At 42.7% G+C, this 576,716-nt stretch overlaps 2 protein-coding genes and 5 long non-coding RNA genes across 26 annotated transcripts; 6 read left to right on the forward strand and 1 right to left on the reverse strand.

The window, feature by feature from the left end:
• The first annotated feature begins 10,256 nt into the window (after window positions 1-10,256).
• On the forward strand, window positions 10,257-36,527 carry LOC128322558 (uncharacterized). Its single transcript, XR_008305777.1, has 3 exons — window positions 10,257-10,323; window positions 12,646-12,747; window positions 36,389-36,527. It is a non-coding gene; the product is annotated as an uncharacterized LOC128322558 (long non-coding RNA).
• Window positions 36,528-83,439: 46,912 nt separating this feature from the next.
• Window positions 83,440-313,164, reverse strand: CCDC102B (coiled-coil domain containing 102B). Of its 15 annotated transcripts, none has more exons than XR_008306122.1 (11): window positions 285,357-286,198; window positions 281,253-281,512; window positions 222,690-223,300; window positions 222,174-222,406; window positions 220,690-220,798; window positions 193,672-193,785; window positions 168,850-169,056; window positions 103,809-103,979; window positions 99,330-99,392; window positions 86,339-86,428; window positions 83,441-86,027 (listed from the first exon to the last, which is right to left on the reverse strand). XR_008306122.1 is itself a non-coding variant. In XM_053245394.1 (11 exons), exons 4-11 carry the CDS (start codon window positions 223,269-223,271, stop codon window positions 86,022-86,024), a joined length of 1,512 nt encoding a protein of 503 aa, XP_053101369.1. In that variant the 5' UTR covers window positions 223,272-223,300; window positions 224,172-224,317; window positions 281,253-281,512; window positions 285,357-286,200; the 3' UTR covers window positions 83,441-86,021. The 15 variants fall into 15 exon arrangements, 13 of the variants coding, with proteins under 13 accessions (XP_053101381.1, XP_053101369.1, XP_053101371.1 ...); XM_053245394.1 differs by lacking the exon at window positions 99,330-99,392 and adding an exon at window positions 224,172-224,317 and having other exon boundaries at window positions 285,357-286,200; XR_008306121.1 differs by lacking the exon at window positions 86,339-86,428.
• Window positions 116,646-118,772, forward strand: LOC128322988 (uncharacterized). Its single transcript, XR_008306129.1, has 3 exons — window positions 116,646-117,645; window positions 118,497-118,593; window positions 118,677-118,772. It is a non-coding gene; the product is annotated as an uncharacterized LOC128322988 (long non-coding RNA).
• Window positions 189,494-191,921, forward strand: LOC128322989 (uncharacterized). Its single transcript, XR_008306130.1, has 3 exons — window positions 189,494-189,818; window positions 190,586-190,695; window positions 191,617-191,921. It is a non-coding gene; the product is annotated as an uncharacterized LOC128322989 (long non-coding RNA).
• On the forward strand, window positions 289,210-340,259 carry LOC128322987 (uncharacterized). Of its 6 annotated transcripts, none has more exons than XR_008306127.1 (10): window positions 289,210-289,424; window positions 296,427-296,582; window positions 297,358-297,649; window positions 301,202-301,282; window positions 317,050-317,115; window positions 322,402-322,452; window positions 324,721-324,821; window positions 328,469-328,521; window positions 328,829-328,946; window positions 339,485-340,259. It is a non-coding gene; the product is annotated as an uncharacterized LOC128322987 (long non-coding RNA). The 6 variants fall into 6 exon arrangements; XR_008306124.1 differs by lacking the exon at window positions 289,210-289,424 and adding an exon at window positions 292,244-292,433; XR_008306125.1 differs by lacking the exon at window positions 289,210-289,424 and adding an exon at window positions 294,001-295,354.
• Window positions 340,260-384,667: 44,408 nt separating this feature from the next.
• On the forward strand, window positions 384,668-434,788 carry LOC128323213 (protein-glutamine gamma-glutamyltransferase 5-like). The gene is made up of 10 exons (XM_053245942.1): window positions 384,668-385,780; window positions 423,367-423,495; window positions 424,874-425,051; window positions 428,066-428,198; window positions 429,058-429,161; window positions 430,619-430,861; window positions 431,718-432,044; window positions 433,224-433,384; window positions 434,061-434,194; window positions 434,473-434,788. The coding sequence occupies exons 1-10, from the start codon at window positions 384,668-384,670 to the stop codon at window positions 434,648-434,650; spliced, it is 2,700 nt and encodes an 899-aa protein (XP_053101917.1). The 3' UTR covers window positions 434,651-434,788.
• Window positions 434,789-569,919: 135,131 nt separating this feature from the next.
• On the forward strand, window positions 569,920-575,591 carry LOC128324772 (uncharacterized). Its single transcript, XR_008307089.1, has 3 exons — window positions 569,920-570,265; window positions 572,414-572,645; window positions 575,427-575,591. It is a non-coding gene; the product is annotated as an uncharacterized LOC128324772 (long non-coding RNA).
• The last annotated feature ends 1,125 nt before the right edge of the window (window positions 575,592-576,716 follow it).

Here is a 576,716-nt window from a genome sequence, read left to right on the forward strand (position 1 = left end):
GTAAAGTCACAGGGGCTGTTCACATGAATGTGTGATGTGTGAGCTCTGTAAGATATTCTCTTTAGGGGATGGAGTTGCTCTGGGAAGAGCAGAAGGTTCCAAGTTCCCTCCCTGGCAGCATCTCCAAGACAGGGCTGAGAGAGATTCCTGCCTACAATCTTGGAGAAGCCGCTGCCAGTCTCTGTAGACAATACTGAGCTAGATGGAGCTATGGTCTGACTCAGTATATGACAGCTTCCTATGTTCCTATGTTCTTATTTTGATTGGGGGGGGGAAGCAATGTTCAACCTACCTTCACCCAGATGACCATTTGCAACCCGTGTGGCACACAGGCTGTGTACCCATATGACCAATGCAGCCAGGAGCAGTGCTGATGACTCTCTGTACTGCTTCCAGCTGCGCTGATAAACAGAGGCCAGAGCTCATTGTCCTGGCCTCCATGAATCCCACAGTGCACTGTTCTCTGAGCACAATGCACTGGGGGATTTCTCCAGGGGACAGGCGCTCTAGGTGCCCATCTCTGTGTCAGCGTGAGCTGCAAGCAGCTTGCGCTGATACACAATCCCGGAACTGGGGTTCACTTTGTGTTGTACAGGTCATTGCCTTATCTAAATTTTATGTTTGAAATGTATGCCAGTGCCAGGAGGATCAACAAAAACATCCAAGAAATCAGCAATCATATCAGCATATGGATGCTCCATCATCTGTAACACGGGTTCCATCTTATTTGGGTCCAACAATTTCCATAGATTTTTCTGTTGTTTCTATCCCAATATTGAGATCTTTTTTGTGATATATACACTTTCCCTTCTGCAGTACATCCATTGTATTCCAGGACGGAAATGAAGTATTTATTTATGGCAACAGGGGAACCCCCATATCCTCATGGGTAAATATCTGCAAGTGCAGATCTGATGTAGTGAGGAATTTATTGTAAAGCAAATGGGAAATGATAGTGTAGAACCATCCACACTTTATGGCCATTAAGTTTAACTTGACAATGTGGAGAAGGAGGCTCTGATTCTGTCACACTTAAAACCTTGTCAGGAAGCAGTTCATTGGCCTCATCATATGGTGACTCAGTAAATTGAGTGGACAGCAGACTTGTTTTAGCAATGTGCCCCCTTTTTTGCACCTGTTGCAAGTGATCTTCCATGCAGGACAGTGAGCAAAATCAGCTTTGTGGGCAGAGACTCCACATAGGTAGCAGCAGTAGCTCCTCCTTTCCTGTGCAGCCACTTTCTGGGGCAGTGCCATATAAGAAGGGCATATGTGTAGATTGGGACTGGAAGGATTTAGTCTGAAAAGCCTGGATTTCTGGAATCTGATTTTGGGGCACCAAAGAAAGTGATTTGGCAGAGTGAAAAGCATTTTCCACCCTCCTAGCCATCTCTATGACTTTATCCAAGTTAGGTTTGCACTCCAATAGCAGTTTTTCACGCAGTTTGGAGCAATTTGTTTTCATAATATTCTGATCCCTGATAATTTTGTCATTAAGTTGGCAAACTCACAGGTTACACTTTAAGGCACACAGTGCTGTGACATACTGATTGATAGATTCACTAGGTTGTTGGGATCTAGAATAGAACTTGTAATGTTTAGCAATCACATTCAAAGTAGGGTTGAAATGATCATCTATGACTTGAAGAGCAGCTTCATAAGAATTGGCATCCCCTTCCAAGTTGGCAGGAAAGGGCAAATGATTATATAATCTCTGGCCTTCAGGGCCCAGGCGGTTAAACAATATAGCCTTCTGCTTTGCTGGAATAAAATCAGGGCTCTGTTTGGTGAGGAGGTAATTGTTTCCCGGGCAGAATTGTTTCCAGGGAAGAACCGGTTCTCCTGGGGTGGATAAGAAAAAGGGTGGTGGTGGGATTTGAGCCATGCTGCAGTGGACATCCAGTGAACAACAGAGTTTAGGACTGATATGGAAAAAAGTACCTTCAGGGCTTGTGCATGTCAGGAAATTGAAGAAACTATCAGCAGCAGCGATAGTAGAAAGCAGCAAGGGAACATTCTCAAGCTTTGCAGGCTCACACACAGCTGGTTCAAAATCTCAGTGCCAAATGTTTTATAGCTGCTTCCTTCATACACACAGGGAAAACTTATGTAGATTTAACTAAAGGTTTATTCAGCAACAACTCCATTTTCTCCTTCTCCTTTCCCTTTCCCTTTCTGACTCCTCCCCCACATTTTCTACAGGATCCAACCTTGGGACAAATGTCTAAACAAACAAACTGCAAATAGAATAAAACAAACAAACAAACAAACAAACAAACAAACAAACAAACATATGGCAAAAGATTACTGGATAGAATACAACACACAGGAGAGGGAGATGAAGAAGGTGGAGGCGGGAGTGAGGCCAGGAGCCTGTACTCACTTTCCCCCCAATGCTCACGCAAATCTTGCTACACCTTTGAGCAAACTGTAGAAGAGTAAACGATGAGGAGATTTTGCCCCTCGTTAATCGGAGCACTAGTGATTAGGCTTGTGCATTTCGATTTGGCAACAAAACATTTTGTGAACAAAAATGGCATTTTCAGACGTTTTGTATACAAATCAAAATGAATTTTTTTTAAAAAAAGGTTTTTTTGTATACAAATTGAAATGACCCTATTTCGGAGCCCAAGTTTTGTTCTTCGGAAAAACATTTAGGACCTTTGGACTCCTGACTGCAGCAACTAGCAAGGCAGTGAGTGTTTGTCAAGAAGGTTAGCAGAAGATAAGAAGATAAGATATGCAAAAAGCAGGCACAACATCCCTGAGGAAGCTCATTTCCTTGGAATGTGTTGTATTGTAATGTAATTGTGTGCTAAGAAATTCTGATTAACCATTGCCAACTCTAACAAACAATGTCCTGTTTCCACTCTGTCTGGGCTGATTGCTTTGAGGGTTGTGGGGAATTTGGTTCAATTTATTCAACAAGTTAGTTACTCAGTCACTTCTGCCTTTCTGGCTGCCTCATTCAAGAGAGAGAGAAAGAACTAGTTTTTTGCATTGCATGTCTAAACTCAAGTTTTCATGATGCCATGCTTGCCTTGCTTCCAGCCTGAGCACAGAATGCAAGCCTGCTATGGCTACTGCATGCTACTACATGACAGCCTGGGAACTGATTAATCTGCTGCTGCATTGCTTGCTTTCTTGTTGCAGAAGATTTCTTTCCACCCCCTTGAGAGAATCACTGCCTGACTGTGCCCTGTGCCAGCAGCCACCAGTGTCCTGAGTGAGAAGGGAGGCAAGTTGGAGGGAGCTTTGGGGTTGCAATTGAATTTAAAAAGTTCTGTGTTGTAGAGGCAGTTTAAATAGGGGTTCTGTGTGGGAGAACCTAACTATTGTGTAGCTATAGTTATATTGTGTATCTGTGTTCCCTTACTGCACCCTATTTAGTTACTCTGTGTGTGTGTGTGTGTGTGTGTGTGTGTGTGTGTGTGTGTGTGTGTATTTCAGATGATTGCCTGCCTGCCTAGGATGGATTGTTGTTCTGCTCTGCTGTTGTTGATGTGTTGGAAAAAATGTCTATGGATGAGAACTGCTTGCTGGGTGGAGGAGGGAGGGCAGGGCACACTTGATACTGCTGTTGGCCGTAGTTTGCTGCATCTGATGCTTGATTTGGAAACCTGGTTCTTTAAGAAGATCTGCTAGTCTGATGTTCTCTGTTGTGTGTGCTGCCTGGCAATGATTTTCTATGAATTGTTAAAGTTTGCGTGTCTTTGTGGCAGATTTGGGGCAGAGCAGTGGATTGGGCATTAGCACCCCAAGGGGTCCTGCCCACCACCCAGATTGCAAAGGAATTAGCCAAAGACCTGATTTTAAATTGATTTCTGAAGTTTACACATCTGTAAAGTTTTATCCCATAGGGAACAATGGAGGTTTTAGCAGCCCCATAACTGCACTGAGGGGGTGCTGAGGTGGCCCAGAGTGAGTGGTAGTGTATTTCACAGAGAGTGCCAACCACCCCCATGGGTTTCTAATTCATGTGGTACTGGGTTTTGTTGTTTCTGAGGTGTTCTGAGTGTAGATTCTCTGGTAGCATATGAGATTTTCAATGACAAACCATGAATACTTTCTCATATGCTACCAGCGAATCTACATTCAGAAGACCTCAGAAACAACCAAACCCTGTACCCCATGGGCTTGTGGGTATGTGGGTGGTTGACACTCAATGTGCACTACACCACCACTCACTCTGGGCCACCGCAGTGCCCCCCAGCTGGAGTTTTGGGGCTACTGAAACCTCCATTATTCCCTATGGGGAAAAACTTTAAAGACACAGGAACTTCAAAAAATCACCAAAAATCAGCCCTTTGCCCAATTCCTCTGAAATTTGGGTGGTAGCTTCCACCTATTGGGCACTACCACTCGCACCCACTAGTTTTTCCCTGGGTCATTTTTTAAAGTATAAAAGGTTTCGGATTCGGATTTTGCAATTTTGAACAAAGAACAAAATTGAGGTGTTTTGGATTAGTTGATTTCGAACAAAGAACAAAATGGGGGTGTTTCAGATTTGGGCCAAATCAAAACAGGAAAAAAAGCAAAACACACAACCCTACTATTGATACAATAAACACTTGTACCACACTTCATAAGTGATTTGAGAATGTTTTCTCATGGAGCTCTTGATACATTCCTATTGTGCAGTGAGAGCTGCATGGTTACTTTCAACATAGACATGCTAATATTCAGAAGTCCAGAAACAGATGGTAAGGCCAAGTGTGAGGACCCATTTCACCCTTCCAACTTCATGAGAACCAGAAGCGAAAGGACTAACCCATCATTACCACAATGGCAGCAGAAGAAGGCTCTAGACTGGTACCACCAAGGACATTCTCAGGATTCTAGGTAAGCGAATAGTGATGAGAAGACTTGAAGAATCATTAACTCAATGATGCTTATCATGACAATAACACCGGAAATCCTTGAATCTATTCCTGAGAATTTGTTGAGTGCATTACACAGCTGCAAAATGGCTTTGGCACAAGGTTCTCTTCAATATGCACTGTATATACAGTGAAATAACTCTGTGCCTTTTATGGCTTCTGTGCGGCATTATATATTATCACTGTAATGCCCTACTTAAGTGAGAGCTTTAATGGAATCTTAGTGTGTCTGCCCTGAAAATAGTCTAAAGGCTAATAGAGAAATGCTGTGTTCAAGCCAAGACAGTTATTTTGGAGGTGATGGCTCAATAACAGTACACAGAGGCAGGTTCCTATTCTGATTAGTGTGCTGATACTTAATTTAAAATGTTAAAAGAATAGGAAGCACAGATATACCTTGAAATTGTTGATACCAGCTTTTACACCACTAGATAAAAGAGAGAGAAACAACAGCTAGTGGAAAAATAGCCTCTAAACCTTAGCAGTTCAGCATTAAAAAGCAATAAACCTGTAAGGAATAGGTCAGAGAAAAGCTGGGCCAAACTTGGCAGAGCTGAGAAATGTTCACAAATCAAGAAAAAGCAGTTTCTGAATAGATTAGGAACAGTATATTTGGGAAGACATTGTTGCTATCTCTACAGGAAAAAATGTGGAAAGGGACCAGATCAATGTAGTATTACTTAGGCAGCTGCCCATTGGTCCATCTAGCTTAGTATTGTCTATGCCAGGGCTGCACAGCAACAGCTGGAGGGCCAAAGTTAGCAGCCATGGTCTAAGCCAATTGGCAATGATTCTCCAGGATTTCAGACAGGGATCTTTCTCAGCTGAACTTAGAAATGCTGAGGTTGAAACTGGGACTTTTTGTATGCAAAGCATATACTGTATTACAGAGCCAGTTATGCAGCACCCGCACTGCCTGAGGTGTGCACCTGTGCTGATTGGGGCATCCCATGGGCATCCATGACCTCAATGACCCCATGGGGTCATTGCCGTTCCTTGCTGTTGCCTGTTGCCTTTTTCTAGCTGTCTAGCAGAGCAATAGGAGGCTGGACGGGCTATTTTCTCTCTTGTTCATTTCAATCAAGCAAGAGAGAAGAGAACTCAGCTAGCTGCTGCACTAGGTGGCTGGGAAATGATGATGGGTGGCAAGGCAGAGAGCAGTGAGCAGCAAGGCAGGTGAAGTGATGACTCCAAGAAAGGGGGGTTCAGGATACCTGCAAATCACCACTACAGGCACAGGTGCCACCTGACACCATCCTCTCACCTTGCCTCAAAGGTGAGCCACCCTTGCTCCACCATTGACTTATGTATCCACCCCCTGAAGTAGTTTTGTATAATCTTTTCCACAAATGTTTTTGAAGATGGTACATTCTACCCCCACTGTTGGTATCTCTACTTAAATGACATGGTTCATCCGCACTAACTTTCAAGTTGTAGAGGTCCAGGTTCTGTAATATCTCTATTGCAGAAGTCCTCTCAGTTGTTACTGTCCACTTGTTGCTTCTCAGTCATCCCCAGGATGTAGGATCAGATACATTGCTACTGGAAATCTTTCATGTGATGCATGACAAATGTACATGTAGCAGGTAATTGTATGCATACAGCATTTTCTGTACAATATAGGTAACATAGATCATCATAGGAACTCATTTACAGCATCAAATTCATTGCTGGCAAATTCATGTAAAGATAATAGATAATAGAACAAAATATCATATTTTGCCTATACAAGGATACCACATATTTTACAATCAATGTCTATCAATTACTTCAAACTGACATTTTCTAGTGATCCAAACAAAGATGCATAACGTTGTTTCAAATTTTTTCCTTCACTTAATTTTTATTTTTTTCTTATTACCCTACCCAGTGGCATCTTTTTACCAGGGGGCACTACCAGGGGGCAGTCTGTTTCTAAAGTAAACAGAGCATTTCTCTCAGATCAAGTGTCTGTCAGTCTTCCTTTAACTGTGCACAGGAGATACCCCCTAAATCCCAAACATAAACAAGATGGCTAGTAAACTATATTATTCGACTGAAATATTCCACCCAAATGCCTTTCTTAAGCAATATAAACTACATTTAGTACATTAGGTGCCTGAAGAAAATATCATAAAAAATGGAAAGGCAAAAAGAATGCTTGTCTGCCAAGCGCTGAGTCTGGACCAAAAAGCAAAACATTCTGAAAGGCATCTTTAAGCAAATGCTATCAATGCCAGTCAATAGAATTATGAAAATGTACACTTAAATGGGCAATATACCATATGTCTTCAGTATCTAGGCATAATGAGCACATTAAAAAGCCATTTGGGTGGTGTCCCATGGGTCCAGGTATACAATAACATTTTCTACATTTGCTGCTCAAAGATATCTCACTGTCTGTGGCAGAGAATACAAATGGTGCCCTAGTAACAAAAATAAATTTAAAACATCACATTATGCTGGTCTTTCATGGTATCCAAAATTTATCATGAGAGAGTCAGTCAGTCAATCAATCTTTATTATGGTCAGAAACCAGCAAAACAAAACAATGAGAGAAAAGAAAAATACATTTGTACAAAATGCTCATACAACTCTGACCCTAATAACCTAAACAGAAACTTACACTGGATGGATCCTAGAAGCTAAAAAACAAAATGTGGCTACTTAATAAGTCACAGAAAAATCCTTATTGTTTAAAATAAAATTAACATAAAAACCATCTGAATGTCCTGGAAATTGAAATTTCATTAATATAGGTAAAATCAGATCGAATATCCAGTCATGATAAAAACAACTTTGAAGAAGGACATGAGGTATTCTCAATCTTGCTAGAACCACATGGACATTGGTGTTGCAAAATAGGTTTATGATTGAATCTACTTTTCAGTAATGCTGAGGGAAAGGCATTAAAATGGGCCCTGGAAAAACCCCAACGATATTTTGAATAAGTAAGAGTTGTAAGAGGTAGTGCTGGTGTGGTCTAAAAGATTTCCTCAGTGCCCTAAAGGGACTAGATATCAAATCTAAATCATTCTGCAGTTCGATATCAATTATACACTGCTAGGATAATGCTCTTAGATTTTGCATAACCTAAATGAAGAAAAAAATCAGGCAAGAGGCCACAATAAGACAGTTTACAAATTGTACTCTTCCACGAGGGAGAATGAAAATTGTCCTGCAAAATTATTGGTGTCAACCCTGTCAGGATAAGATTAAATCTAAGCCAGAAAATAATGGTAGCCATCCAAACTCTGGCTTCAACTCTAATCATACCTGCATCCGTTCACAATGCAGCATTTGCGACGAAAACCTGATCGAACTCTTTCAAGTGGGTCAAAATTATAATATGGGCCCAATTGAGCTCCATATAAAAGTTGAGCAAGTGACTTGGCAGTAAACAGTTTAATGGCTGTGGGAAGGAATCTTCCTCCCTGAGTATGATAAAATCTTAAAATAGCCAGGGCACTTCTCTGAGCCTACAAAGAAGCATATTTAATTTGTGCAGTTTACTTCCCATTGGCCTGAAAAACCACCCCTAATTATTTTAAACAGCCTACTTGCTGAATAAGTTGTCTATATGCCATTTATAAATTTTTGAATTGGTGGGAAAATCCATCCTTTTCCTTTTGGGATAGTTAATAACTAAATGGTCTTTCTTACAATGTTGTACAAGGGCTTTAAGGGCTCTCTTTGGACCAGTTTGGGATTGCGACAAAATTACTGCATTATCTGCATACAATAAATAGACAAACATCTATTTGCCAGCTTAGAGGTCCAAACCCTGTAGCTGCTTGATCAAAAAACTAATATAAATGTTAAAGAAAAAGGTGCTAAAATACAGCCTTGCCTAACACCATTGTGTGTGGAAATGGAGTTAGACAGATGACCTGCCAAATTGCACCTCACTTTAAGATTGGCTTTATGATAGAATTTATGTATCAGTCGTAGCAGATGACTATCAATTGAAGAATTTTCTAATTTGGCTCAATGGGAGATTCTTGAAATTGAGCCAAAAGATACCCTAAGGTAGACAAATGCTGCAAAAAGATCTTTTAGAACTACCAGTGTATTTTTCAGTTAAATGCTGCAGAACTAGACAGTGATCCATGGTTGATCTGCCAGTTCTAAATCTAGCTTCCTCCTCCTCTAAGATGTTCTCATTATCAATCCAATCACATAACTTCCAACAAATATGTTCAGTGTATAATTTGCTAACTATATTTAAAAGACTGATGGTTCTTTAATTGGTGGGATCCCCTCTGCTACTTTTTTTAAAAATATAGGAATTATAATAGCCACACCCCAATCACATGGGATGTGAGCCGATTGGTCTACATATGTAAACAGAAAGGAGCCCACCATTCCATATTATATATATATAAAGCCATCTTATATATTTATTATTTCTCTGTGTAAACCGTCCTGAGCCATTTTTGGAAGGGCGGTATAGAAATCGAATAAATAAATAAAATAAATAAATATTAGACTTAATTAATTCTACAGGAATAAAATAGTTTCCAGGAGCCTTAGTGGATTTCAAATGAGCAATTAATTGTTCAACCTCCGAGGCCATTGCTGGATATTATCAGCTTATTGGTCCTTTGAGGGATTGGGAGCATCCTGCTCTCCGTATAAAGAATGGAAATAAGCCTCCAAATGCTCAAGTGGGATGGAACAAGTTATATGGGTCAAACCAGAATTTTTAAAAAGGTGGCAATCCTCCAGAATCTGGAAGAATGTTTATTCCTGACAGCCAAAATCAAATGCTGCCAGGTTTCCAGAGAATACAAATTGTAATAACCAACCACTGAAAATATGAGAAATGTGAGTAGGCTTTTTGTATATTGTTCATTTATACTTATGTTATGGATTATTAATTATTGATTATATACTCATTCATTATTTTTGAATATACACATTTCTCATATTTTCAGTGGTTGGTTATTACAATTTGTATTTTTTGTTTTGTAGTCACGGAGGGATTCTCCCTTTCCCTTCCTCATTATCTGTTTCATTCTGTGACTGCCCCTTTTCATTGCTTAGGTTTCCAGAGAGGCACCTCTTTCCCGCCTCTTCAATTAAAATTTTATAGTTTCTTTTCTTTCAAGTATTACTAAGTTAGAATTGACAGAAGGAATTGTTTTATGAAAATTAAAAGAAGAAATAAGAGGTTTCTTACACATTCACGATCATATCATATCTTAGATGGATAAAAACTGGATCATGAGAAAATTAGTTACTCCCATTTTTGTTTGTTGCATCACCACATGCAAATCAGAATAATGGCTTTGTGACCTAGCACAAAGCAGAACTTTAAATTGGCTTGTGATTGGAGGTCTAGTGAGGCAGCACCTTGTTCAGGTAGTCAAGACTTCCTTTGAGCTTTCAGACCAGCTTTCAGTTACTGCAGTCTAGTGTTTTTGCCCCTTTTTGGCCAGCTGCTAGAGAACCTCCTTAGAAGGTGAGTCTCTGGTGTCTCTGTAAGAGGTTAGACCCCGGTACATCCCCACAGGGCTGGAGTAGTTTAGCTGGGAAATGCTTGGACATGAATAGTCTTGGATATATGGAATACAAGGGCATTGAGAATGCATCCTCAGAATATCTTTATTAGGCTTGGCTCTGAGGACCAAGGTTAGGAGCCACAACTTCTTACCTGAGAAAGGGGGTGGGGCTAGCAAGAAGGCTGGGAATAGCAGGTTTGGCACAAAATACTGGCAAACTCACTGCTGTTCATGAGTAGAATTAGGTACCCTTCCTTAAAAAATAAATAAAAATTGCCTAGTTAACTTCCCTTGATACTGTGTCTTCTAATTGAGCTTAAGGGAAAATAAGATTTTAAAAACTGGTTGTAAAGCTGTTAGAATTACTTTAATAGTTTTTCTCGCATTCTGTGAATGCTTAAACTACTGTTCTCATTCACTTTCCGAGCCTAAGGAGGTGTAAGACCTGTAAAGGTCTTTCACCTTTACAGAAATTATTTAACATCCGTGATAATTAATACAGTTCCCTATTCCCCTCACCCATTTTGTACATTTACATGAGGTTATTATGAACAGCACCTGGCACTGACAATTCAGTGAAAGTGCACTTACTATTACCCTTAAGTATCTCTAGTTCACAAATACAACTTCTTTGTAAAAAGACATATCAAGTTACTAACTGTTGTTGAGACTCAGCAGGACACTTCTCCGATTTGGGATTTTGCTACTGCATAGGGTGTCGGTTTATATGGCAGTCAGTCAGAAAGGCGGTGTTCAGTCATTATTGCACCAGGTGCAAGGGAAATGGCACCTCCTTCATACTTCCTTCCATTACTGTACCATAGATTCCTGCCCCACAACCTGAAAATACAATGTTTGCCCAGGAGCACAGTGTTTGATTGCAGAGGCAAATGTACCTGAGAGCATTCCTGACCATGGGGAGGATTTCTGTCCAGGTGCAGTATTTGTCTCTTCAGACAAATGTTGTCCTTCGTCATGAACAGGGGACTGCTTACCAGCTCATTCCTGTCAGCACTGCAGTTGTGTACAGTGTACATGGTTACATAACACCTAAAGAGAGCTCTAATGAGAAATTAGTTCTGTGTCGATAAATATATATGGAAAGGGTATATTAGGGTGCAGATACAATTCCTCTAGAAAGATTACTGGAAAATTGTACAAGTTTCCTAGGGACAGGCAGGCAACTTAGATTAGATATACAGTAAGACTCTCTCTTTGAAGCAGGAGTTAGGTTAGGCAATGAGTTTCTTCCAGTATCATGCTTGTAATATAGGGAGTTGGCTAAAAATATGAAGCCAACAAATCTTCATCAACTCATGTGCTTTTACCAAGAATGAAAGAGAACCAGATGCTACCTTGTGAAAAGATGCACTCCCAGAAATAGCATCTGTCCCTTTGGCAAAAAATTTAAGCAATTATGAAGCCACCTTTGGAATTGCCTCCGGGTTTGTATCTGGCACTCTGGCTGGTAAAACACTTGGCTGAGCAGCCATTTATTCTTAGATCATTTTCAAAATATTCAACTGACTTTCATGTACTATTCCTATGTGTTTAAGCTTCTGTCTGAAATCCTAGTTATAGCCATACTTTTTGCCCTGCACTTTAAATAAACGAAAAAGAGAAAGTGTGTGAGGCTGTTCTCACATGCAGCTTAACCCAGGCTAGGGACACTCAGCCCGAGTTGGGCTGCGTGTGAGCACTGAATGCCAAAAAACACCAGCGAAAAAACCTTTTACAGTAGTAGGCTGCTAAAAATTCCTATTCAATAGGTCAGACGTGTTTTAACATATGAGTCTTTTTCAATGACCCTGTCAGGCACTGTCACAAAGGTATCACTTCTACAGACTTCAACTTCTTTTACTCTTACTGTAGCACATTATAACTCCTATATAGCATAAACTTAAACTGCATAAACTTAAAATATAGTTATCTCTTACAAAGTTGCCGGGGCAACTTTTATTATAATGTGCTACTATAAGAGTCAAAGAAGTTGAAGTCTGTAGAAGTGATACCTTCATGACAGTGCCTGACAGGGTCACTTAAGAAGACTCATACGTCAAAATGCATCTAATCCATTGAATAGGACTTTTATACTTTGGGAAGACTTCCCATTATTTGTTGGTACAACATTCAGTTTTCAAGATGACTCTGGCTCATCTGTGAGCATATATAATTATATATAACTAATTTGGGATATTTTAATATGTTCTATATTACTATATTATTATTGTATCAGAATGTTTTATATTTTATTTTTATGGAATAATTTTAACTGTGTTTAGTTGTTCTATGAGGACTTACACAATCAAGTAATCTTTGCCTATAATGGCTACCTTCCTCTGAGCTCTCATGAGACAATCTTAGTCATGTCTGAAACTTTTCACGTGAGTACTTGAATGCTATACCAATGATCTATCTGAAGTACAGTGAAATAGTCTTATTTTCTAATTACAGTTTGGACCAATTCAAATTATTCCCTTCATTTTTACTGCTTTGTTCACAAGTGGAAATGTGGAGGAGCATTTGATGATTTTGGGAAGTGGAACAAAGATTTTGAGGCGAGTCAGGTGTGGCAGGCAGTATTGAAAAATTTCAGAATTGGGGGCTTACCACAATTTAGTGGTGGTAGTAGAGGTGGTAGTACAGGAGAACATCAGGAACCGCTTTGAAGTTCTGAACCTCATTGATAGGAAACAAGAGGAACTGTGGAATGAAATCAAAAAAGCTGTTAGGGATGAATGTGAAAAGAGACTGCCAAAGACCAAGAAACAGAAGAAAGCAAAATGGATTTCAGAACAGATGGTGGAAATTGCCAAGAAGAGGATTGAAGCCAAAGTCAAGAAAGATAAAGACCTCACAAAGTAACTTAATATGGAATGTCAGGAAGCTGTTAGAAAAGACAAGGAGCAACACTACAATGACATCTGTAAAGACACTGAGGATGGAAATAGACACAGAAAAATAAGACAAGTTTTCCAAAAGATCTCTGAATTCAGAGGGAGGTTCTAACCTTTAATGGTATGTTAAGGAATGCCAAAGGACAGATAGTAACTGATTCAGAGAAGATCAAACAGAGATGGAAGGAGTATACTGAAAATCTGTACAGCAGGGACATCAACATCCAATATACTCTAGTAGATATTCCCTACTTGCAAGTACCTCTAGTATGGGGAGATGAAGTTAGATCAGCACTCCGCTCATTAAAAGTTGGAAGGCTATAGGAATTGATGGAATAGCTACAGAAATCTGGCAGGCAACAGAAGAAGAATCAGTCAAGGCTCTAACCAAACAATGCCAACAAATCTGGAGAATGACACAGTGGCCAACAGATTGGAAGAGGTCAGTTTACATACCCACACCAAAGAAAGGAGACTTAACAGATTGTGCACACCATTGCACAATATCCTTAATTCCACATGCTAGCAAAATAATGCTCAGGATCATCCAACACAGATTTGAGCCCTGGTTCTAGATAGGCAAAAGAGTAAGACAAGGCTGTATACTTTCTCCTTCTTTATTCAGTTTATATGCTGAACATATGCTGAGAGAAGCTGGATTGGAAGAAGACGAGTGTGGTTTTAAATTTGGAAGAAAAAAATTAATAACTTACACTACACTGATGACACCACTCTGATAGCTGAGGATGTGGATGATCTGCAAGATCCAGTAATGAAAGTCAAGGAGCACAGTGAAAAAATGGAACTAAATTCATTAATGAAAGTCAAGGAGCACAGTGAAAAAATGGAACTTAAATGAAACGTAAAGAAGATTAAACTAATGACAATGGGTACAGCAACCAGCCTCAGAATTGACAATGAAGACATTGAAGTGGTGGATAGCTTCTGCCTCTTAGGATCGACCGTCAACTGTAAAGGATCCAGCAGTCAAGAAATACGCTGCAGACTAGCACTTGGTTGGTAGAGTTGCAAAGAAGGCCTTGGAAAGGATATTTAGATGCTGTGATGTGTCTACACCTACAAAGATTAGAATCATTTGGACAATGGCTTTCCCTGTGACACTCTATGAGTGCGAAAGCTGGACTTTGATGAAGCAACATAGAAAAAGCATTGATGCTTTTGAACTTTGGTGCTGGAGAAGACTTCTGAGGATACCATGGACAGCCAGGAAAACAAACGAATGCATCATAGAACAAATCAATCCAGAATTTTGACTTGAGGCACAAATGACCAGGCTCAAACTATCACACTTCGGACACATTATGTGAAGACCCAGCTCCCTTGAGAAGTCTACAATGCTTGGGAAAGTTGAAGGAAAGAGAAGACGAGGATGACTAGCAGCAAGGTGGATGGACTCAATTACGACAGCAATGAATGCACCACTGAGAGACCTTAAAGACCAAGTGGAAGACAGATCATCCTGGAGAGAATCTATCTATGTGGTCACTAAGAGTCAACACTGACTTGACAGCACTCAATCAATCAATCAATCAATCAATCAGTAGAGGTGCTACTCCTTTGTTTTTAAAAGCAATTTACTCTTTGGTGATTGTAACAGAACATGAGAACACTTGGATAATGGGGCCTCCATGCCGTCAGTACACCAAGAGCAACCCTCCATCACATTTTAACACAATTCCCTGGTGCATCCCAGAGGTGCAGGGTGGGGATCAGTGTTCTTTCAAATATTTTTTTTCCATCTGTGTGTGGAATGAGTTTTGTTCAAAATGATGTGTGCGTGCATGCATTCAGAGTAGTGCCTTCCTGATTCTACCTGAGTGGAATCTAAAATTAACTGACTGGACATCAAAAACTGTGTGAGCATGCGCACATGCACATGCCTTAGAGGGAACATTGTTGGGGATGGTAATCAGCCAGAGGAAGATTACTGTTTCAAACACTGTTGCATCTGCCACCGCTGCAGTGTAAAATGTTAAAGAAGAAAGGAGTCCTATCACCAACACCAAAGCTAAATTATGATGAGGTTCTCCATCCCTAAAACTTTTTTCATCATCATCTATCACATTTCCCTTGTTCATCACTCCCCTTGTGAATTTATCCTTACATTGAATAGGCAAGAGTCCCTTCAACCAAAGTAAAATATGGCAAAACAATAAATTTATTTTGGTTTGGATAGCCATTAGTTTCAATGGGCATTTCACTGTTTTAGGTAATCATAATTTTTAATATTAACACAATATGAGCATTATTACCAATCTGGGCTGAGGTGTGAGGAATTGATATCAAGATGAATAACCTTCCAGGTCTGAAACTGTCTACTGAAACCAGTGCAGATTATTTGTGGACTACAGCTGAATGCATTGCAAATGCAAATCTAGTGTAAGTTAGGAACATAGGAACATAGGAAGTTGCCATATACTGAGTCAGACCATTGGTCTATCTAGCTCAGTATTGTCTTCACAGACTGGCAGTGGCTTCTCCAAGGTTGCAGGCAGGAATCTCTCTCAGCCAGAGATGCCAGGGAGGGAACTTGGAACCTTCTGCTCTTCCCAGAGCAGCTCCATCCCCAGAGGGGAATATCTTACAGTGCTCACACATCAAGTCTCCCATTCATATGCAACCAGGGTGGACCCTGCTTAGCTAAGGGGACATGACATGCTTGCTACCACCAGACTAGCTCTCCTCTCTTGTGGACATATTTACGACATAAATATGACATATTTACATATTTTGATGACAAGTTATTGATGACTTATTTATTTAACAGCCCATTTGTGGGATGCTGTGTATACATCAGCAATTGGATGCATCACAGTACATCAAGAATTGTGAATTTGACTGGAGATTTACTATAGGTGACATTCTGGGGAAGCATTGTACCTTGTAGAGTTGAATCAGAAAGAAATTCATCAGAGACATCTCTACCAAGTGAATGGGGAAAGCTACATCTGTTAGAGTTCTGCTTGGATGCATCTCTCCCCAGCCCCAATGTCCAGCTGAAATACCAAGGTAAAGTGTGGCTACATGGAGCCTCATTTCGAAAGCCACCACAATATACAAGACTATGCAAAGGCCTTGCAGCTTATGGAAGTTAAGATGGGCAACTTAACATGCATTTTCTATGCTTTTGAGAGCAGATCTGCTCAACATTTGAAGAGGTGGTGTCACTTGTCACTTAAGTGATGGCTGATGAGAGGCGGTTTTGTTTCTATGACCAATAGAAAATTCAGGGATTTTAATAGAACATTAAAACCACTTTCAATCTTAAATATTCTGGCACTACCATGCCAGTCTAATACAGTATGCATAATAATATTTGTATATATATTTTGCAAAGGTTGCTGTATTATTTGGGGATGACAGAAACTTCAACAGAAGTTTCTTAGCATGCTCTTTTAAAAGACAGAAAGGCTATGCACATGATTGTGCGGGGGTGGGGGGGGAAGGCTGAGTGGGACCCACCTTCCCCTGAGATGATCCTCCTTGGGTGATGGGAGCACACATTGCATTCCCAAATGATAAGAACATAGGAAGCTGCCATATACCAAGTCAGATCATTGGTCCATCTAGCTCAGTATTGTCTACACAGACTGGCAGCGGCTTCTCCAAGGTTGCAGGCAGGAATCTCTCTCAGCCCTATCTTGTCCTATTAAAAAAATAATAATAATTGTCCTATCTTGGAGAAGCCAGGGAGGAGATTTAAAAGCTTCTTCATGCAAGCATGCAGATGCTCTTCCCAGAGCGGCTCCATCCACTAAGGGGAATATCTTACAGTGCTCAAATGTCATCTCCCATTCATATGCAACCAGGGTGGACCCTGCTTATTAAAGGGGACAAGTCATGCTTGCTACCCTGAGACCAGCTCTCCTCCCAGTTGATCCATGCTGGTTGGAGCAGTGTGGATTTCCAGAAGTCAGGACAATGTGTCCCAGCCTCCCCTTATCCCACAATGCACTGCACAATGAGCACAGTGCATTGGGTAAATCCCCCGGAAGTCAGGCGCTCTAGGCACGAGACTCTGTGCATGCTCAGGCTGCATGCAACCCCAGCACTAACTCAACCCCAGCGCCGGGCTTAAGCACGTGCCTGCACCCTTAGTCCTAGGTAAGGAAAAGGAAAGATTGTGCCGTCAAGTCAGTGTAGACTCCTGGCGACCACAGAGCCATGTGGTTTTCTTGGTAGAATACAGGAGTAGTTAACCATTGCCTTCTCCCAAGACTGGGTTAAAAGCAAGGTTAGGTGGGTGGGCAGCGCTGGGATCAGCCCAGATCCCAGCTCTGCACATGAGCAACCTCTCAATTGAAGAGCTTTATAGAATGTCAAAATGATTGAATTGTGCATTACATTGGAAACTGAACTGAATAGGACAGGGTGCAGCGGGCAGTGGGGAAAACATGACAGATAAAAATAGGATAGCACACTGGCTTGGATATAAAGTTGTGTGAGCAGAAATCACTTGCACTATGTGATTTTCACTTTCCCTCCCCATAGGAACTTCTTGCACCTCTCAAGAATGGGGAAGGCTCTGGAAGAGGGTGGGATGAGGCACAGCGGGACTATAGTAGTAGGGCAGAATTTCCAATAAATGGCTAGAAGCACGTTCCATGAGTGGAGCTCTGCTCACAAAAAGTGTAGCCTGGGATGCATGTTCTGCATGTTTGAATTAGCCCTTATGGTTGTGTTCCTAAAGGAAGATCTATTGTCTGACCATGTTCTGAACAACAATAGAAAAAGCTATGGTTCTTTGTACCCTATGGACATGCAGTAATAAAAAAACAAAGGAATATGACAGGCAAAATGGTTGCATTTCCCAGTCCAAAAAGCTAATAAAAATTCACTTTTCAAATGTTAACTTTCAAACTGATCTGCCAGCTACAACACCTTCTATGTCTGCTGTGCCTGCATTGAATCAAACTATAAGATGGGTTGTATATCTCCTGTGTATTTGCCTCCTGAAGCTTTTCAAACATAATTTGTCTTTCTGTGTGTTTGGTACAGGTCTGTTTGTTCTTTATAGAACTTAATAAATAGAAAACCTGTGTGCATTTCACTGATTAAACTCTAATGAACATTTATATGCAAATTATGTGTGGGCTTTGGGCATTTGGTAGGTTGCCAAAGAAGCACTCAGTACTGCAAAATATTGTTTATTATTGACCTGTAAGAATAAAACAGAGAGGATTTTTCAAACATTCAAAATGAAGAAGGAAAAGGAGAGAAAGTTGATTGTAAAACCAACATTTTAAAAACTTGTTTTCCTCCCTCAGTGAGTTTTTACTAGGCAATAAAATACAAACTGGGCTCAAATCAAATTGGTAATTGTGTCCTAACACAACCTCTGCATTATATCTTGGACCTTCACAAAGTTGATAAAATTAGCACTTGGCATAGTGACACTTTACCCTTTGGTATGTGATCAGTGTCAAATTATCAAATGGCTGGAAACTAATTAAATAATTGGTTGATATACAGTATGCAAAGATGTGCTGGTGCAGCACGAGAGCAGCCTAACAGATTTTCCCAACTAATTACACCAGTATAGGGAAGAAGGGGCAATTTTTGATGACTACTATGAATATTATGAATTATCACTACACCGTAGCATCCTTGTTCGGTATGTCAGCCACTATTTTAATCTGCATGATCAAGATTTTAGAAAGGTAAAGGGAGATTCCTGCAGCACTGTGCTTGAGTAATTTCTTCCTGCATAACTCCCAAGTCACCTGCAAATCTGTAAATTCTTTCTTTATGCTTCATAGTACTTTTCCTTTCCCCAGTGATTATGTATGTTTTAAGCAGGACAGGAAGGAGAAAGTAGATCAATTTTCAAACAGAAAAGGTGGAAAGGTGTCACAAAGGGAATCTTGTCAGTTCTTAGAACTCTGTTTTTCAGTACTCTGTTTTTCTTTGACAAGTGCCTTTATTTATGGATAACAGCAAGTTCCATTTGAAAGAAAATCAACAAAATATATCAAGTTCTGACAGTACAGAGAAAGGTTAGCAGCTGGTTCAATTTATTAAAAGCAGTTCTGTACATTAGATCTTAAGTTCCTCTTCCTTATTAAGAGTTTTGTTTGTACTAAGTCATGTACTAACACAAGTATTATTACTGAATGACATAAGTCTAAGTGTAATCTTCTAGAGCAGGGGTGTAACTATAATAGGGCAAGGGGAGACAGTTGTCTGGGGGCCCACTGCCTTGGGGGGGCCCCCAGAGGCAAGTCACATGACTGACTCCCCCAGTCGCACACCCGCCTGGGCTTCCTTCAGTTGTATTCATCCTCTGAAATTGATGTGAGTGTTAAGACCTGGAGCTACCAGAACAGCATGTCTTTCTCTAGTACCATTAAATGACTTGCATCGTCCACAATTTACAAAACCTTTAAAAAAATCATTTAGGATGATGTTCTATTGTGGCACATCGTCTATCTATCTATCTATCTATCTATCTATCTATCTATCTATCTATCTATCTATCTAAATTTTACTATGCATTTTGTTACCACTATTCAGCCTCATTTAAGATTTCTTTACTTCATGAGCTGAGCTACAGTGCGGGGGGCCCATTTTAAAATCTTGTCGCTGGGCCCACTCCAACCTTGCTATGCCCCTGTGCTAGAGCAGGGGTTTCCAACCTGTGATACTCCAGGCATTGTTGCTGCGGTTGATGGAATGGAATAAATTGTAGCTGGGGATGATGGGAGTTGTAGTTTAGCAACATCTGGAGTGCCACAGGTTGGGAACCCAATGGGCTAGAGAATGATGGGGCCTTGGGAACTGGTTTTTACAAGTACACACAAACACACACACACAAGCCCTGAATGTCATAGATCTGTGTTATTTAAGAGAGCACCTTTCTCCACAAGATCCCCTCCACTCATTAAGATCATCAGGAGGAGTTTGTCTTTGGGTGTCACCAGTTCATCTCATGGAAAATTGGGACCAGCCTTCTTAATTGTTACCTCTAGGTTGTGGAACATGCTCCCCATGGATATAAGAGGATTATGTTCCTTGGAGTCTTCTGGAGAGCCTTAAAGACCCATCTTTTAAGCCTGGCTTTTAATGATATCTAGTTTTAATATTAATTTTATTCTGGTTTAAATGTTTTTCTTTTTAAATTTTAATTGTTTTATTATGTGTTTTTGATTTTAATGTAAACCACTCTGAGCCACTTTAGGAAGAGAGTTTAATAAACGGAACATTAACAAAAATATCAGCAGCAGCAACAACAACAAATATAGCACCTATTCTAAAAGAACTGCACTGGCTGCCATTATGCTTCTGAGTGAAATACAAAGCGCTGGTTATTACCTATAAAGCCCTTTAATGGCTTGGTTCCAGGGTACTTAAGGGAGTGCCTTCTCTGTCATGAGCCCTGCCGCCTATTAAGATCATCTGGAGCCATCCAGTTACAGTTGCCTCTGACTTATTTGGCGGCAACTTGGGGCCAGGCCTTCTCTGTGGCTGCCCTGGGGCTTTGGAATATGCTCCCTGTCAAAATAAGCATCTCCATCTTTGATTGCTTTTAGAAAGATCCTCAAGACACACCTGTTTTCTCAGGCTTCTAATTGAAATTAATTTTAAACTCTTTTTACACTATGAAATTGTTTTAACATTTTATTCTGTGAAATTGTTTAATTGTTTTTACTCAGTTTTATATTTGTAGTTTTGAATTGTGTACACCTCCTAGAGACACACATATCAGGTGGTATATGAATATGATACATACATACATACATACACTGCTTTATATTAGATACTCACCTACTATTTTCAAATACTTGAATTATCATATGTAGAAAATATCAAAGCCGTCATCTTCTTGGAAAGGCTATAAGAGGATAATGGGCGATGGGGGAGGAAGATATTAGCATTTTGCTGATCCCGAACAGAAGTGCAATGATTCATATTGCTTTGTAATCACTTGAAGAAGAAAATCTGGGAAAGGGGTGAAATACGAATTCAGTCTCTGCTAAGACTTGGTAAGCACTTTTAATAAATTTAAGTAAACATTAAAGAACAAAGAAAAGAGCTATTGACACAGAAAAATAAATGATAAGTTGTCAGCCCCCAAACCTGTTATATTGCAGTTATTTGCTAACATGTAAGATATTAGTAATAACAACTTACTAGTTCTGAAGTGTCCTTTGGCTGCCAGGGTGAGGGAGCAATCTGAAGGGCAGGTTCAAGGCAGGAAAGCCTGAATCAGTGGTGTACACTCCAGCAGAACCAAAGTAAGTAAGAATAGGAGAGTAAGGAGCCCTGGATCATCAGAAGTGCTGTCCAGGAGTATCTGAGCTTGCAGAGCTATCTTTAGAGAGCTGTTGCACCAGCAACTGTCAGGCAGTTATTGAGAAGTTTCAGAGTTGGGTTGGTAGCCTACCCTTCGAGGAGCTTTAGAAGGAACCAAGCCCAGAACAGGTGTCATTGCTAGCTTCTCATCTGAAGTATATAGCTGACAGAAGGGAGCCCACAGGATACCAAACACAAGCTGTCTCATTGACTCTGGACTTCATTGTGGGCCTGTTGTATCCTCTACTCATGATGAGAAGAGGTTTGTGGTAGAGGGTCCACAACTTAGATGGGGTCAATTTGATATCCCCTGAGTATGGAGTGTTGGAGGTAGGACCATGGCAGCATCAGCTGCAATGTCTCATAGTGACCACTGGGGGGTTTTAGGGTCATGGATAAAAGTGTGGGACTCCTCCCCTCTTTGTTCTTCTAGTGTAAGTCTCCATTTTGTTTCCCCAGAGAAGGCTGTTTGTTTTGGTCTCTCTCTCCTTTCAGCCTTAAGCTCACCTTTCCTATCCTTTCGTAACTTCTAAATAAATCCTTGTTGTTCTTCAAACTTAAAAAACTGTCTCCAGATCTCTCACGTGGCAGAATTCTTGCCAAACTGGCTTTGCTCTGCTATTTGGGGAATGAACTGCCATTCTTCCCCTACATGGAGTCTCTCAGTAATGCATCCTTCCAAACTATGGAAGCTTGGATGAGTTACTTCAGCCTGTTCCTTCAGGGCAGGGGTATAGTTAGGGTATAGGGGGCCCGTGTTCACCTCTCTCACCAGTAGCCCCTCTGAGTAAGGGAGATAATGAAGAAAATAGGGAGGGGTGGAGTTGGGGGGCTTCCCAGGAGCTGCCCCCCCCCCCGCGCTCTTTGAACCCATCTACTCAATTACAGCTACAATCCTGCTCCAGGGCCTCTGCCTCCTTTGACCGTGTTTGTGCTGGGGCCTGAAGTGGTGTCCTATTTCTCTTCTAAAAGATCTCCTCTCTTTCAGAGCTTGGGCACAGCTGAGTCCTGACATGGTGCTGGAAAACTGACAGTGTACCACAAGAGGCCCATCTATTTATCTCACATGTATAGAAACATTGGTATTTCCCTGCTAAAAGTCTTTAATAGATACGTCTTCTCTTCTGACGCCTGTTGGAATTCTTGTAAAACCTTAAAAACACTCCAAGGAATAGAATTTCTCTTTATGATTTCACTATTTATTAGCAATGGCAAAAAGCTGCCTGTTTAATTACCAACACTAACAAGTAGGGATGTGCACGAATATCTTCGGTGGAGGTAGTACTTTAACTACGGCGGATGGCAGACGCGTAAACTTTAGAGGTGCAAGTGGGAGAACTTGTGAACCGCTTAAACTATTTGAATCAAATTCGCTACACCTGTTGGGTAGCAGGGGTGTACTCACCCCTCCCTCCGCATTTCCCCTGCCGGCGTTCTGTCATCTTTAAGCCCCTTGGGGGGGCAGCGTTCTTCCCTGCCGCCCTGTTTCCCCCGTTGGCCGGAAGTGGTTGGAAGTAGCGAGCGTGCATGCACCCGTCTGCCATGCACGCGCACGATAGGTGCACTTGCTACTTTCAGCCACTTCTGGCTGATGGGGGAAATGGGGCGGTAGGGAGGAATGCTGCCGCCCCAGGGGGCTTAAAGATAACAGAGCGCCGGTGGGGAAAATGCGGCTTGAGGGGTGAGTACACTCTCCCCCACCCTTAAAGTACTACCCCCACTGGTGCTTAAACGCCGAACACCCCCCCCCCAGTGCCGAAACGTTTCAGAGGCCTTTATAATGGCCTCCAAAACATTTTGGGCACATGCCTACTAACAAGTTGTTCTAGTAAGAACTAATCTGCCTTCTTTCCTTTCACTGTTTCCACAACTGGACTAAATTTGGTTCAAATCGAGGTTCACAAGTTAGATCTCTTGCACCTCAAATGTTCATGTATCCACCATCTTGGATCAGGGTGGATGACATTATTACAAACGATACCATTGAGGTGTCCCTGTGTGTGACTCACTACAACTGTATTAAATGTGGTTCAAATGGGTTAGACAGTCCTCAAATTAGTGCACTTGTGCATCAAAAGTTCACACGTCCACCATCTTGGATCAAGGTGGATGACATCATCACAAACAACACCATTGGGACATCTCTATGTGTCCATACAGCTATAGCAAATTTGGTTCAAATCAGTTAGACTGTCCACAAGTTAGTGTACTTGAGCCTCAAAAGCTTACGTGTCTGTCATCTTGAATTGGGTTGGATGACATTGTCACAATCTGTGCTGCTGAGGTGTCTTTATGTGTCCCAACAGCTGTAGCAAATTTGGTTCAAATAATTTAAGTGGTTCACAAGTTCTCCCACTTGCACCTCTAAAGTTTATGCATCTGCCATCTAGGATTGGGGTGGATGACATCATCACCAAACTATGTCGTTGAGGTGTTGCTGTGTGTCACTCACTGCAACTGTAAGAATTTTTAAAGAATTAATTTTGGTCTCCATAGGAAAGTATTGATAGACCTTTTACCTACTGACTTTAATTAAGGTAATAGGGAAGTGTGTTCTTCTGAATGAAAGGCTCAGTCACCAATGCTTTCCTATGGAGCCCAAAATCAATTCTTTAAAAATTCATAAATAAATAACAATAAGTCTTATCAACTTGGGGGTGCCTGGGGGGAGTTGGGGCCAGCCCTGCCATACCCCCAGGCCCACTTTGGGGTGCCCTGGCACACCCAACAAGGGGGATGGAGATGCCTCAAATCCCCATTATTCCCTATTGGAAATTGGAAAATACTTCAAAAATTCACTAAAAATCGTAGGAGTATCTGATTGCCTTGGGGTTTGGTGCGTAGTAGGCAACTCTGATTGCCTACTACCAACTCCACTTTTGTGCCCCTAGGTGCTCTACATATGATATAATGGGCCAGTTGAAATCCCCATTATACCTATGTAGTACCTTTTAGAACCGGTTTGAGTTTGGTTTGAATATGAACTGAATCAAAGTGGGGTTCAAGCAAAACCAAAACTGAATCTACCCCCTCAGTTCAAACCCAGTTCAAATTCGCACCGAACCGGGCAAACCAGTTTTGTACACATCCCTACTCTGCAGCACTCATACTCACCTGACTCACGTGACAGCATAGGATGGTTATTAATTCAGAACAGAACTGTAAACACGGTTCTGTATGCAATTGTAACAAACTGTATCAAGAGCCCTTTGCACAAAACTGTACTCAAACTGTGCTCAAACTCCTGGAGATTTTTCAGCTTTTTCTGCCGACAATGCCCTTCTACTAGTACCCAAAGAGGTCATCCGGGGACTTGGACTGAGTTGTCAGCAATATGTAGATGACACTCAGCTCTATCTCTCCTTGTCACCTGATCCTAGGGAGGCGGTGGATGTCCTGAATCGGGGACTGGAGGCCGTGATGGGCTGGATGTGGGCTAATAAACTGAGACTGAATCCAGACAAGACAGAGTAATGTTGGTCAGTAGGAGAACCAATCGAGATGAGGAGATTTTACCAGTTCTGGATGGGGTTGCACTCCCTTTGAAGGAGCAAGTACGCAGCTTGGGGGTGCTACTGGACATGGCTCTGCTTTTGGAAGCTCAGGTGGAGACGGTGGCCAGGGGTGCCTTTGCACGGCTTCGGCTAGTGTGCCAGCTGCGTCCCATTCTCAAGAAGGCAGATCTGGCCACAGTTACTCATGCCTTAGTCACGTCACGGCTGGATTACTGCAATGTGCTCTACGTGGGGCTGCCTTTGAAGAATATCCGGAAACTGCAGCTTGTACAAAATGCGGCATTTAGGGTTCTATCTGGAGCTGCCCGGTGTGATCACATCACACCTATTTTGAAAGAGCTGCACTGGTTACTAGTGTGTTTCCGGGTCCAATTCAAGGTGCTGGTTTTGACCTTTAAAGCCCTTAACTGTTTGGGCCTAGGATACCTGAGAGACCGCATGCTCCCAAAGGTTTCTGCCCACTTGGCGAGATCATCTGAGGGTGCTCTGCTCCAGGTGCCGACAATGAGGGAGGCTAGGTTGTCATGCACTCAGGACAGGGCCTTCTCTGTTGCTGCTCCCAGGTTTTGGAATGCTCTCCCAGTGGCCATTCGCTCCTCAGACTCTGTCACAGTTTTTAGAAAGCTGGTTAAATCTTGGCTTTTTATCCAGGCCTTTACATGATTGTTTTATTGCTGCTTCTGTGTGTATTTATCCATGTATAGTTTGTATAGTATATTTTTAAATATCAGATTTGTTTTTATATTTTTAGCTAAATACTTTTAACTCATTTTTATTATATATGTTTTAACTTTTGTAAACCGCCTTGGGATTGTTTTTAGTGAAAGGCGGTATATAAATCTAACAATAAATAAATAGATAGATAGATAAATAAATAAATAAATACTTGTCCATTTGAAAAGGCAGAATTAGGGAACAGAAGCCACTGAAAGACACTTGCTGCCACTTTCTTCACTCCCTCATCTTTTCTAAAGGCAGGGTAGAATGAGTGAATAAGAGGGAGGTGAGCAGGGTGAGGTGAAGATGGTGGCGGCAGATGGGTATGTTTATGGCACCAGGTAAACTGTGGGGGAGCATCAGACTCAATGAGGCAGCTGCTGCTGGTGTGCTGGTGGAGGTAGCTGGTGTGCTCTCTGCCTATCCACAGCCTCAGCTTGCAAGCTGGCCATATTAGGACAGCAATCTTGTTCAGAGTACAGCTAATAAGCTGATTCTTAATTAAAACCACTGTGAGGCTCCTTGATTCATCTATGTGGGATCCTAATTCTCAGTTAACTCTTTGCTTTTTCTTTTGGTGTATTTCCTGACACCAAGCATACAGTGGTTTGGTCTCTGTCACACCATCTGCTGTCTTATCTCCATCCTTCCGTTACCTTTATGACAAGTGTTCATGGTTTCTTCCATTCTTGGCTCAGAAAGTTGACTTATCAGTTCCTACAGTTCCTATATCTATATAGGATCATGGTCAATATTCTTGTGTCTCCCCTTATGACAATGACAATGTAACTTTGTCTTTTTCCATGTTCAGTATTCTATGATTTATTTTTGTAAAAAAACATCATTTTGTTTCCTAATTTTTAATGCTATCAGAGAGAAATATCTTGCATTATAATTTTATTTTGACCTTTATTTCTTAGTGATTTAGGTGATAAGATGTGAAAATAAAGGTTCTTTGTCTTTTGAAAAGTTTATTGTGGCCTTTTCCTGAAAAAAAGAAGGAATCGTTTTTCCAGAAATGTAACTGTCTTTCTGAGTGTCCTCATTTATTTTTATGTTGTCTGGTTTTACGAGATATATTTAATCATTCTTTTTGCAGTTACTGACAGCATACAAGAAGATGTGGGAAGCTGTATATATAAATCATGCAATAATCTAAATACCAATGTACAAATATATCTGTTCTTCCTGAATTGGTCTCTACCTAGTACCTAGCATGTTAGTTGAAATCTTTCTTTATTTCTATACATGTTATCTTTTTAAATGATAAAATAGAGAATGTGATAAAAGTTATAAATGATTGGATCCTGAGAGCAGCTGTTATCTGTTTCACTCAACTGATTTCTAGCAGTAAAAATGACAGGATCCCAGTCCACGTTAATTATAATAATCGGGTGGTACTAGAAACAGTTCCAAAACAGGTATTGTTTTGCAGGTAGAAATGATATCTCTCTGATTTAGATTTAGAGCTAGGTAGATTTCACTGGGTCACGGGGATCTCTTAACATTTTAAAGAATAAACCTGTTTAGCAGGAATACTTTGCTGTATTTACTTTTCAAAAGTCTTTTTTCTCGATAGCTTACAGCCTGATGAACTAAGAACTTTTCAAGAAGATGTATGTGCATGTGCTCATTTTTCTATAGAATTATGGCTATGTGTTCTAGGGATGTGCAGAACCAGTTTGATTGCAAACTGGCCTGCTGTGAACCGAGCTAATTCAAGCAGTGCAAGTGGTGGGTTTGACCGAACCAGTTTGCAGACCGGCAGTTCAGTCCGAATTTGGTTCAAATTCGGAATGAACCATGACAACTGGTCTGTGCACACCCCTAATGTGCTCTAGGGGAAAAATATTATTTAGGATTTCAGTTTCTTAGGAAATAACCTTGTCTGGAAGGAGAAGATCCTATTCACAGTTACTGTACCTCTGCATGGTTCTTTCTGGTTTCTCTCTGAGTTTAGATATGAAGCAAAGTAACTGCAATAAGACAATATTGCACAATCATTGGACATCATCATGTAATAATTTTTGGATGTAGAAACCTAATGAAAAAAAGGCAATATGAAATGGACCTTATTATTTACACACACACACACACACACACACACACACACACACACACACACAGTTTTCACATGATCACACAATCACAATGATCCTGGTTATCCATCCTGGTTAAACATGTGGGTTAACCACAGCAGTTTGACCAGGATTGCCAAGGAAATTCTAGGCTCTCACAATCAGCTTTGAATGGCTCAACAATCCTATTTAACTCTTCAACCAGGATTGCTATGATTGTGAGAATGCAGCCACAGATGGATTGCCTTCAAAGAACCTGGGACTCAATGAGATTCAAACAATGTGTGCAAGATTTCAACGAATGTGATGCAGTTTATGCAATTTTGCAGCATTTATTTTGTTATTGACTATTGCTGTTCTTACATCTGGAATCTCATGCATGCAAAACAGGCTGCTACTTACATATTTCTAGCTGGATAAGAAACAGGGTTCACGAACATCACTGAATGAAAAATACAACATCGCCTTGATCCACCAAGGAGCCATGTGTTTCCCCAGGATGAAAAGTCCTTCCAAGGAACAGGGACTGCATGCCAAATCATCAGCAATAGAAGCTGCATTACATATAATCTGAACATATTCTTATATGGACCACAGTAATAGGGGGATAAAGGGGAAAATCAGTTTATGGAAGTGAGAATTGGGATACCCTAATCCTTTGGAAAGGCTTTATACTTGTACAGTTATTAAAATAAATCATAGTGAACTGTGTATTTCTAATGAAGTGGAACCTTATTAACATTTCTCATAGGCTCATTATTTTTAGAAAGGTTATCTAAACATTAAAGCATCATCTTGTTCAAACATCCTCTATTAAATTATACTTTTAGAACCAGGTGAATCTGAACTGGACTATTAAATGGGAAATCTTGGAGACTGTTTGTCTCACAATTCATGACAAACAGAAAAATGCACCACTGATTTGGAGAGAAATATTATTGGAAAATTACTGACAGCAAAAGGGCCAAGAATCATTAACAATCTGGTGCTTATTTTTGAACAGGTGTACAATTTCATGATCAAAGCCAATGGGCAACATTAATGCCAATTTTAGAGAAGCGAAATTTTGCTTGAGATGTTGAGCCGATGAATAAATTTGTGCTATTTATGCCAAACAATTTTGCCTAATCAAGGGAAGTCTACAGTTCTAGGAAAATATTGCCAACAAGACATGTTACTGATGCTTTCTTTTATGAGGAAGGGCTTGGGGTTTTTTTTGTCATCAATAAGAGGTGAATGGAAGAGATATTTTATTGGATTATCTTCTTCTTCAAAATGATTTCTGTGTATTCACACAGCAAAAGCCAAAGACCCCAATCCAGAGATTCACTCATACAGCAGCAAGCAGTAGATATTCTACTGCATACACAGACTTCCAGTGTTGTGTAATGGCAGCTCTGATGGGTCAATCCAGGCAGGGTGACCTGGTTGCACCCTGTTGCTTGGATGTATCCTGACCCTTAAGCGAGTATGTCCTTAAAATCATTCTTATGACAAAAAATACCACTGTAAGCACTTACCCCTGCATTATCCTATGGTGAAAATTTCACATATCTGGATTATGTATTTAAATATGAAGGTGTAGCTATAATTGAGTGGATGGGTTCAAATTGAGCGGATGAGGGCCCCAAGCTCCTGAGGGCCCCCCAGCTCCAACCCTCCCTATTTTATTATCTCCCTCACTCTAAGGGGCCGATGGGGAGAGGGGCAAACATGGGACCCCTTTCCCCTAGCTATGCCCCTGAGTCTATCATATTGCACTTAATAGATTTAATAGTTAATAGATTTCTTTTTTGTTTTAGCTATATTCCTCCTCCTCCTCCACCTCCATCATCATATCCCATCACATTTTTATTTTTTATTATTTGAGAGCATGGTTAAGTATTAAGGTGGGGATACATTTACAATAAAGTTTCATTATTTGAGACTGATGATGTTGCAGTGTGTTTGCAGTGTGTTTGATGATGTTGCAGTGTGTTTGATGATGTTGCAGTGTGTTTATTTATGATTAAAAGCAACATGACAACAAAAGTCATGTTGCTTTTAATCATAAATAAACACACTTCTTTTTAGCTGAGATGATTTCAAATTGCGGAAATAGGTAATTAAAGCAGTAGCCTTATGGTCTGATCTTGTATGTTACTGCACTTTAGAATACAGTACCTGTGTTTTACAAGGCTTGTATTGGAGAAGCATCTGTTGGTAAATTAGACAATTAACTAATTCTGTGATGCCACAAGGGAGATCCATTCTCATGAATATTTCAGGATTGGAATCCATGTATAAACATAAGACCAAACCTATATATTAAGCAACTGGAACTTCATGTCTTGTGTTGATTGAACACCATGAACTGCAGCCAACACAATGGTGGTGCAGATCAGATCAGATCAGGTTGGTGGTGCAAATCAGATGCATTTCAGTCACATATAGCCACCATCAGTGCTGCATGCTGTGGATGGTAATTTTTATCATTCATTCATTCATTTAACATATTTGTATATTGCCCAAAATGCAAGTCTCTGGGCAGTTTACAACAAAACAATAAAAACAAGTAAAATGAAGCATTACAACAATTTAAAATTTAAAATGTTAAAACTATTAAAAACCATCAAACTATTAAAACAGTATCTAATTAAAAGCCTGCGTGAACAAATATGTCTTGACCCGGGATGTGCACAAAACTGGTTCACCCAGTTCGGTTTGAATTTGAACCAGGTTTGAACTGGGGGGAGGAGGTTCAGTTCTGGTTTTGCTCGACCCCCCCTGGTTTGGTTCAAATTTTAACTGTTTTGAACCACTTCAAACCTCCAAAAGTGGATGGGGTGGTAGTTTGCACCCATGGGTACCTACCACCCAACCCCCAAAGCAATTTGACACTGGTATGATTTTTTAAATGAATTTTTGAAATGTATTTTTATTTTTTTCTCATAGGTTATAATGGGACTCGAACCAGCCCATTATTCCTTATTCCCATGAGTGCCAACTACCACCCAGACCCCGAAGCAATCGGTCACTTCTACGATACTTTATGAATATTTGAAATATTTTAAGTATTTTTCTCATAGGGTATAATGGGACACAAACCAGCCCATTATCCCCTATTGTGGAGCACCTAGGGGCACAAAAATGGGGTGGGTGGTAGGCACCCTGGGGTGCCTATCACCCACCAAACCCCAAGGAAATCGGACACTCCTCCAATGATTGGTGAATTTTAAAAGTATTTTAAAATTCCTCATAGAGAATAATGAGGATTCCAGCAAATGTTTCACATTGGTGGGGGGCGGGAGGGGTGGCCTAGAGCAGAATGTGCTGGATGGTAGTTCCCAAGGGGAGCAAGGAAGCTACCAGAATTATTTGAATGGAATTGAGCAAAGGGCTGATTTTCAAGTGATTTTTGAAGTTTACGAGTCTTTAAGGTTTTTTTTCCATAAGGAAGAATGGAGGTTTCAGCAGCCCCATAACTGCACTTGGGCGGGGGGGGGGTTTGCTGGGGAGGCCCAGAGCGAGTGGTGGTGTAGTGCACAGAGGGTGCCAACCACCCCTATGGGTTTCTGACCCATGGGGTACAAGGTTTTGTTGTTTCTGAGGTGTTCTGAGTGTAGATTCTCTGGTAGCAAATGAGATTTTCAATGACAAACCATGAATCCACACTCTGGCAGCCACATTCTGGATCAACTGCAGTTTCTGGACCAGAGGCGTAACTATAGGGGGGGCAGGGGGGGCACATGCCCCGGGCGCCATCCTTTCTGGTCACGTGGGGGGCGCTGCCATGACAAAATTTTTTTTAATTTTTTTTTAATTTTTTGTTAATACAAATGTTTCCTGCTCAGTGCAGCAGCGCTGCAGCAGTCAAGGGAGCACGTCGGCGCCCCCTCCCCCATGAGCGGTCTCTTCCGTGCCGCCCGCGCCCCCCCATTTCTTTGCTGGCGCCTGGCGGCCAGTCAGTGGCCTGGCTTGGCGGCGGCAGGCGCTTGTGATGGAAAACCTAAGTATAATGTAGTATGTTGGGGGGGGCGGGGGGCACGGGGGGCGCCATTTCAGTGTTTGCCCCAGATGCTGTTTTCCCTAGTTACGCCTCTGTTCTGGACTACATACAAAGGCAGACCCACATAGAGTACATTGCAGTAATCAACTTTGGAGGTGACCAGCAGATGTATTACTGTTCTGAGGTCATTTATCTCAAGAAATGGATGGGAAACCAGGGAGAGGATTGTATCCAGATTCACCTCCAGACTGCATACATTTGTATCTTTTCCATTTTGCAGATGGCAACATATATCCCCACTGGCTTCCAGGTGTCCCTCTTCAAGGTTATTTCCTGTCTTGGGGACTCTGCCACTGCCAGCTCTCCTGCAGCTTCACAGTTTGTCCATCCACCGAATAATTAGTAGGAGAGGGGACAGGCTCTATGCTGCTCGTATAGTCAAGTCTTGATTTCTTCCCCAAGCCATTTGAGCCGTAAGGACTCCAGAACTGCAGTTAGGGTTTATCTTTCCATGAACATTGCTCTTAAAATAACAATGCTCAAGAAAACAATATTTCTATTGCTAGGATAAGGGAGGATGTCCTGATGCATTACATGGTAGGGGCTATCATTCCATCAGCTAAATTGTGTATCTTGAAACTTCATCAGAGAATGTCTTACCTAATGGAAGACTTCATACCAAGACCTTGCCTGAAGCAGAATCCATATACTCTGTGAATTCTGATTGGAGGGAGGAGTTTTAAATTGATCATAACATATACAGAAATGACTAAACCTAGGGTTATTTACTGCTTATTTCAACAGTAATGCATTTCCCTTTTTCTCCTTAATAATTCATAATCACAGTGCAAGGAAATGGCTCAGGCTGCTGCTTTACAAGATATCTTTTTTTATTTTATGCAGTTGGGGGTGACTGAAGCCATTGTGATATGTTTATATATAATCTTGTTATTTTTAGTCAGAACTAAAGGAGTAGGAGAGGAGAGCTGGTCTTGTGGTAGCAAGCATGACTTGTCCCCATAGCTAAGCAGGGTCTGCCCTGGTTGCATATGAAAGGGAGACTTGATGTGTGATCACTGCAAGATATTCCCCTCAGGAGATGAAGCTGCTCTGGGAAGAGCAGAAGGTTTCAAGTTCCCTCCCTGGCTTCTCCAAGATAGGGCTGAGAGAGAGTCCTGCCTGCAACCCTGGAGAAGCCTCTGCCAGTCTGTGATGACAATACTGAGCTAGATAGACCAGTGGTATATGATAGACCAACTCAGTATATGGCAGTTTCCTATGTTCCTATGTTCCAATGTTCCTAGAAAATTAGTGATCTTTTCTTAGCAGACCACAATGTAATGAACATAGAAACAACTGAGATAGGGGGTGCAAGCCAGTTCGAGGTCAAACTGGCTCAACCTCGCACCGGCTTGGCTCGAAGGCTCAAGGCCATATAGTGACCTGGAGCTGAACTCGCTGGGCCAGTTCAGGCCCGGCTCGAGAGGGGCCAGGGAGGGGGAGTAAATTCAATTACAAATATGAGAGACCTACAGCCACCAAGAGTTTGGCGGCCTCAGGGGGTGCTGCAGTGGCCCCCCTCCTTCTGCTGGCCTCTTCCCAAGTCCCCCTGGGAAGGTTTGGCCCATTTCAGCCCTCTGTGCATGTATTATGTGCACGTATTATATACACATAGTTGAACAGGCTTTTAGATCAAGTTTTTAATTGTTTTAATTGCTATTAATTGATTTTAACTGTAAATCACCCTGATATTTAGCTGTGCTGTGTCAATCAGTGTCTTAAGCCCTCTGGAGCCAATTCACAGATTGTTGTATGTTTCAATGGTTTTGAATTAAGTACTACATTGTTGGTTAAAAACCCATATCCAGTGCTCCAGACTCTACACATGATGATATTCAACTCAACTAAGGAGCCAGTTCCTAGGTTGTGGAACATGCTCCCCATGAGTCTACAAGGATTGCCTTCCTTGGAGGCCTTCAGGACCCTTAAAGACTCATATTTTTAGCCTGGCTTTTAATGATACTTAGTTTTAATTGTAATTTTAATCTGTTCTTAATTGATTTTAATTGTTATGTATTTTTTATTTTAGTGTAAACCCCCCCTGAGCCACTTTAGGAAGGGCAGTATATAAATCAAATAAATAAATCTCTCTCCTTTCCACCTCACCTTATGGCTTACATAACATGCAGAGAACCAGACAGATGTACGCACTATTTTATAGCCACTGTAAAGCTATGCAGCATGCAAAGGTGGCACTGCTCCATACCTACGAAGTGGTGCATATTTGCTGTTGCCAGGAATGGCTCATCCTAACAAGCCAGGGAGGTGCCAGCTCCTTCCCAGCAATTCAGTTTGCTCTTCTCTCTTCCATCACACCCCCAATGTTAACAAGATTCATGTGGCCTGTAGGCTGGCCATTCTTCAGGTAGAACTGTGCAGGCTGGTCAATGATTAGTCAGCCTGCACAGCTCTACCTGATGAATGGTTAGCCTTCAGGAAGCACGGCTCTTGTTAATGCACATTAATGGAGAAGAGAGCTGGTCTTGTGGTAGCTAGCATGAAGTGTCCCTTTGCTAAGCAGGGTCCACACTGGTTTTCATTTGAATGGGAGACTACAGCCAAATTCAGATGTAAGATGAAACTGGAGTTAAACAGAGCAGAGGTTGGAACACCATTACCTCCAAATTCATGAAACTGCAGTTTTGAGCTAAAAGTGACCTGCAGTTTGGCTCACCAAGCTCCAATCTGAAACATCAGTTTGCACAAAGGTTCACCGCCATGACCTCTGGTTTGCCACTGAAGAGTGATGTCCGATCCTGGACAGTGGACACCACCACAACTGTGGTTTTGTGCCAAGTTTCAAACCGCCATCAGACCCGCCCAGGAATGCGACTACTCCATGGCTGCAGCACTTCTTGCTGGCCACCTCTCCAAGCAGCAGCCCTGGATATCAAGCTATGGAGTTGCCCAGCAACAGGGATGCTGCCATGTCCCATTCCAAGCCTGTCGAGTGGCACAGTCGCACATGGGCATTCCCTCTTCCCACTCTGCCCCTGGCCCCCCTCCCCCTGGCAAGCAGGAGGGAAAGGGGACAGGATGACAAGATGGGCACGAAGTGCTTTGCTCCCTGAGAACGAAGTGACAATGATGTATGTTCACAAACACTGCAGGTGACAACATTAGCAGGGAACCCCATCACAGTGCCAGGAGGGGAACAAATGGAGGGGGGGCACCTGGAGTCTCATTTAAAAGGCAGCCCGAAGCAGTGATTCTCAAGCAGAAAAGTTCTATTTCCCCCCCTACTTCCCATTGGCGAACTGTGGTCCCTAGGCTTACTCGTGAGTAGGGCTGGTAACCAGGGTCAGCAGTGTTCCAGTCAAAGGAATGATTTGACATATGTGATGATGATGATGATGACGACTCAGGGTGGATCATGCTCGCTCAAGAGAGTGCCAGGCCATGGAGACACCTCCTCATAACACGAGAAGAACCTCCAGAGGGGAATTGCTGAGCAAGATCTCTAATAATTTGTGATGACAAAACAACCCCTTCTCTCACTGACCATTCTCTCATGTGAGTGCCAGGCCACTGGGGCTCCATATCATGCCAGGTTGCTGTATGGAGGAAAGTCATGGGGATGGGTACCTCGGTGACTGCTCTCCCTGTCTTTGCTGCCAAGAACCTGTCAAAGCTTGACTCGTGCCAGACCATCCACCCATGTGGGCGTGCATATCCTTGCCTGTGCAGACAGCGACTCCATTCTCCCGGGATCCCTGGGGAAGAGGGCTCCCCTCTCCCACAATTCTGCACACCAGCAGATCTGCATATCAACTCTGGACTGAATCCAGAAATTTTGAATGGGTTTTAAGGTCTGTCCAGGCACCTGGTGTTTGTTGCGGTGCTTCCGTTCTATCTTTTACCATGGGGAGTTGGGGGGGCCCACACAAGCGGGGCCTCCATTGTTGGCTTAGCTCAACTTGTGAACTTGCAGTCTGATGGGAGACCTAGGAGTTACAACTGCCTGATCCTCCCCAGTAGACTGGCCCTCTCATGAGAGGGCTATCCCACAGGCAGCAAACTGCTAGTGGAGCAGGAGTGCAGTTTGGTCTCCATGGATTGCTTTGATGGGGTGATCCCTCGCAACAGCATCCTAAGTCAAGGTGGGACAGACCCCCCCCCAGGATTCTTGGCCGTCCCTCATATACATACCCCTTCTAGGAAGTCTTTATGTTCCCTTTCCTTTCCTGAGTAACAGGGAAATAGTGCCCCTCAATATCACACCACCCACCCTGAAATCATACTTGTGCAGGACTATCTAGGTGCAGGACTGTTTGGAGGGTGGTAGTGCTATTGCTGCCTGAAGAAATGCTGGCATGGCATAGCACTGAAAAGGATTTAAATGCCCTTTCCGTGCCTCGGGCAGGCGGATAGCTCCAAAAATGCACAATTGTGCTTGACATGCCCCCTTCAAGATTGTGGCTACTCCGCTGACATGCTGATGCTCTGCCTGCCCACAGTTTGGCCATGGAGTTTGCTGGGATTGGCCTCGTCAGCCATGAAGCAGGGAGGAGCTCCCCTTTCCTGGAACCAGAGGTTGGTGGACTGCATTTGGAAGAATGTCTGTGGTGTGATTCAAATTGAAATCCAGTTTTGTGTTGCATCTGAATTCAGCCTGTGTGTGAGCACTGTAGATATTCTCCTTAAGGGATGCGGCCTCTCTGGGAAGAGCATGTGTATGCCTGCATGCAGAAAGTTCCAAGTTCCCTCTCTGCCATCTCCAAGATAGGGCTGAGAGAGAGATTCCTGCCTGGGAGAAGGCACTGCTAGTCTGTGTAGACAATACTGAGCTAGATGAACCAGGACTGACTCAGTATAAGGCAGCTTCCTATGTTCCTCTGTAATACTGGGGCAAGGTGGGATGGGAGAGAGAGAAACAAACATAGCTGCCAGGAAGGAGAGGCAGTTGTGCCTCATTTGGTGTCCCCTGCTCTTTAGGATGAGCTGCTCCTCACAGTTGCAATGGTATTCCCATCTCCCAATGGGACTATCATTGCAACTGTGATTAATTGTGAGTACACTTTATGGCACAGCGGGAGATGACTTGATTAGCAAGCTAGAGGTTGGCAGTTCAAATCCCTGCTGGTGTGTTTTCCAGACTATGGAAAACACCTATATCGGGCAGCAGTGATACAGGAGATGCTGGAAGGCATCATCTCATACTGTGTGGGAGGAGGCAATGGTAAACTCCTCCTGTATTCTATCAAAGACAAACACAGGGCTCCATGGTTGCCAGGAGTCAACATCGACTTGACAGCACACTTTACCTTTACACTTTACAATGGCTTACAAGCAGCTATCTTAGATGTACAGTTCTCTATGTGGTATGTAAGCCAGTTTATTTGAGGCGGGGTTGCATTTCCCTTGAAAAAAATCAGATTTAAAGTTTAGGGCTGTTCAACCTGAACCCTTTTTCCTGGATTCTCAGGTGGCAGTTGTGGCTAGGAGTGCTTTCATTCTCTGTAGGCTGCTGCACCAAACACATGTATTTCTGGAGAAGAAAGATAATTACAGATTCCCTAGTTACATTAATATTTCATTTATGCAGAGTTCTCGATATGGGTTGTCATTGAAGAGTGTCTCTTCAGAATGCAGCTGTAAGATGGAGAAGGGAAGAAAGCCCTCTCGCATACCCTGCTGCCATTTAAATTTAGTCTGGTGAGAATGCTTATCCTTCTGCGTCTCCGTCTCCTCCTTTATTTGTTAGCTGCCCCATAACAAATTGTTCTGTACAGGATGATAAGATCTTCTCTGTTGCCATACCTAGACTTTGGAACTCCCTTTCTGGCTGTCTGGCTGGATTCTGTTTGACACTCTGTCATTTGCTGTTATCTGTTGGTTTTTGTTTGTTCTCTTCTGTTTCCTTTTGCTTTTAAATGTTTTTTTAAAAGACATTTTTGTAGTAAGCCAGCCTACACTAAGATGAAGTAGAAAAGTGGGGAATATATGCTTTTAATAAATACATAAAATGCATAGTACCTCTTGTTACATTAGAACTGTGATTATAGTATAATATTATTAGCCAGCTTGGGACTGGGGAGGAGACCTGGTCTTGTGGTACCATGCATGAATTGTCCCCTTTGCTAAGCACTCTACCTTTGGAAGGGTTACTACTACATATGATCTCTTCCTTTCAGCAGAACATTGTCTGCTGAAAGATATTACCCTGAGGGGATGAGGCCATTGCTCAGTAGAGCAGCATCTGCATCCTTACATGCAGGCAGTCCTGGCTTCAGTCCTTGGCATCTCCAGAGAGGGCTGAGAAAGACTCCTGTCTGAAACCTTGGAGAGCCTCTTCCAGTCAGTATGGACAATACTAAGCTAGATGGACCAATGATCCAACTTGGTTTGAGGCAGCTTCCTATGTCTGGGAAAAAAATTACAACAGCATTAATGATCCCTTTGGTAGGTGCATGTGCATTCTTATCTAAAAAGAACTGCACATGCAGGCCTTAGTGTATACCCTCCAGCACTTCACCAGTGAAAGGAGCAACATGCATGTGAATTTGTCAGGGAGCTAACCAAGCAACCTGGGATACATGATATATGGTTCTGACTATAAGCATACCACAGATGAAAAGCAGACGAGAATGTACATGCAGAGAATATTACTGCAGACCACAAAACTGCCCTGAGCCATTTTTGGAAGGGCGGTATATAAATCAAGAAAATGAATGAATGAATGAATGAATAAAAGCAGATGAGCCAAGCTCATAGCCTCCAATATTTCACAGATGAAAAGAGGAATATCCTTGTATCAACCAATGCTCATATGGATTATTGTCTCCTCCCCACACTCTGTTACACATTGCTGAAAATTAGATCCCTCTAACTATATGCTGTGCAATGTGCACTGTCCTAGTGTTGTGCACCCATTTACATGCAGGTGTACTAGGGAGATGAAGATCAAGGAGATTTAATTCCTAGAGAGCCTGGGGCAGAGACCTGGATCCCAAAGAATGCCAACTCAGATGAGAGATATTGAACAAGGCATCCCCAAGCAACAAAAACAGGGACAAAATAGGGACAGTGATTTACAGGGATAGAATCCAGAAAATAGGGACTGTCCCTGAAGCCTGTGCTCAGTGCTAGAGAAGCATCATTATTACATTTTTGCACAGCTTGTAAAAAGGTCTGTGCAGATGTTTTTTTTCTTTTGCTGGAGAGGTGTTTTAGAACTCAAACATGGCTCTTTGGTTAGGTAGGAATGAAAATATAAGCAAGAACACCTGGATATTATGGAGCACAACAAAACCGTACTGTGTGTTCTGTGTAGAATGAGTAACAGAGAAATAATGATGTTGATAGTGAACAAAACAGACAGTGAAGGACAAAACTATCCAGCATATCTGCAACCCTCAATTAACAAGGTGTAAAGTGCTGAGCTTTGTCTGTATCATTCCCAGTGAAATTAAGTAATGATGATCTCTAAGCCAATGCAAAATGATTATGTACACATACTTGGGTGATTTTGCCGAGAGTGCAAGCTTAAGTGGTTACAAATAATATACAAAATGGAAAAACATTCATTTAGAGGAAAGACAATTAAAGTAAAATATTGAGGTCATTCACACAATCAAGAACTGTGTTTTATCCTGGTTGGGGAGCTGTATATGCTCCCAATTTTTGGTTGTGTGGAAGCAAGGTAGGAAGAAAACCTGTGTAGAAGTGATTGTGTGGAAGCAAGGAACCTGGGTAGTGTTTCCTCCTCTCTTGCTTCCACACAATCACTTCTACCCAGATTTTCCTCTTACCTTGCTTCCATACAACCAAAAATTGGGAGCACACACAGCTGCCAAACCCAGGTAGAACACAGTTTTTGATTGTGTGAATGACCTCATTACAAGCCCCTTCCATGAGAAAGGGCTTGAAGGGTCATGGGAGGAAGCCTCAAAAAGTTTACCTCCCCCATAGACGATCCTCTCTGTTGGTCTAGGCGCACCCAGACATGCAGTTGCCTTCTCTGCAGTGCAGAGGGTCAGGGTGTTGGGAGGCATCGCCCCACCCCTGGAACTCCCATCATGTGGTGCATTATGGGGATTCCTCCAATGCCAGTTGGAAACCCCTCAGTATCCCAATCTGACAATCAGAAGAGTAGGTTAAAGAGAGTGCTTGCTCTCTTAACCCCATTTAAGAGGGTGACTAGCTTGGTGGGTTTGCTGCTGAGGTACTGCTGGGATCGGGTGTGATCCTGCCAATTCTCACGCACAGGCAAGACTGGGCCTGGCTTCACTAGCCTGGTTTTGCCTGCGTGTGAACAGCCTCACTGTATGTTAATTATGGAACAAACAAAAATAAAGCTTAAGATCTACATATAGATTTTAAAAAATCCAAAAGGAAATCCCAGAGGAGAGAAATATTACATTGGATGCCATAACACTTCCCCAGAGCCAAATCTCTTCTAGCTCCCTGATTTTTTAATAAATCTTGTATATTCTGATTTCTGTAATTATTTACATTTTCAATATTTATCTCTCCCCTTCTCTGCCTTGTTGTTGTTGTTATTATTGCATCAGAATACAATTTCCTCCTTTACCATCTGTTTCAAAATACAATCAAACATGCAGGAATCAATCTAAACTAAATCCTTCTTCCTTGTGGAAATGTATGGCAACATAGCAGATGACCCTGTTATTTGAGGTTTTTCATTTCTAAGAGCAAAAATAAACAATTTAAGAACCATCCAGAGGAACCACTCTGCTTCTATCACAGATTTGTATAGTATATACTACATGAAGACATATTTAGTAATTTAGTAGGAACAAGCCAGCTAAAGTCAATGCATGGCTACTGTTCAGCAGGCCAAACCTTCTATGTTATTTTAAATATCAACATTAATAGAAAGCCTGCTACTGACTCAGTACTGCTAGGTATGTATATATATTAATTAAACATGCAATGGAAAGGGTTCTTGTACAATGGCAATGTGATCCTGCCATGATTTTTTTTTGTATTTTCTACAATTTCTCCATGAATAGAATAACAATCAATGGATATGCACTTAATAATTAGTTTTTGAATACAACCAAACAACAGAATTCTAGGGATGTGCATAAATCAATTTTTTTAATTCAATTTGTGCCTGAACCAAATCACCCCTGATTTGTTTTGGGTCCAAATCTGCCCCCCAATCACCCCAGATTCAAATTCTACCCAAAATTTCTGAATCCAAATCTGAATTGATTTGGGGCAAAAAAGAGGTTCCTGGGGCAAAAGAGTGGGGTGGGTGGTAGTGCCCAATAGGTGGAACCTGCCACCCAGATTTCAAAGAAATTGGGCAAAGGGGTGATTTAAATATTTTTTTTTAAACTTGGTGCATCTTTAAGCTTTTTTAAAATAGGGAATAATGGGGATTTCATCAACCTCATAACTCCACGTGGAGGGCAACAGGGCGGCCCAGAGTGGGTAGTGGTGGGTGCAAGTGCCCAATTGGTGCAAGGAAGCTACCACCCAGATTTCAAAGGAATTGAACAAAGGGGTGATTTTTTAACAATTTTTTGAAGTTGGCATGTCTTTGTGGCAGATTTGGGGCAGAAAAGGGGTCTGGGGGGCAGAGGAGTGGGTAAGGTGGTAGTGCCCCAATGGGTGCCTGCTACAACCCATAGTTCAAATAAATTGGTGAACGGGGAGACTTTTAAAATTTTGTTGAAGTTGGCTTGTTGTTGTTGAAGTTTAAGCTTTCCCCCCATAGGGAATAATGGGGAATTCAGCAGCCCCAAAACTCCACTTGGGGGGCACCAGGGTGGCCTAGAGCAGGTTGTGTGGCACATAGGGTGCCAACCATCCCCCAAACCACAAGCCCATAGGGCATTGGTTTTTGCTGATTTATTTATTTATTTATTGTTGCATTTATATACCGCCTTTCGTTAAAAGACAACCCCAAGGCGGTTTACAAAAGTTAAAACATACAATAAAAAGGCAATAAAACATCAAACTATCTATCTATCTATCTATCTATCTATACACACACACACACACACACACACACACACACATTTAAAATACAGGCATAAAAACAATACAACAGATAAAAACACACAGAAGCAGCAGTAAAAACGATTATGTAAAAGCCTGGGTAAAAAGCCAAGTTTTAACAAGTTTTCAGTGTCTGAGGTGTTCTGAGAGTAGGAAATTATTATTATTGTTAAATTTATACTCCGCCTTTCATTAAGAAAATCCCAAGGGGGCTGAGAGTGGATTCTCTCATTTCCTACCAGAGAATCTACTTTCAGCATAACATCTCATTCAAAATGATGCAAAAGCTGGACTTCGAAGAAGCAAGATAGAAAAAGTATTGATGCTTTGAACTTTGGTGTTGGAGAAGACTTTTGAGGATACCATGAACAGCCAGAAAACAAACAATAGGGGTGTGCTCAAATTGATTTTTTCCATTTCAATTTGTATCCGAATCAAAACACCCCCCAATTTGTTTTGGGTCCGAATCTGACCCCCCTCTGAATCAGTTAGGATTAAAAAAGGGTCCTGGGGCCAAAAGTAGTGCTCAATAGGTGGAAGCTACCACCCAAATTTCAAAGAATTTGGGCAAAGGGGTGATATTTAAAGAATTTTTTAAATTGGTGCCTTTTAAAGCTTTTTCCCATAGGAAATAATAGGGATTTCAGCAGCCTTATAACTCAATGTAGGGGGCACCAGGGTGGCCCAGAGCAGGTTGTGATGGATGGTAGTGCCCAATGGGTGCAAGGGATCTACCACCCAGTTTTCAAAGGAATTGGGCAAAGAGGTGATTTTTAAAGAATTTTTGAAGTTGGCATGTCTTTGGGGCAGATGGGGCAGAAAGGGGGTTCAGGGGCAGAATAGTGGGTCAGGTGGTAGTGCCCAAATGGGTGCCTGCTACCATCCAGATTTCAAATAAATTGGTGAAAGGGGTGATATTTAAAGAATTTCTGAAGTTTGCGCATCTAAGTTTCCCCCCATTGGGAATAATGGGGATTTCAACAGCCCCGTAACTGCACTTGGGGGGCACCAGAGTGTCCCAGAAAGAGTGGTGGAGTAGTGCACCTAGGGTGCCAACCATCCCCAAACCCACAAGACCATAGGGCACTGGGTTTTGTTGTTTCTGAGGTGTTCTGAGAGTAGATTCTCTGGTAGCAAATCCACTCTCCTTGGACACCCCTTTGTCCACTTTCTTTGAAATTTGGGTGGTAGCTTCCACCCATTGGGCACTACTACCTAACCCACGTTGGCCACAAAATGGAGGTCTGAATGTCTGATTTTTTTTAAAATCTGAATTGGGGGTGATTTGTTTTGTACGTGGATCTGGGCAATTGAGAACAGGGGTGATTTGTTTTGTCTACAAATCCCCCAAATCGGCCAGATTAGGGAACAAATCATTTCGTCCCCGAATCGTTTCACACATCCCTAACAAACAAATTGATCATAGAACAAATCAATCCAGAATTTCACTCAAGGCACAAATGACCAGGCTCAAACTATCATACTTTGGACACATTATGCGAAAACCCAACTCCCTTGAGAAGTCCATAATGCTGGGGAAAGTTGAAGGAAAGAGAAGATTACAACGACCAGTAGCAAGGTGGATGGACTTGATTATGACAGCAATGAATGCACCACTGAGAGACCTTAAAGGCCAAGTTGAAGACAGATCATCCTGGAGAGAATCTATCAATGTGGTCACTAAGAGTCGACACCAACTTGACGGCACTTAATCAATCAATCAAAAGATATGAGATCTTTTGTCAATCAAAATTCCAATTTTCTTTGTGTTACTTGTCTCCTTCCCAACTTTCTCAGTCATGGGTATTGTGTGGACTGCTTTCCAGTCTCTGGATGGTCTGTCTGGTGTTCTCATTGAAAATGAATTAGATAGGAATTATGGCTCTCTAAGTCATTGTCCTCTTGCACTTGTCACTAATGGTTTTTGACAGGAGGCATTCAAGCATTTATCGATGGAATTTAATGCATTGCTTTCTCTTCTCTCCATATCTCCTCTGCTTTGTGCAGACATGTGATACATTCAGTCAAGTAACAACAGGTGCGCACATGTACACACACATCACAATGGACCTCAGCTCGATATTATGTGGCATCATAGGCCTCATCCGTTAATTGGAAGGCTATAAGGTTGTTCACATGAACGCTTACCATTGCACTGGGGAGGGCTGCAGGGGAGTCAGGCTCCTACCTGACTTACTGCAGATGATGAAGACTTTCCACAAACCTCTGCCACTCGCGTACCCAAACAAACTCTGGGGTGGCGAACAGCAGAGTACCTGCGGGAGGGGAAAAGCTTGTGCTGGGCCCTCCATGGACCCAGAATGCAGTGCATGAGCAGTATTGCTCTCAGCATTGTAGCTACTCTGCTCCCCCCCCCCCGTTTTCTGCCTAAAATGGTGGTGAGCCAGTCAGGAGCCCAGCTACCTGGGGCAATTGTGCAAACCATCTAGCCTAAAGACCTGGGTAGAGAAGCTGGTGTACCCAGGTCTGGAGCAGCTGGACCTGGTGGTCTCCAGGTGCTCCAGATGACACAAGCTTCCGAGTTTACCCCAGGCAGCTCAGGTTGTGTGAATGGGATCAATATCCTGTCACTCAATCTCCCCCATGCTCTTGTTGGAGTAGCTGTGGAGTGGTTGTAGAGGGCAGAGCAACTGATGACACAGTTCATCATGCTGGCCACAAATATAACCTGTAATAATCACCACTCTTACTTCCCAGGCCTCTTTCTGCAATTGTGTTGAGAAGCATAGTCTACTTCAGTGGCAAGCACAGTCAAGTAGAGCTGCAAACATGCATGTTTCCTTGGTATGTGTCCGGCTGCTTGCATCTATTTTCTGTGCTTCTGCCAGGGCAAAGGTAGAAATGCCCCTTCCCAAGCCTCGTGCTGCCGGGAGGGTATTTTGTCCCATCCCATCACGGGCAGCCCCAGGAGAGCTGGCATTGGTCGCTCTGTTTGGGGGCGGGGTTTTAACGAGCTGTTTGCCGATCCCCGCCCCAAACGCTCAGTCCGGTGTTAGTTCTCTTTCCCTCCCTCCCACCCTAAGTGCAGAATGGGTTTTAGCTGGTCATCCTTTTGAGGGCCAAGTAGGGATTTTTGGCTCTTCACGCATTGGCTTATTGGGGAGTCTTTTTGCTTACTCCATTCTGCTTTTCCTAGTTTAGTTATGTCACAGCTTGGCAGGAACAGAATGGGCTGGGTGGTAGGTATGGGGGATTTAACATCGGTGAGCACCCTTGGGCAGTTAAAAGGGTAGGTTGGTCAATTTACCTTGTGGTTTTGGCGGCCCAGGGATATTGATTCACCGTGATACCTGCTTTAGTGCTTCACAAACCTCAGGGCTGCACGGCTCAAGCGGGCGGGGGTGGGTGGGTGGGGAGGTTGAAGCCCCAGCAGTTTTCCAGACCCCCTTGGGGTTGACTGTGATGGGACAGAAGTGGCTTTTCCCCCTGCATCCTTTCTGAGTCAGGGTGTGTCGCCCATACTAGGCAAGGGGGAAGACAGTGATATCTGAATCTGGCTTTTGTTAGTCCCCCTCTGTTGGGGGATTGGAGTCTCAACCAATCCAGTTCACTGACCTAATTTGATTTAATTGGTTCAATAAAGTTGTGGCCCTTATACCCATAATTATGTGTCCTGTGTTTCTTGGGGCTGTGGTGTGGGGACAATGGCTGTAGTCAAGTGGAAACAGACACATTAAAAACAGACACTGTTCCTGTCAGGAACTTCCTGAGTCAATGAATGTTTGAAGCTGAGAAGGTGACACAAGCAGGCACAGTCAAACTCAAGTGAACATGTATACATTTGTCCCTATTGAACATTTTCCCGTTTGAATCCTGACTCATGTCTTACCCACATGGTCACTGTGGCATTAAAGCCACAGAAGAGGTGGCCATGATCAAATGCATTGAAAACAGAAAGGGGCTATTCTTACGATCACAAAAATCGGGCTAGGAAAAGCCCGATTTTTGTGATCGTAAGAACCACCAGGCTCGCAGCCAAGCCCGTTGGTTCTGGAGCAGCTAACCTGCTCCTGTAGCCCACCCCTTAGCCCGGGTTGGCGGAGCGAGTGCTTCGCCAACCCTGGCTATCTGCTCGTGAGTAGCCATGGCACGGCTCCACGGCATGGCTACTCATGAGTAGACCCCTGGCCAGGAGGCTTAAAAGCAGCCTCCCGGCTTGGGGGTCTCCCCAGTATGCCCTGTGCGCTCGTGCAGGGCATACTGGGGCTTCCAAGGGCCGCGCGGCCCCCGAGCTCCCCAGCCCCCGCTGGCTCTGTCTCTGAGCCAGCCATCGTGTGGATGGCCAATCTGGCCGCCCAGGGCTCCTTTCCCGCTCACTTCCCCAAACCAGGTCTCACGGATCATGAGACCCGGTCCATACTCTTCCTTGGTAAATGGGTAGCCTGAGGCACTGCCTGCCATTTGTGTGTGTGTTGAGAGAGAGAGAGTTGTGGTAGTGAGCATGACTTGTCCCCTTAGCTAAGCAGGGTCCACTCTAGTTGCATGGGAAAGGGAGACTAGAAGTGTGAGCACTGTAAGGTATTCCCTTAGGGGATGGAGCTGCTCTAGGAAGAGCAGAAGGTTTCAAGTTCCCTTCCTGGCATCTCCAAGATACGGCTGAGAGAGATTCCTGCCTGCAACCTTGGAGAAGCCACTGCCAATCTGTGAAGACAATACTGAGCTAGATAGACCAATGGTCTGACTCAGTATGTGGCAGCTTCCTCTGTTGAGAGAGAGAGAGTCCTTCAGCATAATCATACACATATGTAGCAGGTGATTGGGGAAAAGGGACAGAAGGAAAGTTTGGGGAGCAAATCCTCACTTAATTTTTTTGGGAGGGAGGTGCTGCATAGGACACAATATGCACAACTGTGTGTTTCTGGCAGAGCAAAAGCACAGCACATGTCACACTGCAGACATGTTAAGAGAAACACAGAAACAAGCAGAATACACATCCAAATACAGAGCCAGAAAGAAATGTGCATTATCATATTCACACAATTATTACACCTGCATTTGGACACCCATAACAGATCATGTCATTTACATCACATCTAATTTGGCCCTAAGGCAGGTCCTCTAAGAACAGTTATGGTGAAGATATTTTAAGGTTGCACTCCTAAGCAAACGTTCCAGCAGATAAGTCCCACTGAATTCAGAAGGCTTGACTAAGTAAGCATGTTTAGGTTTGGGCTGCAGATGCCAACAAATTCAGGAAATGCAAAATGAAGCAATTAATGCCTTTAACGGCCAGCACAATAGCTTCTACTCTGAGCTAAAACATACATCAGCAACAACTGAAAGGCTCAATACAGCCTACACAAGCAGCAGTAAAGTAAATCAGGAGCAGTATTTGCTGAATTGCTCCTATCATCAACAACTCCTTTGAAATATGTTATTTCTACCAACAATTACTGAACTTTTTGCCAAGAAGTTTCAGCAATAGCTGCATTGTTAACTGATGATTAACAGCTTGTGATGACTACTTCACCAAGGACAGCATTTTTAAATCATCTTCTGTTTAGATATGCAAGTCTATTACTGGTATGATGAAAGTGTCAAAGCAGGAGACGCCGTAATAATATATAATTTTAGAGATATTGCCAGTACACAAAATAGGATCAAATGACCTGCATTACAAAACTGAATGAAATTGAAAATAAACCTGAAAAAGCTACATATTGATTTGATCCAAATTCTTCTTGCTCAATAAGCGTCTGACAAGGCATCACATATTTATTTAGTCCTGCCGCATTGAATATATGCCTTTTGACCCATTCCTAGATGGGTAAAAATCATTTGCAGCTCCATGTCATAAATAAAAGCAGAGGTCAGTGGAACAATCCCCTCACCTCTGTTCAGAGCTAGTTGCATAACTAGAAACCTTAAGGGATAGATATAGCTGAGTCAAGGCCAAAGTAGATATAGTAGGGTAGCCATCAACATGTCATTTAAATATCAAACAATGGTGTGTGTTGGGGTCTACCCTTAACATTTTAAAAAGTGTATGCTAGAGGCAAGTGAAAAACAGCTTCCTCCTCCCTTGCATTCCGTGGCAGCATCAGACAAAAAGGGTGGGGGGGGGGGTGGTACAGAAAGGGCAAATGTGGAATTATGTGTGGATGAGCTGCATCCCACACATTAGATTTCTGAAACAGAAATGGGGGCAGGTGTGTGTGTGTGTGTGGGGGGAAACTACTTATCTGATGGGGCACTTACTCTCCTGCCCCCCCTCCCCAGAGTTACCTACTTCATTATGCCATCACTTCAAACAGTTTTCTTCTTGCCCAGCTCAGAGCCAGGCAGGGTGAAATTACTTCTTGCAAAGTGCAAGATGATAAAATAGAGGAGGGTGGCTTTCACTTCTCTCCACCAGATGCTCCTTTTTGTGTGATGTGTAGACTGCAAATTTATCTGTTTTTACCTGGTACAGACTGTTGCATAAAAATGTATGGTTATCCCATTTCTAGTTGGCCCCAAGACTTACAGGAAGAAGGAAAGAAACCAGGTCCCCGAGTGCAAGAAAAATGGAGTCACTGAGAATCGGACAGCAAAGTCTCCTTCTCAGGCAGAGAATGGACAGTGATAAGAAGTACAAGAGAGGAGGGATTGCAACACAGGTTGCCTTAGAAAGGCGAGTGAGGAGTAGCATGAGGTTGAAAAAAGTGTGGATGAAGTAGGGCACTGAACAAAGTCACAGAAGTTCAACTCTCTCTCAGTATTGCAAACTGAAATAGAGTCAAGTCTGCTTGGAAGCTGTACTGTCTGGCCTGGTAGCCTATCCCCTTATCCTTCCCTACAGTGAGGGTTGGCTCTATTTATCTGGGGGCATTACTTCCCACTTCTCAGCCCTTGAACCAAGATGCTGCCATTGCAAGAGGGAACCAAGTCAATTTGCCTCCTTGCCATTGCTTAAGCATGCCACCACTTGCCAAACTAGTCAGGAAAATTACACATATAATCAATGCATAACTCCAGAACAAACACAAAAATAATCCCACCAATTTAAGAGACAAGCAAATGTGAACTCAGGGATGTCAGAACAGAGCAATTTTCAGAAATCCGATCATGCACTTGGATGCTTGCATTAAAGCATCACTATGAAGAACTTTTTCTCCCCTTCTTGAAAAATAGCAATCCTGTCATAAAACCTCAAACCAATAACCCCCTGACTTAACTAATAATGGTATTATATGGTAAAGGCAACATCAGTGTTGAAAACCTCATCAGTCAAGTTGGCAACACAATACAGAAACAGAAAACCTATTAACAGCACAAGAAAGGCATCCTCTTCAAAGCTGCAACCTTTTACCCAGGAGATACTCTCCGCAATGCCCTTTCCCCCAGGAACTGCCAGACTGGAAATTCCTAGTGATGGATACATCTGGGTAAGATGCTTTGGAAGACAGAAAGGTAAAGATATAAAGAAATTGAGAAGGTAACAGACAAATGGCCAAACTGGATGTGTTTGGTTAAGAATGGCATTTGTGTCTGTTGCTGGATAACACGGAGGGCCTGTGATCCAGACTGGCAGGGACAAACGTTTAAATTTGCCTCAGACTGTGGTCCTGATTTGACTCAAGACCCCTCACAACCACTAAAAAACCCAAAAAGGGCCAAACAATGGCTGACATTGTGACTAATGAAGCACTGATGCTATGGAAGAAACATCTGTGCTTCTGAAGAATATCAGAGTAACACCGTACTGGTGCTAGAGTGAGTGTGGGGAATATCAGTGACCTCCCCTTCCCTTGGAGCTTTCTGTGTCAGCCCAAAAATATATATATCTGAGGGCTGTATGACCCTCAGGGAGATATTTTCAGGAGGCATAGTGTGCTCGCTGGAAAAAGGGAGGTCATCAAAATTTGCCCTCACCTTTGACCCAGCAGTAGAGATGAGTTAGTTTAACCATTCAGCAGCACCAGTGTTTCATTAGTCAGGATGCCAGCTAATGTGTTTAAAAACATGTCTAGTTTTGACCAGAGGTGACCAGAGGCAAGAAAACAATAAATGGAAAACATGGGGTACTTGGAGCAGGAGAGAGGAAAGTTGGAAGCAGCCTAGGAAAGGAGGGCTATAGGAAGCAGGGCCCAGTGAGTGGCAGCGAGGAATGAGGAATAGTGTGTCTGGGAAATACAAAGGAAGAGAAGAGAAGAGAAGAGAAAGATGTCAAGGTAGCTTGGAGCCAAGAGAAGGGCTCAGGTGAAAGGAGTCAGACAAAAGAGAGGTGAGCAAGGGATTGGATAGTTAGTTATCCCCATGTCTGCAAAGCTGATGCAAGCAGAGATCAGTCTTTGAACACCATTTGCAACTGAGTTTCTTCAGTTTATATCTCCTTAGCATTGTTTTTATGAATAATATATACAATAGTTATGGTTCATATACTGCTTCTTAATAATGTACATCATAAATGCAGTAAGCCCCTAAATTTCCCCTTAAACCAACACTGCAGAATGAATATTCAAATGTCTTTCAGCAAAGGGGGTATGGACATTTAAACAATCAACCTACATCACTTCTTAAAGAAAAAAGCCATCTAAGGAGCTCCCAGAGGATCAGTTTTTAGTACAATGAATATACAGTTGTTGTGGATTTGTTCTCAGATATCAATTTTTCATCATTGAAGCAACAATATTATTGTGAGGAGTAACACTTTTTTTCTGCAACTCAAATAAAAATTGTTTGGCTGCCTACAAATGATTTCCCCCCATCAAGTGTATGCATTGTAATTGTATTCTATTTCAAACATTGCTACATAAGTTCTTTTTTAAAAATCCACATATAGCTTCACAAAAATTAAAAATTAAAAACAACAAATCCATATATATTATTGTGAGTACTTTGTGGAATGTGGATGAATAAGTATTATGACTATCGTGCTAAATGTGTTAATCTGGTTAATTCTTTGGTTGAAGGTTATCTTCTTGTTAGTTATATTTCTGGTCAAAGACAATAATAAAGTTATTCATTCATAAGTATAATGAGTGTCTATCATAGAACTCGTATGGTATCACTAATGCTAAAATAGATTAGTCCCACCCTACACTTACTTACTTAATTTATTTATTACATTTATAAACCGCCCAGTCCAGAGGCTCTGGGCAGTGCACAACTAGTTTAAAAAACATAAAAACAAACATAATTTAAAACACACTACTTAAAACAATATAAAAACAATTTTAACACAATTTAATAACAATTAGAAATTCTTTAAAAACAATTTTAAAACCTTGGAAGGCCTTGCCAAACAAGTAAGTCTTTAGGGCTCTCTTAAAGGCTAACAGTGAGCCTAAACTGCAGATATCTGACGGGAGTACATTCTATAGGCCAGGAACAGAGAAGGCTTGGTTCCGAGTCACCACCAGACATACTAGTGGTAGCTGGAGACGGACCTCTCCAGATGACCTTAACGTGTGATGGGGATCATACAGAAGAAGGCAATCTCTGAGGTAACCAGGACCCAAGCCATTCAGGGCTTTAAAGGAAATAACTAGCACTTCGTATTTTGCCTGGCAACATATCGGCAGCCAGTGCAAATGTTTTTGGCATGAAGCAGCATTTCTATTTGGCTAGAGTGTTTGGAAGATAGAGTTTGTATGAACTGCATACAGCAATCAGTTTTTTCTTGTAAGTAATTTTTCCTGTGAGTAATTTTTCTTGTGAGTAAATTAATACCCATCTGGTATGCATTATAGCCAGGATGACTATGCATAATTAAATCTCCATCTGGCAACACATTAGAGTCAGCATGACTATGCATTATCAAGCCTTATGGGTAATTGAATAAGGTATATATATGGAGCATATTCAGTAGGAAATACAACAGAGATTAAATTCATGACTTTTAAGGAAGTCCCATATTTACTTATAGGTAAGATATATTTTCATGATGCCTTAGAATGGAGTTCTTGCTCGCAACATTGTTAAATAGATATTACGGTGTTATTTATATGTGTTTTATCTTTATAGTCCTTCATGATGAAGCAGCACGCTAAAACAGCTAATATCTAGACAGCTTTTCAAGGACTATTTGATTACATCCAAAAATATCTTAATGTGCTTACCCAAGTTTATTTGTTTGAACCTTGGAATACGGAGTTAAACCTACTTATTTCTATATATGGGAGTACCATGAAGATTTTCACAAGACCATACTCTGGTTGGAGTGAATTTTTGAAGAAATTTAACCCATTGGGTCCATGCAGAAGTTCAGCTTCTCCTTTTCAGCATTGTATTTCCAAGAGTTTATTTCTGTTTTTGGCATTCTTGTGATGGGCTTCACTGTTTCAACTCTTCTCCAGCAGTGGATGGATTTTTCTACCTTATAATGGACTTTCACTCTGTGGACACTGGAATATTTATTAGTATTTATGTACAGCATTATTAGTATTTATGTACAGCTTTAGTATAGTTTTTGTATTATACCTGCTTATATTTCCATATATTTTGGTTTATGGTTAATCATGGTTCTTACATTTATATTGATTACATTTGGTTTTCTAAATTGTATATATGAATTGTGATTTAGTATCTATAAAAATTTGAGTATGGTTAATATGTTTTATATGGTTCATTAGTTTTCCACTGCATATTTCTTCATTTCACACAGGTGTTTTCCTCATTTGTGGATGTTTTGTGTTACCCTTTTGATTTGTGATCACAAATATTTTAAAACAGGCATAATATGGTCTGTCCGGGTTGCCCTGGAGACCAATGTAGCTGCTGCATTTTTAACTAACTGAATTTTACGAACTATGTACAGAAGCAGCCCCACGTAGAGTGCATTGCAATAGTCAAGCCTGGAGGTTACCAGTTGATGCACCACTGTTTTGAGGTCGTCCTCTTCAAGGAATGGATGCAGCTGTTGAAGCAGCCGAAGTTGATGGAAAGCGCTCCTGGCCATAACCTCCACCTGAGATACCAGGATGAGGCCTGGATCCAAGAGAACTCTCAAGCTGCGTACCTGTTCCTTCTGGGGGGTGTAACCCCATCCAGCACAGGAAGATTTAACTCATCCCTCAGATTCCGATTCCCCACATGAGCACTTCTGACCTGCTTAGATTCAGCTTCAATTTGTTATCCCTCATCCAGCCCATTACTGCCCTAGATAGGCATTTAGGGAGTGAATGCCATTTCCTGATGATGATGACGACTATAAGGAGAAATAGATTTGGGTGTCATCAGCATATTGATAACACCTTGCACCAAATCTCCTGATAACCTCACCCAGTGGTTTCATGTAGATGTTAAAAAGCATTGGTGACAGAATGAGGCCCTGAGGGACTCCATATAGCTCCCATTTCGTAGAGCAGCCATCACTCAGTTCCACCATCTTGAATCTGCCTGAGAGATAGGAGCGGAACCATGGCAAAGCAGTGCCTCCTATCCCCAACTCCCACAGGCTATCTAGAAGGATACCATGGCTGATGGTATCGAACACTGCCAAGACATTACCATTACCATTTTGTCAATGTGTGCAAGTAATTTGGACTTTTTTTGCATGTAATAAATATAATATTTTGCATTGGTACAGAACTTTATAATGAACAAAGCACCCACCTTCATCTTGTCACAGAATCAATCCTTGTTCATCACACCAGTTTGGGCCATCATGTTGTGTGTTTCCATGCTCTTGTTCCATCTCTCAGGCAGATTCAAGATGGTGGAACTGAGTGATGGTTGCTCTTCGAAATGGGAGCTATATGGAGTCCCTCAGGGCCTCATTCTGTCACCAATGCTTTTTAACATCCCGGTGGATGCTGATTAGGTCAGGGAAACTTACAATGTGAAGGCCCTAATCCATAGAATGAATACTTACACATTGCTGGAGTTTAGATGATTTGCGAAGGGGAGACTATTTTTGGCAACAGCATCTCCATAGCAACCACTATGTGTTCTCTAGTCTCAGATCATGTGTGGGTGGCATAACATTTCTGGTATCGAAAAAGGCCAAGAGACCAACATTTTCTCCAACGGATGCTGCAGTGTTCTTGCTTTAAAAATGGCCCATTGGTGCTTTGCTCCTTAAACTCCTCCTTCACTTCTCAAGTTAAATCTATCTCAGGTTAATTCCATCACATTTCCCCCCCTCCCATTACATTACATGTGCTTTGCTTGAGTGAACACATTCCATGACTCCTTAGATAGAAAGTGGTCTTTTTCATTTTACATTTGCATTTAAATTACTATTTTAAAATATGAGGAACTTATCCTTATTTAACTTTTCTCCTTTCATGAAAAAACTATTGCTATCAGTATTCAATTACTGTGCTTCTTTGGTATTAACACAACTGTACAGTGAGTTGATTAGCCATATTAATAAAATATGAATGTTTCTTAAAAGATAATTGTTAAATGGATGTGTGCGACCTAACAGGAAAAAAATATTAGCTTTCCCCTCTTGAAATTAATTTTAAAGTTGATTTGTCTCTATAAAAGACTATTAGATGCCTTCGGTTTTCTCATAGCTTATTGAAATTTTAATACCAGTCTTGAAATGCAGTAATCCTCCTTTTAAATTATGTAAAAAGTGGTTTCAAATACCACTGAAAAGGTATTTGGGCTGTAATGTTCACTCAGGTTAGAAATATACATGTGATTTGACATGTGTACTTTACTATTCTCATTAGGGCTGGAAATGAGAAAAATAGAATGCTGGTTTGATTTGAAAACAGAGGCTGAAGTTTCAAGTAAAATAAATAAATAAATGGGTTCCTTCCAAAATGAAATCATAACTTCTTATTGAATGAAAGAACTGGGAAATAACTGGGTAAACCCAGGGAAAGATATATCATTATTCCCTTGAGAATTAAAACATTTCTAAAAGCAGAGAAAACCAGAACTTCTTCTGAAAAATACTCAAACTATTTTCATGGGCTTGAATCCAAAGAGCTATGAGGGGAAAGATAACATGCATTACTGTACTGCCTTTTTGTGAACTCTTGTGCAAACATTAGGAGAAAGCTTGTTGTGGTGCAGCAGCACAAATACAGTATGTGTTGGGAGTGCATTGCAGTATGAGAAGCAGGGCCTGGAATCTGGACTCACTGTAAAGTTGTGCTAGAGCAAGAAGATTGCATAGCTGTGCAGAATCATGGGAATGCTTGAAACTGAGCTGTGGTGCAAAGATTCCCTGCAAAAGATGAGGGCTGCCAGGGGTTGTGAACCTTGTTGCACAAGCAGAAACAAGGTTGGGCTAATGCAGCATTAGTCTGGGACACAAGCTACAGACATAACCCAACTAGCTAGCACAAGCCTTGCTCTAGTCATATGTTCTCACACAAGTACACAGTTAGTGAGGATGCCAGTCAGGGTAAATAAGATACAGGCTGGAGCTTGCAAACTACAGTACTGAGACATAAAAAGGTCTTGAAACAAGCTTATGCACAGCAGCTTGCATAGTTGTTTGCAAAAACAGAAGCCTTTTCTGGATTTCAGGTCACCCATTTAATACTCTTCTGCAAGGCTGGAAACCATCCCTTCACAGAATGAAATACACTTTCCACCAGAGAAAGGGCACACCTTTGTACCCAAGCTATTATATCTCAGACTAAGGTCTCTTAGGAACATAAACAGCTGCTATATGCCGAGTCAGACCATTGGCCCATCTAGCTCAGTATTGTCTGCACAGACTGGCAGCAGCTTCTCCAAGGTTGAAGGCAGGAGCCTCTCTCAGCCCTAGCTGGAGATGCCAGGGAGGGAACTTGGAACGTTCTGCAATCATACAGATGCTATTCCCAGGGAGGCCGCATCCCTAAGGGGAATATCTTACTATGCTCACATGTAGTCTACCATTCAAATGCAAACCAGGGCAGATCCTGCCTAGCAAAGGGAACAATTCATGCTTTATTTTGCATATAAATCAATTTATTTGGGTTTGTAAACAAATTTGAAAGTCTTACCCATTGACTTCAGTTGATGGAAGGCTCTGTGGACACAAAGAGACTAAAGTGATGTAATGCTCAGCTTCAAACATTCCAGATGTTCACATGTGCCTCAGCGCATACTCTGAACTGAAGTCATGAACTGGAATAAATGATTAATGTATTTTTAGAGATTTCTGCATAAACAATAAAGTTCCTGGAGTGCTGCACTTCAGGGAAGAGGGAAAGGTGGATCTCGTGTTTGAATGCGGTCCTGTGTGTGTGGAATGAGAGCGGGCAAGGGAGGGCTGCATATGGAAAATCATGTCAGGGAGGAGGCTAAGCTAGAAAGCTGCTAATTTGCATAGCCTAAAGTGCTATGTTTAAAAATATCTACAAACTCAGTGACCAACAAGGTTGCGAGCAAAGACAATGTGGTTCATATGAAAAATAAACACAATGGAAAAACAATGCCTCTTAAAGTAAGCATCTTGGAGTCTGAACAATGTGCACTCAAAAGAAAGATAAGGGAAGCATTGTATTTAGACAAGTTACAGCTGGGGGTCAATGGTAAGGAAGAATGGAAAGAAACTTTAAACTATTAAAGGGTAAGCAGTAATTCAGTTTACATCATCCTCTCCCCCGCCACCGCCCCATTTCCTGTCAGAGTTAGTGTGAAGCAGGCAAAGCTGTGAGTCATCACTTTCCACCTTCCCTTCCTTCCTTCCTTCCTTCCTCCCCCGCTCCTTTTATTTTCACGTGATAATCAGATGCCTGATTAGATTTAGGGAGAATATCTGGGTTATAAGAATGTGGATTTTAAACAATGAGATATGGAACATTGAAGTTGATGTCTGTACATCAAAACATTGTAGTTTCTTTATTCATTGTTTTTAATTTTCTTTTAATCTACGCAAATAAAAAAGGTTTGGAGAGAAGGATGTGGCACATTTCAAATTCTCAATTTTGCCTCAGATTGCTCTCTCTCGTTAGATTGAATAATTCCATAAATTGGTAAGAGATGTATAGGAACACCTTGCCCTTTGGTATCAAGTTGCAACATGCAGCAATCAGCATGTTGTTACCCAATAGCAAAAGTGGATGGATCTGGTGGCTTTGGTGACAATATAAGTCACAACTGATAGCTTAAAATGTATTCTGTCCCAAGTAAAATAAGATCCATCTTATCAATAAATCAATTCTCTATGTAAACCACTTCGGAAACTTTTTGTTGTTGAAAAGCGGTATATAAATATTTGTTGTTGTTAAAATAAAAAGTGTATCTTAAGTTTTATTTAAGGAGATGCTTGCTACTACTACTAAGCCATTATAAAAAGTTCTTATTACACTGACAGCAGATTAATCATAAAAAATGATTAATGTATAAAGCCATAAGCAACACAACCCTTTTCTATGCATTTGAGAATGGAAAAGATGTGCACTTTGGTTCTTATAAAACAGAAGGCTCTCTTGGCAAGTGCTCTTAGGAGTCATTCTTTCAAAGGTCATAAAGCAGAGGAAATTTCACAAATGATCTTTTATGACCACATGAAAAGAACAGATGGCAGAAATGAGATTTGCCTGCACAGTTGAAGGTAGATGACAATCACTCAGATTCAGGTCTGAAGTAAACAATAATCTAATTATGGGCAATAGCTTGTCATTAGAAAATGAGCATTAAAAGTAAAATAAAACTGAAGCACCTTCATTTCCTGCAGCAGCTGCACAGTCTAATCAAACAATTCAACAATACTAATTATTATATGTAAATTGGTACTGCAGCAAAATACCAAAGAATTGCTAGCTTAATCCCAGTGGCAACAATAAATGGTTGTTGCTCTTCTATGGAAAAAATGAGGTTGGAGGTTATGTATTAGAAGCCTTGACTATCAAGACAGTTCACACACAAATAGCCTGATGACTGTAGCATCAGGTGGAGATTTGCACAAGTGTGTGAGGTATCATCAGTTACCTGAGGCATATTTTTAATGGTCACATACTGACTTCAATAATCAAACATCTGGGTAATCAAGTGATAAAATCAAATTTTATAAAATCATATGTAAAAATCATATTTTCACATATGAATCTGAAATTGCATCATGGATTTCCATTCCCTTTCCATTCTCATTTCCCTTTCCACTCATTGCCATTGCCTTACACAGTGGCAGTATGGAGGTGGTGGCTTTTCATGCAGCCACATGAGGGGGAATCTGGGTTGACAATGCACAACTTTGCATCATGATCAACAAGAGCCAGACTGGGAGACAGTGATTTAAGCTGCTCTGGAACTATTACTTCTCACACACATTAGCATCCCCGAGGCATGATAATGGCCTTTTGGGGCCAAGTAGAATGTTTTCCCTCATGACTCATTTTGTTTTGTAATGTGATTTCCCCCCCCACACACACACACCTACTCTGCCTTGCAAAGCTGTAAGGCAATCCATTCCAAATGAGTTTATAGCCTTTGCAGATTCACCAAACTAGGTCATAACCAGAGGTGGACCTAGGTAATTTTGGAGCCTGGACCTAAAGGCCTTTGGAGGCCCCCCTCCCCAGCAAATTAAGCATCATCATACTCAGCTGGGTGACCACACAACCCAGGACAGACTAAAGAGGATTTGGGGGCCCTCGGGGACTGTGGAGGCCCTGTACTTCAGCCCAGAAGTCCAGGGGTAAGAGCGCCTCTGGTCATAACACTCAGGGTCAGTGTAGATTAAAGTTAGAATATTGAACATTAGTGAGCACCCTATTCCTTTGTAAGGTGAAGGAGGGCCATTTAAGAGTAGCTTCTCAGGATAATTTAGGTAAAGGTAAAGTATGCCGTCGAGTCGGGGTTGACTCCTGGTTACCACAGAGCCCTGTGGTTGGTTTTGGTCGATTATAGGAGGGGTTTACCATTGCCATCTCTCACGGTTTGAGATGATGCCTTTCAGCATCTCCTATATCACTGCTGCCCGATATAGGTGTTTCCCATAGTCTGGGAAATATACCAGTGGGGATTTGAACCAGCAACCTCTGGCTTGCTAATCAAGTCATTTCCCCACTGTGCCATTAAGTGGCTCAAGATAATTGAACTCAGAGTGATCTACAGCAGCCAAAATCTACAACTTTGGATTTATGAATTATAGATCTATGACATTGTAAGGGGAGAGCTGAAGGGAATCCATCTTGGCACCTCTGCTCCCCCTGAGAACCATTTCTTGTAAATACTAGCAGGACTGGGGGCTTGAGGCCATTGCTCTGAAGATGTTGCAAACCACAGGCATTCGGGATTAAAATAAGAGCCAGACAGATTGATCGCATGGAATCCACCAAAGAGTTCAGCCACAAATGTATCCATGGTCTGAGCAAACATCCTAGCCCAGATAAAGGAAGAAGTCATTCCCTTTTCCATTGTCCAAGGGAATTAGAGTCAAGCACCAGGGGAAATGTCACAGGAAGACAGGCAGCTGAAACAATGGAGATGCTTGACTGGATTATGGGGAGGGGAGGATGATGGAGGAGTATAGTGAAACCTGTAACCCTATAAATGTTTGTACTCTACACATGCTCAGGGTCTCTGGTCTTTACAGTGTGAGCTGTCCAGAGCCCTGCTTGTACTGCAGCAAGCAATAAAGCCTCATAAAACTTTCTTGCTGGTCTCGTTTCTTTGGCTATTGTGGACCCAGAAAAGAACCAAATTTCAGGTTCATATCAAGAGGAAATGAGCCAGGAACACTCTTTAGGTGTGGCCACTTGGGAGATGTTGACTCAGCTTGGCTTTCATCATGGTATGGGTAGAGAGGAGCCTACAACAGTATGAGACACGGCCTAGTAACATAGTCAGTAGAGTTGTCAATATATATTCCAGAGGTGGAGAAAAGGAGAAAAGCTGTTTACCTCTGACTTCTCTAACAGAGAAGCCAGAGTGGTATAATGGTTAGAGTGTTGGATTGGGACCAGGGAGACTTGAGTTCAAATCCCCATTAAGCCATGAAAATAAGTGGGTGACTGACCCTGGGTCAGTCAGTTATCTCTCAGCCTAACCTAGCTCACAGTTTTGTTGTGAGGACAAAAATAACCTTGTGTATTGCTCTGGGCTCCTTGAAGACAGAGTGGCATGTTTGTTTGTTTGTTTGTTTGTTTGTTTATTTAACAGTTTTATACCGCCCCAAACTCATGTCTCTGAGTTTTGTTTACATATAAATGTAAACAAACAAACAAACAAACAAACAAACTGCAAGCTAAGCACATAATATGGTCAATTGGGAGTTCACATAATTCTAGTTTATCCCATTTCATAGGATATTACAGTGAGATATTATAGGGAGAATTATAAATGTTATTGACCAACTGTTATTAAGAAGATTCCTGGTTAATACTCCAGAAGGCCAGAGGATATTTCTAGTTCAGGGCATTAAGGTCCTGAAGTACTTGAACAGGAGAAGTCATCAAGAAACTTGTAAGATGAAAAGTTTTGTTCACCTGATGGAAGATTCATGTGATGGATGTGAAAGTGTAATGTAACTTATTTATGCCCTTTCCCCAGCCAGAAGTCTTGGTATGCTCAGTGGAAAGAAACAGCAGTTTCCAACTTGGTATGAGACAGCATTTTGTAAAAGCTAGAATGGAGATGCTGGCAGAAAACTGAAGCACCCTAAGATGCGTGGATGCTCTTTAAGAATGTGATATAAACTGTGGCCTACTTGTAGGAATACTCTGATACTTCAACTACATTAGATGGTCAACAAATAAACCAAATAAACCCATTAGCTTCTATTAATATCTCTTCTACAGGAAGGAAGAATCTGAGTAGTGCTGTACCCTGGAACATTTTTAAGCTATTCACACATGCGTGCAAAACTGGGATAAGGAAGAAAAAAGAACATAAAAACAGCCCTGCTGGATCAGGCACAATGCCCATCTAGTCCAGCATCCTTTTTTACACAGTGGCCCATTAGGTGCCTCTGGGGAGCCCACAGGCAAGGTATGCACATCACCTATCTCCTGCTGTTGCTCCTCTGCAACTGGTATTGAGAGGCATTGTGCCTCTGAGACTGGAAATGGCCCACAGCCATCAGACTAGTAGCCATTGATAGACCTGTCCTCCATGAATCTGTCTAAGCCCCTTTTAAAGCCATTGAAGCTGGTGGCCATCACCGCATCCCATGGCAAGGAATTCCATAGATTAATTATGCGCTGTGTGAAAAAGTACTTCCGCTTGTCGGTCCTAAATGTCCCATCCTTCAGTTTCATGGGGTGACCCCTGGTTCTAGTGTTGTGAGAGAGGGAGAAAAATTTCTTTCTGTCTACCCTCTCCTCTCTATGCATAATTTTATACACTTCGATCATGTCTCCCCTTAGTCACCTCTTTCCCAAGGTAAGGAGCCCTAGATACTGTAGCCTAGCCTCATAAGAAAGGTGCTCTAGGCCCCTGATCATTTTGGTTGCCCTCTTCTGCACCTTTTCCAGTTCTACAATATCGCACCAGGCACTTCCACTCTGAGGAGGCACCGGGGCGGCAAGGAGGTACGCTTCCACTACACTGGACGATTTTAGAAGGCAGCGCTGGTGGGGGAAATGCGGCAGGAGGGGTAAGAGCACCCTCCCCCATCCTTAAAGATATCCCCTTTACCTTTAAACTGGCAGACGCTGGTTCCATGCACACCACAACCTACAATATTGTCCTTTTGGCAACAGGTCAATTCTTTTTTATTCTCTTAGTTTTTAAAGCCGTTTTGTTGCTGTTTTATAATTCATTTAAATCTTGATTTGGATTTTATTTGCTTTTATTGTCCATTATGCTTCTAAACCAACCTGGAAACACTGGAAGCTGAAAGGTGGTATTAAAATATATAGTAAATAGAATTTTAAAATGTAATTGATTAATAAATATATGGCCTTCGTCTTTTTTCCCTATCTATGTGGAAAGGTCCTCAGTGTATCTGCTGAATGGAACTGGAACCATGAATGTTCTTTTGATCACTACACTCTAGGATGAAATGCAGAACCACATTGCAATAGTTTTGGGATAGTGGGAGACTATGTGATAGTGGGAGACTATCCCATAGGTATTGTCTTGTCACCTGCAGGGGGAACAAAATTCCAGGGAGAGATAGGATCTGGAGGCAAATAAAGCTTTAGTCACAGAGTCAGACACAGATGGATTGACTGCCCTCCAGAAGAGAATTCCCATTGCTCCTTACAATATTTTTTAGATGAGACTCTAAAAAATCCCTTCATTCCAACCTGATTTGGGCAGAGTTACTGCTTTGTTTTAACATTTCTCTTTGTGTCATTTTTAAAAGATTGGAGATAATCTGTTCTATTATGGAGATTTAGGCACCCTCACCACATTCCAGGTCCAAGCTGCCTGGGACATGCAGATTTGAGGGAGCTTGAGTTCTTAGTTTTAATCAAACACTGTGAAGCTACATTTTGCAGGCTCTTTGGCAGCTGCAGTCATGGCATTGCAGCATTCCTAACACCAGGAAGGGACAGAAGCAGAGAGGCCTCCAGTGAGACCTGCCACTGCTGCCATAATCAGATGGCGCAAAGGCAGTAGGGGAAGGTTTTGAGGCTCATGAGACGCAAGTTGGCTTTCAGACTGTGTCGTGTTCCATGTTCCACTGGGAATATGACAGAGTCCAGAACTGAGACTGGTCTGAAAAACAGTCTTTGGACTACGTCCTAATATTTTTTTGGAGAAGGAAAATAAGGTACTGCTGCAGCTTCCAAACCAAACCTAAAGCAGTTTACCCATTGTTATCAAATATGTGATTCTTCCCTTGGGATCTTTTCAGTTCTGGGGATTATGCCACTTGGAAGCAAATGCTGCAAACCACTTTCAGCACAGGTTACTAAATGATATTTGCAGAAGTATTCCAAAGATGTTCACTTGCAATAAAAACACATACACAATTAACATTGTGTAACAAAATGTAAAATAAACAGAAGAAGCTCATAATATAGTAACTTGGAGTTATTACTTCTAGCAATTACATGGCAAAAGAAGTATGGTTTTCTTCATCTGTGACTGGAGGGCAAGATTGTGCCAGCTTCCATGCTACTCCAAGTTCCCCTGCTAGTCTAATTTTATAATTTTCTTGGTATAATGCATTTTAAGTGACAGCAACTGCAAATGCATCAAGGTAACTAGGCAACACGTCAGTCTTCTGTCATCTTACATTCCGCCACTTTGAAGGCTGTCAAAGACATCCCTGATTCATACACTATGGCAGTCTTCCATTATCCTTCCCTTTTAGGCTTCTCATTGATATCTTGTTATTTCATAGGTATTCTCTACCTGCATTAATGGTAAGGCTTCTAAAGCCATTTAGGCTCTGTATAGCCAATTTTGTTTTTCTTGAGAAACATAAAGTGAATCTGTAATCCTTTGGGATACATAAATTTCTTCTCTAGATCATACCTCTCATGCTATTTTTCCAGCACCCTTACGGCAATTGGGAAGTTGCTGGTTTATTTATTTCAAATTTCTTTCAATCCAGATTAGGTACTCAAGGTGTCTTAAAACAGAATAATAAAACATTATTCAAACCACATAAAATCTGATCATAAAAATTCTGATCAAGCATATAATTAGTTTTAAGTTATACCCTGAAGCTAAAACAGAAAGCTTTTCTTATCTAATCGAGCAACCATGTGTAAAAAAAAATTTACTCCAATTTGTTATTATGCAAATCCCCATCCACTAGCCACTAGAAAGTTGTAAAGTCATTGTACCTGGCTGCCGCAGAACCTAGCCTAGTTTTCTCTCTGGGCATACCTCCCCCCACTCACCCTGCTTTAACATAATTTTATAACACTGAACCATTCTTATGGAGGCAAAGCCAAGTTATGATCTCTATAGAACCTATATTTTCCCATTATTGCAGTCTTTACCTTAACACATTCTTGGTCAAACCAAGCCTTTGATTCGAAAGAAGAGGTTTGCTGTCTTACCAGTTTACACTTTAAGGAGGTTTTTAGGGACTGGATCAGTTCCTGGAACAAATATAAAACTACTTCGGGGGAGTCCACAGTTATCACACTGATTTGTAAATACTAAGATTGAGTTTGCCCATCAGGCTTCCTTGCGGAGAATGTTCTATAGAAAAATTCCCACTTTGGGGAAAACCCTGATGGCAACAGGTTTTCCTATTATAACTGCATGTTGGTCAATATCATAACCTTAAATTATGCCCAGAAATTAACTGTAACCAATTAGTGACTCTGTGATTCTTCATAAGGTTGGATTGCTGGGTATAAGATAGTTCTTTCTTTGTGATATGATTTCTTCACTAGGCTTGTGCATTTTGATTCGGGTACAAAATGTTTTGTGCCTGAAAATGGCAATTTCGGAGGTTTTGTAACCAAAACAAAATCAAGAATTAAAAAACAGAAATTTTTGTTTCCAAATAGAAATGACTGTGTTTCGGACAGAATGCTTTGTTCTTCGGAAAAGCATTGCAATTGAAATTGACTTCTCTGACTCTCTCCACTCCAGCTGAGGCACTGAGTGATTAGCAGAAGATAAGATATGCAAAAAGCTGAATGGTTTAGTTAAGTAGGTGTTGTATTCAGTGTGATTGAAATGCAAACTGACCTTGCAAAGGGATTTGGAAGACAACATTTTGAGACAGAAATACCCAAATATCTTTGGGAACTCAATGAAATTCCAAAGCTCTTGCTAAAAGCCATGGTATAAAAAGAGCCAGCGTGGTATAGTGGTTAGAATGTTGGACTAGGATGGGGAGACCCAAGTTCAAATCCCCATTCAGCCATGAGACTAGCTGAACACTAGCTGAACACTTCTCTCTCATCCTAACCTACATCACAGGGTTGTTGTGAAAGAGAAATATGTAGTACACTGCTCTGGGCTCCTTGGAGGAAGAGCGGGATATAAATGTAATAATAATAATAATAATTAATGATGATGATGATGATGATGATAATCAAAAATACAAGCTACCTGTAGCCAAAATTGGTGGGACCATAAAATTGAAAAAGTTGAAGAAAATGAAGATGTAAATATATTATGGGACTTCTGACTACAAACAGACAAACATCTGCCACACAATACACCAGATATAACTATAGCCGAGAAGAAAGAAAAACAAGTTAAAATAATTGACATAGCAATACAGGTGATAGCAGAATAGAAAATAGAATAGAAAAAATCACAAAATACAAAGATCTACAAATTGAAATTGAAAGGCTGTGGCAGAAAAAGACCAAAATAACCCCAGTGGTAATTGCTGCCCTGGGTGCAGTTCCAAAAGACCTTGAAGAGCACCTCAACACCATAGGGACCACAGAAATCACCATCGGCCAATTACAAAAAGCAGCTTTACTGGGAACAGCCTATATTCTGCGACGATATCTATAACAGCAACAACACTGACAATAAAATTCAGCCATCCCAGGTCCTTGGGAAGGACTCGATGTCTGGATAAAACAAACCAGTCAATAACACCTGTCTGACTGTGTAAACAAGAAATAATAAATAATATTACTAATAATAAATGTGTGGAGAAGCTTTTTGAGAAGCTGGTTAGGAAAGTTCTGAAATTACACAGGTTTTTCTTTCCAAAGGTTTAGAAAGAATCTCTTGACTTGTTCAGGGGTCTTTTGAAGAGATATTTTGTTATTCTTCTGATTTTTATGAGTTACAGTGGTGTCTAAGTATTGTTGCCCAAGTTGAGCAGTCTAATATAATTTAGGCCACAATGTAATTTGGTGGGACATGATGTCTAAGCCAGAGGTTCACAACTTTTGCCATTGCAGAGACAGGTCATCCACATGGGACTACAGGAGACAAAAGGAGGGGGGTGGGGAATACCCCTGTCAATCTATTGACATCCCCAGGAATTTTAGTTGCTTCTCTCTTTCTTGTAAGCATGATCCATGGTTTTGCACTTTCTTAAATGCAGTGATGATAAATCTCAACAATTCTGAACAGTAGGCTGATTTTTTGGGGCTACGGCTCACTCCACTTCAGTTAAATGAACATTTGAAGCTGTTCCATAGTATCAAGGCAGTTTTATTTTATTTTTATTTATTTATTTACATTTTATAGCCCGCTCTTCCTCCAAGGAGCCCAAAGCAGTGTACTACATACTTAGGTTTCTCCTCACAACAACCCTGTGAAGTAGGTTAGGCCGAGAGAGAAGTGACTGGCCCAGAGTCACCCAGCTAGTATCATGGCTGAATGGGGATTTGAACTCGGGTCTCCACGGTCCTAGTCCAGCACTCTAACCATACACCACGCTGGCTCATTGGTCTATCTTGCTATCTCAAATGATCTGTGGTCACTGTTCCATGGGGAGGGAGTGTTTTTATTGAAAGATTGCTTGAATCCACAAATGGGTTGTGCTGCTGTGCTAGTGCCACGGGGACAAGCTCACACCCCCTGCAAAATTCTCAAATAACTGTGCCAAAAAATTAAGTGTCATTGTTGTTCATCATTCTCCTCACTCTTTCAACTTGTTTATGTGGGGCTTCCGGGGCAAAACAGTGGGTTGGGTGGCAGTGCCCCAAGGATGGGGCACCCAGATTCCAAATAGGGCAAAGGGTTGATTTCTTAGGAATTTTTGAGGTTTACACGTCTTTAAGATTTTTCCCTTAGGGAATAATGGAGGTTTCAGCAGCCCCATAACTCCACCTGGGGGGCACTGGTATGGCCCGAAGCGAGTGGTGGTGTAGTGCACAAAGGGTGCCAACCACCCTCTTAGATTGCTAACCCATTGGGGTATTGGGCTTTGCTGTTTCTGAAGTGTTGAGTTTAGATTCTCTGGTAGCAAATGAGATTTTTAACGAAAAACCATGAATCCACTCTCATATGCTACTAGAGAATCTACTCTCAGAACACCTCTAGAACAACAAAACCCTGTACTTCATGGGTTGGCAACCCATGTGGGTGTTTGGCACCCTATGTGCACTACACTGCTACTTGCTCTGGGCCACCCCAGTGCCCCTCAAGTGGAGCTATGGGACTGCAGAAACCTCTATCATACCCTACGAGGAAAATCTGAAAGACGCGTAACTTCATTAATTCTTTAAAAATCAGCCCTTTTCCAAATTCCTCTTAAAAAATTGTGGTAACTTCCTTGTACCAACTGGGCACTACCACCAACCATACTCCACTCTGGGCCACCTCTCCCCCCCCCCACCCCCCGCGTGAAGCTATACTTTTCCTGAAACCTCCATCATACCCTATGGGGAAAATCTGAAAGATGTGTAAACTTCAAAAATTCACCAAAAATCAGCAATTTGCCCAATTCCTTTGAAATTTTTGTGGTAGCTTCCACTCATTGGGCACTATAACCCCATCCACTCTTTTGACCATGTGACCCATTTTTAAATCTGAATATATTTGGATTCAGATTTGGATTAATTCGGATACAAAACAAAACTGGGGTGATTCGGAAGGCTTAATTTCAGACAAAATACAAAATGGGGTTGATTCGGATTTGGTACAAATTGAAACAAAAAATATAAAATGTGCAACCCTATTCTTCACCATATTGTTGCTTTGAAAAACACTAATGGTCATTATACAGATTGCTGTAAAAAACACTAATCGTCATCATACTTAACATTTCGCATGACAAATAGAATTCCACATGTACATGGGGAAGGAAAGGGGGGATGTTTTCTGCTTCTTGCTTCCATTGCAGACCTCTGCCTATGGAAAAACATCCTTTGCCTATGGAAAAGGGATCTTCTGGAGAGCAACAAATGCTCTGGACTCAAAGGGTCTTCCACAACAGTGTATATGCAGGGGACTGGGGGAGCTGCACAAGGACTCCTGATGTGCCCCACATTCCCTTGAAGTGTGCACAGTCCCTTAGCATATACGTTTCCTTGGTCATTATGTCAGCCACTACATTTAGCAAACATTACTTCAGGATGATTACACTTTTAGATTTTCTTTCGTAGAACTCCAGAACTCACTTTCTTTCTTTCTTTCTTTCTTTCTTTCTTTCTTTCTTTCTTTCTTTCTTTCTTTCTTTCTTTCTTTCTTTCTTTCTTTCTTAAATATCACATGATAGTCATGTCACAGAATCAAGCTATCAGTGAATAGTTATCATGAACAGAGGAAGCATATAAAAAGAATCAGTGGTCTTCAGCAGAAGCAAGGTTTGACCCTGTCTACTGTAACTAATAATGCAAATGTGACCATATAAATAACAATAATAACCTGAACCCACTAATCCATAAAAAAATCCTTTGGAAATCCAAGCATGTATTTAATTTAGTAAATTTATGTGAACACGGTTGTTTGAACTACTAAAGTAGTAACAATATTATTATTTATAAATAAAATATAAAGAGACATTTCATCTGAATAACTGATTATCATGATCATTAAAACAACCCACCAATGTGCCCCTCAAATAGTTTTATTTACAAACATTTCAAAAAGCACAAAGGGGAACATTTTGAATATATTTGTGTATTTCTACTTGCCAGGAAAAATTAATGTTCGTTTGACCAACATCAATATTGGAATGTCAGGTATGTGTCTTATCTACTCCTAAATAGGGCAAGACTGATCTATGGCCAATGAATTCTATTCTAAAAAATCACCTATAAAAATGGAAAGAATATCTATATATAAAAGTACAAAAGAGATAAAAGGTGTATGTTAACCATGTTAGTAACATTCCATAAGTATTCTGACTACCTTCCCGAGTCATGCTAATGTGAGTGCTACCTCACTGCAACACTAATTCTGAATTATTTGGTTATATTTCAGAAAAAGTAATTAAGATTTAATGTACAATCTCATTGTTCAAGCATGAGGCCTGATTAAATCTAATTTTAATTTTAATTCTTTTGTGACATAAAGGACTTGGGTAGCAGACCATGAAGTTTTAGTCTACATTTCAGTATCAAATAGCTCAAGCAATAAAAATTGGGGGCATTTGTCATTAAATGTGTCAATTATTTAGCAGTGAGCTGGAATTATGACATTGCAATTATGTCGTTTTTAGGCGGTAAAAAAATTGTACCCAAAATTTGCCATTGAATAGGACATTTTGTCTTTAAAAATGGACCAGATGTTTGTACTTTTGTAGCTTTTGTTGTAGACTTTGAGCAATGATGATTCAGAAGCAGAGATGTGAGAAAGGAGAGTCCTGGAATCTGGTTAGGCCCTTCGTAAGGAGCAATGCACAGGCAGGTGGTCTCACACATGAAGGTGGCCCCATCAACATTGACAGAGTACATTAAACTAAGCAGGGGCAGCTCTTCCATGAGGCATGGTGAGGTGATGGTCTCAGGCAACAACTGTGCCACAGAGTAGCAACTACAGGCACCCCTGCCTGAAGTCACCCTATCTGCCTGCTGCCTCCACCTCCTTGCTGTTCCTGCTGTTCTCTCTGTGTGTTTTCTCCCATTGCTTGTAGGCCTCAGCCCTGACACTGATGCTGGCCCTGTGTCCACTGCCAATGATGCTCTCTTCACTGGTATTAGAGTTAAATAATGAAAGAGTTTGGATTAAATGTGATTCAATGGTTCAAGTGAGCTTGGCCAGGCTCAGGTGAAGCATCAGAAGATTAAGTTCTATTCAGATAATGCTAGTATTGCTCCCAGGCAGTGATGAAGTCTTGGCAAGCTGTTCGCAGAATGCCCCAAGTGAAGAAAAGAACTTGGTTTATTCTGCTAAGGCTTTATTTGATCTTACCACCATCCAAGTGTGAGGCAACAAGCTAAGTGGTCGGGACTGTGAAATCCTATGTTGGAGTTCCATTCAGACCAGGAACAATGTAATACAATACATTCCATACCTTCAGCACAAACAGCTTGATGACAACAACTGCTTATCATATTCTAATTGGCAGTGCTTCTGATCACACATTATAAACACACACACCACCATGATCACGTATGCCCTATGAGTTATTCAGTATTCCTGGAGCCATGCCCAGTTTCACACACATGGCGTTTTTGTGCAGCAAAGATCAGGCTAGGCTGCCTTAACCCAATCTTTGCTGCGTATCTGAACTGTCAGGAGCAGTGCAGCTCCCAGGAGTGGCATGGCAGCAAACCCCCCTTTGGAGCCTGCCTTCAAAGTGAGGTTAAGAGAGTGTGTTCTCTCTTAGCCCCATTTTGTTGATTGTCTGCCAGCCCTGGCTGCTTGCAGCCAGGGCTGGGAGACTGTGGGGTTCCCTGTCGGCATCAGGGGTATTCCCATAATGCACCACACACCTGTGTGGTGCCATATGAGATTTCCAGGGCAGTGGGGTGAGCCTCTGCCTCTGCCAGGGAGAGCTGGATTCCATGTGAGTGTGTGACATGTGGAGTTAAGGTGGGGGAGTTAAGGTTTAACATATCAGAATATGTTAATGTCCCCACTTAAACAGCTTCTGACTCACAAACATCTGTAAGGTCACTCTTGAGGACAAGAGGCCTGCTATCATATGTACTGCTAATGAGGTCTGTGCTGAGCTTTGGTTAAGTTTGGCCAAGTATAAGCTTATTTATGTTGATAACTATTGCTATTATGGATTAATGTAGAAATTGCACAACAGAAAATCTAGCACTGGGCTGCCTCCCCTTTCAGGTGTGCTTGAACTTGCAAGTCAGTGACCATGAAGATGGAGCCCTTCACATGCAGTGGCAGCTTCTCCTCATCACCCTGCTGGACTAGGTCCAACAGCTGGATCACTTTCTCTCTTGCTCTATCCCCTCACCCTTCCAACAAACTTGTCCACTTTGTTCCCAAAATGGAGTTGTTAGACTTAGCTGCTGGAGCTAGCACAGCAGGGCTACAAGGAGAGGCTGCCACTGTATGTAAGTAGTTCCATCCTTGCCTCTAGTGCCACCACAGACCTACAACTTCAAGCAGTGCTGAGCCATTAACGTGAAGCAGCCTGATGAGGGGGAAGAGGGCATCCACATAAAGAGATTGGGGTTGGCGTTAAGGGGTGAGGCAGGTGGGGAAAGGCCATCAACCATCACTGCAATTAAGAAGAGACTGAAGGGAGGCATCAAATGATGAACATTTAGGCTCCGGAGCTTTGAAGTGTCTTAAAAATGTCAAGCAGTAACCAGAAACCAGACTCTAACACTAATCTGTGTCTGAGTTAGTCAGAGACCACAAGCTAGAATCCCTCAAGAAATCATAATTTTGCCCCCTGTACCTTCTGATCTTTATATTTCACTTGGCAAAGATAACCCCACAACTGATATAACCCAGTTGCGATGGAGTGCAAGGTTGCAGGTATAACAACCTTTCATACATGTCTATTTATCCCAGAAAAGATGCAGCCTGGAATTGATAGCCAGATCAGGGCACTTTCCAGGCTAGCTGCTCAACAGCAGCAAAATGCCTCCATTCAGGCAAGTCACATTCAAAACATAAACAGCAGGGAGAGCAGTTTTGCGGAAACTAACAACCTGAAAAAATAGCAACTTCTTTAAGCCAGATTTTCAATGTCCTAGCTCTATATTGCAGCGATTAAATTCAAAACAAGGCATTGGAAATGTGAAAGGCACCCTGCTGTCCACATAGGGACTGTGGTGTCACAATGCAGGAAGTGTAGAAGCACACTTCCGAGATCTGCCATGATGCCGTTGCAGGGTCTAATCTAGAAAACACCCAGGGGAGGCTATAAGGGCTCAGCTAGGCTTCAGAGCTTTAGGCTGCCTGAGATCCTACTCTTCCTGTCTAACCTACCTGCAATTCTGACTGGCTGGTTTTCTGTGATGCATCTGTCTTCCAGTCTCCTCTTGCCCCTTGGTATCCCACTCATGGTCCGAACAGTACAACTATTATTAAATAATAAACCCCTTTCCATTACAGTAGTGAACACATTCTTGAACCCAAATCTAGCATTCTTTCTTTTTTGACTGAATCGAAATACTACAAAATATAACTGGTTGAGCAACCTATTAATCTATTATGGGAGAGGGGAGTTGTTACACTTGACTCACTTGAGGAATATCATTGACTTTCAGCTCTTTACATGAAGTAGTCTCTCAGTTTGAAGCACACACACCCCACCCCGGGCTTTGCTTTTAAATGACTGTTCATTCTGCCTTTAGGTTATTTAGATAACTACATTTAGAGTTATGAAAATATATTCTGTAAGATTAACAGCCAGATCCACAATCATGCTAAGCTAAAGTACTTGGTGTGTTAAGCCAATTCACCTCCTATTGACCTCATTGTTACTTGGTAGAATATTTATGTCTTCAGCACAAATACTTGTTTGCTTCTGAACCACATAGGCATAAGCAAAAACCCAAAACAAATACATCAAAACAGTATCATTTTTTGTGTGCTATGACCGTGAGTTGACAGAAGAAGACTAATACTCAAGGGACTATTTCCAAAAACTAAATAAATGCTTAGTTATTATACAAATGTCAGACCAGTTGGCAGAACACCACCCTAAAGGGACTATGAGAAGGCAAGGGTTTCATGATGATTTATGATCCCTGTCCTTTCAGAAGTGAGATAAAATGCCAAGGGAGATATGCAGCCCACTTGCTGACCTTGTTGAGAGATATCAGAAGAGCAACAGGTTCATGAAGCAAACTCACAAATGGCAAAGGGTAACTTATTTATGATTGTTTGTCAAACTTCATGAACAGTAAAAAAAATGATTAACCAATAATACTGTCCTTGCTTATTAACAACAAAGGCTGGGGAGATAGCCTTATAGCAAAGGCTTTAAATATTCAAAGTAGTCGATATAAACACAGTTTACACACACAGTGTTTCTAAATCATCAGAAAGCGAATTCTTCATCATAAGATTTTATATAGCATAGCAAAGCATATTGAAGACCCATGTCCTGATTAGACAATATACATTCAATCTGATTTATGTATGTGTTATCAGGAGTATTTGAAGCATAAGAAAAAAGCTCCTAAATAATCACTGTTGATTATAATGGAACAGTAGATGTTACTGAAGGATTGCACCTGATTCGCGTAACTACCCCCACCATTTGCATAGAAGACCATTATATGTAGATTAAGACTCGTGGGATACATATTTTTTCAGTTTCTGAGGCATGACAGTCTTGCTGGGACCCATCTTATAATGTATTAACTAGCTTTGATAAATCCACCTCCACAAATATGGCTACTGAGAATTATGGCCCGAATTTTGTTTGTTCATACTTTGCATATGATTATTTCAAAACTTTCAAAATGAAATTGGCTGCCCGCAGTAGCAGCACTTAAAATTGCTGCATTTCCATGCCTGCTCTCACCTTAACATGCACCAGAAAAGGAAGCCATGTCATGACATGGCATTCTTTTCCCAGTGCTTTACTGGGAAATAAATGGCTGCGCACTATCATTACAGGGAGTAGTAATTCCTCCCTAGTAATGCATCAGGAAAAGGATGCAAATCCATGATGTTGCTTCCTTTTCTGGTGCATTATAGGGCCAGACAAGGAAAGAAAAGGCAGCGATTTAAACACTGCCGCTGGAGGCCTCCAATTTCATCACAGAAGCCAGAACTTTGTTAAGGTAAGCTGCCCCACCTCATCCCAATATTATTTGATACAATACCAATATGATGCAGTATTGTATCAAATAGTTTTCCAGTACTGGAGGAATAATTTTTGTTGAAAAATCCTCTGACAGGGCTTGTATCGCCTTAGACCTCATTATCAAGTCAGTACAATGCCCAGCCCCAGTAGAGATGATATAAGGAGAATGTCACATGGTCAGAATGATGAGAAAGACTAAACTAAATGTTTTTGTTATCAATAACATGCAAAATACTATTAAATAATATTTTGATTTTCATGTGAATTAATGAGACTCTCAAATCTAATGGATTCAGCAACTTTGATCAATTCACATATCTCCAGTTTGAAAACTAGCCTTTCCTCATACCTTCTGGTTGTCTCACCTTTAATCAATTTCTTCATCATCTTTTCCCTGTTAAAGCAACAATGGGAGACATGATGGGCAGTCCCCCGATCAACAGTAGCAACTCTCCAGGGCTGTTGTACGATGTCAAACGCACAATGGTATAGTAATGGGGCTGCTGGGCAATTTGTTTGAAACACTTCCAGGCAGCAGCACAGAGCTCTTTACCATTGGAAACAATAATAAGGAGCACTGCACTCCTGCCCAGAAGTGCTTTAAATGCATTGTACAGTAGCCTGTCATTGAGTAGCCTGTCATTCACACAACCACTGCATGTGAGGCTAGGGAGGGTGGAAAGGCAGGATTGCACCTACTTCCCCCACATCACCTCATTTCTCTCCTCGATGCTTCTTGCCTGTCCATACAATCTCCACTGTCGTGAGTGGTGCAATGATCTGAAGGCTGGGGGAGTAAAGCCCAGGCCCCAGGAATCCCACAAGTGAGCAGCATGGTGCATTATGGGAACTCTAGAGGCCAAGTCTCTCTTTCTCCCAGCCTCTAGGGTCAAAATGGCTGCTGGCAGTCTGGTCGTCCACATGATCGAGGAGTGGGGTAGGAGGGCTCGCATGCACCATCCTACCTCACCAGGTTGAGGAGCACTGGGATACAGAGGAATCCCAGTGCTTCTCATGATCAGCTCTACCCAGGCTAGTGCAGTCATATCTGGGTATAGCTGGCTGTGAGAATGACCTCACTAATGCACACCAGCCCAGGACGTCCTTGGCATCAATGGGGTATTGTGCATCATGCTGTCCAATGTTGTATCTTGTAGATCCAAATAGATTAGAGCAATAAGCCCTTATAAGTGCAATAAGCACTTATCTGGAAGTAAATTGCAGTGAAGTTAACCAGACTTTCACATAAATATTCTAAAAGGTTGTTCTCACTACCATAATAGGAGCAAGGAGGGTGGGCAGAGGGGAAGGCAGGGATGGACCTACCTCCCCCCTAGATGATCGGTGATGTCTTCTTTGGTGTGCCATTGTGCATCTACACAATCTGTGCTTCTCCGTGCAGTGTGGATCTCTGGAGTCCAGGGCTTGTTTTCCAGGGCTTGTTTTCCTCCAGGAATCCCACAATGCACTGTGTGATGAGTGTGGAGAATTGGGGGATTCCCCCCGAGTGCCTGACTCTCTGTATGCTTGGACTGTGTGCAGCCCAAGCATATTCACAACCCTGAACCTGGGGCAGGGGCGTAGCAAGGTTCAAGTGGGCCCAGAGACAAGATTTTAAAATGAGCCCCTCACTGATATACACGTACAAACACACTTCACAATATATAGTGCACTCACACTCACATCCCCATTATGAATACGGTGAATATCTAGTTCACATTGAATCTAGTTCACAGGGGAAGATCCAGCAGGAAATTACAGGGGGTGCAACAAGAATTCCCCTCCCCCACTAAACTCCCCCACTATAAATATTGGGGCTTGGATTTTCTCTCTCTTGCAAATGCATTATGCCAGGGGGTGTCAAACTAAAATTTGGTGGTGTTCCAGATTAGATTCTGATGCACCTCTGGTGAGCCACACATAGCCTTGTGCCCACCTCACACCACCTTTCTTCCTCCTCCTCTCTGCTCTTTCTCTCATTCCTTTTCTCCCCCACCCCCTTAAATTAGCTGAATTCACTACTCTGTACACTAAAACACACTCAGGGAAAGATTGATTTTTTATTTTTAGAAGAAATTCGGAATATACCTGCTAATATCAGCTATTGCATGGAAAATCCTATCACTTTCCTATCTCCCTTACAAAGGTGTTGCTAGGTACTTAAAAGATCCAGGGCCAGGGCCCACAGCCTCCCTACATTTTGATAATGAAAGCTTTTCATGCTTTTCCCTCCCCACTAGCTTGCATCACAGCTAAAAAATAATCTCCTTTTTCTCCTGCATCAGATTTTTCCTGTATCCTACGCACACAGCTGAGAACCAGTGTGGTGTAGTGATTAGAGTGTCAAGACTAGAATTGGGGGACTTGTGTTGCCGTTCAGTCATGAAACTCACTGTGGGACTTTAGCTGAGACACATTCTCTCTCCCCTCCAAACCTGCCTCACAGGGTTGTTGTGAGGATAAAAGTGAGGAAGAAGAACATGTACACTACCCTGACCTCTTTGGAGGAAGAACAGGATGTGTGCCATTGTACTCAGAGCACATTCAAATAGCATTATTTATACCAATCACAGCAACATGCAATTCAGTTTGATCTTGTATTTAGTACATTTCATTTAAGCAAGAAAATCATATGAAAAAAATCATATGCAACTATAGTGTATGTCTATTTACTACAGTATATATATAAAATGTATAATGTGTCTATACACTACAGAAAGAAAAGCCATCATTTTGATTTCAAATAGGACAGCAGAATGTCATATATGGAGTTACCCCAATTTTGCAGAATTTAAAGACAACCAATCATTTCATGTGCAATTTAAAAATGAGTTTCTTGTGAACTGATTTGCAAAGCCTTATTTTGAAGCAGGTGTACACAGTACAAAAATAGACTTTTGGTGGGGGAGCATGCTATAAGCACAAAGCAAAATAAAATAAAATAGTAATATTTAAAAGGGGAAACATGTTAAGAGGACAATTTTCTCACATTTTGCTATGTAAGCCATTATGAGAATTTTGTTGCCAAAAAAAGCAGCATATAAATATTTTTAATAAGGGCGGGGATGGGGGAGAGAAAGCAAAACACACAGAGACCAGTTTAGAACTATAAGCAGTGTAACTTCAGGAATAAAAAGAAACAAAAATGAAACAGATCCATTTTGTCAGAGCATCCCCTCCCCATTCTTTTCAAAGCTTTTAATACTTTTGCACTAACTAATTTCCTCACAACAAGGTATACTGTTGGGATGGGGAGGGTTTTTCTTACAAGTTTGCACTAGAATAGTTTGGGCATACTTTGAATTTTTTTTTAAGCTTAAGAATTCTTTCTCTCACTCACACACACACAAGATGGGACTTCTCTCACATGTACAACACACTCACGGTTCATTGGGGGGTGGGGGGAGAACGAGCAACATGTTAGCTTGACCAAGGGGAACAAATCACACACAAACCAAACAAACAGCAAAGGGTTGATTTTTACAAAATGTCTTCTTACTTTCATTCTTGGAGGGGGACCACCAGCCCAACAGCCAGCTTCCTTGGCTCTGCAGTTCCATACAAACTCCAAGCAGGGGAGGAGCACAAGACACCAGGAGAACCAATAGGGCTGGGAGAAAAGTTAACCCTTTTTAACTCTCTGCTACTGCTGATCTCCAAGAGACTCAATATTAATTCATCGGGGGTGCAACACAGGCAGGCGGGTAGTCATGTGACGTGCCTCTGGGGGACCCCTTGAGGCAGTGGGGACCCGAGACAACTGTCTCCCCTTATCTAATGGTAGTTACGCCTCTGACCTGGGGCACACTCCCAGGTTTTAACCCAGGTTAAAGCCTGGAGTAAATTTCTGGGCTTGCGAAGGAGGCAGCACCAGGATCAGTCACAATCACCCTCAATCTCAGCTGCCCAAGCATGGGTTTATCAGCTCATGTGCACAGCCTCTAGGTGTTTTAATAGGAGTTCAAGGCTAATGATCAAACATATTTCCTTGACTAGAAAATCTACTCAGAAAAGATATGATACATCAAACATAATTTAATTATAACTTTTATGAAATCATATTGCATTAGGTTTCTTTTGACTCCCCCTGCCAAGCTTCTTCATATTTGTTGAGCTGTATTTATTCCTGTTCATAAAGAGGAAAGCTGTCCATGCACTTTTAATGAATCTTACAAGCTTTGGATCTTAAATGCAGTAAATCATATGTCTATGCACTCTTTCCATCAAATTTCAGCTTCATTCTGTTCAGTATCAGCAGCTCCTGCTGAGACTGAGGGAAGACACTTTAAAAATTGATTTCTATTAGTATCAAATTTTGATTTTCTTAGGCAAGTCAAAGGGAAGAAGGTTTATAAACAAGCCATTATTCTTGCAGCAGAAGATGGCCCAATGGAGTCATAAACCTCAACCACACCTTATCAGTAACTCTCCAAGCACTATTCCTTCAGAGAGTCATAAATAACTTTTGTATTCTATGTATTCTATGGCCTAATATACCATAAAATCAAGGATTTCTCACATGCATATTCTATAATACAGTCATAATCACCTGCCAATAATGCTATTCAGAAGTTCATAGGCTATACAGGAAATCTCTGTATGAATGAATGGACACTAATCAGTCATGAGAGAAATAGAACTTTAGAAAAACCAGAGAGAGTTTCCCAATCTCCCCAGACATTGTTTCTATGACCTTAGGGTAGTAATGGTTTTTGAGGGCTTGAATAGGAAAATTATAAGTGGCTTCTCTCGTTAGCCAAAATAATTATGTCCTATTTGGTGCCCCAGAAAGTATTTATGCTTTGATTGATTGATTAAGTGCTGTCAAGTTGCTGTCGACTCTTAGCGACCACATAGATAGATTCTCTCCAGGATGATCTGTCTTCAACTTGGCCTTTAATGTCTCTCAGTGGTACATTCACTGTTGTCATAATCAAGTCCATCCTTACTGCTGGTCATCCTCTTCTTCTCTTTCCTTCAACTTTCCCCAGTGTTATGGATTACTCAAGGGATCTGGGTCTTCGCATAATGTGTCCAAAGTATGATAGTCTGAGCCTGGTCATTTGTGCCTCAAGTGAAAATTCTGGGTTGATCTGTTCTATGATCCATTTGTTTGTTTTCCTGGCTGTCCATGGTATCCTCAGAAGTCTTCTCCAGCACCAGAGTTCAAAAGTGTCAATGCTTTTTCTATCTTGCTTCTTCAAAGTCCAACTTTTGCATCCATAGAGTGTCACAGGAAAACTATTATCCATGCGATTCTAATCTTTGTAGGTATAGACATGTCACTGCATCTAAATATCCTTTAGAAGACCTTCATTGTAACTCTACCAAGTGCTAGTCTGCGGTCTATTTCTTGACTGCTGGATCCTTGACTGTTGATGGTCAATCCTAAAAGGCAGAAGCTATCCACCACTTCAATGTCTTCATTTTCAGTTCTGAGGCTGGTTGCTGTACCTGTTGTCATTAATTTAGTCTTCTTTACATTTAGTCCTAAATCTTTATGCTTAGGTGCTTTTTATCCAGTATTGAGTTAAAAAAAAAAAAGATACTTCTGGTTATTTTACTCCAGAATCAAAATTCTGTTTAGACCTTTTGCAACCTAGCTATTGCTGTGACCATCAGTTCTACCTTGTTAGCATCATTCACTTCCTGAACCTTAAAATTTGTCTATGTTCCTACCACCTTATTTATTTTTATTTATTTATTTTTGCATTTATATACCGCCTTTCGTTAAAAAGATAACCCCAAGGCGGTTTACAAAAGTTAAAAACATACAATAAAAAGACAATAAAAACATGTTAAAAGTATAAAAACATATAAAAACAGGCATAAAAACAATACAACAAATACAACAAATAAAAACACAGAGAAGCCGCAGTAGAAAATGATCATGTAAAAGCCTGGGTAAAAAGCCAAGTCTTTAAAAGCTTTCTAAAAGCCGTGATGGAGTCCAAGGAACTAATGGCCACTGGGAGAGCATTCCAGAGTCTGGGGGCAGCAACAGAGAAGGCCCTGTCCCGAGTGCACGACAGCCGGGCCTCCCTCATTGTCGGCACCCGGAGCAGGGCCCCCTCAGATGTCCTCGTCAAGCGGGCAGCAACCCTTGGGAGCAGGCGGTCCCTCAAATACCCCGGGCCCAAACCGTTTAGGGCTTTAAAGGTCAAAACCAGCACCTTGAATTGGACCCGGAAACAAACCGGCAGCCAGTGCAGCTCTTTCAAAATGGGGGTGATATGTTCCCAACGGGCAGCTCCAGATAAAACCCTCGCTGCCGCGTTTTGCACTAGCTGCAGTTTCCGGATATTCTTCAAGGGCAGCCCCACGTAGAGCACGTTACAGTAATCCAGCCGCGACGTGACTAAGGCGTGGGTAACTGTGGCCAGATCTGCCTTCTCGAGAAAGGGACGCAGCTGGCGCACCAGCCGAAGCCATGCAAAGGCACCCCTGGCCACCGCCTCCACCTGAGCTTCCAAAAGCAGAGCCGGGTCCAGTAGCACCCCCAAGCTGCGTACTTGCTCCTTCAAGGGGAGTGCAACCCCATCCCGAACCGGTAAAATCTCCTTATCCCGATTGGCTCTCCTACTGACCAACAGTACCTCCATCTTATCCGGATTCAATTTCAGTTTGTTAGCCCACATCCAACCCATCACGGCCTCCAGCCCCCGATTAAGGACATCCACCGCCTCATTAGGATCAGATGACAAGGAGAGATAGAGCTGAGTGTCATCCGCATATTGCTGACAACTCAGTCCAACTCTCCGGATGACCTGGCTTCATGTAGATGTTAAACAGCGTAGGGGACAAGACCGATCCCTGCGGGACCCCACAGGCCAACGGCCACGGGGCCGAGCAGTAGCCCCCCAGCACCACCTTCTGAACCCTCCCCTCAAGAAAGGACCGAAACCACTGCAACGCAGTGCCTCCAATTCCCATACTTGAGAGGCGGCCCAGAAGGATACCATGGTCGATGGTATCGAACGCTGCCGAGAGGTCCAGCAGAACCAACAGGGATGCACTCCCCCTGTCTAGTTCCCGGCGTAGGTCATCCACTAGAGCGACCAAGGCAGTCTCAGTCCCATACCTGGGGCGGAAGCCAGATTGAAAAGGGGTCCAGATAATCCGTATCATCCAAGATCCTCTGCAGCTGGGACGCCACCACACGCTCTATCACCTTGCCCAAAAAGGGGAGGTTAGACACAGGTCTATAGTTGTCCAGGTTGGAGGGATCAAGGGAGGGCTTTTTTAATTGAGGTCTTACCACCTCCTCCTTAAGGCACGATGGCATCCTGCCCTCCCTTAATGAAGCATTAACGATCCCCTCCAGCCATCTACCTGTCCCCTCCCTGGCAGCTTTTATTAGCCATGAAGGGCAAGAGTCAAGAGTGCACAAAGTCGCCCGCACACTGCCCAGGATCTTGTCCACATCCTCAGGCCACACCAACTGAAAAGAATCCAACACAACGGGACCAGATGGTACCAAAGGCACGTCTGCCGGAACTGCCAAAACTCTGGAGTCCAGGTCAGCATGGATGCAAGCGACTTTATCTGCAAAGCGACAGGCAAACCGATCACAAAGAGCTGTAGATGGCTCCTCCCCCATTGTCTGGGGGGATGTGTGGAGCAAGGTTTTCACCACACGAAACAGCTCTGTTTGCCTGCACTGAGCAGATGCAATGGAGGCAGAGAAAAAGCATTTCTTCGCCGCCCCCACCGCCACGGAGTAGTCCCTAAAATGGGCTCTAGCCCGTGTTCGGTCGGATTTGTGACGACTCTTCCTCCAGTGTCGCTCCAGCCGTCATCCGAGTTGCTTCATCGCCCTAAGCTCCAAGGAAAACCAAGGAGCAGAACGGGCTCCACCAAGCCGGAGAGGGCGCTTGGGGGCAACCGTGTCAACAGCCCGGGCCATCTCTCCATTCCAGAGATCAACCAAGGCCTTGACAGGGTCACCAGCTCTGGACACTGGAAACTCCCCGAGGGCCATCTGAAATCCAAGCGGATCCATAAGCCTCCGGGGGCGGACCATCTTAATCGGCCCACCACCCCTGCAGAGGGTAGACGGAGCAGTCAAACTAAACCCCACCAGGTGATGATCTGTCCATGACAAGGGAGTGGTCTCAAATTCCCCCACCTCCAGATCATTTATTTCCCGGTCGGCAAAAACCAGATCCAGAGTGTGTCCCGCCACGTGGGTAGGGCCCGATACCAATTGAGACAGGCCCATGGTTGCCATGGAGACCATGAAATCCTGAGCCGTACCCACTAGGGGGGCCTTGGCGTGGACATTGAAATCCCCCAAGACAATAAGCCTGGGGGAACCCAAGGCCACCTCCGAGACCACCCCCGCCAGCTCAGGTAGGGAGACTGAAGTGCAGCAGGGTGGTTGGTACACCAGCAGAATCCCCAGCCTATCTCGGAGGCCCACCCTCAAGGACAAACACTCGAAATTCTGAGATTGCCTGACCGGGCACCTGGAAATGGGGAGGGTCTCTTGAAAGATGACCGCAACGCCTCCTCCCTGACCCTCAAGGCGGGGCTGCTGCACGATCTGGAAACCTGGAGGACAAAGCTGAGAGAGACCAACCCCGCCCAGCGCATCCAACCAGGTCTCTGTCACGCATACCAGGTCAGCACGCTCATCCACAATCAAATCGTGGATGAGAGATGCTTTTGCGTTAACTGACCTGGCATTCAGCAGCAACACCCTAATCCTCGAAGGAGTGTTCACAGAGCTCCCTAGGGTCAGAGGGTTGGGAGAAGGGCCGGAAAAAGGAACAGGCCTCAATTGCCTGGACTGTTTTCCCCTGTAACGGCCTGCCCAACTCCCACCACCATATCTCCCTCTGCCCGCTACCCGTGATATTGCTGCCCCCACTCCAGACCCACTTTTTCGCTCTCCCAGACACATCCCCCCAGACTAACCCACCATAGCTTCTTGGCTTAATTTAAAACCAAGACCAGACTTATACAGTCTCTGCTGACTTCTTGCTTGGAGGAAGACGGATCTTCAAGGCAGGAGGAAAAGGTCTTCGGGGCCCCAGGCAGCTCGCCCCACGGCTGAGAGCCACAAGGACGAGAGCCCTTGTGCCCTCGCCCTTCGGCTCACACCAAGAGGCTCACGCCCCTGGCCCAGCCCCAGCTGTAAGGTAGCAGAGGCTGAGGGTAGATGGCACACATCTGGAGAAAAGGTGGGGCAGAAGCCCAAACACAGTCACTGCCTTGCCCAAGATGTTCCCTCTCCCCTTCGTTGGTCCACATATGCATATGAATTAATGAAGTTATTATTCTAGTTGGATTCCTGTTACTATTGAACTATAGGTTGGGGATAAACTGCAAGGTTGGTTTTTGGTTGTTTTTGTTAGGCCCTGGCCAAGTTCTAAAATAGCCAGCAGCTGAGGGTCCAGTTCTGAGAAGCAAAAAGTTAGAGGCAGAAGGTGTAGTCAAGAAGGGCTGACTACATCATTCAGGCTTATACTAGATGAGGCAGGGTGAGGCGAGGCAAGGCGATGCAGCCCACATGGCTACTTGATGTAATGAGTTGTTCAAACATAGCAGCCCACCTGGGAGAGTTTTTATGGAGGGACAGCATGGCTCCTTAGGCCACCTGCTTCATTTTAGACAGGCAGCTGCAGTTTCCTTCCCCCTGCTATTGTCAGAGGAGCACTGTAGAGCAGCATGTTCACAGGCCAGCTAGTCCCTTCCCATATTCAGTTTCCCCACATGAAGCCAGCTGGCTACTGTATCTTAAATTTGGACCTCATACTACTAGTTAATTTCATGTAAGCTCTTCTCTGTACAAAAGGGAGATCAAAGATTCACAGCTGGGGGGGAAATCTGGCTGAGCTGATAACTGGAGCTCCATTTCTCTGGCAGCTCAATACCTCTGTCTCCTGCATCAGAGGAGGCATAACCAAGGTGAAAGCCCTTGGCAGTTACTCTGTTTCAGCAATATGGAGCTTAGTAACACAGAAATGCTCTTTGCAGATGGCACAGAACAGAGGAAAGGCTACAAAGCAATATACATTCAATTTACCGATATTAACCACGATAAATTATGATTGCTATGAGATTTTTTCACATTGCAGTTATCAATGTGAAAAAATAACACCATATCAGCATTGTGTTATCCAGACAATGAGACTACATACAGGGAGCTTTTTGTCCAGGATCTCTAGAATTCTAAAAGTCTGCTTTTATTGAAATAACGTATGCAAAGTGAGCCAGTTTGAATCCATGTGTTAAATATGCAAATTTCACAGTGTCTGCGGTTGCATCTCCATATAGTTGCATTGTGCATTCATACAGTAAGAACTCTTTTGCGCATTTGTTATTTAGTATTCCATTGTTTTGATTTATATTTTATTAAACTATAGAAAATAACATGCAAAATGCCCAATACAGAACAGAAAAGAAGCAACTAATATATCCAACAATACTCCAGTCTATTACTCTTTCCATAAGTCTCTCTTAAGTCAAAGCAAAAACTTCTTGTTGAACATTTCATATGGCATAGTCAGATTCCTATATCTGATAAATTATCTGTGTACAGTGTCATTGAACTTATTTTTCTTTTCCAAAGATGTGTTACATATGTTTTAAAGAGATTATGAAAGGTGACTGCAACTGGTGGGGGAGCATGAGAGAAAAGATATATTTACATATATAGTTGCCTTATAATGAATCAGATCAATGACCTATCTAGTCCATTACCAGTTTCTATCCATGGCAGTGACTCTCTAAGATCCAGGCTGTGGAGAAATGGCCTCAGAAAGTTTCTTTTTGGGACGAATCCTGAAACAGTATCTTCCGTGAGAAAATGTGAAATTGTATTTTGAATTTCCCTTTGAAGAAACATCTTTTAACTGGAGAGGCCAGAGATTGAAGCCAGGATTTTAAATTGTATGTACCACTATATTGTAGCGTATTGTAGATGCTGGAAAAGGTACAGGAACATAGGAATCTGCTTTATATAGAATCAAACCATTGGTCCATTAGCTCAATATTGTCTATACTGTTTGGCAGTGGTTCTCCAAAGTTTCAGGCAGTCTCTCCCAGCCCTACCTGGAGATGCCAGTGAATGAACCTGAGATCTCAAGCATGCAGATGCTCTTCCACTGAGCCCCCCATCCCCTAAAGGAAATATCTTATAGCAAACAGTGCTCACACATAGTTACCCGTTAGGGGTGTGCACGTAAGCAATGGTTCAGGTTGAATTTGAACCAAATTCGAATCGAAATGCCCAGTCTGTGAACCAGTTCATTAGAACCGCTGGTGTTTTGGTTTGTGTTGTCAAACTGGTTGAACTGGGTTGACCTGGTTTGTGTGCTTTGCTTGTAAAGGGGAATCAGGTAAGGATTCCCTTTTACAAGCCAAGAGGGGTTCCCTACCTAAAAAGGGGTTTGAAGGTGGGCAAGAGGGTATCTTACCAGGTTTCCCTTTACAAGCAAAGCACTTGAACCAGTCGAACCAGGCTGAACCAGTTCAATCCAAACTTGGCCCAGTTCAGTTAGAACTCAAACCAGCCCCCCTTTTGCGGGTCTGGTCCAGTCTGAGCTTGACCCAGTTGAACCGGTTTTGCACACTCCTATTACCCATCTAAATGCAGATCAGGGCAGACCCTGATTAGCAAAGGGGACAATTCATGCTTGCTACCACAAGAGCAGCTCTCCTCCTGTACATACAAGAAGAATAGAAAAACAGCTATGAGAAGAGGCTAAAATTTGTGCTAAATAAAAATCCAGTCCCACAGTATGACCATCCAAGCCATAACCTTTTAGTCTCCTTCCAAAAGGTTTTCAATGTTTGTTTTCTACCAGTAAATGTTCATGCTGTGCATACTGAATACTGCATGTTCTGTTACAATTTTATACATTTGCAAAGCTCCTTTTTCAGATTGGTGTTAACTTTTCATGGAGCTGTACTGCAACTTACATTGTAAAACAGCTTAATACAGTTACATATACAAGATTAGGTAATTTTGACAAGTTTTCCCTAGACTGTTTGGTTTCATAATGTATTCTTATGCTTCTAATCATTTGCTGCAATGTACAGATGGTGAAAGTAGAAGTATTTCCAACAAACAAATCACAAGTGAATACCCATTGCTTAGCAAAGGTAGGCAATTAAAATTGTCCAAAAACGTTGCAGCCCAAAATAACTTCAGAATAATTTTCCCCTGGTAACAAGCATATGGAATAGAATGTTATTAAAATATGAATAGCTAAAGTCAGTTTGATGAAAGAGAAATAAAGCACACAGCTCCATTTAAGGCATTTGCTAATCTACAGCAATGACAATGCAGGAATAATGATTTTGATGCTTTGAAGAATAACAAGAATTGTTCCATATATGCTGTCATCTTTAAAAATCTCACAGAGCTTATAAATATCACCTGCATTATTTATTAGTATAATACTAGCATGTTATTTATTATTAAATCAGCAACAGCTGCAACAACATGATGACAGACTGAAAAGGGTGTTAATAAGATCTTTTCATTTCAAAAGGATAATTTACATTGGGTCAGAGTATAGTTAATCAAACTAGTTTGTACATGAGCACAAAATACATTTATGATATCAACTGCAACACACAGTAAGTGCTAATTATAATATTTAAAAAGAAAAGATAATGCACAGGAGCAAAACCATGTTTCTGGAGACCACCAAACACTGTGGCAATCAACAATACAAAGTCAGTGCTGTTGTTGCCCATGTACTCTTGAGTAGAATGATGCTATCAAAGTTGATGTCCAATGTTTAGACCTGTGAAGAAATTGATATATGATTAGTTGAATGGTTTATTCAACCTCAAAGATAATATAAGGGAAGTTAAACTACAAAAAAAACCCCACAGGTATATAAGTAAGAAGAGAAGATGGAACAAAATCTACAGAACACCTGAAAATAAAGGAGGTAAGGATTGAGGAGCATGTGTACTACTACATACATCATTAATGATATTTACAATATTATATAAATTTAGATTTATGCTGATCTCATAACTTTCATTTTCTGTCACTATTAATAGCAATTGCTATTTGTTAGTACACAAAGGAGCTATTCACGTGACCTACCGGCTGGCTGAGTACGGTGCACTGGGGGATTCTCTCAGGAGACAGGTGCTCTAGGTGCCCATCTCTGTGTCTCCTTGGGTTGCGTGCAGCCTGAGGAGACACACAATCCCAGAACTCAGATTAAGGGGGCATTCACTCCCTTAAACCCAACTAAGACCTGGATTTAAAAGATGGGCTAGGCAATGCTGCTGCACCAGAACTGAGCCAGGTCCCACTCATTCTAACCCAGGCTAGGCTTCCCTAGCCTAGGTTAGGGTGTGCCAGAGAACAGCCTCAAAATGTTTTACAATTCTTATCTAAGCATTCCACACAATCCAATTCTTATTCAAGCCTTCCTCACGATTCCTATAGATTGGTACCTAGACGATTAGTTTTAAGATCGTTCATTAGATTCATGGCTGGTCAGTCTCCCTGAATCTACTCCTATGCTCTGTCAAATAAAATCACACATGGTGGTATGTTAAACACACTGCTTAAAGGCATTGTGAATCCATCTCTTTGTTAGCAAAACCAGAAGTATTCTTTGCATATTTCTGTAAATTCTGAACATGGATAGGCATCATCAAGTGGGGAAGGGTGCTAGTCAGGGGCATAGTGACAATTGAAAAAGGGTAGACAAACGTCCCTGGGCCTCTAAGGGAGGGGACCAATTTAGTTGGGTGACAGCTTGTTCTTTGCTCTCATATTTGCCCTCATATTTTTTCAAAGAAGTCAGTGGGGGGAGTGGCCCATCTCACTTCTTGTCCCAGGGCCCACTCCAACCTTGCTATGCCCTTGATGCTAGTGTTATACACACATACTAGTTTCAGAACACATCTGATACTACCAGGAGCTTCCATATCTATGGTAAACTTACTGGCACTACAAAATGAACAGCTATAGTTATAATCAATTAAAAAATTAAGCATGCATATAAAACACACCGATCCCCTTGGTTCAGAAGAAAATGCCCTCTTACCTTAATCATGGGGTTTATAAAAAAAGGTAACCATAACAAATCTTCTTCACACACTTCCTCATTTTATCCTTATTCAATTTAACCTTGAATATCCAAAAAATTGCCTTTTTATTTTGCCCTCCCTCCACTGCTAAAACCTCTTGCACATGTCTACTAGAAAAGTTTCTTTTGGAATGGAAGCTCCTAGGGATAGAATGCATCTGCCCACTACAATGGGCCTTTGTGAATGAAATCTGATAATGATATTACTACCTCCAATAATGTGATCATTGACACTGCTATACACTTCAGCTCAAATCAGAAAGTCCTGGCAAAGGCAGGTGGTAAGATAATGCAGCATCTACTGTACTGTCACAAAATTATTACACAGTGATGACAATGTAGGCATTTTGAATGCAGGGGTTTTATAGGTATTTAATGACCAGCTGTGTAACAGGACTTTTTAAGCATCAAGGCATTCTTTTCTTGAGCACCTGTTTTCTCTTTAACCAAAAAGGACATTTATGACACTTAAGTCCTTGAAAAGCTATTTTTTGAAGAGTTGACTCTATCTAGCTCAGAGACCCTGTGTTTAGAAAGGGAAGAACAGCTGTTGGTTTTTACTATATAATGAAAATGTTTATATTGCCATGATTCAATGAGATTTTTCTGGCCTTTCACAGTCTAGTGTACTAAACATCCATCACTGCCAAGAATATGCCATTAGGTTTATAAGAATAAATTTTGCATTTAAAGGCAAACACTTGGGTTTTATGGAGATAATCCACCAAAATTTCATCAAAATGTGCCACTGGAGACAAAGCAGTCAAATATTACATTGTGTCTCAAAGGGCATGGTTAATTACAAGACCAGATCGTGCAAAGGGAAAGTAAATCTTGAAGGAGGTTGGATGTATTTCATAATGGTTTCCTTGTCCAAATAATTTTGAATTATATATGAATGGGAGGGTAAATAGCTTAATGGTGATGCTCATACTTTGCATGCAGATGGTCCCAAGTTCAATGTCTGGCATTTCCAATTTAAGGGATCTCAACAGGGGCAGATGAAGCCTTTTGCCACTTGTAGGTGGACAATGATTTACCACCCCCACTGCTGCAGTGAGGGTAGGGGTGGAGAGGGGAAAGCCCCCCCTTTTTATTCTAAAAACTGCCATTGTGCACGGCGGGATGACATCAGCGAAGGCCACATAGTGGCAACTGCAGGGAGGGGGGGTGAGGGGAAAGTTCCCCCATTTACCTTTAACATGCCACTCAGGTGGTGGGATAGGGCAGCAGCAGTTGGATCAGGGAGGGTGTTGGTGGGCTGTGGGGAAAGTTCCCCTCCTGGGACAAAAGGGGCAGCAACATTTGAAGAATGGCAAAATTTGCCACTCCTCAAATTTTGCCTCCGTAGACAGGTGCCTACTCTGCCTCTCCTTAAATCCGCCACTGGATCTCAATTAGAAGGGCTGGAAAAGACTTCTCCACTCCTGCTAGATATTGGAAAGCAGCCAGCCAGAACAAATAGTGCTGGGCTATGTGGAAGATGAACGAAGGACGTACTCATGTTTGTGTTAATGCATTTACTCATCTAATCTTTTTGATCTTGGAAGAACTGTTAGCTAGACCTTTTCTTAGAGAGGCTGTTCTCACACACAGCCTAACCCAGGCTATCAACATATAATATATACTGCTCATACCAGATGAAAATTATATCAAGATTGCAGTATATAACAAGCTGACTATTAATCAGTACTAAAAAGGCGAATGAGATTGTAGACCAGAGATACACCTAGGTAATTTTGGAGCCTGGACCAAAAGGCCTTTGGAGGCTTCCCCTCCCCTGAAAATTAGGCATCATCATGCTTCACCTGGCAACCACACCACTTGGGACAGACTAACGAGGATTTGGGGGCCCCCAGGGTCTGTAGAGGGTGGGGCCCCCAGGGGCTGTAGAGGGCAGGCCCTGGACTTCGTCCCTGAAGTCCAGGGGTAAAAGCACCTCTGTAGTAGACAGAATGAACCGAACCATAGTTTCCAAGACACAAGAAGTCATAGTTCCACATGTTTCCATCACACTATTCAATCTGTAGTCTTCTATATAGTTCTTAGTACTTTAAGAAAGATGTAGACAAATTGTAATGGGTTCAGCAAAAGGCAACAAAGATGGTCAAGGGTGAGAAAACCAATCCTTGGAAAACAAGGAAAGGCTGACAGAAATAGGTATGTTTAGCCTGAAAAAGAGAAGACTGAGAGGGGACATCTTCAAAGAGCTGAAGGACTGTCACACAGAAGAGGACAAAGACTTGTTCTCTGCTGTCCCTAAAAACAGGACTAGGTCTACTGGGCTTAACAGGAGAGTGGATTTCAGCTGAGCATTATATTAGGAGAAATGTCTTCATAGTAAAAGTAGCAGAGGGTTGGATTACATGGCCCCATCAACTTATTGTTTTAACTGTTGTAGATTAAAACAAATGCTCTTTGGTATTAAAGTAAAACTACTAAGCAATTTAAATAAATGACCATTGCCACAAACCATTCAGATTAAAACAATCTTCTGCTGACTTTCAAAAAACAGCAATACTTATTTGAAAAACTCTTTCCTCAGTACTTCTATTTATTATGGGCACCAAATTTCTGATGTGCACACTGTGTGCTGTGTTTGAAAGACCTGGCCAAATAATTTTAGTGGGAGCACCAGATCAACATGCATATTTCTTTAAACAAAGAGGGCAGCTGAATACAGACGTCCATATGCACACCAAAGCACCCACTGTGATGAGGGAATGGTTGGAATGCAGAACTTCATGGAATGCAGCAAGTGGGGGGAAATAGCAGAACCACTGCTAGCACAACTGCTTGTTCTAAGCAGCTTTGACAGTGCCTTAGGACTTTTTGCAGCCCCAGTGTGGAGTGTTAAGGCGACAGAAGGCTGTGCATCATGTCAGCCACTATAGTTGGGCAAAGAGGCACCTTTTAATGTGGTAGCTCTCTTATATTTAGCAGGAGGAGAGCAGCACTGCCTCTGTTCAGCATAGCAAACTGTCTTCCTTGGTCCCTCTTTCTGGTATTTTCCTTGTGTTGCATTTTAGACTGTGATCCTTTTGGGAAAAGTTGCCATCTCTTTTGCTATGTAAACTGCTTTGATAGCTTTTTGTGGGGTTGAAAACCAGTATATAATCACTCTTGCTAACAGAGCAAAGAGGCACTTTAAATTGATGGCTCTCATATTTAGCAAAGGAAAAGCAATTGCTCCATCCATCCCAAACACAGGGTCTTCTTTATGTTTCTTTTTAGATTGTGAGCCCTTTTGGGACATGGAAGTATACTTTTCCTTGTAAACCACTCTGAGGACTTTGTTATTGTTATTGAAAGGCAGTATATAAATGTTATTAAAATTACTACAAAAATATGTTAATAATAATAACTCCTGTGAAAAATGAGAAGCATTCTGTTTCCTCAATTGCTTAGCTGTTTTTATTACTATTGTAGTTAAAATACGTGAGCACCAAGAAACAAGGAAATTGCATCACCTGGGGTCAGGAGAAATAGTCTAGATTACTTTAAGGTATTTGCATACTGCTACCAATAAAGTACAAGGCAAAGTATTGGAAAAGCAATAACATTCCACCATGATTTAAAAGTCCCATTATAAACTGACAACTGTGGGAACCTCGAATGAAATCTAATAATGGTAGATAATTTATAACACACACAGTTATTATACCATGTAAGTTCAATCACGAACAGCCTGCCCCAGCAGGTTTTCCCATAGGGTTCTTTGTTCTAATAAGGATGAGGGACTCAGTTCAAACTGGGTGTGAAACTGTGGGACTCCCATAGCATTTTAGGTTAGCCTTCTCAGTAACAGCAGATATAGGTCTGATTCTTTCATCTTTTTAAGTGAGTCATTTGTTCTTTGTATTTGTCTGCTATCATCATGCGTAATCTTCACATCTGAAGAAATTACTAAGGAATAGTTTGATTTCACAATACAGTTGGCCCTCATTATTCACAAGGGTCCAATTTTATTTATTTATTACATTTCCATACCACTCTATATGAAGGCTCTGGGTGTGTACAAACAAACACAAACAAACACACAACCATTTAAAACAACTGAATATATATAACAAATTTAAAAACAGTTTAAAACCATTAAGATGAGTTAAAAACATGTAAGAACAATTTTAAAACCTTGGAAAGCCAGATCAAACAAATAAGAATTTAGGGCTCTCTTGAAGTCCAGCAATAAGACCAAACTATGAATTTCTGCCTGAAGTGCATTCCATAGCCCAGGAACAGCTACAGAGAAGGCCCGGTTTCAAGTCACCACCAGAAGTACTGATGGTAACCGGAGATGGACCTCGCCAGATGACTTCATTGTATGGTGGGAATCATACAGAAGAAAGTACCCACAAATACCGACCAATTTCCATAGATAATGAAACCACGAATAAAGATACCTTAATGCCATGAAGATGGGGTGGGGTGATAGGTTCCTTGAGCTTAAAAAATGCTAAAATATCAGGGAGGGGGTAGAAATAAGAATAGGAAAGCCTAGTACCTTGTTCTCCAGGTCTCCAGGAATGTCCTCAAATTCTCTCTCTCTTTTTGTTAAATTCTTAAAACAAAAACAAAAAGAGCCACAAAATGGCTCTGTGCTTCAAAATAGTGTCTGGAAATTACATCGGAAGTAATTTCTGGCCACTTAGGAGCTGCAGATAGGTGAAAATTGCCTATATAAAGAAACTGGGTCTCTAAGACCCATCCATGGATACAGGAAACCTTGATCCATGAAATGGTGGATAATGCAGGTCTCCTGTAGATGTGAAGACTGTGAGACAGCTGCTAGTGAATGGGAAGGAAAATGAGGCTCAAAGTTGGTAACATGTCTATCCATAATGTTGGTCTGTATCACTTAAGACTTGAACTCAGTCCACCAGGCATGTGGTCTGACAGGTTCTTAACCACTCAGGCAGGTAGCAAAACCAAGAGAATTATGAAGCAATGTTAGTGAACATGCAAAGCTTTATTTGGCTTGGTCTTTATTGTAATTGTAAGCCCTGTCTTATTGTAATGTAAAACACTGGAAAGAGAGCTCATATAAAATACAGCCTTCTATAAATCAGAATATCCTTTTCTGTCACTTTTGAAAGCCAGTGCTACTTATAATTGATATAATTATTTCCTATGAAAAATTAGAAACCAATTCCACAAATCAAAGTATCCTGTCTTTTGGACATTTTGAAGAATTAGAGTTAACTTTCTATCTGTATAACGAAGTTGAGGACTGGGTTGTTAAGCATTTTAGATACTTAGGAACATAAGAAGCTGCCATATAGGAAGCTGCCATAGGAAGCTGCTCACACATGTAGAGACAGACCATTGGTCCATCTAGCTCAGTACAGGTTGAGTATCCCTTATCTAAACTGCTTGGGACCAGAAGTGTTATGGATTTCGGACTTTCCCAGATTTTGGAATATTTGCATACTGTAATGAGATAACTTGGGCATGGGATCCAAGACTAAACACGAAAGGTTACTGTACACTGTATTATTATTTTTTTAAAGGTTTTATTTAAAGTATCTAGCACCAAAGCAAGCAAGTGAGCTGAGGTGTTTTGTTATGAGGTGCTCAGCCATGAGTTGGTGCATCGGACGCACGCTGTGGTGGTTTCTGGATTTTGGAGCAGTCCGGATTTTGGATGTCCGGATTCTCAATCTGTATTGTCCACACAGGCTGCCAGCGGCTTTCTCCAAGATTGCAGGCAGGAGTCGCTCTCAGCCCTATCTTGGAGATGCCAGGGAGGGAATTTGTAACCTAGATGATCTTCCCAGATTGGCTCCATCCCCTGAGGGGAATATCTTAGAGTGCTCACACATGTAGTCTCCCATTCATATGCAACCAGGGCAGACCCTGCTTAGCTAAGGGGACAAATCATGCTTGCTGCCACAAGACCAGCTCTCCTCTTATCTCCTCCATCTACAGTTAACTAGCCTATTAAGATCTTGAGATAGGAACACAGGAGCTGCCTTATACTGAGTAGGAACATTGGTTTACACCAACTGACAGTGATTCCCCATGGCAGGCGTCTTTCTTCAGACATCTCAGTTTATATCAATTATAAGTGGCCCTACCTGGGGACACCAGGGATTGAACCTGGGATCTTCTGCATGCATAGCAGATGCTCTGCCACTGAGTGATGGCCCCATCCCATTTTTATTATTTATTATTTATTTAAAACATTTATACCTCACCCCTACAGTTCATTACTGCTCAGGGCAGCTCACAACACATTTATAAAATAGTTACAATGCACAATCAGACTAATAAAATTAACCATATTAAGCTAAACAAGTTAAAAAGCCAAGCTAAAACTACAATCAGAATGACAGATTTTAAAATTTTCAAATTAAGTTATTAAAAAAACCCTAAAAACTAAGAATTGTAAGAATTGGCATCCCATCTCCTTGCTGGCCCCACCCTTCCTGCTGAGACAAATTCCATCACCCAGGCCACACCCTAAGTGTGAATACTGCCGTGGGTGGGGTTGATTGCTAGGCAAAGGTTACAGTTTATTGTTTGGGGGGTGTATTTATGTTCTCATCTACCTAGTAAGGGGCACTGGAGTAGGAGGAAGGTGTGCCCTGACTAGAATCTGTATTATGCAGGCAACACACCCCTACTGGGCTTTTTGTTTTTAAACCTTAGAACTTTGTCTAAGGGACAAAATCTTTTGACTGGGAGGCATGTAAAGAATTATGATTCCTAGAAGTCAATTGCCCGAATCTCAGTATTTGCCCAGAAGATGTCTATGTAGCCAGCACTTTCTTCTAGAGAACTACTTCAGTTATGGCTTATCTACCCATATGACATGCTTAATAATCTTTTGAAGAGAGTTATATATGCTTCTACATTAGAATCTTTAACCTAAACAGGGTAGGCAGAGGCAGTATGTAGACTGGGAACCTTGTGTCCACACTTTTTAAAGAAGTCTAGCTGTGTCTTAAAATTTACAGGAAGGCCCAAGGGTCACCCCAATGGGACCAAAGAAGAGTTGACGATAGATTTGTGAGGAGAACAAACAGGGGCTGACGTTCTGACTCATGAAGCATTGATGCAACCAGAGAAGCATCAGTGCTTCTGAAAAGTTAAACTTACTCAGATCTGTTGCTGGCTCAATTGTGGGTGGTGATGCAATTTTTAACAACCTCCCATTCCCAAGGAAGTGCTCTTTGGCACCCAAAAATGCCCTCAGGCACATATCTCCTGGTGACACAGAGGGCTTTCAGGGGATGTGGATGGCCCCCCAATACACACTAGCATTGGTGCAGTGTTAGACTGTAACTCTTCAGAAGCATGGGTGCTATATGTTGTATTTGTGCTTCATTAGTCAGAATGTTAGCCTCTAACAACCAGCTCAAAACAACTCTTGATCCACATTGGCAAAAATGTGAGTTATTGACACCAACAGATACTATACAAAGAGAAGGAAGCTGCATTTCATGCTCACAAAGCCCCATATATTCCTGTGAACTGAGCTGTGAATGCAAAGATCCTCATTTGCGGGTCCTCGGAAGCCATAATGGAGAACAAACCTGTTAAAGGAGCAGCCTGATTAAAAATTTAGCCTGTGAAAAGCAAAACAATACTGACAGTATTAAAGTGGTAGGGGAAATTAAGTTAGGCAGAATTGAATTATTGTATTTGAAATTAAGCCAGATTCTATCCTCAATTAAAATAGCATGACCCCAGTAAAACCAATAGATGGAATTTGGCCAGAGGTTGGTTGAACCCTATGCCATGGGACTTAATAACTAAGAGTGGTCAGGACATCAACTTTGTGCATCATCCAAAGATTTGTTAATGTACTTTCCACTATAAAAACAATCAATACATTATCTTTAAAAAGCTGACTGCTGCAGAATTGCTTCCAGTTTTATAAATTCCAAGAAAACAGAGGCTGACTTCCCTATAAGTTAAAAAAAAAAGTGTTATTGCTTTATTGGCCATTCATGAGCTCCTGTATAAACAGCAACAACTTTATTTGTTCACTTTATGACCAATCATGCGATATATACTTATCTTACCTAGTCTAAGTGTAACTGTACAGTGATCAAACTCAGTGGCATAGCCACCATTGATCAAGGGGGGATGTTCCTGGACCATGGAGAGTGGTTAGGAGGGCAGAGGCACTCTTAGCCATGGACTTCAGGGCCAAAGTCCAGGGTCTCCACAGCCCCCGGGGCCCCCCAAATCCTCTTTAGTCTGTCCTGGGTGGTGTGGGTGCCCAGCTGAGCATGATGATGCTTAATTTGCAGGGGAGGGGGGGTCCTCCAAAAGCCTTTAGGTCCAGGATCCAAAAATTAACTAGGTGCGCCTCTGTAGGGGAGTTGCCAGGACATCCCTTGGCCTTAGTACCCCAGGCACACCCCCTGTGCTGCTGAAGCATCTGCCACAGCTTCTAACATCATGCTTGCTTCCCCACTGCTGCCAGGTGCTGTGCTCATCTCTCCCCATGCTGCTGCCATCATTTGCCTCTCTGTGGGTGGGGACCATCCAACTGGCCAGGACTTTCTTCACCAGCCTGGCTAGGTGCTTCCTTCCTTGTGCGCAAAAGGGAGGAAAGGAACACCCATCCAGGCAAGCTGGATAGGCCCTGTGTAGGTACCCAGAGCTGGCAACATGCCCTGTGTCAGCATGTTGGCACAGCTGGAAGGGCGTGACCAGCATGGGTAGCATGTCTGGCTGGGGGTGGTGGTGCAAATGCAGTGCTGTTGGGGACAGGGGGCATGGCCCATCCGGTCCTGGGGTCATCATCAGCCTTCCTATATGCTGGATCAAATTCTTAGAATTGGCCTACAATTGAAACGTTTAGGGGATATTCTAGACTCTGGGGTGGTGAAGTTCTCTTTTTTCAGCCTTGAGCATATAAAGCAGAGATCAATAGGAAACATGACACCTTTTTCTCTTAAGAAAAACGAGAGGAAAAACGTCTTTATTACAAGGAAATTGCTTACTGCAGATACTGAACCTACTGTATACCCCACTGTTCCGCAACTAAATATGGGGGGAGGGTGTAATTATATACTGTTGACATTTTCAAGGAAGTAACTTGTCAGTAGGTATTTTATTTCATAGCAATATGTTACTAAATGTCACTCAAGCAATTACTCAAACATATACATTTTTAATGTATCCAGATAGAAATTTGTAGTGATAATTTATGACCATATCTAACTGGAACATTAACAACAATTTCAAGTACCTTCTTATTATCTTCTGTATTGGTCTTGCTATTAGTTTGATAGTTATTTTTATTTTTATTTTTTTAAGGCTTTGTGGACCATAAGGGCTTGACCATAAACCATCAGCTGATCTTTTTTTTCTTTGAAAAGCAATTTAAGTGAAGATGTGTACCATGCCCACAGGCCAGCTGAGCTGGATTAATGAACCCTAAATGAGTTGTTAAATTTTTTTACAAGCAAGTTCTGAAGCATGCCAAGTTTTGAACTATGGAAATGCCCTGAAGCAATTTTACTCAAGGCTTGCAAGTGCATGAATTATAGAAGGTTCTGGTCATTCCAGCCATCCCTCTCCAAGGACACAGCAACAAATCTAACAGAAAATTTAACAGTGCTGCTAAGGGTAGATACTGAGACAACCAATTTATCCCCTGTTTCAAAGCTATTTTTTGCTATGGCCTTTCAACGTGCTCCATGTATATCTCATGCTTTGGATTCTTCAGCTTAAGGATATGGGCATGTGGCTTTGCAAGGGAGATCCAGTTAGGATTGCCACTTTTTCCTTGCAAGGCTCTGTGTTTGTAAATCTGCAAGACAGGCAGAGGCTCAACAGGTAAGTCCTTGTTCTGGCATTGAAATGCAGCTATGGGCAAGCTTCCCTTATCAAATCCCTGTCTGTCACACTGCTGTTAAAGGCACAGGAGCCATGCCAGAAAAGACATTAGAACAAAAGTGTGGGGGATTTATTCAAAATGCCAGCCTTCATATTGACTGGATGACAATGTGATTCTTATTTAGTGACAACAGCATTGCACAAAACTGAACATGTCCAGGAGATTAGGGTGATCACCTGGACTTCTGACAAGTGATAGATTATAAGATTTATTAATTAAAAGTAACTTTCACATTGAAAAATCTGATTTACAGGCAAGGGCAGAACTGCAGCTCAGTTACAAAACATGCAGAAGGTCCCAGCCTGAATTCCTGGCATCTCCAAGTAGACCCTCTCTGAAACCTTGGAGTGCTGCTGCTATCAGTCTAGGCAGTATTGATCTGCATGCAGGGGTGTAGCTATAATTGAGCGGATGGGTTCAAAGAACCCGGGGCCCCCAGCTCCTGAGGGCCCCCATCTCCACCTCTCCCTATTTTCTTCGTTATCTCCATCACTCCGAGGGGCCACTGGGGGAAGGGTGAACACAGGCCCCCTCTCCTCTAGGTGTGCCCCTGCATGCATGGACTAATGGTCTGATTCAGGATAAACCAACTCTATCTACCATGTTTCCACGAAAATAAGACAGTGTCTTATATTAATTTTGGGACCAAAAAATGCACTAGGGCTTATTTCCGGGTAGGTCTTATTTTTATTGAAGTTCAAAAAAGTAAAGTACGTTTATTCCTGTTCAACAATTATACGGTACAAACTACTGGTACATTAACGCCTGTTCAACAATCAAATCAACATGTACGGTATTCATGTTCTACAAACTGCTGTACAAGGGGGTACCCAAAAGAATCCGCAATAGCGCCGTGCTGGACGGAGCCCCCGGAGCACAAACCTCCCCCGCCATGGCTGGTAAGCACAGAACAACTTACTCCGAGGTAGTGCCCCAAGTTTCAACCCCGTCTCCTGCTGTTCTCGATCCCTGCGGCCAGCGCGCGACCGCGAACCCCCGCCTCCCGCCGGGGAAAAACACCGCACCTCACCCCTTCCCAAACGAGAAAAGATTACCTTGTAACCAGGGCAGCTTCTAGGCTAAATACGGCAGCTCTCAGGACAGATGCAAAAACGGTGGATTAGCGGTAGGTCTTATTTTGGGGGGAGGGCTCATATTAGCGGTACAGTGGTACTTACTGCTAGGTCTTACTTTCGGGGTAGGCCTTACTTTCGGGGAAACACCGTATCTATCTATCTATCTATCTATCTATCTATCTATCTATCTACACACACATACATACATAGGTCAGGAGATCTACAATTGAACGTTTGCAAGTTACCTGAACATAAGGGAAGAGGAAGCCATTTTGAATAGCTGGTGTGGTGGTGGTGCGTAAAAAGGAACTTGCATGAGAGAGATACACACACATTGTGCAGCTTTATGAGGGTATAAGAAAGGCTCTGCCCTCACGGGCAGGCTGGGCAGTAGCTGTGCCAAAGCCCTGTTCTGCAGCCCAGCATGCATGGAGGGGAATGTGTGGAAGTGACTTTTGCTTTCTCTCTGTCTTGCAAAAGCCTTTTTCACTTCTGCAAATGTGCCTGATGGCTGCATATATCTGTGGAAGTGAAAAGGACTTTTAAGCTAGGAAATTGCTTCCTCTTCCATGCACACTGGGTTGCAGAACAAGCCTTCACTGCAACTACTCTCTACCCTCTCTGCAAGGCCAGAGCTCTTTGTCTGCTCTTGAATCTCTGTGCAACATGTGAGCCTCTCTTTCTTGTGCATCTCCACATGCATACTGCCTTGCATTGTTATGTCTCCTGCATAAAAACAGTAAGTTCACTCTCTAGTAATTGCTCATTTCCCTCCCCACGAGGTAATGTGCAAGACGTTCTACAACTGATTGCATGGTTTGCCAATGAAAGTGTGCCATTTAATGCCACATATCAAGGGAGTCAATACTGGGAACTCAAAATGGATACTAACTTTCTGGAGAAATGAATATTGGAAAATACGTTTTATAAAGCTCTGGGTGATTCAAGTTTTTCTTCATTCTTATACATGTGCTTCTGACTTTGTGTATGGTGCTTTATGTTTTTTATACTGATGATCTCCTAGTTAAGTTATGGGGGAAAGGCCAAGGAACTTACTCTGACAACGTATCCTGCATCATCCCTTCTCATATGATCTGTCCACATAATCTGTATTCAGCCCTAATATAGAACAGAGGAAAAACTGGTGCTCCAAATCAAGGTACTTGAAAACATGGAAAGAATAGTTACCAATGACCACCCATCCCTCTCCCCATAACAAGTGTGTGGATCAAGGTGATCCAGTTGACATAGTATACCTGGACTTCCAAAAAGCTTTTGACAAAGTTCCTCATCAAAGACTCCTGAGGAAACTTAGAGGTCATGGGATAAGGGGACATGTATATGTGTGGATTGCTAACTGGTTGAAAGACAGGAAACAGAGGGTAGGTATAAATGGAGAGTTTTCACAATGGAGGGAAGTAAGAAGTGGGGTCCCCCAGGGATCTGTACTGGGACCGGTGCTTTTTAATTGATTCATAAATGATCTAGAAGCAGGGGTAAGCAGCGAGGTGGCCAAATTTGAAGATGATACCAAACTCTTTTGGGTAGTGAAATCCAAAACAGATTGTGTGGAGCTCCAAAAGGATATCTCCAAACTGGGTAAGTGGGCGACAAAGTGGCAAATGCGGTTCAATGTTGGCAAGTGTAAAGTGATGCACATTGGGATGAAAAACCCCAACTTCAAGTATACGCTGATGGGATCTGAGCTGTCGGTGACTGACCAGCAGAGGGATCTTGGGGTCATAGTGGACAGCTCGTTGAAAGTGTTGACTCAATGTGCGGCAGCTGTGAAAAAGGCCAATTCCATGGTATGGATCATTAGGAAGGGGATTGAAAATAAAATGGCTAACATTATAATGCCCTTATACAAAACTATGGGGTGGCCACACTTGGAGTACTGCATAAAGTTCTGGTCACCACATCTAAAGAAGGACATTGTAGAACTGGAAAAGGTGCACAAGAGGGCAACCAAGATGATCAGGGGCCTAGAGCACCTTTCTTATGAGGCATGACTACAACACCTGGGGCTTTTTAGTTTAGAAAAAAGACGACTGCAGGGAGAACATGATAGAGGAGAAAGTGGAAAGAGAGAAATTCTTCTTCCTTTCCCATAACACTAGAACCAGGGGTCATCCCATGAAATTGTTTGCCGGGAAATCTAGGACCAACAAACGGAAGTACTTTTTCACACAACGCATAATCAACTTGTGGAATTCTCTGCCACAAGATGTGGTGACAGCCAACAACCTGGATGGCTTTGAGAAGGGTTTGGATAACTTCATGGAGGAGAGGTCTATCAACGGCTACTAGTTGGTGGGCTGTGGGCCACCTCCAGCCTCAAAGGCAGGAAGCCTCTGAGTACCAGTTGCAGGGGAGTAACAGCAGGAGAGAGGACATGCCCTCAACTTATGCCTGTGGCTTCCAGCGGCATCTGGTGGGCCACTGTGTGAAACAGGATGCTGGACTAGATGGGCCTTGGGCCTGATCCAGCAGGGCTGTTCTTATGTTCCCCACCAAGAACAGTAGGACTTCCTGCTCCAAAATGGAAACATTAAATTGGCAAATCTGACCAGGCAAGCATTGACCAAAGTTAAATGTCGCCAAGATATTCTCTTAATGAAGACATTCTCAACTGTAGACCCCAGATGTTGTGGGGTCTTCAGCTCCCATCCTTCCTGGTCACAACAGTCTTCACTCATTGATGGGAATTGTAGTCAAACAACACCCAGGGTTTCAACACTGGGAACTCCTGCCTTAGTACAAATTAGAAAATTTTTCCCAAAGAGAAAATTATGGATGCATATATAGTTCACTGACTATTCTACCTGTGGTTATCTTGATGACCCAGAAGAAGGGGAATCAAAACAATAATTTCATTTTAGAGCTTAATTACAGAAGATGGGAAGAGTCTGGTTATCAGAATTGTAATTTTATATTTTATCCTAAACAAGACCATTCAATTTTTCTCCTGTTCAAAAGGCAGCATTTAGAAACCATGACAAAAATCTGATTTTAAATTCCAACTTCTGAAACAAATTCAAAATTTCTGAAATGAACAATTGAACAGCATGGCTTTGAACACATAATATAAATTGTGCTTCTTTGCTTCCCAGATTCTGTATTTTTTGCATTAGTAATTTGTAGGATTCATTCATTTCAAGTGAAAAGTATAAAAGAATTTCTTTTAACTGCTTCATTTCTGTTAGACAATATTTTACCTGAATTGTTATTTTATCTACACTACATATATCTTGTTTACTAAAAGTCTTATTTTCTCCCTATCAGACTAATATATTGAGGCTATTCACACATGCAGCAGTTACCGCTGCTAACTGAGCAAAGATACATCTTTTAAAAGTGGTGACTAGCTTACATTTAGCAGGGGGAAAGCAACTGGCCCTATCCAACACCAGCACAGCATCCCTCCAGTGGCTGTTGCTGGTGTCTACCTTATGTTTCTTTGGAGACAGGGGACCACCTTTTTATGTATTATTTATTTTTCTATGTAAACTGCTTTGAAAATTTTGTTGAAGAGCAGTGAAGAAGGAGGAGGAGGAGGAGGGTGCATTACTGGGGCTCCGGTACATTACTTGCACGGTGCATTACTGGGGCTCTGGAGGTGGGGTGCTGCGTGGTGGTGCTTCCCTGGGCCTGACTTCCTGAGCTGCCGGATGAGCCATGGCGGGGTGTGGGCGGTCAACAGGAGAGCCACCGCTCTTCTAGGCAAGCGATCTGTCCACCCAGGGAACGGTAAGGGATCATCGCCAGGGAGGGTGGGGAAAACCCATTCTCTCAGCAGACCTCGAGGAAGCTTTTCTCACTGATTGTGAGAAGAGCTTCATTGTATTAAAATGCACATGATGACTTTTGACCAAGCCCTATGTTTAATGCAGCTAGCAAAGAGGATTCCAGCAGTATTCCCCCCCCTCGAGATTATTAAAATTAGCTTTAACAGGATTTAATCCTGGATAACATCCAGGATTTTATATTAGTATAAATTTATAAATTATACTGATATATAATTTATATCTGATATATCTGTATACATTTATATCAATAAATTCTCATATTGGCAGTGGCCACATCTGTTCACTATCTCTAGAAGGTGTCCCCCATCATGGAGCAAATGAACTCCAGGGAAGCCACATTCTCTAGGCAGGAAAAGTGGAGAAAAACCTAGGTAAACAAACATCTATATTTCCTCCACATATTTATGTACATAGCTCTGTGTGAACCACTATAAGCAATAAATACTATCCTTGCAAATGAGAACCATCCCCCAAAGTGTTAGCTTTTTTAACATTAAGTGTTTAACTTATGTAACTTTCTTGGACTGGTTCCCATTAAGTTGCAGTAGATAGCTTGATTATGTATCCATGTTTGCTCTAGGAAACAAAATCAAACTCTAAATATGTTGATATACACGAGTGGCATTCAGGACTTTGATCAGCTGTCCTGCTATTCTAGGAGCTCATCCACTGAGTTAATTCACACAATCAAAAACTACCCAGGTTTGGGAGCTGTGTGTTTTCCCAATTTTTGGTTGTGTGAAAGCAAACTAAGAGGAAAACCTGGGGAGATGTGATTGTGTGGAAGCAAGGTAGGAGGGAAAGCTACCCAGGTTTTCCTCTTACCTTGCTTCTACACAACCAAAAATTGGGAGAACAAACAGCTTCTAAACCTGGGTAGAACACAGTTTTTGGTTGTGTGAATAGCCTCATTATCTCCTTCAGTATGGCGAATGTCCCAGAATTGAAACTGGCAGAAGGATTCCTGGTAAAACTACAGCAGGGATGGAGTTTTAAATGCCCTGGTGTGGGGAGGTAATATTATTGCTGCATGCAAAGTCTTGGAGATTCAATCCATTCTGGACTACATTTGGAGCTTGGACTTATCTTTGAACAAAGAGTGTATATCCATCAAATGTATCTGATTATCAGGGGCGTAACTATAATAGGACAAGGGGAGACAGTTGTCTGGGGGCCCACTGCCTTGGGGGGCCCCCAGAGACAAGTCACATGACTGACTCCCCCAGCCACGCCCCCGCCCGGGCTTCCTTCAGTTGTATTCATCCTCCAAAATTGATGTGCGTGTTAAGACCTGGAGCTACCAGAACAGCATGTCTTTCTCTAGTATCATTAAATAACTTGCCACTATTCAGCCTCATTTAAGATTTCTTAACTTCATGAGCTGAGCTTTAGTGAGGGGGGCATTTTAAAATCTTGTCTCTGGGCCCACTCCAACCTTGCTACGCCCCTGCTGATTATTCCATATAATTTGTGGAGATTGTTTGGGCAGGTCTCATTAGAAGTGGGGAAAGTATTTCAGCTGCATTCAGAGGGAAGGAAGAGATACGGTAACCAGAGATTATCAGTAGTGGCAGGATTAGAAGGGAGACATAAACTGCATCAAAGGATGAAGTGCCTAATTCATTTAATAACACTGATAATGTGTACAGTATTTGAAGTGTGCCATCAATATCCTAATTTCTTTGCATTCTTAAGATCATTTGACAATCTGTTACAGTCCAAGTACCTTGCTTTCTTCCTGTTTTAATTTCCTTCTTAGATCTTCAACTCGAATGCTCAGTTCCTTTGCCTCTGCCTTATGCTGCTCCACCTTCTTTCTTGTGCGCATCAGCTCCGCCAGTATATCTTGCTCCTGCTTGTTTTGCTCATTGTCACTCTGCTGCAGATCCATAAATTCCTTTTTAATAAATCAACAAATATACTGTTTAGACCAACAATAATTTTAAATCAGCCAAAAATTAGAACTAATTATAGGCCTGATTTTAATGATCAAAAATCGGGAAGGAGAAGCGTCCAACCAAGCTTCAAGTCCTGTGTATGCTCCCGAGAAATGCTCATGTGTCAACAAACATCAAGGGAGGAGGAGGGGGATGTGATCATGTGCTAGCCACAATCTGTGTAGGATGGCAGCAGTCAACCCACTTAGTGCACTCAGCACTGTAGCTGTAGGAAAATTATGTCCTGCAGCATCCTACCACAAGAAGGCTGCTTTAAGGCATTTAATATTGTTACCATATGGCAGGGGTGGCACTCCAGCTGTTGCTGTTCTACAACTCTCATAATTCCGAACTGCAGATCACAGCCAGAGGTTTGAAACAGTGACTTGCACGTTTTATGCATCTAGAGCTCCATAAGTAGGATATATGTTACTGATCAGTTTGGCCTTGGTTATATTATTCCCTGCCAGGGCTTAAACCTCCTATTTCAGGTTTCTTTGTAGGAGCACCTTCTCCTGCCTAAGTGCAGTTGGGACCTTTTGTTGCAATTCCTTTCCTGACTCTCCTCCAAATGGGTATTTCTGCCCCAGAAGAACTTTAGCTCATGCCCTGGGTGGAGTGGGATTTAGTTTAAGGAAAGGAGAGCTGGTATTATCATAGCAAGCATAACATGTTAGCTAAGCATGGTCCTTCCTGGTTGCATATGAATGGGAGACTTGATGTGTAAACACTGTAAAATATTCCTGTTAGGGATGGAGCCGCTCTGGGAAGAGCAGAAGGTTCCAAGTTCCCTCCCTGGAATCTCCAAGATAGAGCTGATTGAGATTCCTCCCTGCAACCTTGAAGAAGCTGCTGCCAGTCTAGATAGAGCAATGGTCTGACTCAGTATATGGCAGCTTCCTATGTTCCTAGTTTGCTCTATATGAGTCTTTCTGAAGTCAGCTGTGTTCATTCTCTTTGTCTGATGCAGTCAAAAAGATAATTATTAGCAGATTGTGTCTGTGTGATGGCACAAAGGAATTCATGCTCTTCTGTGTGGTGGTTCTGACAGCACTCTGTTTCTGCTCCCTTTCTGCCGGTACCCCAGTAGCTCATGTAGCAGAAGCCCTATGCATCCTTGTGTCAGGGGCGCTGTGTGCAGTATGAGGTGCTGACACCATAGTGGTGTGTTTCCATTGTGTGGATTTGTTCCTTCCATGCCTGGTTCACAAGGTGGAACCTGTTAGCATGCAACCCCTATGACTGGTGAAAGCTGATGATGTTGTCATGGATACTGGACAAAGAGTTCGAGATTTTGTGCCACTCTGGGTCCCCCACCCCAACTCTTCTTTTCTGGTCTTGTGCAAGACTCACTTAAGATCACAACTATGTTAGGCTGATTTTAGGCCCGCTTACTAAGATGCAGGCCTAACTAAAATATAACCCAAGTCCTGTTTTTACATAGATCTCCATTAATTATGCAATTGGCGATCAAACTGGCATTCCTCCTCAGATGTTTCATTTGAGAAGTTTTGAAGGAAATTAAGAGAATTTAAATAAGATTAGGGGTGGGGGTGTGCACAAAACCACCTGGCCGAGTTCAGTTCGAGTTTGAACTGCACCAGGCCAGTTTGGTTTTGGCCCCCTTCAAAAATCCCCATTTGACTAGGCCACACAGTGTCTCACTGTGCTGGTGTGGCGGCCTCCAAAATGGACGCCATGCTGGGGAATAGGCCTGGAAAGGGCTGAAGATGCCCGAACTGGGCAATTTTTAGAAAAAAGAAGGCTGGTAGGGGGAGGGGGAACCTCTGTGAATCATCCCCCGTCACCTTGGAGAAGCCCCCTGGACGGGGTAAGTTAAAAAAGAAAGAAAACAATTTCAAAAGATGTGCGATGAACCCCAGAACCAGTCCAGGGTTGAGACAAAACGGGGTGGTTCGGCTCCGGGATCAAGATGAACCGAAGATGGTTCGGCTCGATCCCAAACCTTCAAACCAAACTGGTTCGATATTGAACTGGTTCAGATTCGAACCTGTTTGCACAGTCCTAATTAAGGGAGATTTACAAATCCCTACTTGATGATGAAATGAATTCAGACTGTGGGCTGGATTCAGACTTACTGCTGCACTTGCAGAAGCATTTCGTGTGAATGGAATGAGAGCTATACTCACATAAGGAGCCTTCTACTTAAGGAAGTATGCCTTCTGTAAGCAAACTTTCCTTCTCATTGTGAAAGTAATTTATATCCAGCACTGAGTTCTCAAGTAAAATGACCAAAGAGCACCAATATGAAAGAAAATATTGGAATAGTTTATCAAGGTATTGTGATGGTTCTGATGCAATGAAAATTATTCTGTCAGAGTAGTCTGTTGTCCTGCTATAGCTTTGGGGAAATGTCAGGGAAATGTCTATGATAATGTCAGGGGTATAGCGGTGGAACATTAAATGATATTTTAAACAAGAGACCCTAGAGCTGTTACAGTTAGCCTGAGGAAACTTTCAATCCGTGCATTACAGCCTGTGCAGTTCTCATTTCAACCTATATTAAAATAAAGTTCCTTTGCTTCTGGAATACTGCAGTAAATGAAAATCTATGCCCACCTGCCTTCTGTAGCCAACTTCTCATTTAAGACAAGTATGTACTTTCATGACTCATTGAACTCTCTCTTATGTATTAAAACGATAATAATTTCATCATAAATTGCAAAGGTTCACAAACCAAACCAATGGAACAGATAGTTCAAAGATAACCAAGCAAAAACCTTTTATTTTTGATGGTATATGCATTAACATAATCTTTGATATTGAACAAAAGATAGTGCTTTCCTATTGTTTTTGAATTGAAATGTCCTAGTATGGCTACTTTGGAAAAGATCAACAAGTACAAGAAAGGCAGTGCTGGTCAGGAACAGGACCACGGCTTGTTATTACAGGACCAGTTCACAGTTCAGCTTGAACCAAATTGGGTACAGTTGTAGGGACACCTCTAAGGCATAGTTTGTGATGACGTCATACACCTTTATTCAAGTTGGTGGACACATAAGCTTTTGAGGCACAAGTGGGCTAACCTGTGAACTGCCTAAATAATTTGAACCAAATTTGCTACAGCTGTAGGGACACATAGGGATGCCCTATTGGCATGGTGTGTGATGATGCCATCCACTCCAATTCAAGATGGTGGTCGTGTTAACATCTGAGGCGCAAGCGGGCTAATTTGTGGACTGTCTAACCAATTTGAACCAAATTAGGTACAGTTGTAGTGAGTGACACACAGGGACACCTCAATGGCATAGCCTGTGATTATGTTATCCACCCTAATTCAAGATGGCGGACGTGCAAGTGGGCTAACTTGTGAACTGCCTAACCATTTTGAACCAAATTTGATACAGCTGTAGGGGCACATGGGGAAAACTCAAAGGCATAGTTTGTGATGATGTCAACCACCCCAAGATGGCGGACATGTGAATTCTTGAGGTGCAAATGCACTAACTTGAGGACTGTCTAACTGATTTGGCCAAATTTGGTACAGTTGTAGTGAGTGACACACTGGGACACCTCAATGGTGTCGTTTGTAATAATGTGACCAATCCAAGATGGTGGGCATGTGAACATTTGAGGTGCAAGAGATCTATCCCTGTGGACCTCAATTTGAACCAAATTTAGTCCATTTGTAGAGACAGAGAAAGGAAAGTAGGCTGATTAGTTCTTATTAGAACAACCTGTTTGTGTTTCTTTTTACAGTGTTTACAGTTACAGGGTTCCTCCCCCACTCCAATAACTTTTGTTATGTTGTAAAGACTGACTGCCACATCAATAATGTTTTTGAATTTGGTATCAAGTCAGCTAAAAGCCAAAGAAACACAACTAAAAGCCAAAGAAACTACCAGGAGAAAGCATCACTTATGGTGAAGTTTCTAGAAAATGGAAAACAGATTCTTATCATAAATAGATGGGCTTGAAGCTTGGAGTGCAAGTAGAATAATTCAAAACTGGCTGTTAGAGAGCGGGAGAAAGGGCAGGAAAGTTACATATTAATGGTGGAGCAAAGCTGAACATTTTTGTCATTGTTGCTTAGTTGTAGACACAGGCTTAGTCACAGCTGATCCCTAAGGACAATGAGTGCAGATTCACATAATTGTTTATGAGGCAGCTGCATGATAAAAAGAGTGAAAGTAGCTGCATTCACATGTAATGGGAAACCATGATTTGCTGTTAATGAGGATGAGCAGGTATGAGCCGTAGTCTTGACACTCCCTTTCCCTGATGAATCAGCAAGAAGATTCTGCTATTGGTTTGCTGCAAACTGGAAGTTGCTCATGCATCCAAATGCAGGAAGCTATGTTTTGAGCAAACCAGAATCCCAAACCACAGTTTTATTTTGGTTTGGGATCCAAGTTTGCAGACAAGTTATGTTTTGCTTAACCCAAACAGCCCTATTTGGATGCAACTGTGATTTGCCACAAACCAGAACTCCCTGTCCCCTCATGTGGATGAAGGAGCACAAAAGCCCAAGGCTCACATCTGCTCATTCTCAGAATGGCAAATTATGGTTTTTCATTATATACCAGTATTTATAGATTCTTGCATGATGTACCAATCATGAAACCTCAATACCAGATTATGTGTCTTTCTGTACAGCAATAAAGTTTGGGATGGTCAAAGCTTCCATGCAAGTTCGTTCTCTCTCTCTCTCTCTCTCTCTCTCTCTCTCTCTCTCTCTCTCTCTCTCTCTCTCTCTCACACACACACACACACACACACACACACACACACACACACACCCTCTGTAAACACACCAACAGGGACCTTGTGCAGTTTTCTCAGCACCACCTGCTGGCCAGTTCCTGCATTCCAGGAAGAACCCATTTCTTCCCTCAATCAACACAAAAGTGGTAACACCTAGGTGTGGGCTCTTAGAATGCTAAAACTGGGCAGTAGGTTGCACAGTGAAAATCACATGAGGTCCCTGTTCAGTATGTGTACAGAGGGTAAGATTGCACCAGGAGGTACCACATAAGCCCAGAACACCATGGGTATGGGGAGTAAGATCCCACTTGGAACTTGCATGAAAGCTTCAAATATCCTGCACTTTATTGCTGTATGGAAATACCCTGTCACACATGGAGGTAATTGTGAAGCGCACATGGAGGTCATTCACAAAATCAAAAACTGTGTTCTACATGGGTGTGGGAACTGTGTGCTCTCAATTTTTGCTTGTGTGGAAGCAAGGTAGGAGGAAAACCCGGGCAGCATTCCCTCCTACCTTCCTTCCACAAAATCACTTCTACTCAGGTTTTCCAGAAATCACCAGCCTGATTACTGGCTGGAAGTTTCTAGTACTTCCTCCATTTAACTATAGCCACATATCTTTTTGCATGGATGATTACATGTGTGAATACTTAAATGAGGTGCTTCACACGAGCAGTGTGAAGCGCTAGGAGGAGGTTTGTGGGGAGAGCAGCTTTGACCCGCTCTCCCCACAGACAATCATGTCTCCATCACTGGGAGGGCAGATCACCCGCCCAGATGAGCATTGGCTGGACTCCAGCGCTCCCCTGCCTTGCTGCATCTCACCCGGCAGCTCCGGGGGTTGTGTGAAGGAAAGTGCTGCCATGCAGTGCCTACCCCCGGAGCCCCAGTAATGCACTGCATGAGTGCATGGTGCATTCCTGGGATCCCCCTCCCTCCCCTTGAGTGTGTTTGCTGCAGCTACTTGCAGTTGTGGCAGACACGCAACCAAAAAAAGTGCTTGCTCTATTAACTTTGTTTAAGAGGGTGGCTACAGAAGCAGGCTTGCTGCCATGGAGCCACCAGGCTCGCCCTCGAGCCTGTTGGATCTCACGGGCTGCAGAAATTGGGCTGGGCTCCCTTAGCCCAGTTCCTGCTGGTTGTGAGAATAGCTTCAATGTGTTTTTCATGGTATAGAAAATTCTCAGGAACATAGTGTTTGAGGATGTGTGTGGAGGCTGAAACGGAGCAATTAAAAAAGTTCATAGCAAAGTTGCAATCAAACATAACAGCTATCTGGGAGGAAATTAAACAAATTCATGGGGAATGTCTGCATTTGTATGAAAACTCGCTTTTAAAATATGCTTTAATTTTTGCTCCAGAAAAGAATTCGGTCTTGAGTAGAATTCACTGTGCTACAATTGCTGCAGCTCCCTCTGCAGTTACAATCAGAGTTAATTGTGCTGTTTTTACAAAGGCAACACACAGTCGGAAGACAAATAATGCTCTGTGGTTCAACAAAAGCGATGGAAGGACTCTGCTTCTATAACTGGAAACCGGTTGATTGCCTCATGCTGCTAAGTCTTGTTACACTCCAGCTGCGTTTAATAGGGGGCACTCACAAGAACAGTTATTCTTGCATGGAAACAAGTTGACTTGAGTACAGTATGTATTGACACTATAATCCAATCTACTTCTTTGGAAAAGAAAATGAGCTCAAGTCATCAACTTCTGCCCCCACCCTGCTTCTCTTCACATTAAAACATGTAAACAGGAAGGCGCATTGGAAGTAATGCTGCTTATGAGAAGATATTGGAGTTTTGTGTGGGCCCATCCTAACTGATTGAATATAATGCTGCAGCCAGGAATACTGGAAGATACATAGAAAGGCGCTCAGAAACAGATATACTAAGCAAAACAGCAAAGAGTGTGTGCTTGTCATTTGTAGGTACAAATAGAAAATAAGAAGATATTCTACAAGAAACAAAAAGCACTTTGCCAAATGCTCTCTCCCTCTGTCACATACTTCAAATGTCTATTTTTCCAGTAGGGGACATTTTATAATTGTTTATGTACTGTTCTTCTCACAAATTAAAATGGGGTCATTGCCTTTTCTCAGTCAATAGTGTCAGTACTCACTCTGTGCAAACACATTTCCTTTTGTTTCCTACTCTAGGGTTGCTGTTTTTCACTGGTAGCAACAGGTCACCAATACACGGCTGCTGGGTCAGTTGCTCAGTACAAAACTTATGGTGAATGTCTTATGATTAGTGGGAAAGTAATGATCAGACTGTATCTTCAATGGTTTCTCCCAAATGTGTTTTCTCTTTGTTTTGCTGTGTAGCTTTGTTTTGCTCTGTTTTGGTCACAGAGTGCAGAATATATTTCATTTTAACAAACATCTTGGCACCTTGAAGACTTCTGCCGGATCCTGGCTGCTCATTATATCGTGATGTTTTGAAACAAACTAATATTCACCACAATGTTACTCAAATTTGCATGGCATTTTGAATAGTCAACACAGTTCTCTAGCTTATCAGTGTCATTTATTTTAACATTTGTACCCCACCCTTCAACTAAGGAGGCTTACACAAAAACAAAAACAGTAAAAAGACCCAATAATTCTATGCCATGCTGTGAAAGTTTTCACTAGATCTATTGCAAGGATGTACAAAAACACCTTGAGAAATTTCAAGTGTAATAGGAAATTGATTGGCTTGGGAACCCTCAGTGATATACTTTAGGGGCAGAAAGGGGAAATGGACAGAAATCATTATATGCCTGAAAGATCCTAATGCAAAAGCAACTTTAGTCTGGATTCTGCCCTATGTTCTTGGGTTTCTGCTGTTATTTACTTCAGTACTTAGGAGCAATTAATTACACTAACCAGACTAAAAACAAATTTACATCTGACCTGAAACATTAGTGATGGAGGGGTGGACCAAATGCAAAGGTAGTAAGGCCTCTTGTACCTTTAACAGGTGTGCAGAAGGGTAAATTTTGGAGGGTTCAGCTTAGAAAAGGCTGCACTTGTCAAAATTTCATTTTCAGTATTAATTCATGCAGGAGGCCTGCCTTCCTTTCTGTTGTCACCCTAATTGGTGATCATATGTTGTGACATCCATGTCAGTACACATAGCACTTAACTTTAATGGAACAGCTAGCCTTAGAATTAGACCACAAATAATATAGATACATGCATAAGTGAAATGTCATGTGACTTTATTCATCCTCTAATAAATCTACTAAAACATTCTGAAAGATATTAAAATTACTATTCCAGAGACAAATGCAAAGGAGCTGTTAAGCTTTCAACATGCTTCTTCTTAATGGCTTCCTTTTAAACTACCCTGTGACACTTAAAAATCATTTACCATGTTTAGTATGAGAGTTGAGTATAAACTTGAATTTTGCTTCAAATAGTATTTGTTAATGTTACAAGTACACACTGTTTGTTGAAGAGGGACATTTGAACTGATACAAATTCTGATCAAATTTAGGATATTTGGCAAATAAAATGAAATGTACAATTAGGCTAAAAATAACCCAGAGAATGAGCTTAACACATTTCCAAACAATATTTTTTGTCATCATCATGAAGCCAAAATATCCACTAGAAATCATGGCAAAGTTACAAGCATTCTTTAATATAAACGAGTGTGTCCAATATTATGATCCTGTACTGTATCGTAAATCACTTCTGCAAATCTCCTTTATTTAATTCATATCAAAATTGCTATTCAATTAAGTGCCCTCTACACAGTCTTCCAGCAGAGAAATAAGCATTTATATAGAAGAAGCACCTGTGGGGCTGGGAAAATCACTGGATGGCAACCACTGGGTGGCAGCTGATTGAGTGGCTCTTTCCCACAGAATAGCCCTATTCTATACTAGAACATCTTCCTCAGCTTTTTAACAGCTCTACAATTTAGAGTGGCCAAGCAGCAAAGAAGGATCTATTCATTAAAACAGGTTCAAATGTAAAAGGTAATCATGGTCCCTGACCCAGGAATGACCTTAGAAAGCCAAAGGCTTTTGTTAAGTTTGAACTTAAACACAGTTCAGCATTACAAATGAACTCAGGAAGCTGTAGTTTAGTTTAAAGCAAAGTTAGGTAACAAACCAGAGTCTGACTGAAACCGTGATTTGATCATGGTTTCTTTAACTGATTGTGATTTGAACTATATTTTGAACTATATTTCAAATTCATGATTTGAATTTTGTTTTAGAACATGTGGTACAAATTATTATTATTATTTTATAAAATTAACCTTCTTACCGTATTTACCAAACTCCAAGACTAGTCCCCCACCCACCCCAAGTTCTTTGATATTAGAGACTAGGGGTCAGCTTAAATTCAGATTACTCTTCCTTTTGGATAAATACAGATGTAATCAGGATGTAATCAGGATGTAATCTAAATTTTTTTAAAGGGGCATCTTAAATTCAGAATTGTCTACTATATGGGTAAATATGGTGCATGTTTGTAATTTGGATATGACATCATTGGATTATCAATTTTAATATTCTTGAACGCAGTTCTGCTAAACTTTTCAGTGTCAAGGAAGCTAAATAACAGCTATGTATGTGAAAACACATATCCTGCTTTAAAAACACATTAACAGAAGAGACAGCTTGCTGTAGAGTCATGTGTTGGACTTCAGAGCTTCAGTGGTGCTGCTCACCTCCAAGCTCGCCTCCCCGCCCCTAGTGTAATAGAGCAGGGTTTCTCAACGTGTGGGTCCCCAGATGTTATTGGACTTCAACTCCCATAATTCCCAACCCACAGCCACTGGGGCTGGGGATTATGGGAGTTGAAGTCCAATAACATCTGGGGACCCACACGTTGAGAAACCCTGTAATAGAGAACAAGGGTCTAGGCTGTTTACCTCCTTAAGATGGGGATCCAAACACCTGACAGCTAATCAACCTGTGTTATCCTGATATTGCAGGCTACAACTAAGCATATCCATGAGCGTGGGATCACAAAGCTTCCAGCCTGCTTGAAGTGACAGCCAAAAATAAAGAATGGGAAAGGTGTGTTAGAAAAAGACTCATGAGTGATAGTTGAGCACAGTGGGGAAAGAGACAGCCAAGCACAAGCCATGGTCCATAAGTACTTCCCTTCAACTTAGGGCAGGGGATGCAAAGGACTGCTGATGTCCTTCAAGACAAACAGAGTTTTCATGTCAGACTTAAATAATTTCTTTTGTACATCAATTTTTGCAATACAGTATAAAGCTTCTCTTTGTCAGATTGCTCATTCACATTAAAAATGACTTTCTTGTGCATTCATAATAAAATATTCACATAAAGACTGAGAGGTGCTTAAAGGCAAATAAAGCCACACAATCACTTCTCCCTTCTCAATCTAGTTGTTTGCACCCACCCAACCAAAAATTGGGAGCACACACAGCCCCCAAACCTGGGTAGAATACAGTTTTGGCTTGTGTGAATGCCCTCATTGTGTGCCAACGTGCAATTCCCCACCTCTAACATGAGACTTTAGCAGGAGAGATTGGTCTCTAATTTTGCCTCAAGGATTCTGTGGTATGATCTTCCTCCTATGAACTGAACAGGTGGGAAACTATCATAATGGAGTGGTAGCTAAATTAAGCTGAAATAAAATTGTATATCCATGTAAAGAGGATATGCCTTCCAGCTTCCCAATATCAAAATTAAGAGATATCCTACCTGATTCACACGAGAATACTTCATGAGAGCAGTTCCCTTGAAACAGTTTATTTCTGTAGAATTATAGCCAGTAATTCTTTTTATGAGGATCTCTAGGGTTCTTGTCATTTTTGCTATAAAAGCCATGCAATTTGTCACACAATCTCTCTAAATTTATGATGTCTGGCAAAATACACTGCTTTGGAAAGTTTACCTAAATGTAACTCATAGTCAGTCTTATGCTGTAAACTCAGGGATTCCAACATTAGCAGGAGAGACTCTTTTCCCACTTCTGGTGTTGGAAGCCAAAACAAAAGCCCCATGTCAAAATAGCAACAGCATTCTTGCACGGGACAGACACTATATGAGGTAGGATCACAATGAAATGAGCTTCATGGGAGCTGAACGGGTGAAGCCACAATAATCTCCTTACACACTGAACCCAGTGGTTCTGAGATCTATACCAGCTAAGAGCTGTCCCCAGTACATTCCCTCTTACAAATGTAACTATTATCTCAGTAATCCTTACATTGTCTCAGGAATCAATTAAAATAATAAAATAAAATAATAATAATTAAAATTAAAATTATTAAAATTAAAAATTATTATTATTATTTTAATGTATTAAAAATTATTAAAAATAAAAAATAAGGCACTGCATGGTCAATATTTGCACAATATAAGTGGAAAATCAGAAATTACCAAGACCTGGCAATGGCTTAAGTGTGGCAACTTGAAGAAAGAAACGGAGGGTTTAATACTGGCTGCACAAGAACAGGCACTAAGAACAAATGCAATAAGAGCAAAAGTCAAAAAATCAACAACAAACAGCAAGTGCCGCCTTTGTAAAGAAGCAGATGAAACCATGGACTACCTAATCAGCTGTTGTAAAAAGATCACACAGACTGACTACAAACAAAGGCATGACAAGGTAGCAGGGATGATACACTGGAAGATCTGCAAAAAAGGAGAGGAGAGCTGGTCTTGTGGTAGCAAGCATGACTTGTCCCCATAGCTAAGCAGGGTCTGGCCTGGTTGCATATGAATGGGAGACTTGATGTGTGAGCACTGCAAGATATTCCCCTCAGGGGATGAAGCCGCTCTGGGAAGAGCAGAAGGTTTCAAGTTCCCTCCTTGGCTTCTCCAAGATAGGGCTGAGAGAGATTCCTGCCTGCAACCTTGGAGAAGCTGCTGCCAGTCTGTGAAGACAATACTGAGCAAGATAGACCAATGGTCTGACTCAGTATATGACAGTTTCCTATATTCTTATGTTCCTTGCTACCTGTAGCCAAAATTGGTGTGACCATAAAATTGAAAAAGTGGTAGAAAATGAAGATGCAAAAATATTATGGGACTTCCGACTACAAACAGACTAACATCTGCTTCACAATACACCAGATATCACTGTAGTCGAGAAGAAAGAAAAACAAGTTAAAATAATTGACATAGCAATACCAGGGGATAGCAGAATAGAAGAAAAAGAAATAGAAAAAAAACCCACAAAATACAAAGATCTACAAATTGAGATTGAAAGGCCGTGGCAGAAGAAGACCAAAATAATCTCAGTAGCAACTGGCATCCTAGGTGCAATTCCAAAACAACTTGAAGGGCACCTCAACACCATAGGGGCCACAGAAATCACCATCAGCCAATGACAAAAAGCAACTTTACTGGGAACAGCCTATATTCTGCGACGATCTCTATAACAGCAACAACATTGATAATGAAATTCAGCCATCCCAGGTCCTTGAGAAGGCCTCAATAACACCTGTCTGACTGTGTAAACATAATAGTAATACTAATACAATTACAAAAAGCAGCTTTACTGGGAACAGCCTATATCCTGCAATGATATCTATAATAACAGCAACAACATTGATAATAAAATTCAGCCATCCTAGGTCCTTGGGACGGACTTGATATCTGGATAAAACAAACCAGTCAATAACACCTGTCTGACTGTGTAAATAAATAATAATAATACCATTCTAAATGAAGTGTACTATTTTAACACACTTGTTTGTAAACATATATCTTCAGCTTGGATTAATACTAATGAGTATTTCTACCTTTGGGGATGGCTAGAGGAGAAAAAAACACCAAAATCAGGGGTGCAGACAGAGGAAAAGCCTGAGGAGGAATTCCTAACTTACAGTGTTTGTGAGGGATAGAAGTAGTTTAGAGACACACTAGCTGTCGGATATCATGTGATTTTGTGTAAATATAAAGCCATGTGCTTCCATTGAGGCCACCAGAAGCCACTTACTTTCTGACATCACTGGAAGTTGTCAGAAGCCGGCCTACATCACCAGAATCAATCAGAGGTGGGCCTACATCACCAGAAATGGTCAGAATCAGGCATACCTCCTCAGCCTGGAAGTTCTGTTCCACACCACACCCCCAAATATGCCCAGGCATGCCCTGAAGATGGACATGTGATCCCCCTCTACAAACACGCACCACTACTCTGGACCAATAGGAACAGGTTTTAAAACCTAGAAAGGCTTGATGGTGCGGGCATGATGACAGAGCAGTGACTATTTTGTGTAATGTTATTGGCTGAAACAGGTTCAAGTGACCCCTCTAAGTACAGGCCCTGTGGCAGAGTGCTTAGAGGAGGCCATTTTACAGTTCTGCAGAGACTGCAGCCTGTGAGCCTATCTTTGCCACTGGAACCCTTGAACATTAAGACTGGGAAGACCAGAGCTGTGTATATGACACTGAAGAGCCTGTACCACCCTCCAGCAGGCCTGAAAACTCACCAGATTCCTATTTTTACCAAAGGCCAGGTTCCAGATCCAGAAATAACCTTCCCAGCGAACCAGTATTCTGAACGAAAATGCAACTGTAGGTGCTGTAAAACCATCCCTGTTCCTGCTATGGAAACTGAAGCTGGAGATCCTCCAGCTACTGCCCCCCCAAAAACAGAAGCATGAGTTCATCAGGTTCTGAAACAAGCTCCTGCGAAATGAAAGCTGCATGAGTGAAGAAGAGGCCTCATCATTATTGCTGTGAGGGTTACTGTTGCTGCAACTCAGACAGGGACTTTTCTGATGTTGAGTGTGACTGGCATTCTTTTTTGACAAGAAGGCCCCGGGATTCTCAGTGTGACAATAAGAGCTGCAGGTCTAGTGAAGACTGGCCATTGTGGGATGGCCTGAAACCAACTTCAGGCAGCCCGAAATCCTCTTACTGCAAGGCTATATGTTTTACTTCATCATCTGACTGCATTATCAAGCCTTATAGGTAATTGAATAAGGTATATATGGAGCATATTCAGTAGGAAATGCAACAGAGATTAAATTCATGACTTTTAAGAAAGTCCCATATTTACTTATAGGTAAGATATATTTTCATGATGCCTTAGCATGGAGTTCTTCTTGCTTGCCAACACTGTTAAATAGATATTACGGTGTTATTTATATGTGTTTTATCTTTATAGACCTTCATGATGAAGCAGCATGCAAAAACAGCTGATATCTAGACAGCTTTTCAAGGACTATTTGATTACACCCAGAAATATCTTAATGTGCTCACAAAAGTTTATTTGCTTAAACCTTGGAATACGGAGTTAAACTTACTAATTTCTATATATGGGAGACCCATGAAGATTTTCACCAGACCATACCTTGGTGAATTTTTGAAGAAATTTAAACCATTGGGTCCATGCAGAAGTTCAGCTTCTCCTTTTATAGCATTGTATTTCCAAGAGTTTATCTCTATCTATTTTTGGCATTCTTATGATGGGCTTTACTGTTTCAACTCTTTTACAGTAGTGGACGGATTTTTCCACCTAATTATGGACTTTCACTCTTTGGACACTGGAATATTTATTAGTACTTATGTACAGCTTTAGTATAGTTTTTGTATTATTTGAATTTTGTATTATAACTGCTTATATTCCCATATATTTTGGTTTATAGTTATCTATTTTGTAAATTGTAAATTCTTACATTTATATTGATTGCATTTGATTTTCTAAATTGTATATACTGTATGAATTGTGATTTAGAAGCTATACATTTTTTTTTTAGTATGGTTTATATGTTTAATATGATTCATTAGTTTTCCACTGCATTTTTCTTCATTTTATACAGGGTTTTTTCTCATTTGCGGATATTGTACGTGTTACCTTTTTGATTTGTGATTACAAAAACTGAACAGGAAGCTCCAATTGAGGAGCAGGACAAACAGGTTAGCCTGATGTGTTTTAATTTGTTTGCTTTGTTTGTTTATCTTAGCCCTGCAGTATTAAAACATTGCCCTCTTTTGTGCAGGTCCATGCCTTTGAGAACATGTACCTTGGGGATGTCAGTGTATCCTGCAACTCACGTGGTTGCACTGATGGTGACCAATAAAAAAATTATTTTAAATATATGTGATCATTCTTGTGTTAAAAAGCACCATGGCAAAACATGAGATAATCCTAAAGAAAGTATATTAGGCCCCCGGGAGAGTGGGGAGCTTCAGGGGTGTACATCCATTATTTAAAAGAGGCCAGGCAGCACAGTAAAGCACTGAGTAAAAGGCAAGTTGAGGCCTGGCTTTCAGAGCAGTACACATTGCACAAGAGCCTGTGAAGATTCATTTTAACAGAAACAAGACTGTTGTTTCAGGGTTGGATGCACAATGGCAGGCCGATTTTGTGGACATGCATGAATTTTCTAAATACAACAAAGTCTACAAGTGCATGTTGTGGATATTCCATCTAAGTACGCTTGGGGTGTGCCTCTAAAAGACAAAACAGGTAGGGGAGTGGCTATGGCTTTTACAGCTATTTTCAATGAAGTCTGAAAGCCTGGCAAGCTCCAGACCAATAGAGGAAGTGAGCAGTTAAATAAGCTAAATAAGTTAAATAGGTGGCCTGATAAAGGAGCATGGGATTCACCACTTCGTCACGAACAATGATGTCAAAGCAGGAGTAGTGAAATGGTTTAATAGAGGTTTAAAAACAAGAATATGGAGGTATTTTACCACTCATAACACCTTCACATTTATTGATGTCTTGCCTGAACTCCAAAAGAGATATAACCACAGCTTTCATTCAAACCATTCAAACCAGGGCTCTGGAAGTTAACCCCACCAATGATCTGGCTGTTTGGAAAACAGCTTAGTAGTAGCACTATCCACAAAAAAGCCAAGCCTCGTGTGCTAAGAACAGGAGATCATGTCAGGATTTCTAAAAATTTTGAGAAGGGTTTTGAATAGAACTACTCCACAGAGCCGTTTATAGTGGATAAACACCACCGTGCTGCTTTGCACCATGTGGCTAGCAAGCAGGCAAGCATGAGTGGAAACGGAAGTGACTCTTAACCATAGAGGTTTTTTCATGCCAGAGGTTAGCTCAGATTGCACCCTTAAGCTAGAGTAGCTCTCAAACCCTCCCCCATGGCTTTTTCCTGTGTGTGCCATGTCTACCTGTTAAAAGATTACATGGGTGAAGCAGTTCTTGGAAGCTTCTATCCTGAAGAATTACAGAAAGTTAGTGCAGAGGACAAGGTATATAGGGTTGAAAAAATTCTAGCTACAAAAGGCTATGGCAAAGTAAAACATTTAGTGTAGTGGCTAGGCTGGCCTGACAAGTTCAACAGCTGGGTAACTGCTTCAGACCTTTGCGAACTGGTATAGAATGGATGACAGAGGATTTTATGTTACTCTCCCCAGTAATGCTAGTAAGAAGGCTTTCCCACAGAACACTAGTTCAGCCTTCACTATCCAAATAGCAAGGCTCCAGGATCTTCCTAAGGAGTGGGGAGTGGGGCTGGTTGAGATGCAGCACCCACACATTTGGGACACCATTACAGAGGATACCCCCTTTAAGTATGTCAAGAAGTGGTCCTTCAGCTTATGAAAGGGGTTAGGGGTGTGCATGGACTGGTTCACGATCGAATTGGTCTGCCATGAACTCGTCCGGTTTGAGCAGTTCGATCGTGAGCCAGGTTGTTGGTTCAACTGGCCCTGCTGTTTGGTTTGACTGAACCAGTTTGGGGAGTGGTCGTTCGGTCCGAAATTGGAGCAAACCACTATTGACGGTCTGTGCACACCCCTAAAAGGGATATTACTAGGGGAGTGCATGAATCAAAATCTGATATTTGATTCAAGGTTGAATCAGATTGCACCCCCCCCCCCAAACTGATTCGTCAAAAGCAGGCAGCTTGGCCAGCTGCCTCAACAAATCAGCCCCGAATCCTCCAAATCAATTTGGGTGGTCCATACACCATTTTGCAGCCTGGTTTTCTGGGGAAATGGGCCTCAAAATTGCATTTTTTTTTCTGAGGAGAGCTGATCTAGCAATTGGGATCTGAAGGTAGACCAGCCCTCCACTCCAGACTTAGCATGTCAGTCTACCTTAGAGGACAAGTCTACATGGATCTCCTCCGAGGCAGGCTGATGTGCTGTTAAAAAATCCCTTAGCACTCAAAGCATTTCTGTGGCTTCTGATAGTATGCAGAGGGTTAGATATACCAACCACGGCAATCTGAGCTCACCATAGTCATCAGACCCTATTCTATCATTCACAGTGTCCAACAATTCTTGAATGGCAGAATACAACTCAGCTATCACTTCAGGATTGGAGAGTGCTCCATCTAGATTCACAAAATGAAATTCCTGATAAATCTCTAGACCTCTTTGCTGCAGAATGACCCTCTCCCAACTCTGGATAAGTTCTAGGTATTCATGTACATCTCATTAGTATGAGATTCTGCAGCAATGTCTGGCTGGGACTCTACAGCAGGATCAACATCGGGTGTTGCCGTGTTTTGCAGCTCCAACTGTTCAAGAGCAACCCAAGGATCAGCAGTTGTTAGTGCTTCTGCAGATGGATTTGGTTGAGACACCTTTGTATGATCAGCAGCAGATGCTATGGGATGGTTTTCCAAAGAATTAGCAGCAGATTTGTGCACCAGAGGGTGGCTTTTTGCCTCTACATGTGTTCATGCCCCTTTCCCACAGAGTGGTAGTACATGAATAAGCAAACCCATTTTTAATTTCACTCACAAAATCTAACCTAACACTGCAGTATTTTTAAGGACATCAAGACACCACCCTTAGCCATTCACCATGGTCTCTTGTCACTGACTCCATCAGATTGGGTGGTGCACCAGCATTGCCCGGTTTTTCAACAGTGAGTTCTAAAAACAATAACATGGAGTTAGAAAACTATAGATCAGTCCACCTCACAAGGCAGTTGTTGTAGTAAGTCTGAATACTCTAAAAGTTGTGGAACCAACACTAGTGCTCCAGGTGAGACTTGAACTCACAACCATGACATTGCTTTGTGTTAAGTGCTTTTGTATAAGTACCCTGTGGTACATATTGCACTTCTGGAGCTGCTGTCTAAGTAAGCACAGAGTTTAATTAATTATCAGATTCCTCACAGACTGCTTTGGTCTTCCCAGATGATGGGAAAAATAGTTTTACCCCTTGATAACGAAAAAGTAGTTGCCGGAGCTTTAGTCATCTGCAGGAACACAAAATACACCCTTAGTGGTACACAGGACCATCAAAATTTAAGAGTGGGATTGAGAGAGAATGACCCTCACCTAAATCACTGCTCTGGCTTTTCTCCATCTCAGGGTGGCATGGCCTTATCATTTCATGCAGATGAACAGAGAAAACACATTTTAATTAGGGCAGCTCAGATATGCCCCCCCCCCCCGAATCACAGAGCCATTTTTAGCAAGGGGCTTGGCCATGAAGTGGTGACACATTTATATAAATGCTCTGGACTGCATAGAATACACCATGAGACAGCACGAGCCAGCTCGAGCCATACACCACGAGCCAGCGTGGTGTAGTGGTTAGAGTACTGGACTAGGACTGGTGAGACCCGAGTTCAAATCCCCATTCAGCCATGAAACTAGCTGGGTGACTCGGCCAGTCACTTCTCTCTCAGCCTAACCTACTTCACAGGGTTGTTGTGAAAGAGAAACTCAAGTATGTAGTACACCGCTCTGGGCTCCTTGGAGGAAGAGTGGGATATAAATGTTTTTTAAAAAATGCTCGTGGAAAACCAAAATAACTGTGGCAAACTACATGACTATTACAGAAAATGGAACATAATCTCAGTCTCTAGAACTGGGTAGCATAGATGATGCTGAAAACTTTTTCAGAGCCATGATGGAGGCTGAATTTATGGATGGAAAAATCAACAGAGTCTGGATTTTAACCACATTTCTATTTGAGACCTGCTTACAAAGAGTTATAGCCACCTGTGACCAAATAAAACAGGTCACAGATGGCATTTTATTACAGATTACATTGTGAGAACTAAATCTGCCTGGGTCCTTGAGCATGGAGGCTGGGTAAGTTTGTTTATTTACACAAACTTAGTTAAGACCCATGCATAAAAGTACCCTATTTTATATTTATTTATTCTAGGAAAAATGCTTTGCTGGGAGCTGGTTTCAGGGCATGACAATCAGAATGCTGAAAAACTTCAACCAACGATTGAAAATGTGTTACCTTACTTCAAGGTGTGTGTGTGTTTAATATAATTTAATATTTTTTTAAAAAAAGAAATAAAATGCCTATTACTCAATTTTTAAAAGGATGACAAGGATGGGATTCAAACCCATGTGTGCATAGTACAAAGGAATAGCACTCCTTCGCCTTCCCACTTGGCAACCTTGCCATGTTTCTCCAAGCTAGGAAAATGAATTGTGAATTAGTACAAGCTCTGATTATGGAAAGAACAGCAAAACTTCAGTTTAAGAAAACTTTTAAAAACCACATCAAAATTTAAACTTGCAAAAATAAATACAGGGCCTCGCCTCTTTGGGAAAAGCTTAAAAAGTTTTAAAACCACATGACTTTGGTTGGGGAAAGCCATCGTCAAAATTCACACACACACCCCATTTAAATTATAAAAGGGGGCAATCTCTCTATATAATCCTCTAAAATGTACCTGTCACTAATCCCATGTGTGGCAGCTCTCGTGAGACTTCATGAGTGAGGGGAGGAGGAGAGGAATGCTGGAAAGTGGCAGCTGGCTGGCCAAGAGAAGGCAGCAGTAAAACTGGCAATGGGGATGGGTGAGGAGAGAAAGAACACACGAATTGGCTGAAGGGATGGGGGGAGAACAGCTGAAGGGATGGAGACGAAATGCAGACAAGGCAGGGAGCCGGATCACTTGGGTGGCGGGGGGACTAGGGGCACAGATGCTCTGTGCCAGGTCTGCTAGTTTAAATTAATACAGGTAGTAGAAAAGTAAAATAGTATTTATTTATTTTGTTAAATTTTTATGCCTCATTTCATTAAAATAATCTCAAGGTGGTTTACAAGACATTTAAAACAATATAAAACTATAAAAACTGCACAGTAAAAATTAAATTGGAACATAAAAATACAAATCTAATTAAAAAGTTAAAAAAGAAACATGTACAATATAACCATAAGATACAAAGCAGCAGCAACAAAACACTCATATAAAGCCCGGGTAAAAAGCCAAGATTTTACTTGCTTTCTGAAAACTGTGATGGAGACTGGGGAGTGGATGTCCACCAGGAGAGCATTCCAAAGTCTAGGGGCAATAACTGAGAAGGCCCTGTCCCACTTGCATGAAAGGCAAGCCTCCCTCATTGTCGGCACACAGAAATATTTCTCTAACATAACCAGTTAGAACAGTAGAAAATACTGTGGGTTAGATCAGAGGAATTTGCTAGGAAAGGTACTTACAGAATCTGGAGGTCTGCTTACTTCTGGAGGTCCAGGGAGAGAAAGAGCAAGACTTCCTGTCCCACTGTATATTTTAAAGTACATTTAGCCTAGACTACACATGACCAGGATTGGGCTTTTTGAGAGGCTGTTCACCAACACGCACCCCTTCATGCTACCTTTAGAGTCTCTCCTAAGGTCTTTTGTAGGAAAGCATGATGAGCTCATGTCCTGATCTCATCAGCTTCCTAGACCAGTCTCCTCTAGGACCCCACCTTCTATAATTAAAATAGAGCATTTTTTCCTTCCAAAAATAAAACCATTTTATTTATAATGTTGGCATGTTTTTGAGGAATGTTTTATATCCCCTCTTCTGAAGGATGACATTAACGAGGAGAGTCTCACAATAGGTGAGACTTGCTGGAGGGGGTTAGTGAGGAGAGCACAACTTAGCCCGCTCTCCTCGCAGACAATCCCCAGGTAACCCTGGGCAGCCGGATCGGCCGCCCACACAACTGCTGGCTCCATCACGGAGCCAGCGGGGGCTGCAGGGGTTGGGGGCTGCGTGGCCCCCAGAAGTTCCAGGATGCCCTGTGCAAGTGCACGGGTCATCCTGGAGATACCCCCGAGCCTGGGGTCTGCTTGCAGCCTCCTGGCAGGGGTCTACTCATGTGTTGCCGCAGTGCGGATCCACGCCACAGCAACGCATGACAAAAAAAAACCTGGGTTAGCGGAGCACATGCTCTGCTAACCTGGGCTAAGGGGAGGGCTTCTGAAGCAGGTGACCCGCTTTGAGGCAACCGGGCTCGCCTGTGAGCCCGGTGGTTCTCACGGTCTGCTAAAATCGGGCTAGCCCAATTTCAGCTGATTGTGAGAATAGCCTCAACATGTTCTAACATTCTTATATCTAAGGAATGTAATATTTGTTCCAGAGCTTCTTGTGGCTTGGATGCATCCTTAATATTTGCCATCAGATTTAAAACCTGGTCAACTGTTTCCTGGGTTAACAATAGCATTTATGGAGCATAAGCAATGATTGTGACAATATAAATCACTGGTGACATAGGCCTGCTTCTGACAGCTTCCGGTGACATCAACAAGCATGGAGGTTCTGGCATTGTCCCGGAAGGTACATGGCTTTATTGGTATACAAAAGCACATGGTTTTTGACAGCTAGTATTTATTTATTTTACTACACTTATTTCCTGCTCTTTCTCCAAGGAGGCCAGAGAGGTATACATGGTTTTTATCCTCACAACAATTATGTAGGTTAAGCTGAGAGATAAATGACTGGCCAAAAGACACTCAATGAGTTTCATGGTTGAATGGGGACTAGAACCTAAACCTGCATAGTCCTATTCCAACACTGTAACCACTACAGCACATTGGCTCTTATATAGGTTTTTAGAATTGGTAGATTCAATAAAATGAGGGGGGAGCTCCTCAGATGCTAAGGGGAGATCAGCACCAAGTGCTTGACAATGCAAGCCTAAACCCTAACTGACTATATTACTTAAGATAAAATTTATTGAAATTAAGTAGTCCTGTAGAATAACTTCTGAGTAGTACTATTGAGCAACTTAGTCTGGATATCAGCCCTATCTTTAAAGGCCAAACATTTCATATTAAAGAAGCATTTGTTTATGCTTTCAGTCTACCATTGGACTGAAGTATTTTTAAAAATCCTATTATACTGACAGCAACCATCTTTTGTGTGCTAAACTAGAGGTGGAGGTGTTACATGCAATTTACATTTCCTGTTAGGATCTGCAAGATACTAGGAGATGCAAAACTTCTTCAGGCAAATTGATTCACTGAGAAATGCATAAGGCATTCCTCATATCCTGTCAGTCTTTTAATCATTTTCCATGCTTCTGTAACAGATGGATAATTTTTTAAAACACAGAAAGAGTTAAAAAGAATCATAGCTTTTTTTTCAGAGATCTGTTGAGATATTTTCTCCACACCAGGAAATATGATCCTGGAAAATAATGTTATGATGGCTGAAAAGTCAATTCCCTTTAAAAATCACTATAACACTAGAAAATGCTGATGCTGACTACATGAAAGCCAATACTGGTTTATAAATTTGCCAGTGTTTAAACAAGCTAATGGTTTGCTGGTATATGCATTTTTGTTTCAATCTCATTTACAAGACTTTATGGAGACAGGTAGATCAATATCTTCACCTCAATCCACGAACATGTTCAGCAGTATAACTTGGATTAGGACATATTTATCTGAAAACAGCTAAGCAGAGTATTTTGAGCAAATGGGTAAAGGCTATCCAAAGTGAAAAGGTTGTCAGCTTAAAATGAAATGTTCTAGTTAACTGAGTTGTGGGTCACAGCCAGAGTTCCCTAAGGCATGTGCATGTGCATGCGTTTTTGGCTGTCTGCTCAGTTAATTTTAGATCCCACTCAGGTTGAATCAGGAAGGCCCCACCCTGAATGTATGTGCACACACACTGCCTTGATATTCCTGCACAGAACAAAACTCATTGCATGCACAGGTAAGAAAAAATGGGAGAGAACACTGATCACAACATACAGGGCTGCATCTCAAAGCCTATAGAATGCTTTGAGTTTTCAATAACTAGATACATTCTGATACATAAAACACTGTTAATAAATGAACCCCTGACAATATCCCTTAAAGGCCAATAATGTGGCACAACAGGTAGAATGATATGTTTTCAGTCTCCCATTGGTCTGCAGTATCAAAATAGTTCAATATATGGTGGCAGCAACCTAACCAAAAGTGAGGAAATAAGAACTGACATTATTTAATTGAAGTCCAAGAAGAATCCAAATGTGAAAAAATAAAAATCAGATCTGACGCTAGGGGTGTACACAAAACCTGCTGGCCCAGTTCAGTTTGAGGCCAAACCAGCCTAGAACTGGACAGGGCCAGTTGGGTATTGCCCCCTTCAAAGCCCCCCAGTTCAGTTCGACTCGTGTGTGTGTGTGTGTGTGTGTGTGTGAATATATAGATTTCATTATTTTATTATTTTTTTAAAATTGTGCTTACCCCCTCTGGGGGGCTTCTCTGAGGCAGTAGGGGGAGGTCTGTGAATGTTCCATCTTCCCCTGATGGCCTCTATTTTGCTAAAATGTGCCTGGTTCAGGCGATCTTTAGAGCTTTCTGGGCCTTTCCCCCATCGTGGTGGCCATTTTGGAGGCCACCGCACATGTGCAATGGGCCCTGCATGGCCTGTATCATGACCCAGGTCATTAAAAAATGTGCACACACCGCTAAATGGCCGGGGGGAGGGGGTTCAGTCCAATGTCAAACTGAACCAGTTTGACTTCGAACAGGTTCAGATTCGGACCTGTTTGCACATCCCTATCTGACACATGTGCATTCTGAACATAAACCCTTTTTATGTTTTTATGAACTTAGCTAACTAAGTATTTTTCTTTCTCAAAATACATAGAATGAAATAGCCAAGATTAATATAAAGGTTAGCATCTCTATCTGTCTTATGACACAAGAGTTCAAATGTAAACAGAAGTGATAAAATTATTTCACTTTTTCATATTAGACATTAGTGCAGTGATTGTTCTAGAAATAGTGAAAGCATTTGACACCTTTAAGACTGAACACATTTAAGAAATTATAGAATTCACTTTCACTGAAAATTCTTTTCACAGGATAATGTAATGTTTGTGTGTTTACACATGCATGTTCACACTCATAAATGGGCCAAGGGAGGAAAACCCTGTTTTGCAAGATACGATTAAATAAAAGGAGCACACATAAAAGGAGATAGCTTACACAAGTCAATCATATAAGATTCAAATGCCAAGGTCATCAAGTCTAAAGATGGGTACAGGCCCATCCAATCATGGTGGCCTGAGGTTCAATTTGTATGACACAAGATTACTGCTGGCAATGAGATAACCAGCCCAAGTTATGATTAGATTTCTGCAATTGTGTCTAGCACAGGAGAAGGAACAATAATTTATGTCTGGACACTTGCAATGCCCAAGAATTATGTTCTGAAGACAAAAAGAGAAAAACTATAAAACGAAAATCTCTTTATAGGGGCATGAACTATTGTCTACAAGGTTTTCACTACCAAATACTTGTGAATGTCTTCTATATGGCTCACAGATAGACATTTATCTTCCTTTTTTGCAAGATAAAACACGAGGATTTCTCACAATCCTCTCTGTCAAGCACTCTCCAAATATTCTTAGAGTGAGCACTTTTTCTTCACTATCAAATCATAAGAACAGCCCTGCTGGATAGGCCGAGGCCTATAGTCCAGCATCCTCTTTCAGACAGTGGCTCACCAAATGCCCCTGGGGAGCCCACAGTCAAGAGGTGAGGGCATGCCCTCTCTCTTGCTGTTGCTCCCTTGCAACTTGTATTCAGGGGCATTGTGCCTCTGAGGCTGGAGGTGACCTATAACCACCAGACTAGTAGCCATTGATAGGCCTGTCATAAGAACATAAGAACAGCTCTGCTGGATCAGGCCCAAGGCCCATCTAGTCCAGCATCCTGTTTCATACAGTGTCCCACCAGATGCCGCTGGAAGCCTACAGGCTGGATTTGACGGCATGAATTTGTCTAAACCCCACTTATTTATCATATTTTTATATTGCCTGATATGAACATCTTTAGGTGCTGTACAACATTTAAAATAACATTTAGAAGTCAACACATATTAAAATACATGAGACACAATAAAAATAATAGCATAAAACAGTTATTAAAACAAATTATTAAAATTTAATGCAATTCAAGCTAGTGGCCATCACCGTATCCCATGGCAGAGAATTCTATTGATTAATTATACACTGTGTGAAAAAGTACTTCACACTTGTCAGTCCTAAATTTCCCAACCTTCAGTTTAATGGAATGGCCTCTGGTTCTAGTGTTGTGAGAGAGGGAGAAAAAATTTTCTCTGTCCACTCTCTCTACTCCATGCATCATTTTATACACCTCGATCATGTCTCCCCGTAGTTGACTCTTTTCCAAACTAAATAGCTCCAGATGCTGTAGCCTTGACTCATAAGGAATGGAGTTTATTGATTAATTTCCACATATTAATCAATAAAACCAGAGTTTGGCCCCTGCTAACTGAGCAGTAGGGATGTGTGAACAGGTTTCCGAACCTGTTCGACAGTGAACCGGTTTGGATTGATGGTTCAATATCGGACCAAACCAAACCCTCCCCACCCTGGCCTGTTCGGGGGGGGTTCTAAGTAAAAAATACATATTTTTTAATTTTTCTTGGGGGGGGGCTTCTCCGATGCCATGGGAGGAGTCTCCAGAGGTCCCCCCTCCCCCCACCAGCTTCCATTAATGCCCAAGTTGTCCAGCTCAGGCTTCACCCCCATGGCAGTGGCCATTTTGGAGGCCACCGTACATGCCCAAATTGTAGATAGAATCTGGAATTACTAATTTAAGAGCAAAAGCTCATTGGAGTATTGATACACTATCTTCTTTTATTATGTACATAGGGGTTTTTTTTAGGAACACAGGAAACTGCTTTATACTGAATCAGACCACTGGTCTATCTAGCAGAGTGTTGTCTACACTGACTGGCAGTGGCTCTCCAAGGTTTCAGGCAGGCATCTTTCCTAGCCCTACCTGGAGATGCCAGGCATTGAACCTGGGGACCTCCTGCATGCAAAGCAGTTGCTTTGCCACTAAGCTATGGCTGAGTATTTCAAAACAGATGAGATGATGTCAAACAGCTTATTGATTTATATTTTGGTGTATGTGTACAGATTTAATTCAAAATTGTAAATGCAAATCCATGGCATGTGAAATATAAATCCAGTAAGAATTTCTTATAACTGCAATGCAGAAAAATCAATAGTCAAATATCCACTGAACAAATATGATTTACTTGCATGGGATACTATCTTTTAAACAGTTGAAGAGTTTCATGCTTCAACTTAAACACAATAACAGTTATAGTATTTATTTAAATGTTTACACTTATCTAGAGCTCATAGAGAAACAATTATGATATTGTGAATCACCCAGGGCTTTTTTTGTATAGGGCAGTATATAAATGTACTAAATAAATAAATAAATAAATAAATAAATATCAATAAAGAATGTATGTATACAGTGTAGCTTTATTAAGTCAGTAACAGTTACAATTGTTATGTATGATATTGATGGTTCCATAGGAGACATTTGTGTGCATTTCTCTTGTTGCAATCAGCCATTTAAGTAATTCCTTTCACAGTGCAACGTGTGTCTATGTAGATAAAATTCCTAGTGAATTCAATGGGATTTGATTGATTGATTGATTAAGTGCCTTCAAGTCGGTGTTGACCCTTAGTGACCACACAGATAGATTCTCTCGAGGATGATCTGTCTTCAACTTGGCCTTTAAGGTCTCTCAGTGGTGCATTCATTGCTGTTGTGATTGAGTCCATCCACCTTGCTGCTGGTCATCCTCTTCTTCTCTTTCCTTCAACTTTCCCCAGCATTATGGACTTCTCAAGGGAACAGGGTCTTCGCATAATGTGTCCAAAGTATGATAGCTTGAGCCTGGTCATTTGTGCCTCAAGTCAAAATTCTGGATTGATTTGTTCTATTATCATTTTGTTTGTTTTCCTGGCTGTCCATGGTATCCTCACAAGTCTTCTCCAGCACCAAAGTTCAAAAGCATCAATACATTTTCTATCTTGCTTCTTCAAAGTCCTTTGTGACAACAAATCTATTCAAATACATGATATCCTCACTTCAACAGTCCAGCCACATATTAATATATTCAAAGGAAAAAAGGAACCACAATTTTTCCAATTCATATATAAAATAAAGTACATGCCATATGGCATAAAAAGCATTGTTTTTAACCTGATTAAAACAAAACCGGATAGTATGAGTCAACTTCTTTGAAATCACAATATGCCTTAAAATCTTATACCAATTATCTAGAGCAGTGATTCTCAAACTTGGGTCCTCAGGTGTTATTGGACTTCAACTCCCATAATCCTCAAGCAAAGGCCACTGAGGCTGGGGATTATGGGAGTTGAAGTCCAATAACACCTGAGGACCCAAGTTTGAGAATCCCTGATCTAGAGGCATATCTTGCTTTTTCCAGTATCTGGCTACAGTTAGTTCTTTAGATAAGTCCACAATGAGCCATATCTATCTATCTATCTATCTATCTATCTATCTATCTATCTATCTATCTATCTATCTATCTATGCCAACTGTGGACAAAAGCCAATCTTCTGAGTAGTTCTCTTACTCATCTTTGTAAATACTTCTCCCCAGAAAGATGAAACTCCAGGACAAGTCCATAAATGATAACAAGTTTCCCTTACTCCACAAACACACCAACAAATAGGAGAGCAATCTTGATTACTGTGTGCTAATTTAGAAGAGGTCCAATACCATCTATGAAACACTTTAAGAAAGTTACCAACATTTCAAACATTGTCAAATGTCTATTAGCTTGACAATTGTTTTTTTTCTTTTTAATATTTTTTATATTATTTTTGAATTAGAAATGAAAGATCTAGATTGAAAAAGATGTAACCAAGAGCAGTGTGGAATATTTAATTTTTCTCATAACTGCTAAATCAACAGATTTGCCAAGATGGTAGAAATCCTTCACTCTTACTTTTAAGTCTTGGAAGAAAGCATTTAGGAACTTCCATCTTAACCCATGGTTCTTCATATATATATATATGATTACCAAAAAGCAAGATTTCAAAATAGTGTCTTTTACATAAAATCAAGTGAAGGACTTCAAGTAGGACTTCACTTGATTTTATGTAAAAGACACTATTTTGAAATCTTGCTTTTTACTAGCATATATATAGTAGGTGTTGCCACCTAATGGCGCAGTGGGGAAGTAACTTGCCTAGGGAGCAAAAGGTTGCTGGTCCAAATCCTCGCTGATATGTTTTCCAGAATATAGTGAAAACATCTATATTGGGCGAAAGCAATATAGGAAGATGCTGAAAGGTATCATCTCATACTGTGCAGGATATGGCAATGGTAAACCCCTCCTGTATTCTACTAAAGAAAACCACATGGCTCTGTGGTCTACAGGAGTCAACACCGACTCGACGGCACTACTTTACTATTTAGTAGGTACATATTTTTGCCCACTCCGTAAAGTAGACGAGGGTAAACTAATTAGCAGAACTTGAAATAAAAACAATAATTTAGGAAGCAAAATCATTTTAGAGGCAGCTTTCCACCCTAAGAAAAAATAATAGCATTCCATTTACAAATCTTTCTTTTGATAGATTTTATTACTGAAGTAAAATTCAAATTGTAGAGCTCTGACAGATTTTTTGAAATATAGACTTCCAAATACTGAATAGTTAGAAATTTTTGGAATTCCTAAATATTTTAATAATTATTTCTGAATTTTAGAACCAATGCCAGAACAAAGTATTTATCATTTTGAATTTTTTAAAAAATCCTGCCACTTTTTCAAATTTTGCCAACTCGTCTTGTATAATTTGTTGGAAGTGAAGCACTCTGTGCTGTCTCATGTCTCAGTGACAGACGGGGACAGACTAGTGAGTCAGAAGGCTAGAGGGGCATTCTTCATCCCTTCTCTACTGCTCTGACACTATCCTTTTGGTATGTAGATTGCTAGTCTCAGGGATTTCCTGCCTGCCTGCCTGCCTCATGTCCTCTTCCTCTTTCCCTTTCTTCTCCCTTGCAACACACATGCTCCTCTCTCCCTGCACCATGTGTGCAGAGATGCAGAAAGCATCCCTCTGCATCCAGCTAGCCAGATAGATTAGAGATCCTATCTCTCCAATTTACTATCTAGAATGGAGTTCACTAATAATGGAGTTCACTAATAAAGACTCCTTATATTGATTTGAAACTATGAACTATGAATGAACTATGAATGCATCTCTTACCAGAGAGAATTCCCAACAGGTTGTGGGACCCACAGCCTTGAGCTGCATGTACTGCAACTAAAGAGTTAAGTTTTCCCTCAGAGATCCAGTGAGATCTAGCCGCAGGCACTTTGAATTGCTGCTCTACAGCTGCTTTTATGGAGCACAGTGAGGGTGGCTACTTATCTAGAAGGAAAGCTTAGGCTGACTGTCCTGAAGCCAGACGATTACTTGGAATGGCAAATTCAACTGCGGCTTGCATTACGAAATGAAGGACTACAGAAGGTCACTGAGTAGAATGCACCAGCATATGGAAATTTAGCTGTGGAGAAAACTGCCAAAGAAACTTGGGAACTGAACGATGTGAAGGTGCAGGCTCTCATCGGTGCTTCTTTGAGTAGACAATATCTTTCTACCATATGTGATCTTGCTACCTCAAAGGAAATGCTGAGCAAGCTAGATTCTTTGCATATGAAAAAGGAGTGGGCATACATCTTAAACTTGAGACAGAAAATGCAAGATCTCCTGTATAAAGTTGGGGGCTGTTTTGCCAGCCATGTGGGACTGTTGCAGGATTTTTTTTGGCGGAATTTAAAGATTCAAGAGAAGAATTTACAGAGAATCAGAAATTTGAAGCTCTGTTTTTAAGCATGCCCCCCAGCTATAGCAATATTATTGGCCAATTAGAAACCCACACCACTTTAAATTTTGAGAGAGCAGTGGAAACTATCTCTGCTGAAGCAAGCAGAAGAGAAGTTTTGAATTCTTGCTATGAAGATGAATTGGTAAATAACTTCACTCTTAAAGCAACACTTGGCCATACCAGAGAAAACCCAAGGTGGGGAGGAAATGCTGCGAGGGGAAACTGCATGGGCCCCCATTTGCATACCAAAAACTCTGGCTCTGTTGCCAAGGAAACTCAGTCCAAAGGGAGAGGTCACATGACCGCCAGCAGGGAGACTGCTCCTGGAATGTCTGGAATGAGGCCAACTGGGACTAATGCCTTTAGATGTTTTCTGTGCAACCAATTTGGCCACAAGGTGGTTAACTGTCCCAAGAATCAGACAAGAGCTGATTTTATTGAGAGAGATTCAAATAAGAATTTCAGTGTTTCCCTATTGCAAGGAGATGCAGGATTCATATTAGACAGTGGTTCCACAATTCATATCTAAAACTGCCTGGATTTCTATACTGAACTGTTTGATATTCCCGAAGAGATTGTTCATTTGGGCAATAATACTACAATTAAAGCATAGAGGAAAGGTGAAGGAATTTTGTTTTGCAAGTTACCAGATGGATCCACGAATCAATTTCTAGTGTGAGATGTTTTGTATATTCCTGATTTCTCAAGCTCCTTGCTTTCAATATCCAAGCTAGAGAAACAAGGCTGTGAACTGTATATTAGAAATGGACAATGTGTTGTTACCCAGAATGGAGAGGTTTACCTAGTAGGCTCTGAATGCAAAGGCCTGTACAATGTGCAGAACAACCTGACAGACAGAGAAAACCCAGCCTGGTCCAAACCTGAAGCATGCTAGCCTAATGAAGTGAGCCTTGCTCAGTCATGCTCGCATGAGAACTGCTTACAACTGTGGCATAGACGTCTAGGTCACAGGAGCTATGAATCAATCCAGAACATGAAGGAAAGGGGATTAGCTGGTGGCATTGATTTTATACCATGTGACATTGTGACTAACTGTGTTTGTTGTCTTGAGTCCAAAGCAGTTAACAAGTCATTTCCTAAGCAGAGTGAGAGGAAGACCAGAAGACCTCTAGAGCTGATCCACAGCAATATATGCGGACCACTACCAGCGACCATAGGTAATTACAAATACTTCCTAACGTTTACTGATGATTATGCATGATATACAGTTGTCTTTCTACTAAAGAAGAAATCACAGTTGCTCAAGAAACTCCAGGACTACATGGCCATGGCGAGCAACAAATATGAGCGGAAACCAAAGATTCTGCGCACAGACAATGGAGGAGAGTATATGTCCAGTGCCACACAGCAGTTCCTGAGAGAACATGGAATTGTGCATCAAGCCACAGTAGCTTACAACTCATCGCAGAATGGAGTATCAGAGAGAAAGAATAGACGTCTCCTGGATATGGTAAGATGCATGCTTGCTGATGCCCACTTCTCACAGAAGCTCTGGGGAGAAGGCATCATGACTGCTACATACATACAAAACAGAATGTACACAAAGGCTGTAGGAACAACACCATATGAACTTTGGCATGGTCATAAGCCATCCATGACGCATTTGCGTTTCTTTGGAAGCATGGCTTACTCATACATCCCAAAGGAAAAAAGGACCAAGTTAGGAGCTAGGGCCACAAAAGGGATTTTTGTAGGCTACTCAGCGCAATCCAGAGGCTACAGAATTCTGGATCCTGACACCAACAAGATAACCATCAGCAGATCAGTGTATTTTGATGAGAATGAAAGAGCTGCATCTTCAGAGGGAGCCTACACCAAAGCAAGTGACCAGACCAAACACCCTGACAACTGGATTATGCTTCCTGATGTCAGCAGAATTAAGGAGGAGGAGACAGCAGATCCAGATCTAACTGCGCTTGACACAGAGACCTCCAGGGATCCACTAGATGTACCTGAGATAGTGGAAGAGACCACAAAGGGTGAGGTAAGGTGCTCAATGCACTCAGCCAGAAGTGTCCTAGCCCCGTCTTACCTCGCAAGAACGACGGAACAACCAGAACCCTCATCATGGGAAGAAATATCTCAGCGACTACAACCAGAAGCCCAGAAGTGGAAACAAGCTGCAATTGAAGAGCTTGAGACTCTACAGAAAAACAAAACCTGGACTCTTACTAAGCTACCTCAAGGGAGGAAAGTTATAGGCTGCAAATCGGTTTTCAGACTCAAACAGTACACTCAGCCCCTGGTGGCGCAGTGGTAAAAACTGCCGCCCTGTAACCAGAAGGTTACAAGTTCGATCCTGACCAGGGGCTCAAGGTTGACTCAGCCTTCCATCCTTCCGAGGTCGGTAAAATGAGTACCCAGAATGTTGGGGGCAATATGCTAAATCATTGTAAAACCGCTTAGAGAGCTCCGGCTATAAAGCGGTATATAAATGTAAGTGCGATTGCTATTGCTATTGCTAAACATGATGCTGATGGTGAGATTCAGTGCTACAAAGCCAGACTAGTAGCGAAAGGATATTCACAGAAATATGGAGAAGACTATGATGAAACATTTGCACCAGTAGTCAAACAAACCACAGTAAGGACTCTGTTAAGTATTGCTGCTAGCAAAGGAATGCATGTTGAACACCTAGATGTGAAAACTGCATTCTTGCATGGCGAACTGGAAGAGGACATTTACATGCAACAACCACCAGGATTCTTAGTGAAAGGCAAAGAGGACCTTGTATGCAAACTGCAAATGAGCATTTATGGTTTAAAACAGGCTGCCAGAGCATGGAACAGAAAGCTAAATGATATGCTAATTAAAGAAAACTTCAAAAGAAGTGAAGCTGATCCCTTCCTGTACACCAAATACAGAGATGGCAAATGGACCTACATTTTGGTGTATGTTGATGATTTGATTCTTGCCTATGAGAATCCAGATGACAGCAAGGAAATAATGCATCATCTGTATAGGAATGTGGAAGTCTAGCGACTTGGCAACATTGTACACTACTTGGGCATTCAAGTACAAAGAGAGAGAGATGGAAGTTTCCTCATCAACCAAGAACAGAAAATTAAAGAACTGATCAACCTGCTGAGACTGGAAGATGTGAATCCTACACCAAATCCAATGAAAGTGAACTACATAAAGTAAGAAGATCAAACTGAGCCACTATCAGACAACCATAGATATCATGAAGCATTGGGTAAGCTTCTATACATTAGTACACTCACTAGGCCAGATATCAGTACAGCAGTTGGCTTACTTTGCAGAAAAACTACATCACCAACAGTCAAGGACTGGAATGCACACTTTAAGCTCAAGCTACAAGCTAGCAGTGAACCAAAACTAGAAGTGTATGTAGATGCAGACTGGGGTGGAGACCTAACAGAAAGGAAATCCACCAGCGGTCACATAATTTTCTATGGAGTTGGAGCCATAAGCTGGTCAAGCACCAAGCAAGACATAACATCATCATCTACCACTGAAGCAGAATATATATTAGCTGCACAGGGCTGTCACGAGATACAGTGGCTGTGTCAACTACTGAAAGATCTAGGTATAAATGTACCACAGCCCATACCAGTGTATGAAGACAACCAAAGCTGCATTCAACTCTCCAAACAAGAAGGTATAAAGAGATGTACCAAGCATATCGACGTGAAGTACCATGTAGTGAGAAATCTGCAAAAGGATGGACTGATCAAGCTGATCTGCTGCCCAACAAATGAAATGCTTGCAGATCTACTCACTAAGCCACTACTAATACCCTGCTTTGAAAAACTGAGAGAGAAAATGAATCTTGTGAATTCATTTTCTCTCTCAATTTTTCTCAGACCTCACGAGAGCTCTGACAGATTTTTTGAAATATAGACTTCCAAATACTGAATAGTTAGAAATTTTTGGAATTCCTAAATATTTTAATAATTCTTTCTGAATTTTAGAACCAATGCCAGAACAAAGTATTTATCATTTTGAATTTTTAAAAAATCCCACCACTTTTTCTAATTTTGCCAACTTGTCTTGTATAATTAAGATAGCCTGTAAAGGGTCTGACAAAATTAAGGCAATATCATCCACATATAAACTGATCTAATATTCAGTATCTATATATTTAATCTGTTAAGATATACTGGTGGCTAATCCCATGTGTGGCAGCTTTCGCGAGATGGGGAGAGGAAGGCGAGCGGCTGTTGGCCGGCAAAAGGAAGCAGTGGCAGTCACCGGGAGAGAGCGCCAGGTGGTGAGAGGAAGCAGCGGCCAGGCCGACCACTGCCGGGTGGTGAGAGGAAGGGCTGGGCAGCAAGAGGAAGCAGTGGCCAGGGTGGCCTCTAGGGAAAGCATCGCCCAGCGAGAGGAAGCGCCATCCAGTGAGAGGAAGTGGTGGCTAGGGCTGAAGGGAGGTGGGGAGAACAAACTGGGGCTGAAGGGAGGGGGGAGAACAGCTGAAGTGATGGGGAGGAAGACAGGGAGAACTAGGGGTGCAGATGCTCTGCGCCTGGTCAGCTAGTTATTAATATTGCCCTTAATCTGTTGATTACATCTAACAGCTTGGGTTAAGAGTTCTTTAGAAAGTACAAATAACAATGGTGAAGGTGGACATGTTTGTTTTGTGCCCCTCACAATACATAATAGCTCAGACTCCCAAGAGTTTATTCAAATATCTGCATAGGACTCACAGTAAAGTTTCTTAATGATATTAATAAATCCTGATCCAATTCAAAGATGTTCCACTAACTTTATTAAGTAAGGCCATTGCAACCGATCAAAAGAGTTTAATAGCAGCAGGCAAGAAGCTACAGTATTGCCTTCTGTGTGATGATATTTTAGGATGGCTGTAGCACTCCTGTGGGCAAGATCAGTAACTCTCTTTCCACCTAACCTCTGCAGCCAGGAGATCCTTCCAGCTGGTCAGCTGGTCAGGGTGCCCTTTGCCCTTCATCCTTTGGCAGGGCAAACATACACTGCCAAAGCACCCAAGGGTGTGTTGAACCAATCCACCACTCCAGTTGACTTGCCAAGGTGATTTCCTCCCCAATGGTCAGCATGGTTTAGAACTCATCCTCATCTTCTCAAGTAGAAGAGTGGTGAGCAAAGTCTGGCTCAGCATTATTGTCTCGGCACACAAGCCATTTGTGGCAACAAAGAATGTACACTCATTCCTGGATGGACAGGTCACACACTTCCATGCAGGACCATTGTTAGGGTGGGGCGAGTGGGTTGATCGCCCCAGGCCCCGTGCCGGGACAGGATCCGCACTGCTCAGCAGCCTGCCCCTGCTTGGTCATTGTTTCTCCAGACTGCAGGAGCAACAACTCTTCCCCCTGTGAATTTCGAGCAGCAGGCTTGAAATTCGAAATTCTTCGGTGGCAGCAGAGACAAAAAAAAGGCTAACTATTGTTGCCTTCTTGCTTGCTGCCTGTCCTCCAGCCCTCCCCCTCAGCAGGAGCAGCTGCAGCCACCCAATTGGTTCTTGCCAAGTCTGTGCTCCTCCCCCGCTCCTGCTGGGGAGCTAATTTAAGTGGCAGGGCAAGGTGGAAGGGGGAGAAAGAGAATGAGAGGAAGAGCAGCGGGGAGGAGTGCATTTGTAAATGCACTGTGCTCAAATTTGCAATCCAGAAGGTCTGACTGAGAACTCTGACGCAAGGGGAATGTCTTTTAACTTTTTCCCTTACAAATGCACTATATGTCCAGGCTCGTTGGACATGTCCAAAAATCTCATCCACACACACTATTTACATAGTATTTCATCAGTCAGTATGATTCTGTAATCATATGTCTGTTTTCATTATGGAGTTAGGTTTAAACTCTGTCAGAAGATTATAGGTTAACTATCATCATTTTCCATGTGTATGGGTTGTTGTTTGAGGATCAGTTACAAGAATCCAACAGTTGTGAAGTATTATGAAGTGACACAGCCCAGAGACAGGTTTACTAGGTAAATGAGATCAAGGGCCAGAAAAGAAAGGCTCTTTATAGAATAGAAAGCTAACATGGCAACATGAACTAGAATCTGGGGCTCAGGCCAGAGAGCTCTAATTCAAAACATCCCCAGTCTTGCACTCAGAGCAGGGACACACCTAGGTGGTTTTGGAGCCTGGACCTAAAGGCATTTGGAGGGGCCCCCCACACCAGAGGCACCCCTCCCCCCCACAAGTTAAGCATCATCACCTAAAGGCCTCTGGAGCCCCACCCCACCCCCACTGCAAGTTAAGCATCACCATCCCACACATATACACACCATGACATACACATTATTTTTAAACACGTGGATTCTTGAGGGCACAAACAGCAATTGAACTCACAAGAATGTAAGAATATAAAACAGTATATTTATGCAGATATGCATTAGCAGAAACATTTCAACATGATGCACCTTAACATATTCCCATCCCACATATTTCTTTCCCCACTTCCCCCTCTGTCCCCAAGGAGTCCAATTTTTAACTGATCCAAAAAGATTTTGAACAAAGGGGGAAATACTCTCCAACTTGAAACTCATGTCTTCTGCATCTGCAGGGTTGATCAACTTCCATAATTTCAACTTCAGCTACTATAATCTGCAACCAAAGGCCATTGGAGCTGGGGATTATGTCCCAGGAGAGAGGCAGTATAATTCTGTACTATAGCACCCATACCCTAGTCCTTCTCTCTAGTCTCTTGATGTGCAGGGAGTATTGTCTGCAGTTGCACTCTGCACATGCTCAAGAGCACTCCCATTGATTCTTGCTTCATAAATTCCAAGGCTGGGCTCTAGTACTGAAACCACATGCAATCCAGTGTTGCACAGAAGGTGCAATTGGATGTGGCCCAAGAGCCAGATAGCATTAGTGCCCAGCGAAGCATAATTTGCAGGCTGTTTAAGCTGATACAATGTTAGGGAAACCATGGAATTTGAAACAACAAAATAAAATACAGTACAATTGGGTACAAGGGAAAGCAGGGGGCATGGATAAGGCTCTCAGAAAGTTTCCCTAAGCTGGGCAGTTGTGCACTCAAACGGTCCCTTGAATAGGGGGCTATAGGGTGGGGAAAAGGCCCCCCTCCCCCAAATAAAGCATAACCCAACAATAAGAGACCACAGGAGGAGTAGGAGACACTGTGCACATTTTATATATTTATGCAAAAGAACAATAGCACTAGAATTGCAAAAAGATAATAATGAAATCCAGTGATAATGGAAAGGACTGTGCTCCAGAAGCCCTCAAACAGCAAAATGGTTGTCCTCTACATATATCCTGGAGTATATTGGGGAGTGTTGGACTAGGACCGGAAAGGGGAGACCCCCTTTAGCCATGAAACTCACTGGGTGACTCTGGGCCAGTCACTTATCTCTCAGCCAAACCTACCTCAAAGGGTTGTTGTGGGGATAAAAATAACCATGTATCTTGGGCTTTTCAGAAGAAAAGCAAGATATACATGTATAAAAAAATAAATAAAATATGGAGCATCATATTGGAAGAGAATCATGGACAAAGGGACAAGAGGGGAGAATATCAACATGCTTTTAGGGATGTGCCCTAAAAACCTTCAAGGAAGTTTGGAGGTTTGGGGGTTTGGTTTGGGGGTTCTATGCCCCCCGGTTCCGTCTGGACCAGGACCAAACCCCTCACCAGTTCGTGATTTAATAAATAAATAAATATATATATATATATTTCTGTACCTCTAGCCCCTTTGGGGGGCTTCCTAGAGCCCATGGTCGGGGGGTGGTCTGTGAAGATTCCCCCTCCCCCTGCCGGCATCAGTAATCACTGCCGTGGCCCATTTTAATGTATTTTCTGGCCCATTTGGGCCTCTGTAAGTAGGCGCAGTGGCCATTTTGCCTGCTGCCACACATGCACAAATGGCCTTTGTGAGGCCTGGCAGGGTGCTGTGCCTTGCAGAAGCCATTTGCATATGAGCGGCGGCAGGCAAAATGGCTGCCACACCTGCTTACGGAAGCCTGAATGGACCAGAAAATACAGTAAAGTGGGCCACGGCAGTTATTACTGAGGCCAGCAGTGGGAGGGGGAGCCTTCACGGACACGGAAACACACACACACACACACACACACACACACACACACACACACACACACAGTCTTTACGAAGCTCCCCAAAGGGGCTAGAGGTAAAGAATTTTCTAAAAAATAAAAAAAAACCCATATTCATGACCCCCCCCCCAGACCAAACCAAACCGGGGGTGGTGGTGGTTCAAAGGGGAACCGGACCGAACTGGTCCAGTCAGGTTCGAGTGTAGTTCCCTCTCGAACCAAACCAGGCCAGCCAGTTCCGTGCACACCCCTACTTGCTTCCCCTCCTGCCCAACCAGCCCTCCCACCACCCTCAATACTCCGAACCACAGGCAACCTGTCCACACAACAGCATAACAAAAAGAGGAGTCTTCCCACCAGCCCTCCCGCACCACGCAAGACCCCAAACTGTAGGAGCGTGTAATTTACCTGTGATGGATTTTGGGATTAATGTGCAGAGGACTAAAGAACTTACCACTCCAGTTACAGAGTAGAATGAAGAGTTTAGTTCTTGCAGCTATTTAGAGAAGACACATGGAGATTCTTGTAGAATCAAAACTCTAAGTAGATTTATTGCTGAAGTACACTTTGGATAGAAAGGACCGAATCCTATCTATAGGCTACATAATGAATAGGTAGGGAGAGAGAGAGATGTTTCCTTCTGCTCTCTAAGAGGAAAGGAAGGGATTCTGACTCATCACAGGAAATGCCTGAAGAGTCAAGGCAGGGGTCATAGAGTAGAGGTAAAGCAGGGACAGGCAAGGAGACCCTCACAAGCTATCTCTACTCCCAATGCCCCTAGTGGTCGTTAGGATAGTCGGTGCAAAAGGTCGATGCACTGGAACTTTATTTCCAACACAAACTTCACAGGCAGTCCACACAACCGCATAACAGAGGAGAGGAGTCTCCCCACCAGCCCTCCCTCACCCTCCAAGATCCCAGGCAGCCACACAGCATAACAGAAAGGAGAGGAGTCTGAACTCTGGAGAACTAGACTAGTAATAGTAATCAGTAGATATACTGGTTCTTCACTGCTGACTCAGACCCTGATTGTTGGGTTGTCCCTGCTGGCTGCTGCTGCCAAACAGTGCCCAGTGCCCCGCCGCTATATTCTGTGTGTTGTTGCCTGGCTGACTCTCTCTGCCCCCTTGCTGCTGCTGAGTGAGAGCCTCGCCTCATGCTGACGAGTGACTGAGCCTAATAGAGCTGCTGCAGCAGCTCATCCCTCAGGCTTCCTCCCTTCTCAGTCCCACCACCACTCCTTGTCTTCTTCAAGTTTTTTTTTTTCATGAGGCAGGCATGAGGCAGGCAGCGAGGCAGGCACGAGGCAGGCAAGCAGCTGCTGACCTGCCCCTGCCTGGACAGAAAAGGGAGGGTGCGTGCACAGGTGCAGGTGCTCTTGCCTTTTGAAGACAAGCCACCCATGCCCCATCATTGTCCCATGCCGTGCTGAGGCCTGCTGGCCATTCCGCAGCTGGGGACATTTTGGAGCCAGGTAGCAAAACGTATGGGTGGCGGAGTGCAGGGCAGCTGGTTTTTCTTTCTGGTGGCTGGCGCACGGCCACAGAGGCAGCATGGGCAGCCACACCATGATCCCCTGACCCCCACCAGTGCGCTTGTAGAGGCCCCCAACACACATGCACATGGCAGCCGCCTGCAGGCTGTGCCTGCCGCCATTTCAGTTGTGTGTGATGCTGGGCATGCGGGGGAGCTTTCGGAGGCCCCCCCTGGTGGAGGACTGGACCAATGCCCCATGACCTGGCCCTAAAAGCGCCTCTGACTCTGGAACAGAGCAAGTTGCAGTCTGTCCCATTTCTCTAAAATGTGAAGATAGTAATGCTTTAATTATTTAGAGAGGAGAGCTGGTCTTGTGGTAGCAAGCGTGACTTGTCCCCTTAGCTAAGCAGGGTCCACCCTGGTTGCATATGAAAGGGAGACTAGCTGTGTGAGCACTGTAAGATATTCCCCTCAGGGGATGGAGCCGCTCTGGGAAGAGCAGAAGGTTCCAAGTTCCCTCCCTGGCATTTCCAGGGTTGAGAGAGATTCCTGCCTGCAACCTTGGAGAAGCCACTGTCTTCTGTCATATAGCTCAGTCTGTGTAGCCAAGACTGAGCTATATGGACATATGGTCTGTCTCAGCATATGGCAGCTTCCTATGTTCCTATGTTATATGTACTGTTTTTAATTAATGTACTCCAAATGTATCAAAGTGCTAAGAAGTGGTAGGATCAGCCTTTTATACTTTTCTCATAAGGAAAGAAGAATACTGATGACATATGGTGTTGTAATATCTATTTATGGAAATATGCAAACTGAGTAGGCAAGTACACACGCACACACGTACACATTCATATATATATAACTCTATAGCATCATGCAGACCCTGGAAATTAAAACAAATTAAATGGCTTGCATGTTACACAGTGCTAGGAAGACAGAAGAAGGCTGGAAAATAGCTGCATTTCTGCAGCCTAAAATGGAGGGAGATGGTTTTTTCTCCTCTCCTATCCCTCCAGAAGCCCTTTTCACTTTCAGGAATATGTCCTTGAGAGCTGCATGACTCTCAGGGGACATATTTCTGCAAGTGAGAAGGACTCTTGGATCAAGGGAAGTGAAAATTACTTTGCCCTCTCCATCTGCCAGCACTGTGCTGCAGAAAAAGCCTCCAAAACAGCTCTTTTCCAGCTACTCTGTGAGTGCTGTGGAAGATACAGGCCAATGTCTCCAGTGAAAGGCGTGAAGGTATGGAGGAATTTATATTCTCCACTCCTTTCCCAGGTTTCAAACAAGTTTACTTGTCTGTTTAGTGGTCTGTTCTGTACTGATCCTATGCCTGCTAAATCAGAAAATGAGTTGAATGAATGCAAGAAATCTTAAAATTATATCCTAGACAGCTTAGAGCTGTCCTAGATTACCACTGCAAATGATACAATACAATTCCCTTTTAAAATCCCATGGACCTGATTAATCTAATGACTAAATTGCAGATGACATTCAGAAGCATAAGTAATAAGGTTTATGGTACCACCACAGTAGGATGAATAACTGAAGAGCTGTGCAAAACTGGACATGGGGCTGGGGGGCATTTTCCCAGAGGCGATTCTGATTGACTGAAAGGATAAAGAAGCCAAAACATTTCTTCACATAGCAATTGTGATTGCATTGACATTTTTCATTAAAGCTGTGTAGTCAGCATATTCTAGCAGGAAGCATTCACTGATAGCAATAAGCTTTGATCAAGTCCAAAGGGAAAATGAAGTCTCTGGAACTTGAAAGAGACTGAAATGAATGAAGCCGGTTTACAAAAAGGTCTGCAAAGAAAGAATACAGTAGGGACAAAAAGACAAAAGATCTCAATGAAGAGCAAATGACGGAGAAATCCCACAGATTATTCCTCTCTCTCACACACAAACACCTGCAAGTTCAGCTACATTCTGCCCAGTATTTGGGGTCAAAGTAGAAAGAAGGATGGAAATCCATGAAGAGATTTCCCATGTCTTTACATATTTTAAAGAGTACAAATTTTCATAAATGTGAAAAACACCTGTTCCAGAGCCTACCCAACATTACCAGACTGTCATTTAGCTCACACCATGTTTGTGTCCATGCTACTTGGCTAAAGAACTCGGGACTGTCATTTGACAGAGAGAGCAACTATGCCAGCAGCATGAACCCTGAATGACAGCAGAAAAGTCAAGAGTGGAAGGGGAAATGATGCCCAAATCAATCCACATTTTTTCTCATCATTTTCTGTCTTTCTTTCAATACAACTGCAAGTTAAGGGGAATCCTGGTGGATCTGACCAATTGAAACCCCAAGAGGATTCCTAACACTAAAAAGGAGTTAAAAGAAGGGGGCGGGTCACCACCATATTGTGGTGACTCAAATAGCCTCCCTACATGTGTGATCACACAAATGGCCTCCGTGCATGTGCGGAGGCCAGAACCAGGCCCCCACCAGCCTGCACTGCTGGGGAGAGGGAGTGCCGGGGGCCCTAGAGGAGCAGCCACCACCAAGGAACCACCGCCGTGGCTGCCATGCTGCTACTGTGCTGTCAACGCACCACCAGCAGTAATGTGCCCTCTTGCCTACTGTTGTGAACTACACCTGATTTCACACTCTGTACATGCTCAGAGGGAAAGAGGCAAAGTCACATCATACACAAACTGAATTGGTTCTTGGCGACGGTGACCATATAGGATCTGGGTGCGCAGACAGAGAGAGAGACACTCAGAAAGTTCAATGGCTTTATTATAGAAAGTTGCACATCAGGATAAAATAATCCACATTAAAAACATGTTTCGATTCAAAGTGTAGTGTAATGTGCCTAACTAACATATGTGTGTGCGATCAGTAATTACAGCTATCTAACAATCTAACAAATCCTAATAAAACATTTAGAGAGAAGCAGAGAAAGAAGGAAGGGAAGGCTTGGGAAGGGGGTGGCAGTAATTAGTAGGAAGGAGGGAAGAGGGATCCAAGGCTTGTGGAGTAGCATATTACCAGGGTCAGGGGCTTTGAGAGTGGTGAGAATTCAGCTGAAGGAGAGATGCTGTAGCTGGGAACAGCAGCTTGGGAGCGATGGTCAAGCTTCTGGTGGTCAAGCAGGCTGGTCAAGCAGGCTGGTCAAGCAGGCAGTTTGCTCAGAGCAAGGCAGGGAGTGAGAGCACCATGGCTGGGAAAGTCTTGACTTTTCACTGCGCAGCAGAAGTCACAGACAGTTCCTGTCCATGGACAGAGTTCCTGCTTTTTGCCCCACGGCTTAGCAGCAAACTCTGGGATGGCTCTTGAGTAAGTATGCTTCTTAGACAAGCTTGCTAATCTGCCATGTCCAGAGACTCCTTCTTATAGTAGTTCCATTCTTTGATATCCAATTGAGTCTCCTGGATCACAAAAGGTGTCCATTCCTGTTATCCTCTGGATATTGTCTTTTAATTATCAAAATTAGCTCAGGATATTTGGTCAGTCCAGGGTAACCTCAATCCCATCTTCTGTTAGCTGCTATCTTGGGGAGGGGACTTCTATTTTGCCCAAAGCAAATCTGCATCTCTGAGCTGCAAATGGGCATCTTCTTTTGTCCCCAGATTCCTGGCCTGGCCCCAGAAGGTGTTAAAAAGGTGTTAATAAAAGGACTAAATCTACAGGTGTTTTCCTAGAGTGGAATTTCTATAGACAGCAATTGAGTATCCCCTTTGAGCAGAGCAGAGCCATCATTGACAAGGATTAACATAGACTTCTTGCAACAGGAAAGGGGAGCTCAGCCTCTGGCCTCTTCCACAGACATTATCTGATAGTGAGTTACATTTTAGCATATTGATAGCTCAGGCCTAGCCCTTGTGTTTCTAGTACCCATTTCACAATACAATGCTGGATTGCCTCTTCCTTCACAGAGCAGTTAGCCAAGGCAGTCATGAGACCTGGGTGTCAGTTCACCTTGAGTTCAGGCATTAATTGATCTCTTAATAAAATGGAATCAGACACAGGCCTGAATTCCATATACTTCTGGGTTGGTACCTCTGGGTCTAATGTTGGGGTTGGGGTTGGTGGTCCCCAACACTACCCCACCCCTGCCTGTCCTTTCAAACTCTTTTTAGAATTAGGAATCCCCTTTGCTTCTTTTCGTACGCATCTATTTTTCTGATTCATGATTCCCCATGTCAATTAACTTCCCACTTGAAACCATCCCTATGAAGCATTGCCACATTAATTAGCTAGTTTAACAATAAGGAGACTCACTGGGAGTCGCATCTTTCAGAACTCTATGGTTGTTCCATTCTTTTAAATGAGTGCTATTAACTACGTTGTTTTTGTGTTATATGTTCAAGTTATTTTAGGCTATTGAAATCCCACACATTAACAATCTGATTTGCTGGCATTACAGTTAGGTACCTATTCTATGGATTTCCCTAAATGAGAATGTATATTTTGATGGTTATTTTACAATGTCCCCTCATTGTAAAGTTCCCAGAGTGTACATGTGTCTTGCTCAATGTGTTGTAACAGACTCTAGCCCATTCCTAAAGATCAGTTATTATCTTGTCCACCAGCCACCAATGCTGCTGCTGAAGGTGTGAACAACACTAGACATTAATACCTGACAACTTCCTCTTTGACTGAACATCTGTGTGCCATTTTAGTCTCAGTTATGTCCTGACATTTATAGTGTCATACACATATCTCCTGTGACACTGGAAATCAGCAAGAACCAGTCCATTCCTAATAAGGTAATATAACATGCAGCACCAGCCTTCTAATGAGACAAAATGATGCAGTCATCTTAGACAACAGATTATCAGGGGGTGGGAGACAGTTGCTGCCATGCTCTACCCACCTCATTTTACTTTACCCCCTTCCCTCCTCCTCTGTCGCCTGACTCATAGCAAAAAAGAAAAAGAAACATATCTCAGTGATACTGTTTTTTCAATTGATGTAATTGCCTCAGAAGTAGAAAGCACTCATATACAATAAGGTCTGCTTTTGAATAGCTTTCTGATTTATATTTTCTGAAAGATATTAGCCTTTCTGTAAACAGATAAAAACACATTTTCATCTACAACGTATCCCAACTGGTGTGTGTGTGTGTGTGTGTGTGTGTGTGTGTGTGTGTGTATTAGAAAAAGACAGACAGAGAGAGATTGAGAGAGTTCATCATCTCCATGTTTATATGTTTTCAACTCAGTCATTTGTCAAAAGAATATAGGCTTCTTTCTAAGTATTCTTATTATCAGTGAAAACCAATGAATCTAAATAGCAATGAAACAGAAATGTGTTAAAGGAGTGGATAGAATAATGAACCAATATTTACCATGGCAACTGTACAAGTTCCTCTTTTAAAGTTTATTAGATGCTCCCCCCCAGGGGGAAATGGGAGAGAGAGGGAGAAAAATTCCTAAATCACAAGCAGGCAACCAGGGCTGGATTTTGGGGAAACCAAGGGGAGGTAGAGCTGGCCTCCAGGTTTTCTACCCAGGAAAGGGGCTTGGCCAAGAGGCAGAAAACCTGGAGGCCACCTCTATTTCCCCTTGGCTTCCAAAACATTAAGCCCAAGAAAAGGGCCTGAAATTGGGGTACAGGCTGGCTTGGCACAGGAGGAGAACCATAGAACTTCTGCCCCTCATCCAAGCCCCTTTCCTGGGTTGAAGTTCCATGCTTCTTCCCCTGTGCCAAGCCAGCCTGCACCCTAGCTTCAGGCACCTTTCCTGGACTGAATGTTTGGGAAAACAAGGGGAGGTAGACCTGGCCTCCAGGTTTTCTGCCCCTTGACCAAAACTCTTTCCTGGGTAGAAGCCAGCCTGCACCCCAACTTCAGGCACCTTTCCTGACTTAAGGTTCCTCTTTCCATCTACCAGCCAGACAGAGGAAGGTGGGTTCCCCCCTTCCAGGCCCCTTTCCTGGCTTAAGGTTCAAGGTTTGTCCCCTGGCCTCCAGGCAGGCAAAGGGGGTTGGTTGCCCCATTTCCAGGCCCCTTTCTGGGCAGAAGTGATGTGTTAAACCAGGCTGCTATAATTTCCTTCAGGCAGACAGGGGCACTGAGCTGCCCCCAGTTCCAAAAACCCTATCCTCCTAGAAGTCTCCCAACACACACACATGCGTATGAAAGGCTTCCCTGAGAGCCTGTCAGAGACCGGGTTGAATCCAATACAGTGGCCAGGACTGTGGAACTCCTTCATGAACATCCTCTAAATGAGGTGGGAGGCACTGCTGAGGAACTTACTTGGAATGGAACCTGATGCAGGAGGGAGACTGCCAGAGGTGGAGGAGGGAGGAACAAGGCCCCCAGGGCACTTTGCCTCCTTCACTAGCGAATTCGCACCTCAGCCTTTGGTCCACACGTGTCCAAATAAACAAGGCATGCTGTTTATGGGAATCTGCTATGTTCCATGCACAGTGAAGGGAAGACTGCTCTTTCTCTTCATGCTTTTGGCCAATGAGCTGGGTCCTTTCCTCTTTTCAAGCTTTCAGTTGTATTTGTTTGAATTGTTTTTATCTTGTTGTTAACCACCCTGGGGTCTTAGGAAGAAGGGAGGTATAGACATATAAGTATAAATATATATAAATACCTGCCTACAGATAGTAATGGGCTGGATGAGGGATAACAAACTGAAGCTGAATCCAATCAAGACAGAGGTGCTCATTGCAGGGGCTCAGAATTTGAGGGATGAGTTACAGCTTCCTGTGCTGGTTGAGCTTACACTCCCCCAGAAGGAGCAGGTGTGCAGCTTGGGAGTATTCCTGGACCCAGGCCTCACCCTAATATCTCAGGTGGAGGCCATGGCCAGGAGTGCTTTCTATCAGCTTCGGCTGATTTGACAGCTACGCCCATTCCTTGAAGAGGATGACTACAAAACAGTGGTGTATCAGCTGGTAACCTCCAGGCTCTACTATTGCAATGCACTCTACACGAGGCTGCCTTTTTACTGGCCAGCGCTGCATTCACAGCATGGCTGGGAGCTGCTCTAGAGCATTCCTGGCCACACTGTGAATGTGGTGCTGGCCCGTGGGGGAATGGTTTTGCTCGTGAGTGGTGCTGCATCCCCCATTTGGGAGCAAATACCAGCCAGCACCTCATTTACAGCGCAGCCAGGAACATTCTCCCTACCTTTAAAGGAGAATGCAGTGCTGGCTGGTATTTGCTCTCAAATGGGGAACGTGGCCCCATTTGTAAGCAAAGCCGTGCCCCGACCGGTCTCCCCGGTCCTAGTCCAGCACTCTAGCCACTCAACACAGGTACACATCTCATTAAAATTAGCATCTGTTAGATTGTATTAAGTATAAGACTCTAAGAAACAGTGTTGGGCCAATGAGTAGTATGCCCTTTGGGTCTTTCTCCAACACCTGCCTTTTTCTTTTCATGTTCTGCTGTCTAGGAGATCTTATTCACTCTGTCTAATTCTCTTTCTTATAAATCCATCCATTTAGAAACTATGTGGACACAACTTTAATATCTGTGCTTTGTGTGTGCACAGACTACTAGTCTCAACAGTGTGTGTGTGTGTGTGTGAGAGAGAGAGAGAGAGAGAGAGAGAGAGAGAGAGATGTTGGGGTTATTTTGAATATGTCCATTTCATTCTCCTACTGCTCATTTCCTCTAGTTTTACCTGGGCTCATCATTGCTAAGTCTTAGGGACTGTTGTGATTATTATAGAAAACAAAACAAAACAAAATTTCCATTCTACACTTGCTCTTTCTGAAATGTTAAAGGTCCAGAGATAAATCTTAAAAATAAGTTACAAGAGATGTATAATTAGCATGGTCACAGTTCTCAAGAAGCATGTAACCTTGCTAGCTGATCACCAGATGCAACTGTTGATCTTTTGCTATCCAACAGGCCTTCTCACATGCCCCCTTTAGGTATTTGTTTCCCAGTAAGGATGGTCCATTCCAAATGGCTGAGATCTGATTTGACATTAATCCTTAACCAGTTTTTTAAATTTTTGTTTGATTGACATGTGACCTTGAGGATCCTGAAATGCAGGACTCTGTGCTTTTGCCTCATGAAACTGATTTGCTCCTAAGAAAATTAATACAGGAATAGGCTGGTGTGCTTCATTTAACATGCTTTTTTGAAGGCTGCATCACTTGTTCGATGAATCTCACTTATCTGCATTTAGATGCTACTAAACCTCACATACACTGTGAAATATCTCTTGCAAGCCTTCTGAGAGCTTTGACCATATATTTGGGTCACTAGTAATAAATCCTTTATAATTTATTTATAAGATGGGTCTCTTGATCTGTAACATTTCAGAAATAGCAAGCACATGCATAGTGATTGCTATTGAGGTAGATAATAACAAAAAATATGAAAGGCAGACTTGGAATTTTAAATGTCTCAGCTGACTGCCTTTTTATATTAACCTTTTGCACACCCCAGTCTTGTAGCAGCAGAGAACTACTTTTTGTCACCTGACTTCTCTTTTCTGCTTTTATAAGAATTCCACACACACACATCTTTCTGAATGTGCAAGGCCATCTCACTTTGTGTTACGTTAAAGAGACACAGTTCAATTCCACAATGAGTTTTTGGTTTATTTACAGATGAGATGCAGTATTCACAGAATACATAGAGTACTACTCTGCACTCATAGCATTTTGTTGTGAGCTTTCAGGTGAGATAGGAACCTAGCTGAAGCTCAGGTGGGTAGCCACAGTTTGGTGAGCATATGCAGAACCACCTGTTCTCCCAGTTGTCATAGCAATTAGGGATGCACCTACAAATTATATTACTTTATTGATTTCCTGGAGAATAATCTCACCCCAATATTAGGATTGTAAAGGTAAAGTATACCGTCGAGTCGGTGTCGACTCCTGGTGATCACAGAGCCCTGTGGTTGTCGTTGGTAGGGTATAGGAGGGAGATTACCATCTCCTGCGCAATATGAGATGATGCTCTCCCCGCAGACCTGCCAGAAGCTCTTCTTACTGATTGTGAGAAGAGCTTCAACAATAGGTCATGAATTTAACCCAGTGGCAGTAGTAACAACTCCACCTCCTCTCACCCTAATTACCTAGGTAGGGTAAGTACTGAAGCCCCTCTGCTCTAGGAAATGGCATCTGCTGTGAAATTTGGAAGCCACAGTTGCCACAGAAGATGGAAATGAAGAGGAGGAGTTGCTGCCACCTCTGCTGTCTTTTGTCAGCTATAGCAGGAACTCCTTCTCTTCTAACTGGCCAATGAGCTTTCTCCCAGACCCCTTCAATAATTCAGGGACCTAGGAAAAATCCCATTGGCTGATGGGGAAGGTGGGAGAAAGAGGGCCTGCTGCTGTGTGAATCTCAATTCGTGAGCATTTCTTTCTCTTCCACTGCCCACTAGTCAATAAAAATATCCCCTAGAGGCCCTGCAATGACAGAGATATCTCTGGTTGATGCTCCCATTTGCAGATATAGGGGATGGGTCTGTCAGTCAGTTCACAACACATCACTGCAAGCATCATGAAGGAGTGGCTGGCCAACTGTAGATTCTCTCAGGTAGGAAAGCATTAGGCCCATGCTCAGCTTGGGCCATCCCTTACATCAGCCCTGTTTAAGTGCAAAAACTAATTCAGCCAGCAACACACTGAAAAGCCTTTAAGTACCCTTGGCCAGATTAATAACTGGGGTTACTTTATATTGCTAACAGATGGAAGAGATATTCTCAAAACTCTGCTAAATGGGACCTGCTTAAAGTGCCCTGAAATAAAAAGCAGACGTAGACATTACACAACTCATATAATGAAGTCCTGATAATGTTTTTTTAAAAAATGGAAAGCTAGGTTTGAGAGAAGAAGCAACAGGATGTAAATGCACTGGTTAAATCCTTCCCTGCCCACTGCTCCAAATCCTCCCAACTGCTTTAATCCCAATATGGTTCCAAACAGGAAGTGACCCTTGAAAATACTTCTAGAACCTCCCCCCTCAATCTTCCATCTCCAAAATTATTTTGCATATGGCCAGAGTAAGTTCTGTTTGAAAGAAGGATGCAGTCAATTCCTCCTTGTCATACACTGTGTTGGGAACCTCCTCGACCCAGGTCCTGAGTCAGATACTAAGCACTTTGAGGAGTGAGGCCTCTCCATATGTGCAGAAACAATGGCTGAGGTACTGCTTGAGAATAACAGCCTAACCCAGCCTCCTGGACTCACCACAGAGCCACCCCACAGTAATCCTTCCCTGACCATGGACCAGAGGATGTTTCAGAAGATACCCCCTCTATAGACCAGCACCCATTTTTATACCAGACCCTGCTTCAAACCTAGCTGGACCCTCACAAACCATTGTCCTCTGGCATACACCCCCCTCTTTGTGTCTACCCAGGGAAGCCCCTTAAATGTTCCTCTGTCAAAGATACTGCAAGATCCAGGAAACCCTTCAGGAACAGTGCCAAAGTGCACAACTGGCCGTCAGAAAGCTACCACTGGAGGGGTCTATGTGGGAGCAGGACTAGCAGAGTTCTCCTTGAGAGCTGCTTTAATTTGCAGGAAACAGGCTTGGTCCCGGTGAAGCCTATATATGTTTCTTCCTCTGAAAAGAGTTTTGCTGGTAGCAACAGTTGAGTAAAAATGGGGGAGTCCCTCGCGCTGCTGCAGACCTGCGAACTTCCCCCAGCCTTGAACGTTATTCTTCTGGCCCTTGTTCCTGAGACATGCCTCTCCTACCGAACCTCGATATGGCTGCACCCTATGGTATGCATCAGTTCCTTTGTCCTGGAATTCTGCCAAGTCCAGCTAGCTTCCTCCAACCCCAGGCCCTGCTGGGTGTGATCCTTGCAAATGGGATCCTACACTCTAACCAGACTGCTTGAAATGGTGAGCATGGCGTGCTCACTGACATTCAGAACATTGCTCAATGCTCACCCAGATCTCAATACTTTAAACAAAGTCATTGCCTGACATCCTGACTAAATTTACTAGAGGAAATCCTATTCAAATTTAGTAGTATTTTAGAGTAACTTTTGAGTAGTACTTTTAGTCAGGCTGTTTTAGTCAGGCTGTTGGCTATTATGTGTTCTTTACACATATTTGCATGTAACATGTTTATCACTAAACCACTCTTGATTGACCAATGGGTGACTAGAACTGTGCTGTGCTTTGTGCTGGCCGTAAGTTATTGTCAGTTATTACACACATCTAACAATGTGGCCCTTATGTTGATGGTGGTTCACTATTGCTCAGAAGAAGTACTTGTCAGCTTTTAGGCCTATAAAAACATCTCTGCATGCTCCTTACAAGCACCTCAAACACATTGTATACACACAGGCTTAAACAAATTCCCATATTCACACTGGGGATGTGCAAGCCAGCTGTACTGAATCTGTGATTTGAATCCAACCACCCAGTTTGGGGTCTACTGGTAAAGGGGATGCGGTAAGTGGCAGGAGGAGCATCCCTAAGGCTAGAGTGGGGGCTGGGAGAGGAGTCAGGGACACTTAACTCAATTTTCAGCAGTGATGGCAGCAGGGCAAGCGGCAAGGGCAATGGTGGCTCCCCCCAACCACGTTGGCGTCCCCCCTGGGATTTCTCCAGCCCATTCTAGTGACCTCTGTGCATGATGCTGGCCTGCACTACTTTGGGGGGCCCAGTGGGGTGGAGGGAGCTGCCGCCGCCACCCCAGCCACTGCTCCCACCCCCACTGCCTCTGCCAAAAAATAAGCATGCCTCATACCACTTCTTCCCCCTCTCTAGCCTTAGGGAAGCCCCCCCCGACCCTTAACTGGATCCCCCTTTATCCAGAGACTCCCAAACCGATGAACTGGTTTGAACTGGTCTGGTGGTCAAACTGGACTGGGTCTGGTCCGGAACTGGACCGAAGCAGCAAAACCGGTTCCATGCACATCCCTAATTCACATATGGTGCACTAGTTTATACCTTATTCACCACAGCCTATGCAGTGGTGAATACACCATCTAGACATTTAGATGCATCTAGATGCACCATCTAGACATTTCTTACAAAAGATTTTTCCCTAGCTTTCCCCACTGTAGAAAGCCTATGAACCAGAATTGTTAAATTTGATGGGGAGAGGAAAAGGGGGAGATGTATCTTATTCTTCTCAGGTCGCTGTGGAGCAGATATTCATCTCCTTCAGCATTCTTAGATCAAGTTGCTGCAGCAAACTGCCCATCTTCCCTGTTTAAGTAACAAAAAGGATACTTGCACTGCACATCCAAGATACTTGCTATGAACCACGTATATATTATTTTGCTTGGCATAAATATTAATAGTTGGGGGGAAAGCAAAATCTGAAGAGAGGTTTTGCCCTTATACAAAACTATGGTGTGAGAACATTTGGAGTACTGTGTACTGGTGGCGCAGTGGTAAAACTGCTGCCCTGTAACCAGAAGGTTACAAGTTCAATCCTGACCAGGGGCTCAAGGTTGACTCAGCCTTCCATCCTTCCGAGGTTGGTAAAATGAGTACCCAGAATGTTGGGGGCAATATGCTAAATCATTGTAAACCGCTTAGAGAGCTCTGGCTATAAAGCGGTATATAAATGTAAGTGCTATTGCTATTGCTATTGCTACAGTTCTGGTCACCATAACTTAAGAAGGACATTGTAGAACTGGCAAAGGTGCAAAAGAGGGCAATCAAGATGATCAGGGGCCTGGAGCACTTTCGTTATGAGACTAGGCTACAATATCTGGGGCTTAGTTTAGAAAAAAAGACAAATGTGGGGAGACATGATAGTGGTCTATAAAATCATGCATGGTGTGGAGAAATCGGAGAGAGAGAAATTTTTCTCCCTCTTGCACAACACTAGAATCAGGGGTCATCCCACGAAACTGATTGCCAAGAAATTAAGGACCAACAAAAGGAAGAAATTTTTCACACAATGCTTAATCAACCTATGAAATTTTTTGCCACAAGATGTGGTGACAGCCAACAGCCTGGATGGCTTTAACAGAGGTCCGGATAAATTAATGGAAGACAGGTCTATCAGTGGCTAATAATGTGGTGGCTATAAGCCAGCTCCAGCCTCAGAGGAGATGTAGATGCCTTTACATACAGGGGAATAACTGTAGGAGAGAGTGTATGCACTCAACTCTTGCCTGTGGGCTTCTCAGAGGCATCTGGTGGGCCACTGTGTGAAACAGGATGCTGGACTAGATAGGCCTTGGGCCTGATCCAGCAGGGCTGTTCTTATGTTCCTTTTGTACTATCGAGAAGAGATTCTTGAAAGAACATTGTCTTTGTTTTCTGAAGTCTAAAGAATATATTTCTATGTTCTTTCTATAGTTTCTGCAGTTTTTCTTTGTGTTCCTCAGTGTTATTTCTAACTAGATTGTGCACCTTAGAAATTCTTTTAAAAGATAAAATCAACTTTCTTTCAAATTTATTGTGATTGTGAAGCACAGTTTATTGCTACTAAAATGCTGTGCATCCTATTCCACCCCATTCACTTATTCACTGTTTCCCATATAGTCATCTTAAATTCATTAGCAAAGAACTGGTAAGAATAAAGGCCATTATCAAGATTGCATTAAAGATCAAATTTATGTGTAAGTTTTCACTTAAGTATATTTAAGTGATTCTTAAATGAAACAGTAGCTAAAGTTTATTCTACACTGAATTTTTGTAAGGGAAAAAAATTAAAATAATGAGAAATTTATTTCATCTAATAAGAATTCATTAGTTTGTGCATCACAGGCTAAGGTTTCAAAGATTTTTTCAGGGGCAAATTTATATATAATCAAAGAGTTAGGAGGCATTTCATGTAATGAAGCATGAAATAATGTTGGCACTCCTAGATTAATTTTCCCTGCATACATTGCGGCCCATTAATGTAAAGAAACAGACGGTGCATAATGAAGAGTCATCTGTGGAAGAGGTTTCAGCTGTCGCACGGAAAAATGAAGCAGATTTTTCTGCTGTGCTTGCCATAAATTTGGGAAATCTAACATCGAATGAATGCAGCAATTTTTAAAAACAAAATACCACAATGTACCTTTTTAAAACAATGATTTCACAATATCTCAGTAAAAGGAAACAAACAGATTAAGAATTTATGTGGTTTCTGGGAAAAAATGAATAAAAACTTCATCTTATCTGATACTATGTTAGGGTAAAATTTCAAATAGAACATTGGGAAGATTCTGCCTGATAGTGGGTTTAAATGCTCTCAGATTAAGAAAAACATGTGGACTCATTATGGGTTACACAGCTTCTCAGTAGTTCAGATCTCATCACAGATGTTTCAGGACTCATGCAGTGAGAAATGTCACATCAGAGCTAGTTTCCAGTTCTATTATATTACATTAGTAAAATGGCTTGGCGTTTGCAAGATATTAACAGCTTATGTTACTGTGACTCTAGTGTTTTCCTAGCTCTATGAGGTCTCATAACCCATACTGTCCAATGGGAGAATTTTCTCTCATGTTCAGGGGCCATTAATGCATTTCCCCCCAGGATTTTGAATTTTTTAGTAGTCCAGGGAAGGTCTGAAACCCACCTGTGAAACTGGAATATTCCTATCTTTCATGATGTGCTCTGGGAATTTCATGCCAGTCAATGAGAGCTTGGAGTCTGCAAGCATCTTAACTTCTTAGTTAAAAAGTGCACATGTTGCACGCAGGTGTATCCACTGCTTCTGGGTACTTCCAGAAAATGTAGCGAAGGGGGCAGCAGGGGAAACGTGGTGGAGGATAAGTGCATCCTCCCCTGCCCTTAAAGCTGCACCCCTCCCACCATCAAACCGGCCCCTGCTGGTTCCATGCACATCCCTAGTAGATATTGTGCAGAGGGCTTGCTTTTGCTCAAGCTGGAGATGTGTCAGCCAATGGGTCCTCAGGTTCTGAGAACAGAGGGTGCAGAAGGAGGGGGAAATGAGCTTTTTGGCAACACAGGGGGTAATGGAAAGCGGCCCTTCCCTGGGCCTTCCACCTCAAGTTCCTTCATCCAGGAAAATGCACAGAGCTTCAAACCATACAGTACCCCGCCTGTGCCCATCATGCACCTCCCTGTGAGTATGTGCTTCTCAGCTGTCAAGTATTTAGCCCATGATCCATTGCTCTGTTGCAGTTTTATTAAGGCAGCATAGCTGGGAGAACAGTGAGGAAGGGCTTAAACTGTCATTGGCCCAAGAAAGCTGACTGGCAAAGTCGGAGCAAGTCAAGCATGACTGACATGCCCCTTTTGGAATCGTGGCCAATGCCAGCGACTTGGACGATGTGCTGACTCCCTGGCCTCAGTCTGGCGGCACGGGTGGTGCACTGGTGCCTGGGATACAGCCTCGGCAACTGAGGAACAGGGAGTGGCCACCTTCCTTGAGACCAGAGGCTGCTGAACCACATTTGGATGAATGTTTGCGATGTGATTCACAGTTTCAAACTGAAACCGCGGATTCATCTACCTCCGGTTTCATGTTATGTCCAAATTCAGACATTGTCTTATGCTTTGAGTGTATTGGTAGTTTGTACAAATGTTTTCATATTTTTTCATACCCATACTTCAGGCCAATGTGTCTCAAGAATGAATACTAATATAGTTTGATTAAAGTTTTAAATTTTGTGGGTAAGTGCATAGTGGAAAGTTCACATTCATGTTGCAACCCATTCCCCTATCAGACAATAGAATAATCTTAAGGATTTAAGTGTCCCTCTCCTACTAGAAGCAAATCAGGCTCATAAACAAAACATTTGGGGGGACAAAGTAATGACTGACTAACCTTTCCACATGGCATTTGTTCAGTTATGTATTAAGGCCTATTTATCTACCTTCAGAAATACATGCACATACATATATGTAATGACACATTTCAAAGAAACGTCAAAACATGAGTGATATGATCATTTTTTTTCCAATTTCCAACAGATAGTATTAATTGATGGTCAGACTAGTAGCTACAGCTTCCATCTAAATATTTATGTTGCAATCAGTAGAATATAAATATCAGTAGCTATACAAAACTTCCAATAATTTCACCTTCCATCCCCAAAGACTTTTAAATTAAACTATTCAACACACACATTTGAGGAATGTCTGGAAGTGATTAGATTTAAATGTAAATGAGATGGGACATCCAAAAGGAAATTTCATCTGAAGTTCATGAAACAGACACCTAAAACAGTTCAGTGCAGCTACTGAAAATGATCACTCTTTAGTTTGCATTAATAGGCTTAACCACTAATACTCAAACAGGCGATGCTGATGGCTTTTGGAAGTTGGACATGGCATATAAAACAGTCTTGTCATGGAAAGCCATACAGCCATGATAATGCAACTAGAAAGTAGGCTTTTTGTAAAGCACCACTGTTATCTATTATGATTACTAGAAAATGAACTAGAAGTCATACAACTGTACAAACTACTATAGTTTTTAAAATTAAATTTTATATTTTCCAAGATGACCTTCAGTTTTAAGGTAATATTTGCCCCTGTCCTAATCTTTTCCATTTACCGGTACCATCTCCAGTTACCACCAGCTCATCTGGTGGTCACACGGAGACGGGCCTTCTCGATTACTGCCCCAAGATTGTGGAATGCACTCCCTGCTGAGATACGATCCTCCCCATCTCTGACTATTTTTAAAAAACGTCTGAAGACCCCAACTCTTTACCCAAGCTTTTTCACCTCTTTAAATTTGTAGGTTTTAATTCTATGTTGTTTTTAAATTGTTAAACTGTTTTAACCTTTTATATTTGTTTTAATTGTTTTTATGTTTTATGTCTTTGTTAACCACCCAGAGACAAAAGTCTGGGTGGTATATAAGTTAAATAAATAAAAAGAAGGAAATGATTGAGCCATAGGTTGGCTACTGCTTAGGGCCTGAATTTTAGAAAGACCTATTGATTCATGTCTCAGTCCCTGTACAATGTCTTGTTCTCCCTATTACTACTTTCCTGGGACTTGAGAGGCCAGCGGGGATGAATGATTAAAAGTATTGAAAGTATAATATTACTAGGTATGAGCAAGTCTCTTGCATGAGAAGGTAACATGGCCTGGACCCACATAAGCCAATAACCTGACTAGTTTGCAGTGTGGGGTGGGGGGACATTCCCAAAAAGTGAAACAGAGATGAATACTTTATGGCCAATTCACCCTGGTAGGCATGCATGAGTTTTGATTGGCTTTGCATGTGCAAGGTTTTGAATGTACATCAGGGCCCCTACATGAGAACTGGACCTCATTACTGTGCTGCTGTAAATGTATACATCTTCTCCTATAGTATGATACAGTGGTCAGTTTCTAAACTGGTTACTTAGGTCATTGGCAGTTACATGAGCAAAGTGATTACTCTGTACTACTAAACATTGAAATAGACCATTTTTTATATTTGACCCCAAATCATATTCTTAATTCAAGTCCAGTGATGGATCACATTATTTTGCTACTCTTGACATGTAAAAGCTTGAAATCAAAGAATGAATATAGAGATAACCCATTATCTGCCATGATTACAAATATAAGTTTCAGAATATATTTTAACTTCGATATATTCCATTTAAATAGTATATCTTAGGGATGTGCTGAAACACAATTCAGCATCTGAATCACTGGCACAATCCCTTTAAAATGAGGGCTTCCACAGCCTATTCAATAAGGAGGAGTGCAGGTCCATACCTGCTACCACTTGCTACCATTTCCATCATCCCGCTGCTCCTCCCGGATATCTTCGCATGCTGGTGGGGCATCTCCCCACCATCACCTACACCAGCACACACATGGCCTCCATGCATCCACCAGCCATTTGGCTGCTGACCATGCAAATGGTCGCTATGCATGCATGGAGTCCATATGCATGTTGGTGTTGCATACAGGGGCAGTTGGAAATGCCCCACTGGTGTACAAAGATATCTAGGAGGAGTGCCAAGATTGTGGAAGAGGCAGTGAATGGAAGGAGGAGCAGGTATCGACAGAGGAGGCTGTGGAAGCCCGCATTTTAAAAGAGACTGCGCTGGTGATTCAGAGGCCGAATCACGTTTTAGCAAATCCCTAGTATATTTTTTCCTGTCAATCTGTCAGATGTATACTTAAAAGTGAAGTATATAAAATGTGCATGACTACATAAAGCATTTTGATTCTCATGTATTATATTGCTAATAAAATACAGTAAAAGTCACACTTTCTACAGACTTGTATAACACATTTGAAAAAAAATATCACACTAGTATATTTTTAAAAGTTTCAAGTACAGTACAGATTAGATTTGATACACATCTTTCATACAATCAAGGCTGCTGTCTGAAAAACCTGGCAGTACAGCTGAAGGGAAATATGATATATACAAGTCAGAGAACTGTAGATGGAAAGGTGGAAAAGCAATAATGTATTATTCTATCACAGTAAGGGGGTCAACATAAAGGCCTTCTGAAATAGTACCCATATTCTGTTTTCAGTGTAGTCTAAAAGTTTCATATAACTGAAGTCTCTCTGTGGAAAAGAAAAATACACTCTTGGTCTAAATTCAAGTATAATCTTGCCTCTACATCCATCCCCAATTCACAGTAGTCATGATAAAGAGAATTTGTGAACGCATGACTCCCCAAAGCATCTGCAGAAAAAGTTGCACTTGCACAGGCTATTTTCCTTTCCAGCAGTGTTGCGGGGAAACATGACTAAAATCACTTGGGCTTTACAAGCTTTAACAAGCTTTAACAGTACCAACCTTGATGTACTTGAGCTTTTGACATGTGTAGATATAAGGAACTACAATCTGAATGTATTTAAAAGAGACATAATTATTAGTGATTCAGGGGAGATTTAAAACACACACACACACACACACCCATATGCATGTATGATGTTCTGCAAAAGTCTCTTGCGCACCCACTCTGTCAATGGATTCTGTGCCCCACGCTGCTTAGGTGTAGCTCATGGCTTGTCTCGTGCTTGAGCCAACTGGAGAGATGGATCCCTAGCTAGAGAAGCAGGCAGCTATGAAAAACAGCCTTCTCTTTCTTTTGCCCTCAAGCCTCTTTCCCCTTCCCATCATTAAAGCCAGCCACCATCTTTTCACATTCTGTACCCCCATTACATCTCAATAAAGTAACTCTTTACTTTCAAGAACACATGTCTACTCTCTTTCATTGATTTTCATTGATTGATTTCACTGATTGGTCTGCACCCATTTCAAGCTAATTTCCCCCACTTTGAGCAAAACATAGCCATGGAACATGGTAGCTGACAGGCATCCACACAGATCTCTTAACAGTGTACATACATGATACATTTTAAAAATGTATTTAAAAGTGCCATAATTATTAGTGGTCCAAGAAAGATTATGAAAACACACACACACACACACACACACACACACACACACCGTGCATGCATGATGTTCTGCAAAAGTAGAAATTACATGCTCGCTTCATGGCTGATATATAGACTGATGCAGCATATGCTGCTAATGCTACTTTTTGGGGGGGGGATGATTTTCACTGATCTCCCCTTCTCTCTGGAGCTCATTGTGATTTCTGAAAATATGACCTTGAGGGCTGTGTGACTCTAAGGGACATCAGGAGTCACAATCTGCTTTAGAGGAAAGAGGAGATCAACAAAATCACCCCCTCCTCCATAGCATGCACAGCATTGCTACACCAGCACTTCATTAGTCTGATTCTCGGCCTTTGTTTAGATAGCTCCACATGCATGTCTCCAATAGGATATAAAAACTCTTCCAACCAGAAGGGGGTGCTTTTTTTCATGTGACAGCTCTATATGTGGATCAAAGAATTCCTGAAGCCTTCAGTTGGAGCTAATGTATTAAGTATATTTTATTTTGTCCAATCATATGAACAGGGCATTCACCGCAGAGCCTATTTTTGGTCAACACTGATTGAAGGATCAACACTGGACAACAGCAGCAGTGGCTACTAGGGATGTTCACGAAACTCAGTTCATGCAGGTTTCGAATCCAAACTGTTTCATGCTTCAGCCCAACCATGAACCAGTTCCACCACTGCTGGAAGCTTCACGGAGCGCCAGGCTTGCAGGTAAAGACCTGCTGTGTTCATTTTTAAAGGTGCCACTTGTCATCCGTTGGTGCCACCCTCGAACCACCGAATTGGTTTGTGGTTGGGCCGAACCAGAATGAACCGGTTTGCTGAACCACAAACCAGTTCAAATTCAAACCCCTGCACGAACCAAGGACATCCTTCGTAGCTACTGTTCAAGGGTCAACACTGTCAACACTGACATAAATATGAATAAATAAGATCAGTGTCCCAACCCCTGGTGGCGCAGTGGTAAAACTGCAGCCCTGTAACCAGAAGGTTACAAGTTCGATCCTGACCAGGGGCTCAAGGTTGACTCAGCCTTCCATCCTTCCGAGGTCGGTAAAATGAGTACCCAGAATGTTGGGGGCAATATGCTACATCATTGTAAACCGCTTAGAGAGCTTCGGCTATAGAGCGGTATATAAATGTAAGTGCTATTGCTATTGCTATTGCTATTCAAGAACATTTTTTCAGTTACTATTACATATATGCATAGGTTTGTTGAATATAATGTCCCTAGTTTTGAAGCTGGTTCCCATAGCATAATATCGGGACTGAACCTTCTTCTTTTTTGCAAGTTGGCGATTTTCATAAAAATCACTGCATGGCTGGGATCTGAACAGGAGTTAGAAATTAATGGCAGATTAGACCATGCATTGTATAAACTAAGCAGGGGTGTAGTGAGTGACAATAGCAACAGGGTGAAAAACTGCATTTGGGGCTACTGGCACCCTGCCATTGTCTGGATGATACCAGTTGCATCCCCCCTGCCCTGCACTGGGTGCTCTGCTGCCCACAATCTCAGTAGCCTTTGCAGCCATCACTGCCCTCCTGGCCACCTTTGCTGCAGCTGCATCCATGTGCCTGTACAGCTTGATAATGTCACTATTTCTATGTGCCAGCTCAGTGACATCATCAGGTCATACTGGCACATAGACTTGGCCATGCCGATGCATGCATAGGCACAGCATAGAAGCCTGCCAGGACTGCAGGCAGCTGTGGCAGCAGCTGATGCTGTTGGTCATTCAGCCAATAGTGAAGAAGGCAGGCAGGTGGTGGGCAAGAAGGCAGAGAGGTGTGTGGTTGGTGCTGCCCATTGTTAAATTCTGCACCTTCCTGAAGTAGAGGCATTTGTCCCAGGGAGAAACAACGTATGGAACTGCAGCATGTATTGCTACTGCTGCAAACCAGATAGTGCAAAGGGATAAAGAGCTAGAAGATGCACTGAAGTCATTTTCTTTGTCTGCTTCACTTTAATCTGTCACGAATAGGATGCTGGGATATTTGAGGGCTGTGTGTGGTGGGATATTCTGTTTTCATTTGGCTGCATTCTTGCAGTCACCTAGTTTGAGGACCCCAGCATGTTTTCCTAAAGCAGGGCAGCAGCGATATAGGAAGATGCTGAAAGGCATTATCTCATACTGCGCGGGAGGAGGCAATGGTATACCCCTCTTGTATTCTACCAAAAGAAAATCACAGGGCTCTTTTACAGGAGTCAAAATCTACTTGACGGTACACTTTACCTTAGAGGTATGTATGTATGTATGTATGTATGTATGTATGTATTAAATTTATACCCCGCCCAAACTTACGTCTCTGGGCGGCCAGTCTTTGTAGCCCCAAAGGAAAATACTGGAATGTTGCATATGCATAAAGCTATGTTTTGACAGTTAGTCCCAGCTCCTTGACTAGCATCTGGAAGTCTTGACCAGTGACACCTTTCATTTTGCAAAGTAAAGGCTGAGGATGCATTCAATGAAGATAAATTATCTTATACTCTGCTACATTATCCATCTTGCTATTCCCCCCCCCCCCATAAAAGGTTATAATAGTTTAGGCTATCAAAGAAACCATAAAAACATGAAAATATAAACACACAAAAGACACGGAGGCCATTCACACAATCGTGCAGGTAGTGGTGGGGGGAGGCAGGGTGTCACCTACCTTCTCCCCAGATTATCCTCTGCCAAGTCTTTGGTGCGCCACCGTGTGCCCAGATTATCTGTGCTGCTCCATGCAATGTGGATCATTCGAGGACAGGATTCATTTTCCTGGCCTCCGGATATCCCCCAATGCACCACACAATGAGTGCGGTGCATTGGGGGATATCGGTGAGACAGGTGCTCTAGGGTGACCATCTCTGTGTGTGCTTAGGCTGCAAGCTGCCAGAGCACATAAAACATTCCGGCTACAGGGTTAAGTGCGCACTTGTGCCCTTAACCTTGGCTAAAGGCCAAGTGGGGTTAGGTGGGCGTCCAAAGTGGGATTAGGTGGGGGGGAACACCAGGATCTCTGCAGATCTGGTGCAGCACACAAGCAGCCTAACCCAGTCTGGGCTGTCCTAGCCTAGGTTAGACTGCTCATGAGAACAGCCTTACTTACTTGATTAGTGTCCTCTAAATACTAACATAAGAATTTAAGGAGGTGCATGCTCTAAATTTGGTCATCAAGAATATGAATACACACACACACACATACATAACATACTCACTTGTATTGTCCCTTTTATGTGTAACAGCCAAAGCTTCTAAATATCAACTACAATATCTTATCAGTGAAATAAAGAATAATTATATGGGCATGGTAGTACCTATATAGTTAGGGTAAGATGTAAAAACAGTATAAGCCCTGAATATTCTATTGGAGACAACATCCAAACCATATGTCAATTTGGCAGAACTTTGACAGAGGTTCCAATTTGCTGTTTACCTTTGCTCTCTTATGGGAACTCCTCTTTTGTGGTTAGTTTTTGAACTTTGGCACTTAGCATCAAGTTGACAAATAAAGGCAAAGTGTGCTATTGAGTCGGTGTTGACTCCTGCCCACCACAGAACCCTGTGGTTGTCTTTGGTAGAATACAGGAGGTGTTTGCCATTGCCATCTCCCTCACAGTATGAGATGATGCCTTTCAGCATCTTCCTATATTGCTGCTGCCCAATACAGGTGTTTCCCATAGTCTGGGAAACATACATACCAGCGGGGATTCGAACTGGCAACCTCTGGCTTGCTAGTCAAGTCATTACTCCATTGTGCCATTAGGTGACTTGGAGTACCATGCCCAAATTTCATCCATATTAATTAGGAAATGATCAAGAATCAGTAGTTTGAAAATGAACCCTTAAGGAGCTGGTTTCAGTTTTTGGCAACCAATATTCAGCCAAGGGTACTTTAAATTTGCCACAAAAATTCAGGTACATAGTGAAATGCATCCCTTTCTTTTAGTTTTTCTTTCTTTCACAAATCAGATAAATATTTCTCAAGATATTAGTCTTAGACATACTAATTAAAATAGATACTCAAAAAAGGACTTACATCATAAATTCTGACATATAAAGGATTTGAGGGCAGAGTTGGGAGAGGAAAGTGGACGTAAGTGTTTATGTGAGTGACTTCTGCTGCTTAAAATGGCTGCCTGCACAATAAGTGTATCCTTTACATTGTACTGAAAACTGTTTATGGGCAAATTTTGGGGGTGGGGAGGTATCTTCCATCCCCCATCTTTAAATTTTGCACCTGAAGTGAACAAAAATGTCACCAGATTAATGTAATGAAGCTCAAGGGTGCAGGTGGAAAGCTTGAGGAGCTTTCCTCATTTAATTTTTTTGTGGGAGAGGTAGGAAAAACACTTTTTGAGAAGGGAAATTATGTTTTGGGGGGGTTCAGTCAAATGAGGGTAGAGCTCCTCAATAGATTAGGGGAGAATTAGATCCCTGCTGAAGCTCTTAGCTCTATAACATGAAACTGGGGCATTTCAATAAACATTACTGTCCTGATGTTGGTAGAATGCTCCTGGTAGAACACTATTCCTCAACGCCAACACCACTGAACCCCTGTACCATTTTCTGAACCCCTGTACCATTTGCAAAATGCTGATTACAGTGAAATACACAGCAGAATTATTATAACACTTTACCTTACGCATGGCTCTTTATTGAGAGGTATACAGTGTCTGAACATAGAGATTCAATTTAGCTATTTTGGCTAAGCTACGGGCGTTCCATATTCCCCCCCCCTCCAAAGAACCATTTCATTTCTAATCAGGGAAAACTGTTACTGTTTGCAAAATTTACAGAAGTTCCTGGCAAGTAAGCACTCTTGGTGGGCTTGATGTCTGAACCCGCCCAACTTAAGTTCCCAAGCCCTCTGCATGATATTCTCCCAAATTCTGTAACGACGGTTTGAGGGCAGGTTCAGATGATATACCCACAATGAGCATGTGCTCATTGGAAACCTCCCATTCTCAGTTTACAAACTTGGAAGCAATCATGTTAACCCACTTAGAGTCTTAGGAACAAAGGAAGCTGCCCTACACCAAGTCAGACCCTTGGTCCATCCAGGTCAGTATTGTCTACACAGATTGGCAGGAGAGTTTCCAAGATTGCAAGAAGAAGTCTCTCTCAGCCCTATCTTGGAGATGCCAATAAGGGAACCGGAACCTTCTGCTAACTTGGCAAAGAGGCACTTTTTAACGTGGTGATTCTCTTTATTTAGCAGGGGAAAAATAACTGGCCCTATACACCCCCAGCACAGTAACTCCAGTGACTGTTGCTGGTGTATATTTTATGGGGGTTTTTTTAGACTGTGAGCCCTTTGGGGACAGGGATCCATTTTTTTTTAATTTACTATTTCTCTGTGTAAACTGCCCTGAGCCATTTTTGGAAGGACGGTATAGAAATTGAATAAAACAACAACAACAACCTTCTGCATGCAAACATGCAGGTGTTCTTCCCAGAGTAGCCCCATCCCATAAGGGGAATATCGTACAGCACCCACACTAGCAGTCTCCCATTCAAATGCAACCAGGGTGGACCTTGCTTAGCAGAGGGGACAATGCATACTTGCTACCACAAGACCAGCTCTCCCACCTTCTTCTACACAGCTCCTGTTACATACTTCTAACACTGTTCAAAATGTCAGAAAGTGATAAATTTCTTTGAGACTGCATCCAGAAGGATTGTCATGTTTAGCTGCATTTCATTTAAGTCTGTAATGTTCATATGTTCCCTATACATATGTTGGTGTGGGAGGTTTCCCACAGAATTGTTGACTCCTTTTCAATTGTGGTTGGGGTTTTTTTTTAACTGCATCTGTGCACAAATGTAGTTCCTGATAAATCTGACAAAATATATTTTTTAAAGTAGTGGGGGAAGCTTGAGATAGATATATGAAGTGGTTTCCACTAGAAATAAAATGGAAGGAAAAAAAGATGTATGGTTACAAAAAACACAGTTTAAAGATAAAAGGCTTCAATAATGAAGAACAGTATATATACTTGTTTATATGTACAAGTATATATACAATATTTTATATCAACATAAAGATTATTGGACAGAACACCACAATACTTATTTAATAAGGTACAAACCTTTGTGCAACACCTCCTCCCCCTCAAATAATAAAGAAACCAGAAATGGCACAGAAAATCATTATATCACAGGATATGCAACATACTCTGTCCAGTTCTCATGTATCTCTTCATGAAACATCAGAAGGGGACTGTGAACAAAATTGTCAATGTGGATAAATACGAAATTCTAATTTGCTGTCCCGCAACCAAAAAATCAAACAGGTTTAAAAAGCCAAAGAACATGTTTATACTGATGATGTTATAATATGGCAATAGTCCTTCATAGCTGCTTATGATACACTTGTGTGAAACAGTAATAAAATAAATAAAACATAATGCACCAGAAATAACAAGTGCATAAAAAAACTTTATGCAGACAATAATACAGATAGCATATGCAAATAAGATTCCTATTATCCCATTTCAATTTAATGCTTGTAAGATACATACACTAAATTGTGATAAATTCATATATATATATATGCCGAAAAATATCTGGACTATGGTGCTAAGTACCATACCTTATTTATTCCCAGGAGTTCATTTTGTGTTGTCTTGAGATCCCCACACAAATGAATTGCAGGTAGTTTACTTTTTCTGACAAGATCTTGAAGATCTTTCACCTGGGTCTTCAGTCTTCTGTTCTCTCTGTCCAGTTCTTGTTTTTCTGTTTCAAGTATTTTGCTTTTCCCCCACTCTGATGCATTTTCAGATTGAAGTCTCTCAATCTGAAAACATGTGTGAGAGAGAAATGTTAAGACAAAAGCTATTATCTAAGAAACAGAGACGATAATGGCCAGTATCCAGGGTATTGAGTGTTCCAAATAATGGGAGGAGGGACTATTTTTGCTGATCACTGCCTTCCTTTTGTTGTCCTCCTGGCTTCCTAAAATATGTCCTTGAGCCTTGCAGGAGGCTCAGGGACATATTTTCAGGAAACAGAATCAGCAAAAATCACCCTTCCCCTTGTTGTGTGAGTGAAATACTCAGTGTATGCAATAATATTCAGTGTCTGGATGTCAGCTAGAGATGACATAGAGATGACATTTTTTAGGCAAGCCTAAATAAATTTGCAGGCTTTCTATCATCATCATCATTGATTTATTTATTTAAAAGATATAATATCCAATTCTTCAGTTTAACAGCTCCTATAGTAGCTTATAATTAATAATTTAAAATTATATATATGCATTTTTAAAATTATATACATAGTACTATTGAATTCTCTGAACCAAGTTCCTGTTTTTTATTTTTGTTCTCTGGCTTTTATGATTTTAATAGCAACAAAGCATTTAATCAATAGCATTAAAACTGATTTAAAATACTGTTCAGACTATCCAACATACCTCCTCTTCACTCTCTTCCCAGCAAAGTACCACACTTCCGGGTTTCTTAAACCACAGTGTCCCATATACTCCCAACTGGGCTGCTGTGTTTTAAGCAACTGCAATAAATCAGGATATCAAACTACTGTTTGATCCTGGTTTGATTTATGGGTCTGTTGAGATTCCTTAAATCACACTTTCCCAGTTCACATATGACAGGGAACTGGTTTCAGGAAATATTAGTTTCAACCAGATGTGCAAAGGAAAGAGGAAAGGGATGTATGTGTGTGTGTGTGTGGGGGTGGATATTGTAAAAGATTTTTGCCTTATGGCAGAAGGATATAATATTTGGTGTCAGTCAAATCTCCCTGGAAAGCATTCCACATATGGGGCACTACAAATAAGAGGGTCCTTTCCCTGTTGCCTCAAGTGTGAAGCATTCCCAGAGTTTTGTTCTGTGTGTGTCCTGTCTGGGACCAAGTGCATGCTTTACTCTTCCCACAGTGCTTCTTTATATAAATAATAATGATGTGTCAGGTTGCTGTGAACAGGGTCCATTCGATTGTTAACTGTTTTGAACTGGTTCAAGCTGGTTTGTTGAACTCACCAGCCCAGCTGATTGGTTCAACTGAATCAGTTCACATACCTGCAGTTCAGTCTGAATTTGGTTTGAATTTGGACAGAACCGCAAACAGTCCATACCCGCCCCTAATACATACCGCACAGGTGTTCTAATCCATGCTATCTAGGAGAAATGGAAACAAAATTTTCACTTATTTCCTACTCTAAAAACATTTTTTGTATCCTTTATTCCATGGTCACAGTATGACTACTATGTTAATATTATAATAGAAATTTTTCTAGTATTATAATTTTAATAGGAAAAATTATATTAAAAAATACTGGGTTTTAAATGTTTTAAAATTCTTAATGTTTTTAAAATGATTCTAATTGTTAAGTGATTTGATGTTTTAATTTACTTTAATTGCAAACCACCCAGAGATGCAAGTTTTGGGAGGTATAGAAATGTTATAACTAACTAACTAACTAACTAACTAACTAAATAAATAAATAAAATATATGACATATAAAGCATTATATATAATAGGAAAACTATATTCTATTATATGTTTAATGCTTCTATGGAAGTACCAAACATTTCTTTGAGCTATTTACATTTTACCATTTTCCTTCATTATTGAGGAATGGAATCAAAACTCATTTCCTAGATTAGCAGTTATTAGTCTTGAGATAAGAATGGACTTTAGGAATCTAAATTAGAACATGGCACTTCTTTAATCTTCAGTTGGCAGCCTTCAGAATGTTAATCAGTGCACTTCTGAGAAAAGCAAATAATCAACAAAAAAGCCAATAAATAAGTAATAGAAACTGAGTAAATTTGTGTCTTTAAAGGATATATGAGAGAAGGTTAAGTCAAGGGTGCAACAAATTGTCCTCCAGAATAACAGAAAAGCTATGGTCCAGATAAATTGATCAGATAACAAAATCAGATAACAAGGGAGTTATCAAGCTGGCAGGCAGCTCCTCATCCGGGGTAGAAGGTGGAAAATACAACCCAGAGGGAGTCAGATGTAAAGTCTTGGATGATACTGATTATCTGGACACTTTTCAATCTGGCTTCCACCCCGGATATGGGACTGAGACTGCCTTGGTCACTCTAGTGGATGACCTATGCCTGGAACTAGACAAGGGGATTGCGTCCTTGTTGGTTCTGCTGAACCTCTCGGCAGTGTTCGATACCATCGACCATGGTATCCTTCTGGGCCGCCTCTCGAGTATGGGAATTGGAGGTACTGCTTTGCAGTGGTTCTGGTCCTTTCTTGGAGGGGGGGTCCAGAAGGTGGTACTGGGGGACTACTGCTCGGCTCCGTGGCCATTGGCCTGTGGTGTCCTGCAGCATTCGGTCTTGTCCCCCATGCTGTTTAACATCTACATGAAACCGCTGGGAGAGGTCATCTGGGGACTTGGACTGAGTTGTCAGCAATATGCGGACAATTCTCAGCTCTATCTTTCCTTGTCACCTGATCCTAGGGAGGCGGTAGATGTCCTGAATGGGGGGCTGGAGGCCGTGATGGGTTGGATGTGGGCTAATAAACTGAAATTGAATCCGGGCAAGACGGAGGTAATGTTGGTCAGTAGGAGAACCAGTAGGAGAGGAGATTTTACCAGTTCTGGATGGGGTTGCACTCCCCTTGGAGGAGCAAGTACGCAGCTTGGGGGTATTACTGGACCTGGCTCTGCTTTTGGAAGCTCAGGTGGAGGCGGTGGCCAGGGGCACCTTTGCACTACTTTGGCTAGCGTGCCAGCTGCATCCCTTACCGGCTTCCTGTGCCCACTTGAAACCAGGAGTCTCAAGCTTGCTTGACAATGTTGGTAAAATTTAAGGTAGATGTGGGTGACCACAATTGACAACCAGAGGTGGATGGGTTCAGGAGTGTGTGCTCCCCAGCACCTCTGGTTCCTCTCCTACCTAATTTTTAAGTACTTACAAGCGATCATGTCAAGTCACCCTACATTATTATTATTATTATTATTATTATTATTATTATTATTATTATTATTATTATTACATTTATATCCCGCTCTTCCTCCAAGGAGCCCAGAACGGTGTACTACATACTTGAATTTCTCTTTCACAACAACCCTGTGAAGTAGGTTAGGCTGAGTGAGAAGTGACTGGCCCAGAGTCACCCAGCTAGTTTCATGGCTGAATGGGGATCTGAACTCGGATCTCCCCGGTCCTAGTCCAGCACTCTAACCACTACACCACGCTGGCTCCACATGTTCTGAAAAGCACATGCTTAGCACTTCTGGGCTTTTTAAAAAAAAAAGTAAATAGCTGTGTTGGAGGGCAGTGATAAGGACCAGGATTGTGGTATGAAGGACCCTTAACCCTTTCCCTCCACTACAGTCTTATCCAAAGCAAGTCTCCAAATTACTGCTATTGCCCAACACCGGAAGCTCTCATTGGTCTCAGTGGTAGCATAGCTCCCAAGGGAAATAACAGTCATGGTGGCCATGCAAATCAGAACAGTAGCAGGGGGAAATGTGAAAGCCTTCCCTCTTTCTGGTTCCAGTTGGCACCCACAATTGCTATTTATAGCAGCAGCAGCAACAACAACAAAAAACCCCAAACACCCAACAATATGTTGAGGCTATTCTCATGAACAGGTAGGCTTCGCTGGGCTTGGCTGCCTGTGAGAACTGCTAGGATCCAGGTGGATCCCGGCAGTGCCTCAGTGCCAAAGCTGAGGCAGCTGCCAGAATGAGCCAGCTGCCTCAGTGCCAAACCCTGCACCAAAGCTGAGGGGCTGCCAGAATGACGTGGCAGCATGAGCGGCTTGCAGCTTGCGCTGACACAGAGACTGGTGCCTCGAGTGCCCATCCCCTGGGGGAATCCCCCAGGGCACAGTGCTCAGTGCACTGGGGGATACGAGAGGCTGGGACAATCAGTCCCACCCTCAGAGTGAACTGCGCTGCTCTGTGATGCATGGAGCAATGGGGATCATGTGGGAGGGTACTCCGTGCTCCCACCAGGCAAACAATGGTCGTCTGGGGAAAAGGAAAGGTTGAGGAAGCTTTCCCACCACCGGCCTGCCTGCCCACCTGGTAGGTCGTGTGAATGGCCCCTTCGTCTGAAATTAAAGGACTTTTCAGGACTCATTACAGAGATGGAAAGAAAGACTGCCAATTTTACTTCTCTTTTACATAGTCTCCAAGTTGTTAAGAACGTTGTATATGCATCTGATTCTAAATTTTGTTTCTGAGGAGCATGTGTATCAGTTTGGGCATCCAGTCACTGGATTTTTGAACATGATGGAAATGAAATGTGATAGAATAATGCATAATGAGGGTATGGAAAAGTTGCGTACCTGATATTTCAGGTTTTAAAAAAGAGGTTGAGTGAAGACTCAACCTCTTTTGGTAAGGAACTTTAGGAGTTGGAAGAGCTGAACCCAAAGGAGACCCAAGCTCTATAAATTCCCAACATTGTTTTATGCTCAAAGAAGTTCACCAGGGCCCTAATTCTCAACATCAGCAGACAGCAAAAGGACCTGAACAAACAAAAAAGGACTAAACTACACTCTTTTCAAACATTTTCAATTATTTTTAGCCCAAGTCTTAGGCCCCGCTATAGCCCACAAAGAGTAAAGAGAAGAACAAAATCACAATTAGGATTTTAAGGGCAAGCCGAGATATTCTTAGGGGACAGAGGTAAGCCTGTGCAATCCCAGAAGTGATCTAAAAAACCTCAGGATAAACAGAGGACAGTATTACACCCCCCACCCCGCAAGATACAGTGCACTGCTTGGGGGTACTCCTGGATCCAGCATTATCTGTGGATGCACAAAGGAGTGGGTCAGCTTAAACAGAGTGTATGGAGGAAGAGGCTGCTTATCCCTTTAATTTCCAGCCATTTATTTTTTCATTCAAATTGCAAATCCCAAACTGTTTTTTCACACATGGAGGAAAAGATAAAGACGGGGCATGTTGAACAACATAATACTCCTGTTTCATCTTAACCTTGTACCAATCTATTGGAGTGGATGGTTTGAGAATAAAAATACTCATGCATCTCCTGTCACAGGTAACCAGGTGCAGGTTAAGGCATGCAGCTTTCTCCCCTCCTCTGTTTAAACTGACAGGCTGATTTTCATTTTAACGAAATGTCAGGAGATAGTTGTATGCCTCTGCTGTGTAGCATCCAGTTTCTCAAGATTCAGGCTAAGGTGATTCATCTTTCGACAATGCTGACTCATCAGAATATATTTTACTCTTGGCTGGATTCAGGTTTAAAGGAAATAATACAAAACCATCCAAGAATGAATTTTACTGGAAATGTTTTGGCATGTCAAGATCTGATTTAAACAGGTAAGTACAGTATATTTATCTTCTCTGTGACTGAAAAATCCAGCTCATGTATCCAAATAATTTATTTAAAGAATTAAAAAAGTTCACTTTTTCTATTAAATATAAAGGAATCTCAAAGAGATACTAAAATAGATCCATATATTATATAGGAACATAGGAAGCTGCCTGATACTGAGTCAGACCATAGGTCCATCTAGGTCAGTATTGTCCACTCAGACTGGCAATGGCTTCTCCAAGGTTGCAGGCAGGAGCCCTATCGTATAGATGCCAGGGAGGAAATCTGGAACCTTCTGCATGCATGGCAGATGCTCTTCCCAGTGTGGCCCCACCCCCTAAGGGGAATATCTTACAGTGCTCACATGTAGTCTGTCGTAACCTGGAAAACGTATTATTATACCCTTCAAGAACAAATAATTTACTGGCCAACATGTTCCACAGAATTAGGAGGGCAGAACAAGAGCTGCTGCTGAGCTCAGACAAAGGCTTGACCTGCAGCTCTGCATATGTGCTGGGGGAAGAAGAAAGATCTTTGCTGCTCTCCCCTCCTTTCCAAAATCCTTTTTGGCTTCCAGAAAGATATCCCTAACAGTTGCACGACCATGAGTGATAAATTTCTGGGAACCAAAAAGTACTTTGGAGGGATAACAGTGAAAATTGCTCCTCCTTCCCCCTCTGCACACACTTGGCTGCAGGATAAGTCTTTGGCGTAAATCCACAGCAGCCTCTCTGCGAGGACGCAGCTTTTATTCTACCCTCTCAATGCTGTGGAAGATGTGGGCCAATGTCTTTAAATACACTACTTTCATTTTTGTGCCATTTTGTTTACAGGATTGGATTGCTTTCTTCCTAGTTGTAGATTGAAATACCAAAAAAATGATACTGATTGTATTCATTTGTATTTGTGCTGCATCCACAGAACAGAACACTGGGTGCACCTTTTATTTGGACAAACAAATGTTACAAATTTACAATCTTTCAAATTACACAGTAAGCAAGGCAAGCTTTTAAAGTGTACTTTCTCATGCTTGAGAATATTTTAAAATGGGAAAATACAGTGTTTATTTTGCCAAGACATGTCCTACTTATTCTTTGAAGGCTTCCATCTGCCCCTCAGTTTCCAGCTGAAGGAAGACTTCAGGCAAGTTGAATTATATAATTATCTACTGTAGCACCCTTGTGACACAGTTGATAATTTACCCATAATCACACCTGTCTGCATCATGAGAAATGAAACAAAGATGAGATCAAGAACGGAAAGAAGTTGGGAATGAGAACAAGAAGTCTTGGCACAGGAAGTCTCAGGAAAGGGCCACTTCCTTATATCAGCTTGCTGAGGGCACACTAGTGAGACCACAGTTAGAAATCAATAAAAGATCTTGCCTCTAACCTAAAATCTGCCAAAGTGTTATATGCAACTGAATTGTTCCCCAGTTTTCTTTTCCACCATCAAAGCTCATTTCCAGTTCCTGAGCTCAGCTTGGAATATAAATGACTGAGGGGGCATGCTGTTGGCTGGTAGAAGTGGGTCTCTCATCACATGCTACTTTTGCTTTTATTTATTTATCTATCATCCTATATAATAAGATGCTTGGTGTCTGCGTCCGTGTCTTTTTCGGGTGTTCTGCACATGCGTGGTGCGCGTGCGCAGAACACGGCGAGGGAGACATGGACGCAGGCGCCGGCCGCCATGTTGGCTGGGTGGCAGAGAAGCGGCGGGCCAAGGAGAAGCAGCCACCGCCGATGCCAGGTGGGGGGAGGAGCAGCAGCAGGCCGAGGAGAAGTGGCCGCCGCCGGGTGGCCGCACCGGGGACAAGCGGCCACCGCCGACACCGGATGGCCGGGCAAAGCGAGGAGGTGGCGGGGGAAGCCAGGCGAGGCGGCAGCGGCCCCGGATGGCGCCAGCCCTGGCCGGAGGAGGCGGTGGGCCCGGGCGGAAGGAGGAGCCGTGGCAGGCCGAGAAGAAGCGGCCGCCGCTGGGCAGCTGCACCAAGGACAAGCGGCCGCCGCCGACACCGGACGGCCAGGCAAAGCAAGGAGGCGGCGGGGGAAGCCGGGCAAGGCGGCAGCAGCCCCGGATGGCGCCGGCCCCGGCCGGAAGAGGTGGTGGGCCCGGGAGGGAGGAGGCGGCGGGGGAGGGCGGAGAAGGCTACTAGTGCCTGTTAATTTAACGGGCTGAAAGATACTAGTATCTATATAAAGTTAAAGGTAAAGTTGTGTTGTCAAGTCAGTGTTGACTCTTGGAGACCACAGAGCCATGTGGTTTTCTTTGGTAGAATACAAGAGGGGCTTACCATTGCTATCTCCTGAGCAGTATGAGATGATGCCTTTCAGCATCTTCCTATATCACTGCTGCCCGATATAGGTGTTTCCCACAATCTGGGAAACATACCAGTGGGGATTCAAATCGGCAACCTCTTGCTCCCTAGGCAAGTTACTTCCCCGCTGTGCCATTAGTTGGCTAAATAAAAAAAATCTTATTTATGTATCACCTGATATATACATCTCTAGGCATTGTACACAATTAAAGTTACATTTAAAAAAAAAATACTTTCACAGAACAAAACAATTTTTCAAAGTTCACAGAGTAAAACAAAGCGATTTCACAAAATAAAACAAACAGTTTAAAATTAATTTTAACAAAAAGCCTGAGAAAACAGGTGTGTCTTAAGGGTCTTTTAAAAAGCAAACAGAGATGGTGAAGCTGTTATTTTGATAGGGAGTGAATTCCAAAGCTCTGGGACAGCCACAGAGAATGCCTGGTCCTGAGTTGCTACCAGACAAGCCAGTGGCAACCAAGGGGGAATGTAACCCCTTGGTTATTATCTAAACCTTCTCTTGGGTCTTGACCCCACCATAATAAATACCTCCACCTTATTTGGATTCAACTTCAGTTTGTTATCCCTCATCCAGCCCATTACCATCTCTAGGCAGGCATTTAGGGAAGTTATGCAATTTCTGGATGAAGTTGATAAGAAGTAATAGATTTTGGTGTCATCAGCATATTGATAACACCCTGTACCAAATCTCCTGATGATTTATCCCAGCAGCTTCATGTAGATGTTAGCACTGGAGACAGTATGGAGCTTTGTGGAACTGCATACAGTCTTCAAGTGACACCATCTGGAATCTAATTAAGATGCTGGAATGGAGCCACTGTAGAACAGTGTCACCTAATCCCACCTCTTCCTGACGACCCAGAAGGATACCATGGTCAGTGGTATCAAAAGCTGCTGACAGATCCAAAAGGATCAGCAGAGTCACAATGTCAGAGGCTGCCTTCAGATGTCACATGGAACCTGAGGCAAACTCACCTCAGCCCCCCCCCTCCCCGAGCCAGCCATGACATCCAAATGATCAGAAGTTGAACTGCAGTTCCTGGACCCAACCAAAGTTCCGATACTTCTCCCAAACCTTGGAATGAACCCTTGGTTGGAATTAAGTTTCACTCACCCAACCAAGGGTCCATTACCTCCAGCATGTTGTCAGCACAAACTCCAGCAAGCTGCACAAAACAAAGTTAAGGGGAGTAAGCTTCTCCCCTCTAAAGCACAATTGGCTGCTACGGCTGTCCTTCTTGCCTTGAAGGAAGCTCATACTGTCAGTTACTCCCTCTTTGCAGTCTGGAAGACAGCAAAGGATGATCATCTGGGAGAGCACAGGGGAATGAGGGAAAGTGCAGGTCCGTTGGACACGTGGTTTGCTGTTATATCCGAAGGCAGCCCTAATTGGCTATCATCCATCAGGCTAACCAAGGCAGTCTCAAAAACACGTAGCCTTCTTGAGAGCCAGGTTGAAATGTGTCTAGATAATCAGTTTCCTTCAGGACTGTTTGGAGGAGAGAGGCCACCACCCTCTCAATCACCTTGCCCAACCATGGAAGATTAGAGATGGGCCTATATTTGCCTGAGAGGTCCAATGTAGGCTTTTCCAAGTGTGGTCTAATGATAGTCTCCTTAAGACAAGGAGGCATCCTACCCTCCCTCAGGGATGCATTTATGGTGTTTACCAGACCCTCTCTGACAATCTGATTTTAAGATTGAGCCATAGCACCCCAGTTTATATGTGATTAGGGCAGACACAGGTTTAAAACAAACAGTTCCTCCATTAACTTATGTCATCTGAATTATAGTATCAACCATTAGAAGGATAATTCTTTTGTGTTAATAATTTCTTTCAGCACATTTTGTTGCATCAGATGTAGTTAGAATCTACATGGGAAGCAGGCTGCTAGTATTCAAATAATTTACTTTTCAGGAATCATAGCTTTGGTACTCTCCAGAGAAACATCCGTTTTTAATGCTGTATCTCTTAATAAACAAGCAACCCTAATGTGACCTAAAGACTTACTACAAGAGGGCATGAATCCTTGTTAAAGACAACAGAAGGATGCCTCAGGCTACCTTGCTCAACTGCTGGCAGAACAGCTGTTTAAATTTAAAGAGCTCAACAAGGAAAAGACAAAATCAATAAAAGACTATTAGTGTTTAAAATAGCAGTGTTACAGTTGCACAGGTTTTAAAGGAGAGAACAGTCACGTGTTTTATAGAATCATGACACTTTAAAATAATTTTTGTGGGGGAGATGTTGATCATACAGTGACAGGAAGTGGCACAGGGCACCCATCTCTCTCTCTCTCTCTCTCTCTCTCTCTCTCTCTCTCTCTCTCTCTCTCTCTCTCTCACACACACACACACACACACACACACACACACACACACACACACACATGGTTTAGTGTGGAAAATTTTCGCATGCGTGCAGCCCTGGACCCAACCCTCCCTTGGGACCTCCCTCTCCAGGAGTCTTGGCTCTTGATAATGTCTCCTTCTTGGAATGTGGAAGGGGAGTGGTCTGATAGTGGGCACCTCTTATCTAGGCCTTCCAGCTCATCCTTGCAGGCCAGCAGTGGGTTCAACCCCAACTGGTCTGCTGGGAATTTAACAATGGGGGTAGGTACTCCAGGAACCCATGCGGATTTTGGCATGCCTGTGGGCTGTGTGGGGCGAGACATCCCAACTCTACCTGCCCACGCATGAAAGGGTGGGGTGCTGGCCCAGGCAATCGACAAGGGGGTGGAAAGAAGGGGAACCCCCCTCCTCCACCTGCAGGTAAAGGGTCCCAGTCCAGTTAAACTGCCAGTAATGGTTTTGTGGTTGCAGGATTATCCTGACAGAAGGGCTGTGGTGTTTCTTAGTAAGGGTTTCGTGGAGGGTTTCCAGATACCATCAGAGTCCAAGTGATTGGACTTCATGGCCCCTAACTTATGGTTGCTTGTTGGCATGGAGGTTGTGGTGGAACGTAAGATAGGTAAAGAGGTTGCGGCCGGGAGAGTTCTAGGCCCTTTCGATCAGCCCCTGTTCCCGAACTTGAGGGTGTCTCCGTTAGGAGTGGTCCCCAAGAAGTCCCCGGGTGAGTATCGCCTCATTCACCACCTCTCTTTTCCCAAGGGGAATTCAGTGAATGATGGCATACCTGAGGCGTTGTGTTCAGTGCGCTATACCTCTTTTGATGAGGCGATAAGGGTGGTGCACTCTTGTGGGGCTGGGGCCTTGCTGGTGAAATGTGACATAGAGTCTGCATTTCGTCTTCTTCCAGTGCACCCGGCGGATTTTGATCTCTTGGGTTTTTCATTTGAGAGTAGGTTTTATTTCGACCGGGCCCTCCCAATGGGCTGCTCAGTGTCCTGTGCGGTGTTTGAAGCTTTCAGCACTTTTTTGGAGTGGGCACTTAGGGCGGGCATCTGGTCCACGCTGCATTACCCAGGTGACTTTCTTTTTATAGGCCGAGCCGGGTCCTCTGATTGCCAGCATTTGTTGAGCTGCTTTACCCAATTGACTTAACAGTTAGAGGTCCCGTTAGCTTGGGACAAGACCGAAGGCCCTGCCACCAGTTTAGCCTTTTGGCTATTGAGCTGGACACCGTGGCCCATTGCTCGCGTTTGCCTCAGGATAAGCTTAGGGTTTTGTTGGAATTGATTGGAGCCATGCTAACTTGGCAAAGAGGCACCTTTTAACATGGTGATTCTCTTTATTTAGCAGGGGGAGAGTAACTGGCCCTATTCACCCCCAGCACAGTACCTCCAGTGACTGTGGCTGGTTTATATTTTATGTTTCTTTTTAGATTGTGAGCCCTTTGGGTACAGGGAGCCATCTTATTTATTTGTTATTTCTCTGTGTAAACCACCCTGAGCTATTTTTGGAAGGGCGGTATAGAAATCGAGTTAATAATAATAATGATGATGATGATGATGATGATGATGGGGTGGGCGCGGAAGGTTACACTTTGGGAGCTGCAGGTTGTCTTTGGGCATCTTAATTTTGCTTGTAGGGTGGTGGCACCTGGCTGTGCCTTTTTGAGGTGCCTCTGTGACGTAATGGTTGGGCTTCGTTCCCCCCACCACAGGGTGCGAGTTATTTTGGGTATCTGTGAGGATCTGAGGGTGTGGGAGTAGTTCTTGAGGAATTTCAATGGGGTATCCTTCTGGAGGGCATAGCAGCTCCTGGAAGCTGATCTCCAACTGCATTTGGATGCTGCAGCCGGTGTGGGTTTGGGGGTTTACTTTAGGGGTAAATGGTGCGCAGAGCATTGGCCCCAGGATTGGATGGACAGGGGTGTGACACGAGACCTGACCTTTTTGGAGTTCTTTCCTATTGTATAGCAGCGGTACACCTGTGGGCGGTAGAGCTTGCCAATTCTACCATGCGCTTTTGGTGCAACAATCAGGCGGTTGTGCACGTTGTCAACACTCAGACCTCTTGGTCTGCACACACCATGGGTTTTTTGTGGGTTTTTGTGCTTCGATGTCTTCGTTTTAACATTCTTTTTGTGGCCCGGCATGTCTCGGGGCTTCAGAATAATATCGCCGATGCCCTTTCTCGTTTTCTGCTGGAACGGTTCAGGGAACTAGTGCCGTAGGCGTTGCTGGAGCTGGAGCCTATGCCAGAAGCACTGTGGTGGCTCGGCAAGTAGAAGCCGGGGGAGCCATTGAGGCCTTGTTAGTGTGCAGCACCAGGGTTAGCTATTCAGCAAAAGTAGTAGCATTTTCTGTCTTTAGGCGCCGCCTGGGTATGCCCGAGGAGTGGCCTGTGCCCACGGCCCATGTTATGCAGTTTTTGGTTCAGCTTCACATGGAGGGTAGGGCAGTTTCTACAATAGCGGGCTATGTGTCCATGCTGTCATTTGCAGCCCAGGCTAGGGGGTTCCCAGACAGCACAGGCGATTGCCATGTTCATTGTATGTTGGAAGGGTGGGCCCGGGGGAGCCCTAGGGGTTCTAACAGTAGGTGGCCTCTTACTTTTGAGTTAGTTACCAGGTTAGTTGGTAAGTTTCAATCAGTTTGTAGTTCCGAGTGGGAGGTTGTCTTGTTTCAGGCGGCTATGTTGGTTTCTTTCTTTGGCGTGTTCTGGCCGAGCGAAGTTTTGCCCTGCACAGGGTGGGCGCCTAGGGAGCGCTGCCTTCAACTTAGGGATGTACACCTGTTGGGGGGGGGAGCTCGGTTGCTTCTGCGATCCTCCAAGATGGACCAAAGGTCCAGCGGGCAGATGATGAGGCTGGCAGCGGCCAAGGACTGGGGTTTTCCCTGTTGACGTGCTTCGGCGCTATTTAGCGTTGTGGCCTAGCTCAGAGGAATGCCTCTTTCAGCACAAGGACGGAGGCCCATTGACACAGTATCAATTGTGGTCTGTGTTGAAGAAGGTGCTTTCCTCCTTAGGTGAGCCGGCACATGAATTCAGCTTGCACTCTTTTTGTATTGGGGCTGCCACAACAGCCAGCTGGCTGGGTTTGTCCGATGCTGATGTCCGATGGATCGGCCGGTGGCGGTCCAAGGTGTTTCTGCACTTTGTGCGCTAAGGTTTGCATTCCTAAGCTCTGGCTGAGTGCGCAGTGCACTATGGCGCTTGGGCTAGCAGTGACACGCTTTCTCAACTGTTTATTTCTTTGGCAGGTGTTGGAGGGGCAGCGGCTCCTGTTCGAGTTCTCATCTGCGGCCATTCACTGGTTTTCTGGGCTTTCAAGAGGGCCAGCACCTCCCAGATGGGGACCGAGCTTGGTCTTGGTCAGTGTGCCCGCATCTACTGGTTGGGGATGCGTGGGATGCTTTGGTCACAGTTATTGTCAGTTTTGGGAGATTATTTAGCCAGAAGGGCCCCTCCAGAGGTTTTGGTAGTTCATCTGGATGAAAATGACTTGAGTCAGTGGACCAGGCTCTCCATCATCTGGCAGGCCTCCTCAGACTTTGGAGTCGTGAGAGATTGGATTCCCAGGGTTCAAATAGTGTGGGTGGAGTGGATTCAGCGCCACATTTGGCATGGAACCCACAGTTTGAGGGGTGTTGAGCGGGCACGGCAGAAAGCCTCAGCCGCTATTGGGAGGTTGGTGACCTCATCTGGCGTGGCGGTTATATCCCAGCCGGGCTTGGTTCACTCCCAGCCGCTTTTGTTTAGGCCTGACGGGGTCCATTTGTCAGTAGAGAGATGTGACATGCATTTGGCGAACTCGAAAAGGGGGCTTGTCATGGTGTTGGAGGGTCTTGGGGCTGGGAAGTTAAGCTAGGCTAACCTCCCTGGGTGGCAAGGACAGTGCGGGCTAGGGGTTAGCTAAAGGGATTTAACATCGGTGAGCACTCTTGGGCAGTTAAGTAGGCTTGGTGGTCAGTCGCTCCCTTGTGGTTTGTGGGGCCCAGGGAGAATGGTTGGCCATAGAGCCGATCCAGGACTTTGCACATCCTAGGGCTCGGTGGTCCGGGAGGTGTGAAGCCCTGGAAATGCCCAGACTCCATTGGATTGGCTATGAAGGGACAGAAGCAGGTTTTCCACCTGCTTCTTTCCGGAGTCAGGGTGTGTCACCCATTTAGGGCAAGGTCTAGGACTGGGGAGTCTGAACCCTGCATTGACAGCCCCGCACGGTCATGGGGGGGGGGATGGAGTTTGTACCCTCCTATTCTCCATTGCTCAAGTCAATTAAATAATTGGATAATAAAGTTGCGGCCCATTTTATACCCAAAACATCAGTGTCTGTGTCTTCTTGGGCTAGGGTCTGGTGACAATGGCTAAGAACAAAACATTGGACTATTCTGAAGTGGCCTTCTATGAGCCCTGATTTGAATCCCATCGAACATCTAAGGAAAGAACTGAAACATGCAGTCTGGAGAAGGCACTCTTCAAACCTGACACAGCTGGAGCAGTTTGCTAAGGAAGAGTGGGCCAAACTACCTGTTGACAGGTGCAGAAGTCTCACGGAGAGCTACAGGAATTGCTTGTTTGCAGTGATTGCCTCTAAAGGCTGTGCAACAAAATATTAGGTTAAGGGTCCATCATTTTTGTCCATGCCATTTTCATTTGTGTTATTATTTGAAATATTCTGTTGCATCAAAACTCTAAAGCAAAGTCTGATTTATGTTAAATGTGGAATAAACAATGATGGGTGCCAATTACGTTTGTCAGTTTCAAGTTATTTCAGAGACAATTGTGGGTTCTTTTTTCATGGAGGGGTACCAACACATTTGTCCATGTGTGTGTGGACCACATTTCACATAAATCTGTGCAGGAGTCACCTGCAAAGCAGGGAGTTGGCAGGACCAGTAGGGAGAGACAAAACACCACTATCCACAGTACTAACCTTCTATCATCATGCATTCAGATGTACATGGAATGACTATCTGCATAGAGTTAAATATTGCTAGCAAATGCTTGTATCTGGGCTTCAAGGAAACTGAATAAGAAAGAGCAATTAGCTAATATTGGGAAGGATTTAGCTGATCTTGATGTCATAGCTTTACTTAGTTGATCTAGAAAGCATGACTGGATATAGAAGCCTGATTCAGATGTTATAAAATCCCACCACTGCAGCTGTGTCCAGCGGCGCAAAGGGGAAAGAAGTCCCACCTCCACTGCGTCAATCTCCTTCATTCCCCACCATTCAGGCTTAAAGTGTGGCTTGTTTGAAGAGAAAAAAGCACTACCCATGATGGTTGTGCTTCCATGATTGCTTGTCTGAAGTGGGAAGAACCCTAAGCATGATGATAGGTGCTTCAATGATTGAAAGGCTGGATCAATCCAACCTTGCAGTCATGGAAGTGTCCACCATAATGTTCAGGGCTCTTCTCACTTCAGGTGAGCTGCACTGTAAGCACGAGTGGCAGGCCACAAGGATGATCAACACAGTAGGAGTGGGACTTCCTCCCCTTTTGCACTGCTGTACACAGCGTGACCTTAAGATAATCTGGAACTATTTGTTTGTGGTTGCCACCAACTTGTCTGGCGGCTACTTGGGAATGGGCCTCGTCTGTTGCTCCCCCTGGATTTTGGAATGCACTCCCTGTTGAAATAAGATCATCCCCATCTCTGGCAACTTTTAAAATGGCACTGAAGACACATTTATTCACCCAGGCTTTTAATTAGATTTATAGTTTTAAAATATTTAATACTGGGTTTTAAATGTTTTTAATGTTTTGAATGATTTTAATTGTAAACCACCCAGAGACTCAAGTTTTGGGCGGTTCAGAAATATTTTGAATGAATGAATGAATGAATGAATGAATAACATCTGAATCAGGTTGATGTTTTTATTGATTCCAAGATGTTTTGTCATTGAACCAATATATGTGAAAAACATAGGTGTAATGCTTAGGCTAGAATGTCATGGTTATCTGTTTGGATGTAAACAGAACTCAAGTGCCTCAAGCATTCCATTTTCTGTTATTTTGCAACTCCCCAACAGAACTGCTATTCTTTTTGGTGGCTGACATTCTAAAGGAAGTTGCAGAGGCACTGCAAGAAAAGTGCCTCTACAGCATTTCACAATCCAGCTCCCACTCTGTGTGTGTGTATTTTCATCGATCTCTCTTTACCCCAGCCCTAAAAAGTCCCCAAGGGCTGTGCAACCCTCAGGGATATATTTATGGGTGTTAGAGAGTGCTTCCAAGGGAAAGAAGAGATCAGCAAGTATCTGCTCAGGAGGACTCTAGATTACTAGAGCATTAGTTAGGATGTTGGCTGGTGTATCTTTTACTGGAGTCTTCCTCACAACTGAGTCTTCCTCACAGACCAACCTACCAGACCTGCCTGCTAGATGAAGCAAACAAAAACTAGGTGATGGCATCTCATAGCATGCAATTAACAACACAAATATGGAGACTGTTGGTGATATGTTAATGGCATTGAAGGAAGTGTAGGTGGCTCCTCAAGGGCCTCAATAGTGGCTACAGCAAAATGATAATTTAGACAAGAACTGGAGCAGCCAATGTTGCCAGCACACCACATTTTGAGGCCATGCAAAAAAGCACCCCTCTATCAGATGCACTAACAGCACAAGACTATTGGATCATAGTCTCCATGAAATTTTCAACTTGCTCAGTTCTAGTAGTTTGGCAACATTTGGTCATAAAGCCCCAGGCTGGGTTTGGCAGAGTGCCTTCAGGTTCAAATGTCAACAAACCAAACCAAAACAGGATGTAAGTAAAGCAAAGTGTGCTGTCAAGTCGATTTAGAATCCTGGTACCCACAGAGCCCTGTGGTTTTCTTTGGTAGAATACCAGATGTGCCTACCCCCTTAAGTACGCCATTATGGAGGTAAAGTCAGCTGAATAGACCCTTCAAAAGCAAATTGTTCAGGGTGCACATACTTCCATCCCCAAGATAGCAGTTGGAATGCCTTGCAGGAGAAGCACAAATACACCATTTCTCATCAAATTAAGTCTGAGGAACTGGCTAATGAAGATAAGGGATGAGCTGCTCAAGGGTAAATAAAAGACATGCCTCTTGTACCTGGGACATCATGGTCTTGAGATAGCAAAAAACAAAACAAAAACCCAGCCCCTCTTCTCCTCATACATATGGACAGCTACACAGCCCACCCTTGCCTTTGTCCAAAAGGACACACCTGATCTCCCTGATCCATAGGTTGGGATAGCTACCTGATTGAATCAGCAACTGCCTCAGGGCATGTTTTGCAGTATATTTGCCCCAAGAGAGCCACACGACATCAGAATCCATCAGACTCTTGGAGGCTGCTAGACACGGACTCTCACACATAGGCGAACTGCAGCAGCTGCCCCTCCCCTCTCTTCCCAGCTGCACCTCACTCTCTACTCGTGAGGAGGCATCTTGCCCAAGCTTCATGCATCAAATGCACGCAGGAATGATAGGTAATACCAGAGAGAAGGGACTGTAGACAGGGCCTTTTTGGTTGTGGCCCCTCAGCTTTGGAACTCCCTTCCTGAAGAGCTTTGCCATGCTTCCTCTCTCAGTTTTTTTTTAAAATCATTGAAAACAGAACTTTTTAATGAGGCTTTTAAATGTCCCATCTCTGTTTATATCTGGTAGATTCTTTAGTTTGTATAGATCTCAATTTTTAGCTTTTAAAACAACTTTTAATTTGGTACTTTAAAAATGTAATATTAAATGTGGTTTAAGCCTTGTTTTAACTTGTTTAAATTAAATCTGGTTAATTTTATTAGTCTTATTTTACTTTTACATTGGATCTTTTAATTAAAGTTGTGAACACTGAGCAATAGTGTACTGGAGGGGTTGGGTATAAATATTTTAAATAAATACTAATATATCTAGCCATCTATCCCTAAGCTCCCTCACCTTGTTTTCTGCCTCCCCACTCCTCTCCAGGCACTTCCTAGTAAAAGCCTCTAATTAGACTCTTTTAAAGAAATGCTAGCCAAAGTTTTTGAATTTGCTAACCAGACTGAGAGCTGGTCTTGTGGCAATCAGAGAGGAGAGCTGGTCTTGTGGTAGCAAGCATGACTTGTCCCCTTAGCTAAGCAGGGTCCACCCTGTTTGCATTTGAATGGGAGACTACATGTGAGCACCATAAGATATTCCTTTTAGGGGATGTATCTGCTCTGAGAAGAGGATCTAGGTTCCAAGTTTCCTCTCTGGTATCTCTAAGATAGGGCTGAGAGAGATTCCTTGGAGAAGCTGCTGCCAGTCTGTGTAGACAATACTGAGCTAGATAGACCAGTGGTCTGACTCAGTATATGGCAACTTCCTATGTTCCTATGACTCTTTTGCCTTCTGTATTTCCCCATTTCTCCCCTAAATAAAGTTTTGAAACTATATTTATCTCTTCATTCTTTCCAATACATCAGACTTGTGTAAATTGATACTGTGACAGAACTGTACCCTCATTAGAGACTTTGAATTAATTTCCCCACTTTAGCCCAAAAGCATAGCCAGAGTGCCTAGCCAATCACTCCTGTACAGTTCTGATAACACTAAGGTAAGATGCCTTCCACTTGTAAGATGCCTTGCACTGTAACCATCACCCAACAGTGCTACCACTGCACCAGCTCTTTCCCCAGCTTAATCTGATCATGGTGAACTGCCATGAATAAAATAGACTATGAGGCTGAGAAGAGAGTAATTTCTATATACTGTTATGATATAAAAGCTAATTAATAAAAGCTAGCTAATGCCAACTGGCAAGAAATGAAGGAGCATGTTTTCAGAAAGTAGCATTCTGTCCAGCAGGCAACGTTTTAAATAGAACAGAAGACATGAAGCTATTAAAAGCGATAAACACTTCCCTGCAACATTTAGTCTGAACAAGAAAATGAAATCTCCTAAATGGTAGAAATTTTTTGCATCAAAGTTTACAAACACAATTTTCCCTGTACCAATACAATGCAGAAGTGCAAAATAAACTGCATTTTTTTCTACAGCAAGCAAGGCCAAAACACTGGGGCCACATTCTAGCTAAAGTTAGTCATGATTAGTCCTGTTGAAAGCAATGGAACTTCAATTAGTCATGAGTAACCCACTCCATTGGTTATAATGGGATTTAGGCTGCTCTCCTACAGGATAGAGTACAATTGCTGCCCTATGTCACCCTTTATTGTTATTTGGGTCATTTCTTGACTTATGATATTGAACTATAATCTTGAACTTATGTTTAAACTATTATAGATGGTGATATGATGTGATATGATATGTAGGATATGATATGATGGTGGGACAGTGACTGCTAGTCCCTTTGCTAGCTAGGTAAGAGGAGAAGGGGCTAGACAATTAAAACAAATCTGTTTCTGGTCCCTTTCCTAGTCAACAATGTCTCAGTTGCCTAAGTCAACAAATCACCTAGTAGTATGCTAGGTCAGTTGATGGTAAAACATCTGGCACCTAAATATAATCCTGGATAAGAGGACCAATATGGCATTTCTCAATATGTCTAGGCTAGATGACTCCGAAGGAGTTGATCTCTCCCAGGTATGTTCAGGTGGTGCTAGCATCATTCTAGACTATAGTCAGGAAAAATTGCTACATTGAGAGGCTGCCAGTTCGAATCCCCACTAGTATGTTTCCCAGACTATGGGGAACACTTATATCTGACAGCAGTGATACAGGAAAATGCTGAAAAGCATCATCTCATACTGTGCAGGAGATGACAATGGTAAACCCCTCCTGTATTTGACCAAAGACAACCACAGGGCTCTGTGGTCACCAGGAGTCAACACTGACTTGATGGCACACTTTACCTTTACCTATCAGACTATCAGGTTGCCTGCCCAGCAATTATCTAATTTGAAATACATGTACCAGGTGCTGGGCATATATGCAAGAGTAAGGATTCTATTGGTTTACCAATGGCCCTAACAGATTCCTATCTGTGCTGACCAAAGTAGTCTCAGATCGGACAACGAGCTCCTCTAGTCTTATGGCCCTAGAGAATGTCAACTTTTATGCTGAGGGTTCCCAGTCCCTATCAGGAACAGCTTAGAACTTCATGTCCCCATTTCTACTAGGAAGGCTAGAATTTCTGCCATTACTAGTTCTCCTTGCCAATAGTTTCCTTCTTATCTCTCAAAGTAAGTTTGGAAGAGGAAGAGGAAGTCAGATGATAGCAGAGGGAGGATAACAGCAGAGGGTTGGAAGGAAGTTCAGTCAGACCGAATCTTTCCAAGCATTGTCAAAGAATTCTTGTGGGGCGAGTGGTGGAAGGGAGCTGAGCTTGCTTTGAAAGTTCCCTAAGAAAATAGGGAAAGACAGAGCCGTTCACAAAGCAAATTAGGGGAGGGGGGAGTTACTATTTTTAACCTATAATTCCTTTTGAAATTGTCTAAAGAAGCAATTGTCTAAAGAACTGTCTGAAAGAATTTCAGTAATGCACAGGAGAAAGGGCACAAGATGTTGCCTTCTTTCCTGGGGCATTGTGGGCCAGTTGTTGGGAAGAAAGGTGCTGTTTCGAAACACCATTGCTTACTGCAGTTGGCAGGATTGAAGATTTCTTATAGGAAGAAAGGGAGGCTGATGATCATCTGTCAGGTAAGAAGCCTCCACTGTTACCAGCTGAGCTTATTCTGCCTGCTCCCAGAAGCCTCCCGGGTTGCAACTGCATCTCCAGGTTTGGAGATTGCACTTTTGTTGTGCTCAGGAGCTTCACTGCAAAGTGAGCTCCCAGTCTGTGTTATACATGGGGACAAGTCACTTAGTTGGCAGTGGAGTGGTTATCCCCAGATTTGGCTACAAGCACCACAAATTGGAAAGGGGATTAAATTTACATTCCCTCTTTTTATGAGGGGGCCCCAGCTAAACAGACTCCAGAACTAGCTACTACGAGTGTGTGGCATCCGAGGTCATTTCGGCCTTGGAGTGAAATCTAAACTCCCCTCATCCTCTCATAAGAGAGATAACACCTGGTGCTAATGAAGCAATTAGGCCAGGAAGGGAAAGCAGAGTGCAGCAGCAGCCTCCCTCACAATAGGGATGAGTCAGTGAGGTAACTTTGAAGAGGTGCCCACCAAAACCTTTGACAGAACTATTGGGAGAGTCAGTCCCAGCACAGGATACTCTTTTGACACAGTTGCATACCCTAATTTTCATTACAATTAGCCTTGCATACAATAGGCAATTCACATACCTTCCTACTCAGGAAGGATAATCAGACACAATGCATTCCGAAAAAGCCTGTCTGGACTCCTCTATTCAGCAGAGCATGACTATAGCAAAGTTCCCCCAAGGCATGTTTTGCGATATAGGTAATGCTAACCCCCATGACTCAGTGTCTTTCCTCATGTATGCCTCACTGACAGCACTCCTGGAGGATCCCTTGGACCTGGAGAATAACCTCTGCCATCAAAGACCCACGCCCAGAGGCTGCAATTGGCAGAAGATTGGCATGGCCCTGCCAGCCACACGCAAGGTGAGGCCGGGATATGACCCACCCATGGACCTTTGGGACATTCCTCTCACTGAACTCTTTTAACTGGACTCTACCCAAACCCATAGGGACTCGCATACAGTGGCATTTTCCCTCTGCTATTGCAATCTAGACTAGGAGTGTGAGCACTGTAAGATGTCCCCCTCAGGGGATGGGGCTGCTCTAGGAAGAGCAGAAGGTTCTAAGTTCCCTCCCTGGCTTCTTCAAGACAGGGCTGAGAGAGATTCCTGCCTGCAACCTTGGAGAAGTCTCTGCCAGTCTGTGAAGACAATACTGAGCTAGATAGACCAATGGTCTGACTCAGTATATGGCAGCTTCCTATGTTCCTAATCTTGCCTTCTGTTGTACATGTCTGCACTCTACCCAAACCCATAGGGACTCATATACAGTGGTATTTTCTTTCTGCTATTGCAATCTTGCCTTCTGTTGTACATGTCTGTGTTTTATTGGTAAATTTTATTCACTTCTGCATTGCTTTTGTGAATCAAAAGCTAAACATTCTCTAATAACAGTCAATACACTTGGGACTCGACTGCTACAAAGTGCTGCCTTGTGTTTTACACTTGGGACTCCATCAGACTGCAACAAGCAAGTTTTGCGCTCTCCCCTCTATCACACTGGGGACTCCATTGCAACAAGGACTTCAGCAAGACCATCTTCATGCTTCCTTGTGTATTAAACATTAGGGACTTCACTGCAACAAGGACTCCAGCAGACCATCTTAGTGTTCCCCTCTCTATTGAGGCCACTTGAGCTGAAATCACTACCTGGATTGGTCTGTGTACCAATCCAGCCAGCTTACCTAGCAGGTGCAGGAAGCTGGGTCCACCGAGAAGCCATTCTCGTAGGCATCCCTCCACACTAATTTTTACAACTCTCCTGCTTTTCACTTTGCCTCCCCAGATGAATGCTAGTCTCCAGCTGCCCGAGTCGGATCTTCGTGAGGACAGGTGATATAGCCTCTTGCTCGGCTTCTTCAGGACAGAATCTGTCCTTCTCTAAATTCTGAAACATTACACACCCACCCACCCCTGATCTTAAAGTTGTTCTCTGTAGCCTCCCTGGAAATTATTTACACATAATTTGGAATTTTAAGCTAAATGTACCTTTTATGCTAGGACTACCTAGTAACCTAGTTTTATTGCTTCTATTTGTTTTTCTTACAGTAAACACCTCTTGTTAATTAAAACCTCTCTCTCTAGCTGATTTTCTTGAGTTCAGATGCTTGCACAAATTAAAACTGCTTGGAATTGTCTCCCCTTTTTGAGCTAAATTCCATATATTCGCTCCAATTGGGGGTATTGACCAATCATCCCAGAGGCAGTTCCATCAACACCACCTTCCACCAATGCATCAAGATGATATGATGTATTGATTAGATTCAATGGATCCAGTCCCCTCTGCATCAGGTTGGTGATACACTGGATTAGGATTGGATTGGATCCTGATTTTTTTATTTATTGATGCACAGCTCTATTTCCCCCCTAGCAGTTCTATAGTTGAGTAGGAGGATTGTGTATTCTGGAATATAATAATGACTGTGCCCAGAGGTGTTTTTTTGGTGGGTTTTTTTGTTCTTTTGTTCACTGAGAAGTCAACATTTAGGTCAGCTTCTCAGTACCTCCATTGGCCCTATAATATGCGTGGCTATGTCCCTATTCTAAAATAAATATATCCTTGCATGTATTTATCTGAATATGTGTATGTAATATAGAGATATTCTCATGTTTCTACAGAGATGACACTCAAGACTGATTTACATAATAAGTTTTCCCACAACAGATCAAACATATATTCGACGCACTAATTACAATGTGATTGGATGCTATTGCCATATTGGCAATATCTAGGAAGCCAAATACATAATAGAACCTTTGTATGATTTAGATCATGGCCATAGCTCTGTGCAGAAGTAAGTATTCAAAAATCCTTATCCATTAAAACCTTGATGGGAAGCAGGATACGGCTGGAACACTCAGACATGTTGCCATTTGATTTGCTATTTGATGTTGCCAAAAACATCACCAAGTTTTCCAGTCTTCATGATGAATTTCAGTGGATCTGACAGAAACTTGAAATGCTAAACCTTGCAATAGATCAAACTGTGAATGAGCTTTCATTCCTTGGGAGGCTTTTAAGTCACGTTATGTTTCTTTATTTAATACATTCAGGCACATTTGATGCACTTTGTATGCAGAGATTACATGTTCATCATATCAATTTGTTCATTTTTTTAAACCACCTTTAGAGCAGAGTTTGTGTGCATGTGCTAATGAAAAGGTTAAACGGTTATTATTGGAAGTTTTAACTCTAAGCAACTCTACTTAAAAGAAACTGTGTTGAAATGAATATGACTTGTCTTCCAAGTAAACATACACAGGATTAAGTACCTGACACGTTGACATGCTGAACAGCCATTCAGCACTGTAGTGGAACTGTGTCCCTGTGTAGCAAGGTTGCTCCAAGCTCAGCCAAAGTCTTCCAGAGCAGTAGAGCACGTGAGTGAGGTATGATGAATGAATGGGTATGATGGGAGCAAAGATAGGAGAGGGGGCATGACCTGTCATCACCTGGTTCTGGGCTTCCCAGAGGTATCTGGTGGGCCACTGTGGGAAACAGGATGCTGGACTAGATGGGCCTTGGGCCTGATCCAGTAAGGTTCTTCTTAAACTCTTATAGGAAGAGAAATATGGCCCTGAGGCTCAGCCTTCAAGGCCATTTTTATGGCAGGCAAAGAGCACTAACAGAGGCAAAAATAGCTCCCTGAGCATGTGCTGCACCAGAAGACTTTGGCTGAGCTTGGAACAGCCTTGCTGCATAGGGACACAGCATCACTACAGCACTTGTTTTTTGCATATATTTATGGAAAACATATGAAGGTAAACAAAATAATCTATGAATGTTCATCTTGTAATTGAATAAGTCCAGAATTCAGAAACACATAAATGTAAGCCATACCTCTGCCTGTAACTCCCAAATCTTCATATCTTTCTTAGACCTAGCTCCATGGTCTTCTAAATCTTCTATAATTCCTTCCACTTCATTCTTACATACATCATTCTGTACAGCACACTGAAAGAAAGGGTTTAACTTAATCACTGAAGAATCAAGATACATGCTGAAACTCTCATAATACTGAACTATATCTCCAAATGGCGTAAAATATAGGTTTATGGAACAAATACCATCAAAACACATCTTCACAAAAGTAAGCTCTATAAACTTCAGGGGAATTTAAACCTCCACCCAAGTGAGTTCAGAATTGCAGCTTTAATGATATCAAAATCACAAATAAATATGACATAGTGACATAGTGTAAGGCTTGTTGAACTTATTGGGATTTAAATCTGCATAAGACTAACCTTCACATTAGTCAAATTAAAAATGTTTACAATTTGCTTCAGTCGTAAATTCATCGGTACATATAAAAGGTGGCAATACAAGTGCTCAGATTAGGGTTGGCAGGTCCAGGTGGTGAAAATCAAAATCTGTCACCAAAAAGTGGAAATAATTGGTGCTGTTCACCAAAAAAAGTTTCTAAAAAGTCTCCATTCTGTATTAAAAAGCTGCATAAAATTTACATATGCTAATTGGTATAATATATGCATGCTTTGCTAAAAACAGGATAATTTAAGAATACATATAACTCACACACCCCTTTTTCCACACAATTCAAACACCAGTAACCTCTGGACCACAGAATCCCATGGGGCAAATGATGCGTTTTAATTCCATGGGGCAGGGATGTACCCCATCTCCACAGTTCAACACTAGCCTCTCCTTCACAGTGGTGCATGCATATAGGGGAAGCATAAGTTTCTTGACCTGGAGGGAGCTTGTTGGCTGTGCACCACAGTTGTCAAGCAGCAGAGGCATGCAACTCAGTCAGAAGAATAGGTGCAGGGGTTTTTAAATAGTTGCAAATCCAGGGTAAAAGTCCACATCTGGGAACCCTAGCTCATATATAGATACTAAGAGCTCATGTATTTTGTTCATCTTTTTTTTTTTAAATGATGAACTTTTTTCATCATTTTCCCATCATTTAAAAAGTACCTAAAATATTTCTTTTGAATGGGCATATAAAATGGATTGCTATGGCCACACACACACACACACACACACACACACACACCCCTGAAAATGTTCTCTGTTCTGTTATACTTTCAGCAGAGAACATTTTAAATCCATTAAGGAAAAAAGAGTATGGAAATAAAAATATATGGCCTTACTTTACCTACTTACATTCAGATTAAATACTTTATAATACAAAGGGTCTGTGATAAAACTATAGACTTGCAATGATGCCTTTAATTCCTATGAAACACATTTTGAAATACTAATGATACAAAAGCATTTTGCAATGCTAAAGTGATTCATCATTTATAATCTAAAGTTTTGCACTGGTCATGGAATTGGAAAATGGAGTACTGAGGGAACCAAGCTACAAACCAATTAAACACAGGAAACCAATGAGATACAGCAAAGAATGGTAACTGAATTTAAGTAGCCAAGAAGGTCAGTTATTTCTTTTGAGATTCTGAGTATGAGATTCAGTTGAAATACAGAGCAACCCCTGCCTATCTTGTGTATCAAAAGTAATTCTGATGTCACAAGATGCCAAATACCTCTGATTTGACTTCTTCAAATATCAGTGATTTTAGCTTCAAATACATGACATCATAAAACATAAAACTAACTCAGCACAGGCTGACCAAAAACTGCTGTCATCATTGGTTGCAATGGTTATGAAAATCACCTTGTATAGAGGCGATTCTCACGATGGCCAAAAAGCAGGCTAAGGGAGCCTAGCCCACTTTTTGGCGATCATGTGCTGCAATGGGAGCTGAGTGACTCCCGGCAGCAAACTGCGCTAATTCCCCCTCCCCTTAGTCAAGATTAACAGAGCGGGGCATCCTGGAACTTCTGAGGGCCATGCGGCCCCTGATTCCCACTGCCCCCACCGGCTCTGTGATGGAGACGGCAGGCATGTGGGTGGCTGATCCAGCCACCCAGGGCTGCCTGGCAATTGTCTGCGGAGAGAGTGGGCTAAGCCCGCTCTCCCCCCTAACCCCCTTATGGCGAGTCTCACTGATCATGAGACTCACCTCATAATGTTTCCTTCAGAATAAACCAAAGCCATTACTTGCTAAAGAACAAATGTGTCCCCCCCCCACCTGTCAAGAATAACTTTATTCAAGTGATGGTGCCTGGTGCAATTTCTCTGTTTTGCCTCATGGGTTCAATCTACCTCCCTAAATCAGTAGCAAAATCCATACTGATTTCAATAGATGTGGAATGCACTTCTTGAAAAGAAAATATTGAGAGAGTAAGGGAAAAGATTATCCATGTAACTACTCAATTTCCTTGCTAAATGAAGAATACAAAATATGAATAGATAGCAGTAGAGATTTGGGCTTTTATGAACCCAAGGTATACCAGTATAATGCTTTATTTAACCCTCATTCAGACATAAGATTTTTTACACTTGAGTAGGGCTTCTTACTACCAAGTAGTCCCATTGGTTGCATTGGATGTCCCCAAACCTTTCCACACCACATAACCTACAATAATTTCATTTCAAGGAACTGTAGGGATGATCCCCACATCCCAAACATGGTGCCCTCTGTGACTGCATGACTCACTGAGAATGTGAATTCTTAGCTATGAAAAATGAATATTTCACACCCCACACTAATGAGAAATGAAGAGGCTAATCACACGTGCATACAAAACAGGGCTAAAGGAGCCCAGTCCAGTTTCGCACATGCATGTGAACCACTGGGATTCCACCCGATCCCGGTTGCACCATGGTGGCAAACCTGCCTAAGTAGCCTCCCCTCAAAATGGGGTTAGGAGAGCGAGAGCTCTCCTAACCCTGTTTTTAAAAAAAAATTCAGCTTGCAGCTGCAGCTGCCAGACTGTGGGGAGCCTGGTGAGGGGAGGGGAGGGAGATAACCATGAGACCCCCATGATGGGATCCCCATGATGCACCATGCACTCATGTGGTGCATTATAGTATTTCCAAGGGCTAGGATAACACATCTTGACCCCCAATCCTCCCCGCTGCCTGGGCATGCGTGAATCATCTGGGTGTGCGGGAAGCATGCCCAGCACAGGAGTGGCAATCTGAGGGAAGGTAAGTCTAACCCACCTTCCCTGCAGCCTGCTCTGGCGCCTAGGGATGTGCAAACCAGTTCAAGTTTTTTTAAGAATTAATTTTAGTCTCTCCATAGGAACCAGTGCTGGAGAACTTTCACCCACTGACCTAGTTAATTTAAGGTTATAGTAGTAGTGTGGTATTATGAATGAAAAAGCCTCAGCATTGGTTCCTATGGAGAGACTAAAATTAATTCTTTAAAAAATCATTATTAAATAACAATAAATCCTATTGACTTGGGGGTGGCTTGGGGGAGTTTAGGCTGGCCCTGACATGCTCCCAGACCCACTTTGGGGTGCCACAGCACCTTCCAAAGGGGTGGGGCAGGGCTGCCAAAAGTCCCCATTATTCCCTATGGGGAAAAATTCTTCAAAAATTCACCACTATTCAGCGAGGTGTCCAATAGCCTTGGAATTTGGTGGGTGGCATGGTAGGTACCCATGGCACCCCTCTTTTGTGCCCCTAGGTCAGGGATTCTCAACACTGGGTCCCCAGATGTTATTGGACTTCAGTTCCCATAATCCCCAACCAAAGGCCACTGGGGCTGCGGATTATGGGAGTTGGTCCAAAAACATCTGGGGACCCAATGTTGAGAATCCCTGCCCTAGGTGCTCTACATAGGCTACAATGTGCCAGTTCGAATCCCCATTATAGCCTATGGCGAACCTTCAAAACCGGTTCGAACTTGGTTCGAATTCGAACTGAACTGAAGAGGGGTTCAAATAAAACCAAACACCCCCACCCCGGTTTGAAGCTGGTTCAAATTGAAACCAAACAGGCCAAGCTGGTTTTGTGCACATCCCTACTGGAGACCTTCTCACTGGTCATGAGAAAGGGCTCTGTGTTTCCAAAGAGGAAAAGAGTTATCTCTCCTATCCTGAATGGCTTAACAAGGATAGAAACAACCCCACCTTAGGGTTTCCATTCATATCTGGGGTGTTTTTGCTCCCAATTGACTTAATGTGGGAATGAGATAGAAACCACCTCACCATAGGGAGTCAATTCATTTTGGGGTGGTTTTCTACCGTGTGTCATCTTTTTATTAATTAAAGTAATCATCATAACTGGTGAGGGGGGCTACTTGAGGCTATATCATTTGCCAGAGTGCAGGTAAGATTTCGATAAGAGCATAGCTGGTAGTGCAATGGTTTGCTTGTTTACACACTTTTTACAGAGCTGGGCGTGGAAATCTACTCCAAATTCCATATGAGGGTTAAAATTTTATTTCATGTTAACAGCATATTGATCTGAACTACTTTTTCATCAGCATTACAGTCTTAATCTGAAAACATTTAAAATCTGTGTATTTTCTAAATATCTAAATATTTATGGGTTTTTTTTAGTTCATATAGCCAGTTATAACAGGAAAATTTATTTCTCATTATTGTGATTGCTTATGCAGGTATTAACATAAGCAAAGAGGTTAAAATATGCTTTTAAAACTAACATATATTACAAATATTTCTTGCCATACAACTTGTGGGGCAGGGAGAGCACTGAAGGAAAATGGACAATACCTCTATACAAAACATCTTCTCAATGTGTCCATAGAAATATGATGCCTCTTCATTTTCCCGTCTGCTCCAAAAGACCTCATTTAATAATAAAATGCCAGAACCTAAAGTAATTTGAGGAGCATACAGATAAATGTTGCTCTTATGTTAGAACATTTTGAGCACACAATAATTTTTGCCAATCCCTTATTTGTGCTGCCTTCGATATAGGTCCATTAGGGCCCCCCAACCCTGAGGAATTTATTGTGGGGGGTATTTGGGAAGCAGTGGCAAGGGGGCGATTGGCAAAAATTATTGCATGCACTAAACAATCTAATGTGAGGGAAGTATTATTCTGGTTATGGTCCACTGTGTGGTGCAATGTATGTAACATGTATTGGGTACACAGCACTGATATGCTTTAGCAGGGATACTGACAATAATAATGAACAAGATTAAAGGTCCAAATCAGAACCTGCTGCATTGCTAAAAACAAAGATTCTGGAGCACATCTTGACTGGAAGTAATATCATGAGTTCTGGAAGCAAAGATATGCACAAATCAAGGTTCATGCACTGGACAAGGTCCAAACTGGTTTGGCACCGCAGTGAGGGGAGCAGTGAGAGGGAGCAGTGAGAGGGAGAGGGAGCAGTGAGAGCAGGTCCTTACCAGCTTTCCACCACCACATGCAGCTTTCTGCTGCGGCAGCACTCATCCCAAGAACCCATGCGTGGTGCCATTTGCATGGTCAGCATGGTTCAGACCTAATCTGAAACAGTTTGACTCCAACCCAGTGCATGAACCTTAGTCCTGCTCCTTTTGAGTTTGATACTTCATCCATATACTATCTATCTATCTATCTATCTATATATACACACACCATATACTACTTCATCCATATATATATTGCGAATAAGTTACAATGAACTCAGCAAAGCTTATTGCACATGTACAGGACTGGGCCAACTACTCTGTGAGGGAAAGATACCTTGTATATACCAAAGAATGATTTCTTCTCTTCTCTTTTTTCACCTGTAGGACTTAATTTGATTAAGCCTTTTGATTAAGTCATAGAATTTGAAAAATCAATTGCATGGGAAACCAGAATTTTGATGTTTTCTCCCCTGATGAATCATATTATAGTATTGGTTGTTTCAATACAGTGAAAAGAGCTCAGTCACAGGACAGGAGAAATCACAAACCGAACTATTAATTGTTGATTCATCTATTGCTTCTGAGAACGTCTCAAATTTACATTTGACAACTAAGCAGGGGAAAGCTGGAACCCCTGATGTTCATTCCAAATGGGATTTTTAAAATCATTTGCATGCTTTTCTAGTAGTTGATTGGATTATGACAGAAGAAACCGGTGGGGTGACACTAGTAATAGATTACACAAACTGTGTTCAAAACCCTGTGTGAATGGCAAAAATTGTTTTAGGCAAAGGGATTATAGCAATTATTTCTTTTTATTTAATTTTAAATCTCCAAAGGGCAGCTGCTTTGGAGCATTCTGAACCAAGAGATCTGAAATATAACAGGAGCTTTCATCCCTTAATTTGCCTCAATGACATCCCAACTTTGCAGGAAATAAAAAGATTGTTCACTAATTCCCACATGTGTTTGAAGGTTGAGCAACAGAAATTTGGTTTCCATTTCAAAAGGACAGTTCTGTGCTTGCATTCTAAAACAACATTTTAATAGCACTTGAAACAGTGTAGTATTACTGGTTCTCATTGCCCTTTCTGTACAAATCATGTGGAAGCAACAGAGGGAAATGCCTCGTCGTCATGATTTGAAGTTGAGCTTGCTTGTTTATTAGTTCAAAAAAAGAACCACCACTACAATCTTCTTCCTAACATATGGAGTTTTGGTAGTCATTAGGGAGATTGGTCTGACTCTTGCAAATCTTTCATTCTGTGAAGCAGCTGGTAAAAGTACTTTCCCCTCTTTATATTGGGCTGTACACCTTCATGTGTAAAGAAGGTTGAGAATCTTTGAAGTAGGTAGAAATTTGACTTACAGCCAAGCAATAATTCTAAGCAAGAACAAATAGATGCAGAAAAACAAGTGGGTTTCAGAATGAGAGGCCCAGAATAGGTAAGATTAGAGATATGTGAAACCCCCAAGAGAAGTTTCACTGGTCTTATTGAAGCTCTTTTGCTGTCCCTTGCAATTCTTTAGATGAGGAAGAACTTTGAAATCTGCTTTCCCTCAAATCTGGTGACAGCCTAGGGATGTGCCAGGTAGCACATATCAGACATTCTTATAGATTTATTGAAAATATGTTGGCTTCCCTTTCAATTCCTCAGGCATTTCCCCTAACAGAGCACCTTCCACATTCATTTCTAATTTATGCTTTGAGGAAAATTTCAAGGAGCTCAAGTAAGATGATGTCTTTAATTAGACCACTTGTTAGGGTAGGGATATAACTTTTTGAGTTGCTGTAAGTCTCATTGTGCTAGCTTTGAATACATAAATTGTTTGTGTAGGGGAGGGAGAGGAAACAGCTCTGAGCTAGGCAGGGCAGGCCATGCAAATAGTTCTATCTCCCATCAGTGACTTTTGTGACAGAGCAAACCATTCTGCTTGGGAGGTAACATGAAAACCGTTGTAACAAAATCTCCAAAGACAAAAACAAGACTTCTATTACATTTGAACTGAAAACAGACAAAACAAGAATCAGGAGGCTGAGTGCAGACAAGGCATGTATGATTTATCATAGAGCCATAGTCTGCTGACCTAAAGGTAGCAAGCAAACCTATTAGCCAAACTACTACTACTACTACCACCACCACCACCACCTACCACCAGCACCAACAATCACAGTTGGTCCAAAATGACCCTCCCATTTTCTCCCAATTATCATGTGGAGAAAATGGAGGACCAATTTCTGCCATTTATCAGGGAGGAATCTGATTAATTCTAATACATTACTCCCCACAGGCAAGGACCCCCCCCATGGCTTCTTTGGAACTACACTACAGGCCAGTTCACATAAACTGTCCAAGGGGCAGCCCATTTCATTTGCAGAGATGACAACACACTGCTCTGACTCCGTCCCCATGCATGGCATCCCATAGCCTACATAAACACATGAGGCCAGAATGTCCAAGACACACACTAACTGTGTGGTTTACTTTAAACCATGGTATAATCATCTGAATATATCCTCTGTCATGATTAGTTCTGAAAGGAACAAATGTCAAGGCAACAGGGCACTTGGTTGATTTTTAATTATTTTCTTTAGTTTTTACTGATTTTGTATATTTCCACCATAGGAAATAATGGGGATTTGAATTTGCTCTATCGTAACCCCAGCTTTAATTTAAAAAAGCTAAGCTCTAGCCCTTGTAGAAGTGGAGTTATGGAGCTAAATGTGCATTCACTATTTTTCAAATGTTTGGATTCTTTGGTGCATAATAACTTTTCTTCACTCTGTCTCCAAATCACCCAAATCAGCTAGATTTGGGTACAGGTCAGGTCAGCAGGCTGTTCCAGGGGAAGGGTGGTCAGAAATTTAATTGCTGCCCCCCACCATCTGGCTGTCCTGCCAGCTCTCTGACCTCGGGGAGTACTGCCAACAATCCACATAGACTTATCCTGCTTCTCTGCAATGACAGGTTGGTCCAAAATAAATCTGAACTCCTCCGTGATTTGATTATGGATGAAGGGGCCGACCTGGTGTGTACTACTGAGACTTGGTTGGGGGAGGCCAGTGGCCCAGTTTGGGCCCAGCTTTCCCCTCCAGGATATTCTGTAGAGGAGCAGGTGAGGGGACATGGGTGGGGACGTGGAATGGCTGTGGTCTATAAGAATAACATCCCCCTTACCAGGGTCGCTGTTAGGGTATCGGACCATATTGAATGTGTGTACTTGAGTTTGGGGACCAGGGATAGATTGGGACTTCTGTTGGTGTACCAATTGCCCTGCTGCCCAATGGAATCCCTTACTGAGCTCATGGACTTGGTCGCGGAACTTGCGTTGGAGTCTCCCAGACTTTTGGTGCAGGGGGACTTCAATGTTCATTTTGGGACCAATTTGTCCGGGACAGCTGGCCTATCCCATGCAGTCTCTGGATCAACACATATTGCAGATCACACGCTTGATTTGGTCTTTTACGCTGATCAGGATGGTGTTCCATGGGTGGGGACTCCTGTGATTTCCCCATTGTCATGGACGGACCACCATCTGGTTAAGGTCAGTCTTACGACCTCTTCCCACCTCCGCAGGGGTGAGGGGCCTATTAGAATGGTTCGCCCAAAGAGGTTATTGGATCTGGTAGGATTCCAAGAAGCCTTGGAGGGATTTAATGTTGAGTTTGTTGGTGATCCTGTTGATGCCTGGTTGAGAATTGGAACAACTTGCTCACCAGGGCACTAGACACGATGCTCCTAAGCATCCCCTCTGACCTGCTTCAAAACTGGCCCCTTGGTATACGGAAGATCTACAGGGGCTGAAGCAGCAAGGTAGGCAACTGGACTGGAGTGCAAGTGGAGAAAGATTCGACTCGAATCTGACAGATTATGACATAGAGCACATTTAAAGATCTCTGCTCAGGTGCTACGTGCGGCAAAGAGGCAGTTCTTTTCTGCCCGTATTGCCTCTGTGAGTTCACGTCCGGCAGAGTTGTTCAGGGTTGTGAGGGAACTAGTATCTGCCGCCCCTCCCTTGAACCAGAATTTGGAGTAATCAGTTACCTGCTGTGATGTGTTTAAAGAATTTTTTGCAGATAAAATATCTCAGATTCGGGCTGACAGATGGAGACTCCACAATTAATCTGATGTTTGAACTGGAGGTGTCCGACAACTCCTCTTATGCAACTCGACTTGATCGGTTTCAGTTTGTGACTCCTGAGGATGTGGACAAGCTGCTTGGAGCAGTGAGGCCTGCCACTTGTTCTCTTGACCCTTGCCCAACATGGCTTGTTCTATCTAGGAGGGAGGCTGTTGTAGGCAGCCTGGTAGAAATCTCTGTCTGAAGGAGGGCAGGATGCCTCCTTGTCTCAAGGAGGCAATTATTAGACCTCTTCTAAAGAAGCCTATGTTAGATCCCTCGAAGTTGAGCAATTATAGGCCTGTTTCCAACCTCACATGGTTGGGCAAGGTAAGTGAGAGAGTGGTGGCCTCTCAGCTCCAGGCGGTCTTGGAGGAAACTGATTATCTAGACCCATTTCAAACTGGTTTGGGGGCGGGCAGTGGGGCAGAGACTGCCTTGGTCAGCTTGATGGATGATCTCCAATTGGGAATTGACAGAGGAAGTGTGACTCTGTCGGTCCTTTTGTATTTCTTGGCGACTTTCGATACTATCGACCATAGTATCCTTCTGGAACGTCTGAGGGTGTTGGGGGTAGGAGGCACTGTTTTACAGTGGTTCTGCTTCTACCTACCAGATTCCAGATGGTGTTGATTTGAGATTGTTGCTCTTCAAGATCTGAACTTAAGTACGGTGTCCCTCAAGGCTCTGTACTTTCTCCAGTGCTTTTTAATATTTACATGAAACCGCTGGGAGAGATCATCAGGCGATTTGGAGCTGGGTGTTACCAGTACACTGATGACACCCAGATCTATTTCTCCATGTCAACTTCTTCAGGAGCTGGCATATCCTCCCTAAATGCCTGCCTGGAAGCAGTAATGGGCTGGATGAGGGAGAATAAATTGAAGCTGAATCCAGATAAGACAGAGGTACTTATTGAGCGGGGTCAGAACTCTAGAGATGATTTTGATCTGCCGGTTCTAGATGTGGTCACACTTCCCCAGAAGGAACAGGTTCGCAGTCTGGGAGTACTTCTGGATACACATATCTTCCTGGTTTCTCAGGTTGAGGTGGTGGCCAGGGGTGCTTTCTATCAGTTCTGGCTGATACGCCAGCTGTGCCTGTTTCTCGAGATCAATGGCCTCAAAACAGTGGTACATTTGTTGGTAACCTCCAGACTTGACTTCTGTAATGTGCTCTACATTGGGCTACCTTTGTACATAGTCCAGAAACTTCAGTTGGTTCAGAATGTGGCAGCCAGGTTGGTCTCTGGGTCATCTCGGAGAGACCACATTACACCTCTGCTGATGGAATTACACTGGCTGCCAATAGGTTTCTGGGCAAAATACAAAGTGCTAGTTATAACTTATAAAGCCCTAAACAGCTTAGGCCCTGGGTATTTGAGAGAACGTCTTCTTCATTATGAGCCCCACCATCCATTGCGGTTGTCTCTGGAGGTCCGTCTCCAGTTGCCGCCAGTTTGTCTGGTGGCCACATGGAGATGGGCCTTCTCGGTCGCTGCCCCGGGACTATGGAATGCACTCCCTATTGAGATACCATCCTCCCCATCTCTGACAATTTTTTAAAAATATTTAAAAACCTATCTCTTTACTCAGGCTTTTCCAGCTTCTTAATAATGTATAGGTTTTTAATTCTGTGATTGATTTTTAAATTGTTAGTTTTCAATTGTTTTATGTGTTTTTATATGTGTTTTTAACTGTTTTATCATTGTGAACCACCCAGAGACACAAGTGTGGGGCGGTATAAAAGTGTAATAAACAAGCAAGCAAGCAAGCAAACAAACAAACAAACATGTTCCCGAACTGATTCACACATCCCTAGTTTCTAGCATTGCTTCTACCACTACCTCTGAAGATAGTGGTAGAAGGGGACAGATGAGTCGGCGAAAAACAAGTGGAGAAAATAACTAAATACAAGGACAAGCAGAAACTGTAAAGAAAAAGAAAGAGAAACCTGTTATTGCAACACCAAACAGCAGCAATCCATCTTTCTAGAAACCTTACAAGAATTTGTCACCAACCTCTGAAATGTTTCCCAGTTTTCTTCTGCTTCCTTGAAACCCTTGAATTTTGTTAAGATTGTTTTCTAGGAGAATTTTTGGATCAGTTCTAGTAAAAATATCATTCCCAGAATCAGTCATGAGTCTGGAGGAACTGGTGGTGACATGGACCTATAACCCACCAGTAGTATGACCATAATTGTTCAATAATTGTTACATGGAACAGTTTGTTTCAAGTAGGTGCAGATTGCCACACAGGGATAAGAGATGCGGCACTGTTCAAATGTCTTCTTGTGGTTACTAAAGGTACACAGGAAACCCTGTCTTCCTTTGCATCTGGCCATCCTACTCTCCAGAAAATAACCAGGTGGAGTTCAGGATGAACACAAAAAACTTTTAATTAATAGTTGTGAATCTCACCCTTTTAACATTTATTTTATGATAAAAGTCTAAATAGCACAGAAATAGAAATTATACATAAACAGTTTTATCTAAAACTAGTAGAGATTCTGCAGAATAATAATAATAATAATTAATAATACAATAGAAGAAAAACAAATCTAAGTGCTGCATGGATTGATTACAAGAAAGCCTTCGACTCATTGCCTCACGCATGGATACTAAAATGTTTAGAAACAACTGGTGTCAGCAAAAACATTCAGATATTTATTTAAAAAGCAATGAGCAAGTGGACTACACAGTTAACAATCAATGGCAAGACACTTGGACAGGTTAGCATTAGAAGAGGTATTTTCCAAGGGGACTCACTATCCCCTCTGTTGTTTGTAATTGCCATGACTGTACTTTCACAAATACTAAACAAAACAGGCCTTGGATACCAAACATCTAAAACATCAAGTCAAATCAACCATCTGCTGTACATGGATGATCTGAAGTTGTATGGAAAGTCCCAGTCAGAAATCGAATCACTGCTAAACACTGTCCGTATATTCAGTAGCGATATAGCAATGGAGTTTGGACTAGACAAGTGTGCTGCATTAATAATGAACAGAGGGACAATAAGAAAAAACAGAAGGAATAGAACTGCCCAATGGAAGCAAGATCAAGAACCTGGAAGAGAAAGAACCTTACAAATACTAGGGCATTCTCCAGGCTGATAACATCGCACACACTGAAGTTAAAAGAAAAATTGGAAGTGAATACATCAGGAGAGTTAGAAAAATCCTCAAGTCCAAACTCAATGGCGGGAACACCATACAAGCCATAAACACCTGGGCTATACCTGTTATCAGATACACTGCAGGAATAATAGACTGGACCCAGGCAGAGCTAGAGACGCTAGATCGTAAGACCAGGAAAATCATGACCATCAATCATGCTCTGCACCCCCACAGTGATGTCGATAGAGGAGCCCCTGGTGGCGCAGTGGTAAAAACTGCCGCCCTGTAACCAGAAGGTTACAAGTTCGATCCTGACCAGGGGCTCAAGGTTGACTCAGCCTTCCATCCTTCTGAGGTCGGTAAAATGAGTACCCAGAATGTTGGGGGCAATATGCTAAATCATTGTAAACCGCTTAGAGAGCTCCGGCTATAGAGCGGTATATAAATGTAAGTGCTATTGCTATTGCTATTGCTATACCTCCCTTGCAGCTCAGGTGGAAGAGGAATGCTGCAAGTCCATCAAACAGTAGAAGAGGAGAAAAGAGGCCTTGAAGAATATATCAAGGACGGTGAAGAAGATGCACTTAAAATGGTCAATAATGCGAAACTATTCAACACCAATGAAACAAAGCAGGCCTACAAGAAAGAACAAGTTAAGAACCGAGCAGAAAAATGGAGAAATAAGCCACTGCATGGTCAATATTTGCACAATATAAGTGGAAAATCAGACATCACCAAGACCTGGCAATGGCTTAAGAATGGCAACTTGAAGAAAGAAACTGAGGGTTTAATACTGGCTGCACAAGAACAGGCACTAAGAACAAATGCAATAAGAGCAAAAGTCGAAAAATCCACAACAAACAGCAAGTGCCGCCTTTGTAAAGAAGCAGATGAAACCGTGGACCACCTAATCAGATGTTGTAAAAAGATCGCACAGACTGACTACAAACAAAGGCATGACAAAGTAGCAGGGATGATACACTGGAACATCTGCAAAAAATACAAGCTACCTGTAGCCAAACATTGGTGGGACCATAAAATTGAAAAAGTTGAAGAAAATGAAGATGTAAAAATATTATGGGACTTCCGACTATAAACAGACAAACATCTGCCAGACAATACACCAGATATAACTGTAGTTGAGAAGAAAGAAAAACAAGTCAAACTAATCGACATAGCAATACCAGGGGATAGCAGAATAGAAGAAAAAGAAATAGAAAAAATCACCAAATACAAAAATCTACAAATTGAAATTGAAAGGCTGTGGCAGAAAAAGACCAAAGTAATCCCAGTGGTAATTGGCGCCCTGGGTGCAGTTCCAAAAGACCTTGAAGAGCACCTCAACACCATAGGGGCCACAGAATCAACCAATTACAAAAAGCAGCTTTACTGGGAACAGCCTATATTCTGTGACGATATCTATAACAATTGACAATAATATTCAGCCATCCCAGGTCCTTGGGAAGGACTCGATGTCTGGATAAAACAAACCAGTCAATAACACCTGTCTGACTGTTTAAACAAGAAATAATAATAATAATAATGATATAGGGGCCACAGAAATCACCATCAGCCAGTTACAAAAAGCAACTTTACTGGGAACAGCCTATATTCTGCGATAATATCTATAATAAAAACAAGAACAATATTGATAACAAAATTCTGACATCCCAGGTCTTTGGGAAGGACTCGATGTCTGGATAAAATAAACCAGTCAATAACACCTGTGTGTAACAAGAAATAATAATATCATCACTATTATCTGTAATAAGGTCTCATTTTTGCAGCCCAGTAACAATCACTATGAACAAAAGTTATAAAAGCAAAAATGCATAAGACCCAGAAAGACAGTAAGTGTCAGTTATGCAAGGAAGTGGATGAGAAGGCTGAGCACCTTGTATGTTTTAAGAAAATCGTGCAGACTAATTATAAGGAAAGACACAATAAAGTTGCTGTGATGATCCACTGGAACTTTTGCAAGAATTACAAACTCCCAGCAAGCAAGAATTGGTGGAATCATCCGATTGAGAAGGTCACAGAAAATGAGCAGGCAAAAATCCTTTGGGATTTTAGAATACAAACTGATAGGCATTTAGCACACAATATGCCGGATCTGACCGTCATAGAGAAAAATTGGGTTCTCATCAATGATATTGCAATCCCAGGGGATAGACGAGTCAACGAAAAACAACTGGAGAAAATAACTAAATACAAGGACATTCAGACTGAAATTGAGCAGCTCTGGAAAAAGAAAACAATAGTGGTACCAATAGTTGTGGGTGCCCTTGGAGCAGTACCAAAAGAATTTGAACATCATCTCGATACCTTGGGCATCAATAAAATTACAACACATCAACTACACTACTCGGGACAGCACGAATACTACAGTGCTATCTTTAATTTTTCTTTCGTTATCCTAGACCCTTGGAAAGGGCCCGATAATTAAAGTACCAAATCCAGTCAATAACATCTGGTAGACTGTGTGTAAATAGCATAATAATACATATTTCCCAAAGATACACATTGGTCATTTTTACCTACTGAACTGGTAAGGCTTTTTCCTTGCATTTTAATTTTACGTATGAATAAACAAGTAATTCAATAGCTCAGGAAAAAATGCATCCCACTACCATCAAGATAACCTCCATAAACATAAATGTTAAGCAAGATCAATTTGTTTTACAAATTAAACATAGAAATAAATGCTTGACTGAATCTCTTCTATGTCCTTGTTTCCACAAAGAATACTTCTGCCTTTGTTTCAGAGTTGATACAATTCCATTTCCACTCTAGCTTGATTGGGGGTTGGGGGACAATTTCAGGAGCTAGTATGAAAGAACAAATCTAACTTCTCTTTATTCTATATACTTAATCAAGCAGGTGTGGAGGTATGTTTACATTTGCACCAGGTGTGGGTACTTATCTGAACACTGCACAGAGAATTTCAATGTAGGATTGTCTGTTTACATTCTATTTGCCAAGTGAACGAGAAAACAGCTTTTAAATTCTCACATTTCAAATCAGCCATGGCCTAAAGATGATGATGGACCTTTTGCACCCCCTACTGATTCAGTTTCTATTCTTAGTTACTGAGATTCACTGGAAGTTAGCAAAGCCAACAGTTGTGCATAGCTCAATTTCCCATATTCTATTCTAAAAGTTGCCTGTGTCAGTTCATACTGAGGCAGCCTGTTATTGCTCATTGAAATTACAGAGTATTCAATGGAAAAACAGCTCACTTAAATGCAGTGCTAGGATTTAAGCATTAAGATTCAAAGAGCATGTGCCCTCTTGTGGGCTATAGATTTCCCCTCCTAACTGCAGCTTCCTTTGCTCTTGATTGTTAGCCCAGAGCATTCCTCAGCTTCCAGGGAAGGCTTGAGGGGATAACATGGGGCTGTAGTGGGAGGCAGTGTAGTATCTGCAAAGAAAGACCAACAGCAGTGGCCGAGGAAGCCAGCCGGTAGCCCGTGTTCCTCCCGCTGTAGTGCCCCTCCATGCCCCCTGCAGTGGGTGCAGCTTTGCTTGCAAACTCTTTCCCCATCTGAGAGCAAATGCGACTGGGAGCTGCTCTCCCTGCCTTTGAAGGCAGGGACAGCATTCTTGGCTGTGCTGTGAACGTGGTGCTGGCTGGTATTTGTTCCCAAATGGGGTGCACAGCCCCATTTGTGAGCAAAGTTGCACCCCGTTCACAGTGCTGCATTCACAGCGCAGCCAGGAATGTTCTCCCTGCCTTTAAAGGCAGGGAGAGTTGCTCCCGGCCATTCTGCGAATGCAGTGCTGGCTGGCATTTGCACTTGAACGCGGAATGTGGCCCCGTTTGCAAGTGAAGCTGCTCCCCCTGTGTCTGCCATGAGATGCAGGGGGGTGGCTGGGGTGCCCCGGATTGGCCATGATAATTTTAGGGGATAACATAATGGTAGCTCCACCCCTAATCAGCAGCCATTTTAAAAAGAACACAAACTGAGAAGAACACAAACTAAAGAAGAAGCCTCCTAGGGAGGCAGCGCTTCCTTTACTTAACGCCACCTTTTAACATGCTAAACCTTTAACCCTTTAAGTGCTATATACCATTATGCCACATCTCCCCTTCTACCATCTTTATAAATCTTATAATGTTTTCAACTTAAACCTCAATAATACTCTTTCAATTTAAAACTATAATTTTATGAAGGTAAATGTTCTCCAACTATTTATTTGGCATTTGTGTCTATCACAAATTAAGTATCTAAGGAGGTCTGACATCTCTCCCTGACCAAGTTTGTACTCTCATTCTCATCAGCCTCTCTTTCAGACTACTGGCTGAACTGGAGATGGCTGTTGTAGAAATCTCTCTCTATCTGAAGGTGAAAAGTTCTGAAGATGAACATGATTTTGATGGACACTGCCTTGGGCAATATTTACAATATAAGGTCTTGGTGTTGTAGCTCCCCACTGCACAGTTCCAAATGCCTAGGAACTTTGCATCAAAATTTTGTCCCCAGGAAGCAACTTTGTAATGGTTGAACCCTTTGCAGAACATTGAGATTATGCTGCTGTTGTTGTTTCTGCTCTGCATCCCATTATTGAAAGTCTTTCAGATCTGGCCATTAGGATTGATTGGAAGGTGCCATTGACAAGGGGGACCTCACCCAATGCCCCATGAGAAGTTCTGCTGGTAAAGATCCCAAAGCAAATGGAGTGGATCTCTATGCCACAGAGCTAAATATGGATCATCCCCTTTTTTCAACAACCCTTTCAAAGTTTGTACTGCATGTTCAGCTTCCTCATTACTTTGAGGGGAATGGGGGATATGGTACGATGTTCAAAGTTGTACATCTCTGCAAATGCTTTGTAGTTGTCAGACACATACCGAGGTCCAGTGTTCTCTCTCTATTTTTTCTCCCCATCTGTGTGTGGAATGAGTTTTGTTCTGGGCGGCAGTATTAAGGCAGTTTGTGCTCATGTATATTCAGAGTGGGACCTTCCCGATTCAACCTGAATGGGATCTAAAATTAACTGAGCGGACAAAAAAACGAGTGCACACACACATGCACACGCCTTAGAGGAACACTGCTGAGGTCCATTTTATGAGAAGCTTGGGAACTCCATGTCTAGCAAAAAATAGCTTTCAGTTTTTGTATGACCTGAGGAGATGAAAGGTGAGTAAGCAAGGGAAAGTCAATATACCTGGAGAAATAACAACAATAACATATGTATTGCCTTGCCAGACAAACCGGTTTGTAGCTACTTGCTACCAGGATCTCTCTGTCAGCTATGTCAAAATTAAAGGTTCTGGTTTTCTTGTTTTAATATGGGTCTCACAACTGTCCACAAATGTCTTTATCCGCATACTCAGTCCAGGCCACATAACAACCTGCTGTGCTCTCACTCTGCACTTAATAATGCCTTGATGGCCTTCATTAATCTTATTTAGTATATCCCTCTGAAATTCTTTGGAGATGACAATACTCTGCCCTTTCATGAGCAAAACATCTATGAGGTGCAGGTCATTTAAGTCTGACCAATAAGGTCTCACCACCAAAGTAAGTCATTTCCAGGCATCCCATCCTTGTTGGCAGAGGTGAATTACAGTCTGACATGTGGCATCCTGACATTGTGGCAGGTAAATTTGCTGGATTCATCCTTTTGTTTCTGGAAGAGAAGTTTGAATGAAGTCAATTTAAACTTCTGTTGCCAAATCTTGTTCTTCCTTTGACTGTGGTAGAGGAATTGGGACCCTGGAAAGTGCATCTACCAGTACAAGCAACTCTCTGGGTATAGGCTCAATGTTGAACAAAAATCTCAGAAGGCAAATGTGAAATCTTATAATCCTTGGAGGAAGGTCATCCAGGGGTTTTGAGCCAAGTAAGGTCACTAAAGCTTTGTGATCAGTGTGTATAGTGATCAGTGTGTATATAGTGCTGTCAAGGAAAAGGGCACGGCTGATGGCTTCAGCTTAATTTTACATTGTCCTGAAAGTTTGCCCAATCCTGCAAAAAACACAAGGACATGCATCAGGAATCCATGTCATGTCTTATGTAATGTCGTAAAGTCCTTGAACAAGTCGTAAGTGGTGAAGTCCAGGGGTGTATTGAGGTCCTGTATCACATACACTGGATGATGTAGAACCCTCCCCTCTTTTTCCACCATGATGGGAAACTGTCCAAAGACATGCAAAGGGTTGTTATTGGCACCCTGCAACACTTTGGTTGAGGGAATTAAACATCCATCTTGGGATGGGTCATAGACTTCCATAGGAATGGCAATAACTGCAGCTCTTGTATAAATTTTAAATTGATTTTTTTTTTTTTTTTGCTATTTAGGTTGATACTGATATACCATGAGGACATTTGATCAATACAGAATGTCTTCTTGAAATATTTGCAGATTGAGGGGTGTTCTGCAGACAGCTGCAAAATGTCTTATTTTACGGCAGCACCTACATTCCACATATTTTGCCAGTCATGGTTGCCAAGTATGGGTAGCATTTCTCCCACAGCACCCACACATGTTTTCTCCAGAGTTTCTGTCTGCTTTATTTTCCCAATTGCCATTAACAGTGATGGTTGATCCTTAGGTCTAACTATCTGGTTCTCCTTTTTATTCTTAGCCTTTACAATGTGCTGATTATCAGGCACCATATTGGTTGGGGTTGTCTGCAGATCCAGCTGTAGTTTCATTATGGTTTCATAAAGGTGCACCCATGCAATGGCAGTGGCCACAGTCAGATCAGGATCAAACTGAAGTTCAGATGATAATTTTGTATCTTTAATGCCCATCACAATCCTGTCTCTTATAAGCTGCTCTTTGAGAGCTCCATAGTTACATTGCTCAGCTAAGGCATGCACAACAGTAATAAAGTCTTCTGCAGCTTCTCCTAGTTCCTGGCATCTCCTATTAAACTTAGCCCTTTCATATATGGCAGTTTGTCTCCCAGTGAAATGATTATCAAAAGCTTCTTTCACTTTCTTGTAATCTTTTTGGTCTTCTGTAGTGAGGGGTAAACCACACAGAATATCCTCTGCAGTGTCTCCCAAAGCAAAAATGAGAACATTCACTTGGTGTTCCTGTGATTTCTGCATTAAGCCAGAAGCCACCCTATACCTCTCAAATCTTCTAATCCAGATGGGCCAACTGCTTGAATGTTGAAAATCAAATTTCTGAAGATGGGCCATGTTTGTTAAAGTATCCATAGCTTTCCTGACTTATGTCCTTGAATTTTCCCTTGGCTGTATCCTTCAGCAAACAGTCTCAATCTCTCTTCTTCTCCCCACTCCTCCATTTCCACTTACCCTTTGTTGTGGGTTAATTATTCTTTCTTTTCTGACTCAAAGAAAGGATCTCATTCTGACACCATGTAGCATTTGCAAAGAAAGACCAAATGCCATTTTAGAAGAACACAAACTGAAGAAGAAGCTCCCAGGGAAGGCAGTCCTTCCTTTATTTAACTCTCCCTCTTAGAATGTTAAATCTTTATCCCTTTAAGTGCTATACACTATTATGCCACAGGCAGGACTGAAACTGTCTGAGTGGTATAGCAAGTTCTGAAGGGGCCTGTGTGCAAGAATTGAATATGGGCCCCATGCCTCCATCAGATAATTTCCCCCTAGGGAGCAATGGGAAACCCAAAGAGGTTAATAACTCCTGAATGGCTGGGCAAAAAGCTTGAACTCCCAGGATAGACCTGGTATTAAAAAAAATAAAAATGTTTCTATTGTAGTTAGCTATATCTCTCCCCAGTGCTGAAGGAGGAAACTTTGATCCCACCTCTGCATGTGACAATTATGAGATCACCTATGGTTTTCTCTGTCATGATGTGCTCATTGTCTCCTTGGTGATGCCTAAGCTCAGAATCAGTGCTGTGAAGGATGCAGGAGAAGAAGCAGCAACTCACAGAAGCTGCTTGATTCTCCTCCTTCTATTCCAAGAATATGGAATAAGCATGACAAAGTGGTTGTGCTCCCTTTAAATTCACAAATGAGTAGTAAGAAGCTGCCAAGGAAGAAGTATCTGTCTGTTCTCGAACAAAAATTTGTAATGCATGGAGGTGGTTTGAAACCAAGCAATGCAGCAGGTGAGACATCTTTAAATCCCAAATCTATCTATCTGTCTATCAGATTTGTAGACTGCCCCAAACTTCTGTCTCTGGGTGCTTTTACTTCCATTCTTTGAGGAGATTCTCATGATCAGCAAAAAGTGGACTAAGGGAGCCTAGCCCACTTTTTGCTGATAGTCTGCTGCCACGGGAGCCGGCAGCAAACCCTCCTAATTCCCTCTCCCCTTAGCTGAGGTTAGCAGAGCGAGCGCTCCGCTAACCCTGTCTTTTTGATTGTGTATTGCTGCAACGTGGCTCCATCCTGTGGCAACACATGGGGAAACCCCCGTCAGAAGGCTAAAACAAGCCTCCTGACCCTGGGGATCTCTCCAGGATGCCCTGTGTGCTTGCATGGGGCATCCTGGAACTCCCAGGGGCCGCACGATCCCCGCAGCCTCGATCCCCGATCCCCGCAGCCTCTGCCGGCTCGTTGATGGAACCAGCAGTCGTGTGGGCGGCCAATCTGGCCACCCTAGGCTGTCTGGGGATCATCTGCGGGGAGAGTGGGCTAAGCCCACTCTCCCTGCAAACCCCATTCCGGCGATACTCACTGACTGTGAGACTTGCCTCTTTGTTTGGCTCTGTTTCTTTGTTTGACAAGACTTAATTCATGAGGTAGTAGGGGGAAAGATACTACAGTACCTGAAGAATAGACCAACTTGAATAAGAAGCTACATGGACAACAAGAAGACAATAACTTTCATTTGGGGGATCATCTGGAAAAACATTTAAAATAAAATAATTGATTCCTGTAAGTTTAACAAAATAAACTCATAACAAAAATTGTGAGACAACTAAAGGAATGATGCAAGGTAAGGAACATAGTTTGTTGCACTTCTTCAGGAAAAGGGATGCAAAAAACTTCAGACATTAAATTAGCTAAGTGTCCCGTCCCCCCCAAGAATGAGAGGCAACACCATCACAACTTGCTTTATTAGCAGGAAATGGCTCGGCTTGAAATGCATGGTTTCCAATCAGTTTAAGAAAGCAACAAACTCATAACTAAAGGCCCGATGAGAAAAACTGTTGTTTCACTTGTTGATTATTAATGAGTTGCTGTTGTTTTTCAAAAAGATCCCAGAACTGTTTAAAAGAGCCGGGTCTCACTATAAGTTTCCATCTGCGGGGATAATTGGCCCCCGGAAGCTCCAGGATGCCCTGCACAAGTGCGCAGGGCATGCTGGCGAGACCTCCAGAGCTGGGAGGCAGCTTTTTGCCTCCCCTCTGGGGGTGTCTTCATGAGTAGCCGCGGCACAGAGCTGCGCTGCGGCTACTCATGATTTCTAAAACCAGGTTTGCGGAGCGCTTAAACCAAAACTGGTTTAAGGGTAGGGGTAGTTAGGTGGGTGACCCGCTTGTGAACCACAGGGCTCGCAGCCAAGCCTGGTGGTTCACATGATGGGAGAAAATCAGGCTAGCCTCCGCTAGCCCGATTTTCTCCCATCGTGTGAAAAGCAAAATGTCAAAACTGCTTTTTTTTTCATTGCAGAAAGTTTTTTAAAAATGGAGTTTAATCCCGCACTCTGTCCATCATTCAGAACTCATTTGAACTACTCCCTGCCTTGATTTAAAAGGAGTAGTACTCCATGTTATAATGACAGAATGGCAGGGCAGAAAGTTCTCAAAATTCATACAGGAGTAGCACATGATAGTAGAATTAAATGTGTGGATATATAAATAATAATATAAAAGATAAATAATAAAAATATACATTTTTCCTTTCCCAAGCCATTGGCAGAGATTTGATGCCAAAATGAAGTGCAGTTAGGTGGAAATAGTTTAGTTTGAACACGATTTCAAAATACTAGAGGCATCACAACCTTCGGAACACTTAACACTTTCATGTACCGTGGAGTCGCCCAATAATTTGGTTATCTAATCATGTATTATACAAGGAGAAATCTTCAGATTGCTATTTGCTGTACATATCTTAAGACTGATAACTTCTGAATATTAAACCTATGGATGGAAACTGAAACTGATATGAAACGATCTAAAGTAATGTTACTATGTTTGCTCTAACCCATGTGTCCTACACATGTGTGCACCTGCTTTGAGACTAACATTGGATAATTACTTGAAATTAAATTTACAAGCACGGAGAACATGCAGATCACAGTCTAGACAGTGCTGAGACACATTAAAGTACTCCAGAGGAGCAAACAGACTTGAAGGCAAAGACTTCCAAAAAATAAGAAATGAGGAAGCTAGTCACACAGACAGGTAAAACCAGGCTAAGGAAGCCCAACCCGGTTTTGCCTGCACATGTGTACTGCTGGGATCGGGCCCAATTCTGCAACTCAGCGGCAAACCCACCTCCATAGCCACCCTCTAAAAGAAGGTTAGGAGAGCAAGCACTCTCCTAACCCCATTTTTGTCATTGTCCACCAGGGCTGGCAGATTGCAGGGCTCCCCTTAACCCTCCGAGCTACTGGCAGGAGCCGGTAGTGGTCTGGGCAGGTGAATCCCGCCAAAGAGGGAGCCCTTGGTCATCTGCGGGGAGGTAAGATTTTTAAGGCTTCCTCCCTGCTAGCCCTCTTTCCCTTTCTCACTACTCGTGAGAAAGGGCTCAAAGTTTATTTTTGCAGAGCAGGAGCACAAAGCAAAAAATATGGTATTTTACAACCTTAGTAATATGATGAGTGAAGGCAGCTCCTGTGGCAGGGGATGGGGAGAGCAAGAAGAGAGGGAGATGGGAAAGGTGGGGAGGAAGGAAAGGTGGCAATTTGGATAGTGGCTGGTGGTTGATGCAGTGTGCGTTAAAAGAGAGATAAGAAAGAAAGAAAGAAAGAAAGAAAGAAAGAAAGAAAGAAAGAAAGAAAGAAAGAAAGAAAGAAAGAAAGAAAGAAAATTTTTTTACCTGTCTTTAGTTTGCTGTCTCATCAACGAAGCCAAGTTCCCAGCTAGGTGGAATACAGGGCAAGGGGGGGGTAGAGTACTGCTAACGTAAAGGTAAAGTTGTGCCATCGAGTTGGTGTCGACTCCTGACAACCAAAGAGCCCTGTGGTTTTCTTTGGTAGAATACAGGAGGGTTTTTACCATTGCCATCTCCCGCACCGTATGAGATTATGCCTTTCAGCATCTTCCTATATCGCTACTACCCAATATATCTGGGAAACATACTAGCGGGGATTCAAACTGGCAACCTCTTGCTCCCTAGGGAAGTTACTTCCCTGCTTCAGTAGCTAGATTACTGCTACTATCTCACACAAGAATAAGAATCGTACATGAGAAGAAAGCACACATGTCTGAAATCTATTTATAGGTTTTTCCTTCTGGGGTTTACTGAAAGGGGCTGCAAAGGTGGGAAGATTGAGGTGGGTGAAAATGCATGGGTGGAGAAGCTGTTGTTCAGATAGATCACCCAGTCAACATGGTACTAGAATGTCAAATTTAATCCACCATCTTAGAGCTTGCCTTGACTGCACTGTAAGGTAGATAGATAGATAGATAAATCTTTATTGTCATTGTCCTGTGCAGAACAACGAGATTGAAAAGAATCTACAACCACTACTACAGGACCTAACAAGAATAATCTAAACATATACCCATACGCCCCCCTCCCATCAACCTACTAAAAACCCACTAAAAAAACTCTAAAAACTAAATACAAAAAAACCCTCAGAAGCTGTGTTTTGCTGCGTTCAAAGCTGAGACCGCTTTTGGGTAGAAGCTACTTCTCAAGCGGCTGGTCCTGGTCTTTATGACCCTATACCTCCTTCTCGAAGGCAGAAGCTGAAAGAGATCGTTTCCAGGGTGCGTGGGATCCTGTGCTATCTCCACAGCTTTATTATAACACCTAGTGGCTATGGTTGCTCTTTTCTTAGGGGTGGGTCTTTTGTTTAAAACTCTTGCTTGTACCATATGCAAATTCAGCGTTAGTCAAAATTCAAGAATTCAGGGCAATGCTTTGCCTCTCCAGGCTGCTTGCACCAGTTCAAGTTACATTATTGCTGTTTGGTTCAAATGAAGGCCTGGCTCCTTCCTAGCACCAAATGCCCATCTCTGCAACAGTCTTGTTCAGGTTCAAAGCTGAAGTCAAAGATGGAGGGGAGACTGTCTGGTAACAGTAATAATGATGTGGATGCAAAATTATTATTGATAACATGTAGCATCTGAAGTAACCCTAAGAACACAGTATGTTTAATTGTTGTCCCACATACATTTTACATCAATTAACCAGTAACCGAAAGACTAAAGGGCTTTGGGTTACAGGTTAATTGTAACCCAACATCTCAAAATATTTCTCATTATATCCATCATTGCATTGGTTAAACAAAAACTAGATACACCAGGCAGTATAGTTAATCATATATAAGAACCATTTATATCTTTAGTTAGTCATGACTAACTTTAATCCCATTCATTTCAGTGGGACTTAGTCTGGATGCTTCCCTTTAATTCTGATATTTTACATATGTAACCTGGCTACATTTTCTACCAGGATAAAAGAGGAGCATTATTATTAAGACAAAATACTAACTTAACCACTAGTCATATATGTGCAAAAACAAAATAGTGGTATATGACAGTCTTTTTATATACTTTTAAAATGACATATCTTTTAAAAAAAGATTTATATCATAGTGAGCAAAATCTCTTTACCTAAAAAAAAAAAAAAAGTAAAATCACTCTATTTGCAAAAAGGATTCTTAAGTCTATACTGCACACCAGTGGTCAGTAAGAGAATATACATATTTCTGTGACTATGTTGAAAAGATTTTCCACAGACGTTTTCATTAGACAACCAGAAGACAGCAAATATTCACGTTAGAGAGTTAATTAAACTTTCCATTGAATAGTAAACATTTCATGTTTAGTACATAAAAACTCAAAGTTTCAACACACAAGTGCCCTGAGCAAGTTACTTGGAGAGGCTTTCTTTCTATTTTGAAATCCTACTGATTTCAATACCACTCTGTCTTAGAAGATTAAAAAGAAATACAGCTTTATTTGAGAAGATTAAAAAGGTGATAGACCACTGGATCATTTTTATGGCACATAATCAAAATTCATTTTTTTAATATCTCATCCTCAGCAGGAATCCATGGATAGTATTGGGGGAGGGGCAGAGGGGTTGGAAATAATTGACAGTATGCTGACACTTCAATGCCATTTTTTCTCTCAAGGTTGCATCTTCCATATGTACATACATGCATACATACATACAATGAGTAAATGCATAAAATAATATTTCTAAAATGATACATAGACTTTCAAAAACATATTGCTATCAGGTTCTCTGTTGTAGCTTCCATGGTGAGCCAAAGATGATATTCTAGTGACAGCCAGACAGACGTGAGCTGACACATGTTACTATTCTTATGTTTCAGTTTCCTGAATCTTCATAGTAGGATTGCTTATGTATTTTCCTTGCTTGGGACTGAGAAATTTCAAATTGCCTAAGCTAGCATTTAAAGAAGTGTGTGTGTGTGTGTGTGTGTGTGTGTGTGTGTGTGCATTCAAATGTGAAGACCACTTACCCATCCACTCTTCCCCAGAGCTGCTACCTGTGCCCCCTAAGAAGCATCTCTAGAAGGTCAGGGGACCCACTGAAATGTGGAATTGGACACAGGGAGCTGCAGGTAAAGGAGATATTTTTTAAAAAAAATGCATAAGTGTCTTTGTGTGAGCAGAGATCCACATATCAAAGGGGGTTACACTCAGTTTGGGAAATTCTTTCTGCAGTCCTTTGGTCCATTCTGTTCCCTTCCAGAGGGTCTCAATCCTCTGGAGAAGCTTTTCAGGGGGGCACAGTGTGTTGTTCTGTGGAGGAAGGAATGGGGAACTTGTCTTTTGCAACTCTACGTGTGCTTCTTTGGATAAAAGTCCTAGTCTTGTTTGCAGAATCGCACCAATGTATTATTGGTATAACAATCAGCTATTCTGTTCTTTTAGATGTATAGACGTTGTAGAGACTACTGCTGATGCACATTTCTTTCACATTTTCCCCCTTCTGTGCACTGATGATACCTAGCACAAAAAGAAATCTCAATGCGAGGTACATCAAAATTCTTTTTTGCATTACACATCTTCAATGCAACAGATAATCGTTGAAATAAAACTGACACAAATGAACAAAAGGAACTGAATGAGGCGACAAAGAGTGCATGCACCAGTTCTGGAAATAGGTTTAGACATTCTTCCTGTCAAATCAGAAGGAAGGTGGAGCAGAAGACAATGCACAGCCAGACCATAGAAGAATTCTGAAATACTGGGAAATCTGCCTATTCCATAATGAATACTTTCAAGGGCAAAGTTTAAAGATTTTTATACATTTTAAGGATTATAAAGAACAAAAAAAATGGTTTCATTTATTCTATTATCCATAGAAACTCCCCTTTGCACCGTACCTGTTTTAAAGTTCCCTGTTTGGACTTCCTCAGCTCTTCATATTTCAGTTTCCATGCAGATCTCTCAGACTTCAGGTTCTGTACCTCCTTTTCCAGGGATGAGCGGATTCTGTCATGTTACAAAACAAAATTTAACAGTATTGCATTGGTTCTAGGATTGTTTTGTTCAACATTTGCCTGCTTTTTGTTTGCTTTGCTTCTGTGGTAGCTTTAGTACATAGTATATGGGACCTTTAAAACTACAGGGTTGGATCCTACCCTTTTGCGCTGTAGCACTCTATGGTTGGGAGCTTCTTCTTTGAATTGCAGAGGAGCTGCACTCTCAGAAGGATCCCTTCCTCACCCAGGAGGGCTGTTCATGGAAGGAGCTCCTGGTCACAGAGTATTGCCTATCACTATCATTCTGGATATAGGTGGTGCAAAGTACTTGCCATTTTGTTCACAGTCTTATAGTGTCTGATGAAAAGCCACCCGAAGCTGAAGGACTTTGGAAGTGCATCTCTGTGGTGTAATCCCATATTTTCCCAGCAATAAATGTACTGTATGAAGGAACCATGCCTATCTGGGGACAGGAAGTTTGCCAAGTGGTATAAACGTGGGAAGGAAAGAATCATATCATTGATTCTGCCTACATGGTAGTGTGGGGGGAAAGACACAGAGAAACAGTTCCTGTTGGTAAGTATGAATTGCTTACCAACATAATAATGAAGTCATTTTTGTGGTTTCTTAGTTTCTCATGATGATCACATTTAAAGATATAGGGTAGAAACTGCTTGTCAAATACAACCCAAAGCTAGCAACAGTTAAATTTCTGGGTTTATAAACAAGGTAAATAGATCATTTCTAACTAAATAAGCACAGTGCAGATTCTTTCATGTACTCATTATTCTGGATGAAAACAGTTGTTTGCTCAGAAATCACAAATGGATTCTTCAATCAAGTTTTGTTGATCCTTTTTCAAAGAAATCTTCAAAGTGTCATTACATTAAAGGATTATGCACAAGTGCAAAATATTTGCTTCAATATCTGTCAATCTCTCTAATTTTCCTGCTTTTGCAGAATTACAGATATAAATTATTCCCAAAAAGAACTGATAGAAGTGGAGCTCCAATACAATCTATCAAAATAATTTTTGCTTGGAAGAATTATTTTCTCAAAAACAAGAACAAATTTAGAAAATCATCTGAAGACGTTTTTCTACTTTAACACTCAGAACAATTGCTAGCAAAATATTAAGGATAAATAACTCATGAACAGCATACTGGCTGGCACAATGAGCAGCGTTAACACGGCACTGACTGTCATGTAGCACTTACAGATTGTGGATGTGCTACTCAAAATATTTTGTGCTCTTGTACAAAAGCACAAGGCCACACTGGGGCTTCCCTGTGAGCCTATAGCCATGCAGGTGGATCGGCACCACTAATGTTACGCTGCTCAATATCTCAGGCAGTATGAGCAAAACAAATCTGTTATTAGCTTACTTTTGTTCCTTGTGCAAGATTTTCTGTGATTCATGGAGATGCAAGTGCAACACAGAAATATGTATTACGTCATTATCATCATAATCTTGTGAATGGATTAGATTGCCATCTTTCTTTGGATTAGGATTTTCCAGAGACACTGAAGCTGTACACTTTGCTCTAGAATTAAGAATTTCCAGATTGAGTCTCACATCTTTCTGATCTCTTGATGCTTTTTCAATGGCATAAAGATCCTGAATTGAGAAATGCATGCACAGTTATTCACTTGTCAGCAAATCACTTATTCATATATATATTTCCTTAAATATAATTACTAGTATATTTTGAGGAAACAAAATAAACTCTTAGAAAAACTGTCCCCATGGTTTGGTTCTGAATGACTCAGGAGAAGATGCTGAAAAGAAATAAATAAGAAACAAATAAAAAAGAAAAATACATGTGATAAAGGGTAGAAGTATATGTTTCAATGCTTTTAGTTATTTGTTATTTTCAAAACATTGGCCCATCTCTGATTACCTGGCAGACACTTTCTCCCTCAAAAATCGTGTTGTTCTGTACATGTTCAACAGGCTCGTTATCCAGAGGTCCCAAATTATCTTCTTTCATCCACCACAATTCAGAGGAATCAAAGTTACGTTTCCAAATATTTTCAGCTTCCATTTCATTTTCACGAAGTAATCCTTGGTTGATTTTTTTCAGAGCACTCAGCTCTTTCATTGTGGCTTCCAGCTTTAGCTTCAGTTGCCTTCCTTCCTCACGGGCTCTGTTTCTTTCTGTTCTAACTTTGCTCCATTTCTCCCGCCAGTTGGCAGTACAGTCTGACCACCATCGCATGGTCTTTTCCATTTGGGCTGCTCTGGCCTTGGCTTCTTCAAGCTCTCGAAGTCGTAGCTCCTCACAAATCTCCCAGTCACTGCTATTATAAATATGCATACAGGGGTGGTAAGACGGAAATGGACAAGCTCTTGATATTAAATTTGAGTTACAGGTTCTACATGTTCTTGTGCAATCCCTTCCTACAGCTTCCCAAGTCTCTTGTGTTTGTTTCCTGAGAAGTTGCTTGTCGTCCATTAAGTTGCAGACAGAATCAAGATTCATGTCTCAGGATCATTCACTTGTTTCCACACCTCGAACACAAAAGGATGATTAATTTTATAAATATAGCCTTTAATGCAATAGCTCCCAGTTAAACAGGAGAATTAATGACACACTATTCATGTCAGTGCAAAGCTGACAGTGAGGCCTATAACCAAAATTGTACCATTTGTAAATGGTAAAGCAAACATAATCAGAGAAACAACTAAATTAGGTAACATTTGAGTAGTTTTACATAACTGCCTTCTCCTTCATGTTTTACAACAGTGTTCTTCATTGCAGGAGCCGGTGGCAGTTCCCATTGACCCTAAGTGCAGCTCCCTGACTCATTGTTTAATAGCCTGTGCAAAATTTCAGATGAAGACAAATAATCTGCACAGCTCTCCTGGCACATTGCAGAGATAACCATACCCATAGGGCAGTGCTGAACTTCCCCCAGCACTGGTGGGGCTCCTTTAAGGGAATCAGAGCCTTTTCAGGCACCAGTGCCATCTTGGAAGGTATGCATGGAGCACTGAGAAGTGCAATCCTTCCTAGCACTTTCCCCATTGAATTTTATGGGGAAAGCACTAAGATTGACTATAGTTCCCAGCAGTCTGCATGCACCTTAGGAACATAGGAAGCTGCCATATACTGAGTCAGACCATAGGTCCATCTAGCTCAGTATTGTCTACACAGAATGGCAGTGGCTTCTCCAAGGTTGCAGGCAGGAATCTCTCTTGGCCCTATATTGGAGATGCCAGGGAGGGAACTTGGAACCCTCTGCTCTTCCCAGAGTGGCTCCATCCCCTAAGGGAATATCTTACAGTGCTCACACATCAAGTCTCCCATTCATATGCAACCAGGGCGGACCTTGCTTAGCTAAGGGGACAAATCATGCTTGCTACCACAAGACCAGCTCACCTTCTACAATGAATGTTGGGGCTTCGCAGGATTCTACTTTTCTTGAAATCTCCCCTCCCTGCTTGGTGCTGGAGAAAGTGCGGCACTCGTGGAGGTCAGCACACCTCTCACACTGAAAGTTGTTTGTTTTGCCAAAGTGGTCCTCACTTGAAAAAACAGTGAAGATCACTGCTTTAGAAGGTGATTTTATCCTGATTTCTTTGCAGCGAGAACAAAATGAAACTAGATCTTCAAAAATGATCTGAAGGTTTTTCCCCGCAGCCACAATTCTATTATCAAACATCAGCAATAACAATGATTTGCTGCACAGCATGGTTTGTGTGGTAGCTATGAAGTCAAATGAACCTTGACCCTTTCTCAAACTCAAGTTCTATATAGATCCCATCATGGGGTGAATGATGGTTGAGGAATTCACAACTTTAGAAATATGATCTTGAAACTATATCCTATGGACTTTCACAATGGGATCTAGACAAAATATATCATCTCTAAACTTCACTTTCAGGTTATAAATTACTGAGAACACATGGTAGTCTAAAGAAATTTATATTTCCACTTAAAGAAGTATCCCTGTTATAGTTAAAAGCCCACAGTTTGCTTTATTTATTAGGACAAAAGAAGTTTCCAAGTGTATAAAAAAATCAGACTAAAAGCCAAAAGAAATAAGATATCATCAATTATCCCTAACACAATCAACATAATCCAAAACTTAAATAAAACTCACCTATACTGCTTGGTTCTCCTACTGAGTCTGATGGATTCTACAGCTGAGTTCAGTTGACAGCATTTACAGCTTGAAGACCACCCAGATGATTTAGGAAAGCATTGAATTTAGGAACATAGGAAGCTGCCATATACTGAATCAGACCATTGATCTATCTAGCTCAGTATTGTCTGCACAGACTGGCAGAGGCTTCTCCAAGGTTGCAGGCAGGAAGCTCTCTCAGTCCTATCTTGGAGAAGCCAGGGAGGTAACTTGGAACCTTCTGCTCTTCCAAGAGCGGCTCCATCCCCTGAGGGGAAGATCTTACAGTGCTCACACTTCTAGTCTCCCATTCATATGCAACCAGGGCAGACCCTGCTTAGCTAAGTCATGCTTGCTACCACAAGACCAGCTCTCCTCTCCTTAATTTGTTGGTCTTATTTTCTAGAAATATTATCTCTTAGGCTGTGGGGTTATAAGCCAAAAGTCTCAGGAAATGTATTTTCCTAAAATTATGAATTCTGTACATCAAAGTGCAGAATAAGGAGGACTTCATTAATCGCGGGTCCAGCACTCATGGTTTCATATATCCGCAGTCGGGTGATGAACTGTTACTAGCAATGCTTTTCTGCTAGCTCCCAGGACCAGTGTCTTCTCTAATTTTTTTCATCTGTGTATGGAATGAATTTTGTTCTGGGCAGCTGTATCAGGGCAATGAGAGGCACATGCATTCAGAATGGGGCCTTCCTGATTCAACCTGAGCAGGATCTAAAATTGACTGAGTAGATATTAAAAAAAAACTCGCAAGTGTGTGCACACGTGCACACCTTAGAGGGAACACTGCCCAGGACCCCTGCCCCCACCCACTGACTTATGTTTGAACGGACAGGTCACTTATTCAACAGTGGACCAGTCACCCCTAGATTTGTCTCCTAACAAGCAAATTGGAAAGGGGAGCAGATGCATGCCCTCCCTATCTGGGATACCCTAAGTAGACCCCAGAAGTTAACTCAAGCAGGTTACCTTCCAGCGAAGGCCACTCTGCACTCAGAGTGAGCCTGCTTCGGCCCCTCCCATCCTTTTGCAAAAGATAGCAGCAAGCAATGTGACAATTAACGCAGCAAGAAGAACACAGATAAGGCTCACAGAGGTAAAACTGCCTCCCTCACAAAAGAGGTTGAGTCAGTGATAAGGACCTTGAGATGCACCCATTAAAAGTACTGATTGGATTATTGGACTCTCCATCCATGCAGCTTTTCTCTTCTCATGTCTATGCACTCTATTTTCATGACCATCAGCCTTGGCGTGCCTCAGCAATTCCCACATTGTTACACTCAGGAAGAGCAATCAGCAACAATGGAATCCTCTCCGTTTCCACCCAACACACCTCTTCAACAAAAAAGGTTGCTTATTTTTTAGGAGATAGGCATGGAGAAGTTACTCATAGGATTGCTTGTTTTTGTTTGGAGGCATGTAAAATAACATGTCTGCAAACTGGTTTTTAAATTTTTACTTATGTTATTGTATTGTACTGTATTGCTCTTTGCTGTAGTGTTTATTTGGTTGTTGGCCGTCAATAAATGACTTCAGTTCAAAAAGGTCAACTGGAATCTGCCCCCAGGATATAAGCCCCAATTTTGGGGTATAAGCCCCAATTTCATGATCCAGTGTGCTCATTGCAGTGTAACATTTACCTCGGAATCAGCAGCTGTTTGGGCAATTTACTGTTCACAGAGGCCACCAAGCCAGGCTATGTTCAGTCCTTCATCCCACTCCCCATATCAGCTTCCTTGCCTAGCCTGATCTGTCCAGTATTCCTTGCTAACACACTAAGCCAGCATGGTGTAGTGGTTAGAGTGCCACTTTAAGACTGGGGAGACCTGTGTTCCAATCCCCGTTCAGCCATGATACTTGCTGGGTGACTCTGGGTCAGTCTCTTCTCTCTCAGACTAACCTACTTCATAGGGTTCTTGTGAGGAGAAACTTAACTATGTAAAGTTAACTCTGGGCTCCTTGCAGGAAGAGAAATATAAATGTAAAAAAACAAACCAAAAAACCCACAGGAAGCTGGTTCCATGGAGGAAGCATCCTCATGGATTCACCTCTATCAACTAACCCCTCCAACCTTCTTGCCCCTGCCTCTGACCGAGCTGTCCCTGAGGAATGAGGTCCTTCAGTTGTTCCAGGAGCCCCGAGGTCTCCTCGTCCAGATCATGTGATATGAATTTTTCCCCCTCACTGGGCCCATCTCTATCCCTATTCCTTTTTCATAAATCCAGCCAATTCCCTCTCTAATAAGTCTTTCTCTTGTCTGCCTCAGAATTTATACTATTAGGACTTTAAGCTAAAAATGCCTCATTGAAGTAAAACATATTTTTAGTAGTAATATTGCTTTAACCACACATTTCTTTCTGCTGTACCCCTTCCTACTATCTGTTTCAGAACTTGGACATCCTCCCTGGAATCAGATGGGGGGGGGGAGAGACAGAGCTGAGTGTCATCCACATATTGGTGACAATGAGCCCTAAATCTCCATGTGGCCTCTCCCAGCAGCTTCCTATAGATTTTGGATAACCTGGAGAACAAGATGGCCAAAATGTCAAACAGGAGTCCCTGAGCATCCCATTTTGGAACCGCCTACTAATAAGGACCAGGCCTGCTGTTAACATTACACTTTTGAGCTCTATCCTGACCAGGCATACCAAAAGGATAGCATAGTTTCAAGCCCTTGAGATCTCCAGTAGGACCAACAAAGATGTACTTCCTTTGTCCTGCTCCTGGTAGGTGGTCCACTAGGAAGACCAAAGATGCCTCCATCCCCAAACCAGGCCTAATTATAAGCTCGGGGATTGTATAGTGTAGGATTTATCTAAATTAATAGTAAACAAGACTTCTCCTAAGCACAATAGGTGGATGAAAGGAGACTTTCATCTAAAGGAGACTTTCATGTGCAACAATGCAGTTGATTGGCATGGACCGACTCCCTCTTAGTCTGTTCCTCTAGCCTCAGTGGGGTGGGAATCAAGAAAAGAAATCACATTATTGGCAAAACACCTAAAAGAAGGGCTTGACTACAGAGGGAAGACAAATCTGGAGACAATTTGCTTAACATAAATTACAACTGACTTCAGAAGCAATTACTTAAATTCTTGAATCTCTTCAGATCTTCAGCCAATAAAATCCCATCCAACAAAAATGTGATTTCATACACATTTTCCTTGATCTGTTGGTCACTATGTATAAAAATTGGGGTTTGAAAGTGACTTTGGCACATACTGTGACAAAGGTGTGCTCAGAAGACATCCATTGAAAAACAATTACTGTTTTTAACTTAACCCTTTATTTGCCTTATACTGAGGACAGATTATATACAGTATGAGAAGATCTCGCTAGAGAAGACATTGCACCTAAATTGTATAAAGAAAACATACCACAGAACTTCATTCCACAAAGAACAAAGCATGAAAAGTCTAACAGATGTAGCTCTTTAACATGCACTCAACAACTCTCTTCAGGCATTTATTTAACCCAGGGAGAGGTCAATGGCTACAGAGCATTCTTGCAAGCCCTGCCCCCCTGTGCTTCATAGCCCCGCCCCACCTGGTCCAAAAATACCATCTACCATAGCATGGTGTGGGGCTTGCCAGCATGCACCTGTGGATGTTTAAACTCTGCAAAACATCAACAGCCACACTTTTAATAATGTCTGAAAGGGGCTAATAAGAAAATTTATTGAGGCTTTTAGAACATCATGAGGCTGCTCTCATGCACAGGCAAAACTGGGCTAGTAGAAACAAGCCTGGTCTTGCCCACACATGAAAACTGGTGGGATCGCACCCAATTCCAGCAGTGGCTCGGCAGCAAACCCGCCAAGCCACCCACCCTCATTTTTAAATGGGGTTAAGCAAGCAAGCGCTCTCTGTGGGGCTCCCGGCCAGCATTGGGGGAATCCCCATAATGCACTGCATGCTTGCACAGTGCATTATGGGAGTTGGTGGGGGGCAATGCCTCCCGGTATCCAGAACCTCCACATTGCCAGTTAAGGCAATATGCTGCACATCTGGGCATGCGATCTCTGTGCCTAGACCAAGAGAAAGTCTGCAGGGTGGTGGTGGTGGTGGTGGTGGTGGGGTGAGCTTGGGGATAAGCTTTTTCAGGCTTCCTCCCCTGCCCCTTCAGGCCCTTTCTCATGGATAGTGAGAAAGGGCTCAATATTTTATACAATAGAAATGATCATCTTTAAAGATCCTAACAGATAATGTAATACTAGTTCACTTCCACTCATTCCAATTTCCTCCTGTGCCATGGATAGATAGGGGAAGATTTGTGGAGGAACCAATAGTAATCTCTTGGAAAAGTCGGAAAACATGCAGATGCTTTTCATATAGGCCAAAAGTCTAATCAGGCCAATTTTATATATGAGCCAACAATCTTCCCATTTTGGGAATGGTTTTCAAACAAAGCCAGCTTTCTTGTTCTGTCAGGCCAGTTTGAATTGCATGCAATGAACTAGATTCTCTTTGTCACAGCAAGCTTTTTGAAATGGTCAAATCACACTCCAGGCTATGATTAGCAGCGAGACCTTTATCACCATGGGTGCACTTGCACGCTGTGAACCAGCAAACACACAATTGAGGAAGCTCAGTAGTAGCTACTGTCTGGACTGTATCTATCTGCTACCACTAAATTATTTTATTTATTTTAAAAATGCAACACCGCCTTCCCAATTAAAACAGTGCTCAGTCAATGGAATAAAATTATAAAGGTCTAGTCTGTCAGCCACTAGATTTGACCAATTAAGCTTCATTTTTGAATTGCTTCTAAGAAAATTGTTCCCAGCTGCATGATTAATAGTATTTTGAGAACAACTAGCAAGTGTAGGAACCAATATTTAGTTGTTGCAATTCACCAGCCATCTGTGGCTTTTGAGGCAAAAAAAAAAAAAAAAAAAAAGTTTGCCTGGATGATCCTTTCACTGTTTCTAACTGGTTTTCACTGTTTATTAGGATGTTATGGAAATTTGTCAGGCATGTAGATAGCTCCCTTGTGTTAACAACAGTATGACTAGACTAATCAAGATCTATGATCAAGACACAGGTGCACATTTTCCTGGAGTGACAGCATAATACTGTGGGCTCAATATGTACAGTGGATTCAAAGTTTATTTATGTGTGATGTGTCCTGTGTAACCCATGTCTTCTTCAGTGTCTCTTTTTGAACATTTAATTAAAAAGGGCACATGTAATCATAATGTTATCACACTCAGTGTTTCCCTGCCCCACTCTACTATTCAACTTTTTCTAATATTCTACTATTTTACTATTCTATGATTCCACTTCCTTAGGAAATGCTGTGTGTGATGATATCACACCACAAGTCTTAATTAACTATACATTACTGGAGTCATGAAGGAGGCAATGTAGTCTGGCATCAACCAGACATCCTCTGTAGCTCTGTATTTAGATTCTCAGAATTTTTTTAAAAAAATCTTCTTTTGTGTTTCTGGCTTTTACAATATCCTTTTATCTTTTTTAAGATTGTAGATTCTCAGAAGGATGTCAGCTCTAAATTCATGCTCAGATGCAAGATGATACAAGTAATCAGCAGAAACAAGAAACAAGAGGGGTTCATGGCCACTTGGGAATACCATTCAAATCAAGGAATAAGATAGTGATCAGAAAGCAGATCTAGCCATATTGGTGGCGGGGGACAGAGGGTGGGGGTCAGGGAGGAGCTACAAGTGAACTTCCCATAAGAGGTCCACAGTCAGTAGAGAGTCTGCTACATCCCCATCTTGCCCCTTGGGGGCACCTCTCTTTTCCCCTTTCACCATTCCCTGTACCCTACACTGCTGCTGCAACCACTACATGGCTTCCTCGTTTTCTCCTTTTCCTCGACAAAATAAAATCAGTGAAGGGAAAGGCAAGTCCTGGGGATGGAATCTGGGGGTGTGCAGTCTGGGGGTGCTTCTGGACATAAAACTCTCCCTGGTGTCCCACGTTGGCCAGAGGTGCCTTTTATCAGCTTCGGCTGATATTCCAGCTATGTCCATTTTTTGAGATAAATGACCTCAGGACAGTAGTACATCTGCTGGTCACCACCAAATTTGACTACCGCAATGCGCTCTATGTGGGGCTGCCTTTGTACATAGTCCGGAAACTAGTTAGTCCAGAATGCAGCAGCCAGGTTGTTCTCTGGGTCATCTTGGAGAGACCATATCACTCCTATCTTAAAAGATCTACACTGGCTGCCGATAAGTTTCCAGGCAAAGTACAAGGTTTTGGTTATAACCCATAAAGCCCTAAACAGCTTGGGCCCTTGGTATTTAAGAAGTCTTCTTTGCTATGAACCCCACCGCCCATTGAGATCATCAGGAGAGGTTCATCGGCAGTTGCCATTGGCTCGTCTGGTGGTTACTCGGGGACGGGCCTTCTCCATTGCTGCCCCGAGGCTTTGGCACACACTTCCTGCTGAAATAAGAGCCTCCCCATCTCTTACAACTTTTTAAAGGGTAGTCAAGACACATTTGTTCACCTAGGCTTTTAATTAGATATAGTTTTAATTGTGTTTTAATAGTTTTAACTTTTTACATTTTAATTGTTGAAATATGTTAATTTTTTTATTAGTTGTTTTTATTGTCCTGTAAACCACCCAGAGAACTTGCGTTTTGGGCAGTATAGAAATATGCTAAATAAATAAAATAAAATAAAATAAAATAATCTAGCTAGAGGAGGAATGGGATAAAATGGGGAAGCTGGCCAGCTGCTACAGCAGTGGTGTGAGGTTGAGGGAGAGGGGAATGGAGAGGCACACCCTAGACAGGCAAGGACAAGATGATGGTAGGAAATCTGTCTGGGTGACACGCAAAGAGAGGAAAGGAGAAGCACCTCATAGAAGGAGCAGAAGGAAGACGTCAGCTGCTTGTCTGCTCATTCACTGACTCCCATGGTGCAGAGTGAAAGGAAAGAAGTGTCCCAGAGAGGAGAGAGAGGAGGAAACCCCAGGGCAAAATAAAACCCCAAACAAAACAAAAACCAAAACAACCCCAGGGCATTTTTTAATTTGGTGCACAGCATTACAAGCATTTCAATCATTAAAAACAATAATCCAGCAACATAGAGAAGATTGCAATGCTAAACACAATTCCCAGGAAGTAAGTCCCATTGCACTGAAAATACATCATCAATTTGATATGAAGCCAGAGTCCCTCCCCTCTGGGATTTCAAGCCAGACAGCAGAATTATATTCATGGAATTACTTCACTTTTAGGTTAGGTGACATAATATGGCTTGCCTCAGGTCATGCAGTGTGGATAGATCATTGCTGTGTCATCCTGAGCAATTAACCTTTTTTTGGTCATAGCCTGGTCTCCAAGACCCTGACTATCCACCATAACCAGTGGATGGCTCTCCCACCAGTTACTTTTATATTGTAATACTGTGCTCATTTACTTAGAGGTAAATGCATAAAGAAGATGCAGTAGAGCCTTTGATAATGTGTATGAAGCCAGAGAACGGTAGTGGTGGAAATCAGGCACTGACCCTTAAAATGAAAATAAGAGTATTGTAGGCTTGTTCCTACTTTCATATGTGAGCTGCTAGAGAATATGACATTACCATTCTGTGCAAAAACATTCTCTAAGGGCGTCTTTGTAGTGAAAATTTCAGTCACATGCTGCTGAAGAAGAGGTCAGCAGCTTTTCAATTTCAATTTTTAAAATCTGAGCTAAAAAGTAAGTTGCCTGTTTGGCATATTGGTGGAAATGTTGAAGAAACCTTTGGCCCTTTGTCTTTTCCTTAACACCGCTTCCCCGCCCCTGCAAATCTGGTTTCAGTTACCACTTGTAAGTACACAAGGGGCTATTGGTGGTCACTGGACTATGAGTTAAGAATTACAGAGAAGCTTTCTTGCAAGTTGTTCAAACTGTGGTGGCCACAAACAATCACATATTGAGTAACTAGTCCCACACGTCTTACCAATTAAAAGCTATTGATCATTTCGGAAAAGATTGAATTATTCAATGTGTATTCAGCTATCATATTTTATATGCTAAAACAACAGAACAAACACTGTCAACATGATTTGGAACTATGGAAGTAATATTATAACCTTCTACCTACAGATTAACAGAACCAGATGGACTACAGTACATCTTTTGCAAACAGGAAAAAGATCCTCATTATTCAGGTCTTGTCAGTCAAAGACTATTAGACTGCAGGCCATGGTCTATCCTTCATATTTTTCTCTCAAGTCATCCATAAAATTGTAATTACTTCCAGGAGACTTGGAACCATTATGAAGATGTCTTCTCAGATCTAATATTTTCCAACTATACAAACACTTTCCGTATTTATATAGTAATCATATGCAAATAAGCCACTTAAAATAAAGAAATTATGTACTAGTCACAATATTCCTAATTGTTTCATCAGTTTAATCATCTGATGTTTTTCCTGTCAAGATGTGATCAGAAATAGCTAAAATGCCTAGTTCGTTGTTTTGCAGATATGGCTACACTTATTGGTTGGGTTTTTTGTTTTTTTTTTAATTTTCCATTAAAATCAGCAAGCCAAAACTTTCCATCACTTGCATTAGTAATAACAATCTGGATGAAGATGGGGGAGAAACTCTAGAAAACTCTACCTTATGTGGATATTTCCACCAATGTTGCCACAATATGAGTAAGAGGAACAGGTAAATGAATTAGAGGCCAGCTTTTTCTTCCCTGACGAGAAGCCTGATATCAGCCTGCTTCCCCTTCTATCTTGACAGACACACTTCCAGCTAGTATGTACATGTTAATTCTTGTGGCGGGTTCCAAAATAGAATGTTTCCACACCAATCAGGTACAAACCACACTTGCATAACATGTTTTATCTATATATGTAAAAATGTTGTGTAAGCGTGTGTGCACACACACGCACGCGCACGCACACACACTCACACTCTTGTGTTTTGTGGAAGGTCCATTTAGCCTTTCTCATCTAATATTTAGTAATTACATGTAGACGGCTCTGTTCTTTTTAACTTTTGTATTCCTGTATATTTGACTATATTTGACTGCTGTTGACGTGATCGATACAATATTATTGTATGCTGCTTCTTTACTATATTTGGCTGATAAACAACCTTAGAACAGTGATACATATGCTGGCAACTTACACATGTGACTGGGGATGTGCACTGCAATTCGAGCATGAATCAATTTGATTTGAATAAGGTTGATTCAAACAATTCAACCTCAAATCAAAGCAAAGTGCCTAGAGAGAGACTTCAGTAGTGGGCAGTATACAAATATGTTAAATACATACAAACAAACATAAAACTACCATTGACCTTAATGGCTATTCTAGAGGTTGGATCGAATTGACCCTGATTAGATTCACATCAGTTCAATTGATTTGAGTCACTGGACCGGGTCTCACGATCCGTGAGACCCGGTTTGGGGGGGGGGGTGAGCGGGGAGGGAGCCCTGGGTGGCCGGATTGGCCGCCCACATGATTGCTGGCTCCAAGATGGAGCCAGCGGGGGCTGGGGTGAGCGGGGGTCAATTGGCCCCCGCAAGCACCAGCATGCCCTGTGCGAGTGCACAGGGCATGCTGGCAAGACCCCCGGAGCCGGGAGGCGGCTTTTTGCCTCCCCTCCGGGGGTCTCGGCTACTCACGATCCAAAGGCCTGGGTTTGCGGATCACTCACTCTGCAAACCTGGGCTAAGGGGCGGGCTACAGGAGTGGGTTAGCCGCTCAAGAACCACCAGGCTCGGCTGCAAGCCTGGTGGTTCTTAAGACTGAAGAAAATCGGGCTAGCAAAGGCTAGCCCCACTGTTTTCTTTGCCCCACTGTTTTCTTTGCTGAGTCTACTGGTTTTCTGTGGGGAGAGCAGGTCTATCAATAGATTTTCTGAAAGAGAGCAGGTCTACCTCTAACTAGCTCTTCCCAGAAAAACAGTGCAATTTGAGCAGTGTTTTTCTTGGGAGAGCTGATCTACCCATTGGGTTTAATGGGTAGACCTGCTCTCCCAGAAGACCTACAAGTGAAACTCGGAAAATTAGAATATCGTGCAAAAGTCCATTAATTTCAGTAATGCAAATTAAAAGGTGAAACTGATATATGAGACAGACGCATTACATGCAAAGCGAGATAAGTCAAGCCTTAATTGGTTATAATTGTGATGATCATGGCGTACAGCTCATGAAAACCCCAAATCCACAATCTCAGAAAATTAGAATATTACATGGAACCAAGAAGACAAGGATTGAAGAATAGAACAATATCGGACCTCTGAAAAGTATACAGTGTACTGTGCTTGATTGGCCAGCAAACTCGCCTGACCTGACCCCATAGAGAATCTATGGGGCATTGCCAAGAGAAGGATGAGAGACATGAGACCAAACAATGCAGAATTGCTGAAGGCCGCTAATGAAGCATCCTGGTCTTCCATAATACCTCATCAGTGCCACAGGCTGATAGCATCCATGCCACGCCGCATTGAGGCAGTAATTGCTGCAAAAGGGGCCCAAACCAAGTACTGAATACATATGCATGCTTATACTTTTCAGAGGTCCGATATTGTTCTATTCTTCAATCCTTGTCTTCTTGGTTCCATGTAATATTCTAATTTTCTGAGATTGTGGATTTGGGGTTTTCATGAGCTGTACGCCATGATCATCACAATTATAACAAATTAAGGCTTGACTTATCTTGCTTTGCATGTAATGCGTCTGTCTCATATATCAGTTTCACCTTTTAATTTGCATTACTGAAATTAATGGACTTTTGCACGATATTCTAATTTTCCAAGTTTCACCTGTATTGGTAGACCAGCTCTTCTTTCCAGGGAGAGCTGCCCTACCAATTGCTTTCCTCGACGAGCATGCCTACCCATTAAATCCAATTGGTAAATCAGCTCTCCCAAGAAAAACAGTTCTCAAATTGAACTGTTTTTCCTGGGAGAGCTGGTCTACCCACTGGACCTAATGGGTAGACCTGCTCTACACAGATAAATTGAATTGATTTGATGATTCATGAATTGAATTGTCAAATCAGTGGGCAGGTGCCAGCTGCTTCCAAGATTTGATATGAAATTTTGTAATTCAATTCAAGATGGAATCAAATAATAAAATCTGATTAGAGCAATGCACTCTATGTGGGAATGTCTTTGTACATAGTCTGGAAACCACAGTTGGTACAGAATACAGCAGCCAAGTTGGTCCCTAGAGAGACCATATTACTCCTATATTAAGAGCGCTACCTTGGCTACCAATAAGTTTCCAGGCAAAATGCAAAGTGCTGGTTATAATCTTTAAAGTTCTAAGCTCTAATCTTAATTATAATGTCTAATTTTTAATAGCTTAGGCCCTGGATCAGAGGTAGGGGTGGAGCCACCATTGGGCAAATGTGTTCAAAGAACCCAGGCCACCACCAATCGAGGGCCATGAGCGCAGCCCGAGACACACACCCTGCGTCTGCTGTCAGACGTGGGGGGCATGATTTTGGTCCCAAATGGGGCCGCACAGCTCCATTTGGAACTGAAATTAGCCAGCACTGAATTGGAAGCATGGCTGGAGTGACGCTCCATGCCTTAAAGGCAGGGACAGCCGCTCCTTGTCTCACTACGAACACAGCAGGGTCAATCGATTTCCCTCCCAAATGAGCCCACATGACCCCATTTTGTAGGAAGATCGGCCCATGCTGGATGGGCATCGTGGCCGGAACAGCTCTCCCTGCCTTTAAGGTAGGGAAAGTAGCTCCAGCACACGCTGCCGGATGTAGCATGGGCTGATCTCCCTTCCAAACGGGGTCACACAGCCCCATTTGGGAGGGAGACCATGGCCCTGCACCTGACATCAGATACATCGGGCCCAAGCATCTGACATCAGACATGGGGGTGGGGCCAGGGGGCCATGGGGGCAGCCGCACAGGCTGCCAACAGCCTCCCTACACTCCTGATCAGAGGTGAACTTAGGCAATTTTGGAGCCTGGATATAGGCCTTTGGAGCCCCACCCCCTGAAATTCATTCATTCATCATATTTTTATACCGCCCCAAACTTACATCTCTGGACAGTATACGTTATAACACCAAATTAAGCATCATCATACTTGGCTGGGTGACCACACTACCCGGGACAGACTAAAGAGGATTTGGTGGGCCCCGGGGCTGTGGAGGCCTTGGACTTCAGCCCGGAAGTCCAGGGCAGTACCTGGATATTTAAGAGAATGTCTTCTTTGATATAAGCCCCACCGCCCACTGAGATAATCTGAAGAGGTTCATCTGCAGTTTTCACCAGCTCATATGGTGGCTACGCGTGGAAAAGCTTTCGCTGTTGCTGTTCCAAGACTCTGGAATGCACTGCCTGCTGAAATAAGAGCCTTATTAAAGACTCTTTAAAGAGTTTTAAAGACTTATTTTTTCACCCAAGCTGTTTAACTGGACTGTGGTTTTAAATTGTTTTAAGGTTTTTTATTTTTAATCTGTTTTATATTGTTTTAAACTGCCCAGAGACAAATGTTTGGGGTAGTATAAAAAAATTGATAAATAAGTAAGTAAGTAAGTAAGTAAGTAAGTAAGAGAGCCCCTGGTGGTTCAGTGGTAAAACTGCCGCCCTGTAACCAGAAGGTTACAAGTTCGATCCTGACCAGGGGCTCAAGGTTGACTCAGCCTTCCATCCTTCCGAGGTCGGTAAAATGAGTACCCAGAATGTTGGGGGCAATATGCTAAATCATTGTAAACCGCTTAGAGAGCTCCGGCTATAGAGCGGTATATAAATGTAAGTGCTATTGCTATTGCTAAGTAAGTAAGTAAATAATTGTGATCGTAGTTGTTTTATTGAGAAACTGTAAGTTGCTTTGTGGGCGTATGCAATATAAACATACATAGAATATTTTAAAACTAGCCGACCCTGCACAGAGCATCTGTGCGCTCTTTGGGGCCGGCTACCTCACCTACCCTCACCTTCTGCCCCAGTCTCCACCGGCCTGTGCTGGGCCCAGGCTGCCAGGCCGAGTGCCGCCGTGTCCGGGCCGAGTGCCGCCACCAGGCCGAGTGCCACCGCCAGGGCCGGCCCACTGCCGCCTCGCCTTAGCCAATCAGGCGTCTCCACTGCCCAGCCAATCAGCTGGCTGCCAGGACGCACATTCCAAGGCTCACCCAGGAGAATTAAATATATAGATGCATATGGCTAGCGAGTAATCTGAATTATTATTTGTATAGTGCCATCAATGTGAATGGCACTTTATTTTTTCAAGACAGGATTGTCACTGTCCTAGTAGTTTAAAGTCTTAAAAGGTTGACACAGGAGAGACTGCATTATTGGGACTCTGTGGGGTATCTGCGGGTGGGGCACCTCATGGCAGCACCCAATCCCCAGAGCTGCTGGGCGAGCCACATGGGGCCCACAGGAGAGGCGCCACTAATCTGGGTGGGTGATCTGCCCGCCCAGGGAAAGGTAAGGGATCATCTGCGGGGCGAGTCAGGCAAACCCACTCTCCCCTCAGACCCGCTCGAAGCTCTTCACACAGATTGTGTGAAGAGTTTCAATATATATTGTTTCATAGGCAAGCTTATATGAATTTGGCTCTTTAAACTTCACTACCAAAAAGAAATGCTTGCATGACAAAATCTTTCTTTAAAAAACAGGCAATATCAAGAAAATGTTAGATTAATTCCTGAAACATGACTGCATCAATGTTGTTTACATTTGAACATATTATGTACAGAGTTGAATCTGCTTTGAAAAGAGGCCACTTGAGGTTGGCTGTCACCCACAGCTGGTTTTAAAATTTAGTAAAGAAAGAAATAAAATGAAGAAAGGATTATTTGCAAGGGTGGGGCATGCCTGTAAATGAATTAGGGAGAATATACAGCTGGCATGAGGTAAACTGCTCATGTTCATCCAGCAAACATGTTATTGAATTAAACTAATTCTGATGTTATCTGAAATTGGAAACCTGTAAGCATTAAATGAACATCTGGTAAGCCACTATGAACTGAAAATTCTCCATCTATTACAAATCTAGTACAGATCTGCATGTCATTAGGTTTGTTTAATGAACCCCCAAACCTAGTGTGCCTGAGATTATTAGATCTCCACTTGGTATAACTACCATTGTACAAAAAACATCAAGCTTCACTGTCCAGTCTGCCCAAATCCAGCCTATGAAGGATTTGCAAAGTAAGGTTGCAGCAAACCTATGCACACCTATTTGGGAGTAATCCCACTGAAGCCAATGGGACTTCCTTCTAAGTTAAAAAAAACAAAAACGCCATTACTTGTGCTTATTCAGAGTAACTATAAGTGAACAAGGGGTGGGGAATGTCCCTGGTCCCACGAGAGAAAGGGGGTCTGACTGCTAGGTCTGTGCATGAACCAACAATTGCGGTTCAGCTTGAATGCTGAACCGGTCAGTTAAACCAACTGGCCGGTCTGGTTCATTTGACCAAACCAGTCCAGTGGTTCGGAGGCCAATACTTGTAAAGGGGAATCTGGTGAAGATTCCCTTTTACAAGTAAAGGGGTATGGGTCCTGGCTCATGTGAAGAGGCAATGGGGGTGGTGATATAGGTAGTGAAAGTGTCTTCTTATCTTCCTAGAGAGGAGAGCTGGTCTTGTGGTAGCAAGCATGACTTGTCCCCATAGCTAAGCAGGATCTGCCCTGGTTGCATATGAATGGGAGATTCAATGTGTGAGCACTGCAAGATATTCCCCTCAGGGGATGAAGCCGCTCTGGGAAGAGCAGAAGGTTTCAAGTTCCCTCCCTGGCTTCTCCAAGATAGGGCTGAGAGAGATTCCTGCCTGCAACCTTGGAGAAGCCGCTGCCAGTCTGTGAAGACAATACTGAGCTGATAGACCAATGGTCTGACTCAGTATATGGCAGCTTCCTATGTTCCTATGTTCCTAACCATTGCTCACCCCCTGGTGCAGTGTGACCCTCCCCACTGTACCAAGTTGCTCAGTTCTGGATCCCCACTGTACCAAGTTGCTCAGTTCTGGATCCCATGTATGTGCAGAGGCTGGAAATGAGCCATCACTGTGTGGGTGGCTTGCATGCACTTTTGCTATGGGCTGCACTGGGGGAGGGGGCAAGTGGCAGTGCTGGTAAAATTCAATATTAAATAGGGATGTGCAGATTGATTCGGGTACAAAATGATTTGTACCCGAATCTAGCTGATTCAGGCAAATTGTAGACAGAACAAATCACCCCTGTGCTCAATTGCCCAGATTTGGGTACAAAACCAATCAGCCAGATTTGGACCTGAAAAAATTTGGAGACACGGGCCTCCATTTTGTGGCCACAGTGGGTTGAGTGGTAGTGCCCAATGGGTAGAAGGTGCCACCCAAATTTCAAAGAAATTGAGCAAGTGGGGTGAATAAAACAATTTTTTTTTTGAAGTTTGTGCATCTTTAAGCTTATTGTACCAAAGATCTTTGGTGCAAAATGATGAATGAACAAAGAGGATCCACTATCATTGTTCAGCTCTGTTCATTCATCATCTTTGGTACAAAATGATGAATGACCAGAGAATCCACTATCAACAAATTAGTGGATTTTGCAACAACAAAACCCAGTACCCCATGGGCTTGTGGTTTTGGGGGTGGTTGGCACCCCATGTGCCAACCTTTTTGCCCAAAACCACAACCTTTTTGCCCAAACCACAACCTTTTTGCTCAAAAGTGATTCAGATTCATATTGATTTGGATCCAAATTGAATCTGGGGTGATTCGGGGGGGGGGGCAGATTCGGACCCAAAACAAATCATGGGTGATTCAATTTGCGTACAAATTGAATTTAAAAAAATCAATTCATGAACATCCCTAATATTAAACTTACCTATGCAATAAACAAATCAGTATGAAATCAAAGAAGTCAGCATAAAACACACTTCAGCTATATATAAGGATAATGCCTTTGAGTTGGGACAATTTAAATCCAATAAATTTTAATTACAGACTAATTGATAGAGTATTACAGAAATTTCTCTTTTGCATCACTAGCTACCATTAAAGCTTACAAAATAGTTAAAATCAAGTCAAATAAGGCTTGTATGCTGTGTTAAAATTATATAAAAACTCATTCTAAATTAGCTGTAAAGGTAGTTTTACCATCCCTTATACCTCCTCTATTTACCATGAGCTCTTCTACAGATCAAAAAACAGCCTGAACATGAATAGACATACTCCAAGTTTGCTTCTTCTTTCCTGTCAAAATATGTTTTCAACTCTCCAGCTGCACTCCTGATGCTAGGATTGTCCTTCATTTTTAAACTCATCCAAAACTTCCAGCTACCATCGTTCAATGTAGTGTCAAGTCCAATAAACAGAAGACAGTTCATCAACAGCAAACATTATAATGTTTAGGGGGACTGATTCTATGTATAAGTGACACTGTTAAGTAACTGGCATGTCTGGTACTGCATTTTGATCAATTGCTGTTAAGTTTGATGTACAAAATAAGAGAAGGGAAATATACCAAAAGTATATGCTTGACCACATGAGGAAAAATGGTCTGGGCATTAAATCAAAGTGTCAAGTAAAACAGATGTGTGCAACACAACCACTTGAGTTTAATACCAAAGAAAAGTTTTTCTTATGTCCAAAATGTATACATGATCTTTCCACATCCCTGAATATCTGTCTGCAGAATTTTCACAACCATAAACATTTCATTTTTTTTTTCAACTAGAAGAGTAAAGCAGATGCGTGATAACTTCCCTTCTATCTTACCACTTGTCCCCCATGCTGAGTTTCCAGCATATTGGGCTAATTTAATGGGAAAGATGTCATTCATTCATTCAGTTTGTTATCCAAGCGTTCAAGCACAAAATTCACAAGATATAAGAAGTTATTCACATATAAAGATGAATTTAAAGCAAAAAAATGCCCAAACATTCTACATCAACAGTAAAAAATTAAAAATAAAAGACAGTCACAGAAAGATGGGCTGTGTGCACAAAAACTGTACAGGCTAAAACAGAATCAACTAAGAATTTCCAAGGGGAAAATGGGATTTTGAGGGTCCTTTTAAATGTTGCCAAAGATGGAGCCATTTACCATTCAATTTCCCTCTGGACACTAATGCACCAGGTGCATTTCAGTGGGAACTACAGTACTTATGTCAGGTAACTGAAACAGAGGCTAAGTAATAACATTACACCACTCTCCTACTCCGTCACACACCATGCCTGTGCCTCTACTATGTCACACACCTGCCTGTGGCCACAGTCTCCAACTGCATCCCTTCCTCTGCTCCTGTTCAAATTCTATTGAAGTGGCCTCAGAAGTGCTGGGAAAGGTTTAATTGTCACTCTGTTCCTCTGCCAGCCATCAGGGAGAGGGATCAGACTGCTCCCCACTGGGAATCTCCAGGGCCAAGTCACTCCCATTTCCCCTGACCTTCTCATTCCTGGCCATCCAGGAATGAGGAGGTCATCCAAACTTTACATAAAGCCCTGCAACCAGGGCAATCCCAGACACCCTCTCCTGACTCCACCCACTCCAATCTAGCTGCCTCCATCTTTCCTCCTTCAGCTGTTGCCTGTCTCACCAGCTGTTGAGGCCCTGCCTTCTCCTGTTCACCACCAAGAGATAATTTGCTGGGCCATGCTGGCCTACCCATGGTCTGTTGGTTCCTGGGACTCCTGGCTCTCCCTGACAACCAGAGAAAGTCCCGGCTGGCTTTGACTGTACCCAGGAGCAGTGCAGCCTCCATCTTCTCGGCCCCATGACTGGGTGAGTAATTGGGCCCTCCGGCAGCCAGAAGGAAGGCCCAACAAGATAGATTAATAAGCGGGAATGAGGAAGCAGATTAGGAGCTTTCTCAATGGAAATGTTAAACGAGCGATCTGACAGAAAGGAGCAGAACCAACTAAGAACAGAGTTATGGAATGCCAAGTCATGGTAAAACAGGGTGATCAGTTGTGCCAAAGACTACTTATGTTATTCAAGAGGTCTTATCTGACAGAACACTGTGCCTTCTTTCTGGTGTTTCCAAGAAGTTGGGGGGCTACAAGTCATCCCCATCTGGCCATCTTCACTCCACTCTCCCACATCAACTTCTGCCATAGAAGTGCTTCCTGTCAGATAAATGGAACCTTCATATTTTGAGACAGTGTATAACCCTGGACAGCCTCACATAAAAAAGAAAAGGCTGAACTGCCAGTTCTAGGAGGCTTTTGGTGAGCTGGACTTTCATTATGCATGTGTGGGGATATGACGGCATTGAGTGTGTCATCACAACCCACCAATGTCAGTATATGCCATCCAACTTGCAATTCCGAATTTGATGTCTGCAACCAACTTCGAATCTTGGTTACAGATGCTGAGTTTGGAACCACTAGTCAGGTGGAATATGCCAACACAGGCGGGTTCAGATGACTTATCCAGTGTCAGCAAGTCAGCTTCACCACTGTGCTCCAGTAAGTGTCAGTTTGGCTTTTTCCTTGTCATGTGAAGCCGCCCTCTGGATACCAGAAACTGGGATAAACAACAAGAAGTACTGTTGTTTTAATCTCCTGCTTGTAAGTTTTCCAGAATATCTGGTTGGCCTCTGTTGGAAACAGGATTCTGGAGTAGATGAAAACAAGACTTTTCCAAGGCCACATGCAAAGTACAAAGCTATGGGCCTGAGCACCTGCAGGAGAGGCAAGAGAGGCAGTTGCCCCACCCCATCATACTCACCGTTAGTATTATATTTCAGCTACTATTTCTTTGTATGAATATACCCTACTTTGCTCCCCCTTGGAAAAATCCATGTGGACGCCTATGAAAACCCAGACCAAAACACTTATTCTTCCCCACCATAATATCTGCTTCCCAAAAATGTTGTCCTTTGGCCACCATTTGTTGCAATGCCACACTTTGAATTGCCCTCTCCACCCCTGAACTTCTAATGTTTTATGGGAGAAAAGGGGGGGGGAATCTTAGCAGTCTCATAAAGAGGAGAGCTGGTCTTGTGGTAGCAAACATGACTTGTCCCCTTAGCTAAGCAGGGTCCGCCCTGGTTGGATATGAATGGGAGACTAGAAGTGTGAGTACTGTAAGGTATTCCCCTCAGGGGATGGAGCCGCTCTGGGAAGAGCAGAAGGTTTCAAGTTCCTTCCCTGGCTCCTCCAAGATAGGGCTGAGAGAGATTCCTGCCTGCAACCTTGGGAAGCTGCTGCCAGTCTGTGAGTAGACAATACTGAGCTAGATGGACCTATGGTCTGACTCAGGATATGGCAGCTTCCTATGTTCCTATGTTCCTAAATGGCATGCACATTACTTCTTCATACAATGCAAACTTAGGGGTATAGCAAGGCTGGAGTAAGCCCTGGGGGAAAAAAAGTACATATGGATTTCTCCCCCCCACCTTTACCCAAGAGGGGGATTGCATAGAGAAAGATGTCAACCAGCTGGTGGGTCATCTCCCTCAAGGACACAGGGACATTTGTCTCTCCTTGTTCAATTACAGTATGAACGTGTGCAAAACTAGATAGGGAATTTATAGCCATAAAGTGTTGTAATGGTAACTAGTTTAGATATCTTAAAAAACAGTTGAGATAAATTCATGGACAAAAGATCCATCAACAGCTTTTAGTCATGATAGCTGAACAAAAAGTCCATGTTCACAATATCCCTCTGAATATCAGATTAGTCTGGGAATAAATAACCAGGAGCATAGGAAGCTGCCATAGGTCCATCTAGCATAGGAAGCTACCATAGGTCCATCTAGCTCAGTATTGTCTACATAGACTGGCAGTGGCTTCTCCAAGGTTGCAAGTAGGAATCTCTCTCAGCCCTCTCTGGTAGATGCCAGGGAGGGAACTTGGAACCTTCTGCTCTTCCCAGATTGGCTCCATCCCCTAATATCTTACAGTACTCACACATCAAGTCTTCCATTCATATGCAACGGGGCAGAGCCACCAATGGGTGAACGGGTTCAAAGAATCCAGGCCGCCACCAATCAGGGTCACGATCGTGGCCCCAGACATGCCCCCCACATGTGACATCAGATGCAAGGGCATTATTTTGGTCCCAAACGGGGCTGCGTGGCCCTGTTTGGAGCCCAAATCGGCCCACACTGCATTGGCAGTGACTATCCCTGCCTTAAAGGCCTCCTGGTCTCACTGCCAATGCAGTGGGCCTGATTGATCTCCCTCCCAAATGAGGCTGCTTAGCAGGGGCGTAACGAGGCTGGAGTGGGCCCAGAGACAAAATTCTAAAATGGGCCCCTCGCTGATACACACACACTTTCTTCACATGTGACTTGCCTCTGGGGGTCCCCTCGAGGTGTGGGGGCCCCCAGGGAGCCGCCTCCCCTTGCCTAATGGTAGTTATGCCCCTGCTGCTTAGACCCATTTAGGAAAGAGATCAGCCCGCACTGCATTGGCAGCACGGCCGGAACGGCTCTCCCTGCTTTTAAGGCAGGGAGAGTCACTCCAGTCCATGCTGCCCAACGCAGCATGGGCCAATCTTCCATCCAAATGGGGTCACATCTGATGTCAGATGCGGGGGCGTGGCTAGGGCCAGGGGTAGGGGTAGGGCCAGGGGGCGGAGGCCACACATGGGCTGCCACCAGCCTCCCTATGTTTCTGATATGCAACCAGGGCAAAACCTGCCTAGGTAAGGGGACAAGTCATGCTTGCTACCATAAGACCAGCTCTCCTGAGCATCATCAACATCCTACCCTGCCATCAACATCCTACCCTGCTTCCAGAGGTATTTGGCTGGTTGACTGTAAGCCAGAAACACAATGCTGGACTAGATGACTCTTGATCAGATTCAGCAATGATTTTTTTTAAAACAACAACAACAACAACAAATTATAACAAAACAATTGTCAAATCCTGAATTATTGCTCCTGTGCCTGGTGTGTACTAAAAATATGTATGTATACATTTATTTCATAGAATCAAAGAATCTTAGAGTTGGATGGGACCTTGGAGGTCTTCTAGTCCAACCTCCTGCTCAAGGCAGAAAAATGCTACAACACTCCTCAAAGATGAGCCTCTGTCTGGAAACCTCTAGCAGAACAAAGCCCCACCACTGCACAAGGCTAATTGTTCCACTGTCAAACCACTTTGATAATTAGGAAATCCCTCCTAATGTCTAGCCTGAATCTGCTTCCTTGTAATTCTCACCCACTGGTTCTTATCTTGACCTCAGGAGCAACGGAGATTAACCACACCATCTTCTATATGATGGCCCAACAAATATTTGACGATAGCTATCATATAACTCTTAATCTTCTCTTCTCCAGGCTAAACATGCACAGCTCCTTCAACAGTTTCTCAGAGGACCTGGCTTCCAGACCCCTCACCCACCAACTTTGTTGTCTGCCTCTGAACCCATTACAGTTTACCTCCCACCCCCAGACTCCAACCCTACCACACATGCCAGTTTTTCCATCTTACTCTGTTGAGCACGATCTTCTTCAGTTTTTAGGAATTGTGCATGGGCTCTTATGAGTTAGATAGAGGAACCCATGGAGATCTGCGCACACAAATTCTAGATATGAGTATACCAGTCAAGCCCAACTTTCCAAAGAGACACATCTTGGAGAAAACTAGGCACACAATTTAAAATATACCGATGAACAAAGGCAGTAAGCAAACACTCATGACAATGAGCCAGTTTGTGTGTCCCTATTCCTGAATCGTGGACTGGAGAACAGTCTAAATACACTTCCAGTGATCCAGGGTCATTTGTGGGGGCAGGCAAGGGACGAACTATCAGCAGTCTCTGGCATCAATCCAGAACACACTTAGAACCTCTTGACCAGGTCCTGGCCTCACTTTAAGAACACCCCCCGCCACCCAGCAACAATCACTGCGCATATTTTTACTGACATTCTGGTTTTTGTTCATGAGATGGGCTGTCATTTCAGCATCTGTGTATTGAATAAACAGCTTAAACTATCTTTTGAAATGGTAATTTGCAAGGAAGACAGTGCACCTGTGCCCTGGATCATGCAATGCCTTCCAATATTTATTTTGGCATAAGTTAAGGGGTTGATGTTATCCTATAAACATTTGTTTAGTACCTACACATCAGAAAGATCTCCTCCTCACTTAAGAAACGCTGTGGCTTTCACTATTCTTCAAGGATATGATAATAGTATCCATTTACTAAGGCTGAAAAGAGAGAACATGAGATACGTTCTCTGCAGATGTTTCAAAATATTGTGAAACTCTTTTTCCCTGGAAGCTTGCAAAACCTAAAAGCATTTTTAAACTGACTTCTGGGTCTCTCTCTCTCCCTCTCAACTGTTACTTTGGCATTGCATTTTATTAACAATTGCATGTAAAGTACAAATTATTTCACACTTTGGGATTTTAGAATAACTCAAAAAGTTTCTAGCTCAAAAAAGGGATTTTTTTTTAAGGTTTCAGCTTTAAAAAGATTAATTAATTTTCAATCTGGGCTGAGCCATTCGTGGACAAAGGACATCACAATGAGGGTAATAATGAACTTCATGGAAGGAATTTCCTAGCTAAAACTGAGATTATGCCGCAAACAGATGCATCTCCATCCACTCTGGGCCAAAATTTTGTTGATGCTGTTACACACTATGATCACATTATATGGGCAGGACCTTTTTCGGAAGGTGGATGGGGCTATTATATTCCATCGAAAAACAGCTTTTCTTCTCTAGTATTCTATAATTTTGTCACACCACAGCAGGCTACAGCCAAGTTGCTAGAGAGAGGCATCAGTGGAATGCCTCAAGTGGAAATGTTTACATTCTGACACTAATCTCACACCCCTCCAGTAATCACAAAGCTAGTCATTTTATTACTACTACCCATTACTAGTAATTTAATTACTAGTAATTTTATTAACACTCCAGTGTGGACTGTTTTGTTGCTAGCTTTGTTGCTTTGAATTTTTGTGGCAGACTATGGGGAACAACAGCCAGAAACGGTTTATATTTCATTTGGTATTATACAAGTCACAGTCCCTACCTATAGTAATTTTTCAAATAGTAATTTTTCAAAAGGACATCGGGATTATTGCTATTCCTTGCTGCACATTTTAAACTAAAACCACTCTGGCTGCACTCTTTCCTACAAAAGTGTCGTCAAAGTCTCTAGAGATCAAAATATGGATAAACTATTATACATGTTTACAGTTTTTCTAAGGAGAAAAAACAAACCTCCATGATTTATTTTGCTTATATATTTATAAAAACTTTAAATAAGACACAAGACCCCACATATGAATTCCTTAATCTATGAAAGTTTTGCCAGGTACATAAAATAAGCACTGAGTAAATTAGCTTGTTACTTCGTGTTTTAAAAGATAAAAAAAGAATTTCATATAATGCCAAAAGAGTTATTACCAAGAGAAGAGGCATGATAGGAGATGAAATCTAAAGTCCAGTTGAATAATACTCTTCAAATCCTCTCTCTCTGTTACACTTTTATTCATTCCGCATGCAAACAACTGACAATATCCATTTTTTCAAAATATATAAAAGTAGGCAAACACCCCTTACCCTGTGGGTCTGAGGAGCTGTTCTTGCTTCTCACTGTTACAGACATGTGTAAACAAGAGAATTTCCTGCATCTTTTTCTCATCTGCACAGCTCTGGGGGCTGGCCAACAGGCTTATTTCCAGCATTAAAGCCACTCTACACTAAATGGAAAAGAGACTCCTATTGGCTAGGCTTTATCAAAACTAATACCACAACACATTTCCTTTAATGCAATGGCATTAGGCCATAAAAAACATTTGCTTGTTGTCCATTTACTAACATCACCACAGCCCCACATACAAAGTATGAATAGATCCCTGTCACTGTGCACAGAAAATAAATTTGGCCATCTGGGGAGCTCTTCCCACCCCAGTTTCCCTTCTTTTCACTTGATGATAAATGCCTGTATTTCAATATCCTTTTATAGAGTAACTGCCTCACTCCCTGCATATATGCTTGTGCCTGAATACATTTAAGAAGGAGCCACACACCTGCAAAAAGGGTGTGTGTATGTGTGTGTGCGCGCGCATACGGATGTGTGTATGCAGCATATATCCTTGCAAATTAAAGTGTGAACAGAACATGTGTCTGCAAATATATGGAAACACACGGTGGACAAGAATAGAGAATGTGATTGCCTCTAGCTCCTTGTGATATGTCCACTGCATCTCTATTGTTATGCTCAAAAGGGTTCTACCTTTTTCTTTCTTTTCCAAGCTCCAATCTGTCCCCAAATAGCTGGCCTCAGTCTCTGCTCCATGGGCTGTCGGACTTATCTACACGCTTTTGAGGAGTCTTGTCTGTACCAAGGAGGGGCACCTGGAGGCACTTACCAACTCTGTTGATTGGACCATAGCTACCTCCCAGAGTGTTCAAGGGGTTTACTCCCTCTGGGGAGATTTACCTACCCTTTTGCACAGAGGGGTTTCACCAACCAACCCTATTATTTTAAGGTGTGGAGCTCACTTCCTCTGGGAAGACTTATCTACCTGGCTAATCCTAGCTAATGTTTCCACAGATCAATATGGAACTTATGAGTCAGTGTACCAATGTACAAGTGCCCTGTCAAACCAGTGTACTCATGCACAGTGCCCTGTTGGACCAGCGTGCCAATATACCAGTGCCCTGTCGGACCAGTGTACTCATGCACCCTGAATCTTATATACTCTCATTTGGTATCTAAAACCTCTTAGCATAGGTTCAATCCATGGATGTGGGAGGAGACATAAGCAATCAATCAACAGGGATAATTTTACTTAAGTAAATAGATTTGGAGAGGTACAACAGAAACAAGGTCCTGGCAAGCAAAGCTAATTTACCTAACTAATATAAGCAGTTTACCTAGCAATGGAAAGGAGGAGGAAAAGGAAGGTGGGGTGAGGGAAGCAGGAAAAGTTCATTACCAAAGGTGCAGGGAGACCTTAAATGGCCAGATTAAGGTGTCTACTGCTGATTAAAGATCCTAGGGTTTGATGAGAAGATGGAGTGCATGATGCTAGGGTGTGGGGATATTGCAGCAATGGAGAGGGAGAAGATACATTTTCTGGATCTTATTTCTAAAAGTTGAGTCTGGAGTCTTCTGGTTTTATACTTAGTCCTTGACTGCTGTTGGGGTCAGTCCCTCACATCCATCAAAACTCATAGTTATGACGACTCCTATGCCACCTGTCTGGGCTTCAGTCATCAGATGTTATTTAGATCTTTCCCTATCATCTTGTCAGCATACAGCCCCCGTTTTGTTATGGCCTTTTATCTTCTGCATCCCCAGACATTCAAAATAAGTTCTTTACACTTTCTTCTTAATTCAAGTATTTGGCCTTCATAGTTATACACTAATTATTCAACAGTCATCACTTTTCCTTTCTGGTCCTTTGGTTATGAAATCTTTATTAGTCTTTCAGAAAAGGGAATCTGAGGAAAGAGGGGACAGGGGCAAGATTACAATTATGTTAAATTGCTAAATAGATTACAGATGCCAGGTATCTTGAACAGAATATGGTAATATATATATCATAAGTACGAGGTTGCAGAATTAAACGCTCATTATCACTTAGTTTATGGGTGAGGCTAATACATAAAGTTAGCTGATGTCTTCTAATCCAATACTCTCATTACAGTTTCCCCCAGCAAGTCTATTTATAAAGCAGACAGACAGACAAGCAGACCCAGGGGCTGCTCTACCCACTACCAGCGCCACAAGGTGGGGGGAGGCCTGCTCAGCTCACCTCCCACCCCCACCCCCTGGCTGCGCATGTTGGCATCTAAAAATAAGGGAACTTTTGGCAGTTCAACATGGTGGGACAGTGGCATGGCAGGCACAGGGTGGTGGCAGGAGCCCCCCCGGTCCCTTGGGGGCCCCTCAGACCTTGGACACAGGCCAGGTCCCCAGGATCCGAGGGTCAGAGTGCCTCTGCCTGTACCTAGACTTGGTTGGAAAGCCCATGCTAAAGTGGGAGACTGAAGCTGCTATATATAGGAAGAGAAGAGGTAATTGGTTTGTTGCTTTCTTAATGCTTATAGGCAGAATCAAGCATGCTTGCAGGTGTATTATATGTTAGATTTCTTACACACCTCATATTATATAAATAGTGAGGAGCTTTGTGGGCAAAGGATATTGGTTCTCTTCTGTCCTTCTGAAGGCAATGACATTATTTATAGGGGTGTGCAATTCGGATTTTCGATGTTTTGATTTGGATCTGAATCAAAACACCCCCAATTCGTTTTTGGGTCTGAATCTGACCCATCCAAATCAACCCAGATTCGATTCGGATCCAAATTAATCTGAATCCGAATCAATTTGGATCAAGAAAATGGGTCCCATTGTTGAAGTTTACACGCACCTTATGTGCACTACAGCACCACTCACTCTGGGCCACCCCAGCACCCCCTAAGTGCGGTTATGGGGCTGCTGAAACCTCAATTATACTTTATGAGGAAAAATCTTAAAGACACACAAACTTCAACAAATCACCAAAAATCAGCCCTCTGCTCAAATCCTTGGAAAAAATTCTGGTAGCTTCCTTGCTCCCCTTGGGTATTACCACCAACCCCACACCGCTCTAGGCCACCCCTTTCCCCCTGATGTGAAGCGACGAAGCAATAAACCTCCATTATACCTTATGGGGATGTGTGAACTTCAACAATTCACCAAAAATCAGCCCGTTGCCCAATCCCTCTGCAATTTGGGTGGTAGCCTCCACCCATTAGGCACTACCACTCCACCCCACTCTTTTGTCCCTGGGTCCCAAAATTCAAGTAGACATCAGATTGGACCTTTTTGCATTGAAGTCAATGAGAGGCAAAAAGGCGGGAAATTCAAATAGACGTCACAATTCAAAATGGAGGAGGAAGAAGAAGCACTTTATCGGCCAGAAAATGGAGGGCCGAAACTACAAACTATTCAGAGCCAAAATGAGCGTGATTCGTTTCAGCTCCAAAACATTTTGGGAGGGCAAAAGGGTGATTCGTTTTGGCAACGAATCACCCGAAATGGGCAGTTTTGGGTACAGATCATTCTGTACTCAAAACGTTTGGCACATCCCTATTTATTTATTTGTTTACAATTATATGCCACCATAATGCCTTCATAACTGAATTCATGGTGGCTTACAACAAAATTCATTAAAAATCCATAGTAAAACGCAACCTCTAAAATCATACAAATGCAGGATAAGTCAATCATAGAGAACAATCATAGAGAAATGTATAAATTTAGGGGAAGGTCTACTGAAATAAAAGAGTCTTCAGCTTGTGTTTAAAATTAAACAGGGAGGCGGTGGTCCTGGGGCGGATTAATCTTTTTGCCGCCCATAGGCAGCCAAAGATTTGCTGCCCACAGGGACAAGAGTAAGGGGGCTTGGTGGGAGAGAGAAACTTAATTCTGTTTTTTACCTTTAAAAATGCTGCTGTGTAAGGGCAGAGGCTCCGTCCACCTTCTAAACCATCACAGGAGGAGAGGTCGGGCACTGGAGGATGGCGGTGAAAGAGCTCCACACTCATGCCCAGCTTACTTGCAAATGACACAGAGTGGGAGATAGCGGGCCTCTGGGAGGAATTTCCTAGGCCTGAAATTGCCCGCTCTGTGTCATTTGAGCCCCTGGTGGCGCAGTGGTAAAACTGCCGCCCTGTAACCAGAAGGTTACAAGTTCGATCCTGACCAGGGGCTCAAGGTTGACTCAGCCTTCCATCCTTCCGAGGTCGGTAAAATGAGTACCCAGAATGTTGGGGGCAATATGCTAAATCATTGTAAACCGCTTAGAGAGCTCTGGCTATAGAGCGGTATATAAATGTAAGTGCTATTGCTATTGCTATTTACAAGGAAGCTGGGCTTGGGTGAGGACCTCTTTTGCCGCAGTCCTCCAGAGCCTGACCTCACCTCCTGTGATGGTTAGGAGGTGGGTGGAGCCTCTTCCGCTGCACAGTGGCATTTTCAAAGGTGTGTGTGTGTGAGAATTAAGTTTACCTCCAAGATGCCGCTCCCCAATATTTGCCACCATAGGAGGCTGCCTATAGTCCCTATGTGGCAATCCACTATTTGGCAGGCCTAAGATCAAGAAGCAGGGAGTTCCAAAGAACTATATCCCAACATTATCTTCTGTTTGATAGATTCTCAGGGTCTATTTCTTACGCAAGTCCAAAAAAAAAAATGTTTATAGAAACTGAAATTACACAGAGGGGGCTATATATATATAATGTCTCTTTAATCAATGCATATGATAGAAGATTACCAAGAAATCAGAACATCACAATAGTGCTGTCTCCTATAATTAACTGTAGGCAGCTTCATTATGGCCTTTCTCTCTAGTTATGGGGTACATTTGGAAAGGATATTTATATGTTATGATGTGTCTATACCTACAAAGATTAGAATTGTTTGGACAATCGTTATTCCCATGACACTCTATGGATGTGAAAGCTGGACTTTGAAGAAACAAGATAGAAAATGTATTGACTCTTTTGAACTTGAACTGGAGAAGACTTTTGAGGATACCATGGACAGCCAGGAAAACAAACAGATGGATCATAGAACTTTCACTCAAGGCACAAATGACCAGGCTCCAACTATCATACTTTGGACACGTTATGCAAAGATCCAGCTTCCTTGAGAAGTCCATAATGCTGGGAAAAGTTGAAGGAAAGAGAAGACAAGGATGACCAGCAGCAAGGTGGATGGATGATTACAGCTGCAATGAATGCACCACTGAGAGACCTTAAAGGCCAAGATGAAGACAGATCATCCTGGAGAGAATCTATCTATGTGGTCGCTAAGAGTCGACACCAACTTGAGAGCACTTAATCAGTCAATCAAATGGGGTACATAGCATTTAATTGCTCAGTTCTCCTAAGATCTTCTCTACCAAACTGACTACTGATACCCATGACCACATAAATTTATCCAGTGTGGACTGTGATTCATTTCAATAGACTTCTGTCCATAGTTTCTCTACAAGCACCCAATTGTTATCAGAGCAGTTCCATGTGATTATTCACACAAATAACTCACATGTATGTATGCAGTTTATTCCAGAAAAATCTGTGATGTATTCTAATAATTATTTTATTTATTTTTAGGATTTCTACATTTCCTTTCTATAAAATAATGAAGGTGACTTATATTATAATTAAAATACAGTCATGACCATCTAAATAATCTAAGCACAAATGGTTTTTAAAAACCCCTTAAAAGTAGCACCAATTAATTCCTTATTTAAAACAGTATTTGGAGAAGGCCTGCTGAAATAAAACTGTCTTTGCGGCTCATCTAAAAGGAAACAGCAGACATCTCTCAGGAGGGTTCCAGATTTCTGGATACCACAAAATTGCTCCAAAATGCTAAAAGTTCTGTGGAGGCCAGAAACCACTGTGGTTGAGTTGGCAACAAGAGTGTCCTGTAGCTGAATTTTTGGACCTCTGTCTCCTTATCTAACTGATAAGAGAACATACACATGGCTGTTTTCCAGACTATCCATTTAGTCTGTGTAAGAACGGCCAAAGGTATGTGGAAATAATCTCTCAATAAAGAAGTACATTTTCTCCAAGATGGTCATCCAGACTGCAGGGTAGGTTGATCCTTTCTCTGGGTTACTGAGAACAAGAAGGGAGCCAGCACAGTACTAGTATCTCTGTGTGCACAGGTGCAGAAGTGCATCAAAAACACTTCCAAACCACTGCAAAAGCCTCTCTGCAAATTTCAAGGATAAAGAGCCACGAGGCCACTATTTCTCAAAGCAGTAAGTAGCACTTCAAAGGGGTGTTTGACACCCCTTTTTTTTCCTTCACTGAAAGTCAACTTATTATGAGGCTGTTCTCATGTGCTGCCAAGACCAGGCTAAGGCTGTCAAGCCTGGGCTTGACTGAGCGTAAGAATCTGTGAGAACCAACCAGCTGCCAGATTCACCATGGCGGCAAGAGCCCGCCTCTTAAATGGGGTTAAGGGAGCAAACTCTCCCTTAGCCTCATTTTTAAAAATCATGTGCTGCACTGCCTGCTTTTAGCTGTCGCTGTAGCAATGATGGGTGCCCACCCATTGCTGTGTAGATTCCCACAATTCACCATGCACTCACACAGTGCATTGTGGGATTTGGGGGGGGGCAGCATAATGTGTCCTGGCCCCTGATCCTCTACACTGCTGGGGAGGGGACAGCCATTGTCCATCTGGGCAGGCAATCTGTGTGCACATCATGGACGCAACAATCATTTGTGGGGAGAGGTAAACTTCTCTAGCCTTCCTCCCTCTGTGCCCTCAAGTCCTTCTCACTGATCATGAGAAAAAGTTGAGTGCCTATCACTCAGAGACTCTATAATTTTGCATGTGAAAATTGTGAGATTTTGCAAAACGTTGCCTAAAATGATGTGACTTTTCATCCTTCGATGATTAAAAGCATACCAGATTTGTTTTTAATTAGATGAGCATAAAGCCATGTTGGGGCTTGATAATCAGCTTCTATTATTTTCATGATTGGTGTAGCCCCAAATCACAGAAAATATTTTGACAGCCCCATGTACAGGTGCTGGTCCCTACACATTACAGTTTTATGTCACCTTTCATGGAAGGACCCAAGGTCATAATGGAGATTGAAGTCTAAATAGGGATTTGTACCTAAATTTCTGACTCCTAATCAAACATTTATCTCAAACCATTATGCCAGACTGGTTACATAAATGGTACTGTTTGCAGGCCTTACAGTTTTCTCATGTGATCTGAAAGGCAATTTTGTGGAGGCTGCTAAATTTAGGAACAGGAGCTTCTCTGAAAAGGTAATCTGTGGGCTAGATGAATGACTAATTAAGAAATAAAGAGATTAAAAGGAAATGTAAAATAAAGTGGCATATCAAACTAATTCTTGCAATAGATCATTGCTTCCATATATCTTAATATACTTTAAGAGGTGTATATCAGGTGGTATATACATATAATAGATAGATAGATAGATCACTCTTTTTTCCTTTCAAGAGTGCTGAATGTGTCCATTGAATACTAACTTTAAACATTCTGATTCATTCTGAACTCTGTACTTTTAATTTATTTTGAACAGCATAGTACTGTGAAGTGCCTGGATACACAACACTGAAGGCAACTTTTGGGTTTATCTAAGTACATTGGCTCACATAGGAACATATCACACAAGTGTGTAAATTATGCAGTGAGAAATAGTTTTTTGATGCAATGGCAAGCAATTACATGCCAACATTTGTTCAATATACAGATTAAATGTCCCACAATTCATTACCTGTGCCTAGTAATTTTCACAACAAAAGAAAAAGAAAAACTACCACTAAACACACAAAAACTATTTATACCTAAAGGTAAAGTGTGCCGTCAAGTTGATTTTAACTCCTGGCGCCCACAGAGCCCTGTGGTTTTCCTTGGTAGAATACAGGAGGCGTTTACCATTGCCTCCCCACATGCAGTATGAGATGATGCCTTTCAGCATCTTCCTATATCGCTGCTGCCCGATATAGTAGCTGCTGGGGTTCGAACCAGCAACCTTCTACTTGTTAGTCAAGCATTTCCCCGTTGTGCTAAGAGACCTCATTCAACACTTTCCCTAACATCTTGTGGAACTGAAAAACTTTGTACTAAATTCCATAGATATGCATTTGCCATAAGAGACAACTGGGACTTCTTTACTTTAGAAAGAATCACTCGTCAACTAGTTGATTAGAATATAATGTTGATAGTTCCAACTACATATTTTGATAGATGGATGTTTCCACAATAGCATCAGCAGAATTGCTCATCTCCTAACTAAGGCAGGATGGATTTCCTTCTGTTCTGGTACATTTAATCTCTGGCTATATGCCAGATAGATTTTTACAGGGCAGTTCATATTAGCAGATCCTCAGAGGGAGCATTAACAGGAAGTCTAAAAAAGCAAAACCTTGAGTCCCTTAATGTTAAGACGCAGTTCCAAGCAAATACAAAGGAAAAAGAGGATCAATCCAAAAATTACTGAAGACAAGTAAAAAGTATTTGATTTTCCTTGGGGGATCAAGCTAGGTCAAACCTTTCTTAAAACAGCAGAAATCAGCACTTATGATACTGATGTAAATTTTTGCCATCTGTCATTAAAAATTGTCGAGTACAAATCATACTAAAGTTATTGTACTTACTTTGAAGAAGCAAGACAGAAAATGTATTGATTCTTTTGAACTTTGGTGTTTGGAAAAAACCTTTGAGGATACCATGAACAGCCAGGAAAACAAACAAACAAACAAACAAAAATGGATCATAGAACAAATCAATCCAGAATTTTCAGTTGAGGCACAAATGACCAGGCTCAAACTGTCATACTTCGGACACATTATGAGAAAAACCAGCTCCCTTGAGAAGTCCATAATGCTGGGAAAAGTGGAAGGAAAGAGAAGAAGAGAATGATCAGTAGCAAGGTGGATGGACTCGATTACAACAGCAATGAAAGCCCCCTGAGAGACATTAAAGGCCAAGTTGAAGACAGATCATCCTGGAGAAAATATATCGATGTGGTTGCTGAGAGTCAACACCGACTTGATGGTGTTACAGACCAGGCCTGATTTATAGCAATAGCAATAGCAATAGCACTTACATTTATATACCGCTCTATAGCTGGAAGCTCTCTAAGCGGTTTACAATGATTTAGCATATTACCCCCCAACATTCTGGGTACTCTAAATATACTAAATATGCTCAGTATATGCTCAGTATACTAAATATGCTCATTAGCCAGTATACAAAATAGGTCTGGACCAAGTTCTTTTATATTAGTGACCATGTGTGGTCTGGATGCAAGGAAGAAGGAGATCAAACCACTCAAAAGGATCCAATGTGCTTTATTGAGTATTCAATGTGCTTTCTTGAGTATTCAATGGGCTTTATTGAGTATAAAGACTAACAACATAATCTAGTAAAGCAGAAAGCGGAACCCTCTATCAATATTAGCAACAGTATTTAAACAGAACATCCTAACCAGTATCAATATTCACCCATGTGCCTAACTAACATATGTGTGTGCAATTAAATCTTCCTAGATTTTAATACAATTCAGATACAGATGGAAAAGAGAGGTGGGGAGGAAGGCTGAGGGCTGGCATGTTTCAGGGAGATTAGTAGAGGAAAAGGGGGGGGGGGAGAAGGGAGCAGGGAAAGGATGGAGGGACCCAAGGCTTGTAAAGGAGCAGCATATTTACCCAGGACCAGAGACTTCTTGTCAGCTGAAGAAGTGAGGCGCTTGGCTGAGACAGGAGTTGTTGCAGTGCTCAGATCACGGCAGCTTGGGCAGCAAACTCTGGCATTGCTGTGAGCAGCTTTTGCTGTAGGCCAAAGATTGCTAAAACTCTCTGTCTAAAAGCCTCATTCTTATAGTGTATTTTCTCTTTGATCCTTGAATAGAATCTATTCAAAATCTCCTCTTTTCCTGGGTGTCCAAAAAGGTGACAACTTGCTGCTACCTTCTGAACAAAATCTTAATTATTCAGGATATTGGCCAGTCCAGAGAGATCTCTGAATCTCATCTTCTGCAAACTGTGTGCTGAGAAGGGAGGGGGTGGGGAAATCTGCATCTAAGAGCTGCAAATTGCATCTTCCCCCAAAAGGTGTTAAAATTCAGAGGAGTTAGTGAGAAAATTTAGTTGTGAGACAGCAATTACATTATTTCTTGTATATCTCTACCTAGTGTTTTTCTTGTAATTGAAAACAAGAGAATATTTAACATATATGTGTCAGACGTCCAATACATTTGTAGCATCAGTGAGGTGAGATTAAAGTCTACAGACAGATCTCTGTATGCATTTGGCTATGTTGAACTTCCATGGAGAACAATACAGTTAATCACTGACAAGGATTTAACACTGACTTCTTGTAACAGGAAAGGGGGGGGGAATCAGCCCCCTGGCTCCTTCCACAGACACTTGGTAGTCAGTTGCATTTTTGCATATGAGTGGCCCAGGCCAAGCTTTGTGTTTCTTGCATATCCATTTTAACAACACAATGCTGGATCACCTCCTCCCTTCACAGAGCAGGGAGCAGTATGCCAGTTCACCTAGAGTTCAGGTATTATTTCATTTCTTAATATAAAATAAAATCAGACACAGGCCTATATTTCACATACTTCTGGCGTCCATAACAATGGCCCTTAATCAATGAATCAATCAATCAATCAGTATATATATATCATATTCAGAAAAACACACATATACATTTTAGGCAGAATATAATACAGTTAACAGCATGGACATCATAATTATTTTATTTATGTATTTATTTGATTTATATACCGCCCTTCCAAAATGGCTCAGGGCGGTTTAAAAACAAGTTCTGGTAAGAACTAATCTGCCTGCTTTCCTTTCACTGTAATCTGTATTGATCATTATCATCCTCACAAGTTAGTTCACTTCAGCCTTAAACATTCACATGTCTGACATCTTGAATTGGGGTAGATGACATCATCACAAACTATGCCCTTGAGCTATCTCTATGTGTTCCCAAACCCGTAGCAAATTTGGTTCAAATCGGTTAGGCAGTTCAGAAGTTACCTGGCCTTGTGGTAGCAAGCATGAATTGTCCCCTTTGCTAAGCAGGGTCTGCCCTGGTTTGTATTTGAATGGGAGAATTGTAATATATTTCCCCCAGGGGATAGGGCCACTCTGGGAAGAGTGCATTCTTGCATGAAGAAGGGTCCAAATTCCCTCCCTGGCATCTCCAAGATAGGGCTGAGAGAGACTCCTGCCTTCAACCTTGGAGAAGCCGTTGCTAGTCTGTGTAGACAATACTGAGCTAGAAAGACCAATGGTCTGACTCGGTATAAGTCAGCTTCCTGTGTTCTTATGTTCCACTAGTACTTCAAGTGTTTATGCATCCGCCATCTTGAATAAGGTTGGATGACATCATCACAAACTACGTCATTGAGTTGTTGCTATGTGTCCCTACAACTGTACCCGATTTGGTTCATATTGGTCCAGGCATTGTTAAGCTGATGGGTCGGGGCACATGGCCACACAGACACAATGCCAGGTGATCTCATAAGTTTACTTTCCTTAAGTAGGCTAAAAATATGCTACATTTCAGATATATCATTCATTTCAATGGGAAAGAATTAAGCATATGCTTTACTGGGGCATAACAAAGTGGTGTGGGCTCTGGGACGAGAAATGAAGAACCATCTCTGGGCCTGCTGCCGCCACCTCCTCCTCCTCCTCCTCACATATCTGCTGAAGGACATGGTAAAAAGCAAAACACTATTGGCATGCCCTTTCTCTCAGTCCTATGGAAATAATATTACTCACTCCCCATGCACGCAGACACTTTCTCAGACATGCACTTATGGGTGCAGATTCTTCTGGCTCAAACATTTTTTAAAAAACATATATACCTACCACAGTCACCTCATATATTCATACAACATCAACAGTGAAGAGCAAATAGCAAGCTGTCACTCAGCTCGTACCCCCTTTCCCAGGGACATTTGCCCCCTCCCCTGGTTCAGTTCTAGCTACGTTCCTGTGCTTCATCCTCCCATTGAAACAAATAGAGCTTATATGTGCTTAACTTTGGCTGGTCTGTGTCTCATGCATTTTAACAAATGAGATTGATTCCAGAACATGGCAGGCAAGGTTTGAAAATGGAAATATTCAGATTCATTTTAAATACAGGGAGTCTAAGAATCTGGTCCACCATCTCATCATTTTATCACACCTCATCAATATGCACTGTAGTATAAAATTTAGAAGCATTCAGAAAAAAATAGACTGAGTTGTGATCAGCAGCTCAAGGTATGGTCGGGGGCTATAACTAGAAAGTTCCATCATTTCATGTTGGCGTAAATGGGTCTTCCCAGTTCTGGGCACGCTTTTGTGCCTCAAGTTGCTCATACTGAGAGTTGTTCAGTATGTCTATATGACATATGGTTACTTAGGTGATCAAGTGCTGTGCATGTTGATGACTACAAAAACCAGATGACTGCAAGAACCAGATGATGTAGATGACTATAAAAACCAAGAGAATAACATGAAGCAGATTTTCCTCCCTACGCGGTGGTGGTGGTGACTTTCAGCAGGAAAATGGTGTGAGGAGAAAAAGTTAACTTTCCCCCTCCCTAGGCAACACGGTTGTATAGAATAATAGAATTTTAGAGTTAGAAGAGATATCCCTTACATATGCCTATTCAGCCTCTTATGACTAGGCCTCTCTGCAGTTGATTCTCCCCCGCCACCCAACTACTGGTCTCAACTATTTCCCCCCAACTATTGGTCTCAACCAACTATTGGCCTCAACTCCCCCAACTACAACCTTCACAACCTTTGAATGTCTGTGTGTGCTCTAAGGAGAGATGGCTGATTATCATCCCTGCTGAACCCTAATGAGCCACATATCTTGTGTTTGCTGCAAGGAAGAAGCAAGAGCAGGAAAGTTGAGTTATTTTCATTTAGTCAAACCTGAAAAGGCTAGCAATTCAGTAGGCTAGACAAATAAGCTGGACAGAGCAGCTTAAAAAGCTCATTATGTTTTACAACTCTTTGATTTAGGTGAATGATTACAGCACAAAAAATGAAATCCAACATCATGTCAGATAATATTGTGGCCTGACAGGAGCACACAAATTCTTCTGCATTTACTTGATACTTTGCTTTAAAGGGCAATTAAAAATTGTCAGAATTGGTAAGTAATCAATATATCAAGGTTTATTATTTATTTATGCAGCATATTTGTGTACTGCCCACTACCAAAGTCATTAGGCAGATTTCAACATTAAAGGTGGTTTAATGCCAAGAATTACTGCAATTTTTGTAAAACTGTAAAATTTGAATTTTGTGCTGTAGAGAATCTTTTAATGATAGGAAGAATGTACTTAGACTGAAAAATAATTTAATTTTATACCTTAAATCATGTTATTATATAAATTTAAGTGGTAACCCACTGCTGACATTGATTTATATTCCAAACAGTTACATAGCCAGTGAAATATTAATACTTAACTGGAAATAAACCAGCTAAAACTATGGGCTAATTTAATAGCAGCTGCACCAATGGACAAGTGCACTTTGTGTGAGGTTAAAATGCTGGATAAAGTTACCTCTGCTATTCAAAGTCCCCCCTCTCACCTTAAAAACTTCAGTTTTCTATCATTTAATATTATATTTCTACCATTCCACATGTTGGAGTCTTGCCCACAGAATGATAACACATTCATTAAAAGTTAAGAACATAGTAAGGCTGGAATTTCTATTGAACAAGCATGGATAAGAAATCATGACTCTTTACAAAATGATGTTAAAATAGGACAATTCTTCAAAAATAATCAAATGAAAGAAGTTCAGATAGCATTTTTTCCAATTGAACAAGGAATTCTCAAGACAGAATGTAGAAGCAAATACGTTACTTTTGATAAGTGCTATATTAAGCTAATTGAACCATAGTATAGAATTGAAGGAGGAGCTTCAAATTAATAAGGTTTTTGAATTGCATTACATATACTAACTTGAAAGGGGAAACAGATGGCACCGATATTTAGAAACATTAGGAATGAATAGTGATCCAAACAAAAATAATCTTTCTTCTGGGTTAAATTAGTATTTAGGTCTGATTTAAATGGGACACCAATCATTTAAGAAAAAGCCTTGTCATGGGGGGTGGTGTACCCCACATCTCACTTAAACCAGTTCCCCTTGCCTGCGTGTGCAGCAGTGTTCTTTCTAGAGATCTGAAGCATCCTCAGAGATAGTTGTCACTACATGGCTACATGGCTTACCCCAGGCAACTCATGTCACCTGGAGCACCAGAGGAGAGTAGCCCAACTTTTTAACCCAGCATTTCCCCGAGGTTAAACCAACCACAGGTTCATTTAAGCTCAGCAGCTGATCATCTGGGCGATCACCACCAGATTTAGAGGCTTTCCCCAGCCTACAGCCATTTCCAGCAGTGAGCTGGTGGGGAAGGAATGGTCGCACTAAGTATAGCAGCTGCTCTAAATAGAGTAGCCGCTGTGCTCATGGCACAGGGCATCCTGGGATACGAAGACAGCAAATATTTATATACCACTTTTCAACAGAAATTCCTAAAGTGGTTTATATAGATGGTCCCCTGTCCCCAAAGGGCTCACAATCTAAAAAAGAAACATAAGATAGACACCAGCAACAGCCACTGGAGGGATGCTGTGCTGGGTCTGGATAGGGCCAGTTGCTCTCCCCGTGCTAAATAAAGAGAATCACCACTTTAGAAAGGTCTCTCTCTCTCTCTCTCTCTCTCTCTCTCACACACACACACACACACACACACACACACACACACGCCCACACACATACTCACATGAACTCCCACCTAAGTGTAGCATAACACACTGAGCTTAATTTACTCATTGCAGTATTTCTGTTTGACATTTTTTTGTTTTGTCATTGATTATTTATAAATTTCTTGAACTCATAACAAGCTTCCAGATGCCTGAAAACACTGTGCTCACGATATAGAAGAAAGGGTAAATAGTATGGTTCGAAAGCTACCTGAGTTAAATAAGAAATCATATAAATAAAAATAGTTTCAGAAACTTCTATCAGTTTTATTCCTGAGTTGTCCACTGGGATAAAAAGGAAGAGATTGAGCAGTGGAAGCTAACCCACATTTGGCATAAATTAGGGCAGTTTTTGCTATAGTAGTACAAAAACTACTTTGAACTTTTTGTCCATATTGATTAATGCCAAATTATCCTTTTTCACATGCTAACCAAATGTCACTTTAATGGTATTCACAAATGAATAAACCTGGGTGAAAATATGTTATAGGTAATTGGAAGTCAGCCTGTCACGCTTTTGACACTAGTATATACTTCATTAGACCATTTCTGACATTTTTATTGAACTAGAAAAGGCAATCACAGTTTTATATAGTCATTTCAAATAGTAATGCTATCCAGAACCAGTTAGGCTAATAATCTTTCTTCCTGAACTGGATCACCCACATCTCATATGTATGTGCAGAAGACATACTGTGGATGCAAGTTAAGACAAGCAGAGAATGAAGAGTTCAACTTTTTTTCAAAAGGAAAGCTAAGAATAGATGTGATAGCACTTATCAAATATGCCAGAAGGAATAGCACACAGGTATCATTATTATTGTTATTGGCTGGCATCCAGACTAATGTTGTGTCCACCAAATAATGTTTTGCATATGCAACAGAGGAGCACTGCCAATCCCCTCTTCCTTATTCAGGCTTCTGTGGCTTCTGAAAATATGCCCCTGAACAGCCCAGAGCCATCAGGGACATGTTTTTGGAATGCACAGAAGGCTGCAGAGGAAAGGGGGGAATAGGTGGAAATTGCCCCTCACCTGTTGTGCGCTATGTGATGATATTTCACATGCAAAATTAGTCTGGATGTCAGACCTTATTTATATACTACTTTTCAATGTAAAAGTTCTCAAAGCAGTTTACACACAAAAAAAATAATAGGAAGAAGACCAAATAGGTATAGTCTGCTAGGAATAGGTAGCAACAAAGATAATTTGTTGACTGGCATGCAGTTGTGGCCCACACTTTATTTGATGTTTATCTGAGGCTTCTACATTGTCAGATTGGCCAGTCAGCCTGTGGTTTCTGCCTTTTACACAACTTGGCTCAGTTGCTTGCATAACCTTTCTGTGGCCTATTTGCTCCATGAAACCTATAAAGAAAATTGGGCATGTAGATTAGAGTGGTGGTGCATTTACATTGCATGCCATAGACGAAATGGCATGGACTAAATGGTCTTGGTTTGACTTTAGGATTGTGTGTTGCACTGAATCAGTCTTCTTATTCTATCAGAAATTCAGTGTTGACATGTACATTTTGTACTATGTTTTTACTTCTTCCAAAGTCTAGTTTGATGGTCTTATGTTTATAGGATTACCATGGATGGTTCACCTTCAAGGAACGGGGGAAGATCCCCATTGGAAATACCTTGTGGAAAATTAAATGTGTTTTTTGTTCATAATTTATTGTGATTTTCCTAATAGATCCAGGTGATTTCCATATTAATCGTAGAGGGAATAACTATTCTAGAAGGACTTGAAAACTGGAATTAATTCACCTAATGAACTATGAAGGTCACCAAATTCAAATTGCTTTACAAGAACACTTGGTCACGTTCTCTAGTAAATTATAGGTCCCATGAGATTATATATATAGATTACCCATGTGAAAATAAAAAAGAAAATACACACTGCAGCTGGAAAGACTGTTTTGCTATGTAATTATTTGTAGTATATTCCCCACTGTCAGGATATAATAGTAAAGTTTAATGTTGTACTCCTTACTGAATAGCATTTAAGTATGCTAGATTCTATGGAAAAAAACTGTAGCTCAGAGGCAGAGTATGTGTTTTGCATATAGGCCCCAGGTTCAAGACTGGTGTTGGCTGTGATCATAGGCCTGTCAGTGCTAGGCTCAGTGCTAGCTAGATGTGCAAGTTGGCAGCTACAGGCTAGGGCTGAGGCTGGAGGAGCAATGAGAGGCAGGCAGGGTCAGAACCAGGGAGTAGGTTGAGCAGGCTAGAGCCTTGGGTCAGTGGCTGAAGCGGAGGCTGGAGTTGGACAGAAGCTTGGGAGCTGGTTCTAAGAGAAGCTCATGAAGTATTTCAACCAGTAAAAGTCAGCCTGCAAATGATGGGCTTAGGAAACTGAAGCCTTGTCTCTTCTTGGAACTGAGAGAAATCCAGATCAACAGCATATGCTGGAGCTGGCCTCCTTTAGTAGACCCACTGAAAGAGAGGCCCCCATGCCATCAAATGGGCACTTTGCTGCTGTTGCTGAGCTCAGCCCTAGCTCAACATTGCCTACATCCCAGGGCTCTGGCAGCTACAAGTGTGCTGGGGACAGATCAAAGTGCCAGTTTGGGGGCACTGGATCTCCCATGTTTCCAGATTCTTCTAAAGGGGCTTCGGTGGAGGGGACAAGCTTCAGCTGTTCAGGAGCTGTGATTCTTAGGAGACCTTTCTCAGTGCCGAGGGATTCCACTGGGGTTTGCTCCTTCTCCCCCCAGGAGGCTTCATCAATTGGGATGTGTGTTCCTGGAAAGGCATCTCCAGGAAGGACTGGGAAAGATCCCTTTCTGAAAGCCTGAAGAACCACTGCCAGTCAGCATAGACTATACCGACATAGATGGACTGATAATCTGACTTAGTACAACAGCATCATATTAACATAGTTAGAACAACAAATATGATATCACGATCCACCTCCTCTTTGCTTCTTCAAGGAATAAAGGTAAATAGCAGGTGGTTATATTTTAGTAAAAAGTATTTGCAGTAAATTTGGGTACATGCACTAAATCATATTGTCTCCTGACTTAGAAAAAGGATGTGCATGGAACCAGGCACAGGTGGCTCAATGGCGGGTGTGTGTGTCACTTTAAGGGTGGGGGAGGGTGCACTTACCCCTCTCTCTGCTTTCCCCCCGCCGGCGCCCGGTATTTTACATATCCTACGGGGGGGCAGCATACTTCCCTGCTGCCCCACTTGCTCTTTGGCTGGAAGTGGCCAGAAGTACCTGGTGCGTGTGTGCCTGCTGTGTGTGTGAGCGTGCACATTATGAGCACGCATGCACCCGCCCGATGTGCATGAGCGAGACGTGTGTGTGCGCCCACCGGGCCCATGCACACCGGGCCCACGCACACCAGCTACTTCCAGCCTCTTCCGGCTGAAGAGCAAACGGGACATGTAAAATATCAGGAGCTGGTGGGGGGAAAGTGGAGGGAGGGGTAAGTGTACCCTCCCCCACCCTTAAAGTGAGACAACCCCCTGCCTTCGAACTTCGAAGCCCCCAGTGTTTGAGCCTGTTTGGAGGCCCATAAAAAGACCTCTGAACAGGTTCATGCACATCCCTACTTAGCAAGCAGAGAATAGTGACATTCTCTTAAAGAATGAGGAAGGCACAAGAGCTAGTGATTGATTCTTGAGGCTTCTTTCCCTTATTTACATCTGCCCTTTATTCCTTTTCCAGCACAGCTAGTATGGCTGCCAGGTCTATCTCTTCCCAGGATTCATGGGCTAAATCACAGGGCTCTCCTTGGCTGAATGGCAGATTATTTGGCTTGTATTCTTACTTGTTCTTTATGTCCTTCTATAAGTTAATATAAGAGAGCAAACCCATGCCTGTTCCAGACAATTGTTTTAGCAGTAAAATATACAGTTACTACTCAACTGCAACACAGAATGTAAAGTAAATGTAATTCTTCCAAATAGTGTGTAGTTAGTTGTTATTCAATTGTTGTAGGGAATTATTGAATTTCCTCAAGGCAATATTTCTAGTCAATGGAAATCACATTTCCCTATGTATTAAACTGCAAATTTTGTTGCTGAGGAAATACAATTGTACTCAAGCTAGCACTAATGTTGCAGTCAAGAGCAATGTGATTGCACAGGTGCCACAGAATATCCCATTTATCCTAAGAGCATTCGGTAGAGTTAGACTGTGACACGGTTCAATTCCATCTCCATTGCTCAAAGCTGCTTCATGTGTTATGAAGCAATCAATCATGTCTTCAAGAGCTATATATTAGTGTAACGCAAAGGTTGCTATAGGAAACACAAACTGTGAAGGCCAGACATGTGAAGCAGTATGAAGTCTAGACATGACCATGAAGGACAGACATGTAGCACTCTCACAGTGTTTCAAATTAAAAACAAAACAAAACAGTGGGTGATTGTGGCAAACACTGGCTGACATCCAAAGCAAACATCTGAGGAAGCAGTGTCCCCATGTGAAGAGATTGCAATTAGGTCAAGCAGAATCACCTGAAGGAGAAGAACACATGGGAAGGAGAACAGTTTTCTCTACTCTCCCTTGCTTCTGTAAGTGTTCTTGTCTTCAAAAAATATGTCCTCGAGAGTCACACAGCTCTCAGGGATATATGTCTGGAAGGTAAATGACACTTATGGAGACTGAGAAGAGCAGTGAAAATTGCTCCACCTCCCTGTACGCATGCTCTGCTAAGTTAAGAGCAGCCTCTCTGTGCAGGGAAGCAGCTCTGCATGTCCTCAGATTGATGTTCTGGGTGTCAACCACTATTTTCACATTAAAAATCACTCTGAGTGGAGATTAAAGCCATATTTATTTGGTAAAAGTCCAATATAGTATTCACTACACAACACTGGCTCTCAAAGATGAGATTCTTCTGGGATCACTAGCAAGAAGCTACACAATGTTTCATGATACACAAACCTGGGTCATTTTGTGTCTCTTTCTAAAGTGTGTACACATATTTAAAGCTGAACAATCTCTTGCTGTTGTATACATGCTAATTTAACCAACAAAAACTGTCAGCTAAGGGCAATGCAGAAATGTCCCAATTCTCCCAAAGATCTTTCCCATTTAGTTTTTCAAAGGTTGTGCATGCCTCTTTTTCAGTGCTCACCAGAATATTAAACAAAAAGTTAATGTCACATTCTTGCTTTTGTAAGTGAATTTGAGAAAAAAATTGTGGCAAGGCATACCCTTGTGCCATAAATCTGTGAAGCTTGTGGGTAGATAGTGCAAAGGAAGCAAGTGTGACTGGAATGCACTCTGCAGGACCATGCAAATCAACACTTGGCTTCCTTGGCAGCTATATTTTTCCTCTTAAGCCACACTTTTCCTTTGCACTCTTTTTATGAATTCCTCCCTTGACTCCATCCTCCTTCATGCCTTGAGCAGCATAGCAACTTTCCCACATCTCACTGTGCCATGGGACCTCCCAACACTCATGGGAAAGCAATGTAGGGAGCTACTTGGATAGACCAGAGCTGCACAACTTTGGCCCGCCAGCTGTTTTTGGACTACAACTCCCAACATCCCCAGCTGCAGCAACCAATGGTATTGGGATGATGGGAGTTGTGGTCCAAATTTCTATAGGAGGGCTGAAGTTGTGCAGCCCTGGTATAGACAAACTATTCCTAGGGTTTTCTTCAAACAGCAAACAAATTGCTGGAAGCTTTTTGCTTATTGTTTTTCTTGCTGCAAAGCTGATTCCCTCTGTTGGGAAGTGTTTTGCTGAGAGAGTGAGAAGGAGAGAGCCTCAACATGCTGCAGATGGCTCCATTTCAAGTGGCAACTGCCACTAACGGTGTCAGCTCTCCCCCTCCTGTTTACACAAGACCTGAAAGTTTTTATCTTGGGCAGGGCAGGGGGCGGGGGTGAGTTGTACAAAATGTAGGTGCTCAATTAGGCTCAGCATTAATGCCAAAACACAATAGCAAAAGGACCCTTCCATTCTGGAAGTGTTAAAAAATCTAGATGAGTGGTCTCTTCATTCTCCAACAGTCTTGCAGTTAAGAGTTGAATTTGGAAAGCTGGCAGAGAGCCTAGCTTTTCCCCTTGCAGGTTTCCTGAAACCCCACACTCAGCTGGGAGACACATGCAAGCTTCCTAGCTGACCGTCAGACTCCGGAATCTGGCAAAGAAGAGATGGGCTTTTAAGTATTTTTCTTACTGTTTTCCTTAACAAAGAGAATGTGCAATTGCTTCCACAGCTTACAAGAATCCAACTTAAAAGCAACTGTCAGTGCAGAGAAAGCTTTATCTCTCAGGACTGGAGTACATCAGAAAATAAGTGTGTATCATAAGTGATTTAAAGAAGGGCGGTGTGCAGAGGAAGAAAACACATGGCGATGATACATTATCTTGCAAAATACCACAGGGAAAAATACTGACAACTCTTTTTAACAACCCGACTCTGAAAAGGATATAATTTTTCAGTGATGAAGAAGGTGTTTATTACTGTACGTAGCATCTTAAAAGCTAAAACAATATGAAATAACAGCTGTGTATTTTGCAAGCAGATCAAATACATGTGAGATACAGCTGCAGCATCACACTATACACTCCATCAGTGTCTGGATCTGCGTTTGCTGCAGCCAAAGCTGCCAAAATATTTTGGATGCTCATTGACTTGCTTGCAGATTGGAGGTGTGTGATGACAGAGTTTATATTGTATTGGTTATAACATGTAAAAGATTAAAAATAAATAAGTACCAATTTTTGAAATCAACAGTGCAAAAAATAGAAACAAGATAACTGAAGATAATAGAAAATAAAATTAAAACCACAAAGATATCTGCACCAGCAAGTAACCGCTTAGGAAGGGGTGTACAGATAGTTATTTTCCCGTGGATGCTTTTTCTGTACACCACATTCTAAGCACTTATTTGCTGGTGCAAAAAATGGGGTCCTTTTAAAAAAATTCCCTTTTTCTCTGCAATCATACCACATTATGGGCTATCATTTAATTAGTATCACTTATGAAAGAGACATACGAATCAACTTATTAGAGGACCTTTGCAGAAAAGTAAGATCACATGACTCAGGATATGCACCGCCCCCCCCCCAACACCTGTTATTCCAGAACATCACATCAAGTCACTAAGTTAGTATTTGTGAATCTTGGAGCACGTCTCACATGGTACATTTTAAGGAAAACCTGCTAAGATGATGTAAGTTTTTGGAGAAATTCCATCATATTAGGAACACACTCCACCATCTGCTTTTGAACAAGAAATGTTGACCTGCTGGATATTTATAATCAATTGTTTTGTCTTTGTAAAGGCTTTGTAGATTAATGGAATTCAGACAGCATGCATTGTTATTCAGTGTTTAGAAGATACAGAACACATACACAGAATTAAGATGTTAGCAAATGCAACACAAGAACTTTGAACCTAAGAAGTCAGAAAAAGTTATTGTTTCTTTTCTAAGCCTTGACCACGCACCACTGAAAAAGGAATTAGTGCAACACACCATTATAATTATGTAGGAGTCAGTGAAAGTTTTAAGAAAATATACAGTTTCTTAGATCAAGCAATGGTTATGTTCACTAAATCTAAGTGGTGTGATATATACGCTCTGGCAACTATCTTATCTTCTGGCTACAGGCCAAATACTAGAACGAAAACAATAATACAAATGGGATAGCACACATGCCGAGATTTATCATTCCAAAATGTTAAGAGCATCAGTTACGCCAACTTTTTAAAGAATGGACAAACATGCTTTAGTGGTTACAGATGCTATTTTGCTTTCCAAAGAAAAATTAGATTAATGTTGGAGGTGAAACTATTGTATATAGCAGCTTAGAAATATATCTGGTATCAACCTTTTTCCATAGGCCAATCTCAATCAAGGTACAATTTCACAATTTGAATGACTCTTCCAAAACCCACACTGACGCCAATGCAAAAACTCCCACTGATTTCAATTTGCCTCAGAGAAGGGGGGCAGTACTAGGGTAGAAAGAACAACTCGTTTGAAATTTTGCATGGAACTCCTAAAGAAACATGTCTATGTATGCCATGTTCTAAAAAGACTGAAAGAATCATCCTAAAAAAGAATTAAATGGTAATCCTTGGGAAGGGTGTCTTTTTCCTAACGATGGATGACATGCTACGCAATGTTCTGCATGTGGTGGAATATAATATTTTCACTGTTGCACAAGATTAGAGTTGTACAATAGTGCAGCCATTGCATGTAATAGCTGCACTATTTCACAACTCAATGTGCACAAGTTTTTGTGCTTGCGCAATAGCACTCTTGCGTAACAGAAGACACATTACATTCCACCACTTGCTTAATGTTACACATTTTGTGAGCCATAGAGGCGATTCTCATGATCGCCCAAAAGCAGGCTAAGGGAGCCTAGCCCGCTTTTGGGTGATCGTGTGCTGCAATGGAAGCCGTGCGGCTCTCAGCAGCTAACCTTCATAAATACCCCTCCCCTTAGACAAGGTAAACAGAGAGAGCATTCCATTAACCTCATCTTTTTGCTCATGTGCTGCTGTGGCACATGGCGACACACGAGTAGACCCCTGACTGGGAGGGGCATCCTGGAACTTGACAATTGTGTGGGGCATCCTGGAACTTCCGGGGGCTGCGTGGCCCCTTATCCCCACTGTCCCCACCAGCTCCGTTATGGAGCTGGCAGTCATGTGGGTGGCTGATCCAGCTGCCCAGGGCTGCCTTCCAATCATCTGTGAGAGAGAGAGCTAAGCCCAGTCTCCCCGCAACCCCCCTCATGGCTCTTCTCACTGATTATGAGAATCACCTCTTTGTCTAAGTAATCCCTTACAACAATACTGCAAGGAAACCAGTATTATTATCTCTGTATTACTGTTGGCAGACTAAGAGATAGTGGGTTGGCTAAGGCCATCCAATGAGTTCATGCTTGAAGGAAATCTGACTAGGGACTTATCTGCAGTAACTCATTCTCAAAAGCATTCTGCTGCACCAACTAAGTACTCTAGTTCTAGTTCATTATATGCAATCCATTCTAACTAAGCAAAGAGGCACCTTTCAAAGTGGGGACTCTCTTTATATTGAGTAAGGAAAGAGCAACTGTCCCTATTTAACTGCAGCACAAGGTCCCTCCAGTGGCTGACGGTTGGTGGTGTCTACTTTGTGCTTCTTTTAAAACAAGGAGACCTTTGGGTACAGCAAACCATATTATTATCATTATTCTTTTTTTTAATGTAAACTGTTTTGAGAACATTTTAATTAAGTGGTATAAAAATACATATAAATATATGAACTGGCTGACCTCATGTTTTTAATGATAGGGTGATCTGCAGGCATTTGCAGTGCTAATATTTTATGGCCAGGCTAGGACAGAACATGATCATCTGATTTCAGGCTTAATGTTGTATTCTATCTAGTAATCTTTTATGTTTTGTTATTTTAAAAGTTTGTCTCAGGTGGTATCCTGTAGAGAATGTGGGGGGTGGAGTCAGAAAGGAAAAGGAGGAAGAGGGGAAGGAGAAAATGGAGTTGTTTCTGAAAAAAGTCTTAGTTAAGACTAATTTTTAGCCTACTTTCCAGTAGGCTTATGAGATCATCCAGCATTTTGTGTGTCAGTGTGTGTGTGTGTGTGTCCCGACCCATCAACTTTGCAACACCTGGACCAATATGAACCAAGTCAGGTACAGTTGTAGGGACACATAGTGACAACTCAACAGCATAGTTTGAGATGATGTCATCCACTGCAGTTCAAGATGGCGGATGAATAAACTTTTGAGGTGCAAGTGGGCTAACTGGTGAACTGCCTAACCGATTTGAACCAAATTTGCTAAAACTATAGGGACACATAGGGATGCCCCAATGGCATAGTTTGTGATGATGTCATCTACCCCAATCCAAGATGGCAGGATGTGTGAATGCTTGAGGCACAAGTGGTCTAACCTGTGGACTGTCTAAATGATTTGAACCAAATTAGGTACAGTTGTTGAGTGACACGCAGAGACACCTCAGAGGTATAGTTTGTGATGATGTCATTCATCCCGGTTCAAGATGGTGGACAAAAACATTTGAGATGCAAGTAAGCTAATTTGTGAACCACCTAACTGATTTAACCAAATCTGCTACAGCTATTGGGCCATATGGATGCTCCAATGGTGTAGTGTGTGATGATGTCATCCACCCTGATCCAAGATGGCAGATGTGTGAACTATTAAAGCACAAGTGCACTAACCTTTGGACTGTCTAACCAATTTGAACTTGGTATAGTTGTAGTGAGTGACACACAGGCACACCTCAGTGGTGTACTTTGTAATGATGTCATCCTCCCCAATGAAAGATGGTGGACACATGAATATTTGAGGTGCAAGAGGTCTAACTTGTGGACCTTGATATGAACAAAATTTAGGCCAGATGTAGGGATAGTGAAAGGAAAGTAGGCAGATTATTTCTTACTAGAACTTGTTTACAGGGGAAATAGTTATAAAACATTTGGAGACAGATTTTGAAGCTATATATATATATATATATATATATATATATATATATATATATTTAAAGCAGATGTGTGTATGTGTATACACACACACACACCACACATATTTGTGAGCTTGCAAAGCTTGTGCAAGTTCATGCATTTTCATTTCATTGCATTCTTGTGCCTTCATTCCTGAACTGCTGGATTTTAATATTGCTGCTACTAATTGTTTCTCCAGCTTCCTTTCCAGCTTTTGCACATCCCCTGAAGGTTCCTCATCGATCCTGAACTCTGATTTTTAAATCAATTCAGTTCTGGTTTTTATAAAGGGGAGGGGTGTGTTGTATTGTACACAACAAGAAGTGATAGGGCTTTCCATGCCATCTCACCTTGAGGATGCAGAGATTTGTGCTAGGGTAAGGGAGAAGCAACAAAAACATTGTATATGGGTCAAAAACGGGGTGCGAAACAGTGAACATTTCAGCTGCGGGACTTTGTTTAAGTATGGTTGCCTTATAAAGTGAGAATGGGATGTTCCAAATATTATTTGATCTTGCCTCCAGTTTTGACCTCACAGATGAGGCTATTGAAAGTGATGGACAATCCCTGTTAGCAGAAGAAAAATCACAAACAGCTCCTGTGGCAGAGAACCCAAGAATTACAATTGTGTGTGACAGGAAACCATTTAAGAGACTTCAAGACTTTGTCACTGAATTTTGAATCAATTTAGTTCTGGTTTTTATAAAGGGGAGGGATGTATTCTATCTAGTAATCTTTTCTGTTTTGTTATTTTAGAAGTTTGTCCTGGGAGGATCCTGTAGCAAGTGTGGGGGGTAGAGTCAGAAAGAAGAGTGGGGAGGGGGAGGGGATGGAGAAAATGGAGTTGTTTCTGAATAAAATCTTAGTTAAACCACCATAAAACTACTTTGTGTTTACAAGAGAAGCAGTTATAAAATGTCTGATAAAAGACACAATAGCAGGGGATTACTATGGACAATACGAGAATCTATGGAACAGAATTCAAAACACATGCACAGCAGATCATTAATGAAAGTAAGGTATGTCGCAGACCACAGGACAACTCAGACATACAAGTTACATGATCAAGGTATTAAATGTATAGAAAATATTCTATAAAACATATGCCCATTTTATAGATCAAACTCTAGCCCCACTCACCACTTTCACGTATACAATACACATGACAAACACAAGAAGCAGAAACACACATCCTCTTTGATTCCTCTTGACAGACCAAAAGATTCTCATTCTCTCTCTCTCTCTCTCCCTCTCTCTCTCTCTCTGAGAGAAAAAAGTACAGTTTTTCTCTTCCCTGATCTGGCAACTGGCTCAAAGGTTGTAAAAAACTCACAACAAAACCAGCCAGGAAAACAAATTTGGTCCCCACTCCATAATTGCTGGTGTCATGTTAGTCTGGAATGTGTCTGCAGCACTGGTGCTTTGTTAGTATGTTGTCCTTTGAGTCTATAGAGGTCTGGATTGTTTTGACTATATTTAACCCTAATTCCTAGGAGTTACTCTATCTTTACCCTAAACCCTAGGAGAGCTGGTCTTGTGGTAGCAAGCATGATTTGTCCCCATAGCTAAGCAGGGTCTGCCCTGCTTGCATTTGAATGGGAGACTACATGTGTGAGCACAGTAAGATCTTCTCCTTAAGGGATGGAGCCTCTCTGGGAAGAGCAGAAGGTTCCAAGTTCCCTCCCTGGCTTCTCCAAGATAGAGCTGAGAGAGATTCCTTCCTGCAACCTCGGAGAAGCCGCCGCCAGTCTGTGTAGACAATACTGAGCTAGATGAACCAATGGTCTGTCTCAGTATACAGTGGCTTCCAGAGGCACCACTTTTTAAAGGGAAAACACACACAGGTTGATGGCTTCAACTTGAAAGATAATTTTGAGAAAAAGAAGCCACCCAATGTCCATTTTACTACACTCTGTATATAATTATTGTTTTTCATATCAGACCTATTGAAAAAAACAGGATCCAAGGGAAAGATGCACACATGGTAAAGGGCTTTCCAGGTTGACTTTCTTTTGTTCTTCCACATGGTTAATGCCTCATGAAACCCTAGTTTCTGCAAGCAGCAGGGTGCTGATATGTCTGCAGCCAGCTTGGACAATTTCAAGATGATTGTACTAAACCAGTTTTATTTTAAAGTCTCATGACATTGACAGTCTCATTCTCAAGCCAACAAAACATTATTTTGTTTTATGGCTTCAGCCAGAAGAGAGGACATTGAGTTCTGTAAAGTCAGTGGGATCCTGGAAGGTCAAAGCATATGTTGCATTGTAGCTTCAAAGTGGCTCCCAGAGCTTCCAGAGGGAATATTACAAATCTAACTTCAGCAAAACATCTGGCACCAAAGTTGATTTCCACACATACTGTAGAGACCATAAAATAAATGTACTGCCAGGTTTCCCAGAAAGTCTCAACTTTATATCCATATATAAGAAGGTATATACACCAGTTACGTGCAGCAAAGATCTGTTCATAGTAACTGAAACATGCCTGACATTTATTTTTATCAGCCATGGTTTTAGGATCTGAATCACTGACATTTATCCATGTTTCAATTTTATGCAGGCATTCAGTATAAAAGCCCTTTAGAAACCTGTGTGAAACTGACATGCACCTTACCATTCAATGGAAGCACTGGCAGGGACCTTAAAGTGCTTGTTAAAAGAGAAACATCTGCAGGAGCTTTAATTTGCAACAACAATTTAAAAAACACACACAAGTGAATTCAAACCACAGAGTTTAGGTGAATCTGGGCTTTGAGCCAAACCAAATGTGTCAGTAGCAGAGCTGCATGTTCAGAGTTAATTGCAGTAGTGGTGGGTGATTTAAAGCACATTAAAACTGTATTCGCACGTAACAGGAAACCGGAGGTTGCCGAACCCGTGGTTAATTTTTCTAACTGTGAATCATATTGCAGACATTCAACTGCAGTCCAGCAAATTCCGTTTTGGGGGCAGGGAAGCCCCTCCCTGTTCCTGGTCTGCTGAGGCTGCATCCCAGCAAGCTCCAGAGCACGTGCGTCACAAGACTGTGGGCAAGGCGTCAGCACGTCTCCAAGGCAGCAACCACTGGCCACGATCTTCAAGGGGGCATGCTGAGCACAATTGTGCTTTTTTGGAATGGTCTGCCCACCCTCAACAGGGAAAGGGCATTTCAATCCCTTTAAATTGAAATGAAGGCAATTGCACTACTGACCTCATAAGGTTCCCCAGAACAAAATTGTCTCATACAAGCACAATTTCTGGCAGGGGGGATCTTGGGGGCACTATTGCTTTTGTTATTCAGGAAAGGGAAGGGAATATGATGATTTCCTAGGAGGGGGATATGTACATGAGGGAGGGCAAAGGATCCTGGCATCTGGCCCACTGTGACCAAGGATGCTCTTGCAATGGCTCACCTCACAAAAGCAGTCCATGGAGACCAAACCACATTCCTGCCCCTGTGGCGGCTTGCCACCAAGGGACTAGCACTCTCATGAGAAGGCCAATCTACTGTGGAGGACCTTAGGCTTGCCAACCTTCGTTCTTCAGTCAGACTGTGTGCTCATGAAGTGAGCTAATAAAAAAGGGGCCCCCGCTTGCATGGGCCCCCTATTCTCTCTGGTTAATGACAGATCATTTGCACAGTGACCTCCTCCTCTCCAGGAAAGCCTTTCACACACCCAAAGCAAATTTTGACACGACATGTGTCCAGGTGTAGCTGGGTGGGCAGACTTGGAAAACACTGGGACCGAGGATGGATCTTTTCTTTCATTTAAAATTCCCAGGTTCAGATCGGCGTTGCATCATCATTCCCTGCTGCCGCAGGGAATCACGGGAGAGGGGAGCCCCAATTTTCAGTAATCCCAGGAGAGTGGGGTTGCTGTTCCAGACAAAAATGAAGATGGACATGTTCTAATGGGTGGACAGGCTGGCAGAGGGCACGTTTTGGCAGCTTCTTTGTGGCAGTTGCCAAGACAGGGAGATCTGTTGCTGGGGTACTCGTCCCCTCTGCTTGCTTGTATAGAGCAACCTGGCTGGGCAGCATCTGCCGTCCTGCCCGCAAGTGTGTCTCCATGGCCTGACACTCTCGTGAGAGAGTGGTCTGTGGGAGAAGGGATGTCATAACATATTATTAGTGATGCAGCCTGACACCCTATCCCCACTGTTGATTCTTCTCATGAGTTGTGAAGGGGTATCCCCATGGCCTTACACTGTCATGAGGGAGTGGTCTGCTCAGGAACAGCATCCATCATAATCACAAATGAGAAATCTCTCCTTTCACTGTGAGCACTGCTGATCCTGCTGCCCAGCCCTTCTCATGTGTTATCCTAGGGACCACAAAGGTTTCTCCAAGGCGAAAGGGCTGCCGCCTCTTCCTCAACATCACTGTGCAAAAAATAGAGCAGAGCCATTCAAGAATTCCTGGTTGCAGCTGCCCTTTAAACCCAACTCCTGGGAATCACCGTCCTGCCATATGTTGCCATCCCAGTGTTGTAATAGCATTGCCCTGCTTATGATGTCACCTCAAGTGCATGTGCTTGTGAGCATTCATCTTTATCACTTCCTTTTCAGAGAGAAAAGCACATACTACCCCCTTGCCATCTCGTCCCCTTCCTCTTCTCATTTCCAGGAGGGGGTAACAAGGGACAGAGTGAGAAGAGAGCAAGCCCCTGTGGGACTTTCCTGTTTGACAGGTTGACAAGGGCAGTGTCCCTGTTGCTGGGCAACTGCTTTGTTGGATCAGAGTCAGGGGGTGGGGCATGGGCTTTGAGAGATGGCCAATGAAAAGTGCCACAGGCATGGAGTGGGTGCGGTCCTGGGCAGGTCTGTGTGGCCGTCTGTATGATTATGTTTCCAGAAACTGCACAAAATCACAGTTATGGTGGCATCGGCATTTGGACATAACACTGCCACCAAAAAAACCTTAGGTTGTTGTGGCGAAACTCACTACAAAACAAGGGTTCAAACTGGAGTTTGGCCAGACAACATGCTTTTGCCATGAAACCACGGTTGCACACATTTTGATGTTCATGAATTGAAACTTCTGCCCCATTCAACTGCGGTTTCATGTTACATGCGAATGCAGCTTAAGAGGCAGCATGCAGAGGGTGTCAAATTGTTCACCTACCTATATTTCCCCCCTGAAACCAGCTCTGTCCAAATGTTAATTCCAACTCCCACCCCAGTTTTTAACAGTCTTTAATTCAGGTTTAGAAGGCAACCACCTCCCATAATTTTCCAGTTTGGACATAGTAGCAAACTGTGGTTTGCACTAAGCAGAAAATCAATGTAGCAACTAGACACATAAGACAGAAGGAGCAAGAAGCCCAAGGCTTTATCATGCAATCTCAAACCAAGTAATACTGGCATTATAACAACAATAAAGAAACCTGTCCTTGATTATTCTATATTAAGCTTTGCAGACCACTGACCTCGCTTACAGTCCAGTTCTGGCCTACAAGTTGCTGTGTCAACCAATAAGAACTTATTAGAAGATGCTACTCACTAAGCCTATTTACAGTTACATACACGTGCAAAACCAGGTGAAGGGAGCCCAGCCCAGTTTTGCACGCATGTGTGAACTGCTGGGATTGGGCCCAATCCTGGTGGCTACATGGCGGCAAACCTGCCTAAGTAGCCTCCCTTCTAAATGAGGTTAAGGGAGCGAGAGCTCATTTTACTGCTCATGTGTCAGCCGCGGCTGCTTGCAGTCATGGCTGGCACACTCGGGGGGGGGGGGTCCCAATAATGCACCACACACTTGCACAGTGCATTATAGCAGCTCCAGTGGTGGGGTGACGTGCGGGGCAACGTGTGGCAGTGTTTCCTGCACCCCGACCCTTGGATCTACAGAGGGAGCCACTGCTTGTCTGCATGAGAGATCCGCCTACCCAGGGAAGAAGAGGGGATTGTCTGCAGGGAGAGCGAGTGTAACCTGCTCTCCCCGCAGACTGCCCCGGAGCTCTTCTCACCGATCATGAGGAAAGCTCCACTGTGTCATTGCCACAATACAGCAGCTCACATAAAACCTGTCTGTCCTTCTTCGAGAGTTGCCCCAGTCTCTTCTAGAACAAAGATCATGTTGTCTCAGGCCCTGGTCAGCTTACAGGGCAACAGGACCATAACCAGAGCTAGAGAGGGGGATCAAACCCGGTTTGCAGCAACAGAATGGGAAGTTGCTCCAGCAACGTTGGAAAGCAAACTAAAGGATGTTATGGTCTGCTCTTCAGGTAGGATGACTTGGTCCCAACACTTCCAGGAGCAAGACTTGGACTTCTTAAGGGGGCCTTGCCTGATTTTTCAGGTGTCTCTTCCAATGGTGCTGAGGAGCCTCTACCATGGGCAGGAGGTCCTTGGAATTTCTCAGACTGAGAGGATGCTGGTAGTGTTGGAAGTGAAGGACTCTGCACTGTCTCATGTCTCAATGACAGACGGGGATAGACTAGTGAGTCAGAGGGCTAGAGGGGTCAAGACATTGGTCATTCCTCCTCTCTACTGCTCTGACACTATCCCTTTGGTATATAGATTGTTACTCTAAGACCACTACTCTATGTGGACCACTACCAGCGACCATAGGTAATTACAAATACTTCCTAACATTTACCGATGATTATTCATTATATATAGTTGTTTTTCTACTGAAGGAGAAATCACAGTTGCTCAAGAAACTCCAGGACTACGTGGCCATGGCGAGCAACAAATTTGAGCAGAAGCCAAAGATCCTGCATACAGGTAATGGAGGAAAATATATGAATATGTCCAGTGCCACACAGCAGTTCCTGAGAGAACATGGAATCATGCATCAAACCACAGTAGCTTATAACCCATCACAGAATGGAGTATCAGAAAGAAAGAATAGAAGTCTCCTGGATATGGTAAGATGCATGCTTGCTGATGCACACCTCCCACAGAAACTCTGGGGAGAAGGCATCATGACAGCTATATACATACAAAACAGAATGTACACAAAGGCTGTAGGGACAACACCATATGAACTTTGGCATGGCCATAAGCCATCCATGATGCATTTGCGTGTCTTTGGAAGCACGACTTACTCATACATCCCAAAGGAAAAAAGAACTAAGTTAGGAGCTAGGGCCACAAAAGGGATTTTTGTGGGCTACTTAGTGCAATCCAAAGGCTACAGAATTCTGGATCCTGACACCAACAAGATAACCACTAGCAGATCAGTGTATTTTGATAAGAATAAAAGAGCTGCGTCTTCAGAGGGGACCTACACCGAAGCAAGCAACCAGACCAAACACCCTGACAACTGGATTATGCTTCCTGATGTCAGCAGAATTAAGGAGGAGGAGGAGACAGCAGATCCATATCCAACCCCCTCAACACTGAGACCTCCAGCGTTCCACCAGATGCACCTGAGATCGTGGAAGAGACCACAGAGGGTGAGGCGAGGCGATCAACATGCTCAACCAGAGGTGTTCCAGCCCTGAGACTGTCCTACCTCACAAGAAAGGTGGAACAACCAGAACCCTCGTCATGGGAGGAAATATCTCAGCTACCACAAAGCCCAGAAGTGGTAACAAGCTGCAATTGAAGAGCTTGAGACTCTACAGAAAAACGAAACCTGGACTCTTACTATGCTACCTCAAGGGAGGAAAGCTATAGGCTGCAAATGGGTTTTTAAAGTTTCTTTTGGCTCTTAGCAGACACGCATGCCTGGGCAGACATGTGTTTTGCTCCTGTGCACTCTGCTGCAGTAGAAAGGTATCTCTTACCAGAGAGAATTCCCAACAGGTAGGGCTGTTTCCTTGGGCTTTGGTGGTGTCCTTGGGACTGAAGTTCTTTGGGTTCCTCCAGTGCAGGAGTTCATGAATTCATGAGATCACCACATGCCTGGTTCAGAAGTGTCTCCCAAATGGACTCTTATCAGGACTGTCCATCCCATTCTTTACTTGGGGGACTCCAGGGTCTCGGATCATGACACCACCATGCTGGTGGAGATAACTGATGCAACATGTAAGTGATGTGAATAAAGCTGTAACAAAACAGTAAAACAAGCAGAAAAATGTTTTGCCAGGAACTAGAAACAACATATTGGCATACCTAGAAATTTTTCAACCATTTAGGAGTCTTCTACATTAGCACAGATGTCAATATCTGGTCAATTCTGCTAAACTGCATCAAAAGCCTTTGTATCTCTGTTGAGCTAAGCTATTGTGTAGCTTACAGCCACATCTATAAATTAAAACAAAGATGTACAAACATTTTAGAGTATGTCTTCATGCATTTACAGTGAATTTGAAATGGCTCTTAGCTTGCAAGCTTTGTATATAATTTTAATGTCCACTGATTAATAGGTTATTTATTTTAATTATTAAAATCACAACATAATGAAGCTATGTACAAATGTTCATGAACTCCTTCCCTGAAACTGAATTTTGTTTTACCTGAATTTTGCCTGAAATTTGGTTTTATATATTCCTTAGCACATCTCTCTTTGGAGATTTTGCATAATAGTGCAGCGCACTGGTAACCACTGTATTAAAAAGAGATTCAACATTAGCACACCCACTCAGCTAAAGTGCTGCAACTGTTAGCAGTGCATAAATCACTTTTGATTTATCCCACTTTTCCTTCAACTAGAAAGACTTAATATTATGCAAAATGTGGCACACTTGAAAAACCAGAAATAGGTTTTGCAAACAACTTCTACATATAAATGGCCACATGATCTCCTAACACAGCAGACCTAAGTGCATTTTCTTAGAAGGAGGCTTTACTTAAGTAAGGTAATTTATTTCCAGATAAATGACAATGTAAACATTTTTTAGGAAGGGAGTATAATACTGAGAATTCTGTCCTTAGTGCACTTTGGAAATAAGTTCAGTTGAACTTAGTGAGAATGTTCAGCTGAGCATTCAGCGATGTGGGAGAAGGGGAGGAAGAGTGAGGTGGCAACCCATACCCTCTGTGCCAAAGGGTTCCCCCAGGCACATGTCCCCCAAGCATCCATGAGTTTTACACCTGCTGGGGGGAATTCCTTCTCCTGACTGAGAACCCTGCCTGGGTGCAAGTCAGGGGCTCTCTTTTCCCTTCATAAGAGAGTCTCCCTTACTGCCAGTCAGATTCTGATACTCTTGCAAGACTGGGAGCTATTACTCTGTCTCACAAGGGTGTCCAGGGAATTTCCCCTTCTCTCCCCAGTCTCTGAGGATGAGCAAAGGAAATTTCTTGGGATCCAATGCAATATGTCATTGCAGTCCCGCTTGTTTAAAACTAATTGTGATATCCTATCATGAAGAGTAAACATCTGTTTCTCAAACATAACAGATTTATGAATAGAGTAGCTACTCACCACTTTTGGGAAAACATCTATACTTGCAGTGTTTACATACTTAAGAATACGTCAAATTTTGTATTAATGCTCAAGCTTCTTGTGAAGAAGAGGAAGAGCTGAAAAATCAGTATATTCATGTGCACTTCTATGACAGTTTGAAGATGGCATAAGGCAGTGGTTCTTAACTTCTTAAATTGTGGCTGGGGATGCTGGGAGTTGTAGTTCATCAACATCTGGAGGATCCCACATTAATTTTAATTTCAAACTGGTTTAAAAGTTGTTTTAAAATTTATTTATTTATTTTATTTAGCACATTTTTATACTGCCCCAACCCAAGGTCTCCGGGCGGTTTAAAATTTAATTATTTTATTGTGTGCTTTTGCTTTTAGTGTAAACCACCCTGAGTCACTTTAGGAAGGGTGGCATATAAATTGAATAAATAAATAATAAAATAAAATAAATAAGAACCACTGACATGGGTTGTGGGGGGGATACTCACAACAGGATTCACCAGGACCCCTCCTCGCATGCTGTGAATTTGGCTTGAATGTGTCAACACATGAGTTCTAAAGTAGTATTGATTTTACTTTTATTGGTTGTCATCTTGCTTCAAGATGGCAGATGCCGGGGTGGTGGTGGTGGTGGTGGAAGGAATACCCTTTTGAGTTTATCCAAGGAGCCCCTCCCGTGTGCTATGAATTTGCTTTTGTTTCAGACTGAAAAGTTATTAGGAACACACACACACACCACACACAGCTTTCTTCCTTAGAAATGCAAGCTAGTAAAATAAAGTGCAAATGCAGGAGGGAAATGAAGCAGAATATGACAAAAACAGAAGAAAGAATGGATAACAAAAATAAGCAGAAGCAGAAGACAAAAGAGATAAGAAAACATGGTGGAAATGAGAGAAGACACAGGGATACTGGTGGAAGCATGGGCTTGGCTTGCAGTCCTGCCCAAGGCACCAACTTGCTGTATTTACTTTAAAAAGACATCAAATATACATAACAATGTACAGACAGGAGTCAAGATTTCAATATCTGACTTTCTGTTGAATTAGAACTCAACAGTAACAGCTTTAGACCACACATGGAAGTGTGAAGTTAGTGTTGTTGTGAATTCATCCATTTCAGTAGTATCAAAGTATTGAATTCCGGTGTTATTTATTTAATGATTCAATTTCTATTCCACTTTTCCACTTGGTTCCCAAAGTGGTGTTACTGTGGCCTATATTTTTGGACTATGCTGGACTATGGAAGCTCATACTCAAAAGTGGACAATGGACTGGCAACTGAACTAAATGGAAAACGTAACATTTTTGATCCCCCACCCTTGCCCCTTCTTCAACACTTCCCCTGGCCAATGTGGGGTCAGTAAAGAGTGGCAAAAGGCAAAAGAGCCAATGGAGAACAAGGAGGGAATCGTCAGCAGGTCAGCCCATGCTTTAGGTCACAGATCGGAAGGCTGGAAGGGCAGGAAATTCAAAGAGCTGTCAAACACAAAATGGAGACTGACTCAGAGATCACCACAAAATGGAGGTCCGAAACAACAAAACATTTTGTAGCTGAAACAGGGACATTTTGTTCTGTATACAAAACTTCTGGATTTGGAAAATGGGCATTTCATTTTGTCTACAAAACACCTGAAATGGGCTGTTTCGGGTACAGAACGTTCTGTACCTGAAACATTTCGCACATCCATACCAGGAAGTACCTGGCATGCAGACTACAAACTAGGGAGAGTTGGGGATCCAGGAGCACTCCCATTCTACAAAATAGACAGTGGAAGCATCTTAAGATGCAGCACCTGGACTCTCTGATGTTGCTGACTGTTAAGAATGTTCTTCTCTTTCCATCTTCATCCAAAGATCCATCTATTCAGTTAGGTAAATAAACCAAATATGACAAAAACATCATAACACAGCAGTGACACTCTTTCAGCGGGTAATCAGAATCAAAGATATGTTGAAAATCTTGGAGATCAACTTCCCACTGCTTGGGGATGTGGACAAAACACTAGGATGTTACACCAGCTGGGGCCTGAGTGGTTCCTGCTAGTTCTCAACAACTTTGGCACCCAGAAGTTTGAAATATTTCCCAGCCCTATTTAGCCACAGGTCTGAGCTTACAAGGCACTCTCGAGTAGACTGACAATGCCAATATATTTATAATCGTGTATAGTTACAATTCAGAAACAGATATGCCAAAAATCAAGTAATGCTCAATAGCAATCATGTTTATAGACAGTTTTATAAATATTTCATGTTACAATTTTATTTGTAATTGACTTGTGAAAGAATTCCCAAAAGCAATCAAAGATAAGAAACATTTTTTATCACTGTTTATCATTAACAAAACAAAATTAACAGCAGGAAAGCAAATTGTAGCAGGGGCATATTTTTGTGAAATATACCCAGCTATGGCCACAAGATGTCCTCCTAACATAATAAATAACAAAGCAAAAACACAGTCCAATATAAAACTGAAATTAATAAAGTAAGAGTTGTATAGATGAATATAATGCCAGCATTCCAGCAGTTTACCTGATTATTGTTGTCTACTCGTTGCTTGGAAAAATGGAAAGACTGGAGGTACTTCTGGATTGAAGAATACTGGAGGGGTAGGAATGGACCCAGTGCAGAACAATATTCTTGGGCCCTTAACCCACACTACCTTCTGCAACTGAACACTTACAAGCACATAATAGGCGGGGGGGAATCAAACATACTATGGTGGCAAAGAAAGAGTGAAGTCTTTCCCAACCCTGCTCCTGACTACAGAACAATGGTCTAGGGGTGTGCATGGAACTGTCTGGCCCAGTTCGGTTCGAGGCCAGACAGGCCTCAAGAGGGCATTTGCGCATGCACAGCGGTGCCAAAATGGCCGCCGCTTGCTTTATGGAGGCCCCAAAGGGCCAAAAAGACTACCTTTACCCAGCCGCGGTGGTGATGAGTGAGGCTGGCGGGGGAGAGGGAACCCTCGCGGGACACACACACACACGGCTACAGCAGGCCCCCCGAAGGGGCTACAGGTAGTTGCTTTTACTTTTATTTTTTTTTAAAGTTCGCGGACCTGTGCCGGATCGGACCGAAGGACCAGTTCCGCACATCCCTACAATGGCCCACATGATGCATGAGACAACATAGCTGACTGGCTGGCTAGTACTGCTCCTGCGCATGTGGAAGCTAGGCCCAGAAGTGTTGCATTACTTAAAACAGTGTGCCCACACCGGCATGCTGTACTTACATTATTTCTGATCCGGAGAGGGAAAGGGTGGCAGTATTAAAGTTAAAATGAAAACGTAGAAGACTGAGTAAAGAGTGAAGGGTAAACATACCAAGGAGGGAAGTAATTCACCTATACACAAGATCATATCCTCCTATTCTGTATTCAGCCTTGATTGACTAACTACTGCAACTACCCTGTTAGTCAGGCACTAGTACTACTCAATCTTGTGCATACAGCTCTTGGGACACCAGAATTGCTTTTGACAAAGTCAGGGGTTTCAGAACATCTCCTTCTAGAAGGTATGCTGCTAGAGAATTGTTGAACAAGATAGTACATGAGCCAGCTGGGGTGGTTGGTGCCATCTGAAGGGATGGAAAATAGGTGATAGCTTCGCAATACTTTCAGCTTTCAGTGTGTTATCATGCATTTATTGTCCTCACCATTGGGTCTGCAGTGGCCAAATTTGCAGTTGTGTTTTAAAAGCTTTAAAAAGCTTTAAACATGAATAAACTATTATAAAATTTTATCGATATTGTCAGAGGAATCTCTTATATTAATTCTCGTAGATGTGCCTCTGTGGGGATGCGTCCCGGCAACCCAGCGGATTGGCTGGGCGGTGGAGGCGCCGGATTGGCTGGGCAGGGGTTGGCCGCGTGGGGAAGTGGCCGTTTGGGGAGGAAAGGAAAGGAAGGAAAGCGGGAAAGTGGAGAGGAGAACTGAACCGACTGGGGCAGAAGGGAGGGGGGAAGCTGAGGGGAGAGAAAGCGGGGGAGCCTGGCTGGGCAGAGACAAACAGTTGACCACTTCGGAAGATGCTCTCTAGAGGGAGGGCTGCAGGAAGGAGCTGGCTGAACGCTTGGCGGCCCGACACCAGGGACTGGAGGAAGGAGGATGCGGCAACGGCCAGCAGGGAAAACACAAGCAGGCTAAAAAGCAGAGGGTGGGGGCAGCACGAATGAGAGAGAGAGAAAAAGAGAGAAAGAGGTGGAAATGGAGAAGGGAGCAAGTTGGGGCAGAAGGATTGGGGGGAAGGGGAGTAGGAGAATTGGCAGGCCCACGCTGGCAGGCCTGGCCTGGCAACCGGTGGTGGCAGCAGACTCTAGCGATTGAGAGAGGCAGGTGGGGGGGAGACAGAGTGAGCGAGAGGGGTGCGCGGGGGGAGAGACAGAGAGCGAGAGAGGCGTGGGGGGAGAGACAGAGCGAGTGAGAGAGGCGCGTGGGGAGGGGGAGACAGAGCGAGCGAGAGAGGCGTGGGGAGGGGGAGAGAGAGTGAGCGAGAGAGGCGCGGGGAGGGGGAGACAGAGCGAGCGAGAGAAGCGGGGGAGAGCGACAGCGCAAGCGAGAGAGGCGCGGGGGAGAGAGAGCACGAGCAAGAGAGGTGCGCGGGGGAGTGACAGCGCGAGCGAGAGAGGCGTGCGGGGTAGAGACAGCGCAAGCGAGAGAGGCGCAGGGGGAGCGACAGCGCGAGCGAGAGCGGCGCGGGGAGCGACAGCGCGAGCGAGAGAGGGGTGTGGGAGAGACAGCGCGGGCGAGAGAGGCACGGGGGAGCGACAGCGCGGGCGAGAGAGGCGCGTGGAGGAGAGACAGAGCGAGCGAGAGGCGAGGGGGAGCGACAGCGCGAGCGCGAGAGGCGCGTGGGGGAGAGACAGAGCGAGCGAGAGAGGCTGTGTGGGGGGGCAGAGCGAGCGAGAGAGGCTGTGTGGGGGGGGACAGAGCAAGTGAGAGAGCTGTTGGAGGACCAGCCAAACAAATTCTACCAACTAACCCCCAAAAGGAAGATGCTCTGTGCGGGTTCAGCTAGTGGAAATTAATATTTGCAGAAATGTCATTCAAATATTACCCCATGGAGAAAGAACAATTTGTTCATTGTCACCCTAATCCTGACCCTTTGCTCTGTGCATAAATTACTGCAATTTTACCATGAACATTTGGGTGTATGGATAAGGGGTGATAACACAGAGAAGACTCCAAGTGCAATAATGCTATCACTTATTTTCCTTTTCTAGGGGGTTAGACATTGCCAGAAATAACTCAGCATTTGTTCGCTGAGATGATAACAATGACCAAAATTTGTGGGCCTGGCTCATGGACTAAGAAGAGGAAATCTTGATTACAACGGAAATGTGGATGAGTGTCAATTTGGGATGATATAATCATATTTACAGCAAGTATGGCTTCTCCTGCCACCTCTTCCCTGTTGCTACAAATTTGGTCATGTTCCTCTTTCATCAAGTAGACTCTACTGAAAGGTTAGAAGGGTACTTTTAAGGGTGGGTACTTACCCCAAGTATTTTATGTTCCTGCCTTTTTGTCCCACTCACCAGACTGGAACTGTACAGCAAAGTGTCAGACAATACAGTTGTGGTGTATTATGGTCCTACAGACTGAATGGGCCAGATTCTTCTTGGAAAAATACTTCTCATTTTTAGCTACACCTTCCGGTCTACTTTCCAGCCTAGTTTTCTCTTCCTGTCCAAGACCATGTGGTAGGAAAGACTGGAGTGGAGGGAGGGAGGGAGGGAGAGAGAGCACCCGATCAGCTGGAATCTGCAAGGTAGATGACCCTGCACCCCGCTGCACACATGATCTCAGCCCATCCAGTTCTTGGCCAGGAAGAAAGCTAAGGGGTTGGCCTGCCTCCTGGGAGGCTGGAGGGGTCTCCTACCTACCTATCTGGTTGCACTGGTTTTTGCTACTTGTTCTGGGGTAGAGGAATAAGTAAATGAGGCTTCTTTAAACAATGGAGGCCTTTCAAAATAATTAACTTTCTGAATAAGCTTGAAAAAGTCAAGCAAGCTTCATTAGTAAGGTAAATAAACCATTAATTAACATACCTCTGTAAATATTGACTGTATAGCAAAACTCTTGCTCCCCAATAACATTCTTTGCTCCTCTAAACTAGTTGTTCTTGAGTCACCCCTGTTAAAACAACACTGAGTACTAGTGGTGGAACATGTTTTGCAGGGGCCTATGTGCAAGAATTGAACATGGGCCCCATCAGATAATTTCCCCATAGGGGTTAATGGGAAACTCAAAAAGATTAATAATTCTGACAATGATCAGCACTCTCTCCAAACTAGAACTCCCAGGACAGGACTGGTATAAAACACTTATGTCTGTAGTATGGATAGGTGCCCACCAGTTACATCTCTAGCAAGTGCTGAAGGATGACATTATGAAATCACCTGTGATTTCTCTATTATGATGTGCTCATTGTCTCCATGGTGATGGCTCAAGCTCAGTGGTGTGGAGGATGCAGGAGAAGCAGCAGTATCTCACAGGAGCAGCTTGGTTCTCCTCCTCTTATCCCAGAAATAGATGAGACAATCATGGCAAAGCAGTTGTGCTCTTTTAAATATACAAATGAGTGGTAAGGCTGCCAGGTAAGTAGTATCTTTCTGTCCATGTAAGGCAAAGGGTTTTTGGGGTTGTTGTTTTTTTGCCTTTAATGTAATATCCTTGCTTTTTTAAAACGAAGAGTGCCACAGTGGCACAAAAAGGTCAGAGGGGGCCTGTGTTCAATGAATGAAATGCAGCAACAAGAGTGGGGCCCGTGGCAAGTGAGGTGGGTCAAGAGTGGCAGAGAGTGATTGGGCAGCTGAGAGCAAGGAAGTGGAATGAGGAAGTGGTGGCCAGAGTGGGGCCAGCAACCCCATAATGGCCAGAACAACCCCAAGGCAGCCCCACAGTGGCTGGATTGGTCCCATGGCAGGGTGGCTGCAGGAGCCCCACAGCATCTAGAGTGGCCCAACAGTGACCAGAGAGGACTGGTTTTGGCTGTCAAGCAGCAGAAGCACAGACAGAATATCAACAGGTGCTGCTTGCATCTTCATATGCAAGCCAAAGTTGCACCTGCTAAATGTCTACTTGTCACCCAGCTATTAAAAGTCTGGGGCCCTCTGGTCTTTACATGGAACTCAGCAGCTCTTCCCCCTTGAACAAGAACAAGGTTGGAAAATGCTAAAAGCCATACAGGAGCACTGAGGCCGACATGTTCTGAGATAAAATGAACAAAATGGAAGCAGCCAGGGGTAAGAAGCGAGGTCTATGTGAATGAGCCTGTTCTTCTATTTCCCCCAGAGACATGACTGTAATGGTAAGTGGCAAAATATTTCCCCAGTCGGTCCCTTCATAGGCCCTTTTTACAGCTGTTTCCAAGGCAACAAGGGCAGCTTTTACTTCCCCTTTCCCACTCACTCCCTTCCTCCATCGCTTCACATTCAATCTCTACTAGGCATGTGCAAATTTGACGTTATGGGGCTCTTTTTGTTCTTAATTTGTAAAAATTCAAAAAAAAATATGAAAGCATGTCATAGGAGAGACAGGCCATCTAGATATACATTTCCCGAAGCAACTGAGTCAATGCTGTTTTACCTCTCTACCCATAATACACAGGCACTCCTGTGTCTGTGTAATATTCCATGCCATAAAGACTGAGACAACATTCTACTGTTAAATCTTTTCTTCTTTTATATCATTTTGAGAACTTGGAAGGCTACCCAAACTTCTAGAGTACAACAACTGATGATGATATGCTATGCGAACCAAAATGACTCCATTTTGTTTCCTGAACTCCATTCCAGCTTAGTTAGAAATATTCTTGTTAGTTAGAGGCTTGAATTTTCCAAGACCTGTAGGGGCCCCTGCTTTGCATTTCTGAATGTATACAGTTTTCACACTCCCCATGTTCTAATGACAAAGAACAAGGCCTTCAGCCTTGAAGATAAGGGATAGGAGAGGCCATCTCAGATGTAATTCATATGTAACAAGTAACTAGAATTCTACAAAGGATAAACAAAAGGCAGGAGCAGGGTGGGTCATAAATCTCAACCGGGCCTGGATCTTCTCCTCTGACCATCTATGTGTTATCTATCAGGTATCAAATGGCAGAGAGGGTTGGGGGAGAAATGCTAAGGTTGGGGTATAAAAGCTTGTAACAAAGGACTTGGCTCTCGGTTTGCGACCCCGATAGCCTTTATTTCTGCAGAAATAAACTTTTAAGCTTTTCCTCTGGTTGTGTGTTGATTGGCATTTTTACACCACCCAGACAAGAACCTGTTTTTGGTATATCTCAACGATAGACACCTGAATTACAACTGTTTTTAAGCACTCCAGTTAGCACACCCCATCCTTGCTAAGCAGCAATCCCAGCCATTTCGTGAATGTTTTATTTAATTTCCTTTTACTAAAGGTAAAGTGTGCTGTCAAGTCAATTTCAACTCCTTCTTTGGTAGAGCACAGGAGGGATTTACCATTGCCTCCTCCCACGCAGTATGAGATGATGCATCTTCCTATAACGCTGCTGCCTGATACAGTACCGGGGGGATTCAAACTGGCAATCTTCTACTTGTTAGTCAAGCAATTCCCCACTGTGCCACTTAAGGTGATACATTGTCCACTACTACACTGAAATAGTGAAGATATTGTTGGAGATGAACTTCCAGTGCATCGACCTTTTGCACCAACTGTCCTAATGACCACTAGGGGCATTGGGAGTAGAGACAGTGACTCAGGGTCTCCCTATCTGTCCCTACTCTATGACCCCTGAACTGACTCTACAGCACTTCCTGTGCTGAGTCACAATCCTTCCTTTCCTCCTAGAGAGCAGATGGAAACATCTCTCTCTCTCACCTATCCATTATGTAGTCCTTTAGATTAGAGATAGGTCTTTCCTATCTAAGTGTATTTAACCAATAAATATTTAGTGTTTAGTCATACAAGGAGCTCCATGTGTTTTCTTTAAATAGCTGCAATATCCGAACCATCCTCTGCTACCTACTCTCTAACTGGAGTGTGTGGTCATTCCTTAGTGCTCTGCTGTTTTACCTATTGTGGGTAAAAATCAACAACCTCTAACAGATATTCAGACCCACTAGAAGATGGGGTTGCAGTTAGCACAAAGGTCTTAGTTCAGATGTCATTCCAACATCTGAATTTTAACAGAATTTTATAAATAACAGAATTTTACTAATGATAGTTACCAAATTTACATCTTAGCTTAAGTGTGTATTATTGTTTCGATTTAAATCCAGATTTCTAAGAGCTAAATGGAATTTGGGAGCATTAAGAATCCCCTGCTCTTGACGCAATCGCTTCTATTGGCGACTTTACAGAAAGCCGCGGGAGGGAGGACTAGATGCCCTCCTTCCCACTTCTTACTGGTTTCCTTTTCAAACACGAGCAGGGGTCTTCAGTGATTCTAACAGGGGAGCAGCCTGTAAGCGACTTACTTGCGGCATAATTTTCTCTTAGCTACACATTTTTGTCCCTGGTAGAACTAAGCATGCTCAGTATGATCACAAAGCTGATAGATAAATTAAAATTATGCTACGCCAGCCCCGACCGTACGGTAGCAGCGTGAAAAGCGCAGCATTGCCTTCTCCGGGCAACAGGTACTGTACGCTAACGGAGTAGTTGTCCCTGGGGGTGGGCGCCTAGGCACAAAGAGACGTTTTTCGAAGCGGTCTCCTATTGTTCCGGGAGCGGAAGTGATGAGAAACGCCGCCGCCGCGCAGTTTGGGAAGATCAGTCGATGGCTGCTGCTGTTGCTGCAACAGAAGCGGAGGCAACCGCTGCTGGCGGGAGGGTCCTGGGGAGATTTGAAGTTTGAACCCTGCTCTACTCCGCCTCCTGCTCAGAGTCTGGAGAAGGCGGCACCTTGTTTGTTGTATAAGTGGGCAAGCCAGGATGGCGGGAGAGTGGCAAGAAATAGCCGCTTCTGTTATTGGCTCATCACTCGCCCTTTCCCTTGGGTGGCGGTGGGAAAAGAGCCCAGCACGACCATCCGCAAAGCATAGGCAGGCTTGCAATGCGAATTCGGGCTCTGCTACTCCTTCCCACCCACCGCGTCTGTTTGCAAGTGGGTAATTCAGCGAGTGGAGGTGGACAAAGACAGCTGCTGCCTCTTCTCCATCATTCCTTTTGCGTGCTTGCTCTCGGCAACCTGGTGGGCGGGGCTGATGGCATTTAGTCCCAGGTGTCCTTTGAGGAAGAATAGTGTAGTAAGTGGAAGAGCCCTGCTTTGCATGCAGAAGATCTCAAGCGCAATCTCCAGATAGGGCTGGAAAGATCTGCTTGTAACTTGTGCCAGTCACTGAGACAATACTGAGCTACATGGACTAATGATCTAACTCTCTATAAGGGAACTAGCTTCTTCCTCATTGGGCCCAATCCCAACTGCTGAGTTGCCCAGAGGGTGCATAGGCAGGTGCTTCTCCTCAGTCACTCACTGGCCATTTTCTAATATCCACAGTAACTCAGAGGAAGAGTAGGCAAGCCAGCAGAGGCCCCCCCACTAACTCTGCTTACTTTCTTGAATACTCTCTCTGGCCAGTACACTCTCAGGGCAGCATGTCAGAAAGGGCTAGTGGCTGTTTCTGCCATTTCTGCTAATTTCTCACCTGCTCTGGGTATGTGTAATGGTTAGGATTGGGCCTCTCCAGAGAGCACATGGAGAAGCAATACTGCAGTAGCTATCTCTGCCAGCAACTCTTCCACTCTGTTGGTCAACTAACTATCCTTCTGGTATGCATACCACATGCACAGAGGAGGTGGCATAAGGGATGGGGCTCTAGCTTATTGGAAGAGCATCTGCTTTGCATTAGGGGTGTGCACGAACCATTTCGGCCATCTGTTCACAGATCACCAAACTGGTTCAAAAGACTGGCATTTGAGCTGGTTCGGAGGTGGGGAGGGAGTTGCTTTAAGGTGCAGGGACGGTTTCTTTACCTTCCCCACTGTGTTTCCTCCGCCGGCACTGCTGTCAAATTTGCTGGCGCAGAGTGGCTGTATACCCTCTTGCCACCCCATCAGTGTACTACTGGAAGTGGATGCTGCACGCGTGCATGCCAGCCACTTCAGTATTATGCTGACTGGGGTGGCAAGAGGGTATATAGCCACTCTGTGCCAGCAGTGTTTTGACAGCAGTGTTGGCGGAGAAAACACAGCGGGGAAGGTAAGAACACCCTCCCCGTGCCTTAAAGCAACCCCCTCCTCCCAGAAGTGCATGGAACCAGTTCTGTGCACATCCCTACTCTGCATGCAGAAGCATCATCTACAAATCCACTTGCCATCTTCATATCTCAGTGCAAACTACAGAAGACCCACTTTTGTTCTAAGACCTTTGTCTGTGTGCCAGAAAAGGATCTGGGGGAAGATGGGATTGGTTATAGCCACAAATAATGGCTGGCTATAGAGCTAAGTCTAAATTTGTGGATTCCTGTGCAGAAGGTCCTGGGTCCAATCCCTGATATCTCCAGGAGGGCTGGGAAAGCCCCATCTTGCAGTCTTTGAGAGCCACTGCCAGTCATTGTAAACAATACTGAGCTGGGTGGGAAAATGGTCTTGACTTGCAGGAAGACAAGACAGCTTCCTGTGTTGCTATGCAGCAACAAGAAGCTTCTGCCTCAACTTGCTTGCCTGTGCTTTCTGCCTTTCTGGGCATTTGGCTGGGCCTGCTGATTGCAGGGAGAAGGCAACTGGGGAACTGAGGGAATGTGGCAGCTTCAAGGAGCAAACTGAATCACTGCTTCTGCTTCTTTGTTTCTGTGTTCCCTTTTTTTAGGTGGCACAGTAGTTAGAATTGAGCCTACTGAGCTGCCCAGTGACAGTCTAATCACTGTTTGGCTTTTTCCATCATTTTTTTAAGTGAGTGGTAAAGGCCAGCTGGAGCCTCTGCTCTCTTGCTTGCGGTCTCTCCCTTGGCGACCCAGTACTTGGGATTGAGCCCACTGCGGCAAGGCAGGGAGAAGGATGAGGTCCCCCCCCAATGACATGTTGCCAAGTTCCACAAAATCCAACACTACCATGCTGAGAGGGAAAGACAGAGCTCAGTAGGCAAGTTAATAGTAATTAAGTACCACTGAAACCAATAAGACAACTTAGTCATATCTAATTTAAGTCTCATTGATTTAGTCAACTTAGTCTGGATCTTTTCCAGTGTCTTTACTTCTAAAGAGCCTCGTATTCCCCACCACGAAATGGAATATCATTGCCATTCCTCATTATCAAAACAATAATATTTTTAGGTATTTTATTTATTTTATTTTATTTATTTTTACACTTCTGTCTCTCTTCCTCCGAGGAGCTCAGATCAGTGTACATGGTTATTTTTATCCTCGCAACAACCCTGTGAGGTTCGTTAGGCTGAGAGATACATGACTGGCCCTGAGTCACTCAGTGAGTTTCATGGTTGAATGGGATTCGAACTCAGGTCTTCCCAGTTCTAGTCCAACACTCTAACCACTACACTGTGCTGGCTTATGCTCCTTTTGGATTTAAAGAGACACATGAAGATGACATTTGGCTTGCAGATGTGAGTATGACAGTATCAAGGGACTCTATTCAAAATCTCACTGCCTTTTATTAGCTTGTGTTTTAGAGAGAAAAACTTTTTACAATTAATTGACATTAATCTCCTGAGGCTGAAGAAGGAAATTCAGATATGAAATACAATGAATTACACTTCTTAGGTACACATTGCTGTGTAGCCATTTACAGGGCTCTTGCATGGCAGAGAAATTTGGCATACTGATGTAAATGTTAATATGCAATATATCAGATTTTTCTGCCATAAAAGAGCCTCTTCATATGATTGCATAGCAGTATCGTTTGACAAGGTGGATAAGCTATCTGTATTGTGACTATAATCTATGAAGTAAATTGCTTACACTGAATATTTGCAACACATCTTGTTTTGTACATTAATGTAGTGAATAATTAACTATATTTCTGGACTCCAGAATATACCTGATGGGCCATTGTAAAAATAAACTTATTTTAAAATATAATTTGAAACCATTAATATTTTAATGTTGGATGTTTTATACAGATTCTGTTGAGTTTTGCATCTACAGAAGTTTTATGGAATTAAATCACATGTAAATTTAAAGCTTTGGCATACATTTGGAAAACTCACTTTATAGCTAGAGAATGATAAGAAAATTCCAATATACTGCTAAAATAGCACACGGCTCACATTTGAAAAATGTAGTAATTTTTACATCTGTCCAGATTAGTGAGCTGATGTCCAACACCACAGCATTTTCCTTCTTGCTAACTAAAGGTAAAGTATGCTGTCGACTCTTGGCGACCACAGAGCCCTGTGGTTGTCTTTGGTAGAATACAGGAGAGGTTTACCATTGCCTCCTCTTGTGCAGTATGAGATTATGCTTTTCAGCATCTTCCTGTATCTCTCTGCCCGATAAAGGTGTTTCCCATAGTCTGGGAAACATACCAGTGGGGATTCAAACCAGCAACCTCAAGTCATTTCCCTGCTGTGCCATTAGGTGGCTCTGCAAAACAACAAAATGGTAGATGAAAGAGACTTGCGTTTGGGGCAGTATACAAATATGTTAAATAAATACATCTGTGTTTTTGAGTTCCAGACAATGCACAGTGAATGGTGGAGAGCGTGCAGTATATCCCCAATGATTGTTACAGAACATTGGATTCTGGTTTAGCTGTTGCCAATTAAGGGAGTAATTCTGACTAATCCCCTGGAACAGCCGTGTGAAGCTCTGTGGTCATCAAAGGGGCAAAAGGTTAGACTTTATCATTTTTATAGCATCAGCCATGTACATGGTGCTTTGTAACAGAGGAGAGGACAGGTCCCTCTCTCAAGGGGCTCACTATCCAGAAACAGGCACAGATGAAATGAACGGAAGCAGAGGCAAGTTAAGAGGGAAATAATATGCTATTATGTCATACACCAGGTACTTAGGCTTAGTTGCAGTACGGCCTAGGGCATCATTATTATTTTGAAATAAACTCCAAACACACACAGTATGGAACTGCTGGAATTGGTGCACACTTCTGTTTTCCTCATTTTAGAAAACATATGGAGGGACTGGAAAAGTCATGATGGGCTACAACAATTAATAGGATTGTGTTAAGGTCATTAGTATAGCAAAGACTAGGACTATACATTACAACATACATAACTAAGTGGATTTATTCCACATTGAGTGATTTATAGGAAAATGCATTAGCCTTTCATCCTGGGTACTCTATGCAATTAATATGGCAGACTCAAAAATGCCCCCAAACCTTTGAGTACAGCTTGTTTCTGTAAACATTTCCCAAAATATTGACTATCAATCGTAAACAGAGAAATTACATGAACATTCGGTTATTCTATTCTACCTTCTACTTGCTAGAAATAGTAGGTAGTACTAGAGATAGTAGAGTCTCTCTCTCTCTTTCTACCTGATAGAGATAATAGATCCAGGTGGTGATAAAACATTTATTCAAGCACTTGATCTGATCTCAGACGGGGCAATATAAATTCTGCCATATTTTTCTTCTCCATCATCCTAGGTTTGATACAATTTGTATATCCTTACATTGAAATAGGAAGTTGAATTTGCTGAAGACCAAGGATTCTGTAAGACCAAGATGGAAAGGATTCTGTACAGAAGTTCAAAATGCATTTGTGACATTGTCTCTAAGGAGTCCACTGACTATTTACTTTTGGCTTGTTCTCAATTTTATGCACCTTGGTGAATTCATTGCAAGAAATTGGAGCAAGTATGGAATGAAGTTGGTAAAGAGATAGGAAATAATGGGTCTCCAGTAAAAATAAGGAAGATGGATGCAACTTCCTATTCTAGTAAGTACATGGTTAATGTCTTTTGATCCGCATTAGGACTTACAGTTTTTGGAAGCAGAAGGGCTACCGAACAATATAAACAAATTAATACAGCACACAGTTAAAAATTAAAGCTCGTTAAGTGAGTGGACATTACATAAATTACAGAATGTCAGATGCTGCATACTGTATTTGCTTCCACAAGTCATGCCAATAAAGTATTTAGAAATATTTGAGTTGTGATTGAGAAAATGTATACTTTTAAATTAATTGCATAATTCCACACATTATACTTTGATCTTAGCCAAATGTCTGAGATGTCATAATTACATAACTCTTCTTTGTAAGTATTGCCTCTGAGATTGATGTTGGAGGCTGTCCAAAAATTAAACTGCAAGTAGAACTTTCATGTTTTTTTAATATTCAAATGTTGGTACTTTCTGTCATCTCACATGAATTTTAGCTGTCTTTCCTTTCTGGGTGTTAAATATTCATGAAGAGACACTAAAATATGTAATGACCTGAATGAGCTGTATCAAACTCTGGCAACATTTGCATGTAACATGAAACCGGAGGTCCCTTCACTTCTGGTTTCAATAGCCGTACATCCAAATGCGGGCAACTGGAGTTATGCAAGAAAATAGGCCCATGGTTTCCCTCTCTGAACTTCAATCTGTACCTTTTGGTTCAGACTTGAGATTTGCTGCCTTCAATTCTGGTTGTGCAGTGCCAGCATTGCATCCGAACGCTGGCACCGCAGTTTTACCTCTCTGAAACCGGAGTTGAGGGAGGAAAGTCCTCCATTGCTCCAGTTCCTATTGGCTGTGCAGTTTGTACTTCATGAAATAAGGAAGCCCTCACAGCCAGTTCCTCCTCCTCTCTGCAGTCAGCGAGGCTTCAGAGAGGTAGTTCGCAATTTAGTCTGAGCGCAAATGGGAAAGCAGAAGAGGGAGGAGCACGGGGGGGGGGGGCATGAATCCAAGGGCCAATTGGACCCACATTACGTCCGAAGGTGGTCATAGTGTATTTTTATAATAAATGGGGTTGAATGTTCAATAGTATTTCAGATTTCCATTCCATTTGGTATTCTTTAAAATAGAACATTTAAAGTGGAAGTGAATAAAAGGGAAATGAAACTACATCGCTGCAATATTGGAGGGTGTACATGATTCTAACATGATGAAAAGTCATTTGACTGGCAGTTAATCTTTCAGTATTGTTGTGAGGGTTTTTTAGTTTTTCAAATCTCCAGGATATTTTAAATGAAAGGGGAAAGTGTATGAATAAGGTATTGGATTTCTAAGACCCAATAAGAATAAATATTATGAGTCGCTACAGATTCCTTCTATGTTCGTATCCCTATCCTGTAAATGGTTCTTAATATAGTCCCATGTTTCCAACATTAAGTTTGAGTCATTGGCTCAGTTCAGGCAATCAGACTGCAAGCCTGCACCCTCCCTTAGCTTTTTTCTACACTGGGCTTTCAGTGGGAAATGCTGTAGTTAAACTGCAGCTCCACATGTCACCCAAGCCTGCAAGCTATGGATTAGCAGCAGATTGCAAACCAGCCTATGAAACTAAGCTTTGATCTTGGTTTGTATGACAGCTCCTGGGTTTGGACAACACATGGAGCTGTGGTTTAATTTACTAAAATTCTTGTGTGTCAACTGCATTGAGGAAACAAAGAAAGGAGATGGGAAAATGTGCATGCTCTGTGTTCATTTCTGCCATGTTTGTGATGCAGGAAACTATTTTTTAAATAATCTGAACTGCTCCATTGTCAAATACTTCTCATAGTGCGTGTGCTTTTTAAAACTATGACTAAATGGGTCTATTGACGCCTACAAGATGTGGTTGTGAAGCTAATATTGTTGTAATCTCCTTGAAGGAAATGTGACATACAAATATAACAGACATTTTGAATAGTGGATAACAATCTTATCCATTATTCAAAAGGTATATTTTCATGTTTTGTGAATGCTTAACTCCTAGTTTTGAGGCCAGTAGGGAAATGGTTGACTAACAAACAGAAGTTTGCAGTTTTGAATCCCTGCTGGTACTATATCGGGCAGCAGCGATACAGGTAGATCCTGAAGGGCATCATCTCATACTGCGTGGGGGGAGGCAATGGTAAACCCCTGTGGGCACCAGGAGTTGAAATCGACTTGACAGAACACTTTACCTTTACCTAAAAATGCTCAAAGTTGCAATATCTTGCTGCGTAAGATCTCCACTAAAGCTGTAAAATGTACCTTATAACATCACAAATGACACCGCATAAGTGCTGTCAAATAATTAATATACAAGGATTTCTTGCCATCTATATTTTATAAGAATTTGGTGTCATAGAATTTTCTTGGGTTTTTTAAAAATCATCCTGTGAGGAGGAGTTTTTTAAATTAAAACATGGAACCCTAAGTACTCTGAATATAAGATGCATTTATCTTTCATGTGTCTGGAGTTGGTGTACTTTTATATAAAAACTCTTCTGAACTTAGTAATGTTCTATATGGTTTTCCAGTTGTCTTTTTGTGGAAGCTACATTTACTTCTTAAGAAAAGCTACATAAGCAGCACAGCAGGTGAAAAATATTTCCATAGCAGCCATTCTGCAAAGCAGCCTAGCTGTGTTCCATGCAGAGAAACTGCTCAAGGTTACCCAGAGTCGCCTTGAGCAGCAGAGAGCATGGGCACAGTGAATGGGGAACAATTTTTGCTGCTTTCCTTCTTCATAAGGAAAGCTCTGTGACTGCCCAAAAAATATCTCCGCAATTCTTGAGGACATATTTTGGGAAAGCACAGATTTTCTACCATGGCAGGGGATAACCCTGAAAATTGCTCCCCCGTGTGCATACGCGCTCCTGCTGGCAACACTCTGGCTGATTTCAGAGCACCTCCTTGTGCTGCAATGCATTTTCGCTGTGTCTTGAGATGGTTGCTCTGGATGGCAGCCACTGTATTAAATTTCTACCGTATTTGGGGGAACATGAACACCTATTGGGCTTTTTCAACTTATGAAATTCATGCAGACATTTGTTCTTAAAAAAAAAAGAATTGTAGAACGAAGAAGTTGGCAACAGTGTGGACTGTACTGGAACACAGAGTAGTGTAGAGCAGGAAGTAAATGACAGAAGACTGCAGTCGTAGGGGGAGTTTGATGCTAGACTCATTCACACGATGAATATGATCATTTTGTGAATATGGACCTGCAATCCGTCTGAGTTCTCGTGATTCCAAACAGATTATGAAACCAAACGTTTGATCCACTGACATGTGCCGGACTTTGTGGCATCTGTTCCTTTGTCCCCACTTCTGCTGCTCCTAATAGCTAGCTGGTACTGTTTGAAACTTCACTGTCCCTTACGCTCCCACATATCCTACCTTTCAATGAAGCTTCTGAAATATATTGCTATTCCGTGTTTGAGATGTAAATGAGCCCTCTCTTCCCACCATTTTGGTGGCCTGATAGTATATTTATCTTATTGCATGTTATGAAAATATCGTAACATTTTCAATATCATTTGACTTCAGCTGAAGAGTAGCCATGAGAAATATTTAATTTTCTGTTATTTAGGTTAAAGGGTGACGCTACATACAACTACAGAGGCCCTAGGACCAAAAGTGACATTATTGTGTTTGCAAACAGAGTAGTAGGGTAAGTATTTATGGGTCCAATCCTGTGTACCTTCAGATGTGGGCAGCTGGCATTGTTCTGGGAAACATGGAGAAAAAGAGAAATATAGCCAAGTTGACCCTAGTGTCCAGAGCAACCAGTGAGGTTCAAGTCTTCACTGGCAAGTGACTATATTAGTTGCTAAGGAGGTAGCTGAGAAGAATATTTTGTTGCTATTAGGACTGTATAGAAATCGGAGAGTAAAGTAACATTTTTCTTTCTGTATGTAAAATTTCACTCAACTGAATAATGTATTTAATCTGTCCTGCATGTACAAGTCCTTGAACCTGTTGCAGGTGGAAGATTCACTTCCTAGCCTTGACCTTAAGACTTCTTCTGCATATCTCTTCGATTGATATCTTAAAAACTGTGCAGCTGAGCCCATTAATTCACCCTGACTGGAAGGCAGCTCTGATTAGGTGTAAGGATTTGTTACTACAAAGCAGCTTTCTTTTTAATACCTTATTAGTATATGTACCTTCCATTCCAAGGTCAATCTCTTGTTATGTTGTCAGAAAGAAGATGGGTGGAATCCTTACCATTGTCATTTTAAAAAATAGCTGTAGTTGGTTTTTGGTTAAATTTGTACAGTAAAGAAATTAACTATTAGTTCCTGATGGACTGATTAACTGATATCACACTTTTTCAGACTCTTCCTTCTACAGTTTTGCCTCACGTATAATAAGATATTTTGCATCCATCTTATAAGCCTTACAGATAAAACTTAGCTGTTGAACATTATTATTATTATTATTATTACTACATTTATATCCTGCTCTTCCTCCAAGGAGCCCAGAGCGGTGTACTACATCCTTGAGTTTCTCTTTCACAACAACCTGTGAAGTAGGTTAGGCTGAGAGAGAAGTGACTGGCCCAGAGTCACCCAGCTAGTATTATGGCTGAATGGGGATTTGAACTCGGGTCTCCCCGGTCCTAGTCCAGCAATCTAACCACTACACCACGCTGGCTTGCACTGAATCTCTAACACTGTGTGTGTGTGCGCGCACGCGTGTGTGAAGTATTTTTAAATGCTATGTTCCATAATTAGCATAATAGTTAGATATTAGAGCTTTAACACATTTTTACTGCTGTCCACCAGCTTTAGAAAGATTATGTAAAACTGCTTAAATTGGTGTTAATATCAAACTGTTCAGATGATTGTAGCAGTTACTTTAACAAATGTCAGTTATGATAAACTCCTAAAAGTCTTTGTTGCTTCTTTAGTAACATAGCAATTGTAGTAGGGGATGTCACAAAACACTTCTGAGTACATGATTAAATTGTGCTAAGCATTCTTAATTAAGTCTTTAAAGCAACTATTGACTTGATTAATGATGCAACACTAAAACATAGTTGCTGAACTGGGAAAAGTGAACTGGGTGATGTAACATTTGCTAGCAACTGCTAGAGACTAGATTCTTAAAATACATGATTGGTTTTAGGTTTGTTTGCTTCCTTTAAACAAACCAAGACAAAAGTGCATGCTTGAAAATTAATACTATTGATGTATTCTGCTGATAGTTGAAACAGTTTACTCCACAACATTTTCTTCTGATACTTTAACACTTCTTCTTAAAATGTTCACTGAAAATCTTTTTCATTTGATAATGGCAATATATGAAATTAGCATACTTTAGTTTATTACACACCCACACCCACATACCCCACTATATACCTACATGGGTTGGAACAGGTGTTCCCTGTAATCTTTTTCATTCATGTGTGGAATGAGTTTTGTTCAGGCCATAGTATCAAGGCCCTGTGCACGCACATACATTCAGAGTGGGACCTCACTGTTTCAACCTGGGCAGGATCTATAATTAATTGAGCAGACATCCAAAAACATGTGAGTGCATGCACACGCCTTGGAGGGAACACTAGCTCCTACCTATTAATATAGTCTGGTATAGTCCTATTATAGTCTGGATGCAACCTGATAGTGGAACTTTAAGCCTAAAGCTGGGACTTTTACACATAGCAAGCTTTACTGCGAGTTTACTGGGAGGCTTTACTGCCAACACAAATTTGTCCCAAAAAACTGACACAGATAGTGGATTTTTTTACCCCCGATATAAATCGGGCTACACTCTTAACATGCAGTGAAACACTCAAATTGTGTGTGAACTGCTCCCTGATAACTCTCAGGGACTTCAAGGTAAATCTGGCTGATATGTGAATGCACCCCTTCATTCTGGAGGAGATGCAAGAAAGGGCTTTAAAAGGCTTGTGTGAAAAACTTCCTGGTGTGATCCAGCCAGAGTCTCTGGGCAACATATCTGCTCTAATGGAGCAGATATGGAGAGTGTCAACGAGAATGTGGATCAAGGTGATCCAGTTAACATAGTCTACCTGGACTTCCAAAAAGCTTTTGACAAAGTTCCTCATCAAAGACTCCTGAGGAAACTTAGTTGTCATGGGATAAGGGGACAAGTACATGTGTGGATTGCTAACTGGTTGAAAGACAGGAAACAGAGGGTAGGTATAAATGGAGAGTTTTCACAATGGAGGGAAGTAAGAAGTGGGGTCCCCCAGGGATCTGTACTGGGACCGGTGCTTTTTAATTTATTCATAAATGATCTAGAAGCAGGGGTAAGCAGCGATGTGGCCCAATTTGCAGATGATACCAAACTCTTCCGGGTAGTGAAATCCAAAACGGATTGTGAGCAGCTCCAAAAGGATCTCTCCAAACTGGGGGAGTGGGCGACAAAATGGCGAATGCGGTTCAATGTTAGCAAGTGTAAAGTGATGCACATTGGGACAAAAAACCCCAACTTCAAGTATACGTTGATGGGATCCGAGCTGTCGGTGACGGGCCAGGAGAGGGATCTTGGGGTTGTGGTTGACAGCTCGTTGAAAGTGTCGACTCAATGTGCAGCAGCTGTGAAAAAGGCAAATTCCATGCTAGGGATTGAAAGGGGATTGAAAATGAAACGGCTAACATTATAATGCCCTTATACAAAACTATGGTGCGACCACACTTGGAGTACTGCGTACAATTCTGGTCACCACATCTTAAAAAGGACATTGTTAAAAAGGAGAAGGTACAGAAGAGGGCAACCAAGATGATCAGGGGCCTAGAGCACCTTTCTTATGAGGCAAGACTACAACACCTGGGGCTTTTTAGTTTAGAAAAAAGACGTCTGTGGGGAGACATGATAGAGGTCTATAAAATCATGCATGGCATGGAGAAAGTGGAGAGAGAGAGATTCTTTTCCCTCTCACACAACACTAGAACCAGGGGTCACTCCATGAAATTGATTGCCAGGAGGTCTAGGACCAACAAACGGAAGTACTTTTTCACACAACACGTGATCCACTTGTGGAACTCTCTGCCACAGGATGTGGTGACAGCCAACAACCTGGATGGCTTTAAGAGGGGTTTGGATGACTTCATGGAGGAGAGGTCTATCAATGGCTACTAGTCAGAGGGCTGTGGGCCACCTCCAGCCTCAAGGGCAGGGTGCCTCTGAGTACCAGTTGCAGGGGAGTAATGGCAGGAGAGAGGGCACGCCCTCAACTCCTGTCTGTGGCTTCCAGCAACATCTGGTGGGCCACTGTGTGAAACAGGATGCTGGGCTAGATGGGCTGTGGGCCTGATCCAGCAGGGCTGTTCTTATGTTCTTATGTAACCTTCTTTATCAATAATAAACCACAGGCTAATTAAATATCAGGTAGTTTTAAGTAGAATAATGGAGCTTACTTTCCGATTTTCTTAATTTGGCAACTCTTACCTATAACATTGTCTCATGTGCTATGAACTTATCTGACTTCCAGCACATAGGTTACAAAGGGACATTTTCTATGCCTTCAGTGGCTGCCATTTTAAAACAGCATGGCAGATCAGCAAAAAAATAACCCTGTCGGCAGTTCTCTAGGACCCGCTTCCATGTGCCATGAATTTAATTTGTATGACTGTAAACATAAAAGTTGTTGGAGACATGGACACAGAGACGGTGATCTCATAAACCCTTTCCCCTTTGGAAATTAGGTTGAAAACCCTGTCAGTGCTATGACAATAGAAAACTGGCATGAGCATGATCAGTACTGGGAGTAGGGGGATTTCAGAAAATGCCAATGTTTGCTTATTTTTTGTTCTTGCACTTGGTGTGTGTGTGTGTGTGTGTGTGTGTGTGTGTGTGTGTGTTTTAGGCCAATTATTTGACCCCTCCCTAGCCAGCAAATGTTTGAGCATATGCACCATATACTTTTTCTGTACATAGGTGGGGAATTTCCATTAAAGATCTGAATCGTTGTTTTAAAAAACTTCCTTTGCTCGTTACAAATGTAATACAAGGGTTTTAGAAAATCCTTCCTAAAACTGTTCTAGTAGCTGGCATCTCATTTTGCCACGTGTTTTGAAGCTACAATTTTAAGCGTGCTTACAAGCAATTGAGTTCAAAATTAAGTTCAATGTAAGAAGGTGAATTTTTGTACCATGTAATGCGATGGAAAAACATCCAAGTTCAGGTGCTAGATCTTGACTCCTGCAAACTTAAAGAAAATTGGACTGGCAGACTTGAACATGAGATACTGGAAGCACTGTATGACCTGTAACAAGATTGGGGTGGGCAAGAAAGGGAGAAATAGCAGAATACTGCTGTGGCTGCCTGGAATATTTCATAAATTATTTGAGAAAGGGTGGAAAGGAGGAGAACAAATAACCATGCTGAAGTTTCTTATTTTCCCCAGAGATGCTGAACTGGAAAGCTGAGAAAATCTCAGATCCACTCTGTATTTAAATGTAAGAACTTGTGAATAAGTTACTTTTAAATCTGGTGCTCACACCAGTGCAACAGGAGAAGTCCTAGAGTAGCACCAGTGCTTCTGAAACATTCCAGACATATTTTGGAGTGGCATGGATTGCTTCTCTGGGGAAGAGAGGCTGTCAAAATTTGCCCCCAACATTGAGCCAGCAGTAGAGCGAGTCAACCTTTTCAGAAGCACTAGTGCAGGGGTGTCAAACTCAAATTGGGAGTGGGGCTGGATTTGATTCTAATGCACCTCTGTGGGGCTACACACAGCCTCATGCTGCCTTCTCACACCTGTCTTAAGTTCTTTTCTGACTCCCTCCTCCTCCACCTTCTTTCTCTTACTCTTTTCCTTTCTTCTTCTTTCCTCTCCCCTCTTCCTCCCTCCCTTGCCCTGCCATTTAAATTAGCTGAATACACTACTTTTTACACCGGAATATGCTCAGGGGGAGGTTGAAACTGAAAGGAAAACACAGCATTAGTGGCTTATTGGGGGATGGATTTGTTTAGGCAGGCATCCTGCTTTATTTAGTCAGGATGCCAGCTAGTAGTATTAGCAGTGCCAATGAAATTCTCCAAAGTTCAGTCTCAAAAAATAAATAATTTTGGGAACTCAGGCTGACTTCAAAGGAGAAATGAGCTCTTCCTGCTCTGAAAACTTCTCTGTTGGGAAAAGTTCAGCAGCATGACTCTGTCTCCTTGCAAGCCTCCGATGAATAAACAGCTCTTACCCCCACATCTTTCATCTGGGGCAATCAGGAGAAGCAGTAGCAGCATCCCTTCCTAGTTCCTAAAATCTTAAAACAAAGGCCCAGCAAGATCTAAACTGAATTTAATTTCCTGCTTGGAATAAACAGAAAAGAGCAATGGCTGATGGAATTAGTAATTTCAGGGTTGGTGCAGTATTTGAAAGCTCAGATTAAATCTCAGCTTCTGGCTTGCTAAACATTAAAAAGACTCACATTGTACAGTCTTCCTGGGGTTAAAAAAAGTTCAGTTTTATTTCCATGTCAGCCATAGGACATGGAGTTTAAAAATAAAAACACACCTTTTTTGTGAGAAGCTAGAACAGTGAGGAAAAGGCTAGAAGCTTCAGGGAACATCCAGTCCTGCAATTCTTAAACTGGTAAATCCCCGGGGGTTGCACCATGTGTGCCAAATATGTGTACAGGCAAGCCTCGTTAATATTCGGACTCTATATCTGTGGTTTCACATATTTGTGGGTTGTCTAATTGACACTCAATTTAATTATCGATATTATGAAAGGGCTAAGACTCAAATATCCACAGTTCCTAGAGGTCAGGGCTGGACTGGGGGCACTGAGAGGGCGGTGGAATGTATGTGGGGAGGGTGCCAGGTTTTTAGCAGAATAGGTAATTAAGGGTGGGAGTTGGGGCGCAGGGGCACCGTGCGGGTAGGGCACACCGGGAATATGCCCTGTGGGCCAGTCCGAGCCTGCTAGAGGTTCAGAATTGATCGCAGAGGTCATTTCCAGCCACCATTTTGTCAGGTGGAGCCATATTGTAGCTCATTCATCTTTTAAAAAGTATTCCCTCCCACCCGCAATTTTTCATGAAAAAAATTAAGGGAATTTGGGCCAGAGTCGGGGTGCATTACTGGACAGCTGAACGCCCGCAGAGCATGTTAGGGGACTTTCTCCTGCATGTTCCCATGTGTTTGCTCCTTTTTTTGCCCCTTTTCTAGCTTCCAGGAACCTACCCCCCTCCTCATCTCTTAAAGTCAATGCCTCAGTATTCGCAGGTATTCGCAGTTTCAGCATCAGGTATCCAAGGTATGACTCAGTATCCGTGGCTTTAGGGTTTTAGAGTCTTTCATCCCACCCCCCATGGAATGGAGCCCCTACAGATACGGAGGCTTGTCTGTGTTGGTCCTTGGTACCATCATCTCTTGACAATTTTACTAATTTGTACTTCTCATTTATCAGAAGAGTAGATCCATATTTGGCTTAAACAAGCAAACAAGCCACACTCTCAAAGTGTTACGCTATTACTATTACATGAACATGTTATAAATACTTCCATGTGATATTCTAGCACTTTGCAACCAGTATCTTGGCATATGAGTGACATATTTTTAGATAAACAACTTGCATTAAAACAAGTTTACTTCTTCCATCAGAGTATGAAGGCCACAATACCTTTTAAATGAATGTTACCTAAATAGTTGCAAATTGTTGTTTTGGATGCAGTAACGGTCACAATATAATTAAGTGCCTTAAATTTATCTCCTAATGTAGTCAAGCATACTGAAGTCAACTTATCTTAAACTGCTTCTTAGTCTTTCGTTGTGCTCAATTAGTTGGTAAATGGTTGTCTAGTATCATTAAAGTTTTCTATGTTTGTCTGCAAATGCTTTGCCAGTGTTCTATTAGGGAACAGCTCTGAAATGCTTAGCTGCTTCACTGGCAGAAAAACACTTCTACGTGATTATATGTGGCATAAGGAATGTATATTCCTTATGCCCTTTGGCAAACTTCGGTCACTTTGAATCTTTTTGAATCTTTTTAATCCCCTTTGAATCTTTTGCCCCAATAACTCTTAGCTTTGAAAACCCAAGAACAAACATTTAGTAGTGAAATAGTATGTAAAACTGTTACTTGTTCTGCATGTAATCTTCATGGAGATTAACAAGCTGCTTTAAAATATCTATTTATATTTCTGCCGGAAAAATACATAGACATTGCTTATAAATTATTATTATTTTCCTTCCTCAGAAGAGGAGCTACCTTACAATGTATTTGAACTAACATGGATATATTTTTTAAGAAACACCTCTCAATTTTTTTCTCTTTTAATTTTATTTTGCATTAATGTAAATGAGAACAATAGTTTTAATGTAGCCCTTTGCATGGCCTAAGAGATCCGTTTGTGAGTGGCAGGAGAACTATGGTGAAACAACCACAATTGTCAAGGTAAGACACTATTGAGTTTTAAAAGCAGCTTGCTTTATTGGCTGTGATAGCTGCACTGGCTAAAAGTAAGAAGAATCTCCTGCTGGAAACAAGTTGCATGATTACATGATTTGAGAACTTGTTTTTTCTCAGACTGCTTTGAAAAGTGGAAGGATTTCTTTTAAGTCTACATGTGGGGCAGATTTGCAGCTGTTGGGAGGATAGTAATGCCAAGTCAGTGTTGACAATTGGCAACTGAAAGGGAAAATGTGGAGACCTAATTCAGTAATTGGGAGGCCATGGGTGAGGAGAGTAGGTAAGTTGACTAGCCTATAATGTCCCCCAAGAATTCCTGAGGCATGTTATAGGTAATGTGGACATGCTAGAAGCCATTGTTTCTGTTAGCCAGCCTGACAAAGAACTGATTGTTGAAATACATCTGGCTCACCCCACCACCCAGACTTCTTGCAGCACCACCTGATGGTTAAAACTGCTAAGTTGTAATCATATGGAAACTACATCTGCTCCAGCAGGGGTTCAGGAAAGTCCTTGAGGCTATTTTCACAACTAGCAAAAACAGGGCTTGAGGTCTGAACAGGGCCCTGTCAAAAGAGGGTCACCCAGTTCCCAGCCCCTCCTCTAAAACCAGGTTTAGCAAGCAGGGGAGGTTGCCTACCCACTCCCAGTGCTCCTGGAGCCACGGAATGCTGCGGAAGGCGGCCTGTACGGAGCTACCATGGAGCCTGCATACCAGAGTGGGCTGCAAAGCAAGCAGAAGTTTGCTTGGGGAAAGCCTGTCCAGCAAACAGCACTGAGCTTCCTTAAAGTGGCAGGCACCTTGCAAATGAGCCCAAGGGAAAATATGAACATCGGAAGCTGCCTTACACTAAGTCAGACCATTGGTCCATCCAGCTTAGTACTGTCTACACAGACTAGCAGTGGCATCCCGAGGCTCTCAGGCAGGATTCCCGCTCAGCCCAACCTGGAGATGCCAGGCAGGGAGCTCACCTGTGACATCGCTGCCCCCACCCCCGTGACGCTCTCGCTGCCCCCACCCCCGCGACGCTCTTGCCGCCCCCGGATGTTCCTCACTGTGTAGTCATTCTGCATAATAAAAGCACTTCCCAGGCAACCATCATGTGAATTCCTTGGGGAGCAGCTGGGGATGCATTGTGGGTACTGGTGGGCTCACTGGTATGCAAGCCCTGCCCCATCTGCAGGACTGTGTTGCACAGAGGTTGCAGAATGAGCTGAGCAGTGTTTGTGCGTGTGCATGTGCACATGTCATTTTTCCTGTGTGCAGCTGTCGCAGGGGAGTGGGAGGCTCACACCATTGTGGCCATGGTTGCAGGGCTAACTCCTACATGTGGGCAGGGCTACGGTAAAGTGTGGTCCCCAGGCCCACTCCAGCCTGGCTATGTACCTCTGCAGCGGCAGCAACCTCCCCATTCTGTTTGCAGAGACCGGTGGGGGCGGTCAGGGAGTGCTGCTGCTGTAGCTGCTGCTGCTGCTGGGAGCCAGTTCAAAAGGAATTGGGCTAGACATGCGCTCAGCAAAGGCGCTGAAGGAGCAGCCCAAGAATCAAGCCTCTGCCCCGCTCAAAATCCAGGGAAAGGCAGGGCAGGGAGCAGCACCAGTCTTCCCAGCGCCCTCTTCCTTTGCAAGCAGGTGGCGGTGGCTGCTCCGGGTGGGTCCGACAAGGTCTCCAACAGGCAGGAAGCGAGTGGGCCAGCCGGCCAACCTTCCCGCAGGCAGGGGAGCCCCTTCCCGAAATGCAAAGGGCCCCGCCGCGCATCTCACCTCCAGAGGCTCCCAGCAGTTTGGCCCGCTGTTGCGCTCGCTTCCAGGCTGGGCCGATCAACTGCGGCGGTGGCGACAGAACCAGCTGCTGCTGACCAGGGCCACTCCACGGCACCCCCAGCTGTTGGAGGATGGGGCTCTCCTTTCTGGGCATGCTCCTGCCCCTCATACCTCGCAGCTGCATGAGTGGGAGCCCTTCACACCCTGCGAGGGGATGCAGGGATGTGCTCCATACGGGGAGAGTGTGGGGCCCTCGGAAATGTGGGGCCCGTAGCATATGGCTGGTGGGTGAGTGGGCAGATGTTCAGCATCACCCATCTGCCTGGAGGTGCTCTTACCCCCAGACCATGGGGCCCTGGCTCATTGCCCCAAAGGTGTGGGGGAGGCGTTGAGCAGGGGCAGGTGGAGTGGGAGTGACCGCTGGACTGGCAGACTGTCCACGCAAGTGTCGCGGAGGCAGAGGGTCAGCCCAGTGGCTGTTCCCACTCTGCCTGCCACTGCCCCGGGGGAGGGGGGAGTGGCGCACACATGGTGACTGGGATAGTTGCAAAGTGGCCTCATGGCAATGGTAGCGGCGGGGGGGGGGGCTCACGGTGGCAGCAGGGGGCTCACAGCAGCGGCAGTCAGAGCAGCTCCTATGCCCACTTGCCTGGTAACATGAGGACAGTGGCGACTGGTGACTCCTGGGACTGGGTGGGCGCCAGGCAGGTGGGCAGAGCCAAAGTGGGTGGCGCAGGGGTGGAGCAAAAAAACAAAACAACACTAACTGCTGTGGGCATATAGGAAGTAAAAGGTAAAGTTGTGCCATCGGGTCCGTGTCGACTCCTGGTGACCACAGAGCCATGTGGTTTTCTTTGATAGAATACAGGAGGGGATTACCATTGCCTCCTCCCATGCAGTATGTGATGATGCCTTTCAGCATCTTCCTATATCACTGCTGCCTGATATAGGAGTCTGGGAAACATAGCAGTGGGGATTCTAACCAGCAACGTCTTGCTCCCTAGGCAAGTTACTTCACCACTGCGCCATTAGGTGGCAATGTCATTCCAAGAAACATACCTGTAAAAGCCTCTGCATTCAAAGACACCCATTTTCAGATAGTTATAAAAACATGCCATGAGTACATGTTTTGGCATACTTTGAAAATGTTTTGTTGGTTGTTTTTTAAAGGTTAAGAATTCTCTCTCACACACACAGGATGTGACTTCTCTCCCATGTGCAACACACACACACGGTTCGGGGGGGGGGAGCAACATGGTAGCTTGACAAAGGGGAACAAATCACACACACACAAAACAGCAAAGAGTTTACTTTCAAACAGCAAATGTTTTACTTTCCTTCTTGGTTGGAGGGAGACCCTCAGTCCAACAGCCAGGTACTTGGGCTCTGCAGTTCCATACAAATTCCAAGTGTGGGAGGAGCACAAGACTCCAGGAGAACCAATGGGGCTGGGAGAAAAGTTAACCCTTTCTTGACTGTCTGCTCCTGCCAATCTCCAAGGCCTGCCTGGAGAGCTTCAGGCTTCAGCAAGGCCTATGCATAGGCCTCTCTGGAAGCTTGGCCCACCTGCCGCTTTTTACTATTTCAGAAATGCCTAACAGAGAGTTTTAAAATATATATTGATCATTTCCCTCTCTCTTTTTACTTGTAACCCTGAATGCCTAGAAAACCATCTGTCTGGCTCTGTAGCTTTGGTGTATTTAAAAATGCTAACAACAAACAACAAAACCCACCCAAACCCTCAACAAATCAAGTTGTTATTTCCACATAGTACTAGCATGAGGGTCTTATAATTACTTCTTACATTTGCAGCTTGCTCTTTCCAGGGGTGGGAGGAGCCATGCCTATTCCGCTGTCCCGCACAAAGAAATTGGTGTGTGTTTGGGGGGGGGGGGGATGTGGCTTAGCAGGGCCCCAGAATGCGTAACTAGGGAGGTGGGTGTAAAAAGCTTCTAAGCTATTCCTCCTGTAGTAAAAATAAAACTGTCCAAATGATGATAGGAAATCTCTGCAGACTGCAACTATGGGAAGATCAGAATCCCAATTTGTGAAATGATGGTTTTTAAATCATGGCAGACTTGGCAGGAAATTAGTAATTATTGCAAGTTCATGATAATAAAAGTGCAAATAAAGCATGCATTTAGCAGGAGTGGCCCTTTCATGTGGTAGGGCAAAGTGATCGCTTCAGGTACAGACCTGAGGAGAGGGGCGGGGGGCTACCTACACGTTTCGTTTTGTGTCAATTAGTTCCTCAAAGGTGCCCAAACACACACAATCTGACAATTATATAAACTTAACTCACATAATCTGAGGCTCAATAACCAAATAAATGGTCTCTCAGCAAGCTCTGCTCTCAGCACACTGTCCAAGAGTGAACAAAAAGGCGATTGCTGCTCTCTTCCTTCAGAAGCCTAGAACAAGGACTGCCTCCAGCCACACTGATTGCTAGTCAGAGGCAGAGGGAGCTGTCAATCAGTATGATGTCTTCCTGATAGGGCTCTTTGAATTCAGCCCATCTTTTGACAACAAAGGCAAGCCATGGGATTGGCTCCTGCCTTACGAACACTGTGATGTGAAACTGTTTCATGGGCTCTTATAGGTGTTTAAGGCATTTTACTGCCAGCACCCACTATATGTCAGCACTGCAAGCTACAGGCAGGGAAGTGCAGGGCTGCAGTGACTGAATCAGTCAGACCTGAAATGCTGGCAGAGGACAGAATGGCTGACAATTATTATTGTTTTTGGACCATTTTTATTAGTTTCTTTGGACATTTTGGGCTTTTTTGGGGGTGTGCATTGCCCACCCTGCCCTAAGTGAGGGCCTCTGTGCATGCACAGAGGCCAAAACGGGCTGCAGATTGACAGACCTGTTATTTGGAAGGCTGGCAGGGGGTGGTAGTGGCGGATTGATGGGAAGGCAGAGTCGCCACTTGACTACGGCAGCAGGGGGGGCAGGGGCGGTTCTCCCTTTTACCTTCTGCACATGCTGTACAGTGGGATGTGAGGTGCCACAGCTGCAGGGAGGGTGAGGGGGGCAGGGGAAGTTTCCGCCTTCTGCTTTCCCAAACCATGCTGCTGTAAGCCTTTCCGCATGCGCTTCTCTCCAACAAAGACCGCCCTTCTTGTTATCAGAATTTGCAGCAACTGCTCTCTAGGTCCCACCCACCTGGTGTACTGATTGCCTGCCCTGGCATTCACCAGTGTGTTTTAGTCAAGACAAGGGTTCACTCCTTGTTAACACTGTAGAGGGAGGGGAGGCTGATCACTACAAACTGTTTTAATGTTTGGTTTTAATTGTGTGTTTATTTGTAAACCACTTTGAGACATTTGTATGAGGTATACTAATTCAATAAAATAAATAATAAATACTCTGATAATCAGGAAAAATGAAGCTTGAGAAGTGAAGAGGATGAAACCTTCAATTGCTATTAGCATTTTCATAGTCAGAAAATTGCATATATATGTTTTTAAAAATATATTAGAAAAGCAGCATAAGTTGAATTTGTCTTTAATGGGAAGAATTTCAGTGGTGAAAATGAATGTCTTGCCTAAAATGTTATTTCTTTTTCAGACTATTCCTATAATTAATACTTTAACTTGTTTTAAACAATGGCAGAAGGACATAACTAAGTTTGTTTGGCAAGGGAAAAGACCAAGAATTAATTTTAAGAATTTAACAGATGCAAAGGAAAGAGGTGGTCTTACCCTACCAGACTTAAGGTTGTATTTTGATGCTGTTTGTTTGACGTGGTTAAAAGAATGGATAACATTAAGAAATCCTAGAATACTTGATTTGGAAGGATTTGATAGAAGGTTTGGATGGCACTCATATTTGTGGTATGAAAAAAGTAAAATACATAAAGATTTTCTGAATCACTATGTAAGGAGGAGTCTAATGAGGGTGTGGCTAAAATATAAAAAATGGCTGGAACCTAAAACTCTGTTATGGGTATCTCCGATTGAAGCTTTAACACGTAAAGAAGTAAATATGCAATTGCAATGGGGTACTTATAGGGATCTGTTATATTTTCAAGAAAAGGACTGTAAGCTAAAAAGTTTAACTGAAGTACAAAATTTGGTTATAGATTGGTTTCAGTACCATCAGTTAAATGAAGTATATAAGAAGGATCTTAAAGTTGGATTTGAGGATCAGATGTCGAGATTTGAGAAGGAGCTATGTGAATATGATGAAAAATTAGTTTCTAAAATGTATAAGCTCTTGCTTTTAGAGGAAACGAGACGAAGTGGTTAAAACGACTATGGTAAAGTGGGCTCAAGATGTGGGGTGCAATATAGAAATGGCAGCCTGGGAAAAATTATGGAAAACTGATTTGAAGTTTACTGCATGTTATGCTTTAAAAGAAAATTATAAAATGATGTATAGATGGTATTTGACACCAAAAAAACTGGCACTAATGTATAAAAATGTTTCAAACAAATGCTGGAAATGTGGACACTCCGAAGGAACCTTTTTTCATATGTGGTGGACCTGTAGGAGGGCTAAGGCCTATTGGGACATGATATATAATGAGTTAAAGAAAATATTTAAAATGACATTTCCTAAGAAGCCAGAATCCTTCCTGCTGGGAATAACACAAGGAGTATTTTCTTCAGCTAATTTAACATTTTTTATGTACGCTTCCATGGCGGCCAGAATAATATATGCACAGAAATGGAAGAGTAATGAACTGCCCTCAAAAGAAGATTGGCTGATAAAAAATTTGGAATATGCGGAGATGGCAAAACTTACAATATTGATAAGACACCAAAATTTAGAATGTTTTAAAGAATATTGGAAACCATTCTTGTTGTATCTAAAGAACTATTTTCCTACTATTGATTTTACAACAGGGTTTGAAATTTAGTAATAATTGCAGGTGGGGTAGATTAAAATCGTGTTTGTAAGGTTTAAATTTATGTTTTGAATTATTATCATAGCAATATCTATAGTTGATGATTCACGAGGAGGTGTGAGCAGGAAGTCCATATTTGTTTATTTGTTGTGATTGTTAATGTTATTATTGTTAAAATTAATAAAAATTTAATTAAAAAAGAAAAAGAAAAGCAGCATAAGCTGACATTTTTACAACCAGGCAGTTGATATTAGTTACAAACAGGTTTGAAAAACAAAACCCACTACATTCCGTAAAGAAGAATCATCCTGTTTGCATTGGTACATCTGCCAAAGGTGCAGTATTACAAATTTGTCCATTGTACAGGCATAGCAGTAATTGACACCATATCCTGACAGCTTTTTTCCCTAGCTGGTTTTATAAGAGTTGCATTGTGTCGCAAAGTTGGCCATGACAACTGCACATTTTTCCCACTGGTATTAATCACTATAAGAGCTTTCAGTATAGCACTGGGAAAAGTGTTCATTGTATTTTATTTCTTTGGCAGAATAGTTGAATTAGTTTCTGTGCTGTAAGTATTTTTAGAGCGTCTAATACACCTTTATGGTTTACTGCACTGTATGAATAGCAGCTATGAGACTGTTTTAATTTACTCAAGGGATCCCCCAAGCTCAGTGCTGTCTTGGGATCTGCCCCCTTTTTATTATCTTCAGAGCTTTAAAACCCTTTAAAATGGGGCCAAGAAATTTAAAATTAGCTGGAGAATAAAACTGTCAGTTTCTAATAAAAAGCAACAACGATTTTCATCTCTAACAGAAAAAGTACTCTTTGCTTCTTACACTGAAATTTCTTTAAAAGTCCCAAGAGCATCTTACTGAATATATTATTGCATGTCTACCTACAAAATTAAAAAAAAATTCTGATTTTTAAAAAACCAGTTAGCTCCATTGCACAATGTTCATCTTTTTCCTTTGCTGAATACAAATACTGAACTGGATAATGTAAGAAAATATTAATGTTTTGAAATGACTTGAATGATCAAAATAAACAATTTCAGCATCTTCAAGCTTTCTTTTTTGAAGAACATATATGCATACAGTGTGATGTTTCATATCTCCAGCTTTCTCTTTGTCTCTAGCTCTCCTTCGCAGATTTTTTACAATGTCCTAGCTTTACCATAATCTATCTGGGGAAGTGGAGAGAAAGAAGAATGTTCCTACACACACAGGCTGTGAGGTCATGGTGATTTTGCACCTTCATGCTGTTTTTATTTATGTGTGTAATGTATTTTTTGAATATATATAATAAGCCATTTCAGCAGTCAGTCATATCTGGAAATGAAATAAATTAAACTTCTCTGCTCATGGAAGATTGGCTAACCCAAGTTGTTAAATGTTTGTTTTCATTTCATTTTCTCTCAATATCTTTCTTTTTCAGTGTGTGGCACTCCCTGAAATGCCAGCTGTTCTCTTCTTAAAGATGAAACCTATTTTGTGTATGATGGTAAGTTCAAGAATATACTTTCAATTTATGGCACTCTCAGTCATAAATTGTGGCTGAGGTTATGGGAGTTGTAGTTCAACATCTGGAGAGCTGTAGTTGCCTACTCTAGCAGTAGACAAAAGGCCAGTCGAATGCCCTTAAAATACATTGGGTTGTTGTTAATGAAACTGCCCCAGGATGATTGGTGAACAGCCCTAAATCTATGTTTGAGCTTGCATGGGGAAATTAGCTCAGAAAAGATAGTTGCACATCCGATTTAATTTGCGCAAAGTTGTGGACTAAGGAAATGACTGGATTGAGAAAAGGTTTCAGTTTCAAAATGAAAATTATTTATTGTAGGTAGGGGTACAGCGGAAAGAATTGTGTAGTATTATATTACTACTAAAAATATGTTTAACTGCAATGAGGCATTTTAGCTTAAAATCCTAATTGTATAAGTTTTCAAGCAGACAAGAGAAATAGGCTTCTTAGAGAGGGAGGTGGTTGGATTTGAGAAGGGGGGGTAAAAACAGATTTGGGCCCACCAAGGGGCAAACATTTATATCACCTGATCTGGACAAAGGGATCTCATAGGAACATAGGATGCTGCCATATACTGAGTCAGACCATTGGTCTATCTAGCTCAGTGTTGTCTTCACAGACTGGCAATGGGTTCTCCAAAGTTGCAGACAGGAATCTCTCTAAGCCCTATTTTGGAGAAGCCAGGGAGGGAACTTGAGAGGAGAGCTGGTCTTGTGGTAGCAAGCATGACTTGTCCCCCTAAGCAGGGTCTGCCTTGGTTGCATATGAATGGGAGACTTGATGTGTGAGCACTGCAAGATATTCCCCTCAGGGGATGAAGCTGCTCTGGGAAGAGCAGAAGGTTTCAAGTTCCCTCCTTGGCTTCTCCAAGATAGGGCTGAGAGAGATTCCTGCCTGCAACCTTGGAGAAGCCGCTGCCAGTCTGTGAAGACAATACTGAGCTAGATAGACCAATGGTCTGACTCAGTATATGGCAGTTTCCTATGTTCCTATGAAACCTTCTGCTCTTCCCAGAGCGGCTCTATCCCTTGAGGGGAATATCTTACAGTGCTCACACTTCTAGTCTCCCTTTCATATGCAACCAGGGTGGACGCTCCTTAGCTAAGGGGACAAGTCATGCTTGCTACCACAAGACCAGCTCTTCTGGAACCACCGAGGGACCTTGTTCCTCTGGAACAGCTCGGGCAAAGGCAGGAGCAATAAGGTTGGAGGGGTTAGGTGACAGAGATGGATCCACAAGGGTCCTTCCTCCATGGAACCAGCTTCCTATGTTATCAAGGAAGATTGGGCAGATCAGGCTGGACAAGAATGCCAATCTGGGGGATGCCACGAAGTACTGAACACTGGCGTGGTCTGTGGACAGAAAATCACCCAAACAGCAGCTGGTGCCTCCAAGGTAATGGGTACGCAAAGAGCATATTGGATCATGACATTGGGAGGACATATATCCAAAAACATATCCTGGGAGCACATTCCAGTTCAACTTTCCTTTTGGATAGGCCTGTTGGGTAGAACTGGCAAGGATTCAATGTTGCTGATCTCTCTTTCTGCATGTAACAATGTGGGAATTGCTGCGGTATGCAAAGGCTTTTGTCATGAAAACAGAGTGCATAGACGAGAGAAGAAATCTGCATGGGCAGAAGGTCCAATAATCCAACCAGTATTTTTAATGGGTGCATCTCTTAGGTCTTTATCACTGCCTCAACCTCTTTTTTAGGGAGGGGGGGATTTACCTCCACAAGCCTTATCTGTGTTCTTCCTGCTGAGTCCATTGGCACATTAGGTGGCTTCTATCCTTTGTGAAAGGAGAGGAGGGGGAGGCAGTTCACTCTGAGAGCAGAGTAGCCTTGGCAAAGAATCAACTGGCTTTTAGTTAACTTCTGGGGTTTACTTAGGGTATCCCAGCATCAGGAGGGTGTGGATATGCTCCCCTTTCCAATTTGCTTTTAAGGAGCCAAATCTAGGGGTGACTGGCCCACTGTTGCTAAGTGACCTCTCTCCATCTGCCATAAATGGAGAGCTCATGATGCAGTGGGGCTCATGTCAAGAGTGAGACCTCCAGGCCTGGAGACTCAAACACAACTGAGGGGGCTCCTGGGAGCCGGCAGAAAGGATATTTTGCAAAAAGGGAGGATATCACCCCTTCCATTGTGTGAGTGGAACTATTTCTGTTATACTAAGAGGGCTTAGGAGAAAATCCTTGGAGTTTACATTTATGCCTATGTAGAGAGCACACAGACTAGTGTGTGTGTGTGTGTGTGTGTGAGAGAGAGAGAGAGAGAGAGAGAGAGAGAGACCACATTTCACTTTCTAAATAGAAAGACTAAGACTATAATCCTAGTCTGTCTTTTTAAAAAACCCTACAAGTTCTTTTTTCATTAAAAACAAACAAACACAAATATAGACTGTTAAATCTTTATATTTAGCAATGCTAAAAGGGTACCATCCTGGCTCAAACTGTGGTTGGCATGTCTGTTGCATGTGCCTCAACTATGCAGTGTTTTAAAACTACTTTGCTGGCATCTCCAGTGTGTTGCTTATAAACCGGTGTCCTGGAAACCTAGGTTGCACACAGCACTTTGCTAGAATATGTGATAGCTGATTCTTCTATGACTCATTTAAGCTAGCTTATCTAGGCTTTAGAACATAATTGAGTAATATATTAGAGAGTGGTTAGATGTAGGAATGCCAAGAATCACACAGAAAATCAAACTTTTTCTTTTTCCTCTTGATCTACAAGCAACATTTATTTTTTAAAAAATAATTAGTATGGTAAATGGTAAAACTGGTTTTACTTATATAATGGATAACATGCCTAGGGGGATATGAATAGGATGAATCTTTATAAACTGCTCTTCAGCCAAAATTCCCAAAGCAGTTTACATACAGAAAATTAATTAATTAATTAATTAAAGAATGCCTTTTCTAATCACATTTTGAATTTTAAAGCAGATGTAAAAAAATTGCAAAGCTATCTGCCCTATGACCTTGGGGACAGGGTAGAAATAAAAACATGTTGTTCTAGTAAGAACTAAACAGCCTATTTTCCTTTCACTGTCTATAACTGGACTAAATTTGGTTCAAATAGAGGTTCCACCAGTTAGATCTCTTGCACCTCAAATGTTCATGCGTCCACCATCTTGAATCGGTGAGGATGACATCATCACAAACTGCCATTGAGGTGTTCCTGTGTGTCACTCACTGCAACTGTACCCAATTTGGTTCACATGGGTTAGACAGTCCGCAAATTAGTTGGCTTGTGCCTCAGACGTCCACACATCCACCATCTTGGATTGGGGTGGATGTCATCACAAACTACAGCATTGAGGTGTCCCTATGTGTCCCTACAGCTGTACCAAATTTGGTTCAAATTGGATAGGCAGTTCACAAGTTCGCCCACTTGCGCCTCAAACATTTATACGTCCACCATCTTGGATCGGGGTGGATGACATCATCACAAACTAAGCTCTTGAGGTGTCCCTATGTGTTGCTACCACTGTACCCAGTTTGGTTCATATTGGTTTGGGTGTTGCGAAGTTGATACTGGGTGGGTAGACACACAGAATGCTGGGTGATCTCATAAGCCAACTGGAAAGTAGGCTAAAAATCTAAGTCATCTTTCTAGATAACTATCTTACCTACATTCATTCTGTTGTTTCATTTTGAGAAAACCTGTTGCTATTGCAATTATTGATGATAAAATAATATCTGCTAAACATACAAGTTTGCTTGATTATTCTTAAAATGAGACCATTTTTAAAATGACCTTTCTAGAACTTAAGGCTATACACACACACACACACACACACACACCAATTTTTCTGTGGTTGAGCTCTTCTTTAGTATCTAATTCATCAGAAAGGATGCCACTGATGCAAAACGTAAGTCCAAAGTGTTAGGAAAATAGAGCTGCAAATGTAAACACACTTAGTAGGTAGTAAGACCCATTAAAATTGGTGGAACTTACTTTGTGCAACCATGCATAGAATTGGATTGTAGATCAGAAATTAGGGATTTGCAAATCGATTCTGGTACAAAATGATTGTATCTGAATCTACCTGTTTCAGGAGATTTGTGGACAAATTGCCCCTGTGTTTTTCTGGCCAGGTTCAGACCCAAAACAAATCAGGGGTGATTTGATTCGTGTACAAATTGAATTGAAAATATTGATTTGTGCACATCCCTATCAAACTGCTTCTTTGCTGAAGACCACAAAAAGGAACTTGAGCCAGAGCACCATAGTTACTTGGAGCAGTATCCAAACTAGTTAGTCATGATTAAGCACCATTGTAAATAAAGGATATAAATTTGATTATAAAAATTTCAGTGGGACTTAGTCATGACTTGTTCTAGATGCTGCCCTTGGAATTATTTATTATTATTATAACTAAGTTGACTGGCATATTTTCTGGAGCATGGTGCATATTGGTGACTGTTGATGGATGTGTCATTCTCTAATTTTACAGTACTGTGAATGTTATTGTCAGTGTGGAAAACCTGAGTCACTGCATAAAAAGCCTTGACATGTGGCTTTGGAAATACTGAGCATCAAAAAAAAGAAAGAAAGAAGAAAGAAAAGAGTTGGGGCTTATTTTTAAAAATATTTTTCCTTCATTTTGATCATTAGTTTTTTTAGCACCAAACTATCAAAGTACGGAAACTAAAAACCTGTTCCTTTAAATATTAATAATATTAGAGCTAGGATTCACAGGTCTGTTTGTCCTGTTTATCCTCACAGGTCAATTTGTCCTCAGTAGACTATTTGTAGGGGGACCTCCAGAGCAGTAAATAATTTGAAACTGCTTCAGCTTGTGTGCTGTAACTTGGATTTTGTTTCTTCCTTAGTTTATTTTGGGCAAGGTGCAGTAGATTATCTGTATATTATTATTATTATTATTATTATTATTATTATTATTATTATTATTACATTTTATATCCTGCTCTTCCTCCAAGGAGCTCAAAGCGGTGTACTACAAACTTAAGTTTCTCCTCACAACAACCCTGTGAAGTAGGTTAGGCTGAGAGAGAAGTGACTAGCCCAGAGTCACACAGCAAGTATTTGGCTGAATAGGGATTTGAACTCAGGTCTCCCCGGGCCTAGTCTAGTAAATGTTGACATTAAAGTGGAAGCTATATTTTCTGTATTTTACTGCCCCAGTTCAGACAGAACTGTTAAGCCATAGCTGGGTCTTATATTTTTTTAATCTATCTATCTATCTATCTATCTATCTATCTATAATCCCTCCTGTGGAATTTCTTATACAGGTTGAAGTCTGTTCAGGAAGTTGCTTAAAATTACAGAGACCACTTTCATAGGTACGTGTATACATTTAATAATTGAAATGGAGGCTCTTCATTTGGGACAGAGGGAGTGTTGCCCCACTCCTTGCCAGCCCCACATTCTCTCACCAAACATATCATCTCTTCCTCTCTATCTTGCTTGAAGGTTGCCCTTGCATTTTTATTGCTTGCCAGTAGATGGCACTGGCTCTTGGACATTTTTTCTAAATTCCTTTGTAAAGCCATTTCCTCCCTTTCAGGGTGTTCAGTGGGATCCATTGCACCCAAATGAAGTCATTACCATACTTAGTCACTACCCAAATTGCATATTTAGTACCTCAGCACCAATCAATATGTGCCTTTCTTCACCCCCACCCCACTGCCCAAGGGTGGGCTGGGGCTATCCCTACCCAAAACCAATCAGAAGTCAGAACAGCTTACAGGCACTTATTCTAACCAATAGCCAGCAATCAAAGCCAGCCCAGTAATCTGATTTTCCAGGGTCCTTCTAGGCAGGCTGAGCCACCCTTTTGGAGATTTTTGTGCAAGATGGGAGCACCAAGTCTGCAGAACAAGTAGGAGCCCTGGTTACTTTTCTCCAGAAGTAAACAAGCCCTTTTCTCCTCACTCAGCACCCTGTCAAAGCCCTCAGGAAGTATTGGATTTCTCCAGTATTTGCTGAGAGCTCTCTTTCCTTTCATTTTTCAAAAATGCGATTGGAAAATCTTGGTGACATTCAGAGATCTACAGAATGAGGGGGAAAGTCGTAGATATGGTGCACTGGCACATCCCACACAGCCGAAAAACCTGGCACATCTGTGGAAGATTAGTCTGGATGTCCACCAGTTATTTTATATTTTTAAAACTTTGACATATACTTATCCCAACAAAAGATACTCAAGTGCATAAATAATGGAAATAATTTTAAAGCAAATTGTAATGTAACCTCTTGGTCATTGAGGCCAGCGGGGGGAGGAGGAACCTCCATGGACCCCACCCCCCTCCGCCTCAAGGAACTCCCCCAAAGGGAGTAAAGGTACCAATTTTAATAAATAAATAAATAAATAAATAAACAAATGTTTGCAATCCCCCAAACAGTTGGGGGGTGTTTGGTCTGGGGTCGGACAAAACGGGGTGGTTTGATTCGACCCTGGACCATCGAACCGAACTGGCTCAACATCGAACCTGTTTGACGTCGAGCCAGTTTGTGTATCCCTAATGGTTATTCCATTCACAAGAGTGGAGATTCTGCATGCATTGCCCTCATGAGATATTTTAAAGTCATTGCATCTGGAAAATGGCCATGTGGATTCAGTGTTTGTGCCAAAGTTGCACTCGTGTCCTGGGCCTATAGTTGTATGTATGTTTATGGGTGATGCCTGTCAATATATAGAATAAAGCCTTTTACACTGCAAACTGTTTTTAGAAAATAATGTAGGTTTGCATATCATGTTCCACTAGATGGCAGCATTCAATAGGCATTGCATAAACACGGTAGCTAGGAGCTGAAAATACTCTTAACTCTTTGCAGTTTAAAATATAAGAATTGTATCCCTTTTGAGGAGAGCAACATATTGACATTATATAATTCTTTATTTTTGTGCTTGATGGAACTTGAATTGTACTATAGTGGCCATTATTAAACAAGCTTTTTTGAATATGGGTGGAAGGAGGGACTAGGAGAGGGGTAAAAAGCTCTTCATTATTTCTAGCTCCCAGTGCTGAATTCTGTATTCCTAGAGCAAGAGAATAGTCCTCTCTGCCTTTGACCACAGACTCTAATGAACTGAACCAGGTACAGTTCGTAAAAGACACTCCTGATCACAGCAAATGGTGCTTTCAGTTCCAGTTGCAGATCCAGGAGTTTAGGTTTAATTAATGCCTCTAGTTCTCCATCTTGGTCAAGCACTGGATAAGAATAAATATGTTCTGTTTAAATGTAACACTAAACTATGGTTTAGCATTGTTACAATAAGCTTCATTGAGTTTTGGGCAAGCGCTACTCTTTCCACTTTCCACTTCCTCCTTTGCACACAAGGGAAAGTGTACAAAACTAACTGAGCAAAGTCTTCACCTTAGCTTGTTTATAATGTTTTTCCATCAGCTTGGTTGGAGGGGAGATACAAAAAGATACCCTATCACCTGTGCAAAAGTGTTCCTGTGGATCAGACGAAGTTGATAATTTGGCTCATATTTTACTTCATTGTAAATTTTACAGCACTCCATGTAACAAATTGATTTTACCTCTGTTAGAGAACCTTCAGGGAAGACCAATGGATTTTAATGTAACTTATCTTCTTGCAGATAAGGCTGTATTTGTTACTTCTTGTGTCGCTAGATTCTGTGCCATTGCATACAAGACCCGTCAAGCAATGGTGAAGCCCCCTCCCCCCAACATCAGTTAGGTAAGGATGTCCCTGATGGGTAAACTCCCTCTACCTGCCTCTCAACTGTGATATCTGACAGACTGTACCAACTGCATTGAATGTCAATTCTCTATATAATGCTGAAATCTGGCCAGGTGCCATAATAGCAATAGCAATAGGAATAGAACTTACATTTATATACCGCTCTATAGCCGGAGCTCTCTAAGCGGTTTACAATGATTTAGCATATTGCCCCCAACATTCTGGGTACTCATTTTACCGACCTCGGAAGGATGGAAGGCTGAGTCAACCTTGAGCCCCTGGTCAGGATCGAACTTGTAACCTTCTGGTTACAGGGCGGCAGTTTTACCACTGCGCCACCAGGGGCTCAATAATAAAGATAATTATTGATTGATTGAACTGAGCAAAGGGGCACCTTTTTAAAATGAGGTGATTCTCTTTATTGAGCCGGGGTGGTGGGGGGGAGCAACTGGCCCTATCCACTCCCAGCAAAGTACTCCTTCAGTGACTGTTGCTGGTGTCTATCTTATGTTTCTTGTTAGATTGTGAGCCTTTGGGGACAGGGATCTATCTTATTTATTTATTTCTCTATGTAAACTGCTTTTGGAAACACTTGTTGCAAAATGGTGTATAAATATTTGTAGTAGGAAAGAGATTGAAAACTTCTACTTTCAGTTTTAAATAAACCTCAGTTCCATTACTTTCAAATTCAGGTAACTGGTTATTTTAAAGAAACTGTACAGTTTGTTTAAAATAACCAGTTTCCTGCATTTGGATATAACTAAACATGGTGGCTTATTCGAAACAAGTAGAAGCTTTTACTCTCCTTCTTGCATGAGCAAAAAAGAAGAGAATGCAGGAGTATTTGACCCTCAGGCTCATTAACCATAATCTAATCCAGTTTTGTCTTTAAACACTTTCCTAGCCATGATTGGTACCTGGAATTTTTATTGGAGAGAGTGGTGTTGGCAGGGCTTATATTTTTCTGAATTTATTTGCAGTGCTTTTGTGGGCATCCGGAGCTTTAGCTACACTTGAAGCACTCATAATATCTGCAGTAGCCACCTCCTGCCAGGTGCCTTTTTCCCTCTCTCTTTAGAATGCACCAGGAAATCCTGCATCTTGTCATAGCATCATTTCCTGGCACATTTTTGATGGGGGGATCCCTTCAACCAGTTTGAGTGGTGGGAACATTATCAACAAGTCCAACTGAGGCTGCCCACAGAGGCATAGCAAAACAAAGTTTTTAGAAAGAAATAAACCTGCCAATTCCATCAACAACAAAGATATGCCCTACCCACAAACTTGAAGCAGGAAAATAAAATATTTTGCAGGCAGATACGTTTTTGGGGCTTCATTGCAAAGTTGATCTTAACCATGGTTTAGATCAGGGTTTCTCAACATGTGGCTCCCCAGATGTTACTGGACTTCAACTCCCATAATCCTCAGCCCCAGTGGTCTTTGGTTGGGAATTATGGGAGTTGAAGTCCAGTTACATCCGGGGACCCACAGGTTGAGAATCCCTGGTTTAGATGACCATCTGAACCCAGGCACTAAGACCTACACCAGATGCAAGATATTTGAAATTGGGGTCCTCACCGAGCAGATGGATAATTAGCAGTCTGATATGTATATCAAACATGATTGTTACTAGATAAAATCCTGTAGGACTTTTCAAAGACAGTCCTGAAGAAGTGATGAAAATCATGCCCAACTGTGATCTTCTTGTAAGAAACAAGATTAATCACTAATTCTGTCCAAAGAATAGGGTAGGTCCACAGCCAGGTCACGGGAACTTTTGACAGACATCCAGAAGTGAATATAATTCTTAATTCACTAAATGCTGATACAAAAATTTCTTTCTGAATTGTTTGATTTACTGTTCTAGTGATTTGAAAATCCGCACTATTGTTGTAACGAACACATCCAATCAACAGTATTTCCCACCTCATAAAACTATTGAGAGCACTGAAGCTATGGTTCAGTTCATTAATGAGATCTTGGAAGGCACTGAAGAAGTCTTTCATTATTATTCAAAACCCTTAACAGCTTTTTGAATTACCCAAAGATGATCGAACAATTCTTATTTCATTTGCCTTGACTTGCTTGAAGGGCTCCGATGCCAAAGGCTCCTCCTGGTATGTTTTGAAATTTTTTAAAAAGCAGAGTCTGTCAGAGAGCATCCCTAACAGATTTCAGTATTTGTTGTGTGTTTGATAACACAGTTAACTATAGCACACTGAGTGACAGGTAGGTGTTTAGAAATATTGCAGAGGAACAACACTGAGATACAGGAGAAGTTAACATGGGTGAATGTCAGTCACATGGATATTATAGCAACCACTTTTTCATATTTTGCCAAATGTCAGTTCCCTCTGAAAAAAGAACTGTGTTGGTACACTCTGGGGCTATTCTTACGATCACAAAAATAGGGCTAGGAAAATCCTAGCCCGGTTTTTGTGATCGTAAGAACCACTGGGCTCGCAGCCGAGCCCGGTGGTTCTGGAGCGGCTAACCTGCTCCTGTAGCCCACCCCTTAGCCCGGGTTTGCAGAACGAGCGCTCCACAAACCCGGGCTAACTGCTTGTCAGTAGCCGCAGCGCGGCTCCGCGCTGCAGCTACTAGTGAGTAGACCCCCGGCCAGGAGGCTTAAAAGCAGCCTCCTGGCTCAGGGGTCTCCCCAGTATGCTCTGCGTGCACGCACATGCTCTGCGTGCAGGCATGGCCCCCGAGCTCCCCAGCGTCCGCCGGCTCCATCTCGGAGCTGGCCACCCAGAGCTCCCTGCCCACTCGTGAGCGGGGAGAGCGGGCTTACCCCGCTCTTCCCTCTCACGGCTAGGAGCCAGGTCTCACTGATCATGAGACTAGGTCCTCCTTCTTACAAAGTAATTTTGCAATGGGCAGAATGAAACTGTGCCTCAAAGTAGTAAACACAAATGTTTTTGCTGATAACTTTAAAACGGAGGTGCACATTGTGAAGTACAGTCCTTCTTAGGTTCAGTAGGCAATTTCTCCTTCATTGGAAAAACTGATACAGGATAACCCTAGTATCTGTGGGGGTTCAATTCTCTACTACAACCGCGAATAACAGAACCGCAGATACAGAGTCATTGAAACTATGGGACTTGGGGGGTTAAGTTACTGGAGGGCAAAAAGTCTTTAAAATAGAGAAATAAATAATGTACCATGCCATGCTCTCCAGGTTTCCAGCAATGCCCCCCCCAAAAGTCCCAAGTCAGGTTATTTCCCACACACAATCATATTCTGTTCTAATTTTTAATCAAACAAACCACAAAATGACTCTTCTCAAAATGGAGGCTGGAAATGACCTTGTAAGTCATTTCCAGCCAGATCCAATCTGTGGATATGCAGAATTAACCCCTTTTTTGCCATCTCCTGCCCCTGCATAACTGGGCAAAGAGGCACCTTTTAAACGTGGTGATTCTCTTTATTTAGCAGGGAGAAAGTAACTGTCCCTATCCACCCCCAGCACAATACCTCCAGTGACTGTTGCTGGTGTCTATCTTATGTTTCTTTTTAGCTTGTGAGCCCTTTGGGGACATGGAGCCATCTTCTTATTTATTATTTCTGTATGTAAACCATTTTGGAAACTTTTGTTGAGAAGCGGTATATAAGTATTTGTTGTTGTTGTTGCATATGCCGAGGTTGAGTGTCAATTACCTGACGTCTGATATGCAAAACTGAAGATGCACAAATGGTGAGTTTCTCCTGTACCAGTAATTTGTTCTCCTATATGTATATAAATCAAGCAGTATATAAATATGATAGATAAATAAATAGAAGTAAGGCTACATGTCTAAGCCAGGAGAGGAGAGCTGGTCTAGGTGAGGCGAGCCAGTCTTGTGGTAGCAAGCATGACTTGTCCCCTTAACTAAGGAGGGTCCACCCTGGTTGCATATAAATGGGAGACTTGATGTGCGAGCACTGTAAGATATTCCCCTTAGGGGATGGAGCTGCTCTGGGAAGAGCAGAAGGTTCCAAGTTCTCTCTCTGACTTCTCCAAGATAGGGTTGAGAGAGATTCCTGCCTGCAACCTTGGAGAAGCCACTGCCAGACAATACTGAGCTAGACAGACCAATGGTCTGACTCAGTATACAGCAGCTTCCTACGTTCCTAAGCAAGGTGAGTGAAAACTAAAAGTGAAGAATAATACCGATACCTGTTTCTCTTTGAAATTTCAGGGACAAGGTGGTGATGAAATTCTTCAATGATTTAAGAGAATAATTTATGATGCCAAGTCTACTGTGGGAGGGGGTACAATAGCATGTACAGTTAGAATGCATCCCTGTCCATCAAATTTAAAGTATGTTCAACTCTTGCTGTTCATACAAATGAATCAAATCACGTAAGGTGTCTGATCAGATGATTCCGGGTGCTAGATCCATGTTATCAGATTACAAGATGCCTTGTTTTGAAACACAATTTTCAACATAAACTATGTGGTACTGGGAACACTTGCATGATCTCTGCATTTTGTTATAATGAATGTTTGGGGATATAACTGAGAGTTCAGCCATGGGGGCACTGCCAAACTAGCTTCCCTTTGGCAAGTCATCCCCATCCAGCCATAATACCTAGTAATACTTACTGTGTGGATAGCTGCCATTATGTTGTGAGTTTCCATGACTAATCCATATTGCCTGGTAGCTGCCAGAGTTGTAGACTTGTGCAGCAGATGTTATGGCTGGATCCAAGACAGCGTTTTCTTGGCTTTTAAACTGTTTCTCCCACCCCTTTATAGGTGGGTGAAAAAAAGAGTTTTTTTCAACTAGCCCAACTAATTTATGTTATGTACCACCTGAATGCGCCAGTGGAATTGGATCCCCACATGGACAAATAAATAGGATGCCAGCATTTCTGTAGATCTGTGGAAAAGCTCTGCATGACTTTCTATATGCTTGTTGAAGCTATATTTTCGGGAGGGGGTGGGTGGTAAAGGTTGAGTGGATACAGTAGTTCTGTGGATTTTCCCTCAGATTAATTAAAAATGATGGTGCTGTTGTTGTCAGTCTTGGCTTGCTGAGTCCAAGAATCAGTGCAGATTTCTAAGATAGCGAGAAAGGGGATATGAGGAAAAGCATAAATGTAAACTCGTAAAACATGACTTTCTAATGTTAATTAAAAGTACAGTGCAGTAGTAGCTAGGACCCAGACTAAAGGTTAACTGTCTGATTGAATTCGTGGATAACATCCACTTCATATTTTGGATGCCAGCCCTAGAAATGTTTTTGGTTCTGTAATTAATTAGGATCTTAAGGTTTTTAAAGGATTTTAAAAATAAAAGTTTTTCATAGCTTCCAATATGAAAGTGGAATAATTTTCATATAACTTTTATAACTCTCTTAATTACATTTTTAAAAGTGGGATGTCCACACATGGATATCTCCATGTCAAGGCCTAAAAGTAGCTAATGGCAGAATAAAAGAAAAACAGTGGATGGCTCAGAATATTTGTCTGCTTCCCCTCAAACCTCTCTGAGGGTTAATAGTACACACCCTTTCCTTCGCACCAGTGAGCATGTTGCAAACACTAATTCTTGCCTGCTGGGGACAAGGAATTTTCCTCTTTCCTTTCACTCTGTTTCAGCCTAGCTGCTTCTTGCCTTAGAGTCCAGGGAATAGGAGTGGCAAGTGGGAGAAACCGAGGAGAAAAAATAAGTAAGGAAAGGAAATCTGGGTGCAAGGACAATGGCAATGGACTTCTCCTGCCTCTCTCTCTATATATGCCTGTATGTGGTTCACCTGGTATCATAAGCTTTTGTGTGATCCTTGGATATTTGAGAGAGGCTAGAATCTTGCACCTTGAGAAAATCACTTTCTTTTGCTGTCTCATATTTGATTCTAAGTTTTCTAGTGAAGCAATTTGATGCCATGTTATAAAAGTTTTCAAATAAAAATTAGATTTAGCATTCCAGATTTTAAGAAAATGATCAAAAATTGTTGTGTTGTAGAAAGAGAAAAAGAAACATTTGTAAGAACATAGGTACAGCCCTGCTGGATTAGGAACAAGGCCTTTTTAGTCCAGCATCTTGTTTCACACAGTGGCCCACAAGATGCCTCTGAAAGCCCACAGGCAAGAGGTGAGGACATGCCCTCTCTCTTGCTGTTGCTCCCCTGCAACTGGTACTTAGAGGCATCTTGCCTGTGAAGCTAGAGGTGGCCTATAGCCCCAGATGATTAGTCATTGCTAGACCTGTCCTCCATGAATTTGTATTAGCCCTGCTTAAAGCCATCCAAGCTAGTGGCCATCACCACATCCCATAGCAGAGAATTCCATAGATTAATTAAGCACTGTGTGAAAAAAACTTTCCTCATGTCGGTCCTAAATTTCCTGTCCATCAGTTTCATGGGATGACCCCTGGTTCTAGTGCTGTGAGAAAAATTTCTTTCTATCCTCTCTCTATGTTATACACCTCTGTCATGTCTCCCCATATTCACCTGTTTTCCAAATGAAAAAGCCCCAGATGCTGAAGCCTTTCCTTATAAGGAAGGTGATTCAAGCCCCTGATCATCTTGGTTACCCTCTTCTGCAACTTTTCCAGTTCTCCAATGTCTTTCTTAAGATATGGTGGACAGAACTGTGCACAGTACTCCCAATGTAGCCACACCATAGATTTGTATAAGGGCATGATAATATTAGCATTTTTATTTTCAGTCTCCTTCCTAATGATCCCTAGCATGGAATTTGCCTTTTTCACAGCTGCCACACACAGAGCCAACACTTCCAAAGAGCTGTCTGCCATGACCCCAAGATCTGAGGTCAGTCACAGCTCAGACCCCATCAGTATATGTGAAGTTGGGGTTTTTGCCCCAATATGCATCACTTTACCCTTGCTTACATTTAAGAGAACGTCTTCTTCACCATGATCCCCACTGCCCATTAAGATCATCCTGAGAGGTTCGTCTACAATTGCCACTGGCCCTTCTAGTAGCTACTCAGGGATGGGCCTTCTCCGTTGCTGCCCTGAGGCTTTTGAATGCGCTTCCTGTTGAAATAAGAGCCTCCCCATCTCTGACAACTTTTGAAAGGTCAGTCAAGACCTCTCTGAGAGAGGATAGGATGCCTCCATGTCTCAAGCAGGCAATCATTAGACCTCTCCTGAAGAAGCCTGCCTTGGATCCCTCAGAGTTAAGCAACTACAGACCTGTCTCCAATCTTGCATGGCTGGGCAAGGTGATTGAGAGGGTGGTGGCCTCCCAGTTCCAGGCAGTCTTGGAGAAAACTGATTTTCTAGACCCATTTCAAACTGGCTTTCAGGCAGGCTTCCTAATGATCCCTAGGGTGTGGGGACTGCCTTAGTCAGTCTGACAGATTATCTCCAACTGAGAATGGATGGAGGGCATGTGACTCTGTTGGTCCTCTTGGATCTCTAAGCAGCCTTTGATACTATCAACCATAGTATCCCTCTGGATTGTCTGAGGGGATTGGGAGAAGGAGGCACTGCTTTGTGGTGGTTCTGTTCCTACCATCTGTCTATCTATCTATCTATCTATCTATCTATCTATCTATCTATCATATTTTAATACCATCTGATATGTAAATCTCTAGGCAGTGTACAAAATTTAAAATATTTTAAAGTCACAAATTAAAATACATGACAATAAAAACAAAGAAATGAATAATTATTTTAATTTTTAATTATTAAATTAATCTATATATATAATTTGCTAAGGTGTACCCATGGCTAATCCCCTGCATGGCAGCTCTTATGAGAGTTCATGAGCAGATGCACTGTGGTGATTGGGCAGTGGAGATTCCATAGGAAGATAGGGAGGAGGGGCCTGTGATGGTTAAGGACAGTTGGAATGCAACTGTTACTGGTCAGAAGATGTTCTTGATTGTAGAAGAGAGGAATATATAGATACTAGTCGACCCCCACACAGAGCATCTGTGTGCTCTTTGGGGCCAGCTACCTCCCTCACCACCTGCCCCAGTCTCTGGCTGGGCACAGGCTGCCGGGCTGAGTGCCTCCGCCTCGCCTCTGCGGCCGGGCCGCCACCGCCTCACATCCACGCCGCGCCTCACCTCCGCGGCCGGACCCACCGCAACCACGGCCTGGCCCACAGCCGCCGCTGCGGCCTGCCGCCTCGCCTCCACGGCCACCCAATTGGCCAATTTTCCTGGGTGCGCCTGAGCCAATCAGGCGCCTCCGCCGCCCAGACAATCAGCTGGCTGCTGGGATGCACATTCCAAGGCATACCCAGGAGAATTAATATAATAGATGGATAGTGGGCAGGGGTATGTGAAGACAGGGGTCGTGAGGAAGGAAAAAGTCCCTTCAGGAGAAAGTGGCTGCCGTTGTGTGAATTAGATGAGGAAACAAGAACTCAGAAGGGAGAGAGAGAGAAAGGAGGGGAAGAAAGACAGAGGAGAAGAGCGAGTGGAAGAGAGAGCAAGAGAGACAAAGAAGGAACGGCAAGAGATGGGCCCGGGCCTGTCAGCAGCCTGAGTGGCCATGGCGGTGGCGCAGGGTGAGGGTGGGGAGGAATTGGGATAGGGGTGCTGCAGCTTGGCAAATAGGCACCAGCAATGCCTGGTGAGGGGATGGAGTAAAGGGATGGAGGAGTGGCCAAGAGGGGTGATGGATATGGAAGCAACTGGATGGAGGAGGAGGAGCAGGAGTGCTGCTCAGGTGAGGGTGGAGAGATCTCTGGGTTGCGGGGGGGGGCTGTGGCAGGGCATGAGGAGAGCAATCAAGTACTAGTGCGCAGATGCTCGGCACGGGTTAAGCTAGTTCTGATTAAAACCCTTAGTAAAGGTTCTTCCTGAAAACAAACAGAGGAGATGTTCTTATTTCAGTAGAGAGTTTATTCCAAAGCCTTGGGACAGCTACAGAGAAATCCAGGTCCTTGGTTGCCATCAAACAAGCCAGTGGCAACTGTAACTGGACCTCTCCAGAAGATTGGAAGAGGTGGCAGGGATTATGACAAAGGAGATGCTCTCTCAAATAGCTTAGACCCAAGCTGTTAAGGGCTTTACAGTATAGGTAATAACCAGCACTTTGTATTTCACCTGGAAACATATTGGCAGCCAGTGCAGTTCTTTTAAAACCAATGTCATGTGGTCCCTTCATCTTGTGTTATCCCAGAGACCAATCTGACTAACTCATTCTGTCCCAGTTGTAGTTTCTGGACTATGTACAAAGGCAGCCCCATGTAGAGAGCATTACAATAGTCAAGCCTGGAGGTCACCAGCATATGTACCACTATTTTAAGGCCATTCACCTCTAGAAATGGACATAGCTGATGTATCAGCCAAAGCTGATAAAAAGTGCTCCTGGGCACTGCCTCAACCTGAGAAACCAGGGAGAGCAATGGGCCCAGGAGCATTCCCAAGCTACATACCTGATCTTTCAGGAGGAATATAACCCCATCCAGAACAGGCAGATCTAAACCATCTCTTGGGTCTTGGCCCCCCACAGTCAGTAGCTCTGTCTTATTTGGATTTAATTTCAGTTTGTTATCCCTCATCCAGCCCATTACTGTCTCCAGGCAGGCATTTAGGAAAGATATGCCATTTCCTGATGAGGTTGGCATGGAGAAGTAGATCTGGGTGTCATCAGCATATTTATAACACCCAGCACAAAACCTCCTGATGATCTCTCCCAGCGGTTTCATGTAAATGTTAAAAAGCATTGGAGACAGTATGGAGCCTTGTTGGACTCCACACTTCAGCTCTCACTTAGCAGAACAACAGTCTCCAAGTGACACCATCTGGGATCTGCCAGAGATGTTGGAGCAGAACCACCATAAAACAGTGCCACCTAATCCTACCTCACTCAGGCAGTCCAGAAGGATACCATGGCCAATGGTATCAAAAGCTGCAGAGAGATCCAAAAGGATCAGCAGAGTCACACTCCCTTTGTCGATAGCCAGATGGAAATCATCCAATAAGAGGAGTTGCTAGATACCCCCACACTAGACTCTGCAGTAACTGTGGAATCCAGCTTGGCCTGAATCTTTTAGGCAGATTCCAAATGGTGTCTCTTGGAGACTGTTCTGCTAAGTGAGAGCTAAAGTGTGGAGTCCCACAAGGCACCATACTGTCTCCAGTGCTTTTTAACATCTACATGAAACCACTGCGAGAGATCATCGGGAGGTTTCTGGGCAAAATACAAGGTGCTGGTTATAACCTATAAAGCCCTAATCAGCTTAGGCCCTGGGTATTTAAGAAAGTGTTTTCTTCGCCATGAGCCCCATCGCCTGTTGAGATCATCTGGAGAGGTTCATCTATGATCGCCAACCGCTCATCTAGGGGCAACTCAGGGGCGCATCTTCTCCATTGCTAACCTGGGTTTTGGAATGTGCTCCCTGTTGAAATAAGAGCCTCCCCTTCTCTGGCAACTTTAAAAAAGGCACCGAAGACACATTTGTTCACCTTGGCTTTTAATTAGATTACAGGTGAAACTCGGAAAATTAGAATATCGTGCAAAAGTCCATTAATTTCAGTAATGCAAATTAAAAGGTGAAACTGATATATGAGACAGACGCATTACATGCAAAGCGAGATAAGTCAAGCCTTAATTTGTTATAAATGTGATGATCATGGCGTACAGCTCATGAAAAGCCCAAATCCACAATCCCAGAAAATTAGAATATTACATGGAACCAAGAAGACAAGGATTGTAGAATAGAACAATATTGGACCTCTGAAAAGTATACAGTGTACTGTGCTTGATTGGCCAGCAAACTCGCCTGACCTGACCCCATAGATAATCTATGGGGCATTGCCAAGAGAAGGATGAGAGACATGAGACCAAACAATGCAGAATTGCTGAAGGCCGCTAATGAAGCATCCTGGTCTTCCATAATACCTCATCAGTGCCACAGGCTGATAGCATCCATGCCACGCCGCATTGAGGCAGTAATTGCTGCAAAAGAGGCCCAAACCAAGTACTGAATACATATGCATGCTTATACTTTTCAGAGGTCCGATATTGTCCTATTCTACAATCCTTGTCTTCTTGGTTCCATGTAATATTCTAATTTTCTGGGATTGTGGATTTGGGCTTTTCATGAGCTGTACGCCATGATCATCACAATTATAACAAATTAAGGCTTGACTTATCTCGCTTTGCATGTAATGCGTCTGTCTCATATATCAGTTTCACCTTTTAATTTGCATTACTGAAATTAATGGACTTTTGCACGATATTCTAATTTTCCGAGTTTCACCTGTAGTTTCATAGTTTTATTAGTTTTTAATGTTGGGTTTTAAATTATTTTAATGCTTTAATCATTTTTGGTTTTGTTTAATTTGTATTGTTTTTTAATGTACACTGCCCAGAGATGCAGGTTTTGAGCGGTATAAAAATATGTTAGGTAAATAAATCTGTTCACCCAGGCTAATAATTAGATTTACAGTTTTAATAGTTTTTAACATGCCTTGAATTTTAAATTGTTTTAATGTTTTAATTGTGTGTTGTGAACCGCCCAGAGGCATGGGTTTTGAGTGGTATAGAAAGTTGTTAAATGAAATAAACCACATTTGCCATTTTGTCCCCCACTCACCCAGTTTGGAGAGAGCCTTTTGGAGCTCTTCACCATCTGTTTTGTATTTCATTACCCTAAATAGTTTAGTGTCATTTGCAAATTTGGCCACTTAGCTGCTTACCTCAACTTCTAGATCATTTATGAACCAGTAAAAGAGCATTGGTCCTAGTACAGATCTCTGGGAACCCTGCTTCTTACTTCCCTCCATTGTGAAAACTGTCCATTCATTCCTACCCTCTGTTTCCTGTCCTTCAACCAGTTACCAATCCACAACTGAACCTGTCCCTTTATCCCATGACTGCTAAGTTTACTCAAGCCTTTGGTGGGAAACTTTGTCAAAAGCTTTTTAGAAGTCCAGGTATACTACATCAACCAGATCACCTTTATACACATGTGTGTTGATGCTCTCAAAGAACTCTAAAAGGTTAGTGAGGCAAGACTGGCCCTTGCATAAGTCATGCTGATTCTCCCTCAGCAAGGCTTTTCCTTCTATATGTTTAACAATTTTGTTCTTACGTATGCTTTCCATCAATTTACCAGGCACAGAAGTTAAGCTGACCAGCCTGTAATTTCCTGGATCCCTCCTGGATCCTGTTTGAAAATTGGAGTTACCTTGGCTACTTTCCAGTCCTCTCGTACAGAGCCTGATTGTACGGACAAGTTACATATTTTTCCTAGGAGAGCAGCAATTTCACATTTGAGTTCCTTCAGAACTCTTGGGTGGATGCCATCTGGCCCGGGGATTTGTTAATTTTTAGTTTTTCACAACTGTTTAGAACATCCTCTCTTGTCCTCTCAAATTTCTTCAGACCAAGTTCTTCAGCCTCCAAGCCCGAGAAGCTGGAGAGGGTATATAGTTAGTATCCTCTGCCATGAAGTCAGATGTAAATAACTCATTTAGCTTCTCTGCAGTCTCCTTATCTTCCTTTCACTTCCTCATCATCTAAGGGTCCAACTGCCTCCCTGGCAGGTTTTCTACTTCTGATATATTTAAAGAAGTTTTTGTTATTTCCCCCTTGACACTTCTAGCTATATGCACCTCAGAGTTTCTTTTTGCATCCTTTATTGTCTCCTTGCATTGCTTTTGCCAGAGTTTATGTTCCTTACTGTTCTCTTCTATTTTCTGAAGGAAGTCGTTTTCCCTTTTTATAGCTTCCTTGTCTGTACTTGTTGGCCTTTCTGGTGTCATCCTGAATTTGGTGGTACCTTTTCTCCTTCTTGGTATACGTTCCAACTGTGCTTCTAGTACTGTGGTTTTAAACAAGTTCCATGCTTTCTGGAGTGATTTGACCCCCCCCCCCCCGATTTTTCCTTTCAGCTTGCTTTTTACCAGTCCCCTCATTTTTGAGAAGTTTCCTATTCTGAAGTCCAATACACCTGTGATGGACTTCCTTGGTAATGCTCTACTCAATGAATTGGATCACACTATGGTCACTGTTCCTCAATGGTTCTACAACTCTGACATCTCGCACCAGGTCCTGGGCACCACTCAGGATTAAGGTAGCCTTCTCTCTGATTGGTTCTCTGACCTAACAGTTCTAAGGCACATTCATTTGGCATGTCTAGAAATAATGCCTCTCTTTCATTACTTGAATGTGAATTTGCCCAGTCTATGTCAGGGTAATTGAAGTCACCCATTATTACAGCTCTGTATCTCTTTGATACCTCTCTGATTTGCTTCTCCAAGTTACTCACAGTGTTATGATCTGGAGGGCGATAGCACATCCCTAGTAACATATTTCCTTTCAGTCCCTGTATTGATTGAGGCTCCGGTCCTCCTAGGTTTTCTAGTTTCTTGGATTCTGTCCCTTCTTTAATATACAGTGCTGCTCCACCCACAATCCACCCCTCCCTGTCCATTCTATAGAGTTTGTATCCAGGAATAATAGTGTCCCATTGATTCTCACCATTTCATCAGGTTTCTGTTATGCCCACTATATCTATTTCTGCATTAGCAGCCAAGCACTCCAGCTCACCCATCTTGGCTTGAAGGCTTCTGGCATTGGTATATAAACACCTATACAGTGAGTCTCTTACCTGGTATTGGCATGTGCCCCTTACTGTCATTTGACCATCTGTCATGTGCTTCTGTCTGCTCTGTTTCTGGTTGTACTCTGCCCCCTTCTAGTTTATCTGAAGCATTTACACCCTCACACCTTAAGGGACGGCATTTGCTGAATCAGCTACTGCCCAGCCCCTGTAAGCTATCCCCCCAGGCATCATTTTAAAAGCTGCTTTTTAACCTTTTTTATTTTAAGCACCAGCAGTCTGGTTCCATCTTTGGTTCAAGTGGAACCCATCCCTTTTTTTACAGGCTGTGCTTGCCCCAAAATGAATCCCAGTGCCTAACAAATCTAAACCTCTTCTTCCAGGACCTCTGTCTCGTCCACACATTGAGACCTCTCAGTTCTGCCTGTCTCACTGGCCCTGCGTGTGGAACAGGTAGCACTTCAGAGAACGCTACCCTGGGGGGTCCTGGACTTCATTATGCTTCATTATGCTACCTAGCAGCTTAAATTTTGGCTTGTAGGACCTCCCAACTGCATTTCCCAACATTGTTGGTGCCAGCGTGTACCACGACAGCTGACTCATCCCCAGCACTGCCTAACAGCCGATTTAGATGCAGCATGACATCCACAGCCTTTGCACCATGCAGGCAAGCCACTGTGCTCTCTGCACTCAGGTCACAAAACCAGCTCTCTATGGCCCTAGTGATTGCATCACCCACTACTAGGAAGCCCCCCCCCCAAGGAGTATCCTCAGTGCAGAGGATTGGGCGCATCACCCAAGGAAAGGGTCCCCTCTAAAGGAGCATTCTCCTCTTCCTCAGAGTAATGCCCTCCTCCTTCTCTAAGACCTTCATTCTCCAGAAAGCAGAGCAGCTGTCAGCCTGGGAGTGGGATGCCTCTATCACGTCCCTGAGGGTCTCATCCATATACCTCTCTGCCTCTTTAAGCTTCTTCAGGTCAACCACCTTGGCTTCGAGGGAATGAACTTGCTCCTGGCTCTCAGGGAACTCTTTGCACCTCAGGCAGATTGTTATACATGATTGTGTATAATCTGAATTCCAAGATTTCATAATTTGTCTAATCTGAATTTGTTTTGAGGGAAATTACCTCCTTCAAGATGTTGTGAAAATGTTATTAATGGCCAATTATTTTCCAACAGTCTGTTTTCTAGAGTTCCCCACTCCTGGGTTGCTTTCTCTTTGGTTTACCACTGGGTGTCATCAGTATCATGTGTTATGGAATTTGCACTGCTGATATGAGGGAGATTCGGATGAAGCAGAGGCATCTAAGAAGGAAACAGCCTGCAGAGATCTTACTGATGAATGCACAGAAGAAGAACAAGAGAAAGAAAACAATAAAAAATAAAATGCTGTAGAACTTCCAGATAGATTCAGAACAGCAAACTATACAATACATAGAGAACCAGAACAGCAAACTATACTGGAAGAGAAAAAAAGACCAATATTGCTTAGTTCAGAGGTTTTTATGTAGAATTTTCAAATAGATACTTGTTTATTGAACTGGGTCACTTACCTGTGACTTTCACAGTGAGGATCGTATTTTATCTGTTGTGTTTAAAGAAATTTAAAGAATGAGCATGCATTATTTTACATGGATGCAGACTGCAATCAGGTACTCTATCTTCTGGCTCTTATTACATGTGGTTCAAAACTATTTTGACAGTGCGGCCAAAGTTAAAAAGGCTTCCCTCCTTTTTAAATTGTTAAGGAAAACTGGGATGTTCCCAGAAACCCTAGAGAGAATCTGTCAAAAGTCTTATTGGGGAAACACTCGTTTAGGATGTCGCATATATGATTTTTTTAAAATTTCACCTTCTGTAGTTTCTGAAAAGCAATACCTCTTTTGTTTTGCTCTTTGAAATTTAATATGTAAATTATAATAAAGAATTTTGATGGCAGTGCTCAAGGCAGGTATCATGGTATCCTTCGAATTGTTTTTTAAAAAATACAAACTTAATTTAAAAGTAGTATTTGCTTAATCCTTTTGATAAAAATGCTAGGGTTCTTAACAAAATTTCTTCTGGATTAACTTGAAAAGCAAAATGCTTTCTCAAGTACTTGACAAATCTTAGAATATCAGTTGCTCATGCATTAGTGGAATAATCTGTTTGAGTTCTGCACATCTCATGAGAGGCCAATACATCAAAATATTCTTCAGTGGTTTAAATTATTTTGCTACAAATTTGCTCTCTGCAAAACAAAAATATACTTAAACAAATATTTTACTGACTTATTAATATTAATACCTGCATTTGACATCTCTGACTACATCTTGTTGACTGTGAAGGGCAATTTAATTATCTATAGCACTGTTAACACTTACAGAAATGAGGGGTATTTGTCAGTATAATACATTTTCATTAGCTGTTTAATCATATAAGTCATTTTAACTCTGCCCCATGTCACTGAAAGGGTCTGAGCTCTCCTCAGATTTGGAATCTCAAAGATTAACCATAAGATGGTGTTTGGAGTATTGCTATCGATACCATGGTGATTACCATAGCAACCAAGCTTATGCTGCTCATTTTCAGGACTAAAGCTGTATAACATTAAGTTGGAAAACTATGAAAAATAACAACTTTTAAGCTTGTGAATCACTATGCAACAATTCAGTTTAATATGGCTCTTTAACATCACTTCCACAAGGCAACCTAATAGTAAGGATGTGCAAGAAAGTTTTTTCAATTTGATTTGTGCCTGAATCGAATCACCCCTGATTTGTTTTGTGTCAAAATCTGCCCCCCCGAATCACCCCATATTCAATTGAGATTTTATTTGGATTGGGATCTATCCAGACCACCTGTATAGGTCATAGGGACACCAACTTAGAGTGATGGATAGGTCCCCATGGCTGCCACATTCCAGCCAAATTACAAGGCAGTGGGGCACTTGGTTGATTTTAAATGATTTATTTTGCATTCTTACTGATTTTATATATTTCCACCATAGGATATAATGGGAATTTGAAGTCACCTTATCCTAACCCTAACAAGGATCCCCAACTTTCTTCTTTTAAAAAAGCTATGCTCTAGCCCTTGTAGAAGTGGAATTATGGAGCAAAATGTGTGGTCACTATTTTTCAAGTGTTTGAATTCTTTGATGTATAATATCTTTTCCTCATAATGAATCCCTGTGAGGTTCCATTGCACACCTTCATTTCTTCTGTTCATTTTGACTGTCATTGGACAGTGCCAACTGTCAACTGCCATGTGTAAACTACAACCCCACCCCCACCTGCAAGGCAGTAGGGTACTCAGTTTATTCTTTAGGAATATTGACGTGTTTATATTATTTGGTATCTTCATTACACATCTTCATTTCTTCTGTTCATTTTGACCCCACTGCTTTGGGGGTGGGGAATTAGTGAGATCCCATGTACCAACTACCTCCCAACCTGCAAGCCACTGTATACTCAGTTTATATTTTAGGGATTTTTGAGGTGTTTAGACTCTTTGGTGTGTAATGAATCATCATAGGGATTCAGGTTATTAGACACCAAAGAGTCTAAAAAAAAAAAATTCCTAGGCATAAACTGAGTAGTACCCCACTGCCTTGCAGGTGGGAGGTGGGAGTAGTTGGCACATGGCAGTTGACAGTTGGCTCTGTTCAAAGATAGTCAAAATGAATAGAAGAAATGAAGGTGTTTAATTAATCCTCATAGGGATGCATTGAGGAAAGGTTATTATAAACCAAAGAATCCAAACACTTGAAAAATAGTGACCACACATTTTGCTCCATAACTCCACTTTTACAAGGGCTAGAGTGTAGCTTTTTCAAAGAAAAAGAAAACTGGAAATCTGGGGGAATTAATAGGAGGAATTTGAGTCTTGAATCGATTCGAATCAAATCAGGCACGATTCGATTTGTACCCAAATCTAGCCAATGGACCACAGGGGCGATTTGTTCTGTCTCCAAATCACCTGAATCAGCTAGATTTGGCTACGAATCGATTTGTACCCAAATTGATTCACACATCCCTTCCAATTTGTGGCACATGTACATTAAGCTTGAATAGGTTGGGTGTTGTTGATAAGGAATTAAACTGTGCTTAATTTCCACTACAATTCAACTCATTCTCTGTATGAAAAGAAATCCAAAAAAGCTGTAAAGCAAGGCAACTTTTTTTGCATAGTCCAAACACCTTTGATTAATACAGCTTTCTTAATAGCATTGCTGTTTGTTAGAATGGTTATTTTGGGAAGAATACTAACTGACCTCTAGAATAATGTTTATGTGTTAGAAGGGAGGGTCAATTTCCAACAACCTACCTTCTCTCTGTATCCCATTGTGCTTCCTGCAAATATGTCCCTGAAGGTCCCACAGTCCTCTGGCACATCTTTTCAGGAAGCACAGAGGACTGAAGAGGGAAAGGAAGATTGTTAGCCCTTGCCCATAACATACATGCAACTTTACTGTCAGCCACTGACTTGGAGGGTCAGCATGATCACTCAATTTGAGTAGAGGAATTGAACTTGATAGGTGGGCATTGCTTTTCAAAATTGGAATCAATAAGAATACCAAGTCCATAACCATTATAATCATTTTATTGATCATAATTCTATCCTGAGAGTAAATTTCTGTATTTCATTTATAGTGCTAAAAATTACTGTGACAATTTGACTATATCTCAAAAGTTTGCTTTTGTTTGTTTAAATTGAAATCAGATTGGTTCAGTGGTGGATACTGGAAGAGCAAGTTTATACATGATTTTTGGTTTCAAGAGTTCTTGATACATCAAATCCTCGTCTTGTCCTAACTTCTCACATAATGGAGGTCTCTTCCAGTTGCTTCAAAACATTCCCCATTCTCGCTTAAAACTCCAGAACATGAAGTTGGCAATTTAGTACATGGTCCCTAGAATCTGGATTGTTGATGGGGGGTGGGGAGGGTCTTTTACCATATGTTCTTTTAAAGCTGTTTTAAAGCATCTCAGTGCAAGAAATGTGAATTCTGTTAAATTTGTTATGCTTTTAAAACTTTTTTTTTCTTAACTTGATCTTTGTTCCCATGGCTACAAATAGCAGCAAAATGCTACAAACAACTTTTCCAACTGGTAGAACTAGATCCTTTTGTCTTAGAAGATTGTGTAATAACAACACTTGTTTTCTAACTCCTTATTTTCCTCATGTGCTCATTGCACGGAGTCTTTTCTATACAATGTTGTTTGCTTTCTTCAAATGAAATGTTTTGGAAGAAATCTGCCTTTTCTTTGTTACTAACAACCTATTAAACATATATTTCCATAACATAGCATGCATAATAACATGTATAATGTATAAGAAAACAATACATTGACTTACCCTCACCCTCTCATATTAATATAACTGTTCCTTCAAATTATACATCCAATTTAAGCCCACATCTAATACATAAATAATCCCAATATCAGCCCCTTTCCTCCCACCTCCATATTCACAAAACAAAATTATATGGATATATAAGCCTTTGGATACAGGAAACTCTCATTATAGTATTCTGGATTTTTCATTCTGAGGGTTCTACAAACTTGTGGAACCCTCAGTATGAAAATGGTGATTCACCTGCACCTACAGGGGATTCATAGTTATTCATGTTTACTCAACCATCTTCCCTGGTCCTCCCTTGGTGGGAACTTCAGGATTAATTACTTTGCCATAAATTAGTGGCTATGGGTTTCTAATAACCTAGGAGTTGAGTTGTTTAATGTCAAGAACTCTGGACAGTGATTTGACTTGAATCTTTTTGTTGCTTGATCTGCCAGGGCAGATCCTTCCCGTCTTAGTGCAGCAGCAGGATTCTACTTGCTTGCGTCCCTGGCCTCTGTAATGGTTCACTCTAAATCTGCAGGAGGTGCTTAAAATTCACTGTCGTCATCCTTGTGCACTACTAACATAAGGTGTGACTTTATTCTTCCAATGGTGTCCATCTGTTTCTGAGAGTTCCTTTCAGGGGAATATCAGGTCCAAATACAAAAGACACAAGCTCATTTGAAGCAGGGATCCTACTGAACTAGTCTAGTTGCCTAAGAGAGAACGTTTCAGGATTCACTGACAGCAGTCATTACCTTTATAGCTGTGTATCTATTCCAGCAAAGCTAGAACTGATTGAAGTGTATTAACATAGGATTATTTCGCACAACATTCGTAGTACAGTGGGGTACGAATACTACATTAAGGATAAACATGTAGACTTTATGAAGCAGCTGTGTAATTATCATCTTGCATCGGAATTGTAACTCATTCAGATATTTTGATGAGATGACTTGTTTGTCTTTGATTGGATGCATTGTGTGCCCTTAGATGTTCTAATATTATTTTCATTTTGCCATAGAATGACTGTCAGTCCTTCATTGATGATGAGCTGGTTCAAATGACTAAATAAACTGTGGTTTGTTCAGTAGTGAGCACAGCTGCTATCTCTTGTGAACCCATGCACTCCTTTCCTCTTCCCTCCTCTGCTCATGTGCCAGGGGAATCCAGGTTTGCTAAGCCACAGCTAAGAGACTTATTTAAATAAATTAAGATTCAGATCTGGTTTAATATCCCATTCTAATCAAGATTTGTAAACCATAGTTAAAGTTACAGCTTGGGTTGAGTCTCAGAGCTGGCACTTTACAGACCAGGATGTCAGCATCATAGCTCCACTCCAGGGCTAGGGGAGAAGGATTTGGGTTTGGAAGGATTAGATGAATTCAGAATCTAACAAATGTCTCTTTCTCCTAAATTGGGTTCAGGGTATTTAAGAGAGTGCCATGAGTGTCATGAACCCTGCCACCTGTTACGATCTTCTGGAAAGGTCCAGTTACAGTTGCCACCAGCTCGTTTGGTGGCGACCCAGGACCAGGCTTTCTGTGTGGCTGCCCCGGCGCTTTGGAATATGCTCTCTACTGAAATAAGAGCATCTCCTTCTCTGTTTGTTTTCAGGAAGACCATCAAGACTCACCTGTTCTCACAGGCTTTTAATTAGAATTAATTTTAATAATTTGTCTTAATGTTTTATGCTACTGTTTTTTTTCCTACTGTTTTGTTTTGTGTATGTTAATCTATGCTGAATTTTAGATATTATTTTAAATTTTGTACAGTGCCTAGAGATGTTCATATTAGGTGGTATAAAAATATGATTTTTAAAAATTACTTTTAAAAACAAAATTACTTATATATGTTGTTTGTCACTGTTAAAAACTTAAACTATGTAAATCACTGCAAACATTATATGTATGTCTAAGCATTTGAACAAAAAAGGAGGGCCTCAATCCACAAAGTGAAATGACAAGTTTGTTATGTCCACAAAGCTTTGGACTTAGAACAAATATAACAGAACCCTCCCGCAAGAACACATGGAACACTTATAGATTGTATAGAACTACAATTATAACTACAATCTATACAATTATAGATTGTATAGAACTACACTGATAGTTGTAGAGGCTACCTTTTTGAAGGAAAAAATAACAATTCTGCTTTGTGTGCATGGTAATGTATAGGGATGTGCAAGGTAATGTATTGTATGTATTGTGTGCATGGTAATGTATGTATTGTGCAAGGTAATGTATAGGGATGTGCAAAAATCATTTTTTTAATTCGATGTGTGCCTCAAACAAATCACCCCTAATTTGTTTTGTATCCAAATCTACCCCCTTCATATCACCCCAATTCGATTTGTATTTGCTTTGATTTGATTCAGATTTGGACCACTGAACAAAGTCCCAGGGGCACCAAATTTGGGTGGTAGGTAGGTCCCCATGGGTGCCACGTATCACCCAAATTTTCAAGGCAGTGGGACACTTGGTTGCTTTTTAATGAATTTTTTAGTTTTTATTGATTTTGAAGATTTCCATCACAAGAAACAATGGGGATTCGAAGTTGCCATGCCCTAACACTGATCCCCAGCTTTCATTTTTTTAAAAAAGCTAAGCTCTAGCCCTTGTAGGAGTGGTTATGGAGCAAAATGTGCAGTCATTATTTTTCAAGTGTTTGGATTCTTTGGTGTATAATAACTTTTCCTCATAATGAATCTCTATGAGGATTCATTATATGCCTTCATTTCTTCTGTTCATTTTGACTATCATCAGACAGTGCCAACTGTCAACTCCCATGACCCACACACCCTCACACACACAAACACACTGGGGTACTCAGTTTATTTTAAAGGTATTTTTGAAGTGCTTAGATTCTTTGGTGTCTTCATTACACACCTTCATTTCTTCTGTTCATTTTTACCCCACTGCTTTGCAGGTGGAAGTGGGGAATTAGTGGCATCCCAACTACCCCACAAGCCACTGTGTACTCAGTTGATATTTTAGGAATTTTTGAGGTGTTTAGACTCTTTGGTGTGTAATGAATCCTCATAGGGATTCATTATGAGGAAAGGTTGTTAGACACCAAAGAGCCTAAACACTTGAAAAAAGTCCTAGAACATGGGGTGCAGTTGGCACATGGCAGTTGACAGTTGGCACTGTTGAAAAGACAAGTCAAAATGAATAGAAGAAATGAAGGTGTGAAATTAATCCTCATAGGGATTCATTGAGGGAAAGTTATTATACACCAAAGAATCCAAACACTTGAAAAATAGTGACCACACATTTTGTTCCATAACTAGGGATCTGTGGTAAATATAGAACATAAGAGGTTGGATATAGAAAGCATGTTAACATTTGAATGAGACACCAATATATCAAAGTGCTCATAAGATGGGTAGGGTAAATTATTCCTCCTCTAAACCTCCAGTTGAATTTGTATTGCAGAGGAAGGACACACAATATGGATTTCGCTTCTTCCTAACCTAGAATAAAAAAACTTGTCCTTATTCTTTAGTGACTATTTTGGAAACCTCTTTCTGTGAATGTGACCATGAAAAATGATTACTTTGCTAGCTGCTATTTTCAGGTTTGGGGCTGTATCTGGGAGACTTCTCAGCTTTTCCTTGTGTTGACCCTTTGCGTTTGTCTTCCAAGTGCCTGTTGTCACTGTTTGTTTTTATTCATGACAGGAAGCCAAAGCACTAAAAGTGACAATTATACAGATGGTTCTAAATTGCAGAGTGTTCTGCTTTACTATCAGTGTGTTTCACAGTTTATGCACAGTGTAAAAAAAATGGAATTACTGTTGAAATGTCATCAGCTAAGGAATATACTGTACAGTAATCGCCAACATCCTTAAGTGCACAAGAAAAGTGCTGCTTTAGACAAAGGAACCTTCAAATGCATTTAGAAACAATGAACATATGAGAACAGCAGCTTTAATAGGTTTTTCCTACTGCTCCCATTTTTTTTTAACTGTGAGTCACTGATGACATTCTTAATGTAAGAACAGAATCTGGATTGCTTAAGAAAAACTGGATATAACACTGTTGCAATTTTTCAACAATGACTTTTCAAATTCTGTATTATGCAAATGTGCAAAATGTAGATCACCCGCATTTCATATTTCTTGATTTTTTTACTGCAAATGTCAGCAACTCAAATGCTTGTCTTACATCTGAGATCCGTGTGTGCACTTACATCTGTGTGTGTGCACTCTCTAGCTCCATTCAAATGCCCTCCCCAAAAACCCCACTCATGCTAGCACTGAAAGCAAGTAGGAAGTCTTGCCCCAGAGCTGTCACTCACATCCCTCTCTCCAACCACTCATGGTTACGGTAACAGTTGTCTGCAGAGGGACGTGCTGTAACCGTGAATGAAGATGCTTCCATGATCAGCCTTGATTTTCCTGGGCTGCTGATCATGGAAGCACCTTCCCTCATGGGAAGACAGGTTCATAAAAGTGACTGACATCCAATTGCTGCACAGGTGCATCTAAAAGAAGCACATGTGTAGCATATGCATTTGCTGTATTTGCCCTAAGGTCCTTTATGGTTTGGGCCCTGGACAGCTGAAGCACTTGGCATGATCATCAGAGGAGACTCTGCTCCATGTGCTGACACCGAGGAAGGCTTTATTGTCATGCATGTGGGACATAGCCTTCTCAGTCATTGCCTGTAGGCTTTGGAATGCTTTAGGAACATAGGAAGCTGCCATATACTGAGTCAGACCATAGGTCCATCTCACTCAGTATTGTCTACACAGACTGGCAGAGGCTTCTCCAAGGTTGCAGGCAGGAATCTCTCTCAGCCCTATCTCGGAGATGCCAGGGAAGGAACTTGGAGCCTAGATGCTCTTCCCAGAGCGGCTCCATCCCCTAAGGGGAATAACTTACAGCGCTCACACTTCTAGTCTCCCTTTCGTATGCAGCCAGGGCAGATCCTGCTTAGCTTAAGAGGACAAGTCATGCTTTCTACCACAAGACCAGCTCTCTTCCCTTTCCTAATGGACATCATTTCTTTAGTTTCTGTCACTGCTTTTAAGAGGGAGCTTAAAACCTGGCCTTTTCCTCAGGATTCTAAGGCGTGCTGATTTCTTTCTGAGTTACTAGTGCCACTTCTGTATATTGTGTATTTAGTATGAGAGATATTATATAGATATAGATATATAGGATTGCCTTGAGATTATTTTTTAATGAAAGGTGGTATATAAATATACCGATAAATAAATACCCACTTCTGAAATGTGGGTGTTTTGTGTGCAGGGGGACATTTTTGCCCATTCCCCTCTTCTTCCAGTGTCCTGTGTAAAGCACAAATATATCACTGAGGGCCATGTAACCATTGCACAGAGTGCTTCTGGTGAGGGCGGGGGTGGGGGGTGGAGGAGAATAGATTAATATTGTTCTTCTCATCCACACTTCAGAAGTGGAGACACATCTACTGCACTTAAGCTTCTTTTGGCTGTATACACACATTAGGATATCAGCTGGTGGTCTTTAAGGTGCCCAGTGCACCAACTAGTCAGGGCTTTAAAGAGAAGTACCAGCATATTGAATTGTGTTTGAAAACTAATCAAGAGCCCATGGAGACAATAAAGTATAGGAACATAGGAAGCTGCCATATACTGAGTCAGACCATTGGTCTATCTAGTTCAGTACTGTCTACACAGATTGGCAGGAGAGTTTCCAAGGTTGCAGGCAGGAATCTCTCTCAGCCCTATTTTGGAGAAGCCAGGGAGGGAACTTGAAACCTTCTGCTCTTCCCAGAGCAGCTTCCCCTGAGGGGAATATCTTGCAGTGCTCACACATCAAGTCTCCCATTCATATGCAACCAGGGCAGACCCTGCTTAGCTATGAGGACAAGTCATGCTTGCTACCACAAGACCAGCTCTCCTCTCCATTACATGCTTATGATAATCAAGTCTTGATATGATGATAACATAAGAACAGCCCTGCTGGATCAGGCCAAAGGCCTATCTGGTCCAGCACCCTGTTTCACACAGTGCACCACCAGATTCCCCTGGAAGCCTACAGGTGGGAGTTGAGGGCATGCCCTCTCTCCTGCTGTTACTCCCCTGCAACTGGTATGCAGAAGCGTCCTGCCTCTGATGCTGGAGGTGGCCTATAGCCCTCAGAATAGTAGTCATTGATAGACCTCCCTAAAGGATGAAGGCATGGGTATTAGTGGTCAGCTCTGCTGGCTGACATTGACTAACAATGTGTGTGTAGTGACACTGTGTAGGATGTTTTTCTCCCTGGACTAGGACCAGGAAGACACGAGTTCCAATCCCCATTCACCCATGATCCTCACTGGTTCATGAACCTCACTCTGGGCCAGTCATGTGTCTCTCAGTTTAACCTACCTCACAAGGTTGCTGTGAGGATAAAAATAACCATGTACATTGTTCTGAGCTCCTTGGAGGAAGAGTGGGATAGAAGTGTAAAAATTAAATAAATAAATAAACTGATGGTGATGACTGAGAAAATGTCCCTGAGGGTCACACAGCCCTTGGGACATACAGTATCAAATCCGCATTAAGCCATGATACTTGCTAGGTAACTCTGGGCCAGTCATTCCTCTCTCAGCCTAAACTACCTCACAGGGTGGACATGAGGTGAACTGTGCACACCACTCTGGGCTCCTTGGAGAAAGAGCAGAATATGAATATATATATATATATATATATATATATATATATATATATATATATACACACATACACACACACACACACACACACACATATTTGGGGGAATAACAATGAGCTACAGTGAGGGTGGGAGATCAGTGAAAATCACCCCTCCCCCACCCCCTAGTACACGTACAGCATTAGTTGCACATAAGATTCATTAGTCTGGTCCAGGAACTCACACAACTGATGCACAAAAATAAGGTGAGCATAGACACTTATGGCCAAGGCAGTCACCTGGGTGCCCACAAATAGGGTTGGATCCAGAAGTACCCCCTAAGTTAGTGGCCCTCCCATGGACAATTGTAATCAATCAATCCTTTATTACAGTCAGAGACCAGCATAAACAACTGTAATCTGCAACTGAGTAATCAAGGATATAGTCTGCAGCAGTTTCTGTGCATCCAGCAACTGCAAAATAATAAAAGGGGGGGGGAGGAGGCCATGATCTTACGTTTGGTGTATCAATAGCAGCAAATAACTGAGATAAGGCAGGATTATTTACATGAAACCATGGATTAAAACTGCATCTGGCATGTCTTTTGATAAGTCCTGAATAAGTCAATAGCACTATGTTGACTGATCACATAGAACTCTTTATTGTCCATATTTCAAACGGCATGCAGTAATAAAATGCATTAGAAATCTGTGGCTGTGGACAAGTATATGTACCTTACAACAGTTCATGTTTTGTTAAGAGGGAAGCTCTCAGTGCTACTAAATAGAAGCATGCTTTGTGTTCGTTCTCCCTGTGGTACAAGGCAGGATCCCTGTACTCACTTTCAATAGGTCATAAATCATGTGTCATCCCCAACTGCAGAATATAAGGCTTACTGGCACAACAATTTTGCCAGAATATAAATACAATGAATATTTATATACCACTTTTCAACAAAAGTTCCCAAAGAGTTTACATAGATATAAATAAATAAATAAAATGCTTTCAGATGCAGGAACATTTAAGTATAAGATTTAAGTTGTTCCATGGAGACTGCTGTTCTTGTGAACAAGGTGGTAGTCAGCATATCTCTGGTCTAACTTACCTCTGTTTGGAGAACCTCAAACTGGAAATAATATTAATTTGCCCAACTTGCATTGCTAGTGCTGCACTAGGAAAACAATTTGGGCAAATCAATAATATTCTTCCCAGGCACTAGTAGTGCCTCCTATATATATATTTCCCCACTGTTTGTACTGCTATTCAAATTTCTTCTAGGGGTTTGCAAAAAAATTGTCCGAATTGATTCAGATTTGAAACTGTTTGCACATAATGGGATTTGTTCAAGTCGATACAAATTCACATAGAATTCAAACAAATTTGGTTCGAGTTCAGACGAATTTTAGTTGAATCAATTCAAATTTGATTCAATTTTTATGCACATCCCTAATTTCTGACTAGTAATGTTAAACTCTGAAGCCTATTCAGACATTGTTAAATAAGTGCACAGGTATCTGTACACTCATACATTTTAGGGGGTGAATGTACCTGTGTTCATGTTAAAAGTGAATCTGGGTGCAGGCCCCTCAAATGCATGGTGCAAATAGGAAGCATACTGCTGTACCTGCATTCAACATAATGTGTGAATAACTACCTGTGTTCACTGTACACTTGATGTACAAGTGTTCAGCATAATTTCGGAATAGGGCTTGGTACTGTTACAAACCACTGGGATACAACTGCTATGGAATCAGATATTTTTCCATATGGAAAGTTCTGAAATAATACTGTAATCATGGGGAAATAGTTTGGATACCAAGTAAGGATGTATATGTCTATAGCTGTGTGTTTGTGTTTTCATGCAGCATCTTCCATTCATAGCCGTGTTAGAAAGATGGCATGAATACTTCCACACACACACACATCCAGCGCAAATTAAAGACATGGATTGAGCCCCCAGTTCATTAGGTGCACACAGGCTCAACATAGACCTAAATGCCCACTTCTCCCAAGGCATTTTATAGTAACAAATCTATACCCCATGTAGATAGACAAGTGGGGTATACCCCATATAAATAGATAATTCTCCAACCAGGCTATGCATATAATTGCAGGGTTCCTTATATGCACAAGCACTCAACACTTCATTGCATTTCAGTGTGATCAAGAAACAAGCTGCCACACAGCTGGAAGTGCGCTACAGCTGACCATCACTCCAGATATTGTATTCAAAGGCAGGGAGCAGATTTAGCTTCCATTCCATTAGTCCCTAAGTGCATAGATTGCCACATATACTGTAAGTGAAATAGTTGCTGCATTTGGGCCATTGTTGACAATGGCTGGCCAGCTCCCCACTGACAGGGATCGTGCAGATGATATAGACTCTATCCATCATGATGACAGGCATTCTGCTAGGATTTGATATGGTTGCTATCAGAGGATAGAGATGTTCTTCAAGTCTCCTATTTGAGTAGAATCAGTGTTCTGTTTTCACTTGTGTTAAAAGCAAGTCAAAGTTCAATTCTTCCGTCGAGAGCAAAACTATTATTAGACAAGGTGCTAGAGCATATGGTGACATCTCAGTCCTGGATTTTCCATCTCAACCTGGGTTATACTAGTGGTCAGGACTCATTTGAGTTTGGCTTTTGCCCAGAATTCAAGACTGAAGCTGCTTTGGTTGCCCTGGTGGATAACTTGCACTGGAAAATGGACTAGAGGAATGTGACCTTGTTGGTGGTTCTGCAGCTCTCAGTGCCTCAGTACCATTGACCCACCTGATGGCCAACCATTTAGGTGGACATGCTTATTTCTCCGAGGTCAGATCCAGAAGGTGGTGCTGGGAAATTTATGTTCTACCCCCTGCACCACCTTCTAGCCCTTCATTTGGAGGAATAAACAGAGCCACAGCGGCGGGGGTGGGGGCAGATTTAAAAATGTGAGAATTGCTAGACCATATTATATAGGGAAGTGGCCAAGCCTAAGGCAGTATTAATATATTTGTACCAGACCAAGATCAATTTTATTTATGTAGTCCACAATTTATAATATGTCAAGAGATTTTTTTTTAAGGCTTTTGTTTATTTCAGTCATTAAAGTAATCTGGTCTCATAACTGTTAACAGCTGTTAAAAGGTGGGGGAGATGGATTGTGTTGCTTGTGCAAGAAAGGCAATAGATTTTAAATAAACAAATACTAAAATTAGTTGGTGTACATTATTTTTATGTAAACTGCTTTGAGAACTTTTGTTCAAAAGCGGTTATATAAATATACATAGTTGTAGTTTGCTTTTAGGAAGACGTGCAAGAAACACCTGTTTTCTGAGGTTTTTAGTTGAAATTAATTTTAGACTATTTAATCTGTTTTTATTTTTAATAGTTTTAAATAGTTTTAAAGTTGTTTTAAATCTTAAAGTATTGTCACGTTTTACAATACATTATTGTAATGTTTTACATTACAATTCAGTTTGTTGAATTGTTTTGTTGTAAACTGCCCAGAGACTTGCGTTTTGGGCAGTATTCAATATGTCAGATAAATAAATAAAATAACGTACAGATAAAAGTAGATTTTAAGGTAAAAGATAACTGTGGCAGTAAAAATGGAAAAAAAGGTTAGATAGGATAGCAGAAGCTTGGGCTTAGAAATCATTCAGCACCTTCCTAGACACACAGAGAATCTTTTATTAGCGTTGTCTAGCTTGACAGCTGCAATCTCTAGAGAAGTCTGATTTAACCACAGTTATCCATGTTCTGGTCACTACCAGGTTAAATAACTGTTTACTCTGTGGGTGACTGCTTAGAAACTAGCATCAGTTGGTTGGTACTACTAAATACAGAAGTTGGGTATTTAGCAGGGGTTGTTCATGGGACCATGTTACTCCAAACCTGGTATGATTTACATGAGTTACCTTATGCTTTTGTAATCAAGCCAAGGTACTAGTCATTACAAACCTGGCATGATTTACATGGGTTTTGCTTTTGTAATCAAGCCAAGGTACTAGTTATTACTTCTAAAGACCCATTTTCAAACTGGCTTTCAAGTGCGCTATGGGGTTGAGACTCCCTTGGTTGGCCTGACCTGATCTCCAATTGGCTATCAACAGAGGGAGTGTGACTCTGCTGATCCTTTTGGATCTCTCGGCGGCTTTCTATACCATCAACCTTGATAACTTTCTGGGTCACCTGAGGGAGGTGGCACTGTTTTACAGTGGTTGTGTTCCTACCTCTCGGATAGATTCCAGATGGTATTGTTTGGAGACTGCTGCTCTGCAAAGTGAGAACTAGTAGGGAGTTCCACAAGGCTCCATACTGTCCCCAATGCTCTTTAACATTTACATGAAACCACTGGGAGATCATCAGGAGGTTTGGTGCAGAGTGAGAACTGGTCTGGGAAGGAGAGCTGGTCTTGTGGTAGCAAGCATGACTTGTCCCCATAGCTAAGCAGGGTCTGCCCTGGTTGCATATGAATGGGAGACTTGATGTGTGAGCACTGTAAGATATTCCCCTCAGGGGATGAAGCTGCTCTGGGAAGAGCAGAAGGTTTCAAGTTCCCTCCCTGGCTTCTCCAAGATAGGGCTGAGAGAGATTCCTGCCTGCAACCTGCGGAAGCTGCTGCCAGTCTGTGAGGACAATACTGAGCTAGATAGACCAATGGTCTGACTCAGTATATGGCAGTTTCCTATGTTATCAATATGTGGATGACACCCAAATCTATTTGTCCATATCAACTTCATCAGGAAATGGCATAACTTCCCTAAATGCCTGCCTGGAGGCAGAAATGGGCTGGATGAGGGATAATAAACTGAAGTTGAATCCAGATAAGATTAAGGTACTGACTGGGGGGATGGGGGGGTCAGACCCAAGAGATGGTTTAGAACTGCCTGTTCTGGATGGGGTTACATTCCCTTTGAAATGAAAGGTACATAGCTTGGGAGTGCACCTTGACCCAAAACTCTCTCTGGTTTCTCGGGCTGAGGCAGTGGCTAGGGGCGCATTTTATCAGCTTTGGCTGATCCATCAGCCTCTCCCATTTCTGGAAGTATATGACCTTAAAGCAGTGGTACATATGCTGGTAACCTCTAGGCTTGCCTACTGTCATGCATTCTACCTGGGGCTGTATTTGTACATAGTCCAGAAGCTACAATTGGTACCAAATGTGGCAGACAGAATTGTCTCTGGGACAACCTGAAGGGATCATAGAACACTGATTTAAAAAGAATTGCCCTGGCTACCAATATGTTTTCAAGTGAAATACAAAGTGCTGGTTATTGCCTATAAATCCCTCAACAGTTTGGGTTCAGGGTGCTTAAGAGAGAACCTTCTTTCTCATGAACCCAGCCACCTGGGTTAAGATAATCTGGAGAGGTCCGACTGCAGTTGCTACCAGCTCGTTTGTTGGTGACAGGACTAGGCCTTCTCTGTGGCTGCCTTTGGGCTTTGGAATATGCTCCTTGTCAAAATAAGAGCATCTCCATCTCTAACTGCTTTAAAAAGACCCTCAAAACACGCCTGTTTTCTCAGGCTTATAACTGAAATTGGTTTTAAACTGTTTAATTGTTTTTATCCCATGAAATTGTTTTAACTGTTTTTATTCTGTTTTATATTTGTTATGTTTTAAATTGTGTACACCACCTAGAGATACACGTATCAGGTGGTATATAAATATGATAAATAATAAATAAATAGTTTGGGAGCCTTAATATAGGCTTATGTGCCATGCACTCACATCATCATCTGAGACCTTGCTCTGAGTGCCTTTTGCCACACAAGATGCTATGAGTGCCTTTGCCAGCTCCGAGGAATGCTCTTCCCCATTGAGCCCTGATTGACCTCCACACTTGTAACTTTTAGTTATTGCATTAAGGTCCTCCCCCCACCTTTTTTTTTGCCATGCTTCTGGAAGAGGCTGATGGTTAGCAATTTTTTCTGGGTATTTTCCCTAACTGTTGGAAATTTTTCTTGGAGTGTGTGTTGCTAATCTATTGTTTGTATTATGCTTTAAAAATGTTTACTAAATGTTTTTGTGATCAGCCTTGGGACACTTGTGCAAGAAAGGAAATAATGGTAATATGTAAATAAATACTAAATTTAAGCATGGAAGAAGAACTCACTCTTTTTAAAAAAGGTATACTTTTCATTCTGCCAGTGGTTCATTGGATGTTACAGGATTTCTTTAACAATAATACTGTTCCTTTAAGAATGGGCAGGCAGACTGGTATGTGATCTCTTTACTTGTTCAGTGCAAGGGTCTTTATGAGCCTGAATGGTTGGAATGAAAATGATGGGATTTTTTTGTACAAAGAAAAGAAATTGAGTTATTCAAGGTTGTTTCATTTTATCAGATGAACCCTCTCAATATATGTAAGCTGCCCATGTGAGAGCTTTTCTTTTGATCCCCAGCGTGCGTGTGTGGTGTTTGTTCTTGTTCTCTCTTTCTCATATGTGTGTGGGGGGGTGGGGAGCTTGGAGGATTGTCAGGTTTCACTTTCCTGCATGTACAAAACTTACATTTACAGAGAAACCACAGATCTGGCTTGAAGAATTCATGCTTCAGTTAACACAGAAATCATTAACACCTCAATTTGCTGCACATCAAGGCAGATAAGCAATGACTGAATAATTTTGTCTTCACGTTCAGTAATAAACGTATTCAAGCAAATTACTACTTTCCCTCTAGCCAAATGTTAATTTCTGTGATTAAAGTAGTGCACACACCAACTTATCATTTTGCCACTCCTGTTGATCGTACTTGCAATTGTTAGACGAGTAATTACCAGACAGTTAATTAGAATATGGGGTATATATAGTTGTCCCTGTGAACAACACCGTGCTTAAGGAGGGTCCCCTTGTCCCCCTGCCCCGACCAATATTTACTGGCACTTTTTTATTCTAATGACCCCATCCATTATTAACAAGATCTGGAAATACAGCATTTCCCTCTCCCCAATGTAGTAGCGAAGCAAGAGATTCCACTTAAATAATTTTGCGATTGAACAACAACATTAAAGGCAGTGCAGTTTATTTTCCTGGCCTTGGGAAAATACTTTTGACAATACAACCAATATTTTCATTACCTACTAGGAGCTGTGGTTGCAGTTACCACTTGCATATGGCACTGACTGGCATTGTGTGTTGTTGAATTCAGGCAGCAAATTATGTGTACTGTAGCCTTTGCTGTTTTAAATGAATAGTGTGAAATAGCATGGAAAAAGACCACACCATGGGGCCTAGTTGATATGGTGACTCATACATTTGAACAGCTAACCACAGAAAACAACTGGCATACAGAGGGCAATATCTAGGTTAAGATTTGCACAAGTTGAACGCTTCTGGTCATGTGCAGTGGGCATTTTTGTCACATGCTCCCTTGCCTCTACAGCTGTTTGTATCTGCCAATAATATATCCTTTATGATTCTCCCAACCCCCAGGTACATATTTTTGGTGGGCACAGGGAACTGCAAAGAGAAGCGGGGGTGATAGAAATTACTCTTCTCCTTGTGCACAAATGGAAGCATGCTGCATAAGCAAATCATAGTCTGAATTAACCCCATCAACATTTGCAAACAGTCTTTCTTTGGCAGTTATATCATAAGGAATAGCCCTGGAATACAAACTTGTTGGTAGGAGCACCATTCTAGATGTCTGTACTAGTACAAAGAGCTGAGGGTGTGTGGAAGAAAAGAGTAAAATTCACAATAATATTAAAAGAGGTACTTTTTGTATATAATACAAATTACATTAAAATACAAAGTGGCCAACATTCAGACTTTCAATTACTCCTGAGTAGTCCTATTGAAATTAAGCAATGCTTTAGAGTAACTCCTGAATAGTACTACTGAGTAACGTATTCTGGCTGTCAGTCAGTATTTTTGGTTTTTGTTTTCACCTCATAATAACCAGAATATGTCTTAAGCATCTAAGAAACAAGGTTTCTGATTCCACAAAGTGCAATGAATGAGCAATGACAAAAGTCAAAACATTCCTACAGGTTTACATTCTAAATAAACAGATACAGGAGGAAAAGGAAGGGAGAGAGGCAAAGAAAAACAAGGAGGAAGAAATGTACTAAGTTAAATTACAGGTAATCTGAAACAATGTGTGTGTGTGTGTGTGTGTGTGTGTGTGTGTGTGTGTGTGTGTGTGTGTGTGTGTGTAGAAATGTTAGACTGAAGCAAATAGTTCTGTCATGGGTGTCAGCATCTGGATATGGGGATCCTAAGCAGATCCCCAGGGCCCACAGAAGTGGAACACTGGATTTTGCCACAGAGCAACAAAGCTCTGCGCAAAAGCTTTCTAGTAACCTATGATGTACAGCAAGGCAGGGCGGGGGCAGAGGAGAAATATACAGTCTTATCTGTGACCTTTTTTGGCAACAGGAATGAAAGAAAGAAAAAAGAAATTAGTTAGACTTCCTTTTTAGTGGTGCATTAACATAATGGGGGAATAAAATGGTGCCCTTCTACTGGGTAATTTTCTGCTAGCCAAACTTTTAAATTATTGATAGCAGGAATGATTGACTATTGACACTGAATATCATATTCTGCAGGTCGCTTAACACATTACTGCAGAAGACAGGGTAAAAGTAAAAGTAAATGATTTACACTTCCTTAAATCACATTTCTGGAGTAATATACATACAAAAAGAAACTTGTGAGGGCAAGAAATGAGAACTCCAGATTCAAAACCAACTTGTTCATATAAGTGCTACATGTTCATGTGTCTAGAAGTGTAACACAAATTGCCATTAACTCTCACTGCCTTTTTTGTATCTTCATTATCAATGTAGCACATATGAGTCCCATATCTATGAAGGTGTAAAGATCTACAGGTCGCCCTTGTTATCTGTGGACTCCGTATCCGCGGTTTCACATATCTGTGATTGGATTTTAGAGACCCGGTTCCATTATCCGCGGGTAGAAAAATATGCAAGATTTGTCCATCCACAGTTTTGAGTGATGGGAAATGACCCAGAAATGACTTCCAATGTCATTTCCAGTGACCATTATCCAGCAGAGAGCCATTTTGTGGCTCTTTCTAATGTGTGTGTGTGGGGTGGGGGGTATTTTTTTTCTTGACCTCAGTTCTCAAATGTTAAATATTTTGCTCATGGAATTGATAATTGTACTTACATCTTGAGCCTTAAATGATGATGATCTCCATTTCTAATTTTACACACGATCTTCATCAAGGTCACTGTTGACAATAAGGGTTTTGGGTTTTTTGTTTTTTTTTAAATGAGAACATAATAAATCTGGTGATGTGATTGAGAACCTTGATTAGGCACAAGAGCTAAAAATATATCCAATAGCTTCTTATTTGTTAAGAAAGGGCAGTTCTTTCTCTATACCATATGAATAAAACATAAGTGTTATCATTAAAATGCATTGCTAACTATGCTTCCTTAGTATTGTTGTCTATTCATGAATGCGTGAAACTGAAAAGCTATTAATATTAATCACAAAAATGTTGCATCATTGTTTCTATAAATGGATTTTATTTTTATGCATGTATGGAAGTGCAAGGCAGTTTATTTTTGAGAGTGTATGGATGAGAAAGAGTTCTCAAAGCTTTTTTTTTTCCCTTTTGGAAGTCTACTGGGGTCTCCTTTACCCATAGCATCCCAGGGAATGACCATTATTATTAGCAAATGTGGAACCCAATAGCTATTTCAGAAAATAAAGTGTGTGCAGTGAAGATGATTTATTGTATTGAATGAAGTCTGGAATGATAATAAAGCAGGAAGTTTGTGGGGTTAATTTTATATGGTACCACAGTACAAAGATCTATGGAAGATATTGAGGCTCTTCTCACAATGGGAGAAAACCGGAGCCCCGCGCGGTTTTCTCCCACCATGAGAACCACCAGGCTTGTGGGCAAGCCTGTTGGTTCTCTGGAGGCTAGCCTGCCAGAGAAGCCCTGCCTTTAAATGGGGTTAGCAGAGCGAGTGTGCCGCTAACCCTATTTTCCTGATCGTGAGACACCACGGCACTGCGCTGCAGCGACATGAAGAGACCCCAGCTTGGAGGCTAAAACAAGCCTCCTGGTGTCTGGGGGTCTTCCCAGGATGCCTCATGCACTTCTGGTGGCCAGGCAGCCCGAGATTCCTGCAGCCCCTATCGGCTCCATGATGGAGCCGGTAGTTGTGTGGGCAGCTGCTCCCACCACCCAGCAATGAGTGGCAGTTCATCTGCGGAGAGAACAGCTAAGCCTGCTCTCCCTGCAGAACCCTCCCAGGCTCCACACATGGATCATGTGTAGAAACTCAATGTTTCAAAATAAAATTTAAATTGATTTGACACAATCGTATGTGTGTATTTAAAAATAAAATAGCAATATTTTCCTTGAAAGATGGCATTGGATGCAAGATATCTACAAATTTCCACTTGCTTGAGCAGTTTTAAAGAAAGCCAATGTGGGAAAGTTCACAAATTGAGTTGAGGGTCAAGTTAAAGAAGCTTCAAAGAGATCATTTGATGGGCCCACGTAATTGCAAATTAAAATCCAGGTGAGTTGTTGCTGCTGCTGTTAATAATATACTGCTTTTCAACAACGTTTGTCAATGCTGTTTACACAGAAAAAGGAATAGGAAAATAGTCCCTTTTTCCAAAGGGACTCATTGCCTAAAAAGATACACAACGGAGATACTAGCAACAGCTGCTGGAAAGACACTGTCTTTGGGTGGATAGGGGCCGTTGTTACCCCCCTGCTAAATATGAGGGTGTTGTTGCTTTAAAGGTGCCCTTTGGCTAGTTAGTATGGATTGAATTCAGGTGAAACCATGTATACCCTCTGTAATAGATCCTTGTTGGGGACCGGCGGGTGTGGGGCAGAAAGCGGCAAGGAAACTTACCCCATTGTTGGGGAGAGCTTGACCCTTGCACTGTATGCCCTGATCTCTGTCCAGACTTACAGGGAATGGTGTTCTGGCTGGGGGCATGCTGGTGATGAGCTGGCCCTGGCAGAGAGAAACACCCGTGCTTGTAGCTGGGGCTGAGGTCATGTGATCTGTGGGACTCTCACGAGATCTCAGAGCAGGATCTTGTTCCCTGCTCCAAAATGAGCAGAATTTCTTCTCCCATTCCAACTTAACCTCAAAATAGGTGGTGCCTGGCCTATGAACCTATCATACCAATAGAGGTAATTGGAGACCCCATTGGGATCATGAAGAAGTTGGCCCTGAGACTGCTGGAGGACAAGAATAGTTTGGGAATCAAGCTGGGATCCGGATGAAGGGTCCGTGCTATATGTGTGGTAAGATGGGACATTTTCAGAGGGGATGCCACCAAATGGACTGTGATTGGCAGGATTGGGTGGCCTTGGTACATGTGAAAGAAGATGTGGATAAAGAACCAGTGTAGGTACTGTAAAGGGTGGGGAAAATGCAGATGCAAGCCTTGTTGGATTCAAGGTGTTCCATGTCTAATACTGTCAGAGATGATACCCCCTGGGGGACGGAGAAAATATGATGTGTATATTTACATAAAAGGCAGATACAAGTAGTACAGATGCCTTTGACAGTAGGAGGAAAGGAGTATGTTGTGGATCTGATTGTAGTACCAGACCTTCTTTGTTCCTTGTTATTGGGTAGAGATATATCTGGATTTTGTGCATTATTACATGCTGCTACAAGGCCCCTGGATCCTGTGGCTTTGGTTGCTGGGCCAGCGAATGGTAGTGGGGAAGGTGGAAGTCAAACAGATGATCCCGGTGAAGGACCTGCCCCTGTAGTGAAGGGTGCTCTGGTGGTCATGCTCCCATATTTTGGGGGGAACCCCGTGTTCAGAGATTAACAAGAACAAGACACTACTTTACAAGACTTGTGGGCCTGAGTGGCAGCGATTGACGGACAGGTGCAAGATCAGTGGTTATCTAACAGTTTGCCCAGGATCGAACGGAGATGACAGATAAGGTGGAGGTTTTATGACATTTCTTTTGGCCTTCTGTTTGTGAGGTGATTCATGGCTATTGTTGGTCTCAGATTGGGATCTCGTTTCAGTCCGAGATCTCACCGGTTATGTTGTAATTACTAAGAGCTGTAAAAAGGTAGACTGGCTGATGATGAGAGCCCAGTTACTAATGAGGGCTTATAATGGCAAAAGCCCTGTGAGTCAGTGAAAGAGCATACCTGGGAGGTTCTGTGAATGAACTTAACCTCCAAATAGTAGGGGTGTGCAATTTGGGTATTCGGTGATTCGGTTCAGGACCCGAACTGAATCACCCCTGTTCTGTTTTGTGCCTGAATATGGGCCACCCGAATCACCCTTGATTTGGTTCGGATTCGGATTTAATCTGAATCCGAATCGATTTGGGGGGGAAGGGGGCCCAGGGGCAAAATTTTGGGGTGGGGTGGTAGTGCCCAATGGGTGGAGTCTACCATCCCAATTTCAGGGGAATTGGGCAAAGGGCTGATTTTGGGGGAATTTTTGAAGTTTTAGTTACTTTGGGGCAGTTCGGGGGCATAGCATGGGATCTGGGCAAAAGGAGTGGGGTGGGGTGGTAGTGCCTAATGGGTGCAGGCTACCACCCCAATTTCAGGGGGATTGGGCAAAGGGAATTCACGCATTCTCATTCTATCATAGCAAATGAGATTTTTTTCAATTAAACAACTCTCATGACCCCACTTTCACTTTTTCACACTCTCAATTACTATGAATATGAGGAAGTAATCAATTTAACACACTTCAACTTATGAAGACAAACCTCAGAAATTCACCAAAATTCACCCCTCTGCCCAATCACTCTGAAATTGGGGACGGGTGGTAGCCTCCACCCATTAGGCACTATCTACCAGCCCACCCCACTCCTTTGGGGCAGATCCACTTTCTGCCCCCAATCTGCCCCAAAGACACCAAAACTTCAAATATTCCCAAAAAATCATCCCTCTGCCCAATCCCCCTGAAATTGGGGTGGTAGCCTCCACCCATTAGGCACTACCACCCCACCCCACTCTTTTGGGGCAGATCTACTTTCTGCCCCCAAACTGCCCCAAAGTCACTAAAACTTCAAAAATTCTCAAAAAATCAGCCCTTTGTCCAATCCCCCTGAAATTGGGGTGGTAGCCTGCACCCATTAGGCACTACCAACCCACCCCACTCTTTTTGCCCAGATCCCATTCTATGCCCCTGAACTGCCCCAAAGTCACTAAAACTTCAAAAAAACCAAAAAAACACCAAACCCCCAAATCAACCATGAACCGAATCACCCGAATTTTTTGGGCCCAAAATTCGGGTGATTCGGCTTGGGCCCGAAAAATATCGGGGGACATCGGGGGTGATTCGGTTCAGCCCCGAATCACCCGAAATTGCTCGTTTCAGGCACAGATCATTCTGTGCCCGAAATTTTTTGCACATCCCTACCAAATAGGTGGTGCTTTTTATAACCTCTGAGGCTGAGTGGACCACAATTGTGTATAGGTGTTGCTGGGTACGTCTTGGAGACTTTGAGGCTTGACAATCCTGTTATTGGGGCCAGTATATTGACCCAAACCTTGCATTTCTTTTATATAGTCATGTATTATTGAAATGCCAGTCTAAGGGCTCCATGAATGAAAATATCAGGTCTTTTAATCACACACACAAAAATCTCTGTTGGAATAATAATCAAATTGTACAGTACTGAAAGCATTCACATCTTGGCAAGTAGGAATATGAATTTTATTGCCTCATATTATAGAGTTCCTTTGGGGAATGATTGCAGTATTTCAGTATCCAAGAATTGGTACAACAGATGTAAATTTGGTAGCTCCCATCAATCCTGCTTAGTAATTTAAACACACACACAGACACACACACACATTTGAGCTTCTTCTTTTTCTTCTTCTTAAAAAAAAAGCAAAGTGATCACACAGCATAGTACTACTGTGATAGAATTTGGCACTTGAATCCAAAGCTGCTGAAATGCCACAGCTCATGGGTTTACTCTGTCGTAGGAAGCCAGGTCTGGACCTGGGGCAAGCTGGTAGCAACCAAGTGCTGGCAACGTTCTGCAGGGCCAGGTTCAATGCATTGTTGCCATGTAAGACATTTTAGGCAAAAAGAGAGAGTAAATAAATGACTACAAATGGCCCAGCTGCTTGCCAAAAGACAGCAGTGCCAAAGGAAGTTGATGTAATCCTCTCTACATGTTTTCTTTATCATAAAGTGATTGGTTGGCAGGAAAAGTGGTCAGTTAGCTTTGCTTTATATGCCAGGATTTCTTTGAGACTACAGCTTACTGGCATAACAGCACCAGAGATGGGCAAGTTCTCCATTACTCACCTTGAACTGGATAATAAATTATTCAATTTCTTGCCCCCAAATTGGGGGGAAAAGCATACTTTTCCAAACCAATTGCAGGTTCTGAAAATGCCCATGCCCATCACCAGAACTCTCTTCCAGACAGAATTCAATCCTTCAAAGATACACTCTTTCCATTCACTTACTGGTCCACAGCAGCAGTAAGCAGGAGCAGACCCAGCAGTGGACGGAAATGGGGAGCAGAGAGGTGTGTTGTGTCTGCTCACAATTGGCCTGGGGTGTTGCATAGAACAAGTGGCACTGTGGTGTGCTGTGTGTTTTTAAAAATGCCTTCTTTCCCCTGTTGGCTGCAGCCATTGTGAAGACTGCTGGTCCTGAGAGCTACTTGCCTTTCCCTTTAACATACTAGGAACAAGGGGGAGGAATTATTTCTAATTTTTTAAATAGTGTTCTGTGTGCCATGTCAGTGCTTTCTCTGAGGGTGTGCTGCTTTGAAGCACATTAGGGCATAGGGTGACATACAGACCTTGCGGCTATTCTCACGAGCAGCAAAAATCAGACTAGGAGAGCTTAGCCCAATTTTTGCTGCTCGTGTAAACCACCAGGCTTGCAGGCAAGCCCGGTGGCTTACAAGCGGCTAGCTCACTTTTGTAGCCCTCCCTTAAGCACAGGTTTGCGCAGCAAATGCTCCACAAGCCCGGGCTTCCTGATCGTGAGTAGCTGCGGCTACTCATGAGTAGACCCCCAGAGGGGAGGTGAAAAGCCGCATCCCGGCTCCGGGGTTCTCCCCAGTATGCCCTGCATGTTCACACAGAGCTTACTGGAGCTTCCAGGGGCTGTGTGGCCCCCAAGTTCCCCAGCCCCTGCTGGCTCCATTACAGAGCCGGCAATCATGCAGGTGGCCAATCTAGCCGCCCAGGGCTACCGCTCTGCTGCAGAAACTGGGTCTCACTGATCGTGAGGCCAGGCTCTATATTTCTACAAGTAGCCCTGCTACCCTACAAGGGTAGGGCTGCTCATGTGGAGCGCTGGAATCAGGCCCAATTCCAGCACTCCCCCACTGGGTAGGTCGGGTTTTCCCCTCCCCCAGAGGTAAAAGGGTGTGAGCACAGGCGGCAAGAGGGAGTGGCAGCGGGGGAATCCCCAATACACCATGCTACTAGAAAAAACAGGCTGTGCTGGGAGAGTACCAGCATGGTTTCCGCAAAGGTAAATCTTGCCTCAAAAACCTTTTGGAGTTCTTGAGAGGGTCAACAAGTATGTGGATCAAGGTGATCCAGTTGACATAGCATACCTGGACTTCCATAAAGCTTTCAATAAAGTTCCTCATCAAAGACTCCTGAGAAAACCTAGCAGTCATGGGATAAGGGGACAAGTACATGTGTGGATTGCTAACTGGTTGTAGGACAGGAAACAGAGGGTAGGGATAAATTGAGAGTTTTCACAATAGAGGGAAGTAAGAAGTGGGGTCCTCCAGGGATCAGTACTGGGACCCACACTTTTTAATTTATTCACAGATGATTTAGAAGTAGGGGTAATCAGCAAGGTGGTCAGATTTGCATATGATACCAAACTCTTTTGGGTAGTGAAATCCAAAACAGATTGTGAGAACCTCCAAAAGGATTCAATCCTTAGGAACATAGGAAGGAATATAGGAAGCTGCCATATACTGAGTCAAACCAATGGTCTATCTAGCTCAGTATTGTCTTCACAGACTGGCAGCGGCTTCTCCTCTCAGCCCTATCTTGGAGAAGCCAGGGAGGGAACTTGAAACCTTCTGCTCTTCCCAGAGCAGCTCCATCCCCTGGAGGGAAGATCTTCCAGTGCTCACACATCAAGTCTCCCATTCATATGCAACCAGGACAGACCCTGCTTAGCTAAGGAGACAAGTCATGCTTGCTACCACAAGACCAGCTCTCCTTCCCAAAGATCCTTTACACTTGCAGTGTTGGCAAGTGTAAAGTGATGCACATTGGGATGAAAAGCCCTAACCAAGTATACGTTAATGGGATCTGAGTTGTCAATGACTGACCAGGAGAGGGAACCTGGGGTCAGAGTGGACAGCTTGTGTTGACTCAATGTCAGGTGGCTGTAAAAAAGTTCAGTTCCATGCTAGGGCTCATTAGGAAGTAGATTGAAAATAAAACAGCTAATACTATAATGCCCTTATACACAACGATGGTGTGGCCACACCTGGAGTACTGTGTACAATTCTGGTCACTACATCTAAAAAAGGACATTGTTGAACTGGAAAAGGTGCAGAAGAGGGCAACCAAGATGTACAGGGGCCTAGAGCACCTTATTTTAGGAGGCAAGGCTGCAATACCTGGGGCTTTTTAGTTTAGAAAAAAGATGACTGTGGGGAGACATGATAGAGGTCTATAAAATCATGCATGGTGTGGAGAAAGTGGAAAGAGAGAAGTTCTTCTCGCTCTCACATAACACTAGAACCAGGGGTCATCCCATGAAATTGATTGCCAGGAAATTTAGGACCAGCAAATGGAGGTACTTTTTCACACAATGCATAATCAACTTGTGGAATTCTCTGCCACAAGATGTGACAGCCAACAACTTGGACAGCTTTTAGAGGGGTCTGGATAACTTCATGGAGGAGAATTCTATCAATAGCTACTAGTTGGAGGGCTATAGGCCACCTCCAGACTCAAAGGCAGTATGCCTCTGAGTACCAGTTGCAGGGTAGTAACAGGAGGAGAGAGGGCATGCCCTCAACTCCTTCCTGTAGGCTTCCAGCGGCATCTAGTGGTCCACTATGTGAAATATGATGCTGGACTAGATGGGCCTTTGGCCTGATCCAGCAGGGCTGTTCTTATGTTCTGGCTCAGTGCCTTGTGGGATGCTAGAGGTCTTCCTCCTTAGGCTCCTGGCTCTGCCGCTTGCTGTAGCACCAATCGTGTGCTGTACAAGCAGCAGAGCCTAATGGGGAGGGTTAATCATGTATGGGGAGGCAAGTCAGAGCCTGCCTCCCCACTAACTTTCCCCAGTTCACTGGGAGAACAACCTTTCTGTGACATTCTAAGCACACTAAGAAACAAACTCTGATCTCAAAAAGTATATGCATTGGAGTTGAGAAATACACTAGAGAGCTTTTCTCCTGTGTAAAGGAACAATTAGAAAATTTCAGCAGCAGGTATTTCCAGATTAAAGTCAATCAACTAGGTTTCAGCTACAACACTTTGGAAAGAGGGCTTGAGAGAGTTTGCTTACCAGTTGTGGAATGTAGCAAAACTTCAAACTTGAAACAGCATCTTCCAATAAAATGCCATACAAACGTTATACAAGGGATAATAAACAGAAGAAAATTACAATGTAGTCAAACTTCTGCTACTTATGGCAATACTTGAAGGAACTGTTATGAGTAACTAAACAAGCTAATAAAAGTGAGGAAATGCCCAAACATGATCAAAATGCAACTGGGACAGAATGAGCAAAGGGCATGTGATTATGACATGAGTTAGAACATAGGACATTTCTACTTTTTTTGCTAGCTACTGTTTAGGTTTCATTTTACATGCATACTGGAAGAGATTATTTACTTCGACTGGTTGGGTGGTTCTTTGCTTTGGCTCTTGTTATACTTGAATGTGACCATAACTAATTTATCATAAATATGATAAATTAATCAAAAATTGTGACCATCCATAAGGATAGTGTACACATCCCAACTGTATACTGTGTAGGCAATTGTATACAGTGAATGCACATGAAGCAGGGGAATGTCTCATTTGCACCCATAAAGAGCACATGAAATTGCCTTATACCCAGTTGGATCATTGGTCTATCTAGCCCAGTATTGTCTACTTTGATTGGCCGCAGCTTTCTTGGGTCTCGAGCTGTGAGCTTTCCCAGCACCTGTTACCTGAATTACACAGATGCTTGGGATTAAACCTGGGACATTCTACATGCAAAGTATGTTTTATACCACTGTGGAATGGCTCTTCTCTATTGAGCTAATGGCCTCATTCTCACCTGCTGGCACCATTTCCCTCCTATGTGCTCCTGTGTGTTAACATTCATTTTACATGCATACTGAAAGAGCATATGCATGTGCAGACTGTATGTGCTTAGATTCTGTACGTGTGATTGGGAACTCTCTCTTTTTGTTTTTAAAGGTGCACAGTCACACACAGATTTTATATACATTCTGTTTTCATTCATGTTGCTCTTTCAGAACTGCTTCAGTGGGGACATGCCTGTTCCTGTTCTTCTGTGATTTTTCTGTACTTCATTAGAACATGTGCACATCCTAGGAGAAGCTACTCACATAAACCAGATCATAGCAGAATTTTTATAGTTTCATAGAGCGTAGTCTGAATGCATATAAAGCAGCAACCTTGATGAAGCTATGTGGGTATCTCACCAATCTGATGGGCAGGTCAGGTGGCAGCAGAAAGGCAGGCAGGTCAGATGGCAGTGGAAAGCTAGGGGTCCAACAACAGGCAGGCAAGGCGGGGGTCCAACAGGCAGGAGGAGAACAGATCAAAGAAGCAGGGGTCGAGTGCCGCGGGGACACCATATTGAGTTGGGGTGGATGACACATAGCAATAGCAATAGCAATAGCACTTACATTTATATACCGCTCTATAGCCGGAGCTCTCTAAGCGGTTTACAATGATTTCAGCATATTGCCCCCAACATTCTGGGTACTCATTTTACCGACCTCGGAAGGATGGAAGGCTGAGTCAACCTTGAGCCCCTGGTCAGGATCGAACTTGTAACCTTCTGGTTACAGGGCAGCAGTTTTATCACTGTGCCACCAGGGGCTCTAAACATAAATGTTTCAGGTGCAAGTGGGAACCAATTTGGACCAAATTTGGTGAAGTTGTAGAGTAGCATAGGGACACCTCAAAATAGTGAAAGTAGGCAGATTAGTTCTTACTAGAGCAACTTACTGTTGTGGATGTGATTGGTTTAGTGTTTGGGGTTTTTTGTTGTGTACAAAAAGGTTTTGGTTTGCTCTTGTAGGTGCTTTGTCTGTTGTGGTTTTTCTTGTTAGATTGGGCCTAGTTTGGGGGAAGAGATGTCTAGGAGGGTGCAGGGTAGGTCTAGGAGCAGGGTCAGAGGGAGGGGTGATACTGGTTGGGGTGGGAGGGCAGCAAGAAGGGCCTACTCCCCAAGTACCCCAAATCCCCCTAGAGATCATTGCATACAGGCTCATCTTTGCAGTCATGCCTGCTCCTGCAAAGCAGCTGCCTACAGCAACTCAGGGCAGAAGGACCTCTTCTTCCCTTTTTGGGGGTGGAGGAGATGGTGACAGCTGTTAGCATCCTCTGCACAGACCAAAAGTTAGTAGAAGCTGGAGCAGGAGGATGTCATTCCTGTTGTCCTAGGGTCTTCTCAGCCACAGACAGTGGAGGGCTGTGGGGGTGCTGTTGGTGGCCAACCAGCAGGCCCAGGGATGCCAACAGCACCCAAGAGGTCAAAGACCACTAGCAGTACTGTTTAGGAGCACTTTGAGGGCTGCCAAGGTGAGACTACACATGCTGTCTGCATCCACTTCAGGACACTGGCCAGCAAGGGAAAGGACACCAAGCATCTGGGGACATCATCGATGTGGAGGCATATCTAATGGCAACATCCAGGCATCCTCACTCTTGCTGGTGGTGCTAGGTCTCCAGCTGTACCTTCGACTAGCAGTGTCAAGGGACATGCTCCTGCTCTCAAGCAGGGCATGTTGCCTGTCACACAGTGAGTGTGTCTGGTGGATCAGCAGTCTGGTTGCCCAGAGGCACATCTCATTACCTGGGCCACTGGAGAGATGATGGCTCTGGACAACCAGCTGTTTCAGATGGTGGAGAATGCTGGCTTCTGGCGGCTGCTCCAGTTGCTTGCCCCTGAGTACCTGATCCCCTCATGCAACACCTTCAGTAGGAGAGTGGTGCCCTTCCTGTACCAGGCATGCAGAGAGGTTGTGGTGGGGCTGTTCAAATGATCAGAGCCTGACCCCAGTGTTCACTTCACTACAGATGTGTGGACCAGATGTAGTAGACCCTGAGATGGCTCTTGTCCATTTTGGGCAATGTGCCACCAAGTCTGGCAGGTCTTGGCAGCAGTTACCTGACAGGTCCTGTCCAGCACCCCGACCAGTGTCCAGTGCAAGAGGGTGTTCTCCATGGCTGGGGTCATGGTGACAACCCACTAATGTTTGGATGCTGGCTTCATGGAGCAGCTGGTCTTCTTGAAGACCAGCCCGAGCTAGATGTGGAGGGTGAGCGACTCATGGACACCCCCACTCGCTGCAACACCAGTGGTTGGGGTGTCATGGCCAAGCTGAATGTGTCACAGTCTGCCCGTTAGTGCTGCTGACACATGGAGATACGCACACACGCCACCGGCTTGTGATGATGAACTGGTGCCCCAGGGCCAGCAACCATGTGAGGTCGTTGTGGAGAATAGGTGGGGGTTTTGAGGTTTGGGCGGCTTGTATTGGCACCACCAGGCTTGTGATGATGGACTAGTGCAAGACCAGCACTCTTCGGAGGCTGTGTTGCAGGTGTTCTTTTTCTTGTTTTGCTTCCTGGCTGGCTTTCAATTGTGCTGGTTGTTTTGGCTGGTTGTTTTGTTGTTGTTTGCTCCTGCAGCACAGACAAACACGCATGTACACACATACACACACATTAGCCCATGATGAGTCAAGACTGGTTTCCTGGCATGTGTCAGCCTGTAGGCTGTGAGCCAGGGCCCAGTCCTAACTGAGGCCACCTACTGCATGCACAAAAAGAAGAAAGAAGACTTCTTATGTGGTTTTCTTTTTTCAGTCTCAGCATACATTCACACCACTTCAATTCTGCTTGATTTTGCTGGATCTCAGATGGACAAAGGCAGAAGAACTTAGTTACCCCTGCTAACTTGGCAAAGAGGCACCTTTTAATGTGGTGATTCTCTTTATTTAGCAGAGGGAGAGTAACTGGCCCTATCCACCCCCAGCACAGTACCTCCAGTGACTGTTGCTGGTGTCTGTCTTATGTTTCTTTCTAAATTGTGAGCCCTTTGGGGACAGGGATCCATCTTATTTATTTATTTATTTATTCATTCATTCATTCATTCATTCTCTTTGTAAACCACCCATGAGCCATTTTTGGAAGGGCGGTATAGAAACCAAATAAATATAATAATATATAGTTGCCTTGCCAGGCTTGCCTTCCTTCCTTCCTGAGACTTGAGGTCGGTCTGAAGTTCAGTCTGGACTGAACAGGACAACACAAGGATGCTGAAGTGTATGGAGACAGTAAAATCATGCTTAGAAAAGTGCTTTTTCAGTGCTGCTTATTGCTGTCTGGAAGAGGCCATAATCAATACTTATAAGGCCCATCCACACATTATGTTCAACACTCGTACAATGGTGTACAGATCTGTCCACAGGTACAGTGATTCACATGTTAAGGCTATTCACATGAGCAGCCTAACACAACCCAGCCTGGGTTAGGCTGCTCATGTGAAGTGCCAGGATTGGGGCTGATCCTGCCCCTGCCTACCTGCCTAAACCTACTTTTAAACCTGGACTTTTGCTAGGGTTAAGGGTGCAAGCACACACTCAACCAAGGTGCTGAGGTCATGTTGGTGTTCCGACTGTGTGCAGCCCAAGCATGCACAGAGTTGCACACCTAGAGCACTCAACTCCCAGGGGATTTCACAGTGCACTGCACTCATTGCTTGGTGCATTGTGACATATGCAGAGGCAGTGGCACATTGTTCCAGCCTTCGGAAGATCTGTACTGATCCAAGCAGTGTGGACCATGTGGGAGCGTGATCTGCATGTCCCACCGCCGCTAAAAGATCATCTGGGGGAAGGTATGTTTGGCACAACCTTCCCACCCGCCTGACTGATGGTAATGTGAATAGCCTTATTATGCTGAACGTAGGGACAGGAGTACACTTCCTCTCTGTACCATGCATTTGAAGGTCCTGTATAAAGGTTCACTTTTAAAATGAACACAGGTACAGTCATTCACACAAACACATATACAAGTATACAGACATCTGTACACTCATACAGCATAATGTCTGAATCGGGCTTTACTGTTTGTGTAAACTGGTGGATACCATTGAACTCATTTGTCCTACAAGCAAAATAAATGTTATTGTGTTGAGTGAACTAAAAAAACATCACACATGCCCTTAACAGTATACTTTATATTTTTATTTAATTCTTGTTCCTGAAAACATTTTTAGAATCATAAGAAAACCCTCTTATGCTCAGGAATGATTTACACTGCTGGGTATTGGCTCAAAGTGTATGGTGACCTCAGGGAAATTTCATGCTTATTACATCTGGCTGTGCAGTGAAGAGATCATTTGATCACTGTCTTATTCAGCCAGACCAACCATCTCATGACCATGTGATGAAGTAAGTAAGTTGTTTCACTCACCTCGTGGTGCACTGTATGTTCAGCTGGACACATGATGGAATGACCCACAGTCAGCTGTAACAAAATTGACCATGATACACAGACTACTGTAGTGCAAAGAGTGTGCATATATTGCTGGATGCCAAAATCCTCTCCCTCTCCCTCCCAAGTGAACCAACAGCAAACCCATGAGGAACCTAACTGTAAGAAAATCCCAAACTGCTGACAATAACTAACCCCATAGCATATCTGACATGCCTAAAACACCTATGGAAGTGCTGTCACCCAATCCCAATTGGGTACCAAAAATAGGAGGAGTGACTCATCTGCTCTGCCAGAAAATCAAATGGCCACAGATCAGCATATGCAGTGGAGCCACTGCTTGTTCAGCACCTGCCCCTACAAAATGCTCATTAAAACACATGCTGACACTTAACGCGTATACCGCCAGAAGGTGCCAGAACACCAAGGATCACTATTCTGGCTGAGAGGCCCATGTGTGAGGCTATGGAAGTGGCCCCAATATGAAAGGAATGTAACCCAAAGTTAGCAGGACTGTCCCCACCCTGCCATAGGGCCCTGAGCGGCACTGCCCAGAGATGGGACTGCTTTGCGGGCTTGCCATCTGCATGCACAAACAAAGCTGCTGGGCCAAATGCCTTATAATCTCCCAACAGTAGCCCCAGACATAGACTGCATTTTCCACTGGAAGCAGACGAATGACTTGCCCCTCTTACTAGCTGAGCTTATTCTGCCCAGTTCCCAGAAACCTCCCTGTTTACAGCTGCATCTCCAGGCTTGGAGATTTCACTTTTGCTATGCTCAGGAGCTGCACCGCAGTGTGAGCTCCCAGTTTATGTTATACATGAGGACAAGTCGCTTAGTTGGCAGTGGACTGGTCTCCCCTAGATTTGGGCTGCAAGTAACACAAATTACAAAGGGATTAGGTTCACACACCCTCTCCATATGTGGGGACCCAGCTAAGCAGGTTCCAGAACTAGCTATTGCGAGTTAACTGGCATCTGAGGTCGTTTAGGACTGTGGATGATCTCTAAAACTCCCCTTGCAAGGCTTCTCTCGCAAGAGAGAGAACACCTGATCCTAATGAAGCAATTAGATCAAGAAGGCAAGGCAGATAAGATATTTGGAGCAGCAGACTCCAGACTTTGAAAAGGTGCCCATTAAAACTTTTGATAGAATTATTGGGAGAATCAGTCCCAACCCAGGATAGTCTTTGATGCACCTGCACACTCAGATTTTCATTACAATCAGCCTTGCATACAATTGGCGATTCTCACACCTTCCTACTCAGGAAGGACGATCAGACACCATGCATTCCATGACAGCCCATCTGGGTTCTTCTATTCAGCAGAGCATGACAAAAGAAATATGCCTCCAAGGCACATTTTAGGATATAAGTATCCCTGACTTCATGACCCAGTGTGTTCCCCTTTACATCCTACTGGGAACTCCATCATGTGCTGCTTCATGTGTTACACCTGGGACTCCATTGCAACAAGGACTTCAGCAAGACCATCTTTGTACTTCCATCTCAAAAGAGCCTGAAATTGCTACCTGGATTGGTCCATGTGACCTTCCAGCCAGCGTACCTAGTAGGCGTAGGGAGCTGCGTCCTCCGAGACACCTATCTCGTGGGCATCCATCCTTTCACTAACCTCTGCAACCCTCCTGCCTTCCACCTTGCAGTCCCTGAAGGATGTGAGTCTCCCACTGCTCGAAGCCCCATTGCTTAGAGACAGGTAAAGTATAGCAGTTGTTGAAATCTCAGGACCCCTATCTATCACTTGAATTCAAACTCCCCACCCCCCGCATCTCTCTCTCTTGCCCACCTGGGAAAACTGCAAAGCAATTTTTAAAACCCACATTTATTTATTTTTTAAAAATTAAAGAATGCACCTTGAGATGTTTTCCTTTCTTCTCTTCATGCATGCTACAATAAAAGGAAATCCGCCTCAGACTGGAAGGGCCACCACATCTTTGCTGAGAGCCGGCATAGCAAGGCTAGACTCAGACTCGTGATGGCACCAGACCACTGACTCATCACTGGCTGTGCATGTGTGTTTGATGCATGTGTGCTAAAACTGAGGGGAAAGAAATGCAGGAAAGCTATATATATATACATTATTGTACAAATACATACATGTACACACACATGTGCAGTTATTTACACACCTATCTACTAGGGATGTGTGAAACGATTCAGGTACAAAATGATTTGTACCTGAATCTGGCTGATTCAGGTGATTTGTAGACAAAACAAATCACCCTTGTCCTCAATTGCCCAGATTTTGGTACAAAACAAATCACCCCAGAATCAAACCTGAAAAATCCAAAGATTCAGACCTCCATTTTGTGGCCAAAGTAGGTTTGGTGGTAGTGCCCAATGGGTGGAAGCTACCACCCAAATTTCAAATAAATTGGGGAAAGGGGTGATATTTAAAGAATTTTTGAAGTTGGCATGTCTTTAAGCTTTTCCCCATAGGGAATAATGGGGATTTCATCAGCCTTTTAGCTTCACATGGGGGGCACCAGGGTGGCCCAGAGCATGTTCTGGTGGGTGGTAGTGCCCAATGGGTGCAAGGAAGCTACCACCCAGATTTCAAAGGAATTTGGGTGATTTTTAAAGAATTTGTGAAGTTGGTGCAGCTTTAAGCTTTTCCCCTTTAGTGAATAATGGGGAATTTCAGCAGCCTCCAAACTCCACTTGGGGGGCACCAGGGCAGCCCTGAGCAAATGGTGGTGTAGTGCACATAGGGTGTCAATCACCCACAAGCCCATGGGGCACTGGTTGTTTCTGAGGTGTTTTTCTGAGAGTAGATTCTCTGGTAGGAATGAGAGTGGATTCAATGTTTGGCAATACCACCCACTACAACCCGCTCTGGGCTACGCTGCTGCCCCCACACCAGAGAGTTATAATGAAGGCTGCTGAAATCCCCATTATTCCCTATGGGGGAAAGATGCGTAATCTTCAGAAATTCTTTAAAAATCACCCCCTTGCCCAATTTATATGAAATTTGGGTGGTAGCTTCCACCCATTGGGCACTACCACCTACCCACTCTTTTGCCCCCAATACCATTTCCCCTCCAAATTGATTCAGATTCAGAAAATTTGGGTACAAATCGAATCTGGGGTGATGTGGGGGGGACAGATTCTGACCCAAAACAAATTTGGGGTGATTCAATTCAGGTACAAATAAAAAAAAAATTGAATTTGTGCACATCCCTACTATCTACACAAAAGAAACCTTCCACACATCCAGTGCACATCTGCCAACTTAAACATTTACACATTAACAAGCTGTCTAACATATTTGCACTTTTACAGATTTATGTATTCAGAAATTTAGACTTACATATTTACATGCTTACACAGTCCCTCTGCAACCGTCCCCAAGCCAAGCCACCTATCCACACATTTGTGAATTTACATATTTACAACTCTACATATTCACAAATTTACACATTTACAAATATACACAGTGCCACACTCCAAGCAGCACGATGTGACATGGCACAGCTTTGGAAAGAGTGGGGGAGGGTTAGGGTTGAGTGGAAGAAGTTGCAGGCAGTTGACCAACACCATGGGTCAGCCATGGGCCAGTCTATGGAGCTGGCAGCTTTTGCAATGTGGGCCACCCTCTGCTGCCTCTTGCAAACTGTTGCCACAGAGCCTGCTGCAAACACAGGAATGTCAAGCCAAGGGGAGCCCCTTTCCCTACCCAACAGATTTCCCTGGCGGATAAGCCATGCTGCCCGCCCAGCTGGCTCCTGCACAATGCTATGGCATGGGGAGCAAAGGAATCAGAGGAGCAGCAGCTGGGCAGGTGCACACACACGAACCAAGGTGGCTGCCAATCAGAGAGGCAGGGTGCTTGATGGGAGCAGCACACACCGCCTTCCCCATGTCGGTGCTCCCTACCATGTGGTTCTTGCTTACTACATTGTGCTGGCCCTGCTTCCCCCAAATAAGCTGTGCCCTGCAGTGAACACAGCAAGTGAACTTGGGGGCACTTTGAGGGACCTCATAGGGCCTCCAGACACTGCTTGTGGTGGCCTGCTACATCCTGGATGCCGGCTTATGCTGCTTTGGTGATGGGGGCAATACTGCAACTGCTGGCTGCCCTCTGTTGCCACCCCCCCACCCTACCATCCTGCATGCCAGATTCTGAGGCTGAGGGGGCGCCTCCTCCACAGCAGCAGATCCTTCCTCTGTGTCTGTCTTGGCCCTGGAGGACCCACTTAGTGGTGAGAGGAGGGGGGCATGAGAAAGAGGGACAGTCTGGCTGTGCCAGCAGCCATTGAGCACCGCCGGGGGCGGCAGCTCTGGCGGTGCAGCTACTGGACTTGGATCGATAGGAGCAGACTCCCCTGGATAGGAGAGTCTTTACACCACTGCCTCACTGGGGGCAAAGAATCTGGGGGTAACAGATACCTATGGCACCCTCACCCATCCTCTCTGCCCCTCCGACCCCACTTATTTATTTATTTATTTATTTATTTATTTATTTATTTATTGTTACACTTATATACCGCCTTTCATTAAAAACAATCCCAAGGCAGGTTCTGCAATGTGGGCCATCCTCTGCTGCCTCTTGCAAACTTCCCTCTCCACCTGGGACACCCCTCCCTCCTCTGCCTGCCGCCTTGTTCCGAGACTTGCTCTGAACACAGCGCACAGACATCTTCCCTCCCCTGGGGCTTTTTAATTTTTATATATTTTTTTAAAAACCTACCTACCACCTAGCACTAGGTTACTAGGATGGGGCCCACCCACTCCACCAAACAAAAACACAATGCAATACAACAGTAAAAAAGGGGGGGCTAAAGGGGACCTGCAAAAGAAACACCTACAAGAAATGGCACACAAAAAAGCAGCAAAAATGCCTCCCCCCAAACTAAGGAAGGAGGCCGTATTTAAACCCAAAAACCTAGAGGCAGAAGGGGTAATGAAAATCAATAAGCTCATCCCTCCATTGTCCTGTCATCTTCTTCCCGACCAGCAGATGCACAGCAGCACAAAGGCTCGAAAAACAACACCTGACTGGTGGATACACACAACCGGGCAGGGGGGACAGTGCAGATGGGCAGCCAGCAGGTGGGCAAGCCCCCCCCCCCAATAAATTAAAATAAATTAAAATAGACACTGAGAAAGCAAATCAAAAGAATAAAAGAAAAGCGAAAAGGCGCACTTTGAGAAAATTCAAAGGCTTAAAAATAGAGGGGAGAGGGAGAAAATGCCTGCCTCTCTCTTCAAGAAAATCTAGATATCCACCCCCTCCAAAAAAAAAAAAAAAAAAATCAGCAGCAGAGGGCCTGGATTGGGCCTGGGACCTAACCTCAGCTGCTTCTGGGGAGTGTGTGCAGTGTGTGTACACACACACACACACACACACACACACACACACACCCCTACACACCTGCTCCAAGAATTTTTTTTAAAATTAAAAAGGCGAATGGGCACAGCAGGAAGGCTAGAGCACAAGCCTGTTGGCCTGGTTAACAGGGCTAGAAGCAGAAGGAGAAGGCCCACTCACTCACTCACTCACTGCAGGAATTTTTTTTTTTTAAGAGGATAGCCAGCAAGGAAAAAATACTTAAAAAGCGGAAGGATTAAAAAAAATAATCCTATAAAAATCCTATAAAAGGACAAAAAACAAAACAGGGCAGCCAAGAACAGACCTGAGACAGAGATAGTCTCCAGCCAGCAGGGAGCACTTTAGTTCTCTCACAATCCAAACAGTAGTCTCTCTGTAAAGTAATTTTGCAAGGCCAGGGCTTGCCTTTAAATATCAGTTGAATCTCCCTCCTTCGGAACCCTCTCCCTTGTCCCCCACCCCTGGCCAATAGGGTGACAGTTTTCAATGACTGGCTACATTTCCAAGCCTCCAAACCAGTTTGGACTAGTTTGAATCGATTCGGTTCTAACTCGGACTGGCACTGTCATTTCAAAGACAGGTTTGGTCCAAGCTAAAACCTTCGAACTGAACCAATTTGAATTCAAACTGGTTTGCACACGTTTATCTGCTGGCACTTTTACTCCTGAAGCTCCCCTAGCATCTTTGGTGGCTCATTCAGGGGAAGAAAAGGGGGCAATGCTAAGTCTACAACATTTCTTAAATTGTTAACAAAGTGAGAAAAGCTCATTTGCCACACCTTACCTCTTTATAGAGAAATGTCAATTCAATTTCCTCTTTGTTTATTTTATTTTCAATTGCATACGTAATCTGCTTATAATATGTACTGCACATATCCTTGAACAACAAACACACTTACAAAACCAAATAACATTCACCATGCAAATGAGACACTAAAGATGTCAACATACAAAAAGTAATGGGTGAACATTTCAAAATCTTGGAACATTAGATATCAGCTCTCAAGGTCACTATGCTGAAGCAAAAGATACTTAGAGGTTGGACAGAATGTGAGGCTGAAGCACTGGATTCCATAGACAAATCTGAAACTGTTTCTCTTCATTTGACTGAAAGTTGGATGTGCTTAAGATGCTACAAATTGTAGTTATCTCAGATGTGATAGGAATTTTGGGCATTGTGTGAACATGTAATCTATATCCATGGGCATTGATTTTCTCTGAGGCCAATGGGGTATTTTCATGGGCAACAATGGGGTGTTTCAAGTTCTACATTGTTCGCTATGACCAAAACACTCAAAACATTTTGAGGTTTTTTTGGTCGAAACAGCCGGCATGGCCGCTGTTTCAACAAAATGTTTCAATCATTTTGCATTCAATTTTGAGCTCAAAATGAAACACAAAATGCATTTTATGCACATCCCTAGTATCAATTCCAGCTGAAAAGAGTCCCATTGGTAACAGAAAAGGCAATCATTGGCTAAATCAGGCTGTTCAAGTGCTTCTATTGAACACTCAGAAGACATCAAGAGTTTTTTCAAGTGTTTCATCAGCATACTCAAGGAGCCTAAATCATTTTAAGTGCTACTGTGTAGATCCACCATAAGTAACTGAATGTTATTGAATCATATGGTCAACTGGATGGTCAACTGTTTCCATCCTGTTTTCAGGATGCATCCCTCCCACCCATAGACCAAAATGTGCACATATTTCCACCATTCTATCTATTCACTTTACAAACTCTTGCCTTCAAAAACTTGTCACTTGTCTTTTAAGATGTCACAGGATTCTTGATTGTTTTTATCAAATAAATAAGTTCCTTTAAAAGCTAAGAGTTTGGATATATCTTAAAGTGGATATTCAAAATGTGTGGAGGGGATCATTTAGTTAAGCTGATGATAATCAAAACAATCTGCTCAATGAACAGGAAAGATAAAAGCATTCTATGTAATTTAACAGAGAAACATCAACAGAGAGAAATGATTCATTCTTGATACTTGCTCCAAGGGCCTGTATAACTATAATATCCCTCTCCTACTATCAAACTGCAAAGTATCTAACTTTTTACTCTTAGTAGCATGACATTATGGTATAAATGGAAAACACTGAAGTTTGACGTATAAATGACATTTAACTAGCTGTAATCAGATCATTAATTCTCTTCAGTTTTACAGTAAACATTCATTTTCACGAGAGAGTATTTTCTCCATTCTGTTCCTTTATAATTTCTCTGGTTCATTCCACTCTACAATCCCATCCCTCCTGAACTTTAACTTCTAGTTAAGGTTTTTCTAAAATTAACTCCCAAATAGGAGTGGAAGCTTCCAGTTGACTTCCATCTCCCACTGACAAGATGTATGCATTGCTATAACACTGAAAGAAAACAATCTTGATGGGCAACATCCATACTAATTAGTCATGATTAAGCATCACTGAAATCCATGAGACAAGTTACTCATTACCAAGTCCCACTAATTCCAATCTGGATGTTGTTCAGTATTATCATGTTATTATTGCATCAAGATTATTTGTATGTGGTGTTTTATTTATGTACACATGCATGCCCTCACATTGATAAAACACCTCATGAAAGAGTTTTGTCACCTCTAGTACAATCACATTAAGGGTTTTTTTTTTTGGTGCTGTGCTATTTATGTTCGCACAAGTGCACACATTCATCCATAAAATGCTTCACAAATGCAGTCTTGATGCAGTTATGTGTATTATCTTATCAATATTGCTTTTTTTGCAATGTTTTATTAATATGTATATGTACACTGGTAATCTAGAGGTAGATTATTTTGAAAAAACAAAAGGAACTGAAATCTGTGGCAAACTAGGCATGCCGGCTGTTGTGTATGAAACTGGAAATGAAAATTGGAACTATGGTTATCTCCAGTGCTGTAGTGACTATTGAGCAAGGGGGGGACAATTTTCCCCAAGCCCCAAAGTCTGCCCCCGCAAGGCTCTCCCTTGCCCTTGGCCAGGGTCCCCCTTACTCCCTCCCGCACCCAGCTGGTGAGCAAAGTGCTTGCCGGCTGGGACCATGAGGCACGTCCCTCTTCTCTCCAGCCAGCATTTCAATGAAACAGCTGGGGAGGGATGAACTCTTCCCACCCTGGGCATTGACCCCTCCCCTGCATCTGACATCAGGTGCAAGGGGGCAGGGCCAGTGCTGAGAACGAGGCTGTCACAGACCTGGCAGAGTTTCATGGACAAACAATGGTTTGTCATTGTCAAAACCTGTCAACTCAGTTTGTCAATGGCTTGTCATTGTCAAAACCTGTCATTAACCCTGACAAACCTGCCAGCGGTTTGTGGAATCACTGAAAGGGAGCTCCCTTTCCAGGGAAAAGGGTTCTCTTTCAGCAATTCCGCCAACGACTTACAGGGGAAATGAAACTCTGCCAGGGCTGTGACAGCCCCGTTCTTGCAATGCCCCACTTCCTTGCATCTGACATCAGATGCAGGGGGCATGGCTTGGGGTACACGCATGCTTTGCATACACAAAAGAACACTTGGGGGGAGCCACTGGTTGGACTTTGTTCCCTCGGCCTCCGACAAGCTCCCTATGCCCCTAGTTATCTCCTAATATCTCCATCTTATTTTGGAAACAAGGCCAGATAATTTGGAACTACAAATGTCATGAAGGATTCTGGATTGGGAGAATCCTGGAAGCATCCCTACATGTCTTCAAACTGATTGACAAGTGCCCCTACAAAAATTACTCCATTTTCTACCCTGATTCATTAACTACTGTTGAGCACAATTGACGACAGAATATGGCTTGGGCTTGAATTAGAGATACTGATTGGCGGAAAACATTTATAACCCCCTAAAAAACAAACAAATAAACCAAAAAACCCCACACCCCTGTTCATACATGGTAACCATAGTCTGCCCTTTCCCCCACCACAAATATGTCCATTATGTTTCAAAACAAGATCTAAACATCTAAAGGATCTAAACATAATTTAAAAGAATATGTAGGAAAAAGACATGGTTGCTTAGGTGCCCGCTGCCATTTGCAAATAGCAAGGGACTAGGGAAAAGAGAGAGAATGAATGAATTAAAGAATGCTGAGGAACTAAAGCTTTATTCTAGATCATGGATTTATCACCAGGAGCAGCTGTATGAAGAGAAGACCTAATCTGATATTTTAAGTAAGACTGTGTGTGGGCCAAAGGCTCAGGGTTTGGTAAGCTCTGTAGTTAGTTGAAAGGATTCAGGGGTCAAGGTTCAAGAAGTCAGTCCTGCAAAGGGGAATAGAGACCGGAATTAGGAATAACTGTTAAGAGAATTGTGGTAGCCTTGGCTAATTGGTTCTGTTGTAAATAAAATGTCAATGACTGGGAGTAATAAGACCCAGAAGGGCCTATATACTATAGTGGTCCAATCAGGGCCCAGAACATCCTATAATAATAACTTTAGAGAAAGGTTGAATATAGTTATCAGTTGCCAAGTGCAATAGCTCACCATGGTGTGTTTGTAACCATTTGATAAATTGCTTGTCTGAGTTGTGTTGCCAAGTAGTTATGAAGATTTACCATACCTCTGTACCTGCACAGAAATCTGGGTAATGGTTTGTTCTGGTCTGTTCTGGGACCAGTGCTTTTTAATTTATTCATACATGATCTAGAAGTTGGGGTAAACAGCAAGGTGACCAAATTTTCAGATGACAGCAAACTATTTAGGGTAGTGAAATCCAAAAGGATCTCTTCAAACTGGAGGAGTGGGCAACAAAATGACAAATGTGATTAATTGTTAGCAAGTGTAAAGTGATGCATATTGGGGCAAACCCCCCTAACATCACATATAGCTTTGTGGGGTCTGAGCTGTTGGTGACTGACCAGAAGAGGGATCTTGGGGTCATGGTGGACAGCTCATTGAATGTGTCAACTCCATGTATGGCAGCTGTGAAAAAGGCCAATTCTATGATTGTAATAATTAAAAAGGGGGTTGAAAATAAAACTGAATATTATCATGTCCCTATACATAACTATGGTACGGCCACACCTGGAATACTGCATACAATTCTGGTCACCACATCTAAAAAAGGACATTGTAGAACTGGAAAAGGTGCAGAAGAGGGCAACCAAGATGATCAGGGACCTAGAGCACCTTCCTTACAAGCCAAGGCTACAACACCTGGGGCTTTTTAGTTTAGAAAAAAAGATGACTGAGGGGAGACATTATAGAGGTCTATAAAATCATGCATGGTGTGGAGAAAGTTGATAGAGACAAATTTTCCTTCTCTTGCATAACACTAGAACCAGGGGTCATCCCATGAAATTGCCAAGAAATTTAGGACCGACGAAATGAAGTACTTTTTCATACAATGCATAATTAACCTATGGAATTCTCTGCCACAAGTTGTGGTAACAGCCTGGATGGCTTAAAGAGGGGTTTAGGTAAAATCGTAGAGAACAAGTCTATTGGTGGCTACTGGTCTTAGGGCTATAGGCCACCTCCAGCCTCAGAGGCAAGATGCCTTTAAATACCAGTTGCTGGGGAATAACATCAGGAAAGAGGGCATCCCTCAACTCTTGCCTGTGGGCTTCCCAGAGGCATCTGGTGGGCTACTGAGTGAAACAGGATGCTGGTGTCACTAGAACAACTGGGAGTGGCTGTTGCTGGTGTTTGTTTTTGTGTGGATCTTGAATCTTTCTGAGACAAGGAAACATTTTTTTCATTTTCACTTTTCATTTTATTTGCTATATAAACTACTTTTTTTGTTGAAAAGTGGTACATATGTATTTGTAATAATAATAATAACAACGTTGAAAGTGCCACACCAAAATCCCATCCAGGTTGAATCCTTAGTGTGTCATTGAGGTATAAGTGTCTGTCTTCACCACACAAGAATGCAATTGCTGCAGGCCAGCATAGCCTTGAAAACCACTGCAACTGTCACAATTAAATAAAGCATCCCTAAGTACCTCTCCAATATGCAGTGTATTAAAGCTGAAGTAGTGATTATCTGTTCAGTGGTACAGGGCCGATAATGTAGCTCTAGGGGTCTGTATGCTGGGTTTCCACACCCCCTCCAGCAGTTTGCCTTTACGTGTGCAGTCAAGGAAAATGTGAATTGCAATCTACTTTCACCACTTTATGTATTTATTTATTAGATATATATACTGCTCAACTGACCAAAGGCCTAGAAGTGGTTTGCAGAAACAAATATAAATCTATTAAAAAGACATAAGCAGATATAAAATCTGCTGTATAAAACCATAGCCTTACTTTCCTATCTCTGAAAGGGAAATATAAATGACCTTCCCTAAGAAATTAGAAAATGGGAGAAGAAAAGATTTTATAGTACCTTCTGAAACAATAATGAAATATATATTTACTAAAAATGCCTTGTGGCCTTTCTTCCTAATTTTATTTATTTATTTATTTCACTTTAGGATGCTCTAATATCGCGATGGCAGTCCTGCTTCGCACACATGAAATACAAATTATTATTGTCAATCTGTATATGCCTATTTCACGTCTCAGAATACATAGTAAGTCCCACTGGGGTGACTTGGAAAGATACCTCATGCAGCTGATGATGGACTATCCGAGGGCAGCAATAATGATAGGGGGCGACTGTAATGCCAGAATCAATGCGCTTGAAGACTCAGATATTGGGGATATGCCCCACTTGACACCAGAAGATTCACCTCTTGCATCAACGCGTATCCTGCTAGACCAGGTCAGTAACTTTACTGGCAGGCTGCTGATACAGCTGGCTAACAAACTAGATCTCCATATTCTTAATGGAGCTGTCAATGGAGACTGCCCTGGCCAATTTACCTTTTTTCTCAGTACAAAACGCTCGATAATAGATTATGTCATGGTATCTAGAGGGCTGATAGACAAAATAATAGAGCTGAAGGTTACCCCAAGACCAGAGAGTGACCATTTCCCTCTGAGGGTCACTTGCCGGCTAACCAATGAGGGGGTCATAGAACCCTCACTCAACCGCAGGGATGACCCAGAGACGAAACCCTCTGTTTTGGCCCAGAGAATTAAGTGGTCCCCAGAGTTGGAGGCTAGACTCACGAGCTGGTGTTATTCAGAAGTGGGGATGGAGGAGCACAAAAAAATAACCCTAGTTTGCATTAAACGGTGTGAAGAACCTGCCCCCGAAGGGGCGTTGGTGTCTCAGACTGAAGCGATTGTCAATTACGAAGCCTTGATTTCCCTACTTATCCCTTTTCTGGTCAGAGGCACTCAAGCCAGGGTCAGGGCCACCTCACACATATCTTATAACAAACCCTGGTTTGACCAGGACTGTAAAAAGGCGAAAAAAGTACTGTTACAACTCTCGGCTGACCGCAAAATAAATAATACCTTATCTCTAGACACGAAATTCAAACAATATAAGGGAAGTTACAAGTCTCTGATTAAAGCCAAAAAGGAGGCCCTGAAAGAAAGACAATGGTCAGAACTTATAATGGCCCTTAATAAAAAGGATGAAGCCAGTTTTTGGCGCTTAGTATCCGGGGTTAATTCGTTCCCCAGACAAATTCCAGTGCCAGAGGAAAGATGGGTAAATCATTTCACCAAAATCTATGCTGCCCCACAAGCACACTTAACCTTCCCATCTCAGCCCAGCATCCCCCCAGAGGAATTGCCTGTATGGCCTCCAGTTACCACTGAAGAAGTGGAGAATCTGATTGGACAGCTAAAGAGAGGCAAATCTCCAGGTAAAGACTACATTCCCCCCGATTTCTTAAGGGCCAATGTTAGCTGGTGGGCTCCGCTCTTAGCCTCCATATTCACTCATATAGACCGAACAACAAATATGCCCAATGGCTGGGGACAGGCAATTGTCGTTCCAATTCACAAAAAAGGCCCGTCTGATGACCCGTCGAATTATAGACCCATAAGTCTATTAAGCGTAATTGGTAAGCTATATGCTAAACATCTAAACTCAAAATTGTTGGACTGGATGGAGAAAGAAAACATCCTAGAACAAGAACAAGCAGGGTTCAGAAAAAGAAGATCTGTGATGGATCACTGTTTGGTCCTCCATAGTTTAATAGAGAAATACGTTGAGGGCAGAAAGGCGCCGTTATATGTCGCCTTTATAGACTTTAAGAGTGCCTTTGACTCAATATCCAGGGATGCTCTGTGGGAGAAATTTGCAAACTCTTCTATCGACAAGAGATTGCTATCTCTAATATATAAACTCTACGAGAACACGAGTCTGAGAGTAAAATGTGACCACAATGGCCAATTATCCAGAGAGATCCCTGTAGAAAGGGGGGTCCGGCAGGGATGCATACTAGCCCCAGCTCTTTTCAATTTCTATGTAAATGGTCTAATCACCCGTCTACGGCAAGTTGAAACTCACGCGCCAAAGATAGGGGACAGGTGTTTACCTATCCTGATGTATGCAGATGACACAGCCTTATTGTCACAGACCAGAGTTGGTCTAAAAAGAGCATTAGAATGCTTGAGTTTGTTCTGCAATGAGGAATTTCTGGAAATTAACTACACCAAAACTAAAATCGTGAGATTTGCAAAGAAGCAACGGGTTTTTAGATGGTCCATAGCTGGTGCCAGAGTGGAGCAGGTGAAGTCTTACAGATACCTGGGGGTGGTGTTCCAGTTTAATGGTGGTACCTCTACGCACACCAGTGCCGCTAAATTGAATGCCACTCAATCTTCCATGGCAATCAGGAAATTTTTCTGGGCACAAGGTGGTGGCTATATTCCGGCAGCTAATAAAGCCTTTCAGGCTAAAGTGATACCTCAGCTGCTATATGGTATTCAGGTTAGACCACCAAAAGACTTACAAGCTTTAGAAAAAGTACAATCGGGCTTTCTGAGATCACTATTGGGGGTACCAAAATGTGTCCCGAACTCCTTAATACAGCTGGAGATTGGGCTATGGAAATTGGAGACCAGGGCCTGGCTGCTCATAATCCTGTATTGGATTAAGACTTATCTTTACCCGGCAGGACTTATACCTCATCTCCTTGCCGCTACCCCACAACCCCGTTGGTGTATGATGGTTGAGGAAAGACTCCGGAAGATGGGCTTCTGCCCAGTACAATTGTTAGAACAGGGCGAGTCAACAGCAAGATCCCTAGTCAAACAAAGGCTTAGGGACATAAATTTCCAGGAGGAAAGGGCCTCCGTAAATAGGCCGCTACAATTCCTAAGCACTAAGAAAGACTGGGTCACAGCCTCTTATTTCTATACAATCTATTCACCAAAGCTGCGCTGGGCGTTTACAAGAGCTCGCTTGAATGCTTTACCCTCAGCGATGCTAGTAGGGAAATTTGAGAGAAAACCCTATGAGGAGAGACTATGCCTTTGCGGAGCTGCTCCCGAAACACTGACGCATTTACTGTTACACTGCCCACTTTATACAGATGAAAGAGATTTATTTTTATCTCAGTATCTGAAAGATCTCCAAAGCCACTCAGTGGAGACAATTCTTATATGCTTATTAGAAGACAGGGACCCAACAATATCCCTGGCGGTTGCTAAATTTTGTTACACATTGACCAAACTAAGAGAAGCTAGAGCACAGCAATTGGTTACTGTCAAAGATTCCTGATTTTATATATTTGATGACATTTTAGACTTTGTTTCCATTATTTTCTTTTTACTGTGTATATTCTGCGTATATTGATGTTTGATCTAAGATCGTAAATAAACAACAACAACAATCACTTTAGGATGGATTTTACTTAAAGTCTGTACTAAACCTACATATTTGTTTTGGGTCCTATGAACATTATTTTATTTATTTATTTATTTATTTATTTATTTATTTATTTATTTAATATACTGCCTAGTATAGAACTCTCTAGGTGGTATACAAAATTAAAACATAATTTTAAATATAAAATATTTAAAAATAATATTTACAATTCATAAGAAGATAAAAATCATAATAGATAAAAAATACATTAAAATTTAAGATTTTGTCTCAGTTGAAGGTCTCCTAAAACCAAACAGTGAAGGAGATGCTCTTATTTCAGTAGGGAGTGTGTTCCAAAGCCCTGGGGCAGCCACAGAGAAGGCCCGGTCCTGAGTTACCACCAAACAAGTTGGTGGCAACCATAACCGGACCTCTCCAGATGATCTTAATAGGCAACAGGGTTCATGTCAGAGAAGGTGCTCTCTTAAGTACACTGGACCTAAGCCGTTAAGGCAGGGGTGGGAAACCTTGGCCCTCCAGCTGTTTTTGAACTACAACTCCCATCATCCCCAGCCACATGATAGGAGTTGTGGTTCAAAAACAGCTGGAGGGCCAAGGTTCCCCACCCCTGCGTTAAAGGCTTTACAGGTAATAACTAGCACTTTGTGTTTCACCTGGAAATATATCGGCAGCTAGTGCAGTTCTTTCAAAACCGATGTTATATGGTCCCTTTGGGAAAACCCAGAGACCAATCTGGCTGCCGCATTCTGTAACAATTATAGTTTCCAAACCACATACAAAGGCAGCCCCATGTAGAGTGCATTACTGTAGTCATGCCTAGAGGTAACCACTAGCATATGTACAACCATTTTAAGGTCATTTGTCTCCAGAAATGGATGTATCTGGAGTATCAGCTGAAGCTGATAAAAAGCACTCCTGGCCACAGCCTCAACCTGAGAAATCAGGGAGAGTTGGGAATCCAGGAGCACTCCCAGACTACGGACCTGATCTTTTAGGGGGAGTGTAACCCCATCCAATCAGGCAGATTTAAGCCATCTCTCAGATCCTGATACCCTACAGACAGTACCTCCATCTTGTTTGGATTCAACTTCAGTCCATTATCCCTCATCCAACCCAATATCCATTCCAGGCAGGCACTTAGTGGGGTCATGCCATTTCCTGATGAAGCTGGTATGGAGAAATAGATCTGGGTGTCATCAACATATTGATAGCATCCCAGACCAAACTTTCTGATGATCTGTTCGAGCAGTTTCATGCAGATTAGAAAAAGAAGGTTTTGCCATTTTGGTTTAATCATTTTTGTTATGCCTAGCCATATTGTTAGTCATAATGAATACTACAACCTGAGTTTCCTTTCACATAGAAATTAAAATAGAGCTATATTTTACCATAATAAAGAAACTGCACATTCTATTACCTACAATAATTCAGGTTTTAGTTCTATATGTTTAATTCTATGCTTCAAAATGATAGATGAAGCCAGTTTTTTAAAGTGAGAGACGATAAAGATTAAAGCATATGATGACTTTTATCAAACCTCTAATGCTATCTTTTGGTGCTTCCTTTAATTCTTATCTGTGATACCGCATAAACTGCAATATATTGGAGTGAAATGTCATTTATTTTCATATATCCCCACTATCGTGCAGAAAAATATTGAATTTTGTAATTCAATGAACCAACATCCAACAGAGCATTAGTTATAGACACAAATAAAATTCAATGTACTGTGTCACATAGAAAGATAAAATTAGGAAAACGCTACATCAGTTTCATTCAGGATAGTTGCCTGACATAATTTCTCCATCAAACATTTGACTCCAGAATTTTTGACAAAGCAAAATAAATGGCAGTGTACTAATTGAATAACATGCAAATCATATTCACAATGTGTAATAATAATTACTAACTATGCTTGTTTATTTCAAAAGAACAATTCAGCTGTGTGGAAGAGGATCACCAAATCCTCCAGAAGTATCACTCTGATCTTTCTCCCTGCCCACCCACCCCCACCCCCAAAATTGTGGGTCATATGAATGAGGCCATGCATTGGTGTAGTGGTTAGAGTGCAGGACTAGGATCGGGAAGACCTGAGTTCAAATCCCCATTCAGCCATGAAACTAGCTGGGTGACTCTGGGCCAGTCACTTCTCTCTCAGCCTAACCTAATTCACAGGGTTGTTGTGAAAGAGAAACTCAAGAATGTAGTACACTGCTCTGGGCTCCTTGGAGGAAGAGCGGGATATAAATGTAATAATAATAATAATAATAATAATAATAATTATTATTATTATTATTATTATTATTAAAAAAGCAATGAGCATGTGGAGTACAGAGTTAACAATCAATGGTGAGACACTTGGACAGGTTAGCATTAGAAGAGGCATCTTCCAAGGGGACTCACTATCCCCTCTGTTGTTTGTAATCGCCATGACCCCACTTTCACAAATACTAAACAAAACAGGTCTCGGATACCAAACATCTAAAACATCAAGTAAAATCAACCATCTGCTGTACATGGGCGATCTGAAGTTGTATGGAAAGTCCCAGTCAGAAATCGAATCACTGCTAAACACTGTCTGTATATTCAGTGAATACATCAGGAGAGTTAGAAAAATCCGCAAGTCCAAGCTCAATGGCGGGAACACCATACAAGCCATAAACACTTGGGCTATACCAGCTATCAGATACACTGCAGGAATAATAGACTGGACCCAGGCAGAGCTAGAGACGCTAGATCGTAAGACCAGGAAAATCATGACCATCAATCATGCTCGACACTCCCGCAGTGATGTAGGTAGGCTATACCTCCCTCACAGCTCAGGTGGAAGAGGAATGCTGCAAGTCCATCAAACAGTAGAGGAGGAGAAAAGAGGCCTTGAAGAATATATCAAGGACAGTGAAGAAGGTGCACTTCAAATGGTCAATAACACAGAACTATTCAACACCAATGAAACAAAAGCAGGCCTACAAGAAAGAGCAAGTCAAGAACCAAGCAGAAAAATGGAAAAATAAGCCACTGCATGGTCAATATTTGCACAATATAAGTGGACAATCAGACATCACCAAGACCTGGCAATGGCTTAAGAATGGTTACTTGAAGAAAAAAACAGAGGGTTTAATACTGGCTGCACAAGAACAGGCACTAAGAACAAATGCAATAAGAGCAAAAGTAGAAAAGTCAACAACAAACAGCAAGTGCGACCTTCGTAAAGAAGCAGATGAAACCGTGGACCACCTAATCAGCTGTTGTAAAAAGATTGCACAGACTGACTACAAACAAAGGCATGACAAGGTAGCAGGGATGATACACTGGAACATCTGCAAAAAATACAAGGTATCTGTAGCCAAAAATTGGTGGGACCATAAAAGTTGAAGTTGAAGAAAATGAAGATTGAAGAAAATGAAGAATCTCAACTGGTCTGTGAAGGAAGAGGCGATCCAGCATTTTATTGTGAAATAGGTACTCAAGGAAGCACAAAAGCCAGGCCAAAACAATCCAAATGCTAAAATGTGACTCACTATCAGATAATGTCTGTGGAAGAGGCCAGAGGCTGATCTCCCCTCTCCTGTTGCAATGTCAATGATTGACTCAATTGCTCTCTATAGAAATTCAACATAGGTAGATGCATACAAAGAAAATTCTTACTTTGCTAACACTTTAACACCTTTTGGGGTCAGGCTGGCAAATCTGGGAAGATGCCCATTTGCAGCTCAGAGATGCAGATTTGCTTTGGGGCATTGTCCCCCCCTTCTAAGCTCACAGCTTACAGAAGATGGGATTCAGATTTCTCTGGACTGGCCATCTCCTGAATAATTAAAAGACATTATCCAGAAGGTAACAGCATTGTCACCCCTTTTGGGGACCCGGGAAAAGATGAGGAGATTTGAATAGACTCTATGAGAGATCAAAGGAAAATACAACTATAAAGAATGAGGCTACTGGACAGAGAGCTAGCAGCCCTTGTGCCTACACGCAATCTTCTGCCTACAAGCAAGACTTGCTCATGAGTCATCCAAGGGTTTGCTGCCAAGCTGTGGGGCAACAAGCAGGAACTTTGTCCATGGACAGGAACTGTCTGTGACTTCTACTGCGCAGTGAGAAGTCAAGACTTCCCCAGCCATGGTGCTCTGACTCTCAGCAGTGCTCTGAGCAAACTGCATGCTTGATCCAAAAGCTCCTGTCTCCAGCCAGAAGCCTCGCTCCTTCAGCTGAAAGATCCACTGCTCTCAAGCCTCAGATCCTGGTAATATGCTGCCTCTACAAGCCTTGGATCCCTTCATCCTTTCCCTTTCTTCTCCCTTCCCCTCGTCCCTCTACTAATTCCTGATCTCCCCAAACCATGCCAGTCCTCAACCTTCCTTACCCCCACCCCTTTTTCTGTCTATATCTGAATTATATTAGGCTTTAGGAAGATTTAACACACACACATATGTTAGTTAGGAACACTGGATGAATATTGTTGCTGGCTAGGGTTGAAATACTGTTATAGAATGTTCTGCTTTCTGCTCAGCTAGATTGATGTTGTTATTCTTTTATACTCAATAAAGCCCATTGAATCATTTAGGATTGGTTTGATCTCCTTTCTTCCTTGCGCCCAGATCCTACATGGTCACTGTATAAAAGAACTTGGTCACTTGGTGACACTATGAGACAGGCCTAATTTTGTATGCTAGCTAATGAGCATATTTAGTATATAAATCAGGCCTGGACCGTAACATAATCTAGGAGTCAGGAGATGGCAGCGAGGGAAGGCTGGACAAGTCAAAGTGGTTTAACTGAAGCCTCATCAAAGCAGGCCAAACTGGGCCCACTACAACTTTACTAGTTGCCCCAAACCAGCTGGTTTGTTCGAGTCAAATGTAGGCAGAGCAGACTGCTTCGATTTGGCTCCAATGTAAACCACTGACATTTTTGCCCAGCCCTATCAGTATTGTGCTCTAGCTGTTGTGCCTATTCCATCTCTGCACCTGCATGGGAACCATTCCTAAAGGCTCCATTGGCACACAATAACTTTGACTGCCTGGATCTAAACCCTCTTTTTTGCTTTGCCTGTCTGCCTAGACCTAAGCCCTCATCTGTTCCTTTTCAGCCATCTGATGTGCTTTTTTGTCATGGTATTTAGAGTTGGCTTTGATTTGCCAGTGTCGTCATCCTCCATGTTCTTCTTGTTAAGAAAAGTCTGCTGTCTTTTTCTTTTTGATGTTTTGCCAACCTGCTTTCTCTCTCTGCTTTTTTCCCTTTTTTGCCTTGCTCTCTCTTTTTCTCATAGGTAGAACAGTCACATTATAATTGCCTGGAAGCTTTTAAACACTGATGTTACTAAAATTACTACAGCAGATTTCACTGCGTACCTTGGAGTCTATAATAAGGCATTACATTCTTCAACATGGCTATTACAAGGAGGGGAAAACAGGCCTAACATATATTTGTCTCTTTTGGATGATTGTACACTATTTCATAATGAAAGTTGTAATAGTTTATGCTGAAATAGGTTATTAAATTATGTGCCCTCCCCCTCCATGTACATGTTCAAAGGGCCAAACTAAATGTGACTTTAAGCACATAATTTGGCCCTAAATGTTTGGGAAGTGTTTGGGAACAGGCATAGTGACTGCAATCCAAAGGCCATATGGTGAGCTAAAGGGTTAAATCACCTTACCAGGATCTTAATCTGGATTGGAGCCCTTCACAGCTGCTATGACAAACAAAACAAAATTCTTTTTGTTATTCCTTTTTTCTGACAACCAAAAAGAAACATGGAGGACCAAGTGAAATGTTTAAAGTCACGTCTACTTTTGCTAAGACTGGTGCAGCTTACTATGAGCAAATGCAGAGAATCAAAGAAATAATATGGGCTGGGACAGATAATATGTCTAACCAGCCTTTCTTCACATGAGGATAAGCATTTGTTCATGCATATATCCCGTTCCCATGTTATTTCATTGCTGCCTAACTGCGTGGAGCAGTGTCTGAACTGCCCCTTCCTGGACCATTTTTGAACACTCCTGTAAGGCGGGGATGGGGATACAAAATCCCTCCTCTAGCTGTCACAATCCACTTTCATATATGAGCATATTCACCCTTCCAAGGGAATATTCTGGGAAATTAAAGTGAATAATCCCTCCCTACAAGAAAGGCTTGAGCAGTCTTAGGACTTTAAGAGCATGTTACTAGGGCAGGGCCTAATAAGAAGTGACACTCTATAACAACAAGGATTTATTAATGATTGGATGATAAGGAAAACTATAGAGGCATCAACAATCACTGCTTCCATTCAGGTAAAAACCCTTCCCCAGGAACTACAAGAATCATGCAGTCATATCCAAGCACTTAAAACAAAAATAAATATGATGACGTGTCTAGCTAAACTGGTCCCTGTCCTTCCTATTTACTTCCAGGTGAGGAACTATCAGTTGATTCCCAGTCCAAGGCTGTGGGTCTCCCCTTTTCCTACAATAGTTGCTGATCAGACCTCACTCCAGCATCTCTAGGGAAGAACTGAACACACCTCTCCCCTACTCCTCTAGAGGCTGTTTGTTTGTTAAAATGTTCTTATATACTGCCTCCTCCAAAGACTCTAAGCAGTTAAAAACAATACCAGTAACAAATAATTAAAATAATAATAATTAATAGTAATTAATAAATAAAGGGGTAAACACCTGGTGAAACAGGTGGGTCTTAAGAAGGGCCTTAAAAGCAGCCAGGGAGGTGGATGAATGGATCTAGTGGGGGAAAGAGTGTTCCAAAGAAGAAGGGCGGCCACAGAGAAGGCCCTCCTATGGGCCCAGGGACTACCCTCTGCACCAGGGCTGGGGACACTAAGTAGGGCCAGCTGTTGCTCAAGCAGGAGCTGTGAGTCCAGAAGGACCCGCAGATCACAAACAGTCTCTCTCAAGGGAAGTGCAACCCCGACGAGAGGTAAACTCACACACAGTAAACTCACAGCTTCAGTGACACACACAGTGACAAAACAAGAAAACCGACACACAGTGACAAAACAAGAGCTACTCAGTCTTGGAGGGATTAAGCCTGAGCTTGTTTCGGCCCATCCAGGTCCTGACAGCCTCTAGGCACTGAGCCAGCACATGGACAGCATTACCTGTTTGGCCAGGGGTAGAGTTATAAAGCTGAGTATCATCAGCATACTGATGAAAACTGATGGATGACGAGGCCCAGTGGCTTCATGTAGATGTTAAAGAGAATGGGAGCAAGGACCAAGCCCACAAGAATGGGGCCAGGGCACAGAACATTCAACCCCGAGTGTTGTCCAGTAAACCCTGTCCCTGACTCTGGATTGGGCCACAGGGATTTGATTCTCATGGGCTTTCTTTCTTATGTGGAGAAGCCCATTCTCTAAGCAGTAATTCTAATGGAGGCCTAGTCCTCCCTCAAGCCTGACTATCACTACAACTCCACCCCTCAATAAGGCCATAAATTGAACCTGTGTACACCATATGCATACACCTGCCAGTTTTTCTATTTTAGCATTAAATCATAAATACTGGCCTTGTTTCCCTAGCTGTAAATCAACACTGATATTGTGGGTAGTGATGGATGAATAATCTCTTGACTTGATTTGGAAAGACTAAAAAACTAAGCTATTTCCCCAAACAAGTGCAAAATGGGTGGGGAGATTTTGCTGAAGGGCTCTCAGAGAGGCTTCTATTTGTTGCTTTGCTCCTTGGCATCTGGAACATTGCAGCAAATGTACCCCAGTTTCCAGTTTTACAAGGTGGCTTGAGTCCTTAGTGTGGATGGCATTGGGGAAACGACATGTCCCATGATGTTCTGTCCCTGGAGACTTCTGATCATGCTCATGACATCCAAAGTGCAAGGAACTTTGAAACATATCATTTCTAGAGCATATGACAACCATGTGTTCCAGGCAGGATTTTGAAAAATTAAATTCCCTAGGCCCCTGACACCTGGAACACTATTGTTGCAATATTCAGAGATCCAAGGATTTATATTTATATGCCAAGACAAAGAAAATATTTTGGAGAGCAGGCAGGGTGGGAGTGGGGATTAATGCCACTGGCATGGAGTGTTATCAGCTGGGTCAGTTTGTATTCCGAGCCAGAGTACCATTACTGAACTTGGTGACACAACTAATTGCAGCAATAATAAATATTTAGATAACATTTTCCCCATGGGAGATGTTAATTCTATGCATTTTCAGTCTTTTAAACAGGTTTTTGTTTGTTTGTTTTGCCCTGTGATGCTTGCTGGAGAAAGCTGCCTAGGAGGTGAATTTGTCAAAGAGGCATCTTTTAAAGTGATGGTTCTCTTATTTTTAGCAGTGGGAGAATAACTGTCTTTGTTCATCCCAGTATAGCATCCCCCTCATGCCCAGTGGCTGTTGCTAGTGTATCTTTTGTGTTTCCATTTAGATTGGGAGCCCCTTTGGGACAGGAAACCATCTTCTTGTTCCTTTTGCAATGTAAACAGCCTTGGAAACTTTTCTTCTTCTTCTTCTCAAAATACAGTATATGGCATATGCATTAATATTTATTATTTTACACAGTCAGACAGGTGTTATTGACTGGTTTGTTTTATCCAGACATCGAGTCCTTCCCAAGGACCTGGGATGCCAGAATTTTATTGTCAATGTTGTTGCTGTTGTTATAGCTATTGTCGCAGAATATAGGCTGTTCCCAGTAAAGTTGTTTTTTGTAATTGGCTGATGGTGATTTCTGTGGCCCCTATGGTGTTGAGGTGCTCTTCAAGGTCTTTTGGAACTGCACCCAGGGCACCAATGACCACTGGGATTATTTTGGTCTTTTTCTGCCACAGCCTTTCAATTTCAATTTGTAGATCTTTGTATTTGGTGATTTTTTTCTATTTCTTTTGATTCTCTTCTGATATCCCCTGGTATTGCTATGTCGATAATTTTGACTTGTTTTTCTTTCTTCTCGACTACAGTTATATCTGGTGTACTGTGTGGCAGATGTTTGTCTGTTTGTAGTCGGAAGTCCCATAATATTTTTACATCTTCATTTTCTTCAACTTTTTTATTTGATGGTCCCACCAATGTTTGGCTACAGGTAGCTTGTATTTTTTGCAGATGTTCCAGTGTATCATCCCTGCTACTTTGTCATGCCTTTGTTTGTAGTCAGTCTGTGCGATCTTTTTACAACAGCTGATTAGGTGGTCCACGGTTTCATCTGCTTCTTTACAAAGGCGGCACTTGCTGTTTGTGGTGGATTTTTCGACTTTTGCTCTTATTGCATTTGTTCTTAGTGTCTGTTCTTGTGCAGCCAGTATTAAACCCTCTGTTTCTTTCTTCAAGTTGCCATTCTTAAGCCATTGCCAGGTCTTGGTGATGCCTGATTTTCCACTTATATTGTGCAAATATTGACCATGCAGTGGCTTATTTTTCCATTTTTCTGCTTGGTTCTTGACTTGCTCTTTCTTGTAGGCCTGTTTTGTTTCATTGGTGTTGAATAGTTTTGCATTCTTGACCATTTGAAGTGCATCTTCTTCACTGTCCTTGATGTATTCTTCAAGGCCTCTTTTCTCCTCCTCTACTGTTTGATGGACTTGCAGCATTCCTCTTCCACCTGAGCTGCGAGGGAGGTATAGCTTATCGACATCACTGCGGGGGTGCAGAGCATGATTGATGGTCATGATTTTCCTGGTCTTACGATCTAGCATCTCTAGCTCTGCCTGGGTCCAGTCTATTATTCCTGCAGTGTATCTGATAACAGGTATAGCCCAGGTGTTTATGGCTTGTATGGTGTTCCCGCCATTGAGTTTGGACTTTAGGATTTTTCTAACTCTCCTGATGTATTCACTTCCTATTTTTCTTTTAACTTCAGTGTGTGCAATGTTATCAGCCTGGAGAATGCCCAAGTATTTGTAATGTTCTTTCTCTTCCAGGTTCTTGATGTTGCTTCCATTGGGCAGTTCTATTCCTTCTGTTTTTCTTATTTTCCCTCTGTTCATTATTAATGCAGCACACGTGTCTAGTTCAAACTCCATTGCTATTTCGCTACTGAATATACGGACAGTGTTTAGCAGTGATTCGATTTCTGACTGGGACTTTCCATACAACTTCAGATTGTCCATGTACAGCAGATGGTTGATTTGACTTGATGTTTTAGATGTTTGGTATCTGAGGCCTGTTCTGTTTAGTATTTGTGGAAGTGGGGTCATGGCGATTACAAACAACAGAGGGGATAGTGAGTCCCCTTGGAAAATGCCTCTTCTAATGCTAACCTGTCCAAGTGTCTCACCATTGATTGTTAACTGTGTACTCCACATGCTCATTGCTTTTTTAATAAATATCTGAATGTTTTTGCTGACACCAGTTGTTTCTAAACATTTTAGTATCCATGTGTGATGCAATGAATCGAAGGCTTTCTTGTAGTCAATCCGTGCAACACTTAGATTGGTTTTTCTTCTCTTGCAATTTTCTAAAATCATTTTGTCAATCAGCAGCTGGTCTTTTGTGCCTCTGGTGTTTGGGTAATTTCCTTTCTGTTCAACTGGAAGCTGTTTGTTAGTTAATAAGTGTTGCATCACTTTATCTGTTATTATTCCAGTTAATAATTTGAACATGGTTGGCAGACGGGTTATCAGTCTATAACTGGCAAATACAGAAAGAAGCATTTCTCCCAATGTTCTGTTCTCTACATTCCCATCTTCCAAAGTTGCATAAGAATGAAAGATGATGAGCCACTGTCTGTTACAAATGTAATGTGCAGCTAGCTCCTGAGGCATGTTTGCCACAGAGATCATCAGCTTTTTGCATTGCCAGAAGAGCTTCAATATTTTTCAGATTTCTTGATCTACTTGTAAGCATCCCATCTGATTTTATTTCCCGATCCACAGTACGTTTCTTTAGTACAGAGAAGGATTTATCCAGTCTGCAAGTTTTGAATAAATATAGAATTACTTTTGTATATTTAATAAATTGCCACATGCCTTATAGGAACATGTCTCTATGTTTCTGTGTTCAGGCTTTGTGAAATGCTCCTGAAGGGACTGTTGCTCTCCTTTTCTCTTATTTATTTAGGTTAAATGCCAGACTAGTAAATATTCCTCAAGAGACTGCTTTTAATACACCATATTTTATGTGGTTTGTTCTCTTCTCAACAGCTGTAAAAAAAAATATTGAAGTCCTCTTTTATTTTGTTTCTGTCTTAGAGCTGTCAGTTGTGATTTTAAAAAATCTGGTGCCTGTGTAGGGTCAGAGAGAGGTGCATGGCACAGTCTGGTGGGTCAGAAAGCAGTGGCTGTGTGGGGAAGTAGATGGGAAAGCAGACCTCGTTGCACTGCCAGCACCACATCAATTTCACTTCTGGTCTTTGGCCACCTGAATGTGTCAGTTCAACATCCACATTCATATATAATGCAGAAGTATGGGTCCAATGGACCCACGGCTAGGTGGCCAGATTTTGCTTTTAAAAAGCCAAATTCTGGCTTACGGCCCATTTGACCCACGAGTATACCCCTTAGGTTCTGGCAGCCTTGACCCATGGTTCCGTGCCCCCATCATCCTGCTCTCCTGTCTGCATTCAGACATTGAGGAGAGGATCCACTCTGTAATCAGCAAGACTGCAGAGAGGTGGGAGAGCTGGCTGTGTGGGCTTCCTTCTTGCTTGAAAGACAGCCCACACAGCTAATCAGGAAAGGAGAGAGGGAAGAGCTTCCTTGCTCAATTCCAGACTGGCTGAATGAAGCCTCCTGTGCTACATTCAGATGGCAGGGAGGCTCCCTCAACCTTCAGTTTGGAGCAGCTAAACCTCTCTACAAACCAAAGGTTCAAATTGGAGTCTCGTCAACATGACCTCAGGTCATGCTATGGACAGGAACAGAATTGGCTGGGTTAGGACGTAATGATAAGGAAACCACAGGTCCCTCCAGCTCTGGTTCCCCATTATGGGCAAACATGGCCTGTGTGGGCCACAGAGATATTAAGGACTTCATGCATGAGCTGCAATCCAACATACAGCATTTTGTGAAATGGCCTTTTGAGGCAAGCTTTGCAATAATTATTTATTACATGTTTTATAAAGCTTTTCTGCTCAAAGGTTACACAAGGTGGTGTACAATAACAACACAGATAAATAAGATAAACCCTCATATACTAAATGATTTTATTAATTATTATTTTTCATTGTAAATCACTTTGAGAACTTTTGTTATTCATAGTAGTAGTGGTAAAGACCATTTAAAATACCATGTAAAAATATAGCTATTTTGTATTGGACCTACTGAGGTGGTGCTTCTGTGTCCAGACTTATACCACACCAGACTGCACATGGAAGAACTTTTGGTTCCAAGTTTATGGAGGCTCCCCACGCAGTGCTGTTTTGGGGGTCCTTGACTACAGGTATGCAGCTGCACTGCTTGCTGCCATCTTATCTTTAATGAAGTGTAGCCACCCCCATTGTTATGTCACTGATACAGCAATGGGGAGAGGGACATGACATTATCAGTAAAGAAAGATGGTAGCTGCTCCACAGTTGTTGAAGAGTGTTCTGAGCTACTGCCAACTCCACTCATATGGCAAACCTTCCCTAAACCATTGTGGGGTAGCTTACCTTTGTAGTGGTGATAGCACGGAGCACTGTTCAACGGCTGCATTGGTGACTGGATTTTTTTTAAGCAATAATTCAATGCCTCTCCCTTATTGCTGTGTCCAGTGATGCAGTGGTGAGAGTGGGGCATTGCATTCAGGCCACCACTGCTGCTAAGCCCCCACTGAAGGTGGTTGGCCTTAGTGGTAATGGCAGCAACTTTGAGAATTCCTCAGCAGCTGTGTTGATAGCAGCCATCTTTTCTTCACCAGCATTTCAAAGGTTGGCCTGGCAATAGACCCTTTGATGGCCCAGCATCTTGGGTTAGTACCCCTGTGTGGGAGCTTGGTGTAGGAGAACAACATACTCCGCACACACAAAAATCCCTACACATAAAATTATACCTGCTTAGAGAGAATCTTGGCTAAAACACTTCTCTGAAAGATAAATTCTTTGGACAGAGGATGTCCAGTCATGTAACGCCTCACCTGCATTTGAAGTAGCATTGCTAAGACAAAGTTTTAACAGCTGAAGAGGAATTTGGCAATAGTATGTATGTGTGGGCATCAGAACTCATGCAAACTCATTAAATGAAAATTTTGCTCCTGGCAACTATAAATAAAAATTCAAATGAACTTAAAACAATTCTGCCAGCCAGCCTATTTTTCTTTTGGGGGGTATTTATTGCTTGTTTAATTGTATGTTGTAAGCTACTTTGCAAATATGTTTTTAAGACATGATGTACATGATCTTCATAAATAAATACTTGCTCTTATGCGAAAACCTCTAGCAGTTGTTCCAGAGATTAAAAACTAGCCGGGGAGTTTTAATTATTGTTGTTGTCGGTTAGCAGCGTACATGGGGCGCAGCTTTCCATTACTGGAAGGAGGTCTGCAAGAAGCCTGTGCTGAAGGCTTCTTTGCACAGATGAACCTTTCCCTCTCATGTGTGTTTTTAACTGCTTGCCTCTGTTGTAGTACTTTATGAAGCTTAACCACCCAGAGCAGCTGAAATAGTATAGTAAATACTATGTATTTAGCTTCGCTGTTAACATGCTGGGTGGTTAATTGAAGGTAATAAAGCTGAAGGTGGAAGTTGATTGTGGTATCTACTGAATCACATCCAAAAAGCATATTTTCAAAGCAAGATTTTTTAAAGGTAATGGAAGATGACTGGCTTACCTGTCCTGCAGTGCAATATGGGTTTTTCAGAACCGCCTGCACCATTGCGGGGCTCTAAGACATGCAGTGATGGTGCTGAGCAGGAGGGAAGTCCTGGAACTGCTGACCTCAACAGTGTGAAAAAAGAGCATGGGATTCAGTGGGAATCGCCCCCTGAAACTGATTGTCAATACATTCTAGACAGACTAAAAAAAGTACTAGAGATATGCAAAACATTTCAATGTCAAAACGTTTCTATTCAAAACGGGCCATTTCAAGTGTTTTGAGCTTGAAACAAAACACCTTTAAATAAAAGGCCTGTTTTGAACTCAGAACAAAAGAACCCCATATAGATTTGAAATGTTTCGATGTTTTGAGCGCCTTTCAGAGGGCTGCTTTTCCCTTGCTGTTCGGTTTTCTGGCACTGGCTTGCGATCCTATGGGGGTCTGGGGAAAAGGTCAAAAATTGGTTAAAAATTAGCTGCTTGCCCATTTCTTTTCTGGGCTGGGTGGTAGGTAGCACCCATTATGCCCTACCATCCAACCCATTTTGATGTCCCTAGGAGCTACCCATGGGGAACAAGGGGATGTTTCAAGTCCCCCCCCCATTGTTCCCTATGGCTGAAACACTTGAAATGTTTCAAGTTTGGTTTTGTTGAAACAACTGGGTCAGCTGCTGTTTCGACAAAACATTTTGGCCATCTTGTTTCGAGCTTGAATCAAAATGCAAAATCTGTTTCGTGCACATCCCTAAAAAGTACTATCTCACACAACCCATACTATCTGCCAGATGATGTGGTGATGGCTAATAAGTCAAATGATTTTTTTAAAAATCCTGGAGGATAACACTATCAGTTGCTATTGTCTAACAGAGATGATAACTAAGAGGAATGTCTATGTTTGGAGTCAGTATGCACTTGAATATACCAGTTGCTCAGGGAAAAACAGGAGATCTGTTGTCTTCATGGCCTGCTTGTGGCCCTCCCAGAAACATCTGGCTGACTGCTGTTGGAAACATGATGTTGGACTAGATTAGCTGCTCAAATTTCAACACTCCTACAGATGTGGGCCTATGACATCTATCATCTCTGCCACTGTGACTGGAAATGATGGGAGTTGTAGTCCAGCTGGAGGGCTGCAGTTTGATACCCTTGGACTTGATGAACTCTTGGTCTAATTTATACAGGCTTCTTGTATTTTCTTCTGAAACATAAACCAAGATCCATGCAACACTTCACTGTATGTCCTCCAGCGTTATTCTACCAATAACTGGTGGCTTAAAAACCCACCATAGTTTAGGGGGAAAATGACTAAAGGGGAAGGAGGGACATGAGAGACTTATAGCACTGTAGAGAATAACATCGTAGAGATATAACAGTGTAGACAAATACAGAGGAATGTTGTCCCTTTCCAATAATTTGAATAAATAGAATTTTAGATCAACCAATATAATGTAGTCAAGCTGAATTTTGAAATGGATGGTGTAAGTCCACTTAAACAGCAGGTATTAAGAGCTTATTGCCAAGAGTTTATGTGACTAGAATTATTAGTATCTCTGTCAGCAATTATTAAGGAATAAATTGTACCTAATAGGCCTGCAGCATTGTTATTCTGAGAGTCATTGTTACTTAATGAAGAGACTCAGGGACTGTTTTCTTAAGTGGTAAAATGTTTTGTTTGATTAAACGTTAATGAGATTTAGGCAAATAATGACTGCTAGTTATTTATATACAATTGACCAACTGTTTCATTACTGCAAATTAGAATTCTGATGTCTGAAAAGTTTGGCTTAATGAGATTACCCACAGGGATGTCAGAAGCAAAGTCACTACTTAAAGAAATGTGTGTCTAAGGTTGCAGTCCTAAGCACACTTTGATGTAATCATCTTAATCTTAAACCCATTTATTTCGAAGCACTACATCCCATTGATTTCCCCCCCAACTGCATTTACTTATGTGTAAGCATGTTTAGGTTAGCAGACACTAGCTCAGTCTCAGAGAGATCTGTTGCACGCTGTTTCTATTGCCTTATCTTACCCATGGTAATCTCTCACCCCTTAGGTCATATCCCAAATGGTTTGTAAAACAGGAGAAAGTTGGGATGTGATACAAGGAAGACATTGTCAGAAAAAGTCTAATTGTGAAGTAGAATTGTGAAGTAGATCAGTGGCTGGCTGACATCCAGAATCACAAAGTGTGGGTGCTATGTGAGAAGTGTCAGTGCTACTGCTGATTTCCCAACAAATTCAGCATTGTCATTTACATAGTGGGAGTGAGATTTCAATTGCCTTCCCTCTCCTGAAATGCTCTGTACTACCCTAAAATATGTCCCTGAGGGCTGCACGATCACCAGAGACATATTTTTCTATGGCACAGAGTTCTTCTGTGAGAATGGAGGGTGCTGAAGTTCACCCTCTCTGATTGCTGGTGATGAGCTGGTTGAAACTATCAGCAGCACTGGCACTTTTCACATTGCACCAATACTGGAAGTCAGCCAGTAAATGTAAGACAAGGACACATGGTTAGTCTACAACAGGGTTGCACAGCTTTGGCCTTCTTGTATTTGTTGGTTTACAACTTCCATCATCCCTAATTATTGGTCATGGTGGCAGTGAATGATAGGAGTTGTAGTTCAACAGCTGGAAGGCCAAAGTTGTGCAGCCCTGGTCTACCAATTAGTTTTATCTTCAACTCTTAGTTACACATTTAACAGATTTTACAAGTAGCCAGCTCATGGGAGCACTATAATAATGACTAGAAAACTTCCATTATTCCATTATTAATCCATTAATAACTGGTGGTTCTCAAAGAAGTGACCATTTGGAGCTGCATAGGCTCTGTGTAGGTTTTTGTTTGTTTGTTTGTTTGTTTGGAGGGCATTTGGTTCCTTCACTTTGTACTTATTGCTGTGAATTTTGGGTCTAGCTTGGAAGAAAGGCTGAAGGTTCTTTAAAAAAAAACACACCCACACACTTGAACACTTTGGCTTGGGTAAGCTAAATATTTGGCAATAAAAGGAACATTGTAATACTTCTTCTGGTATTTGCCTGAGTGGGCATGTTGTACCAAGTGTACTTTTCTTTAATTGTTGCAAGGTTTATTTCCCCCTGTTCTATCTTTATGAGCCACTGCTTTGAGGAGCAAAAAGAACTGTGTTTCCACATTTCCAGTGCAAAAGATATGGATGAGAGTAATGCTGCTAGAACATGTTCTAGCAGATGATAACTACTAGAACACTCATACTGACATCGTTAAGCCTTTGGAATAACACAGTGAAATTTGTAGGTGAAATCATAATTTAGATTTATTTTGTGTATACCTGCAAGAGATGTTGTAATCAAGAGAGTGTTATAATTACTGGTGAATTTAAATGTGCATACTTTTTCTTACTTGCCTCCAAGCCTACTTTAATATGGTTCTCTATAGCATGGATACTGACAGAAAGGAAGAGGAGGTGCCAAATGTGCAGCGATTTCTGACTTGGAAATGTTCCCAGCTCTCAAAAGTTGATGATTATGCACTCTCTACTCATATATTACACTGCTCCTGTGAGGCTGCTAGTATAATCTTTTAAATGTGCAACAAAGATGTGGAAACTAATCTATGCACTGGATCTATAAGTATGTTTGTTTAAAGGCTTGTCAAGGGGTTGAATGGGCATCCACACATGCCTGAATACAATCCCCACCATCCACCTACATAGCAAATGGGGGCAATTGCAAATCTAGTATGGAGTCTGCATGGCCAGATACACAATCACAGTACTGCATTTATCTGAATCCAAGACTAGGTTTTTTCCAAGTTCTTCAGTGTTAGAAATTGGGGGATCATCTTAAAATTCAGAGTCCTCTTCCTTTTGGGTAAATAGTATAGTCTATATTTAACTCGTATTTTTAAAGGGGATCATCTGTAAAGTAGGGTCGTCTTTGATTTGGGTAAATATAGTACAAAACACATGTACATGGCACCATATCTTCTTTTTTCAAACACATTTAGATTCCCTGGTTGCCACTGGTAACCTGGCTTTATATCCAGGAAGTTTTTCACACCCAGCTTTTAGTTCGCATCTCCTCCAGAATGGAGGTGTACATTCACATATCTGCCAAATTTACCCTGAAGTTCCTGCAAGCTATCAGGGAGCACTTCTCACACAATTTGGTTTTTTCATTGGGCATTAGAGTGCAGCTCGATCGATTGATTGATTGATTGATTGATTTTATTTTATTTATATACCGCCCTTCCAAAAAAGGCTCAGTGAGGTTTACATCAAAATTGAAAAAAATTAAAATCAATTAACAGTTAAAATCAAAACTATAAAAACAGGATAAAACTAATTTTCATTTAAAACATTTAAACAGTTAACCCCCCCGGAGAACCAGGCTGAACACTTACAGCAGTTAAAAGAACAATAAACAAACAAAAAACCAATTTACAACAAATTAAAAACCCTGGAAGGCCAGGCCAAACAAATAGGTTTTAAGGGCTCTCCTGAAGGCCAGCAATGAATTCAGATTATGGATTTCTGCCAGGTGTGTACTCCACAGCCCCGGGGCAGCTATAGAGAAGGCCCGCCTCATCAGACAAACCAGTGGTAACTGGAGACGGACCTCATCGGATGACCTTAATGTGCAGTGGGGATGATTTTGAAGAAGGCGCTCTAAGATAACCCTGACCTAAGCTGTTTAGGACTTTAAAGGTAATAACCAGCACTTGGTATTTTGCCTGGAAACATATCAGCAGCCAGTGTAACAGTTTCAAAACAGGCATAATATGGTCTCTTCGGGTTGCCCCAGAGATCAATCTGGCTGCTGCATTTGAACTAACTGAAGTTTCCGAACTATGTACAAAGGCAGCCCCACATAGAATGCATTGCAATAGTCAAGCCGGGAGGTTACCAGCTGATGCACTACTGTTTTGAGGTCATCTTCTTCAAGGAATGGGCACAGCTGTCGAATCAGCCGAAGCTGATAGAAAGCACTCCTGGCCATGGCCTCCACCTGAGATACCAGGGTGAGGCCTGGGTCCAGGAGTACTCCCAAGCTGCACACATGCTCCTTCTGGGGGAGTGTAACCCCATCTAGCACAGGAAGCTCTAACTCTTCCCACAAATTCTGAGCCCCTACAATGAGCACCTCTGTCTTGCTTGGATTCAGTTTCACTTTGTTATCCCTCATCCAGCCCATTACTGCCTGTAGGCAGGCATTTAGAGGATGAGTGCCATTTCCTGATGATGAAGATGAAAAGGAGAAGTAGATTTGGGTGTCATCAGCATACTGATAACACCCAGCACCAAATCTCCTGATATCCGGGGTTTTGAAAAATCTACTTTTTGTGTCGGTTTGGGGGGCCAACTTCAAACTCGCGGTAAAGCCTCACAGAAAACCTGTGGTAAAGCCTGCTGTCTGGGAAAGCTCCAGGTGTGTGGCAGTAGCGAGGATTCTTTCTTTCTGTTTATCTTCTGTCACCATCCTTCTGTGGGCAGCAGTAGATTAAGCAGCACTTGAAGTGCTGAGAGTTATCCCAGAATCCTGATGCTTGTGCTCACCATCCTTTTACTCTACAATGGAACAGAAAGTGACCATGGAGTCATTTCTTGCCTCATTCTAGCATTAAAAAGATGGCAACTGGCAATAGCCAGCTGCAGGAAACACTATCAGTGCTTCAAGCACTGCCTATCCAATGTTGCCAAAGAGTATGCTGAAAACGTAAGAAGAAAGAGAGCCCCACCAGCAACAAGGCTAACCTCTGCCCCTGAAACAGTCAAGTCATTTTTTCTGTTGGTGGCTACATCCGGGGAGGGCTTAATTGCAAGGCTGTCTGGATGTTTTCCAAGTTGTACTGGAACCACTCAGCCATAAGCAACAGCCATATAAGACTGCTGTTGTTGTTTATTTACGATCTTAGATCAAACATAACAGCCATATAGTTAGGAAAGTGTTTAGCTGTACAATCCTTTGCATACTAATTTGGAAGTACGTCCCATTGCATTTGATGAGACTTACTTCTAAACACACAGGCAGAAGATTGTAGTGCATATGACCCAGCTGTATGATTGGGAGTAGATTATGTGGGTCATTCTCATAACATTGGCACACCTACCTAAACCTGGATGGGTGTTGGTTCATTAGGAATGATCCATATAATCAACTCCCATCCATATGGTTTAATCATTTAATATCTTCCCAGATTCCTGGAAGCTACTCATGCAGAATTGGTTCCCATACAACTGGGAGAAGATGTAACTGGCATGTGCTCTTATTCTGCTTTCTTCCTGAATATGGTAGGAAGAGTGTATCTTTAAGGTAGCTTTCTTAGGTATTTGCATTTGTTGGTCTACTTTTATTCTGAATACTTGCAAGCCAACTTGTATTGGATATCACAGAAAGCCTTCTGTTCTATTCACATTGTAAACATTTCAGAAACTCACAGGACTTACACTATGTTCAGTTGTCCTTTGTCACAGAAGCGGGCACGCATGCATGCACGCACACACAGAGTGCACAAAGCAAAACAACTTCCAGTGCATCTTATTATTGTACAGAATAAAGGAGGGGGGATAAATAGAAACTTAAATTGGATGGGGCCCTATGCCATTGTGGAGGGAGGTATATGATTGTTAATATGTTTTACTCACTCCTTTTAGTTTTTATTTTATATGTGTTTTAGAGTAGAGGGCAAGCCTTACCCTATAACTATATTATTAGCTTCTTTCTTGTTTTATGATATAAAAATATAACATCAAAGAACCTGCCTTAGATTCATGGGCTTCAGAGCCAAAACTCCTTTGTTGTGGACAGGAAACTCATACTGCATGTAATAGTGTTTTGCATTCCGGCTTACCCAAGCAGGGAGAGTTTGGGCAAGGACTGAAGCTCAGAGGTAAAGTTCTCTGGCATCCCAAGTAGAGCTGGGAAAGACCTCAGTCTGAAACCATGGGGAGTCATTGCCAATCAGTGCAGACAACACTGAACCAATGGTCTGTTTCAACAGAAGGCAATTTCCTATGCTCATAAGCTTTAGGAATAAACTTTACAGGCACTGTTTTCTTACAATAAAGGAAACTTATGGTTGTTCTGTAATATCTGCTTATGTACTGATATGCACATTCCACATGAAGAAATGATATACTTGTTGGGGGCTGTAATTTTTATCCCCCAATTAATTTGCAGAGCACTAAAGAAGCTACCCACTCTGGTTACAGAGTAGCTGTAGCGTTTAGTTATTGCAGCTATTTATAGAAGACACATGCAGATTCTTGTAGAACTAAATACTGAGTATTTATTGGTAAAGTACACTTTGGATAGGAAAGACCTAACCCCAATCTGTAGAACTACATAATGGATAGGTAGGGAGAGAGAGGGGAAGATGTTTCCATCTGCTCTCTAAGAGGAAAGGAAAGGGATACTGACTCAGCACAGGAAACACCTGTAGAGTCATATAAGGGGTCATAGAGTAGAGACAGGTAGAACAGTTAGGGAGACCCTTACTCACTATTTCTGCTCCCAATGCCCCTAGTGGTCATGCCCCTAGTTGGTGCAAAAGGTCAACGCACTGGAAGTCTCCAACAATATTTAACAACTCCAAAGCAGATCTCAAAAACCCATAGCACCCCAAAGCAGAGCCACCCACCAGAATACTAGACCTAATTTTAAAAAACAAAAAATGAGGAAGTTGATCTTTTGTTGGGCAGGGTCATTTTACATGGCAGGATGAAGAGTAACCCCTGGCATCGGGGGGGGGGGACGTCTGTCTAGAGCCTTACTGAATTGTTGTTGAATTGACAAATTAAAGCAATAGGTTAGTTCCAAAATATATAATACTATACAAAACAGTAGACCACCCATCCAAGCATAGCACAGCTCTTATGGCCACATACTGTACCTTGCTGGTAATAGACTAGATTGTGCTGGTCATTCTACTCTGGTCATGCTACTCTGTGTTATGGCAGATATGAACCCTGAAGTGTGTGTAGGGGGGAGAACTGACTTTGCTATTAAGCCGTGAGGAAAATGCACTCTGCATATGTGCAGAATTTCTTCTTTCTTGATTGAAAGTCTCAGGAATGCTGCAGCTAGTGATGTGGCAGATATTCCTGAAACAGAATGGAGCTGGCTGTGATTACTTATTGGATGAAGGCTGATGTGTCCAAAAGCTTGTTGAGATACATGAAAAAATGCACAGACATGTTGAAGTGGTCCTCACTATTTGTATGGTCAATAAAAGACAGACATAGCACACATGTACTTGAATTATCTAGCCAACAGCTCCAAACTTCACCAGCTACCACTGGGTTTTGAACCCCATCCCAAGAATTATCTCTGAATGTCCTTGTTGGCCTTCTCTAATGTATTAATTGTACTTTTCAGCCAACATATTCTCTAAAATAGCCAGCTATCTGGACAACTATAGACTCCATGGCAGATAAGCAAAACAATCTCCTTTTATTTCAGCATCAACTAAAGTATTCATCAATGAATACTTCAAATATGTTTTTGGCACATTTTATGAGCATCAGTAGGTACTTAGGTGAAGCCTCACCCTGACCATTCACACTTCATTTGATAGGCTTGAGACTATTTTATTAGAAATATAAATGCGTTGAAGAATTTGGCTGACTCAGAGGACATAAAGCAAAACTTTGCTGAAGATCTAGTCTTCCTACGGAACAACTGCGCTTTCTGCAAATCTACTCACAATGGAAGGTAAGCACTTTTTGGCCTTAAAATTCTAATCATAAATATTTGCCATAAAATCCTTGTGACATTGACATAAGATTTGGTTTTGTGGTTTTAATTTTGGTGCAGCAGTTAGATATGAAATGTGCAGGATGGTATTTGTTGCTGGAGCAAAGTCATTGCAGCTGAAATTAGTTCAGGAACATAAGAATTGCTATTCTCGTGGAGCCAAGCTAATGGTCTAACCAGCCAGATGCATCAAGTTCAAAATAAACAATGGTGACAAGGGTAATCTCTTCTCCCGTATTATTTTTAAAGTTTTGTTTATGGCAGTTTTAATGTTTTATATAATTTTTAAAGTTTTGATTCTTGTTTGGTTGGATTATAAACTGCCCTGAGATTTTAGGGGAAATGACTTGACTAGCAAGGCAGAGGTTGCCGTTTCAAATCCCTGCTGGTATGTTTCCCGGACACCTATATCAGGCAGCAGCAATATATGAAGATGCTGAAAGGCATGATCTCAAGCTGCGTGGGAGATGGCAATGGTAAACCCCTCCTGTATTTCTGCCAAAGACAATCACAGGGCTCTCTGGTCACCAGGAGTCGACACCAACTCGACACCACACTTTACTTTTCTATAAATACAATAAAATAAATACATTTCTCCACAGTATCTGGCATACCTTCTTTGAACATAGAGGTTCTGTTTCTGGCTGTCATGGCCAGTTGCCCATGCCTGACCTCTTGACAGTAGGGAAGTTTAGAAGTTTAGAAAATGTATCGATTGTTGCATCCCCAGAATTAGGTGGAAATACACATGCCTATTCCTTTCTGTATGTAGCCCCTAAAGTTGCATATTTAAATAATATCATTGATGCACTGTATGTTGTCATAAGAAAAATTCAGTGGCTGAAGGAATCTGAGATCTAAAAAGCTCCTGAGGGGAATTGCAAAACACTCTCAAACAGCAGTAAGAAATTAAATGTAAGGTGCCTTGAAAAAGTAATGAGAGTAAGGATGCTAAAGGAAGCACAAAGAGACAGGGACATAGCAACACAAAACCTGCAATGCTAAGCCCTTTTGGGACAAGGAACCATCTTATTTGTTTCTTTTTGTTTCACCTTGAAATTTATTTGTTGAAAAGCAGCATATAAATATGTGTTGTTGTCATAGTAGTAGTAGAATAAATGACAGTAGTAGAATAAAAGCAGAAGGTAAATCTAGGACATGTTCTATATCTATAAATTAAAATATCTGTCAAAGCAGCATGGATGAAAATATGCTCATGCAGTGGAGCTTTCCTGCCTTTCTTTCCTAGTGCAACCCCTGTGCCCTCTGAAAATCTGCTTTTTTTAAAAAAAAAAGTAAGGCTGAGGAGCCTCCAGTATGGTGAAAGATGGGGCTTGGCGTGTGGCAGGAAGCGGGGGTGGGGGTGGGGGGAGAGGGCTGCAGCACGAGAAGGGAATCAGCAGAAATCAAACAGCCACCTTGGAAACATGGAAGTGCCTTCCTAGTTGCTCAAGGTGTGTTTGAGCATGACCCTATGTTTTCCGTGAATAAAAGCCAGGCTGAGGCAGTGCTGATTCTATTGGCTCAATACTATTAAGTGGCTGGTGGCTCAGCTGTAAGATTTGAATTGGCTGGTGTCCTGTAGTGCATGACAAATGAGAACTTTACATACGAAGCTGTGCGTGTAAATCCAATGATTAACCTGCAATTTGGACAAGTCCTTTATGTCACCACCACGTTTGATTTCAGTGGGGTGTATTAAGACTCATGTGGAGCAGTTACATAAGAACCTAATCTTTCTGTTTGGCTACAAAATGCTGTAAACCTGACATTATTATCATATTAGCAGGAGGGGATCAAAGCCTCTCTAAATTCTGTACCTGATGAGTGTGGAAGTCTGGGGCTCCTGCCATCTCAATTGATAAGAGTCCTTGAAATGTACATGAAGTAGAGCAGGATAGTACAGAAGCTTTATCAAGTTTCTAAAACTAGGTTGAAAAGATGCTTCCCTTGGCATATTTAAAGCAGCTTAAGCCTACTGATGTATACAGGAGCTCAGAGAAACAAAAGCCTTTTTAAGTGTTTGCAAGCTGGTATAAGTTAGTATTGTACACTCTGGCTAAGGAAATCTCTTGAGAAGCTGTGGTCTTATAATCATTTAAAGCAGTGCTGAGTGTAGCACTGTCTTGCCCCTTCTAAGAGTTAAGAAAATAATAATATACTTTAATTTCAAAGGGGTAGTCATATACTGTAAGTCTGTTGTAGGGGAAAAGATGACTAAAAGTCTTGTGGCACCCTAAAGCCTACATTTGTTGTTGTGGGCACCTAATCAAGTGCATGCTGTGGTCATCTAAGCAAAGTATTCCATGTGGTTTAAATAATTCTATTGCTGAACATGGATGGATTTTTAAATTACCTTATCCTTTGTTATTTTTAATACTAAACACTAGGCCTGTGCATGATTGGAAATATTGTCTCAGATCAGCTCCTATCTGGTCTGATAATAACAGTATCGGATCTTTTGGCCCTTCTAAATATTGTTATCATCATTGAATTTCTGATCTGAAATAATCCAATAACTATAGGGGAAAACCTCCATAGAAGACTTTGGGGAAATTTTAAAAGAACAGAGAGAAAAATGGCTGGACCATTTCAGAGATCTGAAATTAGGCACAAATGTAATCCAGGATATCAGTACTCTCTGTAATTAATTCCAGTTAAATCTGTCTGTTTATTGATCTTTAATTAATTTTTTAAAATTACCTGGAAATTGTACTTGCATCTGAGAATCACAGCAAAAAGTGATGTCACATCTGAGAATCACAGGGAAAGTTATGTCGTATATGAGTATCTCAAGGGAAGTAACACCCTACCACTTGTTTTTTAATATGGTAAGTAAAAATTAAATTAAAAATAGCCTAAAAAATAAATGCCTGGGTAGGTAGGCTCCCCCCCCCTGCACCCCCAAACGTGATCAGAAAAAAATGTGCAGACCCCATTTTGTATTTCTGCCACCATTTTGTGCTCTGATATCAGGGGTGCAGCAAGACCCCTGGGGGTCAAGGGACAAAATCTTCTTAGGGGGTCTCCCCATCATGTGCAAAGCACGCCTGCCCCCAGCATCCTAAGCCATGCCCCCTGCATCTGACATCAGATGCAAGGGGCAGGGTAACCAATATCTCCCTGCTGCTGCCCTGCCTTACCCTGCCCCACCACCGCTATTTCTATTAACCTCCAGGGGTGTGTGTTGGGGGGGGGGTAAGTCAAGCTGTGGGCACTCTAGCTGGTCGGAAGGTGCGGCTTCTCCAACAGTGGGTCTCTCTGGTGGGTGGGCCTCTCCAGCTGAATTGGCAGCATCGGGCACTGTAGCTGGCTGGCTGGCTGGTCTCTCTGGATGAATTGTGCGCCTGCGTAGTTTGGATATGGAAGTCGTATGCCCGTGATATCATGGGCATGCGACGTCCACATCTGAACTGCGCAGGTGTGCAGTTCGGCCAGAGAGGCAGCTGAAGAGGCCAGCCAGCCAGCTAGCTATGGCACCTGCTGCTGCCAGTTTGGCTGGAGAGGCTGCCGGAGAGGCTGGTCGGCCAGCTACAGCACCCGCTGCCACCCAGCTCACACACACCCTGGACTGCCTGGAGGCAAACAGAAATAGGGCAGTGGGGCAGGGGCGGCGATATGGGCTGCTTGGGGGCCCCCTAACCCTCTGGGCCCAGGGACCTTGGTCCCTGTCCACTGAGTGCTACGCCCATGTCTGATATTCCGATATTATTTTTGGTATTTGACCCGATATCTCCGATACCATATCAAATACTTCTGATCTGATATAGGCTTCCCTATATCAGAAATCTGATATTGCACAGGCCTACTAAACACTAGCACTTTTTAGCACTGAAACCTGTAACAAGAACCAAACATATTATAGAGCTGTAATACATTTCTATGACAATACTTCATGGGAAAATAATATTAAATAACCATTAAATGCATTTAAAATGCATGCCTTTTTAATGAGAGGAAAGAGATGCTGCTCTTCCATTCTCTCATCTCTCTTTACTAAGAACTAATGTGTCAATGGGGAGTTTGTATGAGATGTGCAATAAGAAAGAAAAAAAGAAAGAAAGAAAGAAAGAAAGAAAGAAAGAAAGAAAGAAAGAAACAGTCATGCAGGATGTTCTCACCACAGCAAATGCAAGAAGTAGTGTGTTTATTCAGTTATTCAATTCAATTTCCATACCGCCCTTCCAAAAATGGCTCAGGGCAGTTTACACAGAGAAATAATACATAAATAAAATGGATCCCTGTCCCCAACGGGCTCACAATCTAAAAAGAAATGTAAGATAAGACACCAGCAACAGTCACTGGAGGTACTGTGCTTGGGTGGATAGGGCTAGTTGCTCTCACCCTGCTCAATAAAGAGAATCACCACGTTAAAAGGTGCCTCTTTGCCAAGTTAGCAGGGGTTTATGTGTTTTCAAAGGCATATCATAGGTGTACCATTGCTGTTATGTGAGCAATGGTACACTGCTCTGATACACTTTTTAAAGTGTTGATTCTCTTGTATTTAGCAGCGGGAGAGCAACTGGACCTATCCAACCCGATACAGCATCCTTCCTGTGGCTGTTGTTGGTATCTACCTTATATTTCTTTTTAGATGGTGAGCCCTTTGGGGACAGGGGGCCATCTTATTTATGTATTACAGGAGGACCTCAATATTTGTGGGGGTTCTGTTCCTGGCTGCAGCTGCAGATACGGAAACTATCAAGTCATTGGGAGATACGGGATCATGGGGGTTAGGTTCTTGGTCGTCGGAAAAATCATCAAAAATGACCGAAAATCAGCCCAGTTTGGGGGGGAAATGCAGGAGGAAGCTCCCTACCATGCTTTGCTGGTCCCCTGAGTTGTGTTGTGCCCTTGAAAATGGCTGGAAATCACCAATTTCTTCCCCTTTTTATTTTTAAGGGAGCCATTTTGAGGCTCTGAAACACAAAATACCAGTTGGAAATGACCTCTGCAATCATTTCAGGCCACCCCAACCTGTGGATATGTGAGGTCAGATTGGTTCCCACCCCCCACCTCCCAGTGTGTGCTGAGATCGGGTGTTTTTTACCTGACCACGGATCTGCGGATAACAAATCCATGGATATCGAGGTCCTCCTGTATTTATTTTTCTATGTAAACTGCTTTGAGAACTTTTGTTGAAGAGCAGCATCTAAATATTCATAGTAGTAGTAGTAGTAGTAGTAGTAGTAGTATGTTTCTTCAACCAAGTCCCTTCTGCTTTCTAGTAATACCTGGGCCTTATCCAAAGGATCAGACCAACCTCTGCTTCCACTGGCGAAGCAGCTGCCTGCTTGGTGCCCTTTTGCCTAAGACACTGTCATCTCCCATTATACTCCTGCCTGTGACCTTTCCTCTTGAAGCTTTATCAACCTCAACCATCTCCTGTTCCCTTGGATAACTTCACCCTGCTTCCTTGGTGCCCCTTTGTTAGAACTCACCTGGACTTAACCGAGAGGAGACTCTCTCAGAGGAGGAGGAGGAGGCTGAGCATGCTCCAGCCAGACCCCCAGATTAAAATAAAACCCTTTAGAGTCAACAGACCTGGAGCAACTGAAGGTTGTCGCCCCTCCTGCACTTGCCCTCTGGGAGGAACCCCAGACTTCTGGGGACCTGGTACTCCCCAATGAGGCTGTAGTCCTTTCCTCAGACCTCCCTTCATCAGCTCTGAATTCCCAGCAGTGGAGGTGATGCCACATCACAGCTGAACTCTAGCTCCAAAAGTGAAGTGTTCACCTGACTGCTCAGGGCTCTCCTTCCTGGGTCTATTCAGAAGAAGGGAGAAGCTAGCTCAGGCACCTCTTCTAGTGCAGGGTGAGGGTCTTACTGGCTGCAGAACGCCTCCATTTGGCAGAAGCCTTTACTGGTTGAATAGCTCTCTTTGTGAGCTCACATTTCCAGCTGCCCTGCTAGACCTGAGCACAGGACATACTTGGGACTCCCTCTCAGATCACCTGTGTGGTATTGAACCACTTCCTTCAAGCCCCTCCTCAAAACCTCCCTTCTCCATGAAGCCATTGGCACAGACCCCTCATCCCCAGACTTTACTACAACTCTGCCTAAGTATGTGTACTTATGGGGGGAGGCATATCATTTCCTTGCTTACCTGCTTCCAGTGTTCCCTGTAACAGGCATTCCCAGATGTTAACTACAACTCCCATCATCCCCAGTTGCAATGACCTTTGGCTGGGGATTATGGTAGTTGTAGTCAACGATATCTGGGAGTGCCTGTTATAGGGGAAACTGCCTGCTTCAATTTCCTTCCTCTTCTACTTCTCTTTGATCCCTTGTGTGTCCTTCTAGACTGTGTGCCCTTCAGGGTAGAGAGACCTTGTACAGTGCCATGTATATAGATGATGCCATATAAATGAATAAATTAGTAATAGTTCCATTATACACTTTCGTTTGTTCTTGTGCTTTGGGATACTCAGCATATCGCCCTCAGCATAATTGTGTGGACTACAATAGTTTGTGGAAATCAGAAAAAGAACGTATTTCATGTAGGATAATGACATTCCTAGCCCTTGTGATTTGAAAATATAATAGAAAAGAAAGATCAAAAGTGCAAAGGCAAAAACAAATTAGCCCATGTTTACTGCTTTTCTGAGTCCTTTTCAGACCTTCAAAACCATGTCTAGTCAATTTGCAGATTATGCCTGCACAAAGCATCCATGCATCTAAAACCCATATTCACATAGGCTCTATACATGTGGTTGTGCGCCCAATTTTGAAGACTGGAAAAAGCAGCCTTGTAGGAACATTTTTCAAGAAGACCAATGTTCTTTGCAACTGTGAAGAAATAATGTTTTTAGAGAGACATTTTAGTATGTTTCTAGTAGGTTTTTAATTTGTAAATTTGATTTTAATTGGATCTTGGTTTTTTAAAGCTTACATTTATTATTTTATATTGTTTTATTAGTTTTATTGTCTTTAGGCTGCCCCCAGCAGTATTGTACTGGAGGGAAAGGATACAAATATTTAAATAAATAAAGTGTATATTCACCACAGCTGGTTAGACACCTGCAAATTACCACCTAGAAATTCACTGCCTAGAGACTAAACAATTAGGTGGAAATAAACTGATAAATAAACAAACAAACAACATGCTGCTGGTTTATAGTGTATTTTTCTGATGTGAGCTAAACCTGAATGTACACTCAGCATCTTGTTTCTGATCAATGAACTCCCTTTTTTCCCTTGCAGCTCTAGAAGTGAGAAATGTGGACTTAAACTGCCTGCAGAATTGCAACAACCATAACACCTCACAGTTTTTTAATGCTAGTAAACTCATTGTGAGAAGAGGCCAGCCCTTTGGATTCTATGTGCATTTCCAAAATCGGGAATGGGATGACGACAAGGACAAGATCATATTCACAGTGGAGACAGGTGATTCCCATTTGTGATAGGAGCATTTTCCATAAAACCATTAACGGTGTCCTTCTGCTACTAGCAATCAGACCTTTTAAATGGAAATCTTCTATTCAGGGCATTCTTCTGTTCAATGCATATGCTCCAGTCTTCACAATTGATTTAATACTGATAGATGGTCTTTGAGCCAATCCAAATGTCATTTTCTGTGCATTTAGTTGTTAGCATGTATAACCTATCTTTGTAAGCACTGCAGTGGTATAGGATGGTATTGCTGGAAGACTGTGCAGCAGTTTTTCTGAACAAGGGCATTGAACATGCAGAGTTCTCTTCTCATTGAATTAGCCACTTCCTGTACTGCTCATGCAAATAGATCACCTATGCGAACAGATTAATGAGCAAGAAAAACAAAATGTATAGCTTGACTTATTCCAGCTTGGATCTGTGCTTCTTTACTCAGATCCAAGTTTTCCTAAATTCAATGAGCTTATTCCCCAAGTGTGTAGGATTCCCCAAGTGTGTTTACTCCCCAAGTGTGTAGGATTGCAGCTTGAATTGTCATCTTCACTTGTTGCTTGTTCTTTTTTAGGAAGACAGCAATATGTTACCATCAAATCAAAGCTCAAGGGAAGGTCTAAATGTCTCAAATTCTGCATTTAGGAACCCCTGGGTCTCATACTCCATGAGTCTCCCCCTTTCCTAATACCCACTGTTTAAGCCGCTGGCCCAGTATCCTTTGGTTCCCTAATTTCCCCTTCCATTGATCTTGGAATTCAAAGGTAACACATGCTCTTCATTCTCCTATACCTCCTGGTGGGCTATCATATTGCTTTCACATAATTAATGAGGAATTGCTGCTTTTTTCTGTTTCACAGACTTCCTTTGTTAACAGAATTTAGGCAAAACTCTAAGCAGTGCTTATTCATGTTTGATTACGTTTCATTTTCTTGAATAGGGCCCAAACCTTGTGAGTCCCTGGGAACAAAGAGCACCTTTCCTCTAGGTGGATGTACAGAGCAAAGCCAATGGAAAGCTTGCTACAAACTCCATAATGAGAGATGCCTCCATGTCAGTCTGTACCCTCCAATCAGTGCCTGCATTGGCTGCTACGCTCTGAATCTGTGTCTGATGTCATGTGATCACACAGACTCCCAGAATCTTGGAGACTTTTATGTCCTCTTCAATCCTTGGTGCTCTGGTAAGAATCAGTACAAAATTGTGTGGTATACATTATGATTGAATGAGTTAACATAAAAGGAGTCCTGCTGAATCACATCAAAGGTCCATCTAGTCCAGTATTGTACTCTCCACTGTGATCAATCAGATGCTTCTGGGAAGTCCACAAACAGAGCTGACTGTAAAGACAATGGCCTTTTCCTACTGTTTTTCTCCAGCAACTGGAATTCAGTGAATACTACCTCAGAACCTGAGGTTCCAGACAGCCTTCATGACAAATAGTAATTTTCTATCCTCCATAGCTACTGTAACATCTAAACTAAGCTGCATGGAGGGGAGAAGTGACTTCAAACCCGCTTCTCCCTGAACCTGCTGTGCCTCTTGAAAATATGTCCAAACCCTCAGGGATGAGGGGATCACTGAAAAACATTCTCTCCTTCCATGCACAAGCAGAAGTGCTCTCGTCATGCAATTCTTAGTCTACGTGTTATGTTATGTATACACACATGCATGCGCACAGACTTCAGAGAGAGAAAAGCCTTGTTCATACGTTATGCTCAACATCATATCATCAGTGTACAATCTATTGATATGTGTTGATGAAAGCAGGTGCAGTAATACACTTCCTATCTGTACCATGCATTTGAGTGACCTGAAACCAAGTTCAGTTTTAAAATGATTGCAGATATAATCATTCAGACAAAAACATGTTCCTGTGCACACCAGACCAGCAGGGATATTTTTATAAGCAACATTTAACTAGGCCTCTGGTTAGCTTATATGGGTACCTCACCAATATACACACAAGCAATGAAACTCTGTATTTGCACTTCAAGTATATTCTGGTTAAGACTACTTAGGGACTACATGGTTGGGACTACATGAATCTGGACTGCTGCCACACATGTCCACAACACCATCCCAAATACAAATTTCAAGTGCTCCTGATGTTTTGAAAAACTCCATGCCCTGGAAAAATTACATAACAGAGGCTCCAAGGCACCTGGGATGGTGCCATTTCAGATATCTTGAATGATTGAGGACTTTGTAACTATGTCTTCCAGTTGCCAGGATGACCACTGTCAGCAGTGTCTCCCAGGATGTCATTTGGTTGGTTAAAGGGAAGGAAGAAGGGCAGGATGTAGGGGGTTGTGGGTAGGCTTTAGGGGAGATCACAGAATAAAGTTCAGGGAAACTACATATCCCAGAATTCCTTGTACATGTGCAGAAGCTTATTTTATTTTCCGAGCTGGAAGAGGTGCATTGATGGATTGATTGAGTGAGTGAGTCTCATCAAGTCGGTGTCGACTCTTAGTGACCACATAGATAGATTCTCTCCAGGATGATCTGTCTTGAACTTAGCCTTTAAGGTCTCTCAGTGGTTCATTCATTGCTGTCGTGATCGAGTCCATCCACCTTGCTGCTGGTCGTCCTCTTCTCTTTCCTTCAACTTTCCCCAGCATTATAGACTTCTCAAGGGAGCTGGGTCTTTGCATAATGTGTCCAAAGTATGATAGTTTGAGCCTGATCATTGTGCCTTGAGTGAACATTCTGGATTGATTTGTTATATGAGCCAATTGTTTGTTTTCCTGGCTGTCCATGGTATCCTCAAATGTCTTCTCCAGCACCATGTTCAAAAGCATCAATATATTTCCTATCTAATGTGTAAAATATTATATGCTGAAAATATTTGTATCCATCCAGGAAATTCTACATGTTGGTGGCTTCACTACTCATTAATGAATCTTGCAATAATTGAGTGATGAACATGCAGGTGTATGCTCATCCTCAGAACCATTTTGGAATTTACTTTTAATTCCATTTTTTCTGTTCTCTAGAAAACAGAGGAGGCTCTTTTTACATAGTGTCACTAATGAACTCTTGCTGGTGCAGCTATGATTTCTAATGAGGGAGGAAAATCTTTCTTTTTTACTTTCCCAGATGACCCTGTATATCTAGACAACCAAGCCCAAAGAGAAGAGTATGTCCTGAATGAGCATGGGATTATATTCCAGGGGCTTCCCAAACACATAACCTCCCATCCATGGCATTTTGGACAGGTAAATTGAAGTTGTTTATTATTGTTGTTGTTTGTTTTATTATTATTTCTCACATTTCTATACTGCCCCATACAAAAAAGCCACTGGGTGGTGTACAATCTAAAAAAACATTAAAACATTGACACAATTCAAACAATATCTATCTATCTATCTATCTATCTATCTATCTATCTATCTATCTATCTATCTATCTATCTATCTATCTATCTATCATCATTGAATGTCTGCTTGTCTATCTGTTCCCTATACATTCCCACACCCTTTGAGCTATCAGGACCAAACTGCAAAGTGACTTCCCATGACCCTGCAAGTAACTTAGAGTACCCAGGAACCCCGACAACCACCCCTCTAAGTTTCTATAAACTGTTATTAAAATCCCAAACAATGCCAGGTACTTAAAGCTAGTTTAAAAATACAGATTAAAAGGGTAAAATCCAAAGCTTTAAAACTATAAACTAAAAGCCTGAATAAGCAGGTATGTTTTCAGCTCCTTCTTAAAAACATTCAGAGAAGGGAAAACTCTAATTTCATTAGGAAGTGCATTCCAGAGTCCTGGGGCAACTCTAGAAAAGGCACTGTTTTGAGTCGCCACCATCCGAGCTGATGGTAACCACAACTGAACCTCCTCAGATTATCTTAATTGGCAGCGAGGTTGATGAAGAAGAAGGCCTTCTCTTAAATACCTTGGTCCCAAGCCTTTAGAGCTTTATAGGTAATGACCATCATTTTGTATTTCGCCTGGAAACTTACTGGCAGCCAGTGTAATTCTTTTTAAATGGTTGTAATATTATCTCTTCGGGCAACCCTGGAGGCCAACCTATCTCTCTGTACTAACTGCAGTTTCCGAAATATATACAAAGGCATTGAAGTAATCAAGTCTGGATGTTAACAGCATATGCACCACTGTTTTAAGGCCATTTACCTCACCCTGAGAAATCAGGGAGAGGTTTAGGTCCAGAAGTACTCCTAGACTACATACCTGCTCTTTCTGGGGGAGTGCAACCCCATCCAGAACAGGCACATCTAACCCACCTCTTAAGTCTCGACTTCCCACCATGAGTACCTCTGTCTTTCTTGGGTTCAGCCTCAGTTTGTTCTCCCTCATCCAACCCATTACTGCTTCCAGGCAGGCATTTATAGGAATAATATCTGTTAAAGATTACCTTAATCCATTACACAGAATTATTCTACTTCTGGATACAAATTATACTCTTAGATGCCTAAAGTAGTTGCCATCAAATGCTAACTATGGCTGTGTTCACAGTGATCCTGGTTAAAGAGTTAACTAGGATTGCCAAGCCCTGCAAAGCTGATTGCAAGAACTCAGAATTTCCAAGCAATCCTAGTCAAATTGCTGTGGTTAGATCACATTTAACCAGGATACTTAACCAAGATCAAATATGTTTCTGGGCAAAGTATCAAGTACTGGTTATTACCTTTAAAGCCCTGAATGGTTTAAGTCTGGGTTATCTGAGAGAGTGCCTTTCTCTACAAGATCCACACAGCTCATTAAGATCATAAGGAGGCGTCTGTCTTCGGGTGCCACCAGCTCATCTGGTGGTGACCTGAGATCGGACCTTCTCAGTTGTTGCCCCTGGGTTGTGGGATGCACTCTCCATGGATATAAGAGGATTATCTTGGAGGCCTTCAGGAGAGACTTAAAGAACCTTCTTTTTAGCCTGGTTTTTAATGATATCTAGTTTTAATTTTAATCTGGTTTGAATGTATGTTTGTTTATTTGTTTTAAAAAATTAATTGTTTTATTTTATATTTTTGATTTTAATGTAAACTGCCCTGAGCCACTTTAGGAAGGGCGGTATATAAACTGAATGAATGAATGAATGAATGAATGAACTATTTGATGAATCAGTTAAAGGTCAAATAGCAATCAAGCACATTTGTCATTGGTTGATAGCCCTAGAAACAAATGTACTTTGCTTACATTTTATAAATGGATTGATTTAACAGACACAGGTACGAATACAGCAAATGTTTTTATACTGCTTTTCAACAAAAGTTCTCAAAGTGGTTTACATACATAAAATGGCTCCCTGTCCCCAAAGGGCTCACAATCTAAAAAAGAAACATAAGACTCCAGCAACAGACACTGGAGGGATGTTGTGCCAGTTGCTCTCCTCCTGATAAATAAAGATATACCCCACTTTGACATGAAAAACAGTGACATGAAAAACAGAAATAAGTTATTTCTGCTTATTTTTTTAGAACACCTCAACATTTCTTCATGTAGTAGTGCCTATTTAATTTTCATTCACCTTTCCCCAAATTCTTCACCTCTTCCAGTTCCTCCTGTTAACTCTAGTAGTTGCTTCACAACTGCTTTCCACAAGTAGGAAAATCTGTTTTCCAATATCTTTTGCATATTTGTATCATCATTAAGTGTTCTTATTTTTCTGTTTTTAGTTCCAAGATGACATTCTGGAGATCTGCCTGAAAATTCTGGACACAAGTACAAACTTCCAGCGTGATCCTGGAATGGACTGTTCCTGTCGTAATGATCCTGTATACATCAGCAGGGTGTTGAATAACATGGTAAAGCTTGATTATATGTAAGATGGTGGCAGATTGATTTCTTCTACTTCACCTTTTCTCAGCCAAATGTGGAGTTTATATCTGAATCGTATGGCATATAACAACCTCTGGCATCTGTTTGCCTCTCTCTCTCTCTTTCTCTTGATCTATGTTGATAATCAGTGGTATCTAGCTCAAGAGTTCCCAACCTTGAGTCTCCAAATGTTGAACTACAGCTCCCATCATCTCTAGACACAATGGCCTTCACCCATTGGGGACCCAAGCTTTGGTCTAGCACCTTACAATGTGCACAAGCCCCAGCAAAATATGGCATTGATTTGTTTAAATTTTCTGATAGCCCATGGCCAGGCCAGAGGATTACAGAGAGGTGTGTGTTTTCCAGATGGGAAGAAGAGATAAACGGGGGTGGGGAGAAAAAGGGAGAACTGTAGTACTTCCTTTGAATTGCACTCATTCCCACCTACCCTCCCAAACCCTATGGTCATCTTCAGAGATCCCTCTCCATGACACCTTGCCTTTAGAGAAAAGGTCTTCTTCATTGTGGGACTACATCTGTGCAATGCCCTTCCCAGGGAGACTCACCTGGCACCTGCTTTACCATTTTGGTAGAGCAGCCAACCAAAGACCTTTTATCTAACTTTCTATCTGCTAGTATATTTCTCCATTTCATCCATTTTGCTATACAATTCTATACATTTTGCTATACATTTCATTTTAATGTGAAACAACACGTAGATGACCTGCTTCTATTGGCCCACACTGTTCTCTAAGGGTGATTAATCACCTGGTGTTCCAGTCTGCCATGTCTGTGTAATAGTTAACAAAGTTGTGGCCCTTTTCATCCATACTAAGTCTACGTGTCCTCTTGAGCTGGGGTCTGGGGACAATGTTTAATTTTTGTTTTAAAATGTTTTTAACTTGTTAGTTGTTGTGTTATTGTTTTTAATTTGTTTTAGCTTTTTATTGTTTTATAAGTTTGTTTTAATTGTAAACCGCCCTGAGCCATTTTGGAAGGGCGGTATACAAATCAAATAAATAAATAAATAAATAAATAAATAAATAAATAAATAAATAAAAGATGGTTGGTTCTATATGAATACAGAAATTTCCAGCATCTCATGGAACAAAATAAAATGGTGTATGAAATCATGACAAGCAAATTGAAAAGTTAGCATATCTAAAACAACTAGTGTCTTCTGCTGTTAAATTAATTTGTATGCATAATATCAGGGTAATTATTTCAAGGGTATACTAATTATATACTATGCCACTGTTATCTTCAAGATAGGAATTATCAGTAAATTGTGCTGTATGGAGCATTCTTGGCTCATTTGATATAGGTATGGTTCTTTTGACATAAGCAGTTTTCTTTTTCCAGATCTGTTGTCATAAGAAGAAAAGCATCCTGAAAGTTCCACCTAGTAACAACTATCTGCATGGACTCAGTCCTTTCATGTGGAATGGAAGTGTTCCCATTCTTCGGCAGTGGTATCACACTAAATGCAAGCCTGTCAAATATGGACACTGTGGGACCTTTGCTTCTGTGATGTGTACAGGTGGGGAACACGAAGAATGGGCCCAAAAAAGAAACTTATTTCCCAGTTTCAGGCTTGTAACTCCCAAATTCAACATCATTGTAAGAAGGTGGCTTTGGCTGGGAGCATGATAATCCTCTGTAATTTCAGATCAAAGAAGTGTACAAAACAGACTCATTAGAAAATAACAAGCCGCAGACCAACATTTTACAAAGACCATACAAGAAAATTCAGTAAGGGGCCAAGAGCAATTACTGTCACTCATTGGCTTGGAAGGTGTGAGCAGGTGACAAGCAGATGATAAGATGCAGGAAAAGCAGTTGAGGATGGGACAGGGTTGGGTACCAGGGAGCTCAGTAAAGCAAAGTCAACACAAACAGAGGCAGAGTATTACAGGCAAGCAGAAGGCATAATCAGGCAGGTTAGGGTTGTGTACCAAGGATGTCTGTCAAAGATGGGCATGGCAGGGTGACACAAATTGGGACAAGGCTGCTTTGTTAGTCTGATGAATTGCTCAGACTGGCAGGCTGGCTTAGAGGCATGGATTTTATAGAGATGGGGGGTCAGCTGAGCTGGCCTTGCATCCGAGACAGAACCCTTGCTCCATGAGATTTTAATCCCCGTGGCTTGCTGATGGCCAGGACAACATGTGTGGCAAAAGAGGTAAAGCACTGGAGACTAGCTTCTAGGAGAGCAGTTCAAGATCCCCTGATGCCTTACAATACCAAAGAGTGTAATAAAGTACAGCAAAATTCTGAGAACAAAAGAAAGCATTTTAGCAAAAGACATTTGGCAATTCGAGAGGATTACTTTTGGATGTGCACTCACCATACTGAAAGCCTGTGGTTTTCTTGGAGTGTGCACATTGCCATGGGCTATTCAGACAAGAACGTGTTTGAAAAGTCATCACTACTTAAACAACCCTATATGACTCTACACATCCTACTAGAAATCAGAGTTGGAGCACAGGTATGCCTAATCCATATGTGCACCAAAAACTATTGCTTAGGCGTGATAAGTGCCTTTGAATTGATAAGTGCCTAGTCTGAGGCAGTTTTAGGGCCAAAGTACATGTGATGTTAAATGTGTTACTGGCCCTAGCATACTTACATTTTCTTTAGAAAATAGCAGCTGGATTTGAGCCCCATGGATTGGGATCAGGGTAGGGTCAGGGTTGGGACATGGTCCTGCCCTGGTCCTGATCCCAATGGGCCCCAATGGTGGCTATATGCTGATTGAAAAAAGTTCCCAGAAGTAGCTTTTTATCCTGGCAAATATCAGTCACAGAGGCTCCCCTCTTGACGCAGTCCCAATGGAAAATTTCAGGTGCCTTTTATTGGCAATAGTATATTAGTAATATAATAAAGTAGGATTAGGTGGGTTGAATTTGGATATTTTTTCCAAGATACACTGGAATACCTTGGGTTGACCCTGCAGCAAACTATGTAAGTTATTAGGCCGCTTAAATATGTAAGGATCATGCAATAATTGTGCACAAGTTGTATAAGTGGATTTATTCACACACAAAAAGAAACCTATTAAGCCTCCTCTCTCAGCCTGTAGCAAAAACATAAAAATACTTCTAAATAGTGGGAGGTTTTTTTAAAAGGCACCTTAACAAAATGTGTATTAAATACATTTATCAAAATTTACATAATTTATTCCAACCCACTGGACATAACTTTTTCAATTTCACATTCTTCTGACTATAAGCAGTGAGCGCCTTTTCTCTCCCCCCCCCCCAAGAACACATCAAGGGCTTTATAATCTATTTTTATCTGCTGGCTGCATTTGAAAACTTTCATTGAAAAAGTCTGAATAAGAAGGCGGCTACAGACAGAAAACATATCAATAGGATAAATATGAGTAGATCACCGTCACATACTAATATTAATTTTCAGGTTATATTTAATATTCTTTGGCTTACATTAAAGGACAGTAGACATCATAGAAATGAATACAAATTTAAATAATATATACTATTACACAATCATAATAACCCTTCTGGGACGACAAATTGGAAATATGAGCGCACATCAGTGGCACAATGGGGATCAGCTTAATTGGTTCTACCCCTAACTTCCACATATTACTTCAGGCCTTATTAGATTTTGTTCCTAGGTACATGCCGAGGCACTTCTCCATGCAATTAGAAACACTGCTTTGTCAGGATTCTTTGTTTCACAAATAATTCCTATGCACCTACATATGCACATATGTAGGATCTTTCTAGACCCCCTTGAATGACCTTCAGACTAACATGTGTGTTTAGGGGAAGACCTTGCCACTGTGATCCTGATCCCTTTCCCACTTACATGTGTTCAAATCCCCAGTTTGTCATGTTAGAAGGACTACTGGCAAAGCTACAGCAGTGATCTCCACTGAATGGGTAGTGGGGGTGGGTGGGTCATGCCTCCACCATCACTGCTGCTGTGGCACACGCAGTCCTCTGCACTTTCTGTTGAGGGCTTCTGCTTGGCCCAGTGGTCCCCCCAGTGGCAAGGGGGAGGGTGTGTGCTGAAGGGGCTTGCCAGGCACCTTCCTTCCTTTCTTACGCAGCAGTAGCAGCAGCAGCTACTAGTCCTCAAAGCTGCCACCACGCACAGCTGAAATCCAGGAGTGCTGAGAAGCAGGGAGGAATGACTGCCCTGCTTCTCAGTGCCACCAGATATCAGTTCTGAGTGGCGGCAGCCTGTCGAGCCTGGTGAGGTGCTCCAGCGGTGAGGAGGGAGGGCAGACTCCACTGGCGGGGGCGGCACTGGGCCAAGCTCAGGCCCATGGCAGAAGGTATGGGGGAGGGCATGCACCCCATCAGGGAGGGGAGTTGGGAGAGACAAGTCAGGGGCCACCAGTCACCCATGGGCCACATAATGAAGAGCACTGGTCTACAGGGTACATTTTGTGACCAGTGTTATAAAGTGTCTATGCTTACATGAAATATTGTTGCTTGGATTGTCCTTATATGCTGTCTAATGCTTATATTATCCCCATCAATAATTCGAAGATTCAGTGTTCGGGTATTTCTCTGATTGCAGTTATGAGATGTCTGGGAATCCCAAGCCGAGTTGTCACAGGCTTCTATTGCCCTCTGAACGCTGTTGACACTCTTATTGTCCAGGAGGTTTTTGACTATACAGGCAAAACCTTAAGTGGCAAAGAAAATATTTGGTAAGTGTGGAATGGGCAAGAAGCGGTTGGCTTAAAGAAATCAGAACTCTACAAGGTAGACATGAACCTGGAACATAGCTTGACTAAGCCTGATTAAGGATTCACTTGGAGCCTTTTGAAAAGCAGATTCCTTCTTCCTCTCTATCTCTTTTAATCATTTACATGTAACATCTACTATTTGCTACTTCCGTCATGGTCCTCATAGAGCAGTAGTCAAGATATTCATATTTTAATTTTGCTCAAAGTTGTTAAGTCTGGAGCCCAAATGTCAAATTACAATTCTAAACAAATTACTCAAAATCCAAGCACAAAATACCTATTTTTGCTACAAAAGGTCAGTTGATCTTTACATTGACATTTACATACAACATCATCATCATCATCATGTTTATTTACGGTCATAGACCAAAATTTTTACATACAACACTGGAGCCCTGTTCAGACATTATGCTGTATGCACATTCTGGTGTCCATAAAAACACACACACACACACACACACACACACACACACACACACTTGTGTAAGTGACTGCTTGTATATTTTAAAAGTGAACCCTCTCAAATACAGCTGCCAATAAGAAGTGTACCACTGTACAGAACCTGTGAACATAATATGTGAGTAACTGTATATGTGTACATATCTGCATGTGTGTACAATACACTGTACTCAGATTATATGTGTGTTGAACATAATGTATAAATAGAGCTTGAATCTTTCATAAATCAAGAATACCTCTTCAGGTTTCAGCAGAAAGTCTTTTCTAAAAGTTGTCCCTAGTCTGGATTCTGGCTCCTGCAAAATTTCGCTTGAAATCCTGTCACAGCCTTATGAAGCATCTGACCCCTTCTGTCCAACAGGAGTCATCATTGTTGGAACGAATCTTGGATGGTCCGGAAAGACATAAATCAATCTGGTGGTGACTGGCAATATCTGGATCCAAGCCTTGTAGAGACCAGTAAAGGTAAATGGAGTCTGGTCCAGTCCCGCAGGGAAACCCTTGGCTAAGTCCAAACAGCTCTCAACAAAAGACCTTTATTGCACAAAAAGAAATTAAAAATGGTATACAAAAATAAAATAAGAGACGTTCCAGAGTCTTGCTAGATCAGGCCCAAAGCCTATCTAGCCCCACATCCTGTTTCCCCACAGAGGCCTACCAGATACCTCTGGGAAGCCCACCAGCAGGAGATGAAAGCATATCCCCTCTCCTGCTATTGCTTCCCTGAAATTGGTATTCAGAGGCCTCCTGTCTCTGAACCTGGAGATAGCCTTAGCTCTTAAGACTAGTAGCCACTGATAGACTTGTCCTTCATGAATTTGTCTAAGCCCTTTTTAAAGCTATCGAAGTTGGTGACCATAAGAACATGAGGGAAGATAGATCTCTCTCTGTCTTGTGCATGTTTGTAAATGTGGAACTGTTATAGCACATGTAGAAACCTGTACAGGATAGGGAGAAAAGGCAGATCCAAAAGAACTGCCCTTTGCAAATCTGTATGTAAGTCTCCCAGTGCTTGCATAGAATGCCTTTGGACTGGGATGAATGTTTCCTCTCTATGGTATTATGAAGTAGACTTTCAGTATTATTGTCTGCTCAACTTGTGACCTCCCAAGCTAAATGAAACTTACCAGCCTTGTGTTGTATGTTCCTTGGTGGTGTAGGAGTGGCACTACCGCTCCTCCTTCCCTGCTGACAGGATAAAATGTGAAGCTGGGCCATGCTAAACAAGGCCTAAGGATTTGCCCCATGCCCATGTTACTCTCCCTAATCTAGGTTAATGATGGCATGGAGAGGAACCACAGTGTGGGCTCCTGCCATATGGGCTGAGTTTCTTATATTATCCCAACGCAATGGAAAGGAGCAGAACTTCAGTGGCTTCCATGCTGCTAGGTAGCAGGCATCTGCTTTTGCAGCCCCAGAAAGGCAGCAAAAGGCAGTGGTTTATCAAGCCCCTAGAGGACCACTGTACATGGCTGTTGAACTGTCTTTAGATGGATGGATGACAAGTGTTTAGATTAAAAATGGGAGCAAACATTTGGGACCAGTAGCTTTCATAGTGGGGAAAACAGCATAAACCTGGATCCTATAGGCTGATCCTCAAGAGCTTCCAGGTGCATTATTAAGAAAGCCAGCATAGTGTAGTCGTTAGAGTGTTGGACTAGACTGGGGAGACCTGAGTTCAAATCCCCATTCAGCCATGATACTTGCTGGATGACTCTGGGATAATCACTTCTCTCTCAGCCTAACCTACCTCACAGAGTTTTTGTGAGGAGAAACTTAACTATGTACGCTGCTCTGGGCTCCTTGGAGGAAGAGTGGAATATAAATGTAAGAATAAAGAAGATAAATGTGGATTCTAAAAGGCTATGGTAGTCATTATCCAGGGTGCCATTGAATAATATGTTTGCCTTTGCTTACCTTAGGATCAGTGTGCAGTGGTCCTATTTGTGTCAACAGCATCAGAGATGGAGATGTGGATACCGACCCTGATGGTTCTCATGTATTTTGTCTGCTAAATGCAAGGAGTACAGCCTGGGTTTCTCAAGGCAAAGGCAAAAAGACAAAGCTTCACTGTGACAGCTGGCCTTGTGGCCAGTGTATCAGCACCAAAAGTGTTGGTAGTGACCTACGTGAGGATGTCACTTATGCTTACAAGCATGAATTAGGTAATGAGCGATTAAATTTAATTTGTGACAGCAAAGCAAACTATTATGTTGCACCAAAAGCCTGCAGAAAGAGGTGCATTCTACACCCCTTCCAAAAGACTGCCAAAGAGGTATTGCAGATTATACGGTGGACTAACTGGCAAAAGTCAATGCCTTGCTTCTAAGAGCAGCTGTTTGCAGCCTGGAGCACTCTCAGATGAGGCTTTTTGCTCACTTCTCCACTAGAATAGATGGTGTGAGTTTGCACATTGTCTGGATTCGCACCAAAGTCCATGCAAGACATTGGGGAGCACTTCAGACATAATGTGGGTTTTTCATTGTGCGTTAGAGCCCAGCCTGATTTATTTTCAGGGTTAAAAAAATCCACTTTTTGCATTGGTTTTGTTGGGCAAATTCAAACTTGCCATAAAGCCTCACAGTAAATCCACGGTAAAGCCTGCTGTCTGGGAAAGCGCCAGGAGGTGATCAAGCCCAATCAGGCCATGACTGGGAAACTGAAGAAGGCTTGGGAGACAATTAATGAATTAAACTTAATGGTCTCCCCTGCCACCTTCATTCTCCTGCAGGTTTTTGGTGCAGCAGAATACGTCTCTTTGCTGTCAGTGACTAGGCCAGCACACTGATACGGATGCTGTATTCTTGTTTGCTGTTCTGCTGTATTTTTGGATGGGTTTATTTTTGTTAGGTTTTATTGTTTTAAGTTGTGTACTGCCTTGAACACAGGAAAGGTGTGATTTATACTTTATCTTAATAGATAAATAATTATACAATGTTACTGAGATAACCGATGTTTAAGATGTAGGTCATGTAAAATGAGAAGTAGTTCATGAAACTTCGATTTTTATCGCCCTTCCAGGTTCTGCACAGGAGAAAAAAGCCCTTTATAAAGCCTGTAGAAAGATCAGTTCTCAGTACCTGAATGCTCCTAATTCTGAGATAGATAAAGATATAACATCTCACAGAAACAGAGGACTGAATGATACTGGGATGGCAATGAAATTTAAAGTGGCAAATTGTCCTCTATATGGTGAAGATGTTCAGATTAACTGGGTGCTTGAAAACTTGAGTAATGAGACCAAAGAGAAGAAGTTCAACCTTTGTGCTCAGGGAATGATGTACAATGGATGTTCATTGGATCATCTCTGGAAGGATAATATGCATATCACACTTGACCCAAAAGAAGGTAAGACACTTAATTTTTATAGTACAGAAACTCAAATGCTTAAACAGTACCTTAGTTCTTCTACGATTTTTCCTGTGTTTAGAATGATGTTAATAAAAAATATAAATCGGAAGCAGTCTTCCTCCCAAGTCATCTGTACATTCAGCAAAATTCTTCTTGTTGTATATTCTACCCATATGAATAGCAATTTGTAAAGATTTAGAAGACAGGTTCCTACACCAAGAGACTCCTAACCCAATAATTGACCCAAGGGAGACAACAGAAGAAGTTGAAGAGAATAATAAACTGGGGAGAATATGCAATTATCTTATTTACGCATAGTTAGACTTCAGATTTGACATTTGTATTAGAGAAGATGGAGATGCAAATACTGCTTTGATGCAGAAGAGATAAAGGCATGTGAAAGCATCCTTAGAGTTTTCACTGTGGTCCATTTTTAAACAAATTGTCGTATTGGGGCCAAAGAATGTTCATTTCCCAATACCTTGGTTCTAGCACATTTAACTAGAAGATTATCTCACTGATTTGTAGAACTCACATTTAAGCAAATTTGCTCTGTCTAGAATCTACAACAGAAGTATCTTTTAAACAGGATCAGTATACTGAGCCTTTGGTGTCACATTTCTGCAAGCAGCTTACTGCTGATAATGTAGTAATTCACCACGCAAATGAACACTTACATATGAATCTATGGATCAACTAGATAGAAGTTAGAAGTTGCCCTGCTAACTAGGCAAAGAAGCACCTTTCAATGTGGTGATTCTCTTTTATTTAGCAGGGGGAGAGTAACTGGCCCTATCCACCCCCAGCACAGTGCCTCCAGTGACTGTTGCTCGTGTCTGTCTTATGTTTCTTTTTAGTTTGTGAGACCTTTGGGGACAGGATCCATCTTATGTATGTATTATTTCTCTGTGTAAATTGCCCTGAGCCAGTTTTGGAAGGGCAGTATAGAAATTGAATTAATAATAATAATAATAATAATAATAGAGCTCATTAAATCTGGTTTATAAACATGATGATGGTAATATATTCCTGTTTGTTTTTCTTATATTGTGATTTTAAGGACTCAGTCATTTAACAACAAAACCTTTCCAAAATGTCTATCCAACACATAGAATGGAAGATAATTGAAATACTGGCTAATAAAAGGAAATCTGTGTAATAAATTTTGTCTTACAGTAAAGACTATCTTGATAAAGATACCATATGATAATTATGGATCTCAACTTTGTGATCATAATATTATGAGAGTGGTAGCTGTCTCAATGCCAGAGTGTAAAGGGGATGTCATGATGGTGGAGAGGGATATCTTGATTGACAGTTTACCCATTGGGATAAAGGTAAAATCTTCTGCACTATTATAGAGAGTTGGCTACAGTCAGCAATATGCTAACTGAAGTCTGAGTTTTGCTCTTTTTCTATGTAAGCCTGATGTAGTGTTCCACTGTGAATTTTAACAGCACTTTAAAGGAGTGTTGTTATGTACTATAAAAAGGACTGGGTTGTTTTTTTCATTCCATTTTATTAAGTGTACAGGTCGAGTATCCCTTATCTGGACACCCAAAATCTGGAATGCTCTAAAATCAGGACACCACACCACAACAAAAAAATCAAACAAACAAAAAGCCTCAGCTCACTTTAAAAATCCAGTCAAGCCGCCTTCCCCAGGGCCAGGGCCGTCCCGCCGCCGCCTCCCTTAGGGCCAGGCCAGGCTGTCTTGCCACCATCCACCCACCACTGCCACCGGCGCCTCTCTCCTCCTCTGCTAGCCTCTTCAGCCATTCACCTCATCACTGCCGCCTCCTGGCGGCTGCTGCCATTATTGCTTGCTTCTGGAACTCTTGCGTGCTCTCGCGAGAGTTCTGCCTGTACCCACAATCCAGAAAAGTCCAAAATCCAGAACACTGCTGGTCCCAAGCAGTCCGGATAAGGGGTACTTGACCTGTATGTGGTGAACATTATAAAAGCTTGTTATGTTAGAACAATGTAAAAACAAATATTCATTTTTTAAACTAGATTTTAGACCAACCCAGATTGAATGCCTTATGCTCTGCAGAAGTCACCTTCTCTAATCCCCTCAATGAGGACCTCAAGAACTGTGTGCTGAACCTGGAAGGCTATGGACTGATTGGTGAACCAACAGCTACTGAGTAGGTTAAACTAGGAGGTGCTTTCTGCCTATGTTAACACATGGTGGTTCTTATTTCCACCTTCACTGTCTGTCTCAGCTGTGACATTCTTTCAGAATATAATTTATCATGCAAACATGATAAATTAGTATAGCAGTCCATCCGTAGTTCCCTGAATCATGACATTCAGTTGTTCCTTTGCTCATCACATCACACCAAAGGTTGTTTGCCCAATCTGTTACATGAGCAAAGAAAGATCACTGGCATACAACATTGTTTCTCCTTTATTTCTTCTGCAGATTGGGAACACTGGCCGCACATCACATGGCACAAACTTGCGTGGAGTTTACTCCCTACAGGCTTGGCAGACATCAGTTCATTGCCAGTATCAGCTGCAACAAGTTTTGTAACTGCAAAGGCTATACCAGTGTAGATATGGGGAAACCACCAACAACTTCTGGTGAAGGAGGTGCATAAGCAATATAAACAAAAGGGATTCAAAGAGAAATGCATTTAATATATAAATAATAATGAAATTATTTTCCATTTATATTATAAGAAGTTGGATACAATCTGGTTTGGGGAATTTACATGTTTGTATGTGTGTATTTGTATGCCTGGTCAAATGCAGAAATGATCAAGTATCTGGGCAAATACATATCCTTAAAAAACAAGTTGTTCTGGTAAGAACTAATCTGCTGACTTTCATTTCACTATAATCTTAATTGATAATTACCATCCTTATAAGTAGCCCGCTTCAACCTTAAATGTTCATGCATCCACCATCTTGAATTGGGGTGGATGACATCATCATAAAGTCTGCCATTGAGGTGTCCCTATGTGTTACTCACTACAACTGTACGAAATTTGGTTCAGATTGGTTAGGCCATCCACAAGTTAGCCCACTTGTGCCTCAGTGTCCTCCATCTTGAATAGGGGTGGATGAAATCATTACAAACTATGCCATTGTGGCTTCTCTATGTGTACCTACAGATGTCGCAAATTTGGTTCAAGTTGGTTAGGCAGTTCACAAGTTAGCCCACTTGCACGTCCGCCATCTTGAATCAGGGTGGATGACATAATCACAAACTATGCCATTGAGGTGTCCCTATGTGTAAGGTTAGGCTAAAAATGGTTATGGCCACCATAAGCATACAAACAATCTTTTATATCTGCCATAAAAGCATTTGGGCACTTCACTTTTTCCCCCAGCCATAGTAGAAATACAAATACATATTTAGTCACAGGATCATTATATGCTCAAAAAGCATTTCTAGGTTTGCTAGATATCTCCATACTTTGGAATTGACTCACAAAACTACACATACATGGGATACATGGTTGTAAGCTATGGAAAAATGTGTTTATTTGTGCATATTATACTGCTATGTCACAACAGATAAGTTCATTCAAGTGTAGGCTCCCAATGAACTCAAAAGTATACTGTTCACTGCCAACTAAAGTGCCATTGGTTTCCTCTATCTTACACAATCACATCCATTGGTTTCATAGGCCAATTCAATTAGGCCTCAAACAACAACCACATTGACCTTTGTACACACCTCTGGTTGTGATTCTTCCTGATCGTGTTGTCCCCATATCAGATTTTAACCCAGGAATTTATAAAGACAGAAATCCTCCAAATAATATAGATATATAAACTGCTAACACAAACCTTCTTTGAGAAAAAATTTGATCTTGCTTTTTCATAGCTAGCCATGATATGATACTCAATGGCTTACATGCAGACTAATGTCGCATTTGCTGAAAAATATTTCACATGTGCAATGGGGTTGGGCATTTTCATGAAACTCTCATTTGTTCTGCAGGCCACTCTGTCTCCTAACAATAAGTACCTAATGGTTGTGGAACCCCTCAAGAATATATTTTTGGGGTGTACCACAAGTTGCAGAAGTAAGGGGGAGTTGATGAAAATCAACACCTTCCACATTGCACATGTGAAACATTATTGAGCATACACAACATTTGTCTGCATGTTCATCCACTGATGATCACAAATCATATGTGTGTTTACATGTGTATTGTTTCTTTTTGCAGGTAATGTGATTTGGTTCCCACATAGTCTTTGCTAAAATTCAGATTGAATCTGAAATAGTCTACGTGTGTCTCATTGATATAAGTCATATGAGCCAAGGTCAGTGCATATTTGGGAAGTCCACCTAGACGTTTCTAGAGGTTGGGAGCAAAACTGAACTGATGCACAGACTTAATCTAAGACTCTATATTCTGATGGCACAGACTCTGGCCTATATTTTAAATAACATTCTCCTGATATCAAGATATAAGCCAGACCCTACTGAAATTAGGATAATTAAGAAATTAAGATAGAATTACTTAAACCATTTGGTTTGCAAGTGATCATAGTATTAAACTTTTTAATATGTGGATTTCCTCTAACTTCTGCCTCTGCAATCTGGATGAAGAGTGGTGGGGAACAGGGATAAAAAAATGAAAAATTGTATTTAGTGTATTTTACCCCTTGATAGCAGTATTCCTATTTTTTAAAAAACAGAAATAATATATTCAGAGTATAGAAAACAAACAAAGATCAGAGAAGGGTTGAAACAACACAGAGATTAAAGTTGGAGTTCAAAGAGGGAGAAAAACCTTGTAAAGTATACATAGCTGTGGGACCATCTTCCATAATCACAAAAATACTCTGTCACCTTAAAGACAATTTTAGTTTTGAGACTTTTGCATTGAGGCAAGTCTCACGGTTGGTGAGACTCACCAAGAGCAGGTTAGTGGGGAGAGCGGGCTTAGCTTCTCCCTAGAGACGATCAGGCAGGAAGCCCTGGGCAGCCGGATCGGCCACCCACACGACCGTTGGCTCTGTTACGGAGCCGGTAGGGGCTGCAGGGATTGGGGGCTGTGTGGCCCCCGGAAGTTTCCGGATGCCTCGTATGAGTGCGCAGGGCATTCTAGTGAGACTCCCAGGGCCGGGAGGCTTGTTTCAGCCTTCCGGCGGGGGTCTCATTGTGTGTTGCCGTGGCACGGAGCCTCAGCACGTCAATACATGATCAAATAGATGGGGTTAGCGGACCACTCACTCTGCTAACCTCGTCTAAGGGGAGGGCTCCGTAAGCGGGTTACCCACTTTGACACTGGGCTTGCCTGTGAGCCCGGTGGTTGGTTCTCACACTCACCAGAAAGCGGGGTAGGCTCCCTTAGCCCGCTTTTTGACAATCGTGAGAATCGCCTCATTGAATGTCACTTTAATATTCTTGAATAATCGAATGCAAAAGGACCAAATTACATTTCAATGAGCGCAACAAACACCCTCCCCACACCAGTCCTCCAAATTTTGATCTATATAAGCAAAACCGTATGTGTCATAAGGAGAGAGTAAGCGAACTATTCAGTGGTGCTCCAGAGCAAAGAGTTCCAGATAACTCAGTTATTTCTTTGATATTATCATCTCTAGCTGTGCTTGCCTTCTAGGCCTCTTGCATTAGGGACTATGAAAAGCCAATGGAGGAATGCAGGGTCACCTGAATAGATGAGATACTTAACTAAATTGTGTTGTGGCAGACTTGTTGCTATTTGGTGTTGCCTTGAAATGACACGCCAAAAAAAGTGAATGAATCCTTAGAAGCCTCACAGGCATCTTTACAAGACCCAACACATTTTGGATTCCGTTCACCCCCACATGGGCCTAATAAAGATACATCTGATCTTTATACATAATGCATACATAATGCAAGAGGCCTAGAAGGTTCCCATTCTTAAAAAAATAATAATAATTGGTGCCTCTGCCCTTTCTTCTTCTTGTTGGCTTGAAATCCCCTGATCCTTGATAAACTACTCTAAAGGGCCATTAGTCTGCCCTTTGTCTAAGATACCTTGAAAGTGTCTCAAGTCACACAGACTTGCCTTGGACAGAACAAAAAGGAGACGACAAGCCTGCAGACAGAAAGCAGTTTATGTTTGGATTTTGGCTGGTAGAGTTAAATTGCTAGATAGAAGTGTTGCAATTTCAGGGTACTAATTCTGCTTTGTAACAAGTCCTGCCTTCATCATGCTGGCATCTGTACACCCGAAATGTCTTCTCAGTTGCACATGCCTAAATAAAAAAATGCTTATGAAAGAATGAAAGGTTTCTAGTGCTCTTTCTAAGGAATTAACACCATAAAAGCTGCACAGAAATTCCCACCGTATGCGGAATAATAAAAGAGTGGCCAGAATGTTTTACAGTGATACAAGGGTGGAGCAAGATCCGTGTCCTTGCAGTGACCTGCTGCACAGCTGATCATGCACGGTAGGGAAAAGTGATTTTTACTGCTCTCCCTCTTTCCAAAAACCCTTTCCTGCTTCCAGAAGTATCTCCTTGAGGGTCACACAGCCCTCAAGGACATATTTCTGGGAGCCAAAAACATTTTTGAAGGGAGGGGAGAGCAATGAAAGCAACTTCTTCCCTTCCCATGTGTGTTTCATCAGCTGTGTGGCAAGTCTTTGGCTGAGGTCCACTGCAGCCTCTCAGTGAGGGCTCTGTTCTAGGGATGTGAGAACCGGTTTGATTTAGAACTGGTTTGAATTTGAACCAGGGTGGTTCGAAGGTTCAAATTTGAACCGAACCAGCCATCAGGTTCGAGCTGCAGGTTCGAATTTGAACCGAAACAGGGGGTAGTTGGATTCAAACCAGTTAGAACTGGTTCAAACTGGTTTGGAAATCCAAAAATTGGTAGGATGGTAGCAGGCACCCTGGGGTACCTGCCATCCAAATCCCAAAGCAATCAGACACTTGTATCATTTTTTATGAATTTTTGAAAATTATTTTAAATTTTTTCTCATAGGGTATAATGGGACTTGAACCAGGCCATTATACCTTATTGTGGAGCACCTATGAGTGCCAACAACCACCCAAACCCTGAAGCAATCGGACAGTACTACGAGGCAGAACACTTCAGAAACAACAAAACCCAGTACCCCATGGGTTAGCAACCCATGGGGGTGGTTGGCACCCTCTTTGCACTAGACCACCACTCACTCTGGGCCACCCCAGCACCCCACAAGTGGCTTTAAGATTTTTCTCCATAGGGAAGAATTGAGGTTTCAGCAGCCCCATAACTGCATTTGGGGGGTGCTGGGGTGGCCCAGAGCGAGGGTGCCAACCACCTCCATGGGTTGCTAACCCATGGGGTACTGGGTTTTGTTGTTTCTGAAGTATTCTGAGTGTAGATTCTTTGGTAGCATATAAGATTTTCAATGACAAACTATGAATCCACTCTCACTGCTACCCTTAAAGACACATAAACTTCAAAAATCACTTTAAATCAGCCCTTTGCCCAATTCCTTTCAAATAATTCTGATAGCTTCCTGGCCCCCCTTGGGCACTACCACCCACCACACTCTGCTCTTGGACACCCCTTTTCCCCCAACGTGAAGCTATACATTTGCTGACACCTCCATGCTTCTTTATGGAGAAAAACCTTAAAGTCGCATAAACTTCAAAAATCACTTAAAAATCAGCCTTTTGCCCAATTCCTTTCAAATAATTCTGATAGCTTCCTTGCCCACCTTGGGAACTACCACCCACCACACTCCACTCTAGGACACCCCTTTCTCCCCCACGTGAAGCTATACATTTGCTGCAATCCTCATTATTCTCTATGAGGAATTCCAAAATACTTTAAAAATTCACCAATAATCAGAGGAGTGTCCGATTGCCTTGGAACTTTGTGAATAGTAGGCACCCCTGGTTGTCTACCATCTACCCAACATTTGTGCCCCTAGGTGTTCCACAATAGGGGATATGGGGTGGTTTGGGTCCTATTATACCCTATGAGAAAAATAATTAAAAATATTTCAAATATTCATAAAATATCATAGGGGTGTCCGATTGCTTTGGCGTTTGCATGGTTGTTGGCACCCATCTGTGCTCCACAATAAGGAATAATGGGCTGGTTGGAGTCCCATTATATCCTATGAGAAAAAAATAGAAATAATTTTCAAAAAATCATAAAAAATCATATGAGTGTCCGATTGCTTTGGGGTTTGGGTGACAGGTACCCTGGGGTGCCCGCTACCATACTACCAATTTTTGGGTGTCTGAACTGATTTGAACAGGTTCAAACTGGTTCAAATTTGTTCAAACTGGTTCAAATTCAAACTGAACCAGGGGGAGGTTCGAGCAAAACCAAAACCGAACCACCCCCTCCTGGTTCGAACCTGGTTCGAATTCAAACCAAACCTTGCAAACCTGTTTTGTGCACATCTCTACTCTGCTCTTGCTCTGCTCTGTGGAACTGTGGAACATGTCAGCCAATATCATTTTCAGGTAACACTTTACTGGGCTACAATTACCCTTTATTTGAGCTTATACAAAGTTTTGTCATGTGAAAAATGCCACTCTTTCTGAATTTTCTAGTTAAACATGGATTGTACCTACATGTGTGTGCACTCATTTAGAAATTAGAAACTGGAGAAGGATTGCACATGGTCCCAAGGAAATTCCAAGGAATGTACACCAAGATAAACAAGGCTAAACTTTTGCTTTTACCAAGGCTTGATAAGGTTGCCCTGTTATTAATCAGGTATTATATATAGCATTTTATTTATTGCTGTTTATATTAGTTCAGAGGATTTCACTGCTAAACTTTTCTTTGCATGAGAAAGAATAAAGATTCAAGACATGTACAGGAATTCATGCTCTTTCCCAGAGATCTTCAAAGGTAGAACAAAAACATCCCCAAGGACTTTGAACTGTGGACTTTCATTCTCATTCAGTTCTAAAATGTTCATTTCCCACTAATTAAAAGAAGACATGAAGCAATCAAAAAGATATATTATGGCTCTACTATTTGAGTCTCATCATAACCGTGATTACTCAGAAATAAGACCAGTTCATTTCAGTGAGACTTTCAAAGAAGCTTTCCCATGATAAATATAAAAACGGCTCCTCCTCAGGGCCGAACCATCTTTTTATAGTTATGTTTTGCATACCCTACAGAGGGTTGTCAATCAGTTGCCTTTTCATATCCATTACTTCTATCTATACCCAGCTTTCTAGATTTTAATCATCAAAATCCATTTTGGTTTTTCCCCCTGCTATGTTCTCCACTGCTTTGCCTGATTTCATCAGCTAGCAACCTATATTCTGTCTTTGGTCTGCCCTGGATTTCATTCTCAAAGTGAAACAACATAGACAAAATAAAATAACCAAGTTCCCTGTCCCAAAGGCTCACAGTCTAAAAAGATACACAAAGCACAAACCAGCAACAGCCACTGGGCCAGTTGCTCTCCGCCTGCTAAACAGAAGAGAATCACCACTTTGAAAGCTACTTTGCTCAGTTAGCAGGGATTCTTTGTTGTATAGCCCTTTCCAGAGGAAAGGGGATTAATTTTTACATTTCAAGGTTGGCCACTAAGGCCAGGTCCAGATTTTAAAAAGGACCAGTCTTCATTCCAGTCTTCCTTAGGCCTCTACTCTGGGGGTGGGCTCTGAGAGACTTGCTCTATCACCATCACCACCACATGATGGACACAGAGTTGGTCTTGGGATCAACAATGGGCTTTCTGCCGACCCTTGACCTTTAATAGCTGCCTAATTATGTTGAACCTGGTCTAACTCTACGCACACTTTCTGCTTCCTCCTCCTCCTCCTCCTCCTCCTCCTGCTCCTCCTCTTCCTCCATATATTGTGCTCTTCTAGTAGGAAATCAAACTCAGGCTTGCAAGACAAAAGTTGTGCTCTAGATAGCTCATTCCTACCCTATTCTCTTTAATCTATTTTGAGACTATCAAAGTGAACAGGATATTCTGCAGCTACTACGGATTTTTAACTTTGTTCCGGATGACCCTGTTAGACCGAACAATCAGAAGGCGAATTTCTGGAAGGGAAAATCCTCCTCAATGTAAAACAAGGCTCCCAGCAAAGACAATTCATTTAGCAACACTCTGGTGGCTATTCTATTAGCTTCTTCTGTTCAATAATGTATTAAGTATGTAAATAATTGTCAGTAACCTCGATATCTATTTCTTAAGTATTTCTAACCCATATCCTCGAGCATCTCATTACCTTTGTAAATGGTTCAGAGGAATGAGATACTTAAATCTTGATGTGAAAAGAGGTCATTGCTGTCCCTGAGGCTTATATGTACAAGGCACGAATTAAGGTGTTACTATCCTCTAGTACAACTCCTGCTATCCTGTCAGTTGCAGAAAAGGACAGGATAGCAAGGAAAGGATTTATGGAAAGCAGTCTTCCTCACAATCCGAGCAGACAGACAATAGCAGGTTAATGGGAAAGTTAAAGGTAATTGGATGATGAATGTAACCCAGTAATGTAGCTCTATGGCAAAACTTACAGAATACCATAATTGCAACATAAAATAGGAGGTGCACTACTGTTCATGTGTTGAACATAATGTGTGAATAACTATGTGTGTACAGATCTGTACGTGTGTATATTGTACACAGATTGCATGTGCATGTAACATAATGGCTGGCATGATGCTCAGCAGCATGGTGCTACTGCACATTGTTCAGGGTTTGTTACAGACTCCTAAGGCAGTCCCGATGCTTTCCCACATTACAAGGGAATAAGCGTTGAAACAATCAGTGCTATCTCAGTTACTCCCATTGCCATTAATTTGTTTAATTAGCCACCTGAACTACTTTTCTCTCCCAGCAAAAATTCTTGTACTATCCCTCTATTTTTATTTTTATTTCCTCTATGATTTGCTTCCTCCAGCCTCATCTCACTGTTCTGTTATTAACTGCAACCTCTAACTTTGCTTTCACTTAAGTTTTGAACTTTTGTGCTTTCTACCTCTTGTTCTCTGTTCCTTTTATAATCAGAACAACATCTCACACAATCAACCACTCTGCTCCAGAATGTCTAATGCTCTGATTAGCAGCTTCATGGTCAAAGCTTTCATTCCCACTTGTGGGGTCCCTCTGTGAGAGTGCTGAATTTCATCAGTGACTGGATGTGCCCAGCACCCTGTAAGAGAATGCTCAACAAAGAATGAAAGCCTATGTTTTCTGCCCCACATGTTAATTCTCTTTTGTATTTCGAGCTTCTGTGTGTTCTTGCAATAGTGGAATTTTAAGTGCATGCTCTTTCGTTCAGAGAAAAAAAGAGAAATCAAACACAGATATTTTCATTATGTATGCAAAAGGTCATTTGGAGAAAATGAAAGTGTCTAAATGGGATCTTGAATATATCATGACAGTACTACATCCCTTAAACAACCAGAAAATAAAAGTATTTGCTTCCAAACACACCAAGCACTAATTCATAGTGCGAGTTAGGGAGCAAGGATATTTTTCTGTGATGTAACAAAAATGCACAGTACATGTATACAACACAGGAACAATGGAAGCTGCCTTATACAGAGTCAGAGCATTGGCCCATATAACTTAATATTGCCGATGGTGACTGGCAACTGCTCTCCAAGGATTTAGGGAGGAGACTTTTCCAGCCCTACCTGGAGATGCCACCAAGTGAACCTTGGATCTTCTGCACAAAGAATGGATGCTCTACCACTTTGCTATGGACCCGTCGCCTCGGTGGCCACTGCCTTCGCCATCCCATCCCTGCTGCCACCATTGGCTTTTAAAGGTAAATACCACATTTTTCGTCCCCCTTGCATTACTTTCAGCAAAGCCCTCTGCTTACAAAGGGGGATCCTTGCCAGATTCCCCCTTGCCAGTATATCCCTCGAACCGGCTTGTGATCCAGCTCAGTGGGCTTGATATTCAGACTAGACTGGGCCCTGGCTTGATCAAACCTGAGCCGCCTGATTCTATTTGAATTTGGCTCAAATTCAAACTGAACTAGGAAATCCAGTTCCGTGCACATCCCTATCCACCAGAATAGTGGTGTGGCCAAGGGAAATGCTAGGAACCAAAGGACTCTCCCCTCCCTCAACCCAGGGTGCCCCAGGACAGGAGTGTGGTGGCTGCTCTTATTAGAGAAGCTGCTGCACTCAGTGTGGCCACTCCTTCCCCTCAGCACATTGCCAGAAATAGTGATGGCTACAGGGAAGCTGTTTAACCTGGCAGCCATTGTCCAGATGATTGCCAGATGAGCTTAAGCTAACCACAGGTTCACTTACCCTCGACTAAATGCTGGGTTTATGAGTGGGGCTTGCTGTGCAGGCAGCACCAGAAGCGACCTTGCTCCTGGAGCTTCATATGTGCAGCCTAACCCAAGTTGGACATTTGCATACCCTTAGTATCTTAAATCCTTTTTAAAAAAAATCTCTTGGTGGGGGAAAAATGCAGCAGTGCATTGCTGCATGCTGAGGCAATATGACAGTGTTGGGATGAAACCTTAATACCTGATACTGCAACCATGGCCTGGATTCTGGAGGAGCCAATTGTGGTTGAGCAGATAGGTTGAGCAGATAGGCTTGGGCACCCCGGATTCAGTCATTGCTGTCTGAGGCATGGACAAACTGAACCAGGTTACCATGGCAGTAACACTCTTACACAAGCTTCTAGGCAGATGAGGTTATAATTGAGCTAGTGGATCCATTTAGAGCATTTAAAGCAAAGTTGATATTTTCTTTATGAACACAGACAGATAAAAAGCATCAGAAACATATGCAATTTAGAAAAGAAATGAACAGTTAAACAACATTCTAATTGTGCTGTGCTATGTTTACTCTGGATCTGCACTGATATAATCTTTCTGTGCCAGCACTAAGACGGAGAAAATTACTAGATTGAAGGTCAGCATCCACATCCTCACATCTAGAAATAAGAAAATGCTAGGGTTGCTCTCAAATAATTTCTGATCACCCCCTTTATAGGAAAGGCCTCTTTTTCCTTTAAAAAAATGCTTATGGAATTAGAATTTTGCTTTGGGATCCTTGGGGAATAATGACTGGGGCAGGGTTTATTGTAAAAATGTCTAGACAAAAAAGTCTGGTTGGATGAAAGGTGTTTTGGCTGTTGTAAGAAGTTGCCACCCATAATTTCAAGTGCAAGTCCTCATGAGTCTAGGAACCAAGCCCTTCATATTTAGAAAAGCACCCTAGGACTGCCTGATCCTGCTTCTCCTGCCTTTCACTGCAGCCCTATGACATTTATATAGGGATAAGCCCTACCTAACACACTCACTTCAGATCAGGCTCTAAGTCTCCCATCAGCGCTTATCTTCTCCTTCCCATTTGCTATGGAGTTCTTAAGACAGTCACCTCAGCATTTACTTGCTTCACAAACATAGCAATTTTGACTGTGATTGCTTGGGCCAGAGAACCCAAGCAATCATGGCCAAACTTCATGTTCAAATCCAAATGCAATCAATTAAGGATTTCATGGAGCCTTAAAGACTAACACATGTGTTGTAGCATTTGTTTTTGTGGACTATTGTCCACTTCATCATGAAGTTTGATCCTCAGTAGGCAGGTATGTATGTGTACATCTATCTAGGGGCAGGGGAATGAAAATAGAGGAATCAAATGGTAGGAAATGCAATCGACAAACCTAACAGTTTGCAAGGTAATTATGGTGATAATTGACATAACTGTAAGTCTGTGTGTGTGTTTGTGTAATATAAAGCTGCTTGGGCCTTACTCACTCACTTACAGACTGTTGACATGAAACTTCCAGACCAAACCATGAAAGACTGAAGCAATGCCCTTTTCACAGTTAAGTTCCAGACCTTGCCTCTGCCCCAAATGAACATTCCCAGAAAATTTCAAGTTTCCAGGAAATGTGGGAAAACTCTCCCATTGGAAAGCATGGGTACTGATACCTCACAAAGAAACCCAACACAGTCATGACAGCTATTCGGGGGAGCCAACAGGGTGGGGAGTGCCTGTAGAAAATGGCAAACATTGCTGCCACTGGCCCCTGACATCCTGTGGCAAGCCTGGGAGGCCAACCTGGCATCCCACTGGAAGGCTGGTCTGCCTTGCCCCTCAGCCGGCCTCCACAGATGTGCAGCAGCCATTTGAGTGGTTTGCAGACACTTATTTATTTATTGTTAAATTTGTATACTGCTTATCATCAAAAAAATCTCAAGGCGCACTTGACCACCATGCGGACCATTCAAATGGCTGCTGCACATCCATGGAAGCCAGCTAAGCAGTGGAGGTGGGCCAGCCTCCCTGTGGGAAGCAGGGTAGGCCTCCTCGGCTTCCCGCAAGATGCTGGATGGGTGCCAGTGGCGGTGCTGTTCCCCATTTTCTTTAGGTATTTTTCCCACCCTCACTGCCTCTGCTGGAACACTGTCACAAACAATGCTTGCAAACTACAAGCCTCTGTGTGTGTGTGTGTGTGTGTGAGAGAGAGAGAGAGAGAGAGAGAAAGTAAGTATTGATTATGTGATAGTATTCAATGTAGTTGACTCATGTGGATTTCTGAGGATACCTGCTTACTGAAGATTACACTTCATGTATCTGATAATGTGGACTGTAATCCACAAACGCTTATGCTACCAAAAATGTGATTGTCATTAAGAAGATTAACACATAACTTTTATTGTTGCAGCTGCTACAGGCTAACATACTCATCCCTCTGGAAATCCAGGTGAATAAACTTCAGGTGAACAGTATCGCAGTATACAGATACCCAAGGTGCCTTACACCAGACACCTGGAAGGAAGATGTTTCTGCTAGTGAGAGATAACTGCTGCATAGAGAACCAAACCTACCTCTAAGGTATTCTCACGGACCATTAATCAGAGCATGAGATGGAATTCTTCTTTATAGACTAAGGCAGCAACAAGCTCTTGGGTCTGAAGATTTCAAGCCTTACTTCGTGTCAGTGTCAAGTGATATGTAATTATTGGCCACTTTGCAGGAACTATGCCATGGCATTATTTCCTGAGAGAAAGCTGTTACAGTAGTTGCTAGAAATAGAGTACAGTTGGATACTTTGTAACTGACAAAGCCCAGTATGGGTGAAAAATAGAATAAAGTGAAACCGACAAGAGTTTCATTTCAGAGGTGTTAACATTATTGCTTTCCATTTCCGCCCCAAATATCCAGCTTTTCAGGTTACTGTCCTCCATGTTCCACTCAGCGATCCTTTATTCTCTTCATACGCTATTCAGATTACATGATAGCATTTTAGTAACCTGTTCTGTGGGTCAGTTACGCCAGAGTATTTAGAATTTAGCTGACAATCCCACTAATGTTGTTAGGATAAATCATTCTAAAGTGCTTCACTGATGACAGGCCTTTGCTTTAACTAACGTTTGTCAAGTCCTTTGATAGTAAACAATACTATCAATGTGATAACTTGAAGTATGGCTTAAAAGATAGCCCCTAGATTTTTAAAGTGGTTCTGTTCTATTTTTTTGTACCAGTTTGTAGGGTAAGGAGGGCCCAGCCCCTTTCCCTGAGGTGCAAGGATGCAGCCTTGGCCATAACTCATGAGTGGAATCTTCAAAAGGGAAACAGGGAGGGACTCAAGAGAACTTGTGCAATAGATGCACGCTCCGTTCTCCCAAGGACTGCTCTCTCATGAGAGTGCCTGGCCATGGAGACACGTATGTGGGCTGGAGAAGTGTTGCCGCCCAGTCTGGTTGCTAGATCTATGCAAGCCCCGGGGAAGGGTACCCCTGCAAGACCTTTCCTGGTCCTGGCGACTGCCATGAAGCAGCAATCAAAGGGCCCCCTCTGGCAGTCTGGTCTCCCCAGACTGTCTTTCCATGTCTTTCTTTCTTTTTCTTTTTGCCCTGCATGGCCACCTGGCAGGTCATGGATAACTGAAATATGTGGGTGCCCTGCCCTGGGATGCCCTGTGGCATCCAATTTACATATGCCATAATGCCAGTTCCAGCCTGGGCCATTTGGCTGTGGATGTGGGATCCATCCCTGGTCTTTCCCAATTCTACCAACCCAAAACATTTCAGACACATGGAGCAGACTGGACTGCTCGGTAGTTTGGAAGGGTTGAGATGGAGATGGGAAGGTATGGAGAGTGAGTTCTACTATGAACCAGAGATACTGGGAGCCCCTCAGCAGTGGGACCCCTTATAGTTGGATGGCCTGCCTTGTGAGAGTGCAGTCCAACGGAGACCTGAAGCACATGGTGCCTCTGTTTTCCCCCAGTGGACTGGCCCCCTCATGAGAGAGCTAATCCCCGGCCAGCAAGCCATGGGGATAGGAGTTTGTTAGGGCTTCCTAGACTGATTGACCCAGCTCTACAAGAGCATTCTTTTGTCACAATGGACCAAGTCCTGGGATCGTTTGCCTGCCCTCATATATAAATATTCCCTCCTAGGAAGTAATCATTATTCCTTCCTGGAGTAATGGAAAACTAGCACCCCTCTCCATTCCCCCGGTACCAGTAATTGTGCTTGTGTGAGACTGTGTGGTTGCAAAGCTCTTGCAAGGGCAGTGGTACAAGTGGGGTGAGGAGAGGGTTGAAATGACTTTCCCCTGCTGAAGGCAGGCAATCGATGCTGAAAAGGCACTTTCGCACTGAGCACGTCCCCTTAAAGATCGTGGTGAATGCTTGCCGCTCTACTGACATCCTGATGCCTTGCCCACAGACTAGCAATGTAAGTGGTACAGAGCTTTCTGGGATGCAGCCATGGCTGACCAAGAAGTGGGAGGGATTCCTCTTCCCAGAACCCAGAGGTTGTGAAACCGTGGCTGGACAGTTGTCTGCAGGATGATTCCCAGGTTCACAGATTAACTACAGATATGTCTACCCGTTCTGTCCGAATGTGTCCAATGTTTAAAAGACCGGATATAGGCCTGTCAGCAAACAAGGTATCTGCTTCCTTGATCATTTTTTGCCTCCTTTCTAGTAGGCTTATGAGATCACTCGGTATTCTGTGTGTCCAGCATTTCATGTGTCAGTGTGTGTGTGTGTCCCCCCACACACATCAACTTTGCAACACCTGGACCAATATGAACCAAATCAATTATAGTTGTAGGGACACATAGAGACACCTCAGTGGTGCAGTTTGTTATGATGTCATTCCCCCCAATTCAAAATGGTGGACACATAAACTTTTGAGGTACAAGTGGACTAACTAGTGAACCTCTTAACTTATTTGAACCAAATTTGAACCCCACAGCTGTAGCGACACATGGGGATGTCCCAATGGTGTAATTTGTTTTGATGTCATCCACCATGATCCAAGATGGCAGACATATTAACATTTGAGGCACAAGTGCAATAACTTGTGGACTGTCTAAGTGATTTGACAGTTGTAGTGAGTGACACACAGGGACACGTCAATGGCATAATTTGTGATGATGTCATCTAGCCCAATTCAAGATGGCAGATGTGTAAACTTTTGAGGCACAAGTGGGCTAACGTGAGAACTGCCTAGCAGATTTGAACCAATTTTGCTACAGCTGTATGGACACATAGAGATGCCCCAATGGCGTAGTTTGTGATGATGTCATCCATCCCAATCCAAGATGGCAGACATGTGAACTTTTTAGGCTCCAGTGCACTAACTTGAGGACTGTCTGATTTGAACAAAATTTGGTATACAGTCATCCCTCACCAGCCACGGGTTTCCCAGCTGTGGATCTGTGGATCCGCGACTGTGAAATTGTGACTAGTGTAGCCCACTGCAACCTGAGTATCCGCGGCTTGGCAAGACTTTTTGAAAATTTGTGATTTGGGGGAAGTTTATTCCAGGGTTTAGGGGATTATTTTTGGGGTGATTTCTGGGCATCAGAGGGTCATTTCCATGGGTCAGGGAACATTTCCACCCCTATTTTTACTGTATTTTGAGGTCCTTTCATGACCACAGTTCCCCTAACCCCCTGTTTTCAATGCATTCCTATTGCTTGTCAACTGTGAATTTACCAACCATGAGGTTTTCCAGGAACGGAACCTTGCAGTTGGCGAGGGATGACTGTAGTCGTAGTGAGTGACACACAGGGACACCTCAATGGTGTAGTTGATAATGATGTCATCCACCCCCATTCAAAATGGTGGATGCATAAACTTTTGAGGTGCAAGAGATCTAACTTGTGCACCTCTATATGAACCAAGTTTAGTCCAGTTGTAGAGATAGTGAAAGGAAAGTAGGCAGATTAGTTCTTACTAGAACAACATGTTCAGTATTCCAGTGAGTTTATAAGGTTTGTCCTCCCTTGAAGCACAGTTCTAATTCCTGATGGCTGGGTCCTCATTAAGGCTGTTTTGTTTGTAAGCAGGAGATAGACTAAGAATCCTAATGTGGGATTTCAGTATCTTGAACTTCTGGCTCAGGTATGATGAAAACACCTTCGATAAGGACACTATGAATGCAGAGTGGAGAACCTAGTCCTATCCTATTACTGTTCAATTGCCAATTTCACTAACTGTCGTTAAGTGTCTCATATTTTTATTCCTGGAGCCTCTTCCTAGTTGCCGGCAGCTCAGCTATTGACAATGGGAACAACTTTAAATACATTTCCCAAGAAGCACACACCTGTTCATTAAAAATCAACCTGGAGAGATCTCAGAGCAGTTTGGCAGCACATGCTGCTGCCGCCGCCGCCACTGATAATGATGCAGACTGTTTGACAGGCAATATGGATGCTTATGCCGCCTATTGCTAATGTATTTGAATACACCATACGTTTATGTACCCTTAAATAGCTTCTCCTCCATCCCACAGCCCTCCCCTTCTTTTAGTGTAAACATTAATAAGAGCTATTGCTTAGAACCAGCAAAAGAAAGGTTTTGTCACAGTTCCATTCAGAAGCCAGGGACACAGTTTTTCATATGTCAGGATTAGCTATCTGGATTAGCATAAATGGGCCTCTATTTGGAGGTAAGCCCTATTCTTGGGAGGCAGTAGTACATGGGGGCACAGGAAGGGGGCAAGATGAAGTAACTGGTGGGAGGGCAGCTTTAGAATGACAAGCTGCACTGCTTGGGTTGCCATAGCAACAAGAAACAAAGAGGTCATTCACACAACCAAAAACAGTGTCCTATACAGGTTTGGCAGCTGTGTGAGTTCCCAGTTTTCCGTTGTGTGGGTACAAACAACTAGGGAGGAGGCGGGAGAAGTGATTGTGTGGAACTGAGGTAGGAGGAACAGCTAACCAGGGTGCCCTGCCACTCAACCTGCTTTGGAGTCCCTAGGTGCTACCCGTGGCCTGGCTGCAATCTGCACTGAAGTCATTACAAATCAAGAATGTGCACAACATAGAAATTTCCAAAAAACCCCAAGTGCCTGTTGGTCTTGTGGGTTGGATGGTAGACCCCACCCAACATGCTTTGGAGTTCCTAGGCACTACCTGCAGCCAATAGTAGCCCGGCTGCAATCCACACTGTTCCCTATAAAGTCATTACAAATTAAGAATCCACACAACAGAAACATTCCTAAAACATCAGCTGATTGCACTACTACCTTGTTGGTTGGGCAACATACAGCACCCATGGTGCCCTGCCAACCTCCAACCTGCTTTGGAGTACCTAGGTACTACCCAAACTACAAATTACAAACAAAGACTACAACCTCAAGACATACATCTCTGTCATGAACCCTGTCGCCTATTCAGATCATACAGTTGCCAACAGCTTGTTTGTGGTGATTTGTGACCAGCCCTGTTTGTGGTGATTTGTGACCCGCCCTGCCCTGGGGCTCTGGAATATGCTCCCTCTTAAAATAAGAGCATCTCCTTCTCTGCTTGCTTTTAGGAAGAACCTCAAGACGTACCAGTTTCCCCAGGCTTTTTACTTAAAACATAATAATAATCTGGTTTTATTTTTTAAGATTGTTTTTTACTTGGGTTATGAATTTTAACTGTTTTACATTGTTTTACATTCACTATGTTTTAACTTTGTACACCACCTAGAGATGTCTGTATCAGGCAGTAGAGAAATGTGATAAATAAACAAACAACAAGGTTGACGGACACATGGTGGCACCACACCATAGACTAATCACTGGCAGTGAATGCAGGTATGAGTGTGGGTGCTATAACTAACAACAGCAAGAACATCAACTTCATAAAACATTAGCTATTTACAATACCAAATTCCTGCTCCTGTGTGTACTCCGCCACAGCCCCTGAGTCCTGCTGGGCACCAGTTCATCAGCATTACAGACGATGCCAGTAGGATGAGTGTGTGCCTGTGTTAGCAGCACTAACGGCAGACTGTGACACATCTGGCTTAACCAGGGTGGGGTGAGCTCTGAGCTGGCAGTGGTTTTGCAGGCAGGGGAGGGTGACCATGAATCACTCACTCACCCTTCACTTCCAGCTCAGGGTAGGCCAGCAGGGCGAGGTAGGTCTTGGGGAAGACAAGTTGTTCCACCAAGCCAGCATCCAACCACAAGCGATGGGATGTCACCATGTGCCCAGCCATGGAGAACACCCTATCACTCTGGACACTGATTAGTGTGCACAAAGAGGTGGCGTCCAGCAACTGCTACCAAGTCCAGCCAGATTGACAGTCCAGCCAGACTGACACGATCCATCTCTGGGTCATCCTCCACTGGTTCTAGACCCATTTCAAACTGGCTTTAGAACGGGCTATGGGGTTGAGACAGCCTTGGTCGGCCTGATGGATTACCTTTACTGGGGAATCGACAAAGGGAGTATGACTCTGTTGGTTCTCTTGAATCTCTTGGCGGCATTCAATACCATCAACCATGGTATCCCTTTGGGTCACCTGGGGGAACTGGGGATAGGAGGCACTGCTTTGCAGTGGTTCCACTCCTATCTCGCGGGCAGATCCCAGATGGTGGAGCTTGGCGACAGTTGCTCCTCAAAACGGGAGCTGTTACATGGAGTCCCTCAGGGCTCCATTCTGTCACCAATGCTTTTTAATATCTACATGAAACCTCTGGGTGACGTCATCAGGAGATTTGGTGCTGGGTGTTATCAATATGCTGATGACATCCAATCTACTTCTCCTTTTCATCTACATCATCAGGAAATGGTGTTAATTCCCTAAATGCCTGTCTGCAGGCAGCAATGGACTGGATGAGGGATAACAAACTGAAGCTGAATCCAAGCAAGACGGAGGTGCTCATGGTAGGGGCTCAGAATCTGAGGGATGAGTTAGATCTCCCTGTGCTGGATGGTGTTACACTCGCTTGGAAGGAGCAGGTACTTAGCTTGGGAGTATTACTGGACCCAGGCCTCAACCTGGTATCTCAGGTGGAGGCCATGTCCAGGAGTGCTTTCTGTCAGCTTCAACTGATTCAACAGCTGCACCCATTCCTTGAAGAGGACGACCTCAAAACAGCAGTGCACCAGCTGGTAACCTCCCGACTTGACTACTGCAATGCGCTCTACGTGGGGCTAGCTTTATACATAGTTTGGAAACTTCAGTTAGTTCAAAATGCGGCAGCCAGACTGGTTTCCAGTCTGGTCTCCAGTATGACTGCCGCAGACTCGGAGAGACCATATTGTACCTGTTTTGAAACAGTTGCACTGGCTGCCAATATGTTTCCGGGCCAAATACAAAGTGCTGGTTATTACCTTTAAAGCCCTGAATGGCTTAGGTCCGGGTTACCTTAGAGAGTGCCTTCTTCTGCATGATCCCCACCGCATGTTAAGGTAATCTGAGGAGCTCTGTCTCCACTTACCACCAGTTCATCTGGTGGCAACTCAGAGGTGGGCCTTCTCTGTAGCTGCTCCTGGACTGTGGAATGCAGTCCCTGCAGAAATCCGCAATTTGAACTCATTATTGGCTTTTAGGAATGCCCTTAAAACCTATCTGTTTGGCCAGGCTTTCTAGGGTGTTTAAATTGTTACGGATTTTAATGTACCTGGTTTTCCAGGGTTTTTAAACTGCCCTGAGACATTTTGGATGGGTGGTATAAAAATTGAATGAATGAATGAATGAATAATAAATGCAGGTACTGCAGAACACTCTGCTCAGCATCACTACAGGGCCTGGTTGGTTCCACAGGGTGGAACTAATGAGTGCAGCTGCCAGCTGCATTGGTGCTGCCAGGGATGAAATGCTGCTGGACTGGGAGGGGGGGACCTACCGCTGCTGCTAGTCATGGACTGCACACTAGAAGTAGGCATGCCAGCACCCTTCTCCTGTTTCCTATCAAGCCTCCTATTCTGTGCCTCTCTAAGCTATTGAACCAGGAGGTCTCTCTACCCAGGCAGCTGGTCAGAGGTGAGAGCATTGCCCTTCATAGTTAGGTCACAGAGGAAGGCCAAGTTATGGTTGGCCAAGTTATGGTTGGCCAAGCGACCCAACGTTTTGTATAGCCTCTCCACCACCCCAGCACTCAGCCAACCTGCCAGGGCTTTGCCTTTCCTAATGGCCAATGAGATCTGGAGCTCACCCATCACTTTCTCAATGAGAAGCACAGCAGGCAAAGCCTGGCTCAGAGGTGTTGCCTCGGCACACAAGCTCTTTGTGGCAAACAGGAAGGGCTCGAGTGCCAAGATGGACTCAGAGATGAGCTTCCACTCCGAGTTGGAGAGATCCCACATCTTCAATTCATACCTCCTGGCTAGGTTGTGAATGACTGCCTCTTACTCCTGCAGGCGCTGGAGCAAGAGAAGATGGAATTTCACCAGGTCTTGACATCCCAAGGGGTGACATGTTGAGGGAGGCCAAGATCATGCTGCTGCTTATGGAACAAGTCCCTACCTTCCTCGCTCTGGTGGAAATAGGTTCCAATCTTGCTGCACTTCTCCACAAATGCAGCGATGGAAGCAGCACGATCTGTATGAAGGATACTCTGCTCCCTGGACACCTTGGCATCCTTGAGGCCAAGGGCATCCGTCACCTCCAGATACAGAGTGTGGGCCATACAGTGTAAGGACACACAGTGCAGCTGCTGGATTGCCTTTGTTATATTGGACCAATTTTTAGACTGTGAGCCCTTTGGCGACAGGCAGCCACTTAATGTATGTATGTATGTATGTATGTATGCTTTGGGAACTTTGGTTGAAAAGCGGTATATAAATACTCGTCGTATTTGTCGTATTGTCAGTGACAATGAATCCCTACCTGCAGTTTGGCTTCCCAGTTAGCCATTCCTCAATGTGTCAGCCAATGACCACCACCACACTCCATCTGAGAAGGGCCAGGCTCAACAGGGTCCCCCTCAGTCCAGAGTGGATGGGGCTCTCACTGAGAGTGGGGATCAGTGGGGAGGAGGATGGAGAAAAGGGTCATCTAGCTGGGCTAGCAGCCATCAAGACCTCTTCCTGCATTTCTGCCATGGAAACAGCTTCCCTGGCAGGGGAGTGCTCTTGCCCAGCAGGTGCTGCAGGGCCAGGCTCCTCCGGATAGGAGAGCCTATGTGCCACTTCACCAAGAGTGAAGAATTGGGGAGTGGGTGGCTGCCCCTCACACCTGTCTCACCCTGACCACAACCCTGACCAGCAGGGAAGATAAGAACATAAGGACAGCCTTTCTGGATCAGGCCCAAGGCCTATCTAGTCCAGCATCCTGTTTCACACAGTGGCCCACCAAATACCTCTGGGGAGCCCATAGGCAGGAGGAAAGGGGCATGCCCTCTCTCCTGCTGTTACTCCCCGGCAACTGATATTGAGAGGCAACATGCCTCTGGAGGTGGCCACCTCAGTGAGTCTGCACCATACACTGAGAGGGATATCTTATAGCAAACAGTAGCCCCATACAGGCATCATGCTCCACTAGTGAACACACATCTGAATGCCAGTTCCTGTGAATGACTGCACCTGCATTTATGTTAAAGTGAGCCTGGGTAAAGCCCTTCAGATTTGGCCATGGTGCATGGTGCAAATAAGAAATGTCCTTCTCTACTTGTGCTCCCCACAATGTGTGAATAACAACCTGTATACAGATCTTGACCTAGTCCCAACACAGATGCCATGCCTCACCAGTATACAGATATCTGCACACTTGTATATGTTTTTGTGTGAATGATGGTATTACTCCCATGTTAAAAGTGAACCTGGGTACAGGCCCCTCACTGCATGGTATAAATAGGAAATGTACTACTGCACCTGCATTCAACATAATGAGGCTATTCACACGAATGTGCAAAACTGGGTTAGCGGTTGGGGAGCCCAGCCTGGTTTTGTATGCTTGTGTGAACAACCGGGATCGTGCCTGATCCCAATGGCTACATGGCGGCAAACCCGCCTATGAAGCCTCCTTATTAAATGAGGTTAAGGGAATGAGTGCTGCCTTAACCACATTTAATTGATTGTATGTTTGCAGCCACAGCGGGCACACTCAGGGGATCCTAGTAATGCATTACACACTTGTGTGGCTCCAGTGCAACTGCACACTCATTGGAAAAGTGTTTAACATAATGTGTGAAAAGGGCCCCTGTGTATTCTGCACACTCAACGAGTGTTGAATGTAATGTGTGAATGGAACTGATGTTCACTGGGAATCCCCCACTTGAATGCAACCAGGACAGTAACCGCTTAGCAGAGGTTACAATCCAAGCTCATCACCACCAAAAGAGGGTGTGTGTGGATACAATCATGCTGCCTAAAAGATACTATGCACAAAACTTCCAGGCTAATATTTTGCCTAGGCACTCTATAAAGCTGTTCACTTGGAGTATAGTGAAATCAAAGCTCTGGCAATGTGGATAGGATAACCTACTTGCTCACATCTAGTTTCCCATCCAACTGCAACCCAAGGTAGATGCTGCTTAACAAAGGAGACTATTCATGCTTGCTACTACAAGACCAACTCTCCTCCCCTAAGCAGCCCTTGGAAGGAAGCCCACCACCACCACCCCTGCAGTGGGAGAGATGAGGGCACACCAGAAACCTGCCCAACACACACATTAGACAAACCAAAAGCCCCAAAGCACCCTTAACATTGCTGGAGGCTAAGCCCACAGAAAAATGCCTCCGCCACCACCATGTTACTTATGCTGGCTGAAACGTTGCTCAATAATGAACTGTGGCAGTGGTTGCTGCTGCTTTAGCTGCTAGCCTGAGGAAGTGCTCAGGCAAAGCCCTTAAGGAGAGCTTCAAAGGAACAGCCTCCCAGTTGCTTCTCCATACTCAAGACTGCCGGGCCCCCCAAACACCTGGAAGTCAAACAACACAACCCCATTGCCTTATTGGGCCTTATTGAAGGAGGCTGGGTCAAGTGAGCCTAGCCACACCCATGACAGGCAAGGGCAAGTGGCTAGAGTCTGTTTGAAATGCTCACACTTTAGAAAGCATTTGGGAGCAAATGATGTTTTATTCCCATATTGTGAACGAAAGGGTTCCCAGTCGCAGCTCTTTAAAGCATGTAACTAAAAAAATAAATTGAAATATATTTCTGTTGCTCAGAATATATTGTTTATCTGGATGAAAGTGGTTGCTCTTTTTTCTGTCTTCTAGAGAAAGCTCTCTCCTCACCCCCCTTTGTCAGTTCCTCCACATCTAGCGTGATTATGCTTAGATCTGGGAAGACAGAATCCCACTGCCTTTCTACTTGCTCACTGCACTTAATTCTTCAACCTGCTTTTTGGAAGTCAAAGACAATTATAATGATTCTGCCATTGTGCACAGTGTGACTCCTCCTCCTCTTGCAACTTTCCTCTACAGAGAAGGATGTCCTTTTGTACTACATTCAGATGTAGAGAATAAAAAAAATCACTCATGGAAGTGAGGATCAAAACTTTTAGCTTTAAGACGACTTTATTGAAAGGACAGCATTCTGAATGACTGGCCATTTTGATTTTTTTTTTAAATCAAAAACCTATGTAACCCTTTAAAAGAATTTAATTGTGATACTGTACCTTTCATTATGTCCTGAATTTCAGATAAGCACCATTAAACTGTGAAGCTGTTTTCAAGACCAAATGAGGGTGGGCTGAAGGGAAGTCAGGAGCCTATCTTCTTGCTCCCAGACGACCAGAGCCTCCTTTTGACACTGCAGCTCATGTGCCTGCATCAGGGCTGCTCAACTTCAGTTCTTCTGCAGATGTTGCCTTACAAGTCCCTAATCCCTGGCTATTGGCCACTGTGACTGGGGATTAAAGGAGTTGTAGTTCAAAAACTGTTTGGGGGCCTAAGTTGAGCAGGCCTGGCCTACATGAATGCCAGAGTGGTAGTCTCCAGAGCTGAAATTGGGAGTTGGGGCCTCTAGCTATCTCACAATGCACTGCACAAGAAGTGGAAAGGCAGCCCTCACTACAGCAACAACTCTCCTCTCCTTGGCTCCATTTTCCAGCCAACAGTTGAGTTGGGTCCCAGCTCAATGGTTAACATGAGCACCAGCAGCCCAGGAACCATTTAAAACATGCCAGCTGCACAGATGACCAAAACAAAATGTAGGATGGGCTCCATTTTTGCCTACCTTACTTTTAACCTGAGTAGTGAATCTGGGCTACCCAGGTTTGAAACTTCCGGGTCAGGAGGAAACCTGCTCTCCCAGACAACCACAAGTTCTGGGGTTAACCTTCTCCTACCCAGGAGTCTATGGTTATGAGAACAGGCACAATAGTTATCTGAATTGATAGAATTTCTATTTCCCCCAGTTTTTATATTCCACTGCATTATTCACGATAAAAGTAGCATTTTCATTATGCTTTTTGAAATTTCCAGTTTTCATATTTGGCCATCCAATGCTGTTTTCTTTTAAAGTATTGTTAGGTAACTCTTAACAAGGTATAGTAAGTTATGTAGGATATTGGTCCTCCTGGAGGCTTTACAGACAGGACATTTATTTCAAATCTCTTCTGGAATGGAGTATGCCAGTCCACATATTGGCTGGATTAACCCCGAAGTCCCTGAGGGCTATCAGGGACCAGGACAGACAGGACTTGTTTCCCCCTGAATCATGGCTGTGCTTTCTGACGTAGCCATTTCACCGGCTTTTCAAAAGAACAAAACCAAACCCCAAGTTGTTCTAGAAAGAACTAATCAGCCTACATTCCTTTCACTGTCTCTACAACGGGACTAAATATGGTACAGATCAAGGTCCACAAGTTAGATCTCTTGCACCTCAAATGTTCATGCATCTGCCATATTGGATCAGGGTGGATGCCATCATTACAAACTACACCATTGAGGTGTCCCTGTGAATCACTCACTAGAAATTAGAACTGTACCTAATTTTGTTCAAATCGGTTAGACAGTCCTCAAATTAGTGTACTTGCACCTCAAAAGTTCACACGTCCACCATCTTGGATCAGGGTAGATGACATCAAACACATTACACCATTGGGGCATCCCTATGTGTCTCTACAGCTGCAGCAATTTTGATTCAAATTGGTTAAGCGGTTCACAAGTTTTCCCACCTGCGCCTCCAAAGTTTACGTTTCCACCATCTTGAATCAGTGTGGGTGACATCATCACAAACTATGCCATTGAGATGTCCCTGTGTATCACTTCTTTGGAACACCCCACCATTCTCTTCTCTTCTTTGGAACACCCCACCATTCATTCAGCCCCCTCCTTAGTGGCTTTTTAAGGCGCTTCTTAATACCTACCTTTTCCACCAGGCTTTTGCTCTTTTTATTATTTTAATTATTGCTATTGTTATTGTTCACTGCCTGGAGTCTTTGGAGGAGGCTGTATACAAGAAAATTTTAATAAATAAATAAATAATAAACATACACACACTATCTATCTATCTATCTATCTATCTATCTAATCTATCTATCTAATCTATCTATCTTCAAAATAGTGAGACGTGCCAAATCTGTTTTGACTTCCCAACTGACACTTTTGGTTTTTTTATTTAAAGGAGGGTGTTTTTTTTTTTTAACATTGCAGTGTTCAAAACTGAAATGTGAACATTGCAGACTTTGTAACAGCCCATAATGAAAAGTGTGTGTGTGTGTGTGTGTGTGTGTGTGTGTGTGTGTGTGTGTGTGTGTGTGTGTACTAAATGCATAAGGGAGTTCACCCACTATACTTTCAGAAACATGTTTACTTGCCTTCCTACCATATCCCAATACACCAAATTAATTAATTTAAGTATTTGCCCATCATTGTTAAGCAGTTCAAATGCCAATTTAATGCAAAGTGATTTTTTTAATGCATCTTCAAGAACCAGGTCACATCTGTATTTATTACTTTGACTTTCTGTTCCTACAGATAACACTGTGACCTTACACAATCTCTGTTTACTCTGCATTATATCACATCATGCTTTTTCTATTTCCATGCACTTTCTTCCTGCCAGTTCTAATTCAATACATCTCAGCTTCTGTGTTCTTAGGGTGCAACTTGCTGTTTCACCTCTGTCATTAATTAAAGAGGAGAAAAGAGAAAAGAGAAAGCTATTTTTAGGCACATAATTTTTATTTTCTCTTTACTAATGTTGAATGAAAGGACTGAAAAAGGGGTCATTATCTATAGTGAGTTTTGATATTCAGAAACACTTAGAAACTAGACATGGGCAAGGATATTCTCCAACTATGGTTCTTTCAAATATTCCTCACTTGGAGATGATGAAAATGCTTAGGATAATTATTCTCTAATTCATCAGTTCTCATCTCACACATTTCTTCACACAGGAATAATTACATATCCATACTTGGCTCCTTGGAAGCCATCTACATTAAGGAGCATACTTGTCTGTGGTGGTGGTGGGGGCAATGAATTGAGATTTCCATCTTTTTTAAAAAATGGTGCTGATACAATATATCTATATACAGTGGCACAACTAGGTAATTTTGGTGCCCAGACCACTCCCGACATGAGCCCCCCCTGCCACCGTGAGGCTCTCCCCACTGCCACGAGCCCCCCCATGAGCTTCCCCCCACCACCACAGGGCCAAACCACTGATTTTTTTCAATAATTCTAGCTACTGGGTGGTGGTGGGGCATCAAGCAGGCCTCCCCCACTTGGTGGTGGAGGCAGTGGTAGCGGGAGGAGTCAGAGGCCCCTGAGAACTGCAAGGCACTCCAGAAGACCTGCACAGTTGGAATAGAGCGTCACCACTCTATTATAACTGTGCAGGTGTGCTGGAGTACCTCTGAGTTGTCAGGGGTTGACTGGCCCCACCACTAGTCCCACTCCTCCCGCTACCACCGCTGCCACAGGGAGAGGCCTGCTCAGCTTACCCCCACCCCTGGTGGCTAGAATTATTGGGGAAATTGGCAGTTCAGCCTCACAGTGGGGCAGTGGCAGCAGGTGTGGGGTGGTGGCAGGAGCCCCCCCAGGCCTCTGGAAGCCGCCCCAGACCTTGGAGGCTACAGCTGGGGCCCCAAAGGCTGGGGGAAAGAGTGCCTCTGTCTATATAACTTTATAACCATCAGGAAATGGCATGACCCCCCTAAGTGGAGGTGATATTGGGCTGGATGAGGGATAACAGGCTGAAGTTGAATCAAAACAAGACGGAGGTACTATCTGCAGGGGGTTAGGATCCAAGAGATGGTTTAGATCTGCCTGTTCTGGATGGGGTTACACTCCAGCTACAAGATCAGGTTCGTAGTCTGGGAGTGCTCCTGGATCCCAAACTCTCCCTGGTTTCTCAGGTTGAGGCTGTGGTCAAGAGTGCTTTTTATCAGCTTTGGCTGATATGCCAGATACATCCATTTCTGGAGACAAATGATCTTAAATGGTAGTACATATGCTGGTAACCTTTAGGCTTGACTACTGTAATGCACTTTACATGGGGTTGTGTTTGTGTGCAGTTCAGAAACCACAGTTGGTACAGAATGGAGCAGCCAGATTGGTCTCTGGGTTAACCCGAAGGGACCATATAACACTGATGCAAAAAAAAACTGCACTGTCGGCTGATATGTTTCTGAATGAAATACAAAATGCTGGTTATTATCTATAAAGCCCTTAACAGCTTAGGTCCAAGGTAGTTAAGAGAGCCTCCTCTGTTGTGAACCCTGTCACCAATTAAGATCATCTGGAGAGGTCCGGTTACAGTTGCCTCCAACTCATTTGGTGGCAGCTCAGGATTGGGCCTTCTCTGTGGTTGCCCCAGGGCTTTGGAACACGCTCCCTGCTGAAATAAGAGCACCTCCTTTTCTGTTTGAATGTTACATGTCTTTAAGATTTTCCCCCATAGGGAATAATGTAGGTTTCAGCAGCCCCATATCTCCACTTGGGGAGCACTGGGGTGGCCCAGAGCAAGTGGTGGTGTAGTGCACGTAGGGTGCCAACCACCCTATGCTAACCCATGGGCTACTGGGTATTGTTGTTTCCAAGCTGTTCTGAGTGTAGATTCTCTGGTAGCAAATGAGAGTGGATTCATGGTTTGTCACTGAAAATCTCATATGCTACCAGAGAATCTACACTCAGAACCCCTCAGAAACAACAAAACCCGATACCCTATGGGCTTGTGGGTATGGGGGTGTTTGGCATCAAATGTGCACTTCACCACCACTTGCTCTGGGCCACCCTGTTGCCCCCTAAGTGCAGTTATGGGGCTGCTGAAACCCCCATTATTCCTTATGGGGGAAAGTTTAAAGATGTGCAAACTTCAACAATTTCTGAAAAAGCAGCCCTTTGCCTGATTCCTTTGGAATCTGGGTAGTGGCAGGCACCTATGGTGCATTACCATCTGATCCACTCTTCTGCCCCAGAAACCCCCCTTTTTGCTCCGAATCTGCCCCAAAGACACATACACTTCAACAATTCCTAAAAAATCAGGCCTTTGCCCAATTCCTTTGAAATATGGGTGGTGGCAGGCACCCATTGGGGCACCACCACCTGACCCACTTTTCTGCCCCCAAATCTGCCCCAAAGTACATTAACAGCAATATCAACAACAGCAGAGCTTTGCAAAGAACTAGGTTTCCAAAGCAAGCATGATATCATAGATGCAGCAGACTAGGCCAGCTACAACATCACGTGTGCCCTGCCCTCCCTCCCCCAAGCATTTTTCGTCCACAAGCAACAGAGACACAGCAACATCTGTGGCACCTGGCCATAATAGTGGGTTAAATAAGGATGCAAAACATTTTGCCAGTGGAACAACGAGCCCTGGCCCCACTCCCACCTACATAAGTAGAAGAGTGATGATGACAATGGCGCACATTTTTTTGGCGCATTTCGTTGACATTTCTGCAATGGATGGGAGCCTGTGGCATTAGCACAACCTATTGTAGATGCAAGCAGTCTTTGAATACAAATGCTGGTGATGCTACAACTCACAATATGACCCAATCTTCATTGCAAACAAGGCCACACATAAAGAGAGAATCTGTCTTTGCCCACCCATGAGCTCCCTCAACACATAGGCACAACAAACCAAGGTATTTAAATTGCAATATGCTAGACTTGAGATTATGTGGTGGTGGTGGTGGGGAACAAAAACAATAGTATAACTGTGCATGCATGCTCTTCAAAAGGGTTAGTGGGTTTAGGGGTAAAATTGTGGCCATTCCCTCAGAATGCTATGTGCTCTATAAGTCTGCATGAGACAGCATTTGTGAGGGCACCAGCAGCAAGCTCAGCTATGGCTGTTTGTGGGGTGGGGGTAGGTGAGTGCATGTGTGTATGTGCTGCTGCTTCAGTCAGTCTGTCCATAGGTGGAAAAAAGCCAAGCCAAGCCTCAGACAACAAACATTAAAGAGGCAAGTGGAAGCAAACCATACTACAAAACAGAAATGCATGAACAACAAACAACTCATCATCATCACAGCATCAGCATCATATATCTATATCTATATCTATATCTATATCTATATCTATATCTATATCTATATCTATATAATCACATTGACATTCATCATTTTCATTTCAGCATCAATTCAAAATAGTCAATGAAAGCAATTCTTTCATATCAGAATGCATGCATCTTCCAAAACCCTCTCTCCTGTCTCCCCCTACAACCACAGCCATTGTGGTTGCATGGTGGTGCTGTTTCTGGGCCAAAGTGGCACCAGGCCAGGGCGTACCACCCACCTCCATCATGGGCCTTGTGGTGGTGTCATGCATGCGTGTGTGTGATTCAACATAAGCAGGTGTTAGACACAGCATCCCAAAAATGTTCCTATGCCTGCACATGCAGCAGCCTGCCTCTGTGATGGATGGTGTGCTGCTTCTGCCTTCCGGCCCTCAGGACTGGGCAAGCGGGTGCTCCTGCAAGAGGGAGGGATCCACCAGAGATGTATGCTGCTGAGACAGTGACTACAACTCCCATTGTCCATTGTCTCAATGGTGGCCAGCCATTGCAACAGTGGGAAATGGGAGTTGTAGTCTCTCTCAGAAACATCTTGGAGAACCCCTCCCTGATGCAAGGAGCACTCACTTGCCCTGAGTGCCAGCACAGCAGGAGTCCACCATCTCAGCATTCTTGGGCTGGCAGTGTGGCAGTGCCTGTGTGCATGTCTGGATGTGTCAGCAGCTGTAAGGGGCAGAGACTGTGGCACATCTTGGTTGGGATGAGCCTCCATGGTGTGGGAGGTGCTGCATAGGGGGTTGACGTGAGTCACTCACCCTCCACAGCCAGCTCGGGGTAGCCCAGCAGGGGGAGGTTGGCATTCAAGAAGACCAGCTGCTGGATCAACTCAGTATCCAGACATGAGCGTAGAGGTTTCACCATGTCCCCGGCCATGGAGAACAATCTCTCACTTGAGACATTGGTTGGTGGGCACTAGAGGAACTGTGCAGCAATGGTTGCCAAGTCCGGCCAGACTTGGCAACACGTTGCCCAAAAATGGAATGGCTCCATCTCCTGGACTTCCACTGGGTCCTGCAGGTAGAGTAGAACAGTCTTCTCAGCATGAATGCAGCAAGGGGCAGACTCCTTCCGTCTCCCTGGCAAGGCACCAAAGCAGCTTTCTGTGAACCATGGAGTGGTTGAACACAGAGGTGGCACTGGCTGCCCCGTTGGTGCCACTGGTAGAGAAACTGCACTGCTGACTGGGAAGAAGTTGTGGTGGTGGTGGTGGCGGCAGCAGCGGCAGTGTTGCTGGGGGTGGAATGCGCACTGCAAGGCTGAGACACAGCCCCCTCCTCCTGGTCATCTGCATCACCTACATCTAGCCTCCTATTCTCTTCACACCTGGTGTGTTTGACCAGGAAGTCCCTCCACCTGGGCAGCAGGCCAGGGGGCACAGCGCTGCCCTTCATCCTTGGGTTGCAGATGGATGCCAGGACATGCCATGTGGATGCACCCAAGGGAGTCTTGAGCCGCTCCACTAGCCCAGTCCTCAACCGACCTGCCAGGGCAATTGCATCTCCAATGGTCAGAGTGGTCTGGAGATTATCCATGGCATTCTAGAGGAGAAGAGCAACGGGCAAAGCCTGGCTCAGCATGGCTGCCTCAGTACACAAGCTGTTAGTTGCAGAATAGAACGGCTTGAGTACTAAGACCAGCTCAGAAATGAGCTGCCAGTCTGCAGTGGACAGGTTGCACACATCCAAGCCAATATGCCTTGTCAGGCTGAGGAGGGTTCACTCTTGCTCCTGTAGGTGCTGGAGTAAGAGAAAGGTGGAGTTCCACTGGGTAGGAACATCCTGGGGGAGTAGGTGTTCAGGCAAGCCCAGCAAAATCTGCCAGGCCTTGAGCAGACGCCTTGCCTTTTCGCTTCGGTGGAAGTGGTCAGCAATCTTGCGGCACTGCTCCAAAAGAGCGGCCATTGAAGCACCAGGTTCTGGGATGGGAACTACACCTGGCTTAGTCGACACCTCCTTAAGCCCAAGCGCATCCTGCACCACCAGGTTCAAGGTGTGTGAAATGCAAGCGATGTGCACACCATGAACCTGCCTAGCCACCTTGCTAATGTTGGCTGCATTGTCGGTGACCATGAAGCCTTGGCGGAGGCTTGGCTCCCCAGCCAGCCAACTCTCCACCTTGGCAGGGGAGGCCCTCCCCACTAAGTGCTGCCTTGCCGCAGGCCCTGGAGTAAGGCCAGGCAGACAAGAGAAGTCCAGCCTGTGCACCGAAGCAGGGCCGGGGGTGACTTGAGGAATAGGCCCCCGTCGCCGCCCCCACCATGACCAGCAGGAAAAAGCCTCCCCCTACCTGGCATCCCCTTACCTGGCACTCTTCTGTCCATCTCTTTTGCGACTTCTTTTTAAAACCCTGACTTTAAAAAAAGGTTTTTTTGGAAAGGATTGGTGGCAAGGGGCTGAGTGAGGTGGGGTCAGAGTCTCAGGGCAGAGGAGTCTCAGTTGTGAGAAGGGGCAAGAACAAGGGCTGGGCTGACTTCAGCACAGTGTGCCCCCCCACCACACACACAACCAGTGCCAATGGGTTGTGGTGGTGGTGGCGGTGCTGCTGCTGCTTTCTTTCAGGCTGCTCCTGGGGTGGCTGGCACTGGAATGCCCACTCACTCACTCAGTGGTGGTGCCTGCCTGTAGGGACTGCTGGGCACTGGCAGTAGAACAGAGATAGATACTGTACAGTGGTCCCTCGACTTACGAAGATAATCCGTTCCGAACGCACGTTCGTAGGTCGGAATTTTCGTAAGTCAAAAAGCGCATCCACGGAGGTCCGGAAACACTCGTAAGTCGAGGAAACCGCATCTAAAAATTCGTAGGTCGAGGAAGCCGCATCTAAAAATTCGTAGGTCGAGGAAGCCGCATCTAAAAATTCGTAGGTAGAGGAAGCCGCATCTAAAAATTCGTAGGTCGAGGAAGCCGCATCTAAAAATTCGTAGGTCGAGGAAGCCGCATCTAAAAATTCGTAGGTCGAGGAAACCGCATCTAAAAATTCGTAGGTCGAGGAAGCCGCATCTAAACCGGCAACGACTTCCGGTATTTTTTGTCGTTCGGATGTCGAAATCTTCGGATGTCGAGTACTTCGTAAGTCGAGGGACCACTGTATATACATACAGGCTAGGGAGGGATTCATAGAATTTATTTGTAACCAGAATCAGATACAAATAGAACAATGTGTCGATATAACTACTAGGAGGTCAGATGGATTGATACAATGTCAATAACAAACAGCTGATAAAGTGTAACTAAGGATCGTTGTGGGCCTACAAACAAGATAGATACAAAATATCTTGGCTAGGCCACAGAGAATGGGCAGAGAATAACTCTATAAAAGGGGCACAGAGAGAGGGCCACTGGAGCAGGCGTCTATTTTTTAAAAAGCAACACAAATAGTGTGTGCCTACTGCAGAGCCTAGGCTGCTGCTGGGCAGAGAATAGCAATCAATTAATACTATATATTAGGGCACTGGAGGACAGGCTTCTTTGTTTTAAAATAATGCAAAAAATAAAAAAAAATGGAAAGGGGGAAAAGAATTTTTTTTAAAATCTATAAGGCTTCGCTATCCTATAACCACCTACTAGTACTAGCTAGCTAACAGGAATCCCTATTTATACTCTAAAGCTAAACACAACCCCTATTTAAACTTATTCGAAATATCACACAACTTTGTAAATTCAGTTGCAAACCAAAACCTCCCTCTAAACAGGAAAAGAAAGAAACCCCAAGAATACACAATTCAAGAGGTGTGTGTGTGTGTGTGTGTGTGTTAAAATTATAAATGGGTACTCTCACTCAGTCTAGGTCTTCTCCAACGTTGGGTCTACTGTAGTCCACTTCTGTGGGTCTGCTCAGTCTTCTTCAGATGGGGCAAAAAAGCCTCAAAACTTTGGCATAGCTGGGTGAGGGGTGGCTGCTGGCTGGCCACAGGTGGCCAGCACTCTGGGGCTGGTGTGGCTGCTTGCACAGGCAGGCAGCAGTGATTTTCTCAGCATCAGGAAGAAGTAAAAAAAAAAAAAATCAGAAAAAAACTCACAAATAATTTTTTAAAAATCTCTCTTCTTCCAGTTCTTTTTTTCTCCAAAAAGAGGAGGAGGAGGAGGAGGAGGAGAAGCAAAAAATGCACTTGAGAATCCACCCAGGATGGAACAGGTAGCAGGCTGGCAGCAAGGCAGAACAATGTTTAAAAAGAAAGAAAGAAAAGGAATTCTCTTCTTCTCTCCCAATTCTTTTTTTCTCAAAAAAAAGGGGGGGGGGGCTAAAATGCAGGGAAAAAAGGCAGGCTGGCAGCAAGGCTGAACAATGGCAGCAATGCTGAACAGTCAGGCAAAAGCTCTCTCTTCTTCCACATGAGGCAGCAGAAAAGGAGAAATGGTGCCTGCTGCACTAGTAAATAGTACCCCTGTGAAAACCCCTCCAAAATCCCCCCACCCTTGATGTTCTTCTACCTCCCCCTGGCCAATAGCAGTAAATTTAACCCTTACAAAACATTAACAGGTAGAAGGAGGCAATTGCCTGCAGATCAGACCATGCTTTCGCTGACCAATTTGCAGGCTGGAAGGGTGGGAAATTCAAACTGACATAAAAACACAAAATGGAGACTGAAGGAGACAGACTACAGAGATCGCAAAATGGAGGCCCAAATCAACAAATCTTTTGGAGCTGAAACAGGCGATTTGTTTTGGCAACAAAACATTTGGCTTTGGACATCAGGTGATTTGTTCTGTATAGAAATCCCCCGAAATGGGCCGTTTTGGGTACAAATCATTTTGTACCTAAAACGTTTCACACATCTCTAGTAAGTACCCAGTGCTAGTGTCCCTGGCCCATTTCAAGACGTGGCACAAGTGTAGGTAAAGTTCTGCTGTTGAGTCAGTGTTGATTCCTGGCGACCACAGAGCCATGTGGTTTTCTTTGGTAGAATACAGGAGGGGTTTACCATTGCCATCTCGCACGCAGTATGAGATCATGCCTTTCAGCATCTTCCTATATCTCTGCTGCCCAATGTACCAGCAGGGATTTGAAACAGCAACCTCTTGCTCCCTAGATAAGTTACTTCCCCGCTGTGCCGTTAGGTGGCATACTAATGTAGATACTTATATATAAACTAGTTTAAAGCTTGATGTACTGACCTGGGTCACACAAACTTTTTTTTGTACTTTATTTTTATTAGTTTTCTACATACATATCAATGTGACTTCCCGTTCATCTTTCAACACAGTTATACTGCAACATTCATATTTGCTCTCATGTAAATGTTTTCTTTGTATTTATATATCTGGTTATTATATCCTAATCCTTGTTTTCATCACCATAGTAATCTATTAGTTTCATTACTATAACAACTTCCCCAACTGTTATTTTTACATTTCAACCCGCGTTAATAAATCCAAATTCACATTGTTTTTCATATACCGCAAAAAGGGTTTCCAATCTTCTACGAAGTTTTCTATATAACTATCTCCTACTAATACAGTAAGTTTTGCCAATTCTGCATATTCATATGCCTTCATCAGCCATTCTTCTTTTGCTGGAATTTCTGCAGATCTCCATTTCTGAGCAAGAACCATTCTAGCTGCCGTCGTAAGATACAGGAATACATTTCTATTTTCTTTCGAGATTTCTTCATTAATTATCCCCAACAGAAAGGATTCAGGTCTCTTATGAAATACACATTTAAAAATCTTTTTAAGTTCATCATAAATCATATCCCAAAACCTCTTTACCTCTCTGCAGGACCACCACATGTGATAGAAGGACCCCTCGCTATCTTTACATTTCCAGCACTTATTAGATACATTTTTATACACTGAAGCTAGTTTCTTAGGTGTTAAATACCACCTGAACATCATTTTTTTAATTAAATTTTCTTTTAAATTATAACACACTGTAAATTTAAGATCTTTCTTCCATAGCTTCTCCCAGGCCTCTAAGTTAATATTATGACCTACATCTTGTGCCCATTTTACCACTGTTGATTTTACCACTTCATCTCTTGTTTCTTCACATAATAACAAATTGTTCATTTTGGTAATTAGTACATCACTTTCACATAACTCTATTTCAAATTTTGATCTCTGCTCTTCAAAGCCTATTCAAATCTTTTTTAAAAACCTCATTTAACTGATAATATTGAAACCAGTTGGTCACTCTGTCTTTTAGTTCTTCTTCCTTTTTCAGTTCCCATTTATTATCACACTTATTCAACACTTCATTATATGTCGGCCATCTGGTTTTCATATTCACTTCTTTACACATAACATCTTCTAGCGAGGTTAACCACAGAGGTACCTTGTTTTCTAAGTATTTCTTATTTCTTTCCCAAAGTACTATCAAACTTCTTCTAATGTAATGATTAAGAAAGTCCCTACGTACTTTGGTCTTATCATAAAATAAATGTGCATGCCAACCAAATCTTCTATCAAAGGGTCACACAAACATTTGAATTTATTTTTAATGTGGGTTACCAACATGAGCCTGATTGTGCCCATGCCAAGACAGGAATCTCAGATTCATCTGGGGCCATAAACCGCCTTGTTGTAGGTTCACACAATCATGCTCATGTTGGTAACCCACATTAAACCTAGATTCAAACAATTGTGTGAATCAGGCCACTATGTGGTAATTTTTCATAGAATGGTTTTCAGCACCTCTTCTGTGGCATGCTACTGAAGTAGAATTGCAACCAGTCCTAATTTGACTTGGTGGAGAAGGTAAGGTCAGTTCCCTGTGCAGGAGCGAGGGAATCTGTTCTCTCCTTATGCCAGTGCTGAGAGTTTAGGGACTCAACTGTGTTTCTGCTACACAGCAAAAAATAGAAGAACTGGAGTCTGTTACTCTCTTTTGAATTTTGTAATAGAGTCAGCCTTTAGAAAGAGTGCAAGCTATAAAAAGTGGAAACAAAAAATATATACTCTGTGTGATATTTGGGGGTCATGATATTAGTCCTTGGTGGAACTAGTATTTTCCATTGGAAACTCAGATAAATATCTTTTGTGTGACTGTAGTATAAGTGAAGATTGAAGCTGTTGCACTGCATTCCATTTGAAAGAATTGCTTCTAAATTGTTTTGGGAAGGGATTTTGGGAGTAGGGGGATGAAAACCAGCACAACAAGGATGAGATGGAAGTGTATTAGTAATGGAACACTTAAAGTTGATGTCATGTTGACTGAATGGATCATATAAAAACCTCATTTAGTAGAACAGAAATGGGCAAGAGACTGAAAGGAATATCTTATAAGAAGGTCATTTAGACTGTGAAACAGTATAGAAATGTTTAGGACATTTTGTTAGATTAATGGGGCAGTGAATCTTATTCATTTTCCCTGCAATATTTCTTCTTTCCATTCCAATCTTCTCTCCAATACTACTACTACTACTACTACTACTGCTACTATTACTACTACTACTTTTTTGTAAGTATATGTCACTTAAATGACACAAAATGTCTTGCTAGGAGAATAGGAAGCAGAGTCAGAATGGATAAGCTTGTGCCCAGAAATTCATATACTAAGTAAAAATATAGGCTGACATTATGCACGGCCTTATGTCAGTGGAGTCAGGAGCCAGAAAATGTGAGCAGAGCTTGGTTTGCAGCATTGGGTAGGCAGAGGGAGAAGGGGAGGCCATTTTCCTTTCTTCCTCCTTCCCACAACAAAAGCCCTTTTCATGTCCAGGAATATAGGGTAGGAGAGCTGGTCTTGAGATAGCAGGCATGAATTGTTGTCCCCTTTGCTAAGCAGGATCTGTCTTGGTTTGTATTTTGATGGGTGTCTACATGTGAGCATTGTAAGATACTCCCCTTAGGGAATGGGACGAGATGCTCAGTGGAAGAGCATCAGAAGGTACAGGGTTCACTCCCTGGCACTTCCAGGTAGGGCTACGAAAGAGTCCTGCCTGAAATTTAGGGGAGCCACTGTCAGTGCAGACAGTACTAAGCTAGATGGACAAATAGTCTGATTTAGTATAAGGCAGCTTCCTATGTCTAGGAAGCACCATGAGATGGAGAGGAAAAAGGAGTTCCAAATTTCCCCTTTCCTCACTCAGGCAACAAAATAGTGTTACTGTGGAACAGCAGTTCTAGCAATGATAATGTCAACCATTGTTGTTGTTGTTGTTGTTGTTGTTGTTATTATTATTATTATTATTATTTTTAAATAAATAAATAAATAATTGGTAATCTGCTTTGAATCCATTTGGTAGATTAGAAGTATGGTGAACGTTTAAATAAATAAATAAAAATTAAATTGAAAAGCAATGTCCCATTTCCCTTCAGTTCCCTACCATTTAAACACAACTCTTTGCATCCAACTATAGAGAATAAAAGGAGGCTTACTTAAGATAGAGCAGTCATGTCTCAAACAAAATCAAGGTGAAACTGCCAGTTTAGTTCCCCTTTTGTTACACTGACTGAGAACAGCCAGAGAGAAGCTCAGAGAGGCGTGCTTAAGCTCTGGATAGCTGAGCTGGATTCACAGGCAGTGGCAATTTGGGAATGACAGATACATGTGTGGATAGAGCTTGGTCATTTCTTAGGGGTGTGTAATATTAATGCCATGGTTCATGCATAATTTAAATCTGAATGAACCTGACCCACTGCCATTTCCTCAGAGTAAATTGTTAAGCATAACATGGATGCCGCTCAGCTTCAGATCTGTAGTTACAACTATCTATAATTGCTTGGAACGTGAGGACCCAATGGACCCAATTAAACTATTGCCTGTCTCCATCACATTTCAGTGTCAGGTAAGGGGAGAGTTTCTGATCTTTACCCAATGGACTCTTTGCTGGGGTAAAAACATGAATTGAATGGCCTATAAATCCCATGGCCTAGGCTTATAATTTAACAATTAGCTAATCAGTTGTAGTTCATTGGCAAAATGAATTAATTCACTGCATCTTAACTAATTTTTGAGAAAAGTGTATTTTTCATGTTCAAATTGCTAAATATAAGAATAATACATTCTTTTTTCTTTCTTTCTTTCTTTGCTTACCAAGATTCATGGCTTTTATCTCTTTTTGTACAACTATGTGAAGCCTGCAGAATGAACATTGCACATCATTATTTGTTCCCCTAGAGCTTTTTATCAGTTACCTTTGTTTTTTTTTTTAGTTATGCTTTTTGTATATTAATTGTGTCTTACATTCAGTTGCCTTGGATGTCTGTGGGATATAAATATATTAAATTGGGGGTCGGGGCACGGATACATTGAGTTAGACATAGGCCCTGCCTGGGCTCGATGGAAGAACTACTGAAATTAAGTAGTCCTTTAGATGAACTCCTGAGTAGTACCTTTGAATAACTTATTCTGGATGTCGTCATAGATTTTCTGATCTTCTCTCTGAAGGGGTGTGCACAAACCCAAAAGCGTGGTTCGAATTAAAACCAATTCAAACAAAACCATGTTGTTCCAAACCAGTTCACTTGAACCAACCGGATGGTCTGGTCTGTTAGATTTTATTTATTTTTCATATTTTTATACCGACCCTGCCACCACAGCCAGGTCCTCCTTCCTGTGCAGTGGAGGGCTGAAAAGGGCCCCACTGCCGCCATTCCTCATCCCGGGCAGTAAACTGGGAAGTCCCACCTCCCATTTCCCTCTCGCCCCAGGCTGCCCCACTCGCTTCCCTGCCCCTTTGCCCTCTTGCCAGCACCTCCTCTCCCCTCGCCCAGTCCTGGCCATCCCGCCACTGCCTCCTGCTCCCAGTGGCCAGGCCAAGCCTCCACTGCCGCCGCCGCCTCCCCCTCTACCTCCTCTGGGACATCATGGCTAGGCCAGGCCATCCCGCCACCTCCACCTCCCAGCTGCCAGCTGAGGCCACCACCTCTGGCCGTTTTGCAGCCTCCCACCGCCACCACCATTTTTTCTTTCCCTTCAACTCTCGCCCAAGGCTGGAACTCTCGCAATGTGTCGTGAGAGTTCCGCCGCCAAATTCAGGACACACATGCCATGCCAGCTAAGAGAATAATTGTGTGTGTGTGTGTGTGTGTGTGTGTGTGTGTATAATCAAATGCAATTTGCATTATATAGGTAAAATGACTAGAGCAGTGAAACAGAGGATAATTGAACACAAGAGCTGTATAAGAAGAGGTATAATACAGGCACCTTTGGTTAGACATTTCAAGGAACATGAATATAGTGTGGAAGATATAAGGTTTTGGTGTATTGAGGAAAACAAGGGACATAGTGGTAATACTGATAAATGGCTTCTTAAAAGAGAACTGCTCTGGATCTACACCTTCAGAACCTGGACCTCCATGGGATTGAATCCTCTCTAATAAAACGCTTGGTGTCCGTCCGTGGACAGACACCAAGCGTGTGTCCGTGCCTCCCTGCCCTGTTCTGCGCCTGCGCGAAGCGCAGGTGCAGAACAGGGCAAGGGAGACACGCTCGCCAGTACCCGGCAGCCATCTTGGGCGGCCAGAAGCGGCCGCCCCGAAGAAGCCGGAAAACCGGTGCCAGGGTAAACTGGGCGAGGCAGCGGCGGAGCCGCTGCCTCGGCCAAAAGAGACGGAGGCTGGGGGCGGAATGGAGGCCACTTAAATATTTATAAAAAGGCACCCGCAGCCGATGCCGCCGACCCTCCCTCCCAGCTGACCCCCCCATTAAGGGCCAAATCGGCCCAGCCACTTGCCCCCGCAGCTTCCGCCGCCGACCAACCGCCCGCCCACCCAGCTGCCGATATCTCCTTGCTCCCGGAACACGTCCTCCGCTTGATCCGCTGCTCAATTAACAGAAGGAGAGAGGTGCTCGCATGCAGAGCTCCACTCTCTTTAAAGTCTCTTCCCGAACTGGCGGTTTGGGCGGCAAGGACGCAAAGCGCCAGTTCGGGAAGATACTTTATGTATGTATGGATAGATTAAAGATGGTTTGTAAGAATTAACTTATTTTTTTAGTGTTTTCATGATTTGGTATTCTTGTAGTGCTGCTTTGGAGGAAGAATTTGCATGAGTACTGTTATAAGTGCCATTGAGGAAGACCAAGAAGGTGGAAATGCATTTGGCAGAGACAAATAAGTTGCACAGAAATATGCATTCTTCAGATGAACTCCAATAACAAGAGGAAAGTCCAACATACATAACAATAACGTGTTTTTTCTACATGAACTTTGTGGAAAGTGAATTATTTGAAAAAATGGAAGAATAACTGGTTCATATTATATTTCACTGGGTTTATTATTGTGATTTTATGCAGTTTTTCAATCAGAATTGATATAATTTTAGATTATTTGTTTTTATTCAAGCTATTGAATATATAGTGGAAATACATACCTGGCTTTCACATTTAAGATACATTACAATTCATGTAATAATATACAGAGGTGGGCTGTGATACTTAGTTGGCTTCTTTACCTACCACAATTCCTTATTGAATGGATCAGCATACTGATAGCAGCCTGCACCAAATCTGATGATCCTGATGATCTCTCCCATTGGTTTCATGTAGATGTTAAACAGCATCAGAGACAATACATAGCCCTGAGGGACACCATACAAAAGTTCAGATTTTGAAGAACAACAGTCTCCAAGGGATACCATCTCAAACCTGCCTGAGAGGTAGAAGCGGAACCACCTCAAGGAAGTGCCTCCCACTCCCAACACCCTCAGACGCTCCAGAAGGATACAATGGTCGATAGTATCAAAAGCCACCAAGAGGTCCAGAAGGACCAACAGAGTCACATTTCCTTTGTCAGTTCCCAGTTGGAGATCATCCATCAGGCTAAACTTCAAAAATCACTTTAAAATCAGCCCTTTGCCCAATTCCTTTGAATAATTCTGGTAGCTTACTTGCCCCTCTTGGGCACTACCACCCACCATGCTCTGCTCGAGGCCACCCCTTTCCCCCTGACGTGAAGCTATACATTTGCTGGAATCCTCATTATTCCCTATGAGGAATTCAAAAATACTTTTAAAATTCACCAATGATCGGAGGAGTGTTAGATTGCCTTGGGGTTTGGTGCATGGGTGCCTACCACCCACTCCACTTTTGTGCCCCTAGACACTCCATAGTAGTGGATAATGGGCTGGTTTGTGTCCCATTATACCCTATAAGAAAAATAATTTAAAATATTTCAAAAATGCATTAAAAATTGTAGGATTGTCCAATTGCTTTGGGGTTTGGGTGGTAGTTGGCACCAATGGGTGCTCCAAAATATGGAATAATGGGCTGGTTCGAGTGCCATTATACCCTATTAGAACCTCCCCCCCCCAAAAAAAAATCCATAAAAAATCATATGAGTGTCTGATTGCTTTGGGGGTCAGGTGATAGGCACCCATGGATGCCAACTACCATCCCACCCACTTTGGGAGGATCAAACCAGTTCAAATAAACCCACCCCAGTTCGGTTTGAATTTGAACCGGTAGCTCGAACCTAATGGCTGGTTTGGTTCGAATTTGAACCGTTGAACCGAACCGGTTTGAATTTGAACCAGTTCAAATTCAAACCAGTTTGCACATCCCTAATTTCAATGTGGCACAATCAAGAGTAACTACCACTAGTGGCAATGCTCTTACCTGAGTGGAAGGATATTGCACAAAGTAACTACATGGAGAATGTAATCTCTGTTTCAAAATAGTTTGTGTGCTAGTGCAGGGGTTCCTAACCTGTGGTACTCTAGATTTTTCTTTCTTTCTTTCTTTATATTAAATTTGTATACTGCCCACTACCAAAGTCTCTAGGCAGTTTACAGCATAAAACAAACCAAGAACTTAACAGTTAACACAAATGAAAATCTGATTTAAAATATCCATAAAATCACCTACTAACTAAAAAGCTTGGCTGAAGAGATGTCTTTAGTTGTTTTCTAAAAGCCAACAAGGATGGAGCAGCTCTAATCTCAGCAGGAAATGCATTCCACAGTCTTGGGGCAATTACAGAGATGGGACACCTTTTTGTCTCCAGCAGATGAGTTGGTGGCACCCTCAGATGAACCTCCCTTTCCCGATTACAAGGTAATACAGAATCGTATTGAAACTGTAAGTACAGGATGTTGCACAAAGCCACCCACAGGGGGAGCAGTCTTTTCTACACTCCTACAACTGAAAAATAGAGCTTTAAAAAAAACACCAAAAAACCCCATGTTGTAGGACTGTAACACAGCAATAAAACCCAAAAGAAGGCATCGAAAATGTGAACAGCACCTTGCTGACAAGCATTTATTACACCATTATTAGGTAAATTTCCAGGTCGTCAGAGCCATTTTTATTGTTCTTTGCAACTGTCAGACTCTGAGCTTACAGTTACAAATATTGTTGCTAGATACTGTGCTGCTGCTATTAGTACTTGTCGGCAATTGGTTAATAAGGAATTACTGTTGTCTTAACTTTTTCAGTTTTAGATATAAATGTATTTTAAGCTCCTTTAATCTTTTACGTAATGTACTGTTTATATTGTACTGGTCTGTGACTGTAACAATAAAGTGACTGACTGACCTTGCTGACAGCGCAGGGACTGAGATACCGATACACAGGCAATACGGAAGCACACTTAACGGGCACATAGTGACACTGTTGTAGTGTCCAATCTGGAAAATACCCTGAAGATCATAATAGGTCACCTGGTTCATGCTGAAGAAGGCGTTCTCTTAAATAACAGGGGCCCAAGCCATTGCAAGATGTTGCTGAACTACAGCTCCCATCATCCCCAGGTACAATTTGTTGGGGCTAAGGATGATGGCAGTTGTAGTTCAGCAACAACTGGAGTGCCACAGGTTGGGAACCCCTGTACTAGTGTAAGACTTTGCAAAACACATTACATGACCTCTTCCACAAGCTCTTCCATTGCTAGAAGTTCTGCTTCAGCTAGCTGTCCTACAACGCAGCAGAGCACCACTGTGCGAAAACTCTTTCTGCAAGTGTCACTGTGGATGTCATCCAGAGTTTCGACATGTCTGAGCAAAGCCCACTTGACCGTAATTATTCATCTAAGAAAATTGCTCATGCTAAATTTTGCTAGATTGGGCCACAATGCTTATTTTTAATTTAAGTATTTTACTTTTAAGAAACCCTGTGATACCTCCTGAGCTCAGAAGACTGTTTGCAATGGCTTAGTTCATATAATCCTAGCAAGACAAATTTAAATTGGAAATGAAGCACAGAACCAGCATGGGTTGCTGTTAGAAAAAGCATACGCTAAGAGACGGTAATGGCACAAACCTGGCTAGAATTACATACAGCATAGAATTAACCTCAATTTCATTTGAAGTATTGAAGCTTTCTATGTGGTAGACTGGACTAATAAAAGGGCAGCATGTCTGAATCCATCTTCCATTACAGCTCCAGTCCTATTCAAAGTCTCCAGCAGGTTGAAAATAATTGACTTCTTTCTGGGTGGTTATAAAACTTAAAGGAAATCTATTTCATTATATCAGAAAGTTTCTTTAATCTCTCTCTCTCTCTGTACAGTAAAGTCAAGCCGTCAAGTCGGTGTCGGCTCCTGGCACCCACAGAGCCTGGTGGTTTTCTTTGGTAGAATACAGGAGGGGTTTACCATTGCCATATTCTGCAAGTGTGAGGTGATGCCTTTCAGCACCTTCCTATATTGCTGCTGCCCAATATAGGTGTTTTCCATACCATTCTCTGCTATGGGATGTGGTGGGCACTAACTTGGATGGCTTTAAAAGGTGCGTAGACAAATTAATGAAGAACAGGTCTATCAACAGCTACTAGTCTGGTGCAGGGGCGTAACAAGGCTGGAGTGGGCCCAGAGACAAAATTTTAAAATGGGCCCCTCGCTGATACACACACACACACACACACACACACACACACTCACTCTTCACAATATATAGTCATGTGACTTTCCTCTGGGGGGCTCCTTGAGGCATGGGGGCCCCCAGGCAGCCGCCTCCCTTGCCTAATAGTAGTTACGTCCCTGGTCTAGTGGCCATAGGCCACCTCCAACCTCAGAGGCAAGATGCCTCTAAATGCCCTGCTCAGGGGTATTTAGGGGACAGATGGCATGCTCTCAGCTATTGCCTGTGGGCTTGTCAGAGGCATCTGGTGGGCCATTGTGTGAAAAAGGATACTAGACAGGAAGGGCCTTGGGCCTGATCCATCAGGGTTGTTCTTATGACGCTGATTAGCAAAGAGGATAGTTCATGCTTGTACAGGGAAGGGGCACCAGGCCCCTCATCATCTTGGTTGCCCTCTTCTGCACCATAGTTTGCATCTGATTGGGGAACTACATGTGAGCACTGTAAGATATTCCTCTTATGCGATGGGGCTGCTCTGGGAAGAGCATCTGCATGCTTGCATGCAGAAGGTTCTAAGTTTCCTACCTCACATCTCCAGATAGGGCTCACTGAGAGAGACAGAGAAACTTCTGCCTGTAACCTTGGAGAGGCCACTGTCAGTCTCTGGCAGCACCTAGATGTACCAATGGTCTGAATCGGTATAAGGCAGCGTCCTATGTTCCTATGAGATAAAGGAAGAATAGAATTAGTGGTTGACATGATGCACAGTTGATGCACATGATGCACAATGGGGCCAGAAGATATTGGCACAGTCAGGGGCGTAAGTACTATTAGGCAAGGGGAGACAGTTGTCTCCTGGCCCCCCACCCCAAAAGGCCCCCCAGAGGCAAGTCACATGACCCTAACTCCCCAGCGCCTGCCACTGGGCTTCCTGCAGTATTCCTTCCTTCCAGACGTTATTCCTTCATGGTGCTCTCTTTCACTCTCCCCCTTTCCCCTTCTCCCTTTTGCCTTGACTCTCATTGGCTAGCGGGTGGATGCATGACTGATGCGTCAGAGCCCTCCTCTGCACATGGAAGAGTTCAGAAAGGCGCATCATCTGGCCGGCTGGTGAGCAAGTGAGAGATCACTGAGGGACACCCACACCCATGAAGGAAGAGAGCTGGTCTTGTGGTAGCAAGCATGACTTGTTCCCTTAGCTGAGCAGGGTCTGCCCTGGTTGCATATGAAAGGGAAACTAGAAGTGTGAGCACTGTAAGATATTCCCCTTAGGGGATGGAGCTGCTCTGGGAAGAGCATCTAGGTTCCAAGTTCCTTCCCTGCGATTTCCAAGATAGGGCTGAGAGAGATTCCTGCCTGAAACCTTGGAGAAGCCTCTGCCAGTCTGTGGTGACAATACTGAGCGAGATGGACCTATGGTCTGACTCAGTATATGGCAGCTACCTATGTTCCTATGCCCGCCCAATTTATCGAGGTCGTTGCGCTGTTCCTGGCTTTCTGCCTTGCTGCTCATTTCTGGAGTGCTTCGTAGGCAGGGTGGGCAGCTGCTGTGTGTTTGTTTGTGCTGACTCACTGAGAGGAGAGACATGGAGCCTGACTCTGATTCCTCAGGTTAGTCTATGAGAGAGGTTCCTGAGGTTCCGATTGGTGTTACGTGGCCAGTTAATTAATGGGGTGGAAGGGTGGGGAGCTGACCAGTGGGTGAGCAAGCAAGAGAATGCTGTAAGAAACACCTGCACCCGCTCAGTTTATCGAGGCTGCTGTGCTGTTCCCAGCTTCCTGCCTTGCTGCTTGTTTCTGGACTGCTTTGTAGGCAGGGATGGCGGCTCCTGTGTGCTTGTTTGTGCTGACTCACTGAGAGGAGAGACATTACTCCTCGGGTTAGTCTAAGATATTGGCACAATATCTAACCCGAGTCTTACTCCTCGGGTTAGTCTAAGAGACCCTTGGTTGGTTGGAGCAAAACAAGGCCGACCCCGGCGATGCCGTTGATAGAGCTGGTAGCTTTGGGCTGCATTAGGAGAGAGGTTCCTGGGGTTCCAATTGGCACCACTTAATTGGTGGTGGTGGGGGGGACCTATTATGTTCATCAGACCTTTATTGGGCAATTAAGCATGAGCTGCTTCTTTCTGTACACCCCCACCCTGCAACTCCCCTTTCATCACCCCCCCATTGCCTGTCCTGCAAAGAGGAGGAGGCTATTCCCTCAAGCTAGGGTGCTGCTTTTTTTTTTTTTACATGCGTGGCACACCCCCTAATTTTTCTGCCCAAGAACCCTCCTCCTCCCCTATGTAAGAGTGCCAGAGAATCTGAGGATCCCTACCCAGCCCCTTTTTAGCCTGTGTGAGGAAGCAACCATCATGTATAGTTTCCATTTACTTCAGTGGATACAGTTCTTTACACAGACCTGATCTGTTTTCATATGGGAGTGCAAATCATTTAGCTGTTCAGCACTGTATGTAATAAAACACTCAAGGCATCTGGAGCTTTTTGGATCTGTCTCTTGCATGAACCTGTGTTGGAAGTATTGGATTATCTTCATGCAGTTTGGAAATCAGCATGTTTTCCTAACTGCTCATGTATCCTCTGTTGGGTCCTTTGTTATACTCCAGCTCTGTTGGTTGGTTTGTGGCTTGATAGAATAGTAAAAACAGAGAGTGAGGGGGGCTGAACTTGAAGAAGTAAAGTTTATAAGAAAAAACAGATGATAGATCTCTGGAAATGGAGCCAAGAACTGTTAGGATGGTGAATATGCAATGCCATACAGTGCTTTCCTCATAGGTAAATTCTAGCTTACACAGAGACATCAGATAACTTTTCAGTTCCCAACAGGTATATAACACATGTACTTCATAAAACTAAAGTGTGTGTGTGTGTGTGTGTGTTTTGCTCTTGCAAACTGTATTAATTCACCTGTTTTCTTTGTAGCCAGTTTGGAATGATAACAGCGATAACAGTTTAGAATAATATTTGTCTTTGATTCTGTTGTATTAGTTGGTTCTGCTGTTATTTACACCTTGTAACTAGTTGGGATAGTTAGCAGAGACATTGGGCTAGGAGAAGGAGAGGAAGGCAGTGAGGGGCCCATTTTAAAATCTCATCTCCCAGCCCACTCCAACCTTGCTATGCCCCTGCAGCCAATGGACCAGTTTGTGCACTCTACATCCCCACAGTGCCTCCTATTATAGACGCAGCCTGCACAATCTTCAGTTGGGACAGTGGAGCCGCTGCTTCCATATACACAGCAGTGGTACTAATGTGTTCCGGCCCCATCAGTGAGCATCTTGTCAGCCAATGTAATTTAAAGATAGAGTTAATTCACTGCCAGCCACTGCTTACCATACAATCAGTCTGACCAATGTATTTACTGCTTGCAAATTTTATGGCAAACATATTACCTCCCAACCATGGAGAAACATTTGTCTTTTTTTGAGGGGGTGGAGTGGTATCTATGATACATGCACTGAACTCACCAATTAGGAATACCAAATGTTTTCTTCCCTAATACACCACCTCTTGTATGATATCCCAAGGGGTCTTCTGTTAATGACGGAATACCAGACCACCTTTGTTCAGTGCACTTCACATCATTTGATGTGGCAGTCAACATGGTGAAGGAAAGGAGGGTCAGCGCCTTGCTGGCGAAGTACGACATCAAATCTCACCTCTTGCCAGTGCACCCTGAGGATTTTGACTTGGTGGGCTTTGCATATGCGAAATTTTTTTACTGTGACTAGGCGCTCCCTATGGGTTGCTCGGTCTCGTGAATGTCCTTTGAGGCTTTTAGCATGTTCCTGGAGTAGGCAGTCAGGAGAAGGGTGGGTTCACTGTCCACAGCGCATTGCCTTAATGATTTTCTTTTCACTGAGAAAGGGGAGTACGCTGATTGTCACCATCTATTGCAGTGCTTTATTCAGCTGGCTAGTGAGTTGTGCAGGGCAAGGCAGAAGGGCCCACTACCAGGCTTTCCTTCTTGGGAATCGACCTGGACATGATGGCGAGCTGCTCATGCCTGCCATTGGAAAAACTGGCTACTTTGCGGGATTTGCCCGGAGCCTTGAAAGTGTCACGCAAGGCCACACGTAGGGAACTGCAAGTGGTTGTGGGCCACCTTAATTTTGCCTGCAGGTTTGTTGTGCCAGGCAGGGCTTTCCTGAGGCGCCTCTGCGACCTCATGGCCGGCTTGAAGGCCCCACACCACAGAATATGCATCACTGAGGGAGTCAGGGCAGATTTGGCCGTTTGGGAAACCTTCCGAGACAGCTTCAATGGGTGTAATTCTGGAGAGGGGAACAACTACTGGAGGCTGAGCTGCAGTTGCACTCAGATGCAGCAGGTGGCCTAGGCTTTAGCATTTATTTTTGGGGCAGGTGGCGCGCGGCATGATGGCCTGCAGGCTGGGAGTGCAGTGGGATTACACGGGATCTCACCTTCTTAGAGTTATTTCCCATCGTTGTGGGAAATACCTCTGGGTTGTGGAGTTTGCTAACTCTATGGTCCAGTTTTGGTGTGACAACCAGGCGGTGGTCCAGGTGGTTAACTCCCAGACCTCTCGCTCCTCATGGTTTATGAGCCTGATGAGGGATTTTGTTCTTCAGTGTTTGAGCGCCAACACCTTGTTCTTAGCTAGGCATGTGCCCGGGCTTCAGAGTAACATCACTGATGCCCTGTCTCACTTTCTGGTGGACAGGTTCAGGGAACTAGCACCCGAAGCCATGCTAAACCCAGTGCCCATGCTGGAAGCCCTGTGGCACCTTGGCAGGTAGAGTCCCGTCAAGCCATTGAAGCTTCGTTGGCACCCAGCACCAGGGCTAGCTATTGGTCCAAGGTTGCTGCATTTGCCACTTTCAGGAAAGGGGAGGGCTTCACTGAGGAGAGGCTGGTTCCAGTAGAACACCTGATGCAGTTTCTAGTGTCCCTTCATGGGACGGGTAAGGCTGTTTCCACAATGAATGGCTACGTATTGGCCTTGGCATTCAAAGCCCAGGCCAGGGGAGTGCAGGACAGCGCAGGTGACCCCCCCAGGTAAAGAGGATGCTGGAAGGCTGGTCTCGGAGACTCCCTAGATGTCCTGACCAGAGGCAGCCACCGACCCTTAGCATAGTGACAGTTATGGCCGGGCACCTACCAGAGTGCTGTAGTTCTCCATGGGAAGTAACACTGATTAGGGCAGCATCCTTAGTTTCATATTTTGGGGTGTTAAGCCCAGCAAGGTGCTGCCTCACAGCAGGTGCTCACCTACTGACCACTGTCTGCAGTTCACAGATATGTCCTTGGAAGGCCAGGGGGCGACATTAATCCTACACTCCTCTAAGACCGATTAAAGAGGGAGGGGGCAGGCCATTCATTTGAATGCAGCCCAGGATTCACAAGCATGTCCCGTGGCCACCCTAAGGCTGTACGTGGCCAGGTGACCCGACCCATTGGGGTGCTAACTTGTTCATGAAGGAGGGGACCCACTGATGCAATACCAGCTCTGGTCTGTCCTGAAGAAGGCATTAGCCTTAGCCAAGGTAGCTCTACCTGAGGCCCCAGCTTACACTCATTTAGGGCGGCAACCACAGCCAGGCAAGCAGGTTTCTGAGATTAGGATGTTAAAAAGATCGGCCAATGGAGATCTGAGGTGTTTTTGTGCTATTAAGTTCACCAGCAGCAGCTGTTTTGTTTATCTGTTTGTTCTCTTGGCAGGTGCTGGTGGAGCAGCAGCTCCAGTTCATGTGTTTTTCTGTGGCCATTCATTGGTCTTTTGGTCTTTCAAGAGGGCCAGCACCTCCCAGTTTGGCACCCAACTCAGTTTGGGGCAGCGAGCCAGCTGGGAATGTGTGGAATGCTCTGGAGTCAGTTGCTCCCTGAGGTTTGGGGTTATGTAGATAGGCACACCTGTCCGGACTTTATAGTTTTGCATTTGGGGGAAAACGATCTCGGAAAGTGGACTGGGCTCTCCATCATCCAGCAGGCCTCTTCTGACATTACTGCCTTGCACAGCAGGCTCCCCGGGATAGGATAGTTTGGTCAAAATGGCTACAGTGTTGGGTTTGGCATGGGGTGCATACTTTAAGAGGGATAGAACGAACCCGGTGTAAGGCATCTGCTGCCATAGGGAGGCTTGAAGTCACCACGGGCGGGGCGGTTCTTGCACAGCCAGGATTATCTGCCTCTTTGCCCCACATGTTCTGTCCAGATGGGGTTCACTTGTCTGAAGTGGGATGTGATCAATATTTACATAACATACAGAAAGGGCTTGTGGAGGTGTTGGAGAGTGTTGGGTCAGGAAGGCTAATCTCCCTGTGCGGCAGGGACAGTGCGGGTTGGGTGGTAAGTAGATAGGATGGAACATCAGTGAGCATCCTTGGATAATTTAAATGGGTGAGTAGTCAATTGCTCCCTTGTGGTTTATGTGGCCCAGGGAGGACAATACACCATGAAATCTGCTTCAGGACTTCACAAACCCTTGGGGTGTGCAGTCCGGGGTGTTCAAAGACCTAGAAGGATCCAGGCCCCCTTTGGGTGTTGGCTATGAAGAGTAGGGATCAGGGTTTCACCTGCTGCCTTCTGGAGCCTGGGTGTGTCACCCTAGCAAGGCATGGGGAAGGACGGGGAAGTCTGAACCTGGTCATTGCTAGGCCCCGCACTGTCTTGGGGAGGGGGGCTTACCTCTAACCAGTCCGCAGATCCACTTATAGTTGTTCAATAAAGCTATGGCCCTTTTTACTCACAAATGTGGCTATCTGTGTCTTCTTGGGGCCAGGGTCTGGGGACAATGTCCATATTGTTTTAGACCCCTGAGCATAGCAGACAGTGAAGAACTGCCTGTGGTACTCTGTGCAGCACATCAGCCATTGTATTTACTTTTAAGTTATTGCAACAAAAATATTATACCCTGTCATTTAACTGGACAAAGAGGCACCTTTTGAAGTGGTGGTTCTCTTGCAGTTAGCAGAGGGAGAGCAACTGTCACTATTCAACCTCACAAAAGAGTCCCTCTGGTTGGGTGTTTGCTTTAAGTTTCCTTTTATTTTTCCTTTATTGTGAGCTCCACGAGGACAGGGAACCTACGTCTTTTTTCTTTGTAAACCACTTTTCATACATTTTTGTTGTTGAAAAGCAGTATGTAAATATTATTGATGGTGATGATGACAGGATAGATTTCTAAATACAGAACACAAAATAGTAGATAGTAGGGCTAAATCATAAAGAACCACCTCATTTAAACATTTTGTCTGATTTTCAGTCTTTTTGTCTGATTTTTCTTTTTACTGCCACTGCAAAAAGGCCAAATCTGAGCAAGGTGTATACAACTTCATTTGATAACAATGGAGATGAGAGAGTAGCTCAGGGTAGCTTATATGCTTTGTATGCAGAAGATCTCAAGATCAATGTCTGGCATCTCAAGTAGGGTTCAGAAAGACCATTGTCAGAAATCCTGAAGAACTGACAGGCAAATAGACAACACTGAGCTAAATGGATCAATCATCTGACTTGGTATAAAGCAAATTCAAATGTTTTACAAGCTAATTAATGCAAATTCTAGACTAGCCTATGTGCAAGGCCATAGGCTGCAACAAGCATTTCTTTCTCATTCATCATACAGTGGGCATAGCAGCACATAGTGCCCAACATCTTTGATTTGACCAGTGCCACGATACAATTTTGGCAGGCCATAGGAATTTGATGAAACAGTATTTTTGATCCAGGTAATCAGAGGACATAGAATGACATGTGAACTTGGGGCTGTACCAGTTGTGCTGCACCATCTGTTGAGAGACAGTGGGTAGGGATTAGCGGCAGGTGAGTCACACAGCTTGTGGGAGGGGCCTCATTCCTGAGGTTGCTCAGTTTGGAGCTATTGAGAAGGCAAGGCTCAGACCAGGGGAGCTTTGCTTCCCGGAACCTTGCTAACAGATTTCAGAGGAGTTTTGCTGAGATAGATATAGAATTTAGTGGGGAAGTGTGGGGGATGCACACAAGCAGTCCCGTTTTATGACAAAGGAGATACCCAGTATAAGGAGAAGGTGGGTACTACCCCACAGTAGTAGTACTAGTAGTAGTAGCAGCAGCAGTAGTAATAGTAATAATAATAATAAACAATATAATTAATAAAATATTTTGTTAGGTGCCCCATAACAAATTGTTCTTTGTAATTTTCTTGTAACCTTTAATTATCTGAAAATTACAACTAAGACCTAGCTTTCAAGTAAACAAGCTCTATATATTCTAAATAACTAACAAAACCAGGTATGAAGGTAGTTTGCCAGCAGGGGAAGGAGTGATTCCCAGTGTACTGCATGGAGTGTTGCATGTATGACTATCTGCCTGAGAGGCAGAAGTTGTGGGTGTGCACTAAGTGCAAAGAGCTCCTCGCTCTCATAGAACAAGTTTGTTCCTTTGAAGCCAAGATGGCTGACCTGGAGAAGCTCAGAGAGGCAGAGAGTTATGTGGATAAGACCTTCAGGGATGTGATAGAGGCATCCTACTCCCTGGCTGAAAGCTCCTCTGCTATCATGGAGAATGAAGGTCTCAGGGAAGGAGGACATCATCCAAGGAAGAGGGGAATGCTCCTTTAGAAGGGACCCCTTCCTTGTGTGATGCACCCATATCCCCTTGTGTACCATGGCTTGCCTTCTTTGTGTGAAGGTTGCAGATGTCATGCAGATAGGTTGTCTAGATAGACTGTTAGGCACTGCTGATGTGGAGTTAGCTGTCGTGGTGCATGTTGGCACCAACGATGTTGGGAAATGCAGTCTGGAGGAACTGGAGGCCAAATTTAGGCTACTAGGTAGCATTCTGAAGTCCAAGACCCCCAGGGTAGCATTCTTTCAAGTGCTACCTGATCCATGTGCAGGGCTAGCAAGATCAGGCACAGCCAAGGGGTCTCAATGCATGGATGAGATGGTGGTGCCAGGGTTTAGATTTCTAAGGCACTGGGATATATTTTGGAGCAAGCGAAGTTTGTACTAGAGGTAGGAGTTCCACTTGAACCAAGATGGAACCAGACTGCTGGTGCTTAAAATCATAAAGGTCATAGAGCAGATTTTAAAATGATGCCTGCGGGATTGCTGACAGGAACTGCATGGTATTTCCTTTGGCAAGCCAAATCCCCTAAGGTGCAAGGGTGCAGACATTACAGATATACCAGAAGGGCATAGATGAGAACCAGAAAGGAAAGACAAGAAAGCTGGTCAAATGAGTCATGACACTGAGGGAGATGGAACATGCCAATGCCACGTAAGAGACTTGGCATATAGGTGTTTATATACCAATGCCAGAAGTCTCCGAGCCAAGATAGGTGAGCTGGAGTGCTTGGCTGCTAATGAAAACATAGATATAGTCGGTATAATGGAAACCTGATGGAATGATGAGAACCAATGGGACACTGTTATTCCTGGTTATAAACTCTACAAAAAGGACAGAGGAGGCAGTGTTTGTTAAAGAAGATATAGCATCCAACAAGCTAGAAAACCTAGGTGGGCCAGAGGCCTCCATAGCATTATTATGGGTGACAATGAGAAAACTGAAAGGACATGTGCTATTAGGGATGTATTATCGCCCTCCAGATCAAAAGAGTGAACTGGAGAAGCAAATCATAGAGGCGTTAAAGAGAGACAGAGCTGTAACAATGGGTGACTTCAATCACCCACACAGAGAGTGGGTAAAGTCACATTAATGTAATGACAGAGAGGCCAAATTTCTAGACATGCTAAATGACTGTGCATTTGAACAGCTGGTCACGGAACCAACGAGAGAGAAGGTGACCTTGAACTTAATCCTGAGTGGTCTCCAGGACCTGGTGTGAGATGTCTGAGTTATAGAACCAGAGGGGGAAAGTGATCATAGTGTGATCCAATTCAGTTTATATGCGAGTGGAGCACTGCTAATGAAAACTAACACAGATGGAACACAGGAACACAGGAAGTTGCCATATACTGAGTCAGACCATAGGTCCATCTAGCTCAGTATTGTCTACACAATAATGTCTACACAAGGCAGTGGCTTCTCCAAGGCTGCAGTCAGGAATCTCTCTCAGCCCTATCTTGGAGGTGTCAGGGAGGGAACTTGGAACCTTCTCCTCTTCCCAGAACGGCTCCATCCCCTAAAGGGAAGATCTTACAGTGCACACACATCCATTCTCCCATTCATATGCAACCAGGGTGGACTCTGCTTAGCTAAGGGGACAAGTCATGCTTGCTACCACAAGACCAGCTCTCCTCTCAATAAAGGATGCAAAAAGATAGTATGAGGAGCATATTTTTAGAAGTGTCAAGGAGCATATTTTTAGAAGTGTCAAGGGGAATAACAAAAAGTTCTTTAACTATATCAGAAGGAGAAAACATGCCAAGCAGGCAGTTGTACCCTTAAATGACAAGGGCATGAAAAGGATTATTAAGGCGGATAAGGAAATGGAAGAGAAGCTGAATGAGTTATTTGCATCTGTCTTCATAGTGAAAGGTATTGACCATATACTGACTTTGGAACTGAGATTCTATGGCTTGGACACTGAAGAACAGGGACAATTTGAAGTGATGAGAGTGGATGTTCTAAACTAACCTATAAAACTAAAAATTAACAAATCACTAGGTCCAGTTGGCATCCACTCTATAATTCTGAAGGAACTCAAATGTGAAATTGCTGAACTCCTAGCAGAAATATGTAACTTGTCCCTACAATCAGGCTTTGTACCAGATGACTGAACACTAGCCAATGTAACTCTGATTTTCAGAAAGGGATCCAGGGAGGATCTGGGAAACTACAGACTGGTTAGCTTAATTTCTGTGCTGGGTAAATTGATGGAAAGCATACTTAAGGATGAAATTGTTAAATATAGAGAACAGGCCTTGCTGAAGGAGAACCAGCATTGTTTTTGACCATAAGAACATATGAAAAGTCCTGCTGGATCACGCCCAAGGCCCATCTAGTCCAGCATCCTGATTCACACAGTGGCCCACCAGATGCCTCTGGGAAGCCCACAGGCAAGTGCTGAGGACATGCCCTCTCTCCGAATGCTACTCACCTGTAACTGGTATTAAGAAGCATCTTGCCTTTGAGGCTGGAGGTGGTCTACAGCCATCAGACTAGTAGCCATTAATAGACCTGTCCTCCATGAATCTATCTAAACCCCTCTTAAAACCATCCAGGCTGTTGGCTCTCATTACATCTTGTGGCAGAGAATTCCATAGGTTGATTATACATTGTGTGAAAAGTTCTTCTTTTTGTTGATTCTAAATTTCCTGGCATTTGCTTCCATGGGATGACCCCTGGTTCTTAGGGGTATGCATGGAAACATCTGGCCTGGTTTGGTTCAAGGCTGGACCAGCCTCGAACCAAACTGGGCCAGTGTGGTCTGGCCCCCATCAGACCCCCCCCCTCGGTCCAGTCTGGTCCAACCAGACCGCAATTTTTTTTAAAAAGAAATTTAAATGAAAAATAACTACCTGAAGCCCCTTCGGGGGGCTTCCTGTAGCCGCGGGGGGTCAGCGAGGGATCCTTCTCCCCCCGCCGGCCTCCCTCATCACCACCACGGCCGGGTAAATGTAGTCTTTTTTGCCCTTTCGGGCCTCTGTAAAGGTGAACAGTGGCCATTTTGGTCAGCGCTGTGCATGCGCAAATGCCCTCTGTAAGGCCTTGCAAAGGGCATTTGTGCATGTGCAGTGGCAGCCAAAATGGCTGCCGCTCACCTTTATGGGGGCCTGAAAGGGCCAAAAAGACTACATTTACCCGGCCGCGGAGGTGATGAAGGAGGCCGGCGAGGGGAGAGGGAACCCTCACGAACACACACACACACACACACACACACACACACACACACACACTCACGCAGCTACAGCAAGCCCCCCAAAGGGGCTACAGGTAGTTATTTTTCATTTAACATCTTTTTAAAAAAAGTTCGCAGACTGGCGGTTTGGTTCCAGTCCGGACGGAACCGGGGTGGTGGTGGGTTTAGTTCAGTCATGAACCCACGAACCCCCAGACTGAACTGTCGGAATACGGACCGCTGGACCGATTCTGCACATCCCTACTGGTTCTAGTGTTGTGAGAGAGGGAGAAAAAATTCTCTCTTTCCACTCTCTCTACTCCATGCATAATTTTATACACCTTTATCATGTCTCACCTTTTTCATCTTTTTTTCTAAACTAAAAAGCCCTACATGTTGTAGCCTTGCCTTGTAAGGAAGGTGCTCTAGGCCCCTGATCATCTGGATGCCCTCTTCTGCACTTTTTCCAGTTCTACGATGTCCTTCTTATTCTGTGACAACCAGAACTGCACACAGTACTCCAAATGTGGCTGCACCATAGATTTGTATAAGGGCATTATAGTATTAACAGTTTTATTTTCAAACCCAATCCTAACTATTCCAAGGATGTAATTGGCCTTTTTCACAGCTCCTGCACATTGAGTCAACACTTTCAATGAGCTGTCCACCACAAGCTTTCAGTGACACTTCCAATGAGCTGTCCAGCACGATTCAAAGATCCATCTTCTGGTCAGTCACTGACATTTCAAAACCCAACAGCATATATGTGAAGTTGGGGTTTTTTTGCCCCCATATACATCACTTTACACTTGTTAAAGACTGCAAAAGCAAGTCTTGCCTCACTAACCTTTTGGAGTTCTTTGAGACTGTCAACAGGCATGTGGATGAAGGTGATCTGCTTGACACAGTATACTTGGACTTCCAAAAAGCTTTTGACAAAGTTTCCAACCAAAGGCTCTTGAGGAAACTTAGCAGTTATGTGATAAGGGGACAGGTTCATGTGTGGATTGGTCACTGTTTGAAGGGCAGGAAACAGAGGGTAGGAATATATGGACAGTTTTCTCAATGGAGAAAAGTAAGAAGTGGGGTCCCTTAGGGATATGTACTGGGACCAGTGCTCCTTAACCTGTACATAAATGATCTATAAGTTGGGGTAATCAGTGAAGTGGCCAAATTTGCCCATGACATTTAACTATTTAAGGTAGTGAAATCCAAAACAGATTGTGAGGAGCTCCAAAAAGATCTCTCCAAATGGGGGGAGTGGGCAACAAAATGGCAGGTGAGGTTCAATATCAGCAAGTGTAAAGGGATGCATATTGGGGCAAAAACCTTCAGCTTCACATATATGCTGATGGAATCTGAGCAGTTGGTGACTGACCAGGAGAGAGATCTTGGGGTTATGGTGGATAGCTTCTTGAAAGTGTCAACTCAGCATGTGGCAGCTGTGAAAAAGTCAAATCCCGTGCTAGGAATCATGAGGAAGAGGACTGAAAATAAAAACACTAGAGAGAGAGCAGAGAGAACTTTTTCTCCCTCTCTCACAACACTAGAACCAAGGGTCATCCCATGGAACTGAATGCCGGGAAATTTAGGACCAACAAAAGGAAGTATTTTTACATGCAGCACATAATTAATCTATGTAATTCTCTGCCAAAGGATGTGGTGATGGCCACTAGCATGGATGGCTTTTAGTGTGGCTTGGGAAAATTCATGGCAGACTGGCAGAGGCATCCTATGGATCATGGCGGATGTCCGTTCGTCTAATCTGCCCCCCCCCCTTCCAATGTTCTGTCGTGGGCCGAGGGGTCCATGCCTCTGGCCCATGGTGTGCTGGAGTGGGCAGCCTAGTATGGGTGGCTGCAGCCAACCCACAGCCTGTCACTCAGTCTCCTCTCTTGTGCATAGTTGGGGGGCCTGAGGGCCAAGTGCAGTTGGACCTGCCTGTGGCCAGCCTGAGGCCACCCATATAGACAGACTGGGCCTGGCCAGCCTGGGTGAGGAGCAGGTGAGCTGCCCAAGTTGTCTCCCCCAACCCCGCCTGCACAGAGTGAATGACCACACACATGTTGCACAAGGCAGCACAGGAGAAAAGGAGCTCCAATTTGAGCATGCTCCCAAGCCAGCATGGACAGATTGGTCAGCTGTAGCCCAGCCCCAGTACAGCCACTCTCCCGCTATCACAGCCAGCAGGAGCCATCACAGGGAATCACCTCCCTGAGCTGCATCCAGCGTGGGCTCCAGGATTTATCTTCTGCACCCAGCAAAGGTCCACCAGCAGCACTGGCCAGTGGTAGAGACTAAGAGAAGCTATTTCTGTGCTACTGGTGGAGGTTGGGATGCTGCTCCCTCTCCTGCACCCAATGATCAGCTTTTTGGTGGGTGGGAAGGACTTTTCTGCCTGCCTTTGTGAAGCTTTCCAGCATTTTTGCTGAGCCCACATGCCTGCCACAGGATTGAGGAGAGGGAACCAGGGAGGCAGAGAGTCAGTGCTCGCTACAGATACCAGAATGTTGTGCATGCCCCCTGCACTGCCTGCCACTGTTTCCTTAGACAAGCCTGTGCTGCCTGCCTCATCCTCAGTGGAAAGCATGGTGCTTGTGTGAGTTATCACCCCACCCCCTGTCTATATTTCCATACTGGTTTGTCATAGGGCTTTGATATCAGGCACAGATGTAATGCAGGGTGGCATAAACATATGCTCCATATGTTTAATTTGAAGCATATTGGTCAAGCTGATGAACTGAATTGAGAAAGGCTCTCTAAATTGCTTGTTTTGTGGTAGAAAAATACAGAAACTCCTGGAATTGAAGCCATGCCCCCCACCCTAATTCTACCCCCATGTGGAGGAATCTACCCTTGCCTTCATAAAAAAGGGTAAAAACCCCACTTTTCTGTTCAGCCCTTTAGATCTCCTGGAGTGGCTTGGCACAGGGCTTTCATATCCAGCATATATGTAGGGAGAGGAGAGCTGGTCTTGTGGTAGCAAGCATGACTTGTCCCCTTAGCTAAGCAGGGTCTGCCCTGGTTGCATATGAAAGGGAGACTAGAAGTGTGAGCATTGTGAGATATTCCCCTCAGTGGAGTGAGCCACTCTGGAAAGAGCAGAAGGTTCCAAGTTCCCTCCCTGGCTTTTCCAAGATAGACCTGAGAGTCCTGCCTGCAACCTTGGAGAAGCCGCTGCCAGTCTGTGAAGACAATACTGAGCTAGATAGACCAATGGTCTGACTCATTATATGGCAGCTTCCTATGTTCCTGGGGGGGCTCTGTATATATGTAGGGATGGCTCTGTATATTTAATCTGAAGCAGATCACTCAATGTATTGATTTTAAATCATTTTTGAATGTTTTTTTAAAAACATTTAAACAATTGGGATTGTGCGCTTAAGAATGCGGAGTGAAACTGTGTGTGTGTGTGTGTGTGTATGTGTATGTGTGTGTGTGTGTGTGTGTGTGTGTGTAATGCTTATTTTGCAAGGGGGTGCAGGGGGCCCCATAAGCCCACTAGGTCCATGCTCCAAAATTACCTAGCTGCACCCAAAGATAGGACTATAAATGGCTACTATTCTGGTGGCTATAGGCCACCTCCCACCTCAGGGGCAAGATGCCTCTAAATACCAGTTGCAACACCAATTACAAACGGGAGCAGCAGCAAGAGAGAGGGCATGCTCTTGCCTCTTGCCTGTGGGCTTCTCAGAGGCTTCTCAGAGGCATCTGGTGGGCTGCTTTGTGAAACAGAATTCTGGACTAGATGGGTGTTGTGCCTGATCCAGCAGAACTGTTCTTGTGTTATATTATTTATGTATGCTACTTCTGGAGTTGCCATGTTCAAGGTCTGGAGATGGGATAGGATATGATGAAAGTAAACTCTTCCCACTCATGGCATGCCCACATCCTTGTCCCATTTTGGGGCCCCTGCTGACCAGATTTATGTTGGCAAAGCAGTTACATTGGTATAGTGGCCCATCACCACAGCAGTGTAATTTTGCCAGATAAGAGGGACAGCAGAGGTATTTTTCAGACCTGCAGGCAGAAAGGGGCTTATGCAAGATCACAGGCTGCTCAAAGTCTTGTTTAAAGAACAGGATTGTGCTCTTTTAAGATATACTATATTGGATTGTGTTTGTGTCTCTTTTTGAAGTGTTATCCTTTTTTTGGCGAGGCATTAATTTTTCAGATATATCCCTAGGTATATGCAAATATGTGGTGATGATTGAGATGTCTTCTAATAGTCACACAAACAAATGAAGCAGGTATCATGTATTCAACTGCATGTGTGAATCATGAATAACTTGATCAAGGCATTTCCTATTGTGTAGAATCCTCTAGAGAAGGCTTGCGTTTTTGTGAGGAGTATAGACAGCTTTATTTGCATTTTGCAGTTGAATTGTTATCTCCTCATGGGACTGTGCCAGTAAAAGTTCTGGGACGAGAGCAGGGAATTTTTAGCCCAAGGAGGGTCAAAACGGCTGACAATTGATTTTTTCATATGGTGGGGGCGGGGGGGGGGGGGCGTGCATGAGGGCATATCAGAATGCTCTGAAGCAAGCTATAGCTCTTTCACAAGCCACCATGTCTATTTTACTATCCACAGTGTGGCCCAAGCTTAGAGTTTGCCTCATTTCCTTCCCTCCATATGAATTTGGCTGATAAGTGTGAATTTTAGTTCTCTCAATCAGTATCTCTTGGTCTTTGGGTTTCTAGGTTCTGACTATGAGAGTACCTCATTTTGAAGAGGATTGTTTTTAAAAAAAGAATTTTAGTACCTGTGTGTTCCCCCCCGTGTAATGCTATGATGAGGAAAGAAACTGCTGCGGTTTTGTATGTTTTTTACTACTGACTTCTAGTCGGTGTTTAGAGGTAAATGAGTTCTCTCAGGTTTGGACCCTACTCAAATTACAACTTTTCCTTCCTTATGGACCATCTTTTTGCCAGACACTCTTAGCCCTTGGCTCTGTCTGAAGATTTGCACCTGCCTCATTTTCTCCCTCGTTCATCTTTTCTTCAGTTGCATGTCTCCACATCTCATTGTTTTCTCAAATACCTGCTTGAAAACTTTATTCCAGCTTTTCTTTTCTTTTCTTTTTTAAAGAGCAGTCTTGGCTCTCAGCCTGTAACAACCATCCCTCCTGCCAACGAAACAAGGCTGTCCTGACCTTGGAAACGGTATGGATTTTTTTAAAAAAATCACCAACACTTTTAGTTCTTTAGTTCTTTATTTTCTCAATTCCCTGTCTTCTTTTCAGGTCCCCTAATTCTTTCACCAACCATTCCCCAATGTTCATGTATTTCACTCTACTGCCTTCCTCCCACTTTTTTCACCTACTGTCCCTTTTAACTACCTCCTGGAATGACATCCCAGGAGATCTCAGCTTCCCAGACTCCAGGCTTCCTTATGGAGTTCTTTCTGTTTCTGGGGTTATTGTGCAGTTTTAAACTGACAATATTCCTTATTGCCACATAAGCTGGGCTTCAGATTTTCTGTCTGTGACACTGCTATTGCCTTAATTCTATATATTGCAGCATAGATTGGGTAAACCCATTCAGATTAATTCTGCTGCAATAACAAATGAAACCACATCATACTGATGATTGGGCCTGTGCATGATCAGAAAATTTGGAGTTCGATTCAGATTCAGCTCAGTCTGAATTAGACAATATTGGATTTGTATTCTATGGGCTTTGGCGATATCAGATCAGATTCAGAATCTGAATCCAAATTCCTTACATTTGGATTTATCCCTATAATGGTCAATGGAGGAATTGAAAAAATAATCAAAAACTACTGGTTGGTCCTAGAGCCTTGAAACTTGACACACTTTAGAAAATGTTGTGGATCTGAAGTGCCTCCTTGGACCATCATTTCACTCCCATGTGGAGGAAAAAGGATATTCCTTTGATTTTATATTATTTTTTTCCTTCCCCATTGCAGGAGCAGGCCGACCTTTCAAAAGGGATTAAAGGGGCTTCACACCTTTTAATCCCTTAGTGGCTAGAAGGGAAAGTGAGAAATTCTTTCTGATCACAAAATCAGAAACATTCAAAGTACTTCCACTTTTAACTGACTGTGTGCTTCTGCAATGTGGAAGGCAAAAATTAATATAAAATCAAAGGAATGTCCTTGTCCCCCTATATGGCGGTGGGATGATGGTTCTAGGGAGGGCTTCTGATCCAGAACATTTTGCAAATTTCTGGCTTGTTTCAAGCCAGATTTCACAATTTTTAGCCATTTGTTTAAGAAAAATTTCAAAAATTCACCAAAAATGAGGGGATCGAACACAGCTTTGAAAAAAGATTACACAGAGTCTGCCAATGTGGACTTTACGTGTGCCAGATTTCAGAGCTGAAGTATGATGGGCTGTATGCCCATCTATTCAGGAGATATAAAAGGGCGAGTAAAAGGGGCAAGCTTTTTTCCATTTTCATAAAGGCAAAGGGCAGATTCTTCCAAATGCTCGTGGAATGATTGTCAAATGAGGGTCTTCAGCTCCAGAAGGTTTTTTGTAAAGGCTTAAAATAAGCCAGATTTCAATTTATAGCCATTAAAAAAAAAATCCAAAAATTCTCCAGAAATCAGAGGACTGACCAATTATCTTAACATTCAGTACCTGGGCCCCAGACCTCTTTGTGCACATGTGTGGCATGTTTCAAGGCTCTAGGACCAACTGGTGATATTAAGTGATTTTTAATCAATTTCCCCTTTCACCTCTATGGGGGAAAATCCTATTCCATTTTGCTAATTCTGATATTCTGAAGTATTTCCAAAATTAATTTTACTGATACAATTGAAAAAAAACAAAACAGCATGGATTTGGATTTTACGGATTTTGGGCAATTTCCGATAAAATCCCTATTTTCAAACCTGATTTTGCAGAGGTCTACCGATAACCATTCTTTAACAGTTCAAAGTTAACTTGAAAATAGTGTATCACATCATTGTGGTATAATGAACACTTTAATGAAAGCATCTCATTTGTTCTCTTCAGAATTAGTATGAAAATTTGAGCACTATTTCTCACGAGAATATTTGTCAAGAAGAGGTATTAACTGATGAGATACAGACAGCTTCAACAGCCCCCTGTCTTTCAAGGAAGTGAGATCATACTGGAAAGAACCTCTTGTGTATTTAACACACAACAGATGCCTGTGCGGCTATGCACTAAAAATTGGTATTTTTAAAGCATTGTGTCTCCTGTCAGATGGGTTTGTAGTACAAATCCATGATTGGTTGCCGGAACCTTTTGATTAGCCAAATGAACCATGACAGAAAGTAGATAACACAGACATACCGATAATAATTTCTGAGCTTCAAAATGAGGCATGCTCCTGAATGGAAACAATACAGTACCTCAAATAGTTTAGGACTACTGAGGATTAGTCTCTTCCTTTTTTGTGTTAACTTCGGTATTGTTAGTCTGAGATATGAACAAGTTGCATATACATTTATCATTTATAGCTTGTGTAATATTTGTCAGGATGGTGGACAGCATTGATGCAGCCCATGGGGAAGCATTTTCCAAACCATTGAGGAGGTGTTGACACATTTACATTCCCTATTCTTATCTTCACTCTTGATCCAGAAAGAGAGGAGAAAAGAAATCCACAAGGCACCATGAATGAGGTGCAGGCAGCTGCTGCTGAGAACCATCTGCTACCTCTAGAGCAGGGATTCTCAAAGTGTGGGTCCCCAGATGTAACTGGACTTCAACTCCCATAATTCCCAACCAAAGGCCACTGGGGCTGGGGATTATGGGAGTTGAAGTCCATTCACATCTGGGGACCCACAGGTTGAGAAACTCTGCTCTAGAGGACAGTAAAGGGCATGAAGGAAAAGACTGGCCTACCAGACACGACTGGGAGGCAGGTGTATCTCATTGTACCATGCAAGTGTGCGGTGGCAGCCTGAAGTGCACAGATATCAGTGGCCCATGCCCACATTGGAGGCTGCTAGCCATTCAGCAATGGTGCACTTGCATAGTAGTAAGTTGTCTCCTACTTCTACCATTTCCTCTAGTTTCTGATTTGCAATGATTTCAATTGGTCCACAGTAGTGGTAGGCAGCTTCTATCAGCAAACAACCTCACTCACTGTCCACTGTTGGTGCAAGCATGGCAAAGCCAGTGTGGTGTAGTGGATAGAATGTTGGACTTGAAATGAGGAGATCTGGATTCAAATTCCCACTTTGCCACAAAGCTCTCTGAGTGATATTGGACCAATCATTATTTCTTAGCCTCCCTCGCAAAGCTTTTGGGATCAAATGGAATAATCCACATCTGTGTGACCATGAGTTCCCTGATGGAAAAATGGGAGATAGGAATATAGGAAGCTGCCATATACTGAGTCAGACCGTGGGCCCATTTAGCTCAGTATTGTCTACACAGACTGGCAGAAGCTTCTCCAAGGTTGCAGTCAGGAATCTGATAATGTGATAAATAAGTAAAGCAGTCAGCAGTGGTTTTACTGGGAGCCACTGGGAATCAAACTCACCGATTTGTATATGTTACCATTCTGGAATCCATTTCTTCATTCTGCTAGAGTTTGATGAGGCATGGGGCCTAGTTTATCTAGAGTGCGCTAGAATATTTGAAGCTGATGTGCTTATAACATTTATAAGTATATTAAGAGCTATATACACTCCCAATCCATGGCTGTGAAATGTAAACTCAAAAAGAAAGGTAAGAGGAAGAGAGCAGGGGCTGGGTAGGATGCCTTTTTGTCCACCCTTGGTAAAATGCTGGGGATAGAATCTGGGTAGGGCATGCCTGCTCCCAGCCAGCTCCCACATGGTCATTCTCCACTGCTTCTACCTTCCTTTTGGAGTTTACACAGCCATGGATTGGGAGCAGGCAGTCCTCTCCTACCCTGACTGGATGCTTCTCCAGCTTTAGGGTCAGGTGAATTAGCTAAATGTATAGCATATATTTTCAGATAATCTAAACTGGGGCGGGGGGGAGATTAGAATACCATTTCAGTTTTAAAAAACTAGCTGGGCCGGGTGAAGAACATCTGCGCCTCTGGCCGGCCCACCCACCACTACGGCTTCCCCCACACCCCACTGGCCTGCCTGACTTTCTGACTGACCAGCCACTTCCCCCCTCACCTGCTCCCCCCGTGCTTTTTGGTGGGCCACCAGCTGGCCCGCATCCTCTCCCCCCACCCCTCCCACTTCTCACCCCCACCCTGCAGTTTCTAGCTGGTGGGCCAGCCGGAAAGCCGACCTGCCACCTCTTCCTGCCCACTCCCAGTAGCAGCCTCCTCCTCCAGGTGGCTGAGCCACCCACTGCCGCCTCCTGCTCCTACCGGCCGGGCCGGCCTGCCACCATCTCCTCCGGCTGACCAGCTGCCACCGCCATTGTCTCCTTGTCCCCGTTGCTATCCCCCAGGCAGCTGCTCGCAAACTTCCGCAAGAGCTGCCACACATGGGTACGTTTAGGAAAATTAGATAGATAGATAGATAGATAGATAGATAGATAGATAGATAGATAGATTCACTCAGTGACAGGTAAAGTTTATTAATAGAGATTTTATGTTACATGTTTTGTATCTATTGCTTTTTGTATGCAATGTTTATTGTATTTATGCCTGTTTATGCAGAGATGCAAGTTTTGGGTGGTATAGAAATGTAATAAATTTTTGTTGTTGTTGTTAATGACAACAGGAGCTTTTTGGCTGGTATGTTATTTCCAAATGTGAGAACTAAATATAAAGCAAATAAGACAGAAGAGAATCTGACTCTGCTAGTCTTCTTCTGATGCCTTCAACAAATGGGAAACTTCAAATTTTGCACCAAAAAGTCAAGTCCTCTAGAAACCCACAGAAAGAACTAAATGTGATCTTATAATAAATGGGGTCTCCCACCTGAATGGGAAAATAGGGACATGTTGGCAGGTATGGCTTCTGTTCATGGCCGCTCCCAGCTTGGCAGCACAGCTGGAGATGCATGAATGGGCCTGATAAACTAGAGGTCAGAGGAGCTGGCATTTTATAGGCCATGTCCCTTGGAGAATGCAACAGCTTTTGCTGTGAATAATCTACCATCTGCCATAAATCTAGGATTAAGATGCCGGATTTTTAGGGTGGAGGTGCAGCATGCATGCAAGTTTAGTTTTCAGTTCCTCTTCTTCTGCAGAATAAGCATTCTTGCATTAATAAATAAAATGAAGTTAAAATAATAATTTCAGGGAATTCTTTCAAGAAGCCCTTTATTGTAAGGTTGTAATTTATGCACAAAAGTTGAAAACATGATCTCTTGCCTTTTCCTTTATTACTTTATTCATTTTCCTTTATTCATAGATTTCATGGTCAGAAGGTCATTTTTGAATAAAATGTGAGCCACAGAATTTCCTCTAGTTAAAATCAAGGAAATTACTTTGGTTTCTAAAAGCCGGTTGAGAGAAAGAATATTCAGTTTCTTTCGTAGGGTGAATACGAATATGAATACTGTAGATATTTATATACCGCTTTTCAACAATAGGTCCCAAAGAGGTTTACTTAGAGAAATTATAATAAAGATGGATCCTTGTCCCCTAAGGGCTCACAATCTAAAAAGAAACATAAGATGGACACCAGCAACAGCCACTGGAGGATGCTGTGCTGGGGATGGATAGGACCACTTTCTCTCCTCCTGCTAAATATAGAGAATCTCCACTTTAAAAAGGTGCCCCTTTGCTCAGTTAGCAGGGGACAAGTGAGGCTGCTCAAAAGTAACTACGGAGCACCTAATGCCTTTACATAGGATTTTTATATTTTAAACTTTTTTAAAATACTCAGAGATCACGCTGAACATGGTCAAGTCTCATTGGTATTTCACTCTGGGATTGCTAAGGAGTTTTTAGCTAGAATCCTGAAGATTGGTTCCTTCTCCTGCTCTCCAGTCCTTTAAAATGTTATTTCACAAAGATTTAGGAGATCACTCTGTTTCCATGTTTATACTGTAAGGAGCAGAGGTGTATCTAGGGAAAATAGTGCCTAGGGCAAGCACTGAAATTGCGCCCCCTGTCCAAACATCTGACACCCATCTGATTCTCTGTACATAGTGCCAAACTGAATATGTGTACAGTGACTTATTATTATATTAATTTTTTAAAAAAAATTAATTTTTTTAAAAAAAATTGATTAAAAAAATAATTAAAAAAAATTACTGTAGCCCCTTCAGGGGGCTTCCTAAAGGCTGTGGTGGGGGGGGGTCTGCAAAGGTTTCCCCTCCCCTCTCTGGCCTCTAGGGCCTCACAGGGACCATGTCAGCATGTGCGGTGGCCATTTTTTTAAAAAAAATATTTTTTAAAAATGGCCACTGAAAACAAAATGGTGACTGTGCATGCTCAAATGGCCTCTGCGAGGCCTGGCATGGCCTAGGGCCTCACAGAGGCCATTTGAGCATGCACAGTGGCGATTTTGTTTTCAGCAGCCATTTTAATTTTTTTTTTAATTTTAGAAAAATGGCGCTCCCTTCAAGTGGTGCCCGGGGCACGTGCCCTGCCTGCCCTACCCCTAGATACACCCCTGGTAAGGAGACTAGACCAGCTCATCCGTGCAGTTCATTCCATGATAAATGTACCATCAAAGGATAATTTGCATGTGTGAAGCAGTAATCACAGATTACCACAGAAAAAACATTCCCATCACCTGGTGTCAGACTCAAACACAGTATTTTTGATACACATTCAGCTGACAGTCATTAGGTGATGACTCATAGAGTGACCGGACAATTATTGCTCCCTTAAGGTGTACCTCATGATTACCACCTGCTTGTTAATTACAAATTAACAAATTACATGTTTCAGTAATATCTGGCCAGCTAATTCAGGGTGAATCTTTTCTTTGAATTGGAAATGGCCCTGGAAAACATTACAGTAGGAGTACCTTAGAGTATTTTCTAGAAACTATCCTAAGAAGTGCTGAATAGAACTCATCAGCTTTTTCATTGTTGCCCATTCTCAACAGGCATTGCTCCCATTAAACCTCTGTCATAAATCCTATTCAGATGTTAAAGAAAAATGCCACCGTAACTATGTACAGCAGCATAAATGGATTGGAAGTCCCATCCCTGACCCATCATTCATCCTTCTGCCATGCATTTCACATGTACAGGTGCATTTATATGAACAGGGGAGCAATCTATCTGTGATGATAGGTGCTTCTATGATTGCGAGGGTGGGGAGATCCTGCTCACCATGAGGTTGTCTATGCCCACCTCTTTTTCCAGTAGTGAGTTTAGTATTTGCCACTCATTCTTCAAACAACTCACTTGTGCCTGTATGATTCCAGTATGCCAGATGTATCATGCCTCCCTGGTTTTTGCACTTAATCCTTTATTTCAATTCCCCTTCCTTTTGCTATAATGTTCAATATCAAGACACCCTGTGCAACATCTTGGGTGACTGACTTTTTAAAATATTGGCTGACTTGAAACACAACCTTATGAGCCTTTTTCCTCACAAGCAACCAGTAATCTAGCTGTGCATGGGACTTGGGTTGTAGCCCAACATGAGTGGAGGAAGATGAGGAGCAATTTTTGCTTGTTTCCCATCCCTCCAAAAGCCCTTTCCTCTGCCATGAATATGTGCTCAGGTACTGTGCAACCAGGGGTGGATTAGGTTTTTTGCTGTCCATAGGCAAAAAGGCTTTTGCCACCCTTTTACCTTACACAAAAAAGGTTTGCCTTTTTAAAAAATAAGGTAAAAGGGGAGACTTTCTCCTCGCCCACTCCATACTTACTGCTGCAGTCACCGCTGCTCACAGAGAGGGGCGGCAAAATTTGAGGAGGGGCAAAATTTGCTGCTCCTCAAATTTTATCGCCATAGGCGAATGCCTACTCTGACTTTCCATTAATCCACCACTGTGTGCAACCCCCAGGGACATATCCTGGCAACAAAAAGGGCTTTTGCTTCCCCTGCTCATCCCTACACACTGTTCTTGCAAGGCAAGCCTTGACCACACTAGTCCCTAGGCTACTAGTTTTTAGGCTACGTGTGAGGATGGATTTTTTTCCACCCTTGTAAGGCTGCACTACATGTCAGCCATTAATTTTACAGTGACGGTGCCAAAGTCCTTCAAATGTTTCTTCTTCTTTTTTTGCAGTCCATATATTATGAAATGTTCAGGTAAGAAGTTTGAAATATCAAGACTTCCAGCAGCCTTATGCTTCCTCCTTCCCCCTGCAATCTTACTCAGTTTCATAGTAGGTAGAAGAAAAAAGTGCAACACGGATGATTAGTCACTGGCATTTGCCATCACCCAGATGGGATTACTGTTCCAGACACTGATGTCTGATTACCTTGAGATTAATTGTGACCTGTGCCGAAATGAAAGATACTTCCTAATCTGTGCCATCTCTGCTGTGTTAATAATGTAGGCCAGCACACTTCTTGTCATCTAGAATATATGGCAGGAACATCTCATTTTTCACTTTAACAAATGCTACAACGGTTATCATGTTATATCTCATCTAGGCCAGAGTCTACTGTATTACTTTTCAATTTGTTGGGATTTACTTTCTCAGTTACAACTCACTGCAGATCATTTCTGTCCCTGCTGGTTATATACAAATACAGCAATACAACCCATATTAGGGACACAAACTCAGCTTTGGAAATAGCCTAAATCCTAGTCATTCCAATGATTTATGTATCCCATATAACCTACTGTCTATCACTGTCTGGGCTTGATATATTCAAGCCCAGATTTTTTAAATTATTTCTTTACTAGTATATTCTCAAAATAGCTTGCTTGCTAACTTGCAAATAGTCATTGCTATTGTTCTGTTCGGTAGCTGACATCCTATCTAACAAAGCACGCACATTAGGAGGCTCTGTGGGGATACAATGGGGTCCTGGGCACAATTGCCCTAATCCCTTTCCCCATGCACTGTTGTGCCAGAGGGTGAAATTTCCCAGTTCTTTAGGAGAAGTAATGTATCGCTGAGGGTCACCATGTGGTATTCTTCACTCTGGTCCAGCTATGGTCATTTTTTAAAAAAAGATATTTATGTGTGACTACTTATCCAACAGAATTTTAGGCCCTTAAATTCCAGTGACTATCCAATTTAAATATACATTGTTTTTTCTTCCTTTTAGAAATTATTAGAAATTAATTTTAGAAATCTAGCTTTTCAAGAACAAGGATGACAGAACACAAGGCATAATGAGCCCAAGGAACTGAATAGCACTGATCCACTTCTCATTACAGTGCAGTACTCTATATTTAAGAGTCTCTTCAGTAAGAGGAGAAGACTTTCTAGATTATATGCTGAAACAAAATTGCTTTGCTCCTGAGATCATGGTCCATGCCTTGAAACAGGACTCCACATGCAGATCTCCTTCTGGACTGGCAACGATGTGTGCAAAACCATGCTGCACACATTCTATTCATTGCTGGATCCCTACAGCACTTAGGGCTGGTCATGCAATTTCCAGTCCTAGACTGGGACTGTGTTCAGTGACACACATATGATAAATGTTGTCACCCTCTCCCTTTTGGAGAGGTGGAGGGACTGAAAGCAAAATCTACCATTCTGATCCCACTTCACCCTCTTTTCCAGTAGGTAACGGGTGTCATCAGACTCTTATACAACACCTGCTTATCTGTTATCCTTTTAAGTAATATCTATTACACTGCTGTGTATAGAGACCTTTGGATCAGGGCCTATGTATTCATGCATCATTAAATTGATAAGATAATGCTACAGTATGTACAAAAATAAAGTACATATTTAAATTTGCCTGTTGGAAGTGTGATGGCCCTGGATTTTTCATTCTATTTTAGAAACTATTACTGTTTTGCAGTATATTATATTCCATATTTGGCCTATGACCTGAAAGGAAAATATCCTGATGGCAGGGGCGTAGCAAGGTTGGAGTGGCCCAGAGACAAGATTTTAAAATGCCGCCCCCGCCTCACTGAATCTCAGCTCATGAAATAAATAAATCTTAAATGAGCCTGAATAATGGTAACAAAAAGCACAGTAAAATATATATGTGCCACAACAGAACATCATCCTAATTTTTTTTTTAAGGTTTTTAAATTGTGGAGGATGCAAGTCATTTAATGATACTAGAGAAAGGCATGCTGTTCTGGTAGCTCCAGGTCTTAACACTCACATCAATTTCGGAGGATGAATAAAACTGAAGGAAGCCTGGGTGGGTGCGCAGCTGGGGGAGTCAGTCATGTGACTTGCCTCTGGGGGCCCCCCCAAGGCAGTGGGCCCCCAGACAACTGTCTCCCCTTGCCCTATTACAGTTACACCCCTGCCTGATGGTCTTATCCTGGGAGCTCTAGATGCTGAACTGGTAGATGTATGTGAACTTTAGAGACATCTGATGCCCCTGTTGTAGTTGCCCCAGTTTTTTCATGTGCGATGCTTTGGAAAGTCTTAAAAGATTTCATGCCACTTCAAACTCATCTTGATAAGGAACAGAATTCTTAGCTTTCTCCTAAGAAGGTATCAGCAGAGTTATTCTAATGAGCTGCTTACAGAAAAACCACTAATGTCCACACAGGACACTTGGGAATCAGAGCAACATCTACACTTACTTAGTGGTGATGAAGTCCCATTGCAATTAATGGGACTTCAGTTATTTATTTAGTTATATTTTTTATTTATCATAACTAACTGGTCTTAACTGGACTTTAGTGGTGCTTAGTCATGACTACCTAGTCTGAATGCTTCCCCTTGTTCACATTTTGAGGATACCAGAGGCTGCTTTAGAGCATACCAGTTTCTGAGCTGATATCCTGTTTAGATGGCAGATAATCCGAATATGATGTAGGGCAGAGGTCTGAAAACTTTTAAAGAAGATAAGCCCCCCCCTTTTTTAATTTATTAAAATATTGCATGAGTTGCATTACATGGATATAATACACACACACACACACACACACACACACACACACACACACCCCTAATCAATATTAATTGGCCATCCTTACAATACTGTCTCTTACAGTCCATGCAGGTAATGGTATACCTCTAATTTTGTTTACTTATTTCAGTTTTGTTTTTAAAAGTGCTGAAAAACTGCTCCAATATTTTTATGGGACAGTTGTACAGCTGTAGGAGAATGGAAGAAGCTCTGCTCGCTTTTGACCTTCAGATGTGATGGACCATCAGTTCTGACTTCTTGCCTGCTCCTGACCTTGCCTCCTGTGGCACCCTTCTGATTTTTGGGCAGCCTTGCTTGTCTGGCCCTCTGGTATATATTTAGACTCTGCCTCCTGCCCCATCCCTCCTGGCATGACCCTTTTACCCTCTGCACTTGTGCTTCTAGTCTTCGCAATCCTGGTCTCTGGACCCTCACCAACAGGTAGTGTTGCCCACAGCTCAGCTGCCATAACACTCTGTACATACAAAGTAGTGCATTTAAAAGTGTAAAGAAGTAAATAATGTACAAATGCTTGAAGTTATTACAGAGGAGTAAAAATTATTTTTTTATTTACTTTGAGACGTATTGAGGTCATGCACACAACCAAACAGCGAGGCTTGGGGGTGGGGGCAGGTGGGGGAGGCAGGCTCTTAACTGCTTCCTCCCAGATAAACCGGTGGCTGTTCTTCACTCAGCCAATTGCGCACCCACGCAGGGGCATAGCTAGGGAAGAGGGGATCTGTGTTTGCCCCTCTCCTCGGCGGCTTACACAGAGAAATTATAAACAAATAAGATGGCTCTCTGTCTCCAAGATAGACACCAGCAACAGTCACTGGAAGTACTGTGCTGGGGGTGGATAGAGCCAGTTACTCTCCCCCTGCTAAAAGAGAGAGAGAGAGAGAGAGAATCACCACGTTAAAAGGTGCCTCTTTGTCAAGTTAGCAGGGGTTGATGAAGAAAATAGGGAGGGGAGGAGCTGTGGGGCCCTCTGGAGCCAGGGAGCCCAGGCTCTTTGAACCCAGCCACTCAGTTATAGCTACACCCCTGCACCCACACGAGCAGTGTGGTGGTAATGGGCAGAGCTGGAAGCCTGAGCAGGAAGTCTTCTGGCATTCAAGAATGCAGTGCACCAGTAGTGTGGTGAATCGAGGGATTTCCCTATTTCCGGGTGCTTTAGCTGCCGAGATCTGTGGACCCTTGGGCTACCGGCAAGTGGAGTAGGAGGCATGTGAGTATCCTCCTACCTTACTTTTAACCCAGGTTTAAAAACTGGACTCTCCAGTCAAGGATCGCTGGGATCGGGACTGATCCTGGCAGTTATCATGACCAGCCCTATCCAGGCTACAGCTTTCCTTCCCAGGTAGGGCTGGTTGTGAGAATGACCTCATTAACAAAGTTCTGCATGTGGCTTAGGAACTGAAGATTGTAGACCCTTAGGTTAGGGCCTATTATCATCTCACTATATATGATCCTGCAACAGACAGTGAAAGTCTTCTGCTGCCTATAATGATTGAGCACAAGTCCTTGGACTTCAAAGTAAATAGTTGTTGCTGGAAAGTAGTAGACATATGATGTATTAATGAAAGTGAATCCTATTGACAAGGATAATGATGGCTTTTTGCAAGCTGATGTCTGTTGTTGGCCTTGAGAAACAATATTAGACAGAAAATAACAAAGAACTAGTTCTAGACCTTTTGATGGCACTTAAAATTATTTCTATGCTAGAATATTACAGCATTGAAGATATCCAGAACACCTTTACTTTGTTTAATCTCAGGAACAGACATAAGATTGCTGTGCTTCCAGCTATGTGGACTTCTGACTCTGTCATATGGTACATATGAAGTACCACTAAGGTTTTCCACCTATAACCTTTTTATCTTATTTCCTTTAGCAACTGTTAAAGAATTTTAAGATCCAGCAAAAATATTCCTTTTTAAAGGAACAAGCACAATGTGTGGGTTAGACCTTTAGATCTGCCAAAACTTTTTGAACAACTACAAAGACCTTTCCTGAAACTTTGACGTTTCTAAAATAGTTGTGACAATTAGGTGGTGATTCCATCTATCATCCACTGGCACTATGCATGCCAGTGAATGAGACAAATATTCTTTGTATGCAATTTTCATTCCTTTTGACATTCTAATTCAAGTTCTTCTTCAGTGATTAATTTTCTACTAGAAATTTTTATTCTTCAGGGTGACAAAAGTAATTAAAATCTGACAACTAACTGCTTTATACAATTTCAAGATGTCTATTTTAATATTTACAGTTCTTTTAGAGTGTATATGCAACTTGTATTATTTTAGACAATACTGAAGTTATATTGTTTGAGACAGTTTCCTAAAAGGAACTATAAATGGGGGAAAGGAATATTCTACTTCATAAGAATGATCTCTTCATATGCAAAATGGTAGATCTGGACAAATTACTATAACCCACATCCTGGGAAAAGAGAGTTTAATGGAATGGTTTACATTTTCTCATATTTTTTTTAAAAAGAACAGAAATGAGCTGCACTGGTTCTTGAGAACTCATTGGTTTTTCTGTTCTTTTTTCAAGTAAACATATAGCAATAGCAATAGCACTTACATTTATATACCGCTTTATAGCCAGAGCTCTCTAAGCGGTTTACAATGATTTAGCATATTGCCCCCAACATTCTGGGTACTCATTTTACCGACCTCGGAAGGATGGAAGGCTGAGTCAACCTTGAGCCCCTGGTCAGGATCGAACTTGTAACCTTCTGGTTACAGGGCGGCAGTTTTACCACTGCGCCACCAGGGGCTCATACACAATGTAACTATTGTGGCTCAGACTCTTGTCTTATAGATGTCTGCACTACCCAAGCCCTGTATATTCTAAATAGCTAATCAAGCCAGTTATGCAGGTAGAATCTCAGCAGGGGAAGGGGGGCTTCCCAGTGTATTGCACAGAGTGTTACATATATGACTATCTACCTGAGGAGCTGTACTCCTGGGTGTGCGCTCGGTGCAAAGAGCTCCTGGCTCTCAGGGTACAAGTTTGTTCCTTTGATGCCAAGGTGGCTGACCTAGAGAAGCTCAGGGAGGCAGAGAGGAGTGTGGATGAGACTCTCAAAGATGTGAGAGAGGCATCCCACTCCCAGGCTGACAGCGCTTCTGCTGCCATAGAAAATGAGGGTCTTAAGGAAGGAGGACATCAGTCTGAGGAAGGGGAAAATACTCCCTGAGCAATGACGCCTTTCTTAGGTGATGCACCCATATCCTCCCACACAGAGGATACTCCCCCAGCAGGTTGGGGGCCCCTCCTAGTAGTGGGTGATTCGATCATTAAGGGCATAGAGAGATGGGTCTGTGACTTGCATGTAGACTGCACAATCACTTACCTACATGGTGCAAAGGTTGTGGACGTCACGCAGCATCTAGGTAGGCTGTTAGGCAGTGCTGGGGAGGACTCAGCTGTTGTGGTGTACGTTGGCACCAATGATGTTGGGAAATGCAGTCGGGAGGTCCTGGAAGCCAAATTTAGGCTGCTAGGTAGCATACTGAAGTCCAGGACCCCAAGGGTAGCATTCCCTGCAGTGCTACCTGTTCTGCATGCAGGACAGTGAAACAGGTGGAGCTGAAGGGTCTCAATGCATGAATGAGATGGTGGTGCTGGGAGGAGGGGTTTAGATTTGTTAGGTACTGGGATAAATTTTGGGGCAAGCAAAGCCTGTACAAAAGGAATGGGCTGCACTTGTACCAAGATGGAATCAGACTGCTTGCACTTAAAATAAAAAAGGTCACAGAGCATCTTTTAAAATGATGCCTGGGGGTTGCCAACAGGAGTTGGGTGGTCTCTGGTTCAGCCGGAAAAACCCCTAAGGTGTGAGGGTGCACACATTTCAGATAAACCAAAAGGGGACAGAGCAGAGCTAGAAGGAAACACATGACAGCTGGCCAAAAAGGTCAAATGATGGTAAGGGAGATAGCATACACCAACAACAGGTATCTACATACCAATGCCAGAAGCCTCCGACCAAAGATGGGTGAGCTGGAGTGCTTGTTTACTAATGAAAACATAAATATAGTGGGTGTAACAGAAACCTGGTGGAATGGTGAGAACCAGTGGGACAATGTTAACACTGAATATAAACTCTACTGAAGGGACAGGAAGGGGAGGATTGGGGGAGGAGTAGCACTGTGTATTAAAGAAGAGATAATTTTTTTAAAAACTAGAAAACTTAGGTGGACAAGAGTCCCCCACAAAATCCTTATCAGTGACAATATGATGACTGAAAGGAAATGTGTTACTAGGGCAATGCTATCGCCCTCCAGATCAAAATATTGAGAGTGACCTGGAGTTGGAGAAACAAATAAGAAAGGCATCAAAGAGGGACGAGAGAGGAGAGGAGAGCTGGTCTTGTGGTAGCAAGCATGTCTTGTCCCCATAGCTAAGCAGGGTCTGCCCTGGTTGCATATGAATGGGAGACTTGATGTGTGAGCACTGCAAGATATTCCCCTCAGGGGATGAAGCCGCTCTGGGAAGAGCAGAAGGTTTCAAGTTTCCTCCCTGGGTTCTCCAAGATAGGGCTGAGAGAGATTCCTGCATGCAACCTTGGAGAAGCCGCTGCCAGTCTGTGAAGACAATACTGAGCTAGATAGACCAATGGTCTGACTCAGTATATGGCCATTTCCTATGTTCCTATGACAGGACAGTAATAATGGGTGACTTCAACTACCCACACATAGACTGGGTAAATTCACATTCAGGTAATGACAGACAGGCCGAATTTCTATACATGCATGGACAGAACAATTAGTCGCAGAACCAACCAGAGAGATAGCGATTTTGCATTTAATCCTGTGTGGTGCCCAGGACCTGATGCGAGATGTCAGAGCTGTAGAAACATTGGGTAGCAGTGACCATAGTGTGATCCAGTTCAGCATATACTGTATGCAAGTGGAGAAGGGAAGTCCCACACAAGGAAGTCCCACACAAAAGCATTGGACGTCAGAAGAGGAAACTTCTCAAAAATGAGGGGACTGGTAAGAAGGAAGTTGAAAGGGAAAGTCAGGAGGGTCAAATCACTCCAGAAAGCATGGAACTTATTTAAAACTATGGTACTAGACGCACAATTGGAATGTACACCAAGATGGAGGAAAGGTACCACCAATTTCAGGAGAAAACCAGAGTGATTAACAAGTAGAGTCAGGGAAGCTATAACAGGGAAGAAGACTTCCTTCAGAAAAAGGAAGTCCTGCCCAAATAAAGAAAACAAGAAGGAACATAAGCTCTAGCAAAAGAAATGCAAGGAGACAATAAGGGATGCAAAGAAAGAGTTTGAGGAGCATATAGCTAGAAGTGTCAAAGGGAATAACAAAAACTTCTTTAAATATATCAGAAGTAGAAAACCTGTGAGGGAAGAGGTTGGCCCCTTAGATGATTAGGAAGTGAAAGGAATTATTAAGGAGGATAAGGAAATGAGCTTTTCATGTTTAGCGGCTGAAAAACTGTGGTGATGAGGGAAGATGTTCTAAAATGTCTTGAAAAACTAAAAATTAACAAATCGCCAGGGCCAGATGGCATCCACCCAAGAGTTCTAAAGGAACTCAAATGTGAAATTGCTAATATCCTATGAAAAAAAGAATGTAACTTGTCCCTACCATCAGGCTCTGTGCCAGAGGACTGGAAAGCAGCCAGTGTGACTCCGATTTTCAAAAAGGGATCCAGGGGGGATCCAGGAAATTACAGGCTGGTCAACTTAACTTCGGTGCCAGGTAAATTGATGGAAAGCATACTTAAGGACAAAATTGTTAAATATAGAGAAGAAAAAGCCTTGCTGAAGGAGAATTAGCATGGTTCCTGCAGGGGCAAGTCTTGCCTCACTAACCTTTTGGAGTTCTTTGAGAGTGTCAACAAGCATGTGGATATAGGTGATCCAGCTGACATAGACTTCCAAAAAGCTTTTGACAAAGTTCCCCATCAAAGGCGCTTGAGTAAACCTAGCGGTCATGGAATAAGGGAACAGGTTCATGTGTGGATCAGTAACTGGTTGAAGGAATAGAAAAGGGTTAGGAATAATTGGACAATTTTCACAGTGGAGGGAAGTAGGCAGTGGGGTCCCCAAGGGACTGATCCTGGGACCAGTATTCTTTAACTTGTTAATGAATGATATAGAATTTGGGGTAAGCAGTGAAGTGGCCAAATTTGCACGAAACTACTGCAAATAGTTTAGATGACACTAAACCATTTAGGGTAGTGAAATCCACAAAAGATTGTGAGGAGCTCCAAAAAGATTTCTCCAAACTGGGTGAGAGGGCAACAAAATGGCAAATGCAGTTCAGTGTAAACAAGTGTAAATTGATGCATACCCCTGCTTTTATACGCTGATGGAATCTGAGCTGTCGGTGACTGACCAGGAGAGAGATCTGGGAGTCATCGTGGACAGTTCTTTCAAAGTGTAGACTCAATGTGTGGCAGCTGTGAAAAAGGCCAATTTCATGCTAGGGGTCATTAGGAAGGGGATTGAAAATAAAAATGCTGATATTGTCATGCTATTGTACAAACCTATAGTGTGGCCAAATCTGGAGTACTGCACACAGTTTTGGTCACTTTCTCTTAAGATGGATATTGTAGAACTGGAAAAGTTGCAGAAGAGAGCAGCCAAGATGATCGAGAGCCTGGAACACCTTCCTTATGATGCAAGGCTACAGCATCTGGGACTCTTTACTTTGGAAAATTGGCAACCAAGGGGAGACATGATCAAGGTATATACAATTATGCATGGAGTGGAGAGACTGCAGAGAGATAATTTTTTCTCTTCTCATAACACTAGAAGCAGTGGTCATCCCATGAAACTGAACATCAGGAAATTTAGGGCCAAGTTGAAGTACTTTTTCAAAAAGTGCATGATTAATCTATGGATTTTTTTACCATGGCATGTGATGATGGCCACCAACTTGGATGGCTTTAAAAGGGTCTTAGACATTCATGGAGGACAGGTCTATTAGTGGCTACTAGTCTGGTGGCTGTGGGCCACCTCCAGTCTCAGTGGCACAATGCATCTCAATACCAGGGGAGCAACAGCAGGAGAGAGGGCGTGCCCTCACCTCTTACCTGAGTGCTGCACAGAGGCATCTGGTGGGCCACTGTGTGAAACAAGATGCTGGACTAGATGGGCCTTGGGCCTGATCCAGCAGGGCTGTTCTTAATGTTACTGTAGTAATGTATTCATAGTTGGAACATGAACTTGATTTGGAGTAACTTAAACTTTGAAACTGGGGTCTTTAGTGCTAGCAGAAAATGTTATCTACTGCAGTCAACTCTGACCAGTTGGGGAAGAAGGCAGCTATCCATTTGGTAGAGTGGGCTCATACTGACTACCACCCAACCAGCAGAGTGAATAACTACAGATCCGATCTGTAGTTAAATCCGAATCCGAATCTGAATTGATTCGTGTAAGAAAAACGGGCCCCAGGGGCAAAATAGTGGGGTGGGGTGGTAGTGCCTAATGTATGGAGGCTACCACCCAAATTTCAGGGGAATTGGGCAACGGGCTGATTTTTGGGGAATTTTTGAAGTTTACGCGTCTTTAAGGTTTTTCCTCATAGGGTATACATGGAGCTTTCAGCAGCCCCATAACTGCACTTGGGGGGTGCTGGGGTGGCCCAGAGTGAATGGTAGTGTAGTGCACATAGGGTGCCAACCACCTCCATGGGTTTCTAACCCATGGGGTACAGGTTTCTGTTGTTTCAGAGGTATTCTGAGTGTGGATTCTATGATAGCTAATTAGAGTGGATTAATGGTGTTTCATTGAAAATCTCATTAGCTATCATAGAATCCACACTCAGAATACCTCTGAAACAACAGAACCCTGTACCAGAATCTTTAACAGTGGCATGACAGGCAGAATGTAGCAATGTAGCTTTCTTAGGCATGGATGATGGGGAAAGCTGCATCTGTTGAATTTATGCCTATCATAAACCAGTTAAGGGAATCATTTTTCTGTTCCTTTAACAATCCAAGAAGAAAAAATGGTGTAAAAAAAAAGAAAATAGTTTCACACTTAGGCAAAAATATGGCTATCCGTGGTTTTTGTCACTGCAAACACATGATGTTTTAAGTACAGCTTATTTCCATGTTTAGTTCAATGAATGGTTTTGTTGGGAGGGGGGACGAGCCAAATTGCCCACCCCCACATTGTGCGTAGAAAACAGTAGTGTGGATGCTGCCAGTGAGAGCATTATTACATATGATGCTTGATATGAGATTGCCACAAGGACGTCACCCCTGTGCTAGTTTCTTATCCTCTTCCCTGTAGCATTTAGGCACACATACCCAAGTCATGATGCTATTATACTGTAGATTGATTCAGACAATATGTCATAGGATCACAGGAACATAGGAAGCTACTTTATATTGAGTCAGACTATTGGTCAATCTCACTTGGTATTGTCTACACCAGGGCTGCTCAATTTTGACCCTCTTGCAGACGGTGGCCTACAACTCTTCAGCAAGGGTAAATCTTGGTTCTGGCTGTCTACCTAAATGGTCAGAAAGCATGTGTGTGATCCAAATCAGGTAGGAGTTGAATTCTGGGATAGCAAAATAGGATTGGTAAAGCCAGAGATAAGTACACACATTTTTGTCTGTACACAGATGTCTGTGTACATATTTTTGTGTGAATTACTGTATCTGCATTCATTTTAAAAGTGAACCTGGATACAGATCCCTCAAGTGCCTGGTACAGTGTACTGCAGTACTTGTGTTGAGCATAACTTGTTTGTACAAATCTGTACCTGTGTACACTGTACACTCGTGCAAGTGCTGAACATAATGTGTGAATAGGGCTGGTAATTGTCTTGAAACAAGCATGGAGTATGGCCTTTATGTGATAGATCCTTTGGATACTTTTGGCAAACTCATCTGTGCATATCAACTACTGTGCTTTTTATATATTCCCTGATTTTGAGCATACGTCTGCATTTATGAACTTTTCTCAAGCTACAAAAGCAGCATTTTTGTTAATCTAAATTGATCTGAACAGATAATTTATTTAAATATAGCAAGCAGTCTCAGAATGTAATGTAAAAAGCAGGGGCATATCTAGGGTAGGGCAGGCAGGGCACGTGCCCTGGGCACCACTTGAAGGGGGGTGCAAATTCTTAAAATTAATTTTTTTTAAAAAAAATGGCCACGAAAAACAAAATGGCCACTGCACATGCTCAAATGGCCTCTGTGAGGCCCTACGACATGTCAGGCCTTGCAGAGGCCATTTGAGCATGCATGGTGGCCATTTTGTTTCCAGTGAACAATTATTTTTTAAAATGGCCTCTGCACATGCTCAAATGGTCTATGCGAGGCCTTAGAGGACAACAGTGGGAGGGGTAACCTTTGGACACACACCCCACAGCCTATAGGAAGTGCCCCGAAGAGGCTACAGGTTAAAAAAAATAATTTAACGTAATATAAGTCACTGTACACATATTCAGTTTGGCACTATGTACAGAGAATCAGGGCTTGTGAATACTGAGCTGAAGCTTATGAGCTAGGATTGTATTCATTTGCTCTTACTTTGCTTATGATAAGTGAGTTAAATGTGGTGTCTTAAAAATATGGCTATTAATGGTGAGTTTGTCTTTGAATCAGTGTCAAATCCTTAGTATTAAGGCCCACTGGGAGTTTCTTGCTCTCTTTCTCTCATTTTAACTGTCTTTCTGAAATACTAGAATAAATTCCAAGCAGTGACACCGTTTACTCTGCATATCCTTTAATTATTTTCATTGTATCTGGGAAAAGTCAAATTCTCCATTTATTTTTAAAACTTATATAATAGTGATGCTAGTAGATGTATAGTAGAGAATTAGACAGGCACTTCTGCTTAGTTTTCCAAGTACACCTCCACATAGTATTTGGGTATTTCATGAGCCCCAGCATACTGAAATTTGTAGTTTTCCAGCATTTTTTGGTCTGGCTACGTCCACTGCTAAATAGTTTTTGAAATTTTAAAAGATTAACGAGCTTGACTTATATTTTTCAGATGATATTATAGTAAAGTTTTCTGAAAGATGGATGTCAGATTTTGGACAGGGGGCGCAATTTCAGTGCTTGCCCTAGGTGCTATTTTCCCTAGATACGCCTCTGGTAACAAGACTCTGTTATAATGCACATCAGCATATACATTATAATGCAAAGCCACTGAAGCAGGCTAATTTTTAGCAGTCTGAATGTGTCCAGTGAAGTTCTTACAATCATTCATGTCTGTTACCTTGTCAGTTTCACTCTGCTCACCTGTGAAGCTGGTGCCTTGTACATTTTTTTCCTCAGGGTATTTGTTGCTTGGCTAATTTATATGGTTTGTGAAAGTTCCCAAGAATGTGGATTGCTCAAAATATAACCAAACAACTCTCCTGTCAGCTGGACCTTAATTGTTTTTCACTGATACAGGGTAAACAAAATAAAAGATTCTTTGGAAGTGACAAATGCCTAATTTGGTACCAAGCAGCACAGGGGTTTAGAGTACTGTGTATTTTCAGCCATTTGTTTAGGTTGCTGGGTCATAGAATGTTCATGAATTGTTCTGAGGGGAAAGGGTCAGTCATGGAATAGGAACATAGGAAGCTACCATATACTGAGTCAGACCATTGGTCTATCTAGCGTAGTATTGTCTTCACAGACTGGCAGCAGCTTCTACAGGATTGCAGGCAGGTATCTCTCCCAGCACCTGCAAACAGAAAGCTAGTGAGCTAGGTAAAACATCCAGGGAAACCCACTCACATTTCTTAAAAGAGTATGTGGTAGCCAAAAGAGTGTGGCAGGGAGTAAGCAAGCTGTTAGAGTGGCCTGATTTGGAAAAACAGACTTGGGAAGAACTAACCTCGGGTTTGAGCGATAGAACCTCCTTTCGAGGTCCCAGAAAGAAACCTTCAAGGAAACAGGACGGAATGGGTGCCCTCATACTAGGGAATTGGAACATTCCCCTTCTCGTAATCAGATTAGTAAACCTGTATGTCATTTATGCAATGCTCCTGCATAGGAATAGGGAGGGAAGACACGACCAAGAGGTTTACGCAGATGAGACAGTGAATCTCTTCTGGAAAAGTTTGTATGGTTATGTGCAAAAAGACAAGAGTATCTCTTCTAAACAGCAATGGGACAAATTGTGGAAATGGACGTTGGACGTTTGACGTAATCCCCCCCCCCCCCGATTACCTGATGTGCCTTGAAATCCCCTACCCCAAGTTGCAGTACTACCTGCATATACTTCATAACCTTGTGGGTTTCCAAATCCTTGTGTGTAAATCTTTGTAGATATATCATGTACAAACAACCACTTTGTATATAATTGTGCTTTGGCAACGTACTGTATGCTTTGGTAGTTTGTTGGTTCAATAAAAAAATCTTGTCCTATAACAAAAAAAATCTTGTCCTATCTTGGAGAACCCAGAGAGGGAACTTGAAACCTTCTGCTCTTCCCAGAGCAGTTCCATCCCCTGAGGGGAATATCTTGCAGTGCTCACACTTCTAGTCTGCCATTCATATGCAAACAGAGCTGACCTTGCTTAGCTAAGGGGACAAGTCATGCTTGCTACCACAAGACCAGACATTAAGTGAGGCTACTATAAAGAAAGACTTTGGGGGCTTGGTCTTTTAACTTCTTTAACTTTATTACTCTTTTATTTTACATTGTATCTATTTTATTAATGTTATGAGCCGCCCCAAGCAGCAGTGTACTGGAGGGGTTGGGCATAAATATTTTAAATTTATAATAACTAAATAAATATGTAAGAACATTAGCTGTTATGTGTCTGTGCATGCATGGCATGTGAGTAGTGAAAGACTGAATTTTAATATGAAGGTGCTCAGGGAGGCAGGGTGGATGATATGAGAACAGAGACACAGTAGGTCAGAGCTGAACAACTTTGCCCCTCCAGCTGCTGCTGGACTACAATCCATCACTCCCAACCACAGTGGCCAATAGTTAGAGATGATGGGGGTTGTAGTCCAGCAACAATTGGAAGGCCAGAGTTATGCAGCCCTGTAGTAGGGTTCATATCCTCTTCATTTCAATAGAATTTAAGACTGCTGTGCTTGGTTGGCCTTGCTTCTGTGGTGTTTTGTCCATTTCCCCATCCCAACTATCCATTAAAGCTATTCTCAGCAATATATACAACCAGTCAATGATATAAAACAGTCATGGACAAGCTCTCTTCCCTTGATTTGGAACTGGGTCAGTATTTATGAGTTTGCTTGACCACTATCCAGAAAGAGGTGTTTCTAAGAGTTCTTTGTTTTAGAAATTCTTTCTTAGCTTGTTATATTGGAACATGGCACACTGATGGTATCATATATATTCGTATATATGTAATCTTGTTGCCCTTGGGACTTGTGGCTTGGATTCACCTGTCTTACACCTATATCATAGCATGAGCCATAGCTGATGTTGTATGGCAGTGACCTTCACTGTTTTTCAACCAAGGCCACTTGGGCAGAAAAAAAAGAAAAAGTAAAACCTTCCATGTGAGAGCCAATTTCCACTTTGTTGACCTCTACACAGTACTGCACTTTTCTTAGTGCTGGGAGAGCCCTTTAAGAGAGAAGGAGTGCTCTCTTAAGAGCTCTAGGAGAAAAGCTACACTTCCCAGCACTCTAGGGATCTATTTCCCTTAAAGGAGCCCCAGAACTGGGCAAAATCATACTGTTCACTGCCCGACTGGGCGGTGTGGCTGGTTTGCTGCAGCCCCCTAGAGAATAGCATGAAAGTTCAGAGAGAAGCCCCTAGAGAGAAGACCATTGCATGTGCCTTTTAGAGGCCTTTCATGGGCTTTGTGCAGAGCTGTGTATGCCATTGGCACATGATAAGACTGAGGGACCCACCGCCACTTTAATCTTTCTGGGCATTGAGCTGGATACAAGAACGGGCAGCTCTCCTGCCACAAGCGAAGCTGGAGGTTTTGCAGGCTCTGATATGTGACTATCTGAGGGTGCATAAGGTCACACTGAAACAATTACAACAGCTCATAAGTCATCTAAATTTCACCTGCAGGATAGTTGCTCCAGGCCAGCCCTTCCCGAGGCGTCTGTGTGACGCCACTCTTGGGGTTAGGCTGGCAGACCATAGGATCAGGGTCACAGTGCCCATGTGGGAGGACCTTGAGCTATGGGCATCCTTCTTGGAATCGTATAATGGGGTTTCTTTCTGGCACTAAGTGCTCCTACTGGAGGCAGAACTACAGGTCCAATCGGATGCCACCGGTGGGTTGGACTTTGGAGTTTACTTCCGGGGTCACTGGTGTGTGGAGAAATGGCTGGATTCCTGGGTGTTAGCTGGCACTACCAGGGACTTAACATTCCTGGAATTCTTCCCAGTTCCCAATAGTAGTGGCCATTCATATTTGGGCCGACATGTTTAGGAACAAGACTGTGAGCTTCTGGTGTGACAACCAGGCCATGGTTCATGTCATCAACCAACAAACTTCCAGATCCCCCACGGTTATGAGGTTAGTGAGGGCCTTTGTCCTGGCATGCCAGTCTAACAACATCATGTTTTTGGCTTGCCACATGCCGGGTGTACAGAATAGCCTGGGGGATGCGCTATCTCGTTTCCAGGTGCTCCGCTTTCATCAGCTGGTGCAGGAGGTGGAATTGTTGCCCAACAGAATGCCCCTATGGTTATGGAGCCTTGGCATGTAGAGGCGCATAGAACCATACTGGCCTCTTTGGCTCCAAGCACTCGAGCCGCGTATGGTAGGCAGGGGATTTTAGGTGCCAGGTAGGAGTGGGACAGGAATGGTGCCTGCCTGCAGAACATCTGATCCCATTCTTGGTGCACCTTAGGAGGAAGGGCCTGTTGCCCAGGGCCCTGGCTGGCTATCTGGCCACGATTGCATTCTGCACTAAGGCACAGCGCCTCAAGGATGCCACTGGTGATTTTAGGGTAAGGAGAATGTTAGAGGGCTGGGCCAGGGAGCATTCAGTGCAGCCTGATAGCTGCAGGCCGCTTACAGCCATGGACATGCAGAGCACTATTGAACACCTTGCAACCACCTGCCTGTCCCCTTAAGAGGTTGCCCTTTTCCAAGCAGCCATGCTGGCCTTGTTTTTTGGAGCCTTTAGGGCCAGTGAGCTATGTCCTAGGGGGGAAATGGGACCCACAGCCCGGGTGGTGCAGTTTGGGGACCTGATGTTGGGCCTGCTTCAGCGCAACTCTATTTGCATTTTTCCAAGACCAATCAGAGGGGCAGGGGGCAGCTGGTTTCTCTACACTCAGCTAGCAATGCTTTGTTGTGTCTTGTGCAGGCCCTGAGAGAAGTTGTAGCCTTAAGGGGTCCAGCTGAGGGTTGCCTCCATGGCGATGGCCACCCCCTTTCTCAGTATCAGTTCTGGGCGGTGGTGCGATGAGCCTTAACGGCACCTAGGGTCCCCACTGAGCAGTTGTCACTATACTCCTTTCGCATTGTAGCAGCTTCTGCAGCCTCTAGGCTGTTTTTGGGGGGCGAGACCATCCAGCGTATCAGACATTGGTGGTCTGCCACCTACAAGTGCTATGTGCGCTAAGTGCCTGTGCGGCAGTCAACGGTTGTTTTCTCCTTTCAGGCCCACCAAGATGAGAGGAGAGGGCATGGGTCCTCATCCTGGGCCATTCGATTGTGTTCCAAGCCCATAGAGCAGCATGTGGGGCTCATCCTGGAACACAACTGGGACTCGGGCAATGGGCATTGATCTCCTGGATCGGTCAGCAGGGCATGGTCATCGCCCAGTTTCCCCCCCTGCTAGCTAACCCACATGGGGGAGAACAACTTAGTTACTCAGTCAGGGCTGTCCATCTGTCATAAACTCCTGGCGGACCTCACGCAGGTCCTTGTATGGTTTCCTGGGCTCATAGTTATCTGGTCCGCTATGCTGCAGCGTAGGGTCTGGAGGTGTGCAAGGGCCCCTTATCAGATCAATCTGGCTCGCAGGAAAGTTAATTCTCAACTGGCAAGTTTTGTTAGGTCCCAAGGGGGCTGGTCTGTAGTGTACCCGGACATTGTTTTCTCGGTGTCTGAGTTGTTCTGAGGGGATGGGGTCTACTTTTCACCTAAGGGGACATCTTTGTTCCTTAAGGACCTTCGGCAGGGATTGGCTCAGGTTTTGTATGGTTCTGGGTGGTCATGGGATGTTAAGCTAGGCTAACCCCCACTGTGGCAGGTTCAGTGTGATTAGGAATAACATTTGAGGCTGGTGAGCACCTTCCGGTAAGCATTTTGTTACAGGTCGGATAGGGCAACTCTCTAGTGACTGCACGGCTCAGGGAGATCTGCCCGGGACAATCTACTTGGTCAGGCTAAGCTCCCTGGAATTGCTGAATGGCTCCTGGGGGGTGCTGCTATTGCTGAGACCTGGCATTAGGCCAGCTAGGATGGGGAGCCCCTGCTCTAGAGCAATGGGGCTACTTGGAGCCGAGGTATGTCACCCTGTGCCATAGGCCAGGCACGCCCTGCTGGCACATGCCTAGGGATACCGCACTGGATGGGGTGGTGAGCCAATTCCTGCTGCTCTTTAAAAGTCAATTACAAGTAAAATAAAAATTGTGGCCCTTGTTTACACCAATACTCTGTGTCTCGTGTCTTCTTGGGTGCTGGGGCAATGCATCACTGCACAATGAGAATAGTTCTCTCCACATGGTGACAGGGGAACCGTGCAGTGGCCCAATAAACAATTGGGCCTAATAAACAGTTAGTCAGGGGGCCATTCTTAGGGTTGATGGGGGTTGCCACTGACTCCTGGACCTTACAGTGAAAACTACAGCTGTCTTCAAAGTCAACTGTTCCCCTGTCTTTACAAACATAACTAAGAACAAGAGAAGTTTTAGATCAGGATGGGAAGAAATATAAGAGGCAATCGAAACAATGAATACAAACAGAAAAAAAAATCTGCCATAGAAAAGGCTACTTCATTTGGTGGTCATGAATTCCATGACCATCACAGAGCATCTTGCTGGAAGTAAGGAGTTAACATTAAATAAATATTGCAGAGAGCTGACTTGGGGTTTTCATCTTTTTTACACAAAACTTCATTTAATATTCCAATCTGGAAAATAATGTCTGAGAAAAATAGCATTCAGTTCATTATAAAACTGACAATGAAAAGCTGGACAAATGTATTCTGAAACTAGTAATAATGAACTTTTAGTGGTATAACTGAGCATAACTCTGTCATTAAACTTTGCAGACAAGCTCTGAAATTCAAATCATTGCCTGCTCATTTTCTCTTGCACACAACAAAGGTATTCTTTGTTAAAGTTGCTGATGACATTTTTTTAAAAAAAATGCCCTTCTGCTATTTATTCCGTTCCCAGATAGGGTAATTTTGCTTGCAGTCAATTATTTAGATCAGCCTGATCAGTAATAGTGGATTGTTTTCAGCCTTTCCAGAGTGATTATGCAGTCATGAAAGGATGAATCAAGCTGAATCCCCAAGCATTTTAGTAAGCTGCTAATGCACTGTGGAAATATATACCACCTACACTCTAACTTTCATTCTATTGATTTAAATTGAATGTGTCTAACTGATGGCAACACAGCAGGTGCTGCAGAGAATCAAAAGCAGAAGGATTGAATGAGCCTAACATTGCATTAGTTGGTTAAGCATTATTTTTAATTGCCTAATGTTTCTGAGTTTTCAGAACACTGTTACTTGCAGAAAATCTGGTGAGAGCAACTCCCTTCCTCCTCTTTCCATTTCAATTTATATTGGTAGACTGTTCTGGCAAGTGTCAGCCCTATGTTGACTCTAGCTTCAGGTGAATTAAAGATGAATTCAAACAATCATTTAACGTGCTGAAGTTTGGGATGAGTTGAGCTTGTGCTGAAGGAGTTCTGTGTTTCACCCTTAACATATACCATTCTAAATGCATGATAATACCAGCCCACATGTGATGAACTATGAATCTGGAAATATAACTGCACTCAATATTCTCTTCATTCTTGAGCTAAAAATAATGTTGAGTGTGTGGGTGCAAAGAATTACTTTCCCAAGAAATAATTGGTACAAATTATTCATCTTCTTTATGATCCTATTCAATGACATTGTGTCCCTAAGTTGCTGTTGCTTAGGTACTACTGTCACACATTCATCCTTGGCTATTGGTTCTTCATCTTTCCTTGACCGGAAAGATGGGTGATCACACCCAGTCAGGGATCACATATTGAGTGATGTGATGTTGTTGGAGAGAGCGAGCGTGGTGTAGTGGTTAGAGTGCTGGACTAGGACCGGGGAGACCCGAGTTCAAATCCCCATTCAGCCATGATACTAGCTGGGTGACTCTGGGCCAGTCACTTCTCTCTCAGCCTAACCTACTTCACAGGGTTGTTGTGAAAGAGAAACTCAAGTATGTAGTGCACCGCTCTGGGCTCCTTGGAGGAAGAGTGGGATATAATAATAATAATAATAATAATAATAATAATAATAATAATGCAGCTCCTGATGGCATTGACTCTTAGCACCAGCAACCGTATTGACCACTAGGGGCACCAGTGGGGTAGAGATAGTGAGCAAGGGAATTCCCTCTCTGACTATGCTTTCTCTACTTTACTTCATTCAGACAGAGAGATTTCTGTCTTCTCCCTTTCCACCCACTTCCTGTATGTACCTAGGAGCAAAGCATGTAGGTCTTAATCTATCTCCTTGCTGGATTTCCTAAATAAACTAATTTAGAACTTTAACTCCATGTCTCCAGACAATATTAATTAGCAGTGCTCTCCTTACCTGTGCACTTCTACTGCTGCTGGGCTAAATGAACAAATCTCCCTTCCAAGCTTTCTAACAGATGCAAAAATTATATATAGCCAATTGGATTTGTTTTTGTAATGACATAACTGAGGATAAACAAAGTCAACGACATGAGGACAATCTCTCTGGATTAGTCATATGAGTTATCATAACCAACAAGATATACACAAATAGGATGATATCAGTATTTCATGTGACCAATCAGAAATACCTCAACTACCATATCATGGGATACAATTGTTCCCAGAAGTGGCGAGTAGTTCAGTTCAACCTTTCTGGGGACAAGTTGACACAACGGGGTAGTATCTCTCCTATGAACTGAATTACAGTGATTGTGTCAAAACTACATTTTACGAGGTGTGAATAAGTGAGTAGATCCCATGAGTAGAGCAGAGCTCTGTAAGATCAGAAATATGTTTCTGAGGCTGTGGAAAAAAAGAAATTAAATGAAATATTTAATTGCATTATATCAATTAAAGAAAGACTTCTGTGTGACCTTAAGGACTGCTGACTATTTAATCCTAGGTTTATTTTGGTTTTTCCATTGCTTCTCTTATGTCTGAATCCTGAGTCTAGGCTCTTGCTGGCAGAGGAAGGGACCTGCCAGGAAGGTTACCTATCATATGACAAGGTTTCCTTGCTCCAGCCTTCTCAATACAGGCAGGGGTGTAGCTATAATTGAGCAAATGAGCTCCTGAGGCCCCCCCCCCAGCTCCAGTCCACCCTATTTTCTTCATTATATCCCTCACTCCAAGGAGCTGCCAGAGAGAGGGGTGAACACAGGCCCCCTTTCCTCTAGCTATGCCCCTGAATACAGGGAGAGCAAAACAGTCTTCTATTGTCTTGGCCCCCTTTGGGCAGGAAAAGTTTCACTGAAACTGCTGGGTTGGCAAATGATCAGCCAATAGAAATTTTCAGCAAAGGGAATTTTAAGCCAATCATAAAAAGAACAACAACATAAAGTAATCTTGGATAGGGTCAGCCCCTTGGATACTCCTTCAGATACAATTTCTCTCTGATTGGTCAACTGTCCTGTCTGAAGGCTGGGCCATGCCCGCAGAGACCAATTGACATATTGGGAAGAAGAGGCATAGTTCTAAAGAGAATAGTATTCCCTCTCCTTTGCTTTGCTATTTCTAAACACAGGAAAAGGGATTGCCTCCAGTGGATGGAATTCAAGGTAAGTAAGCCTAGGCTAGTAGGCCTTTATTTTCAAATTTGTATTCCAGTTAGTATTGGCAGCTCCTACTGAAGTGATTCCTTCAGGATCCACACACATACCCCACAATGTTTTTCACAATATTAACCCAGGGGAAGGGCCTGGCTGATCCTCAAAGCAGTTTACATAGCAACGTGAATGAGAAAATCATTCTCTGTGCCCCAGATGGCTCTCCCGAAGAAAGACTCTCTCTCTCTCTCTCTCTCTCTCTCTCTCTCTCTCTCTCTCTCTCTCTCTCTGTGTGTGTGTGTGTGTGTGTATACACACATATATATACACCCTGATCTATGCTAATAACAGCAGTGCACACAGATACCATTTACAAATTGTCTATTTTTATAAGCTTGCAATATAATAAAATATCCACCGTATTTTGCTGTTTTGCAAAGGCTTACAGACTCAAAACCAAGAATTACGCATTCTCACCTCCTAATAATATAATATTTATATTATTATATAAATAATAATATATTATTTTGTGATCTGTTCTTTTTGTTGTTGTTGTTGCTTCAGAATAAGATTTTGTAAAATGAATCATGGGGAATTATTTTTGCCCTGCCACTGAAGGGCTTGTGTAAACTCCCACACTTGCTTATTCTTAAATCCTAAAAAATGGAGTAAATCCAGGTATGGTTTGAAATAAGATTGGGGTCAATATATATTTGTCTATATGGTCTGCAATTTGGTGTATTTTCCATCTTGATAGGTCTTTTGGCAGTGTAATCCTAATCTAATTTTTTGTGAGGAAGCTGCTGTATTTGTCCACTTGTCTAAGAATTTGAATAACCTCTTGTCCACACTTAGAGGTATTCAAAAGTATACTGCCTCTGAATCTGGATTTGTCACATAGCCATAATGACTAACAGCTAGTGAAAGACCCCTTTCTCTATGAATTTGTCAAATTCGTGTTTAAACTGTGCTAAATTGGGGTGTGTGTGTCCTTGGATGGATCTGCCAGTAAGGGAATTATGGATCCTTGAGGAGGGTGCTAGAGACCATAGAAAGCTGCCTTCTACTGTGTCAATGTTTTTATATTTGTATGTACTGTAGGAGAGACTTTGAGGCTGTTCTCACATGTAGAGACCCAGCCTGTGTTAGGCTGCGTGTGAGAACCACTGGGATTGGGCCAAATCCCGGGGGGGGGGGGGCAGCACCACCTAGCCACACTGTTTACCCTGGCTGTTAGCTGAGGTTAAGGGTGCAAGTGCTCCCTTAACCCCGGCTAACTGCTCGTTTGTTAACTGGGGCTATGTTTGGCCCCAGAGGACACAGATATAGGAGCCTAGCATGCCCTTCTCTTTGGGGAATCCCCCAACGCAATGTGCATGTCACACATTGCATTGTGGGATTCACAGGGGGCGGAACAAAAAGAGCCAGATCCCTCCATCCTGCTCTGTGCTTCACGGAGCAGGACTGCTAATGTGAGAGCACCACCAATCCCTCGATTGTCTGTGGGGAAGGTAAGCTTTTTGAGCCTTACCACTCCCCCATCCACTCTCAACGATCGTGAGAATTGCCCCTGTATGTTTTGGAAATATGGGAACTGGTGTTCAATATGGTGAATAATAGTATTTTTATTATGTTTGAGTGTTAAAAGTACTTCAGATAGAATTTCATGAACCATGATAAAAGTACCGTACAGTAGGTTAGTTGAGGCAATGGAATTACATGATATCAGTTGTCTGACTACTAAATTCATTCAGGTGCGATACTACTACCCTTTGGAGCTTTAAAGGCTTCTCATTAGCATACAGTGGTTATCCAAATGAGTGTTGTAGTGGGGTAAGATGTAAGAGAAGATGTAGAGTGTTGTAGTGGGGTAACACATAGACAATATTATTTAGATTCACAATTATAACCCCCAAAACCCAATGATGACTCTATTATTAAAAAATCATCAAACTTCCAAAAATCTATATACAGTGGCACATTCAATATAAATTATGCAAACACTGTTGTTGTGACAAAAAACCCAATTGACCCTATCAACTTCAGACCACTAGCCACCACTGTGCTGAGGGCCAGTGACTCACCTTTTAATCTTTACTGCTTAAGATCTTTTTACTGGAACAAACTTGGTATGTGCTAGTCATATATCTAAAATGATTACTTTCTATAAAAAATGGGTGTAAATAATGGAGATTTCCAAGCCTCTTTTTCATGCTGAAGTTAATTACAGTTCTTCATACTGAGTTTACATAACTGCTAAGTTAATTAATAGAGCAAATATTGCTCTACAGAGAACCCTTGAGAACTCTGAACTGTGAGGGTCAAACACAGATATGTGTGCACAGATATATAAACACTGTGTGTGTGTGTGTGTGTGTGTGTGTGTGCGCGCGTGCGCATTTCAGATTGCTTTCAGATTTCAGATTGCTTTCCTACACCATGGCAACATAAATGTTATGAGCAATCTGAATTTTTTACGTTTTCCAGAAGGGGTATGATTAGACATAGTTCACAGGAACATAGGAAGCTGCCTTATACTGAGTCAGACCATTGGTCCATCTAGCTCAGTATTTCCTACACAGACTGGCAGCAGCTTCTCCAAGGTTGCAGGCAGGAGTCTCTCTCAGCTCTATTTTGGAGATGCCAGGGAGGAACTTGGAACCTTCTGTATGCAAGCATGCATATGCGTTTCCCAGAGTGGCCCCATCCCCTGAGGGGAATATCCAGTCCTCACACATGTACTCTCCCATTCAAATGCAAGCCAGAACAGACTCTGCTTAGCAAAGGGGAACATTCATGCTTGCTACCACAAGACCAGCTCTCCTCCCGGTAACAGAGGAGTCTTCAGATAGCACTCTTCCACCTTGGCTTTTTCATGGCTCTTCTCCCACAAGATCATACCATTTCAAATTCACCTTTCTTTTGCTAGCTTTTATTTGTGCCAACTCATTGCTTTTTCCACCCTATCCAAGTAAATCCATGTTCCTTACCCAGCACAGGGTTGGAAATATATTCTGCAATTGCAGATGTGGTGACGCTTCCCCTTAGCCTGGTAGCTACATGATCGGAATGAGACTTTTAAGAGTGAAAATAACAAGGATGCCCAGCAGGTGACTTCAATGTGTCAGCAAAACTTATTGGGAAAATAGTTCCAATGGATAGGCCAGCTTTGGCCAACACCATTGTTGCCATAAGCTGGAAGGAATTATAGTGTTTGTAAAGAAAGACCAACAACCATTTAGAAGAAACAATACTGAAGAAGAGGCCTCCCAAAGGAGGCAGCCGTTCCTTTATTAAACTATACTAGGGATGTGTGAATCTATTCAGGTACAAAATGATTTGTACCCAAATCTACCTGTTTGGGGTGATTTGTAGACAAAACAAATTGCCCCTGTGCTAGCTGCCCAGATTTGGGTCCAAGACAAATTGCCCAGATTTCAGACCTGAAAAATTTGTAGATTCAGACCTCCATTTTATGATTATCTCTTTTGCTGTCTCCATTTTGTGTCAGGAATTTTTTTTAAAAAAATCCCGCCCTCCTAAGCTTCAGATTGGTGACTTACAGCGTGCAACAATTGGCTGGCGATCCCCACCTGGTTCCAAATTGGCTCATTTGCATTCAAATCTTGTGTTGCCATGTGTGACTGACCCCACATTGGCTAAGGGAAGTGCCAAAGAAGGAACAAAGGTGGGGGAAGTTCGAAGGAGGGATTTTCAAATGTAAAGGAAGCAGCTAGCCACCATTCTGCCTTTCTGCCTCATGGGGTGGGTGGAGGAGAGAGAGAGAGAGAGAGCGAGAGAGAGAGCACCAGAGGAGCTTTGCCTTGCCGTGCCTTTCTGCTGCCTGCAGTGGATTCTCTGCTTTTTAAACATGAGAAAACATTGGAAGCTGCCATATACTGAGTCAGACAATTGGTCTATCAAGCTCACTTTTATCTTCAGACTGGCAGCGGCTTCTCCAAGGTTGCAGGCAGGAATCTCTCTCAGCTTTATCTTCACGAATCCAGAGAGGGAACTTGAAACCTTCTGTTCTCCCCAGAGCAGCTCCACCCCCTGAGGGGGAATATCTTACAGTGCTCACACTTCTAGTCTCTCTTTCACAGGCAACCACGGTGGACCCTGCTTAGCTAAGGGGACAAGTCATGCTTGCTACTACAAGACTGCCTGTGCCTGCTGAATGTGCAAATTGATTTTGGTACAAAATGATTTGTACCCAAATCTACCTGTTTTGGATACCAAGTTTCATTTTCATGAGGCCTGGTGAAAGTTAATTTTATATTGTCCTGAAAGTTTGCCCAGTCCTGTAAAAACATGAGGGTATGCTTCTGAAGTCTATGCCATGTCTTGTGTGATGTTATCAAGTTTGTACAGGTTATACTTGGTGTACTGTAGGCTATCCCAACAGGGGTGTGTTGTACTGGGTGTAATACACCTAGAAGGAGTGCAACGAGGACCCTCCCCTCCTTTTCCAGCATGGCTTGAAACCACTCCAAGATAGTCAAAGGCTTGTTATTCGCACCCCACAACACCGCGGTCAAGAGAACCAAACGTCCATCTTGGGATGGGTCATAGACCTTTGCAGAAATGGCAATAACAGCTGCTCCTGTATCAGTTTTATGGCAGAAACAGCTGTTCCTGTAACAATTTTAAATTGCATATTTTTGCCATTTAAGTTGATGCTGGTACCATGATATTTGATCAATAGAATATATAGATCCTAAAAAGATAAGTTCCTCCACTTCTTCATTACTGGCTTGTAGTATGTCTCCAGGAATCATTTACAGATTGTGGGATATTCTGCAGACACCTGCAAAATGCCCTGTTTTGCAGCAGTGCCTATATTCATTTTCGTTTGCAGGGCATCCAAAGGTAGCCTGGGCCACCAGATCTTCCCTCCACCTAGCCATCTACTGTTTGCTGTGCAAGTTTCTGTCTGTCTCACCCCACCAACGCTTCACTCTTTCTCTTTCTTCCATCCCAGTTTCACTTTCCACCTCTTGGTTGCTCCCATGTGGTTCTCTGTCCTTTGCCTAGTTCCCATTCTTTTTCCTTGCTCATCCTTCCCTCATCTTCATTCCTCGTCTTCATCTTCATTTCTTCCTATAATTGCTCACCTCTGTCTCACTTCTCTAACTTCTCTTTACTGCCCTTCATCTTCTCTTTACACCCACTACCATTGTTTTCTGTCTTCTCCTTCCTCTTCTTCCTCCCCTGCTCCCTTGGCTACCTTCCATGAGTCATCAGCTGTGTAAGTCCATAGTCACCTGGAGCTTTCCCACACAGGACTTCCAGCTCTTAGAGTATCCAGTGAGGGAAGCCACATAGAACAAAACTCACAGCATTAGGGAAGCAGCCCCTCCCCTCTCTATTGCAAATTTTCTTTTGTATAGGTTCACACACAGCTCGCTTCTGTACTTTCCTTGTGGCCAGTGGTTTCCTAGAGGAGGCAGGATGCCACGCTTCCCTTTCCCCCAAGGGTTTAGTAATTAAATCACCCTCTGTGATCTGGCTCTGTTGAAGTCCTCAAACACACACTTCTGCTTAATTGGTTTGTGGATCAGACTGCCTGTTAGCCACTAGCCTTGCCGTTCTAATCCCCCACCCCCATGCCAGCCACAACCCCAACACATACAAATACTAGAGATGTGCATGAACCAGCAGATGGCTGGTTTGGCGGTGGGGGGTGAATACTTTTAAGGAGCAGGGAGAGTGCTCTAACCCCCCTGCCACATTTTCCCCACCAGTTCTGTGCTCAAAATTGCCGGCATGGGGCTGCAGGATACCCTCTTGCTGCCCCGGTGAGCGTCAGACCAGAAGTGGCTGGTGCACATTTGCATGTGCAATGTACACATGTGCACGAGCCACTTCTGGCCTGACTCTGACCTGCATGGCAAGAGGGTACGCTGCCGCCCCACACCAGTTATTTTGAGCACAGTGCCAGTGGAGGAAATGCATGGGGGGGGGTAAGAGCACCCTCCCTGCTCCGTAAAGGCAACACCCCCCCTCCCTGCCGACGAACTGGCCAAACCATCATACTGGTTTGGAGGTCTGGAAAAGGACCTCTGAACCAGTTTGTGCACATCCCCAACACATACACAGTGTGAGAGAAGTCCCCAGCATGTTGCAGCATCACCTCTGCTTTTGCAACCCAATCCCAGTTTGGATGGCATGCAAGGAAATGGCCATTTCTGCAAATGACTGAAAATCCTCTCAGATCTCCCCCCTCCAAAAAATTTCAAAGAGCAAAATGCCTGAAAATGGTGTTTTCAACTCTTTGCTTCAGGGCAAAAGCAAGGCAGCTTTGTTTTTGCATGCCATGGGTGTGACTTGCTCATATCATGTATGTAAAGACTCATGTCAGCACTCTGTATTGGATTTTCCAGGAAACTTCGCTGAAAAACAGAAATTTTAAAACTCAGATATAAACCGGGATGAGATAAAATCCAGCAGGAAAAACCCAGTTTATGTGTGGAGTGCTTCCAAAGACTTCAAACTGACCTCGGTGGTCATCCAGCTGTAGTGAGAAGACACAGCCTGCCTCTTGGAGGAGATTTGGAGTAAAGCCCCTGTGTGAGAAAGCTCCTGGTATCCATAGCAAATGCTTGTTCTGGAGCCCATGGTTGGTTCATGTTGGGTTTTCAGAAGCCAGGAGGTGGGGGGAACATGCTGCTTAGCCACAATCGCTGGCAACAATTTTCTTCAACTTTTCAGAATATGAAATCTACCTCAAAAGAAGTCTGTCTTTAAACTGGGCCATAAAGAGATGAAATTTGTCTGTGTAACTTCTTAGCAGCAGTAACAATCACTTGGGTTTAAAATTATTTGTCCTTTAGTTAGTACAAATTAAAGCTGTCCATATTCTCAACTCAATGAGGCTATTCTCACATGTGGCAAAAATTGGGCCCAGCCCGATTTTAGCTGCACATGAGAACCAACGTGAGCTGTGTGGCTCCCGGTGGCAGCTCAGCAGCAAACCCTTCTGGGTAGCCTGCCTCTTAACCCAGATTTTGGGTGTGAGGGCACCCCAAAAGTGTGTTAAGTGATTGTGTGTCATTGTGTGCTGCACTGACTCACTAGTAGCCCCCCGACGGGGAGGCTGCAACAAGCCTCCCGTTGTCGGGAGGTTCCCCAGAAGGCACTGCACACTCATGCGGTACTTTCAGGGACTTCTGGGGCCAAGAGGCCCCCAAACCCAGCTGCTTGCTCCGGCTCCATGACGGAGCAGGTAACTGTCAGCCAATTCAGCTGCCCAGGGCGACTGAGCAAATGTCTGCGGGGATAGAGGGTCAAACCCGCTCTCCCACAACCTCCTGTTAGGCTCTTCACACTGCCCATGTCAAGAGCCTCAATGTGTTGTTATATGTATTAAAGTTGCATTCTACTATAAAGGTTTTTTGTAGACTATAAGAGCAAATTAAAAGCAAATTGGGCTTTAATCTAGGTATTCTACTTTCTGGACTCAAAATTACATTAAGATCACCTGACAATCAAGTATAATATGGCTAACATTTACAGATGTATAACCAAAATGGTGGCTTGTAACCACATGTGAACAGCAGACAACTTTCTCAGAGCTGCTCCAAGCGTCTGTAATGAATGGTCATATTTCAAAACTCACTGTCTTCTTTAAGTACAACATGTCCTTTCCTTTACCTTGTCATTGCTGCTATAAATATGCAGCACGTTGTCTATTCCATGTAGGAGAAAGGCACTCTTTTCTGCAGTGCAGTTTGAAGAAGTCTGATATTGTCATGATGACAGTTGCATAAGAACCCAAAGAAAATGCAGTAACAGTGACTGGGGATTTGGAGAGAAGCAGTGCTTTTTTATGTTTTTAAAGTGCTTGCGAGATCATTCCTTGGCTCCCTAAGCGGAAAAATTACTTTGGAGATTTTCTCTCTCTTTCCTGTGCTGCAGGGAATAGAAATGGTGTGTGTAATGAAAACCAGTAGCAGAAGGTGAGATGCTACTCTTATGGTCTTCTACTAACAATTTTATTTATATTATACAATGAATGGGGGGAAAGCCCTGCAGTATGGATCTATAAGCAACATCGGCAGATGTGGGTGAATCAGTAATAGGTATTTTTAAAAGCTTTTGACATTGCTTTTTTATTGTTTTTCTTGTTGTTTCTGTTGATTCAGAGGCTCCTGAATCAATTTAGAAATCACGGAAGAAGTCATCTTATGGATCAGTAACTGGTTAAAGAACAAGTGGCAGATGTTAGGAATTAATAAACAGTTTTCACAATTTAGGTATGTAAGGATTGGGATTACCCGAGGATCTGCACTGAGGACAAGTACTATGCAGCTTATGTATAAACTAGTAGGTGAAATCCATCATTGACTGGGAAAAGTCATTTTGTGTAGATTACACTACTAGGAAGGTCCGAGAAATGAAATCCAGGATGCTCATTAATATTACAGGAGTAACGTTCACAGAAACTGCAATATTGGAGTGCTTGACCTAACCCCAAACATCAGGTCAGGTTCACAGTGGGAGCAGATGGAGCAGCCTGCACAGGAGAGTGACTATTTGAACTTTAAACCTCCCTGTGCATCAGCTGAGAAACTCATGTGTAAAGTTTAAATAGCCACTCTCCCCCACTTCTCTGCTGATGCACAGGGAGGTTTTAGAGAAGCAATGCAAGAGGCGAGTGTGGATGGAGCAGCCTGTGCCTCTCTCACTGCTTCTTTAAATCTCCCTATACACCAGCTGAGAAGTGAGGAGAGTGTCTATTTAAACTGTATGCCAATTTAGTTATGGAGTAGAAAACCAAAACTACCTCTTGAGATAACTAAATTGGTATACAGAGAAGTGGCCCATAAATGGTTGAAACTGCTATCTGTATATGTCATAGAATTTTTTTTAATCAATCTGCTTGAAAAATAAAAAATAAAAATTGAAAGAACTTTGAAATGTGTAGGAGTGAAATGTTTATCTATCTATCTATCTATCTATCTATCTATCTATCTATCTATCTATCTATCTATTTATCTATTTATTTATTTATTTCAACTTCAAACATTATTCCTTTTATTAAATAATCACCATATATGGTAAATTTGAATCTGTTAAAGACCTTCTGCTTCCCCTCAGCATGATGCCATTTTGAAATTATTGATCTGAAGGTCATTTTCAGGGGTCAGGGGGTCATTCTGGGGGGTCCCCTTCACTCCTCTTACCAACTCCTGGTGATTTGGGGGGATTCCACCCCCTATTTTTTACTGTATTGTTCGGTCTTTTTGCGACCGCAATTCCCCTAACTCCCTGTTTGCCATTGATATCAATGGCTCATCTACTGCGAATTCACCAACCATGAGGTTTTCCCAGAACGGAACCCTCATGGTTTTCAAAGGATGACTGTACAGTATTTATAGTCAGTGCTAGTGGGTGAATGCTATAGGCATGGGGTGTCACTCCAATACAGAAAGTCCAAATGCTTTAATGAGGATTTACTTTTTGTGAAACAATTTACTTTTTGTGAAAAAATAATTCCTGAGTATATAGGACAATTATTTATGCTTTGCTCTCATTCTGATTGTGTCCCTTCTTTCCTTGCTCTTTCTCCCTTGACAGTTACATTTCCAGCTGACTCAGTTGCACTGGTACTAACATCTATGCAACTCCACCTGCCAGGCCAAGTACCTGGTAACAGTTGCCATGATTACCACACTAAGCAGCTTAACCCTTATCTGGAGTCATTATTTTTACACATAAGTAGAACTTCCTACTCCTGAGTAGTCCCATTGGTTACACTGGATGCTCCTCAACTTTTTCAGGCCAAAGAATCCACAATTATTTTTTTGCCATGCGCCCCACCGCCTGCTAAGATCATCTGGAGAGGTTCACCTGCGGTTGCCACCAACTCATCTGGCGGCTACTCGGGAATGGACCTTTTCTGCTGCAGCCCCTGGACTTTGGAATGTGCTCCCTGTTGAAATAAGAGCCTCCCCATCTCTGGCAACTTTTAAAAAGGCACTGTGGAGACACATTTATTCACCCAGGCTTTTAATTAGATTTATAGTTTTAAATAATTTTAATACTGGGTTTTAAATGTTTTTAATCTTTTAAATGATTTTAATTGTTAATTGATTTAATGTTTTAAATGATTTTAATTGTAAATCACCCAGTCGCAAGTTTTGGGTGAGTTTATTTAAATATTTTAAATAAAATAAATAAATAAATACTTTAACATTTCACTCCAGGGGAGTGCAGTGGTGACCCCCACCCCACACACCGCACATATGGTGCCCTGTGTGACTGCAGAACTCAATGAGAATGTGAGCTTTCAGCTAAGGAAAATGAACCCTTCAGACCAGAGATGTACAAAATATTTTGAACTTGAAGTGTTTTGAGCTCAAAACAAATAATAATAACAAATAAAACAAAACAAAGGCTCTTAAAATAAAGGGCCTGTTTCAAGCTCAAAAGAGAATAACCCTGTTTCAATCAGAACATTTCAGGTGTTTCGAGTGCCATTTTGGAGGTCTGTTTTTCCCTTGCTGATTGGTTTTCTGGCACTGATTTCCAATTGGATTTAGATCTTGCTTCTTGGTTGGCTTGTTATCATCCACATCAAGTGTTGTCATGGGCAACTGTGCCCCCATTGGCTGGGGGAAGGGAGGAGAGGGAGGGGGATACTTTTGGAGGGAATTTCAAAATGTATTCAGAGGGATTGGGAGACAGAGAGAGCCCTGAAGAAGAGAGGATACATCAGGAGTGGAGGAAGAAGGTTTGATTTTGTGTTTTTCTTTTTTCAGCACGGAATATAATATGCTGCACTATTGCTGCTATAGCTTTCTGGTTTTGCTGGATCTCAGATTGACAAAAGGCAGAACATGGATGCCTTCCTTCCTTGAGTTGTGGTTTGTGAGAATAGTGTTGTGGTGAGAAATGGACAGTGGGAGCTCTCTCTTTAATATTTATTGGTGGTTGCTCTGATGAGCTCCATGTCTGGCCTTGAGACTAACTTGTGCATCTGCTCTGCAATCTGCATTGCAAGGTATACTCAGTCAAAAATGTGGCTGAATTGCTCTAGTTGAGCTTATGGTTATGCTTCTGCAAAGTAAGGGTGCTGCTTGGCAGCTGTTGCGATGCTAGGAAGTAATGTAAGAAGTCACAATTGTGTGTGAGAGCTCAACTTGTGCCAATGATGTTACTGCAGTGCAGGCACTGTGGCTGGCAGTGGATTTTGGGTCAGTGATTCTTTTTTGGCCATTTCTGAACTGTGTTTGAAATGTGTGTTCTGTGTTAGGAGGGACAGACTCCCTTCTGCTTTGTGCTTCTGTTCTGCAGTGTTTTTCAAGGCAGGGTTGCAAAATGTGTGCGCTCTGCTGGTTCCGGCCATAAAGAACAATGGGGAATTTGAAACACTCCACTGTTCCCTATGGGTAGCTCCTAGGGACACTAGAGTGGTTTGGTTGGCAGGGCAAGAGGGGTGCTACCTAAACCCATCCCACAAAAGAAATGGACAAAGAGGAAGTTTTAAACACATTTTTAACCTTTCCCCCAAACCCCATAGTATCCTATGGTTTTTTTGGGGGGGGGGAGATTACTAATTTTGTTTAAAATCACCTGCTTGCCCATTTCTTTTGTGGGTTGGGTGGTAGGTAGCACCTATCATGCCTTACCACCAACCAACTTTGGTGTCTCTAGGAACTACCCATTCAGACAAGTGGGGTGTTTCGAGTTTCCCCATTGTTCCCTATAGCCAAAACTCTAGAAATATTTGTAACATTTTGAGCCTGTTTCATTAAAACAGCCAGCTTGACCGCTGTCTCAGCAAAATGTTTTGACCATTTTGTATTTCATTTTGAGGTCAAAACAAAACACAAAATCCATTTTGTGTGCATCCATACTTCAGATTCCACCCTAATAAGTATCCATACTTCAATCATTCAATTCTCAGAATTTCAGCGGCAAGGACACTCTGTGACTGACCTAAGGGCAATCTAGGTGCTCATCAAGTGCATTCTACAGCCCAGTCACTCACAATCATCACATTTTTTGCAAACTCTTGGGTACACACAATACCAAGGTCTTCTGTGCATCCAAGCCAAATAAAATGACAGTTGTTCCCTTTGTGAGTATGGTTGCATATCTGGAGGGCATCTCTGGTGGTATGTCTGGCTTGTTATGTCTCATGGTTCCTACACAGGCCAGCCCCTTGCTCAGAAGAGCCTCTGCCAGCTGTACACTGGAAAAAATGTTATCTCTCACCATATTTCTCTGAGGGCAGGTTCTGATGAACATTGTCTTGCACATGCAGGAACCTCAGGTCTGTGGCAAGAACACACCTGCCCTGATGTCACTTGTGGATGTGCCAATGTACTCTTGGCACATCCTTTAATCATGTGAGAGAGATGTTCATCTGAATCACCTCTCTACACACACTTTAACAAGCAGCCCCAAGTGTTGTTCCCTGGCTGTATACATTGCTGCACAACTTGCAGGCCTACTTGTCTTTGTTGCAGTCCTCCAGCTTGCTTCCCAAGGTAAACATCTCCTGTCAGTGGGTAGGATGTTTCTGTATCATAGCACCCTCATATTTTCAAATTTCACTTCTCTAGTTTGCTTGGCATGTGTTCCCAGAAGGTACAGCACCACAAAAACCTAACAGTTGCTCATCAACTGTTAGGTCAGACTCAGGAATGTAGCACTGCTGCAGCTGCTGCATAAACAAGGTCCAGATACATCTAATGGTGCCAACTTGGCCATCCATCTTCTCTCCTGTTGTGTGGCTTTGCAATCAAACCTTAAATGACTTGTGGTGTTCTCAAATCAAACCATCATGGCAAAGAATTAGGAAGGTCCAAAATGTACTGCACACATTCCTCGTAGGACTTCCTGATTGGCATGAAACACACCAGCCAGGACTAGCAGCAAAATATACACTTTCAGTTTGGTTAGGTCAATGTGCTTTCATCAGGAGATAGGAAGCTGCTCCCAACTGAGTCAGACTGTAGGTCCATCTAGAGCAGCATTATCTACTGTGACTGACAGTAGCTCTCCAGGACCTCAAGTAGTATTTGAATTACCATGGTCCTCTCACTCTCATTACAAGGGAGGAGGGTGTTGCTTCACTCACTGCCGGACTAAACTCCTGCCTTGCCCACCCTCCTTTTGCTGTTTCCTGAGCCTAGCTTCTCATATTCTGGGGCCATCTCAAATGTCATAGTCTCCGCCTCATCGCTATTGTGCACACTGGCTGCTACACCAGTATCTTCTGGCCCCTGATGTTGTCCAGCTTTGTCCCATCAGTTTGTCCCATCACTTGACCTGTACCATTCACTCTGGCCAGGCCATTGAGGCATGTCAAGACCCCGTACCACTCCTTCATCTCCAGATATTGCTTCCCCTTTTCTGGGTGAGTAAGGCTCAGGGCGCAGTGTGAGAGACTGATGGTGTCTCTGATTATTCCACATGTTATCCCTGTGTACTCACATATGATGTATGCATTGAGCCAGTGATGGACTGGTTTTAGACAGCATTTTGCCATTTCTGCTTGTAATATAACCCACTATCTTGGTACCTTCACTGGCAAGTGAATGACATTCAGTAGACTGCTCAGTGCCATACATCCCACCTCTACATTTTCTCGCTCTCTCCACCTGGAAGCAAGTTCCAATCCCCCCTCCCCCACTCTGGGCTGTATCCCACTAGGAGGAATGGGAAAAGAGCAGAGATGTACTGTTGATGGTTGATCCAATGATGCCATGCTTTCTGGAGTTGACATGTTGTGGTTTCTGCTGTTATGATCTCTTTGGCTTGATCTGCTGGCAAAAATCCCTGCTTCTGAGAAGTCAGATTCTTCTGAATAATTTACTTGTTTCACATACCAGGTTTGACATTGTGGGAGGGGCTGTTTTCATCTCCCAAAACTCAGGAGCACAGAATTATGCCATCCCTCAGACTTTGCTAGGACCAGGATAGGGCTAGTCATGCAAATATTTATTTATTTATTTATTTATTTATTTATTTATTTATTTATTCATTCATTCATTCATTTGTTCGATTTATATACCACCCTTCCAAAGTGGCTCAGGGCAGTTTACAACAAGGTAAAAACAATTAAAACAAGTTAACAGTTAAAATCAGAACTATAAAAATAAAATAAAACAAATTCAACAGCTAAAAAACCCTAGAGATCCAGGGCAACCATTTAAAACAATTTTAAAACAGTTTTTCAATCATTTAAAACCCTGGAAGGCCAGGCCAAACAGATAGGTCTTAAGGGCTCTCCTGAAGGACAGCCATGCCCTCAAATTATGGATTTCATCAGGGAGTGCATTCCATAGCCCAGGAGCAGCTATAGGGATGGCCCACCTCTGAGTCACCACCAGACAAACTGGTGGTAACTGGAGACGGACCTCCTCAGATGACCTTAATGTGTGGTGGGGATCACGCAGAAGAAGGCGCTCTCTAAGATAACTCAGACCTAAGCCATTCTGGGCTTTAAAGGTAATAACCAGCACTTGCTATTTTGCCCGGAAACATATTGGCAGCCAGTGTAACTGTTTCAAGACAGGCATAATATGGTCTCTCTGGGTTGCCCCAGAAACCAGTCTGGCTGCTGAAATCTGAACTAACAGAAGTTTCTGGACTACGTACAAAGGCAGCCCCATGTAGAGCGCATTGCAATAGTCAAGCCAGGAGGTTACCAGCTAATGCAACACTGTTTTGAGGTCATCCTCTTCAAGGAATGGGCACAGCTGTTCACATGACTGGGTAGGCAGGAAAGTGGGTAAGTGGGGAAAGGTTGTGAAAACCTTACCTTCCCCCACCCCAGATAAGCATGCATGTTGCTGGGAGTGCAGACTGTGTTCTTAGATAAGCAGAGCAGCGCACAGCTCTGGAGGCTGGGACAATGCAACCCAGCCTCTGAGCATCCCAGCCTCCCGGTGTCCCACAATGAATCACATCCCATTCATCAGGGGATTGCCCCAGGAGACTGGCACTCTAGGTGCCCATCTCTGTGTGTGGCCGGGCTGGAAGCAGCCTGAGCGCATACATGATCAGGGAGCCGGGGTTAACAGCGCACTGGTGCCTTTAACCCCAACTAAAAGCTGGGCTACAAAGCCGAGCTAGGTGGTGCTTCTCCACCAGGATCAGGCCTAGTCCTGGCAGTTTTCACATGCAGCCTAACCCAGGCTGGGCTTCTCTAGTCTGGGTTAGGCTGTGCATGAGAATAGCCTTACTATCATCTTTCAAGGTCAATTGAGCTTTCAAGGGGAAGCAAAACTCAAGTTTCCAAAGAGAAACAGGATGTCCTCTCCCATTCCAAATGGCTAAAATGGGTATGGGATAGGAACCACACACACTTATGGAACGTCCATTCATTTCTAGTGGTGGTTTTTCTCCCAATTGACTTATAATGGGAATGGGAGAGATTCCACCCCATCAAAGAAAGCCCATTATTTCTGGAGTGGTTTCTCTCCCAATTGATTTAACATTTGGATGGGATGGAAATCACCCCACCTTAAAGAGTCCATTCATTTTGGGGTAGTTTTCTACCCCATGTCATATTTTTATTAATATCATAAATATCATAACTGGTGAAGGGCCATACCTGTGGATATATCATGTGCCAGGGTCCAGGTAAGAGTTTGACAACAAGAGCATAGCTCTTGCATTAATTTGCTTGTTTACACAGCTTTATACAGCTGGAAGTTTTACACACAGGACTTTCCCCCGAATCCACTCCTGATTGGATTGTGCCAGTCCACAGATTCACTGGATTTAACCTGACCTCCCTGCAGGCTATCAGAGACCAGGACAGACAGGGCTCTGTTTTTATATGAAGGGAGTCTGCGGATTCTCGCTTAGCCCGATTTATGCCCGGGATAAAGAAAAATTCCTCTATTTCCAGCAGCTTTGAGGGGGGGGGGGAGTCTGGGGCTTTTGCTTTTTCTGAAGGTGTTGATGGAGGTGCTGGTGGCTATGTGCTGATGGAATGTTCCATCCAATCCCTTGAATTAAAATGCCTCAAATCTGCTGCAAAGCAGATTTGCTCTTCAGATACCCCAAGGCATAGAGCCATGTGTGAAAAACCTCATGGGAGTGGAAATCTACCCCCCAAATCCAGATGCGGGTTAAAGAAATAAATGCCATTAAATAGTTTGTCACTGTAAGCCAGTTCTTCACAGAGGGCAAATAAAACAAGAGCAAAGACATGCAAAGAAAAGTTTCCTATTTGTTGCTGAACACGTTTGTAAGTGCGGTAACACAGAAAAGGGTAAAGATTTGTTCTCTGCTGCCCCTGAGGGCAGGACTAGATTTATTTTTATTTTATTTGGAACATTTGTATACCACCACTCATTGGATTCATGCTGGTTTGCAACAAAACAATATGCAGGGACAGAGACACCATTGAGAGGATGGGTTCAAAGAACCCAGCTGTGAGCCATGGAAGGACTGCATGAGCCCTCTGGAGTTAATTCTTAGCCACCGTTTGCTTACATCTTTAAGAAGAGAATGGACAGCCTGATGGGAATACTCAAGTTTGTATTTCCTGCATTGAGTAGAATTTTGGATTAGACGGCCTACAGAGACTCGTCTAACTTCTATAACTTTAAACTTGACATAGGTTTCTCACAGGCAAAACCTCTTGCATTTCATGGACTTTTGACCCCACTGTTTATAGACAGACACACACATAGCCTTCAATGGCCTATGAAGAATTAAATGAAGAATTAAGAATTAAATGCATTAATGAATTAAATACATACATGCAGAGATTCACTGCTCTGTGAAGGTCCCTCTTAGCTATCAAAGCTACTCAATGAGTAGCTTTGATAGCTGAGGGACCTCCACAGAGCAGTGTATCTCTGAATATCAATTTCGGGAACCTTCTGGTGGAATACAGATTACTGAACATGATAAACCCAGCCTTTTTCGGATTCAGCAGGGCTTTTTTATGTTCTTATGAAGCTATGACATTTAGGGACACAGGCCCACCTATTTATATGAAATTTTCATCAGCCACCCTCAAGCAAGAGGGATCCATAAATCTTAACTAAATAATGAAGAGGGATTTCAGGATAACCAGAAACTTTGAAGATCTCAGTGAATGTAATGAGCTTAGTATTCATTCTCAGTACAACTTTAGTTGCCCTTCAGTCCTCTTTCAATATCATTCCCTCTACCTTTCATTTCATACATTTAAAAGTAACAGCTTTAAAATCCCAAACTTTAATAAGCAACTTGTTAAAAAAGCCAACTTACGGCAGTCATAATCATTTCTCTAACTTATTCCCCCACTTCCCCCATGCACACTCCACAGCACAATGACAACAGCATGGGAATTCGGAGCTCCACAAAGTAGCAGGAGTCAATAATATGTAGTTGCCAAAGTGCCTTTTGTTTGACAATTTTTCTGAAGACTGGAAAGATGTATAAATATACAGCAGACAAATGGAATCCACAGGGACCCTTTTAAGATCTTTATGAATATTTGAAAGGGCATCTGGATCTGTGGCTATACAGGGCAATCAATTGCTATGAATTTTTATTTCCCTCTACACTCAACAGGAACGACATGACAGGTATGTCTTATCAGTAAGCTTCACTTAAAGAAACATGAGACTTCATTATGAAGAGTCTAGGGGAATTTCAAAGGCAGATAAATAACTTCATTTAAAGGGAGGGAGGAGCTGTAAGTTAATTATTGTAGCCATCTGAAAATGAATGATTCCATTTATAATTGGAAGATAAACAGTAATCTTTCAATCACTGTATTGCTCTTTGAAGTTTAGGAAAAGAACACTTTATGATTTGCTCTGGGGTCTGTAGAGCTGAATAACAGAAGACGCTTTTTTACATGGGTTTGTGATCAGACTGGAAACTGAGGCCCTGAAGTAAAATAACACTTTCATACAACTTTGTGGATTGCTCTTCATATTTTTCCCCTCCTGAGACTTCATGATAATATTTGCCTGTCACAAAATATCTAGCTTCAAAAGGCCTAGCATTCTATTTTATTTTTCTGAAAAACTATCCGATGTCATTTCAGAATGTGTCTATTCTGGCTATCATTTAAGGGTGCCCATAGCCCTACACTACACTAGCATGAATATATTAAAGTAAGTGGAAAGAGATGATAGATTTCATGTATTTCTCTGGTTCATTCCAATTTGAACCAGACTTGGAGTTTTCCACACAAAAGAAATCACCCTGACTCTATTGGTCATTCTAATCTGAATAACAATTTACTACAAATGCTTGTTTACAGAGGAATGGAGAACATGTTTAAGTTCAAATAAGAGGACTGAACATATTTATACTATTAGCTGGATCTAGTAGCAAACCAGAGCAATGAGCCTGAACTTTCAGGAGTGTGATCTCCATCAAGAACTGGTTGAACATCACCTCTCTGCCCAGATGAACTATCTACCCAGAGCATCTCCATCTTATTTGAATTTAGATTCAGTTTATTGGCCTTGTTATACTATTATTAATTCCAGGCACAAGTTCAGAACTTCCACCACTTCACCTTGAAGTTGACAAAAGGGAGAAACAGAGCTTAGCAGTGTCATGTATGGAGTTGACCTCAGCTTCACATGTGGCAGATACTCCTGGAGGCAATGAAGAAGGGGAGGGGTCAAAGAATGGAGGGTGATCCTGGAAACAGTTGCTAGGGAGACAAGTATGTTGAGGAATGGCAGTTAAGGGGGGGGGGACAGTTGAAGAGGGAGGGAAATAAATGAGATGAAAACAGAGTTAAGAAGAAATAGTGGGACTGAGACTTTGGCAAGTGGAGGCTGCTGTGTATTGTCAGTAAAGGCAAGGAGAGGGCAGGCTGGAGACAAAAGATGGAAGTACTTGCACTTCAGGTTCATGGGAGAGAATGGCAGTAAGGAGTAGGAGATCTGGCAGCCTGCAGTGCAGACCAATGTTGTGGGTTCATCAACTTGTTGGACCACCTGGTCAACAAACAGGACTCCTTTTGTGGCATATTGGAAAGTGGAGAGAAAACTTTTGTAAAGGGAAATTTTAAATGATTTTTAAATTTATTTTTATTCCTCTTTATGTTTACAAAAGTTATTTCAAGCTGAGGTATTTTGTTCTGGGCTCTATATCTTCTTCCAGATTAATATTTTAAGTGGCTTGTGGCTTGTATTTTGTCACACATGTAAGCTGTTAAAAAGCATAGGAGACATACTAAACCTCATGGATCCCCATACAGTAAATGCCACTTTGTCCAGCACTTTCAAAATTGGCTACAGATAGGAACAGAACCACCAAAAAATAGTCCTCCATCAGCATCTATATTTTTAGACTGTTCAGTGATGCCTTTTTAGCCTACTTTCCAGTATTCCCGGCAGAATACCTGGCATTGTGTGTGTCTGTGTGTCCTCCACTACCAACTCTGCAACGCCTGGACCAATATGAACCAAATCGAGTACAGCTGTAGGGACACATAGGGACACCTTGAAGGCATCATTTATGATGATGCCATCCAGCCTGATCCAAGATGGCAGACGCATAAACTTTTGAGGTGCAAGTGGGCTAACTCGTGAACCACCTAACCAATTTGAACCAAATTTGCTGCAGCTGTAGGGAAATATAGGGATGCCCAAATGGCATGGTGTGTGATGATGGCATCCACTTCAAAATGGTGGTGGCATGAACATCTGAGGTGCAAGTGGGCTAATTTGTGGACTGTCTAACCAATTTAAACCAAATTAGGCACAGTTGCAATGAGTGACACTCAGGGACACCTCCACGGTGTAGTTTGTGATGTCATCCACACTGATTCTAGATGGTGGACACATACACTTTTGAGACACAAGTGCACTAACTTGTTGACAGTCTAACCAAGTTGAACCAAATGTGCTACAGCTGAATGGACACATATGGATGCCCCAATGGTGTGGTGTGTGATTATGTCACCCACCTCAGTCCAAGATGGCAGATGCATAAACCTTTGAGGCACAAGTGCAATAACTTGAGGACTGTCTAACTGATTTCAACCAAATTTGGAACAGCTGTAGTGACTGACACAAAGGGACACCTCAATGGTGCAGTTTGTAATGATGACATCCAAACTGATCCAAGACGGCAGACACATGAACATTTGAGGTACAAGAGATCTAATTTGTGGACCTTGATTTGCACCATATTTAGTCCAGATGTAGAGAGAGTGAAAGGAACGTAGGTTGCTTAGTTCTTACTAAAACAACTTGTTTTCCTTTGGTGTGGGTTGGGAAAACATTTCGGTAACATGAAAGAGTACATTCTCAGTTTATCCCTTTACTCTCCATAGGAATAATGACAATGATGGTGGTAATAGGTACCCTTCCAAAGGAAGGTACAGTATAAGATTGACTAGCAAAAGTACTATCTGAAACATTGTTGAACACGTGTAGAGAAATCCCTTTGCTTTATTAGAAGCTTACTTAGAGGGGGGAAATCTTCCTTCCAGTGTCATATTCAGTTCAAAGAATAAGAGATGCAGGTGGATTCTGACTCTGCAACAAACAGTAATAATTCATATCATTTGTAGAGCAGGATCCAGATTAACATTGCACTACAGTAAGGTGAGAAAATACAAGATAGTAAACAAAACAAAACAATGATTTAAAAATTACTTCTTCTACAGAGAGAAATTACAAATCCACCTAATAATCCTTCCAAATACTAACCTAGCAAGGAGGAGGAGAATGTCCATAATTTTCCTGATTTGTGAATGAAATAAAATCAGAACAAATTGTGAAAAAAAGCATTAGGTTTAATCTGACCCAATTGTAGATCTGATTATCATAGTTATGCCACCAAATGTTGGATGACAGGGGAAGGAGGAGGCCCACAGTCTTCCAATCCCCCATTGTCTGTGGGGTGAAAACCATCAGGAAGTGATTGTGTGTGGGGGTAGGGATGTGTTTGAACAGGCTTGGGCAATTGTGGGCAGGATGGGGAATGGTTCCTTAAGAAGCAGGTAAGCAGGTCCTCACATGCTCTGTTGCTGCCCTACCACCTTTCCAGGTGGCCTCTTTTTAGGAGTTAAAAATGTAAACTGCTGTATCTCACCCATTTTGCAAAAGTTTTGCACCAGATTTGGAGGAGAGGTGTCTATTGTCCCCTAGTTGATGTCTGCATTATTTCAGAAGGATTGGGATACCACTGGCATTATAAGCTATAGAATGTTCAAGGCTTATAATGGTGGGATGTTAAAAACCAGTATAATAATATGTTCTTATCTAGTGCAAGGGTGTTATGATAGCACGATGCTGGACTGAATCCTGCTCATAGTCTCCGCCCTGCATTTCCACATACTAGAGGAACCCTAGGAAATAATGCATCAGATATTATTTTTAACACCAGCTTAGCTGACTAACCCATGCTTATTGCCTGGGGACGTGAAGGGAATAGTTTCAGAAGGTATCGTCCAGAATGACCAATCACCATAGCTATAAAAGAAAATTATATGTATGGGGATGAAACTGTTGTGTTGAAAATAAGGCCCTAGATAAATGACTATGAATGTGAGGAAATTTTTAACTGGATTGTACATATTCCTGTAGTGTGCACTTCTGTTCAGACACTTGTAACCATAACGAATATTTCTGACTCTATTTATCAGTTGTGCTTCCAGTAATGCCTGAGGAGAGTCTCTCCTTATAATATTGGCTGAAAGACATAATAAAGCATCTGCAAGGACTTTATTCTATCTCAGGTTTATCTGACAAGCCTTGATTGACAGTTTTTTGTTTGAGGGTTACAGGAAAAACCTTCATCTCTTCTAGTCTCGCAAGAAGAAAGGAAAATATTTTTATTTAGGTTCCTATATTGGACAAAGATTTGTTAGCAGAGGAATGGTTGACTTTTAATAGAAGGAGAGCTTCAGCTGACAATTGTTTTATGATCCCACATCGGATATATAAATTCTACTTGAATTTATATACTACTACTACTAGGCTGAATGCTATATTTATTGATTTTAAAATGGCATTCTATTCAATAATCCATGAAAAACTTGAGCAAAGGCTTAATATAGGGGCATTGATTTAAGGCTCTGCCTTTGCTGGAGACCAGTATAGCCTGGTTTGATCCAATAACGTAGGGTGCTCAGATTTCTCTCATTTCCATATAGCTCCATAAGAAATGCTTTTGAAGTTACTTGTGTATCATCACAGCTTGGAGATTCTATGGGCTGGTTTTTTAATCTAAAGCATGGACACACAATACAGCTACCTTGTGGAAGCTACGATGGTCTTGGTATGGTCAGTAATGGGATGGGACACCCATGTATGCCTCCTTTGGGGATGGGGCCATAACTCAGTGGGAGAGTTTCTGGTTTGCATGCAGAAGACCCCAGATTCAGCCCCTGGCATCTCTAGGTAGGACTGGGAAAGACTCCTACCTGAAACCTCAGAGAAGCTGCTGCTAGATAGACCAATGATATAAGGCAGTTTCCTATGTTCCTAATAATCACAGCTTGCAAATTCTATGGACTGGTCTGCAGTGCATTAAAATGATTGCCACTCTCATGAGCAACTGCTTGCTTCTGTATTGGGCCTTTGTGTGAAGGGAATGTAAATCTTATGCTCAGAATGTTGGAGCTCCTCCAAGCTTGTCTAGGCATGGCAGCTTTGCCCCACCCAGTTTTAATTGGAACATAAGGCTGAGTGGCTACTGTAGTTGGTTGGATCATCTGGTGGGTGGTGCATGTGAGCTATTGGGGTTGTGTGCCTGTCCAGACAATCATTTGTCCTTTAAGCAGCAGCCATCCCCTCCACCCTGGAGCAGAGTTTGAACTTTTGTGGGTCAAAGTAGGAATTTTTTTGGCCCTCCGTAGAATTGGCTTGAATGTGGGGCGGTGTCTGTTTTTTTGCCTGCCCCACACGCTTCTCAGTAGTTGCTTTGGGTTTCCTGGTCACAACTGGCAGCTATGTTACAGGGTTAGGAGTGCCTAAATCAGCTTAATGTTGATCACCCTAAGGCAGGTGTTTGATATGACAGAGAGTTCTAGTCATTATCTAGAGCTTTACAGCTTGGGGAGTTATAGCTGAGCTTCTTTGTTTAGTGGGTGGGGGCCCTGCCAACTTTAAAGGCTACATGGCTTGCCAGGGGGCAATGCATCTTGCCAATGCCTTGACTTTATTGGGTCAACTAAGGAGAGCAGCTATCACCTCAGGGCAGTGATGCTATTCTGATCCAGGATGTAATTGTCCCTGTCAGGGCACAGTTATGGGTTATGTATAGTTCTGATGTGTAGTTTCCACAATGTAGTGTGGAGTACTTTAGCTTCCTTGATTTTAATTGGTTGTTTGGTCTAATAAAGATGTGGCTCATTTCTTCCAATTCATTGCCTCACCTACACATTGGGGCAATAAATCATGAAAATTAAGACAGCAAATTTATTTAGCAGAACTTGATTTCCAAGCTAATATTTATAAAGAATTTGGAATTTTGGGAGCGGGGACAAGGGATGATGTAACAGAGAAAGATGTCAGGAAGGGGAAAAACCATGAAGACTGGCCAATTCAGGGCCAACTCTGAGTTTCAAGGCAAACTGGCTTCCATGGGTCCCCTTCTACTGGGGCAGGGTTTTAAAGAGCCACATTGATACACTACACAAAGCCTATAGGCATAGAGGTGTGACAAATACATAGCCCATTTGAATATTAATCTGGGAGAAGAGACAGAACCCAGAACAAACACTTCGGCTTCAAACAATGTTTAGAAAAATAAATAATGGAATAATAGTAAACAGCAATAATATTTTCCTCTGTACAATAGGTTTCTCTTCCCTTTCCAATATGCCACAAAAGAGTCCTGCTAGTTGCCCCAGTGTTGCCAGAGTGGCCCAACAAGCTGACAATCCCATGACATAGGTCAGCATTGCAGGCTGCCAGATCCTCAGCTCCTCACTGCTCTTCTGTTCCATGAAGTGCAAGTACTGTCATCCTTTGTTTCCAGTAGGGATGTGTGAGCTGGCTCAGTTCAAGCTGGGCTTGACATCAAGCCAACTTGGTTCGACAGACTTGGGGTTGGCTTTGGCTGGTCCGAGTTCAGAGTGAACTGGGACCAGTTCAAATTGATCCAGCTCGGAGGCAGCTATACTGGTAAAAGGGGATCCAGTGAGGATTCCCCTTGACCAGGTGTGGGCAGGAGTAAAGGCAGGGGCAGGAGGGCTGCCCTAAGGGTAGAACCAGCAGGAGGGTAGTAAATAACTGGCTGGCTGTGACATCGGCAGCTATGGTGTGTGTGTGTGTGTGTGGCCCAGCCAGCATCAGTTCAGTTCAGGCCTCTGAGCACACATAGAGCCCATTTTTGTGACCTCCACACATGAGCAGAGATCACAAAAATGGTCTCCACATACAGGTGAAACTCGGAAAATTAGAATATCGTGCAAAAGTCCATTAATTTCAGTAATGCAAATTAAAAGGTGAAACTGATATATGAGACAGACGCATTACATGCAAAGCGAGATAAGTCAAGCCTTAATTTGTTATAATTGTGATGATCATGGCATACAGCTCATGAAAACCCCAAATCCACAATCCCAGAAAATTAGAATATTACATGGAACCAAGAAGACAAGGATTGTAGAATAGAACAATATCGGACCTCTGAAAAGTATACAGTGTACTGTGCTTGATTGGCCAGCAAACTCACCTGACCTGACCCCATAGAGAATCTATGGGGCATTGCCAAGAGAAGGATGAGAGACATGAGACCAAACAATGCAGAAGAGCTGAAGGCCGCTAATGAAGCATCCTGGTCTTCCATAACACCTCATCAGTGCCACAGGCTGATAGCATCCATGCCACGCCTCATTGAGGCAGTAATTGCTGCAAAAGGGGCCCAAACCAAGTACTGAATACATATGCATGCTTATACTTTTCAGAGGTCCGATATTGTTCTATTCTTCAATCCTTGTCTTCTTGGTTCCATGTAATATTCTAATTTTCTGGGATTGTGGATTTGGGGTTTTCATGAGCTGTATGCCATGATCATCACAATTATAACAAATTAAGGCTTGACTTATCTCGCTTTGCATGTAATGCGTCTGTCTCATATATCAGTTTCACCTTTTAATTTGCATTACTGAAATTAATGGACTTTTGCACGATATTCTAATTTTCTGAGTTTCACCTGTATGTGTAGATGCCTGAACTGGGTTGAAAAAGGCCCAAACTGGGCCACTGTTGGCCTGGCCTACTCTGGGGGAGGTCTGTGGAGGGGGGGATCCGCCTCCAGTGCTGCCAGCACTAGTACATAGTCATTTGCTCCTCAAAATGGTAGCTGTTACATAGAAACCCCCAGGGCTCCATTCTATCACCAATGCTTTTTAATATCTACATGAAACCACTGGGTGAGGCCATCAGGAGTTTTGGTGCCGGGTGTTATCAGTATGCTGATGACACCCAAATCCACTTCTCTTTTTCATCTGCATCATCAGGAAATGCTGTTCCTTTCCTAAATGCCTGCCTACAGGCAGTAAAGGGCTGGATGAGGGATAACAAATTGAAGCTGAATCCAAGCAAGACAGAGGTGCTCATTGTAGGGGCTCAGAATCTGAGAGATGAGTTAGATCTCCCTGTGCAGGATTGGGTTACACTCCTCCTTAAAGAGCAGGTATATAGCTTGGGAGTGCTACTGGACGCAGGCCTCACCCTTGTATCTCAGGTGGAGGCCATGGCCAGGAGTGCTTTCTATCAGCTTTAGCTGATTCAACAGCTGCGTCAATTCCTTGAAGAGGACGACTTCAAAACAGTGGTGCACCAGCTGGTAACTTCCAGGCTCGTCTACTGCAATGTGCTCTACATGGGGCTGCCTTTGTACGTAGTTCGGAAACTTCTGTTAGTTCAGATTTCAGCAGCCAGACTGGTCTCCGGGGCAACTCAGAGAGACCATATTATGCCTGATTTGAAACAGTTGCAATGGCTGCCGATATGTTTCCGGGCAAAATAAAAGTGCTGGTTATTACCTTTAAAGCCCAGAACGGCTTAGGTCCAGGTTACCTCAGAAAGCGCCCTCTTCTGCATGATCCCCACCACACATTAAGGTCATCTGAGGAGGTCCATCTCCATTTACCACCGGTACGTCTGGTGGTGACTGAGAAGATGGGCCTTCTCTGTAGCCACTCCTGGGCTGTGGAATGCGCTCCCTGCTGAAATCCATAATTTGAACTCTTTATTGAGCTTCATGGGAGCCCTTAAGACTTATCTGTTTCATCTGGCCTTCCAGGATTTTTAATAGTTGTAAGGGGTTTTTAATGTACTGGGTTGTTAAGGGTTTTTAAATTGTCTTTTAACTGATTGTTTTATGGTATTTTAGGAGTTTTGTTTTTTGTTGTTGGTTGATTTTGACTGTTTTTGTTTTGTTTGTAAATAACAACAACAAAATAAATAATTTACTCCCTGCCCTCCCATTCTACCCTTTGGGAAGTCCCGCTGCCCCTTTACTGGTAAAGGGGAAACCTCATCAGATTCCCCTTTACCAGAGCTTCAAGCCAGTCAAACTGGTTCGGTTCAAACTTGACCAGGTCTTTTGACTGGGCACAAAAGTGAGCCAGGCCAGGCCAGCTTGAATCCAGTCCAGATTTGAGCTGAACCGACAAAACCAGTTTTCCACATACCCCTAGTCTCCAGTCTGCCCACTCCCTGCCTTTACTGACAATACACAGTTGCCTCGACTTGCCAAAGTTTCAATCCCACTATTACTTATTTTTCACTCTATGTTCATAGACATAGCTATGGATGGCTGCAGTTTCCGGATATTCTTCAAGGGCAGCCCCATGTAGATCACATTGCAGTAATCCAGCCATGACATGACTAAGGCATGGGTAACTGTGGCCAGATCTGCCTTCTCGAGAAAGCTGGCGCACTAGCTGAAGCCATGCAAAGGCACCCCTGGCCACCACCTCCACCTGAGCTTCCAAAAGCAGAGCCGAGTCCAGTAGTACCCCCAAGCTGTGTACTTGCTCCTTCAAGGGAAGTGCAACCCCATCCAGAACCAGTAAAATCTCCTCATCCCAATTGGCTCTCCTACTGACCAACATTACCTCTGTCTTGTCTGGATTCAGTCTCAGTTTATTAGCCCACATCCAGCCCATCACGGCCTCCAATCCCTGATTCAGGACATCCACTGCCTCCCTAGGATCAGGTGACAAGGTGAGATAGAGCTGAGTATAATCTGCATATTGCTGACAACTCAATCCAAGTCTCTGTATGACCTCTCCCAGCAGCTTCATGTAGATGTTAAACAGCATGGGGGACAAAATCAAACCCTGCGGGACCCCCCAGGCCAATGGCCACGGGGCTGAGCAGTAGTCCCCCAGCACCACCTTCTGGACCCTCCCCCCAAGAAAGGACCAGAACCACTGCAATGCAATACCTCTGATTCCCATAATCAAGAGGCGGTCCAGAAGGATACCGTGGTCAATGGTATCAAATGCCGCTGAGAGGTCCAGCAGAACCAACAAGGACACACTCCCCCGTCTAGCTCCCAGTGAAGGTCATCCACTAGAGCGACCAAGTCAGTTTCAGTCCCATATCTGGGGCAGGAGCCAGACTGAAAAGGGTCCAGATAATCTGTATCATCCAAGACCCTCTGCAGCTGGGACGCCACCACAAGCTCTATCACCTTGCCCAAAAAGGCAGGTTAGATACAGGTCTATAGTAGTCCAGGTTGGAGGGATCAAGGGAGGGCTTTTTAAATAGTGGTCTTACCACCGCCTCCTTGAGGCATGATGGTATCCTGCCCTCCCTTAATGAAGCATTGATTATCACCTCCAATCATCTGCCTGTACCCTTCCTGGCAGCTTTTATTAGCCATGAAAGGCAAGGGACAAGAGCGCAAGATGCCGCCTGTACACTGCACAGGATCTTGTCCACATCCTCAGGCTGCACCAACTGAAAAGAATCCAACACAATGGGACCAGATAGTACCAAACCTTACGTAGAGAGGAGAGGTAAAATGGCTGCACCCTGGCTCATCAGGTCTATCATTGGCTACTAGTCTGAGGGCTATAGGCTACCTCCAGCCTAAGAGGCAAGATGCCTCTAAATACCAGCTGTAGGGGAGTAACAACAAGAAAGAGGGCATGCCCCTCACCTCTTGCTTGTGGGCTTCCCAGAGGCATCTGGTGGGCCACTGTGTGAAACAGGATGCTGGACTTGATGGGCCTTGAACTTGATTCAGCAGGGCTGTTCTTATGTTATCCCTTGTCCTCCTCGCCCTCTTCAACTGTCCTTTCCTCCTTAATTGCCACTCTCCAACATCCTTGTCTCCTTAGCAACTGTTGCCAGGAGCACCCTCCATTCTCTTAGTCCCTCCCCTTCTTCATTGCCTCCAGGAATATCTGCGATAGAGAGTGTCTCAGAGATCATAGGCTTATAGCCACTGCCCAAAGACTTTGACCCTGACACCAGCCCTGGGACTATTAGCCAGGGCAGTTGTAACAGCCATATTAAGGGCATCAAGTTTATTTCTATTAGCCCTACCCAGCCTATCTCTGATACCACACTAAAGAACAAACATCTACTTAAGTTAAGAGGCCATTAATATACCTATCGCAGAATATTATTTTTTATTCTTCTCTCAAGTCAAGTGTAACATCTAGTTCCATCCAATGTTGCCACTTGATAAAGGTCAAAACAGCGAACTATCAAGTGGCTAGTAGTCATTTGACTCTACCCCTAGTTTGTGTGCATGCATGCAAAGGAGTTGTGATGAATCAAAGATCTTCATCTTAGCTTAAGAATGAGGTTGTTCGCACAACTGGGTGGGCAGGACAGAAGGTTGGTTAAGCTTACCTTCCCACCAGATGAGTGATGGCTTGTTTCTCGGAGCTCAGACTACACAGCTCCAGAGGCCAATACAGAGGTATAGCTATAATTGAGTGAATGGGTTCAAAGAATCTGGGGCCCCAGTTCCTGAGGAACCCCCAGCTTCACCCTCCCTATTTTCTTCATTATCTCCCTCACTCCAAGGAGCCGCCAGGGAGAGGGGCAAACACAGGCTCCCTCTCCCCTAGCTATGCCCCTGGGCCAGTATGACATGTGCAACACAAATGATGTATTGGGGGATTTCCCCAGGAGATGGGTGCTCTAGGCACCTGTCTCTGTGTCCGCTGGGGCTAAACGTAGCCCCAGTGAGCTCTTAACTTGAGCCCTTAACTCTGGCTAATAGCTGGAATTAAAAATGAGACTAGACAGTGCTGGCCCACTGGGATCAGGCCCAATCCCAGTGGATTTCAAGTGTAGCCTATTCCAGGCTGGGCTTTCCTAGCCTGGGTTAGGCTGGGCATGAGAACAGTGCAATGCCTTACACATACACCCTAGCCTCAGTGAGGACATTCCTCCCTTTTGTTATTGAATGAGAACAATCATTGCCTCTTGCATTCATCCATTAAGGCATAGTCTTAATCCCTTTTTCACAGTAGGTAACCAGCTCAAACCAGACCTGCCTTTAAACCCATTAAGAAGGAGGAGCCCCCAGTTTGGAAGGAAAATCTCAACTCTTGATTGTCCTGAAAGAAGTGTTACATCAGCTCTTCTCATTGGATCCCAGAGCTGTCTATTTCAGAAAGAGTGGGAAGGACTTCCCCTATATAATCACTATAATAAGGGCCAAGACCTCCAGTCATTTTGTCACCAGTCATGAGTCATTTGTAACCAGCTAACCATGTCACCACTTTTTGCTGGTGTCCAGAAGGGAGATGCTGTAGAGACGAATGCTCTCTCATCCAGGTTCCCATCTAATTGCTGAACTCAGGTAAAACTAGTGCTAGTAGTTAATTAATGTTGTTTGTATTTTCTTTTGAATTCCTGTTTGCCTTTCTTTACTCCCAATTCCCCCTGTTTACCCCAGTTCCATATTCTGTGTGCAACTTTTATTTCTTAACAGACTTCATATAACTAGGTGGATTCAGTCTAGTTTAAAAGATTCTAGAAGGTTTGTTTGTTTGTTTGTTTGTTTAACACATTTCTATACTGCCCAAAACTCACGTCTCTGGGAGGTACTTGCAAAACTCTTCCCCATGTGCCTTATAAGGTCATACACTATTATTGGTTTCTTTTTTGGATAATATATTGTTGTCAGAATAATGACAATGAATCATAGATCTTCATGAAGACATTGTGGTGGACAGCTTCTGCCTTTTAGGATCACCATCAACAGTAAAGGATACAGCAGTCAAGGAATAAGCCACAGACTAGCACTTGGTAGGATTGCAATGAAGGCCTTGGAAAGGATATTTAGATGTGGTGATGTGTCTATACCTACAAAGATTAGAATTGTTCAGACAATGGTTTTTCCTGTGACACTCCATGGATGCGAAAGCTGGACTTTAAAGAAGCGAAGAAGCATAGAAGCATAGAAAATAGAAAAAGTATTGACGCTTTTGAACTTTGGTGCTGGAGAAGACTTTTGAGGATACCATGGACAGCCAGGAAAACAAACAAATGGATCATAGAACAAATCAATCCAGAATTTTCACTTGAGGCACAAATGACAAGGCTCAAACTATCATACTTACAAAACATTATGTGAAGACCCAGCTCCCTTGAGAAGTCCATAATGCTGGGGAAAGTTGAAGGAAAGAGAAGACGACGACGACCAGCAGCAAGGTGGATGGACTTGATTATGACAGCAATGAATGCACCATTGAGAGACCTTAAAGGCCAAGTTGAAGACAGATAATCCTGGAGAGAATCTATCTATATGGTCTCTAAGAGTCAACACCGACTTGATGGCACTTAATCTATCTATCAATTGTTGTCTAGAACTGGGTTGTGTGGACTCTTGCTGTACAGTGCCAGTTAAGTCCTAAGCTGGACAGTTCTAGGGTGCTGAAGTTGTGTCTCATCCTGGTTAATGGATTTAGATTAGTCTTCAATGATGGAATGGCAGCCTAAGTCTAACATGCTTCTAAACTGAGATCAAAGCAAACTCTCTACTGAGAATAGATCCCAAGGAAGCATCACAGGAGTGGATCAGGAATACAGATACAAAAAACAATATTGCAGGATATCTATTCTACAACAGTTTCTATGCCAAATATATTTAGATTAATTTAAATATAGGGTGGACTTGCCTGTCACTACTTAATAGGTAGCACACATCTGTCAAATGCCTTCCTATAACATGGCCACAAATGTTTGTTAGCAAGTCCTTCAGACTGACATTTTTGAAAATTACTTCCCCAGGGGTGGGTGGGTTAATTTTAAATGCTATATACTTTTATTACTTTGTCATGTTTTGGGATTTGAGGTTTATTGTTTGTATTTTATACATTCAAAAGTTTCAATAATTACTTTAATGATAAGTTCCCACACATACAGAGCTCTTCTATTTGCTTGTGCTCCAGAAGTTATTAGAAGGCATTTGGAATGTATTTAAATAAATTTGTGAATGCAGCAGGAATGCATACCCATTATTTTGTATGGGCACATCTGTTCCATCAATTAATCTAATGCAGCAAGCCAGATTTCAAGAGCTCTCTTGCCCTATTCATATATTATATTCAACATCCATATGAGTGTACAGTATCTGTACACAAATACAGTTCTTCACATGTTAAGTTGAACATGTCTACAGGTGGACCTCATCATCTGTGGCCCCGGCACTCAACAATTTTGCATATCTGCCATCGAGCCATGTGCACCAGACCTCAGTATATGAGGGTACATATATTGGTGAAATCCATGTATTTGCAGATCCTAGGTGGCCAAAAATGACCTAAAAGGTCATTCCCAGCCACCATTTTGTTAAAGAAAGCAATTTTGTGGCTCTTTTGTGTAAAAATAAATCATCTCCTGCTCACGCAGTACCGTGATCACTCCTGATCCTGGAACTCCCACTCAGCCAAACCCTACTTTTAAACCTGGTGCCGGGGTTGTGTGTATGCTCAGGCTGGACACCCCAATGAACTACGCTCATCATTCCTAGAGTCCTGAACAATGCATACCAGCTTCCTTCAATCCACTCTGCATGGAGCAACATGGATTAGGGATGTGCATGACCAACTCAGGCAGTTGCCAGCAGGGCAGGGAGAAGTTCCCTTAAAAAGCAGACAAGGTGCTCTTTACCTGCTCATCTCCACCCCACCACTTTTCTGGTGATGTGCCTGCTCTCCAAAAGACCACGCATGGCTGTGGCACTGTTCCCTGCAGCCTCCGTGCGGCGTCAGCATGCACATGGCTGGCGCATGTGCATGCGTGCTGGCTATGTGCATGCCAATGCTGTGAGGTAGCTGCAGGGAACAGTGGCACAGCCTCGTGCTGGCATTTGAAGAGTGGATGCCACCACCAGAAAAGCATCAGGGTGGGACGAACAGTTAAGAAGCTCCTTACCTGCTTTTTAAGGGAACTGCTCCCTGCTCTGCCAAAATCCACCTTGTGTGGATTGTGTGGGCGCACAATGACACACCCACATGAACACACTAGGATCATCCAACCCGCCCTCCTTGCCCCAGCAGGGAGTGTGTGCATAGTTTCATAGTCTTGTTATCCACAGTTTTGTTCCCCAGGGAAATTGACAAGAACAAAAGCTCCATGGAAAATGAGCTCCACCTGTATGGCAGTACACTTCCTATCTGAACCATGAATTTGAGGGACCTATACCTAGGTTCACTTTTAAAATAAGTGGAAGTACAATCATTCACACAAAAACATGTATGAGTTTACAGACAATATAATGTCTGAATAAGACAGGTGTTTGTTGAAGTAAAAACAAATTGCAGACCTGGGTGTCTATTGTTTTATAAAACATTTAAAGACAACACTCTAAAAAGACAAACTAATTTCACATGTAGCTGTCTGAAGAATAAAGCACAGAGATCCTCTCTCCATTCTTTTTTTAAAGCCAAAGATAATCACTTCATAATAAAGTGCAGTTGACATTCAAAACAACAGCTATTGATAATGGAAAATAAATAAATATATACAAAGTAAGCCTTTCAAAGTGCACTCTAACAAAGCCCCACATCTTGCAGTATTTATTACACTTATAATGGTACTGAGGTTGTTGCTTGCTTATAATTGCTCTATAACAAATGATGCAATCTGCAAAGAAATAATGGGTTCGGTTGCAAACCATTAATTTTCACAGACCAAACACTGACATTCTGTATATGTAATTTTCAATTTACATGACAGGAGTTCGGTCCCTCTAGTATTTTACCTTATTAACAGTTTTACGTCCGTTAAACTGAATAACAAAAGTATAGATGCCTATCTTTTGAGAATTGAATCTTATGGGGGATTAACACTCAAGATTAAAGCTCCAGAAAAGTTACAAATGAATGATGCCTGAAACAAAATTCCTGAAACATACAGGAATTACTCACAATAATTCCTGTATGTTGCTTTAAGATGCCCAGAGATGGAAGTTTGGGGCAATGTACAAATATAAATAAATAAATAATCGGAGATCTCTGTTTTGGATAAAGCTCTGGCATTTATCAGAGCTGGTACAATCCTGCTCTTTGAATTGTGATAAATTGCCCATTGTGTTCTACTGGGATAGGAAAGTATAACCCTAGAGTTATCAAGACCTATTATATTCAATTAGGCCTGACAGCTTTGGGAGGGGGAAAGGGTGAGAGAATTATTGTACAGGTATATGTGGACATATGTGATTTTTTTCACTGATTGATTGATTAAGTGATGTCAAGTTGGTGTCAACTCTTAGCAACCACATAGATAGATTCTCTCCAGGATGATCTGTCTTCAACTTGACCTTTAAGGTCTCTCAGTGGTGAATTCATTTCTGTCGTAATCAAGTCCATCCACCTTGCTGCTGGTCGTCCTCTTCTTCTCTTTCCTTCAACTTTCTCCAGCATTATGGACTTCTCAAGGGAGCTGGGTTCTCGCATAATGTGTCCCAAGTATGATAGTTTTAGCCTGGTCATTTGTGCCTCGAGTGCAAATTCTGGATTGATTTGTTTATGATCCATTTGTTTGTTTTCCTGGCTGTCCATGGTATCCTCAAAAGTCTTCTCCAGCACCAAAGTTCAAAAGCGTCAACACTTTTTCTATCTTGCTTCTTCCAAGACCAGCTTTTGCATCCATAGAGTGTCAAGGGAAAAACCATTGTCCAAATGATACTAATCTTTGTAGGTATAGACACGTCAAGGCATCTAAATATCCTTTCCAAGGCCTTCATTGCAACCCTACCATGTGCTAGTCTGCAGCATAGTTCTTAACTGCTGGATCAATCCTAAAAGGCAGATGCCATCCACCACTTAAGTGCCTTCATTATCAATTCTGAGGCTGGTTGCTGTACCTGTTGTCATTAGTTTTGTCTTCTTTACATTTAGTCATAGTCCTGTTTTTTCACTGTGCTCCTTGACTTTCATTACTAGAGCCTCCAAATCATCTACATTCTCAGCTCTCAGAGTGGTGCCATCAGTGTAGCACAAGTTATTGATGTTTCTTCCTCTAACTTTAAAACCACACTCATCTTCTTCCAATCCAGCTTCTCTCAGTATACGTTTAGCATATAAATTGAATAAATAAGGAGAACGTATGCAGCTTTTTCTTATTCCTTGGCCAATCTGGAACCAATCTGTTTCACCATGTTCTGTTTGGATTGTGGCTTCCTGTCCTGTGTATGGATTTCTCATTAGATCAATGAGATGTTCTGGGATGCCCATTTCCCTAAGGATATTCCATAACTTGACATGTTCGACACAATTGAAGGCTTTTGTGTAGTCAATAAAGCACATATTGACTTCTTTTTGGTATTCTTTGGCTTTTTCAATTCTCCAGCATGCATCAGCAATGATGTCTCTTGTTCCTTGGCCTGTTCTGAAACCAGCTTGAACATCTGGCATTTCCCTTTCCATATAGGGCTCTAATCTGTGTTGCATGATCCTGAGCATTATTTTGCTAGCATGTGAAATTAAGGATATTGTGCAGTGGTTTCTGCAATCTGTTAAGCCTCCCGTATGGGTATGTAGACTGACCTCTTCCAATCTGTTGGCCATTGTTTCATTCTCACTAGCAATACTGAAAACACTAATTCTGCTACCTAAATAATAGGGATATGCATGGAACAGTTTTTGTGTTTTCTTTCAAGTTCAAAACAACTTTCTGCTTGTTAGTAAAGTATTCCCCCGTTGTTCCACTTAAGCATAACAATAAAAGAATCTCCACAAGAGTGGAAGGGTGGGCTGTGGAGGGAAGAGGAGATTGTTGAACATTGCTCACCCATTGTGTATGTACAGTGTTTTTCGGCACATGCAACATTAGTCTGGATGTCAGCCGGTATATAAAATGACACACTTACAGAAATTGGTGTACCTGTAAAGAGCTGGCACCCCTTACGTCCACATATTTGGTGACACCAGCTGATATATTTTGAACTCTTAAAGCATTCATTTGTGTATATGTGTATGCTCCTATCTCACCTCTCTGTATATCTAAAATCCAGTTTCTGGTGTTCATCATTTGGTCACTCTGGACATCCAGTATGTTATACTGGGTGCATGCATTATGAAGAAGTAATTATGACCAATGCACACAAGTGCTTAACTGGCTTCTCCAGCAGTGTTGTTGCTCAGGGGTGGATCTAGCATTGGGTGACTGCATGCAGCCAACACAGGCCACCCATTGGGATTCTTGCCAGGGGGCCTGTGCATGCCTACCTCTGAAGCCACTTCCATTCTCTGTCCTTGTCAGCATTGGCAAAGAGCCAGCATGCATGAGGCCAGGGCTAGGGGAGCTGTGCACTGCCTGCCTCTGCAGCGGCCCACCCTGATCTCCCCCCCCCAACCCTTGTCACTGCTAGCAAAAAGCTGACACATGGGCTAATGACATCACCACCTGGCATATATCACTCGTTCTTTGCCGGCGCTGATGATGGCAGAGGGAGGGACATGGGTGGGAAGCTGAAGAGGGAGGGAGGGAAGCAGGTAGGGGATGGGTAGAGGCTACTGGTGTTGGTGGCGGTGGCAGCAATGGCAGGAACGAAAAAGATATCTAGGCGCAGGCCTTCATCTACGTTGCTATCCTACTGCTGTAGCCTTTATGGGAAATGAATGGGAAAGTCTTTTCTTCATTGCTTTGTGACAGTCATTGACATTCTGACTAACAAAGCACCAGTACAATAATCTTGTGTTCCAGACTAAGTATCCAGACAAAGGAAAAATGAGCTCCCCTTCCTTCTGCAGTTGCCCATGCCAGCTGAAAAAGTGTCCCTGAGCCTCAGGGATGTATTTTCAGGTGGTGCAAACTGCTTTGGAAGGAAGGGGAAATATTTTAAATTAGTCGGGATTATAATCTGGAATACAAACCTGTTGCACCAGTGCTTTGTTAGTTGGAATGTCAGCCACTGACTGCATCACAGTTCCTTGGTCCCTTTGGTGGAGGGATCTGATGGATCTTGGTGTCTGCTAACTGGCCAGGACCTCAAATAGAGAGGGGCATTGTGTGCAAGGGATGCCTTTCCTACAAAAGAGAGCCCCATATCTGAGAAAAATAGAAAGGACAATCTATTTATGATCATGGTTACATTTGTAAATATCGTGCCTGAAAGCTGTATTCCTGGCACAGATATTTCAAAAGCTGATTTAGTCTATTTCTTTTGTAAAATGAAATTTGACACTTTTACCTTCTGGTAACATTACATCTAACTGCTCCTCATTTTTAAAGGGGGGAAGTGGAATTCAGGAACACGCTTACAAAAGACGAATAATGCCTCCCCTAAGGCTTCCTAGTATAAATATTTATAATGATTTTGCTCTTGTCTTTTATGGCAAAATCTGAAAAGTGGGCTGTCTTCCTTTCCTCTCTGAAGAAGTTGAAAGACCCAGTTGACTTAAAGACCATGAGAGCACATGTCAAAGTGTCTGAGATCAAGGAGAGAGCTCCAATTTTAAAAGTGTAGTTCTAAAATACCTGTGTGAAAAGAGAGAAAGCTCACCTTAATTTGTCCTAAAAGTCTTTTGTGGTCTCAAATGATAAAGAGAAGGAAACTGAAAGCTAAGAGTTGTCATGGCTCATCTGAACATTAAATAAAATATTTTTAAGCTCATAAAAACTGGCTACATTGCTGAGGGAAATATATGGTGAGAAGTAGCTATGGCCTTGGCATTATTTCAACAGAAAGGATCCAAATAACTATGCAGTTAATTCCATGTGTCCAAGAGGATTTGGGGTTTGGGTTCTTGAACAACCATCCCTTTACCATGGCACATGGTAAACCACCATTGAAACTGGTGTTTTCAAAAATTCATAATATAGTAGGAGACTGTTGTTCAAAGAAGCAATGGCTAATATCATGTGCAGAGCTGTAAGGTAGAAGCCACACACACACAAAGAAAAAAAGAAGACGACCTGGGACTGGATTCACATATATTGAAACAAAATCCAGAATTATCTATCTATCTATCTATCTATCTATCTATCTATCTATCTATCTATCTATCTAGTTTAGAAATGCAATTCCTTTATTAATAGCTAATATTAATGTCTAATATTAACGTCTAAATCTAACATTAATATTAATATATAATAACCCTGCTAACTTGGCAAAGATGCACTTTATAAAGGTGGCGATTCTCTTTATTTAGCAGGAGGAGAGTATCTGGCCCTATCCACCCCCAGGACAGTTCCTCCAGTGACTGTTGCCGGTGTCTGTTTTGTGTTTCTTTTTAGATTGTGAGCCCTTTGGGGACAGGGATCCATCTTATTTATTTATTATTTCTCTGTGTAAACTGCCTTGAGCCATTTTTGGAAGGGTGGTATAGAAATTGAATGAATGAATGAATAAAATATTGTCTAGAAATGCAATAGAAATTGCCAGCCACATTTCAGCCAAGTAAGGCCTTCTTCAGTGGCATTGCTCCAACGTACAGTACCAATATAGCCTGTACTTTGGAGCAATGCCACTGAAGAAGGCCATACTTAGGCTGAAACGCGCATGGCAGTTCCTCAAGACAGGAACCTTACTTTAGCATTTGGACCTCTTCAGTTCCCCAGTTCTTAATTAGAATGTGCCATTGAATTTTCTGTGGAATTGATTTAATATGAGGATATCTGATTATGTTGCAAGCATAGACTAGTTATTGGACTAGAACTGTAGAGTGCACATATTCCTGCTTTTTACTTTGTGGTGATACTGCTTTTATTCTTGAATTAATAATTCCTTATGCATGTTATTATATTATGAGTATGTTATAGGTATTGCAGTTCCAAACAAGATATTCGTATATATTAGATATATCTACTTTGCTGGTCAGAAACAGAAATAAAACTGAACTGAACTGAGCTATATATACTTGGATTCTTCTGTGTTTTGTGCCAGAGCCATAAGGCTCCTTGCTGGGCTGCAGCAATGCCTCACGATAAACCTTGATGCTTTAAGAACCCAGTGGCTGCAGAAGCATTTGCAGTAATGGGGATAAATACAGTAATGCTGCTTTCACAGCCACCGGGTTTTAAAGGTTTCAGGGTTTATCTTGTGGCTTCACCGCAGCCCCACATGAAGCCTTATGCCTCTGTTAGACTGTGCATCCTTTTAGTCTGTCTGTCTATCTGTCTATCTATCTACCTATCAATCACAGGGTTTCTTAACTTTGGGCCCCCAGATGTTGTTCGCCTACAACTCCCCTCATCCTCAGCCACAAAGGCCATGTCTGGGGATGATGGGAGTTGTAGTCCAACAACATCTGGGGGCCCAAGCTTAAGAAACCCTGATCTATCATATTTATATGCATTTAGGGAAGTTATACCATTTCCTGATGAGGTCAATATGGAGAAATAGATTTGGGTGACATCAGCATATTGATAACAGTTGGAACTGGGAACCTAGCAGCATCTGCTTTCAGCTGCAATGTCTCATAGTGGCCACTGTGGGCTTTAGGATCATAGATAAAAAGTGCAGGACTACTCCTCCTCTCTTTATTCTCACAGAGTTTGTAGTCTCCATGTTGTCTCTCCCAGAGATGGCTGTTTGTTTTAGTGTCTGTCTGTCTGTCCCCAGCCATGAGCAGCCGCTAAAATAAACTGCAGGCTCAATCTGTTTTTTTTTAAACTTATAAGTAATACCTTCTTGTTCTTCAGTCTAAAAGAACTGTCTCCAGACCTCTTGCTTGGGTGAATTCTCACCAAACTGGTTTTGCTCTGCTAATGGGAGTTGAACTGCCATTCTTCTCCTACAATAATACCCTGCACCAAACCTCTTGATGAGCTCTCCAAGAAGTTTCATGAAGATGTTAAAGAGCATTGGAGGTGCAGTATGGAGCCTTGTAGAACTCCATACTTTAGTTCTTGCTTTGCAGAGTAGCTATCTCCAAGTGACACCATCTGGAATCTACCAGAGAGGTAGGAAAGGAACCACTGTAAAACAATACCACCCAATCCCACCTCCCTCAGGCAACCCAGAAGGATACCATGTTTGATGGTATCAAAAGCCAACAAGAGGTCCAAAAGGGTCAGCAGAGTCACAACCCCTCTGTCAGAAGCCAATTGGAGATCATCCATCAGGCTGACCAAGGCAGTCAACCCCATAGCCCACCCAAAGCCAGTTTGAAATGGGTCTAGATATTCTGCATCATCCCAAACTGCCTGGAACTGAGAGGCCGCCATCCACACAGTCACTTTGCCCAAACATGGAACATTGGAAACAAGTCTATAATTCGCTAACTCTGAGGGAGCTAATGCAGATTTCTTCAAATAAGGTCTAATAATAGCCTCCCTGAGACAAGGAGGCATCCTGCCCTCCCTTAGAGAAGCATTTATAATATTTACCAGACCCTCTCTTATAATACAATTACCAGATGAAATAAGCCAAGTTGGGCAAGAGAACAGGCTGTAGAATGCATAGTCCAAAGCAATTCCACTGAGTATTTCTTTTTGAATCCTTTACAATGTATTTTTTACAATCACACAGGCAGTTAATACTATTCATCAACATAGTAAACATAGTAAACAATACCAATGCATGATAAGAAACAACTTAGAATATCTATCTATCTGGCCTGTGGAATTATTCATCTCTGAATATTCAGAGGCTTTGGCCATTGTGGCTGGGGATGATAGAAGGGTTAGTCCAAGAACATCTGGGGACTCAAGTTTAAGAACCCCTGAAAAAAGTGCTGATCAGCTTGCCATGTTCTCTGTCAAAGAGGTTCCAGCTTGCTATTGTGTAAGGTTCTAGACTGTTGCTTAGAAAATAGGCTGCTGTGCATCCTTTCATGTTTTGTGCAGTACTTAATTTTCTGCAAATTAATTGTACTTAATTTTCTGCAAAGATTCCCCCCCTACCCCCACACACCTTTGGACAGGTCAAGAGCATAATAACACATTGCTTATTTGGAACAGTTTTGGATACGTGTTCTGAATATACAATGTTTGCTTCTGGCATAAAAAATCATGTATATTTCTTACCCTGGCTCCATGAAAAGCCACAGAGAACCTAAAACCCACCAGTCACTTTGCAATTCCTTCATTTTGTCTAACGATGGCACAGTAGGGATTTTATTTATTTTCAAAGAAAGTGAGGCTTTGCCTGCAAAGCACTGATTATTACCTTGACTCACAAAATCAATTAGGATTTTACTTTCCCCTTGTCATTATCTTTCTAGTGCACAATGGAGTATGATCAATTCTCAGATTGTCACCTCTTAATTACTAATCACTACCCATTGCAAGAAGCTAGAATCTTGTCTTCAAAAGCTGTATATTATTTTGCCATTTCAGAGATAATTAACTCTTTCTTCAATCTTTAGTAAAGGCCCACTGGATGACCTCATTTAGTGCAATAAATTACATATTTGGGACCCATACATTGAGGAGGCAGGCTGCTGTATGAATAGAAGAAAATGGAATTACTCCCCCTTTGATTTTCCTCCTAGATTTTATAGGGGATACTCACGAGGGATGTGCAGAAAATGAATTTTGCTTTTTGTTTTAAGATAGAAACAAAACACAGATGGCTGAAAAGTTTCGTCAAAACAGCAGTCTACAAACCTCAAAACATTTTGAGTGTTTTGGCCATAGGGAACAATGGGAAACTCAAAACACCCTATTGTTCCCCATGCATAGCTCCTGGGGACACCAAAGTGGGTTGGGTGGTAGGGCATGATGGATACTACCTACCATGCAACCCACAGAAGAAATGGGCAAGCCGGCAATTTTTAAACAATTTTTAAAACTTCCCCACAAACCCCTATAGGAATTGAAAGCCAGTGCCAACCAATCAGCAAGGGATTGGAAGCCAGTACCAGACAAGAGAATCGAAAGCCAGTGCCAGACAACCAATCAGCAAGGGAAAAACAGGCCTCCAAAATGGCACTTGAAACCTCAAAACTAGTGATGTGCAAATTGATCTGACCATGAATCGATTCGGGTAGAATCGGGGGGAATTCAGTAATTCTATCCTGTCATGAATCACCCTGAAAAATACCAGGCAGATTCGGGGTTGAACAGAATCACCCCCAATTTGATCCTAATTGAGTGGGGTGATTCAGGGGGCATTTTGAGGACCATTTTGCTGGAAAAATGGGCCTCAAAATGGCAGGGAGAGCTGCTCTACCAATTGCGATTGGCAGGTGGACCAACCTTGCACTCTGGACAGTGTGTCAGCCTGCCTTGGAGTGCTGGCCTACCCGCTGATCCCAATTGGTAGATCAGCTCTCTACAACTCTTTGAGGCCCATTTTTCCAGAACAGCAGGCCTCAAAATGGCACCTGATTTGACCACAACAATTCAGGTCAAATCAGGGTGATTCCTCAAGGCAGATAGCCAAGCCAGCTGCTTTCAATGAATCTGGGGGTCTACAATTTGATTCGATCTGGAATTGAATCACAGAAATGGATTTGTGCATAACCCTAGTTGAAACATTTTGAATCAAAATGGAGTGGTTTTGTTCTGAGCTCAAAACAAGCCGTTTATTTAATGGGCGTTTTGTTTCAAGCTCAAGATGTTGGAAATTGCCCATCTCAAGTCGAAAAGGTTAGATGTCAAAATGTTTTGCACATCCCTAGTACTCACTCTCCTTCACGTTTGGGGTAATCCATTATCTTACAAAATTCCTGTTGCAATTTCTGGTACTATTCACAGCCATTGTTATTACTGTAATTTTTGCTCTTATCCATATTTCTTGGGGTTTTTAATTAGTCCAGTTAAATGTCATTAATAGACTTTGTCTTTGTCCCAGTAAAATGATAGGAACATAGGAAGCTGCCATATACTGAGTCAGAACATTGGTCTATCTAGCTCAGTATTGTCTTCACAGACTGGCAGCGACTTCTCCAAGGCTGCAGGCAGGAATCTCTCTTGGCCCTATCTTGGAGAAGCCAGGGAGGGAACTTGAAACCTTCTGCTTTTCCCAGAGCAGCTCCATCCCCTGAGGGGAGTATCTTCCAGTGTTCACACTTCTAGTCTCCCATTCATAGGCAACCAGGGTGGACCCTGCTTAGCTAAGGGGACAAGTCATGCTTGCTACCACATCCTTATATAATGGGTCATAACTGTGTTTATGAAGATCATCTATATTATTTTAATTCCATTTACCTAGATTTCAGGGTGGGTTTTTGCCATTTATATTCAACTTCATATTGTATCTGACGTTATTCTTTTTATCATCATTATTAATGGTTTTTCAGAGAGGACTGCCTCATTTATGAAATGTGCATTAAGAAAAAGAAAAAGAAACCTGCTAAAATTATTATGCAAAAGATTGTGCTACTTTGATCATCTGCTCAGAATGCCATCTTCCTGTCTGTGTGCATCTTTGTCTGTTGCACTAGTGCAACATTAGTCTGATGTCAGCCACCACCAATGACCTGCCCAAACCTTTCCACCTTTAAACAAACAAGCAAAAAACAATGAAAAAGAACATCACCAAAGAGGCTCCAGTCACAGAATCACCCAGAGCCACTTTCTGCAAACATCTGTCAGAATGCATCAGGATCCAGGCTACCATTGAGCAAGCGGTGTGGGAAGTCCCTGGGCACCTGTAAATTGGGGCCACATCCCTGCTGCACCCTGCTGCACCCCCATTGGGAACTGGGCCATCTGCCATTGCAGACCCTCTTGCCTTCTGGCCACCTACTGTTACTGCCACTGCCGCTGACCCGCCTCCCTTTGTTGTGCTGTAACACAGTCTAATGACATCACAACAGCAGTGCCTGTTCTTGCTGGGATGGGGCAGTGAGAACAGTGGCTGATGTATGGTGATGTCATTAGACTGCATGGTAGCCTGGCAATGCAGGCAGGCTGGGAGGCTGGGCAGCATGCATGGTGGGCAAGCAGCCAGGCGGTGAGAGTAGTGGGGGCTACAAATCTAACTCTAGTCCTGCCCTCAATGTTGCTATGCCACTGAATGCATATAGTTGCCCTTATCCATTATATTAATCCCAAGTAGTTCTTTCCTTGTTTAGCTTACTGATTATGAGCTATAGACCACAAGAACGCTTATTTTTTAAGAAGAAAATATAATTGATCAGTATTTGAATATTTACACACCATTTTCAACAAAAAAAGAGTTCTTAAAATAGTTTACATAGCAAAAGGAAGCGAAGGGTGGTTCTCTGTCCCAAAAGAGTTCACACACAGAGAGGTCATTCACACAATCAAAAACTGTGTTCTACCTGGGTTTGGGAACTGTGTGTACTCCCATTTTTTGATTGTGTGGAAGCAAGGTAGGAGGAAAACCTGGGTAGCATTTTCTCCTACCTTGCTTCCACACAATCACTTCTACCCAGGTTTTCCTCTAACCTTGCTTCCACACAATCAAAAATTGGGAGTACACACAGATCCCAAAGCCAGGTAGAACACAGTTTTCGATTGTGTGAATGACCTCACAAAGTGACTAGGGGTGTGCGTGGCTCGGAGTCCCCCACGGTCCGGCAGGGGGGGACTGTGACTTTAAGCAGGGGTGGTGGTAGTACTTACCCCCCCCGCCGCACTTCCCCCTCCGGCGCTGTTCCTTTTAAAAATCTTCTTGGGGCGGCAGAGCTCCTCTCTGCTGCCCCTGCCCCTGCCCCCGTCGTCATTTGAAAAGCTTTAACAGAGACGAGCGCTAGCGGCGCGCATGCGCCCTGCACAGTGCGCACACTCGTCTCTGACACTGCAGCGCACGTGCCGCATACATCACTGTGACGTATGCGGCACGCGTGCTGCAGCGTCAGAGCCGAGCGCGCGCCGTGCAGGGCGCATGCGTGCCGCTAGCGCTCGTCTCTGTTAAAGCTTTTCAAACAATGACGGGGGCAAGAAGATTTTTTAAAGGAACAGTGCCGGAGGGGGAAGCGCGGCGGGGGAGTAAGTACTACCACCCCCCTGCTTAAAGTCACAGTCCCCCGCCCAGCCAGACTGCCGGACCGGTCCGGTGGTCTGGTCTATCATGCCGGACCAAAACCATGCACACTCCTAAAAGTGACACAAAGGAGACATCAGGAAAATGCTACTGGAAAAGACACTAGCTTATATGTTGCACAGTATTATGGCCCCTACACTGTTCAGAAGCAGAGGCTGAGCAAGGAGCTCAACCACAGTTTTCTCCATTAGATGCAATGGGGGGAAAGTGGAGTAGCACGGGCTACTCCAGTGCAACCTCTACTTCTGAATAGCACTGGGGTTGCCTTGCGAGTCTACAGCACCCCGTGTGCAGTGTAACGTCTCTCTAACACTGCGCATCATGTAAAGCACTATGCTGGGATGACTAAGATAAACAATTGCTATTCCCCTTTTCAAAAACCACTTTAAAGGTACCTGTTTGACCAGTTAGTAGGGGTAACATACAGGAGTCTTTAAGCCTCAAGATTATATCATTGACATATAAGGATATCTTATTGATTTACCAGTTTGTTTTACCGTCTTGTGCTCTTGCAATGATTTTTTTATTGCAAGAGGTTTTAGTGCAATGATAAAAAGGGAGGCTAATAAGGGCCATCCTGCTCTTGTTCCTATGGTCAATTCAAAATCATTAGGCAAGAAATTATTTAGGATTTTGATATAATTGTGTCACCCCAGCATCTGACTATAGATCCTAATACTGTATGCATTCAGCATTTCCCCCCCAAAGAGCAATATTCTAGATCTATCTGTTTGAAAAAAGGAGCGAGGCATATTTTAAACCAAAACCTTTTAAACACTGCATGAAAAGATACAAGATAGACGAGGCATGGAAGGTTTTAGAGCAATCATTTATAAAAGACTCTAGAGATGCTAAAAAGAGCAAGGAAAAGTTCAGCATAGAATAAAAAGCTGGTGGTCAGAGATGCTATTTGCTTAGGTTGCTGTTGTTTCTAGCAGGAGAAAAATTAACACGAAGTGACCTAGCTAATCGATAGAAAATATATGGAATGAAAAGAAAGAAGAACTACAAAAGGTTCAAGTGAAAGATCTAATACGATGGTCAGCAAACACTGGACAGCTGCTAGACTAGACCCTTCTATATATAAACCAGTGGAGGATACTGACCATATACCCACTCAGCTCATCAGGCTTGGAGGCTGAAGAACTGGTCCAATTTGAGGTAAGAGAGGATGTTCAAAACTCCCTTGAAAAGGTAAAAATTAACAAATTGCCATCACCAGATGACATCCAGCCAAGACACAGTTTCAAAAAATGTTTGTTTAATTCATGGTATTGAAGTTTTTGCATGATAAATGAGTAAGACATTTAAGTAGGACATGTAGACCCTTTATGCACTTGATTGACTGATTGATTAAGTGCTGTCAAGCCAGTGTCAGCTCTTAGCAACCACATAGGTAGATTCTCTCCAGGATGTTCTGTCCAACTTGGCGTTTAAGGTCTCTCAGTGGTGCATTCATTGCTGTCATAATCAAGTCCATCCACCTTGCTGCTTGTCACCCTCTTCTTCTCTTTCCTTCAACTTTCCCCAGAATTATGGACTTCTCAAGGTTGCTGGGTCTTCACATAATGTGTCTGAAATATGATAGTTTGAGCCTGGTCATTTGTGCCTTGAGTGAAAACTCTGGATTGATTTGTTTTAGGATCCATTTGTTTTCCTGGATGTCCATGGTATCCTCAAAAGTCTCCTCCAGCACCAAAGTTCAAAAGTGTCAATACTTTTTCTATCTTGCCTTTTCACGCACTGCTGGTGTTTTATTGCACTTCTGATAAATACAGAGTTTTAGATTTTTATTTTATAATAAATTTGTAATTTTTATAGATTATTTTATAATGAAATTATAATGTTAATTACAAATATTCTAAGTGAATTAAGTGAAGTAATAATCCTAAAGTGTTATATTTATTTATTCCTGAGCTATGTTTTATCTGTTGTTTTTGTAATTTGTTTTCTTTTTATGTTTCTGCAAAAATTAAAAATTAAAAGTATATTTAAAATACAGATTTTTAGAATATGTTTCAGTATTTTCTTGTGCTTTATTTGATGAATGCATCATATAAGTGTCCCATGAGCTCTTTGATTGCTTTCATTCTCTCTCTGGATTAGTTTTATTGCAGCTGAAACCAAAACTACCTTTATTTTTCTTCTGGTTTTGCTAAGGTGCCATGTCCTGCTCATAATCCTTTCATAGCATTCCCTACAACTTTACAATCTACTTGTAAAAATTGAAAATGTGTTTAAAAAAACACACACACATCCAAAACTCAAGTCACAGGAAATTTTTTCTAGGTAAAAGAGATGGTTTTTGCATTAAAGAAACAGGAGACTGGGCAAGATATTTGTACACTGCAGGAACTTTACTGTGAGAGCTAGCCTGGGTGCAGATGAAGAATGATACAGAGGGGAAACAATAAGCTTCTAAACCCAAATACTAAACATTTATTGAATGGCAATCAAAATATACATTCTCATTTGGGGAATCAATAGAATAGCTAACTAATTGTAATGCTAGCAAACCAGATTGTTAACATGGGGAATTTCAATAGACTAAACTCGCTTGGATGTATAACAGCATGGAAAAGCAATGTGTTCAATAGCGCTCATTGAGATGAATGGAACAACCACAGAGTTCTAAAAGACACAACGCCTAGCGAGTCTTATTGGTGTTAAACTAGCTACTTAACATGTCAAAACTACCTAGGAATCAGGGATAGGTGAGGAATTAATTGACACAGGGAAAAACAAATCAGAAAAATAAATGAGTTAGACAATAAGGGGATGGGCAAAATATGTTAATGCAATGCAGCTGCATTTTCAGGTGAATCGGGTGGCTTAAATAAGCAGCTGCTGCACACAGTGTGGAACATACAGGGCAGGGTAAACCTTGAGAGAAGTCAAACATGAGAGGGCTAGGCTCCCACTTTCACCCTATGTTTGAGTGAATAGCGGAGGAGGTCTGGAGGGGAATATTTGGAGGGTTTGAGTCAATTCACTATGCTTATGTTTGTCAAAAAGGGAAAACACATGGACATATTTTCCCATCACTGTCCACCGACACGTAGGCCAGGGACAAATGAAACAAGCTGGGGCAGAGCCACCATTGTGTGAACAGGTTCAAAGAACCTGGACCGCCAATGGAAAGGGCCACCAAAGCCCGCAGGGGGCATGGCTCAGGCTCCAGAAGAGCCCCAAGCTAACTCCCCCCCACCCATGCCCAGGCTCTGGAGAGCCCCGAGCAAGCTCTCCCCTGTCTTTTTCAGGCAGCATTTGCTGCCTAACAGCCTTTTATTTCCTTTTCTTTCCCTACAGCCACCTCTGATTGAAGACTGAAGAAGAAAGAGTAGATGCAGAGACCAGACAACAGAAGTGGACTACTGGACACAATGTGGGCTACTGGACACAAGCCTTCACCCACCCCCCAAGTCCAGCTGCCACCTATATTTGTATCTGTTCCCAGCCTGTGGGCCCAGCAGCCTAAAGGCTCAAATGAAAATGAGGAATGTGATAATATGATGATGAATTGTTCATGCATTTCCATTTGGTAATGTGACTTTCACTTGTCTCCTTAATGTTTATTGTATGAGATTTTGTTTGCTTTGCTTTTTCCACCCATGGAAGGACTGTGACTGAAGCAGCAGCACATACACACATGCACACACACCCCAGCCGTGGCCGGCTGCTGGTGCCCTCACATGTCTGTCACGCAGACTTAGAGCACATAGCATTCTGAGGCCCTGGCAAAAATTAACCCTAAACCCACTAACCCTTTCACAGAGCATGCACACACAGGTATACTATGTCCCCCACCTACATAATCTCAAGTCTAGCAGTATATATTATGCCATTCAAATGCCTTGGATGGTTTGTTGTTGTGCCTGTGTATTTTGGGGACCTCGTGGATGGGCACAGGACAGGTTCTCTCTCTCTCTCTCTCTCTCTCTCTCTCTCTCTCTCTCTCTCTCTCTCTCTCTCTCTGGACTTCTTTGTAATGAAGATTGGGTCATATTGTGACTTCTAGCATCATCATCATTTTTATTCAAACTAGATTGCTTGCATCTACAATAGGTTGTGCTGATCTGTTGCAGAAATGTCAAAAAACTGCACTAAAAATTTTTGTGCCATTGTTGTCATCATCGCTCTTCTATAGGTGGGAAGGGGCAAACCTCGCTGTTCCAGTGGCAGAATGTTTTGCATCCTTACTTAACCCATTTTTATGGCTGGGTGTCACAGGTGTAGCTGTATCTGTTGCTTGTTGATGAAATGCTTGCGGGAGGGAGAACACATTTGATGCTGTTGTTGGCCCTAGTCTGCTGCATCTGTGATATCACACTTACTTGCTTGCTTGTTGCTGGCTGCTGCTGTTATCCTGCATTGGGAGGAGGCACATGGGGCAACATATTTCATTGTTGCTGTTTCACACTGTTGTGTGTAGATCAATTGCCCAGATTTAAACTGCCCTGAGCCATTTTTTGGAAGGGTGGTATAGAAATCAAATGAATGAATGAATGAATGAATGAATGAATGAATGAATTTCTGTTGTGGGGGATGGTGGGACACAGTGGATGTGTGTAACCTTTGGAAACCTTGTTCTTTGAAAAGCTATGCTGCTGTTGATGTGTGCTGCATCCACCCTATGGGACAAAGGGGACAGACAGTGCCCATTTTTGCCTGTGGGTGCCTCTTAGGAGTGCCACAGTTGGTCACATGGTAGTTCTCCAATGGGTGCCTGATACCACCCAGCTTTCAGAGTGGTTGGGCAATGGGGTAATTTTTAAAGACTTTCTGAATTTGGCATGTCTTTGGGGCAGAAAAGGGACTTTGGGGGCAAAAGAGTAGGTAAGGTGGTAGTGCCCCATTGGGTGCATGCTACCACCCAGATTCCAAAGGAATTGGGCAAAGGGGTGATTTTTAATTCCATGTTTGTCATTGAATCCACTCTCATTTGCTATCAGAGAATCTACTGTCAGAACACCTCAGAACAACAAAACCCAGTACCTCATGGGCTTGTGGGTTTGGGGGTGGTTGGCACCCTATGTGCACTACACTGCCACTCACTCTCGGCCACCCTGGTGCCCCCCCAAGTGGAGTTATGGGGCTGCTGAAATCCCCATTATTCCCTATGGGGGGAATAGCTTAAAGAAGAGCAGACTTCGGAAATTCTTTAAAAACCACCCCTTTCACTAATTTATTTGTAGCAGGCACCCATTGGGGCACTACCACTTGACCCACTCTTCTGCCCCTGAAACCCCCTTTCTGCCCCCAATCTGCCCCAAAGACATGCCAACTTCAAAAATCATTTAAAAAATCACCCCTTTGCCCAATTTCTTTGAAATTTGGGTGGCAGCTTTCACCCATTGGACACTACCACCCACCCAACTCTTTTGGCCCTGGGACCCTTTTTTAATCCAAATCAATTCGGATTCAGAAAATTCGGGGACAAATTGAATCTGGGGTGATTTGAGAGGGTCTGATTTGGACCAAAAACAAATTAGGGGTGTTTTGATTCAGGTACAAATGAAAACAACAACAAAAAATGATTCATGCACACCCCTAGTCAAAGCCTTCTCTCACATTCCTTTGCCAATTGTCTTGTTCTGTTTTGTCTCTGCTCATGCCAATGTGGACCTTAAAAAGTCCTGTTACTGCTTGGGAGACCACAAGCATATAGTTTGGGCTACTCCTAACACCTTTGAGAAGAAGAACAGACAAAGCATACAATAATTAATGTACAAAAAGTGGTTCCTTACATCAAGCTTAGACAGTATTTTAAAAACACCTTGATGAATGAGCCAGTTGACACAGTCAATATATATTCTGGATACTCAACACAACCTTTGCTGATTGCAATAATTTAGACTGCTAACTAGGGAACCATGAATTTGGCACAGGTGACATCCAGATAGTGAAGAAAATGTGGAAACCTTATAGAAATTGATTCCCCGCCCTCCAAGTATTGCTTCTTGAACTTCGCGCTCTGCACTATATTTTGAACAAGGAGCACAGGGAATTTCTGGGTGAACCTTTGACATTTAAGGAAATTGTTCTGTAAGATATAGGAAAGAATATATGCCAGTTCCATTGCATTCCCTTCAGATAAGCTTCTGAAAACTGTGTTTTCATCACAGTGTGCAGTTCTGCATATATGTATGTGTATATGTATCTCTCTGTATCTATTTCTATAGTTGCTATAAAGTATGCTTGAAAATGATATATGTACATCTTAGAAAAAATGTGTTGTCCCATTCACTGATCATTATTATTCATGACAAGAAGGTGTAAAGATAAGTTTATTTAAGAGCTGAAGTATTCTGTTTCATCCTAGAGATCCAGTTGAGAGTGAAAGCATTCTAGGCTACAGCAGACTTTGATTCATACAGATTGGTGCAACACTCCGGAGAGCTCCCTCTACATACACAAAAGACTTGCATAAGGGATACTTCCAAATATACTTCTGTACAGTGCTTCCTCTTTAGGGGGAAAAGCGATGTTTCTCTAGCTCTGACTAGAAGATTTTATCTTTCAAATGTCTTCTAATAAAATCAGCAAATGTCTTAAGTAAGTTAGAGCCAGATTGCTTGTGGCTTTAATTAATTTGGCTTTTATTGTAATGACTTCTTAGTGTGAGACCAGATTTATCAAAGTGCATGGCATTTTGCTGACTTCTAGTGATGCTATTCAATTCAGAAACTTGGCATCAGTTTGAACCACATGCCGTATTTCCATGAGTGATCCAAGAAAGGATTTGAAGGAGACAAAACAAAAAAGTAAGTTACAATCATTCCAAACATCAGGGTTTTTCCTTTTTTTGGCAGTGTGTTATCCTTTCAGGATATTATGTCCTATTAGTCCACAGAGCTGAAATTACAGCCATGGAAGAAAGTGACCGGCTACTAAGTTATTTGTAGAAGAACCCATACTTTTTTTTAAAAAAAAATGTGTATAGATATACTGTAAAAAGAGCTTTAGAGCAGCATCTATCAATTATTTCTGCTTCCTTTTGTGTTGTCAGCTAGTTAACACAAGGTGACCCAGGCCCTATGTGACATAATAGCACCTAAAACAATGGCACCTAAAGAGCTAAAATACTGCTACATAAAACCACACTCTGACATTGCTCAGTGGCAGTCAGGCAGGACTTGGGGGGGAGCGGCAGAAAATGAGCCACAGATATGGCTTTTTTGCACTCATCTCACCCTGTGCTAGCTGACTCTCTGGCTGCATTTGCATGTCACACAAAACCAGAGGTAAAGGGGCCTCTGGTTTCAATTTCTGAACATCTGAATGTGGGCAACTGCAGTCATGAGAGAAAATGGACCTACGGTTTCCCTCCCCAGAATCTGATTTGTACCTTTGGTTTGTAGTGAGTTTAGCCACCTAGACCTCTGGTTGAGCACTGCCAGTGTTTCATTTGAATGTGGCACCACAGTCTGGTGGTTTTGCAACCAAAGTTGAGGTATGAAGTTCCTCCTTCAATCTGGCTGCTATTGGCTGCCAGGGCTGTCCTTCAGTTTAAAAAGAAGACCAGGCAGCTAGTTCCCCCTGTTCTCTGAAGTTTTGCTGGCTGCAGAGAGGGAGCTTTCCATGATGTCTGAATTTGGACAGGATAGTGGGG

This window comes from Hemicordylus capensis, chromosome 4 (assembly GCF_027244095.1).
Source record: "Hemicordylus capensis ecotype Gifberg chromosome 4, rHemCap1.1.pri, whole genome shotgun sequence".
NCBI classification, from domain to species: Eukaryota; Metazoa; Chordata; class Lepidosauria; order Squamata; family Cordylidae; genus Hemicordylus; species Hemicordylus capensis.

Bases quoted from the DNA above. Each gene is read 5' to 3' on its own strand.
- CCDC102B (XM_053245396.1), bottom strand. From the start codon at position 223,271: ATGAATCTTGATTCTGTCTGCAACTTAATGGACGACAAGCAACTTCTC. The intron at 222,407-222,689 runs GTAATCAGAGAT...TTCTCAATTCAG, and splicing joins AGGGAGAAAGTGTCTGCCAG to GATCTTTATGCCATTGAAAA. The intron at 86,429-103,808 runs GTACTTGGACTG...GTGTCTCCTCAG, and splicing joins TAAAACAGGAAGAAAGCAAG to GCTGCACGCAACCCAAGGAG.
- LOC128323213 (XM_053245942.1), top strand. From the start codon at position 384,668: ATGGCAGTCCTGCTTCGCACACATGAAATACAAATTATTATTGTCAAT. The intron at 430,862-431,717 runs GTAATGAGCGAT...TCGCCCTTCCAG, and splicing joins TGCTTACAAGCATGAATTAG to GTTCTGCACAGGAGAAAAAA. The intron at 432,045-433,223 runs GTAAGACACTTA...TTTGTCTTACAG, and splicing joins CACACTTGACCCAAAAGAAG to TAAAGACTATCTTGATAAAG.